Source organism: Trichosurus vulpecula, chromosome 6 (assembly GCF_011100635.1).
Source record: "Trichosurus vulpecula isolate mTriVul1 chromosome 6, mTriVul1.pri, whole genome shotgun sequence".
Classification (NCBI taxonomy): Eukaryota; Metazoa; Chordata; class Mammalia; order Diprotodontia; family Phalangeridae; genus Trichosurus; species Trichosurus vulpecula.
The window spans coordinates 42,790,841-43,254,742 of NC_050578.1; the positions used below are offsets into that span (position 1 = coordinate 42,790,841).

The 463,902-nt window shown below is 37.2% G+C and overlaps 1 protein-coding gene across 1 annotated transcript; it reads right to left on the reverse strand.

The window, feature by feature from the left end:
* Positions 1 to 1,244: 1,244 nt before the first annotated feature.
* ANK2 (ankyrin 2) lies at positions 1,245 to 298,924 on the reverse strand. Its single transcript, XM_036763028.1, has 51 exons — positions 298,790 to 298,924; positions 280,526 to 280,627; positions 224,914 to 225,012; positions 219,723 to 219,821; positions 188,954 to 189,052; positions 175,940 to 176,125; positions 175,500 to 175,523; positions 171,685 to 171,783; positions 170,328 to 170,426; positions 160,050 to 160,148; positions 152,126 to 152,323; positions 148,799 to 148,897; positions 148,248 to 148,346; positions 142,913 to 143,011; positions 140,564 to 140,761; positions 136,483 to 136,581; positions 135,689 to 135,787; positions 128,975 to 129,172; positions 121,059 to 121,157; positions 120,757 to 120,855; positions 109,295 to 109,393; positions 108,071 to 108,169; positions 97,312 to 97,384; positions 96,086 to 96,139; positions 87,230 to 87,374; positions 82,239 to 82,341; positions 79,571 to 79,674; positions 75,869 to 75,904; positions 66,169 to 66,393; positions 64,386 to 64,484; positions 63,208 to 63,362; positions 61,727 to 61,938; positions 61,114 to 61,318; positions 57,834 to 57,930; positions 56,112 to 56,340; positions 55,108 to 55,233; positions 51,025 to 51,147; positions 49,021 to 49,053; positions 46,851 to 46,872; positions 37,547 to 43,960; positions 35,775 to 35,849; positions 33,772 to 33,903; positions 32,798 to 32,944; positions 24,115 to 24,403; positions 15,963 to 16,251; positions 12,684 to 12,776; positions 12,133 to 12,216; positions 11,847 to 12,011; positions 10,383 to 10,553; positions 8,918 to 9,009; positions 1,245 to 3,554 (listed from the first exon to the last, which is right to left on the reverse strand). Exons 1-51 carry the CDS (start codon positions 298,922 to 298,924, stop codon positions 3,371 to 3,373), a joined length of 12,702 nt encoding a protein of 4,233 aa, XP_036618923.1. The 3' UTR covers positions 1,245 to 3,370.
* Positions 298,925 to 463,902: the final 164,978 nt, after the last annotated feature.

Genomic DNA, 463,902 nt, shown 5'->3' on the forward strand with positions numbered 1-463,902 from the left:
CATCTGGATCCAGTGGCCAGATATTCATCAGGACCACTGGAGGATGCAATGGGAGAACCTGGCCCTTTTAGACTAAGGCCTTTTCAGGTTCTCACTTTGAGTGAGTCCCAATTAAGATGACTCTATAGAAACTTTTGCCCACATTGTATTGATCCAAGCTCAATACAAGGCTTTTTCCATTTGCTGCTATGCAATTTGCACCTCTTTGTTCCAGAGGGACCTCATTCATCTCTGAGCTGGACTTTGTCCTACCCAAGGTTGTTTTCCCTTTTTCTTTTTCTTAATATAGCTCTTTTAAAACATGCTATTCAAAAGGGCTTCTTTCACAACAATCATTTGAAGTGAGAAAAAGGCTAAAAGCAGAGAGCTCATCAAATGACCTCTGTTGCTTAAACAATATTCATTAACATTAAGAAACCACAGGCCACCGTTCAGAAAGTGCCCACAAATAGTACAGTATATGAAACAAATGGAGAACTTATCTTATCTACAAAGCCTTTAAAAGGTCGCTACTTTGGTAGAGTGTTTAAGTCTTTGAGTCCATTTAGTTACAAAGATTCATAGCTTAGATGAGTTTGGAGGATGCCTTGGGTTCCTTGTCAAACACCTCATAAATAAACCAAGTTGCATAACTGTGGACTTTGTGGTTAAAAGTACAGAATGAATATCATCAAACCAAAAATATGAATTTGAACTAGGCCTTACGAATCCACAACTATCTCAATTACATTTTGAATATGACAACCACAAACATTTATCTGGCATCTACCATGAATGAAGCAGTGAGCTAGGTAGGTGCTTAAAGTTGGTAAAATGAGGGAACTGAACAGCCATAGCCCAGGAGAAAAAGAAAATTTCTAAACCCTGCTCTTGGGAACCAGTGCCTCCTACTCAGGTATCGAAACAAATTCCATGTTGGAGCACATTCCCATAGCAGTGAATCCAGGAAAGTTCGGAATGCTTCATCTACAATGGAAGCTGTTAAAAAATCCTTACCATTCTCTTCCTCCTCCTCCTCCTCCTCCTCATCTTCATTGCTGTGATGATCTAAGTCATAGCTGCTTTCAAAATGAAGGCTCTTCCACCTTCTCATTGACATGAGTAACAGCTGGATATTCGTAGTCTTTTAGACAATAATATGGAAAAGCAACTCTTTCCCCTAATCATTGATTGGTAGCTCTATAACAACATGCCAGTCTCCTGGAGAGGAAGGGAAGGACTAAAGAACAACCAATCACTCTTGCTACATTTAACACTTGTACATTTTATTTAATTAAATCAGCCATTGTACACATTGCAGCTATGTGTTGTTAGTGTTGTATTTTTTTTCCTTTAACTAATACATGCCCTCATAGATATATTCAATTGGTGTTATCACCATGGGAACAAGATGCTGATTCATCAACTTAAAATTCACTTTTTTTCTCACAGTATTCAAGTTCTTTGATAACACAGCAAAAAACCAAAATCAAAAAAGGTGAATAACCATTATGTTGTTACACAGACATCATCTGCACCGCAAAAAACACAACAGAAATGCTTTTCTTGAGTTCCATTAAAGGTCAACCAATGCTGTCTTTGACAAGAAGAAAGCCATGGTGTGTCTTAAATGTTCCACCCTGGACCTCTCTTATTTTGACTGCCAAAGAACACTTTATTTCCTATCTGACTGCCAAAAAGTGCTAGTACGGGAGTCTTAGGGGCTTGGCCTCTGAGCAGCCTTACCTCCCAAAAAAGATTTTTTTTTCTCTTGGCATTGTTACTTTAATGATCAAATGCCATTGTATGCAGCCTTTGTTTTTTTTTTAACTTTCAGAGCAAAGAGTGAGTCATTTTTTTCCCCACAACAGGAAAAGACCAGATAGGATTGGAAAATTTTCAGTCCCTGGAGGATTGACTCATTTTTTCCTTCATCTTTGAATATACTTTATCAAATAACTGATTCAAAATGTATATTGTTTATATGTAGATATTTGTATATATTATATATATATGTTAAAATACTACACAGCTCCAACCACTAGAAGAATAAGGTATAGGACATGGAAATTTCTCAGATTTTATATTCCCTTCTTTGAAACCAAACAAAAAGTGCAGAAATGTTCTTGTAAATCTTAGCATGTTAGCCAAAAATGTAAACAAATAAACCAAAATTACTAACCAAAATCAAACTTTCTGAATCTCATCTGCAAACAGAAAACAGTCCCAATCTGAAGTTCAAAACTGATCACTCAGTGCTAAGAGTAAAGGATGATAAGCTCTCAACATGATTACAAGAGGGTTTTTGTTTTGGGGTTGAATTTTTAAATGCCACATGCATGTATCTGGGAAGAGGCAATCCAAAAAATTAAAAACAAACAAACAAACAAACATGGTGAAAGAGTTTAACTTTATGTCTAGCGAGTAAACCTTGTTTCCCACTCAGTTATCTACAGTGCAGTGGCCAGCAGAAGGTACCACCAGTAAGACAATGTGGTTTGCTAAAGCAGTGAGAACAAAAAACGACTGTGTTATATCTATTTAATACACCCTGCCCACGAGTCCCAATTGGAAGGATCTTAAAATTCAAATGTGCCATAGGATGTAGTTTAGCTGCTAGAGAATTGATAATTTGTTTTCTTTTGTTCCTCCATTGGTTTTATCCCCCAGAATTCTTTAAGTGGCAGTTAGAGAGTCTTAAAGTGTAGCTGGGCACATCCAGCGGGCACTTTGCAGTAAGGGCTGTACTTGAAGGTGATCACCAGCTGACCCTTACAGCCCTTCATGGTGAGAGATCACTAAGCTGGAAGTCCTATGGACAAGGTAGGTTGGAAGGGCGCTTTTGCAGCAGATCTGTATTTTCAGTCGATTGTGTTAGCAATATCTTTATTAATCATTGTTCAGCAATTTCTATAAACCCTTTATTCCAGGACGATAAGTGTAGTCATGATAGACATTTTCTCTTAAAGTTTTGTAAGTTCAAGCACTTTAGCTATGTACAGTTTGTGTAGATATTCTTTTTATCAGAACATATACATGGTCACTCGAAGAGGCCTGCAGATGGCGCCGTTCGGATCAATGGATTCTCATGGAACTAGCTCGGAAGCAAAGGAACAACGGAGGTGGTGAGTTCCCAGTAGAGCACAAAGTCAACAATTTAGTGAATAAACCATCCAGAATGAAGGATACTATCTTTGGTCACAAATTGGCTTACAGTTAAAAACAAAAAGAAAGAAGAAAAAAAAAATCAAAAGCACGGTGTGTGATAAAAGTAGAAATGCCAGTGTATCCCATTAATTAGGCAATTTGTGATCACTATACCTACTGAAGAAAGTGAAAGCTGCATACTAAGTGGGTATGTAGTTTTCTTGTATAAGATGTGGGCAGCTTTTCATTTGGCCTCATGCTTCCAATCCTCCCTACAGAAATGTCTAAGAAGTTGCTGGAGGTCATGCTGGAGGTCATCTGGATTTAATGCTTCTGGGACATCCTCTAGCTGTTCCAAGTGAATGTGTTTTCCATGCTGGTCCTTTACTACAGTCCTCTTCTGTGTCCTGGCTTTATTCATTGTTGTCCTGAAGGGAAAGAGAAAGGAAGGAATTACTGCCTTTGTCTCTCCCTGTGACTCTCTTTCTCTATCTGGTCTCCGTCTCTCTCCCTCCCTCCTCTCTCTGTCTGTTTTTGTCACTCTGTCTCTGTCTCTCTCTTTGTCTGTCTCTGTGTGTTTCTGTGTGTCTCTGTGTATCTCTATTTATGTGTGTTTCCTTCTCTCTCTCTCTCTCTCTCTCTCTTTCTCTCTCTCTCTTTCTCTCTCTCTCTCTCTCTCTCTCTCTCTCTCTCTCTCTCTCTCTCTCTCTCTCTCTCTCTCTCTCTCTCTCTCATCCAAAGACAGCTAAGTTTACTGGTAACTAATGAAAACCACACTGGACTGGACTGTGAGCCACAAAACTTGAATTCTAATCAGGCTTGGCCATTAACTAGCTGTATGATTGTCAGAGTACTACTAAAATTCACAGGACCTTAGTACTCAATGAAAGAGTTGGACTAATTTCATCATTTGTAAGACGTCAGTGGTATTTTTTGAATCTTGAAAACTAAAGAATATACTCATAAGTAAATATAAAGGAGGCAGAACCCCATAAAATACTTCCTATATTTCCAATATTGTTATGTATATATGCATAAATAGATATATATAGAGAGAGAGAAAGGGAGGGAGGGAAAGAGAAAGGGGGGGCAATATGAGTTTCATCAATATTAGAATCCACACATGTCTTCTAACCTAGAAGAGGTTTTCTGAAGGGACGGAGTGATACCCCAAGGGACAAAGACTGTAAGTCTCAATTTGCTGTTGTTGATTACCCCTATATTATTAATTCATGCATATACATGCTACAGAAATGTCCACATATAAATACAAAGCTTTAAATATGGAACTTGATGTGATACACCTTTAATGAATATAAAATTACTAGTCATTATTATAGTGTTAAGTAATCATTAGAGGCAAGTAGTACAAGATGTGCTCTCCTGGCCCTGGAACATCACCTTTGGTAAGGATAGAAAAACCATGGGGCTGTAGCCCTGGTGTGGTGTAGGAGGCAATGGAGTCATGAGTTGAGTCAAAGCCGAGGAAGAACTCAAGTCTTTTAATTACTCTTGTGAACAAGGTGTAATGCTCTGTTGTTTTAAATAATACCAATGCCATCTAAATATCAGTGCCTGATAAAAACCCCATGAACCCTACCCTAGTTATGGTTCTGATTACTAAGTTTGTCTACTTTCTAAAGTCTATCAACAACCAGAAGGCATTTCTTTTGAAGTTCAAAACTGAAATTATTGGAACTTTTTGTTCATTGTTCTTAACATGTGAATAAAGCATACATTATTTATGTAATCCATTCGAATATGTAGTGGAGGGGCAGTTTACTCCAATGGAAGACACGGGAATGGAGAAAGAATAGGGTATGGACAGTGGTTGAGTTTGTGAGGAGATGAGATCAGTCTGGGCAGGAAAGTTAAGATTTTAATGATAGGATTCTATGTGGCATTCCCCAAGAATTTTTTTTTTTTTGCTGGTAACAATACTTTACAGAAGAGAAGGTCAGAGTATAGTATTGCATACTGGAATGTGTAGTAAGAGCAAAAGGAGAGAGGGGGGTCTGGATGGGCATGGCTGGATTTTTTTTTCCTTAAAAAAACAACCCACCATCAAGTTTGTCCCTAGTATAAACATAGACAGGACACCAGAGGGGTACATATATAAGGATCATCAATGAAAATCTTTGAAAATGGATAAAGCTTATTATCTAAGCTAGGAAAATCATGATTATTCACTAGATTCAGGGAATATCAGTCATCTCATTTCTGTAAATGAGCTTAGTGCTAGAGGAATCCCTCAGATAAAAAAGGGAAATTTAGTGGTCTAACAGGTGATGCAAGCTTTGGAATAATACCATCTGATTCTGGCTATGGGGAAGGAGTTGTTTTATCACAGAGAGGTTTCAGGGATTGTAATTTTGGCCATACAGTGCATGTTGTTCAGGAGTGGGGAACCTGAGGTCTTTAGGCCAAGGCCACAGGTTCCCCACCCCTGGCCTGGTTGCTCTGGTAACTAGGCCCAGGTATTAGCCTCAAATATCAAGTGAAGAGATTGGTCCTCATCAGAATAGTGAAAGCAGTTTTGACAATTAGTTAGTTGGTTGGCATCAGGTAAACTGACCAGCATAGAGAAAGGGGCTGCGGGTGGGAGAGACACTCCTACAGACCACAGCAAGAGCCAAGGAAACCATTGCAAAGACTGTGCAGGATAAAATGTAGAATGAGCCTGCCCAGGGATGGAATCTTTGGGGTAGTCAGACAATAAACCTTCCTTCTTAAGTAATGTTGCCATAGTAGAGATAAAACTAAGGAGGAGGTCTTAGAACAGAATCACAACTCTAACTCTAGTCTGGTCAACCTGCACCTTTCTCAGATTATGGACCCAAGGGTTTGGGTTAGAAGCCAACCTAGACAAGAATGAAGTGGACAAGACTTTATAAACAAGAAGCAAAAGAATGAATTCATTAAAGATGTAGAGACTAAGAAAGGCCAAGTCTAGTTCCACTTCCATTTTCATGGAAGACCAAGGTAACTTTGGAACTTTCCCTTATGGTTTTTATCTGTCTGAAGCAGGGGATCCTAATGTGAACTTGTATGAACTTGTATTTTCAAAATGTTTTGATAACTGGATTTCAATATCATTGGTTTCCTTTTTAATCTTATGTATTTTATTTTATGCATTTCAAAACTTTATTCTGAGAAGGGTCCATAAGTTTCATCAGACAGCCAAAGGAGGACATGACCAAAACAAAAAAAAATTAGTTCTGAACCTCTGGGATAGCCATATCTAAAAGTGAAAATGAGTTGCCTATCGAGGTTGTAGGTTCCCCTGGGGTGTAGTTCTTTCAGCAAAGGATGGAAGGGCCTTTCTTGGCGATTCTTTCACAGTGATTCCTGGGGAGGAACAGTCTGTGATTCTCTTGCTTGATATCCCTGCATTCTTGGACAAAGAGAACTCGACCTAAAAGGTTACAGTATCATTTAAGAAAAGGTAACAGATGAATTGGACACTTGGGTCCTTTCCTACAGGGACTTCTTGATTTTGTCTTCACTCAGAGAAACCTTCAGGGGGCGGGGGGAGCGTGGTGCTTGAGATATCCAAGAATATAGGTGAGTAAGCTTTGGGATCCCAGATTAAAAGCATGGAGGACAGTGTTGAAGATGAAGACAGTAGGACATAATTAATAAATTTAGGTCAATAATAAAATAATGTTTAAAATCACATTTTACAGAACACCAATGGGCTATGCCACATTTTATCCTGTGCAGTCTTTACAATGCTCCCCTTGACACTTGCTGAGGTCTGTGTCACTCCAGCTCCTGAAGTGTCTTTTCCTACCCACAACGCATTTCTCTTTGCTGGTCAGTTCACCTGATGCCAATCAACTAGCTAGTTTGGGGCAAGTCACTTAACCTCACTGGAGGTTTTCCCTTATCTATAAAATGAAAGGGTTTAACGAGATGATTTCTAAGGTCACTTCCAGATTAAAGATACTATGGTTCTAAGACATAGGTGAAGGGAGGGAGAGAGGGAGATTACCTAGGTTTCTCCTAAATGACCTGATGAAAGATAATTTTAAAAATTCCAGAAATCCAAATCATTTCATTGTTTTGTGGGGGAAAAATGTTAAAGAATCTATTTGAATTCGTATTATTTGAAGTTAAAATTATGTAAAACATAGTCACTGGTTCCAATCCAATGAAAATATTCAGTATGAATTCCAGTAATGCAACTACTTCATGGAATTTGTTATTTGCTCTCCTCAGGACCTAGCTGTATAGAAATAAAATCCTTGTAAAATACTGGTTACTGCTACTGCTTTTCACATTTGGCTGAAAAACAAAACCTCTCATTTCTGCCTGCAAATTTGGCACGCTTAATGGGTTTTAAATAGTTACAGAGAGCAATGGGAGTTTGAATAGTAGCTTTCAACTGAGGTCCAGGAAGTGCTTTATTAATCTCATTAATACTCACATGAAGTTCCCCAAAGCAAGGTGTAGTGATTTGTCAAAAGTTTATCAGAGAATTAGTGATTGAAACAGAAGACAGTTAAAGATTCTCAAATCACTGCTCACAGCTGTAGGTACAAGTACGGCTTTCTGATTTTATGGGTTGTTTGGGGCAATTCAATCAGCAATTTTTGTTCAGTATCTTTGAATGCAGTCAAATGTCAAAGGTGAATAAAAATCAGGCCCATGCTATTCACCACTCACACACAGAGGCATTAAAACATTATTAGTTAAAAAGAGTTATATACTTTACAAAGCTAATATTTAGGAGGACTCCCAATCAACATGATTTCTTATTGTACCAATAGGGCATTCTATATGCTATAGAAAAGAGATATGGTCCCACAAAGTTGTTTTTACCTCTCAAGTGTGACAGGTGGTTATTTTCTATTTTTTAATATTTGTTATTACTGCACACAACATTCTTTTGTGGTTTAAGCATTTATTTTGTTTTGGGGGAAATAAATAGCTCTCCTGTGCCTAGTATCTACTTTGTACATTGAGAACCTTTTTTTTGGGTTGGGGGGGAGAAACAACTTTTAGTCCCTTTTAGGGCAGACTGTAGACATGAGCTTTATTTAGGAAAATTTCTCTGGGACTCCTGGGTGTGGAAAATAGTCCAAAGATTAAGAAAAGCCCTGACATCCCTCTGAGGAGAGAGGCTGCTTCCAGGATTGAGCCTGGCTTTGGTCAGTCCAGCATATGGCCTCCTTGCTGGAAGGGGGCTCCTAAGCCACCACCTAACATGTGAATTGTGTGTGTGTGTGTGTGTGTGTGTGTGTGTGTGTGTGTGTGTAGAGATATATTGCGTGTGTATAGATCTATAGATAGATCTATATCAATATCTATCTATAAATATCTCTACACACACACCTATCTTGTTTCCCTTTGTAGAATATAAGCTCCTTGAAGGGAGGAATTATCATACTTTTACCTTTGTAGCCCCAGCTACTAGCACAGGGCATGGCATATTAACTTGCCAAAGCTTTGTGATGTAATTATAGTCGGCATTTCTTCCAGCAGCTACAATGTGAAGGGCCATCAGCAAAGTTGGGGGTCAGATGCCCTGGCCAGGTTGGGAATTCTGTCTCTAGTTATTTCTGTTGATGTGACCTTATGTGAGGCACTTTAACCTCAGAATTTCCATCTCCCCATCAGCCAAGTGGTCATTATGATAAATTACCATCTTATACTTTGCAAATGAAAGCACTATAGTGTTGTAATTTGTTATTATAACTCTCCCACCACCATGAAAATCCTTTGTCCATTGTTAGTTGGTTAATATTTCCCTATCATAGTCAAAGCATCATTCCATGCCAAACCAAACCTTTTAATAACTGATCCATCCTCTTTCATGATCTCATTTTCTACTAAACTGGGCAGGTGGACTTTTCCATGGCTACCTGTATAACTCAAAGCCTGAAGTAAAAATGCAATACAAGACAAAATCCTATTATTAAGCCACAAACTCCTAAAGGAAATTGAATGACAACTTTTTAATCCAGATTTCATGTGAACACAAATACTTGAAAGGAAAAAGAACTGGGTGGCAATAAAAACAAGTTTGGGGTTATACTGTGAAGCTACATTTTTATTAAATGGGATGTTTTCTTCTCAGCTTAAAAAAATGAGAACAGTGAATTGCAATTGCTTTGAATTAGGAGGCATAACAGGTGCGTGGAATTTGCCAATTACTCCACAATTCCCTACAAACCTTCATAAGCTACAGTACTCATGAGCAATTACATATTGGCTATCATTTCATTTCTTCCTTCAACCAACTGCCTTTCTATGATGGTGATGTAAATGAAGAATGAAATAAACCAAAAGAAAAAGAAAGACATGTAACTTGGACGATCCACACTTTGATAATCAAAAGTTTGCAAACATTCCCGAATATCAGTGACTAGTTGGCAAAAAATTTCTCCTAACCAAAGTTAAACTAAAAAATTAAATGGACAGACCATTTGTGTCCCCTTCTCTTCACACATAATCTGTTTAGTAGAGGGAGGACATACACATGTTTATTCTTCAACCAGCTTTCTTTTTGCTGGCTGAGCTACAAGTACCTACCCAACAATCATTGAAAACTTCATGGAAGAAAAGGTTAAAGAATGCTATAGCATCAATATTCCATCTGATAGCACTAAACCTAACATAAATGAAGTAAAGTTTGACCATCTGTATTTGGATATGAAGCTAAAGGAAACATTTAAATATGAAAAACCAATAAGGGTCTAGATTTTCATAAAAATTCATCTTTTGCTTGATGGAAATTCAGCAGCTAAAACTAGCATCTTTCAGATTGTCTTAAAAAATTGTTCAAGAGGTTTTATGTAGAAAATTGTTTTTGTAGGAAGTGAATTCTATTTAATTCTATTACTATGTATTAATAATATATAACCAATTATTTATTAATTATAATTTATGAACATTAGAATTTGAAGAATTTTATCTTTGCTTTTGATTTATTTATGGAATAAGTGAATTCCCAAACTACTTATTCATGGAAGCCAAAATTTGTTGAATCTTATTACTTTTGATTTAGCATAGAGTATATCCATTATTTTATTTAGCTCTTTTGTCAAATATCTAAAATGACTATGAAATTTTGACTTGCAATAATTCTCTATGAAAGTCCTTCCAATCAAAAGTACCCATTTAAAAATTACAAGTATTGGCTAAAAGGGTTGATCACATAATCCCTGAATAATATTATATTGGATGATTATCAAAGAATTACATGTACATACATAAAAAACACAGAAAAGACAGTGACAATGCTGCTATACCTCTTCAAAGTCATCTTTGGCTGATGGAAGATCAGTAGCTAAACTAGCATCCCCCAGATGTTTCTCCATCCTTTCTCCATGTACCACAGTTGTCTTAACAACTTTGCTGACCTTACGGCCTTCCACAGGCTCAGACTGAAACTGTGAAGCACTGGGCTCAGAGAAAGTTACCTAGTGAATGAGGGACAGACATGATACAATTTCAGGCCGTTAGCATACCATTAATTAATCTGCACTTAAGTCAGTCTCCTGAACAACTGGGGAAAATTCACAGGAGAATCACCAGAGCATTTCAACCCCACTCACTAGTAAACTTGAGAACAATTCAAAACAAAACTGGCTTGCAACACCCTCTCGGTGAAAATGCTTTCAGTAAAAAAATATGTGCTTATTACTCATTAGGTAGTATGTCAGAGTCAAAGAGGAGGAAGGTTACCAAAATAGGTACTTCCTTTAAGTTTCCATAAGCTGCTTGAAGGTTACTTGACCTTAATGAAGGTTGTGTTTATACAACATTAAAAACCACCAGTTATTTCAGTGAAAGAAATTGGTTGGTTTTAACTGTTTGTATGAAAGCATGAAGATAAAGCCATTTGTAGACTTGCATTTTTCAGTGCAAATCTGGTATTGTGTAAACATAATATAACATCCCCCCAAAGATATGATTATAGCTGAATTCCTATACCTGTGAGAAGTGGAGAAGGCTCATTTGCCTAAAAATAAGGGAACAGGTCACCCTAATAACTGACAAGAGGCTCTGAAAGAAGGAGGGCAAGGATATGACCAGTACCTGTGATTTCCTTTGTATAGGGAATTGCTGGGTAGGGGAATTCCCTCTGACAATAGAATTGGGCACCTTCTCTACAATTTAATGAGTAGCACTTAGATGTGCTCAGGGTTACTCAGTCAGTAGAGATGGGGCTTGAATCCAAGGTTTTAAAGCTGATTCTATCCATTATGTCACACTGAAATGTGACAATACTCAAGAAGCTTTGGAGCCTCTTGGGAATAGTTCAGAGCAGTTCTAAATACCACTTATTTACCAAAAATGGACTAGAAAAAGCAGATATGTTAATCACAAGAATCACTGACATATACGTGCATAATTTCCTTATGCTGTTTACCCAATGGACTCTGCAAATTACTGGTGATTCTCTTCCAATTATTTCTTACATTTCTGCTGCCAGGCTATGGCATGGATGGAAAATGCAAACCAAATTATCAAGGACAGACAGTGGAAAAATGAGAACAAATCTCTCCTTGTTCATTAAAGTAATACATAAAGCGACTCCTCCACAACATGAAAGATGTCATAGTGGACTGTGGTCAAAAAGATACAGGACAGACATGGACTGATGTCAATGAGTCCTCTCCCCCAAGTCCCTCCCTTCCTCTTCTGAGTTCTCTTTCTTCTTCCTCCATATACCGAGTTATCTTGGGTTGCTCGGGGTGAGGTATGCTCACCTCTGTCTGTTCGCTGTCACTCTTCAGCACCACACGTTTTATAACCTTGGAGTAACCATCCCCTTCCTCAATATTCACAGGCTCCTGTAGAGTTCCACACATAGTAACTTCTTCTTTTTCTATGCCTTCTGGGGACAGGTACCGCCTAATGACCTTTCTGGTGACCTGTAATTATCATTGCCATGTTTGCATCTCAATTTTGTCTTAAAACATTGGGGGTATGAATAGGTTTTTTAGAGGAGGAAAGGTATCGAAAGCCCAAATCGTAAGGTGAGAACAATCGTACCTTCTTCACTACAGTGTGTCCGTATTCATCAGTGTATTCTTCTTCTGTTACTGTTTCTGATGGTATGTCAGGCATATCATCACCCTGAATAGCCAAAAGAACCATGTCATACAGTGTGCATTTCTAGTAAATTACTCCCGAGTTTTAAAAAATAAAACAATTAAAAGAGTTGAGAAGCATTCCTATAGTGCAAAAACCTGTAAGTAGTTTAGTTATAATAATTTAAAAGAAAAGGAAGAGCATGCTAAAGAAAAATCTAAGTTAGAGAAAAAGAACAAAAAAAATACACAGCCCATAGGATTGGTGACTTTGATGATACCAGATCTTGCTGGTCCTCTGTTATATGACTTTAGGGAAACAGGTTAGGATTGCAGAAACCACTACATTTCTTTCCAAACAAAACTTGTTAGCGTGATGGGATCCATTTTCAAATGGTCATGCATTATTCAGGGAGCGTGCTAAACCCTCACTGCCACAGGGCCATAGGCCACTCCCAGAGGGTCACCTGGACAAAGCTGTCCTGGCTCGTGCAATAATTTCATAACTTGTACCTGAATTATCACTCGGCGACGAACAACCCTGGTGGTTACCATAGCATCCTCATCTGAGCTGACATCCAGCTCACCTAATTCCTTGTTGAGCTCCTAGTAGAAGCAGGGAAGCACGGCTTTGTTTAATATACTAAACACTATTTAACTACTGATTTCTGCTTGAGTTCACACTTGGTCTTAGAAGTGTTTATTCAGGAGTTTGATTATATCCCTTCGTTGGGAAAAGTCTGCCAAGAACCATCAAGTGATTTCTCATTGGGATATAAATGTATAAAAGAAGGTAATGGTAGCAGTGAATGTTGTTCCCAGAAAGAATGTTGGTTTTGGTTATGGTGACCGATTAATGCCATCTGGAATCAAACTGTTACTCTGAAGGTTGTTATGGCATCGTCTGTCACAATCTGGGAAGAAGAAATGACAGCTTTGCTTTTGTTTGGGGCTACTGTCTCATGTATGTAATTGGATGAAAACCTATAACCAAAATGATATAATTAACATTTGTATTGGGTCAGCTGCATGTAGGCTGAAGATTACTAATTTAATGAATTGAAATTTCTGCTATGTGTAGACTAGTACCAGAGGCAGCATGGCATAGTGGTTAGAAACTTGAGCTTCATAGTGGCATTCTTTCCAAGAGAGGCAGTGTAGGTCAATGTATGGACAACTCAAAGCTAGCATTCAAATCCAAATTTTTCAGACTTACTTTCACCGAATTCCTTCAAGTTGGTGTGCCTTTAAGAAAGTAGGTTTGCCTCTCTATTTCAATTCTTCTTTTTCTCCATTTGTAAATTAAAGATTATGCTTAATAAATGTTCAGTGAATCATATGTGTCTGCTACTGAGCCCAGGAGAATGTTTTGAAAGCTGCAGAAAAGTATGCTAGATGTGATTCTAGTGATGGAGGAACCTCCTGGTGTGCATGACATCCCAGGATCATAGATTTAGGGCAGCGATGAACACTGAAAATCATCTAGGCCAAACTGATATTTTTACAGATAAAGAAACTGAAGCCTGGAGAGTTTAAATGACTTGTCACAAAAGACACAGGTAATAAAATAGCAGAGCTGAGATTTCAACCCTGGTCCTCTGAATCTATTCTATACCATCCTTTCCAAGAATGGAAACACATTATTTCTTTTAATGGAATAAATTATTTTTTTTAAACAAAAGTAACCTTGAAATTTATAATAAATGAATATCATTCAAAACAAGATCTGAGAACCATTAATTACTAAGAAATCACATATTCAGGTTAATATGCTGGTGGAAGAGAGCATAAGCTTCAGACTCAGATGACTTGAGTCCAATTGAGTCCAAATGACTTGGCCTCTCCATCCGTATCACTATAACTTTGAACAAGCACTTAACTTTCTTCTGCTGTCCTCAGTTTCCTCATGTTAAAATGAGAGATTGGCTGCTAAGGTCTCTTCTGTCTCCAAATCTATGTTTATGTGGTTGGTGCTTCTTTGATCCTATGTCAGTTTATTTACAATGATGAGGAGAGAACAGTAAAACACCCCTCCCCCTCCCCCAGCCTCCTTGAAGCTCATTGAGGGCAGGGACTGTCATTCTCTTTTTCATTTGCATCTCTAGTGGTCAATATAGTGACTGGCAGAAATGCTTGTTGACTATTGTAGACAATAATAACTTACCTAGACCACTAAATCCCAGAACCAGATTTATTTTTGTTTTAAAGGTTCTCATTTCTTTTATCCAGCTATTTTTAAATTCCCCATTCCTTTGGCGCCCACATTTATGAATAAGGATTTCAATTTCCTAATCACTATTGGGACCTCAGAAAATGTAGCTTCTTGATTTTCTCCACTACGCTGGAGAATCGATGAGTGCTGAAAAATAACTATGCATTCTCTACATGACTCCCTTGTCTATGGGTCTACAAAGAGTGTGAGATCTCTATTTTTTTTTTCTTATGTCAGAGAGCTTCCTCCTCTTAGATAGTCCATTCTGACTTGGAGATGAAAAAGTAAGGATGGTTATTTAAAGAAAATTACCAGGGTCTATTTCTTCTAGCTACTACACTCTTATTCATGTATCTCTCTCTTTTTTCTTTTGGAGGGGGGAAGGAAGGGCAATTGGGGTTAAGTGACTTGCCCAAGGTCACACAGATAGTACGTTATCTCAAGTGTCTGAGGTCGCATTTGAACTCAGGTCCTCTTGACTCCAGGGCCAGTGCTCTACTTGGCTGCACCACCTATCTGTCCCTTATTCACGCTTCTCTTAATGGGAATCCCATGAAATAAGGAAAGTACTTTTCTTCAACCAGTTTCCAAATTAGAACATCAGAATCATGGGACTGGGATTAGAAAGGCATAGTCATGTTTTTGTAATTGAAAACATACTTCAAGTTGACGGTTGGAGACTCAAGTAGATTGTGAAATTCAAATGCTATTTATTCACTCTTGGGGGATTCAATGTGAAAGATAAATTCTATGAAGGGCTGTAGTTTTCTAAATTCAGGGTCTCGGACTCTATAAGTGAATTGAACTCCTTGGGAAGTTTTTTTTGGTAGAATTTTCCTCATGAAACTGTCCATGGAGCAGTATTTAGTGTCAAAATTAATGTATAATTGTTAGTAAAAATAATGAAGATACTTTAATTGTTAAAAATGAAGTTTATAAAATATTTTATGAAGGAGAATAAATAGTGCTCTGGTTGGCTTTCAAGACCTACTGGTCCTTATGTGAAATAATTTTTTTTCAAGATAAAAGGGACAAAATTTGGGGCATTGTCTCTCTGTGTTTAAGATCTGGAAGGGACCTTTTAGATCATCATTTTAAGTCTATACATTTTGTAGATGAATAAATTGCTGACCAGAGAGTCTTAATCCAGTTGCAGTTAGATATAATGAAGACCTCAGTCGGTCACTGAGCATTGGAGATTGTGGGTAATGGTGCAATGAGTAAATTCATAGAATTCATATCCTGATCAGTGAAGATCTTGAAGTGAAAGCCAGAAGACCACTTGTTTGGGATGTTAAAGAAAGGATGGGTTATTTCAAGTCCAATTCTATTAAATGACTGTCCTGACACTGATAGATTCTATGATTCTAAATGCATTGGTTCTAAAAATAAAAATTAAAAGTTACGAACCATTTCCCTTGTTCCTTGATTTTAATTGAGTTAGAAAATCTTTGTGACATAAAATAATGCACTCATATAATAAAAGAAACTCTCCTGCTGGAAGAAATAGATCTCTTCCATTGTATTTTTTTAGTTGATTATGGTATTTTGGATAGTAGATAAAAGAGGAATCCTGTTACCTTTTCAAAAGATTCCTCTTCAAATTTTTCAAGTTTCTGCGGTTGGTCTTCTGCTGACTCTACAATGACAAGACTACTTCTCCTTGGAGAGCTCTCTTCCTTATTTAATTGGAGCTCCTCAGGTTCTTGCACAATGGGAGATTCTCCTTGATCACCGGATGTTGGGGTCTGGAGGTAGAGCCTCTCTTCTTCGGAAGCTGCAGTAATTTCTTCAGGTGTTTTAACAAGGGAACCGGATACTTGGACCACTTTTCTTGCTTCTTCCTGTTCAGTTCCTGGAGTGGTGACACTGAAATAGAGAGAAGGAAGGTAAATGCAAGGCACGCCATTTGAAAAAAGAACAAGGCAAGTGAGGTGGCACAGTGGATAGAGTGAAGGACTTAGAGTAAGGAAAAACCTGAGCTCAAATCCATCCATAGATACTTTTTTAGCAAGTCACTTAACTGCTATTTGCCTCAGTTTCCCCATCTGTAAAATGGAAATAATAATAATAATAGTACCTACCTCACAGGGGTGTTGTGAGGGTCAAATAAGATCTATTTGCAAAGTAGATTCCTCATCTGTAAAATGAGCTGGAGAGGGAAACAGCAAACCACTCCCAAGTATAGTTGCCAAGAAAATGAATCAGGAAGAATTGGCCCCAAATGAAAATGACTAAACCACAACTAGCGTGGTTCCTGACACATAGTAAGTATTAGCAGTAGCTATTGTTTATCTTTATCATCATCATCATCATCATCATCATCATCATCCCCATTGCTCACATCCTTTCAGAGTGAGAAGAGATCTCCTGTTTTCATATTCCCAATAATTTTTTCCCTAAGAACAAAATTTTATATTATGCCATAATTTTATTGTTTTAGGAGTAACAAAGTATTGACGAAAATCTTTCTTATGTCTGCTAGCCCCCTGCATTAGTAAAGAGCATATACATTCTTTAGTATAACTTAATCTTTCCTTAATGATTCTGTCATTGTGAACATTGGTTATTACACAAGGCTATATAATACCATGATGTCTTCAGTATATACTGAGCAGTGTGTCACTATTTGCCCTTATACTGAATCGCCACATTCTATTGTGAATTTCATTGTTGGAATATCTGCTGTAAATGTGTTCATGGCCAGTTACCTCTTTTTACTGCTCTCAATCAATAAGCATCTACTAAGCCCTCACTGTATACTAGCTAAGTGCTGGAAATACAAAGACAAAACAGTTTCTGTACTCTAGGAGCTTAAATTTACTAAGAGAAGAGCAAGGTAATATGGGACAGACTATTAGGGAAGCTTCGTAAAAGCAGAGGGAGCTAAAATCGAAGGAGATTCAAATAGGGAAAAGGAAATGGCTATTCAAGGACCAGGGTGATATGAGCAAAGGCTTAGAGTTAGACATTTTTATGGCATGTCCTGAGAACGTAGGGTTGTGTTGGTTTTTAAAGAGAAGTAAGGTCATATCCCCTACTCGCCCTCTAACCTTAGCATTTATTATCTGTATTCTTAATTTTGGTGTTTTATCACATATTTCCTTGTTTTATTGCTATTCCCAACTGAATTGTAAATTCTGGGAGGACTATGGCTATGTATTATGCCTCTTTAATATTCCATTCAGCACCCAGCATAGTGCTGTACGCACAGTAGATCCTTAATCAATCCATCAATAAGCATTCCTTAGATTCCTGCTGTGTGCCAGGCACTGTGCTAGGCATTAGAGATATAAAGACAAAAAAATGAGTAGTTCTTGCCCTCCTGGAGCTTACATTCTATCGAGGGAGACAACGTTGACATATATAAGTATATATTATAAAATATATACAAAATATACACAAAAATATGCTATATTTTTATCTATAAAATATGTAAATGACAAAATATATACAAAAATGCAAGGTAATAGTGACTTGAATAAGTGAAGGCTTTATTGCCCATACTATTCCTAGTTTCTTTGGTTTTTTTTTCTTTAATGAGGCACAGACCAACACGGATACAACTTAGAAGGCATAATGATCACTTGCATGCCTGCATGGTATCCCAATATTTCTCCAGTAAGATCAATCTAAATCAGTACCCTATTAAGTTAAGGAAAGACTTGACTTTCACTTACGCATATATAGTGACTCATAATATTCTTATGGAATTAATTTAAAATGTGGGAAAATATAAAAATATAGTAAAAATGGAGTACAGAGTCAAAACTATACTCTGTCATTTCAACTGTCACATGTTACATCCCTCCAGGGAAAAAAATTGAAATTAGCTGAGTGAAAAAACAACCGCAACACTGCATGTGAAATTAGAAGACCTGGGTTTGAATGCCAGACCCACTATTAACCATAGGACCGTAGGCAAATCGCATCCTATCTCTGGGCCTGTTTTGTCATCTGTAAAATAAGGGTGTTGGATTAGATGATTTCTAAGTCTTGTTCCAATGCTGTGTCCTCTAATTCTTTGACAAGCAAGTTGATAACGGCTACAACAAGGTGACTTAGAAGGTTTAAAACAGGAACTTAGAAGGCCCAGAGTAAAAGTACCAGATATATCTATATAGTTCTATTATTATTATATTCCTTTGGACATATAATAATGCTTTATTAATCTATTAATGATTAATAGACTAATATTAATCTATTAATAGTCCATTAATAGGTTAATGTTAATAACCTATTATATTAATAGTCTATTTATTATCCACTATGCTTTCTTAATTCCCTATGATTGTTGTATCAAAAGTTCTAACACTGACACAAAGTATAGCAACTCTAGCACAATCTTTCAAGTGCTATTCAATTTCATATTATTCCTAGCTCTTTTGTTGTTGTTGTTAAGTATCCTTCCATTGATTGTCGTATCTATATATTTTAAATTTTGGCTATTTCTATTCCCATCTGTGAGTAGTTATAAAATGCTTCAGAGGGCCTGTCTTTCTTAACTTACTTTCCTTTCTTCTTTTCTTTTAAAACTGTCTTTTTTTGTTTTCTCTTTTCCTTTATCTCCAAATCCAAAACAGCATGTAGTTATAAGCACAATTCATACTGAAAAGAAAGGTCATTCCAGCATCCTCCTTATTTTTTTCTTCAGTGTTGGAGTTTCTCATAAGAATCAGCAATGAGGTACAACGACTCAGACGTACATACTGGCTATTAAAATACCTGATGGCTGACTTCAGATATGGAAGGTTACTGTTATCAATTTAGGGGAGCTCCCCGATCAACTTGATGAGTTCACAAGATAGTGAGCCTTTGTAATTTTTATTCAGCACTACTAACTAGAGCTACATTGGTTGGTTCAACGGCTTAGAGTCATCTTTTTTCTGGTCTATGAAAGGCGGTAGTGGGGTCGGTTGAAAACTTGGTCTTTTTGTCTCTTTTTTGGAGAAAGCTAGAAAGGATCACAGATATGATTGGAACTAGGTATGGGGAGCACGAGGCAAGGAGATTATGCATAGTCATGGCAGTCCCCCACATATGTTCTTAGGAATGCGAACAGAGCCTTTGGATAGAAGTACATAGATGTTACCTGGAGGCCTGAAGGAAGAATTCCTGAATCTGGGCTTCCTGGGAAAGGGAGGAGGGGTTTACTGAACATTACTGAACTCCTACAGAGTTCCAGAATCCAACTTTCTAGAAGAGAAGTGGCATGTTTTATTTTTATTCAGTATCAGGGAAGGAGATAGGGAGAAGCAAATGTGAGTCAAGCACAAGGAAAGAGAATGTCTTAGAAGTCTACAGATAACAGCCACCAGGATTTAGATTGTGTGATAAATTCAAAGATTGTAAATCTCAAATGAGGTTACTTAGTGAAGGTGGGTGAGGAAATGGAAGTGACCATAGGGAACAAGGATTATTACAATTCCCTATCATGACCAATCAGTTGGAAGATATGAAAGAGTAACCAGTATTGGAAAAAGTGGCATTGTCAGGAGAGAGTCATGTCTTAGCAAGGGCTAGAAGATGGAAAGAGTGAGGGAAGAAATTTAAGATAAAAGAAGGTTTGGTAGTGGTAGAACAGCAATTTGAGAGTGCACAGTGGATGGATTTCAATCTGCCCTGTTGTACAGGTGTTGGACAGTTGTTAAATCTGGAGTTGGATGTTGGGACAAAAGTGTTAAGGTGGATAGGCCTGGGAAGCATTAAATCTGGAAAGTACGATCCTAGAATTTGGTCTTCTGAGAGAGAAATGGGAGCTACTGGGCAGTACCATCTCTTGGACCCTGGAATTCAGCTTTCTAGAAAAAAAGACAGTTTCTGGGCATCATGGCCTCTTTCTAAGAAGAAGGATGAATATGTGGGTGCATAGGTGGAAGCAATAAAGAATGAAGCCAAACATAGAAGAGCAAAAGACTTGGACTTTGCCCTCCATGAGTTATTGGCAGCTTAGATCCAATGGTAAGGAGTTTACCTTGTTAGCTATCTGAGATTTGTCTTCATTATGGGGAGTTAGGGAGTTCAAGCCCTTAGGGTAGTTCCAATAAAGCTGTAGGCCTATATATGTCCACTGGGTGGAAGAATTTCAGTTTCAGCTGATTATTTCACTGTTACCTCAGTCTTGCAAGCCAAAACTTTAGAGTCACTTCTTTATTCTTTCCATTAGAGCTATAATTAGTAGTCCTGGCACCTGGGGCAAATCCAATTAAGAGCCAAAGAAAGGGGAGGAAAAGAGGTACCAATAGTGTAACCTGGTTATATTTATTGCAGTTGTATTGGGAGCGGGAGTGACCCATTTTCCATTAAGTCCAGTACTTAACATACATCTGTTCACCTCTGAAACCTCAATTTCTGGCAAGAAGAGGGTGGAGGGTAAGGAAGGGAAAAGTAGGCAGGGGTAGGGGGAGACTGACAGTGGCGGAAGATTGGCTTGTGTGGTATCATGTTGGTGAAAGACCAGTAGAATAACTTCAGGCTGGCGGGATTTCAATCTGTCCTGTTGTATCGATGTTAAGGAGCTTGGCAAAGCATAGCAACACCTGTACCCAAATTAATGATATTCTCCATGGGTCAACTGAAATATCAAATGTGTAAGTTTCTGGGGATCACAGCTGCTTTCACTGAAGCTATATGTATATAATATTTGTAAAATGCTTTGCAAACCTTAAAATAATAATGCTAGCTATTTTATTATATATGTTATATATTTAATAAACAATATATTTAATTAATATATCATATATTATGTATAATATATAATAATTATTATTATTGTTATATAAATTTTCCTGAAGGACATTATTGGTCCTTCCATTCATAATAGTACAATTACAAAAGGCTGTTAAAGAGCTTGGCAAACAGAAGACAGGATATTAACACTATGACCGGTTGTCACAACTGAGTCTTACTCAGGGTGGAAGACATTTGTCTTCAATTGATTAATTACATGAGGTCTACCCATGACTCCTCAATCCTAGGGCAAGAAGAAAGAGGGACACATCATGATGTGTAGCCCATAAGGAATGGAAACCTTGCCTCAATCTAGCTGAACACATATTGTAGGTCTTTGTCTTCCTGAGAGACTCTCTCTCCTTTTCTCCACCTACTGACCATTTATCTTCCTTTTAGGTCCCAACTACATTCCCATTTTTTTTATTGGAAGCCTTCCCCAGCCTCTTAATTCTAATGCCTTCCCTCTCTTATTTCCTATTTATCCTGTATACATTTGCTTTCATGTTTTTTCTTCCATTAGATTGTAAACTCCTCTTTTCCTATCTCCAGCCCTTAGAATGTTGCCTGGCACATAGGAGACACTTAATAAATATTGATTCATCTCCTGGTGACTCCCTCAGTTCTCTAGGGCTACTTTCCATCTACTCTGTACTTAACTTCTATGCACCAATGTTGTCTCTTCTGCTAGAATGTAAGGTCATTGAAGGCAGAAACTTTTTTTTCTATTTCTTTGTATCCCCAAGACAGAGGGTCTGGCATGTGATAGATGCTTAAGATATGTCTTTTGACTAAGGACTCAATTAATGCTTGCCAACGGATTGGTTGTTTGAGGAACTATTGTGTAAGATGGATCCAGACCTTAAATTAAGAAACTAAAGGCTACACCAACATGTGTTATCTTATTTCCTCTGGCAAAAAAAAATTGTTTATGACACAAACTCATGGCTCAGCTTTGGCAAGAATATAGGCAATGGAAACACTTAGAGGTTGTAGATATATGTTGGTTCAGACAGGTCTTCCTAAGTTTCTCTAAAACTAGAGACTATTTCCAATGCACTGGGAGTCTTACTATCATTCTTTTCATATTGGTTTTAAGATTTAATGTTTATTTAATACTTCTATTTCCAGTCTGGGTCCGGCAGCCACCCTTGAGGGGAGTGATCCCCAAGGAGAAAGGAGCCCCTTTTCCTTGCCACCACCCACACCAACTGCCACTGATGGGCAAGTAAGGCTGAGGGCATAGGGAATGACAGCACCCTACACTGCTCTTGTTTTCAACCACTCTGTGACCCCATTTGGGGTTTTGTTTGCAAAGATATTGGAGTAGTTTGCCATTTCCTTCTTTAGCTCATTTTAAAGATGAGGAACTGAGGCAAACAGGGGTCAAGTGATTTGCCCAGGGTCACACAGCTAGTAAGCATCTGAGGCTAGATTTGAGCTCACAAAGTTGAGTCTTCCTGACTCCAGGCCTGGTGCTTATCCACTATGCCTCCTAGCCACCCTATGACCATCATACCAGGAAACAATTCCTGTTGACAATGAGTGCAGCCCAGGGGGGCTGCAGCCATAACTACTGAAGATCCAGACAAGATATCTTTTACCACTAAAGTCCTTGTGTACTGTCAAATGGCTCATCATCAAAAATTGATAGGATTTTATCAGTGGAAATGACATAGAAAAAGATGCCTCAGCCTTCTTTCCCACCATGCCCTAAATACCATGAGAATCTTTCATCTGATTGGCAGTTAGAACCTGGGTTGTCTCCTCCAATAGAACATGAGCTCCTTGAGAGCAGAGATTGTCTTACTTATACATTTCCATCCCCCAAACTTAACATGGTGCTTTGTACATAGTCAGTGCTTGATATGTGCTTTTTCATCTATTCATTTTTAGGTTCCAGCACAACCCTCAGTCTATGTACTTTATTCTTTTTCCACAACCAGTTCACCTTTTCTGGCCATGCATGTGCTTAACAAATAACACCTTTATGGAAAAAGTCAACATGTTGTAGTTTACTATGCCCTCTTGTGCTGGCAATCAAAATGGGCTCTTAGCACTCAGTTCAACCAAGTGCCCTTGAAGAGTTTGGCCTTTGTTTCCTTGATTAGATTGGGAGTCCTTGGTGACCTCCTTGCCTCAGGGGAGGGCCTAATTTACATGGGTTTGAGTGGCATGTTTGGGACATCGGAGGCTTTTAGACCACGTGGGTTTAAGTTGTCTCTTTGTGACGATTTTAGGTCACGTGGGTGAGTCGAGTGTGTGACTCACCCTGGACCCTGAAAAAGATATAAAACCAGGGGTTGGCTTTCTCTTTTTCGGAGCTCTGACCCACAAACAGTGGTGGTGCATGTGACTCTGGGCCAGCCCTTGTTATGAGCTCCCGGGCTGAACTTAGATGCTGGTAACTATAAATTGTATATGGCCTGTCTGTCAATGTTTGTAATTTTTTGTTTGTATTTGCTCTGAAGTTCAGAGTGCTGGCTTTTCTCCCTGAACTAAGGGAGTGATATTTGTATTCTGGATTAAAATAAGATTGTTAACCCCTTAAGTTGCTTTCCTTAGTAAAGCAGATCAAAAGAACCTGGGCTTTTGCAGTGTTCTGTGAGCTGGTTGTTGTTGACTTTACATCCCCCACAGCAGCTGCTAGCCAGATTGTTGAAACACCTCTCCACCCCCTCCCCATGCATCTTTAAACTGCCCTTTGGGTTACCTACAATTTTGATTATTTAGAAGTAATAGTGCTCTAAAGTGTAGGTCTGAGCATATCACCCCCACTCAAACTCCATTGGATCCCTATGAATGTTTCTCAAGATAGCTATGTAAGGGGGCAGCTAGGTGGCACAACGGCTCAGGAGTCAGGAGGACCTGAGTTCAAATCCAGCCTCAGACATTTGCTAGCTGTGTGACCCTAGCAAGTCACTTAACCCCAATTGCCTCCAAAAAAGAGAGAGTTCTATAAGTTCATTTCTGATATTTGATAAACTGTCTTTGGACACTTACAAGTATTCCTGCTGGTGGTCAACAGAAGAATCTTCTACCAAATCTTCCAATTTCCCTGAGAACTCAACTTGCACTCGCTCTCTGTGAATTTGTTGAGTGAGCTCTTCCACTGTCAACTCTCCCTCAGTTTTAGGGATGCCGTCCTGAAAGGAAGAATAGCCAACAGAAATGTCCTCTTCAGAGACAATGGGGGGATGATCAGAAGATGGTTCGTGCTCTTTTGAAACAACTTGCTCCCCTTTCTTCTTGTGCTGTGGAGTGCACATCTCTTCCTGAAGCACCGAAAACCCTATGGATAAGAAAAAAAATTGAGTTATTGAACCAAAAGAGATGGCACTTCTACACTACATGATCAAAGTTCTCTCAAAGAGATTAAGTGATTCAATATACATAAAAATAAGCATCTGTCCATAGAACATTGTGTTGTGTGCTTGGAGACCCCAAATTTAGGTGAGATGTTTCCTGACCTCATATAACTTCTGCCAAGGGAAGAGATTCACAAATAATTAGAGTCCAAAATATATGTATGCATCAGAAAAACAGAGTGCTTTACATTTATTCACCAAATGGTATCTAAGGTCCAAGCACTGGAGAAGGTAGTTTCCCAGTTGGACTTTAAAATATGAGTAGCAATTAATTATGCATAGAGGTGTGGAAGGGACTGCAGGGCACAGGAAACTGCATGAAGGTGGGAAAGTGAGGCATGCACAGGGAATGGCAAGTGATCCAGTTTAGCTAGATCATAGAGTATATGGAGGATTGCAGTATGAGATGATAGAGATAGGCTAATACCAGGTTGTAAACAACTGCCCTCTTAATAGTAGACCAAAATGTTTAAAAGTAATGCTATGAGAAAAGTTCTCATTTATGTGTAGCTGGTATCCAGCACCATGACAATCAAGAACATCATCAAATGTGTGCTATCATGAATGACATTTGATTCTAATACATTCTGCTCATTAATGCTCTCTCAGTATGTGCTCATAGACCATAGCTGTCCACAACTTTTTTTTAAAGAGTGGAAATGCCTCTCTTGCCAAGGTTGCAAGTGCAGTGGCCACTCAAGACCCAATCCCACTATTGATAGCATGGGGGCTTTGACTTTCATAAATTCTGACCTGGCTGGTTCATCTCTCCTTTGGCAGCCTGGTCCTACCTCCCACCACCTCCACCCTGCCTCCTCATTCTCCCACCTCACTGTACAGCCTAGGGACTCATCATATTAGAACTACACTTACTGTGGACATCCTATCAGCTCTGGCCCTGTTATAGCACAGAACTCCAGAGCCAAGTAATAAACCAACCTCAGGCTCCTGGTACCAGGGACTACAAGATTACTCCTTGCTTGATCACAACTTGAAAGAAAAAAACTCTGCTCTGTCTATCTGTGTGTATTTGTGTGTGCATACACACATATATGATACATATGTATATATATATATATATAGTGTGTGTGTATACATGTGTATATGTGTATGCATGTATACGTGTGTGTGTGTATATATCTTACTGTAGTAGGCTCTAAAGTAGTGAGATCAAGGTTTTTTCAAGTCACCCCAACATCCATATTGCACTACTGTCTCTTGCTAATTATTATAAAAATGCTTGTCATTATTCACAAAGGTGATGGAATAAAGCTGTGTGGAAGCCCAACCAAGAGTCATTGGGGCCATAGGTGGAAAAGAAGCACCAACTACTCATTGGGTTTATTCATTCTCCTCATAGTTCATTACAAATTATTTTCATTTTTGAAAAACAGTACATTGTAACATCAGCAAAGAAAAATATGCTGGACAGAATTAACATAGATGGGCAGATACTAATTCTCTCAAGTAAATCAGTAGGGAGTCTTCCACCTCTTTTGACATTAAGCTTATCAGAATAAGTTATTACCTCAGTGGCTCTATGATTCATAGATCATGCCCACACCAATGTACATTATTAATCCTTCCTTGCCTTCTCATTCCATAAATCTTCTCCATATCTTTCTGTAATTTCTCCAGAGTAAGTCTTTTAAAAATATATCATGAACTTAATAAATCATCGATAAACATAAATACAAAAAAGAGGATTGTGTATGAAATCATGAATACTAGTTTTATTGGGCTTTTTAAAATATCATCATAGTTTCTCCCAGTATCTCTTCTCTTTCCTCTCCTAGAGAGGAATCCCATTAAATAAATAGTATTTTTAAGATAAAAAAAGGGGAAAAAAATCAACACAATCAAAACACTGAAAAATTCTGAAAACATGTGCAACACCTATGGACCTCCTACTTCTTTGAAAGGGTGGGAGTGTCCTCTCATCTCTTTTTCCAGTTACACTTGCTTTTATAAGTTTACAATATTCATTTTTTTGGTTGTGTGTGTGTGGAGGGATGTTCTTTTCATTTATATTATAGTCATTGGGTAGATTGTTTTCTATACTCTGCTTCATTCTGCTAAATTAGTTTGTATCTGGCTTTCCATGCTTCTCTGTATTCATCACATTCATCATTTCTTACAGCACAGAAATATTCTATAACATCCATTACATATTATGTTACATTACATTACCACAGTTTTTTAAATTATTCTCCCATAATTTGTTTAGTGATTAAGGGCATATTTGTGATTCTTCCTTTGAGGACTGTTTATTCATATCCTTTGACCACTTATCTATTGGGAAATGGCTTTTGGCCTTGAATATGTTTCTTAATTGTTTATATGTCTTAGATACCAATCTTTATCATGGAAGTGTTATACAAATTTTTTTTCCAATTTGACTACTTCCTTTCTTATCCCAGTTGCATTAATTTTGTTTATGCAGAAGCTTTTCAGTTTCCTATAACAGTTATCTATTTTTATATTTTGAAATTGTCTCTATTCCTTGTTTGGTTAAGAATTCATCTAACACTACTGTGCTATAAGAAATGATGAAGGGGATGGTTTCAGAAAAACCTAGAAAGACTTGTATAAACTGATGCAAAGTAAACAGAACCAGAGCAATTTATACAACAACAATATGGTAAAGATAAACAGCTTTGAAAGACTTAGGAACTCTATTCAACACATGATGAATTGTTATCCACCCTCAGATAGACTTAATGCTAACTGAAGACCTTCACCCCCTTTTCATTTTTCTCTACCTCCCTTTTTTCCTATTTGTTTTGCACAACCATACATATTTGTAATGTGTTTTGTTTTTTTTGCCTTCTGAATGGGAGGTTGAGGGGAGGAAGAAAGATGATTTAAAACAAAAAAAAAATAAAATTTGAATTAAAAAAAGACATATACCAATACCTGTGAGAGGCATATGCTACTAAGTATGTGGTGGGGAAGAATGTGCTAGTCTTTACTTTGTTTCGGTTCTTCACTAGACCGTGAAGAGAGCTGAAATTCCTTTATCTGCTGCACATTTTCTGTTGTGGAGAGGTTGAGTCCATGAAAATTAAAGAAAATGGCTACTCTTCCATCTTGTTTGTCACATGACCCAGAAAACATAATTTTATTTTTTAATACAGGCATACTTCAGAGATACTGCAGATTTGGTTCCAGACCACTGCAATAAAGTAAATATTGCAATAAAGCAAGTCACATGAATTTTTTGTTTTCCAGTCCATATAAAAGTTATGTTTATACTATATTGTAGTCTATTAAGTGCACATTAGTATTATGTTTAAAAAGACAATGTACATGCCTTAATTAAAAAAATACTTATTTTTTGCTAAAAAAATGCTAACCATCATCTGAGCCTCCAGCAAGTAGTAATTTTTTTGCTGGTGGAGGGTCTTGCCTACGTGTTGATGGCTGCTGATTGATCAGAGTAGTGGTTGCTGAAGGCTGGGGTGGCTGTGGCAATTTCTTAAAATAATACAAGAATGAAGTTTGCCACATCCCTTGCCTCTTCCTTTTACTTGACCATTTAAAAGGCATTGTAGGGATATTAAGTGGCCTAATTTCAATATTGTGGTGTCTCAGGGAACAGGGAGACCTGGGAAAATAGAGAAAGCTAGGAATGGCCAGTTGGTAGAGCAGTAAGAACACACAACAACATTTATCATTAAGTCAGCCATCTTATATGGGTTCAATTCATGGCACCCCAAAAAATTACAATGGTAACCTCAAACACCACTGATTACAGATCACAACAGATATAATAATGAGACAGTTTGAAATAGTGTGAGTATCAGCCAAATGTGACACAGAGACACAGTGTGAGCATACACTGTTGAGAAAATGGTACCAACAGAATTGTTCAACATAGGGTGGCCACGAACCTTCAATTTGTATAAAAAAAAAACAAGCCTCAGTCTGCAAAGCCCAATAAAGTGAAGTATAATAAAATGAGATATGCCTGTAGTACATATTAACTTTAATGATGGACCTGTTTATTTTACCTTCTGAACTTTGTGTGTATGTGTGTGTGTGTGTGTGTGTGCGCGTGCGCACACACATGCGTTGTTGTTTGTCCTTTGATTTTCAAAAGGACCATGACATGATGGAGGTGATGCCATGACATGCAAGTGAATTCCTCTGATGCCATATGAGTCCCATGACCAGATATAGATATAGATCAGGACAACCCATGATGCAGTAAGTGACCTTGGCCTTTTCAAGCTGAAATCTTTAACAGGTCTCAGTTTGACTGAGGCAATGCCCATTTAGTTATTATGGCTTAATAAGAAATGAGGTGGAGAATGGCCTCTTTACCTATTTAAAAAAAAATCCATCTGGGAGGGAAAGACCCTCAGGATTTCTGGCCAAAACAGAAACAGTTTCTATTTACATTCACTCTGAGCCAATCAGGGCCCAAACAATGACTAAGCAGGGCTTGGCCTGGGACCTATTGTTGGCCAATCGATCAGAACAAAGGTGACTTTGGGTCAAGGCTGGTCTTTAAGAAAGAAAAAAAAAATTCAGAAATAAAAATTTACTTTCCCTTTCAGCAGTGCACCTGCAGGTAAGGGTGTGATGCCCAATGTGTGTGTGGGGAGGGGGGGTGTGGAGGTGGTGGAGAGAGAAGGAAGGAAGAAGGGAGAGAGGAGCAGAGGGAGAGAGATATACCCAACTGGCCAGTTCCAGTTTGGTCCCCAGTGGAGAGCATTGTTTCTACTCACAGAGGTTGTTGTTTGCATCACCATCACCACCCACTAACTCACCCTTCCCCAGTTCCCCTTCAAATAAAAGCCTTCCCTTGTAACACTAAGCAAACAATTGACCAAATTGATTATGTCTGAAAATGTCTGTCATTCTGCACACCAATCCCCACTTCTCTGCCGACGGAGAGCTGAGAAGCAACCTTCATCATCAGTCTTCTAATGTCATGACTGGTTATTGCATCGATCAGAGTTGTCAAGTCTTTCGAAATTGTTTCAGGTAAATTGTTCTCCCTGTTCTACTCATTTCATTCTGTATGAGTTCAGACAAATCTTCCCAAATTTTCTCTGGAAAAAAAGAGAATCTTCCCCAGTGGGCTGGAAGTTTAATATTTCTTGGGTATCATCACAACACTCCAGCTGTATCATTGCTCCTCCTTATATATGATCAGTTCATCTTTTGTGGTCACACATGTCTTTTATACCAGTCTTTGTGAATGAGTCACTATAGAGCACATGTTACAGTTTACTGTGCTCCCTGTGTATCTATAAATCGCTTTCTGAGTCACCTAAAATTTTGATTCTTCAGAGGTGATAGTTTTAAATTATACATCTGAGCAGGGGATCCCCATTCAATTAACTCTAATGGCTCCCTATTATCTCCCGTATCAAATGTAAAGCTCAGTTTGACATAATAACAAATAATAAGCAGTTATGTAGTGCTTTAAGGTTTCCAAAGCACTTTACTTGTTATTTCTTTTGATCCTGACAAGACAAGCTGGTTTCTTCCTAACTTCTTAGTCTCACGCCCACCAGACTACTTATTGTTCTTTGCACCCAACAACACACCTCTTATCTCCATGCATTTGCATGGGCTGTTCCCCAAGCCTGGAATGCCCTCCTTTCTCACCTCTGCCTCTTAGTTTCCCTGGCTTCTTTTCAGACTCAAAGCCCACCTTCTGGAGGCGGCCTTGCGCAGTCCCATCAGTTCCCAGTGTGCTTCTCTACGATGTTATCTTCCATATTCTCTGTGTGTGTGTGTGTGTATATATATATATATATATATATATATATAGGCAGGGATTCATTTTATATTTTATTTTTTTGTATCCCCAGTGCTTAGAACAGTGTCTGGCACGTGTTAGTAGCTAAACAAATGCTTATTGACTGACTATCCCATGACTCATAATCATATAATATCACTGGGGAAATATTGGTGTTTAAAACTTGGGCTTTTAGTGCTGAAGAGAACTTGGCACCTTTAAAAGCACTTTCTAGTTTCCTAGGGTAATGTAGTTCATTCTCTTCCTTTTATTCCATTCTGAGTCAGCAACCTGTATATCTTCAATGTTTTTCACATATATACACACACATAGACATACACACATATGTGTATATACATACATATATATGTGTATGTTTGTAGACACACACCCACATGTACACACACTGATGGACTCTCTTGATGAATTGCCCATACAACTCTAAAATTATGATCCTTTGAACAGCGTTTTGTAATCTAGATGATATACTTTTTTTTTTTGCAGGGTAGATAATTAGACTAATGTCTTTTGATTAAGCTTATGTTGTATTGAAGTGACTTTTGTAATATTCTGAGGCTCAAGATGTTAGTCTAATGTTTATCTTTGAATAGGATTATTTAGACTTGAAACAGGTGGGTATGATGCTGGAGGATGCCCAATTTGGGTAAACATATATAGCTCCCTGTTTTATATTGTTCTTGATATCAATAGTCAACTGGAATATTGAACAGTTATTTCTGTGCTTGTATTAGCCATAGACTCCTGTATGAATTTAAGCTGCATCTGAGATACCTTGTGTAAACAGATCCTTTAAGACTGCATTTTGCCCTAACAAGCCAAATCATTTGAAATCAACAATACAATAGGATTCATAAAACTTCATAGTCAGTTGTGGGATTGTGAAAATTGTTCTGCTGCAGAAAATCATTTGTGAAATGAGTGTTAACCTCTAGCTATTGTCTCTCCCCTTGGGGAGATGAAATGTCTGCTGACTGAAGAAATTTCTGCACTTTTCTCAGAATAAGAAAATAAAACAATATTCATCATAGGATAAGTTAAAACTGCCCCAGAAAGCCTCTCTTAGGAGGATCCGAAACAAGAGATGCTCATGTTCTAATATATTACATCCCTAGCTGGATTCATTGTATACTTAGATCTAGGCATTAATTTATTATTTGCTGATGTTAGTTATAAGGGCCTATATTACTTTAGTCAAAACTTTGTCTCATAAAATAAATATTTGTGAAGTACTTTGAAAAACAAAGTGTTATAAACATGTTATTATTATGATGATCTGAAACCAGAGATGCTTGTGTTCTAATATATTACATCCCTAGCTGGATTCATTGTATACTTAGGTCTAGGTATTAATTTATTATTTGCTGATGTTAGTTATAAGGGCCTGTATTACCTTAGTCAAAACTTTGTCTCATAAAATAAATAGAGTGTTATAAACATGTTATTGTTATTATGATTGACTATGAAGCAAAAGAAGAATATTTGGAGCATTAGTTGCACTACTGTATATACTTTCATGATTATTATTATTAATTTTGTTTGTTGCTTTAATAATATCTATTAATAATACTATACATAAGTATATTTATATAACATAAAACCAATATTATATAAATATCTAATAATATTAGTGGTATTAATTGAATTTCTGTATTCTTCTAACTTCTTAAGGTTGGTGCCAAAAAAGGCAAAATTGATATGTAGAGATATAAACAGGCAGACAAGCTGCCCACGTCCTCAAAAATAGTTTGAAATTAATAAAGACTGAGTGTGGGTTGTATTATTTGCATCAATATTGAATTTAGAGTACTTGAGAATGCTTTTATTCAGTCACCTTATATCATTTAAAATGAATGGAGCATTTCCTTCTTGGCCCAAAGATAAGATGAGGTGGAAGAGGATGCAGACTGTTTTTCCCTTCCTATCCACATTGCTAAGCATTCCTTTTCTAGTAGCACAGCAGTATAATAATTATTTTTTGAAAAATTAAAGGTTCTAAGTAAGATAATATTGCTTGAAGGTAGCCATCCTGTTGTAAAATCCATCAAAACTTCAAGTAGGAGAGAGATTTACGTGAGAAAGGGTTTCAGTGTGCAGTAAATAAATTCTGGTCGAATTAAAGTTTAAGTAAAAGTGCTTTTCGTATATATGAAAGGGTGATCATGGCAAAGAAGCATTAGTCTCCCCCCTCCTCTGTGTGTGTGTGTGTATGTGTTTATGTTTGCCCCAAAGAACAGAACATGTAACAATAGGTATAAGTTCTAACATGCCAGACTTAGGTTTGATACAAGGAAAAACCTTCCTAACAATGAGAGCTCTCCACCTGTGGAATGGACTGCCTATTAAGGTAGCAGGTTTTGCCCTCACTTTAGGGCTTGGAGCCTTGGCATGTTGTAGAAGAGATTTTTCCTCAGCTATGGATTGGATTAGATGGTCCCTGTCATCCCCTTCTGAATCTGAAATTTTCTAATTTCTTGGTACTTGGGATTGAAATCTTTGATTTCAAAAAGGAAAGGGAAAAGGAAAAAAGAAGAAGAAACTTTACCTTCACTATGGTCCAGTGCAATTGTCTGCTCAATTTCTGCATAAGTACGGCTAGTCCGCTCTTGAAGAGGTTCCATGGTGCTAGTTTCCATTAGATGAACAATATCCATCCGATTGATCTTAGTTAGACACTCAGTGAGGCTTTTGTCTGTGGAATTGGAGAAAGAACATTTACTATAATTGAGCATTTGGTGGTTTAATCCTCCCTTGAATAGAGATTCTTCATTCATTGAGTACCTACTGGAGCTTTTGATATAATAGAAGAAATGAGCTTACCCTATTGAAGACCACTAGATAATAAAGGAGCAGTGCATAAAGCAGTAAGTGATAAATATAGTAGGGACACAAACTTTAGGGGAATGTAAAATGAAAGAAAGATAAATATGGAATGGAGTTAATCAAAAGAGGCTTCCAGGAAGAAGTGAGTCTCAAACTAGGTCTTTAAGGAAGTATAGGATTTTGATTATCAGAAAAAAAGGGAATTTTTAATCTGTTTTATATCATAGAAGAATCTGGGTGTTGGGATTCAACAAATTCATAATCTATTTATTGATAAATAGTTTCCTAGCTAGCTCTTTTAAAAGTAGGCGGAAAGTGACAACCAAAGAGAGTACTGGGGCAGGTAAGTGACATAGTAAGCAGAGTACTGGCTCTGGAGTCAGGATGACCTGAGTTCAAATTCAGCCTCAGACACTTGATACACTTACTAGATGTGTGACTTTGGGCAAGTCACTTAACCCCAATTGTCTTGACTTCCCTCCCAAAAAACCCGAAACAAAGAGAGTACCCTATTATACTGGAAGTACATTATATCATTCTACTTAACACCATTACTGAGAAATTCTCAGGTTCCTTCTTAATAATCTGTCATTATTATTTTCTCCAAGAATATTATATTAAAAGATCTGGGAGAAAGGTATACTAACTTGCAAATCTGACATCAGGTACTTTATTTGTGACCTCTTCACTGCTTACCTGTGGCATGTTTACCATCTCTTTCAAGCCAGTATTTCAGCAATGCATGACTCTGGTCCTGTAGGGAATTAGGGTTTTCAATTCGGATTTGGTGAATTTGTTCTTCTGTGAAATCCAGTTCTCTTGCTAATTCTAGGAAGGAGAAGACAAATTTGTCAACCTTTTTTTTCATTCTATCTATCCCAAGGTTTAAGTCACAATAAAGATTTACAATGGAGGTGATCAATTAGTCTGTAATTCTCCTCGGTCTTAATCTACTTCTATGGAGACAATTACTGTTTCATATCTGTTCATTAGCAATGACCACACTGTTTTTCTCTGGGGGTTATTTTCCTCCAAGGCTGATGCATTTCACTCAATTCACTACCAGAGAAAAGAGATCCATCATTAAGCAATTAGCCATGGCATCAGTATATGATGCAATTGTATGTATCAAGTTAAAGAAGATTTTCCTCTGTATACCTATGGTCTTATCTTGGAAAACTCATTATGAAGAAATACTGAATAGAGGTTAGATAGCCATTTTGAAGATCCTTCAATGATGCCCTTTGAGTTCAGGATTCTAGGATTTTGTAAAGAAAAATATAGGAGACTTCTGATGGCTTCAAATCCAATTATCCTCAAGGGGACTTCTGTGGGGTCTTTCTTTTACAATGCAGGCAATCCAATTAATCAATTGTATGAGCCCCTTGCTTGAGGCTCCCAATCAGTTACTTTCCGTAAGTCTAGGAAATTCCCTTTGAATGTTGTTTAAATCTGTATTCTTTAGTCCAACGTCTGCTTAGGAATACTTAGAGACAGTGTCTATATGTTTAAAGCAGTGAAAGGATCTAGTGCCATTATATTTTGTAATAACAGGTCTGAAAAATGCATTAAAGGCTTTATCCTGGAGAAGAAGAATAAGGATCAGAGTCAGAAGTGGGAAGGGATCTTAAAGGTCATCTAGTCTGACCATTAACTTTTACAGGAAACTGCTTGAAGAGATTAATCGATTGTCCAGGGTTACACAACTGGTAAGTACCTGAGGTAGGATTAAAACTCAGGTCTAGAATCCACATGTTCTACCCATTATGTTACACTAGACTTGGGAAATGTAAGATTTGATTCTGATACTAGTTGCATGATTGTGGGCTAATCATTTAATTTCTAGCCTCAGTTTTCTTATCTGTAAATTGGGAATGATAGTAATTGGAATAACTTTATTATGTAGCATTGCCATAAGAAAAGTTATTTTTGAACTTTAAATCATTTTACACATTTGAATTATTATTATTACCACTAACACACTAAAGGATACCATTTAATGTGACTCCCAGTGACAATCAAATAATTTTAAATTATACAAGTTTTTATTATACAAGTTTAAATTATACAAACTTTTTTTTAAAAAAGAGTATATTGTATCACTAAATCTTTGAATTGTTTTCAAGAGGGAAGAGTACTATTCTATGACTGTCTCAATGTAGCAGTTTATATAAATAACAAGAAGGATTGAACACATAGGCAATCCTAATTGAAATAATTACAATTAGGGTAACTTATGGCCATAGGTTATGGCTTTAACAACATGTATAACGTCATTTGATGATACCTCTTATAATCTTTGTAATTTGCCTTGCTGACTATGTTTAAAAATTAGGAACTTTTTAAAAAAAATTTTAATATTTGCCTATGCTATATATTGGCTTTCTCTACTTATACTTCCAGTGTGTGGCATGGAGCTTAGCACATAGTAGATGTTTAATAAATGTTTATTGACTAACACATCAAAAGTTTTGAGACAAAATAAGCAATTTTTCTTAAATCTTGAGTTAAACTTATCACACTTGATGAAAATTATATTTGATTGGCCTTTCTGAACCTAGTCCCCTCCTAAATGATCTGCACTTTCCAGTTCTCCTAGGGGGAAATCCCATAATCTATACTTTTTTCCCCATTGAATAATACACTTGGTATTCAAGTCATGGATTTGTCTTTGGAAAAATAGATTATTCTCATTTTACCTGTCCAACTAAAGCCAAGATGATCAGCAATATGAGCCAATCTTTCTTCAATATGCTCCTGGTCATCCTGCGGATCTGGAGAAGGTCAAAGAAAAAATAGCCACAGGTTGTTTATGATACAGTGAGAGAAAATGACAATACTGAGACATCACAAGTAAGGAAACTACTTTCCTAGTATAATGCTACAAGGTTGTTGTCATATTAAAAAATCATATTTAGTAACCTCTTGACCTGAATTTTTAGGGGGAAGAAAGACAATGTACCTAAAGGGAATCTCTAAAAACAGCTGCTTCCTTAGCTCTTTCATCCCAAGTAGACATAATGAGTTGTCTATTTTTAATAAACTATCCTTAGGTTAAATGATATTGAGGTATTACTTTTAAATGACCCGAGATCATGTTGCCCACCAAAAGGGGACCACCTTATTTTCTTCTCTAAGGTCCACAGTGGATCAACTTCAGAACAGGTTAGGAATTGGGAGAACCTAATTATGTCTTACACCAGTGATCTTGAGAATGAACTCTTATAGATCTCCCTCAAACAGTCTTGAGCTTCATTTGAAGATCAAATGAGATAATGAATTAAAAAGCTCTTTGCAAATCCTAGACAGATATGAGCTGAGATTGTTGCCATTAATGAGTCACATGCACTTGGAATATGCTAGAACCTCAATGCCATATGTGAATGAAGATGGTTGTTAGTTTGCTTTTCAAGTGTGATGCTTGTCTCCCTGAAGTACTGCAAGCTGCCACATCATTCCCACAACCTGATTATTTGCCAATTCACTGTTCCACCCACTGATGGTCAATATTTAACAGATAATAAAATCCCCTTTCAAGTACTCAATTGCTCAAACCTCCATTAGGGAGTTAAAATTGCTCTTGTGAATTTCGAATCATTTTAGGATTACTTATTCTGTTTTAGTAAATGGTCTCATGAAATTTTTGCAGTACCTAATTGTGAGAATAATCAAATTGTTGGAAGATGTATCCACTCTATCTAGATATTTTTCCCTTTCACATTTTGATTCAGTTATGATGGGTAATTCCTCCTTCTCAGTCAACTTGAGTCTTGCCAAGTTTGAGTTTTTGTCTCCTCAAAATCTGTTTTTGTATCCATCTCTGTACATTCCCATTTAACTACTACATATATGAAAAGCATGTGAGGTTTTATTTTTCTTTTACCTTTTCTGTGTTTGCTTAAAGAGTTTAGCAGTGGTAACCAACCTTTCTGTATCAAAAACAGATCCACAAGAACTGGAATTTCATGATATGTGAATTCTTCTTGAGCAAATTGCTTCCTAATAATTACAAAATTGCAGGTACAAATGATTTCAGAGTGCATAAGAGTGAGAATAAAAAATAACAAAGTACCCTTAGACTGCCAAACAAAATCAATTTGATTGTTTTTCCATCAGCAACATTGCTTAAATTTATGGCCAAAATATTACTTCAGAAAAAGCAAAACTCAAAACTTGCATGGCCTGAAGTATATAGCAGCTAGGTTAAAGGCAAACTAAACATTGCCCAGTTGATCATAAATGTGAACGTTTTCCATAAGCATTCTCATTATGCAATCTTGAGATTGTTTTTATGGACAACAAGAGTCTACAGAAAAAGCACAAAACACAAATAGCTTACACAAGCACATTAACCACCACAGAAAGCTTAAAGAAAATGAGACACAAATCACCAAAGGAAAAGCAAAAAATATATATATATATAAAATTCATGACATGCGTAGCACAGGGAATCCCAGTGGCTGGCAAATACCTTCAGCATGGTCATGGCCATTGTCATCAGGAATGCGCTCAATCAGAGTCTCAATGGACTCATCCCAAATGGGCCTGGTATCAAAGATGTCCTCTTGCACTGACTGCTCCGTCTCAACGGGTAGCACATTTTCAATTACAGAAACTTCCAGGGCACTGCTGCTTTCATCATCTGACACTAACTCTTGCTCCCTCTCTGATTGGGTAAGCCTATCTACTAACTTGGAAGCTTCATCACTAATCTCCTCAAAGAACTCTATGGAATTTCTATAAAGGTCAAAAAAGTGTTCCCTACTGTCTTTTGTGGGGCTAATAGTCCTGCAGGATGAAGAGGTGCTTCTACTTTTAACTGGCAACCTTGAGGAAAATGTCTTTGGTTGTAGAGTTCCCTCATCTGTTTCTAACTGCTGCTGGGTCTCCCCTGTACCCTCTCTGGCCTCTGATTCTACCTCAACATAACTTCTAGCTTTTACTGGATGCTTGGTCTTTGAATCCCAAGAGCTAGAATCAGATTCAGATTTACTTCGATTATCAGGTCCTTTGCTTATTGGGTCTGAGGGCTGAGGAGTCACTGCCTGCTGGTCAGATGTCTCTGTGTGTGTAAACTGTTGCTCAACTCTTTGGAAGGAAGCTTTGATGGGGATTTTAGACTTTGGTTTTGCTTCATCATTCTTACTTTCATCATTTGGGCTGAGTGGAGAATCCTCAGAATGGGAAGCCTCACATTCGACAGGTGGCAATTCTGGAGACGAAGGTGGTAGGGTCCGGACAGGAATTTTGGACTTGCTTTCATCAGAAGGCACATTCTCTGTGGCTCCAGTGGGTATTTCAATCACAGATTTCTGATCCTCAGGGGAAGAGTCTGGGGAATCATCTTCTCGCTCAGAATAGACAGACCTGGTGACAGTAGAAAAATCTAACTGAACTTCTGTAATAGGCTCAGGGGAGTCAGAGCAAGGCATCTGAGCTGTGCTGGACACAGTGGCCACATCACCAGTTTCCTGAGGGGAGAAAGTCTCAGTTTCTGTAGTGTCTGTGGAAATAACCTCTTCTGTGGTTGATTGAGAGGAAGCTGAAATTCCCACTTGAACCGGGATTCTTGATGTTTGTTCAGCTTTGATAGTTCCAGAATCTGTAGAAACTTTTTCATCTACTTTCTCACTCAAGTCTTCTGTTGGCAAATCTGTTTCTTGTGCAACTGTTTCTTCAGAATCTACTACTGATTCTGGTAATTTCTCCAACTGAGAAGGGTCCACCATTGTCATCCCTTCTTTTATGTCTTTGGACAAAGTCTCTTGGCTGGCTTGTTGCCCGATTTGGAAAAAGTGAAAACTTTCATCTGCATAGGTTCTTTTGGTCATGTCAATGGCACCACTTCTGGTCATCTCAAACAGCTTTCCTTCCTGGAAGAGAAAGGGATTTTGTTCACTTGTAGGTGTCCCCTCTTCTGTTGGTGTTCTCGCAGGTGTGGTATCAGGTGTTGTACCCTGTGACTGCCGATCTACCATCAATCCAAAAATCTTTTGTTCTTCTTCTTTCACGCGAGCCTCGAATGCTTCATCATCTTCCCGTATTTCACTCCAGGAATCAGAATCCACATCCGTTTTGGTGATGATGACTTTACTTCTCTGCTCACTGACAGATGATGAGGCAGTGTCGTCCGTTTGCAGGGAACTTTCTTGTTTTGGTTCTATTTCCATGTACTGGTCTGCAAAAAGTGACGTTTCCTTTGAAATAGATCCACTGAAGGAACTCTCCACTATTGTATTGTCTATAGAGGATTTTATGTTAATAGAATGAGCTTCGGCAGAAAGCAAGTTTCCTGTTTGTCCAGTGATTGTTTTCGTCGTACTTTCTTCACTAGAGAAAAAATATTGGGAAGGAACATTTTCATAAGGGCTTGTTATCTGTGGTGCATAAAGTTCATCAGTGTCAGCTGTATCAGTTACAGGGCCACCTGTGGATAATTTATCTGTTTCCATAGCAATGGATGGGTCTTCAGTAGGAACGTTCTTTGTAGAGCTCTCAAAACTGTGATCACTTTTTGCCATGTCTAATTCTACAGCTGAGGATGTGGCAGAGATGTCTTTATCCTGCTCCATTTCATCAGCTGTTGAGCAATGGGAAATTGAGGGCAAGAATTGAGAGCTTTCTGCACAGGGACAGTCTGCTTTGGTAGATTCAATTCTGGAAACGTCAAGATCTTGCTTTTCCCCTGCTATGTCTTTTTCCTGAGTATCTTGCTGATGTAATGATATTTTATGAGCTACTGATTTCTCTTCAAAATCATCACCAGTGGAAGTCTGGAGACCTGCATGGAAGGAAATAGCTGGTTCACTGGGACTGCTGGGTTCACATCCATTTCCAGTACAAGAATCTGCTTTGACAGTTTCTATCTCTTTGCTTGGATCAAAATGCAGATCCTCTGATTCTTCAGCAGAAATGCTGTGTCTTTCCTCAGGTGAAGGGGATTCAGAATCTTTGTCCATCGTAGGCTTTGCTGGTTCTTGCTGGGTCTCTTCCTCCATTTTGAAAGTGTATTGCTTAGAAACAATGGGCTGGAATCCTGCTTCTTCAGGGCTGGAATTAGAATCTATGTCAGATGGAAGTGGAGAGGGGGGCTGTACTCGGATGACTGGCTCTAGTAGACCTGCTTCAACACCCTTCTTAAGCTGGGTCAACTCAGGCTCACTCTCTGAAGATGAAGAAGTCTTCCTGCTTTCAGAGATCATGACAACTGGTGCGTCTCCTTCCCTTTCCTCACTTGCCATAGGCTTTTTTTCTTCTTCTGCAACTGTATTGTCACTATCTGGCTCAGAGCCTGTAGAGGAATCATCTTGCTTACATTCCTTTTTGCAGTCCCTCTTCTGCTTGGCTTCCTGTTCAAGTTCATCAAACATTTTGATCTTGGTTACCATTTTAAACATTTCCTCTTCAGGGGTGAATCTCTTCTTTTCTCCATTTTCAGAATCCTCCTCCTCTGTGCATTCAGGGATGACGGCTGGCTTAGGTGCATTAGCATCAGTTGCTTTGGGGGTGATTTCATAACTAATCTCTTCTGAGCTGGGGGTGTCAGGAGAAAGAGGACTCTTCCCAGAACTCTCCATTAAAGAGGTTTGTTCCAGGCTGTCGTCCTCAGCACTACCATCAGGGTCACGGAGAAGCCTTGAACGTACAGAAGCTAGCTCGGTGAAGACTTCGGCTTTGGTGGAGGGTGCAGGAAGTGGAACATGACCTGTGAGAATTCCCGGCTTCATCTTTGGCTCAACAGGACTGCTTTCAAGGGAATCACGGCAAGGGGATTCCTTCAAAGGACTTGGCTCCAAGGAATCAGGGGTTTTGTGGGAGGAGTTGTCTTCTAGGACTGGACTTGCTTCCAAAGAGTCTTTGTGACTGATTGCCAATGATTCATCAGCTACAGGGCTGAGGCCTTCACTATCATGGCTGGGAAGGGAAAGTTCTAGTCCTTGGGGACTTCTAACAATTCCACGGTGCTCAGATTCTGTCTCTTTATCTTTCTTTACAGAAGTGTCCGAGTCTTTATCTTTCTGTATGGAAGAGTCAGAAACCTCTGAAGCTTTTGTCTGATCTGTGTGTTCAATGGAGGTTGATTCTTTGTCCTCCTCGCCAGCTTTTGTCAGGGAGGTTGAGCTATCGAGCATCAGTTGATCTTCATTGCTAGCTTCCTTGGCAAGTTCTTCTGATGCTTCATTGGGTGGTTCTGTACTACAGCTGCTGGTGCTCATACCACCAACCTCTTGGCTCTGGCATACATCTCTAGAACATTCCTCATCAGCCTCTTTTGAAGGACACTCAGCAGTAGGCTTCAGGGTCTTGCTAACTACTTCAAGTGGCTTTTCAGAAGCATTGGTAATGTCTTTGGTTGTGATGTATTGTTTTGCTGAGTGGGTTTCAGTTGGCCCATCTACTACAGCAGTTTCCTTTGTCTCCCCAATTTGCTCATCACTTTTCTTTGGTGAGAAAGAAAGGCTTTCGGGGCTTGTCTCGGGAGTCTCCGCAAGCCCCTCATGCTTGTAGCTTTCCTCTGAGCTAACCTGAGGTGGTGTCCCTTCCATGAGGCTCCCACATGGAGAAGCAGTTACCCCTTCATGTTTAAGGCTTTCACAGCTGCCATCTAAAGCACTGCTCTGTAAAGTCAGCGCTGGCAAAAACCCATCCTTCATGTAATCAGGTGGAAAAGTGGCATTGAATGGACTTGTCAGCACTTGGTCTAAGTGGACCTGTGCCTTTTCTGTGTCTTCATATTGTCGGAACTGTTGATATCTGTCATTGTCTTCTAGCTCTTCTTTAATGACCTCAGAGAAGTCAGTTGAGGTTTTCCTGTCTGGGCTGATCTGGAGATCAAGGTCTCCCAGTTCATCAGCTCCCTTTCCCTTTGTTAAGGAACTCTCTTTTGTACTTTCTTCTTGAAGCACCGAGTGAGTGGGTCCAGTTATTTTGAGACCCAAGCCTTTCTCCTTTCCACCAACTACATCTTCTCTCTTAATTCCTCCAGAGGAAACCCGAGCTCCTCTCTTGGAATCAGAAGATACCGTTGCCTGAAATTTCTGGCCTCGTTTGATAGTCTGACTCTCTGACTTCTGAGGGCTCTCTTTCTGTGTTAGTGCCTGCCCCTTTTCTTTTTCTACCCGGGCTTTTCCTTTCTCTTGTGGTGATTTTGGTTTTGCAGATTTGTGTTCAAATAATCCAGTTTTATGTTTAGATGGGTCCTGACCTGACTGGAAGGCTTTCATCAGTTCTCGAACTGACATTGTCTCTTCGAGTCTTTCTGTTCTTGAGGAGGGTGATACAGGTGGGTGCTTCTCTGTTTTCGAGGAGGGTGATACAGGTGGGTGCTTCTCTGCTCTTGAGGAGGGTGATATGGGCAGGTGCTTCTCTGTTCTTGAGGAGGGTGATACAGGTGGGTGCTTCTCTGTTTTAGAGGAGGGTGATACAGGAGGGTGCTTCTCTGCTTTTGAGGAGGGTGATACAGGTGGGTGCTTCTCTGTTCTTGAGGAGGGTGATACAGGTGGGTACTTCTCTGTTCTTGAGGAGGGTGATACAGGTGGGTGCTTTTCCGTTTTCGAAGATGGTGAAGTGGAAGAGTGTCTTTCCGTTTTCCCAGAGGGTGATATGGGTAGGTGTTTTTCTGTTTTCCCGGTAGGTGATGCAGATGAGTGTTTCTCTGTTTTCCCAGAAGGTGATACAGGTGGCCGTCTCTCTGTTTTGCTGGATGGTGACACAGGTGGGTGTTTCTCCGTTTTCCCAGAGGATGACATAGGTGAAGGCCTTTCAGTTCTGGCTGAGGGTGATATAGGTGAATGTCTCTCTGTTTTAGCTGAACCTGAAAGGGGAGGATGTCTCTCTGTCTTACTGGAAGGTGAAGCAGGTGAATGTCTTTCTGTTTTAGCTGAGGGTGACCCAGGTACATGCGACCTGTGAATTGTCTTTTTAGGGAGCTCCTGAGCTATACCCTCTTTACCTTTCACTCTGACAGGCAGTTTGCTGCGGCCTTTCTGTTCATCTTCTACTCGTTTCTGAAGTGCCTTTACTTTGTCTTTTATTGAGCCAATAGGGGTTTCTTCTATCACTGGGGACACAGCTCTGACTGTGGGGACAGCTTCAGGTGCTAAACCTGATTCCTCATCTAATGACTCCTCTGAGCTACATTTTTTAAGGTCAGTTGTTCCTTCACTGGTTTGTAAATTTTCCTCCTTTTGCTTTTCTTTTAATTTCCTCCTCACTGGCTTCTTTATCCCCAAGGTTGGTCTGTGTGGTTCTTGTGTACTCTGTGTCTCATCTCGTCCCTCCTTTTCTGAGCTCCCGCTAGTAACAGTAGCCTCAGATTTCTTTCCTACTGAATCTTGGCCTATCTGTGGACATACTTCATGAAGAGCCTCATAGGAATTTAGATCATCAGTGAGATACTTCACTATCCCAGTTGGGTCTTTTTTAACTTCTTCTCTTTTCCCTGCTTCTAGTCTAACCTCTACACATGGAGATTCAGTGACTTCTACAGGAGCCATTCGCTTAGCCTCCTTAATTTCCTCATCACTGACAATTACCCACTCTTCTTCCACTAATTCTCTCCCTGACTGAGACTTTTGATTTAGGCGTTCTTCTCTGGTGTATGTTCCACTTCGCAAAATTTCATTTACTTTCTCTAAGTCCTCCTTAACTCTTTCAACAATTTCAAAGGGCTCGCCTGGCTCTTCATCAGCTGCCTTTACCAACTCTTTCACCTTAATAGAGCCTGTCTTATCTGAGGCATCTGTTGTCAAGATGGCGGTCATCTTAATCAAATCTTGCTTCATCTCAGAAACTTCAGAGAGCAAGTCCGGACTCGCTAGGACAGGAACTTCATTAACGAGGTGGCTTTTCACGACAGATGTTTCTGTAGATTCTGTCTCATCGTCTTTGACGTGAACAAAAAAACATCGAAAGTAAAATGGAAATCAAAAAAGATATTGGAAAATGTAATCAGGACTGAAACAACACAAAGTCTTTGGCTGCAGTGGTAGGAAGATCAACAAAATGGGCTGGGAATGGTGGATCCACAAGGCCTCGGGGTACAAGAGCAAAGCAAAGCTAACAGAAAACAAAACTGAAAAGAAAAAATGAGCAGGAAATAACTTGCTTAATTTTCTCATCGTAGCAATCCACACATACAACACCAAAGCTATAACAGACAAAATCAACAAGACGTTAAAAAAGGCCACAAATCAAAACAATGAAAAAAACACAGTGAAATTACACAGAGGTATCTCAAGATTGTTCAGATGTTACAGATCAATGTTCAAATAAAAAATAAACAAGGGGGAAAAAAAAGGTGGTGGTGGGGAAGCATTAGAATTGCCAGAAAGTTGATTTCCTCTAAGAGAAAGCCAGTGGTAGCAAACTGTCAGAATAACATTTGAAAATGTGTTTACATTTTTAAATGACCAAAATGAAGAATTCTTCTTGAGTTCTGTGTGTTTAATTCTGGTATGTGCAACATGTTAGCTATATTATGTACGTAAATCTGAGTCAGCTGCAAACCGGCATTTCATCTAAGGGAAACTCACACCTAACAATGAAACAAACAGTGTCATGTTGAGAGGCACGGGCCCTTCCTTGGAGCAACCTCCTTGTTTAGACAAATAATGAACAGATCAAAGGGAGAAAAAAGAAGAAAGGGGGGGAAAACAAGGATAATTGTGAATCAACTTATATGTGAGTTGAAAGGTAATGGATGGCAACCCCAAACTCAGAGACATTCACACTGGACACACGCACTGTTTATGTAAGCCAAGTTATTTCCATGCAAAGCAAAGATGTGGCAAAATTGCTGGGAATATAGCCTTACGTAAGAGCACTGGCAGGAGAATGGGTATAAATAAGAGAGTTGGTTAAGGAAAAAAATACTGTGGTGAAGCATGTTTATTTCCCTACAAACCAATATGCAAAATATTGGATGTAGGCAGCTTATGGCACAGACGATGTGTAGGCATACAAACCAACAATGGCAAAGACATTTTGAAAACTAGCCTCCAGTTAAAGGAGGAGTTTCCGAACGGAAGCAAATTTTATCCCGTTTAGAAATCATAAACTTGGAGCACATTTTGGTAGCTTATAACTTGAGTTTTTCAAGAATATACTTTGCTATTTTAAAAATGCATCAATCGCATGTATGAGCCCATACTCAAAACTAAAAAAATAAAAACCTTAGTGCATTAAGTCATTTAGGGAAAATTTCTTTTGTTCCAACGATAGAAGAACCCCATCCCATAAGCAATGTGAAGTCGCATGGTATAGTGAGGAGAGTGCTAAAAGTGGAGTCAGCAAATCTGAGTTGGAATTCCTTTACAGAGACTTAATATATACTTGTGGACAAATCAATTTGTTGCTCTCAGTCTGTTTCCTCATCTGGAAAATGGAAATGATAGTGGTCTCTACTTCACAGGGTTGTTAAGATCAAATGAGTTATAAAGCACTTTGGGAATCTTAAAGTGCTATATAAATGCCAGCTATCATCATCATCATCATCATCGTTCTTCTTTTAAAGAATAAATTCTCAAAAAGCAATCCTTCAAAGTCAATATGCTTCTGATAATCTACTTATTTCTGAAAGTTTGGGTAATGATGCCTTCCTCTTAAAACAAAAACAAGCACCAAACCATACAGGCTGATATGAAGTCACATGTCTTCATTAAATCCTTTAAGGAATGGATAGGGTATGCATGAAATGCAATCACATAAAAAGAACCCGAAATACTTTGGGATTTTTTTTAAATAAAATAACAATTTGGTGGTACAAAAGGTACATTTTCCTCAAAGGTACATAGTCATTTCAGGCAGCAGACTGTCAGATGGAAATTGAATTAAACAGTTTGAGAAACAAAATATTTTAAATGTTCTAAGCCTGAAGTGAGTTGTAAGGCAGCTGTCTTTTTGGAAGACTTCATAAAGAGGAGTTCTGGCATTGGGAGAAGGGTAGCATAGTGCCTGGCACATAACAAGCTCTCGATAAAGGACTGTTTATTTGGTCGATCGACAATGACAACCATCAAAGTTTCCAGTTCCAATAATCGATAATTGCACATTTCCCACTTAAAGATAAAGAAAAGTTCCCTCTAAAACAGATCTAACTAGGGAGGTTTTCACTGTTATCCAAACACATCTCTGTGCTAAAGCATCCTTTGTCATTGGTTGGCTTTGCCCAGTTGGTTTTTTAACTTGTTCATTGCTGACTTCTGCAAATGAACAAACACATTGCTCCCTCACTGTACCAGAAGTGATTTCCACATAGAGCCATAAGCTTATTAACACTTCACCACAGAAAAAGGGATTGCATAGCTTCATAAATTTTAGACAGTATCACTTTTGTACATATAGGCATCAACGCAAATAATGAATTCTACTCAGAAATTGATAGGTGGACTTAAAAAGTGATACTGTCTTTTCACCAAAAATCAAGTGTCTGACTTATAGCAATAAAAGACAAAACATAAAATGGTGGGATGGGATTCTAAACAAGCATAAGAGCATAGCAGGGTTATCAGGGATGTCAAAGGAAAAGTGAATGCTTAAATGAGGAATCATCATATTTTATTGTTAATTAGCTCACTGATTAGATATGTTTGTAATTTAACTGGAAAGCTGCATTTGTAAGTATAAATTAATGCTTAATAATGATAATATAATTATCATAATAAAGTTATTATCATTGTTAGTAATGGCAACTAGCTTGCATTTTTCTCTCATGCTTTTTTTAAAAAAATTCATAGCCAGCTTTCATACAAACTCAACTTTATTTAAAATCTTACTTTTTTCTGATGTCATATCGATCTGAAAGAAAACATACATAAATTGAAATGGTTACAAACAGTGCCTTGTTTCAAAGCCCCTGGTGTGCACAATAGCCTGTTACCCACATACTATATACTAATGAGGATCAGCATGGGTTTAAGGAACGACTACATAGCTGATTCTCACTCTCAGGGCTGATGGTCTGGGTTTGTGGACAATCTTTCTTATTCTTGCTCATCAGAGTTGAAACAATTTCTCTATATTCTGCACCAAGAGTTGAGTATTGGGAGGGTGGTGAAGCTTAAATCCTATTCAGAGCCTTTCCAAAGAAGGTAGGGCAAGGAAGGAAGCATTGGACCCAGAGAATTCCAGTTGTTAGAAGTAAATTTTATGGGGGGAAAGTTAGGGAAGAGTTCAACTTGGCACTAGAGCCTGAAGGTTAATTTGTTGAATAAAAGGTAAGGAAAAGGAAGAATGCCAAGGGTGATAATCTGTTGGGATTTTTTATCATTGTTTTGTTTTGCTTGCTGTTTTCATTACAATGAAATCAGAAAGGTCTAGGTTTTTTAATAATGTGATTTCATTTTGTTTGTTTCAGACCTATGATTTCTTTGGCATGAAGACCTCCCAGAAGAAGAAATTCTTTACTTTTGAAGGTCTGTATCTTAGTTGTTTTGTATATTGTGTGACTTGCTTGGGGTCAAGCAATCTTGAATCTGAAGTTCTTGAATCTGAAGCCAATTGCCATGCTGACTCATGATTTCCACAGACTGCCTTTAATCACTCTTGATACCTTCCCCTTTCACCCAGATGAAAGGATTTGTTAAAAACAATTCCCTATTTTTACACACCAAAATTGTCATTTGTATATTATTTTGCATCGGTTTCCAGTATTTTTTCCAATAGGAAATATGAGTGTTATTTCACAGAACGGTATACTTCCATGTCTCATAGATTTGGTTAAGGTTGAATTTCAGTGGAAACAAAGAATTCAGTTTTTTTTTATATTCAGTATATGTGATTTTATATAGCTAACAAATGCCATTTATTTAATCATCACCCTTCCTATTACATCAGTCCATTCTAAGTGGAATTCAGAGCAGGGGGGATTCGGGTTAAGTGACTTGCCCAAGGTCACACAGCTAGTAAATGTGTCAAGTGTCTGAGGTCAGATTTGAACTCAGGTCCTCCTGACTCCAGGGCAAGTGCTCTACTCACCCAGCTGCCCCTAAATGTACTTATTTTAAAAACTGAAAGAAGCTGAATTTCAAAATAAAGAACCCAATTTAGTATTTAGTTGGTATAGTTAAACATCCATCTTTCTATAACCGATGTTCTATTTTTTAAAAAACATCCTTTGAAACATCAGTAACTTAAATATCACACTTCTTGATTCCTACTAGAAACAGAATGCTAGATTAGATGGGGAAAATAATAATTAAAGGCTCTTAAGGAATTGTATGCAGAATAAGACTTTCAGTTTTGGACATGGCTAATGCAGGAATTTCTTTTGGTTGGCTCCATTTTTGTTACAAAGGTGTTTAATTACCTCTAATGCCTAAATCAGTAGTTATATATTGTACATGGCATTAATTTTGTTGGAAATCTCACCACCCTCTGAAGCTGGGCATTTTCCACATTTCATGAGCTTGTCTTAAGGGTGGGGAAGGATCAGTAGCTGAGAGTCTGAGTTCTTCTGCCTCAGCCATTCCTAAAACACATTTCTCTTTCCAAACTGGGCACCAGATGATTTTGTGGTTGGAAGTAGCAATCTTTACCTTACACCCTTCTTCCACTACAAAGGCATGATGCACTTTCGGGTCTTTTAAATTTTATATTGTTTCCTGTTCAAAAACAAGGCTGTTGAACCCCTTCTTGAAATAAAGACAAAAGATCCACAAGGAATGGACCTTTCATTGAATAATATGAAGTAGGTCACTTAAAGTGAACCCACAATTTTCAGCCTAGTTGATGGCCAGCAAAACAAATGTAAACTCCCTTAAGAAAACTATTAGAGAAAGTAAGCCTCTAAGAGAATCTTTTCAATTCAGTGTCAGAGAAACAGAAACATGCATTATACTTTTGGGCTTATCAAGAACAACTGCTTCATATGCATGCAAGGTCCCACTCGTTAGTGATTAGAACACTGAGAACAGCCATTAGCAAGTGACACAGCCCCAAAATTACCTCTTCCTCCTGTTCTTGATCTGATTCTGACTCCTTGCAGCCCCAAGATGCCATGCAAAAGGAGGAGAAAACAAAACAGCAGGAAAAGCAGAGACTATTTAGATATAAAGAAGAGGAAAATACCCTGCTGCCAAATGCTAACAGGCAGGTATTCAGAGAGCATACTTTTTACAATCAAAAGACAGGCAGAAAAATTCAAGAGGATTGACTTAAACGTTGAAATCTGTAGATTCAGGACAAAAGACCAAAATTGTAGGTAACTGCTAGGCTGACTGTAGATTTCAATGCCTGACTTATGCAAGCTGACATAATGCAGAGCACAGTAGTAATAAAAAATGATAATTATATATTGTATCATGTATACTTAGTATGGTTTTTCATTGTGATTCCATGTATAAATATTTTTGACCATGACACATTCTGCTCACTAGAGATGGATTATGAGATTATAAATATATGTTACAATGCTCTATAGGCACATGCTGAAAACAATTTAGCATAAGAACATTAGTTTTAACTTACTTCAATTAACCATTGCTACTTCAGTAAAGAAGTACATTAACAGACTGGAAAAAAATGACATTTGATAGATTTCCCATCTTGTCTAATGTACTGATTAGTAAGCAATTCCAAAGCATTAGGGTATTGGTTAGGATTACATGTCAGAGACGTCTTTTGCCAAAAAAAAAAAAAAAACAAAACAAAACATTGTACAAGCACAGTAAACTCTCTGATATTCTATATATTGGGACTCTCTACTAAATAATACAGAGTAATGATAGAAATTCATTAAGGTAATTCCAAGTCTAAAAAAGAGGGTGAATTGCCTTATGAATTATTAAAAAAAATTCATAAGGCAATTCACAAAAAAGATTAAATGATGTTTTAATGACACAAAGTATATTTTATTACATTCTAATTGTCCAAATTCATATCATCTATACATAGTGGCTATATATTAAATGTATTATTGAATTAACAAGAATACACAAGTCTCAAAGTTTGCCAGATAACAGAGCCCTGTTCTAACTCCGCACATACTCCCCCATCCTTATTTTCATACCCTCCTGTACTTCCCAGTGCTGGTGGGACTACCCTAAATATACCTTTGTGGTTAAAAGGAATCTGGTCTTAATGAGCACTGCCAATAACTATTTGAATTTAACCGAGACTGCAACTCTGAAGAATTTAAAAAGGGAGAACTTCAAAAATAGGCAGCCGTCTGAAAGATCTTGTGTCATTTGAGGAGAAACCAGAGAACCTGAGCCTCTCCCCCATATTAAAGTAGAGCTGAAAAATTCTTTTAGGTGACTAACATTATGTTATATATGCATGTGTATATACATACATATTACATACATACTCAACATTAAACATGCAATTCTTTCCATGATGAGATGAAAGTATCATGGAATTTCTCTGACTTTAAAATCTATAATATTCCTGCAAATGTTCCATTTATTTTTTTCTTTTTATTTTTTTGAGGCAATCAGGGTTAAGTGACTTGCCCAGGGTCACACAGCTAGTAAATATTTGAAGCTGAATTTGAACTGAGGTCCTCCTGACTCCAGGGCTGGTGCTCCATCCACTGTACCACCTAGATGTTCTATTTGGAAAATGGAATCTGATGATATCTTGCTGGGTCAGAGTAAATTGTTCTAGTTTCAAAATGAAGGAAACACAGTAATATAGAGAACGGCAGTTACTTTGTTATCAGTTAAAAAATGCTAAATTATTGGTACCATAATTTTTCCCCTTTTCAGCGCTCACAACAATTTTGAGAAATCGTTCCCTTTTTAATTCAGTTATTTCCTCTGGCAAAAGATCAAATAAAAGTGGCTGCTACTTTTCCCCTCTTAGGTTGAGAACTAGAAATGCTACTGGGAATTATAAATAATCAACTCTGTGTGGTCACAACTAGGTCGCCTTTGTCTTCCCCCAAAAAGTTGAAGAGAATCTAGTCCCATAGTAATTGAGTTTGTGCTGCAATATATTAGATGGTACCTTAGTATAAAGTGGCAGTGTGATATTTAAGTTGCAGATTGCTTGATGCACTAATCCTCTTGTTGATTTGGGCTCCTTCATAAAGGAAAGTCTTCCACAAGGTTCCTGAGTTGTATCCCGTACCTGAAAGAGGGAGAGCATAGAAACAGAGTTTGAAGTTTAGACCTATTTTGTTTTTATTAGAGATTATCCAAAACCATTAGGAGGGGAAAGTGTGGAATGCCAAGTTTGGTGGCAAAGAATCTTCTTTTTATGTATCTGTATACACTTGCCAAAATGCATATTATATGTATATTATATGTATTTTATATGTATATATTATATATGGGTATGTGTATATATACATGTGTGTACACACATGATGTATCATATACATTATGTATTTTATATTCTGTATATGTGTGATACATGCATGATATATTATACATACATGATATACACATGATATATATAATATACACACATGTGCAAACATATAAATACACACAGATACATCTTTACTCAGAATATCTGTATACAGCCAAGAATCAGAGCTCTATGATTTAGACACGACATGTTGTAGGTTTTGATGAAGATTTTAATTATCTGTAAGAAAGCATCTTTTAAAAGTAAATGATCTATAATGAAAGGGAGCAATTTGTACTTAAATTTACCTCACTGGAAATGACCATCTAGCTTATGGGACTGAATTGTAAAATAAGGAAAATGGTGAAGGAGAAAGACAGAAGTAAGGGGAAATGATGTTTCCTTTCTAGTCTGTGGTTTTAATATGCAATTTTTGAATCCAAAAGATTTGGAAACTTGGCTGTCTTAGCTATGCCTTGGATCAGTAAGTCAAGAAACGTTTCTTAAGCACCTTCTATGCACCAAGCCCTGTGCTAAGTGCCACCTTGGAGAGATGAGTAAAGGAAGGCTTCTGCTTTTTGTGAGATGGGGAAACTTTTGGCAATTGGTCTCAATTTTTTTCTGTGGAATATGAGGCAAGGTTCTCAGATGGGAAGGTAGAAAGAGGGTTTGGAAAGCCACTGTAAAGAGTGGGACAAATAATCGGTTAGGAAGGTGTAAAAGAATTAACCTGCATGTATGGGGGCCAAAGAAAAAGATTACGAGCCAGGTACTGAACTCACCGAGGAAGGAGAGTTTCCTGGAGGTGGGTAGACAAATATTAGCAGAGGGGTTAGGGAAGGCTTCCTGTAGAAGGTGGGATTTTAGCTGGGACTTAATGAAAGCCAGGGAAGTCAGTAGGCAGAACATTCCAGGCATGGGGAATAGCCACAGAAAATGTCTGGAGTTGAGAGATGGAGTGTCTTGTTTATGGAACAACCAGGAGGCCAGTGTCACTGGATAGAAGAGAATGTGTTGGGGAGTGAAGCATAAAAATACTGGAAAAGTAGGAGAGTGAGAGGTTATGAAGGGCTTTGAATGCCAAATAGAGCATTTTTGTATTTGAACATGGAGATGTTAGTGCACCACTGGAGTTTGAGTATCTGTGGAGACTTGAAGCAGGCGAGACCCACTAGCCCCTATTGCAGTAATCCAAGTGTGAGGTGATGAAGGCCTGCCTTAGACTGGAGGCAATGTCGAGGGAGAGAGGGAGTCATATTGGAGAGGTGTCGCAAAGGTAAAATCAGCAGGCCCTGGCAACAGTCTAGATGGAGGTGATGGTGGTGAGAAATAGTGAGGAGTTCAGCCTGAGTGACTGGGAGGATCATGGTGCACTTGAAAATAATAAAGAAGTTTGGAAAGGAGTAGGTTTTAGTGGGAAAATAATGAGTCCAGTTTAAGGTGTCTGACAGGTAGTTGAAAATGTGAAATTTGAGAATTATCACCCTAGAGATAATAATTAAATCCGTGCAGGCTGATGAGATCACCAAGTGTACCATAGAGGGAGAAGAGAAGAGGGCCCAGGACAGAACCTTGTGAGACACCTATAGTTAGAGGGTGTGATTTGGAAGAGGAATCGGCAAAGAAGACTGAGAAGGAGTGGTCTAATAGGTGGGAGGAGAATGTGGTATCCCAAAAACCTAGAGAGAAGAGAGTGTCAAAGGCTGCTGAGAGGCTGAAGTTCAAACATAAGGTACATATCCCAGGTTCTTAGCAATTTGAAAACAGACAATTGGATTTGATGACAAAGGGATCATGGGTAACTAGAGAGAAACGTTTCAGTGGGATGATAATGTTGAAAACTGGACACGTGTATGGTAGATGGCCTTTTGAAGAGTTCAGCTACAAAGGAGAGAAGTGATATAGGATGCTAGAGGAAGCAATCTGTTAAATGAGACAAGACAGAATGGAATCTCTTGAACAAGTGATGCAAGGGTTAGCCTTGGTAAGGGGTAAGGCCACTTCATCATGTGATACAGAAGAGAGAGTGCCAGAAGGCACTTGAGAGAGAGGAGAAGAGGGAGTTCAGTTCAGAGTGAAGGGTCTCAATATTTTCTATAAAATAGGAGCCAAGGTTCTCAGCTGAGAGGGTGGGGGAAGTTGTAGGAGGGATAAAGATTTGGAAGAATGGCAGATGAGTTGATAAAAGAGGCATAGCAAGATTTCCCAGCAGCAGCAGTAAGGGCCCAGTCGAAGTTGTGTAATCCAAATCTTTACTGGACCCTGTCAGAATGGTTGTGTGATTTTTCTCCACCTCTGATAAATGTGAGAGTAAATGATGAGGGGGCTGGGGATTCATGAGGACAGTGTAGAGTCAAATTGGTTTACTAAGATGTCAAGTGGGGGAAAGAGTGGATACTACTGGGGAGATGACCTAGAAGAGAATTGAGGGGTTAATGGATTGGAGGTCATGGTGTGAACAAAGAGTAACATTTTGTAAGGGAAGGGAGAAGTGACAAGCCAATGGATTATGGTCAGATCAGTAGACTTTGGAATTCCTTAATGGTACAATTGTGGGTGATGACAAGGTTAAGGGTATGGCCATCTTTGTGTGTGGTGGAGAAATAGCACATGGGAAGTGAGTAGGTTAAGAAATCTAGCACTTAGGGGGTTTGAGAAAAAGTTAATATATCAGCTGAAGTCTATTATGAGGGTGAAGTTTGGGGAGGAGAGAAAAATGATGATTCATGAACCAAACTCTATGATAAACGAAGAACCTGGGCATCTACAGACAATAGCTACTAAGATTTTGATTGGGTAGAAGACATGACTATTAGGAACCTCAAAGGAAGAAAGGTTAAGGAATGATGGAAGGAGGGAGAGAACATGGAAGTGGCAATGGGGAGCAAGGAATATTCAGACTCTTCCCACCTGTTCCAGTGTTCTGAGGAGAATGAGGAAAGGGTAGCCAGTGAGGTTGTGTTATCTGGGTAGGAGCCAGGTTTGAGTAATTGTTAGTAGAGGGAAGGAGTTAAAGAAGAAAATATTGAGGATGAAAGAAGTTTGTTGCCTATAGAACAGGCTTTTCAAAGGGCAGGGTTGTGTTTGTTTGAAACTTTGACATGAGGGTAGAAAATTAGATCTGGAAGATGATCTACAGGAGTTAAGAGTCACTGGATGTGAAAAGGTATGAGACATTCATCATTGACATTGGCACCTCTCTTCTATCCAAAAGACTGAAACTAAAAGATCTGTTCAATCATGCACGTTTTGGAAAATCAAAATCTAACAATGCTTAATTGTGAAATTTAATCACTAGGTGGCTAGGTGATACAACAGATCCCAGGCTCAGCTCTGTGAGTTCAAATGCAGCCTCAGACACCAAAGAACTGTGTGCCCTGGAGCAAACGTCTTAGCTTATTTGCCTCAGCTTCCTCAAATGAAAAATGGGCATAATAACAGCCCCTACTTCGCAGGATTATGAAGACTAAATTAGATATTTATAAGGCACATAGTAGGCACTATATGAAAGGCTTATTCACTTCCCTAATAACTCTAATTTAAAAAAAATAGAGTCCCCTTAAGTCATATCATTTTAGTTCAAAAAGCAATGGAAGTTGCCTATAAATAAATAAAAATTTGCTTAAACTTATTCTGTGACTATAGGAAAAGTGCCATAACGTGAAAATGAAGATACACCACGTCCCACTGCTGTGAACTACCTTAAGTTTACAACTACATTAGCATTTATGACATTACCTTGACAAACAGTGGAAGTCTGTTTTCTTTGAAGGCAAAAAAACTGAATATGTGATGTTGACCACTCTTTGTCAGTGGTACCAGATTCCCAAAGCAGTCCACGTAGATAGGTTTTCCTTCTAATACCTATGGGAGAATTGGAGGGAAAGAGGTGGAGAAACAACATGTTAAGATAAGTGCAATTTTATTTGGTGTAGATATAACTGGGCATTCACCGGAATTGAATGCTCCCAGAGCATGTGCACCTACCATGACTTTTAAATTGTCCATAATAATGTCAATTAGTATGATGCAAGATATCTAGTGTTACCTACCCCTTTTATGACTAGTTGGAAGTTTCAAATGATGAGAGGCATTTGAGTTCTCTGCAAATGTGCTATTCCTTGCTTTTAGATCTACTATAGAAGAATATTATAAAGATAACCAGGATTTTAAAAAGAAATGAATAAAGCTTTCTTATTAGTGCAGCTAAAATGACTAAATTGAGTTACTTCGGCAACATCAAGACTCAGATTATGCTACTAGACAGATAAGCTATAGTGCTAAACTATAGAAAAAAGGTTTATTGGTTAAAAAAATGAATACTGCATTTCTAAATTCAACATAAAGTTCTTAGCAATTTGAAAAGTTAAAAACAATAACTTAATTCTGTAGGTCATGATTCACTACTTGTCCCAATGGAGATGCCTTTAGAGGCATAATTTTGTAAAAATTTTACAAAGACAGCACTTTTCTCCATGTAGGGCCCCATGACCCCAACATCTACTAAAATCATGTTTACTTCATAAGAGTATTGACTATAAAAGCTCATCTGACTTTTGGAGCCACTGATGCCCAACAATAGATAGGCCTGTAACCATCCAAACCAGCAGATAAAGTGAACCGCAGTACTGACTGGTGAAGCTGTAGTTATTTTATGTTGTCATCTGGTCTGGAGTCATCTCTATTTTAATTCTGCTTTCAGTCTATTTAGGTGGCATAGATTTAAGGGATGCATCCAGTACCTCCACATCCCTGCTCCTGGCGACCTCTGCAAAGTTCTCCTGTTGTTCTAGAGTCTTGTCCACTTTGTCATCAGTCATGCAGAAGCATCGTAACCGTGCTTCGATGGGATCCTGTGATTTGGCAAACACTACAAATTTGGCCATATAGGGTACACAGATAATCTCTCTATACACTTGGGAAGCGAAAGTAACAGATTCCTGGATTTGTCGACAGTCTATCAACCAGAACCTAAAGAAGGAAAGAACATAAAACTAATAAGTACTTCACCCTTGGGAGGTGTGCAATAAACATTGGGTGGGGATGGATGAAATACGATCACATCGTTAAGGGAAAGCTTTTGAATATTTCAGTTGTCCTTTTGGGTGAAAGGGACTTCCTTCACAAACCATTTGAAAGCTTGTACCATTAAGAACGCTGCAAGAGTTTTAAAAAAGACCTTTGTAACCTTGACCTTTTTCTTTGGTCAGTTCTCAGAAAATGTTTTGCCTACAAAGATCAAATTTATCTTACCCCTAACACCAATCTATGGTAAATAAAAAACTGCATTTTCTCCTCCGTAACTTGTGTCTCCTCGACTCATCGATCACTATCAGGGATCAAAGAATTTTAAAGTGGTGGAAGACACTGTTGGGATTAGCTGCTATTCCCCCTTAGTTATACAGAGGAGGTAAAAGATAGTTCATTGGTGTGGGAGATACAGTGCAGGATGGCCTGAGTCCAAATCCCACCACAGATGCTTACTGGTTGTGCAACTCTAGGTCCTTCTCTGTGAAATGAGTTTACTCCCCAAGGGTATTATGAGACTCAGGTATGCAAAGTACTTTGCACCCCTGAAAAGTGCTATATAAATGTTATATGTATATATAAGGGACACATATATATATATATACAAATATATATATACACACACATACTCATACAGGTAATTAGTTGCTTTTAATGAAATATAAGTCCCTTACACTGGGCAGGCAGGTGTTACAGTAGATTTAGTGCCAGACCTAGAATCAGGAAGACTCATCTTTCTGAGTACAATCTGGCCTCAGACACTTCCTAGCTATGTGACCCTGGGCAAGTCACTTAACCCTGTTTGCCTCAGTTTCCTCATCTGTAAAAATGAGCTGGAGAAGGAAATGGCAAGCCACTCCACCACCTTTGCCAAGAAAAACCCCAAAATGGGGTCGTGAAGAATAGGATACAACTGAAATGACTGAACAGCAATAAATCATATCTCTGGACATACCCCAAAATGAGATAAGAAAGAATTGGATGCGATTCAACAACTCCCTTATACTCCTGCAGTTCCTTCTGTTGTACAAATCAACTGTTGTGTACAAGAACAATCCTTTGAAGGCCCTCCATCTTTTGTTTTAAAATTGTGAGTTATCATTCATAGGATATTCACTCACATACTTTTATTGTTTTAAGCAACGTCGGTCGTTGCGCTGACAGCAGGAAACTCACGCTTAAGACCTGTGAGCCGTTGGAAAAACCAGCTGACCGCTTCTCAAATCGTAAGGCAGAATGGGAAGCTATCCATTTTCCTTATATTGGACTCTTATGGGGCACATTTTTTATTATGTTATCAGTATTAATTCTCCTGCCAAATCTAGTTTAAGGTATTAAACTAAACCCACAGTATATAAGAAAATATCTAGCCTTTTTCTCAGAGAGAATGGAATAAAACAAAGTCAGGAGCAGGGACTTCCTGTTTATCACCATACCTGGCAGACACATTAGTCGTAAAGGAAACACATTCATTGACAAATGTGAGTGGTGTGGTCCCTGTGATATCTTCCCACTGTGCTGGAGTTGTTCCACCTGAAATAATAGCAATTGCACACACACACACACACACACACACACACACACACACAGAAAAATTAAAGATCAGGAAATGCTCCATCCACAGGACTGTAAGAGATGATCTCATGCTTGGATTCATTACCCTAACCCCCTCCCCTCACAAAAGGACAATGAAAACAAGGCAGCCCATGCTCCTTCAGTTAACAGAGGGCTGAGATAGTTACATGCCAAGGGTCATTGTGGTATCAGTTTTCTACTTAATAGTTTGGCTTAAACAATAATTGTTACCCCCTGAAAACTATATTTGAATCATGTACATTTTCTAAATTAAACAAATCCCTGGCCAACATGGAAACTATTAATTTTACATCAGCATAAATAATATATAAACATTTATAACTCTTTTCCTATTAAATAACCGGTAGCATAATTAACCTTGCTGAGCATTTTGAGTAAATATGAGAAAACTGGGAGAAGGACCTTCTTGAGCAGAAATGAAAACCAGAGTTTCCAGAATGCTGACAAGACGTCTTGCTGTGTGTATACCGTGCCAAAGCATTCTATGGTCTTCTTAATCATCAGCAAGCATTAAGTGCTTACTTACTTTGTTCTGAACACCGTGCTAAGGGGTTGAGTATACAAAGAAAGGCAAAAATATGATCCCTTACTTGAAGAAGCATGCATTCTAATGAGGGAAACATTTTAATGTGTTTATATATAAGCTGTACTCCTACATATCAAGCAGATATTTAGGAAGTACTAAAAAGGAAAGCCCTAAATAACATTACAAAAAAGATGCTTTAAAAAAACAACCAGGAATCAGACAATTAAGAATATGGAAGTCATTGCCAATTAGCAATGACTTGTTAGAAAATAATCAAAATCAGTAATAAAAATGAAAAAATGCACCAAAAGCAATTCCAACCTGACCTACTTAAATGTTCTGCTGCTGTCCCAAATCTGAAAAGGATAAAACAACAGACTCTCCTCATTTCCTAAGGAAGTATAATTGATGTAAGTCAAACATAATTTCCTTGCCAAAGCAACTCCTATTTTGAATATGAAACTATCTTAAAAAGTATATGGAGAAGGTGGTGGAGGATTATAAACAGTATTGCCTGGAAAAATATGTTTATAGAAAGTTTGGCAAGAACCTAAGTTAAGACAGAGCATCCTGAAGACATTTAATAATGAACTGGAAGGACAATAAAATAATTTTTTTCATTTGCCTTTTCTCAGTCCTCCTTCTTGACATCTCAGCAATGTACAACACCACCTCTTCCTTTTGATTACTGTCTCCTCTCTGGGTTTTCATGGCACTGCTTTCTTGTGATTCCTTTCCTATCAGACCATTCTGGTCTCCATTTTACAGGATCACCATTCATGACTTGCCTCCTGCTCATGGACATATCCTGAAGTCCTACCCTGGGCTCTCCTCTCTTTACTCTTTGTATTCTTTTGATAATCTCACCAGTTCTCATGGATGCAACTTTCATCTGTACAGAGATGACTCACAAATCTTCAGATCATACTTTAGTCTCTATCTCCAACTGCCTGACGTCTCTGTCTTGATGTCCCACAGGTACCTCAAATTCAACAAGTCTAAAATAGAATTCATTCTCTTTCCTCCCAAACATACTCCTCCTATGAAGTTCCCAATTTCTGTCAGTGGCACCTTTATTCTTCTAATCACCCAGATTTTCAATCTTGGAGTCATTCTTGACTCTTCATATCCAATCAATCTTTACAGCCAACTGCTATAGACTTGGTGATTTCACCTTCTCACCCCAGTCCCCCTCTCTCTATTCATACCACAACCACTCTAATTCACTCCCTCATCACCTCTTAACTGGACTATTACAACAGCTTCCCAAATGGTCTCCATGCCACCCTTTTCACCTGTCTCTAAACCATCCTTCACTTAACTGACAAATTAATATTCTTAAATTTCAGGTCTGATCATGTCATTTCTCTGCTCAAGAAGATTCAGTGGTTTCCCACTGCCTTTCATACAAAATACAAACTCCTCTGTTTGGCATTAGAAACTTTTCACAAGCTCTTTCCAGACAGATATACATGACTCCCTTCTATACATTCTGTGTTCTGGCCAAACTGGCCTATTTTCTGTTGCTCATACATTCCATTCCATTTCTCAGCTCTGTTCCATTATAAAAGCTGTCTATCCCCCATGCTTGAAATGGTCTTCCTCCTGACCTCTAGGTCCCTTCAAGGCCCATATTCCATCTCCTTCAAGAAATCTGTCCTGTTTACCCTAGTTGTTAATAACTCCATTGCTATATGTTTATTTTACTATAAATCTTTAATTTACTCATCTGTGTATATGTCCTATCCTCCCCAGTAGAGAGTAAGTTCTTTGAGCTTCATTCTTGTATTTCTATCTGCAGCTCCCTGGCCAATGCTTGGTACTTAGCAGTCACTGAATGTTGATTCATTGGTTGATATACACAAATATAAAAGACATAACACTTAGGCAAATTACCGTTTTCTGGCATTCCTGATTGCATATGCAAGAGGCTTATACTTAAGACAGATAAAAAGGGATAGATGGATTATAATCTGTACCACTAGATTAACTATCCCATCCATCCAGGAATGGAACCCTCAAATACCACAGAGTTATTTGCCTGATTTTTTTTCTTCCAAATGAGTTAGTGTTATATGAATACAGGCTATTTTCTTACCAAGCTGGTCTGACACTTGTCTATATCTAGATCAATATAGGGTTCACATAACAAAATTTAAAGTGAAAAGTGGAAACTGCAATCATTAATGACCTTTAACACTAAAAAAATTAATTCTGTTAAAATTATTATTCTTATAGACACATCTAAAAATGGGAAAGATTCTGAATTGGAAAGTTTGGCTTAAAAAGTTGAGCAACAGATCATTGTAATTACTTTTTTCCCTTCTAAGATATAAAAGAAAACCATCGCCAGGTGATCACTAATTAAAATTTCTTTAGTCCATGTTTCTATAGTTCTTTCATTTGGTATCTACCTGCCAGAGTTGTTGTGAGGATCAGATTTGATAATAATTATTAAGCACTTTGCATAGTGCCTGATGCATAACAGGTACTAAATATTTGTAAGCTATTATTATTTAAATAGTATAAGACAAGCTGAGTCAGCATTCTCATGCATCTAGAATAAAGTCAGTGGAGACAGCTCTATAACTCACCTGTTATGCTGCATAGTAACCTTAAAGTAGGTGTGTCACCCCCAAAACCATTCAGCATGCCGTCACTGGAGGCTTTGGGGACAGGAATTGTCATAGTGATTGGCTTGTGGAATTTTCTTCTTCGAGGTTCCAAAGTGACTATTGGGCTGAAAGTAGCTTTGTTGCCCAGGATCTTCCTAATGAGTTCACTGTGCATAGGTTGGGCCTTTCCAAAGTGGGGGAAAAACATTGAAAATAAAATTTAACATTGAATCATATTGTGTGACATGCCTCAACATGCCCCACAAAAACCCTAACCCTCCAGATCTTCCTTAATGTTAGTTTGATTGATTTCTGAAATAATACTTTTACAGAAAGGTTCATTATCCCAAATTCACATAAATACTCATATTTTCAAAGAGCTTTGTGATTAACTTTACATTATTGAGTGTACCTCAAATATCTTTGCAGATTTTATTAATGTAACCAAATTCATAAAAGAGATAGTAGAAGGTAAAATGGCCTGGTGTGCTATGGTCTATTGGGTCACGCACAGTCAGACACAACCGAATGATGGAACAACAGCAAAACTCAAATTCATCAGAATTGTTGGCATCCCAAATGCCATATGTACCTGCAAACCAACACGGATCCGCTTTGTTAGTGCTCCCTCAGGGAAGACAGCCTGCACTTGGGATACCACAGTACTGCTTAGCACCCCTCCCTCTGGTCCAATCAAATTGCTGTCCTGCTTGATACGGGACACCACTGCAAAGTACTGTGGGAAGTCTCGGGTGATGATGCGACATATCCGCTTCTTTTCCAAATCTTCTGGGCTATCGAGCACTGAGACAAGAAATGACCCATTTTTACACAGCAAGGATATCTTAGAGAAAACATTCTAATGGATTTGGGCCTGTGAGAATAATCTAAAGTAAGCAGAAGTCACAGGCAAAATGAAAATAGAAGGCGTTTTCCACCCTAGCCTAATGCGTATTTTAACTTTCTGCTTCTAACAGAATACTTTAAGGAAAGAATGATGACCTTAAAATTATGAGTGATGCCTTTAAAAAATTTCACTTTACAAATGAGGAAATCAAGGTCCTGGGAAATTATGAGTTTCCCGTGTTCACCTAGCTAGTAAGTGTCAAAGCCAGAGAATTCAAATCCCGGTCTTTCATAACTCCAAATCTAGCACTTTCCTCCCCACACTGAAGTTTTGTAGCGTATCATCAGAGCAAAGTTTGTCTTGGAGTATAAGAATCAAACTTTTTTTTAAGATGATGAAGTAGATCTGTCTAATTCATGGAAAATTGATGAGCAATGAAGAATGGCATTGATCTCCTAACAGCAAACTAAATCCGCACAATGAAACATAACATTTTTTGGAAATGACCGATGTGAGAATTTGTTTTACCTTGATTGTATGTGTGCATATCTGTCTAAACTTTTTTTTCTCCTTCTGGGCAGTGGAGGGTAGAGAAAATAAATGCTTATTATTTTTTTATAAAGAAAATTTAATTAAAAAAGAAATTAAATGAGGCCAAACTGCTTTAGGACAGCTAGGTAGTACAGTAGATAGAATGCCAGGCCTGAAGTCAGGAAGACCCAGGTTCATATCTGGCCTCAGGCATTTACTAGTTGTGTGACAACTAGGCAGATCTTATGCTTGAATGAAAAAAAATCACAGAACTACAAGAAAAAAAAGATATTAAAATGTATCACTCAAAACATGACAACAAAAAGTAACCACATACCACAAGAGTCCGAAATGGCTTGCTAAAGGTAGATATATAGAATTTAAATCATATAGAGGTACATTGTCATGTGCACAATGACATAAAAAGAAATAATATTTCAGAAGAAAGAAAGCAGGACCACTGGGTGCAGCAACAATCAAACTGAGCTAACAGGACTCAATAAAGTAAACCCTATTTATCTCAGTTTCATCATCTGTAAAATGAGCTGGGGAAGGAAATGGCAAATCACTCCAGTATCTTTGCCAAGACAACACCAAGTGTGGTCACAAAGAGTCAGACTGGAAAAAAAAAAGATTAAAAACTGCTTTTAATATTTTTATCTTTGCCTCTCTTTTAAACTCCAAGAACTCATTACCTTCATCCATGCCATTGAGGATTTCATTCAATTCATCCTCTGTGTATTCACAATAATGTTCTTTCCAGCTGTCCCCATTTTCACTTCGAAGAATCACCAGTTCCCTCTCCTTTCCTCGAAGGGCCGCGAAATGAGGGATCTCCACAATCACAGGCCTGGTACAGCAACAAAGCAAGTTCAACGTAGGTAGGAACTCCCCAGAGGCAAAGTAAGAAGTTCTATTCTGTCTGTTCCAAAGAGACCTGGAATGACTCTCCTTCTAGTGACAGACACATGGAGGACGGCTTTCAGCATGAGGAACTACCCCCGCCCTCACCCACCCTCCCAAGCCTCAGGCAGATGTTGCCTTAAGTCAAATGATGCTATACTGTGAATGTAAGTGGGCATCTTGGACCCGTCATTTGGGAAATATATGGAACATACATTTAATCAAAGAAATTCATGGGCAGTTCTGCAATTTCTACTTGTCTTGAAAACATTTGAAACGAGGTACAGGGTGGCAGACGAGAAAGGACAAATGGTAGTTTAAGAGGGAAAATGCCTGGCTTGTATGCTTCACAGGTTGATGCATTTATCTACAGATAGTATGATGTGGTGAGATTTCATTATTTATGGAGAGTCATGCATTCATGGATTGCTTGTATTTTCTCCATTCAAGGAAAAAAAATAGGCATATCTCCACAATATGAAAGTAACCAATGGGAATGATCAACTCTGCCCAATTGTGTCATATGCCTATTACCATTAACTTCCACTGGATGCACTATCCCATAGACAGTATTGGCTTTTTTTTTAAACTTTATGCTCTCTTAGCACACAAGGTTTCCTTATGGCTTCTGATTCAAATCCAGGTTGCTTTGCTACAGACTTTACGTTCAATCCAACAACATCATAAATGGCACATAGTACAACTAGGCAGATCTCATGCTTGAACGAAAAAAAAACTCACAGAACTTCAAGACAAAAAGGTATTAAAACATATCACTCAAAACACGACAACAAAAAATAACCACATACCACAAGAGTCAGAAATGGCCCGCTAAAGGTAGATATACAGAATTTAAATCATATAGAGGGACAATGTCATGGGCACAATGACATAAAGAGAAATAATATTGCAGGAGAAAGAGAAGAATGGGAAGGCCAGCAACCATCAATTTGTTTTAAGTCGCTCCTACCCAAGGAATTTGGTTCCAGGAGGCCCCAGCTGAAGGATTCGGCTGACCAAGCTTTCTCCCTCATTAAGTGGGGGAGGAGCCGTTGGCAGGTGAAGTTTACTGAGTACATCCAAAGCAGCAGTGAAAGAAAGAACATAAGTAAGCTTGATGTATTTTTTTTTCCTCCACAGAAACCAGTATCACCATCTGATCAACAGAGTGGAGTAAGTTTCACACTGCCTTTGGTTCTGCCCCCTCCACTACTCACAAGGCCTAGTGAACTGAAGCCCAGGCATACAGTGGAGGTGAAAATGTAGTGGGAAAGCATCTGTTTTGGTAGACCTGTCGCTATCCATTTTCATTGCTAGGACACTCCCCAAAAAATTTACCCCATGGGAGAAGACCAAGCTGTTAGGAATGCTATAAAAACTCTGGCTCTGTAGAGATGGTTCAGATGAGTTTTCATGGGTATTTCTTGACAGACTAAGAGATCAATATAAAAAAAATGGTGGAACCAACTGAGGGTGTGAGAGAAGAAAAGGGATTGGTGTGGAGAAAGAACAACCAAGGAATGACCCTAAGCATTAGAGAAATGTATGACTGAACCCAGAATTGGCCAGTTGTGTTTTTTTTTGTTTATTTTTAAGGGACATGGAAAATGGCTTCTGTAATTGGGAAATACAGATAAACCTATTTCCAGTTACGAAAGTTGTTTGATGCTTTGAGATCTGCACCAAATCTCAAAGCTTCAGAACTGGTTGGGTTCTCAAGCAGGATACACTGGGTGCAGCAACAATCAAGCTAAGCTAATGGGACTCAGGGTCCCTAGGCTTCCTTCCCAGTGTTTCAGGCTTTAACAGGTAATGACAGGACTTAAATACAATTGATTCGTTTCAAAACATTTTGAAACTTTTTCCTCTCCCCCGGTTTCATTCTTTTGCCAGTTTTCAGCAGTTGCTATTCATTCTTTGGCACCTTAGGATAATGCCACTTCGTATAATAGCAGCTGAACAAATAAACAAAAGATAGGAAAAGTGCTGGTTTCAGTTCAAAATTGCTAAAATGAGCATGGCAGTAGTTAGTCTTGATCTTCCAATATTCCTGTAAAGTAAGACTAAACAAACTGCCATAGTAATTCTAAGGCTCCAAGTTGCAATTTTGATTGGGGGTGAGGATATGGGGAATGGTTTGAATCACAAAGGCTCAGTTATTTGGAAATCCTAAGGAAGAGGTTCTTAACCTTTTTTGTATTATGGATCCCTTCTCAGAATAATGCCTTTAAATGCATAAAATAAAACACACAAGTTATGCCCCCACACCCATTTATTTTTTTTAATGCTCACAGACCTCAGGTTAAGAACCCTCATCCAAAGGTAATGCAATTTTGCACCTGGAAGGTCCATGTCCAGTGATTCAGGGTTACACCTAGAGCAGACTTTAACAACAATTTTGGATTTGTTCTTTTTGCATTAAACAGGTATGATTTAAATGTAAAATACTTACCACCAGCAAAAACATGAATTTCATGTTACGAATCCAGCAACAATTGTGATACTGAATCAACCCATTACAAAAATAATGAACCTTAAAATTGCCATTTAAACCAAAAGTAATAAATGATTACTTGAAATTACAAGGCATTCACAACCAAGTTAATCATTACTGGGCTACTACCTTTGTTATGGTATGCCCAATGTTTGCTTCCAAGCTGGCCCAATACCATTTTTAGTTTCATTTCTGGAATCTCAGTTATAACATGTAAGGTTTTTGATGACTGACAGAAAGATTCATTAAAAACTCTTACCCAAGGAACTGAGCACCAGAAGGTCCAACTTCAATGAGACGACTGGCTAGGCCTTCTCCTTCCACCATTGGAGGCATTGTGGCCAGTCTATGGCGTTTGACTAGTCGGCAAGTGACTCGTGTTGGTGCAGTACATTTCCGAGGTGGAATAATAATCCTGAGTCCATTATGTCTGCAGCCACGCATAGCACCACCTCGGGCATCCACCATAAAACTAACCAGGAAACTAAAAATTGAAACAGATTAGATGTATTTGCAAAATACTGGGTATATGTTTAACTCTGCTGTTTCACTATTCTTCATATACTTTATTTTTTCCAAATATCTTCCTTCCTAAATGTGAACAATAAACACCACCTGCTTCTTCCCTTAGATACATAGCAGCAAATATTTGTCTTAATGAGTAATCCTATATTGCACCAATGCCTGCGATCCTGGATGCTTTGAACTGACAAAAGGAATTATACTAATTGTGTTGACATCAAAATTTCAGCTGGGAATAAAAAATGACTACTTTAGATGAGAAGGAAGTGGAAGAGAGTAATACAAAACAACTCCAGCATATATGAGCGTATTCTCATTCTGCTGTAAATGAATAAGTCTATTGCCAATATTCCTGTCTCTTTACGTGTATATGTGGGTATATGTTTAAAGATGCCTCTTTTGAAAGACCACATTTAGATCGGATGTGAGGGTAGTCCGTTGGGGACATATGATCTATTAACGTTTAACAGGTAGTTTTTGATACAATCTGATTTTCTAAAATTAAATCATGTCCAACTCATCATCTCCTATTAATCAGAGTTTCTAGGCTCAAAACAGTGCATGCACAGCCTTCTGTAACAGCCTCAACTTTTATGAGCATTACTGATAAGTTTTCAAAATCAAGTAGAATGTCAAATTTTGAATTGACTCTATTAATCGGTTCAAATCTAAACCTGCTTCAGGTCATCGCCTTTACTCTCATATCTTTCAGAATTTACTTCCTTGATTCAAACCACTATGAGAAAAAAAAGGATAAGAGGGGAACAATTTCAAAGTTAATTCCTTCTATTACATATTTTAGGATAATTATGATATTCTTGAAATAGGGATTCAAGAAAGTTGGGGCTCATTTAGCTGTCAGTAAGGTTTTCCCATAAAGCAGACTAAGCTAAGTGGCTAATGACTGGCCGAAACAAAAGTATCCCCCTTCTTTTTGCCTTGTTAATGTTTCATGAAAAGACCTGGAGTAACAAGTTGTCACTCATGTGGGAAGGATTTAGCTTCTTTTATGAGGGGAGTTGTAGGAGGAGAGATTCACTGGTCATTACTGCAAGTAACCTTCTTCAATATCACCTTATTCCATCCTTAGTTTTTGCCTGTATCTCTCTGCCATGTGTTTCACACATTAAGGCCTCTCCTATTTGTTCAGTGATAGCACTTAAACAAGGGTCTTACATATATACATACAGGTAAAGCAGTCATCCTTTAAACAACCTGGCCTTTAAAAATAGTTTCTGATTGCATCTTTAAGAGGTTTGTTTGAAAGCAAAAATCAGAATGCAGGTGGTAGGGATATTACAGGCTCAACTAGTAGCTTAATTATGGCAGAATTGCAGCAGAATCATCACATCTAGATATATCCATGACAACACTTTAAACTGAAAGAAATGTCATAAACATAAATTATATGATATGAACACAATACATTTATGTTATCTTTCAGGGCATACCAGAAAAGAAATGTTAGCATCCAGTTCATATCCAAACACACAAACAAACCTCATTCCACATGCTGTCAAACAGAAATCCCATTGTTGGTTGCAAAATGGATGAGGAGGCACTGAGTGCCAGTCTGAAGCATATCATGCATAATGAGACCCCATGAAGAAGTGCGGCAGTCCTTCCCACACATGCAGCAGCCAGCCTACCACCTACCATTCACTCATTCATTCCCAGCCCTCTAAATTTTTAGTGTGAGGTGTAAACTGGGGAGTACAATCAATAGCTCAGTCCTGAAGGGTTGATGTTTCTTTTCCTTATCAAAAAACAATAAGAAAATGTTGGCTGCTTTTCATCTCTTACTATTATTAGCCCTTAAGCACGAGCCTTACATTAATTTTTTTGTTATTTGAATTTTAAAAAGACTCTATGATTCATAAGAATGAACAAGAATGATAAAGATTTTAACATGTGTCCAAAATTTGCCATTTCCCCCCATCTCTGGCTGTAGTATTTGTGTGGAGGTTTGTAATGAAATTAAAACCTTGCATATCCGTGATAATAAAGATTTACTAATGTTTCATCCAGTGCATCCTCCATGGCCATACAATGCTGCTCACCCTTATGTGATTGCTAAGGCTTTTTCTGTTCTCATGTTGTGGGTCTCATCATCTATTACCATTAGAGTTGCTGTTGCGATTAATCCCCTCATTTGAAATAACCGTTTCGGTGTGCTTACAAGCCTTGTTCAATATTGATGCTTTTCTGAGACAGTTGTGATCATAAGTTAATTGTATGATTTAACAGTTGTACCCTACCTAAGTGGAATGTGTTAGATGGATTATTACTCTCTTCTAAATTCTTTTGCCTTCTAGCTACTCCATGTTTTTCATTTTTAAGGCCCCCCACAAGGATACCATCATTTCTGGAGTCCTTTACTTTCCAGACAAATGAGAAACATATTGAAATAAAATACAACAATCCTGTTCTCTCTAATTGTTAAATCCAATGGCTTTTTGTCAGTCTTCATTTTTCTTGATTGTTCTGAGGCATTTATAGTTGACCACTATCTACTTCTGGCTGTCTACTCACCTACCCCCACCATCTCACATTCTATGCTTTCCTGACACTGCTTTCTCCTTATTCTCCCTCTAGTTCTCTGACTCATCTTCCTGGGTGTCCTTTACTCATTCTCCTTCCTCTAAGTGTAGATGTTCTCTAAAGCTTTGCTCTTCTATATGCTCTCCTCTTCTGCATCTGCACTATGCCTCCTGGCATTCTTATCCATCCTCATGGCTTCATTCACCATTTCTATATAGCAACTTCCAAATCTATATTGCCCATCTTAGCCTCTCACCTGAACACTAGTTTTATGCTTCCAACTGCCTTCTGAATATCTTCACATGGATGGGAGCAGGGGAGGGAATGAACTTTCATTAAGCACCTACCATGTTCCAGGCACTGTGCTAAGCTCTTCATAAATATTATCCTATTTGATCCTCATAATAATTTGGCAAGGTAGGTGCCATTATTATCTGCATTTTATAGATGAGGAAATAAGCAAACAGAGGTTAAGTGGCTTGCCCAAGATCACACAGCTCCTAAGTGTGTAAGGCTGGATTTGAACTCAGATCTTCCTGACTCCAAGCCCAGCCATTATCATACACTGTGCCTTACCAGCCAATGTCTCAAAGTTACCTCAAATCCAAAAATCCAAAGCTCAACTCATCCTGCTCATCCCTCTCAATTTCCTTATTTTTGTCCATGGTAGTATTATCTTCCCAATCCTCAAGGCTCAAAACTTTTCAGTCACCTCCTCGAAAATAGGAACTATTTCATTCTTTGTACTCATATTCCCAGCACCTTGCAAATAGCAGGTTACTGAATAAATGTTTTTGGATTGATTGACTGGGTAATCTATGTTTCTTTCCTTTCTATCACACTCTGCTTTTAACCAGCTGCTTTTACAATCCTGTCACGTCTACCTTGAGCATTACCTTTCCCATGCCATCCCTTCCCCTCCCTTTCTCCCTACTCAAACTGTCACTATCATATTAGTTAAGGCCTGCGAACCCTCCTGCCTTGTCTTCTCTAGCTTCTTTAATGATCTCCCTGTCTCTTGTCCATCTCTTCTCCAATCCAACCTTACCATAGCCACACATATAGCCCCCTCTCCCTCTTACACTTCTGTATACTTGTGGATGCTCTGCCCCACTCCTGACAAGCATGCTCTGCACATCATTGCTGTTATAATCCTCTTCCATCAAGACTCAATTCAATAGCTACTTCCTCCTTGAAACCTTCCCTGATTCAAGCGAAAATAATCTCTCCCTCCCTACATTCACTTATATCGCTTACTTTGGACTTTTTCTTTGTTCTTATCACGTTATACTGCACATATACTTGAGCATATTCTGATTTTGTTGCTGTTGCTGCTGCATCATTTTAGTCGTGTCCAATGCTTCATGACCCCATTCTAGGGTTTTCTTGGTAAGGATACTGGAGTAATTTTCCATTTCCTTCTCCAGCTCATTTTACAGATAAGGAAACTGAGGCAAACAGAATTAAATGACTTGCCCAAGGTCACCCGACTAGTAATTGTCTGAGGCCCAATTGGAACTCAGGAAGATGAGACTTCCTGATTCAGAACCCAGTGCTCCATCCATTGTGTACCTAGCTGTCCCTATAATCTGATTACCCTTACAAAATTATATAATTTCCTTTAGAATTCAGACTTCCATTTTTTTCTTTTAGCTTTGTAATATCATGTAAAGCAGTGCCTTACACACAGTAGGCATTTAACATATATTTGCTGTGGTTTATTTGGGGTAGTTTGTGGTCAGGTCTGTTGTAAAGGCTGTATATGTGTACATGTCTCTGTGTGTGTAATATATGTGTGTGTGTGTATATATAGATACACACATGCATATGTATTATATACATATACACATGTATATATAAACACAACAGAAGAGACTGTGAAGGAGAAAGGTATTTTATTTATAACAGACTATTCTTTGGTCTCTGCATAGACTTTGTCACAGACACAGAGATGACTAACTACTTCAGAGGATAGGGCTTCACTCAATAGGTTCCAAGACAGAAAACCGAGGAACAGCAAAATTCCTTCATTTCCTACTGTTCTCTTAATGTAGGATACAAGAAGACTTGGAATGAGGGAAATGAAGGGTATGACTCTTAACTTTTCCATCAAGAATGATAAAAATGGATCAAGAAGGACAAAGATCAGGAAATAAACATATATCTGCCCAAAGACTAGTGTCCTGAAGGTAGATGTAGGACAATAATTCATTATATTGTTTAGAGTCAAGGTACTTTGTTGAAAATAAAGAAATGGACAAAGATAGAAGAGCACAAAGACTTCTGGATTGGTTAGCGCAAGTGCGCTGTTACTAACAGATGATCTCGGTGTGTGCTAAAACAGAGATTACAAGGGGATGATGGGATGATCACTACACAGGAAATCAGAAGAGAAATAGATTTGTGATTGGTTTGCCTTGACCTTAGGCAAATTACTTCAGCACTCTAGGACTTGGCTTTTTTGTATATAGCAAGAGAGTGTTGGAATAGATCAATTCAAAAGTCACTTCCAGCCCTAAGTTTTTTAAGATTCTGTGAAGAAGTAGTAAACTTTCCTCTTCAGGAGGTATAGGGGAGATAGTTTATGTGCCATTGTATATCCAGAGATATGATTTGTTACTTTTCAGTCATTTCAGTCATGTCCTACTCTATGGGACCCCAGTTGGGATTTTCTTGGCAAAGGTACTGAAGTGGCTTGCCATTTCCTTCTCTGGCTCATTTTGCAGATGAGGAAACGGAGGCAAACAGGGTTCAGTGACTTGCCCAGGGTCACACAGGTAGGAAGTATCTGAGACCAGATATGAACACATGAAGGTGACTCTTCCTGACTCCAGGCCTGGCACTCTATCCACTTCCTTACCTAGCTGCCCAGGGATAGGATACTGCACTAAAATTCAAAGCACATAACCAAAATAAGAGGATAAAGAATATGGTTCAGAGAAAGGAGATAAGAAAATATCCTAAAGAGCCTAATGTATAAATGAAAGAAAAAAGTTTATCCTAGCAAGAACCCAGATTCAGGTTCTGCCTGTGATGTCTACTACCTGTGTGACTTTCAGCAAGTCACTTAACCTCAATGGGCTTCTGTTCACTCGTCTATAAAATGAAAGGTTTAGACCAGAAGAAGTTGCTTCCAGTTCTAAATCTATGATCTTAAGATCCTAAGTAGGGACTAAGGTTATTGCTGACTCTAGGTAAGAAGCTAAAGAAGAAAAATCAATATGGTGAGGGAAAAAGGAAATACAATAAGAAAAGGAACAATTTTAGAAAGCTAATTGAAGTCTGAAGGGAGAAAAAAACAATAGGAGAGAATGCTAATCTATAGATTGGAAAGGAATTTATAAATACTTTCACAAATTGTATCAATGAATACTAGAAATAAATCAGATGCTAAATGACAACAGAAATATCAAATAACTGAACTGGTTATACAGATGAATATATAAAATAGATACAGGAATTTCACATATAAAACATTTATTCAAAAGTAGAACAAGAAAAGAGTAGGTATTAAGAAATACTAAAGAAAACTGCTTATATCTGGCTGCTGATTTAAGAAGCTTGTTAAAAGTAAAGAAATGCATTTATCAGATAACATAAATATTTTAATATAGACTTTAAAGGGTTATTTAAGCTTTTTCATTGAAAAAAAGAAGAGAGGAGACTACTCAGTGCCACTACACAGATAAGCGGTACAATTAGTCAAAGAAAGTTTAGAATGAGCAAAATAACACTGTACAAAGCAACAAATGAATGACACAGGAACAAGTCTCTATCATGACATTGAAGGAAAAGGAAAGGTCTTAAAAGAATGTGAATTCTTTGGGAAGTATGTGTGTACATTGGGCAGCTAGGTGGTGCTATAGTGCACAGAGTGCCTCAGAAAGACATCCTGAATTGAAATGTGACCTCAGACACTTACTAGCTGTGTGACCCTGGGCAAGTCACTTCACCCGGTTTGCACCAGTAGTGAGGCAAAACATTTTTATCAGGTTGTTTCAGTAATCCACAAATGTATAATAGAGAACGTCAGGGTAAATCTGATTTTTGAGATACTGAAAAAAGCCACATCGTGGTCCATTTCTTATCTCATCTGGAACTCCAAATTCCACAAAGTCGTAGACTAATGAAAATATTGATAGGAATCAACAGTAAAGTTAACAGTAATAATGTAATGGACAAATCACTTATCCACTTGGGCCTTAGCTTCCTCATCTGTGAAATGGAATTAGGTTGGATGAGACCAATTCTGAGGTCCCTTCCAGCTCTGGATGTAGGAGTCTATAATTCTTGTGTTCAAATCTGTTCTCTGACACTAACCATGTAATCCTGGGCAAGTCATTCTGTCTGCCTCAGTTTCCTCAAATGTTAAAATGGGGGTAATAACAGGACCTATCTCATAGGTTTGTTATGAGGCTCTATCATGCTAATATTTATCAAGTGCTTGGCATAGTTCCTGGCACATAGTAGGTACTTAATAGATGCTTATTCCTTCTGCACAGCCTTCCCTTATGTTTGTGTTGCAAAGAGGTTAGGATTGAGGCTCATAAGTACAGGTAAAGATTTGTAGGGATATTCTGAATCTTGGTTGAGAAGTAGTGGTGGACATGTTGTGAAGATTTGGACAGGGGTGTATATATGTGTGCAGAGGGGTGTGAGTGATTTAGTGTCGGTATGTATGAATAGAACATACATACATATATGTATACATGCTTAACTTAAACAATCAAATATTACTCAAAATATTTAAGTATTGTAAGTTATATGTCTTATTTCAGTTAACGAACTAGTTCTTTACATAAAGCATTGAAATAACATTGGAGTACCATCCTAATATTAACTAAGATAACAAAGACTTTTAAATTACAAATGATTGGTGAAAAGCATATTATTCTCTGAGATGCACTGGAGGAATATTTAACGGAATCAATGGACCATGATTAATGCCAGAAACACATACATATAGGTATACACATAAATACACGTATATATGTATATATACACATTTGTGAATATATACACACATATTTATTTATAATTTTTGTTGTGTCATCATTAACACTTTCAACTAAGATGCTCTGCAGAAAGCTGTAAATGCCATGGTAGGTACTTAATAAATGTTTGTCAATTGATTAAAAATATTAAGCTACATAGCTCTGAAAGTGGATTGTACAGACAAAAATACAGCATAAAATTAGCTTAAATTTTAAACATTCGACTTACTTTCCAAATGAAATTCAGCAATCATGCAAAATACAAAATCATACTGGATTTTTTATAAATTGTGACATATTGCAAGTTATCACAATTTGAGAGAAAAATGCAAAAGCAACATAGTGTTGTTAAGCAGACCACTCGCCTAACAAGTAGATTCCATTGAGCTAAACAGGGTTACATGCTTCAGTTAATGCAGCAGGAAATAAGGAATCCAATCTTCAGAACACTACATCCATCTCCAAAAATTCTGCTAGTTTTTAGGTCTAGATACTTTTAATTCATTCAAGACCAGGGTTGGGAATGGGATTGGAGAGGCTGGGTGGGAAAAAGGATTAAGACATTCCAAGTTAGTGACTGGGTGAAAGTATAGGGGGAACATTTATCAGGTTGCTTCAGTGATCCACAAATGTACAATTAGAAACTATAGAGGTAAATCTGATTTCTAAGAAGCTAAAGGAAAAAAAAAACTATCTCTTTCCTATCTCAAAGGTCCTCTAGATTCTGTGAGTTGAGGGATTGATAAAAATAGAGTACAAGAAACAATTGAATAAAAATCCGTTCATCATCAGATTTTTAGTGAGTGTAATTTTAATTTCATTGTTGCTTGAAAAAACCCATGGGGTAGTAAAAAAAAAAAAGCATTGGTCTTGTAATCAGAAAACCTGGATTCAGTGTAAGTCCTCAAATCTCAAAGCCACTAATGGATGACCTGGGGTAAGTCACTCCACCCCTAAAAGCTTTGGTTTCTTATCTGCAAAAAAAAGTGATAATAATACTTTCACTGCCAATCTCATAGGACTGTCATGAGGAAAAAAGCTTTGTAAACCTTAACTTGCTATAGAAATAATAACAAAAGGTAGTTCTAGAGATAAATATAATATATTATGTTATTTGAAATTGGAATATTTAGATTATATTTTATTCATGTTTAGGTTATATTTTATTCATGTAGACTGATGTTACAAAAGGAATAGTATGTAAGTGAAAAAATAATTATCTATATAATTGAGGAATAATATTAATTTGACTTTTTTTGTATCTATCCCTAGTGCTTGGCACAGTACCTGGCACATAGTAAGCACTTAATAAATGCTTGTTGACTCACTTTAAAAAAAGCTCCAATTAACATGGAATAATTGTTCATTTTTATTAGAACATTAACTGAAAAGTTACTGATATAATTTTCTGAAATGGTCCAAGGATATTCATTTAAATGCATAAAACTTAGGATACACTACATTAAAGAGCATCTCTATCTTTGCTTCCACTAGACCATGGTGAAAAACTCTAGGATTGGCACAGTGCCACCTAAAATCATAGCCCTTTAAGAAGATTTGAAAGCAATTGAACCAATTTGCAGACCTTCTATAGAAACCCTGTGTTCACCTATAGAGCTCCTTCTCATGAGAGGAAACTGGCAAGTATTGCCACATGGTCTACATTATCTAAAGCACCCTCGTACCTAATTACTGATAGTACACCCACAAAAAGAAATAGCCACCCTTCCTTCTAAAATATATAAGAAGAATGATGGCTAATGGCCCTCTCTGGTGAAAAAATCTCTGTTTACCACATAGCCCCACACTAAAGCATCCTGAATAAGGTAAAGATAGGAGAAAATGATCCGAAAGGAAGAAAATGGGTGACATGTTGGAGAAGGAAATTATGCACAAGTTCACCTGCCGTTGTCACGATCAAGACATGGAGATGAGCGGCTGCAACAGAATAGATACTTTAGCACAGAGAAGGAATGGATAACATGAAATATAAAGAAAGAAATCAGAAGAGAATGCAACTAAAATATATTGTATACTGGTGCACACACCATATATATGTACTTATACATATATACATACATACATGCATATAGAGATCTAGATATAGAAAAGATAGAAACAATGGCTGAGTCTTATGAAAATATTAAAGCCCTGTGTAAATGCTGATGGGGTAGAGGAAAAATCTCATGGTGGCTACCAATTTAAAATTTTAAAATCCATTTATAAATTCATATTATACAAACCAATTAATTAAAGATTGTTTCCATTAAAGTGTTTTTACCAAATATCTTCATTATATATACACCCAATTGAAATTACTGCATTCACTAAAACTGACAAAACAATTTGGTAGAAATGGTCTCTAGAATCTGAATTTGTATTTTACAAAGGACCTCTATGCTGGCACAGACTGGCAACTCATGTGTAACTTACAGTCTTAGAGAATTGCCCGGAGCCTTGAAGGTTTTAGTGACTCATTCATAGTCAACAAACATCTAACACAAGTCAGAGGCAGGTCTGGAATCTAGGTTTTCCCAATGCCAAAGACTTGCCCTCTATCAATATGCCATGTTGCCTCTCTCTACAGTGAGAAAGGTTAAAAATGATTGTCATTCTCTAGTACCCCCTACAAAGATTTATGCATAAAATTAATGACATGTCCATAAAACATTCAATAAGTATGACCTCCCGTTTCACATTTGAGAGTCATTCATGTTATGATGTGTATATTTGTGCAAGCCTTGTTAAGGTAAAGAATGAGCCTCCCTAAAGGGTAAAGATGGTTTCTGTCCTTGAAGATATATGATAAATATAATATAAAATAGGCTAAGAATCTGGAATGACGTATAAAAATTATCATGCTATGAATGTTATTTACCTATACACTGGTATCAAGGCAATCTTTTAAATATTAGAAACCTCATGATGGTGAGGTTTCCAAAATTTGTCAACATTTTACTGGATTCAGCTGATAATATGAGATCATCAGAAGAAAATATGCTGAAAAAAACTATGAATGTTATGTTAGGAACTCCTGGCATGGAAGTTTTATCTACCAACTCAAATCAGGACCTTTTCTTTAACTTATAGTCAGAGTTTTAGGGGGATGCTGAGAGGTTAGGGGACAAAACTGATAGGTGACAAAGGTAAGTTTTGAACCTAGACTTCAGGGCCTATTTTCTATCCACTATAACACACTGCATACTAGGGAAATATCAGAATAGACCAATAATGGTGAAGGTTGCCATTTTTCATTATGTTTCATATACCTATATATGTTATACATATACATATACATGTTTCATAAACACCACATATAGAATGTGGTGTTTAACACATTTTTGCCCTTTTTTAGTGGAAAAAATAAGTAGATGTCTGAGTATTTTAAATGTAAATTTAAGAGACATTGCCAAGGAAACAAAGGTTTCCCTTAGTTCAATTCAGATGAAGGATTCAAGAACTCATAAATCCTCAAAAACATTAGGAACTTTGATTCCCTGAATGTTTCATCTATTTAAAAGAATTTAGAGCTATTCCTCATATGAGTGGTCTTTTCCTGCAGACTACACAGATTTGCCTAAGAACATTGGTCAAAGGTCCCAGGATAAAGACATGCCCCTAGATATCAGTCTAGAAAGTCCTTGATTCTCCAAAATCACTTCAATCACTGAATTCCTACTTTTAAATCCTAGTGAATAGAAATGCCCTTTAGACTCAAGTAACAGATGTATTAAGCTTTATAAAATAGAAAAGTTTGGAAAAGCTGTTTATAAATTTATGTGATGAAACAGAAAATTTGCAGCTGATTTTTGTTTTTTCAGTTGTGTCTGACCCTCCATGACCCCATTTGGGGTTTTCTTGGCAAAGATATTGGAGTGGTTTGCCATTTCCTTCTCCAACTAAATTTACAGATGAGGAAACTGAGGCAAACTTGTGACTTACCCAGGGTCACAAAACCAGTAAGTGTTTGAGGCCAGATTTGAATTCACAAATATGAATCTTCCTGACTCCGAGGCTGGCACTCTATCCACGGCACCACCTAATTGCCTCCTTTAATTGATCGACTACTACTAATTTGAAGAAAGTTCCCCCTAATTCCTTTTCTGAAGTGAAGAATCATGTTGTACAGTGGATAACAATGACTTTTTCTTTTCCCTCACACCAAATGTCATATCTCTATATTTTCTTAAATCAAACTTCACTGGAATTCACTGTCTAAACCAAAATCAACGTACACTGTGCACGTTCAGTAACAGGCAAAGCACCGGAATTAAGATTCAAGTTTTCTGGGTTCAACATCCAACTCTGCCATTAAGTATAACACAATAATAATACTGATTGTAATGGAGTAGTAATAATGAAAGTTAGCATTTATATAGTGCTTCAGGTTTGCAACACGTTTTATCAGCATTATCTCATTTTATCCTCAACAGTCAGGTGCTTTATTACACTCATCTTACAGATGAACGAATGATGGAGACAGCTTTAGGTGACTTGGTCACTCTGCTAGTAAGGGTAGGAGACTGGCTCTGAATTCAAGCTTTCCTCGCTCCAGGTCAAGTGTTTCTATCCATTGTATCACCTACTTGCTTTAAACTTTGCCCTTTTTAGTCTGTAAAATGGATAATCAAATTAGGCTGTATACCATATAATATAATAATAGTAATTAGTATAAAAATGCAATACTATATAAATTTTAGTTATTATTCATATCGCCCAAATATTTTCATTTCTAGGACTCCCAATATGCTGGTTTTTTGTTTGTTTTGTTTTTTTTTTTTTGAGAGAAGTGGAAGATTTTAGATTGAAAGGCAAGTCCAACTGGGTTGTTGAAAAGGAAGATCAAGCTAAATATTTCATAAGGAAATCATGAATTTTAGTAGCAGAATATAAAGGGCTTTTTGATGAATAAATTGAAGAGGAAACTTAAATTATGTATTTATCTATTTAATATTTGCATTCAAAGTTATCACCTACCAAACTTGGAACTAAAACCTATTAGAAAAGTGGCTTAAGGCACATTTCATTGATCCATACCCTGTATTCCAATTTTGCTCCTTAATAATCTAAAGTTCAAGTATCTTTTAATTAGGGGCTTAAATTCAATTTCCTGTCCTTTAACATGTTAATATCAGTCCCATTTCTTTGTTTATTCAGATGAAAATTAAATACAAATTAATTGATCAACAAGCATTTATTAAGCACCTACTCTGGGCTAGGCACTGTGCATTGTCCTGGGAATAAAAAAATGAAATAATCCTTATTCACAAGAAACTTATATTCCAATGGATGACATTAAATTTGTATCTCCATTTGGAAATTATTCAGTTGAATGAAAATAAATAGTTGAAGATGAACTTCACCTTATATTGTTGATCTGTCCTTTCAAAGCTTATGGATTTTGATTTTTTTGTAAATCAAATAATAGTTCAAAGACACTTAAGTAATAGGTGATCTCTTCAAGGAACTCCCTTTTAAAGGAATTCTTCTGAACAAAAGTCAACTCAACTTTAAGATTAGAAATCAGCTAAAGCCACTTGGAACTGCTGTTATTTTCACTCTCATCTTTGTTTTAGTTTGGATAGATAATACTGATTTACTCACCCAGAATGAATTGGACTGGAAGAAAGAGCCACATTATCTAAATGGTCAGTACCCCAGCTGAGACGATAGGAAGTCCTTTCTGCCTCCTTGGCCAGAGTTGATACCTAGACACAAAGAACAATATTTAATAAAAATCCATATTTTCAGTTAAAATGAATTATCTAATATGATTCTAATTAAATTAACTATACAGCTACATAAATCTAGTATTTACATAGAAATAGTGATAATTGGCTAGAATTTTTTGCAGATTGGTGATGCAATAAACAAACCAGAATGCAGGTAGAGATACTATGTTCAATTCAATGAGTATTTATTAAATGCTTACTATTAATAAAGTTCTGTGCCAGGCATTTAGGATTCATCTTTGACAATCGATACAGCCCCTGCCATATTAGAATTTATATTCAATTATTGGGTCAAAAGAAATAACAAGAGAGATGGTTTTGGAGAAACCTGGGAAGACTTATATGAACTGATGCAGAGTGAAATGAGCAGAATAAGGAAAACAATTTATGTAATAACAGTAGTGTAGAGAAAAAATTATTTTGAAAGACTTAAGAACACTGACCAATTCAATGACCAATTATAATTCTAGAGTATCAGTGGTGAATCATGCTATCTAGAACCTAATGGAGGTGATAGGCTTAAGACAGAGAATGACACATACTTTTTTGGACATGCCCAATATAGGAATTTATTTTGTTTGACTAAGCATATTTGTTACACTGGTTTCCTTAATTTTTTTTATCTGCTAGATTAGGTGGGGAAGAGAGAGAAGGTAGAGTTAGGGTCCAAACAATTTCCTTTAAGAGAACTGAAAAAAGGACAGAAGCAGTCCCAGACAAGCAGGACACCTTTGAAAGTTAGATGTTAAATTTGCTACTTACTTAAAATGAAAAACAAGTTCTTCGTAATATAGATTTGCAGTTTAATGTATGATACTCTCCTAATCTGTAAGGTATATGGGAGTAGACATTTTATTTGGTGTTTTTTAAGTTCAGAATTTAAAAAAAAAAGAAAAAAATTGACATTCTCCTGAGGAATAAGTGACATGTGTAATTTTAGCAAAGGAGAGAGACAAAGTGCTCTAGGGAAATTTGAGAACATTTAATCTGGGTAGAGCAGAGACAGCTTCAAGGATGAAGCTGAGGTCATGAGACAAGGCTGCAAAGGTAGGCTGGAATCAGCACGGGAAGCATCTTGAATGCCAAGACAAAGAATCAGTGTTTTATTTGGGAAGCAATGGAGAGTTATTAAAATTTCTGAACATAGAAGTGATTTAATCATATTTGTAAGCTACAAGTTTATCTTTCTGTGAAGGATGAGTTGAATACATAAAGAAAGGAGGCAGGAAGACCCCTTGTAGATAACCATGATAGTTCATGTTAAAGGTTATGAGGATCATTTTATAGGTGATGGAAAGGAAGGGACAGATGCAATAGATCTTAGAGAATTATATCTTTAATTATTTTTCTCCATTTCCTAGAACCATGACAAAACTATACAGGGAGAAATTTATCTCTGCAGGGTTCTACAACTAAGACCAGCCCTGTTCTTAGAATTCCAAAGTCAATGAGACCTAAACCAACTAAAACCCCATCTTTTACTGGCAGCTTTCTCCCACCCCTCTTAATTCTAATGCTTCCCTCTGCTAATTATTTCTTATTTATACTGTATACAGTTTGCTTTGTATACAAGTATTTATTTGCATTGCTGACAGCTCCACTAGACTGTAAGCTTCTTGATGGCATGGGACTGTCTTCTGCCCATTTTTGTATCCCTAGCACTTAGCACAGTGCTTGGCACTTAATAAATGTTTATTTAATTGATTGATCATAGAAGTGACCAAAAGAGATTCTCAATCTCTTGTGGTACCCCTTTTCCAGTATCTAACAGTATATATTTATGGAGACTTGCCCTAATCTAAACTGATCATTCATCATCTCCATCTGACTAGAAGATGAAGAAGTGAGGATTTTCTCTTATTACACAAAGCAACCACTGGTTCTCCATATCTTTTGTGACAATGCAATGTAATTGAATAGGGTTAAGAATGATTTTTTAGTAGGCTAACAATCAAAACTCCCTGCTCAATTGAAAAAAATCTGAAAAATGCACATTTTTATAATTTGTGTATTTTTTAGAACTAGGAAGGACTTTCATAATCATCTATTTCATTTAGCGACGTGTCAGAGTCAGTTCATACTGGCATGGGAGAGCCAACTGTTAAATTTTCAGTGTGTGCATTTTCACTTTGAAAGATAGCAAATGCTACAAATCAGGATTTGGTTTATTGTTTTGCTAATTGTGTAGGTATGAGAAAGTGATAGAGAAAATGTTAATAATGCAGATTAAACTTGTCACATATACATTCTCCAACTTGTTTATTTTACAAATGAGAAAACTAAGGCCTACAGAAATCACATGGCTTGTCCAAGGTCAGACAGTTAGCAGCAGAGTTGGGACATGAATCCATCTCTAATGATTAATCTCTGTTCAAAATTCATAGATATTGGCTTGTTGCCTTGCCAAATAAATTTCAGCTAATATATTATTTACAAAATGATTAAAACTCTTCTCCAGTACATTTCTATGAATAAATAACATGCAAACACAGAGACTTACCACTGAGCAGTGAAATAAAAGGAAAAAAAATTCCACATACCTGGTGGCTGGGGATTACAACTGTCTCATCAATCATGGCGCTATCCCTCAGGTAGGAGGCATGGCTCAGGGTGTGGGACCTGTCTGAACTGAAGGATCGAAGGCTGGTAGGTTGGCAGGCAGTCATTGCCATAAGTCAGCAGCAGTAGCAGTTTTGTAAGGATGAGGTGGTAGGCAGAGCAGGGAGAGTGAAAAAAAGCATGCTATTAGCTGACAATGCCACTTCCAGGAGGAGCATAAAAAGTGACCGTGGAAGAAAAAACCTTACAACTGTAACACTAACTTTTGTTTTTTTCAGAGAGTTGAACCAAAACATCTCTTGACTAGCTGCTATCATTCAATTGAAAAAGTAGGAGAGAATCCAAGTTAAAACTTGGTCCTCAATTAGATTCATTTTCTGCCTAGAAATATTTGAAAGCAGACACTCAGCTTCATTTACCACCCATATGAGGAACACAAAAAAATGGGAATCATTCCTCTATGGACTCCTGAAACAGGTTAGGATGTTAATCTCACTGCAATTTAGAGGGGAAAACTGTTAGGATCAAAGTAGTCATTCCTCTGGAGAAAAGGCCAAAGTGAAAGTAAAGTTTCTAACCACGTTTCATTTTCACTCATTCTGTCACTCTTCCTGAACCTACGAATGGTCTAAAGTTGGTGCTTGCTCTCCCCTGGAAGGTACACAGTGGTGAATTCTAGCCAGCTGCATGCTTCCTGCGGAAATGGAGTTTTTCTTGTGGGTTTCCAGCCATTTTAAAAGAGAAGAAAAAGCCCTGTTCTTTTTGTGTGCACTGTTTGTGTTGACCCTAATAGTGCCAGTAGCTGAAGCAATCAGAGACAAAAGAACACACGAAGCTACAACTGAGCTCAGGATCACAGACATGACATCTGCTGGCTCATACTAAAAACAGTCACACACCTATGAATATCAAGGAAGAATGGGGCTTGACTGCAGAATGGACTTTCAAGATTTGAATAATCAGTATTTTCCATTTTTAATAAGCCTCGAATTACTTATTGTGTGCATGTGGTAAGAAAAGTTGTAATTCATTCCTTCTCTAATATCGTGTGTGACCTAACACATTTTAAATAGAAGTGAAAGGAAAATCACATTTTATGCATATTCTATCAATTTAATATCAGTTAGCACAAAAACCTCAGTTTAAAGGATAAGGGGAAAGGGAATGGATTCACAATGTTTACACATCCATTTTGGGAAGATGGAGGACACGGAAGGACAGAACCTGCAATTTTATTACTGATGCAGGAAACTCTCTATGAGGAAACTCCATCTATCAGTGCAGATCAAGAACTCTTCTGTAACTTATAGTCTAAAAGCACTCTCTGGGGGCACTGCGAAATTAAGTGATTTGCCTACTGTTACCTAACCAGTATGTATCAGAGGAAGGAACTAAGGAAGGATTTGATCCTCAGCTCTTCCTGACCCTGAAGCCAGGTAGTCATATTCACTCAATTAACTTTGAACTGACTCGATTTACATTGAACGAGTGGACATTATTTCATTAGTAGCAGTGCTTGGAATTAAGTAACATTCTAAACAGCAACCTTCTTAGAAAGTATGGCATCTCACAATGAGAAAACTACATCCAAATATGTGTGCCCCCTATTTATTTGAACCTTTTTTAAAGGTTGTAACCAACATAGGGTCAATTCGCAATTAACAACATTGTTAATCGTTTAGCAATAACCAATGGTGATCTGAAAGCCTCCCTCAATATTTCTGAGCTAGGCTCTGGGCCAATCAGTAGCGACGAACTTGATTTTAAAGCTTGTTGGATCTAGAAAGTATTCTGACTTGATGGGTATATAAGAATCTTGTGCTAAGTATAAACATAAATAGATCAGGAATTGTCTGATGTTTTGTTTTGTTCTTCCTTTATTTTTGTTGTTATTTTTCAATCACTTCAGTTGTGTCCAATTTTTTTTGGCAGAGAACCAGTGGAATGGTTTGTCATTTCCTTCTCCAGCTCATTTTACAGATGAGGAAACTGAGGCATACAGGGTTAAGTGACTTGCCCAGGACCACACAGCTAATAAATATGTGAAGTCAAATTTGGACTCCTTACTCCAGGCCCGGCATTCCATCTACTGTCCCACCTAGCTGCCCTTCCTTTATTAGCATAGATAATTAATATTGATTTTGTGTGTGTCAAAAAAATGAACAATCATTCAGATTGTATGTGCTCAACTGTGAATAACAAAATATATTATTTGTGCTGCTGTTAAGATTTTAGCAACAGATAATCAAGTTAAAGCACATAAATATCATCCATTCCTGTCCTTAAAATTAAGGAGCAGTTAAAGACCCCATTCTTCATGACTAGCCTTGGTTTTCCTTAATATTTTAAACCAGAGGTGGGGAACCATTTTTTTTTCTCAAGTAGTACTGACTCATAGTAAAAAAAATAATTTAAAGCACACAGAATACATAATTTTAGGTATTTTTTTTCCTTGAGAAATATCTCAAAGCCAAACATTTAATTAAAAAATTAAGAACAGAGATCACATAATTTTTTTTCATTAATACTATTAGTATTTTTAAATGGCATTTTGTGTCATATAATAATTATAATAATAATATTTAAAGCATATTTTAATATATATATTTTCAATGTCATTTCTAGGTTAGGGATAGAGAAGGCAGGGGAAGAAGTAGGAGGAAAGGAGACATAAATAGAAAAGGGGAGAGATAAAGTGAACCATAGAGAGGACGTGGGAGGAGAAGACTGAGACAGAAGATAGAAACAAAAGTGGAAATGAAAGAAGAGGATGTTTCATGGCTAGGGAGAGCAGAGGGAGAACTATTCAGGAAGAGAAACAAAGAAAGAGGCTGAGTAGGTTTCTGAAACAACTGTTCTCGGAACATTCTCCAGTCACCAGAGATTCTGTTCTGAATAGGCTTCTGGAGGGCAGCCACAGAAAGTGAATGCCCTGAGTCCCTGGCCCAGAGGTTCCCTACTCCTGCTTTAAATATTGAGTCAGTTCACAGAGCATGCAATGTTTTACAACAATTTGCAAAGGGGTGACCACTTTCTATGCGAGTCACAATTCCTGACGTTCAGTTAATAGCCTGCTGAAAATAACGAAAACGTTTGAAACACTAAAACATCATTGGTCTTCCACGTCATACATTTCCATCTAGATTTTGGAAAGCCTTTGGCTGTATATTTGTTAAAATACTGCCTGAAACTGCCAATGAGGACTAGTAAAGAGTCCCCAGTGATTAAACAATTGAGGAATTAGGAATTAAGCATTTTCAAGATTGTTTAATTTCAACCACAAGGTGGCACTATAAGAATGAGGCTCTCAAAGGCTCTCTTAGAATTCTGCGTCTTGGGATCTTATTATATTCACGTCTTTCTAAATGATATCTTTCCTGAATTTTTAATGTTGGTTATATCAGCTTACTCTTGAATACATTTTAAAAGATCCTAATCCTTAAGACAAATCGACCATTCCAGGGTACAAGACACATCATTTGATCAGCAGGTCCACAAAGCAAATCAGCAATGGAGGAGGGTAGCATGATAGCATCCAGGAAGATAATGTTTTCATGCCATGTAATACCTACCTGGGTATGGTGCTATTGAAAGCATACCCCACCCCCAAGAAAAAAGACAAATAAAAAGGGAAAAAAGGAATGGAGGGGAGGGGAGAAATAATGAAAGAGAAAAATGATTACCTTACCTAAACACAGTGAAAGAAAGAAAAAAAAACCCATGACAATGAGACTATTCCTTTAACTCCCTCTCTGGAGTCCCTGATACATCAGCATTCTAGAAATTCCAGTGTGGGTCTGAAAAGAGGCTCTTGTTTTCTTTCTTCCTTTCCTTTATCTTATTGCTGTCTGACAGGTGTTCAATTTACACAGACACATCAAACCATTCATTCCCATTTCACAGATGGTGTCTAAATCCATTAGTCTAAATCCATTTTCACCTAAGTACTTTGAAAGGAAAAACCAACAGATTCATTCTTACAAAGAGCCCAAGGTGAAGGTGCTTCGGTTGTTGGAAGTATCATTGTTTGCTCTACAAGAACAGAAGAATCCAACCACCAACATCTGCTTGTCAGTGGATTTTAAAATCTTTTTTTTTTTTTAAAGTAAAAGGGTAGATCAGAGGTGTCAAAGTAAAAACTGGATTAACACCCAATGGTATAACCCAAACTCTATGAGTACTTAGCCATTTAGAACTGGATTCTGTTACATACTATACATAAAGGTCTTGATTAAATATGCTGAACATATGCAGGTATGTTAAAGAAGTTTTAAAAGACCTTGCCCTAAAATCTATAAACCTGAGACTAACATTAGCACTTAGCAATATTCACTGTTTTCGATTGATGATAATAGTAGATTTGCTCCATTTGATCAGTTATGAAGATAATGTTCCTACTTAATATGTCTCAAACCCTAATAAACTCCAGTTATTTCTGTTGGTATACCAAGAGATATCATTTACATACGTTTGTGTACACACACACACACACACACACACACACACACACACACACGGTGATGTAGAGATCTTTATCTATACATTCCTCCCTCTCTTTTTATATATATCTTCCCATAGGCATATAAAATCTAAGCGGTCCCAAGCGTTACCTGTTTCATGCAGAGGTTAGGCTCTTCTGGACTTAGTATTCTGGTTTCCCAACTGGAGAAAGCTACTTCCAATCACTAAATTTCCCTCTAGAATTTCTTTTTCCCCTGATGTTTCCCCTTCAGAATATAGTTAACATCAAAAAATCATGAAACTAATAAAAAGCCAAGTAAATTAAAGCTAACAAATGCCAACATGGAATAATGGCCAATGTCCCTCCAAAATCCCCCTTATTTTGCTAAGGGAAAGAGTAACAGGAACTGAGGAAAAACTTACAGGCAGCATATTAGTTGACAACCTGTGTTATCAGTTATCAAACGAGCACTTGCTTTTGGCGTTGTAAATAGGTGCTTTAGGGAAATACCTGTCCGATCGTCCTCCCTCTAAGCTGTATCTCAAGTAACTCATTCCATCAAGGAACTGGCTGCTGGGCAGAGAGTCATCACCTAGTTCTTTCAGATCTTCAGGTCTCAAGTATTCCCCGCCATCTCCTGTCATGGTATCCTCACCTTGAAACAACGAAAAAAAAACAGGACACATTAATTGTTGAATGACTAGAACAGATGATGATATGCCAGCTGAATTGAGAGTGTGAGAGTGTAAGGACATTTCTACCAATGCAACACTGCACACCAGGAAAGAAAAAAGAACACAACACACACACACACACACACACACACACACACTTAAAACTTCTCCATAGACCTGTGCCTCTCATTCTATTTCTGTTGGTGGTACCACCATTCATCCCATCTACCACTGCTGATGAGTCAGAGATTATCTTAAACTCTTTGCTCTTCCTCACTTCTCATATCCAACAGGTTGCCACACCCTGTCCATTTCCCTTCTGTATCATTTCTTACATCTGCAAAGTACATGACATTATGTCCATTTTGCAGTTGAGGAAACTGAGAAATACAGAGGTTAAGTGACTTTCTCAGGGTCACACAGCTATTAAGCATCTGAGGTCACATTGGAACTCAGGACTTGCTAACTTCAGGTCCAGCACTCCATCTAACTGCCTCCATTCAAGAATGGCAAAGTAGGTGCTCTGCTACAGGGTGATTTTTCCAGAGTTCAACAACTGGCTTCAGATTATAAATGGTTATATGGAGATTGGATAGCCTGAAGCTTTGTAGCAAACTCTTAGTAGCCAAAAGAAGTGGCCTAAGAGATCAAGCCATCAAAAGCCAAAAGAATTGAAAGGCGATCTACTAGTAATTTTCTATATCAACAACTGTAATGATTGACGAATGAAGATCACGGCATGTTTGATGGAGCTATGGTGTCTGGAATCACTTAGTCATGCTACTGTGTAGGTCATCAGCCAATTGCAGGCAGCCACAGCCTTCTCTGCTAGCAACAAAAGGGATATGAGCCTAATGACTTTAGTTGAGAATATATTTTAGGAATAATAGTTCTCCTCTAATTGGATAAAAAAAACAATATTATTTTTTTTTCTCTTTTGGGAATGGATAGGATTAGGAGGTTAGCCAAGCTGAGTGTGTGTGTGTGTGGGGGGGTGCTAACCTTTCCTAATGTTCAAAAAATTACTATTAAAATCACCTCCAAAATTAAGTCACTCCAAAAAATTCAAAACATTTTCTTTACTATTTCCTACAAAGAAATTCAGATATGAATTTGTGCCGCAGTGGCAATAAATTGATATATGTTACAGGTAGACGTCTTCTCGTCTATTTCCATCTATACGTTCCTTTCTTTTTTAAATTTCCGAGTTCCTTCAAAATGAGATTCTCTTAAAAGGCACCTTTTCTCTACTTTTGGCATTTTGCACCATCAGATTCTTTTCCCACAGTTCAGCCACAACTTGGTTTTCCAGCCACATCGCCCATGACTCCCTAGTCATTCATATACTCACTATGTTTTAGCCAAGTTAGCCAGCTCATTATTCAGGAAATGTGATCCAATTGGTGCTATTTCTCCTCTCTCCCTCTCCTCATCAGTTCTTCATGTCTCGTCCTTACGTACTCTTTAAAACCCAATTCAAATGCTACCTCCTCAATGAAACTTTCCTTATCTTTCCAGCCAGAAATACACCTTTCCTCTGAAATTTTTCTTTTTCTCATTGCATTTTGACATACCTTTTATCATAGTCATGTGTATCCATGTCTCAGCTAGAGTAATATTTCTATTCTCCCATTTCCTCACAACATCTATAATAACAATGTATGGTTATACTGTGACTTAGGATTCACAAAATGCTTTATATGCAATATGTCATTTGATCCCTACAATGTCCCTGTGAGGCATCATTACCATTTTCCAGCTGAAGAAACTGAGGCTCAGACAGGTTAAGTGTCTTGCCCATGGTCTCATAGTGAATAGCTATATAAGGTGGATTTCAAATCAAAGTGTCCTGACTGAAGTCCAGTCATTTTATGGAACTTATAGCCATTCGTAAATCTTCAACAAGGGGTCCACCTAATATGATGGGCAGTTTTCTCCAGATCCCATGACTTGGTGCCAATACTTACAAGAGTACACAGGAATTCCCTCTCACTTTGAATGATGACTCACCCATGTGGTCTATCAAATGCACCCATTCTCAATGACATCTTTTGGGCTGATTGCGGTACACTTTTGGCATGTGCAGCAGCCTATTCATCTCTCCATTGCCCTTTGGGTGACCCACATGTCTAACTCTCAGGATATTGTTTTATTTCATGATTGGACATCAAAGGAGAAAAATGATTAACACTCACCCCTTTCAACAACTGTCCTTTGGATTATTAGTAACTCAAAGGACTTTTTAAAAAAATCAAACAGCTTGTGCTATTCAAACTAATTGGTTACTTTTGTAGTGACACGTGCTAAATTTGCTTTGCCAGTCTGTCACCTGTCTGACAAGTTACAGACAATTCTAAGAGACTAATGAGCAAGCACCCATTCCTTATGTCATGCTCTTCTTTTAAGAGAATGGAATGCCAGACATCAAGGAAGGGATTCTTCAACTGTCAAATGATAAAAGACAAACAATCATCCACATCTCTGCTACTACACATCCCTTGATAAGCTTGTCATTCAAAAACTCTGCATCTTGTGGGCATAGAACTTTATTAGGCATTGGATAAAAGGAGAAACAAAGATGATATATTCCCGGTCTCCTTCAATAGCTGTAAAAGTCAGGTGAGGAAAGAAATGGATACAAAAAAAATCACATATAGCAAACTAAGAGGAGCAAGGAGAGGTGGCGGGGGGGAGAGGGAGGAGAAGGAAGAGGAGGAGGGAGAGGGAGAGGGAGAGGGAGAGAGAAAGAGAGAAAGAAAGAGAGAGAGAGAGAGAGAGAGAGAGAGAGAGAGAGAGAGAGAGAGAGAGAGAGAGAGAGAGAGAGAGAAAATGTGTATGTGTGTGTACACACACAAGTATGTACAGAGAGGCATGCCCTTGCGTGGGAGCCATATTAGAACCTCATAATTTGTGGCATAATCAGCTTTTTGAGAAAGTCATTCGTGAAAGCTATCAATTAACTAAGACTTTATGGCACTATCCTCTGACTGGATTTAGAAGTATTCTTCTCTTCAGAACTAGCAAATGTTCTTTAAATCAAACATTTGACTTCAAGATCCAATTGAATCCCAATTCACTCTACTATTTGTTGTTGAGTCATTTTCCAGCCATGTCTGACTCTTCATGACCCCTTCTGGGGCTTTCTTGGCAAAGATACTGGAATAGTTTGCCATTTCTTTCTCCAGCTCATTTTACAGGTGAGGAAACTGAGGCCAACAGGGTTAAGTGACACGTCCAGAGTTACACAGCTAATAAGTGTCTTTGGCCAGATTTGAACTCAGGAAGAGTCTTCTTGACTCCAGGCCCAGTACTCTATCCACCATACCCCCTCCCTGTCCCTTTACTTCATTTTTAGGAAACGTTAAAAATCAATTTCATTCTGACACTACTGGGAACATCTCGGAATTCCGTGCAACTGTTTGATGGGGTAGCTATCGGATTCTGAAGCTATTTCCAGTAACTTCAAAAACAAATTAAGTGAGAGAAGTATGGAAATCACTAATTCAGGACAGGATTCTAACCCCAGCTCCATCAGTGAATTAATTGTGTGACCTTGGGCAAGTCACTTAGCCTATGGACTTCATTTCTTCATCTGTAAAATGAGGAGGTAGGACTTGATGAACTTTAAGCTCCCTTCCAGCTTTAACAAATTATGGTTTTATGCGTCACTGTTACACATAATAAAACCATTACAAGCTGTTGATTTTTGGAGTCTGTTTTATAACATTTCTCAGTTCAATACAAATCCCATGTAATTTTTAAATGGGCAAGACATTTAATATTGTAAAATAGCCTTATTAAAATTAGCATTGCTATGTGAGATGGAAAGCTTGGTTTCATTCACTAAATAGCAAAGCTGTAGGAAATTATAAAAGGATCTTTAAGTGTTGGAGAGGGGTGGCAAGGGGGAGACTGGGGATTTCAGCAACTGCTAACCTCCCATTCAGATTTATACAATCACTTGCACTTTTCATGTTGAGTTCCAATCCAGCAGCTGACTAGGAACCACAAAGACCTGAACTTGTACATTGTCTCAGACGTTTCCTAGTGTGAGACCTGGACCAAGTCACTTACCCCTTCCCACCTTCAGTTTTCTGTAAAAATGTAAAATCTGTAAAATGGGGACAATAATAGAACCTACCTTGCAGGGTTTTTGTGAGAATCAAATGAAATAATATGTATATTTAACGTGTTTTTCAAACTTATAAAGTTTATAATTATTATTAACGAATATGGAATCATTGTACATTTGGCCCAACGAAGACTAATGTAGTGGGCTCCATTGTGTTTATCGAATTTATTTCAAAATTTGCACTTATTCTGTCTCTTAGCAACCTGGATTTCCAAGTATCACATTTATGTTTGCTAAGTCTACATGAGTACTTTAACCAATTCCAAGAAAGATTCCTCTTGTTTTTTTTTCTTAGTGATTTGCTACTTAAAAAATAAGAATCACAACACAGAAATGCCTTCTGAGTTTATTTTAACTAGGGATAGTATAATAAATGGAGGAAGCTAGGTGGCTCAGGACTTCAAATCTGGCCTCAGACACTCACTTTCTGTGTGACCCTAGGCAAGTCACTTAACCTCTGTTTGCCTTAATCCACTGAAGAAGGAAATGACAAAGCACTACAGCATCTTTGGCAAGAAAACCCCAGGGACATTATTGATGTGCTATGATCTACAAGGTCACGAAGAGTTGGGCATATCTGAATCACTGAACAACAAGAGGCATAATAAAAAACACTAGCCCACATGTATGGAATACTTTGGGGTTATAAAGTGCATTCATCCACTTAATTATGAGCAGAAAATTTGGTAGGTATGGGGGACGTACAAAGTTTTGATGATAGCCCTTGCCCTCATGGAGCGTACTGTCTAATCAGACACAAACGTGGAGTGATAGAGAAAAAAAGGACAAATGGTGAGAGATGATTGGACTGGAGATTATGGAAGGAAGGAGTAAAGCATGATGGGAACTTTCTGCAATAGGGCTCTAGGAGAAGCCATCACTTAAATGATTATACTGCTACCACTGTATTATTTTCATTACAAATATATTCAGATAAAAAGTATATTTTAGTATTTTATATGACTATTACCCCTATTGGACCAACATGTCAGAGCTATGACTAAACCCAGATCTCTTGATCCCCATTTGATCACTCTTTCTAAATACATCCTTCTTTTACTATGAAGAGAACAGTGGTATAAGTTATCCAAAAGAACAGATTATTGATATTTGCCTTTGGAATTCAGATAGACATATTAAATCAGAAATGGATACTTATATGTATACATACACATGCATATATGTGTATAAATTCAAATATTCATAGATTTCTAAGGCTATAAAGGACTTTCCAAAGTCAAGTCCAATCTCTTCATTTTCTAAATGAAGGAACTGAAGGTTAAGAGAAATTGATTTGTCCAGTCACACAGGTAAAAAGTGTCAGGAGCAGGATTCAAATCCAGGGCCTCGGATTCTAAATCTCCTACTTTTTTTTTTCATCCACTACCCCATGTTTCTGTCACTAGACTCTAGACCTCAAAACCTCTTTTTCGTGCCATCTGTTTAGAAGTCTTATGAAAAATATGGATGCCTTTTTCAGAATAATATTTTTAAAAGCCTAAAATAAAATACTTGGATTATAAAGGAAACCATTTATATTGAAATACAGTTATAAGAACATTTTAAGAAACAAGTTCAGAGACCCTGGGATAAAAAATCTCTTATGCTAGATCAAGCATGCTACAGATAAAGAAATCAGGACCCATTTCTAAAAGTGTTTACTACATACCATGTATGTTCCATTCAAAATACAGCTGTGCAGACTTATCTAAAATGGTTTTACATTTGGCACCCTATACCCATACATGAATTAAACTTGGGCCTCCATTTCTTCATCTAGAAAAAGGCAGGGGGTGTAATTGATAGCCTCTGAGGTCCTTTCTGGCTCCATGATACCATGATCCAATGAGCACATTGCATCACAGATAAGTATTTATTCTTCCCTTTTTCTATTTTCTTTAAAAGCAGTAAGCTGGACAAAGTTTAATTTTAAATCTAAAACTTATCATACTATACTTCCTGGCTATGTGACTGTCAGCAAGTCACTTTATTTCTCTGGGCCTAAGTTTTCTCATCAATGCCCAACTGATGGTGCTGTTGGCTTTGTTTGACATGAAGTGACATATAAAGATGAGGTACCTTTACCACACAAGGCTGCCATATCTGATTTACTATAATGTGTCACTTGTTGACATGACTAATGCAGTTTTCAAGATCCCCGAGTACACACACAGAGTTGGGGCTGATAGCAGAAGCAGGGGCTCTCACCAGTATGCTACTCATGGGTTAATCTCAGGCTTTTTTGTGCTCTTGTTCTATCTTTATATCAGGCCAGGGATGCTCCCCCTTTTCTTTCATCCCCAAGTGTTTACATTCTTTTTAAACTCACTGTTCTTGCAAACTGACTTACACATACCCCTAACTGCTCTATTGTAATTACTCTCTCAAAGATCACAAATGATGATGCTGATGAGGATAACTCCTTCAATTTCAAAAGCACTTTACAAATATTATCAAATTTGATCCTCATAACCCAATAGCTAGCGCTATTTTTCCAAATTTTACAAACTGAGACTGAGAGACATTTATTAAGTGACCACTCCAAGGTCACACAGCTGGTCAGTGTCTGAGACAGTATTTGAACTCATGTCTTCCCAACTCGAAGTTCATTACACTATCCACAATGTCACCTAGCTACTAATGGCCTCCTGATTCTCCAAATCCAAAGGCCTTTTCTTAGCCATCATCATCTACACGATGTGTAGCATCTGGCACAGCGGATGATGCCTTTCTTCTTGGAAATCTCCCCTTTATCTTTAGCGACAATGCACTCCCTCCTTATTTTTCCTGCCTCTGTGACCACTCCTATTTCTCTTCCTTTCATTTCTTCTGAAAATGAGAAAATTACTCAAAATCATTATTTAGTTTCAAGGGAAAAATCAAGCTAGTTCCAATCTTGTAAATTGTTCCTTCTATCTCGCTAGTTTTTACCCTATTTGCTAATAATAAGATATTTTTAAATTCTCTAGATATCTTAACATGTATTTTTACATCATTTTCTAAAAAAAAAGGGGAAATTTTATTAAAGTGTTTTTTCCTGGGGCGACAAATGAAGATATACCTAATTAGCTTTTAGATAACATTATTCTCATTAATTATGCTTGAAAATTGATAAATGTAGTAATAATGAAGAATGAGTTATACTTGATTAAAATATGATATACCCTTTGCTTAGCCATAAAGTTAGAACGCCTACAAAACAAGAAGGAAAAACTCAATGGACATACCTCAAATTCTGGGGGGGAGAGGATTGAAAAGCAAAAATAGGTATTCCTAGTATGTATAATTGTGAAATATTTCATATCATTATTAATTCAATGACCTTTAGTATATGATAAAGCCATAACATACAACTGTTGTGTTTAAAGCATTAGAATAAGGGAGTGAGAGAACTGTTTTAACTGGTTTTTATACTAATGATTACAATTTTCTGCATGAAAGAGTTTATTCTCAAAGTAAATCTCTTCTATATATTTGAGTTGTTTGGCAAGAACCTATTATCAATTTTTAAATTATCATCTTGAGTTTTTCCCAATAGCTCCAGGCCCATATCTGAATTACCCTCTGGACTTCTCTACTTGTTTGGTCCGGCAAGGAATTAAAAAATACATGTTAAATTTAACATCACTCCAAAAACCAGGCTTTCCCCTCTATTTTCTCTAAATGAGCTTACTATCCTCCCAGTAATCCAGCTCAAAACCTTAATGTCATCTTCGTCCCTTGCATCTCTCAGGCCCGACATTTAATCACTGACTCATAGATTCATAGCCCTGTAAAGGCCCTGGGAGGCCATTGGGTTCGATTCTCTCATTTTAGACCTGAGAAAATTGAGGCTGAGAAGAGTTAAGTGATGTGCTCAGAGTAATACATCTAATAAAGGTCAGAGGTAAGATTTAAACTCAGATCTTTTTGACTCCAAATCCAGCACTCTACCCAGTATGCCACTTAGCCTTCCAATTACTGGCCAATTCCTTTCAATTATGCCTCTCCAATATTTCTGACATATATCTCTTCCTTTTCTCTATTTTATTTTTTTGAAAATATATAAGTTATTCTGGATAGTAACATAGAGAGAAGGTGCTCACTTTCCAGCTCCTTTCTGAATATAATTAGTAAATATTTTTTGACCACCTTCCTGGTGAATGCAGGTACCTACTCAGTCCTCTTCTGGAGACAGTCTGGTTTCAGTCTCCCCAAAGAAATCACACCAACTGGAAAAGTCCCACATCATCTAATGTATCTGTATATGCTAAAATGAGAAGTCTTTTTTTTTTGGTCTCAGTGACAGGGAAACGCAACATGGAAACCCAGAGTTCTCAGGATGATTAGCCACATGAAAAAGATCAGAGTGATTGTGGCTTCCATCCTCTAAGACCAGAAATTCACACAATCAGACACACAACTTCTACAACCACATGCATTTCAGAATAAACAGATTAGTGTTAGCCACTCAGATTTAAACATTACGCAAGTTGCTTTAAGCAACAAAAAAGAAGGAAAAGAAAGGAAAAACCAAGGAAACTTCAAGAATTTCACTCCAAGAATTTCATCTAATAGTACCTGAATCACTAAGCGCTTCTCCATCAGAAAAGTGGCCGCCAGACTGTTTTAAGGCTATGTAACATACAAGTAAAAATAAAGATGGTGCCAAATGACAAAATAAAATCCTACACACCAAACTCCTTTTTATAGCTCTTTTTTCTGTTGCTGACAAATTAATAGGGATTGATTGCTAAGCAATATGTACATGGTTCTGTAACAACAAATCTTAACTGATTACTTGATGACTCAATTTCATCTGTTCTTGACTATACACAGTGTCAATAGTTTGTGGGTCCATGGGTTGGTGTTCTTGGCAAAAGCCTGATCCAATTAATACTTACTAAATGCATCCAAATAAAAAAAAATTCAAAATGGAATGTGAATTAAATATAAGGCATGTTAGTCAGCTCTCAAATTTTTATTATCCGAATGCCAGAAACCCTATATTAAGGGAAAAAAATGCTGATGTCTCTTTATAAAAGTAACAGAAAGAAGGACCCAGTGATTTCCTTTTCAGATATAACATTTCAAATCTCTATATTTTCCTTACATATACAAAGTTATGCTGTTTTAAAATTAGAGATCAACTAACCATTCCTTTATAAAAATTTCTACCTTCTTTAATTACCCCCAAATATTATTTGGTTACGATTTTCTGACAAATACTAGTAGTAATGTTTTCTCTTCCTCAAAAGGACTTGATTTTGAAATTATTCCCAACTATCATTGACTCATGATCAAGTTAAAGTTTGGACTCATGAATCAATGATTTTTATTGGACAACTGCATATTTGCCTTTTGGCCTTAAATGTATTTAAGATTATTCCTTTGATACAAATGATATCTCTTGAGTCCTAAACATTTAAGTGTACCTCAGAATATAAGCAGATTTCAAGACAAAAGACAAATCCTTATTAAGTTACTATGGTATTTTAATGTGACTTTCATTTGATCTCTATTTTTCTATTTTCCTCTGCTGTCTTGGAATTAGAAAAAATAGTAAAGACAAGTTAGGGTGAAAATTAAATGTTCAGAATGTTTTTGCTTAGAACATTTCTCTCTATGTAGTAAAAATAAACATATTTTAAAAAATAAAACCAACTTTTTCAAAAGCCAGAATGGGGTGTTAAAAGATTCTGACAATCACAATCCCTGCACCAATTATTTACCACAAAAATGTTTATTGTGTATCAATGCTATGTGAAATGAACAACATTTTAAAAGAAAGTTAATGAGATACTCACCTTCTTCATCAGAAACATCAAGGACCTCGGTCATTGTCTCAGGTACATTTAGCTTGTGTTTCTCAGTAACAGTCTGCAAAGACAGAATCATGAATACTCAACTTTTGTTTTTGTAAAGGACCTTCAAACAGACAAACATGGAGATCTATCTTCCATAGCTATGGTCCAACAACCACTGAATCATTCCATCTTTTCTCCATTTGCATTTTTAAGAATTAATTCTCTTCCATAAAATCTTTCTTGTTCAAAAAAGATCATCTCTCCTGTTCAAAAAAGATGATCTCTCCCAGTGAAACTTTATAGAGAAAGAAAGCTATCTTTCCCTGGGTTCGCATTTTTAAGAACATCCTTTAGCACAAATATTCGTAGATAGCACACAGAAATGCAACTGATGTTTTAGGACAGTTTAAAGTGAATTAGGTAATGTCTACAGAAGAGTTTTTATAGAGTTGCAAGGAACATATGGAATTTATTAAAAACTGCCAAACCCTTGGAAATAAAGGTAGGAGCAATGTGAAATCTCTAAACTAAAAAAAGATGTAGGTATTTTGGCAAAGAATATGATGCATCTTTTTGGGGATTAGGAGATCAACAGAAATGCATCAATCTTTCAAAGTGTTTCTCTTCTCTAAGGTTCTGTTATGATACTCCCTGTCCTGTTATGAATTTATGCCATGGTTCCCAAATCCCCCAACTTGAGTTCTTATATTTGGTACTTGGGTTTTTCTTAATGAATGTGTAAATAGAAAGCTTGTTTTCATGTTTTCTATTACAGTCTGTGATGAGCCAAAGTTTAATAAACCACAGCTCTTAACAACATTTTAAACACCCTTTGCAAAATGTGTATATATGAAAATACACAACTGAGGACCAATAGGGAAAATACAAGTCATAACGATGTCTATGTCACAGCTTATTTCTTATTTCTCCAATCCTCATTTCCCTTTCCTGTTCCTTGTTCTGTCCACACCACAAAATTGTCCTGGTTTTTCAAGCTATTACCATACTTAATATTCAATAATATACAGTGTGGCATACAAAAAGCAGGATTTAGAGCCAGGAAGAGATGGCCCCAACTTCCATTGCTGGCATAGAGTGAAGGGAAGGAGGGAATAAGCATTTACATTGGCACCTATTATGTGCCGTGAACTGTTCTAAGTTCTCTACAAATAGCACCTCATCTGATTCTCACAACAACATCTGGGAGGTAGGTACAATTGTGATTGCCACTTTACAGATGAGGAAACTGAAGTGACTTGACCAGGACCATACAGCATCTGAGCTCAGATTTAAATTCAGATCTTCCTGACTCCAGCCCATGTGCTCCATCCACTGTGCTACCTAGTGGCCTTTACATATACTGACTCTTTGATCATGGACAAATTTCTTAGCCAAACAGTCCTCTAAAAACTCTCTAAGACTGTAAATTTCAGAGCAAAGGCTGATCTGCATGGAGAGAAGGACTTGCTCACTGGGAGTTCCTAATATGGACAAAATCAGAGATCAGGAATTGAAATGCTTTCATGTATTCAATAGTACATAGAAATATTGACTGAAAAATCATTGGTGATGAATTCAGTCTATTTAACATCCATACAGTTGGGAACCAGAAATTAAATTAGTACTTTTCAAAATTTATTCAAATCAGAATTGAAAATGGAGACAGTAATGGCTCCTATTTGAGAAGCCTCTTAACTGGCAATTTCCGTTTCAGGACAACACAATGACTGAAGTGGCACTGGCTGGGAAAGTTTTCACAGATGTAAACAACTGTAATGCACTGAAAAAACCATACCCCAAAATGTAAAAGAGCTATTAAATGAAGCAAATTCTACATCATATTTCTGGTATAAAGAATGAAAGATGTCAGAACCAGTGGTCAATATTTCTTTGGAGGACAGATATTTTTAGACCAGAAGGCTGTGTGGGAGCATTCATGTCTTCTCAAATCCTACTTCCTCTGCTATTCCCAGAAACCACAAACCCTCCACTCTTTATGGTTGACCCTGTGGTGGGGAGGAAAGAGGTTGATAGAACACTCAAATACAGTTACCTCATTAAAAAGCTTAGTATATCTCTTTGACTTGTCACAAATGATAAACTTCTGGAAAATATTCAAAATATCTTGTGTCAAAAGAGTTATTAGACTTTTGTGCTATTATGTTTCTATTTTATCAATATTTTAAATAATTCATTGCAAAAGCAAATATAGCAGAGTCACCCTTCCTGGTAATCTGTGGAGTTCTGATAACAACAATCATGCTCTGTCCTATATATTATATATGTTTTATTTATGTACCTGTATACAAATTTTATATAACTCCTCTATTAATTTATAGATTTCTGCCCCTCTAATACCACCTCTGTGACCATGGGCCAGTCAACTTAACCTCTATGAGACTCAGGTAACTCTCTAAAGTTTATCTATTCAAATTATATATGAGTTTTGATTTAGATTAGTAGAAAGAGTTACCACACTGAATATTCATGAATCTATAATCAGACTATTATAAGCCCCTTGAGGACAAGTACCATGGCTTGTTCATCTTTGTCCATTCATGGGAAAACTTAACAATTAAGTAAAAATAGTCTAATTAATTAAATATAAGAAAATTACAAAATTAGAATTAAATTTAATATCAGAGCATACTGGCAAAATAAGTAATTATCAGAGTTCTTCACCAAGAGGCTTCAATACTTGCAAAACAAGGTGCTATGAATGCAGGTCCAGATTTTTTTCTTTTTTGGTTTTAACTGAGGAAACAAATGAAATAATCTCTTCGAAAAGCATAATTGAGAACTTGTTTTCCAGACGATTATTAATTTGAGCAAGTTTAAGCATATCTTAGAAATGAATTATCTAAATTAAATAACTCATTATTATTACTCTTATACTTATAATAAATGGATGAGTAAGGTTCTAGGCCAATTTAATGCCAAAGTATCCAAGGCACTGGGCTAGGTTCTGTAGGGGACGTGGAGATGAACAAGATGTGTTCTGGGTTATCAAGGAACTCATAGACTAGTAGGGGATTTAAATAAGACATCTGTACAAATAACTATATAGGATGTGATAATATTCATAGGTGGAAGCAATGTTCACAAAGTACATGGGAGCCCAGGATGTAGTCACTTCTTTCATTGGGGCAACCTTAGAGGTAGTAATATTTTAATGAGGCTTTGAATCATGAGTAGGATTTTGATGATGCATTAGAACCCACATTAGTCTTCTGCTAATTGCCTGCTGACCCAATTGAGAAATGCAAGACAATCCAACACACAAAGGGCTCTGAACAAAGAGCTTTCATTAGCTATCTGGTGGTTTATTGCCTTTATAGTATTCTCTAAAGGCTCAGGAGAATTAAGAATTATATTAGAAATTCAGGTTGTGAACAAATTATGACATCTTTGTTCTTTATTTTGTTATGAGATAATGGACACCACTATGGAGGGATGAGATCCTGGATTCTGGAAATATTTCCAGGGTCCAGCCAAACTCACCAAGGACAGGCTCCTACTCTTTGAGAAGCCCAAAATTAGCCAAGGGAATGTTAGATTACCTGTCCTCTTTGACACCCCTCAATCAATTATGATGGTCAAAGATCTCAAAGCACAGACCTTAAAGCAGAGGAATAGAGTATCTCTGCCTTAGATTCCTTGAGAAGGAAGAAAAAAATGACTAGCAAAGTGAGAGATGGGATGACTTCTGCATACATCTTTGCATTTTCTGTCTTCCTTCCGTGATAATTACACTGCAAACAGACCTGGAGATTGGTAGCACACTCTTTCCCTGTCACCCCATTTTTAGCCCTCTGAGGCCTCAGTCAACTATAGAGAATAAATCTTGATTGGATCCCCAAGTTTTGTGTGTGGGCTCACTTTCTTTTCTTCCCTGCTAGAATGATGATTTACCACAGGATCACTCACAGGGAGGGGCATTTGTCACCAAATGTAGTAATAAAATGAGTAGGTTACCTTGATAAGATCTTTTGGTATTGAGGAAAACTCCTAGGAATGTGAAGAAATAACCCTAATTCAGATGGAGATGCAGTGATATGGCAGAGATAACTGGGAGAGAATGTTCCAGAAACAAGGTGTACACAAAGGCAGGAGAAAGTAATACAAGATGGGAGAAGAGTGAGTAGCAGAGTTTGACTGTCGTACAGATGGCGTCAAGATGGGGAGGAGGAAGGGAAGAAGCATTTATCAAGTGCTACTATGTGTCAGGCACTACATGTGTACACTTTGCAAATATGACCTAATTGGATACTCTTGTTTGATAAGCAATTGATAAACTAATTATACTCCAATGGATTTGTGATAACAGCCCTCCTGTGATGCCAACTGTCCTCCTAAAATCTGCTGCAACTTTATTAACCTAATTTGGAAATCCTGCATATTAAACAATTAATTATTTACCTAAAACTTAGTAACTTAGAGGTGACTATACACAAAACCCAAACTCCATTTAGCTTGCTTTAAAATGCAAATATTGACATGAAGAAAATAACAAAATAATCTATTTCTCATCTGAACGCATTTTGTTCTACATATTTTTTTCAAATTTTGCTGCAATAATTAAACGAGTTAAAATGTACTACTTTTCAGTGTTTTCCTCCCCACTACAGCAGTCCATTTATCATTGCCTTTTAACATCCTTCATATTTATCATTTCTGAGGTTGCAATAATATTTCATTGGCTTTATAAAACAGTTTTTTCAAACATCCCCAAGATGGACAGCTTAGTTGCTTTGCGTATCTTGCTATTATCAATAACGCTACATAATACTAGTGTCAATAATATTATCAATAGTTCTATAAATATTTTCATACAGATAAGTTCTTTTTTCCCTTCAATAATATCCTTAAGTTATCCTTAAGTTTTAGCCCTAGGAGGGTGGGATAGCTGAAGAATATTGAGGTGGTTCTTGTAAACTGCCATATTGCCTTTTAAAAACATCTTTTACATCTTTTCAAAAGTAGTAGCTAGTGCCTGGCTGTGTGCTTCCATCGGTACAGGTACCTCCCGGATGAGGAAACACCCTCTTCCAATGTATATTTATACCTTCTTTATGACTCAAAGCCTTAGAGAGAGACCTAGAGCCAAGTAAAGTTTAATGATTTTTCCAGGGTCACACAGCTGGTAGGTATTAAATTTGGGACCTGAACATGGGTTTCCTTGGCTCCAAGGCCAGCTCCATATCCACTATTTCATTCCATTTCTCATTTCTTTTTGAAAAGCCTTAAAATTAATTTCTTTAAATAATTCCAAGTTGTCATCAATTTAGAGTGATCTATCAAAATAGTAGTCATCAGTTGGGTTTTAAAGTACACATTGAACAGCCACAGGGTCCATTGTGCTTTGTTACCATTTGCTTAAATGTTTCAACGACTTGTTTTTTCATTGGTAGATATTCCCTCTGCCCAAGTATTTATGAAACGCCTACTATATACCAGGCACTGGCTTAAGCACTGGAGATACCAAGGCAAAAGCACAGACCCTGCCCTCAAGAAGCTCACATTCTAATGGGAGAGAAGCATGAATTGCCAATTATGAAAGAAAAAAATCTTTGGTTAAAAAAAATTCACTATGCTGTGATCAATCTGTTGATAAGTCTTTCTAAACTGGGCTAAGCTGAGCCTTGAAGAATGGACATACCATCCACCACTAGGCCTGGCCTTGATGCCTCTCCTGCTTGGTAGGACCAGCATTAACTTATGCTCTACCATCATGGCCTTTGTGAACCCAGGGCTGAGACTGTATAAATTCAATAGCAAATGATCCAGTCATCCATGTACTATATAGCCCTATTAAAATGCATCATTATGGCTTAAAGTTGACCCTGTATTCTTGAGGGCTTGAAGCCCAAGCTGTGAAGGGTCCTGGAAGAACTCTGATGATGGATCATGGTAGTTCGTTGATCTGGTTGAGAAACAAGAGAGATAGCCCAGAAAAGCAGGAATAGCCAAAGGAGTGGGTGGGCATTCTTTCAACATTCTCCTATAGTCATTCATAATCAAAAGCCTTAGATTCACTTTTTTTACTCCATAATGGAATATAATTGGGAGCAATTAAGTGGCAAAGTGGATAAACTGCTGAACCTGGAGTTGGGGAGACCTGAGTTCAAATTCGGCCTCAGACATTACTAGCTCTTTGACCCGGGGCAAGTCGCTTAACTTGAATTTCCTCATCTGTAAAGTGGATATAATAATAATGACCTCACAGGGTTGTTGTGAGGACAAAGTAAGATAACTTGTGTAAAGGGCTTTGCTAACCTGAAAACACCATGTGATATCTCTTATGTATACTGCCAACACATTAACTACCTCTCTCGTACATTACTATAGCAACCTAACAGGTGAGCCACTAGGTGGCACTATGGTGCATAGAACATTGGACCTGGAGTCAGGAAAACCTGAGGTCAAATTTGTCCTCAGACATGGAGTAGCTGTGTGACGCTTGGGCAAATCACTTCACCTCTGCCTCATTTTCCTCAATTATAAAATGGAGACAATACTTATTCATAAAGAGTTGCTTTTAGAGCACTTAGAAAATTCAGTGTTTTAGTTCAAATATTTTCCTTAAAAATCTTGTTTACTAATTTGCTTGGAAAAATACTTTAAAAATAAATAATACAAAACTCCATCTTTGCCCTTGTCTGATTAATCATGAATTCTAAAACAATAGTGAAGCGATGATGCAATTTTACTATAGCATCTGTATGACCGTCATGGGCTCCAGCATCATGGTCAACATTTATAAAGTGCTTACAATGTGCCAGGCATTGTGCTAAGTGCTTTACAGTTATCATGCCTGGAGCTATCCTACCAGCCTCCCTGAAATGGGAAGAGAAGAACCTCAAGAGTTAGACTTAAACTACGAACCCTCCACCGGGGCCATGAGCCTGAACTGACTGTGGTCTTGTCCCACCGTGATTGGGAAGTGCCGAGATTAAAGGATAATTTGATTATCACTCTGCTAGAAGCATAGGTAATGACATAAATATTGTGTGTGTGTATGTATAGAGTGTAACCTGAATCACTTCTCTAAGGCAGCGAGGTAACTCAGTGGATGGAGTGCCAGACCCGAAGTAAAGAAGACCAGAGCTCAAATCTGGCTGCAGACACTTACTAGCTGTGTGACCCTGGGCAAGTTACTTAACCCTGTTTACATCAGTTTCCTCATCTGTAAAATGATCTGGATAAGGAAATGGCAAGCCACTTTATTAGTATCTTTACCAAGAAAACCCCAAATAGGGTCATGAAGTGTAAGACACTATTGAAATGACTAAATAATAACACATTCTATCTTAATTAGATTTGCGGGTGTGTGTGTGTTAACTTTCATTTGCCCCTTGGATATTCTGATGTAGAAATGATAGTGGGTGGTGCTCAATTTTTGGTTAAGATGCTTGATGATCTAAGCTAGCAAAATAAACCTGAGAAGTAGTAAGGAATACCAGAGTTATGTGGGGAATGAGGGGACCACTGGGGGTGAGGGACAGAACAAGTGTACTATTACATTAAGAGTTAATGTGGCATAATAAAGAGCTTCCCACAGAGTCAGGAGACCCAGAAAGACCTTGGGTTCAAGTCTACCTCTGACAGGCAAGTCATTTAATCTCAAAGTGCCTAGCTTAAGCTATAGATTAAAAACTGCAGAGCAGGCATCAATAAAATTGCACACAAATGCATGCGCTTACACAAGTATGTGCAAGTACACACACACACACACACACACCATTTAAAAAAAGCAACCCCAAACCCTACACTACTAAGAGGACTGCTGCTGGGGAATGTACTTTGTAAACTTGAGAGTGATAAGTTTGTATTCTCATCACTTTCAGTACAAAGTCAGTTTGACTTTAGGTAGTATACTGACAAACTCCAGCAGAATCAGTGAAAAGTAGTTAAATTTCCTCCTGAGGGGAGACAGTCATACGCAGAGAGATGAGGGGAAAGCAAAGAGATGAACCCAGTGATAGAGGGGAAGCCCATACTTCCATTCCCTGTTTCCTATCTCTTCCAGAATAAGAAAAGTCATGGGAATAAGGAAAGTTAATAATGGTGATATCCCTTCATGCCTTGCCATTCTGTTTCCAACTATAGTTTGATTAGACATTGAGAGAGGCAGAAAGGAAAAAAAAAACAAGTGTAACAGGTAGGAACAGCCCATTTTGATAAACTTGAGTACCCGGTTGTTTAATGGGGAAAAATGACTTTCAATTCAGCCCACACCTGGCTAGGTGGGCTCAGTGGATAAAGCACTGGACCTGGAGTCAGGAAGACTTGAGTTCAAATCCAATCTCAGCTACTTCTTAGCTATGTATCCCTGGGCAAATCACTTAACCTCAGTTTACCTCAGTATATTCAACTGTAGAATGGGGTAATAACAGCGCTTAACTTACAGGCTTGTGAGGATCAAATATTTGTAAAAAGTGCTTATCCTAGTTCCTAGTATATAGTAGGTGCTGTACAAATGTTTATTCCCTTTTCCACACCACCCATCATGTCCCCAACTTTCATGCAAGAAGTGATACTTCCCCAGAAGCAGAGAGAGACATGCAGGGCAGAGAAGACAAGTAAAGACTTGATTAAGAGCAGTTGTAATGTAAGTGGAACCATATTTCTCTCTGGGAGACTACAAGACAACTTGTTTAGAATGCTACTTGATACAATTTTAAGCATAGTTTCATATATTTTTTTTAAATAATATACTGCAACTGATATCTTCTTTCTAATATCTCTTGGGAGCAAGTTGTGTAAGTGATACAGTTACATGAGAGTAATGGCTTGTTTTCTCAGAAAACAAGAGGCTCACTGAAAAAGTGGTAGATATTGGACAGCTCCACCCTCTACTTCCTTCCCCGCTATGCCCCCAACTAAAAGACTCTAAACCCTCCATCTAGTGGTGACTCCCTTAACCTACACATATGTAATCTTTGCTTCCCAGTGAACTACTGTGATGTGTCTGGCTAAAGTCATTCATACATTCAAATAAATTATTTACCAACAAGTATTTACTAAATTATTACTTTGTGACAGGTAACAACATAGCAGCTAAAGATTAGCTTGTGAAATTGGAAGTCTTGTCAGTAAAGACTTTTAAAAATTTTGATGCATTATTTCTGAAATTCCAGCTAAAGTGCTGTATGTATCCAGAAATTTAGTGAAAGGATTTCCTAGGAAGAGGAAAGAATAAGTCACTGTGACTCAGTGTTATTTGACCAAGCATCTGTCATACTAGATGCAAAAATCCATTTTTCCTATTATGTTTTTTAGGCATACTATTATCTGAAAAAGAGAATTAAAACCGGACCTTTTTTAAAAGGCCATTCTTAAATAGGCAAAATTTCAGTTTTCCCCCTTTTAAAAATACTGCAGTGCATTTGCCAAAGATACTAAAGCTTCTTGTTGGGAAACAAACTGTGCTATCCTCTCCAATCTAAATTCAGCCTGTATCTTGCAGTTCATTAATAAATCATAACCCACTCTTCTTAAAATTACACGTCAACCAGTTGGATTCCATCTTCCTCAATGTATATCAACAGGGACTCCGTGTCAGGATGTAAGAGCAAAAATTCCTTTCCTTTTCCTCACATTTCTCAGAAGAACCGAGTGTTCCAAAACTCCGCATGCATCACTCCTGGCTGAGGGCATTTACTAGAAACTTGTTCGAAATTTTCTCTTAGTTTGATTTACGATTTTCCTGTCCCAGTGGGCCGTTAAATATCTTAGGGCTGTTCTAACTTTTGTAATGCATTGTTAAAAAAAAATAAATTAAACTATTATTGTTCTTAAGTTTCAAAGTTAAAAGGGGGGGGGTTAATAAACAAATGAGCTTAACAACGTTTCAACTTTTGGTCAGAAGGACCTTCTTTGGAGGACATTTTCCCTTCAGCTGTGCTACAACTGAACTATTACTTTACATACACACACACACACACACACACACACACACACACACAGTCTCATTCTCCCATGCCCTCCTTTACTCTTTCAGTCTGTCTCCAGAATGTCAACTACTCGCCCTGAATTAAATGGATTCAAATGTTAATCATTGTTCTTTGCCCAAGAGACAACAGGTTTATTCAAAATAATCAAAGAGGAAATAAATACTGAGTCCCGAGATGACTACCTTATCACCCAGTGAAATGTATGAAATTGGCTTTAAAGTTAATTTAAACTAATATAATGTTTGACAACATGAAGAGAAGGAAAGAAGATTTTGTTTTTCATGAATAGTAAAACAAACCCAATCAAATGCATATGAGCAAAGCTAGCTTTTTTTTTTTTTAAGGAAAGCCTTTCCTCTCACCTTCACGCCCCTCCCCACATTCCCCTCATCTCTTTGGCACCTGGCATAGTATACCTGCTAAGGAGCCTGCTGTGATATGGCTATGCCACTTTACCAACTGTAGGTGTCGTGCGGCAAGAGCACAAGGGAAAAAGGACCAGAGGATAAAAGGCAGAACAAGAAACTAAGTATTAAAACACACACTCACACACTCACAGTTGCAAAAGCATAGTTTTCATCACATTTGTGTGGCTAGAAATTAGTTACGAACTGTTACTATTTGTGCAGAATTTTGTTTATGCCTCAATTACTTCCACGTGGCTTCTCTAAGTGTAATTAGTAAAAAATTTACTAAAGAAAAGAAAAAGTTCAAACCCCAAAGGGTCTCAAGAATTATAAGCAAAAAAAGAAAAAAAAGTCAAACTTCCAATTCCTAGTCCCTGTGATTTGGTGTGTACTCACCGTTGTGGTGGTGGTAACCTCCTCAGTTACAACCTTCAGCGTATCGACCACAGAGATGTATCCCAGACGTTTAGCAATTGCTAGGGCAGTGTTGCCATTCTGAAGAGAAAGAGAGAAAGAGAGGGAGAAGTGAGAGGGAGGACTGTGATGTGAGCCAATGAGATCACCCGCAGCTCTGCATGAGCCAGCATTTCCATCCAAAACAAGGCACAGCTTAGGAAAATCACTGGTTTTTACCATTACATCTGAATCTGTCTTTGTAACTTCTTTAGACTATAGTCCCAGTCACCATGGGAACACAACATGCTTACATCTGCCTGCTATTTCTAATAAAAAAGTATTCTAATGCTTTAACCCTGAAGTTGTCAAGTATCTTTTACAAACAATGTGTCATGACCAAAAGAACGCCTGGTAAATTTAAGGGAGAGAAACTTAGCAAGTGGGAAGCTAACTTTTTCATTAGATATTACCACATCTGTTGTAGGTCTGATGTTGCCTCCGGGAATAGAGTAAAATCCTTAGATACAGCTGTGCAAGAGCTCGCCATGCAAATAACAAAAACGAAGAATGCAGCCTGAACCACTAGGGATTCTAGCTTAATTGCATAGGTTCATTTACATTTTAAATGGTTCCTCCAGCAATGGGACTTTGTCTTAAAATGGCAACTTTAACTGAGCGACCTTAAGCAGTTCAAGTTGTTAGACCAGAAGAGAGATGTGTTCCCACATCTGATAGCCAGCTGTAAGCAAAGCACATTCAATACGACCCAAGTGAAAGGCTCACTCTCCAGAGAGGAGATGATGGAGTCAGTCAAAACTGTTCTCCATCAGGCAAAAAAAACTCCCACTTAACTCACTAAGTATGACTTCAGTAAAGGCTTTCTTTGGCAGCTCAGCTTTGCTGGGAATTTGGTCTGCTTTATAACGATGAAGCGAAACTCAGCTATGGTATGAACCAACCCGGATGGGCTAGGGAGGATGAACAGTAGCTATGCTGAGCAGAGATGCCTAAACCTTGTGTCATGGACCCCTTTGACAGTATGCTGAAGCCTACAGACCCTCTCTCAAAAGATCTTTTTTTAATTTCATTGGAATATGAAGGAAACCATTTATATTAAAATGCAGTTATCAAACAAAACAAAACAACAAGAAACAAACAAAAACCAATTCACAGACCACAGATTCAGAATTCCTGATATCGACAAATTTTTTTTTTCCTACTTACAGCAGTAATGGCATTTGGCTTGGCCCCATGCTGGAGAAGTACATTGATGATGTGAGTGTGGCCTTGTTGGGCGGCTTGATGCAGAGGCGTGTAGCCATTCTGGTGGTCACGGTCACCAGTTTGAAGAGAAGGGACAAAAAAAAAGAGTATTAGCATTCATTTTGTACTTTGAAAAAATCTTCTTTACACTGCAACAATTAAGGATGTTTTATTTCTACTCAGCAATCCATAATTCTCAGTAGCAACAGCCCCCTCATACCGTATGGCCTAGTAAATAAAGTAGAACAGACTGTCTTATTAAAGAGTAAGATTCACAGTCTCTAAATATTTGCCCCCAATTGTCAGCAGAGAAGAGAGGGATGAGCAGAAGCTTACAAATGGCAAAGGTAAAAAGGCAGAATCTTATGTTGCTTCCTCCTTCCCTCATTCCTCTAACCCTGCCCTTTCCAAATACCCCCATTCCACTCTGGGAAAAAATAAAGGAGAGTAGAAATTGTTAGCTGAAGGCCACAGATCATCAGACATCCAGCTGCTTTCATTGCCTTTTCTAATCATTGCCGTAAGATTTATAACAAATTTTGAGTCTAGTTCCAAAGATTCATATATTCAATGCCAATGAATCTGCATCTCATCTCAAAGGCACTGGTCAAAAAAAAGCTAAGAGTATCTAGTTAAACAATAGTCATTCAAGTGGTAAGGAAATGATAGGTATTTAGTTTGGAATGGTTTTCCAAGGCAATGCTATTTGCAACATGAAGACTAAACTTTCAGGAAGATGAATGCCTGTGACTATGAGCTTCACGTGGCTCTCTTGTTAAGATTGGTATTTATGGAACGGCCTTGAAGCCAAACCAGCTTTGATCCAGCTACATAGACATTCTGGTCCTGAGGGGAAACAGTTAATTTAGAGGTCCACATGTCACTGTATGTTACACTTGATTTGAATGATATCCGAATCTTGGTGTGGTGGGTGGTTGATTCTTCAGAAAGCTTCTAAAAATTAGATGTAAGATGGTGGAAGCCAGAAGCGATAAGAGATACCCTTATAATGATTATTAGCTTTGCCCATTCTGGGCCTAAAATTCTGAGAATGAAGACTATGATAATCAGAATCCTAATCCTAGGGGCACCTAGGTGGCACAGTGAGCAGAGCACTTGCTCTGGAGTCAGGAGGACCTGAGTTCAAATCCAGCCTCAGACACTTGACACACTTACTAGCTGTGTGACCTTGGGCAAGTCACTTAATCCCAATTTCCCTGCCTTCCCCCTCCAATATATATATATATATATATATATATATATATATATATATATATATATATATATATATATATATATATATATATATACATATACATATATATGTGTATATATATATGCATATATGTATATGTATGTATATAAATTAAATTTAAAAAAGAATCCTAATCCTAACTCACACTTGGGAAAGCAATGCATTATAATGCACTGTCTCTGTAGTCAGAGACCTGAGTTCAAATCCCACCTCTGAGGCAACTCACTTAATCTCTCTGTGCCTTAGAGACCTCTCAATTGTAAAACGAGGAATCATGTGACCATAGTTACAGAATTAGAAGGGACCATTCCACTGAGTCCATCCCCGGCATTTTAGAGATGAAGACATTTCAGACCAGAGAGGTTAAACGTCTTGCCCAGAGTCACACAGCTAGTCAATTCTAAGTCATGATCTGAACTCAGGGCTTCCTTACTCTTAACTGTGGTGCTCCATTCACTGTGCCACCTGGGGAGCCTCTGAGGTTCTTTCTAGTCCTATAGCTATGATCCTATGATGCTCCTAACCCAATATATTCTGTGTCACTGTTACCTGTATCCACATCTTCTTATTCTTTCTATATACATGCAGCTAGGCGGTGCCATTGTGCACAGAGCACCAAGCCTGGAATCAGGAAGACTTGAGCTCAAATCCAGCCTCAGACACCCACTTAGCTGTATGACCTTGGGCAAGTCACTTAACCCCTGTTTGCCTCAGTTTCCTCATATGTAAAGTGGTGACAATAACAGCACCTACTGCCCAGGATTGTTGTGAAAATCAAATGAGAAAATAATTGTAAAGTGCTTAATTATTACATGTTGCATGTCTAGATAGTGAGCTGCTAATTTCTCTATTTGGCTTTAGTGCCTACCTCTCTGTGTATCCCTTTGGCATGAACTGGCACTGCGGTTAAGAGATGAGGTGCAGGCGCCAAATGACATACAGTTATCATAGGATGGGGTGTGGGGAAGGGGAGCAGGGAAGGATAACAATGTGTTATAGTGTATAATGTATGCAAGGTACCATGCTGTTACTGTATCATATGCCTACTGCTTTTCACACAGAATTGACTGGAAAATGTTTGCTGAATTGAAATGAATGTGTGCGAGTAAATACAGGTACCTTTCATAGATGTGTTTGCTTTTTATCTATATATCTCTACATAGGTATATATGCACACATATGTGCATTCCTCTACATATACATTTCTCTCATAAACATTTTTATTCCTCTACATATATATGTACTTCTACTTATATGCCCTTGTATTTTATATATATATATATGTATGTATGTATGTATGTATATATATACACACATACGTGTGTGTGTATGTATGTATACATATGTAAAATACAAGGGCATATAATATGGACTAGAACATCTCTGAAATCTCCTCAATATAATATAATATAATATAATATAATATAATATAATATAATATAATATAATATAATATAATATATAAATAAATATACATGAATATATGTTATATATCATAACATTATATATAATATAATACAACGGCATATATATATATAGCATATAAAGATTCTGGTATCTCTAAACTATATCTCTGATATCTTTAAGCTTATAAAGCTTAGGATTTTTAAGACAATCTGTATTTTACTCTTCAGGGGCACAGAGTGGGCAAGGGGAAAATAATAATTAAAAGATCAGAAGATTTAAAACTAAATGGGACCTTATAGACCATCTAGTTTAACCTCCTCATTTTACAGATGAGAAAACAGAGGCGAAGAGTCTCAGTTAAGTAACTTGCCCAAGGTCATGCAGCCGATGGGTTGGAATTGGAACCCAGATCCTTTGAGTCTAAATCTATCCATCTGTTCACTACTCCATACTGTATTTGAAAGAATCATAACAGTAGAGATAGAGGAGATTTCAGAGATGACCTAGTCCATGTTGCTTTGTGTCAAATGGTGGTTTGTGGGTGAGGTGAGAGGTAGATTAGAGGTGACAAAAAGGACCTGGTCAGACTGCTTCCTCATTATTTCACTCCGAATATGCTCATCCCCAGGAATCTCATCACCCCGGGACTGTTTCAGCCTTTCAACATTCCTCCATGCCTTCAGCTGCTTTTCCTCCCTGACTAGAAGGCTGAAGGGTAGAGCACAAAACTCTTCCCCAAGCCTCCCTTTACAGAGGGTTCATCTTAATCAATAAACATTTATTAAGCACCTACTTGGGACAGCTAGGTGGCCAAGAGAATAGAGTGCTAGACCTAGAATCAGAAAGATTCATTTTCCTGAGTTCAATTCTGGCCTCAGAAACTAATTGTGTCACTTTGGGCAAGTCTCAACCCTGATTGCCTCAAGTAATAATAACACCTACCTCCCAAGGTGGGTGGACAGCTAGGTGGCAGAGTGAATAGAGTTCCAGACCTGAAGCAGGAAGACATCTTCCTGAGTTCAAATCTGGCCTCAGACACTTACTAGCTGTGTGACCCTGGACAAATCACTCGACCCTGTTTGCCTCAGTTTCCTCAAATATAAAATGAGCTGGAGAGGGAAATGGCAAACCACCCGCGTATGTTTGCCAAGAAAACCCCCAAATGGGGTCCCAAAGAGTCAGATATGACTGAAAAACGACTGAACACAGAAGCACCTCCTTATGTTCCAGGTACTGTGCTAAACACTGGGGATGTAAGAAGAACCAAAAGTAATCCCTGCCCTCAAAAAACTTACAATCTAATAGGGAGAAAACATGTAAAGAAGTATATACAAAGCAAGCTATATGCAAGATAATTAGGAAATGATGAAAAAAAGAAAAGCACTGAAATGAAGAGGGTTTGGAGAATGTGTCCAGTAAAAGACAGGATTTTAGTTGAGACATAAAGGAAATTCTGTTTAGTTTTAACTCCAGGAACATCATGCCCCTGTGCCAGGCACCATTACTTCCTACGCCCAATGCCTTTTCAGCTTCCTTTTGTGTAATCTTTTACCCATTAGATTGTAAGCTCCTTTAAGGCAGGGATTGTCTTTCTTTTTCTTATATGTATTGCTAAGCACAGTGCCTGGCACACAGTAGGCACTTAATAAATGATGACTAACCATAGATTAGTGACAATTAATACAGTATTTTATTATCTTATAGGACAATAACTCAAGTTTGTATATTTCTTTAAGGTTTACAAAGCATTTTTCTCACAATTACCCTGGGATGTAGTGTGGGGGAAAATGATTTATTGTATTGCTCAAGATAAAATGATTATATTGTTTAAATCCAACCTTATCTGATTAAAGGTTGTCCAAACCTAGAATGTTCCTGACCCCATTCACTCTCTAGGAATACTGGAGATGGCTCTGAGGTATTTTGGGTTCTGCCGGGTCCTGGATACACTTAAAGCATTTTTGTTTGTGTTACTCACCTTCAGGACTTAAGACCTCTAGCTTGTGTTTTGGCTTCACACAGATTTTCTTGAACTTTCATAGTCATTCATAATCTCTATCTCAATTTACTTTGTTTTCAAGTTGATCTTTCAGTAACTTCACTCAACTATGTGCATGCGGTTCATGTGCGGGCACCCTTGTTGAACCCTATATAATGTAAGCCTTCCTGGGGTTTGGGAGGTGGGGAGGAGCCACACCTCTTTCTGGCTCACTCTCCTCCATTAAATGACCAGATAAATTCCTTTCTAAAACTATTTCAGATGTTGGGATTTGTTCTTGGGAACGACAGTAGGAATACAAACACAGGGTGTCCCAAAAAGCTTTAATAGCTTAAAAATTCCCAAATACTTTGGGGAATACTCTGCATAATATTACCTTAATTTTCTGAATACACATCACTTAAACCACCAGAGCCTCAGTTTCCCAGTCAGTGAAATGGGGATAATAAAACTTACACCTACTACCTCACAGAAATGTCATAAAAAACTTCCTAAACCTTAAAGTTCTCTATAAATGAAAGCTCTTTTATTATTACTTACTATTATTATTTTAAATTAAATGATTCCCCCCAAAGCAAACATAGCTTGTAAGCATCAGCACTTACAAATTCAGGACCCTTTCCATTGAACCATACTGCCTCCTCAGGTAAAGACAGAACCCCAGAATCTATCTACAAGCCATATTAGATTTAACATAGCTGATTGAATAAAATCATTATTTTTGAAAGTATTCATGATCATGTACACCTCTACATCAACATCCTATCCCAATGTAAAATGCAGTCCATCACTATGGTAGATATCTCTTTAGTCTTGACATTTCATTTGAAACAAATGGGGATCCATTCCCAAAGTCATCTAAAATTAGCATTGGAATGAGAAAGATAACATCTTTAACTGATTTTCATTTGAACAGTTCTGTGTTAATCTCCTTTTCCGGAAATGGCTGAGCAGGTTAGGAGATTTTTCAATAAACTACACTAGGACCAAAACCTGAAACTTAAGGCCCATGCATTTTTTAGATTTCAAATAAGATGATAATGCCAATAATAATGATGACCACTTACTTTTTAGTTCAGATTTTTCAAAGTGGTTCTGAAATTTCATGGAAAATTCTTCATCCGCGGAAAAGTCATTCTACTTAAGGTTTAATCATTTTAATTGTTTTTAATATTTTAAGAGTTTCAGTTTTTATTAGGTGGTAGGGGCTCCTTCAGTATGTTTGGTTCTCAGGTTTCAAAAAAAGTCTCACTATTCATTATGTAATCTCTATTGCTATGACGGCAGATTTAACCAATATTCAGTTCTATATCTCTGTCTCTGAGTTAGCTGGGTGGGAAAGAGGGAAGGGGGTTTCTAGGTGAGGTTTTTTTTCCAGTTGGCCTATAACTATAAGTTTGAATCTGGGGATATGTATATATGTGTATGTCTATATGCATGTGTATACATATATATATATGTGTATATACCATATTTCCCATGTGTAAGATGTACTCTTTTCCAAAAAATTTGGAGTCTAAAAACTGGGTGTGTCTTATGCAGTGGTTGCAGATTTTTTTACTTGCATTTCCCACTTTTTTGCGCTTGTTGTCTTTGCACTCATTGTTTCTCATTTGTTTCCAGTATATTAGGTTATGTTTTGCCACGTTCTGCCCAGAAATGGCTCAGAAAAGATTTTCATACAGTGGTGAATTCAAGTTAAAAATGATCCAGTTTGCAAAAGTGAAGGAAGATCGTGCTGCTGAATGTAAGTTTGGTCCTCCTCCAACTGAGAAAACAATCCTGGCTACGGGAAGAAGAAACCCTACTGAAAACGCCACCGCAGAAGAAGGCCATGAGAGGCAAGTCAGCAAAATGGCCTGATTTAGAGAGGGAATTGAAGATATGGATTGAAGAGCAAAGGGCAATTGGAATTCCTGTGTCTGCAAACATGGTTCAGCACGAGGCAAGAAGAATTGCTGATGAAAAAGAAGTTACTGATTTCAAAGGAGAACACAATTGGGGCTTCAGGTTCATGAAATGGAATGGACTAAGCATGCGTACACTCACCAGACTTGCCTAAAATATGCCTGAAAGCTATGAGTAGATGAATAAAACTTGAGTTCAGTAACTTTATGTAATACATTTTTTTTCAAATTTTGGGCCCCAAAATTAAGATGTGTCTTCTACATGGGGAAATGCGGTATATATATGCATAGTGTGGCCAGAGTGGCCTTTGTTTTCTTTGAGTGACTCAGTTTATCTCATTGAGCCTTGCTGGGTGCTGGGTCTGTGTGACCTCTTCCGGGGCAAGAAGCCCAGAGACCCATGCCTGTGTGCAGAGAACTTCCTATGTGATGATTCATGGGGCTGACTGAGGGGAGGTGTTGACTCCAGAGCCACGCCCTATTGGGTGTTAACCTAGGTGAACCTCCCAGGTTCCTAGGGGAAGGGGCCAACTCAAGAACCAATTGGCTCTGGTCATTCAGGTGGCACTTGATGATGTCAAAAAACTCTATAAGAGGGGAGAAGAGAGCTTGAAGATTCTCTTTCCTTTTCCGGTTGGCATGGGAGCAGTGGCAAGCGTGACTCTGGGCCAGCCCTTGCTCTCAGGCTGAGCCCAGATGTTGGTAACTATGGATTGTATTGGGTCTGTCTGTTGATATTTGTAATTTGTTTGTATTTTGTTCTGAAGTTCGGGATGCTGGTTTTTCCCCCGAACTAAATGAATATTCTGAACTTCAGGGTGCTGGTTTTTCCCCTTGAAGTAAGTGAATGAATCTATATTTGGTCTGTCTGTTGATGCTTGTAATTTGTTTGTATTTTATTCTGAAGTTCAGGGTGCTGGTTTTTTCCCCTGAACTAGATGAATGTTGCCTGTATGCTCCCCTGAACTAACTGAATGCTGGATTAAAGAAAGCTGGTCAACCCCTTCACCGTGCTTTCCTTGTTTAAGCAGATAAAAAGAACCTGTGTTTTCCCGGTGTGCCGGCAGCCCACACCCACACAGAAGCTGCTAGCTGGATTGTTAAAACACATACACATACATACACTTATATATGCATGTATATAAATGCATACAGACACATGTAAACCTGATTCTGCCTCATGCTCATTTGGTGGGATGCTGTAATTCTCTCAGTTGAGACTCTAATAAGACCAAAAAGATTTTCAAAAGTAACATCATGTCAAGAAAAAAATGCAAGAACACCCAAAACCTTAATTCCTTCTTTGGAATAACTCTAGGTACTCCGCAGAAAAGATATGCAGAAATACATCAACCCTTCAGAGAATCTGAAGAGGCTGGAATGAGTATACATGTATACATCCCTGAAGAGATATTATTCCATTTGGCACAGTAAGAATGACCCAGTTCATTTGAGAATATTAATCATGACATTAACATTTTATTTTTTTCCTTCTAATCAAATATTTATTTGAGTAGGTTAGGCTCAGGGACACAGAAGCTGTTATTTAATGTTATATTTAATCACCCCTTTCTATAACTAAGTGCATAACTAAGTGCATTTCTGAGTATTTTTTTATAAAAATAAGGTGACCTACTTTGTTCCTAAGCCTTTTAACTCAGTAGAACAAAAGTCAGATGAAGTAGTGGGCATGTTAAGAGAAGGTCCCGGGTTCCCCCAAAACACTGCTAAAGTAGCTATTGAGTGGCTTAGTCAATAAAATGAATATAATAATGGCTTATGGTGGGAACAGCTGAGAATTAGCAAAAGAACTTTCCAGTGACTTGCCCTGTAGAATTTTAAAGGAGCAACAGAGTTGGATTCTAACCAAAAGTCCATTTTCCCGTAAAAACCTTTCCAAAGAATCACATAAGAGAATCGGATATCTCTGAGTTGCTGATTATCACAATTTTGTGTTGTTTTTCTAGTGAAAAGCCATCAAGGAAAGAGAGTGTCAAAGCATTTTACAGATTAAAGACATTGTTCTTTGAATCCATAATATTCCTTACTTCAAGCTGGCCAAGTTGCTGAGCACCAATATCAATTCTATATCTGTATCTCTGAATTAGCCAGGAGGGAGAGAGAGGGGGGTTGTGTCCAGGTAATCTTTTTTTTTTGTTTTCCAGTAGGCCTGTAACTATAGGTTGGAACTTGGGCGTATGTATCTAAATGCACACACATATATGCATGTATATACATTCGTATGTATATATATTCATCTGTGTATGCATGTACAGATATATATTCATGCATATATATATATATATATATATATATATATATACACACCTTTGTCAATGTTGATAGATGTGTCTATATGTGTATGTGTTTCTGTTTCTTCTAATAGGATATGTGAAGAAACTGATTTACAAGAACTGCAGGAGTTAATTACATGCTGAATGTGGAATGCAAAAAATTTTAAGTGGATGAATTTATTTATTTGGTTTTATATAGCTGGGGTTTAAGAGTGCTCATATGGGAACTTTCACAAAATAGTATACAAATAAATATGTTTTGAGTGAAGAGCTACATAAAAGCCTCCCAATTTGTCTCCCTCCATCAAGTCTCATCACTCCAACCCATCCTCCACACTGCAGCCAAAGAAATTTTCCTGAAGTACAGATCTGAACGTTGACTCCTCTACCCAGCCATATTCAGCGCCTTCATATTACCTCTTACATGGTGGTTTTCCAGATTTTTTGTCCAGGGACCTCTTTATGCTGTTAAAAAATTATGGAGGACCCCCAAAGAGCTTTCTTTTGTATGTTGGTTATATCTGGTGATAGTTATTAAATTAGAAATTAAAATATTTTAACATTATCATGAAAATAGTCTTGTCCTAATGGATCCCCTCAAAGTATCTTGGAGATTCCCCACAGTCACTGGACCATAATTTGAGGAGTACTGCTCTATAATAAAGTAAAATCCCCTCTGTTTAGTTTTTAAAGCCTCATACAAACAGGCCTAAATCTATATTTCCAGCCTCACTGAATTTAATGCTCCTTCTTGCCCTCCAGAATCCAATCAAACCAGCCTTTTTTTCTGTTTCACACAGACAGTAATCCACCTTTCATCTCTTTGCCTTTCCACTGGCTATTCCCCGTTTCCAGAATGCTTGACACTCCCTCATGGAGTCCTCTTTCTTTAAAATGAAGCTCAGACAACATCTTCTGCATCGAGCCCTTCCTGATTCCAACTACTGGTGCCCTCCCCACCCTCCCAAACATCCTTAAACTTGGTACATATTTGTCTTTATTCCTTTTATATCTATGATATATACACACGTATAAATATATGCATATGTGTGTCTCTATGTATATATATAGAGGAGGGAAACAGAGAGAGAAAGAGGGAGAAGAAGAGAGTGAGAGAGAGGGAGAGGGAGAAAGAGAGAGAGGGAGAGGGGGGAGAGAGAGAAAGACAGAGAGAGAGGGAGAAAGAGAGATAGGGAGGGGGAGGGGAATAGGGAAAGAGAGAGGTTGTTCAGTTGTTCAGTCATGTCAGACACTTTTTGATCCATTAAGCCATAGCACACTAATATTGCCCATGGGGTTTTCTTGGCAAGGCTATTGGAGTAGTGTGCCATTTCCTTCTCCACTGGATTAAAACAAACAAAGGTTAAATGACTTGCCCAAGTCACAAAGCTAGGAAGTATCTGAGCCCAGATTTGAATTCAGATATTTCTGACACTTTATCTACTGAGCCATGTAGCTACCTCCATATGTATGCACGTGTTTACATATGTATGTATGTATACATACATACATATATACACATATATATGATATACACACATATTAATGTGTGTGCTTGGTACTTAGCAAGAGCTTAATCAATACTTGATTGACTGATCACAATATTCTTCACAGTTCTGGTCAAATTATTGAGGTGGTAATTTTTTTTTCTATTAGAGATAGCTGAATTAATATGCTTAGTTAATTGTTTTGAATAGGGCTTTTTATATGACAGTTTCAAGAAATGATTGAGGTTAAGGGGCATATCTCCTTAACATAAGGGCTACAGCCCATGTGACATAGCCCATGCAATGTTAGAGTTGTGGTTAAGCGAGCTAGGTTTGAATCTTTCCTCTTAACACTATGTGACCCTAGAAAAGACATTTTATATCCCAGGGTCCCAAGGTAACACTTTAAAATTAGAATTTGATTAAAAAAAGATGAAACATTATGACGATTAAAGCATAGGTACAAGATACATGGAGGGAAGAAAAAAAACAATGTATACTCTCTACGTCATAGGGCTCTTAGGAGGTTCACAAAAGAAAATCTATGTAAAGTGCATTGGAAACCTTAAAATACTCTATAAATGCCAGTGATTATTGTCAGCTCTGTCTTAATAGTTCAACTTTTTGCCCAGAATTAATGTATCACTGCTTCCTTGAGCATGTCTATAAGATGATTCCAAGTGTGATATGGCCCACTAAAAATGAAAAGGAAGCATGCTAGGTTTCTAGAATGCATTTTTGTAAAGGGAAAAGGGGCTTGAAGCAACACAGATTCTGCCTCAACACTCTCCCACTTGAATCTATTTCAAGTACTCTACCCCAGAGTTTAATGTTAAGTTTTATCCATTATGTATCTTCTTTAGAGCTAGGGCATCAAGGAAACTCCTAGCTAATGAAACTTATTGGAATGAAAGTAGGAACCTTGCAAATACTAATATTTAGAAACCCATGTTAGAAATGCACAGAAAAATAAAAAAAAACTATCTGGAGGTAGTAAAGAAGTAAGAGCCATATGACTGAACCATTTATCCCACTATAGTTGGGGAAAAAAAGGGACCTCTCCAAGAATTTTACCTTGGTTTTTGCATTGACATTTGCTCCTTGCTTCAGAAGAAAGTTGACCATTTTTACATTTCCATAGTGGCAGGCCACAATCAAAGGAGTATAACCAAGCTATAATCAGAAAAAAATGCAACATAAGTACTCTGGATATTTAACAAGACTTCCAATTCAAACTATTTCCAGAGCAGGAAGCAGAAATAAGAGGAAAGCTATCATCAGTTGTTTCAGGAGAACAGGTCAAGTATAAGTTTTCTTTATGTTTCCAGTCTGAAAATGGGATCCTGTAATATGTCCCATTATTATTGTTGGTTTACCTTAGTCTGAGCATCCTTGTTGGCACCATGCTTAGTAAGGATTTCGGCAACATTCACTTTATCCTCTTGAGCTGCGAGATGCAAGGATGTCAGTCCACTCTAGATAACAAAAGAAGATTAGAAATATTAAGCAAGATAGGGCATTTGGTTTCTCAAATTTAATGCCTTGGGAAATAAACCTATGAAACTGTTATAGTTATATGCTTGAGAATCTCTTAAGCAGAGAATGTCCATCAGTTGGGCAATGGCTGAACAAGTTGTGGTATATGTTTGTGATGTAATACTATCTTGCTATAAAAGATGACTAGCAGGATGCTTTCAGAAAAACCTGGGAAGATTTGCAAGAACTGATGCAGAGTGAAGTAAGCAGAACCAGGAGAACATTATACACAGTAAAAGCAATATTGTATTATGATCAACTGTGAATGATTTAGCTATTCTAAGCACTGCAATGAACCAAGAAATTCCAAAGGACTAAGGATACAAAAAGCTATCCATCTCCAGAGAAAGAATTGATGGAGTCTGAATGCAGATTAAAGCATATTTTTTTCACTTTATTGTTCTTTTTGGTCTTCATTTTCTTTTGAAACATGGCTAATATGGAAATGTCTTGCCTAATTGTAATGTACAATCTATATTAAATTGCTTGCCTTCTCTAGGAGGAGGGAGGGGAAGGAGGGAGGGAATTTGAAGATAAACATTTTTGAAAATTAATGTTAAAAATTTTGTTTACTTATAAATGAGAAAAATTATAAAATAAAATAAGAGAATCTCATAAGCAACATCCCTCCACTCTCGAGCTGAATGTCTTGATTAGCAAAAAGCAACACTTTTAACAAACATTATGCATTTTCTACATGTGCCATTTATGGTATCATTGTGAAGCTTTAAAATAGCTCTGTTAACGAAGCTATCAAACAGTTCTCATATCCCAAATCCATCTGCTTCTCACTTTATTCACCAAAATAATTAAGAAACAAAACCTGGCTTACATTTTTTGTAACTATAGGAATAATGAATAAGATAGCCATATCAACATCATCGATCAAACACAATGGCCGGAAATTAGTTCAAAACAATACGCACACATGCTATAATTGGAAGTTGTAATGGACAAGACTTTCTAAGTCAGTGACGTCAAACTCAAATAGAAATGGAAACCATTAATCTGCACAGGATTCCCATGGGCTGCATACTGATTTAATTTTAAAATATGATGTTGGGGCGGAGCCAAGATGGCGGCTGGTAAGCAGGGAATAGAGTGAGCTCCATACCGAGACCCTCCAAAAACTTATAAAAAATGGCTCTGAACCAATTCTAGAATGGCAGAACCCACAAAACAGCAGAGGGAAGCAGGGCTCCAGCCCAGGACAGCCTGGATGGTCTCTGGGTGAGGTCTATCCCACATGGAGCTGGGAGCTGGGAGCTGGGAACGGAGTGGAGCAGAGCCCAGCTTGAGCGGCGTGGAACAACCAAACTTGGAGTCGGGCGGATGGGGCCCCTAGTGCCCTGAATATGTGAGCTGCGGCAGTTACCAGACCCCCTCAACCCACAAACACCAAAGACTGAGGAGAAGGTTACTGGGAAAAGCTGAGGGAGTGCAAGGAGTTCGCGGTTCGGCTTCCAGCCCCGGGGGCAGCGGAGGTGGGGCAGCTACAGTTGTTGCTGCTTCCGGCTCCAGGCCCACCTGGTGGGAGGAATTAAGTGGCAGATCAGAGCAGGGGTGCACAGCCTGCCGAAGATCTAAGCCTAGTTCGGGTTGGGGGTTCTTGGGGAAGGAGCAGTGCTGGTGTGGCAGAGCTGGCACCTCCCCCCCAAACGTGGAACATAGACTCTGTAGTCTACAAGCAGTCATACTCCACTGGAAAACTCAAAGGTCAAGTTAGTAGGCTGGGAATATGGCCAGGCAGCGAAAACGCACTGAGATTCAGTCTCAGACTTTGCATTCTTTCTTTGCTGACAAAGAAGACCAAAACATACAGACAGAAGAAATTAATAAAGTCAAACAGCCTACAACAGAAACCTCCAAGAAAAACATGAACTGGTCCCAGGCCATGGAAGAGCTCAAAAAGGACTTGGAAAAGCAAGTTAGAGAAGTAGAGGAAAAATTGGGAAGAGAAATGAGAAGGATGCGAGAAAACCATAAAAAACCAGCCAATGACTTGCTAAAGGAGACCCAAAAAAATACTGAAAAATACACTGAAGAAAACAACACCTTAAAAAATAGACTAACTCAAATGGCAAAAGAGCTCCAAAAAGCCAATGAGGAGAAGAATGCCTTGAAAGGCAGAATCAGCCAAATGGAAAAGGAGGTCCAAAAGACCACTGAAGAAAATACTACTTTAAAAATTAGATTGGAGCAAGTGGAAGCTAGTGACTTTATGAGAAGTCAAGATATTATAAAACAGAACCAAAGGAATGAAAAAATGGAAGACAATGTGAAATATCTCCTTGGAAAAACCACTGACCTGGAAAATAGATCCAGGAGAGATAATTTAAAAATTATTGGACTACCTGAAAGCCATGATCAAAAAAAGAGCCTAGGTATCATCTTTCAAGAAATTATCAAGGAGAACTGCCCTGATATTCTAGAGCCACAAGGCAAAATAGAAATTGAAAGAATCCACCGATCGCCTCCTCAAATAGATCCCAAAAAGAAATCTCCCAGGAATATTGTCGCCAAATTCCAGAGCTCCCAGATCAAGGAGAAAATACTGCAAGCAGCCAGAAAGAAACAATTTGAGTATTGTGGAAACCCAATCAGAATAACCCAAGATCTGGCAGCCTCTACATTAAGAGATCAAAGGGCTTGGAATATGATATTCTGGAGGTCAATGGAGCTAGGGTTAAAACCTAGAATCACCTACCCAGTAAAACTGAGTATCATGCTCCAAGGCAAAATATGGATTTTCAATAAAATAGAGGACTTTCAAGCTTTCTCAGTGAAAAGACCAGAACTGAATAGAAAATTTGACTTTCAAACACAAGAATCAAGAGAAGCATGAAAAGGTAATCAAGAAAAAGAACAAGAAAAAGAAATTGCAAGGAACTTACTAAAGGTGAACTGTTTTGTTGACATTCCTACATGGAGAGATGATGAGTATGATTCATGAGACCTCAGTATTAGGGTAGCTGAAGGGAATATGCATACATATATGCTTATGTATATATACGGGTGAATGTGCATGTATGTATATATCTGTGTGTGTGTGTGTGTGTGTGTGTGTGTATATGGAGAGAGAGAGAGAGAGAGAGAGAGAGAGAGCAGACACAGGGTGAGTTGAAGATGAAGGGAAGATATCTGAAAGAAATAAAATCAAATTAAGGGATGAAAGAGGAACATACTGAGAGAGGGAGATAAGGAGAGATAGAATGGGGTGGATTATCTCGCATAAAGGAGGCAAGAGCAAGCAGTTCTGTGGGAGGAGGGGAGAGGGCGGATGAGGGGGGATGAATGAACATTGCTCTTATCAGATTTGGCCTAAGGAGGGAATACCATACATACCCAATGGGGAATCTTACCCCACAGGAAAGAAGAGGGAAGAAGATAAAAATAAATGGGGGGATGATGGAGGGGAGGGCTGATGGGGGTGGAGGTAGTCAAAAACAAACACTTTCGAAAGGAGACAGGGTCAAGGGAGAAAATTCAATAAAGGGTGATGGGTTGGGAAGGAGCAAAATATAGTTAGTCTTTCACAACATGAGGATTGTGGAAGTGTTATACATAATGATACACATGTGGCGTATGTTGAATTGCTTGACTTCTTAGGGAGGGAGGATGGGTGGGAAGGGAAGAGGGGAGAGAATTTGGAACTCAAAGTTTTAAAAACAGATGTTCAAAAACAAACAAAAATGTTTTTGCATGCAACTAGAAAATAAGATACACAGACAATGGGGTGTAGAAATTTATCTATCCCTACGAGAAAGGAAGGGAAAAGGGGATGGGAGGGGAGTGGGGTGACAGAGGGGAGTGCTGACTGGGGAACAGGGCAACCAGAATATATGCCATCTTGGAGTGGGTGGGAGGGTAGAAATGGGGAGAAAATTTGCAATTCAAACTCTTGTGAAAATCAATGCTGAAAACTAAATATGTTAAATAAATTAAAAAAATACAAAAAAATAAAATAAAAAAAAATAGGACTTTCAAATCCAAGACTCAAGAGAAACATAAAAAGGAAATTTTCGAGAAATAATAAGGGACTCAATAAGGTTAAACTATTTATTTTTCTGTGTAGGAAGTTGATACATGTATTTTCTAAGAATTTTATCGTTATTGTGGCAGTTAGAAGGATTCTACTCAGAAAAAGGATATGGGAGGAAGTTGATTATGTTGAGATGATATAAAAAAATGGATAGGTGCATTGATAACTAAGGTAGGACTTTCTTACTGTTTTAGAATGATAAATTAATTAAGTCTCTTTGATTGAATCTTACTAGGTGCTAAACCCCAGGTCCACACCCTTTTTTACTACTAGATGCAAAGCCCCAGGCCCAAACCCCTAATTACTAGGTACTAAACCTATGTGGGCATGAAGCCCTCAGGGTCCTAAGGGGAGTTGCTAAGACCAGAGCCAATAGTAGGTGCTTAAGTTCTGGTCACTGAGATGACATTTGATGACATCCAAAGACTGTATAAAAAGAGAGAACAGAGCAATTTGCTTGAGGCTCTCACTCCTGGAAGACTGTTGGCATGGCACTCTGGGCAGCCACTCTAAGAGCCTCCCAGTTGTCAACCCAGATAGTCATGGTTTCTTGGTAACTATGAATCATATTTGGTCTGTTTATAATGTACGTTTGTAATTTGTTTGTATTTTCTCTGAAGTTCAGGGTGCTGGATTTTTCCCCTGAACTTAGGTGAATGATATTTGTATGTTGGATTGAAATAAGATTGCTAACCCCTTAACATTGCTTTCCTTAGTAAAGCAGATCAAAAGAAAAAAAATATGATGTTATCTATTTTTCATTGTATTTTTATTTATTTTGTTAAATATTTCCCAATTACATTTTAATCTGGCTTGGCCTGCACCCAAGAATCTAGTACATGTTGTGGCCTAGGCAGCATATTTGACAACTATGGTCTAAGAAACAGAAGGGGTTATCTGTTTGGTGGAAGGAAGGAAACAAGCATATATTAAGTAGGCCTAGTACTCTATCCACTGTGCCAACTAGTTGCCTGAAACTACACAGATGAAATCATGGGTCCTTGAAATGATGATGATCATTGAGAAGCTAAGAAAATGACTATTTTAATAGTATTTCTGACAAGTGCCTTTGTATCCTGATCTATTTTCATAAGAGATTGTTTAACCTTTTCATCTTTGAAAATAGTACCATTCTAAGGGTGGTTCGCAATTCACTGCATCAATCGGACTTCTGTTGCTGACTTTGTCATTTTTATAAGATTTTTCTGAGAATTGATGAAAATATGAGAAAGGATCTGGGAGGCTTTAGAAGATGATTTTGTACAATACATCACCTTAGCAGTCACACAACATGGAAAAGATATGGAAATTACAGAATCATCATATTTATTTTTAGTTAATGTTTTTTAAAAATTTCACCCAGAAGAGCAAAATGAAGCCTTAAAAGATCTTCCACAAGTTGTCTTCAAAAATAAGGTAAAATAATAGAAGAATTTGAAATTTTCAATATGTAAATTCGAAAGAATTTGAAATAGGCAGCCACAGAGGAAACTTTATTTATCAGTCTTCTAATTATTATTTGATGTGAGGGATAAAATAGGGAGAAGTATGTTAACCAAAAGAATTTACATACACTTTTGTGTATGTGAGAATGCAAAGAATATCGAGTATAGAGTTCAAATGGAAGGATTCCTCTATATGGTAATTCCTTCTGATGTGCTCATTTGCAAATGACGTAGTGGTAATTGCAACAAGATTCATAATATTATAGAGCTTCTTCAATAAGAACCCCAGGTGCTATATAGAGATCAGCTTAACAGTCCTCAAAGGTAAATTCTACATATGAAGAACACCTGTTGCTCAGACAATGCCATGTAACTGAATGGTCAGTCATTCTATCAATATCTATATGCTAATGGAGAAAAATTGGGGCCCAAAATTGACATGAAGGAAGAGAGTGGACAAGATTGTATTTGGAAACTCTATAGTACTTATGATGATCCCAAGCTACTTCCTTATGCAAGTATTGACCTTTATAGTTCCAATATCCTGGTGATGGTGTATCAGTAAAACATGGGCCACCATTATCTCCCAAGCACCAAAATCATAGGAAACCCACAGGGCAATGGAGAAAACCATAGTGGGAGCGAGTAGGATGCAGTATTGTTAATTAAAGTTTGTACATAAGAAGTGGTATAAAAATATAACTTAGAATATGTAAAGTCAAGAAAAAGGTAAAGAGGGAAGAAGAAAGGAAGGATGAATTTATTAAGCACCTGCCATGTGCTAGGCACTGTGTTAGGTGCTTTACAAATATTATCTCATTTGACTTTCACAACAGACCTGGGAGGGAGGGATTATTATTATCCCCATTTTACAGTTAAGGAGATTAAGGCAGACCAGAGTGACTGTCAATTTCTTTATCTGTAGAAAGATGGCATAAGACATAGGCAGATAGGTGGCTTAGCTGATAGAATGCTAGACTTGGAGTCAGTAACACCTGAATTCAAATCCCTCCTTAGATACTTGTAAGATGTGTAAAGATAGAAAAATCACTTAACTCCTCCGAGGTTCAGTTGATTGGCTTCAGAGGTACCTAAATGCCAATCCAGTCCTAAAGTGATGATCCTGTGATTCCTTAAGATCTAACCCTATGAAACTATGAGGACTGTATAGGATGAGAAGGCAAGAATTGATGGTTTGCCTATGCCATAGAAGAAGGGCTTTCCAACTACTACCACCAAAATAATTCTTACCCAGTGGCTAGTCTGATGATGAGCCTCTCAATATTTTTCTAGGTCCACTGCTGGATCTGAACAGAATGATTTTTCAACTTGTTGAAGTGTAATATAGCTTTCCCCCTCTGGAACTGCCTCACACTTACAGTGCATATATCTCGTACTTATACAGTGGTTCGCATATTGTCATCCTCATCAGAATGTTAGCTCCTTGAGGGCAGAAGCTGTGTTTTTGCTTTTATTTGTATCCTGTGCCTGGCACAGAGTGAGCCTTGAATAGACGCTTGCTGATTGACTGACTTACTTCCACAAACCAGGTTCACCTCCATCTGTGCCTCTTGAAGTCTTCTATTAATGTACTCTAAAATTGTATGAACCATTTTGACTATTTCATGAAGTTTAAAATCATACTACTGGTGTAACATATATAAAGGAAATCAGAAATTGAACAATGTATGTGTAGATGAAAATGCATATGTACATGCATGCATATACTTTATACGTAAGTAAAACAACATATACACAATTGTATTTGTATATGTGTATATGTACATGTGTGTGCATGTGTGTACATATTATCTATTTTTATTGTTTTTGTTTGTCATTCATTCTTGGAAAGGACCATGACATCAGGAAGGTGATGCTGTGTCTTGCAAGTGAGTTGGATTTAAGTGAGGCAGGGCTGTGCAAAGTCACCAGCCTCACTTTCTCCTCCAGAGCCATCTGGGTCCAGTGGCAAGATAAAGATCAGGATAACTGGAGATGGCCCCCTATCTATTTTTAAAAAGGTAACACAGATACACATAGAGATTTACATATCTATATCAGTAAAATAGGAGACATATAAACAAACAGATGTGCATGTATCTATGCATGTCACATGCACAGAATATATAAATGCAAAGATGAATATGTATATGCGTAACATGTGTGTATATATGTAATTTATATACAGACTGTATATTACATTTACACATTTATATCTATCTTTTTACTGGCAACCTCTTTTTTTTATACAATGGCAAGAATCAATTACCTTTGTTGACATGTGGATGTTGGATCCTTTATCCAGGAGTAGGGTTACCATGTCAGTGTGGCCTTCCTGAGAGGCCAGATGAAGTGGAGTGACCCCTTGCTTTGTCACAATGTTGGTCTCTGCTCCATAGTTCAGTAATGTGGTAGCTATCTGCATCTGATTCTTCTTAGCAGCAATATGCAATGGAGTGTAGCCATTCTAGAGAGGAAAAAGCAACACATGGTTAGCCTTTCTGTAAATATGCCTAATCCGAAGTCTCTTAAGATCAAAGATCTCGATCTGGATGGGATGTCAGAAGTCTCTAGTCCAGTCCTCTCATTTTATAGATGAAGACATCGAAGCCCAGAAAGGTTACACAGCTTGTCCAATAACACACAGACGACAAATTGTAGAACATGGTTTTTAGCCTGAATCTTTTAATTCTAAATTTTTCTAACATATCACATCTTCTACATTCATAAAATTCATAGGGTAAGAGACCTAATAAATCACTAAAACCAATCAATCATTCCATGGAAGAGTTCTTTCTAAAATCTTCCTAAGAAATAACCAACCAGGCTCTGATTAACTACTTCCTATAATAGGGATATCACTACTTATTGGGAGAGCCATTTCACTTTTTGACAGTTGTCAGAAAGAGAAATTTTCTTTTTTTTTTTAGTTAAAATCTGCCTCCTCATAACTTCTACTCATTAGTATTAGCTTTTCCCTCTGCAGCAACACAAAGTCAGTTCTCTTGTCTACATCAACAGCCCTTTTAGTATTTGATCATGTATATTTTAATTTTAATTTGTTTTCCAGGAAACACCAGTTTTTCCAATGGTTCCTTTTATGACAGGCCCCTCAACATTCTGATTTCCATCCTCTTACGACATGGTGAGCAGAGCTAAACCCACTATTCTAGATTTGGTCTGATCAGTGCAAAGAACAGCAGGATTGTTATTATTTATCATCAACTATACACCATGCTTATATCAATATTGGCTCACATTTCTAGAGCACTCTACAATTATAAAATATTTTTCTCACAAAAATTCTGCCTTGGGTAGTACCAATATTATTTGCAGATGAGTAGACAGAAGTTTCAACTGGTAAAGTAACTTGTTTGAACTCAAATAATTAGTGACTATTCCTATATTAGAATCTGAAACTTCTAGGTCCTAGTTTAATGATCTTTTCACTATACCATACTTCCTCTTGTACACTCCAATTGGGACTAACAGTATATTAACTATTTTAGTACCCATATAACAATTTAGATTAAATTAAGCATGTGTTCAACTAAAACTACAAGTTTTTTTGTTGTTAAGGATACCTATATATGCACATATATACATGAATATACACATATATACGTATATGTACAAACACATATGTGTGAAATGTAATAAAAGACTATCACGTAAGTAAAAAGAATGATATAGTCAATCTATTTTTTAAAAATGATTTAGCACACTCATAAAAGGAAGTAGTGATCAATGAGTTGATGGCTTCATTTGAACTAGGCAAACTAATTTTATTTCCTTTTTTTTTTTTGAAAATTACTAGATAGATAGATTGAGGGAAGGGGTTCCATAGACAGAAACAGACAAAGATTTCAAAGGCCCAATCTCCTATAATTATGCAGCTTTTTGGTACCAACCTATGAGATTTTATCATGTGAATACATCTGACATCAGTTAGGTTAATTTAGAAGAATCATGGAGATTCAGAACTAGTTGAATGAATGGACTGAAAGAACAGTGATTCATCAGTTTCCATAGTTGCTGTGGCCCACTCTTCACTGGTGTGCTGTTTTGTTTACTGCATGAAGACATGGAGTGATTGGATCCCAAAAGAGAGTCTCTAGTGGGGTATTTCTAAGATCTGTCCTTGGTTTTCTGTTGTTTAACAAGGTCATAAATGACTTGGACAAAGCAAATATAGCTGGATTATCAAATCCATAGATGATGCAAAGCTTGGATGGATAACTAACATACTAGATGACAGAAGGAGAATATGAAAAGATCCTGATAAGCTGGTATGAAGGACTGAGTCTGATAAGGTGAAATTTAAGAGGAATAAATGTAAAGGACTTCAAAAACTCAACTATAAAAGTAAAAGTTCAGAGAGGCCTAACAAGATGAGCATTCTGGTAAATTAGCCTGAAGGTATTAATGAATTGCAATATGAAAATGAGGCAATATTGTGATAAAGAGAATCAAAAAATCTAAAGCTCCACCTTAGGCTGAATTAAGAAAGGAAGCATCTACAGAATGAGGGAAGTTCGTAATCCCACTGTATCCTGCCATTATCAAACTACCACTAGAGTGTCATATTCAATTCTGGATATACCACATTTTGGGGAGGGCACTAACTGGAGTGGGGGCAGAGAAAAAGAAACTAGTAAGGTAAAAAGACTTGAGACCTGGAGCAGCTAGGTGGTGCAGTGAGTAGAGTGCCAGCCCTGGAGTCAGGAGGACTTGAGTTCAAATCTGGCCTCAGACACTTGACACACTAGCTGTGTGACCTTGAACAAGTCACTCAACCCCAATTGCCCTGTCTTCCCCCCTCCAAAGAAAAGCCTTGAGACCCTACCATAAGAAGCTTAGTTAAAGGGAATAGTTATGTTTAACTCAAAAGAAAACTTTGGGGCATGTAATAGCTAACTTCAATTACACGAAGAGTATTTCCATACGACATTGTGACAGCCCCTCTTGAACCAGTAGGTCAGAGCAATGGTGAGCAGTTACAGTGGAGGCAAATTGTAGTTCAATATAAGGAGAAATTTTTTCCTAAAAATTAGAGCTGAAAAAATGCTGAATGGTCTAGAGCAATGATGAGTTAACCACTGATTGGGGACATTATAAAGACGGATTATTCCTAGGCAGCTAGGAAGTCTAGTGGATGGAGGGTTGCACTTGGCATGAGGCAGAGATGAGATCTAATCTTGCCTCTGACACCAACTAGCTTATGACCCTGGCCAATTCATTTAACTTCTCTCTGCCTCAGTTTCCTCATCTTTAATATAGGAACATAAGCATACCTACTTCAAACAGTTGTCGTGAGCATCAGATGAGATAATAAATATCTATAAAGCTCCTTGTGAACCTTTAAGGTGCTGTATAAGTTAGCTATTATCATCATTATTATTACTATAATATCATTGGACTGCTTCTAAGGTCCCTTCCAACTTTAAGATACTTTAAGTCTGTGAACGATATAATACAGTTATTGTCCTCAAGGGCCATCCCCTACAGGAACTAGCATGGCTGGCGTTTTTCACATAATTGGCCCTATAATAATTATTTGTTGATTTTTTAACTATTTGCCTAGTTGATAATTGAGTTTATTGCATAAAGCCCTGGCACACTGAAAAACTTCCTAAATAAAATCTGTGATCATTCACAAGATTTGGCCTATCTTTCCACATACTAAAAATTAAGACAATGAAAAATATCTATCATCCAGACTATAATATATAGTTTCAAGGTGGGTCTATTTCAAGGCTTTTCCTTGAAAGAAAACCCCATTGACATCAATATTCTTCTGTTGATGCTATATGGCCACAAATCATGGAACATCATATCTTCAAGGATTCAGAATTGTGGGGAACACACAAATCAATGGAGAGATTCATCATTGGGCATCATTGGGACATGGCACATTCCAAATGATGAATCACAAGTTAGGAAGCAGAATAAGGGAGATCATCAAAGAGAATGTGCATGGTCAGAAAAGTGGGATTGGTCATGAAGTGAAACCAAGGGATAAAAAGGACAGCTTGGCATCAGAATCTGTATTATCTGTGGAGTGGACTTTTGTGGATAATTTATAGGAGAACATAGAAGAGAACTCCAAAGGATGAGGGAAGAGTGGATGGGTTGTGATCTCTATTTCTCAATGAAACCACATATCTATTAAAACAACAGGAATGGTCAGATTGGGAAAGTAACGATTTAAAAGATCAGTTAGGCAATTATTTTTTATTAGTATAAAATGTATAATACATTCATTGATTTATTTAAAAAATTTGTTAGATATGCCACTGATGGATTAAAAATGACTAAGAAGCCCCCCGTTCCAAGGACATTAATGCCCAGGAGATACGATAAAATAATGAAATAAGGAAAAAGTATGTATATGTAACTATAATGCAAAATAGAATGTAAGTGGCTGAGTTGTTTAATGAAAAAGGTACAGACTGGGTATCAAGCTCTACACCAGGGGTAGACACACCCTTACCTTGCCAATGAGTGTGAGACCCTTTGGTTACCCTCAACCTGGTTTAGTCGTCTGCTGAAAAAGTTTACCAGGATGTGGTTGCTGTGCATGCTACAGCTTCTTGGAGCCACAGGTGAGAGTTGGGTAGAACAGGTGGACACCAAAGGTAGAAAGCATCTCTGAAAAGGGATCATCAGCCCTCATACCAGAGGTACTAGTCTTCCCTGAACACATCCTACACCCCAGTATGAGATTTAATAAGGTGGCTGAGGGTAGAGACAAATCTTGTTCACTTACAGGATGAACTAGATAGGCCTGGGTTCTCTTCCAACTATGAGATTTCTATAATTCTGGGATCTATTTTTCATCATTTATAAAATCATCAAGGAAAGGTGGTCCCTATGGTATACATTTATTTCAGAGTACATAAAAATGAAAAATAGTGACCATGGATGAAAGGCTAAAGTTTAGCTGAAGATCTCACTAGGTATGAGAAGAAAATCTAATTGACTTTTAAACATTGGTAATAGATTCTGTCATAGTTAAATCTAAATTCAAATTATTTCCTCTAGGATCAAATATAAAATGCTGTCTCTGCTTGGCATTCAAAGCTCCCCCTTAACCTATCCCCCTTCTGCCTTTCCAGTCTTCTTATACTTTATTCCCTAACATGTACTTTTCAATCCAGTGACACTGACCTTCTGGCTGTTATATGAACAACACACTCTATATCTCTCAGCTCTGGGCGTTTTCTCTGCCTGGAATGCTCTCCCTCAACTCTGCCTACTGACTTCCTCAGCTTCCTTTAAATCCCAGCTAAAATCCTCTATTTTAGAGGAGGTCTTTCCCAACCCCTCTTAATTCTAATGCCTTCTCTCTGTTATTTACTATATATAGCCTGTATATGTCTTGCCTTGTATATATATTTACATATTATCTCCCTTATTACATTCCCTTTGAGGGAAGGGACTGTCTTTTGCCCCTTTTTGTATCTCTAAGACTTAGCTTAGTGCCTGGCACATAGTAAGAACTTAATAAATGTTTATTAATTTAGTTAAAATTTGAAAGCAAAATTTTTTAAACATCAAAAGGATTTTTTGAAGAGAAACGCATCTCCAAAATAACTTATATAAGGGAAAGAGATTTCCATTTTAAAATAAAATGTTATTTTCAGGGATATATTTGGGCTTTCAACTCATTTCCTTTGTTTTGTGAAGATTCTGTCTTTTATAGTAAATGTTAGTTAATACTGTACATTATATTTTCCTTGCCGAATTCAAATGATAACATGTGAAAGTTGGAGGAAACCTTAGGGACTAGTTATTCTGATACACTGATTTTATACATGTGAAGGAAACCAAAGCTCAGAAAGATGAAGTAATACACAAGAACTGCCAAGATAAGATGATTAAATGGGGGTCTGGGGAGGAGAGGGGTATAGGAAAGGATGAATCAAGGATGTTTCCAAAGTTTCAAGAATATGTAGATGGGAGAAAAGTAGTGTCATTAGCAAAAATGGGAATATGGGGAAGAAAAGCAGCTTTTAGAGTGGAAAGCGATATATGTGTCACTGGAAATATCCTTTAGGGAGTCTGAAATATAGGTCTAGACCCTAGAAAAGAGGTGAGCCCTGGAGATACAGCATTGAAAGTCATCTGTTTAAAGGTGGTAGCTGAAGCCATAGGAGCAGATGAAATCATTAAGAGAGAGTATAGAGAGAAGATGGCTTAGATTTTAAAATAAAATCTTGGGAAAAGCCTAAATTTATCAGAACAGGTAACTTACCCTAAGCTTTTCCCTTCACTTTTAAATTTTAAAAAAATTCAATTTGTGGGGAAATCATTGTCCTAAGGCTTAACTAAATCTCTAGTTTAGTAGCTTATACCATGTATGTAGATAAAAATCTCACTCTGGTCAGGGAACTTTATTCCTCTTCAAATTCAGAAGGTATTAAATCCTTAAGATATTATCTGGGATCATGTAACCAGTAAGTAAATTTGAGGCCTTGGGTGGCTGGAGGGCAAAGGGCACCATGGTTTTATGTAAGCTTCAGTTTACTACATTTCATAAATAAGTTCTCAAATTAGGATTATGATCCCCAGTAGAATGTAAAATCCTTGAAGGAAGAGATTAATTTTTGTCTTTGCATCTTTAACTCCAAACACAGCACCCATAATCAATGATGTTAATTGAATCATTACCATTCAATTTCTTAAGTTGGGATAAGGAAAATCTTCTCTCATCAATGACAGCACTGCCTTTTTCAATATTTGCTAAATGTCTTTGGGATTTTAAACTATTAAAAGTTAAGAATATTGGGGGGGGGGCGTGGAAGAATACCTTCAAACATCCTAACTAGACCTACATAGAGTTTCATTGTATTGTATATGCTTAAAACCTCCATTCTTTCTGATCACAATTCAACCTAATGTCTCTGGACCAATTTATGTGACTTACAAAGCAGATCCACTCACAGTGTTAGGGCATGATTAGCCACAGTAGACATCTCACCTTGGCAGTGGCATGAGGAGATGCACCTTTCTCCAGTAACAGCAGCGCCACCTTCTGGTTGTCATAATGAGCAGCAACATGGAGTGGGGTGAGGCCATTCTGTAAAGGGTGTTTTTAAGTTTAAGCATTAAAAACAAATGGTTGTTAGCTGACTGAAGCTGCTGGGAGTTATTAAGAAAAATAAAATTGAAACTGATTAAATCCATGTTAATAGATTAACCAAAGGACACAGTGAACTAAAGAGAAGAACAATGAACAATTACGGAATTATTTTTGTATTAGAAACTTCATCTGAAACCAAAAATAGCTGCAATGAAGCACACTGTACCTTGCTGAGAAGCAACTAAAGAAACCAGCAGATGTTATTTTTTATTATAAACCAAAAAATAAAAATGTGAAGCTGGAACCACCAAGGTTTCTGTTACCTTGCAGCCTTGGCAAAAAAGACTTCTCCCTCCACTGTCAGCCTATCTTACAATGTTTGCTTGTTTGTTTGTTTTTAATTTTGTTTTATTTTTTAAAAAACAATTTGAAGGGTCTACAATAAAAAGTCCATAACACTGGTATGAATTGTCAAAATGAATGAACAACTGGAGACACTGCTGTATGGACAGATATTATAAATTGGCTTCTCTTTCTCAATGTGGAAAGACAGAAATGATCCTACATCGTAGCTTTTCTCTACAATTTAATCTGCTGCATGTTTGGGGTGTAAAGGACCTTTAATCACAGGATAGTCACAGGATATATAGACTTCTCATGCTTCCAACATATCCCATGCCAAACAGCTTTACCTTGCCAGCGGAATCCGGGGAAGCACGTCGTTGAAAGAGCAGTTTTGCCACATCCAGGCTTCCATATTTTGCAGCTACATGCAGTGGTGTAAATCCCTTCTGAAAATGTGAAAAAGAGTGGGGTGGAGGGTGGGGGGAGGAAATGAAATTGTTACTTCAGTGACTTCTAGACAAGTCATTTAAGAAAAATTAACCTGACCCAAATGATGAATGCAAAATATATTTAGGAAAAGACAGGTAAACATGATTTCCATTACCATTAAAGAAGGCCTAAGAACAGAACAAAAAGTTTATCATTGAACCACCAAAATAAACTTGGATTTGAAAGAAAAGTACATGTTTAGGAATAAATTTAGAAAACTAAATTTTGACTTGATGTTTGTATACTCAGACCAATATTAGTGTCAGAATTTGATATGTATTAAATGCCTACTATGTGCAAAGCATGGGCTATAAAGAAGAAGAGTATCTAGCATTTATATAGTACTTTATGATTTGCAAAGCACTTTACACATGTTATTTCATTTCTGACACTCACGACACTGAGAGGTAGTTGCTAATATTATCCCTGCTTCATAAATGCAGAAACTGAGGCTGAAAGCCTTGCCCAGAGTCGGTAGAACCTTCTTGAGAACAAATATATGAAAAAGAAAGAGAGGCCATATCTTGCCATAGCTACTAAGTACCTGAGGAGGAATTTTAACTCAAGCCTACCTACGAACGCATAATTAGTACAGATTAAATAAAACTATACTTATCTTTTTCCTGGCTCATGAATCCAAAATGAGTGTGTTCATGATTACTTATCCTCATTCCTTTTCTCTTTTATAACCACCATTTCTTTACTTTTCTCATTGGGGAGTTCTCTAAGTCAAGGTTTTATATTTTTAGTAGCAAGGACAGGAAATAGTTTAATTATTTATCATGTTGTTGATTTATATTTTCAGGGGATATGACTAGTGAAGTGGTCTGCAGAACAACATGACAAAAATATCCAGCATCAGCAACATCCCCCATCCTGACTGGCTGGTTTTCCTCTTTTCCAGAAAAGCAGGACTATATTTCCAAGCTGATTCCTTCATAAAATACATTCAACTTCTGTCAAAACGCAGGGTTAATTAAGGCCAATGTGTTGAGCATGATGATATTTTGAAAGGATTTTTAAGCCTACTTTCAACTGAATTGTAAATATCCTTCACTAAACACATGTTTATGCATACACACACACAAACACACACACACACACACACACACACACACACACCCCATATTTTAAGTTTCTAATCAATAGCCACCCACTGTAACGAGCATCATGTTGCAAGGCAGCCTAAGATAATAACTGCTTCCCACAGTCTGCAACCATCATTCTGGAGTTGCAGTGAACAAGTCTCAAGATAGTCCAGTAGCCATACCAATCAAACTACCAAAGAATTATTGTGTAGAGCTAGAAAAAATAATAACAAAATTCATCTCAAAGAAAGTTCAAGGGAATGAATGAAAAAATAAAGAAATAAAAAATAAGAAGTTGGCCTGGTAGTACTAGATTTCAAACTATATAACAAAGTGATAATCATGGAAAATTTAATACCGGCTAAGAAATAAAGTGGTAGATCAGTGGAGTAGATTAGGTAAACAATACAGAATAATGAATGACCACAGTAATCTGGTGTTTGATAAACCCAAAGATCCAAGCTTTTGGGGTAAGAGCTCACCATTTAACAAAAATTGCTGGGATAATTGGAAAAAAGGTTGACAGAAAGTAGACACAGACCAATATTTCATTCTGTATACCAAGATAAGGTCAAAATGGATAGATGATTAAGATATAAAGGGTGATATAAGTAAAGAGGAGCATGGAAAAATGATCTTTGGATGTATGAATAGGGGAAGAGTTTATGACCAAATGCGAGATAGAGAGGGTCATGGGAAGTAAAATAAATAATCTGGATTACATGAAATTCAAAAGTGTTTGCACAAACAAAACAAATGCTACCAAAATTAGAAGGAAAACAGGAAACTGAGGGGGTAAAAAATTACAGCAAATTTCTCTGATAAAAGCTTCATTCCAAAAATATGTAGGGAACTGAAACAAATTTATAAAAATAAAAGCCATTCCCCAACTGATAAATGGTCAAAGGATATGAACACGCAGTTTTCAGAAGAAGAAAGCAAAGCCATCATTAGTCACATGAAAAAAATGCTCTAAATCACTACTGATTAGAAAAATGCAAATTAAAACAACTCTGAGATACCACCTTACACCTACCAGATTGGCTAACGTAACAGAAAAGGAAAATGACAAATGCTAGAGGGGATCTGGGAAAAAGGGACACTAATACATTATTGGTAGAGTTGTGAATTAGTCCAACCATGCTGGAGAAACAATTTGGAACTATTCCCAAGGACCTATAAAACTATGTATACTTTTGACCCAGCAATACAGCAACTAGGTCTGTATCCCAAAGAGATCAGGAAAAAGGAAAAAGGACCTATTTGTACAAATTAATTAAAGAAGCTCTTTTTGTGGGGGCAAAGAATTGAAAATCGAGGAGATGCCCCTCAGTAGGGAACGAGTTGTGGTATATGATTGTGATGGAATACTATTGTGCTATAAGAAATGATAAGCAGAATGGTTTTAGAAGAACTTGGAAAAACATATATGAATTCATGCAAAGTAAAGTGAACCGAACCAGAAGACCATTGTACACAGAACAGCAATATTGTAATGAAGATAACTGAAAGACTTAGCTCCTTTGATCAAGACAATGATCTAAAAGTACTTTGCAAACCTTCAAGTGGTATACAAAAACTAGCTGTTGTTATGTTAGAATTCGAAACTTTAAAAATACACAAAGTAGCAAATTAATTGGTTTATATAATCTGAAACCACGGATTTAAGGAATTTTACTGTAGAATTTGTCATGTATTTAAAAAGCAACATCTATTGTGGAACTGTATAGGCTATCTTGACTTGAATGTTGTAAATCTCCAGATGAAGGGGGGGAAATGAGACCAAATTCCTTTCAAAGGGGGATTATAAAGAAAAGATCTGAGAAAGAATATAGAGTCAGGATGGTAAACTGCTAGATGAGACTACAATTTGTTTCACATAATGGGCTGCCGGTAAAATACAATATTTAGCATGTGATAGGGCTATATATAATATTAATAATTAATCACTAAGGCTACAATTTAGCATATTGGGAAAGGTTATACTTGAGGTACTTGGATGGGGGGAAAGGGAACACCTCTCCAATTTCACAATAGGAATTAATAGAGCACTCTGGGATTGACTTTATAAAAATGGGTCTTATTGCCAACATTATTGAAACGATGTGTAGCGTGTCTTTTGTTGCTTTGGAGCTGGGACTTCTAGTATGTACAGGACAGAATCTGAGCAATGATGACGTCCTATAGATGGGGCTCCCTTAGCACCTCTTTGTTCTTTCACAACTGAGCTGAATTCCTCATCACTCAGGATGACTTCCCAGTAATGAGGAATCTTACTGAGAGATTGTAACAATCTGTGATTTAAGGTTAGGGATACATGCACCTGGGAAATAATACTGTCATTATTTCAAGTAGAATGAAATCCAATATCTTCTCCATGGGTTCAGCAATTTTTATTGAATGTATCATTAAGCTCATCCCCAACACTAATAAGGAATTCCCATTTGCTCTTTTTCTTGACTTGGGATGAGGAGAGATTTGGCATTTGCATCTTTTTTTTTAAAGAATGAAACTAAACATGCCACTCCAAAAGGTCAGGTATGAATTTCAGACCAAGCTTATGTATGCTTTTTTGCAGCAATGAAAGGAGTCCATAACTGATTTCTCTATATTGTTGCAACTACTCTGACCACTTACCTTAATATCTTTTTAATTAAATTTTATTTCTTCAATGAATAAAAATGGATTCTCTCCCTCACACCACTCACCACCATAGAAAAGGGGAATAACCCTCTTATAACAAATATGCATAAGTCAAGGAAAACAAATTCCTTTCTTGGACATGTCCAAAACATCTATGTCTAATTCTGGACTCTGAATCCATAACCTCTCTATCAGGAGGTGTCCTTACCTTAGTAGCTAAAGAATGAGCTGCTCCTGCTTCCAGAAGTACCGATGCCACATCTACCTGGCCTTCCCTAGCTGAGATGTGCAGGGGTGTGTATCCATTTTTAGTGGCTGCATCTGGGTGAGCCATATGTTGGAGAAGCAGCTGGACTATTTCTGTCTTACCCAGGCGAGAAGCAATGTGCAAGGGAGTCTGTTCCTCCTACAACTCAAGTCAAGCAAAAAGTTAGAGCCAGAAGGACTCCCTAATGATATACTCCAACCCAATTACCCCTGGTGCAATACCCCCCTGCAATTATTATCATTATTATCATTTATACAGTATTGTAAGTTTTACAAAGCACTTTACATGTATTATCTCATTCAATCTTTATGATAACCTTTGACAGAGGTTGTAAATACCATCCCCATTTTACCTATAAAGAAGTTGTCTGAGAGAAGTTAAGTGACTTGCCCAGTCATATATCTAAGTAAGTGAGGCAGGATTTGAACTGAAGTCTTCCTGATTGCAAATCCCACACTCTTCTCACTTGTGCCACCTAGCATTTTTATAGTACTGAGTTGATGCACTGTTAACAGGCATTGTGAACAAGTACGTATTTCCACGAATTTGATCAATGTTTCTTTTCACTTCTACTTGCTTCTGATGATCAACACATTTCCCTTTTCAATCTAACTGAGGTAATAGAGGCTTCAGTATTCACCTTATTTAAACATTTTTCAACTTTAAAAATTTATTTTTAAGTTGTTTTGTTTTGATTACAGAAGAATACAGGACCAAATACCCATCCAAGGATAAAGATGAAGAGAATTAAGAAAACAAATCATATCTCCAGATATATGCAATGTTGTCAGCTTGTCAAAGATAAGAAATGTGCCCGGGTCTTGAATTGGCCACCTATTATTCTTATCGACTGTGAAAATTCTGAAGGCAGTTAATCAAAGATGATGGGGAAGGACTGGCAAGTCTTTCACTAAGAAAGTTCTATCAAGGTAGACCTGAAACTGTTTTGCCATTTATAGTCTTAGAGACTATAACTGTGTAGTTCAAAGACATTCCCACTACTATCCCACAGACCCATAAATACATGTCAGAGATGAGGCTTGGGCCAAAGACTTCTTGACCCAGAAACTGGATCTCTATGCATTTATATCATGTTGTGTTATACAGCTAATATATGACATAAATATGATATACATATAATAAATATAACATGACTAATTAATAGATATCATTTTTAAATGGAGTAGGAACAATATAAATCCCATTTCAGAAGCAAAAAAAAAAGATAAAGTTCAGGTCTTAATTTGCAAAACATTTCCTTCATGATAGCCCTTTGAGATAGGCAGTAAATACCCATTTGACAGAAAGAAAACAAAGCAAGGTTCTGACTTGTCCACACACTTAGAGCTAGTAAATGGCAGTTGGTGTAACTGAACCTAGACAGCAATCTAAAGGATTCTAGGTTTGACTGACTCAAATCTAGAGTACTATTCCCACATTCTCAGAAACAAGGGATGTGTAAATGTGTAAAACCACAACCAGTCAGAAGGACAAAATGTATTCTATAAAAAACAGGAGGTGAAGCAAGTGAGTTGGGGGGTGGGGAATGGAAAATTTGAGAGTAGTTATTTTATAAGGAACTGACTGGTAAAGTTATGGAAACTTGCTTGGCTTTGTTTGATACTGGGAGAAGCATAGATAAATATAGTTCTAGAGTTATCAATATATTGATGAAGAGCAAGTGCTGTTTTCAGTAAAAAAAAAAATCCAATGATAAAAGAGATCATAGATGCACAAATGCTTTGAAAAAATGAAATACAAAAGTCTTCTTTCTGGTCCTCATGATACTCCATCTCCCATCTTTGGACCTTTGCAAGGTCAACTCAGGTCTAGAGTGACCTCCCTCCTCACTTATGGTTGATAGAGTCCTATACTTCTTTAAAATGCAGCCCATGAATCATCTTCTCTATGTGAAGCCTTTCTCAAGCCCCTCAAGCTACCTTGTATTTAACTACTTTGTATGTGGGGATTTGGAAGGGCAGAGGGATATATAGATATATTTTTATTTATTCACTTTATGTTCACATATTTTTATATAGACTTGTTTCCCTTATTAGAACGTAAGCTCCTTGAGAGGAGGGATTATTTTCTTTTTTGTAATTGTATCCCTGGCAACAAGTATAGTAACCAGCACATAGTAGGTACTTAATGTATACTTGTGATGATTGACTGATGTAAAGGATATTATATCATGAAACTGCTGTACTGTTCTCACTGTCAGAGCAAAACACCCTTCCTTAAATGGAGAAACCTCTACAAGATGGTAGAAAAAGCAGCCTAGATACCTACCCTGGCTCTGGCATCCACAAGAGCACCATTTCTTAGAAGGCAACGGACTACTTCCACCTGCCCAGCCCGGGCTGCCATATGGAGTGCAGTCTCTCCACGCTGCCAGGAAACAAAGAGTCTTGAATCACAAATAAACCTATCCCTCTGGATGGTCATAAATAAATATGTCCATGGTACTGCAATACAGGAACATGTCAATGGGCTGGAGAAGATCTAGGTGGAAAGGCTAAAGGAATTGGGATTACTCTGGGGAAGAGAAAGGTTTGGGGTAGATTAAAAACAATTTACAAATTTATCAAATACGTTATACTCTCCTTCACCTTCTCTATGGATTGAACAAGAAAAAGCATCTAAAGCCAGTGTTTCCCAACATAATTTCAATTTATAACATATTTGTAAACTCACCTGTGCATTCAGGATCCAGGATACACAGGGCAGGGGTGATGGGGTGGTGGGACGGTTTGCCAGGAAGGCAAAGAAGCAGCGTAGTTAACTTCAAAATTCAACATAAGCACATTCTCTAGTGAGATTATCTTTGTCATAGTACCATAAAGCAGTTTCTTAACCTGGAATCCATAAACTTGTGTGTGTATTTAATATTTTGATAACAATATTTCAATTGATTTCTTCTATAATCCTATTTTATTTTGTGCATTTTAATCATGTTTTCTTTCACAGGTAGTCTCTCCTTTTGTATTTGAGAATATTTTAGGTTTGGGACAATTTATGTTGGAATGTACAGTGACTTGGATAATCTCAGGTAGTCACCCTAATATTAATGATTATGTTCACTCATACATAGTTCTTGCAGAGACTTCCTGGCTTTTGGCTTCAGGTCAGAGACTGAGAAGTTAAGCATGGATTATTAGGAGATTCATTGTGCCAAGGAGATGCCCACCAGAGATTAGATAGGCCCAGGCCATCAGAGCACACCTACAGCATTTTTGTGATGCAATGATGTGCTATGTTTGGCAAGCTGACTTAAGCTGGAGCTTGAGGGCTTAGATCTAAGAGAGAACATTAGATCTAAGGGAGAACTTACTGACAGTCATGTTTGGAGTGTTCTTTGTAAGGGATTATAATTTCTGACCATCTTTTAAAACAAGAAAGCCGTATAGTCCTGAATGAAGGCAGGAGGATGGACTAAGTGGCCTAGCAACATTTTACTTACTCTTCTGATAGAATCTTCTGATTCTTTAGTTATGCATGAAAATCATGAATAGGGAACAAATGCCGTAACAGATATACAGGTCAGAATTATTTTAAGAAATAATTCTGGTTTATCCTAAGTAGAATTAAGTACCTATCCTCAACAATCTACTTCTAAATTTAGTGGGTTGTTCAGTCATTTCTCACAAATCCTAATGAAAAACCTTGGGTTTTCTTGATGAAGAAAAAAAAGCTAAACAAATAGAAATCTTGAAGTGATTTGGGAAGATAAAATGAGAGGTCTGATATACTGATTATAGTGAACCTCTGTTGATCCCTGAGACCTAATGTTTGTTTTTTGTTCTCTAAGAGGGCCATGACATCAGGAAGGTGACGTCATGACTTGCAGGTAAAGTGGATTTAAGTGACAGAGGGCTGTGAAGAGTCACAAGCCTCACTCTCTCCTCCAGAGCCATCTGGGCCCAGTGGCAAGATATAGATCAGAACAACTGAAGATGGTCCCAAATGCAGTGGGAGACGTTGGCCAAAATTTACTCAATGAACAATTAATATTCAAATGAGAATAAACTACCTCAAATGATTTTACATACTTTATGCTAAAAGTCTATATTCTCTTGGACTCCACATCACACACTATTTGAGAAGAATAAATGATCTACTTTACCCAGAGTGCAGTCTGGAAATTGACATTGATACAAGAGACATTTTCAACTCCTGTATTTTATAACTGTTAAGTATTTCAATATTTTTCTCCCTGGAAAAAACAAGATTTCTTAGTGCCTTGATGTCATTAACCATAGGTCTCCAAATAGAAGACAGTAAGTTCTCTAATACCAGTAATTGGACAACTCAATCTTTTTTTTTATCACATCTCTTGGCTAAATGGCGTTATGGCAGTTGTATCTTACAAGATTTCCTGGTGAAAGCAGACAATAGGCTTAGACTCCAGAAGGGCCCAATTTTTTCAACAGAATAATGAATCCAAAGAAGTATGCTAGACCTACACTGAATTTCAAGTAATTCACTCTTGCTTTTACCTTATTTTCCCTCAATGTTTTCAGAAAGCTGAATTATGTATATCATGTATTTGTATATATACACATATATGTGTATATATACATATAATACAGTATAGGCTTATTATGTTTTGAGGTTTTAACTCATTTTAAGTTAGTTTAGGTTAAGTTTTAGTTTAACTAAACCGAGTTTAGTTTCTTTCTTGATGATATCTAGTCATATTTTTCTTAATTTTGCTAAATTAGCTTTGGGGTGGAAGTGTGAAGTATATTTCCAGAAAAAAATTAACTTCTCCACTCTTCTCCCTCTTTGCCATTAAAAACTTGCTTTGTTGAGAAAAGAAGAAAATAAAAATCTACCACTGCCTGCTACAGGTATCTTGGTGATTTGTTTTTTAATTCTAGTATTGTGTTTAATTGACCACTATCCATTACTGGTTGCTAAAATATCGTCATTTCTAGTTGTAGTTATAGTCTTTAAAGTATATGGATCAATAAATGAAAAAAATTACCCAGCTAAAAAAATGGAACTGTCCAGGTAAATATCATCTTGAACTTAAAAGCTCTGACAAATTTGAGTTGCTATTATAACTCACATTTAGATTTAACTTTCCCTCAAAAATGATTGGTGAGAAAATGAGTATGCTCACATTTTAAGCAAGTTCTGAGTCTAATGCCGCCCCCATCCCATCAGCCAGCTGGTGAAAGTGACCCCACTGACAGCGATGTCAAGTTACAGTATTGCCGCATCAAGTCAGAAAGCCGTCAAGCACAAGAGACCACATCGCATCCATGTAATGCAACAGTGTTTCAGGCAACAGACGAATGATCTGGGGGTGGGGGTATTTGGGGGCAGGGAGCTGACCAAGTTGGAAAAAAGCAAAGCAGGCAGGATGTATCCACACAGTTTCTGAATCAACTTCACAGGAGTTCTGGTTACATGTTAGTTGTTTTGTTTTTTTTTTTCCCAGAAGAGTTCACAAACACTCCATTCCTTAATTTCCAGGTAAGTTCCTGTCGATGCTATCATCCCTAAAGGTCCTGCCTCCTCCTAATGATAGCAAGCATTTTCATTGTGCTTTAGAATTTGCAAAGCACTTCACAGATGTTATTTCACATGTCCCTCATAACAGTCCTGTGAGGTAGGTAATACAGGTGTTTTGCCTATTTTGCAAGTGAAGAAATTTGGAGAGAGAACAATTGAACTTGAAGAACTTGCCAAAAGCAATAGATTCAGGATTTGAGCTCAGGACTTTGGTCTCCAGGGCTTTTCTTATTATATCACAACTGCTTTTTGATTGAAGGAAAAAGAAAAGGATGTTTGGGAAAGGTTGTACAGTCAGGTATCTAAAATATGGAGGGTATGTGCATGTGTGCGTGTGTGTGAGCACCTATGTGCACATACAGATCTGGGACAGGGGAAAAGAGGAAAATAAAAGGCAAAGGATGAATTCTCCTGAAATAATGAATTCCCTGAAAGAGATGATTCTCAGCCCTGGATTTATGATACATCAGAGTATTGTTAAGTATTTTAAAGCATTATCACAAAATTCCCCCAAGAAATTTATTTTAGCTTAATATGGAAAAATAAATTATATACCATATAGCACTTTTACTAGGAGGAAGGATGTATGAAATCAATGAACTAACAGTAAAGTACTATGATTTCTAAATGTCTGGAAATTAATCGATTAAGAGGAAAGTCAGGGATCTAATCTCATTTATGGTGCTGATCTTAGCTAGAATCTCAAAATAATATTTTACAGAATTCCATGTAAAATCTGTGTTGAAATCACAGACACATCATTTTGTATCATGTTTTCAACTCCCATGAAAGTTTTTACAGCACAAATGATCTAGAATTCTGCAGAAGTATAAATAAGTATGTTATAGTTTTGGTGGTATTTGTTGCATTCAAGCTTTTGGTTTCTGTTAGAAGTCGGGTTTGCAGATCCTAGTGTGAATAAAATATCGAATAAATTGAATACGTGAATAAAGTGGGAATAAAATATTTTCTGTTAAACTTGGTTTTATCAAGGGCATAAAATAATTTTACTCATATCAAAATTTAAGCACAGAAACAGTGTGCAACTACAGAAATGGTAATGTGCAAAAGACCATACACGAAAAGTGAAACTGGCCATTCTATTTCACAACCCAAAAGGAATGAGACACCAAAAAAATAGAAGCAATGGTGATAAGCTAATCTTTTAAAGAAAATTTACATTGGTAATAAAAAAATTAAAAGAGACTTTCATAGCAAATAATTGTTATTGTATGAATTTGAAATAGTAAATGCTTAAAAATTTCAGACAGCAACCTCTTTGAAGAAGGAAGTTGATTTCTCTTAGGAAGGTGTCTCAAGTTTAGCTTTAAGATTAGAGGGCATTCATTAAGTAAAGAGATTAAAAATAGTCAGGCCCTAAGGGCAAGAAAATAAGACATGAAAAGTAGGAAAGGAAAATCGGGTCAGATGTTAGGTCAATCTGGTCAGTAGAAGAAAACTGGCCTATGCAGCATTTTGTAGCAGAAAAGTCATCTGAAAACTAATACTGGTTGTGTTATACAGAAAAAGCTGATGTGAAACAACTGTCTTAGACCTTCTCTCAGTCAGATATACACAGGCCAAAAAAGGCTAAAAATGGGGAGGGGGACCAAGCAATAAAAGATAGGAAAGTTGTTCTCAATTAAAATGTCCTGGTCTTTGCCTGTCTCTAGTTTGTTATTTGACAGGCTTATAGGATTGGACCATATCATCCTGATTTTTGGACATTTGGAATTATACTATCACCATGATGCATGGTGAATCATCCTTTCAGCTTCAGGGCAGCTTAAAAATGTCTTACTTTTAATAAGGGCATTGAAGAAGATGCCTGTTTAACCCATCTGTCCCAAGAGACTCAACATTTCCTATGCCATCGCTTTCAAATTTATTTTAATTATATTCTTTTTGAGAATCTAAGAAGCTGCGTCTTGGATAAATGTCTGGAAGTCTTATTAATCAGAAGTACATGGTTGGAAGACCTCTGGGGCAGCTCAGCCCCTTGCTTTGACATGCGCGCGCGCACACACACACATAAGACCACGCACACACGCAGAACTCTCTCTCCCTTGCCCTCTGCGGTTATTCTATTCCAAGCCATACTCACAATGTTAGTGACATCTGGAGAGGCTCCATTCTGCAGCAGAAGGAGGACTATGTTCAGGTGGCCCATGAAAGCAGCCACATGTATTGGTGTGAGGCCAGACTGCGAAACAAAGCAATAGTAGTTTTACTCCTCTGCACGAGTGAGGGGCTTGGGGGCTTCTTTAGATAAAGAAAGCTGGAGTGAAAAAAAGTAGAGAAGACAGGCAAAAGGAGGAGGGGAAAGAGACAGAGGGGGATGGGGGGAAAGAATCAGAACCAAGGAGACAATGAGAGAGAGGGAGGGGGGAGGGGGGGGGGAAGGAAGCAGAGAAATGGACAGAAATGGAGATAGAGAGAGGGAAGAAGGGAAAGAAAGAGGGAGAGATGGGGGACAGAGAGGTAGAAAGTGAGAGAAACAGAGAGAGGGAGAGGTGGAAAGAAGAGATGAGAGGGAGGGATAGAGAGGGAGGGGAGGCAGAGAGGGAGAAAGAGGGGAAAGAGGAACAGGGGAGAGGAGAGGAGAGGAGAGGAGAAGAGAAAGAATGTTTCTGGACAAGCTGAAACATTTTCTACCTCTGTTATAGCCTGGATTGAAGCCCCATATTTCACCAGCAGTTCCATGACTTTGATGCGGTTTTTCTTGCACGCAATGTGCAGTGGAGTAAAACCGTTCTGTGCGAGAGACAATCAAGTTAGTTGAAAACATGCAGATACAGAATCGTCACACAACTCCATGCTGGCACATTGCAGGCAATAGTGTTACCTCATCACGGAGTATGACCAGGGCTGCTCCCACCCTTGTAGGTCAGGTCACAGGGAGGTAACAGGAGCAGTCCTGAACTCCTGTGATACTGGACTTTCCCCCCATGGATAACTGGGGAACTAGCCTGCATGCCCCAATGCTGGCATGTTTTTGAAAAGGGAAGGCTTTCTCTTTAGAGGAACAAAGAGGACAAAATTGACTCTTTTAGGTCTAAGAAGTACCCAGAAATCAAATCATGATTGGTAAAGGCGTGAAAATGTTTACTTTTCTTGCAGATGTTGTAGGAAAGAAAATATTTTTCTGGTAGAGACAAGTTCTAAAGTATCTGAATTGCTGACCTGTCTCATCCTAAAACAAGGCCTGTGGCTCTTTGCCTAATGTTTCTGTTTCCTTCATTTGTTTTCTGTTATTCCTCTGAGAGTAATAACTGAAATATAATGATTATACATCTATACCTATATTTGCATGCATTTACACATGCATGCATATGTGCATATACATTTTACAATTATACTTTTCACATAAGAATACTTTTGGAGCTGTTTATTTGGAGCCTTTATAAGATAAACTCAGGATAGCAACACCTCCAGGTGGGGATTTTGCTCCCTTAATTAACAATAAACTAAAATAAGATCTATATAATTGTTTCTATGCCCCAAATTTCATGCTGCTGCATCCAGGAATTGAGTCTGTGATGCCTATACTGCACCAGTTCTGGGACTAAGCAGTTAACTAGCTGACATTTCTCTGTATAAGGTATGACCATAAAGTAATAAAATATTTAGAAATCTCCATCACAAAGTTCTCCTTGTTATAATAAATACCTCATACATGGAAATCTAGGTCTTAGTTGAATTAACTATAGCATGTAAATGAGAAAGATTTTTTTTTAATGAGTAAACCTTAAAAAGCAAAGGCAGATATGCCTTTTAAACAGTTATTTCTATTCTGGTAGATCCGAGCATTCAGTTTTATCTATTGATGACAATTTAGTTATTTTTTCCTCCAATAAAGTTCTAATCTTGTTTCTCCTCATGGTTTGGGGTTGTAGTAGGGGGTGACTGCATGGTTTCTAAGACTATGAGAGCAGAGCACCAGCTATACCATACCCTACCAAGATGGTAAGACCTGTTGGCCTGTTTCAGAATGAGCCCACCTACGTTTGGAGGGGCACCTAACCAGGTTGGCAGCAGGGGATGGTTTTCAATAGCTCTCAGGGACTTTAGGGTTAGCCCGACATAGAGGGGGTTGCAATCTGTATTGGAGGAAGGAAAACCGTACTGACAAAAATCAGCTCTGAAGTTGCAATTAAAGAACTGAAATAGTTATTATAAGATATTTTTTGGGAAATATGCAGCAGGCTCACAGACACAGTTGGAAAACACTCCCTAAAAATAAGGATGAAATGACAGACCTTTTGAGGCACTTTCCACCTACTGAGAGCTCTTAGCAAATTCATTGATTAGGGCCAAGCTCACACTTGTACAGTTAAATTAAATTAAAACTATTTGAACCACTCTCCTTAATGTATTCTAGTCTAGCTGCAAGTCAGAAAGAGTTAATATGCTTGAAATGTACCAGTGTTTGTAATTAACACAATTTTTTTATTTTACTTCAGTTATGTAGTATGACAATTCTCACAAAAATATAAGGTCTTATTTAAGCTAATGAATGATTTATCTTTCACTATGAGATTATAAACATAATGGATTTTCTCACTGTTTTTCACTTTGCGTAGGAGATCTAACATTAACCTCCCGCCCAATATATGTGTGTGTATGAATATATGATATACATGTATACATGTATATCATATATCTATATATACACACATACATGCATAGATAGTTCACATGAATTCCCATTTCTTGATTACTGTATCTGACATACATTTGATTTATTTGCTATTAACAAAAATATTTTCCTCTTTTTTGGGTAATGATTTCATATAATGACCTCATAAAGTATCTTTGCTCCTAAAATCCAGGGCTGTCAATTCCATTGCAGGAAAATTTTACATTTTTGAATGTAAACAAGAAAATTTTAATTTTAATGGCTAGTGACCTTGATTTTGCATAGGAATGCCTACAAACTATTTGAAACTATATTAACAAGTGAAAAAGATGAATTTCCTATTAGTTTGGGAGTTAGCAAACATGAAGCATAAATGTATTAGACATATGCCAAGTCCTTTCAATGGATGTTGTTAGGCTAGCCGGTGTTCAACTATGAGTAAAGCAGGGGGACTGATTAAATGATAAGCCTTAGAAAACGTAGGAATAGTTGTGGTGGCAACTCTTCCCAGCTTTCCTTTTCAATCTGTCCATATTCCAAGAATTGGAAATAAAATAAAAATGTTTATTGAAACACTTAGAAAAGAGACATCAATTTCCCACCCCCTCTGGAATCAGAAAGAAACCTCAAAGCTGTTATTCACAGGGTTGTTTCTTGTCCTATCATATTCAAAAAATAAACTGGCCAACTAAACATGTCATGTCAATATGAACAGTAATATGTAATCCCAAAAATCTTAGTGTCATTTTAAGCTTTGACAACTTAAAGCTCTGATAGTTTAAAAACTGCTCTAAGACTTTTGGGATAGCTTGTACTGATTTTAATAAACATCTCTAGGATGGATTACCCAATGAAAATATACTTTTTTTTGAAAATGTACTTGCAACAAAGAACTGATTTCTAATTTAGAAAACACTCCCTGAATTTATCATTGTTTAACTCCTTGCTTTTCTTTTTTTAAAATAACTCTCAGGGCTTCCTATAGTCAAGTGACCTACCCTATAAGCACCTGAGAAATTGAAATAGTTTATTTTTGCCTTCTTCTAAGATTTTAATTTTCCTTTGAAGTTCCTCTTGATCTCAAGGGCTGGACATCAGCATGTTTGCAACTGATGGTCTTCAGAAATGTTTCCTTGGTGCCCTCTGAAATCTATGCTGTTTCACCATCAGAAAATAGGCAAATAGGAAAGCCTGAATGAAGCAGTAGCATGATGTATGATAGGTGGGGTAGGATTGACTTGGTCCCCAAAGCATTCCCTATTTTTGTTTGCATCATTGGTCAGTAAACACTGGCTTGATAACCCCTTTTTATGTTTGACTGAGGTGGAGTGGGCCAGGTTTACCAAGGCTCTGGCGTTAGGATTGGCTCTCTTGTCCAGAAGAAGTTTGGTCACACGATAGTGGCCACAGTGTGCAGCAACATGGAGGGCAGTCAGGTAGTCCAGGGTGACGTCATCCACTGGGGCCTTATGCTGTAGCAGGTGTTTCACACATTCAACGTGGTCCCCTTGTGCAGCCATGTGAAGTGGAGACAGTCCGTTCTATGCAACAAGATGAACAAAAAAACACCAGTAAGTCCTCATTCCATGATTTATTTTCTCTTGTTACTTTGGTTACTGGTCCAGAAATCCACAGTGCCTGAACAATTTATGCTCTCCTTCAAAATGCATGATACAACTTTTAGTGTCCTGAAAAATTTACTTTTCTAAGTATTGCTTGGGCTAAGTGTGTATGTGTGCTTGACATTGTCCAGAAAATTCTGCTATCCTAAATAAGTATTGTTCTTTACTGAAAGTCAAGGTACTTGACTCCTACTTCTGGCATTTTCACTAACTTAGGTAATACACTTTGTGTCTCCAATTCAAGCAAATATGACGGTAGATGAGACTTGGTGGATAATTTAGTCTAATCCTCGATCATCTTACAAATGTGAAAACTAAGGACCAGAGAGGTGACTTGAATGTTAGGATCACAAAGGAGCTAAGAGGCGCAGCTGAGATTTAACTCAAGGTTGTCTCATTCCAAATTCATCATTCTTGTTGCTACACCACAATGACTTGGAATTCTCTGAGTTCATGTTCTGGATGGGTTGCCATCTGCTCTGTTGAAAGCTATTTCTACACCAGAAATTCCCATGCTGATAAAATTACAGGTTCTTGTGTGTGTGTGTATGTGTGTGCACATGCACATGTGTGTGTATATACACATACATGCATGCATATAAAGTAAATTTTAGTACTTCTGTGAGTTCAATGGTAGGGTAACTTCCTTCCACTGAGGCAGATTTCAACTCCTCTATGTCTTTACAAAATAATGATGATAATAACTAGAATTTATGTTGTGCAGAGTATCTGCCAGGTACTATGCTAACTACTTTACAATTATTATCTCATTTAAGTCTCAAAACCACCCTGGAAGGTTACTGTTCCCATTTTACAGATGGAGAAACTGAAGTCCAGAGGTTAAGTGACTTGTCCAGGGTCACACAGCTAATAAGTATCTGAGGCCTCATTTGAACTAAGGTCTTCCTGACTTTAGGTCCAGTGCTCTATCCACTATGCCAGTTCATTGCCTGTAGTAAATGTGTATGTACATAAGAATGTAAGAGATCCAAGAAAATAAAAATTCATTTGACTGCATCATCCATCTACTAGAAGCCTAAGTATACTGTCCCTTTAATGATCAATGCAAATATGATCACCCAGGGTAATAACTGCTGAAGAAACTTTTAGTTTATACCCAATGTATGAGAGGATTCTTACCCTGTAATAAAACAAAACAAAACAAAACAGAAATCCTATCTGTATAAAGGGCCAGAATAGGACAGCTAGGTGGTGCAGCGGATAGAGCACTGGGCTTAGATTCAGAAAGACTCTCCTTCACAAGTTCACATCTGGCTTCACACACTAGCTGTGTCACCCTGGGCAAGTCTTAACCCTGTTTTCCTCAGTTTCCTCATCTATAAAATAATCTGAAAAAAGGAAATGGCAAACCACACCTGTATCTTTTCCAAAAATATCCTAAAAGTGGGGTCATGAAGAGTTGGACATGACTGAAAAAACTGAACGACAACAATAAGGGGCCAGCAATAGGCTACGCTATCATGAAGGTATCTACCTTCCAGAGCTCAGAAGGTAGAACAGCCAAAAGCCAATTGTCACATTGGTACATATGCCCTAGCCGCATGTGCTTCCTATACCCGAGTGCTCCTTACATACACACAACTCTCCAGGGATGCACCATGGTAACACCTTCCCTATGCATGTGACTTTTCAAGCACATTCATTAGGTGTATCCACTCTTGGCACTTGATGGTCATGTGTATTTGTAGGAGAGCATATTCTAGCTTTATGGGAAAAACCATTCTATTTCTAAAACTTATCTTAAAGGACTCTTTCACTAATTGGATTGGCTTTGAATTACTCCTGATTAATAAAAGCAACCTTATAAGGCAGCTAGGTGGCTCAGTAGACAGGGTGGTGGGCCAGGAGTCAGAAAGACCGAGTTCAAATCTGGCCTCAGATACTTACTAGCTGTGTTACTCTGGGCAAGTGACTCAACCTCTTTTTGCTTAATCCGCTGGAGAAAGAAATAGCAAACCACTCCAATATCTTTGCCAAGAAAACCTCATGGATAGTATGGTCTGTGGGGTCATGAAGAGTGCAACACGACTGAATGATTGAAAAACAAATGAAAGTAAAAACAAGAGTGGAATGATTTTGTTATGATTTTGTGGGTTTGTCTAGGGTCTCCAATTTGAATTTTTCCAACACTACAAGGATCACAGATTTTTTTCTTTTTCATAATATTATCAGATTAGATAATTTTCTTTTCTGTTTTTTCAAATTTATTTTATTTTTAACCAGGTATATGAACCTAACTCTTGCATTGTTCTTTGCTAAAGCACTGATACCTGATACATTACTGTGCACAAGGTAAGTATAATGAAAGTTGAAACCTGAAGCTTGGGACAGTGCCACCTCCACTTGGGAAGCAGAGCTCCATTTTAGCAAAGAGTTAAAAGTCAAGAAATAGGCTGCAAAATGAGCAAACAGAAAAAAAATTATGACCATAGATAGTTACTATAGTGACAAGGAAGATCAAAACATACACTTACAGAAGAAGACAACAAAGTCAAAGGTCCTACATCTAAAGCCTCAAAGAAAAATAAGAATTGGTCTCAGGCCATGGGAAAACTCAAAAAGGATTTTAAAAATCAAATAAGAGAGGTAGATTAAAAATTGGGAAGAAAAATAAAAGTGATACAGAAAATCATGAAAAATGAGTCAATAACTTGGTAAAGGAAGCACAAAAAATACTGAAGATAATAACACCTTAAAAAAACGGAATAGGTCAAATAGTAAAAGAGGCACAAAAATCCAATGAAGAGAAAAATGCCTAAAAAGTAGAATTGGCCAAATGGAAAATGATATACAAAAATTCACTGAAGAGAACTCCTTAAAAAATAGAATTTGACCAAATGAAAAGCAAGTACAAAATCTCACTGAAGAAAATAATTCCTTAAAAGTTAGAATTGGGCAAGTGGAAGCTAATGACTTTACGAGAAATCAAGAAATAATCAAACAAGATCAAAAAATGAAAAAAAAATACAAAAAAATGTGAAATATCTCATTGAAAAAACAACTGACCCACTGACCCAGAAAATAGAACCAGGAGAACTAATATAGGAATTATTGGACATCTTGAAAGACATGATCAAAAAAAGAGCCTAGATGACAATTTTCATGAAATTATCAAGGAAAACTGTCATGATATTCTATAACCAGAAGGTAAAATAAAAATTGAAAGAATCTACCACTCACCTCCTGAAAGAGATCACAAAATGAAAACACCCAGGAATATCATACCCAAATTCCACCCCTCTCAGGCAAAGGAGAAAATATCACAAGCCACCAAGAAGAAATAATTCAAATAACTTGGATCCACAGACAGGATAACACAAGATTTTGCAGCTTTTACATTAAGGGATCAGAGGGCTTATGATATGATATTCTAGAGGGCAAAAGTGCTAGGATTACAACCAAGAAGCACATAGCCAGCAAAACTGAACATTATTCTTCAGGGGGAAAAATGGACATTCAATGAAACAAAGGACTTTCAAACATTCCTGATGAAAATACCAGAGCGGAATAGAAAATCTGACTTTCAAATACAAGACACAAAAGAAACATAAAAAGGTAAACAGGAAAAAGAACTCATATGGAATTCAATAAGGTTAAACTATTTCTAATGCTGCCTGAGAAAATGATATTTATAACTTTTAAAAACTTTCTCTTTTTAGGGCAATTAGAAGGAACACACATAGAAAGCAGAGATGTGAGCTGAATGTGATGGTATGATTATCTAAAAAAAAATTAAGGGATGAGAAAGAAGAATGCACTGGAAGAACGGGAAAGGGAGAGATAGAGTGGGATAAATTATCTGACATAAAAGAAACCTGTAAAAGATTTTACAGTGGAGGGGAAAATGGAGAGAGGGCAGAGGGGAGCACATGAACTTTACTCTCATCAGAACTGGCTCAAAGAGAGAATACTATATGCACTCAGTTGGGTGTAGAAATCTACCCTACCATACAGGAAAGTAGGAGAGAAGGTGATAAGGGATAGAAGTGAGGAATGGAGCTGATAGAAAAGGCAGTTTGGGAGAGGTAAAAATAAGAAGCAATGGGGAGAGAGTAGGATAAACAGGAAGAAAATGAGATGGAGGGAAATACATAGTTGATAATCATTACTACGGAAAAAAACAGTTTTTACACTGACTTTCTTTGATAAAGACTTAATTTCTCAAATATATGAAAACTAAGTCGAATTTATAGAAATGAGCCATTCCTCCATTGATAAATGCTGAAAGATAGATATGAATAGGCAGTTTTCAGACAAAGTAATCAAAGTTATCTATAGTCATATAAAAATGCTCTAACTCAGTATTGATTAGAGAAATGTAAATTAAAACAACTCAGAGCAACTACCTCACATGTATCAGATTAGCTAAGGTGACAGAAAAGGAAAATGACAAATATTGGAGAGGATGGGGGGAAACTAAAACACTAACATACTATTGGTGAAAGTGTATACTAATTCAACCATTTTGGAGAGCACTTAGGAACTATGCCCAGAGGGCTATAAAACCATGCACATCCTTTGACCCAGCAATACCAGTACTAGGTCTGTATCCCAAAGAGATAGAAAACAAAAAGGAAAAGGACCCATATGTACAAAAAATACTTACAGCAGCTCTTTTAGTCGTGGCAAAGAATTGGAAATTGAGGGAATACCCATCAATTGGGGGATGGCAGAACAAGTTGTCGTATATGATTGTGATGGAATAATATGTGCTTTAAGAAATGATGAACAGGATGCTCTCAGAAATATCTGAACTGATGCAAAGTGAAGTGAGCAGAACGAAGAGAACATAGTACACAGTAACAGCAATACAGCATGATAATCTACAATGGATAACTTAGCTATTCTCAGGAATGCAGTGATCCAAGACAATTCTATAGGGCTTATGATGCAAGGTGATGTCCATATCCAGAGAAAGAACTGGTAGAGCCTGAATGCAGATCGGACATATATTTTCTTTATTATTCTTGGGGTTTTTTTGGTTTGTTCTTTCTTTCACAGAATGACTTACATAGAAATGTGTTTTGCACGACTACACATGTTTAACCTATGTCAAATTGCTTGCCTTCTCAATGAGAGGGGAAGGGGGGAATGGAGGGAGAGAATTTGAACTCAAAATTTGAAAAAAAAATTAAAAAGAATGTTAAAGTTGTTTTTACATGTAATTGGGAAAAATAAAATATTTAATTAAAAATTAAAACTGAATTCATTCAACATGTGCTTAAATGCATGGACTGTTTTTCTACCCCAAATGTTTCAAATTAAGTAGCCAATTAAAATATAAGAGAATCTTAAAATATATGCTTGGGTTGGCTGTTTCTTTTCCCCTCTCTTTCACTAGTAAATGCCTCAGTTAAGGCCAATTTGGAGGAAGGGAAGGGAAGGAGGAAAAAAGAATTTATATAGAGCCTACTATGTGCCAAACACTGTGGTAAGCACTTTAAAACTATCTCATTTGATCCCCACAACAACCTTGAGAGCTCATTGAAGAAACTGGGGCAAAATGAAGGTAAGTGACTTTTCCAGGGTCACACAGTGAGTATCAGAAGTCATATTTGACCTAAGATTTTCCTGTGTTCTATTCACAATTTAGCTCCCTCAGTGGTCAGTGCAGGTTCAGAAGGAAGGAGGAAACATACAAAATAGGTTTGGGCTCAGTTGTGACTATATAGAAATAGCTAGGTGGCCCAAGGGATAGAGCACTTAGATTTGACATTGAGCCGACTTACCCTAATGATTGTTTCTTGCTCTGCAAATGCTCCTAGGTTTCTATTTTTTAAATGTCAATCAGTTGAATTTGTGCCAAAAAATGTTTTTCTCAAAATGTGCAAGGAGACTGAAATTATTTTGCAAGCTAATGACATTTGAAATATCCAGCAAGCTCGGAGGTCAGACAATGAAAAGAAATGTGTATGTGCATTTGCATACATGTGCACATCTATAATTATCTATCTCTATACACACATATACATACAATTATGTATATATGTATATGCCTATGTCTAGGCTTTGTAATATAATCAAAAGTTTAAAAAAAAAGATCAACCACCAAAAATAATTCAATTTGTGGTTTTTATTAATGGAGTGAAATAGTACTCACTTGAAATATTTCTCTCCCACAGTATAACTTAGTCATGATACAGACAAAAGTCACTGTGCCACAAACATTACCCTCACTTGATACCACTTACTTCACTTACGTGACTAAACTCAGGCCAAAAGTTCATTTTAGACAGGCCACATAAAAAAGGGTCTTTTTAATCTCTTTTCTACCCAGCACTAACACAGTCTCACAGCACTATTGTGTGCAATTATCTGACTATCCAGAGGATGATGCTTTGCTATGCTGACATTAATCTATCTTTTGAGACTCATTTTGCAGGATCATCCAATCCAGAATAAAGCATGTAGGGAAGGTGAATTGCAAAAGGAAAGAAGACACGAAGCCTTGAGAAATTTTTAAGGGAAAAAAAAAGTGTCTCTGACTCACCATCAGTGACTATGTCTTCAATTGTCAGATTAAAATCTTTCCCATAAAAACCCTTAAAACCCAAGAAATCCTTAAACAAATAGTGTAGCAAGGGTCAGAGTCAGCTCTTTGATACTTACTTGCTGTTTCGAAAACAAATAAAACAAACAAGACAACGAGAGCTTATTGGTCTTTCTAAACAAAGACTGTTCCCTATGATTTTTAAGCCTTAAAAACAAACAAGACATACAAAAACAATCATGCCATAAACACAAAGTATATAACATTAAAGCTAGCTTATAATTCCTGTCAGAGAGCTGTGTAAAAGTCTTTATGGGACTTTATGACGTAGAATCATAAAGTGTTGGAATTAGAAGAGATTTTTAAAGCTATTGTTGCATTTACACAGAATATAGACAAATTGAAATTTCTATCTGAAAAAGTGAAGTTAGGAAGGAAGGAAGGGAGGGAGCGAGGGAGGGAGGAAGAAAAGAAAGAGAGAAGAAAAGGGGGAAGCAAGGAAGGAAAAAAATCAGTGGCCTAGTCCCTATCCTTATCTATAAACAGGGGCTACAGCACTGAAGCATAGAAATGTGCATGAATATAAATGCATATATTTTAAGTTTTAAAACAATAGGAAAATGTCATTTAAAAAAAAAAACTGCTGCTGGGTTTCATGGTGCATTCCTGGAACTTCTGCTGCTAGGAAGGCTGAGGCTGATTGAGTTCAGGAACTTGAGCTAAAGTAGAGCAAAAGTCAATGTGGGGTCTGCACTACTAAGTTCAGCACCAATACAATAAGCTACTGGAGTAGGGGGTTACCAGGCAGACTAAGGAGGGACTAACTAGTCCCATTTGGAAAAACAGAGCAGATTAAAGCTTCCATGATGATCAATAATATTGGGATAAGGCCTATGAGTGGCTATTATACTTCTAACTTAGGCAACATAGAGAGACCTAATCTCTAAAACAAAACACACACATACACACACTCAGATCAGAGGAAGATGAATGTCCAATAAATGGACTTAAACAAGTCATGAAACTGGTATAATGAAATGCCACAACAGTTTTTGGGATGTTGTGAATGGAAGAGATGGTCAGAAAGCAGTTTAACAACTGTCCAAGGGCTCTGTCTTCCCTGGAGACACTCACCTTGGTCCTTGCCAGCAAGGGGGCTCCTCGTTCTAAAAGAAGTTCTACCACCTGGTCATGCCCACTCCGTGCTGCACAATGAAGTGGTGTCAGCCCATCCTGAAAAGAAAATGAAAAGACAGTGTCAATGGGGCATGTTTTTTTTCCTTTTCTTTTTTTTAACCAGTTACTGAGTCAATAGATGTCTATAATTCCACCTTGCTCAATCAAGAAATCAAAACCTGTCCTTAGGGGAGATAACTTAATGGATGAAACTTGCTGACCAGTCAGCCAGTTATTTATCCTGAAAGGTCAAAAATAAAGCTGTGTGCTCTCGTGGAGGCACAGATCTTGTCTCTTCTCTCCTTCCTCTTTTTCCTCCTGTTTCTCTGCTCGCTTTGGGAATTCCCTGTCCTACTGCTTAACTCAGCAATAATCTAAGCATTCTCTGGCAAATGATCCTAGTTCTGCTTGGATCTGCAGTTGTCAGATGAAAATATGTCATAGTTATCCTGGAAGATATAGTACAAAAAATGTCTAAGAAGAGAGAAATGTGGCTGAGTGAATGGAGGCTGTGTTCAAATCAGAACACACTTAGAATTGAGCAAACTTAAAAGGCCCCTCCCTTGCTGAGACAGAAGAGACCTGAACAAAACATTAGACCCTTTCCACTAAATCTGTTGTTATGGCAGCCTTTCTCTGCTCTATTTTTGTTAATGAAAAATGCCTTGTTATATCTGCTCACACATAGAAAGACTAATCATACTCAAAAAAGTGGTTTAATAAAACAGTTACTATTCCTTGTACTTCTTCCTGGGACCTAGGGTAGTAATGAGTAAAGTAGGAAATAAAGAAGAAATGAGAAGGAATAAAATAGCAATAATAAAAGACAACAAGAAATGAATTCCATACATTAAAGTGTGAGCATTTGGGGCCTTTTTGTAAATTCCAAATACTCAACCAAGCAATCACTCACCTAGCCCTCAAATATCCAATGGGAAAATTCTTTCTTTGGAGGGAAAGCAATTTTTAAACCAAAAACGAATGAAGTTTATAGCATGATGTCATCCTTAGAGGTTTAACTATCAGAGCAGCATACAATTTAATATATTTAAATAAGGCACTTACCTGGATCTCTGAGGACAGTTTTCTCCCATCTCTTTTCCTTACCACCTTTCATGAGGTCATTGCCCCACCCAAAAATCACAAAAGGCTCCCCACTGACTACAGAATACACTCCCTTTAGACTGGCATTTAGACTCTTCTAGAACCTATCTCCAACGTACCTTTTTTCACCCTTATTTCTTGCTTCTCTGCTCCAGCCAATCTGGCCAACTCACTCCCTTCTGAATCTTTGAGCATGACTACCAATGACCGTTGTGTTCATGCAATTCAGTGGATGGAGAGACAGAAGTTAGAGATGGCTCTCATCTCTAACTCAATTCTAGCAACTCTTCAAGAGCTATCAGAAGTCTCTCTTTCTCTGGGAAATTTTCCCTAATTATATGGGGGAGTGAGCAGGTGCAAATAGATTTTGTACTGGACTGAGAGGGAGGAAACCTGAATATAAATCCTGCCTCAGACATGGTGGAACCCTGAGCAAGCCACTTAAGCTCTTCTAACCTGTTTCCTCATGTGATTCCCACAGGGTTGTTCTGAGGGTCAAAAGAGATAAGGGGGAAAGGGACCAAGCATTTAATTAGATGCCTACTATGTGATAGACACTGTGCTAAGCCCTTCACAGATCTTGTCTTACATGATAACACATGTAGAGTGCTTTGAAAAGCTTGAAGTGCTATGGAAATGTTACCTAGGCTAACTACCCATAGTTTCTATAAACTCCCAAACCAATCATTTGGCATATCCTGTTTAAATACATAAGGTGCTTTGCAAACCTTCAAGCATCATATACATGTAGCTATTATCGATAATATTATTACCCTTTTGAGCTCGTATTTCATCTCTCTCTCTCTCCCCTTCCATAGACAAACTAACAGACAAAAAAATCATCTACACTTGATCCCTCCAATTCCTCCCACTTCACACTCACTCCTCAATCCCTTGTAACTGGATCTCTCACCCCACTGCTTTCCTGAAACAGTTCTCTCCAAGGTTACAAGTAATCACTTAATTGGTAAATTCCACGACCTTTTCTCAGTCCTCATCTTTTTCTTCTTTTTTTAACCTCTCTCCAGCTTTAGACACTGATGACCACCTTTCATCCTGGATACTCTCTTTTCTTTTAGCATTTGTACTGTTGTTCTCTCCTGGATTTCCTCCTGTCTCATCTGACTATTCTTCAGTGTCCTTTGGATGCCAGTGGCTGTCCTGCAGATCTCTGTCCTGGCTCCTCTTCTATCTCTTTTATATATAATAATATTTGCTTTAGATGTTCTATGTATTTCCTAAAGTAGTAACCATTCATATTTGGTCGTTTTTTTATTTGTTGCACATTACTCATGCGACCTTAACCTGTCTGGACCTCAGTTTCTTTCTTTCTAAAATGAGAAAGCTGGACTTCAGATGCTGGAGTTCTAAATTGATGACCCTATACATCAGTCAATCAGTGTTTATTAAGTGATTATTTTGTACTGAGCCCTGGGAATACAAAAGGGCAAAAACACAATCTTCATGCTCAAGAGCTCACATTCTAATAAGAGTTAGACACACACACGAATTTTTCAAATGGTTGTTAATATTTTTCTTATCTCTTTTATACTCCAGCAAATCTTATCACACTAATAAAATTTATCCACGCATACTGAAATTTTAACACAACTCGGTTACACACACAGCTGTTGGGAATACAAAAATTTGCCACTCTCTGAGTCTTTTAATCCATTGCAGATAGCAAAATATCCCAAACCATTTTTAATTGGGGTTAAGCCATGAGCACAGTAAGAATTGACGACGACAACAGCTAGGCAGCACAGTAGATAGCGTGCTGGGTCTAGAGTCAGGAAGATCTGAGTTCAAATCCTACCCCAGATATTTACTAGCTATATGACCCTGAACAAGTCATTTAACCTGTCTGCCTCAGTTTCCTTAACTGTAAAATGGAGTAATGATAGCACCTATCTCTCAGGGTTGTTGCAAGGATTAAATGAGGTATTTGTAAAGTGCTTAACGCAGTGCCTGGCACTTAGTAGGCACTGTACAAATGCTTTTGTTGTTGTTCAGTCATTTTCTCAGTAATGTCCAACTATTTGTGACCACATTTTGGGGTTTTCTCAGCAAAGATAATGGAGTGGTTTGATATTTCCTTCTCCAGCTCATTTTACAGATGAGGAAACTGAGGCAAATAAGGTTAAGTCACTTGTCTAGGGTCACACAACTAGTAAATGTCTGAGGCCAGATTTGAACTGACAAATATGAGTTTTCCTGATTCCAAACCTGGCACTCTATTTACTGTGTCACTTAGCTGCCCTATAGAAATGTTAGCTATCATAGTTATCATTATTAAAATTATAGACTTAAAGCAAGAAGGGAACTTAGATGCCATCTCATAAAACTCCTTCAACTTACAGATAAAGAAATTAAAGTCCAAATTTAATTAGCTTTGAATTAAAGCCCTAAATGAAATATGTCCTAAATAATACAGTCAACAAGTTTAAAATCCAGTTTCTCTGACTTCAAATTCATAACTCTCTACTGCCCCATGCTGATGCCAAATACTTTTTGATGTTTATAGGAAAGAGGACTATAAGGAGATTTTCCATGGATACTTAGCAAAGTAATCTCGGTGGTAATTCAGATATAGTGTCATAAGCACTGGTTGTATGAGGGTGGTTAACAACCCCTGAAGGGCCCCCAAGACCCTTGCAGGGGGTCTTCAAGGTCAAAACTGTTTTCATAACTATACTAATTCATTTTAATTTCTAACACAATAAGATCTTGGGGGGAAGGCATTGGGGAGTCCTTCTTGATTTTTAAGAGTATAAATAGGTCCTCTCTGAGGTATAAAATATTGGGAACCACTGTCAGAGAGTTATCATTATACTCAATACTTAAAAAGGAAGGGCCATAACAGTAACATCATTTTGGAGTTCACCATGATCCCATGGCAACAATAAGAGACAATCAATTATTCGAACATTTGTTCACCGTTTACTACATACATGGCCGGCGCTCTTCCAGATACTCAGCACAAACACAAGTGAGGCAATCCTGATTTTCAAGGGGCTTATCTACCATTATGACATTTGCTTCTATCATTTAACTTGCTTGCCCTTTAAAGAAACAGGTGAAATGTGGCATCAGGTTCAAGCTGGTGCATAATGTTTCCTTTGGATCGATTCTGACTGCTTTTTAATCAAATCGCAGATCAGATTGTAGCCATAGAGGTTCTGCCGAGGTGTTTTAAAGAAAGCTATCCTTGGCTTTCCCTAGAATCCCAGGGTGTGACAGAAAATGAAAAGACAAAGGATTTGAGTAGCCCTGGACTTCTGAGCATCCTTTCCCTCTTGTGATTACCCTCCTGGACAATCTCACTGTTTATTCAGAATGGGGTCAGACCAGCCCATGACTTGCACGTCTCTGGAAGGGACAGACGACAATGATTACGGAGGCTCAAGGGATCTCCTCACCTAGTAGACATAAGACTTTCACTTTCTCACAGCCTTCATGTCTCCTTAGTTCCTCCTCTACTGACCTGTGGTAAAGCTTTCCAAGTGCATGTTGATCTGATCAGCCACACTGTACTCTGACCCCAACATAGCAATGTTATTTTCGGTCCTCTTAGAGAATGAAGGACAACAACGAACCAACCAACCAATTCCTCCTATGTTATCCTTTGTATTTCTCACCCTTCTCTCCATGACACTTTCACTCACTCTCTCCAGTAACTTATCAATATATTCTTGGAACTGTCTTATTATTCGATTCATAATTTTCCAGAGACTTGCTTCATTGGTGAAAATAACATGGTGAAGAAAAAATTAATTCCTTACTGTGATTTACTGCTATGTAGAAAGTGATGGTCTGAGATATTTTTCTGATTCCCTAATTACAATTAACTTATAGTAGCAAATCTTCATTTATGCTTTCAGATCTCTTTGGCACCTATTGCTTCCATCTTCAGACTAGTAAAGAATATGTCACAATAGCATCAATGAGGCAGATTTCTGATAAATTAAAGCAGGTCAAAAGGATTATAGTATGATCATATTTACTTATTGGTTTTATCCCCACCATCTTCTGAAAGAATTTCAGTCATTTAAAATTGAACACGACACAGAATGGCGCAGTTAAGGATTAAAAAAAGAACAAAAAAGTCTAAAGAAAGCAAAGGAAGTAGATACAGCAGGCACCTATAAGATAGGTATATTATTTCTACAAATTGGCTTGGAATTTCAATCTAAATTTTTTGTCATTTAAGCTCAAAAGAAACAGCATTGGATTATATGAAAGGGAAGAGAGGACAGAGGAGAGAGGGGAGAGGGGAAGAGGGAGAAGAGAGAGAGGAAGGAGAAAGGGAAAGGAGGGAGAAGGGAAGGAAGAGAGAGAAGGGTGAGAAGGGAGGAGAGGAGTCACAGGGCAGTTGACTGCCATGCCCTGTACAGAAAAGATAGTAGTATGCATTTGATTTCAATTCTCAGAGAGATAGTTAGAAGGAGGTCAGGTCATCCGTATGGTAGCATAGGAGGAAGATGCTTGTATAGCACATTCTGGTGGCCCTACCTAGATATGAGGAACTCTCACCAACTGAGACAGCAGGAATCTAGCAGAGGAAGACCAGCTGGAAGAGTGTTTTTTATGACAGATGCAGGAAAGACATCCCTAGCTTCTTGGGCCAGTCATGTGCTAGGAAAAGCCCCCTGACTTCAGAGGTCACATAATTTCCATTTGCTGACTAGGAAAAGCCAACCAACTGCAGAAGCAATTTGTTATTCCTTTGGAGAAGCCAAAGAGACAGGCTAGTATTGCCAACCAGGCAGAAGGCCAACTTATTTCAGAACAGGTGTAGACAGAAGGGGTACCTGCCTTCTGAGCCAGTATCTTCCTTAGAAAAGTGCTCCATTAAAAAAAAAACATTTCTGATAAAAGTACTTGCTTAAGACTTCAGAGTCCTTCACCATGCAACCATGAAGAGATAACTGTGGCATGAACAAGCCTGGTTACAATTCTAGCTGACTTTCCTGTCCATAAAAGAACTTCCAATTGACTCCTGTCGAACATTACATTTAAGAATCACATTCCAATGGACCTACCTACCATGATATGAGTTGCAAAATGTCTTTTAAAAGCTGATTGAATTGACTTGCAGGATGGGGTTATATCCTTAGCTATAAAGTATAGATAATAATACTTTGCACAATCCACTCTGCTGGATTGTTAGGACAATCAAATACAATATTGCATTTTATTTTGTAAGTTGTAAGGCACCTTACGACACTAACTCCAATTATCTGATATATATCTTGTTAGTACCTAGTTATGTGCATATTGTCTCCATTAACCTGTGAGGTCCTTGAGAGCAGGAACAATTTTTTTTTTTGTCTTTCCTTCATTTCTCCAGTGCTTAGCACAGTCCTTGACACACTGGAAGTTGGTGACTTGACTTTACCTGACATGTGAGACAGTAGCATGTGTTACTAAAAAAATCACCTAATACATTTACCAAATTGTTAAAGTACAGATTTTTAAAAGGTTGCTAGACACCACCATGTCGGAGATCTCTGAAGACAGAGGCTGCTAGAAGACAATTCAAGAAGATAGGCTTCCTGTGTTTGGTCTTTGGAGAGAGATCAGCATTTTTCAATTTGACAGTTTTTTCTTCGTTGCTTCCCTCTATCTCTAAAGAGGGACAATTATTCCTCTGAGTATATGATACACAGTTTAACTAAAATTAATATGCAGGAGATTTGGTAAAGGCACATATTGCGAGGCTAATCTTTTACTTATTTCCTTAATTGGATTTTAATTGTCTCCAAGTCTTTAAATGGCTAGTCCTCAGATACAAAAGCAATTAATTTAGTCTTGTTTTGTTTTCCTGACCCAGCATCTGATTTTGTTGAACACGGAAAAGAATTGAAAAAATGCACCTATAATTTACATAGTAATGCTAGGGGTGGGGGTAGGCTTAAAATGGACATGGTATTTTAAAGAATATTATTATCACTAAATAGCTTTTTCCTCAAGGATTCTAAGTTATTAATAAATGAAAAAACCCAATAAATTCTTGAAAAGAATTCCTAAAATAATAGTATACTAAAATACTGTTGGCTTAATTGAGGGGGAAAGAGGAAATTTTAGAGCCTCAAAGATGAAAGAATGAAAATTGCATCATTATTAATTATGACACACCTGGTAGAAAGCTCTAGACCTGGAGTCAGACATAGCTGTATGACTTTGGGTAAGTCATTTAACTTTGTCTGCCTCAGTTTCTGCAACTGTAAAATAGGGATAATAACAGCACCTACCTCTCTGGATTGTTTTGAGCTTTAAATGTAAAGGAATTGGCACAGTGCCTGTCACATAATAGGTGCTTAATAAATGATTATTTCCTTCCTTGTTAAAGTCCATACACAGAAGCACTGCTATATTACCTAAAGTCCATGGCACTATATATATATATGTATGTGTGTGTGTGTGTACATACATACATACATACATATTTGGTTTTGCAGTTAAGAAAAAAAAAGCAAAGATATTCCTTATTTTTAAAAATGAAATAAAATATTATAAAATTCATGATTTCAAGTTTTAAGCTATACTTGTCTCTTGTCTCCCCAATTTCAAAGAATGGAGAGGCAAAAGACACTTCTGCTTTTCAGTTTTAGAGGAATTTTTTGTTTGTCTGTTTGTTTTTAACTAAGAAGGGTTAGGGTAGAATACAGTTTAGGTTTTCCAAACCTTTTGTCTCATCTTATCCATTGGAGCCACAGAGGTATTTTAAACTCTCAGGGGGAGAAGGTCTCAATGCAATCCTGCATGATTATGTCTAATCCCCATGAACAGCTGCCAACAAACCTCATACTGACAATCTGATCCTCCTGGGTTGTCAATCTCTGAATGCAACTCAACCCACTTGTAATGGGGTTGCATATGTTCCTTCTTTTTGTCTTTGAGGCATCTGAGAATCTTTGGGATTATCTGCTCCAAAATTCTCCCTTCACAGATGAGGGAATGAAGGCTCACAGGTAGAGGTTAAGGAATTCACCCTAGTTCAGATAGCCAGCTAGAAACAGGACAAGTACTCAGTTTTTCCTATTCCCTGATCAGTACTCATTCTACTGAAATGGGAACAGTGACTGTACCATAGTTCCTTCTTAGAGTTTTTATATGCAAATGAATGTGAGCAAGGCAAATTATGGTACCTTAGAGATAATTGAAAACATTTATCTTCCCAAGAGTAGTAAAAAGCAATAAATGCTTTCTAATAAATGAGTACAGCAGCTAAGCACTAAGAAAAAATGTTCTGGCTTAAGATTTTTTTTTTTGCAGTTACATAGTGCTCTTATTCTGCTGTTAACATGGATTTCTGGGGGCACCTCAAAAGAAACAGAAAGGGAAGTGTGAAAAAGGAGACAGACCAGGTTAGTACTGAAGGAGGAAGTGCCAAAATGCTTCCCTTTAAATGTAAAGCACATTGTCTGAGAATACCTATGACCATAGCAAAGCTAATGCATGCAGGCAAAAGCAAAGGGAAGAAGTACTCTGCTACCAAATAAATTAGGATATGAAGATATGAGACACCACAGTAGAGCCATCAACAGACAAAGAAAAATGCTCTGTAATCTCTCCTGTTGTAAAGTGCCCGCAGCTGGTCAGGCCCAAATGCCTTTGAGAAGTGAGAACAGGAAAGCCAGCCAAAGCTTTCAGGAATATGCAGCATCAAATTCTTTTGCCCTGAGATAGAAGTAGCTATAGTAGGCTTTAATGAATCTTCCGTAAGACCTGATTTGATAGGCCCAGACAATGGTTAGCCTCATAGCATTGAAGAAGGACTCTATTTGACCATGCTTTCTTCAGAATTCATCTTGGACCTAGCTTACAGGTCCCAAGTTCCCAAAAATTCATTAAACTTTGGACAAAATTCTGTAAAGGGAACTGGAAATATCTTCTATACCATCTTCTCTGAGATTTCAAATCACATATGTCAACCTTCCCTGACAAGATAAACATAAAAGTTTTGGAGAGAGGCCAGAATTGTCCAAACCTACCCTAGAAGACTTACATTGAAAAAAATAGTTACATACTTAAAGGATAGACATTATTGAATTTTATAAAGCTATATTAAAGAAATAGAAAGCAACTTTCATTCCACATCAGCAGAAAATAGCCAAGCAAACTGAAAAGTTTTTGTAAGTACATCTGTACTTAGTGTTAACTCGTGACAAATCAGGTTTGAAAATAAATACAATTGATATATTAGCTCTCAATACTAAAATATATGAATAATTTAACACAATGAAGAAATATTCTTTGACTTCCCAGAAAACACTTTATATTTCTCAAAAAAATGATTAAAATATAAAACTGCTCAGGAAAATTGTCCAGAAATAAATATATAAAGCCACCAAACTAAATTGTTATCACAATTTAGTCGTTTCAGTCACGTTCAAATTTTCACAAATCCATTTAGGGTTTTCTTGGAAAAATACGAGAGTGGTTTGCCATTTCCTTCCCCAGTTCATTTTACAGATAAGGGAACTGAGGCAAACAGGGTTAAAGTGACTTGTCCAGGGTCACACAGCTACTGTGAGTCTGAAGCTGGATTTGAATTCAGATCCCCCTGACTCTAGGACAAGTACTCTTTTCACTGCACCATGTAGATGCTCACTAAAATAATACTACATATTAATATTGCACTGGAATATAAAAGTAATTGTATGAGCTATTGCTATTTATAATGAAAACCTAAATGAAGGATATGAGTTCTGAAGTTTAGTTTACCACACTGACCATCTGAGGGAATGATAATTCCATTTTGAGGGTCAGGAGCAGGAAAACTGATTTAAGCACAATTTAAAATGCCTATCTCTTATATGGCCATTTGGAGATCTTACAATCATAGATTTAGGGCTGCAGGGGACCTCAGATACCCTTGAGTCCAACACTCTCATTGAATAGATGAGAAAAATGAGACACACAGTAAGAGTCTAAAGCTACATTTGAACTCAGATCTTCCTGACTATAAATCCAGTACTTTATCACTGTGCCACCTAGTGGCTTTGAGCAGTACCCAAGAAAGTTCCATTTCCATGAAAAATTGCTTACACTTGAGTGCCAGGGTTTGGAGATGCCAGGACGCAAAGAAATGATCAAAGAAGGAAAGCAAAGGAACTAAACACTCACCCTGGTTTTGGCATCGATCTGACCTCCACGATCCAGTAAGAGCTTCACCATATTTGTATTTCCCCTTTTGGAAGCCACATGCAGAGGAGTGATTCCATTCTGTACCATGGAAAGAACAAGTAAGATCATGTTGGGCTTGACAAGGGCAAGAGAGTGATGGCTTTATGGGGGAGCAACCTGTGCTAAATAAAGTGTATCCTCAGGGCTACCTTGTTTTTGTTTGATTTTTAAAGAACTAAGAAGCACATGAACCACAAAGCTCCATAGTCAGTGGGTACAGGAAATGAAAAGGAACCATTGATTCACTGAATAGAAGTGAGCCAATAACATCTCATTTACCAATGAGATGGATTGGTGGAATAAACAAAGGGCATAACATGTTCATCTACAGACAAAGGGAACATTCTTGCACTATTAGAATCTGTGTGTTCAAAAATCCTAAGTGTACTCAAATTCTAGATTAGTGTTCATTTTCATTCTTATAGTATATATTTCCTTAGTGGTTCTGGGATCATAAGGCTAATTTCTTTAAATATGCACACGTATTTTAAAAATTAGTTTCCATAGAAAAATATGATCCTTTAAAGGACATTTTTTCAAAATAACTGAGTATAAAATACAATTTAATTTGAAAATAAATTCTAACTAATCTAAATTCAAAGGAGGAAAAAAATTGAGGACATGACAGGAATATCTACCAACAGCATTTTTAAATTTTGCTGGCTACCATCTATAATAACATGAAAATATTATTTCCACATTTGCCTTCCCATAAGTTTATTTGCTCATTAATTTTATCCTGAAATTGCAGTTTTGTTCAAATAGACTTTTTGTCACTGAAAAATATTCTAGATCATTAAAGCAAAAATGGAAAAAATATGTATGTGTGTACATAAAATTTACTGCCTTTGCTATATATGTATTATGTATTGATTTCAACAATACATGTGAAATTTATCCCTAGGGTTCCTTAAGATGAATTGCTTTATGTGGAAAAGGATGGAATATGCATATGTGTGTGTGTATACATATATATATATATATATATATGTATGTATACACACGTACTTATTCCATCCTTTTCCACATAATTATAGCAATTTTATATATCATCCTTTCATATCATCCTCAAATAGCATTTATTACAAGCTAATTGTGTGCATGGCCTGTCTTCCTTTGGCTGGGGTCAGTGGTGTGAATCTCTAAAGACCATATTGAATATTGAATCACTGCCTTACACATTAGCAGGAGGAAAAGAAATAATACCATTGAATATACCAGCAGTATTCTTTTTGCTTGGATTTTATTTATGTCCCCATTAGCCACTACCCAGAGAGAGAAGAATTCCAATCCATACCCTGGCTGTGAAGTCCACAGCGGCTCCTCGGTTAAGAAGAAGGGTTGCCACATTAACATTTCCATAGTGTGCAGCTATGTGCAATGGGGTAAAACCACTCTATAGAAAACAAATGGAATAGAGGTCAATAAAGGGATGCAGAATCCTAAAGAGAATACAGTGATGGAATGCAGGTAGGCTTTGATCAGAGTATCTTTTTGGTTGCAATCTACCCAATATATATAATATATTTGTGACAGCTCAAGTGAGAGAATGCATAAAGTAGTCTACTATATTACTTGACAGTCTGTAATATCCCAATAGATACTTAGTTACTTAAGAAGCCTGTTCCTTTGGAATATTATTTCTTCTTTTGGCTTTAATGATAGTAGAAGGATTTTATTTTGCACAATGATGTGATGTAAATAATGTGTGTTTTGGGGATGACCATATTTAACTAAAATACCAAAGTGAATGGAATGAGTGAAAAAATAATGAATGGAAGGAAAAGAAAACAAGCAATTTCTTCATGTGGAAACTCAATTTTTGTTTCCATTTCTGCTTGAATGGCAATTATCAACAATCTATTTGGAACAAAAAAGACATCTTGAATAGATTCTTATGAAGGAATTTCTATGATTTCTAGGAGGGAAGGATGGACATTCTGTTTTCTACTGATTTTCCATTTATTGTGGACCTATATCCCTTTCCAAGAAGAGCTCCACACTCTGTCTTTTATTAGGCTTCTACTGCATAATGCCAAACAAAGAGAAACTTCAGCCAAATGAGGTATTTAGCATCATGGTTAAATAAACAAGCAATACAAAAACTAAACAAACAAGCAATAAAAAGACTTGGTGAATCCATTTTTATTGAATTCTGCCAACCTAATTATTGGAGTGATGTAATCTTTAGAGAATTAACATTTTGAAATTAAAAGCATTGTGTACAGGATAAAAAGGGTTGGGGTGTGTGTGTGTGTGTGTGTGTGTATGTTTTGGCTATATTCAAAATATAAACCAGGCCATTTCTACATCAGGGAAAAAAATTAAACATTGCTTAATTCAAGATTACAGCAACATAATTATTTTGACTTAATTCTTTCACTTGCACTATGGAAATATTACAGACTATTTAACATAATCATGAGCCAAATTGAACTGTTCAAATGTTATTTCCTATTGTTCCATTTGTTTGAATAAAAACTTGAACATGAATAGGTAAAATATCTTGCTTAAGATTCTAAACCTCAATCAGAGTTTTTTCCTATATATATTTTCAATACATAATTTCAGTGTTCTAATTTATAGAAGATTTATTTGAATATGAATAGAGCCAGCATTGGGATTTGAAAAAGTGATTAAATAAATCAGTCTGTAACCATCCACAAAGGATATATTGGGAAATCCTTTTAAGAGTCATTCTTTTGCATCAGCAAAATCATTTGCAAGGAAATTTGGAACTTCGTAAAACCCAGAATGCATGCTAGGAACCAGTAGAGATTGGGTAAAATCACATTGAAGTGGTATCTGCAAGCTTCACAATGTCCAACATTAACTCCCCAACCTCCAAACCCCGCCCTCCACGCCCCCCCAAAATCCTTAGATCAGGCTATTTAATCTGATCAATGTTTCTGGTTTGGGAAATACCTGACAGAATTTTTTAAACTTTCATCTAGATGCTTAATGTCACTCACACATATCCAATATGTGAATTATTATTCACCTGACCTCAATTCAATATTTATTGAATACTGCTGAGTCATTTTGAAATCATCTGCAATATAATGAAATTTTCTGCTTCATTTGCAGAAACACAACACAAAACTACACATTTTAGGCATTACAGTCATCTATGAGAATGTATGACTTAGGCTCATGGAGAAAGATGGAAAATAAGCAGTTATATAGTGCCTATATGTGCCCAACATTGCATTAAGCACTTTACAAATATTATTTTTACAGAACAAGGAAACTCAAGTAGGGAAGCTATCTCCAGATATATCTGGGAAAAAGACAGAATAAACTCTTTCTTGGACCCCAGAGAGAGGGTTTTCTATTCAACTGTGTTTTTTCACAGGAATATGAATTGACATCCCCTTTCCAATCAAACAAAAGACGTGCCATCTTACTATGTTTTACTTTTTCATGGATATTTCTTACAATATATAGGAGCATGACAAATCAATGGCTACTGGTTATTGGAGTTACATTAGCCCTCAAACATTTTAAAATTTAAAGAACATAATCAATGATTATGAAGATGCCACAAATGTTCATTTTGTACCAACTTCCTGGTTTTTTCAACCTTTTAAGGCTGAAAGGTCACTGGAGAAATGTGGCTCTCTGTCCCCACATTCTCCCCATTTGGTCTAGGCTATTGGGATTCATAAGATCACAAGATTCAGATCTGAAGTGGGCATTAGAGATTATATAGTTCAGATCTTTCATTTTACAGATTAAGAAACTGAGACCCAGTGAGAGAAAGCAAGTCGACCCAGGGTCAACGGTAATAAAAAGCAGAGCTACAATTTGAAGCCAAGGCATCTGATTCCAAATAGAGTGTTTTTTTTTAATTATATTTTCACTGTCAGTGTTACACAAGCCAATCGGAAAGCTCTTTGAAAATAAAACTGATTTAATGTAAATATAATATTTTTACTAATTACTAAATGTTTAAATATTTTAAATTTCACAACTCATAGCCTAAGAAGCAAAACCTTTGAATTAGACAGAAAGGTGCACTACTCACAGAAATGTGGGTCTTCTATGCCAAAAAAAAGTTGATTAATCATTATACTTTTGTTTCCACAGTATAGATGGCAGCCAAAAAATATTTTGAACAAAATGCTTGAGTCAATGACTCTTGCGCAGACATGGCCAAATGAGCAAGGAATAAAAATCTGACCATCAGGCTTCTGAACCGATTACCCCTGCTGACTGTAAAGGGTTAGTTTCTTACAAGGAAAAATAGATTAAGTCATTAGATGTGTTTTAGGACTTGAGAATATAAAGCTGAATGATCATGATTAAGTGGAATGAATGGTCAAGTTCATTATATGCCCAAATTTACCATTGATATAGAATACAGTTTGATGAAAAGGCTGCAAAAATAGGAACAGAAAGGCATGATACAGCACCTCCCTAAGTTTTACTATGTTTAATTGCTTGCATAAAAATTATCAGTAATAATGATCAGAGGTCATATTTCTCCTCCTGTGGAAATAGGAGAGCATTAGCTGGGACATATCTTACTCGATATGTGCTCAGTGTATCTTATCTGTGATAAGAGTGTATGTGTATACATATATGTATATACATATGTGAGCAATATGAATATGTGTCTGCATATATATGTATTTATGTGTACACATGTGTACATTTAGAGTATTGTATATATGCATGTTATGTGTATATATACTGCATGTATATGTATGTATAGATCTAGATATATGTGTATATATAATATTATGTATAATCTATCTATCTCTATATCAAAATAGATAGAAATGGTATGTTTGTGTGTGTGTGTGTGTGTGTGTTTGTGTGTGCCTCAGATAAGTCATTTAACTTCTCAGTATTCTTGGCAACTCTAAGACTATGAGTTACAAAGAAGATACCAATCATCATTGGTAGTGGGAGTTTCCAGCTGAGGCTAGAGCTTTAAATTACAGATCTTTTCTTATCCCCTATCCTATTTTTTTTCATACAGAAAAGTCTAAAAACTCAGTTCCCTAATAATGGGTCTTCCAATTGTTAGTATGAATTAGTCAGCATTTACTATAAATGGACAAGAATGAAAACAATATGCATCTTTATATATTCTCAATACTGTACCTCAGTTGTCCTATTCACCATCATCTGAAGCAATGTGGTTTGGGAAAAAGAGGGAAGATGTTACACAAAGATTAAGAAGACAATCATTTTACTCATTGCAATCAGGTATATTGTTTTGGCTAGATTAAATACATGCACTGTCACTAAACACATACAATTTTATTCAATAAAGAAAAAAAAAACTAATCTTATTCCTGCTCTTTCCTACCCCTAACCAAAATAGGTAGATAGAAAAAGAGCTGAATTTTCCTGAGAAATGTCTGATGTTCAATTTTTCTACTACTTTCAAGAAAAGGCTTTTAAAAAAAATATGCTCTGATTGTTCTCTTTTCATGACAAAAAATTGATTTTCCATTATCACTGGACTCAGTAGATAAAATTTCATAAAGGATACCTGGAAACCGGAGCCTCCCTCTTTGCTAGTGTCCTGAGCTTTTTACCTTGGATTGAACATCAGCATTGTGGTCATTCTGGAGCAGGAGGGCTGCAGATTTGGTGTCATCTTTCCTAGCAGCAATATGCAGGGCAGGCAGGCGAACTTTTCCCTTGGTATCATTCTCCAGGAGGATTGCCACAGCTTGGTTGTGTCCTTGTTGTAGTGCCACAGCCAGGGGAGTGAAGCCATCCTGGAAGATGAAAAGATCAAGAGGGTGTTGCCAAACTGTGGATCCTTAGGATATAAATATCCCTGATTCCAGGGCCAAGGATTGAAACTTACTGAAACTTTGTGTAAGTGCCTAGCTCTCAGCATTCAGCAGGCACTTAATAAAAACTTATTGAACGAATGAATTATTCAAGTTCAAAACATCCCATCTAAATTTTTTCCAAACAGTGGGGGGATAAACAATGGAAACATCCAGAAATGGGAGATTGAGTATTGCACATGAGGAACAGCAAATAGGTCAACGTGACTGGACCATAGAGCTCATGGCAAGGAATAAAAAGATAAGAAGGAAGAAAGCTGTAAAGAACTCTAATTGACAAATGGAGGAGTTTATATTTGAACCCTGTTTCATGAGCAAGAAACCATGGAAACTAAGGATATTTCTGTAAAGTTTAGCCTTGTTAACAAGTAAAACTTAAAGGAAACTAAACCTGAAACATTTAAGGATATGAATAATAACTACAATCGTATATAGTATTTGACATAATTCAATTCACCAAGGTACTATGCTCGGTTTTCAGGACACAAAAGACAGATCCTTTTATACAGGTAACCAAGAAAGAATGGGCCAAGTGTGTAGGAAAGTAGATCCAGAGAAAGTACTGTTAGAAATTTTGAGGAAGACATTGCTTTCAGCTATAGGAAAACGAAGATGAGAGAAAATCCCAGGGCAGAGATGAGATCTAAGATTTGCTTCAAAAGAGAACAGAATCATCAACAGAAGGAAATGAAGAATGATATGGTGCTCAGTTCAGGGAAAACACTGCATCCTGACCTCTGCTTCTTCATGACCCTTGATTTCACAAAAAAATCAGCATCTTCCTGAAGCCCTTTTTGGGCTTTCCAGATGCCACTACCTTCCCTCTGGGATTATCTTCCATTTTCCTTGTACATATCTCACATAAATAACAGAAGAGTTTATATCCATACATATCTTACAGGGCACAATGGATAGAGCACTGGGCTTTGAATCAGCATGACTCAACTTTGTAAGTTCAAATCCAGCCTCAGACAATTACAAGCTTTATGACTCTGGGCAAGTCACTTAACCATGTTTGCCTCAGCTCCTCACGTGTACAATGAGCCGAAGAAGGCAATGAGAAACCACTCCAGTATCTCTGCCAAGAAAACCCCAAATGGGATCACAAAGTGTCAGGCATGACTGAAACAACTGGAGAACAGTAATGATGTGTGTAGTTATTTGCACCTTTTCTCCCTCAGCAGAGTATGGATTCCTTGAAAGCAAAACCTATTTTTTTTGTATTTTTGCAAAGACTTTCTTTATGTCCCCATTTCTTAACATAGCTCCCGGCCTGTATTAAATGTAAAGCACAAAGGCTTGCTGATCTTTTGACCTACTGGAAGATGGTGTGAGCAAAGCCACAAAAATATGAGAAGGTGGGAAAAGAATGACAGATAGGCAGTGGTTCAATTTAATGGTCATGTAAAATTAATGAAAGGGATTAGAAAGGGACATATCTGTAAAGATAGGTCGGAGTCAGTCTGCAAAAAGTGTTGAATGTGAGGATCAGTAGTTTATCCTTTATTTGGTAAACAATGAAGAAGCACTGGAGAATTTTAAGTAGAGAAAGTGCGTGTTCTGTTTTCTCTGACTCACTCCTATTAAACCCATTCTTTGTCTTTATTGTGATCTCTAGTCCAACTGCCCCCCCATTCTGGTCTCAATTTCCTCCCTGCCAACCCCATGGCTCACCAGTTCAACCATGTAGTCAATCAATAAGCATTTGTTTAGTGTCTAGTATGTACCAGGCAGTGTGCTAAGCACTGGAGATACTAAGAAAAAATAAGAGCCATCCCAACCCTCATGGAGCTTAAATTATAGTGGTTGATACAATACCTACAGAACTAGCTATATGAAGAGTGGATGGAAATTGAACCTGGGAAGGATGGGAACAGCAAAGGTTTCTAGCAGAAATGGGCCAACTAGGTCTACTACAAACTTATGTTATCTAATTTCACACTGATGGAATCCTATTAAAGCTCCCCAACTCCAGCCCCAATATTCTAACTTCCTTATAGGCCACAATGAACAGCAGGACCACTGCCCCTAGCTAACCACTGCCCTCACATATTTGAACAGGTGTGTTCTTGTACTCAACCACAATCACATCATCCATTTAGCCCAAGACAAGACCACAATACCTATCTATCTTGACCAGACAGGACCACAATAGCTAGCCAATTGGAGGGCAGTGTGACCAGAATGTTTAACTACTGAACTATAGAAAGGACCCCTCCCCTATTACCCAATCCCTTGATAAAACCCTCCTGCCTCTTTAATATTCATAATTTCTGTTACATAATTGCATCTTTATAAAAGTCCATCTTGCTTTCTCTGAAGTTGTTGGTTCCTCTCAGAACTTAGCCCACTTCATGAGAGGCATCAATCTCAATAAATGCCTGTACTTAGATTAGAGGTGGTCTGACTCTGAATTCTTTGAGATGGTTCCACCACAACATATCATGAAAACTGCAACAGCTTTTGGTGTCCCAGGGTGGGCAGAGACTAAACCTCAACAACACTGCTGTGTGAGAATCCTCTGAACACACAACCAAAAGCAACAATTCCAAATCTTCTGTTCCCTTCGCATGCCTCCTAAACGACCCTATTCCCTCTCCTCAGCAGATAATCATAACTCCTAGTTTCCTGAGAAAATCTACTATCTCAAGTTATATCATTTTCCATTCTTTCCTTTGCTCCAGTCTTGGATAGCCTTTATCCTTGTCAAGGTCAATACTACTGTTGCCCCTGATTTCTTCCTTTCCTGTCTCTTCCAGTTGTATGTTCCCTTAATCATACCCTCTCCTCCCATTTTCAAACACTTCTTATGGACTGGATCTTTCCCTGCTGCCTAAAATACATGTCTAGGTTTCCCAGCTCTTTTAAAAAACACTTCATTTCTTCAAAGTGTAATCCTTTTTCTCTTCTCCCTTTGACAGCAGCCAAACTCTTAGAAAACTGTCTATACTCAATGCATCTATTACCTCATCTACCATTCACATTTAACTCTTTGCAATCTGATTTCCAACTTCAATCAACTGAAATTTCTCCTTCCAAGGTTACCAAAACCTTTTTTTCCCCTCAGACATATTCTACTTGAACTCTAAAGTTTTTGATAATCAAAATCATCCCCTCCACCTCTACATTCCCCTGCCCCACCCTTTTGTATCTATGACACTGCTCCTTCTTGCTCCTCCTTTAAAATGTCTAACCACTTCCCCCCTTCTCTTTTGCTGTTCTCTTTTCCTCCTTTTTCTTTGTTTCTTTTCCTGTGTCTCCCACCTGTCAAGTGTGGCCATCCCATAAAGCCCTATCCCACATCTTTCTTTTTCTACACTTTCTCTCATGGCAATCTTATCTATTTATATGGCTTCAATGTTCATTTCTTTTCATATGACTCTCAACTACATCCTTAATATATGTCATGGACCTTAGTCCTGAATAACCAACTATATGGAGGATATCTCTACATAGATGACTCATCATCAAACTCATCATACACGAAATAAAATTCAGTAAGTTATCCCTAAGATTCATCACTCCTTCAAACTTCTCCATTTGTAGTAAAGTACCACCATCCCCCCAAACACTTAAATTCATACAATCGTAGTCATCCCTGACTCTTCCCTCTCCTCTATCTGCCATATTTAATCAATTGTTAAGTCTCATTGATTTTACCTCCACAATATCTCTCGATCTGTCCCATTCTTTCCATTTCACAACTGCTAACCTATTTAATGGTATCAGCTCTAGGGCTCTCAGCCAAACTTCCCTAATTAGCTTCCCTTACAGTATCTTCCCTCTTCCACACATAGGAAAATATTAATTTAACATCTAAGACTCGTCATTGATTCCTCCGCTCAAAAGTCTTCAAGAGTTCCCCATGACTCAGTTAAAATATGAAATCCCAAGTCTAGTATCTAAAACTCTTCACACTCTAGCTCCAGATCACATTTGTAGATTTATTTCACATCATACTCCATAATGGTTAACATGCATATAGGTTTTAAGGTGTATAAAGTACATGTATATTCTAATTCCAATCTAGCAACCCAGCGGGGGTTGTCATGATAGCTATTGTGGTCTTTATTTTACAGACAAGGAAAAATGAGCCTCACAAAGGTTAAGTGATTTCCCCATGGTTACATAGCATAGTAAGGGTCACATACTCAATGTCCTAGACAACTTGGCTTGCTGTCTCATCCCCAAACTTGCCATCTGTTTTCCTGTCTCCATCAGTTTACATAGTCTGTTCTCCTTGCTAGAAAATGTATCCTTTCATACTCCTTTTGTTATTGTTCAGTTGTGTCCAACTCTTCATGACCCCATTTAGGGTTTTCTTGCCATTTAGGGTTTTCTTGGCAAAGATACTGCCATTTCCTTCTCCAGCTCATTTTACAGATGAGGAAACTGAGGCAAACAGGATTAAATGACTTGCTTAGGGTCATTTAGCTAGTAAGTATCTGAGACAGGATTTGAACACAAGAAGAGGACTTTTCCTGACTCCAGGCCCAGCTCTCTAACCATTGTGCCACCTAGCTGCCCTTCATACTTCTGCCTCTTAGAATAATTATCTTCCTTGAATCTCTGCTGAAAGGTCTCATCCAACTTTTTCCTAGTACTTGTCTTGCAGAGTTGTTGTGAGGGATCCCACCGGATAATATTTTTTAAAGTACTTAGCACAGTGCCTGGCACATAGTATGCTGTCTAAATGTTTATTCCCCTCCCTTCTTTCTTTCTCTTTTCTAATACTGTTGGTAAAGCTGTCAGTGCTTTCTCCCTCCAATAAGTATTGTGTGTTTCCTTTACTGGGCACATGGATTAATTCAGCCCCTTGGGACGAGGGTTGTTCACTTTTTGTCTCTTTAAATTCAAAGAGTTTAAGTGGGTTTTGTTATTATTGGCTGACAAGGCTGGCTGAAAAGAGGGATAGTCCTCAATGCTAGGCAGAGGTTTCTAATCTCAGTAGCTCATGCAGGAGGAGGGCTGAATTGAAGGTACCTTTGAAGATAGCACCTCAGCTGAGAACTATCCCTGATACACAGAAGATGGCTGAAAGATCAGGGCAAAAGAAGAGCCTCAAAGAGCTAGAACCTCTCTTTTGCAAGCACTCACATAATAGTCAGAAGATGCCATACAAGGACACTTTCAAGGTCTCTCTGAAGAACTTTGGAATTATGTGACATGGGAGACACTGGCACAGGACTGCTCAGCATAGTGTTCCCACATCAGAGAAGATGCTGTGCTATATGGGCAAAGCAGAATTGAAGTTGTGCGAAAGAAATGTGAGATGTGCAAATTTAGAGAATCTACCTCAAATGTGCACAAGAACTATTTGTGCCTGACCTGGGATAGAGCATTCTGAGCTCATATTGGTATGATGGGCCAAGCATAACTTGACTCTAGCATAGTGATGTCATTTTGGTCCTCTGAGAATGGAGGACAACAACCAACCAACCAGTCAGTCAACAAGCACTTGCTAATGTACTGGGCACTATGCTAAGTTCTAAGGACAGAAAAAAAAGGAAAATACAGCCATAGCCCTGGAGGAGCTCACCAGAGACAAAAAGCAAACATCTATGTTAAATATATATATATATATATGTATGTATGTATGTATATATATATATACACACATAAAGGAAAATAGAAAATAATTAATAGGGAGAAGGCACTAGGATTAAGAAAGATTGGGAAAGGCTTCCTATAGGAGATAGGATTTCCAAAGTAAAGAGGCAGAGATAAGGAGAGAGAGCATGCCAGGGATGGGCAACAGCCAATGAAAATGCCTGGAGGAGATGGAGTGTCTCATTTGTGGAACAGTCAGGAGGCCAGTGTCACTGGAGTGTGGAGGAGTGGAGTTGTAAGGTATAGGACTGGAAAGATGTGGGGGTGAGGGGTGGGGAGGAGTATTCCCTTCCCCTGCTGGATGGGGGAATATAGGTGAAAGAGCTTGTACTGCAGACTGTCCCCCATCAGTGTTAAGTGCTCTAAAATTAGCTGGAGTTGATGACAAGTTGGGGCAGAGAACAGTTTAGAGCAGTGCCTATTGAGGAGGAAGCCAATGACATTAATACAAGACATTGATCCATAATGTCAGAAATTTGAATTGCTGTTCCAAGCATGTGGTCATACATGTTAGCTCTGTGTGTGATATGGATAGATGACCATATATTGATTCACACATAATTCCTACAATTCAACTCTTCACATTGAGCATGGATATATTCATAAGACAGTGGGCTCAAGATTTAGGGAAGGAGGGAATAGTCTATTATTACTTTATTTATTACGTTGCTTTTTGGGGGTTTTTTACAGACAAGTCCAAACTTTATTAAAACTAAATTTTAAATTTAAAGTTACTAAATAAATCACAATGAAAAAATAAAAGGGAGAATATTGCTTTTTAACTAAAATGCCTTTGTTTTTGGATGACATCTGGATGACAAGTTTAAAAAGTGAGACACATTGTACAGGGCTCCTGAGCTATGAAACCATGAAGGGGATTCTGACCCATAAAATATTTAGAACCTAAGCTAGCTAACTATGTGCCTAGAGGGAGAATGGCTTTTCTTTCTAAAGCATTAGTTGTTTGTACCCTTTTAATATTCAAATTAATATAGGCCTTCTCTCAGACAAAGGTATTAATTCTTGATCACACACACACACACACACACACACATACTTTATATAGCTCTGAGAAAGCTATATGTTTAAGACAAGCTAGCTATTTGGAGCTAAACCGAAGAGTTCTTAAGTTCTTAATATTTAGTGGCACCAACTAGAAAATTTTAAGTGAGAGAGAAAGAAGTTCCACTTTATTTTTGTATGCATTTTGCTGGCTTTCTCCCTCTATGATAAACAAAAGTCCATCTTTGCTAAGAAAAGCAGATTGATTGGCCTTGCTCTTTCTGGGGTAGTCATGGAGACAGATGAGGTAGGTAATCTTTTTGCTAAAACAAGAAAAGAATCCTTAATATTGTATTTTTCTTCAATCATTCTTCTTTTCATATTTCTATTAGCCCTCTATACTTGGAGATATCATGTCTTCTGACATCCCTTTCAACAAAGAAAAACAAAGATGTTTTGCACTCTAAGTTGCCAGAAGGTCTGCTTAGACTACAAAACTGCTCCCCATAGGCACCTGAGACTAAGGGATAGCTCCATGATGTCGCCATCATGTCTATACTTTTATCTCACATCATCTGGCTGTTTCAGGACTTTGCCATTTTTTGTGTAACTGGGCTAAGGTTTGGAATACCTTTCTTTTTTTTTAACTGACTTGCAGAATAATTAATAACCACCCAGAATTTCACAGACTCAAAAATGAGCCTTTCTGACTCCAGGCCCAGTGCTCTATTCTGTACCATTTAGCTACATTTTCCATCCCTGGGCTTTTGGATAGGCTCTCCCCCATCCCCTGGAGTACACTCTTTTCTCGCCTCCATTTTTTGAAAGAATCCCTAGCTTCCTTCAAACCTCAGTTCAAATGACACTTCTTACTGGAGACCTTTCCCAATCCCCACCCTTTTCATAATGCTTCACCCATCTCCATGGTAGTGATAGTGTCTTGGTCAAAGTAAAGGCATAAGTCCAGCAGAGGGAAGGTTCTATTTTGCAGGTCTGTTTCAAGGTCTGCTGGTTGTACATATCATCTGAACTAATTAACTAGGTAAACTAATTGAATCCATCATCAATTTTGCATTCACTAATGTGTTTTATTCCATTAAATTACCTTATAAATAAAATTGAAAGTCCTACAGTCATTGCCAACTACAGTATTGCCAGGTGATTGGCTTCTCTACTGGGAATTAAAGGAGAAACAGCTCAATGAGTAGCTGAGCTGGATAGATGAATTAAAGTTGTAGAAGCCTAGGTGGTAGATGGCTGAATATACTATCCTTCTTCCATCAAAAACAAAGGGTGGAGGGGTGGGGGTGGGAGAGGAATTCAAATCTTGGAATGGTGACAAGGAAAAAGAAATTGAATGATATTAAGTTAATCTCCATTTATTCATACTCTCTCATCAATGAAAGATCTCAAAGGATTTGTACAGTTACAAGTTTCCATTTATCACAGGCTAAGAATAAGAAAGGAGAATGTTAAAGTTAAATCATATAATATGGTCATAGAAAATGAATTCTAGCCATTCTCTCCATGAAAATCATTAATTTTTTTTAAAAAGAGGTAGTTCAGCAAGGTGCATGTGTCTTTGGACTTGGAGGAAGACCTGAGTTCAAGTACTGATTCTGAAATAGTGTGTACTGGCTGTGTGACATGGGCAAATCACTGAACTACTCAATGTCCTGCATAACTAATCATATGAGTTAAAGATGACTTGTTAATCTGCATTGGTGGAATATGCTCCAATGCTAATAGATTCACAGGTCCAGATGGGATAAAAATATATTGTAATGATGACAGTGGCTTCTATAAGGGGAACTGTTGCAATTATAAACCACAATTGCTTCTTATGTTTCGTAACCAAAGAGGATGAAAATGCCATCACTATGTTGGGATCAATGTTCAGACCAATAAGAGCACAATTAGAGCTGGAGACCAAATATCCAGCCCACCACCTGCCAGAGGGGTGTTGGATTTAAAATGCAGAATAAGACACATTTTGGGAGATGGTCAATGTGGAAATTTGTTTTGCTGGACTAGGTGTATAAGTTTATCAGGGTTTTCTTCTTCATTATTCAATGGGGGAATAGAAGGAGAGATAAATACTTGTATAAATAATAAATACATAGAGAGAGATAATAAAGAAAGAGAGAAAGATTAAAATTTTAGAGGTGCGAGTTGTTTTCTAGTTGGATATAATAGAACCATAATGTATTTATCAAAAAGACAAATTTTAGCCATCATCACACAATGGACAGGCAAAATAACAGTAGCCAAAGAGGAAAAAGTATAAATGTATAAAAGTATAAATGAAAGATTTAAATGCTGCCCCCCAAAAGAAATCATGAGAGAACATTCTAAGTAATCAGAACCATAATCATATCCTTCATTTTATCTAAAGTCATTGACACATAATTTTTGAGTACAAATCATGCAGAACTTTTAAATTGTAAACTATGCATAGAAGTTAAATAAGCCTTTCTTTGCCATTATTTCTTTTTTCAAGACCAACCATCACTCCATATTTCTGTGAAATATGCTTCATAGGTCACAATGGTCAAAAAATTAACCACCTGGGGTCAATCGGGTACTCATTAGTCTCTCTGTGCTAGCCTGATCTTTGGAGGTGGGCAATTAGCCTATCACTGGAACCAAACTATAAGCCAATTCAGCTTGGTATGACCCCTGCCAATTGAATTCAAGCTCTAAGAAGTTCCACCACACTGGAAATGCTTCAGGTAACAGACTGGATCTATTGTCTGAGGGCAGCCTAGCTAAGTACATAGAGGGTCAGAGGCAGCAGATTGACCCCAAGGGATGAATTTTTTGTCATAAAGTTTGAGAACCCAGGGTCACTGGTACACCATGATGGTGCCAGGACTTTTGTAGAGATAAATGGATACCTAGCATGTTTTTTCTAATTATCATTTTTACTAATAATATTGTAAAGTATGAAAAACTTAAATTATTGCTTGTTCATGCTCACAACCTTAAAGAGATGTTTGCTCACCAACAAAGATCTACATTATAACTTTTTTTTTTTTGCTTTTTGGCAGGGCAATTGAGGTTAAGTGACTTGCCCAAGGTCACACAGCTAGTACAAGTGTCAAGTGTCTGAGGCCGGATTTGAACTCAGGTCCTCCTGACTCCAGGGCCGGTGCTCTACTCACTGCACGACCTAGCTGCCCCATCACATTATAACTTTTTAAAGCTTATATTTGGGACCTTATAGGGAAAGGAAAAGAACAGGGGATAATGATCACATTCAATGAAGAGATCAAATTCAATGAGTCCAAAACTCTTTTCTGTGAATAAAATTTTTAAGCATAAAGCACACAAAATTCATATAGCATAAATTAAGGATAGATATCAAGTACTTAGGAGAAGGTAAGTTCCACAGTAGCTAGAGTGCCCAGTACATAGTAAGGAAGTCAACTTCCTGAGTTCAAAACCATCCTCAGACACTTACTAACTGTGTGAACCTGAGCAAGTCACTTAACCCTGTTTGCTTCAGTTTCCTTATCTGTAAAATGAGCTAGAGAAAGAAATGGCAAACCACTTCAGTATCTTTGTCAAGAAAACCCCAAATGGGATCACAAAGAGTTGGACAAGACTGAACAAAAACATCAAATATTTAAGCATTGCTTCCTCGCCGTTTCTTTCTCAAGACCCATCATGATTCTACATCTCTGTGAAACTTCCAAAATTTAAACTTTTGTTTTCAAAATTTGTAGGTTTAAAGCCATCTTGAAAAATCTTCAAAATATGACTTGTATGGAATATAAAATGGGTTCTTTGGCCATTAGTGAAACATCTTCTAATCACAGCAGCTGACCAAACTAGTAACATATTCACAATAAATGCTTTCTTCAGTTTTCCTTACAAACATATAGGGAAGAGACATGGGCATGGATTTCTACGTAGGGATTTTCAAATGATACTTAGCATTTAAGTATCTACCACCAGAAGGGGTATTTTTACAAAATACGACTACAGGATTCTCTACTTACAGCTGGAAGGTACCTCGCAGGTCATCTATTAGAAAGGTCATCATTACAAGTCAGGAAACTAAAGCCCAATAAATGACCTGCCCAGTCTGACACAGGCATTAAGCAAAAGTGCCAGGGTTCAAAATACAGTGCTAAAAGATAGATCCATCCTTGAATGCATTTGTTGGTCATGACCTACAGATCATCTAATCAACCCAGTTTTCCTAAACATAATCATAGTCTAGGAGAGGCATTTTTGAGAAAGACTGAGATAAAGCAAATTGACAGAGATACTGAATATTTATGGTTAAAGCTAAGATTCAATACCCACTAATGTGTTTCACTTGCAAACACCATATTTCTGCCATGATGCCTGGAAATCACAAAGGATTTAAAAATTTCTAAGAGTTTACAATGTAATATGACCTCCACTAATGCCTTACACTGAAGGGGTATTTTTGGAACCAGACTGTGATGCTATAGTAACCACTGAATAAAAAGATCACAGGACAGTCATGAATGTCAGCTAGCTGGACCGTACAGAAACAAGCAACAAGTCAGAGTTCCCAATCAATTTCCCGGCTGGTGTTGACTTAAGTATTGGTGTTGATAATATTTTGTCCCAATCGCAGATTCTGTGTATTAGATTAATAACATACCTAGATTTCTCTTTAGGTTACTGTTTATGATCAAATCTCAGAGAAATATCGTTCATTGAAAAAGTTTTTCTGATATGCAAAAACTTATCTGAGACTTTCTCATGCACTTATCCAAATTTTGCCCCCCAAATACGCAAATCACCATTTGGAATAAAAATATCTCTGAGAGCAAATATTTGGTTCAATTCCATAAAAATCAGGATTGCATTTATATTATAAGGATGTAAAAGTTGTACTTACTAGACAGAAAATTCAGGGGTTTTTGAAGTATTTTACTATTATAGCGGTTTCCCAAGTAAGCCAACTATATTAATCAGCTTTAGACTTGTGAGTACTCTATAATATGTTTATGTAACATCTATTTTTTGTGTCTCTCAGATTTTTTTTTACTAATACTGAAATTTTTGTGGTCAGCCTTGAGCCTTTATTGTTAGATGATGAAAAGCTGAGAAAAAATGAGAGCAAGTGAATTTTTATGACTAAAATAACATTCAATACCCCCTAATGTATTTCGTTTTTATTTACCTTCCAACTCAATAGTTTTGGTGGATTTCATCTTCTTCACAAAACCAACCAAAACACACTTACTTCCAGAGATTTTTAACTGCTGAAATTAAGTTGGCTCAAAGGAGCTCTTTAAAAGTGTATATAATGTTTATCCTTAAAAGGACTTGAGGATGGCATAGACCTTAATAACTACTAGTCCCTCTGGGAAAAACAGTAACTAGTTATTGCACCTATGGGTGTTAGATTCTACAAATGGTATATTATTGGGCTTCAAAAAATCCTTAATAGGATCCTGCAGGAAATCTCTATTCATATGTCTATTACCTTGCTGTCCCTAACAACTAAAAATTATTTAAGAGAGGAGAATCAGATGAGTTGCCCTTCTGAAAGAATTATCTCAAATCATTGTAATTAAGTCAAAATATTGATTAAAGGGGAAGAATTAATTTATTTTCATTTCATCCTTAGAAAAGTCTTAGACTGCACAAAATTAAAACGTACCAAATTGGCACTTTGTACTGTGGCTTATCCGGTGTCCAGAGCACTGGATTTAGTATCAAAGGTCACCTTTGCCAATTAATACCAATGTGACCTTAGGCAAGCCACGTATACTCCCTGAGTCTCAGCTTCTTCAACTAAAAAATGAAAGATTTGGACTAGATTGCCTAGGAGGACCCTTCCAGCTCTAAATTTATTATCCCAGCCCTCTCTCACTCAAATCAAAGTCAACTGCAAGTCATGTCATCATTTCCCTGTAAAATGAACTGAAGAAGGAAATGGCAAATCACTCCAGTATCTTTGCCAAGAAAACCCCAAATGGAGTCATGAAGAGTCAGACACGACTGAAAACAAATGAACAACAAACTATGGGGTATCCCACCTCTGTAGCTAAAAAATGTTCGTTTACCTCTTTAGCTAAAAAATGATGACTCATGAAAAGAATATGGAACAAAGACAAAGAGAAGCCCTTAGGTCTAATCATGTTTTACCTCAGTAGCAATGCTCTGATTAGCTCCATTTTCCAACAAATATTTCACTACGTCCATGTGATTCTCTTGAGCTGCCATATATAGAGGAGTGAAGCCATTCTGAGGATAAAGAATAAGACAAACAAAAAATCTAGTTATTTTTATTCATTAACAAAGATTTTAAAAATGCTTTGTATCCCAAACTAAAGAAGAGAAAATGGATATTTTATATTAATTAATTGATTTTTAGTTTTCAACAATCACTTCCGTAAGATTTTGAGTTCCAAATATTTCCCCTACCCTACCCCTCACCCCAAGACAGCAGGCAATCTGATATAGGCTGTACATATACATTCATATTAAACATATATTCACATTAGTCATGTTGTAAAGAAGAATTAGAACCAATAGGAGAACCCACAAGAAAGAAAAAACAAAGAAAGAGAGACAAAGACAGAGGCAAAGAGAGACAGAGCAAATAGTATGCTTTGATCTGTGTTCAGACTCCATAGTTCTTTTTCTGTATGTAGACAGCATTTTCCAACATGAGGCTCTTGGAGTTGTCTTAGATCCTTGCATTACTAAGAGGTAAATCTATCAAAGATAGTTATAACAGCACAATGTTGCTGTTACTGTGTACAATGTTCTCCTGGTTCTGCTCACTTCACTCAGCATCAGTTCATGTAAGTCTTTCCAGGTTTTTCTGCAGTCTGCCTGCTCATCATTTTTTATGGAACAATAGTATTTTATTACATTCATATACCACAACTTGTTGGGCCATCCCCCAATTGATGGACATCCCCTTGATTTCAATTCTTGGCCACCACAAAAAATGCTACTATGAATACTTTTGTATATGTGGGTCTTTTCCCCATTTTTACAATGTCTTTGTATTACAGACCTAGAAGTAGTATTGCTCAATCAAAGGGTATACACAGTTTTATAGTCCTTTGGGCATAGTTCCAAATTGCTCTCCAGAACAGTTATATCAGCTCACAACTACACCAACAATGCAATTCCAATTAGTGTTCCAATTTTCCACATCTTCTCCAACACTTGTCATTTTCCTGTTTTATCAATGTTAGCCAATCTGATATCTGTGATGTGGTACCTCAGTGTTGTTTTGATTTACATTTCTCTAATAAGTAGAATTTTAGAGCATTTATTCATATCACTATAGATAGCTTTAGTTTCTTCATCTGAAAACTGCCTTGAGTACAGTTTCAAACTGTTTTCTACTTATTTTTTTGGCAAAATATCACATCCTCATTCAAAAAGAGATGTCTTTATGAAAATGATTCATAGGACTCTCTGGAAATCTAATAATCCTTACAAAACAGTACTGATGACTTAAGCATAAATAATTCAGAGGCATATGGATAAAATTTCCCGTTTTATTCTCATGAGTTCACAAAATTAAGGGAAAAAGTTGGCAAGTAATGAGGGTTTTTCAGAAACTAGATGGCTGGAAAAATACCTTGAAATACTTTGTCAAAACAAAAATGTACCTAGATTCACCTACTTTCTTTACCCCAAAGTAAAGAAACATAACAGGGTTTGGAATAAAATAGAGAACTCATTCAGTTGAAGAAAAAGCAAAAGATCTGGTCGTGAGGATTACTTTTTTAAAAGGAAGAAGAGAGAAGCTAGGCATTAAAAGAGAATATAGTCCTGGAGTCAGGAACCTGCAGCCACAAGAGGCCACATGGAACCTCCAGACTATGGGTTCCCCACCCCTGGATTAGGTTGAGAGGTTTGGAGAAAAGAAGACTACTTATCTAAACCTAAGAAGTTACAAAATGGATAAAAGCAGACAGTCTAGTTAGGAGGAGAAATAGCAATAGCTAATAAGTTAGCTAGTGAGAAATATTAAAACAACAAAAAACAGCAGATTAGTTGTGTAGAAGAGCCTGGGGAGGTGGCCAGAAGGAAAGGATTAGAAAAATCCAAAAGAGGAGTAAAAAAAAGTCAGTGAGTATCGTGAAAAAAAATGCGTGGGGGTGAAAGATGAATGTTTCTTCACAAAGAAGATTGTAGTGATTCTGTAAGAGAGTATGATTTAATAGAGAAGTTAATCTGCTGCCTTATCTTCCCTCAAAGGAGTTTTATAAACAGAAAAAGAGGGAAAAATCATAGAAGTTGACTAGCTGAGAGGGAAAGAAAGTCACTGTTAGTAGGGGAGGGGAAACTAGAATCAGACTTCCCTCAGGAGCATAGGTTTAGAGCTGGAATGACTTGTAAAGAGCATCAGTTTTCAGATAAGCACGTCCCATATAGCAAGCAACAAAGCTGAGATTTATACCCAGGTGTTTTGACTCCAAAACCAGAGCTTTTTCCATTGTATCAATACTGCCTTTCTCAACAGAAGGCAGAATGTATAAAAATAGCAATAAATCACACACACACACACACACACACAAACACATGCATGAATCTCGGTTGGATATTACCATGGCTATCACTCATAAAATGAATGATATGAAGCTGGCAATACAGTTTTACTATAAATGACAAAAGAGAGGGAAGGTATCATTTATTTATTGTCATTGTTTAACCAGAGAAATGTCACCAGAGACCATAAAACATTTCTGCCTCTAGAAAGCTTGGATAGGGCATGACAGTACTTTGAAAAAAAATCATAAAATTTTATATTTTGTAGGGCAGCATCAATCTTCACACATACAACAAGGTACCAATATAGAACTATTGGGATGAGTAGTTCTATCCAGAAGTGTCTCCCAAAACACTGTTTGAGGATTTGGGGCTGTGTTTTTCCCTACTATTCTGGCCCTGGCCATATTAATTAAATATCCCCAGTGCTTTGAAATATATTGGCAAAATCCATAGCAAATTCTTAATTATTTCATGTTTCTTGTATGGGGGCAATACTAAAAGAGTATCAGTCTTTATGATTTTATAAACATTGACATTAATTTTTAGAATAATTAAAAACTACAACAATCTTATTTCTAGTTATGAAAATTATGGTCATATTTCAGAAGATTGCAACCCTGCAAGTGTTTTAACAGGGGCTAAATGATCAACTGCCAACAGCACTTGGAAGTCATAGAGGTGAATCATACATCAGGGAGGGGAGTGGGGCCATATGCCCTCCAAGGTTCTTTCCAGTCCTAGGCCTCTATGATTCTAAGCTCAGGCTAATTAAAATTATTTCCTTAAATATAGCATCAATGCACAGCTGCAGAGCATGTAAAAGGCAAAGAGTACCAATTGTAGTTACAAAAATAAAGACCATTTTATCTGTTCTGGAGGCGTAAATGGGGCAAGAGAACAAAAGATGAGATTATCTCCTTGTTTGGTAACCAAGGAGGCTTTTAATTAATGCATGCATATGCCCAAATTTCCTCAGATTAGCAGGAGATAATAAACTTCTGACCTGGGAAAGATGTTATAGATCACCTCACTATTTATAGCCTGAAGGTTCCCTCCCTTCAAGAGACAACACTTTACCTAGATAACAAGATAGAACTATAACTGCTATTGGCAGGAGTTTTTATCCAGTGGTTCATGGATACATTTCAGAATGTAAGGGTGTGGTAGCATGAACTTGAATGCATCAAAAAAAAAAAAACCTTTTATTTTCATGAACTTCTAACTTAGCATTTCCTTCAATTATTAAAAATATTATTCTAAGAAGGGGTCCATAGGCTCCACCAGATTGCCAAAAGGGTTCATGATGTCAAAAAGGTTATGACTCCTTAGCTAAATGTATTTCAAACATTCAAACCTGCTGTCAGAAACCCTCCATTTTCACTGTCCCTAACCTAATTTCTCACAGCTAGACTACTGAAGAAGACTTCTGTAAAAATCTCCTTATTACTAGTCTTTCCATGGTCTAATATATCCTCTAAACCACATCCAAATTCTTCCTAAATCACTGCCTTCAGCAACTGATTATTTTTTAGCCTATCAGACCAAATTCAAATTCTTCAGCCTGACATTCAAGGCTATACACACATGAGTCCCACCTTATCTGTGTGGTATTGTATTGTCCTCTTCTACCCTCTACTCCATTAGCCTGAGATTCTCACCGAGTCCCACCCTCATTCTGCCCACTCACTCTTACTTTCTGATTATTTGCTTCTGTTACTTGGTTATCTCATATATGTCTTGGTCACAAAGAAAAAGAAGCAAATGAATCATTTCCAAAGCCATAAATTCCAGTCCTTCTGTTTTCTTAGCACCAAGACAGCCAAGTCACTGAGAATAAAGGGCTTACTTGTCATCTTAGTTAAAACCTAAGATCTACCTGGGGAAGAAATTGTTAAAAATATGGAATTATTAATTACTGAAATATAAATTTATTGTTTGTTTTATTAAAGCATTAATATTTCATCAGAATATTATACTTTACCACCTTTCCCTTTCTTACACTGCTAATCTATATACATTGAAGAAAGTGGGATCAGTAGTATTATTTTGTTCTTTACAGAAGGCAAGGTTTACTTTACATTTTTTTCCCTTCAGACTAAATCCCTATGAGGAAACAAATAGTACGGTATTAGCCTTCTTAATCAACCCTAAGTCAAGAAATTCCTTCATTCACTGGAGGGTCCTCTGAAGCCCACTCTTTTTGATAGCTGAGTAGACAGCTGCAAAGAGCCAACGAGGCAGCCAAGAAGCATTGAGGCTCACTCTGGGCTCTGGACCTTTGCAAGTTAAATATAGACCAAAATGGAATTGTGTTAATCCTGCTCAAAACAGGGGCACTGTTTTAATTTTCAATGATTCACATCCTTTCCCACATAGGATTTTAAACAGCTTTGCTGCAGCCTACTCATTCCACTAGAACCATGGTCCCATAAAGGTTTTTTATAAAGTCGCTTAAATGGAATGCTGACATCACCATTACCAGTTCCTGTGTATCTTCACAGAAAATTCATTGCTAGTTCAATTATTAGTCTTAAGCTATTTCAATAATGCAATGAAAGCACCATGCTATTTAAAATGTTAGCATAGATATCACCTAATTAAGGCTTATGAGTTACTACAACTGTGCTCCCTCCCTGCTTTCCACAACTGGGTGGATCTACTTTAATGGAGGAAAGAATGTGTTATAATTTTGCTCTTAAAGAAGTCAGTTTGGGAACAGAGCCATTAAAGCTTACACTAAACATGGTACGGAGTTAAGAGACTGACAAAATTCTCCTGTTGCAAGTTGGCTGCTTAACACTCCATTTAGTTGATGTTTCTATTATGTATTTATGATGGAATTAAAATTGAATCATCTCTTTTTTTGAAGTGACATACATGACATTGCATATTTATGCTGTTACAAAACTAAAACTTTTTAACACTGAACCACATTCCAGCAATGGCCAGTGAATCTGACTCAATTTAACAAATATCGTTTATTTGATGTGCTATGCATTTGGGAGGATTACAAAATTTAGAGACAGTACAGATCTTACCCTCATTGGAGTAATAGGGGCTAAGACCCATGAAGACATAGATAAGCTAAATATTAATACACAATAGAGCATTGGAAAGTTGCAAAATAAAATTCTCTGTGAGATCCACAGGAGGTCATTCTCAGAAAAAGGCAATTAGAGACACAAAAATAAAGTATCGTTTGAGTATGGCCTTAAAGGGTGCCTGTTAACTCAGAAGGTGAAGAGAAAGAGAAAAAGGATATTTCAGGCACATAAAATGGTGCCAGAAAAAAACATGGAGGCAGAAAAATGGAGTTCAGTTTGGAGGACAGCTTTCCAGTTTGGAAAACATGCATAAAATGCATGGAGGGAAATAACGAGGTAAGGTTGGAAAGGAAGGGTATTGGCAGATTGGAAAAGGACCTTAAATTTTACTCGGTGTGACAAATGGGAATCAATGAAGATTCTTGAGAGAGAGCAGCGTTATGACCATATCTTTATGTGATATGACATCAAGATGTAGCAAGAAGCCACTGATGAGCTCAAGTCCTTCCTAAATTTAATATTTTGACTATCTTACGGTTTATAAATTTCATCACAATAAGAAATGAGTTACTTCCCATGATGCCAGGATGCCAACAAAAGTAAATAAATAAAAATAATGTTGCTAAGACTTTCTTCCAGGACTGGTTTATGCATCATCCTAAAATGGACCCATGGTGCAGCCTACTCCAGAGCCTCTAAGTCAACAAACCACTCTCCTTTGGATTCAAATGATTGTATTTGTTAGGATACTATATGGTGTCCTCACATCCATCACTCAATATCATCTTGAAGTACTTACTATGTGCAGAGTTCTATAACCCTGAGGCAAATTACTTAAGGTTTTCCGTTTGCTTAGTATTTGTAAAATACATACTATTGCTTTGAAGAAGGCAAGTGTGCACATTATACAAATGCTATTGTTAATATCATCAAGATTTAGAGCTGAAAATTACCTTAGAGGTTATTTAGAGCAATCTGTCATTTTACATAGAAGGGAGCTGAGGACATCTGTTGATGTGTTTCATTTGAGTTGTACTGAACTTGGCACAAGAGAGGATTATATTTGGTGGAAGGTCAAGGAGTGTATAACTCATTGGAAATGACAGTGACATATTGTGTGTGTGTGTATGTGTGCACATGGGTGCCGCAAAGGAAAGGGGAAATGGAAAGAGATCGAAGCCCAAAGTGGCTTCACTTACCCATGGTCACCCAAGTAGTGAATGGCAAAGTCAGGATTTGAATTCCATCCTTATGACTCCAAATATAAGATCCTTGATCCTTTCCATTGTACCACATTGTATAAAGTTGTAGGTGAACTGTAAATTTAGCTATCATCATCATTACCACCACCAACTTAGAACCAAATGCTTCTCCGCTGCTATTTCCTCCTATGCCTTATCTGCAGTCAAATTGAACAACATGCTATTACTACCTAACCACACCCTATAGTTTCTTACCTCTGTGCATTTGCTCTCACTGAACTCTCCATTTACAATATCCTATCTATCCAGATCCACCAAACTACTTCCTACCCATTTTTCAACTCTGCTGTTGCTTCTATGAAGGCTGCCTTGATCTCCTTAGCTAGAATTGATCTCTCCAATTTCTGACCCAACACAGCATTTCCCATTATATACCATTTAACATAGCTTTTTTCTTTTGAATGTTTATGTCCTTTTAGAATGTGAGTTCCATCTTAGCACATTACACATGTTCATGATATATTTATTGAACTGAATTCCTTAATTTCATCTGTCTATCAGTTATAATTCTTCTGTCTCTATGTTCCTTATTTGCCTTAGAGTTTGAAAGATGATTAAAGAGAGTTTGGATTGTCTCAGAGAAAAACATGCAGTCAGAATGACTGGTTTTAGCGTAAGTAATCCCTTAATCAGGGGTGGGGAACCTGTGGCATCGAGGCCACATGTGGCCTTCTAGGTCCTCAAGTGTGGCCCTTTGGCTGAATCCAAGCCTCACAGAAAAAAAATCACTTTATAAAATAAAAGTTTTATCCCCTTAACAAAATAAAATAAAAGTTGTATTAAGGGCATTTGTTCTGTGAAGTTTGGATTCAGTCAAAGGGCTGCACTTGAGGATCTAGAAGGCTACATGCGGCCTCAAAGCCGCAGGTTCCCCACCCCTGCCCTAAATCAAAGCCTCATAAACAATGAACAAGATGGCATTTCTACCTAGAAATTAACTTTCTAATTTGTTGTGATCTACTTTAAAAGATACTATTTAAGCAATTTTACAAAAGAAAACCAAGGACAATTTCTATGAGGAAAGATATAAAAGAATACAAAATTATAATAATTCTCTTTGACAGGTTATAAACAGCATTGTGAAAATCAAATTTGTTCATTTTTGATTGTCTTGGATTCTAACTCCAACATCCTCAGTTTTTCAGAGGTACATTAACAAAGCCCCCCATTCTAGAGTGACCCCTTGTTAAAGCTATCTCTGGGAGCACTCAAGTGATTTTGGAGGTGAGGTAGAAGAAACTAAAGGAGCAAACAGATTTCGTAGAATTTGGTAACACCTTTTCTTAGGATCATAGGATGAAATGACTTGAATTGAAAGGGAACTTAGAGGCCATCTAGTCCAACCTCTTATTTTATAGATGAAGAAATGAAGACCCAGAGCACTTAGGGTACATGCCCAAGGCTACACTGGTAAAAAGTGACAGAGGCAGGATTCTAATTCAGGTCCTGTGATACCTAGAACAACTCTCCATTCCCTTCAATAAAACATGATATAAAGAAGAGCAAAAAGGCTGCATACTCAAATCACTACACAGGACCTTCTTCTTGGGTTCAATGAGCCAAGAGGAAGAGAAGGAGAAAGAGGTGTTTGTTCCCTGCCCCCTCACCCTAGCCTCCAGTATTCTTGGATCCTTCATTACTAGCTGGCTAAGTGGATGATTCACATCAGGTTAGCTATCAATCACAATGCAATGTTTCATGGGTACCATAGTTGGATAGTCTGATTGGCAGTTGAGCCAGCCAGTGCCTGTTATTGGCATGCTCTAAAACCATTTCTGGGGTACCATCGGCACAAAAACTTTGCACACATTTACTGCTCCTTTTTTACTTAGAGATAATATAACCTAGAGAATATTATAAACCAATATAAGATAATATAAACTTGGAGAAAATTCTCACCTCTAAGAGTTAAACCTGCAACTTCGGACTAAGATCTTAAACTTTTGTAAGACTGATATCAAGAGAGTTGATTAAAAGTATGAGGCACTGTCTCCGGAGGAAGTTGTGATGAGACTCAGAATGTCTGGAGTTAGCTGATGTCTCTGTCTCTCTCTCTCTCTCTCTCTCTCTTTCCTTACACACACATACACACACACACACACACACACACACACACACAACGTGCATGCACATATGTCTTGTATGTACTAGAGTCTCTATTTCTTTCCTCTCTCAAAAATTAAAGCCTTAAGCCATTGTTGGTTATAGGTGGGGATAAAACATGATAGAGGACTCTAAAGAAAAAGAAAGAAAACTCAGTGAGTGGGAGTATGGCAACAGGAAGAGAAGAGGAGGATTCTGGACATCTCATTATCATCTTGAACAAGGAGTTTGCTTCCAAACATTGGAGGGCTCCAGAGACTTGCCTCCATCTAGTAGGTAATGCTAGGTGAGCAAGGGGCCATGCGGCAAGAAACAGTGGGCCAAGAGAGGCCTTGGTGGGGGCGGGGAACCTCTATCAGAGGAGTTTTCATGGTTAGGACAGTGGCTCTGGAAAATAACTTGTAAGTCTATATTTATGAGTATGTATTTTATTTTCTTCCTTGATTTAATAAAACATCCATCTGCAATACTGGAAACTGCATACATGTATGTTAAAAGCTGGTCTTGGCATATTGCAGGGGTGGGCATTTTCTCAGCTTTCCTAGTTCGGGGCTATAAGTCAAAAGAGTGAGAGAATTCACACCTTTCTCCCCAGTAACAATTTTTATTTGAGGTTTTTGATTCATGAGAGACTGATGGATAGAGCCCGGAGATAGGAAAGCCATAGTTCAAATCCATCCTCAGATACTATCCATGTGATCCTAGGTAAGTCTGTTTACCTTAGTTTCCTCAACAGTAAAATGGGGATAATTATAGCACCTACCTCATGAGATTCTTATGAGAATCAAATGTGATATTTGTAAATATTAGCACTTAGTACTGCACCTGGCATATAGTATGACATAGAAATTCTTATCCCCTTCCCCTCTGACACAAAAGTTACCCTTGAATAGTACCAATAAGTGTGTGTGTAAATGACTATACTTCGTTAGGCCTTTACTTTAGTTCTATTGCTTAATGCAAGCTTTAACATGGATTTTTACTTTCATCTTCCCTTTGCTGCCACCGGTTTTATTTGCTCCTCGAAAACATTCTTAAACCTGTTTCAATCTGTCAGTGGTAAAGGCAGCAGAGGCATTGACTAATAAATCTGTTTTTCTTTAAGGGATGCTCATCTGCTTTATTACCTGATAAGAAAATTTTAGAATATTTGTCAATATACTTTGTCAACTATAGTTCAATGAAATATAGCTCCTATTTTGTGACTGACCAAAGAACAAAGGGAAAAACTAATATTATTATTGTTAATAATAAATACTATTCAGAATAATAGAATGCTATTATATTAACAAATATTTCACTTGCTAACTCAGAACAAAAATACAAAGGTCTGTGGTACACTAGTACATGTATACATTCTTCTAGATATCCAAACACTGCATTAGAAGTATAGAATTTCAGAGCCAGAAAGACTCTCCCTGGCCATCAAATCCATCATATACCTGAGGAAAAAAAATTCCCAGTATACCACATCCCCACAAGAAGCCATTTTGCTTTTGCTTGAAGACCTCCAAAAGGCAGATCCTTCTATGGCTATTATTACATGCCATCTTTAGATAATTTTCCTAACATCAAGCTTAAATTTGCCTCTTAACTCCTAGTCTTTGCTCCTAGTTCTGCACCCTGAGGTCACACACACACACACACACACACCAGTTTCCACACAGTAAATCTCAAAATAGTAGAATTCCATTCAGGTACAGATAGGACCTGTTTTCTCCCCCCACCATTAGGCAGCCCAAGCACAGGCTTTCTGATACTAGAAGAAAGACAGATGGTGAGCTCATATAAAATAAAACAGTAGTCAACACTTAAGTATTACTCTAAGGTTTGTAAAGGACTTGATAGAGATTATATGATTTGAATTTCACAATAATTGTGTGAGGTAAGTATAATAAAGGTTTTATTTTCATTTTGCAGATGGGCAAACTGAGACTTAGATTCAATGACTATCCCACGGTTATACAGCCAATAAGTGAATCTGAACTCTGCTTTTCCTGATCCTGAGTGTCTAACCACTGGTAGACCATGGTCTACCACAGTGCTATAGATCATAGACTGGCCTATCCACTGACACTATCCACTGGTAGACCATGATGCCTCCTATAAAATCCACATACCAAACACTCCACCAACATGGGTGATGTAGCACATTGACTGGTTTCTTTCTGTAAATTCCTGAAAATTTTATGCAGGACCCTGGAGGTAGGCCAATATAGAATAATTTTCATCAAGGTATCATGTTTGACAGTCATTCTCATTTGTAAAACCTATTATGTTCTCTTTCCTATTAAGCCATAGCATTCTGATTTAAATAAATTAATCTATTTGGATATATATATATATATATATGTGTATGTATGTATGTATATCAACTGTGTTGATGTGCTTAGAAACTCTCTTACAGACTAGGTACAAATGTCACACCCACTGAAGCATCAACTGTCTTCATGATGCTTGTTTTACTCCAGAAATAACACACAGTTTGCTGTTCTCTGAGGAGCTGACATTCTATAATAAACTCCCTCATTTCCTGATGTCTTAACAATCCAATGTAGGTGGCAGCTTGGAACTCAGGGAAGCTCTAGACACTTTGTATGGATACAACATTATATGACTTAGGCTAAGCACATTCTAGCTGCATGTGTCTGGTTCCAAGGACTACAAAGTTCAATTTCAGGAAGAGATCTTTTGTCAAAGAGCTAATAGCCCCAGAGAACTAGAAAAGTGACTGTGTTCTCTCCATTTATTAATCACACAGCTCTTTTGCATCTCTAGGCTCTAGAGATAGAGGCAAGCCTACCTTAAAAGAGATCTCATTTAATGGAGTAATATTTGATACAAGGCTATTTGGTGTTATCTAAACATCAGGACAGATGCAATCTCAGGAGATATGGGTATGTGCTAGACTCCCCCATTACTAGTTTTTAAAATCAAAAGACAATTGTGATACTGCCCACTTAAACCTAAATATAATTTGAAGTGAAGTCATCACATACTGGGGAGTCATTGAAGTCATCAGTAGGATAGCTAGGTGTTACAGTGGATGGAATACCGGGGTTGGAATCAGGAGGACTCATCTTCATGAGTTCAAATCCAGCCTCCGATGCTAGTAAGCTGTGTGACCCTGGGCATGTCACTTAACCTCTTCTGCCTCAGTTTTTCATCTATAAAATGAGCTGGAGAAAGAAATGAAAAACCACTCCAATATCTTTGCTAAGAAAACCTCAAATGGGGTCACAAAGAATCAGACATGACTGAAATGACTCAACAACATCACATAATCTGTCTACACCAGCACCCTCATCTAGCTTTATTATTATCCATGATAGCCATTATTATCCATAACAACATTTTCCTGGTTTAAGTTTCCTTAAAAGGGGGGGGAAGGCTGTCCCTTCCTCCCTTTCTCCTTTTTTTGAAACCCCATCAAATCAGTCACCCAAATCCTGTTGATCCTTCACCTACAAAACGGAGCACTCTAGAGCTATACCCTCCCTAATTGCTGCAATAGATTTCTAAATTGTCTTTGGTCTCTCTCCACTTCCCCTACTATACACAGTTGCCAAATTAATCTGTCTAAATCAGTGATTCATCACTGTAAACACTGGCTCAAAAACCTACTGTGGTTCTCTACAGCCTTGCTGTTCAAATCTAAATTCTACAGTCTAATGTCCACCATCAACCAGTTTCACCCTGTCTATCTAGCTCCATCCCTTGCTATTTACTCCATTGTAGACAAGGCAGGGTCTTTACAATGCCAGGCACACAGTTTGTATTTATTTCTGCTGTTTTTTCCATCTACAGATCCTTCCACATCTCCTCTTTGAAAAATCTTTCTCCTATACTTCCATCAAGATTCTGCTTAATCACTAAGCTTTATCTGACTCCAGCACGTAACTATTGATAAATTAAATACTTCAGCGCTTTTGAAAGCTATATAACATGATAATACAAATTTGCTTATACATTGCCCTGGAATAACCTTCTATTTCATATAAAACTGTTTTGTCCCCACAATTGACCTATAAAACAATTCTAAAGTGTAGGGATTGTTTGGGGGTAGGTTGGGGATGGATACTCTTGTCCAATTTCTGGCTATTCTAATATTTAGTTCCATCTTTTTAAAAATGCTTCTAAGACATACTATAGGTCTGAAACTAAGCCACAATTATACTTAAGTTGTCTTATATAGGTCAAAGAGAAAGGCTCATGAGTGATGAAGCAGATTGGAAGGCATAAGAGATAAGAATAAACTCAACTAAAACATGAATATCTCTTTTTGATTGGTGAAGGGTATTCATGAAAGTTGTTTCCAACCTGGAGAAATTGGCCTCACAAAGAAAAAATTGCTGAGAATAAAAGAGAATGACCTAAGACATCAGAAAAAGGACTAAGAAAAAATTGTGGAAAAGTGTGTAGCTCAGGCCGGAAACAAGCTGCTGTCTCATCATGGAGCAGTTGGAGAAAACATCCTTGCTTTTGAAGGTCGACAGCCAATCTCTGAGGTTAAGCACTCTGTAGTGTTTTTTTTAGCACAAGATTAAGCCTCAAAGGAACAGAGTTATAGAGTTCAGGCTGAGCTCTGGGAGCTGGTATTAAAAAAAAATGAAGTACACATATCTTAATATTTCTCTTTAAATTCCTGTTTCATGTTTTAAAAGCATGACTTTTTACTATAGGTTGTTATTTAATTGAAACCAAAGTTCTTATTATTTAGTAAAGAATTTTAATTTTTATCAAGAATTGTGAGAGCTTGGAAAGTTGGGGTTATCCAACTTGTAAGCAAGATATAAAGAATGAAGCCATCATCTTGAATTCAGAAAAAAATGTACATCTCCTGCTTCGATTACAAGTAAGCAGTACTCTCACTCCTTGGTGCCAAGCACTAACATCAAGGGACTAGTCTTAGAAGTCACAGGATCAGATTCAGATATAAATAAATAATAGATGACGTACAAAGTAAATGTCATGGAAAACAATATCCTTGCTCATAAACATGTACTATCCATATGGAAAATATTACACTTTTGGAGGGCTCTTATAGTAGATAAGTAGATAAAAAAAAAGTCTATTTCTTCTTTTCCGAGATAAAGAGTGGTCTAATAAAAGGGCATTAGACTAGGAGGCCAGAGACCAGAGTTTTAGTTTTCTCTCTTCCACTAACTTGTTATGTAATATTGGGTAAAAAATCACTTAACCTTGCTGGGACTTAAATTCGTCATTTTCTTAAAATACAGATAATAATATTGAATGGTTCTAAGTTTCAAATGAAATAATGGTTATGAAAAACTCTTAAAGTCATATCATATAATAAAAGTAAATGCAAGTTATAAATATTATACTACGGGGGTAGGTTGTGCTGAGTTGTTCGTATTTTCTCATTTGATCTTAGGAAGATTAAGGGATATCTGACAATGGTTAAAGGTATAATCTGTAGACAGAATACAGTTTCTTTCTGTGTGGAGCAAATAGTCGTATATATATATATATATATATATATATATATATATATGTACATATTTAAATATATATATTCATACATATATATATATGTATGAAGCCTAACAATATTTTAATAGAAACATAAGGGAGTTTCTCCATAAATTGAACTTTCAACTTTGTCTTCATCAATATCACACACTTCAACCAAATAGGCCATCCCAACATTTAGAATATGGTCTTAGAATAGTTTCATGGAAAAACATTCATTAGTCAATCTTTAGGTTGATATTTTATTAAAGCAAATCTACATACAGTCTGGCTTACTCAAACTGTATTACACAAATAATATATGTTTTAAATGGCATATTATTTATTTGGCCCGAGTAGTTTTTATCCCTTAATCTCTAAGCAGAGGTTCCTTATGTTATTTTGAAACAATGCCTCTAGTTTCTAGTTTGAATAACTTTTTTCTTATGGAATCACTGTTTATATCATGAATTTCCTGACTATAAAGATGCTTTTAAAAATGCAAGCATTGCCCTTTCCCCCAAGATGGTGCTGAAGGCAAAGAAGGAAGCCGTTGTCCCCCCCCCAAGACAGAAGCCAAGTCCAAGGTCTTGAAGGCCAAGAAGGTGGTGTCCAAAGCCACAAAAAGAAGATCTGAACATCCCGCACCTTCCAGTGACCCAAGACACTAAGACTTTGAAGGGAGCCCAAATACCTTCGGAAAAGTGCCCCTTGGAGAAACAAGCTTGATCACTATCCCATCATTAAGTTCCCCTTGACCATTGTACTGTGTCTGCTATGAAGAAGACTGAGGACAACACCCTAGTCTTCATTGTGGACATCAAGGCCAACAAGCATCAGATCAAGCAGGTGGTACAGATGTATGACACTGATGCGGCCAAGGTCAACACATTGATCTGGCCTGATGGGGAGAAGAAGTCCTATGTCTGACTTGCTCCGGACTATGATGCTTTAGATGTTACCAACAAAACTGGAATCATCTAAACTGTGTCCAGCTATCCCACTCCACCTACAACAAAAAGTTTTCCAGTTAAAAAAAATGCAAGCATTCATGTTTAGGTCATTTATACAGTTTTATCAATTATAATACGTAATTGTCAGGGGGAGTAAAATAAAGTATGGATTTATTAGTAATTTTTAATTATCAGTGGATATATTGTTGATCTGTATTGTTTCCATTGCATTAAATAAATCAATGACCCTGTAGTGTTGTCAAGGGGCAGGTAGGCAGTGCAGTAGAGTGCCCAGCCTGGAATCAGGAAGACTCACCTTCCTGAATTCAAATCTAACTCAGACACTAGCTGTATGAGCTTAGGCAAGTCACTTAATCCTGTTTGCCTCAGTTTTCTCACCTATAAAATTAGCTGGAGAAGGAACTGGCAAACCACTACAGTCTCTCTGCCAAGAAAACCCTAAATGGGGTCACAGAGCCAGATATGACTGAAAAAGACCGAACAACAAAACGCAGTCAACTCTAAGAATGTCCAACAGTAGGTATGCAGAATGAATTCTCCTCTGCTTTAATTGAAGGGTAGGCAGGATGGTAAGCCCTTTCCTTAAAAACAATTCACTGGCAGCACTCGTATAAAAAAAACCCCACAGGTTTTCCTTTGACTCCATTGCCAAACATCAGTTGAAAACCTGAGTGGTAGAAAATAACCAGAGAGATTTACTTACTGCCCACTGCCTTGGATGTAGCAGAAGTTTGATAACTGCCAAGTTGCTTTGGAATAAACTGGGAGCAGCTCATTTAAATCACTATTGCAGTCATGGTTTTGAATGCTGGAAACTGTACAATATGGACTCAAAGCATATATAATTACAGAGAGAGGGGTATCATTGATGGCTTTGCGATTCATATGAACCCTCAACTACAGATTATCCCTGAATGTTCTTTCAATCAGAAAAGTGATATCATCTACTGTAGAAGACAGCTATAATAATGTTTATAATGGGATCCAGGAACCTTCTAAATAGGGGCATTTTAAAGAATTAAACATGTGCAGATGTCATTTTGCATCTTTTAAGGACTAAGAGATAGCTTCTGTTGCATAATCCACTATTGTTGAGTAGGTCACTAAGTCCCTGTGAGACTTTATGCACATGCCCACTTCCACTAAAATTTATATTCTAAGAATTAATGAGATAATGTGCATGAAATCCTCTCTGCTTTTTAGTTTGAGAGTTATAAATCAAAAGTTCTATTAAGTAATATTTTATGGGAAAGAACTTTGAAAAATGACGTGCTATGCAAATCTAAGGGGCTGGAGAGCATAGATATAAAATAAAAATGCTTAGCATTATATCTACATGGAAATTACACTCAAGATAGCTAAAACACCATATATTTATGAAATAAATTTCTCAAGCTACCTCCTTTTCTCCTCCTTACGTAATGTTTAATTATTATATTTACTTGAGATGTCCAAAGTATTTCCAAATAATTTCCTGAAAATAGGAAGAATACTAAAATATAAGTCGAGAAAAATAGAGCATGTGTGACTGGGTTCTTAAGTATAAGTAGGTTGGCTCTTAATGAGCAATATCAACACCTCCAGGATCTGCAATCTCATCAGGATTCATCAGCGCCAGCACAACTCATTCATGTCTCCTTGTCCTCTTTCTATTTTGTGTTCATATTTGTCCACAAATCCTCAAAAGTGGGTCTACCCAATGCTTTGGAGGCTTCCTCTAGATCAGGGCTGTCCAAAATATGGCCCTCGGGCACATGCAGCCTGCAGTGCAATTTTATGCAGCCTGCCTATGGGTTTTAATTTTTGCAAGTGAAAAAACAAAATAATAATTTGCGTGGAATGCATATTAGATTTTTTAATTTCATCACTAATAAATCATCTCTTTGATGTTAATTTTCTTGTGTGTTTTTAAGCAGTATTACTGATGGAACATATCACATGGATTTTCAGTTGATCTGTGGGATGTGTTCCATCTTTACGGACTAGTCAGTATGCACCTATCTTTATACTGTTGTGTTGTCACTTTGTTGTTTTGTGCTTGCTTTCGCACTTCACGCCTTCACCTGTGGAAAGCGGGGGAACGCACATCATCAATACTACAGTACTGTATTTTTCATTCTGGGTGCAGCCCTAGAACAATTCTTTTATTTTAATGTGGCCCTAAGATAACCTAAGGTTGGACAGCCCTGCTCTAGACCTTTTATTTTGTAACAACCCCTTTAACACTCTGTTGTACATTATTTTAGCCTTTCACACACTTGATGTTCCAGTTGAGCTGTTGTCCAAACTGTGCCTTCCACTACCCAACTCCATGTCTTTGCAGAAGTTGTTTCAGGCATCTGGAATGCACTCGTTCCTCACCTCTTTCTGGGATCCTTACTTTCCTTCAAGCCTCAATTCCAATGCTACCTCCTATGAAAAGCCTTTTCTGATGCCTTCCTTCTCCAACTGTTATTGCTCCCTTCCTCCTCAAATTATCAAGCATTTACTTACCTGTGTAAATGACGGATCTCTCAGTAGAATATGTTATTTGAGGTTAGAGGCTGTTTTTTTTTAATTTGTTTTTTGTCCTTCACTCTCACTTCATAACTGAGTCCTTTTCTGATGGGATCGCAGAGCTTGAAGGGACCTCAAAGAAAATCCTGTACATCCTAAAAAAGAATCCTTCCTTTTTTTAAAAAAAAACTGATTTTTCTTATTGACCTCTTTTGTTTTTACATCATATATTTCCCTTTGTATCCTTCCCAACAACTCCCAGATAGTCATTCCTTATTACAAACAATTGTAAAAAGGAAAAGAAGAGAAAAACAGCAAAAAACAATATAGAGAGAAAAAATGTGACATTATATTCTACGTTCCACACCTTGGACCCCCAATTTCAGGAAAGGAAAGGGAAGATATGGATTTATTTCCTTATATCTATTTTGGGGGGACAGATTTATTTTGTATGGCTTAGTAACTTGTTTTTTATAACTTTCATTTCTTCCTATTCACATTGTTGTAGATATTATACAAAGCGTTTTCTTGGTTCTGCTTATTTACTTTGCATCAGTTCATGAAAGTATAAGAATTCCTTCTACAGCACATCTTATAAGTGTTTATTCAGCCTTCATTTGTGATGGGAAGCCCACTACTCCTAGATGCAGCCCACCGCATTTGAGGATGCCTCTAATTGTTAGGGACTTTGTCCTTAACATCCAAACTGCATGCTTCGAAACCATTATCATTTGCCTTCTAATTTTTCTCTTTTCTAAGATTAAGCACTGAAGAAACTGGGAATCAAGATTCATATGGTGTGAGGGAATGTTTTCCCGTCTGCTCAACCTTCTGGTTTCCCTCCTCTGAATGTACCTTCTACTTGTCAATGTCCTCCTTTGATGATCTCCTTGATAATGACTTTGTGGTGCCTTATGTGCATGATGACATCATTAACACCACTTTTCATGTGTAAGTCATCATAGGTAATATGTCATAATACTTAAACCACCATGCATCTTCCTATTGCTCTTTGGGTAATCTGTCCTTTGGATGCATCTGAGATTGTGAGGTTCCATGATTTATTATACCATATAGCATCAGTGGAATAACACTGATTTTGAAATTCGGGACATTTCTAATCAATGATATCAGAAAAAAAGTACAATGTGCTGTCCCCAAAAGTCTTTGAAGTCAACCTAATTGTCAAATGTCAGTATGAAAGCAAGCTGTTTACTGATCCATTGGTTCTAGAATATTTATAGCTAGAATTTATTTATTGAATTCACATGAGTTTCCCTGCAAGGCACATTGAACAAGGATCACACATAAAATGCTAAACCATGACATTTGCCCAGTACGGTTCAAGTTTAGCTCATTTCTCTATATATTATCATCATGTCAGCTTCCCAAGCCATAAAAGATTTTCACTTGAGGAAAATATTCAGTGTGATAAAGGAATAATTACACATTAGAGGTATCATTGGATTGACAGTATACCAGAATAGTTAGATAGTAAAAGATATTTAGTAGTATTTAAAAGTGCCCAAACAGTATGTTACATAAAAACACTTTTTAAATATTTTTCTACCATGAATGCACATCATGTGAATGTTTTAAGAAGCTATTTTAAAATGACTATAACCAAGTTATGCAAAGACAATAATTTTGTTTATGACCCACTTAAAAAAAAAACAGCTATGGGATTAGAACTGTAGGCATCAATAGGAATGAGTCCTTTCTTCCCAGCTTCATCAGTAAACTCTCATAACAACATGATAGACACAACAAAATAAAGTACTTGAAATGGCTATTGAAAACCATTTTCAGCACATGGGTGCTTTTTGATACGGAAACAAGGATTACTTCTCATCCACTCACCAAATGATTTTACTCTGCTACCAGTGTAATTTAGAATCCTACTGAGCTCAGTTTTGTTTTGTTTTTAGGAGTGAGTGAGAGTGTGAGTGTGAGTGTGTGTGTGTGTGTGTGTGTGTGTGTGTGTGTGTATGCGCATGTTTTAAGTATTACCTTAACATATTCTTTACTGTTCTCTGAGAAAATGGTTGGTGGTTTATATCATTGTTATATATTTCATTTCTTTGGGGAGGGTTATAAGGAGAAGAAGTGGGAGAGAAGTATGCATCCTTAATACCTTTTATCAGGAAAAGCCTGAACTGTAAGATTTACCTCTATTCAAAATTTTATCAAAACTAAATTTTCCTAGGTGTCTATATACCTAGGAATGCTGAAAGACACACAAATACCCAAACAGTCTTTGTCCTCAAAGAGTTTACTGTTCCAATCAGAAGAGACAGACATATACATATGTATAGTTGTATACAAAATAGATAGCAAAGTAATTTAAGGGAGGGGAAAGATATTTGCATTTGAGGGACTTGAGAAAGGTTTCACGAAGATACTTGCATTTATACTGAAACTTGAAAATTGGGATTCTAAGAGACCTAGGAGGGGAGGGAATGCGTTCCAAGTAAGGTATTTGGATGCAGGTGAAATTGCATTACTCTATGATTTCTAACCAAATAATAATAGTAGCTTTATCTAGTGCTTACTCTGTGTAAGATGCTAAGTGCTTTACAAATATTATCTCATTTGATCCTCACAACAACCCTGTGAGATAAGTGTTATTGTTATCTACATTTTGCAATTGAGAAAACTGAGGCAAACAGAAGTTAAAGGATTTGCCCAAGGTCTCATAGCTAATAAGTGTCTGAGATTGGATATGAAGTCAGCTACCCTCTGTGTGGCTTGCTGCTTCATATAGCATCAATGGAATAATACTGATCTTGAAAAACTTGATTTTCTAATAAGTGATAGAATAAAAGAGGAAAAGATGGGCTATCCTCATAACCTCTGAACATGACTCAATTGTCAAATGTCATCATGAATACAAGCTGTTAATCCACCCACTAGCCCTAGAATACTTATATTTAGGATTTATTTGTGTTTACATGACTTTTTCTCGTGTGCAAAGGTACAACGATGTAACCTGTTAATGTGTCCTGTACGAAGAACAGAGGAAAAGGTTGGTTTGGCCAAACTGTAGAGCTTATGAAATATGTAACAGGCCAGAATTAGGATCCGGTTGTGAAGAGCAAAGAGAAAATACGATCCCAGAGGTTATAGGGAAGGAATGGAAAATAATGAATAAGAGAGTGCTAGGGTCCATTCTGTGCTTTAGGAAAATTACTGTAGCAGCTCTATGGAGGATGGATTGGAGAGAGGAGAGACTTAAGGGAAACCAATCAGGAAGCTACTGCAATAATCCAGATGAGAGGTGATGAGTCCCTAAAGTAGAATGGGAGCCATAAAAATCTAGAGAAGGGGAACGATGTAAGATATATTGTGGACAAAGAAATGACCAGATTTGGCAACTATCTAAATATTATCCTATGCTCACTTATACTGTTTCCCTAGTCATGAGTGTACCCTAACTTCCCACCATTCTTGGAAACTTCTTAAGGTAAGGGACTCTATCTCATGCCCTTTTTGATCCTCAATCTATATTATATTGCCTTACTCATGGTAGGTATCCAATTCATGTTTATTGATGATGAATATGAACACAAGCATATGTAATACAGGTCATAAAGGAATACGTTATTAACAAAGAATAATCAGAAGTAATGAATGGGATGCTGAGTGCAGATTCAGGAAGACCAGGTTGGGGCCCCATCTCTGATATTTACCACCTGAATGACCCTTGAAAAATCACTTAACTTCTGTTTCCCTCAGCCATTTCTTAGGACTTATTACTGAATCAGGGAAGGAGTTCCTATTCTAGAAGTTCCCCATGCTGACGAAATCACTTATTTTTCCTGTTATTGAGGGCTCCATCCTCCTTCTAGTCATGCAAGTTCACCATCTTGGAAGTTCACAATTCTTCCTTCTCCATCAGTCCATTGATCTCTTCCTCATTGTATCTCTACAACACTTTTCACATTTGACCTATTTCATCCACTCATGTAGTCACAACTGGACTCCAAACCTTTATTATTTCATGCTTGAAATCCTGAAATATCTACCTAATGTCTTTTCTCTCTCCTTTTTCCCTTTTCAATCCATCATCTACATAATTAGCCAATTAATAACCCTAAAATACAGGGCACTCCCCTACTCAAAAACTTTCAGTGGCTCTCTCTTTCCTCTAGCATATGTTTTTTTTAGTTCATTTGTTTTTTGTATCATGGATCTATTGGTCAATCTGGTAAAGCCCATGGAATCTGACTCAGAATGATGCATAAAATAAAATACATAAGACTAATAGGGAAAGAAATAATATTGAAATACAGTTATCCAAAAATATAAGGGGAAAATACAAGTTAATGGACCCCAGGTTAAGAGCCCCTACCTTGGAGAACTCCTGAGCCTGGCTTTCAGAGTTTTCTGTCATCTGGCTCCCAATTCCCTTTCCACATTAATTTCATATAATCCTCCACTATTATTTACCCTGTTTCAGCCAAACTAGCCTACTAGCTTTTTTTTAAACTCAATTCTTCTGACTCTATAACTTTGTCAAGCCTGACCCTCAACCCTAGTATTCACTCACATCTTTTCCTTCACCACTTAGGATAACTATCTGCCTTCAACATGGCTCATGTGCTGCAGGTCTTTCTGAGATCCCTGGTTGTTAGTATTCTTCCCTCCACCTTATATTGTTTAATATTGACTTAGCTCTTATTTGTATACATATTGTATCTCCCCAGTAGAACATAAGCATCTTGAGGACAGGACAGTTTCATTTTTGTTTCTGCATTTTATATACTCACATCAATTACAGAGCTAACTTGACTGTGTGTGGATTCTAAAGGTTCTGACTACAAGATGGGTTGCTTGTTGTCCTTCATACCAAAGAGGACCAAAATGACATCATAGTCAGACCAATATGATCTCAGAAAGATCTACCACAGGTCAGGTACAACTGGTCCATATGGACATTTGGAACAGAGATGGCTCTAAATTTGTTTCTTTTGAGCTAGTTCAATTATGCTTTACTCATACAGAGCAGTCCCTTCTCTGATGAGGGCATGCCATGCTGGATAGTCCTGTGCCAGTCTCTCCCATGTCTAACAATCGATATCAAAGTTCTTCGGAGAGACCTTGAGAGTGTCCTTGTATCGCTTCTTCTGACCTCCATGTGAGCACCTGCCTTGTGTGAGATCTCCATAAAATCTGACTATAAGAGAGCACATCTTAGAGTTCTATATTCACTCTAGCTCTGAAAGAATGAGATTTTAAAGGTGATTTTTCTGCTGGTTCCATGTCTATCAAAGTCTGAATTAGCTCATTGCCATTTAGTTTTTCTATGGAGATGAAGTGCATTAGCCACATGATTGTACAAAGTCACCAAGGATGTGATTGAGACCCCCAGGGAACTTACCATGTAAAGGTTTTTGAAGGCAGCTTAGGCAACAAGCTCTAGTTCATATATTATTCCATAATAAGCTTTCTATATCTTTCAATAAGTGTACTTTTACTTGAGATATTCAATGACCCCCCCCCCCCCGAGAAAACAACTTATTTTTTAAACTATAGTTTCTATGTTGATAGCAACCCTGGCTGAGAGACATTTCAGGAAATATCCACTATGAAAAGCAAATAGGTACAGCACAGAACCTGGATCTTTCAACTAGCTGAAGCCCAAGACAACAAAAACTTTGCTAAATCCCCATTGGTTGGTTTGGTGATACTGGTAGCTGTGAGGAGCTTTGCTGCTTACCATTTACTGGGCAGAGGGGCCTTTGAGGATTGTACTCACCTCCTCCAACTGCTGAGGGAAAGGAAAGTGTGATGCCATAAGGGGAAGGCAACTCCCAAATGGCACCTTGGGGGAAGACTCTTTTCCCATTTCTTAGTAAGTCTCGGTGGAGAACAATCTGCCTACAGAAAACTCCAGCCTAGGTACCACGGTATAATAACTTGCAGACTCAGCATGTTTTATTTTCAAACTGCTTGCTCATCAGTTTGGTTTTTTTATTTCATTTTCACAACAAATATGAAGAATGATGGGAAGTTGTAAAGCACCCCTCCTCCACCCCAAATGATGATCAGAGGCCTTTGAACATACATCCAGTCAAAGGGAGGAGTCAGGAATAGAGTCCTGTCTCCTGCATCTCTCAGATACAGCTTTGCTGTTTCTGGTCAATCTTTAATCGAATGGATAAGGAAGGAATTTTATATTAGCATACAGCATTACAGGACAGATCACTATACTCAGAAGTAAACCTGAGTATATTTTTCTTCAGTCTTCCAATTGAACTTTTTACTTCTCAGAGCTAGCCCACTTTTCATCTAATTCTAGTATAGAAAACTAAATTTATGGAAACATCTATGTTTTCTGAGTAAACAATGAATAATCTTAAACCACTACAAAAACGTATTGCATTAAATAAAAAAAAAATGTTAACATCCACAATGATTCCTCATTAATACTTGTAATTATTTGTAATATATTTAAAGTCTACATATTACTGAGTAATATAATTATCCTCCTTATCTTATAACTCTCTGCCTTCAGACCCAGATGGAGATTGTCCAGAACCATAGGCCCAAGTCCCCCAGGAATAATAGTATCCCCCAGGATACCAGGCTCCAGTCTGCCCCTCAAGGACAAGAAAGTAAAACTTATGAAGTCATGCCCTGGGAAATGCCTCTGCAGATCACATGATCCTGTCTTTCTCAACACTCAAAACTAGTGGAGACCCAAATATGTCTTACAATCAAAGTCTTTGGTAGGATCAGATGCTTCAATATCAGAAACATAATTAATAGAAATGACATGAAAGAAGATGCATCAGTATCTTCCTTGCTCTTGTACAGGACGACTGGGTCTCACCAAGTGATTTAAGCCAAAACCTCCTATATGCGTCATCTCCCCCTCATTAGAATTCAATCAGGGACTATCTTACTGTTCCATCTGCTTAGCATAGAGCTCTGCACATAGTAACTGCTCAATAAATGCTTCTTCATTCTTTCATTTATTCACTATTCTGAACACATCTAAGACTCACAAATAGTTCTTGAAGTCGTCTTATAAGTAACTCCTAGATTTTTCAATACTTATTTTTGTTCTCACTTTCTCTTGATGATATTTCTGTTTCATTCCTATGAGAAGGGTTCCAAAGGTATTGCTTTTCATATTCTTTTCTTCAATTTTTTTCTTTGCAAGGGTAAAGGCAAGTAAATAAGATGCTCTATTACATTTTGAACTTTTGAAATGGTATATTCTTAGATTATTTTAATTACTTTATTCCTTTCCACTTTCTTCATTCCTTTTTCCTAGTTTTTTTTTTTATTAACTATTCTTTTATAGTATCTTGGAGTGAAAGGGACCTCAGAGATCACCGAGTCCTATCCATATCTAAACCAAAGGTACCTCTGTTAGAGAGGAAGAATGATACGGTGCAGGGGTAGGGAACTTGGTGTCTTGAGGTTACACGTGGCCGTCTAGGTTCTCAAGTGCATCCCTTTGACCAAAACTTCTGCGAAGTTTGACTTCAGTCAAAGGGCTGCAATTGAGGACCTAGAGGGTCACATGCAGTCTCGAGTCCATAAGTTCCCCACCCCTAGTATGGTGGAAAAGTGCTAGATTCAGAGTCAGAGAACATGGGTTTTAATCTCACCTCTGATGATTAGTATCTCCATGACTTCATGCACATTATAACTTCTTAGGGTTTTAGTTTCTTATTCTATAAAGTGAAGGCATTTGACTAGATAACATCTATGATCTTTTGATTTCTAAAGCACCTCTGACAAGGTGTCATCCAACCTTTGCTTGAAGACCTCCTGTGAGAGGTACCCATTCTACTTCTGAATCAAAAGAAAGTTTTATTTTCTCCCCTTTTTAAACCTCTTTCCAACTTTTATCTGTTGTTCTCAGTTCTGCTTTCTTTGGACAAGTCTAAAATATCTTCCATATGATATTATACCTTCAGATACTTGAAAATAGCTATCATACTCCTCCACAAGCCTTTTCAAAACAAGTGGTTCTTGAAATTCTGAATTTTTTATCTCAAAAAGAGACTTCCTCACCGCAGCAGAAATCTCATTAGGGATATTTGTATGGGCTCAGAGATTCCCTTTAGTAATTTCCAATAACGAATTACCTCACACATGTACCTTTGCACCTTCACAATGAAGCACTTTCCATCTGACAATAAACCATTAATTAGATGGAAGGACAGATGTATTTCAGGTGTGATTTCCACTGGTTTGTCACAAACTATTTTTAATTGGGTTGTGAAGGGAACAGTTGCAAGGGAAGAGGACATGACTGAAGCCCACACAGTTGGCCAGAGTGCCAGAGTGCCAGCACAGTGAACCGCTTCCATATGGCACACCACTGGCTCTGGCAACAAAAGCTTATAAGTGAACATTCTGTCCTGTCTCAAACATGTGCAAAACTAGAACTTCGGTCAGAGATTCCAATAAAAGGCTTCTTTATTCAGATTAGTTTTGTTTTCTCCAAAAATACAATGCCAAATGTAAGCTTTCCTAAAAAACTATTTTATGGAGAACTCACACAGGGTAGGCACTCACATGGAGGTCAGAAGGAGTGATACAAGGACGCTCTCAAGGTTTCTCTTAAGAACTAACTTTGGAATTGATTATGTGAATGGGAGACACTGGCAGAGGACCCCCCATCATGGCATGCCCTCATAAGAAAAGGGGCTGTGCCCTATGAGCAAAGCAGAATTGAAGTAGCTCAAAAGAAATGTGAGATGTCCAAATTTAGAGAATCCATCCCAAATGTTCACATGGACTATTTGTGCCTGACCTGTGATGGACCATTCCAAGCTTGTAATGGTCTGATCAGCCATGGTCGAAACATAGTGATGTCATTTTGGTCCTCTTTGAGAATGAAGGGCAACAACAACAAGCAATTTTGTTTTCTCCAAAAATACATATTTGGTCCTTCTAGTGGAAAACATTGATTTCAGGAGGTAGGATTAAAGTTTTTAGTTTGTTAGTTTAGGTTCAATGTTAGAATTAAATAAGGTACTTGCAGGTTGCTCAACAGTTAATAAAAGGAAACCATATTTAGTCATAACTTGGAAGAGATATTCAACAAGAATGCTCCAGTACTTTGTTTGGGTAGGTATCTCTTTATGGAAATGTCTGGTCAGAAAGGCAGCATGTGGCAACTGGTATGATCTTGGAACAGCCTCCAAATCTGAAGGACCCTGACTTCACATGGGTGGGCCTCTTTAATGTCCTTAGGTGACTACAGAGTCACATCAAACATGTCCAAAGGCTATAGCAGTGCATCTGGGTACAGGGAGACTTAGTTCCTTAGGCTAATCAAGTCTTAGGGACAGCTTAGGAGAAAACCAGCCTAATTTCATGTTTCACAAGGATGGAAGAAATCTTGGTTGATGTTGGTTCTATCACAACCATTATGATGACTGATGGTCATGGCATTTGGAACAAAATGTAGAAAGATCAGATTCCCATGTTATTCCTTTACATGTGGCATTCACTCATTATGTGGCTTTGAGTCAATCAATAGAATTCATATTTCTATAAACCACTACCTGAAAAATTTAAATCAAAGTATCTATTCCATAGAGGTATGATTAGAATTGATATCTATAATATCGTCATATCTTTAGATGCATGATATTCTTGTAAGGCATTTACCCCTAGTAGCAATGGAATTTCAACATTAAAACTGCCAGCAGCACCATGTATGAATTAAAAATATGATAAAAGTATATGTTAATTATCCACTTAAATAAACATAGCTATGCAATTTGCTCGACTCTTTAAATAGAGAAACACAATTATAGTGTGCTTTTGTACCCGCTTCCAAAGGGGTGGTGGGTGGGGAATAGCTGACTACTACTTGTGTAGCTTTTTCTTCTGGAAATTGAAAGTATGGTGCTATATCTATTATTGGGAATAAAAGTAAATACTTGTGCTAATTGGTGATCTTGACAAATGCTTCCTGAATTCATCAAAGTAGAATACTTCTTCTAAAGGAACTCTTGGCTTAGGCAAGCCTTGTAGGAGCAAGTTCCAGTAACCGTTTAAAGAGTTTAATGTCGAAGTATTTCAATAAAGAATACATTCCAGTGCCAAGCCATTGAAAGGTATAATTCCACACACCAATTTCAGGCCTAATTCACTCAGGTTTGCAAGCTGGGCATTATTCCAGCCTCTCTCTGGATCCACATATCCAATCGGTTGCTAGATCTTGTCAATTCTAATTCTACTAACATATGTCTCCTCCTTCTCCACTGACACAGCCACTATTCTAGTTCAGGACCTCATTACCTCTCACCCAGATAATGCCTCTCTACATCAAGCTTCTTCCCACTCCACTCTGCCTTCCACACCAACCAACACAGTGATTTTCCTAAAGCATTTTGTTGTTTGTTGTTGTTGATTAGTCATTTCAGTCACGCCCAACTCTCCATCATGGCATTTGGGGTTTTCTTGGCAAAGATACTGATTTGTGCACTCCATAAATAAAAAATGTTATTAGTATCTTCACTTAACAGATTAGGAAACTGAGGCAGAGGAAAGTTAAGCATCTTGCCCAGGGTCACCATGACATGAATATCAATTCTCAATTTCAGAAATATCTGTTATAGATATTGAAAAGCATTTTTAATGTTGAATTGCCTTTTAATCTATAATGAAATTTCTGAAAGCAAATTAAAACTTCAGATTTTTATATATAGCATTTAATTGCTTAAAATATTCAAATTAACCTATGCCTAAAACAAATTATTGAATTAATCCAATTGCAAATAATTTTTCATTCTTTTTTTTCCTGTCCCCTAAAACACTAAGATTTTTTTCTAGTCACAAAGAAAAAAATGTCATCACTTTGTCTGGAACACAGAATCTGAAAGATTCTCTAATTTCAGAACCAAGATGCTATGCACTTTAAAGAATATCAAAATGTTCTTTAGAGTCAGGGCTTATGTGAATAAACTGAACAAAGTACTTATATCATGGGCATGAAAGAAATAATAGAAGATACATTTGTAACTCAATTTGGAGTCCAAATTGTAAGTAAATAAATATTATCATCAATAACAAAAACAATAATAATAGGTTATATTTATAAATTCCTCAAAGACAGGAAATGCATTCCAGCAAATGGCAAGGATGCGAGTGTGAAGATGAAGACTTTCTTTTGTTTGTTTTTTGAGGGAGGAAGGCAGGGCAATTGGGGTTAAGTGACTTGCCCAAGGTCACATAGCTAATAAGAGGGTCAAGTGTCTGAGGCTGGATTTGAACTCAGGTCCTCCTGACTCCAGGGCCGGTGCTCTACTCACTGTGCCACCTAGCTACCCCAAGGTGAAGACTTTTACCTCCATTCATATATAAACACACACTAGAGAACTGTGGAGGAAGTATATAGATTTCAGTACTGTGAATCTGAGGAAAACATTTTCACCTAAGAAAAGTAACCTTAGAACTGAAAGAAATAGAATTATTGGGTTGTTTAAATAGACACCCTCAGGCTGGCAAGAACAAGATAAACCTGATTGATTATTTCTGGAAGGAAACCTTAGAGATTCCCTTCCTGAACAGTATATTCTGATAAGATTAACGGCAGAGAAAATATTATCCCGCTGGAACAAATCTGATCTTTACCAGTTTCTGACACTCCAAGGTTAGCACATTCTCTTCCAAATCACTTGAAATCCTGTCCTTACTATCAACCTCCTAAATAGGGCAAGTGGCCAAGGGACACTTCAGCTTCACTTGATAGTCTGATCAAGCTTTGCTTTTCTTGTGTGATGTTACTCGACGACTATGTAAAACCTCTTCTATGCGTATATCACCTTCTGCGGGAGAGTCTCTGCTGTCCACCTGGCAATGTCCATCAACTAATGCTATGTAACATTTTTATCATCTAGTCTTACCTCCTGATTTACTGACCACCCAAGATGGGAAGAATTACTCCCCAAGAGAATATTAATTAAGGAATTTTCCCAACAGAATCCAACATATTTTGGACAAATCCATTTTCTGTGTGTGGGGAGGGGAGGTAAAGGGGAGAGAGACAAGAATTGGCCTGAAAGTAGCAGATATTTGAGGAAAATTACAATTCCTGTATTCCTAAGTGCCTATTTACTTCCCTTTCCACCAAAAAAAAAACTCTAAGTGCATGAAAATTTATGAAGTATTAACACAGAAAAGAAAAGCAGTTGAGCTATAGAAACAAGAGGCCAGCAGCTGCTGCCAGTAATCCTGATGAAGGCATCAGCCTCTCACACTCTAAGGTTACCTGTATCATAGAAAGGCCAGGCCTCAGGTGGCCTTCCCAAGCTGGTTATTATACTCTGGCTCTCAAGCTGGAGGGAAGGGAAAGTAAGAGAGCCAGACTAGCCCATTTTGTGACAGAACAGTGCTGAGGAATGAGATGGAGTGGGCGCCTCGCTCTACTTCTCAGCTTTTGTGTTCCCTCATGTTGTGGGTAACCCTGTTGCAGAGCAGCTGTAAGCCAGGCAAAATCTTAGAGAAGATCAAAATGCTAGGCAATGATGATTCATGTCATAAAAGCAGTGATAGCTGTGCCCAGAAAAACACCATCTGAGTCCTTCACCATTAGGGAGAGCATGCCTCTGCCAGAGGATGTAGAGCCCTTAACAGGGCCACAGGACTCAACACAAAGAGACTAATATTTGGAGAATCAGTGAACACTCTTATAGAGAAACATAGAAATGCATACATTAGTAACGCTTATTTCACACACAAAGACATTTTTGAAGTTATACCTCATGTTTAAGATCCCTATTGAGAGATCAGAAGGACACTAATAAGATTTTTATCAAGTTTGCACCAAAATCAACATTGAGAAGAGAGTTTTAGGAAAAGAAGAAATATCTTAGATACTACTAGAAAAAAGAAATAATCATTCTATGAAACAATAGAATTGACTAAAATAAGTAACTAAAGCCCTCATAGGGCACATTTTTGTCTGACTCATTATATACATTTATATGTGTATTGAAATTATATAAATGCACACCCAATCCCTTCTATGAAAAGTCATGAATATTAAAGAAGAAAACCAAGTCCATACCTGAGACTGTGCATTGATATTGGCTCCTTCCTTAACCAGAACTTTGACAACTTCGGCTTGTCCAGCCAAAGATGCAATGTGTAGAGCTGTATTTCCCTTCTGTTTGGGAGAACAAAGGAAAAATAATAAATTGATAGATAAACAACAAAAATGGAAAAAAGTTAGAGTAACCCAATATTTCCTTTGTTGTAAAAAATCTTAGCTTTTCTTCAGAACACTTATAAGTTTTCATTATAATAGGATAAAATATACTTGCTAGGTGTTTCATGTAGGCATGATCGTGCCTCCAAAATGTTACAAACTTGGACAAAGACAAGGGTGTGCTGGAGCCAGTTTAAGCAGCTGAAGCTGATTGTTAAATTTTCATTGTGAGCATCTATATCTCAGAAATCAGCAACCACTGTAAGTCCCAGATTGATTTATTTTGTCAGTTGTCTAGAAGACAGGTGAGGAATCTGTGGCCTTGAGGCTTCATGTGGCCTTCTAAATCCTTGGGTGCAGCCTTTTAATCCAAATCCAAGTTTTATGGAACAAATCCTTTTATAAGGGGATTTGTTCTGTGAAGTTTCAATTCAGTCAAAGGGCCTCACATGAGGACCTAGAGGGCCATATGTGATCTCGAGGCCATAGATTCCCCACTCCTGAGAATTTATAAAGTTTTAGTAAACAGATTAAATTTTAAAAGTATGTATGCACACGTTCCCCTCCACCATGAAGAGCTTGATCATTAAATGCATATAAGCACAGCCTTGTACTGCTTGATAAGCATTGCTCAAGGTCAGCGGGAATGCAGAAGAAGGTTCATGAAATGATTAGTGCATAAAAGACAGATTTCAATATTACATCAGTGAAACTTGAAGCTAAGTGAAAAATGATTCAAGCTGAGCAAAAGAATAGTATGGAAGCAGAGACCAGAGAAGACGTCCAGCAAATCAACTAGTTTGGCTGAGATGCCATATGTGGGTCGACTCAGCTTAGGGGTGGAAGCATCTATTCAAGGAGGAAGTTATATTCAGCAAGGAACTTTTGTGGATATCTCCTGAGACAGAAGGAGTATAACAAAATTTGCAGTCCCAGAGTTACCCTGGGCATATGGGTTTTCCCCACTCATCTGCCTCCCTTGCAGGTTTCTATAAGTGTATGCCCACTCTCTCCAAGATACAGAGTACGCTGGTGGTAGAATATAATCTACTCTTCTTGTACGGACTGTACTTCACTATATTACTCTATTTTCTTCAATTCATCAGTACTTATGGCATTACTCTTTATTTTGAATTGTTACAAAGTGTTATACTTAAGATCTAAAAGTCTAATTATTCTGAGTGGCTGGTTTTGTGTAAATAGAAGTACATCAGTAGGTACTTAAGAGCTGAAGCAGTGAATAAGGGGAGCTCATTCCCTCCCAATAGGATTACATCTAAGACTCTAAGAGATTTCAGTCGTAACCATGTGGTTGTGGTCCTTCTTGTGGAACCTAGACCTGACTGTATGAGGCTACACTGAAGTGAATGAGCTAGCCCAAAGAGTGAGTAGGTGTCCACATATTCTTCATGAGAGGTTTGAAGAACTACCATGTGTGGGTGGCCACCCCACATAGCCTGTTATGTTCACATGTTAAGGGAAGCAATATTGTATTCATTCATTTACTCAACAAGAATTTATTTAGGGCCTACTGTTCCAGGCATGGAGATACAGAGTCAATTCGATATCAAGAGTTCGATTGTATTCCTACTGACCTGAAGCAATACTCTGCCATCCTATTCTATTGGGATAAACAGGATGCATTTATAAGTAAATACACACCCAGAGTAAATGAGTAGAAGAGAGGGCACCAACAGCTCAAGGGATCAGGAAAGGCCCCTTATGGTATTTAAGCTGATCTGAGAAGGAAACCAGGGATTCTAAGAAGTGGAGATGAGAAAGGAATGAAATCCAGGAATGGAGGTGGGGTGGGGAACACCATGTACAAAGACGTGGAAAGGGGATATTGAGGAACAGAAGGCATGCCAGTTTGGCTGGATCAGAGAGTGAGTAAAGGGGAATAAATGAAGCTAGAAAGGTAGACTAGAGCCAGATCATGACTAACTTTAAATGCCAAAAAGGATCTCATATTCTATTCTATAAGCAAGAGAGAGCCACAAGAACTTCTTGGTGGAGGGGGTGACATGATCCAATCTGTGCTTTAGGCACGTCAATCTGGCAGCTTTATGGAAGATGGACTGGATAAAACTGAGACTGAATTCAGGGAAACCAAATCAGAAGCTATTGCAATTACACACGTTTAGCAGGAGACATGTAGCTAGATCTGGGAACCAACTATGTAGAGGTGATAACCAAACCTATGGAAGCTAAAGACATAACCAAGTACAGTATGAAAAGAGTGAAAGAAAGCAGAAAGAGAATGGAGCCTGGGGGCATAATTAAGAAGCAGGAAATGGATGATAGCATAGCAAACAACCCTGAGAACAGCAGCCAGATTATTAAAAGAGTAGAGAGCAATGTCACAAAAACCAGGGAGGAAAAAAGTGTCCAGGATGAGAAAATGGCCAACAGTCTCAAATCCTGCAGATGCACGAGAAACAAGGCCTACGAAATTAGAAGCAAGAGACTTGGTTTCTAGTTCTTGTTCTGATCATGAAAGAACCTCTATCGACTTCATTTCCCTCATCTCAAGAATGAAGCACTTGTACTAGGTGGCCTCTAAGCTCTAAGATTCTTTCTCAAAGGTTATCAAATATCATCACGTCCAATTCCTCACCTCCCACTCTTTGCTTAATCTCTTGTGATTAGACTTTAGAATCCACCATTCCAATAAATTCCTCTCCAAGTTCTGAGACTATCTACCCCAACTTCTAGCCACTCAGCCTGCTTTTGATGGCATGTCTCCCTTCCTAAGCATGAGTATCCATCAAGGCTCTGTCCTAAACTCTCTTCTCTACTTTCTCCACATCCTCCTTCTTAGTGATTTCATCAACACCCATTGGCTTATCATCTCTTCTGCAAATGACTCCAAAATCTACATATTAAATGCCAATTTCTTCTCTAAGCTCCACTCCCATATTACTAACTGCCTGCTAGAAATCTCTACCTGTACATCTCATAAGCATTTCAAACCTAACATGCCCAAAACCAAACTATTTTTTTTTCTTTTCTCCAAATTCAACCCTCTAAATTCCCTATTTACATCAAGGGCATCCTGATCCTTAGAGTTTCCCAGGTTCACATCATCAAAGCTGTCTTCAACTCTCTCTTTTCCCCATCAATTCCAATGTCTAATCAACTGTCAAGACTTGTCAATTATATCTCCACACCATCTCTCACCTGATTTTCTCTCCACTCACATAGTCACCACCACAGTTCAGTCTTTCAGCAATTCACTTGAATTACTATGATAGCTTCCAGATTGGTCTCCCTGTGCCTAGTATCTCCCTTCTTCAAATCATCTCCTACACAGCTGCCAAATCAATATTCCTAGTGGACAGGTTTGACCATGGTCCTCTCCCTTCAATAACCTTCAGTGACTCCCTAACATCTCCAGAATAAAATAAAAATGCTCATGTTTGGCATTCAAAATGCAAGACAATCTGTTTCTAATTTATAGCTCTACGCCTGTGGTTTTTGAAATGTGGTCAGGGGACCCTATAGCCATCCCTGAGACCAGTTCAGGGTCAAAAGAATTTTCATCATAATGTTAATTTTTTTTTAATTTTTATATAACATATATCTACACCTACATAAACAAAAGTTGTTGGGAAGGGTCTCCAATAAATTTCAAGACTAACGAAGTCTCAAAACAAAAAATTGAGAGCTATAATTCTAAACTAATTTCACATTACTTTCCCTCGTATACTCTATACTCCAGCTAAATTGGTCTACTTGCTCCCCCTCACCACCTCCACATGATATTCCCTCTCCTGCCTTCTACCTCTCAAGACAATTCTCTCACTCTCTCATCACCTTTGCCTCTTAGAATCCCTAGTTTCCTGTAAGATTCAGCTCACATTCTACTTTCTACATAAGGGTTTTCCTGATCTTGCTTGTTAGTTTTCTAACACCCAAAATTAACTAGAGTTTTTCTTTATCAATGTAAAGGTGTTTCTCCAAGCCCTCTGAGGCTCTGGTTATAGTGACAGAAGAGTCAGGGATTCAAGTAAACTGGGAGAAGAGTCAATGGGAATAGAGGGTGGAAAGGGGAACTTTCTCACATTTAGAAGAGAGAAATGAAGAGACTGAAGGTTGAGAAACTGAGTAATCCAAAACCTTAGAGCTCTTTGGTAATTAATGGGAAATAGATTTTGGAGAAAATGCCATGAGTTCTATTTTGGAAATGTTGACTTTGAGATGTTCAATAGGCAGTTGGTGAAATGGACAAGAAGAGATAGCTGGAGAAAGAGGTAAAGGCTGGATATATACATGTGGGAACCATCCCCTTAGAGATGACAATTGAGTATGAGATCACCAAGAGAAGGTACATCATTTATACTATATAAGAGTGGCTTTTTAAGCTCGCATTACATGGACGTATTTGCAAGTGTTCTGTAAACCCTAAAAGCACTCTACAAATACAGGATACTGTTATTGATTTATTGTCATGCCTTATAGTGATAGGGAGTGAATTTCACTCCCAATATCAGTCCATGTATTACAGCCTTCATTTTCATTAGAGTAGAAAACATTTTTTTTTTCTTCATGGAAATGCGAATGAATAAGAAAGTTTGGGAAAGCAAGAAGGATCTTTGGCTTCCATTAAAAATGAGTGCTCTTCATCAAAGGAAACCATGAAGCACCCTAAAAGAGGATTATGTTAATAGCTCCTGTGGATTCTGGCATCATGTCAATGTGACTCAAAGTTCAACTGTCAACCACCCCCTCCCTCCAACACATATACAACTGTGTGCACACACACACACACACACACACACACACACACACAGAATGTATTTACTTTAAAAGTAAATGTATAGATGGATGTTGCTAAATACCTTTTCTTCTACTCCATAACTGAAATGTATACAGAGGGAATTATTCAGCTTCTTTACAGTATAATGAAACAGGTTTCAGTCTCAGTATTGCACTGTTTGGATTCCAAGTGTCCCAGCAACTCAATGAACTAGCCTGCCATAAAACTTAGATTTGAGTTCTTCAGCCCCCTCCCTGAATAAAATAAATTCCGTAAGCATGAACACAATACCTTAGTGGCAGAATCTACCACTGATCCTCTTCCCAACAACTCTTGGACCAGTCCCACATGGCCTTCCTTGGCTGCCAGGTGCAAGGCATTGAGTCCATTCTGGAAAAGAAATACAACAGGAGCCAAAAGTAAGATGTCTGTCAAGACAACTTTGTGACCTAATTCAAATAGTTATGCAAACAACAACACAATAATTGCTTCCTCTTATTAATTTTTTCTATAGTTAGTCAAATTTTGACTAAAACAAACACAAAACTCAGAGTGATAGCACTGATCACTAACTAGTTCAGATAGAGAAAGATGGCAAAAAATCCAGACAGAATTAGAACTTGGTCTCATCCACACAAACCCACCCCACTATTATACTAGGTAATAATGGTTCATCGCATTTTCATTGGAAGAAAACATTTTGATGTCATTGATTATCTTGGCAAAGATAACGGAACTAAAGGCCTTGAATCCTATGGAACTCTATCTAAATAAATCTCTTTTAGCTAATGGAGATTGTCTTTTTTTTTAATAATAAGCAATTTTAAAGTCACAACTTAGTGGCAGCTCTTGTGACTAAGAAAAGCTTATAGTTACAACACTTTTGTGAAAGCTTTTCCCCAACATTTCAAGTTCGTCCCATGTTCTTTTTATTAACATTGTAACATCTGGTTCACATCTACATAAGTCTTCAACATTCAAAATGCTCACCATGACATCTGTATAAAAATATTTCATTTTAAATCCCATTGAATGTGAATACCTGAGTTTATAATACTGACATGAAGTAAAGTAAGTTCTCATTCCCTAAATAGTTCAATTAAATTTAATTTAAAAAACAAAACTATGCCAGGAGGATTGGCTAAAGGAAATTGGAATGTTTAGCTTGGAGATGAGAAGAGAAGACACAGTGAGGGCATGTTCTTTCCACTCAAGTATTTCTATGGCTGTCTGATAGAAGAGAAATTAGACTTGTTTTGCTTGGCCCCAAGATGGCCAATGGAGCAGTGGGGAGATGATGACTGGGGAAAGCCAGATTTCTGTTTGATTTAAGGAAAAAGTTGCCCCAAAGTGAAAGAGGCTGCTTTGGGAGAGAGTTCATTCCTCATCTCTGGATGTCTTAAAGTGGAAAAAATATAATAATTTAATGAAGGAAGTTGTACAGACAATTCTGGTTCCAGTATGAGTTGGACCTCTGAGATGCCTTCCAACATTGACATTGTACAATTAAATGATCACTTATTGTGTCTCTAATATACAACAAAATGCACTAGGCACCAGGGATACAAAGACAGAAAATATAGTCTCTGGCTTTGAAGAGCTTTCAGTCTAGCAAAGGAAATGAGTCATTTACATGAATATAATGTATGTGTGTGTATGTATATATATATATATATGTACATATACATATATACAGACACACACATACATAATATGATATAATATAATTAATATAACATAACAATTCATATACAATGCCAGTGAGGATATTATTAAATGCATAGGAAATAGAATGTGAGAGACTTGACCTGGGAGAGATTGTTTCTCCTGTTAGTGGAATGGGGGGATTGCAGAGGGTTTCTTGAAGGGGATGGCACTTAGTCTAGGCCTTGAAGGAAAAAGATATTTTAACTGGCAGAGACGGGAAAGGGGCTGAGTCCATTCTAGGCATGGAGGATCTAGGCATTCTAGTCATGAGAGGGAGGCCAGGTGGTGTAGCGGATAAAATGCTGGACTTGGGATCAAGAATACCTGGGTCAAAATCCCATCTCAGACACCAGCAATGGGACCTTAGGCAAATCTCTTAATCTCTCTGATTTCTCATCGGAAAAATGAGAGAGTTAGACTTGACTCCATATAAGGTCCCTCCCAGTTGTAAATTTATGATCCTATTTGCAAATAAGGAGAGATCAGGATGAGATTAGTCAATGGCAAACAAGCTAGTTTGGCCACAGCACAGATTATCTGAAGTGGAACAGCATAAAATAAGGCTGGATAGACTTAAGCCAGGCTAGAGAGGACTTTAAACATAAGCTGTCTATTTAGAAGACACTGCAGGCCTTGAATCAGTCATTTGCCTTCTCTTGGATTCAATTTCCTCATCGGTAAATAATGGGGTTCAGTTAGATGACCTCTAAGGTGCATTCCCATGTTAAGTTTATGCCACTAGGATTAATGAGGAGGCAGTGAAGGCTAGAGTATGGCAGTGATAAAATGGGACCCATATATTATGATTGTCACTCTCGGAGAGAATGGAAAAGATTAAACATGTATGGAGACCAGTAAGCTGCTATTAGACTGGTCTTGAGGAGAGGTAATGAGGGTCTGAATTAGACTATGTGCCACATGAATGGAAAGAAAGGGATGGGTACAAAAGATATTTTAGAATTCTTGCAGCGCTTCTTTTAAAAAAAATCAATAGGGAAAATGTTGATTTACTGAACTACATGCCAAATAACACTTGAGATTACTCAAAATTAATAGATATTAATGAATTACAAAAGAACTGAAGGAATGAACACATTAGTGAAATCCTACATCCATTCAAACATAAGTAATGAGTTCCTCATTAAAACTATCTTCATTTTCTTCCTGATCCAAATAAGATTTTTGTTGTTCGGTCATTTCAGTCGTGCCCAGTTCTTCATGACCTGATTTGGGATTTTCTTGGCAAAGATAGTAGAACAATTTGCCATTTCCTTTTCCAGCTCATTTTACAGATGACAAAATTGAGGCAAAGAGGGTGAAGTGACTTGCCCAGAGGCACATAGCTAGCAAGTGTCTGAGGTCAGATTTGAACTCAAAGAGTCTTTTTGACTTCAGGCCCAGCATTCTATCCACTGTGACACCTAGATGCACCCCAGATAAGATAACTGTCCCAAAATAGCTGAAGACCTTCATGTGGAGTGTGGATTTGATATGTTCTGCTTGGCCCCCAGCGGCAATAAAACCAAGGGCAATAAGTGGAAGTTGTAAGGAGGTCAATTTAAGCTTGATATCAGGAAAAACTTCCTAACAATAGCAGGAAGGTGGAATGAGCTGCCTCAAAAAGTTTTGTCTATAAGTAGAGAATAGATACAGACTGGGTAACTATTTACCAAGTTTGTACAATAGCAGGGATTCCTTTCAGATTTGGATTGGACAAGATGGCTGCTGAGGTACTTTTCAATGCTAAATTCTGTGAAGAATGGAATCATGACTATATTTATCTCCTTTGGGACAAGTATTCTTATTCCTTAACCAAATTTACTTGTGAAAGTCCTATAGGAAGTTTTGAAATGATGGAGTTAAGAAAGTCCTAGAATTGGAGTCAGGAAGACCCAAGTTCAAATCCTGCCTCATACACTTTCTAGCTGTATGAGACCCTGAGCAAATCACTTAATGGCTCTGTGCCTCAGTTTCCTCATCTGTAAAATTAAGATAACAGCACCTTCCTCATAGAGTTGCAGTGAGGATCAAATGATAAAATATTCAAAAAGCCCTTTATAAACCTTAAAAGCACCATATAAATGCCAGCTATTATTATTCCATTTGTTGTATCAATATATCTCCAATGTTCCTATTCTTTTTCAACATTCAGCATAACTAACTCAATGGTACATATAGCACCATTAGAACATTCTTGAAATTTACTTGTATCCAGTTTCTAAGGAACTGGTCAATAGCAGAAATAGAAGAATATAAGAAAACACAGTTCCTGGGTCCCACTAGCATCTTAGTTAATTAGTTGGGCTGAAGTGATTTTGCAGTAAAGGGTTTCCAAAGTAATTTCCATTCCCATTACTAGACATAGAAAAGAGTAGTACATGTACATTTCTTTAATTTATTTTTTGTTATATTTTCAAGTTCTGAACTCTCTTCCTCCCTCTCCACCCCATACTGTAGAAGGCCACCATTTGACAGAGATAGACAGACCAATTGATCAATCGATCGATAGATAGATAGATATGTAATACCAAATTTAATTTATTTGATTTTTTTGGTTACATTTTCAAGTTCTGAACTCTTTTCCTCGCTCTCCACCCCATACTGAAGAAGGCCACCATTTGACAGAGATAGATGGATAGATAGATAGATATGTAAGACCACATTACGCATACTTATATTTATCCATTCTTTCTCTGGAGGTATGGAGCATCTTCCTTCATAAATCCTTTGTAGTTGATTTGAATACTTATAATATTCCGAATAGCTTCATTGTTCACAGTTACTGCTGTTACTGCATACAGTGTTCACTTGATTCTGCTCATCTCACTCTTCATTATTTCATGCAAGTCTTTCCACGTTTTTCTAAAGTCAATCTGCTCATCATTTGTTAAAGCACAGTAGTATTCCATCACAACCATATACCTATTACATGTAATTTCATTTTTTTTAGGGCATTCTAACTGTTTAGTCTCAAGTGTCTTTCAGAAGAAAATGTGATTATTTTAAGTAATGGTAATAAGTTTCACACATTTTCATTTCTGGTTTACATTTTCTCTCTTTTTCCAAGTTTGTTAATAAGAAGAAATTTTTCATTCTGTACTAGAAAGGAGAATGAGTTCTTTTAGCAAGTAGCTTTCTTTGTTAGTTATAATCAGTATTTGAAGTCATAGGTATTAGAACTTATTAAGGCTTCCTAACAAACTAAAGTCCTGCATTTAACATTTTAAAATTTCTACATAATTCCTTGACCTCATTACATCTTCCACTGCTCCTTCATAGACTATCTCTGCCTATCCCTTCCTCTCCCTTCCCCACCCTAGGGTTCTCACTTCCCTATTACTTATTTAACCTACTTTACAGGGCTTGTAAGAATAAATTTAATTCATACACTCTAATATCTTTGGGGATAAGCACCATTGAAATCCAGCTCTTACACCATAAAATCCTGAAATAAAGGACTTCATTATACCACAGATCCATTAATATCACCTGTCAGATCATGTCCTTTGTGAATACAATGATATAGAATGTGGCTCTCACAAAAGAACAAAATGTCAAGTGGGTGGGATCTTTTTCCAGACCAATTTAAATATTAAAACAGAGTTTAATGTTATGTATGGGGCTCCTTCATGTAATAATGTCTTTTCCCCCCTACTGCTAGCTGGTAAAAAATGAAGAATTATTCTGCACCATGTGACAGAGGAAACTAGGCTAGTATAAGAATGAGAGAAAAAAGAGAAAAAGCATGTAAAATTAGGGGGAAAATACAATAGGGGAGGAGAGCAGGAAGGAAAGAAAGCGGGATAGAGAAAGGAAAAAAATAAAGAAAGTCAGATGGAAAAGGAATAGAGTAAGAAAAGGAATCCTGTTATGGGAGAGTGATGATGAGTTGGGATATGCTTTCATGATGTTTTATTCATCTACCATACTTGGCTACTCACTGTCCACACACCTCATCACATTCTCACTATGGTTGCTCCCATGGCTTTTACCGGCCAAATGCTCACCCAAGATACTACTCTGGAGTTCATTACTGCCACTAATAAGGTGGCGAATGCTAGCCTCCTGCTGCAGAGTACTATACTCCCTGGCAACCAATCGGTCTAGGATATAATGAAATTATAACTATAACTAAGCAAGGTTCTGGCAGTGGTTTATGTTCCTTATAGTCACAGAAAGAATGTTTTCATTAAAGCTGCATTCTGAAGATTACCTCATGATGGAGGAATCTCAGATACCTCTTGTCAATTAGTCACCAATGACACAATGTAGAGTTAAAAGCTTACTGCAATGGAAAGTTTTCATTATTTACAAAGAGAATGGGTTCCTCTTTCAGAAAAGCCATTATACTTGGAGAACATTTTTCTTTTTTTTTTTAATTTAATTTATTTAATATATTTAGTTTTCAGCATTGATTTTCACAAGAGTTTGAATTACAAATTTTCTCCCCATTTCTACCCTCCCCCCCACTCCAAGATGGCGTATATTCTGGTTGCCCTGTTCCCCAGTCAGCGCTCCCCTCTGTCACCCCACTCCCCTCCCATCCCCTTTTCCCTTCCTCTTTTGTAAGGCAAGATAAATTTCTACGCCCCATTGCCTGTGTATCTTATTTTCTAGTTGCATGCAAAAACTTTTTTTTTTGTTTTTGAACATCTGTTTTTAAAACTTTGAGTTCCAAATTCTCTTCCCTCTTCCCTTCCTAAGAAATCAAGCAATTCAACATAGGCCACATGCGTATCATTATATATAACCCTTCCACAATACTCATGTTGTGAAAGACTAACTATATTTTGCTCCTTCCTAACCTATCCCCCTTTATTCAATTTTCTCCCTTGACCCCGTCCCTTTTTGAAAGTGTTTGTTTTTGATTACCTCCTCCCCCGTCTGCCCTCCCTTCTATTATCCCCCCTTTTTTATCTTCTTCCTCCTTCTTTCCTGTGGGGTAAGATACCCAATTGAGTGTGTGTGGTATTCCCTCCTCAGGTCAAATCTGATGAGAGCAAGATTCACTCATTCCCCCTCACCTGCCTTCTCTTCTCTTCCTACAGAACTGCTTTTTCTTGCCACTTTTATGCAAGATAATTTACCCCATTCTATCTCTCCCTTTCTCCCTCTCTCAATATATTCCTCTCTCACCCCTTAATTTGATTTTATTTCTTTTAGATATCATACCTTCATCTTCAACTCACCCTGTGCCCTCTCTCTCTCTCTCCCTCTCTCCCCATATATATATACACACATACACATACATATACATATATATACACATACACATACATATATGTATATATACATATACATATATATGTACATATATACATATACATATATATACATATACATACATATACATACATATATATATATATATATATATTCTCTTCAGCTACCCTAATACTGAGGTCTCATGAATCAAACACATCATCTTTCCAGGTATAAATGTAAACAAAATAGTTCAATTTTACTAAGTCCCTTGCGATTTCTTTTTCTTGTTCTTTTTCTTGATTACCTTTTCATGCTTCTCTTGATTCTTGTGTTTGAAAGTCAGATTTTCTATTCAGCTCTGGTCTTTTCACTGAGAAAGCTTGAAAGTCCTCTATTTTATTGAAAATCCATATTTTGCCTTGGAGCATGATACTCAGTTTTGCTGGGTAGGTGATTTTTAGTTTTCATCCTAGCTCCATTGACCTCCGGAATATCATATTCCAAGCCCTTCGATCTCTTAATGTAGAAGCTGCTAGATCTTGGATTATTCCGATTATGTTTCCACAATACTCAAATTGTTTCTTTCTGGCTGCTTGCAGTATTTTCTCCTTGATCTGGGAGCTCTGGAATTTGGCGACAATCTTCCTAGGAGATTTCTTTTCGGGATCTATTTGAGGAGGCGATCGGTGGATTCTTTCAATTTCTATTTTGCCCTGTGGCTCAAGAATATCAGGGCAGTTTTCCTTGATAATTTCTTGAAAGATGATATCTAGGCTCTTTTTTTGATCATGGCTTTCAGGTAGTCCAATAATTTTTAAGTTATCTCTCCTGGATCTATTTTCCAGGTCAGTGGTTTTTCCAATGAGATATTTCACATTGTCTTCCAGTTTTTCATTCTTTTGGTTCTGTTTTATAATATCTTGATTTCTCATAAAGTCACTAGCTTCCACTTGCTCCAATCTAATTTTTAAAGTAGTATTTTCTTCAGTGGTCTTTTGAACCTCCTTTTCCATTTGGCTAATTTTGCCTTTCAAGGCATTCTTCTCCTCATTGGCTTTTTGGAACTCTTTTGCCGTTTGAGTTAGTATATTTTTTAAGGTGCGGTTTTCTTCAGTATATTTTTCAGTATTTTTTGGGTCTCCTTTAGTTAGTCATTGACTTGTTTTTCATGGTTTTCTTGCATCCTTCTTATTTCTCTTCCCAATTTTTCCTCTAGTTCTCTAACTTGCTTTTCCAAATCCTTTTTGAGCTCTTCCATGGCCTGAGACCAGTTCATGTTTTTCTTGGAGGCTTTTGTTGTAGGCTCTTTGACTTTGTTGACTTTTTCTGGCTGTATGTTTCGGTCTTTTTTGTCACCAAAGAAAGATTCCAAAGTCTGAGACTGAATCTGGGTGCATTTTTGCTGCCTGACCATGTTCCCAGCCAACTTACTTGACCCTTGAGTTTTTCATCAGGTATGACTGCTTGTAGCGTAAAGAGTACTATGTTACAAGCTTGGGGGGATGCGCTGTTGATTTCAGAGCTCTTATAGCCAGCTCTGCTGCACCAGCACTCCTCCTTCCCCAAGAACCCCCAACCTGGACTGGACTTAGATCTTCAGCAGGCTCTGCACTCCTGCTCTGATCCGCCACTTAATTCCTCCCACCAGGTGGGCCTGGGGCTGAAAGCAACTGCAGCTGTAGTTCTGTAGCTGCCCCATCTCTGCTGCCCCCGGGGCGGCGGCTGAACCTCAAACTCTATCACCTTGTCCCCAGCAGCTTTTCCCACTAACCTCTGTTGTCTTTGGTGTTTGTGGGTTGAGAAGTCTGGTAACTGCTGCAGCTCACTGATTCAGGGTGCTAGAGCCCACTCCGCCCGGCTCCTGGTCTGGTTGGTCGGTGAGGCCCACGCTGGGCTCTGCTCTGCTCCTAGCTCCGTGTGGGATAGACCTTACCCAGAGACTATCCAAGCTGTCCTGGGCTAGAGCCCTACTTCCCTCCACTATTTTGTGGGTTCTGCAGTTCTTCTCTGTTGTCTTTGGTGTTTGTGGGTTGAGAAGTCTGGCAACGGTCACAGCTCACTGATTCAGGGCTCTAGGGACCGCTCCACCCAGCTCCTGGTCTGGTTGGTCCGCACGGCCCACGCTGGGCTCTGCTCCACTCCCAGCTCCGTGAGGGATAGACCTCACCTAGCAACCATCTAGGATGTCCTGTGCTGGGGCCCTGCTTCCCTCTGCTATTTTGTGGGTTCTGCAGTTCTAGAATTGGTTCAGAGCCATTTTTTACAGGTTTTTGGAAGGACTTGGCAGGGAGTTCATGCTAGTCCCTGCTTTCCAGCCGCCATCTTGGCTTCACCGGAGAACATTTTTCTATAGTTAAGCCACTTCTTGAGGCTGTGTATATCCATGAGTGATGCTCCACAGAGAAAGTCTATAAAACAGAATCTCTATTTCAAAGGGAGGGGAAGACAGATGATCTATGCAAGTCAAAGCCACAATAGCCCTCACGATAGAGAATTGAGCTTGTTTTCACATTCTACCTATTATTATAAATCATACTACAGAATTACATGAAGTTTGCTCTTTTTCTTCTAAGCAAAATTTTGTCCAGAGTCTGAGTTTTGAGTATAACAATATTTGAAATAACAATATTAATAATGTAAGTGACACTCTTGTTAGGATCCAACAAAATGTGGCAAAACCCCTAGAGCAGTGACCCACAAGAACCCAGGGTGGCCCACAGAATTATTTTTTTTTAAATTTATTTAACATATTTAGTTTTCAGCATTGATTTTCACAAGAGTTTGAATTACAAATTTTCTCCCCATTTCTACCCTCCCCCCCACTCCAAGATGGCGTATATTCTGGTTGCCCTGTTCCCCAGTCAGTGCTCCCCTCTGTCTCCCCACTCCCCTCCCATCCCCTTTTCCCTTCCTTTCTTGTAGGGCAAGATAAATTTCTACTCCCCATTGCCGGTGTATCTTATTTTCTAGTTGCATGCAAAAACATTTTTGTTTGTTTTTGAACATCTGTTTTTAAAACTTTGAGTTCCAAATTCTCTCCCCTCTTCCCTTCCCACCCACCCTCCCTAAGAAGTCAAGCAATTCAACATAGGCCACATGTGTATCATTATGTATAACCCTTCCACAATACTCATGTTGTGAAAGACTAACTATATTTTGTCCCTTCCCAACCCATCCCCCTTTTTTGAATTTTCTCCCTTGACCCTGACGCCTTTCGAAAGTGTTTGTTTTTGATTACTTCCACCCCCAGCCCTCCCCTCCATCATCCCCCCCATTTTTTTTATCTTCTTCCCTCTTCTTTCCTGTGGGGTAAGATTCCCAATTGGGTATGTATGGTATTCCCTCCTTAGGCCAAATCTGATGAAAGCAATGTTCACTCATTCCCCCCTCATCCGCCCTCTCCCCTTCTCCCACAGAACTGCTTCCTCTTGCCACCTTTATGGGAGATAATACATTCCATTCTAAATCTCCTTATCTCCCTCTCTCAGTATGTTCCTCTCTTATCCCTTAATTTGATTTTATTTCTTTTAGATATCTTCCCTTCATCTTCAACTCACCCTGTGTCCGCTCTCTCCCTCCCTCCCTCTCTCTCTCTCTCTCTCTCTAAATATATATATATATATATATGTGTGTGTGTATATATATATATACACACACACACACATAGATATATACATACATACACATTCACCCATATATATACGTAAACATATATGTATGCATATTCCCTTCAGCTACCCTAATACTGAGGTCTCATGAATCATACACATCATCTTTCCATGTAGGAATGTCAACAAAACAGTTCACCTTTACTAAGTTCCTTGCAATTTCTTTTTCTTGTTCTTTTTCTTGATTACCTTTTCATGCTTCTCTTGATTCTTGTGTTTGAAAGTCAAATTTTCTATTCAGTTCTGGTCTTTTCACTGAGAAAGCTTGAAAGTCCTCTATTTTATTGAAAATCCATATTTTGCCTTGGAGCATGATACTCAGTTTTGCTGGGTAGGTGATTCTAGGTTTTAATCCTAGCTCCATTGACCTCCAGAATATTGTATTCCAAGCCCTTCGATCTCTTAATGTAGAGGCTGCCAGATCTTTGGTTATTCTGATTGGGTTTCCACAATACTCAAATTGTTTCTTTCTGGCTGCTTGCAGTATTTTCTCCTTGACCTGGGAGCTCTGGAATTTGGCAACAATATTCCTGGGAGATTTCTTTATGGGATCTATTTGAGGAAGCGATCGGTGGATTCTTTCAATTTCTATTTTGCCCTGTGGCTCTAGAATATCAGGGCAGTTCTCCTTGATAATTTCTTGAAAGATGATATATAGGCTGTTTTTTTGATCATGGCTTTCAGGTAGTCCAATAATTTTTAAATTATCTCTCCTGGATCTATTTTCCAGGTCAGTGGTTTTTCCAATGAGATATTTCGCATTGTCTTCCATTTTTTCATTCCTTTGGTTCTGTTTTATAATATCTTGACTTCTCATAAAGTCACTAGCTTCCACTTGCTCCAATCTAATTTTTAAAGTAGTATTTTCTTCAGTGGTCTTTTGGACCTCCTTTTCCATTTGGCTAATTCTGCCTTTCAAGGCATTCTTCTCCTCATTGGCTTTTTGGAGCTCTTTTGCCATTTGAGTTAGTCTGTTTTTTAAGGTGTTGTTTTCTTCAGTGTATTTTTTGGTATTTTTTTGGGTCTCCTTTAGCAAGTCATTGACTTGTTTTTCATGGTTTTCTCGCATCCTTCTCATTTCTCTTCCCAGTTTTTCCTCTACTTCTCTAACTTGCTTTTCCAAATCCTTTTTGAGTTCTTCCATGGCCTGGGACCTGTTCATGTTTTTCTTGGAGGCTTTTGGTGTAGGCTCTTGCACTTTATTGACTTCTTTAGGCTGTATGTTTTGGTCTTCTTTGTCAGCAAAGAAAGAATGCAAAGTCTGAGACTGAATCTGGGTGCATTTTCGCTGCCTGGCCATATTCCCAGCCAACTAACTTGACCTTTGAGGTTTTCAGTGGGGTATGACTGCTTGTAGACTAGAGAGTTCTATGTTCCACGTTTGGGGGGGAGGTGCCAGCTCTGCCACACCAGCACTCCTCCTTCCCTAAGAACCCCCAACCCGAACTGGGCTTAGATCTTCAGCAGGCTGTGCACTCCTGCTCTGATCCGCTACTTAATTCCTCCCACCAGGTGGGTCTGGAGCTGGAAGTAACAACAGCCATAGCTGCCCCACCTCCGCTGCCCCCAGGGCTGGAAGCCGAACCGTGAACTCCTTCTACTCCAGCAGCTTTTCCCACTAACCTTCTCCGCAGTCTTTGGTGTTTGTGGGTTGAGAGGTCTGGTAACTGCCTCAGCTCACTGATTCAGGGCGCTAGGGCATGCTCTGCCCGGTTGCTGGTCTTGTTGGTCCACGCCGCTCAGGCTGGGCTCTGCTCCACTCCGTTCCCAGTTCCCAGCTCCCAGCTCCCAGCTCCGTGTGGGATAGACCTCACCCAGAGACCATCCAGGCTGTCCTGGGCTGGAGCCCTGCTTCCCTCTGCTGTTTTGTGGGTTCTGCAGTTCTAGAATTGGTTCAGAGCCATTTTTTATACGTTTTTGGAGGGACTCGGTATGGAGCTCACACTAGTCCCTGCTTACCAGCCTCCCCACAGAATTATTTTAAGGAGTATGTGACATCATGTTTTCCAACTCTTTGTCATTTCATGACATGGCTAATAAGCAAACCTACCTTTTATGCACTAAATAAATGCCACCTGCATATACACATTATTCCTCAAATATCTGTAGCTGCTATTAAGATTAATTAAATATAAGATCATTTGAAATATTATTGAATCCATAGTAGCTTTTTGATAGGTTTTTTTTTAGTCAAGAGATGATAATACTACAATTGCTATCATGTGAGGGTCTTTCATTTTTTTTTATCTGAAAATTACATTCTCATATTCAAAAAGATTGAGAGTTATTAAGAAGCATAAGACTCTCTCATTTTGACTTGGTGAAGATTAGTGTCTTAAAATCTCTGTCCAAATTGTCATTCATTCTGCTACCTTTCTCTGACTTGCGTTTCTGGTCACTTCAGGGCATAAAAAGTACGATCAATGTGGGATCTGAATATACCAGTTTTGACTCTGCAGATATCCAAAGATTACAGTCAGCTGACCAGATGTGTCTCCGTTTTGAGAATAGAGAAGCAATGTCTGCCCAAGCTAAGTGTTCCTATATCATTGTTGAATTTACTTTCTATGTTAGAATGAAGTAAATTTCCTTTTGTCAAGTGTCCAATGACCTACGAATGTCTTTTTATACTCCCAGTGTTGAACCTGAGCTAAAAGGGTGTCAGCCTGAGTCAGTCAGGATATTCCCCCAAACATTAATTGACCAAAGACAAGCTCCCAAAGTCTCATAGGTAATTTAGGACAGGTTTAATCTTTTTTCTTTTGATGTTTAACAAAAATACAAACAACCTCAATCTTGCATCAAAAATTTTCTAGAATGATAGAATGGTCATTCTGGAAGATACCTTAGCTCAAGGGTGGGGAACCTGAGGCCTCAAGGCCACATGTGGCCCTCTAGGCTCTCAAGTGTGGCCCAACTGAAACCAAACTTCACAGAACAATTCTTTTATTAAGGAGATTTGTCAAAGAGCCACACTTGAGGGCCTAGAGGGCCACATGTGGCCTCAAAGCTGCAGGTTCCCAACCCTTGCCTTAGATCATCTAGTCTTCCCTTAATAATTCAGGAAATTGAGGCCCACGAGAATCGGAATAACTTATCCAAAGTCATACAAGGTGCTGAAACTCAAAGCCAGGCCTCTAAACTCTTTTTTACCATCCTGGACACTTCCTATCTATTAAAGGCAGCTCCAATACCAGCACTCCCTTAATTCTGATTTGATATTGGGATGACATCATTCAAAGCCATTGAACAGTTAACAAAAAAGGGGTTTACATTTAGTAAGTATATGCAACAAAGATACATTGACTCAGCTTCTCTGGACACAACCATTCTCATCTCCATATGGAAATGCATCTGGTGAAGGACATGGTGACTCAGGTCTTTGGGAGTCCACTAAATCCAAGAGGCTAAAACACCTTGTGACTGTGACTTTTTTATGCCTTTAGTTGATCAGGAAGCTTTGTAATGGAAGTGGGGTTGGGGGAGGGGGAAGAGAGACAATCAGGTCCTGAGGAAAGCTTTGTCTCTTTTTAGAGAAAACTAATCCCAAAAGATTTGAATAGAGAAGTGTCCTGGGTCTTCCCATGTCATCAGTTGGGGGAGGAGGGTGGGGGGGAGGAAAAGGGTAAAAAGCTGTGTCAGGAAAAATATAAGTCTTATCCCACCATCAAAATTTGCTGATATTACTGTTGGTTTTGAATCTTTTAATGATTCATCTAGGAATAAGTGATGTTCATTTATGAACAGAGGCAGTTTTCTTTAAATGTATATTCATTTTTTTAACCATTAACTCCTGCCACCAATGGCCTATAATGTATTTATATAGTCCATCAATACTGAATTATATCAGAGGCATGCTGTCTACCATGACCATGAGTCCAAGAAGCCAAATCATGAACCATGACAAGCTCTCTAAATATCATCCATAACACAAATTAAAGAACAAGCCTCACATGTGCAGTGAAGCAAATGCTGGTGAGTCATGCATTGATTGGCTTAGTTATATCCACACATTGATAACAATTTCCATGAATAACATCATCCTGGAAAATGAAAAAATATTTCTCTTTAATGAACTGGATTTTATATGCACTAAGCGGGAACTAGGGGTCAAAGTGAAGGGATCTTCTTTAGAGAAGGCTTGTCATTAACCTTTTGGTAAAATAAAGACTACTTTTATTTTTTTAAAAAAATAGTGGTCATCTCCTAAGTTATAAATTGTTCAAATTAGAATGTGGAGTGCTTACCCTGTGCCAAACCCTGTGCTAAGAGCTAGAGACTAAATAGAAAGGACATGCCCTCAAGGAGCTTACACTCAAATTTGGGGACACAACCCATGGTGAGAACATTGGTGGTCTAGAAGGTGCAGAGACAGTGCAAATAATATGGCCCAGTGGTACCTAAGAGTGCAGCATCAGGACCAACTGTAATGATCTTGTGAATGTGGACAGAGAGGACAGCTAGACCTTGATTTGACTGGCTGCAGTCTGTTTCTGTCCTCTGGCCTCAGGGGAAAAGAACGTGCTCCAAAAGATGTAGGTTAGATGCCTTTTTCCATCCTGTTAGTGTCTCTAAAGCTATTTTCATAACCCGAAACAAACTAATGTCATGGTGATAAACAGATCTCTCTATCCTAAAGGGCTGCCCTCTGAAGAAGGTCAATGGTCCACAAAACAAGTCTTTGGAATTTAGTAAAAGCTAAAATTTCTCACACAACAGAACAATAAGCCAACCCTCAAGGGCACAGAAGAACAGCCAGGATACTGTGGGGGAGGAGAAGTATATCTAGAATAAGTCATAGAATAACTCTGTCTTCATATAAATCTAAAAATTAAAATCCATGGGCTACAATCTATATAATTTTTTGCCACTAACCAATCCTTCCCCATCAGTTCTAACCATAAACAGTGAAGCAAGAAAGGCCCTCCATGCAATATCTCAATAATTTTAATTTTAGAAAATCATCAAGTGATCCTGAATAATTCCTTAAGTATTCCTAGAGGGAAGTAAACAGTAGAGGATGTTTACCTATTACAGGAATCTCTTTTACCCTGATTGGACACTAAAATAAACATGAATAAGTATATCCAACTTTAATGAAGGTAGGGTTTTAAAAGGATTCTTCCATGGTACTAGGTTCATTCCCCTCAGGAATGGCAAATCAAAATTTAGTTTGCCAACCAAGACCTAACTCAAACTCCAAAGCTGTTTAAGAACAAGCTGCCAAATACGTCAACTATCACAAGCTTTCATGACAGAGTTCCTCAAAGCACCTGAAAGCCCGTCCTTTATTCTTTTACACACCTAAAGACAAATTAAATGGGGCTATCATGAGTAGGCTTGCAACATTTCGAAAATTAGTGGCCAAAATACAGAATATAGGTCAGCACCAATTCCCACAAAGCAGAAGCCCATTTAATGATCTTGTCTTTACTATTAGAATGTGAACTCTTTTTAGAGCAGGGACTGTCTCCAATATTCTATCCTTAGCTTCTAATTTAGTGCATTGTAGACAGTAACACATTTTTTACTAATTTATTCAGACATTCAGTCAAATTCTTCCTTAAATATATAATCCAACTGGTAATTGTCTCATCTGGGGAATTGAACCCAACAATACTCTGTCCTACCATGTAATTTTCTTCCACATTTCCTCTCAGATGATCCCCATTCTCAATTTCTAGTCAAGGTACAGCAAAAGTAAGAATCATCCTCTGCAACTGCATAAATTACTTAATCCTGTGCCTCCTGAAAAGGACTGATCTAAGCTCAATGATCTGAGGCCATCAAATATGGTGCAACCCCTTCTATTTAAAGATGAGGACTCTGAAGTTCAGGTAGGGAGAGTAAGTGATTTGCCAAAGGTCACACAAGTAGTAATTATCAAAGGTAATATCTGAACCCAGGTCCTTTAATTCTAGAGCCTAGTGCCCTTTACATTTTCCCATACCACCTCCTACTAGGAAGCTAACAAATCTATATACTATGAGACCCTGAATTTGTACTGAGCTAGGCCCATCTAAGCTGAGTTATATTTAAGAATTTGGTCAAACCCTTTGATCCAACAATATCACTACTACATTTGTACCCCAAAGGGATCAAAAAAGGGAGAAAGAACCTACTGGAACAAAAATATTTATAGCAGCTTGTCTGTGGTGGCTAAGAATTGGAAATTGAGGGTGTGCCCATCATTTGGGGAATGGATGAACACTGTGTAAGATTGTAATGAATATTGTGCTATAAGAAATGATGAGGAGAATGATTTCAGAAAAACCTAGAAAGGCTTACATGAACTGAACAGAGTGAAGTGAACAGAACCAAGAGAACACGGTACACGGTTAGCAGTAATATTGTATGATGAACAACTGTGAATGGCTTAGCTGTTCTCAGCAATCCCAAAGCACTCATGATGAAAAGTGCTATCTACCTCCAGAGAAAAAACTGATGACTCTGAATGCATACTATGTTTCTCTTTTTTTTAATTCAAGTTTTCTTCCAAATAATGACTAATATGGAAATATGTTTTACATGATTACGTATGTATAACCTATATCAGATTGCTTGCCATCTAAGAGAGGGGGGAGAAAAGAGAGAGAGGTATGGAATTTGGAAGTCAAAACCTAAAAAAGAACACAAATATGAAAATTTGTTTTTACATGTAATTGGGGGAAAATAAAGTATTATTTTAAAAAGAATTTTGTCAGTATGGAATTATGTTTTCTTAAATCCTCAAAGTTAAACAATAAAAATATTGATTTTCCCTAAGACTGAAGGTCTTTGTTTGTTTTGAAATGTTTCATGACAACTACAAATCCTATCCTGGAATGTGAAAAAAACAGAGAAGCAAATATAAACATTTTGACCTTCTTACCTTCCTGCCTGGCTTGTAATATCATCTGTTTACAAGAGGTCTGGTTTTTACAAAATAAATCCCTCAAATCCAAGGTATGAGGACTTTCATCTCATCCAATTGGTTGGCAAAGTAATTTTGGTGGAAACAAAAATGATCCAGGCAATCCAATTTCAAGTAGCATCAATGTGAACCTCAGAATCACGTATTGGATAGACTGATAGCCCTGAATCTTGATCCAGACTCCTTAACTTTGTTAGTTTGTTTGAACATTCCTATTTCCTCTACCAAGCAATGTACTTGATTTTCATATTGCATGCTCTGAGATATCTAAGAACCAACCTGATAACTTTCTGAACTCTGCATTTTCTATTAAGCATCAGCTGACATCATAATCATAGAAAACCAAGTTTGTGAGAGTTTTGCCAGCACTTCCAAATTGGCAAAATTACTTCCCTCTGGGATGTTTCTTTAGGGGTAGCCCTCTGAATGAAAGAGAACCAATCTGATCAAATTCATTTACCATCACAATCTAATAATGTTGGATAGTAGTTCTTGGAATAGCCACAGGAGAACATCTCTCACCATAGAATCAAGGTTATAGATGATTTTATAACCTGTTCTTCCTTGCTTTGTGAGATTCTAGACAAAGTGAAAATTACCATTCCCGCCTTAAATTTATTCTAACAAGCAATAGAGAGGATTACACAAAATAATATAGGCAATTCTAATTACATACATCTTTTTTGCACATACAAATCTAATGTAGTTAAAAATAGAAGACAAATAAGGAGGGAAAATTGCAATAAGTTTCTCTGGTAAAGATCTCATATCTAAGATATATAAGGAACTGATAAAAATTTCTGAAACTAAGAGTCATTCTCTAGTGGATATGTGGTATATGTATATGAACATGCAGTTTCCAAAGGAAAAAGTAGAAGGAATCAATAACCATATAAAAAATGCTCCAAATGAGTAACACTAAGAGAAGTGGAGATTAAAGCAACTGAGATTTGTATCTCACACACACAACACTTGCAAAGAATACAAAAGAGGAACATGATAAATTTTGGAAGGTTTCAAGAAGACGGTTGATAAATATTGAAGGGCCTACTATGTACTAGGCACTATGCTAAGTGTGGGGGATACTAGTGTACTGTTGGTGAAGCTGTGAATTGGTCCAGCCATTATGGAAAGCAATTTAGAACGAGGCCCCCGAGGTAACTAAAGTGGGCATACCAGTGACTTAGCTATACCACTACAAGGACCCATGGAATTGTCTTAGGGAAATTCTGAAGATCACCTGACAAGATAAGGTACTCACAAAATAAGGTTTTTTTTCTCAAGCTAAACTGACAAACATTAAAACTCTACTGTAGAGAGCACAACTCCAATGGATTGGACATGTTTTCTGAATGCCAAACATACCTTTGCCTAAAAGACTGTTTTACAGAGAACTCATACAAGGCAAGTTCCTGAATGGTGGTCAGAAGAAGTGATACAAGAATACTTTCGAGGTCTCTCTGAAGAACTTTGGAATTGATTGTGTGACATGGGAGATGCTAGCAAAGAAGCACTCAACTTGGAGTGCCCGAGTCAAAGAAGGTGTTGTCCTCTATAAGCAAAGCAGAATTGAAATAGTTCAAAAGAATGGCAAGATGAGCAAAACTTAGAAAATGTGCCCCAAATGTTCACATGCATGATTTGTGCCCCATCTGTGGTAGAGCATTCTGAGCTTGTATTGGTCTGATCAGCCACAGACACATCGTATCATGACTCCAATATAGTGAGGTCATTTTGGTTCTCTTCCAGAACAAAGGACAACAGCCAACCAGCTACTACTAGGTCTAGATCCTAAACAAGATCAAAGGAAATAGAAAATTATTTCTGATAGCCTTTTTTGTAGTGGCCACAAATGTGAAATTAATTCTTTTAGGGAATGGCTAAACAAATTATGGTACATGGATGCAATAGAGTGTTATTGTACCTAAAGAAGTGACCAAAGGATCACTTTCAAAAGGAAACTGCAAAAGACCTCTAGGAATGATGCAGAGAGAGGTGAGCAGAATTAGGAGAGCCATTTATACAGACAAAAACATTGTAGAGAAAAAAATAACTCACAGAATTTGGAACTTTTATCAGTACAATGCTAAACCTTCAGCCCAAAAGAATGAAAAGGAAATACCCCATTCACTTCCCACCAGAGAAGTGATGAACCTGAAGTGCAGAGAGAAACATGCATTTTCAGGCATGATCAAAGAGAGGATTTCTTTTGCTGGACTGTGCATGCTTACAATGAAGTTTGTTTTGGTTAGCTTTTTTGTTCAGGAAGTAGGGTTGGGGAGAGGGAGCAGGAGGAAGAGTTATAAATGTATACAAAGCATAAATAAAATTTTTAAAAATAAATTTTTGAAACATATTCTGACCTTCAGTATCACCTTTTGTATTCCCCTGAGTGACTATTAGAACAGTGAAATCAGGGGAATGAAAAAGCTGATATAGTGAAAAAGATTTCTTCAATTTCATGATTGATAATGTGAGACAGAATGCATTTACAGCATTGAGCTCACTATGTCATCTTGTGGGAGATATTTATTCTCAAACCACATATCAACAGAGAGAGTATAGGACTTTTTGGGACCTGGAAAATCTACAAAGAGCCAACATAGCTTTTGGTTAGGCGAAGACTACCAGAAACACTACACTACCACCCACCACCAAAACAAGCAAAGAAACTTGTCAGAGTTATGGAGACTACATCTGAAATGGTGTTCAGTTTAAACCATTTTATTAAACTCAATATTTTCAAAGAGATGAAGCATAGTGTATAGAAACTGGTCCTGGGAAGACCTGGGTTCAAATCTAACTTCAGAAATTTACAGATTATATGTCATGCAGCAAGTCATTGAACCTCTTAATGTTATTAGACAACTCTCTTAGATATTAACTATAATCATAATTATATCTACTTGGCCATACTGCCTCTAAACTTTTTGAAACGATATAAAATTTGTAGATGGAAATTTTTACTTTGAGTGATCTATTCAATCCTGAAATGAAAGCTTTTTCCTAATATTGTAAATTCTCTTTCACAGATGTTGAGACTGGTGTAAATTTGAAGAACGTAACCAAATTTATCAAAATAGTTAATTTGAAAGTTTTTACAGTTACATAGTAAATCTGTGTTTCTCTCCAGATATGCATGAGTATATAGCTGTAGTAAGGGATAATTTCATTTTGGCAAAGAGTGGTGTTTTAATAGTGGCAAAATCAGAACACATTCGGAAAGTTAGGAATCATATCACGTTTCAAACTGTGTAAGGGAGTGAGTGACTACATGTTCACACTTTCAGCTTGCAGGAGAGAAAAAAAATTGTCATTAAATTCTTTCAGAAGAAAAAGTGAGAAATGAAATGAATAATTTTACCTTTAAATTTGGAATTCACTGGATCTCAGAACTTACAAATGAAGGAATTGATCCAGAGGCTTATAAGGGTTCAGCTGATTCATCTTTCTCCACTTATCCAGCTTATGACGACTTCCAATATCCAAATTAATTGTGGTAAAGGACAATATGAATTTGGTAAATTTGTGCATTAACACATAAATATGTTAGTGTGATGAAATTCCATTTATACAGGCTACCTAGAGGTACATTAAGGAATTGGGAGGAATAGTAGTTATTGTTTAGTCATTTCAGTCATGTCTGACTCTTTGTGACCCCATTTGGGGTTTTCTTGGCAAAAATACTGGAGTGGTTTGCCATTTCCTTCTCTAGCTCATTTTACAGATGAGAAAACTGAGGCAAATAGGGTTAAGTGACTTGCTCAGTGTCACACAGCAAGTGCCTGAGGCCAAATTTGAACTCAGGAAGGAAGATGAATCTTCCTGACTCCAGGCACAGAACTCTACCTAACTGCCCCTTATGGTGAGTTACAGGCCACCAATAAGTTGGAGCTTTTATGGTAAGCTAGTAAATTTGGGTTTCTCATCAAATATACGGAAGTCTGCTATTTAAATGTATGTGTCACTGTAGTAAGGTCTAATTTCATTTTGGCAAAGTGTGGTGTTTTAGCCATCTGGGGCAGGTGAAGCAATACTAGATAGAACCTGTTTTCTGCCTAGAAATAAGACCCAATTCATGAGGTTATATCATAGAAAATAAGGAAATGGGATGACCTCTTCTGGACTGTGCCAAATAACTACTTCTACTGTCCCCAAGAAGGATATTAACTCTTAGTGTTCACAGAAAGAAACTTCTGATATGAAAGAAAAAAAAAGACAATGGAAATATATAAAGAACCCACTAACCAACTTAGATTTCCAAAAGATAAAGGGTAACATAAGGTATGTAGGGAAAAGAGAGTAGCATAATGAGAGCAGTGTCCTGAATAATACCTAAGCTCAGAATAAGGTAAGGCTGGGAAGGAAAACTAAAGATAACAAGAAGGTGGGTGTTTTGTTTTTGATCCTTGTTTATAGCAGGGGTTACTATATTGAGAGGAAAAGGAAGATCAAAGAAGGGACAGTACCACTGCTCTGGGCGGATAGGAGAGATTATAGACAACAGAGAGAACCGGATTCCTCTTCCAGTTTTTGCTTTTAAAAAAAAACAGCTAAATTGCTTTATTTTGATTATTTTGTTTTACTGCTCCCCAAACAAAGATAACTAGAAATGAGCAATGCCCCTAGGTCACTTTTCAATTGATCTGAATTTCAGAATTTGCCTACTTGCATATAGACCCAAGCAAGGGTCTCAGGACAGCCCATTTAAGACAAAGAAGATAAAGGGAAAAATACATTCTTTTAGTATAAAATTCTTAAAACAATATTTGGTAAAATGCAAAACTGAATTAACCTTCAAATGTACATTGAATAGTACATATATAACTGCAAATGACTGATAACTAACCCTCTCACTGGTGAAAGGAATTTTTGGTGGCGAGGAGTCAAGACAATTATTAATAAGGTCAAGAGAAGTGGAAGTTGCTGAAATGTACATTCTTCCTAGCAGGCTCAAAAACTTCAAGATTTTATTCTCAAGATCAAAACAGACAACATTTCAGATGCTCAATTCTTAACAAGCTTTCTAGTATGCATCAAACGTTTGATGGCTCACATATTGATATTTGCTAACTAAAGAAAGGAAGAACAAAAGACTTGTCATAATTAGCCTGTATCCTATTTAGTGCTATTCATATCTTTTCTTGATAATGCTAAGGGATCATTGCTGCTTTTTCTAGATACTCACAAATGATCCTTTTAACAACATATCCTAGATAAGGGGTTCTTGACTTGGATGGGGAAAAAGTACATTTTTTTTTACTAATCTTTGATTTCTTTTATAATATTATATATTTTATTTTATACATTTAGAAATATTATTAAGAGAAGGGGTTCATAGATTTCACCAGATGGCCAGAGAAGTTCATAATGCCAAAAAGAACTACTATTCAAGAATATTGGCAGGAATTATAGTCAAGTGCCTGACCAATATTTTGTGGTCACTTTCTTCCCTTTCCTGAAAATCTTTCAGTATCTCTTTGGTTCTTTGTGACCTTTCAAAGATTAATAAAAGTGGTTCAAAAGTCACATGTAGTTTGGCTGAAACAGGTAATGAGCTCTTTAAGAACAGATGGATCCTGTCTTTATCTTGGGCTTCATCTCCCTATCTGTCATTTTTTTGGTGCTGCCCTTTCCAATCCAGACAGCCTTCTCCTTGGCAATGAAAACAAAAAACAGATTAAGAATTGTATAGTTCTGCCTTTTCTTACATATCCACCATCACTGTCCCATCCATTCTGAGGAAGGATTCCACCCCTGATTTAATACTCTTTTTCCCTAGTATAACTTTTTTTTAAAAAAAAAAAGCCCTTCATATTACTTTTAGTTTTTCCTCATCATTTCTATCTTATCCTGAGCTTTTAGCATTTTGTGCTATTCTAAATGCATAATACTACCTATTAGTACCTAATATTATCTATTAGTGCTATCTTAAAAGACAATGCCATGTTTTTGCATTCATTCTCTACTACCTGCCCCAGCTTCCATCTTTATGCATGTCTTTAAAATCTGCATAGGTCCCTGAGTCCCATTAGTGACTTAGACACCACCCCTTTTTCCTCCTCATTAAAATCTTAACCCCTGCCTCATGCAAATTAGCCTAATTATTCTTTCAAAGATATTGAAACTATTCTTGATAAATGACTGGCTCAGAGTACTAAGGATTCCAGCTGTTGACAACACTTCTATCACTCACATAAGCTCCAGGCAGGCTCTGATATTTGGCTGGTGAACTGAGATGGGAAACTATTTAGGGGGATGTACTCAGCTGAATCATCTCAGGTTATCTTCACTGACTAACCTTGTTGAATATCCTTCTCCTTCTATGGATAAGTCTATCTTTTAACAGCTAAATGGCCTACTATCTTACAACCTGGGAGGACTTGGGGAAGTCATTTAATTTCTTGGGGCCTCAGTTTACTCACTTGAGTAAAGATTAGACATGAGGAACTCTATGAACCCTTTTGACTCTAAATCTATGAGTCTCTGAAGTCAACATACTTTTATTGAGAGACCAAAAAAATATTCATTAGCTGGAAATCATCAGGAAAGCAATTCATTTCTTCTTTCTCAGACCCTTAATAGATAATTTTACATTGTTTCACATCAAATTTCCTTCCTTTTTACTGAGTTCCTTGTAACTCTGAGTTTGAAAGTTAAAATTCTGGCTTTTCCTTCCTCTCTCAGCCGCATCCAAAATCTGGTACCTAATAACCACTACCCTTAATCATATCTACATAGAGACAAGATCAGGAAAATCTATTTTGTGAGGAGAAGGCAGATTTTAATGTACACATTAATAGACTGCTGGCTGGGCCCCTATACACTCTTCTCAAAATTCCGAAATACGGGGTGTCCCTGAAGTCTGGACACAGGCAAAAATGCATATTTTCAGGGAATAAAATGAATGAAATGTTCAACAACATTTTATTTAATTGGAATATTAACAAATAACATCTTCAATATGATTTCCATCATTTGTGATGCAAAGGTCGATGTGCTTTGCAAGATTCACGTGAACTTGATTCAATAACTCCACGTTGCCGTCGATTTTAGCACATTCGCTTTTTATGCATTCAATCAAGTGTGTTGCATCTGTGATTTTCATTGAGTACACCTTCTCCTTTAGCATACTCCAGAAAAAGAAGTCAAGGGGACTGTTAATATTCAAAATATTTCAAAGTGTGCATTTTGCCTGTGTGTCCAGACTTTAGGGACACCCTGTATAGGATGTACATGAGGTCCCTCTCTTTGAAAAGATCTGTCAGTAAGCAGTATAGCCTCCATGTCTCTAGTTGCTTTAGGGGTTTTTTAAATGCCTCTTTAACCCTTCCTTTGTAGGGTTAGCTAGTAAAGCTAACTTTATTATTATTAATAATAGATAATTATTTGACCTGATAGCCCAACAGGTATTGGTGATGCAAAATAAAAGCAACATTGGTAATAAGCATTTTTGTAATTCCATAATAATAATTCCACATATGGAATAGGATAGGAGATTGTTCAAGAGAAAAAGTAAATGTGTAATCTATATTTATCTGGCCCTTCTTTAATTAACATGTTAGGAAAGAGGACTGTCTACATCCATATATAGTCTCTGCTGGTTCTGGGTCCATTTTTCATCATATATGACCAAAGTTGGGTGGAATACTCATTGAGGATAATGTTGCTTCCCTCCAAAGGGTGAAAATGTTCCAGATAAATATTTTCATGCTGATGGACTGGGATCTTCCTAACTATTCTGTATCACCTCTTTTCTTTTTTGTTCCTGAAAGTATATATTTCATTATGATGTTAATCAACATTAACAAATATAAATATTGTTCTCCTTCTCCATCTTTGTCTGTGTCTGTCTTTCTGTGTCTCTCTCCATACATACATACATACACACACACACACACACACACACACACGCATATTATACACAAAAAAGAAAAAAGGGGCTTATATATGCAACTGATAGGTGGATGTCTATATGTAACATAAAACATATGTTATATAGACTTTTTTAAAAGTATAGATTAAATTCAATATAGTAGTACTAACATAGCCCTACTTTTCTGCATTCCCCTTCTGAAGGACCTTTTGTTCTTTATTGTGTATTATGAAATGTTTCATTGGCATTTCTTTCTTCTTTCTTTTTTTTATAATCCCTATCATGAGTCCTTACACCCAATAAACAATAAACAATACCTTCTCCCTTGTAACCAAATAAGTAGAGTCAAAACTAATTCACACATTGGTTGTGTGTGAGAGTGTTTCTCATTCCACATCAAGATTTCATTCCCTCTCTGCCAATATCATCAGTCTTTTGGAGTCAAGACCAATTTACATTGATCATAGTTCTTGTGTCTTTCAAAGTACCAGATCTTTTTCAGTGTTTATCTGGAGGTTGTGGGATGAATCTCAACTTGTCTCCCTCAAAAAAACAAGTTTTCTTCCCCCCTCTTAGCCTGAGAACAGCTGTGGGACAGAGTACAAGGCCAATTCCTGAACTAGACAGTGGGTGATCTTGCCACCTAAAGGGAAAAGCCACATGAAACGTCACTCATGCCAATACTAGCATATCTGAAGCTGGGAGGCAGTGTTTTGGAGAAAGGGGATTTGCAGGTGTCTGTGGGGTGATGCACCAAGTTCCTTGGGCTTTATGAACAGGCTGTCGCTGTCCTGCAGCCTAACAATCTCTACCTAGATCTCACTGAGAAAGGGCAAAACCTCTGGCAAGTGAATATACATCTGCCTCTGTGATCAATTACTAAAAACTGTAACATTTCCAGAGGGTTCCAGAGCCAAGGATTTAAGGAAGAGTGAAAGCTTTACTCTGCATCTATCTTCATTGGCTCTCAGGGCCTTTACCTTCTCTTCTACAAGGGAGAGCAGACAGCACTTTAAGTAAGAAAAACGTTCCTACACTGTCACAGAAAGACAAACACTGACTGTTCAATAAAGACTAAGGATCAGAGACTAAACTTGGGGTACAACTAGAGTATGTGATCACACAGGATCAATCAAGGAGTATGTTGTCCTCTACCTGCCTCAGTTTCTTCAACTGTAAAGTGGGGATAATAATAACATCTACCTCCCAGGATTCTTGTGAAGATCAAATGAGAAAACATTAGTAATGTGCTTCACAAATTTTGAAGTTCTATAAAAATTCCAGTTATTTATTGTAATGATTAGAATGGGGAGACATGACTTAGATAGTAATCCACGCTTAATGTGATAAAGATGGTGATAAAGGGAGTCAAGAGACAGAAATGGATGTAGAAGAGCTCTTGAAGGCAGAATTATTATGACAACTGACGAGTAATGAAGAGAAAAGAGATCAAAGATGATTCCTTTGTTTCAAACCTTGGAATAAGTGACATCACTTACCTAGCCAGATAGACAAATTTAGATGCTCACAACTTTACACAGACTAAGATTCTGATGGACTTCAGATGTGCTACCTTGCTTGGTTGATACAGAAATGGAATGATTCTTCTTTGTTTTTATGTTCCTTTTGCACAAGAATTCAGAGGGGATGCCATTTCAGTAGTATTAATGAGCAATCTTAAGTGGAAATTTTTGTTATGGAGAAGGTAAATTTTATTACCATAGACCTATCTGATACTTGAAGCAAAATATCAGATAATTTAGGAAAGCTAGGTGGTGCAATGGATGGGGTGCAGGGCATGGAATCAGGAAGACATATCTTCCTGAGTTCAAATCTGACCTCAGACAGTGGGCAAGTTTAGGCTTGGCACTCTATTGATTTGTACCACCTAGCTATCTCTAGGAGATAACTAGTCAGAAAGATCCAAGACCCAAGTTCAGACACCTACCAGCTGTGTGATCCTGGGCAAGCCACTTAACTCTGTTTGCCTCAGTTTCCTCACCTGTAAAATGAGCTGGAGAAGGAAATGGCAAACCAGTATCTTTGTCAAGAAAAGCCCAAATGGGTCATGAAGAGTCAGAAATGACTCAACAGCAACCTGACAAGTTTCACCTAGCAAACTTTTATAGATTTTTGCCTGAAGGCTGAGTTAAGTAAAAAAACCAAATTGTTCAATTTGGGATTCATCATTTTTATTATCATAGAAAAGTTGGGAAATATAGAGAGATTTATTATAAAATCTACAGGTCTAGGGAAATTAATTTTAAAGATATTTTGAAATAAAGTAGGACAAATTTGTTTAAATTACCTCATAACTACATGACATGGGATTATATAATTGCCTTGATTTCTAGAGGACTAAAAGGCTCTAGACGGCAAAAGGGATTCATAAAGTTTTTATGTGGTATCATTAACATATAACTTTTAAATGTTTCAGGAAAAATGAGTACTAGGAATCAGCTTCCAAAAAGGGAAAATATTGAAGTCCACCATCTTTTTTACCAAGCAACTTTTTACCAACTTCCCATGTTATAAGATCTGGATGCATTTACAAGTATGTTTGTGTGCATGTATGTATGTATTTACACAGATATGAACTTGTGGGTTTTCCCTTTGGGTGTCATGTGTACGTATGTGTGTATGTGTCTGTGTACATGCATATGCATATATGCATGTGTATGTAAGTGCACGTATACATGTGTATATAGGTATCTATATATACAAACATAAAAGTATTTATAAAACACGTATGTGCCATGAATGAGCAGGTAGATGATGCAAGAAATAGAACTCTAGGCTTAGATCCAAGAAAATTTGAGTTCAAATCTGGCCTCCGACACTTTTTAACTAGGTAAATCACTTAGCCCTATTTGCCTCAGTTTCCTCAACAGTAAAAGGAGATGTAGAAGGAAATGGCAAACCACTCTAGTATCTCTGCCAAGAAAACCCTAAATGGGGTCACAAAGAGTTGGATATGACGAACTACTAAATTAACGTGCCAGACACTGTGCTGAGTGCTTAAAATACAAATACAGAAACAATTCTCCCTCAAGGGGAACTTATTTTCTAATGGTAGGGGCTGGCATAAGAAGTACATGTAATATATACATAGAATATATATAAAATTAATAAATACAATTAAATGCTAAGCAGTGAAATACAAGGTAATTTAGGAGGGAGAGCAGTAGTAGTCAGAGGTATTAAGAAAGCTTTCATACAGAAGATGGTGCTTAAGGTATGTCTTAAATGGAGAGGCATTTTATGAAAAGGTAAGCAGGGAGTCCATTCCTTATACACACATATGCATGTATGTGTGCATATGTGTCTGTGTGTGTGTATATATATATGTATATATATATATATACATGTATGTATACAAACACATATAAGCTTTATATCTCTTCTCCTGACAAGATCTGAGATAGTTCACAGGATAAAACAGGCAACTAAAAATAAATCAAAAATTAATTACAGGGAACAGTAAAAAAAAAAAGATGCTACTCTAAAGATCTTCCTAACTCTGCCCCCAAAACCCTTAAGTCCATATAGCTGAGACCACTTAACTCTAACCAACAGGCTAATCCCCATTCTAGGATCTAAGACACTCCAAAAATTCACTGGATACAAAATCCAAGAAAGGAGTCAGTAATAAACACCATGGCCTCAGTAATCTATGTTCAAATTCAAAAAGTATGGATAACAAGCAAGAACTAAAGATAAGAATGTAATGAGGCAATTTTACCCTCATAAACATCACCAACTTGGTGGGATGACACTCTTGACAAGATTATGTCTCTGGAATGGGATAACTTCATTTAAAATAAACAGCATAGTGTTTTGTGTATGCGGGGTGGAGGGGGGTAAACTGAATAAAAATTAAAAAAAAAGAAATTGACCATAAAAATCTACTATGGTAGCAGGGAAGACCAAGACATAGATGTAGATGACAACATTAAAATTGCTATAAGCAAAGTCTCAAAGAAAAATGCCAATTGGACCCTAAACCCAAAAAGAATTCCTGTCAGAGTTAAAGAAAGAAATAAGAGTGGTAGAGGAAGAACTGGGGAAAGAAATGAAAGTGACGCAAGAAAAATATGGAGAGAACTAACAGCTTGGTAAAAAAAAAGGCACAAAAAAATACTGAAGAAAATTATACTTTAAAAAGCAGAATTGGCCTAATGATAAAAGAGCCATAAAAATTCACTGAAGAAAAACAAAACTCCTTTTAAAGCAGGATAAGCCAAATAGAAAAGGTGATACAAAAAAATTGCTGAAGAAAATAACTTTAAAAAAACCAGAATAGGCCAAACAGAAAAGGAGATATAAGCATTCATTGAAGAAAAGAATTCTTTAAAAAGCAGAATTGGCCAAACGAGATAAAAGCTTACATTGTGACAAATACTGTGCTAGAGATGCATTTTTTAAATGAGAAAAATCTCTGCTCTCAAAGAATTCATACTCTAGTTGGAAGAAACATTGTTTATGAGAGTTCAGCAGTAGGTAAAATGTGAAGGGTCAGAAATTGTAAGATTCAGTAGTAGAACAGATGGCAAGGATCTGGGATCCTTAGGTTATTAAGAAGGCACATCCACATGACTAAATTCAGAAACCAGAGCAGGGAAACATGGTAGAAAACATTTGGATAAAGGTCAAGGGAGGGAGAAACAGAAGAGATATTGTCATCAGAAAATACTGCAGAGCACCTGAATGGGGGAAAAGAAAGGTCACAGATGAGGAGATTGGGAGAAAGATCACAAGCACAAACATATGACAGAGTGATGATAGATAACCAATTACTAAGACTCTTATAGAAGCTCTCTCTGGCAAAAACAAAGCAGTGAATAAGGAAACATAGCACTGGATCTGGATCTAAGGGATCCCTAAGATTTAAATCACTTCTTTAATACTTAATAGTTGGGTGACAGTGGGCAACTCTCAACCTCCCTGATCCATTTCCTCATCAGAAAAAAGAGAAATAATAGTAGTTGTGAGGGTCAAATGAGATGACATATGTGAAATATTTTGAAAACCTTAAAAAGCTATACAAATGTCATTACTAGCATGGTCATATAGCTAGGTAATGGATCATTTGAGGATGTAGCTGAAGGAAAAGGAATGTGTAACAAGAATTAGAGAAGACAGAGGGGACTGATCTTCAGACATCTGGGAGAAGGATCAGATTTGTTCTGCCAGGCCCCACATGGCAGAACTGGGCACAGCGGGTAAGAAGTTGCAGAGAGATAGCTTTTAGCCTATGTAGAAAAGGGTGAAATCAGCTGCCACAAGGGATATAAGCAGAAGTTGAAGGATAGCTTTTGAGGGATATATGATAAAGGAGACTCTATCCAGGTGACCTCCAAGGTACCTTGTAACATATGTGTTTTTATCCGTTGACATCAAGGATCCTTCTAAGGAGAACTGAAAAGTATTTACCACTAGAGGAAAAGACTATTTCAAATCACTAATAAGAGAAATACAAATCAAAACAGCTCTGAAGTGCTATTTCATATGTAGCAAATTGGCAAAGATGACACAGGGAATAGTCAAATATTGGAGAGTCTGTAATACACTTTGATGGAGCTATAAATTGGTCCAACCATTTTGGAAAGTGACTTAAAATTAAGCTAAGAAAGTGATTAATCATCCATACCATAAATTCCAAAGAAGGCAATGATAAAAGAAAAATCCTATATGTACCAAAATATGTAAAGTAGCACTTTTGGAGCAACCAATAATTAGAAAGAAATAAACAACAACAACAAAGATGCCTGTTCATCAGGAAATGGCCAAACAAAATATAAATATAATGGAAAATAATTGAAGAGAAAAAAACACCAAATATAGAGAATACAGAGCGACATGGGAAGATTTAAAGGTGCTGATGCAAAGTGAAGTAAGCAAAACCAGGAAAAGAACATGCTCGATGTCTACAGTAATAGAAAAGGAAATAACAGCAACAACAAAAATTGAAAATGTATACTATGAAATTGTAATAACTAAGCTCGGACTCAGAAAAAATAAAATAACATGAAAGAGGTAGGGACTATGAATGAGCATGGAGCATTGAATATAATAACTGGACTTAGTTGATGCATTGGTTCATATTACTGAACTGTCCCCCCCACCCCTTTTTATCTTTGATAAGTGATGGGAGAGGTAGGAAAGAAATATTGGGAAACAACAGTGATGCAGAAACTAATGAGGAAACTGAGGTTCACTGACATTAAAGGCCTTGCCCATGATCACACTCCTAGTAAATGTCTGAAGCAGGTTTTAAACTCAGATCTGCATGATGCTAAGAGAAGCAGTCTATCCACCCAGCCACTGATCTGCCCAAAGATTTTGGTCTTCTGTTCCCTCTTGCGTATATAATCTCCCTGCCTTTGGTGTAAACAAGGTTGAATAAAACATGCTTTTCAGACCTGAAAGCAAGAGGCTTTCAGACCAGCTCTTCAGGAAGGGCTACATTTTTAACATTCAGAGATGGGTGATGTATTGCTAATCACATCAGTTCTCAGGGTTGCTATTCTTTCCACTAAGTATTCTTGCTGGTAGAATACAGTCCTTAAGTTTGAATGTTTCTTTGTTTCATCTATAAATAGGAGTAATCAAATCCATTAACATTTTGATGACTAGGAATCTCTGTTCTTTATTACAAAAGTTAAGAAACCTAGGAATTAATAGTGAATGAGAATTCCTAGAATAATTTTCTCCAAATAACATTCATTGAGTCCTTAAATCTCCCATCAATGATTTTGATGAAAGACTCTATTCTTTCTCTGGCTTTGTTCTTCTTTCTCTTTCCTCCTAGTACATTTATTGTGAAGCTGATTTAAAACAATGATAGTGGTAATGGTAAGAGGAAGTGACCTTAGAGTGCCATAAAACCATCCTTGTTGAGGTTGCTATTTATTCAACAAGTATTTGTTAAATCCCTACTATGTGCTCCTGTGACTCCATGACTGATTATTTTTCTACTGTATTTTTCTATTGCAGGAGGAAAATGGTAATAAATCACTCAGCTGAGATAGCAACTTGGATTGGGACTCAAGTCTCCAGAGAGGGTGCCAGATTCTGAGCAAGAGTGGTAGATGAAGTAAAAAATTCATCTAAAGAACATTCATCCATTATATCTAGGTGTCTTCAGGGAAACAACAAGGACAAAGGAGAAGTCATACAAAGAATCTTCCAAGGCCCATGAGTCAGTGAAGTCTCTAGAAGAGGGAAAGAAGTGATTACCAAGTCAAGGTTGAAGGCCTAAAGCCAAACAAGAAACATTTTAGAGGCCAGATAGGGAAAAGCCCTATCCAGGGAACTGGGGAAAAGGACAAGATATCCATGGTGCATAGCCAGTGGAGCTCACAGATCCTAAATTCAGGGAATAACTCATTTGGAAAGCATTTAGTGGGATGGTGTGACACAAATCTGGGGCTCCTATACTTAGAGCTAAATTAGATAGGAAGCAAATTCTAGAGGGTTAAAGCAAGAGGCTTTGACAAACTGAAAAACAACAACAGAGCCAGAACTGCCACAAGTTGTGTGACCCTGAGCAAGTCACTTAACCTTGTTTGCCTCAATTTCCTCATCTGTAAAGTTAATTGGAGAAGGAATAGCAAGCCACTCCAGTATTTTTGCAAGAAACCCCAATAGGGCCATAAAGAGTTGGACATTATTGAAATAATTGAACAATAAAAGAAACTTAGGGCATGATTTTTACAGCTAATCCCAATAGGATTGGGTCAGTTAAATGAAAAAAAAATGACATGGAATAAAGGAAAACTTAAAAAAAACATCTCTAAATGCACGTTAAAAAAAATACACTCTTGATCCCACTCTATCCCATCTTTGCCAGTAGGTGGCACCCTCTATCATCCCCATTTCTCTGACTAATTCTCCAATCTCTTCCAGTTTACTGACTACTTTTCTGCTGCCTATAAACATCCTCATATCACCAACAGGCTTAAATGACCCTCACTGATCCTTTCATCCCCAGTAGTAGCACGTAGTAGGAACTTAATAAATGCTTATTGAATAAGCAGCAACCTTCTCTCAGTCCCCAGCAATGATAGGTTCGTGGTTCTATAAAGTCTGACATGCTCCAGTTTCCCTTTATTCTTACTATGCAATATCATTGTTTCATTTATTATTTATCCTATATCTCTTCTCCCCTTTGTGGTTTAATTCCTTGAGAAAGTCATCTACAGTCAGCATCTCTGTGTTTTCCTCCTCTCACTAGATTCTAAACCCTTCAGTCTCATCAGTCCACTGAAACTGTCTTCCCCAAAGTCAACCAACGATGACTGAATCATCAAATCTAATGGGCTTCTCTTCATCCTGCTTGATTTACCTGCAATATTTGACACTGCTGATCACTCTCTATAGGTTTCCATGACACTGTCTTCTCCTGCTTCTTTGCGTATATTTGTTTTCATGTTGCCCTCCACCATCAGACCATAAGCTCTTTGAGGGTAGGGACTGCCTCTTTTTGCATCTCCAGCACTTAGCACAGTGCTTGGCACATAGCAGATGTTTAATAAATGTTTATTGGATTGAATTGATTGACTAAAATAGAGATAGCAATTCCCAAATGTAAGCATGGGTAGAGACAGCATTAACCTACCAGAAGTCATTATTTTAAAATGATTTGGCATGACATCATCTCAATCAATCAAAAAGTCTATCCTGAGCATCTAACATTTACAGTGGTTTCTGTCTTAATCCTTCTCAATCTCCTTTGCTGAATTTTTACCTAGATCACATTCACTAAATGTGGGTGTCAACCAAGGTCCTCCTCTTCCCCCTCTATATTATCTTGTTTGATAATCTCATTAGTTTCCAAGGGTTCAATTACCATCTCTATGAAGATGATTCTTAGACCTATATATCCAGGCAGAAATTCCCTTCTGACTCCTACTTTCACATCACCAACTGCCTCTTGGATATCTCAATGTCCACTGATATCTAAAATTCAACATGTCAAAATCAGGATTCATTTTCTCCTGACACTCCCCTGAAATGCCTCTCTTTTAAACTTTCTCATAGCTGTCATGGGCACTCAAGTCATCCCAGCCTGCAAGCTCAGTACCATCCTCAATTCCTCACTTGCTCTTGTGGTACATATCCAAACAGTGGCAAAGTCTTGCCATTTCTACCTTCTCAACATCTCTCACCAAAGCCTGCTCGTTGGTCTCTTGCCTCAATCCTCTTCCCTCTGCGTTCCATCTTCCATTCAACTGTCAAAATTATTTGCCTAAAGCATAGGTCTGACTATGTGACCAGACCTCCCCATTTAATCTCTTCTTGACTCCAAGGTCAGCCCTTTCTCCATTATAATCACATCATGCTATAATATGAACATGAAATACAAAAAATATTGATTTTAACACTTATGAATTCACTAAGCTTATGTCAAAATACAGAATCCCTTATAATGATGTTACCATTATCTATTTCCCACATAGTCCATGCTTAGGTTCTGGTACATAGTAGGCACTTAATAAATACTTATTGATTCCTCTTTCTTCTACATATAGCTTGTTTGTATATATTTGTTTGTGTGATGTCTCCACAATTAGATACTGAGCTCTATGAGGCTAGGAACTGACTTTTACCTCTTTTTGTATCTTATCACTTAGCATAGTGCCTGGAACTTAGTAGGTGCTTAATAAAAGTTTACTGATTGATTGGCAGGTTCATTGCACTTGCCATGAATGAGACACTCCATCTCTTGACTCTGCCCATTCTCTCTGGTTGTTCCCTATGCCTAAAATGCTCTCTCTCCTCTCTCCTAATACTGATGTCCCTGGCTTCTTTAAGTCTCATTTAAAAATCCCACCTCCTAGAGGAATCCTTCCCCAATTCCTCTTAATCTCAGTGCTTTCCCTCTGTTAGTTATTTCCTATTGTTTACATGCCCCCCCCCAAAAAAAACCATTAAACTGTAAGCTCCTGGAGGGTAGGGACTGCTTCTTTTTGCATCCACAGCACTTAATACAGTGCCTTTCACATAGAAGGTACTTAACAAGTGTTTACTGAATCAAACTGATTGAGTAAAAATAGAGACAACAATTTCCAAATGCAAGCATGAGTAGAGACAGCATTAACCTACCAGAAATCATTATGTTAAAATGATTTTGCATGAAGTCGTTTCAACCAATCAAAAAAGTATTTCCTGAGCACCTGCTGTGTCTAACCATAAAAATATTTTTTGTTAGATTTAGCTGTGCCTATCCAATGCAAAGAATTGCTTTGGTTGTGAAATTTTGGACCACTCTTTGTTATAATATTATTTCAGGGATAATAGTAAATGAAAGATAGTTGATTTAAAAAAAAATCTTCACTCTACTTTGAACATCTGTATATAGCTTAGAAAATCTAGGCCATCTTATTCCTTAGCTTTGCTATCATGTTATGATGTACTTCTTTTGCTTACAGTGGACAATGAGTTTTATCTTTTTTTTAATCCAAGAGCCAAGCATCATGCTCTTAATAAGTGTTAGTTACTAAATGAATGAATGTAATTATTTTTTAACATCTGTTCTCACGATCATGCTATGAGATAGGTTTTCATTTCCAACATCCCCCACCTTACTGAAAGCAATATGATAAGTTAATGATGAAATCAAAATCATTGATTTTTTAAAAACTGAGCTGGTTTTCACATTTCGGACATTTCAAATAAACTGTAGATATCCCTCTTTTGTTATACATGTAATGTGAGATCCTCAAGAAATCTGGACGTATGTTCAATGAATATGCTTCTCAGTATCATTTTAATCAGCAAACATTTCTTGACCAATAAAAAGCCATTTATTGAGTGCATATTATATTCTGGGCATAGCCTTAGGTCATGTGTGAGATACAGAAATAGAAGAAGGTCCCAATTTTAACACAAAGTTCACATAGTAGTTAAAGGATTAAAACATGCAGGACATAATTAGGGAATAATTAAGGCTTGAAATATGGGTGAGGATTTTCATTTCCATTCCTCTGAGGGGGAAATCCTGATTTGCATACCATTTGAATAAATACTAATAAACTTCAGGCAACCCTTGGTTTAAATATTGTTTCTGCCATGGTTCCTGATGCTTTTTGTTCCATGAACCTCTTTCAACAACAACAAAAATGTGTTATGATCACCCCAAGGTAAATTAATATACTACTCATAATATATTTTTAGACTTACTCATTAAATGTCTACAATAACTACAATGATGACTTTTTGCCCACTAAATGTTTCAAATCATTGAAGAAATCTATGATGCTTCAAACATACACATGCTTGTTGCCACAGAGGAAAATATGTATTTGTAACATAATTGGATAATTATTTACTGTTTAATAGTCTATTAAAGTATTTTTAGCACAAATTCTTTGTAGCAAGGAATCAAGAAATTAAGTGGAACTATTGGTCTATAGAATTCAAGTAAGATTACTTTAAACAATTCTTTTCATTTTGATACTTTGGTAGATCCAAGATATGACTGCAATTCTCACTTTCTGTGCCTTCTCATTCTGAGCAAGTTTGTCCATACTTTTTCCTAAATGATTTTTTGGGGATCTAACCACTCTACTGGAGGACTTCCCCTTCCACTTTAGTAGTTCAGTCATATCAATTTAACATTATTTTCTCAAGCTCCTTGAGGGTAGGGACTGTCTTTGCTTCTTTTTGTATCCCCAGTGCTTAGACAGTTCATGGCACATAGTAGGTACTTAATACATACTTATTATCACACAAATTTATCTAATTATCAATGGAATTAATAATTAATAATTTACCTTACTTATACTAAACCAATATTTAAGACAAAAGATTTGAAATGGAATTTCTAAGTATTAGGGGTAAAAATGAAAGGAATGGCTAGAGAATCAATAAAATATATTTTGTAAGGATCAGGTAAACTCTAAAAATAGCACAAGAGAATTTTTAAAGTATGTGAAGATATCACAGCAATACAACTATGGTTAGCTTCTTGATGTGGGCTCAAAACTCTGCCTTACAACCTCTAAGTACTGTCTCAGCTACTGCATGGAGATTTTTACTGGGTACATGTGCAACTCAAGGGAACATCTTCTGAGAAAGACACCCAGGCAACCAGATTCCCTAGAGCTGTATTTCTCTGGCCTCATGTGATGATCACTTGGCCTTCTCATTCTTCCTTCCCTTCAACAGTCAAACTGGCAATAGAAGGGCCAATTTAAGAAAACCAGTCCAAAAGCCTTGGCAGGCTCTGTTTTAATAAGATAGAAAGAGGAAGACTCAGAAACAGAGAGAGAGACTGTGTCTTTTTCATACTTATTGGCAACTGCTGCTTTTCTGTCCCATAGAGTAATTGTCCTATCGTAAAATTCTTTGTAAGGTAAGATCTTCATCTCTTATGAGAGGCCTTTCTTTTACTAGTAGGTAGTTCTAGCTTCAGTGGACAACACTCTAAAATTCAGACTATTTGGTGGAAGAATTATGTGGAGGGGTAGAGGAATGCAATAAGAAATTGTTTCCTGAAATTGAGGTTGTAAAGTAACTTCAATGTAAGTTTGAAGTTTTCAATGTTAACTTTACTGTTCTATTTGAGACATAGGGGAACAATCCTTTTCTCTCACACTACACAGGGAATTCCACTTATATCAGTAGAAAGCCACATACCAAACTCTCAAACTTTGGGTTACTTGCGAGACAATCTCAAGATTGAGAGAGTCAAGGAAGTTTTCCTTTCATTGCTAAAGGGATAGACCCTGTACTCATGCTACCCAGGAACTCCTTTTGTCTCCACAGAAGAAATATAGAAGTTAATGGTATGCTTCTGCTCCTGCTTCTTCAGGACTAGGTCCAGGTACTCTCAACACCCCACCCATCTTGGTTACTACCATTTCTTGAAAACTCGGCCAAGTGATTTTTCTCATCATATAACAGAGTATATGGCTCTAAAGTATCTTGACACATAAAGCATCCATTAACCTCAGTCCAATCTTAGTTCTGCTGAAAATCAAAAAGGCAAAAAAGCCAAAAGGATCTTTAATGGGTAGTCATGCTCCCCTTCAATATACTAGCGCAAAAGGGTGGAACCTCCTACGAGAATACTTTCCATAATGTTGGTTTCAGTGAATTCACTGATGAGGCTTCACCAGCTTATGAAACCATCATCAAGGAGATGAGAATGGGCATGTCCATCCTCTACAGGGTGTCCCTAAAGTGTAGACACATAGGCAAAAAAGCATATTTTGAAATATTTGGAATATTAACAGATCTTAGCCCCCTTGACTTCTTCTTCTGGGGTATGCTAAAGGAGAAAACATACTCAATGAAAGTCACAGATGCAACACACTTGAGTGAATGCATAAAGAGTGAATGTGCTAAAATCAATGGCAATGTGGAGTTATTGAATCGAGTTCATGTGAATCATAAAGCACATCAACCTTTGTGCCACAAATGATGGAAATCACATTGATGATGTTATTTGATTTTTTTTTTAATTTTCTTTTTGTTTTTTTTTGGCAGGGCAATTGGGATTAAGTGACTGGCCCAAGGTCACACAGCTAGTACATGTGTCAAGTGTCTGAGGTTGCATTTGAACTCAGGTCCTCCTGACTCCAGGGCCGGTGCTCTACTCACTGTGCCACCTAGCTGCCCCTGAAGATGTTATTTGTTAATATTCCAATTAAATAAAATGTTGTTGAAAATTTCGTTCATTTCATTTCTTGAAAATATGCATTTTGGCCTATGCGTCCAGACTTTAGGAACACCCTGTAGAAAGGAAGATACAACCAAAGTCTCTCATCCATGTAAACTTATTAAGTAATCAAGAACTCCTTTGACCAATCCCACCTCATTAATGTTTGTAGTTAGAAGTTAAAATGGACAGCTATTGGGGTCTAGCAATGCAACAGAATCTAGCAAATTAATTTAAGTTCTGGAATATAAGAAAGTATCAATTCAGTCCAAGATAAACCAAGTCCTATTACAAATAGTTCTGATAGGTCTGAAATAGCATAATCCAAAAGTTGGTTTTGGCTGAGAATATTACTAAGGTATGTATTGTATGTGAACCAATTAGACCTATATTTAATGAATAATTTACTGACTGAATGCTTTAAATCTTTAAATATTGTAAGGCTAAATTGAAAAAGTTGGTTTGAAATGGGAATAAAAGAATAAAATTGGTTAAGCAATTAGAAACCCAAAAGAGGAAATCAGCAGATATTTTTAGCAAATGCAGCAAAATAATATGGAGCTTTATTTTTGTTCACTTCCATTAAAAAACCATTAATTAAGTACCTACTATGTTCCAGACATTGTGTTATGTGCAGGGGATACAAATAAGAAAAAGGCAATTCCTGTCCTTAAAAAGCTTGTAATCTAATAGGAGAAGACAACACATAAAAGGAAACTATAAGTGCGGAGGGGGAAGACTGGGGGTTTCTTGTTCCACTGAGTTGAAACCAAACAGACCTATAGATGGAAAGGTCATCATCTTTTATGATCCTTTGAAATATAGCCAATAAAATAGTGTTGTGTAAATCAGAGACAAGATGGGTTATTTTTACAAATAAACATGCCTGAAGTTTTATGAGTTTCCTTGAAGAAAAAATAGAAAAATGTAGTTATTTTCTCTTGAAGAGTAGATTTGAGGAAATACATAGCTGAATCAAAAGGAAAAAAGGGAACATTCGAGGTACATGCTGCACTTTCCACCTGCCAAAGAATTCATTCTCATCTGATCAAACCATCACTTCTGTCATTGCTCTTTTACCCTTGAAAAAATATTCCCAGAAGACTGAAAGGCATGGGAAAATCAGTTTTAAAATACATCTCAGCAATTACATATGGGTACACTGCTTACTTTTGTTCATTCGTTGCAACTATATGTTAGATTTTCTCATTTTTAAAGCCTATAAAGTAAGGTTAGAAAAATAAGTTAGCTTACCAAAATTTTAAATGTTGAACAGCTTTTTAAAAAGCCAAAGAGATAATGCTTAAATATTTTAAATGATTTAGTACATGCAATATACATTGTGAGGGATGCAGTTAAATTTTTATTGAAATATTTATTTGTCTTTGATACCCTTTGATGGAAAGATCCCAATTCTGTGTAAATACCTTAAGGTAGTCAAAGATAGAAAGAAATGTCCCATTTGTACCAAGATATCGAGAGTATAACTTTTTATGATAGCAAAGAATTAGAAACAAAGTCAATGTTCATTCATTAGGGAATAACTAACATGATGTAATGGAATATTACTTTACCATAAAAAGGAATATGAGGAATTCTGAGAAGCATGGAAAGACATACACAAACTGATTCAAAATGCAGTAAGGAGAACTAGAAAATACAGACACACACATTGAAGAGGGAAGGCTGATATTTGAAAATCAAGGTGATTTAAAAACTAAAGATATTAATAAAATAAAATTTTAAATTATTTATAAATAGTGTGATTTAACACCAGGCTTGATACATGGCTATTTTTCCATATTTTTCTTCTTGATCAGCAGCCTAGAACAGAAGCAATTAAATACATATAATGTGTCATTCATTGAGCTCTATGTTGACCATGGTATTGAACATTTTATGGAAAAAAAAATCATCGAATTTTAAGCCTAGAAGAAGCTTTAAGGGTCAATCTATTTCATTGCTCATTTTACAGACAAGGAAACAATCTCATGTAAGGGAAGTGACATAGCTAAGGTCAAAGAAAGCCAGCGGCAAAGCTAACACTGGATTCCAGATCTTCTAGCTCAGTGAATCTTTCCACAACAGCACAGTCTCTCAGGCACAACTCGTTAAGCCATGCAGACAATGCCCTCAATCATCAAAGCGTCAAAGCCCACCCACAGCAAGGTCCTCTCTGTTTTACCACCAGGGAAGACACAGGCAGTTCTAGCACAAGAAAACCCTTGGTTGTGTTTCATTTACTTGGATTCTTCAAGGAATATGTGGAGTGTTTGGGCCATTCCTTTCTCTATTGGGAAAGTGACAGCCTTAGGACCCCCATCAGAGGGAGAGTCCTGCATTGTAGTCATTGCAAAGGGTCAAGGGAAGAAACTAATCCTGAGGTCCATTTCAGACGGGCAAAAGCCTGATTGAGTCTCTAAATCTGCTCTGCTACATAGTTCCATCTGGGACATCAGGATGTGCCCTAGTCTCTCCAGCCTTCTGCTTCCCCAAAGCCTCTTCCAAATGAACCAAAAGCAAATCCCCGAACTTCTGATGCCCCAGCTTGGCTCTGAGCTGCTCTCAACTCTCTTTACCTGTTGCTACAGTTGACTGCTTGCTTACTAAAAATACACCCTGTAATAGGCAGTAAGAGCATTATCTGGTTGTAATGATTGGTGGAAAGAACAAAAGATATCTCTGCCGGGCACAATTCAACCTATTTGACAAAATAACTGGCTAATCTCCAAAACTTTCTAGATTTAATTAAATAGATTGCCCAAGGGAGAGTCATAGAGGAGAATATTTTTATTAATATACTATTCTCTCCTATTTGGGACCATCCTCCCCATTCCAAAAAGAGAGGCTACCTTTAAAATATTTATGTCAAAAACCTCTTAATATTGTTGCAATTTGTTTAAATAACTAATCATAGGGGCACCTGAGTGGCATAGTGAATAGAGCACCGGCCCTGGAGTCTAGAGGACCTGAGTTCAAATCTGGCCTCAGACACTTGACACACTTACTAGCTGTGTGACCTTGGGCAACTCACTTAACCCCAATTGCCCTACCTCCCCCCCTCCATAAAAAAAAACAAAAACAAAAACAAGAAAAACCCAAACAAAAAAAAACAATAAATAATCATAACAACAGCTAAAATTTATATAGGGCATACTATGTGCTAAGTGCTTTGGTGACACAGAGGATAGAGTGCCAGGCCTAGAGTCAAGAAGACTCATCTTTTGTCCTTGTCCCACATACTTAGTATAAATTCCCTCTTCACCTCCACCTCTCGGAATCTCTGCATACCTTCAAGACTCAGGTTAAGCTCCAAATGACATGAAACTTTCCCTTAGTCCCCACCCCAATCCCTGGCTAATTATAATAACAACTAGTACTTATATCATCCTGGGAAGCTTGCGAAATACTTTACAAATATTGTATTGTGACATTAGCGGTAATAACTAATGCACTCCCAAGGCACTAACCATTTTTTGTGTTTGTTTAAAGCAAAGAGTGCATAAATAGCTTTACTATTATTTATTAAATGCCCCTATTATCACAAAAGAGTTTTTCAATGAGCAGAGAAAAAAACTTCAGGATGAACTACTGTAATAGCAATTTTCTGGCAAGTTAAACTATAAAGAAAAAGGAAGATGATCATCTTCTTGCATTTAAAAGTAATCAAATTATGGTTCATTCTTAAAAGAAAGGGCCTTCTTAAATAAGATGCAATAAAACACAGTGGATAGAAAGCTGGCTTCAAAACCATAAAGATATTGGTTCAAATCTTGCCTCTGGCTATCTGAGTATGTCACTTAACCTTTCGTTGCTGCTTATGGCCAACGTTGTCAAACTCAAATACAAACAAATCCCAGCCCAGGCATATTGATTTAGAAAACCACAAACTGACATTATCTATGCTGTGTTGCATTTTTATTTTGTTTAACATTTACCACTTATATTTTAATATGGGTTCTGTAGGACCAGTTTAATATCTCTGCTCTCGGTAACACTATAAGATTAGAAGACGAAGAGAAGGGGACGGCCTGTACTGCTAGAAGGAATTTCCTCATTTGGGAGCTCCCTATACCAGCACAATCACAAATCCATCCCTGTTCCTGTCCCTATCTTAAAGGAGGCTTTGTGGCCGGAAGTTGGTAGCCTACCACTTTAGATTCAATTGTTAATTCATTTGATGATGCCCATTTTGTATGATGGTTATCAAATACTAGTTAGCTTTCATTAGTGCTTACACTAAATCTGTTTGATGTCTCTGTCACCCTGTGACAATATTAGTATTAGCCAGATGCTAATTAACTCAGGGCACCTGAATGTCATTTAGTGCTAAAATGGGTCAACATCAGAAAGGAGCATGGAAATGTGTTCTTAAAACTCTGTAGCAAAGCACAGACTAAAACTTGGCTAGTAAAGTTAGCTTGTATGGAGATTCTGCTACATCTCGTTCCTTTTTAATAAGATAGGTCCCTGAGGGAGGCTTGCTGGAAAGAACACCTTCTCTATCATGGGGGCAGGTGGTAGCTGCCAAGGGTAATTTGAATATTCTCCTCCACTTGCTTCAGAGAGTTTTTTTAGTACCCCAGAGAAGTAATTAAGGAGAACCTGGAGTGCCTTGTCAAGTCCTACATGAGTACACTATGCTCCCTTGGGTGGAGGACACCTCTCCCAAGTAACTGAGACACAAAGAACACTCAATGTGTCTTAACCTGAAATTACTGATTGGGATTCTCTTGAAAATGGTAAATGGTGGAGTTCTATTCCTTGGATGAGCTTTGGTGGGGTCAGAGGTCAGCAGGATGAGTTGCAAAGGAGTCCCAAGAGAGCAGGACCATGGTTTATTCCTGAATAGCTAGAGCTATTAGAAAAGTAGAGTCAAGCTCAATGGGGAGGGAAATGGATTATAAAAATTATTGTGATAAAGACAAAAAATCAGTAATTGTTTTAAAATAAAAAGAGTGGATAGTGTTAGATGATCTCTATGTTCTTATAAATGAGGCCTTTATTTATAAAATTCTATGATTCTGAGATTCTGATACAGGAAAGTAATTTATCCTTCAGAACTCTGATCAGCTGCTGCTCAATATACAAGCTCTTATATCCCAAAGCTTTAATTTCTCCTTGGCTCACTTCATTTTTCCACCACATAAAGAAGTATATGAGTTAAGAAGTTCCTCTTTGTAATGAGCAGGAAATAGTCTGTTATGAAGCATTACTTCTTGTATCTGGCATTAAGCTTGGGCAGAGTGTCACTACTTATAAAAAAAATCTCAAGGTACAATCAGTATTTGAGTTTTCATGTTAAATATAAATAAATACAAGTTAGAACAAACAAGTAGTGACAAGATGGCCCTTTTAAAAACATTTACTCTGTTCATTAAGAATGAAAGAGGAAACTCTCTTGGCAAGCATCTCCTCTGGAGAACTCTCAAGAAAAAAAAATTGACTAATACTTGTATTTTTAACTTATCTTCCAACTACAATATAATGTTGCTAAGCATCACTATAGTATTTTTTTTCTTTTCAGCACTGATATAAACTAAAGGTCTAAACAACAGAAATTCAAAGTGATATGACCAAGAACCCAAAGTTAGTAATATGCAAAATCAGAACATAATTATAGCTTGCAATTATATAGTCCCTTAAGGTTTGCAAAGTTATTTACAAATATTATCTCATTTTATCCCCACAACAACCCTGGCAAATAGGTGTTATTATTATCCCCAATTTACAGATAAGGAAATTGAGGCATGCAGAGTTTAAGTGACTTATTCAGAGTTACACCACTAACAAGTGTCTGGGGTTGGACTTGAACTCTGATTTTTCTGACTCGAGGTCAAGCAATCTTATCAACTGTGCTAGCTGCTTTCAACAGTAATATTAACATAGAATAATATTTTTTACTTATATTAAATCCACTTTCTGCCCCCAGTTTCAGGAAATAATTCTTGTGCTACCTAGCTCATTTCTTGATATCTGGTCCATTTTCTCAACAACAAATTTCCCTATTTTGTTTTTATCTGAATGAGCAGACAGTTGGATCACCACCCCAAACTCAATCCTAGATGCAGTTGTTCCCATAAGAGCTATAAATACAGAAGATGTCTGATAATGTTACATCCACTTGTAGTGTTCTATGCTAAAGATATTTTATTCTCTGTGTCATTTTCAATGATTCTATTACCAAAATAAACTCCATAAATTTGATTCATCAACAAAACTCTATAAGAGTTACCTTGAAATGCCATCTTTCCACATTGATATATGAACATATTAGTACATTTTTATCAAATCAAAGAAGGGAAGAAATTCATATGAAACATTGTTTTTTCGTTACCTTGTATGTGACACTGAAAACAGAAAAATAACGAATGTGATTTGTGTGTGTTTGTGTACATATGTATGTAAATGGTTTACTCAGTGCTTCCCACACAACATTTCATACAACAACCCAGCAATGTCCATATCACCCCCATTTCATATATGGAGAAACAGGTTTAGAGGAGTTATGTGACTTTCCAAAGGTTAAACAATTAGTAAGGACCAGACAAGGGATTTGAACTTAAGTCTTCCCTCATTTCTATGATCTTTCCACTAATCTTTTAACACATGAAGATGCTGTTGAGTGTGCATTCTCTCATGAAAGGCCACATGCCAAGTGAACATGCCTCCTGAGAAATAAATTCCAGAAGAAGAAAAAAAAGCTAGCAGAATACAGTAGTTTCCTGGGCAGTTACTTATGTAACTGACAAACTTGCCAAGACAGCTACCTCATTTGTAAAACAAAGCTAGTGAGATTTTTCTCATATATCAGAAAATCATCCCTGAGACTTATGGTCTCAAACAGAATGGTCTGTCAAATGTTCATTTCTTAGGAGAGGAAGGGTTTTTTTTTAACTGTTTTGTGTAACTGTTTTTCTGGCAGCCTGGTAAAACCTATGGATCCCTTCTCAAAATGTTTTAAATGTATGAAATAAAAAGAAAACAAAATGATATTGAAATATAGTTACCAAGATATTTAAAAAACAAAGTTTTCAGACCTCAGGCTGAGAATACCTCTCATGTGTTGGGGAATGGCTAAGAAAACTGTGGTACCTGAATTATTGCATTATTATTGCTCCATAAGAAATGGCAAACATAGAAGCTTGGAAAGATTTACATTCAGAGTACAGTAAGAAAAGCCTAGAAGCCAATATATGCAATGGCTACAACAACAGAAATGGAAAGAACACCCATAAAATAATCAAAGGGAAATGCTGCAAAATTACAAAGAATAAGCACGGCTCCAAAGAAGACATACGAGAAGATGCCTCTGCTCCACTCGTTTGCAGAGATGAGACGTCCACAAGTGTGAAACATTACATATGTTTTCAGACTTTTTATGAATCCATTGGTTTTTATGGGATTTTCCATCTCTTTCCGTATTTTCCTTTTTCTTCTAAAAAAATATTTATTATAGGAATGGCTCTCTCTCAGAGAGGGAGGGGCACTAGGAGAAATTATGATGATATAAAAAAAAGACATATCATTAAAATTTCCTTTTTTAAAACAGAATCCTTGTCATAGAGAGAAGCCATACTTATTGGCCACATTAACTGAAGAAAAATAGACTGACGTATAGGTGCATATTTGTGTTTAAGGAAGACCCTTAATTGAGAAGCCGAAAATTAAGATCAAGAAGAAGGGGAAAAAAAAGACTACCATAGCCCATAACATTGGGGTGCTATAGCTATCAATTTTTTTCACTTTTGAAGTGGCCTTGAGGCACTTCAGAGCATGCCCTTTTGGGGAAGGGGCATGCAACATGGAGAATCAGAGTATTTCAGGTTCATCTGATAGACAAGTCTTATACCCTGTCTGTCTCTGTAGAGAAACAGAGGTTCTCCTTGATCTGAAGCCAGCATAGTGTAAGTAGAATATTTCCCACTAAGGAACTATCATTTTTCCAAGATGTTCTCTCAACTGAATATCTTTAGTTGCGAGTCCCTCTTGTGTCTCTGTTAATGCCTTAGCCCTGCCTTTTCTGCTGAAGAGGGCAAGAGGCCTATGTGTTTTTCCATGCGTTATATGGTGACGTTTTGAAAGATCCTCCCTGGAGAATGTTTCGTAAGCACTACCTTAATCCAAATTCACTATGATGGAGAAGAGCATGCTCCCTTGTGTGGAGGTTGGGGAGAAGGGAAAGAAATTAAGAGGAAATAGATAACCAAATTTCTAATTTTGCACCTGCAACCAACACATTTGTTGCAAAATATTATAAAAAAGAACAAAAATCAAGGCAAAGGTGATAAATATTGCAACATTTTGAATACTACTAATCTTTTGTTTAATATATAGTGTAGTTGAAAAATTATAATGCCAGGACTTGTTAAAGGCATTATGGGGGTATAAATGATCTTCTCTTGCAATAAAACTTCCCAAACCTCCTGGGCATTTCATTTGCTTAATACTGGCCATAAACGCTTACAAAAAGGTTATATAATACTTTGCCTACCTATTACAACTTTGATAGTCTAAGCTTGTCCCTTTTATTCTTCTATCAAGCAATGTTTTTTTGTTTGTTTGTTTGGATTTTTTGTTTTGTTTTGGAAGGATGGGGAGCCCAGACCTGTGATTTTATCAGTGTAAGGAACTCCGGTATGAAACTCCATCCAATAGTGCAGAGATACAGCACAACTGTAACTTTGCCTTGGAGAGGTGACAGGGTCATGGAAACATTAAGTGACTCACCTAAGATCATATAGCCTTGGAATCCTTCCTTGAAGGGAGGATTTGAGCCCAGGTCATTCTAACTCCAAAGGCAGTTTTCTGTTCATTATTCCAAGCTACCTCTTACTATGAGAGATAAAGGAAGGGGAACAACTAATTACCAAGCCACATCCAAAACTTAATAAATGACACAAGACATGGTGTAATGGATCCACGCACAAATTCAGTCCTTTGATCCGCTGGAAATGATAAGCATTAAATAGTTGAACCAATACCTATTTTTTAAAAAGGACTAATATCATTAAGGACCAAAAGGATCTTGTTTTTAAGAGTTCTGTCACATGATCAATTAATGAAATCTCATACCTCTTTTAATCCTAAAGTTATCTTGGGTTGGTTTTAAAAATACTTAGAAGCATGGTTATATAACCATTTTTCTTACAATGAGAAATCATTTCATCCAAATCTCATTTTCAGAATTCATGGATTAACTACACCTACGATATTTCTAGAAAGATACAGCTTACTTTCTTTTCTTTCTTTCTCTCTCTCCCACTTTTGCTTTTGAATGGGATGGATAATTGTGAAGACTTCACAGGGTATGTCTAATGGAATAGGAGAGGTTTTGGGATCTGACTTTGTGATTTTGGAAGGTCAGGGCCTGGAACTGTGGGCATGCCCTTCCCCCTCTCTCTCAGATGTTAGAAGATAATGAACTTCCTGTGAGCTATTTGTTCTCTGCTCCAGGAAGGTCTCTCCTCCCCACCCCACCCCCATTTCTTCTCCTAGACTTTCAGATGCCACCCTGGCAGTTGAGTTCTGATAGGGAAAAACCTGAATGGACCGAATCAACCTTGGTCCTCTGTGTAGTTTTCGCGCCTAGACCATAAGCCCACCTCCCAGCCAATGGTGAAAAGGGATAGAGGTGGGTGGGAATCTTTTCATTAAAGAGTATAAATTAAGGCAGGTTCCCTTTTACCTCACCTCCTCCATTATGGAGGTGTGCCCAAATCTTGCAAGGTTTGTAAAATAAATTTACTTCGTTTCTCCTAAGGATGTCTCTCCTATTATTTAAAAATCCTGTCTCAAACACTTTCATTCAGAAATAAAGCGAGGCACATAAGGTCCAGATTTCCTTATTATAATACCATAATCCCAGAACTAAAAGGGAAAACTATCAAGAGTGCCTTGTTTGTTTTATTCTTTCATGTTTCACATCAGATTTGAGCAACCATTATTCAGAGGTACTATTATTTCAGTGGAGCAGTTGAGCCTTGACTACAATGGTTTTATATAATATTTATCACTGTCATTCATTTCATGTGATTTCTGTAGTGACACTGTTAGGACTGCTTAAATTAATGGCATGCCAGTCTTTTCATTATAACTTAATATTTCTATTCATAAGTATTTTTAATGCTAACAGGTTTAGAGAAAAACTAGGCTGGAATTTGAAGAGATAGAAATATCATATTCTGCCTACCAGGAATAGACTTTGGTGGCCTATCAGCCCTCACATCTTGTCAAACCCCAGTCATGGATTACTCCCACCATTCTCCTCTTTCTCCATTCTTAATTATGCATGAGCTGCTGCAAGTAGCTCCAGGAAGTCATTCAATTCTATTAATTGGGTCAACTCCAATTACATAGGATCTAATCTCAACTGGGCCCCTCCATACAATGAGACAGTCCTTTTGCTCCTCCTAATTGAATCTAGAAAGTAGCTAGCTGGTACAGTGGATAGAGCACTGGGACTGGAGTCAGGAAAACCCAAGTTCAAATCTGGACACAGATATTTGCTAGCAAGTCACTTAATATCTGACTGCCTCAGTTTCCTTGTCTTGTAAAATGGGAGTAGCAATAGTTCCTACCTCTCAAAGTTGTTGTGAGGACAAATGAAATACTTGTAAAGTACTCTGCAACCCTTAAAATGCAATAGCAATATTGATTATCATCAATCTTGTCTCCAGAAGCAGCACCCTTCCACCACCCTCTAAGCAGAACATCTTAATTTCATCCTTTACTGAAAAACATCAAAGTTGTAAGTTCCCTCCTGTCCTATTCTATTAATTTCCCATTCTCTTGACATTACTCCAGGTTTGCTATCCTTTAATGAAATATCCTTCTCCTTGCCCAAGGCCAGATAGTGGGAACTATCTCCAGTAGAATTGCCCCCACTATCATCCCCCTCCATCTAATCTTAAATCTCTCCCTATCTACTGGCTCCTTCCCAGCTGCTAGGAAGTCTTCCCGCCCAAGACTTTTAAGTTCTCAAAAAACCCTCAAGAGATCCTACCATCCCCCTTTAGCTTTCATCCTATATTTTTCCTCCCCTTCTTAGCTAAATACTCTGACAAAGTCCTCTTTACTCAGGGCTCTCCTAAGTCCTCTGTGATCTAGTTTCTTACCTCTGACCTCATCACTTAAGAATGAAAGCACTCTCTCCTAAGATCTCATAATTGCTAAAACTAAGGGCCTTTTTTCACAGACATCCTCCTTCTTGATCTTTCAGCAGTTTTTGTTATTGTTGGCTACTTTGTCTTTGGGGCTACTCTCTCCTTTCTGGTTCTCCATAATTTTGCTTTCCTCCCACCTGTCTGGCCACTCCTTCTCATTCTTTTTTGCTGAATCATCAATAGCTTGCTCCCTTACTGTGATTGTACTCCAAAAATCTGTCGTGGCCAATCTTCTCTCTACACATGCTCTCTTGGTAGCCTCTTCGGCTCACATAGCTTTAATTAATTCTTTCTTGAGCTCTAGTCCTATATAACCAAGTAGCTATTAGACTTGGATATATTGAGTAAGAATCTCAATCTTAATATGCCCAAAACTAAACTAACTATCATCGACCTCAAACTCACTCCTCCTCCAAACTTCCCTGTCAAGGCCAAAACCATGCTTCCAATAATGCCAGCTCCCAAATTTAGTGCCATATTAATCTCATCACTCTTACCCCACATATCTAATCAATTACTAAACCTTGCCATTTCTATCTCTACAACACTTCTCACTCATGGATATCCCTTTCTCTCCAATCACATGACTACCACCCTAATTGAGGTCCTCATCACCTCACCCCTACACAAATTCAATAGACTCCTAATCGGTCGCCCTGCCTCTAGCCTCTCCACACTCTAATCTATCCTCTGCGCAGCAGCCAAAAGAATTTTCCTAAAGTAAGCATCTGACCATGTTATGCCTCCTCCATGTTAAAACTCTATTGGCTATCCATGATCTATCTAAAGATCAGATGGAAACTCCTCTCTTTGAGATTTAATACTATTTACAATGCGGCTTTCTCCAATCTTTCTAGCACTCTTATGCATTATTCCCCTCAATGTATCTCCTGTCCAGCCATACTGTTGTTCTTGCTGTTCCTCACCTATGATATTTCATAGCCCTTCTCCACTCTTTTGCTCTAGATGTGCCCTCTGCATGAAATGCCTCTCTCCTCACCTATGCCTCTTGGGATCCTAGTTTTCTCCAAGACTCAGCTCAAGCTCCATTTGCATGCAGGCTTTCCTGGTACACCCAGCTTCTAATGCCTTCCTCCTTAAAGTTACCTTGTATGTGTTTTGTGTGTACCTAGATGTGCACATACTGTATCCCTTCCTCATTAGAATATAAGTTTCATGAAGACAAAGAGGTTGTTACCTTTCATCTTTATATCCTTAGCATCTCCAAGGCTGACACATAGTGAGAGCTTAATAAATGCTTACTGACTGATTTAATTAATTGTACAACCAAAATTGAATGAACCCAAGTTGAATGATTACCTAATGGCTGGGAGCTGGGATTGAAATCCGGGTCTTCTGAATTCAAGGCACAGTGGTTTTTCCCCTGTGCCACAATAGTTCTGATAGTAGATATTTTGTGCAGAGATATATTTTTCTGCCCTTTGATTATTGCTAAGTTTTAAAGTAGATTTACAAAGTTCAATTATTTATGCACAAATAGAGTAAGACATTTATTCTATTAGGGAAAAAAGTGTGATATGATCTATGTTTTAATTATGAAATATTTTATTTTTCAACTTCACAATCAGTCAATAAGCATTTAATAAGCACTTACTATGTGCCAGGTACTGTGCTAAACAGTGGACATACAAGAAAGGCAAAGCCAGTACTGTACCTTCCCCCAAGGAGCTCACACTCTATAGAGGAGAGAATATAAAAAAAAGAAAAAAAACAAGCTACATGCAAGATAAATATCAAGTAGATAGAGGCTAATCTCCATTTGAGCATATTTTTTTAACTTTCAGACTTTAATTTGGGGAGAAGTTTAGATATCGATAAGTTTAATTATTTAATCTAGTTATGTAGATTAAATTTACACTATTGACTTGTCCAAAGGAAAAAAGTAGGTTATACCCATACATACTCAAAACATAAGGGGAAAATTTTTTTCAGATTTCCTAATAGTGAATGATAAGCTCTGATACTGTTTACAGATTGCATGTTATTAAATTGTCCTCTGGGTTTGGTTTTTGTCCTACATCAATTAAGTCCAAAGTTTAAAAACAGCAAGAAGTGTGATAGGTACAGTTTAGATACAGTTACATAGTGAGTTAATTGCATTACTTGACAGCTTGATTCTTCATGCTTCCATTGACACAGCCTTAAAAAGCATCAGCATTTCAGAAATTCAAAGAATCTGAGAGCCGGCTAGAATCCTAGGGAAATGGGAGAATACTTCTGCATTTGTCTAGTCTAAACCAGTATTATTCAGATGCCATGGGTGTTTTTTGGTAAGGTAGAGTATAAGAAAGGGCACAAAAAACAAGGCTACTATCATGGAAGATCAGGGGAATACCACAGACTTAATATACCTTGATTTCAGGAGAAGTTTGTATTTCAAAAAATCTCTTAAAATATCCTCATGGCCGAGATGAAGAGACATAAACTGGTTCACAGAACAGTTAGATGGATTCAAGAGTGACCAGATCATGACTTGTTGGTCAGGTGGCAAGAATGGTGGACCATAGACTGATAAGCTGTGTCATAGTGCCAGCATATTATGTTAAAGAACCTAGAAGCAAGACCCTAGCATCGAAGGAACCACCTATGGAAGTCTTAAGAGATGACAGACAATAATTGCAAGAGAATGAAAAATTATGAATGGGCTGCAAATCTGTAGCACTGGAGGAAAAAAAAACCACATCCAGAAGCTAACAAATCTACTGTGAGAGATCAGTGAAAAATAAGTTTCCACAGAATAGTTAATGAAGTGTCAGCTTGAACAAAGAAGGGAATAAAAATTAACTAAGGCAGGTGGGCCCAGCCAATCAGAGAATAGCCAGTGGTTTTGTGGAAACCACAAACCTAGGATATTGGGAAAACTGGCCTAAACCAGCCAGATAACAGCCAGGGTTGAAGGGAAAACTGGGTCGAATTGCTATTGTGCATGCTTAATTGGCTAATTGTATATTACCTTACACACCCATAGGGAGGAGTTTTGAACATGGGACATGTGTTGTGGGGGGAGGAGCACATCAAGGAGCAGCATGTAAGGTGAGTGTAAGGAAGATTGTAACCAGGAAGGGGAATGGACAAATCATTTCTCTCAAAGGAGGTACAGTGCTGATGCTGTGTAGAATAAACACTATAAAGCTGATCTAGCTTTGTATGCAGCACTCCCTCTTCCTAAAGAAGAGTGGAGTCTGCTCCTGGCCAGGAACATTTTCCAATTCCTTTGGATTCCTCAGTAATAAATTATCCTTGATACTTAAATCTTTGTGTCAAGTGTATTTCTGACATCTGCCAATGTATTGAACAATTTAATCTGGAGAGAAAGAGTTCTAGCAGACTGTTTCAGAGAGCTGACTTCAGGCATCTCTTCTACTGATCATGGAGTTAGAATAAAGCATAGAGAGCTTGACTGCAAAATTTGTAAATGACCTAAAGTTTCAAAGGACAGTCAACACACTGGATGACAAAAATCAGAATCAAAGATATCTGGACAGGTCAGAAAAAACAGACTTGAGTTTTGCTTAAATTCAGTTGTGATAAATTAAAATTCTACATTTAGGTTCAGAAAGTTATCTTTATAAGTACAAGAGACGTGGCTAGGAATAAGTTTATACGAAAAAGAACTGGGACTCTCTATGAAATATAAGTGCAAAGCATTCAGCTAAGAAAGCAAATGTGATCTTAGGTTGACTCCTTAGAATCATAGTACCCACAATGAAGATGGACAACATGACTTCATTTTGTCCTCTTCCTTAGCAGATTACAGCTAGAGTTTTGTATTTATTTCTGAGCCCCACCTTTTTATTTTTTTTTTATTTTTATTTTTTTTGCAGGGGGAAAGGCAGGGCAATTGGGGTTAAGTGACTTGCCCAAGGTCACACAGCTAGTATGTCAAGTCTCTGAGGTTGGATTTGAACTCAGGTCCTCCTGACTCCAGGGCCAGTGCTCTACTCACTGCATCACCTAGTTGCCCCCAAAGCCCCGCATTTTTAAAAGGAAACTGACAAACTAATTGTCATTGCTGTTGTTCAGTTGTTTAAGTCATACTGACTCTGCATCATTTGGGGTTTTCTTGGCAATGATATTAGAGTGGTTTCCTATTTCCTTCTCTATCTCATTTTGTAGATGAGGAAACTGAAGTAAACAGGGTTAAGTATTCTTCAGTGTAATTACTAGAGAGTATCCATAGAGGTGTTACTATAATAGTGAGGAGACTCAAAACCATGCCATATAATAATCACTTAAAACAACCGGGGATGTTTAGCCTGAAGAACTCAAGACTTAGTGGCGGGTTGCTATACTGTCACACGGATGAGTGATTGGGTTCCTTCTACTTTGCACCAGGACACAGAAATAGAAGGGATGGGTGGAAATTTCAGAGTGTAAGGGGAAACTTTCTAGCAATTGGGATTGTTCAAAAGCAGAATGGACTACTTTGACAAATAATGGAGTGCCCCCCGCTGAACGTCTTCAAGTAGGATTTGGTTGACAATCTGTTATAAAGGGTATTCCTGTTTAGATACAAGTTGAACTAAATGATCTTGGGGGTCCTTTCCTACTCTGAGATTCTGTGATTGGGTTATCCTAAGGAGAGGCCAATTTATGTTTTTCCACCATTTACTTTCATTAATTTTGAAAGACTGCAAAAGTTCAAACGGCCCAAAGCCAGAAATACGATTATACAACTGAGTTCAAGATGTGCTCAGAGATAGAATAAGTGAAACTACAGATGGAGTTGAATCCACAAGTGAAAACCTCCTGTGAGCTTAAAATTAGCCGGGATTATTCATTTCTCCAGCCAACTATCTGTTCACAAAAATAGAGATTTAGCTTACTATAGTGAAAGCTGGGATCCAATGTGTTTTTTTTTTTCTTTATGCCAGTAAAATGTTGGTCTGAAACAGTATAAAGCCAAAATCTTTGAGGCTTTACACTTGATTCAAAGGCTATAATCTCATTTATAAGGAAATGGTAGATAAGGAAAGTAATAAGTGAAATGTTTAAGTTCCTTTAAATGCTAAACGTCTGATTCCCCAAGTTTAGGCTCTTCAACTAGGCCCTTCAGGCAAAGTTACTAACAAAGGGAGAAATGGGTGAGAAGTGATTTGAATTTCATTTTCTTTTATTCCCTAAATCCATATTCTAATAACCATCACAAGAGTAAAAGGCAATCCATAGCCCTGGGAATGAGAAGACAAGGTTTTGGACCAGGAGTCAAAAATAAACAAAAACAAACAAACAAAAAAAAAAACCAAACAAGGGTTGACTCACTGGTATAATTTTCTGCCAACATTTCTGATAAGCAAGAACCAAACCATCTTGCAAGCATTCTTGCTACTTAGGTTTTAAGATACTGGCTTATTGTTGACCTGTTGGCCATGGCCAGCAATACGAACTCTAGATATAAATTTTCTCCCTGTTAGGGTTAATGGATTCTCTATACTTGAAGGTTCTGTGAAGGGAAAGACTAGGTTTCCTTACTTCTTAAGCTCTTAGTCACTGTGTTAGTAATAAATAACATTGATAACCACGAAAAAGACCTCAGGGCTCTAAGTCGGTCTGAACCAGTGAGTATTATTTCATTTTAGGACATGCAGGGTTTTTTACTTTTTTTTTTCTTTACACCATTAAAACCTTGGTTAAAAAAATTGTATAGAACTAAAAATCTTGAAAGGTGCCACAATCTCTTACCTGATTGCATGTATTGATGTCTATCCCTCCTTTCAAGTACTCCACCACTTTATCAAGATTGCCAGCTCTGGCCGCTCTGAGAAAGCTGGCATTGCTGTCAGACTGTAGAGAGAAAGAAGCAAAGCCCTCTGGTGAGTTACCGTTAACAGAAAATCAGAATCCGATAAAGTCACACAAGTTTACATTTCAAATCAAAGCAACTTAGGTTGCAAAGACTTCTTAATGTAAGGTTTAACCTTGAATTATTATGGGTAATAAAAGGTGGCAATAAAAAAAATCGCAATTTTTCCTGAGAGTAGCTAAGGTTTGCTTAAGTTAATGACAAATGTGCTCTACCATGTCAAAGAAAACACAAACCCAAAGTTACTACTTGAAAATAATTAGTACCAATTTATTCCCAATCGTCAGCACATGCCGCAATTTGAAAGTGAATTTTTATAACCCTAAAACCCAGGCTATGCATTTGCGTCCCAAGCCTAAAAAAAAAAATTACAGCTCTAGCAAGAATCAGGCAGTGAAAAGAAAATTAATTCTTTTTTTTTTTAAACTCCTTTGCTGTTTGCTTTTCCTATTTATCTCTGGGAGAACTCTAAGTAGCAAAGGTTTAATCCTCTCTTGTGAGAGAACCACAGAAGTTGATGAGGTGATCTATTCAGGTGAAGCCAAAGCAAATACTGAGAGCCAGCCAAATTATATTGGGGATGGGGGTGGGAGAGCTGAATTTAAATCAGCTGGGATAAGCACCAATCTAAAGTCAAGAGAAAAAAAAGATGATTAAAAGTGTAACTATACTTATTCCATATTCTTTTCTGACTTGTCTGAAGTCTTAATTGTTGGTGTATTTGCTGATGGGTTTCCTATAAAAATACGTTGAGGACATTTTCCAAGCAAGACTTTTACAGTCTGCATACTTAGCACAGTGCCTGGAACATAGTGAGCACTTAATACTAAATGCTTATTGACTAACTGACTGGTAATAATAAAACAATATGTTTCTTAAGGCTGGAAAAGATCTCAGAGATGAAAGAAAGTTCTATTTTCAGATGTGAAAATTGAGACCCAGGAAAGTTAAATGGCTTCTCCAGAGCTACAAAACCTCTCATATTATTATTTCAATATATTTTCAAAATAAATATTATAAGATTTTCCTGCAATTATAATTTCTGAACAAAAATTGAAGTAATGAGGAGATCATCACACAAGAAGGAGAAACAATTTACCCACTGTCTAAGGGTAAAATCCAAATTTGCCAACTTCCAAACAAGTATACACCCATTACATTGCATTATTTTATCTTAGAATGCCATTGACAGACAGTCCAGGACCGCTAGGGTTTCTAAGACAGCATAGCCCATAAGTACATATGCTATAGATTTTGAAAATCTTATATACTGTTTAGTACCACATACAACTATGTTCAACCCTTAAAATGTCTGGCCCTGTTTTTTAAGCAATGCAACGTAGAGGCGATCCCACACTGTCTCCTCTAAAGATGATACTGTACTCTCCATCCTGCCTTTAAGTGGTACACATAGCAACCCACACAAAATGTATCTGCACTGCTGCAGTGACTGCGAAATGTGACCTGCCTATTCTGTGACATTTGGGAGCTTATCTCAGCTAATTCTAAATGTCCAACAAAGATTCTGCTCATTCAGGATCCTTGCCACACCACTTTAAAATGAAATTTGAATCTACTCATGTGTCTTCCTCGACAACCAAAACAATACTCAAGTACAGTTCAATCAAGCCACAAAGAAAACACCATGTCTCTCCTCTGCAGGCTGTGCACGCACGCGCGCGCGCACACACACACACACACACACAGATGGCATAGAACATTTTGTTCAAGGATGAATAAAGGACAACATTTAGGGGGAAGGTGAGCCAAGAACATTAGATGTTACTTCTGTTCCCTATTTACATAAGGCATAGAAGTTTGGAGGATGGAGTAAAAGCAGGGACTTGCTTGAGCTGTCCTCCAAACATCTGTAAAAAATGACTCTAAACAAATTCTAGAGGAGCAGAACCCACAAAATGACAGAGTTCAACAAATTCCCAGCACAAGACAACCTGGAAGGTCCACAGGAAAGGTCTATTGCACCAGTCTGACAGAAGAGCACAGTCCAACATGCACAGTCAGGGCCAGAGCAGGCCTCAGGGATTGAATCACTGGCCACTGTGGCAGTTTCCAGACTTCTCAACCCACAAATGCCAAAGACAACTTAGATGGTCAATAGGAAAGGTCTGTCAGACCTGGGGGAGAGAGGAGCATGGTCCAAGCCCCAGCCTCAGGGTGGTGGGCAGCAGCAGTGGCAGTGGCTGCTTCCAGAGCACTTGGCCCAGAAACCACGAGCGGTTCAAGAGGCTGATCAAAGGGCAATTGCAGGGATCTCTTTGCTGGCACTGAGGCAAAATTCTCTTGTTTTGCCCTTGCTTGGGTCTGGATTGCAATCCTGGGTGGCAGTCCTGGGGCAAGGAGGAGCACTAACATGGCAGAAGAGAGGGAATCCTCTTCTCAGTTCCAAGGCAGAAAAGGGTGTTTGTAGTCACTCACAGATCAGAAGAGGAGTAAATAAATACTGCTGCTTTGATCATACAACCATGGGAGAATTGAAAATTTACAGGTCCCTAGAAATACCTTTGAAAACAGCTGCACAAAACCCCTGAAACTGGGGGCAATACACCCTCCACACTGGAAGCAGAGACCTACCTTAACAAAGAGCTAAAAAAAAGTCAATTGGCTGAGAAAATGAGCAAATAATGGGGAAAAAATCAGATGATAAAATCTTACTTTGGTGACAAGGAAGATCAAAACATACAACCAGAAGAAGACAACAGAGTCAAAACTTCTACATCCAAAGCCTCCAAGAAAAATATGACATTAGGACAACACTATTCACTAAAGAATAGTAATCACACATAACTGTGAATGGAATTCTGAACCTGATGGTTCTTGTGGGCACCTAGACATGGGAGAATGGAGGGCAGGGCCCTAGGTCATACATACTTGGGAATCTGCTTTGAATGATTCTTTATCTGAGTGGAGAGTGAAAGTGGTGGGAGATATGTGGCCTTTCAGAGTAATTTGACTGTGCCAACCCAATGCCTAATGCGAGAAATCTGGGGGGCAAGTCAGGGTACCCTTCCTGTCCCTGGAGTATTAAGGTTTGGGGGGGAAAGAAGCTCCTACTTTTCCACATCAATACAACAAAAATCCCATGGCCAGAATAAGAACTTATCCTTATGGTCTTAAGAACTTATGGTCCAGAATTCATGGCACTGACTCTCAACAGCCTACATTAGGAGAAAAATAAAGAGAAAATGACAATCATTTTATAATCACTGATATTCATATTGTGCTTGAAGATTTACAAAGCACTTTATAGATAGTATCTCATTTGAGTTTCACATTAACCTTGTGGGGAAGGTATGAAAAATATTATTAGCTTCATTTTATAGATGAGGAAATGAGGCTTAGAGGTTCATAGATTTTTCCATGGTTACGCAGCTATTGAGTTCTGGAGATAAGGTCTGAACCTGGATCTTCATAATTCAAAATCCAGCTTTCAATCCTCCATGCAATACTGTTGATACATAGTTTTACAGCAGAATTGTGGATAAAATTGCTCTTAAAACTCTCTCTTAATGGAGTTTGGTTGCAGATATACTTCATCATAAGGGGGTCTACCTAGAAAATCCTCCTATGACACGGACCCCCAAGATATTTATGATGGCTTACTGCAGATCTCATTGTGTGTTGGTATGTGCACGTGTATGAATGAGTATGCTCATATGCATGTATTAATTAACTTCAAGTCAAGAAGGGTTTATTTATTGTTATAAATTACATACTGTGCCAGACTCTGTCTTATAAAGACAAAAATTAAATTGTCCCTGCTCTGAAGGAGCTTATATTTTATTGAGAAGGAATGTGCACCAACAAAATTTGAAGGAAAATATATAGAGAAAATAATTTCCAGGGAGAAAGAAAACAGGTAGTGGTAGCTAGGAAAGGGATTTCTGGTCTAGGCAGCCCATAGTTCAGAATCACAAGGATTCTTAGTAGGGTAATAGATGGATAAACCCTTCATTGTAGCAATGGTAATGTTGATTTGCTTATCAAGTCTTTGAGTGAGAGATGGAAAGTGAAAGGTAGAGGGTATGTATGGGTCAGCTGACAAGTCTCTGGTCAAAGCAGGGGATAATGGAGACCTGGAGCCTAGTGAGTTATAGAGGGTTGAGGAAAGTTTTAAGTTCTCACGCTCCAGTCTTCAACAAGGTCAACTCTACCTGCAAAACTCATTCAGATGTAGAGTATATTTATCTCTGGAGCAGGGAAGGAAGAGAGCAAAGCTGAAGTAGATGCAGAAGTGTGGCAAATCCAACTTTAATAGGCTGGGGAGTTGATTGTTTAATTTTCAGCATGAAAATTTACACTCAGAAATCAGCAAAACATACAACACATGTCTTGATTTATTGTTTTGTTGATTGTCTAGCCTTAAAAAAGAGAGAAAATGTTAATAATATAAATTAAACTTCAAGGTGTATTGTATGTGCATCCCTCCATGCTCTCTACCTTGTTAAATATTTACTAAGCACACCACTGGGAGGTTGTATATAAAATCAAAACTCTTTTACACACATACACACAAACACCCACACCCTGACCTACAATGAGGCCAATCTATAATTAAGACTGCTTCAGAAGGGACTAGGGGAAGCAATAGGTAGTCTGATTGCCTTCCATCAAAACAGAGATGAAAGAGACTCAAGGCCTCATGGAGAGAGAAGTATTAAACTATTCCACTATGCTTGCCTCTGATGAAGACACAAAGCGAGAAGGTTTTTCAAGGGGAAAGGGTATAAGTAACCTTTCATAATAAGTGACAGCTTTCCTCAAAAAAAGATTTAATGGAAAGAAGTGCCCTGTTGAGGAAATGAGTCAGTAGCATCTGTTAATATTTCTTGTGTGACAAATCTTGGATTAATGCAAAATCAATCTCTGTTTTAAACAGATTCTAATGGCTTCCCATGCCACTCCTTTATCCAGACTCCACTAAACCTAAAATCTGCTTTGACCATGCTTGTTAAAGGGCCCTGAATTGATTCAATTATTTCAATCTTCAGTTTTCTGTCTGACTCCAGACAAGAAATTCAATGGCTGGTTCCAACCTATTTTAATCTGTAACAGATGGATATCATTAAAATTGTCCCTTTTACAACCCTTGGCACTGTACCTCAAGCCAAGAAAGAAAGATTTCTTCCTAAATTCCTTTCGACAAAGTCCTGTACATTTTTCAGTCTCTGAGTGTTAGAAAAACAGAATATCTTTCTTAGCACACAGCAGGGTAAAGAATAAAGGCAACAGAGGAATTTACATTGACAGAGGCATGTTATAGCCTAAGGATGGAATCCAATTTGACAGTCTCTAGTGCACGTGAGAAAATGAAAGAGTTATGTCTTCCCTCACCTAAGGAAAGCACAAGATAAGCTTTATAGAACAGTAGGGAAGTCTCATGCCTTCCCTAGGTTCAGTTACTTATTTGTAAAATGGGAAGTTGGTATGAGCTAACCTACCCCTTCAAATTCTGTAGTAATGCAATAGGGAGAAAGGAAGTCAGTTATTTGAAAGAAATACAATATAAAGTCCAGGAAGGAAGGAAAATACAATATAAAGCCCAGAGCAGCAGAAATGGTTTCTACAGTTCTATATATTTCTTTGTGGGACAACTGGATCCTTTTTTCCTTTTAAGAAATGAGCAGCATGGCAATAACAAATATACATATTAATACCCACTTATTCCTTGAGTATTAGTGATTCTCCACCCTTGAAGGTCATTAGCAATAGCTCTTATATAGCCATTACGTGTTGATTTGAACCATATCTTAAGGGTGTCCTGCATGGTTCTGGATCACTGGGACAACTGTTAAAAATACAGCATAGTCTGAAGCTGATGAAAGAAATTCTCCTAGTTATTTACAACAACAGATATACCCAGACTTCTGTATTGGAATTTTCTTTGCAAAGATACTGAAATGGGTTGCTATTTCCTTCTCCAGCTCATTTTACAGATGAAGAAACTGAGGTAAACAAGGTCAAGTGGCTTGCCCAGGGTCACACAGCTAGTAGGTGTCTGAGGCTGGATTTGAACTTAGGTCTTCCTGACTAGCTATCTCCTAGGGGCAGCTTGGGGAAGTCGATAAACTTCCAGGCTTAGAGTTGGGAAGACTCCTCTTCCTGAGTTCAAATCTGGCCTCAGACACTTACTAGCTGTGTGACCTTGGGCAAGAAACTTAACTCTGTTTGCCCCAGTTTCCTCAACTGGGAAATGGGTCTGATAATAGTACCTACCTCTCAGGGTTGTTGTGAGGTTAAAATGATATATTTATAAAAGCACTTGACACAGTACCTAGCACACAGCTGATGCTTAATAAATTCTTATTTCCTTTCTTCCATATCTCCGCCATTTTATACTTTGATGCTGAGTTTTTGGACCAGATTAAGACTTTATATTTATCTCTATTAAATTTCATCTTTTTAGATCTGGCCTAATGTTCTAGTATGTTCAAAGATTTTTGAATTCTGACTCTTTCATCAAGTACATCAACTGATCCTCTAAGTCCTGTTTCATCTAAAAATGTGATAAGGCATATCATCTCTGTCTTTATTCAAGTCACTGATAAAAAATATTACAGTACAGAAATAAGCACAGATCCCTGAGACATCAAACTTGAGACCTCTTTCTAAGTTGACAAGTTGGTAATGAATTCTCTGAGGTGAGCCAATCAATCAGCTTCAAATTATCTAGCCAATTTTGAACCATCATTTCCCCAAGAAGAACACGGCAGACTCTCAGATGAACTGCTGAAATCTAGGTAAATGATATCTGCCTCACTCCCCTATTAGTTTAGGAACCCTGACAAGAAAGAGATAAGATTTACTTTTAACCCTACTTATTCTCAGTGAACCCACACTGGCTATCTGTGATCACCTCTTCCTTTTCTAGATGTTCATTAGCCATCCCTTTACAACATGTTTGAGAAATTTCCCAGGAATCAAAGTCAGATTCACTAGTCTATAACTTGAAGAATCCATTCTCTTCCATTTTAAAAAATCTTGGTGTGTTCCCTTCTCAAATCCTGCAGTACCTCGCCTGTTCTCCATGATCTTTCAAAATTTTACTATTTCTCAACATCAGGTCAAGGAGTACTTTCAGCTGTCAAATATGTAGTTTATCTAAACCATGTTATTTAGACTTATCAAAAACAGCAAGTTCCCTCCTAATCTACCCCTACTTAGTTTGGTTCCATCTATTATTATTAAAATTAAAAAATAATAATATATTAGTAACTAATAATTAATGAAATATTTAAAATTATAAATTAACTGGATTAAGGCTTTAAGTTAAGTGCTCCACAGTCCTTACAAAGACACACTGAAAGACGGCTTAAAAATATCCTTTATGTGCTATCATATAGCTGGTAGGTATTTCCATACAAGACACTAAAAATATTCAAAATTTCAGAACCAAATCACTTTTTAATAATCAAAGTAAGATTATAGACTACATCAGAGGCTGCTAGGTTAAGCAATGGATAGACCACTGGGCCTGAAGTCAGACCTCAAATGGGGTCAGGAAGAATCAGACACAACTGAAAATTGCTGAACAACAAGACTACATTTGTCATACAGCTGAAGTATTATAAAAGTTAAGAATATGGATAATAAAACACATGCCATTTTATTCCCTAATACAAAGATGTACTAACAGTGCATCTCAATAAGAATTCTTTTTCTGGACATTATTACAATATTCATAGATAACACAAAGCATATGTTCGAATTTCACTATTAATTGATCATATAATTAATTTGACATGAAAGAAATTGTTTTTAAACTCCTGCACACATTCACAATAAACATGTGCTTATTGGGTTTGGGAAAAACTAATCATATCCAAAAATTATGTGGCAATTATGGCCAATAAAATATAATTTTGCTCATAAGATCAAAAAGAAGCTAAATCAAAAGATAAATATAGAGAAAGAGAAGGTGGTATTTTTGAAAAAGAGAAACTGGTATTTCATAGGTGTTTATGAATTTGGAATAAGGATAACTAGATTAATAATGCTTTAACATATGGGTCATTTCCCAAAGGCTCATTAGATACTCAATGAAAAGGTTTAGCATTTTATTTGGTGGCAGAAATGTGAGTTGATGATTTAAATTTGCTTCACTGTTCTTTTATAATGTCTCCTCATGATTTTTCTCCGATTATACTCTGCTGCTGCTGCTACTACACATGGGATCTTCAAACTATGGAAGAATCTTCCATAGTCCCATAATTATCTATTCACTCTTATTTGAGCATTTTTGGCATATGTAAAATTTTAGCATATCGTCTTAAGAAAGCCTTTTTCAAGACTTCAACCCAAAGGGAACACATATATTTGACCAAACAATTATTTTAAAAATTAATATTTCCCATTACTAATGAAATACCTAGTTTCTTTCAGATGCTTTTTTGCCCGTAAGATCTCAACAGGAAAGACAGAAAACATGAAAGGGGTCAACATTGTTTCTGCAATGTACTTGAAATCAGTCATCAGAGCAGTGTTTTTATGCTTGTAAGAGAGCACAATGTAAGTGCACTGTCTATTTGGAAAGCTCAACTACACTTTTGTGTTGTTCAGTTTTTTCAATTATGTCTCACTCTCCATGACCCCATTTTGGGTTTTTGTGGCAAAGATACTGGAGTGGTTTGCCATTTCCTTCTCCAGCTTATTTGACAGATGAGGAAACTGAGGCAAACAGGGTTAAGTCATTTGCCCAGGGTCACACAGCTTGTCTGAGGCCAGATTTCGAACTTAGGAAGATGAGTCTTCCTGATTTCAGTCCCAGCTCTTCATCCACTGAGCCACCTAGCTGCCCAACACTTATATTTCATTTTTTTAAATAATCATCTTTCAAGAAATAAGGATAATAATGTGGTTTTTTTGCTATAATATCAGACTCTACTAAATCCTACATTGATGTTTCCCTATGGCATAGAAATGAAGCTTAATGTTCCAGGTAGAATCCAAGTTCTGAAAAAGGCTTATCTTGGCGCAAGTTAGGAATTTTAGAATCATCAATGATTTTTTTAAAACACTGGGATAGCATTTAACAAATTACCATTTCATTCCGAGAGTTTGACAGCATAGACCTGGCCAACTTTAAGTGACTATGGGATTAAAAATCATTATTGCTGCTTCAAAAACTAAATGCAACTCTAGAAAGCAGTTTAAATACTAGGAGGTTTAGGCTATCTGATAACCTAAGAGAGGATGCTTATTTGTTGCTTGATATATCCAGTTATCTTTCTGGCTTGTGGACACAAAGTAATGATTTCTTAAAAGGATTTATTACTTTTCTTTCATTCATCCATATGAACTTGTACATCATTTAATTCACATCACAACTATGCATCTATTTCATATGCTATTTTGTATCAATAGCTATAAATATACATACATTATATATACATATATATAACATATATATACATATATGTGTGTGTCTATATTTATATTATCTCCCTACAAGACTAAAAGCTCTTTAGGGGCAGAGATTGTGATTTATTATTTGGTCCACATACCTTATAGAGTACCTTATACATGGTAGATATTCAGAATGAAAGAATGAAGGAATGACTTTGTAAAAGCAAACAAAATATTTAACCAGTTCTGGGCTGGTGTTACTGTGACTTTGCCATATATCATTTCATAATTTTAGCAATTATTTCACACTGACATTTAACACATTATCAATTGTGAAAAATCAAAGGTAACTCAGAAATACAATTTAAAGAGAAACACTTTGAAATGTTTTTCATACAAATTTTAATTTTCAATTATGTTCACATGTTAATGTTTCAAGTAAAAATGAAATTCATTTAATAAAAAACACTAAGAATTATATTTTCTTAGTATTTGTAACGTTACAAATAATCCGGAAAAATAAATGAATGACAAGGAAAAACATGGAAGATGAAAATGATCCTATAGATTTGCTTGGTACATGATGTACCAGAGATTTATAATCAATTGCCACCAGAGAATTTCTAAATATATATTTTTTATTTTTAATAAAAATATTATTCCTGATCATGAAGATGGACAATAACTTTTAAAAAATTGCTGATTTTGTAAAACTAACTGAAACAACTGGAATGGAGACAAAGAAGGAAGTACCTGAACATCTTCTACTTTCATTATAACACTAGAAAGCAGGAAGGGTTTATTAATTTTTCTTTAAAAAAATTTTCTACTAACAAAGTTATTTTAACTCTCTGACTTGTATCCATGTTAAAATATTCTGCTAAAACTAGAACATTTGGGCACAAAACTGCGTTGAAATACATATCATGGTAAGAATACAGGACCATGGTAAATGGAGCTAAATTAGTTTTTAATACCTCTTACAGAACTGTTAAAATGTGCTTTCTTTTTGAAGTGAGAGTATCTTTCATTAACTTTTTCTTATGCAAGATATCCTGCAGGGTTAATTTACCATTACTCCCTTGAGGTAACTGCAACAATTTTTGTCCATGGTGGTTTGAAAATTCTTAGTTTCAGAGACCATCTGCTCCAAAGAAGACATCACTTAATAGTGTATACCTTTAAGAAACAATGCGGATGAGGTGTTGCCCTCACCCTAAAGATTTCCTATGCAAATTGTAATAGAGAGGTGGGAGGAGGGAAGGATAGTCCCAAAAAGAGTAACTTGTTTGTTGAGGTTTGTCTTTCCAAGATATAAACCATCATTTCAGAATACTGTGTGTATCTTATATCTATATATTTTAAGGTAGTATGACTCTCAAAACTATGTGTTTATGTAACTACTATACTCAGACTACTAAAGTGAACTGATTTTGCAGGGGATTATTCAATTATACCTTAAAATTCCATGAACTATCATGATCAATTATCTGTCAAATAAACATAATTTGGTGCATTTCCAACTTGTAGAAAATGAGACAAATTTAGAGTGTACAGAGAAAATCATGATTTTAAGTTGAGAAAAATCCAAAAATTCTGATTCTCAATTGGGAATATGCAGTGAGATTTCCCCAATGTAAAGTCATGGTTTTCATTCTTCTGTGGTAATAAATACATTTCAGTGAAGCAATCATTTCATTTCTTCCACAAGGGTAGATTCAAACACATGCATGCCTTCTTATCAGGTGTGTTTTCTTTATATTCTTCCACAATTCCTCCCTGGAAGATTCAGTAACACTGTTAAGGTCTTCCTATGGGTCTTTTACTATTTTATGGATTAATTACTCAATCAACAAGGATTTCTTAAGCATCTACTATGTGCCAGGACCTATGCTCTTACAAAAACACAGAAAGAAATAATCCCCACTGACAGGAAGCTTATATTTTAATAGGAGGACAACAAGGACATATACAATTATATACAGAATAAGAATAAAGAGAATAAATACAGATCAATACAAAGTAATAAAATAAAAAGTAATTGTAGATGGAGGACACTAGTAGTTTGGGAGATCAGGAAAGTCTTTACATAGGAGGTACTTGATCTCAGTCTAGAAGAAGCATAGGGTTCCACGAGGTGGAGGGGAAGAGGGAATACATTCCAGGCCCATGCAAAAGTATGGAAGTGGGAGATAGAGTATGAGGAATAAAGAGAAAGCCCAATTTGGCTAGATGACAGTATGTGAGAGGAGGAATAATGCTCAATGAGGCTCGAAAGATAGGCTGGTGACCAGAGGGTGGAAAGTTTTAAAGAACTAAACAGAGGAGTTTTTATTTTATCCTACAGGTATAGGGGAGTAATATGGTGAGATCTATAGTTAAGGAAAATAACTTTGGCAGCAGCATGGAAAGTGGTTTAGAGTGAGGAGAAATTTGGGGTTGAGAAACCAATTAAGATGCAGTATAAAACAAGCAAGTAGGGACGAAGGTCTGAAGTAAGGTGGCAGCTTTATGAGCAAAGAATGCAAGTGAGATGGCAAGATTTGGTTACTAATTAAATATGTAAGGTGAGGGACAGTGAAGAGTCAAGCATATGAGAAGGTTACAAGCCTGGGAGACTAAATGACTTCAACAGAAACAGGGAAATTTGACATGATGAGATATCTCCAGGATATCAAATTTGAAATGTCTGATAAGCAACTGGTAATGTGGGAGAGAGATAGACTAGGGTTGATTATTTCTGTTTAGTCATTAGTATAAAGATGACAATTAATTCCAAGGAAGCCTATGAGGTCATTGAGAGAAGGGCATCCAAAGTCAGAGGGAGAGACTCATCTTGAGAAAGGAAGAGAGACTGAGACAGAGGAGTCAGATATGTTGGAGAACCGGGGTGGGGGGTAGTGTCACACAAAGTCAGAGGTGACAGGAAACCAGAAAAAGAAAGTTTCATTAGTGGTAAATGTAACATAGAGGTCAAGTAGGATGAGGACTGAGAAAAGACCATCAATTTGGCAATTTAGAGGTCATTGGTAACTTTGGAAAGAGTAGTTTCGGTTGAGTGAAAAGTTTGTAAATCATAGTGCCAAAGGTACAGGAATGAGTGAAAGGAGTGGAAGCAATGAATAGAGACTCTTTTTCTAAGAAGTTTGGCTAAGAAAGGAAGGATATATACATGAATGAGTGAAAATGCAAGTATTATATGCAGGCCACTCTGCTAGGTGCTAGAGATACAGAGAGAAAGTAAGACTGCCCCTCAAGGGGCGTATTCCAAAAGAGGAGACAACACACACATGTGATATAGGTTAATAACTGTATAAAGAGGGATACTGATATTCCAAACTACCCTTAGGCTGTCTGGTATTTTTTGTTCTATAACAATTACTACCTTCCTCCCTTTTCTGGTCATAAATATTCTTTTTGGGGGGGGGGCAGGGAAATTGGAGTTAAGTGACTTGCCCAAGGTCACATAGCTAGAAAGTGTGTCAAGTGCCTGAGGCTGGATTTGAACTCAGGTCCTCCTGACTCTAGGGCTGGTGCTCTACTCAATGTGCCACCTAGCTGCCCCCAGTCATAAATATTCTTGCTGACGTTTTCATACCATTTTTCCACACAAGTCCAGAACTCACTACAATATATATAGATCTAGCATTTATCTTCCTATTGCTCTTTGAGTCATCTGAAACTCCACTTCTGAGTTTCTGAGATGTTGTGATTTGCAACCATATAGCACCATGAAGAGAATACCATGTGGTATTTATGTAAGCATAGCAAGGGGACTGCCACGAAGGTGGCTGTGACTTAAGAATCAACATCTCTCCCACAAGATACAGTAAAACTAGGCTCCTAATTTTGTTTTGGGTCATAGACCCTTTTGGCAGCTTGGTGTCTGTGGACCCTTTTCAGTATGATGGTTTTCAATGCAAAACATAAAATATGTAGGACTGCAAACAATTATACCAAAATAAAGCTATTAAAATATCTTTTAAAAAGATAAGCTCCTGGATCCCAGGTTAAGAACCTCTAACCTAAGCCAAGACAACACAAATTTTACTGGTTTAACCAAAGGCCACTTAGCAAGAAAAGGGAAATAATTGTGGTGGGCATCTCAGTCTCCAGCATTTCTTTACCCTCTCCCCAAATAGAAACAAAAGGAGCTGGGTTGGTTTCAAGCACTGATCACATAGTGGATGAGTGGAAATGATGTATTTAGGTGAAGAAGACATTCAAACTTCAGTAAACCAAAGAATTCATGATTTCAAATACCCTGAAAATAAGCACATCACCTTGCACCCAGAGAGTGTTTTAATAAATTTTGAACAAAATAACAATTGATTTTGTCACATAAGCTCCCTGAAAGCAGGAACTAATTCATTTTTATCTTTGTAGCCTCAGTGCATAATGGCTAGCAGGGCATAATGGATAAAGAGCTGGCTGGCCTTGAAGCCCAGAAGCCCTAGAATTGAATCCTTCCTCTAACATATATTGGCTATGAGATCCCAGGCAAGGTGCTTACTTAACTTTTCAGTGCCCTCGGAAACTTTCTTCTAAGACATAAGGCTGCAGAGAAGATGCTGACCTACATTGTTAGAGCCAGCTTCCTCACCAGAGATTGCCTTATACCAATGAAATCTCAGATCTAGTCTCTATCAGTGCCTAGAATATTGTAACTTTTAATAAATGTTTCCTCACTGAGTGCTTAAATATATAACAAAAAGTGAAAACTTTCATAGGGCCATAGGTCCAGAGCTGAATGATGATTTTAGTATGAAACTGAATAAAGAATAAATGAATGGACCAATTGAGGAAAACATTTCTCATCCGCACCACTGATGCATCAAATTCTTCTGATTAAACTCTTTAATGTCTATATAAATAACAGGAGAAAAATGATTTCAAACTATGTGCACATGTATGTAGAAATCTCTGGTAGGAAGTAAAATAAATTTTATCCACAGTAAAGATGAATCAGACCAAATGTGATTTTGAAAAGATGTAGTTGTATTCATTCAACTAAACTCATTTCTTTTTCAAATCGCTTTATATGTTTAGACACAACAAATATCTCACTATTAGTGTCTGTGGAATGAGGGTAGTAGCACAAGCTTTCTCATTATGCCTTGGAGATCGGTGAGGATTGAAGAAATGTTTCTAAAAATATTTTAATGCTTTGGAAGGTGAGTACTATTTCAAATAGATCATTGTCATCCCAAAGCCTTACTCAATACCAATGGTCCAGGGAGACTCTGCAATAATCATCACTATCATCACTATATCATCCATTTTATATGAAACTGAGTTAATCTGAGCATCAGCACTTTATCAATGTGTGCAAAAAGAGATACAATTAACAAGAGACATGTTCCTAAACTTCTTTTAAAGTTACTTTTTCTAAACTCCACTACACATTTCCAGATCATAATTTCATAGTTCCAAGTAATGACATCTAAAGATTTAGAGCTGAAAGGACCTTATACATCATTTAGGAACAACTCTTTTATTTCACCCAGTGCCTAATATACAATGAGTCCTAATCTTGTGAATGGATTGATTTTAGAGATGGGGAAACTGAGGCCCAGAGAAGCTAATTAACTTAGAACCTGCTTATAACAGCAGAGAAGATTCATACTTTAAGTTCTTACTATTTCTCATGAACCCTCATTCTTTGACTACCCTAAGCAGTATCAGAAAAGCACAGGTTCAGAGCTGGAAGGGAGCTCAGATGCCTCATTTTAGACTTGAAAAAACCAAGATTCAAGGAGATTATTTGATTTGCCCATGTTCCTCCATGTGAAAAGCATCAAAGATGGTATTTGAGTTCAGGTCTTCTGACTCTAGAGCCAATGCTTTACACACCACATCACATTGAGAAAATTGTTTGCTGCAGCTCATATATTTACTTTAGGACAGAGCAAAACAGGATTGGTGCTATCCAAACCCTGTATAAGACCTCAAACACAAAGCTTGACTAAGAAATAAATGCATGTTCTACGTTCATGGACCCTGCTAGGTATGATACATTCCCTGCCATCTTGGAGTGAATTTACAGAATTTGGGGTCCTGCATGACTTCAGTCTGGTCCCTAAAGGCTTGACCAGAACATATCTACTGACCTACAGTGTGAACTCCTACCCAGGTCTCTGGCATCTGAGGAGAGAATATGTTATAGATTCCAAGACTGCTGACCCATATCATCATCACAGAACCCTGGAGAGATCCAAATCAATGGCTAGCAAAATCCTACTTCTTGCCCTTCCCCCTTAATTCCTATGATTCTGAGAAAACCCTCTTCACACTTCTTTCACCATTCAGTTCAATACCACTATCACCTTCTATATAGTAGATTACCTTTTGGACAAACTCCACAGCCTATTATCTAGGGTTCTTAAAATATGGCCCAAATCAACCTTTCCATAATTCTTTCAAATTACTCCCTTCTATATGCCCCCTTTATATTCCAGATTAATTAGAATACTAGCTGTATTCCAAACTCCCATCTCTCATTTCAATGCATTTGTTCCAATCACCCACTATATCCTTTCTCCTCTCTGCATTCTCAGAACTCTTATTTTCCTTCAAAGCTCAGCTTAAGTACCACTTACTGATCCCAGACTGGGTAGTATTGCTCTCTGTTTCCCAAGAATATTTTGTTTTCGTGTATCTGTATAAATATTATATCCCCTGGTGTGCTTCTTGAGGTCATGGATTGTTTGCTTTTGTATCCCCCAACATATAACGCAATGTATTTCACACAGTAGGCGTCTAATACATGTCTGTTGAATTGAATTAAATTGGTTTTGAAGTAAAAAAGAAGCTCAGATACAATATAAACAGTAATAGCTTTTTTTAAAAAAAGAATTCTTCAATATTCTCTAGGAATTCCGAGTCAATATTTCACATGAAATAATTTAATGCAATTAGGAATACTGATACTGTTGAATGCTTCTATTGAAAGTTTTCCATTACCATTCATGAATTCTTGAAATGTATTCATAAAGGTACTTTGAATGAATTCACCATTCATTTCATCACCAATATTTCCTCCCAACATCAAAATCATGCAAGCATTTACTACGTGCAAATACCAAATAAAACAAGCATATAAAAAACTTTAAAGAAGTAATCATTTCAGAAAATAAAAACCCATCCTTAAAATAATCAAAACCATAATTAAGTAACATTTTAAAGCATGCTATAAATGAATGAATGAGCATCCATTTGACTAGAAATTACCTTTAACCAAGTAAACATTTCCCCAAAATGCTTAAAGAGAAGACTGCAGAATTAAGGAATCATGGCCATAATTACAAATCTCTGTTGTTTTCTCCCCTTCTCAGTGCAGAATTAGTTAAATTACAAATGAAGTTTTGAGCATGAGGGAGCTAATTCTTCTGATCCAGGGTATGGACATAAGACAGCCACTCTCTAAAGAAAAATAAGGCATTGCTCCTGGTTGAAACCTTTGTTTACTTTCTAGTAGGACAAGTGGGCTTCCTTCCAACTTTGTGCTGCTTGCCTAAGGACTTTTCTGGGGCTTGATTTTGTTTTGCATTTTTCCCCGTGGTATGTATTCCTGAAGCACTATCCTTCTCCCCCCACATAAAGGACAGGCTTTTCTTTCTTTTCTGCTAACTATAAACGTCTTATGCATGTATGTATGTATGTAGGTAGGTATCTATCTATCTTTAAACTCAAAAAGCAAGATGCCATTTTGTGTTCTAGCTTCATTTAGAATTCTGATTTTAAGAAATTTTAGAAAATCAGATAGTTTCAAATGAGAGGAAAACAATGTATTCTTTATATTCCTTGCATTTTCTCTCCTGAAGAAAGCACAGGTGTTCACTTCTACTGTACTATAAATCTCTCTGTAAAATAATCATTTTATCTCATGCTTCTTTGTTCCTCAAACAGAAAGTATTCATTAATCTCACATTTTCATACTGAACAAAACAGCTTGCAGTAGGTCAAGTTCTTGGATCTAAGAGATCAAAGATAAAGCTTATTCTCCAATGGATACTAAAATGAAAATATTTCAGAAACACAATCTTGGATTGAACTACTGGGGGAAGAAATCACACAATGACCTTGTGTCAAATTGATAAATATAAGGAATACTAAGATTTTATATTAAGCTTATGCATCACTCGACCTCAATTGTACCTCTCATCAAATTTGGGAGTTTGTGACAAAATAATTGCCAAGATTAGTAGCTGAGAAGGCCAGGGACCTGTAGGCCTTTTTAACTGAAGTCAGTGAGTCAAATTACCAAAATAAAACTCTTTTCTAAGTCTAATTTTGTGGCACCATGATAGTATCTGCAATAAAAGCAATAAAACTTTCTGTAATATGTCAAGATAGATCTTCTATACATTGTTATGTATATAATGGACCTGACCAGAGGTATAACTGAATCGGTGGAATTCAAAACACTTTATGATGAGGTTCTGCTATAATAAGTATCTCCAGGGTATGGGGCACTATGCATTTTTATTGCAGAAGACATGTTCCTTGTCCCTTCTGCTTTTATAGCGTAAAATTAAAGAAAGCACAGATGAAGTAAATGTGAGGCAAGATTTGACTACACGATGGTAAAGTTACGACTAGAGGAAACAATTAAAATTGACAGTAACAGTAAAACAATTGGTAAAAATCACATCAGTTTTACATCATAGACTCCCTTTCTGGAACCGAAAATGTTTAACCAATGAGGTTTACTGATGATTACTAACATGCTCAAGACATCACCATCTGCTCTTTGTCCTGGTTCATGGTTTCACACTTACCAGAGCCTCAGACTCTCTGACATCCTCACAGTTGTAGCCATAGTAATCTGGGGTTTTATCCAACTCTTGCATGTTTCCTTGTGCTCTTACGCTCTTCTCTGTATGACAAGACTGGCAGAGAGCTGCATTACCCATATCAGTTTTATTATTCCCTGTTGTCAGTGGGTCTGTCCTCAAACTATGGGCTACGTCCAAGGTTCCCAGGGAGAAGTTAACATTGGCAATCCAAAAGGATGATCCCTGGTTGCTTTGCTCTGCTCCCCTACATGCCCCACACCAGTTCTCCCCATCTGCTAGCTGGCCAGTGTCAGAGAGAGCTCAAAACCCCAGCAACCGCAGGCAACATTCAGTGACCACTTCCAATTCAGGCTCTGTCTGTCTATTTTTACACCTACCAGGCCAGCTATGCATGTCAATGGAGTGAGGGGAGGGGGGAGTAAGGCAGAGAATGAGGGGGGAGGAAGGGGAGGAGTCATTCTGTTTTTCAGCATGCTACCAGCTTGCCTAACACATAGGCTTAAAGTCCTACTGTGTAAAATGCCTCTACATGGAAGTTATTGAATATCCTTGTGAATACCCTGGAATGTTTTTATTTATTGGTTTATGTAACACATGACAAATCAAACTGTATAATCAGTTAATAGAAGAATACATTTGTAGAAAATAGTTAATCATCCTTTCGACATTTAATATTCACTGTAAAATTAATCAAAATAGGTTCATTTGGGAATAATATGGATGTTTTATATTTCATAAAAATACAGTGGCAATTATTCACTGTTAGTCCCCTTTGTTAGCATAAGCTTTTGTCTCGGTTATGTTCATTGAATTGTTACAGTCAGAAAAAAAAATGTTTCTCTTCAACTTTGTGTAAAAGCCAACCTAAGGCAAGACATACTTTCCGGACCATGTGCCTTACCAACTCTAAGTTTTCGTGACAAGACCATCTTCCACTGAGATAAACACAGCTAATAAAAAATGATTTATGAGACAGCATATGGTAAAGTCATGGCATACATTACAGAACATAATGGATTTAACATGATTTCAGGCCTAGCTGAAGTCCTATCCCTACCATCGAGCATTCCCCAACTATTCTATTCTTGAACAATCTCTTTGCTCCATACCTACAGTACATCATCTGTACCTGTCTTTGAACACTACACTTGCCTAATTTGCTTCAATTGTATGAAAGATTATAACTTATCAAAGGCAGGGACTACATCTTATACTTTTTGCTTGGCAAACAATAAGTGCTCAATACATGAGTTTTCCTCCATCCATCCATCCATCAATCCATCCATCCATCCACATTCCAAGGGCTCTAATAGGAGCTCAATAAATATCTGTTCAATTGAGAAGGGGGGAAATCTTTATTAGAGAGCTTTATTGAGAAACTCTACCATTTTTTCTTTTTTTAAATCATACTACAAAAACTTGAAACTTTGCCTAGCAATGCCAAAATGCTCTTATCATTCAGATAAACAATTGTTCTTTAAAGCTGATTATGGCAACTTTCATGAAATTCCCTTTCTTGTTATTTATACTACCTCATTTACTCTTGGATTAATAATTCTGGAAATATGTTACAATCTTAATTCTATGGTTAAATATTAATTATTTCTATGGTACTATGAACATTCAGGAAAAAAGGAGAAAGTCATATATTTCCATCCATGTTCTTCACAAAGTTACAACAAAAACCCAATTCTTCCACAAAAGTTGAAGATTATCAAGTTTTTTTTCCAAGACTCTGTAGGTCCCAATATTTCATGTTAAAGACTTTTCTGAAAATATTTAACCATTTCATCAATCCCTCACTTTGTTTTCTTGGTATATTTTTGAGAATTTAGATCACATTTTGAAGATCATATATATACGTGTGTGTATGTATGTCATAAATACTGTGGTTTATGAATTCCTATATGCTTACTTGTATACAAGTATTTTAATACAAGTATTTTAAATGTGTATGTATATACATACATACATGCATGTAGGTGTTACATTATCCTATAACTGGATCACAGTTTCTATTTAGCTTTCCTCAGTGTCATGGTATAGGGCTATATACATAATTGTTATTTTAAAAATATCAAATGAATGATAAACAACATTAGGGACAGTCACATAATGAACATTATGAATGAATCAAAGAAGAGACATTTATTAAGTGCTCACTGTCTGCTAAGTGCTAGGGATATAAATTTAAAGAATGATGGTTAAAATTATCATGAAATATAAACACCTCAGTTTCCCATGATTAAGTCTTCACTGTGACAATATTTCTCATTTTGAATTTCCTTGGACAGAACAAGTGTGAGGCAGTAATCAAGGTTACAGAATACAAATCAAGACTTTTGAGTTTTTGCCACATATCTGGCAAAAGACCATTCTATGGCCTTCAGGAAAAAAAGATGTGTATCTTTGAAATTCAGCTTTCATAGACAATGGTTTGTTGTGCTTGCCTCAAGTCAGCCTCACATGAACATTTAGGAAATAAAATTTTGCAAAGCACATTGACATCACTGATAAATAAAAGATCTCTTGGTAAATCACCATGGTAATTAACTACTATTTTCAAAAAAAAAATTAGTGTCTTGCCACTGAACCTTCTTCTGTCCCTACCACCCCAGAGAAATCACTTTTTTTTTTCATTTTTACAACCTAAATGCTGGTTATACTCTTAGAACAATTCTCTTTTCCCTTAACATTAGCAGTGACATATTTTCCTTTTTTCACTAAAATGCCCTTAAAAGCCATAAAAGAGCAATTCTCTTAGGAACCTTTCTCTTCTTCAGAGAGAAAAACTGTCACAGGTACATTAAAGATGACTACCCTCCTTGTGAGTTAGAAAATTAAAATGATCGGAAACCTTCAGTGAACATGCAAATTGCTTTATTTTTAACTTTTTTATTTGGTAAGCGGGACTTGGCAATCTAACTGTAAGGAAAAATCAGGAGTTAGGGTCCTTATTATTTCTTTGATTTAGGGAGGAACTCATGTCTGTAAATAAAGCACTCCCCAGAGGACAGTCATGTCAAGAACTGATGCTAAAAGCCTACTTCCACTGAGCTGCAACTCAGTGAAGACCCAAGGAAGAAGAAAATGAGAGGCAAACCATTTAAATCCTGAGTGTCCCTGTGGCTGCTGGTGGTTTCTATTTTCTACCTGAATGGATTTGAATAATGAACCTGGAAAATTTCACAGCTGTGAAAACAGAAATTTCCAGTGAGTAACTCCATATCAATGATTTCACCAGGCCCTAAAAACCAGGCAATTCTTTTTTCCCCTATGAAATTTTCCTGTCCTCTTGATTCTTAATGAAAATCACAGGAAGAAAAAAAAAGTAATATTTGAATGTCCAGCATTTGCCTTGTGCTGCCTATTAGTGAGTGCTTAAATGTAGTCCTTAGGTCCAACAATTTAATCTTTTCATTAATATTCTGGTTCAGATAATAGATAGGAACAGGAACTAGGCTTACGATTTCATGGATATAGGGAACTCCCAGATGAGAAAACTACCTCCACCAATGCATGCTAGCACATCCTCTGCAACTTAAAGTCTTAGAGAATTGCTTAGAGTGTTGAGAGATTGACTTCACATATGGTCAGTATGTGTCAGAGGCATAACTAGAATCCAGATCTTCCTGGCTTTAAGGCCAGCTCTGAAGTTAGTTCACCATGCTGCCTCTCAGGTTAGATAATATTTATAAATGAAAATACATATGAATGAAATGAAAATATAAATGAAATGTCATTGACCTGAAATGGAGGTTAGCAAAAACCATGAAGCGGTCGGTCAGTCAGTCAATAAACATTTATTAAGCACCTAGTAGGTGCCAAACCCTGTGCTACCTGTAGTAGCATATAATGTATCATATTTTGATACCTTAGCAAATCCATTATCTTATTTGTTACATTCTTGACATCACATTCTAGTCAACGCTTTCCTATATTCTTTCATATAAGTCCCACAGAAGTTAGATGTGATTCAACAGAATAAAGGGTATTCCTCTCAGTGTTTTAATATTTCATGGATGGCAATCTAATACTTGAGCCACTGATTAACTAGCCTTTCATTTTCACTGCATGACTCATCCACCAACTTTTCTGGCCATCCATGTCCTTGGCAGCATGTTTCAAAACCCACAATTCGTGCTGTCAATCACTTACCATCCAACATATATGTATTTCCACTCTCCATAATCTGGAGAATATACATTTCTCACTCACTTGATTTTGCCTGTAGGGATCGACAGACTAGGCTCATGTTGAGTGACTGCATCTCAATGAAGATTGTCCCGAAGTTTTCTAAGAATCAATATAACCAACGGGTCATCTGAAGAAACTCACCAACTATAAAGACTTCCTCTACCATTTGGACTTTGCACAAAATAATTTCAATGGCACTGGCAAACATCTTTGGCAAATAGCTGCCTCTCTGTTTTAAGCATCACTCAGTGACAATTGGCATCATAAAGCAAAGTTATTACTGTTGTTTCTATCGATGAATCTTAAATAATCGTAACTTTTTTGGGGGGTGCTATTGGAGAAGGATCTTTAAGGCTTGGCTTTAGTCTTTCAAATCAAATACTGTTTTTAATTCACAAACAAACAAAAAACCCAGAGGAATATTATGTTCACTATACCTCTTGGTATGTTGCATGACTGTGAAAATGTAGTCTGCTATTGAAAATCATCTAGCAAAGCCTGAACGTTCTTTTCTTATATCATTATCAAAGATACCTTTAATGTGTGCATATTCCTGTGTTATGAAAATGTTATAGAAATACTGTTTCATATCACATCTATTTGTTGTATTCCTTTGAATTTTATCTATTAAAGTTCTCACAATAATCTAGCTTTGCTGCCTGACATGGTTTCTGGACTCTTTGGGCCTCACTGTGACAATTATTTGACATTAATTATACTTCTCTAAGAAATGGCAGTAATCAGAATTAATGTATTTTCTTTTATCTGAGTCCTATTTTTCAGAGTCAATAGTTTTCTTTAAAAGATAAGGTTATTAACTGCTGAAATTACACATCATGTATACTCATCCTTATTCTTTCTTCTAATCTGGCATTCATTTTTGACCTGTGCTCTAACCAGTCAGTAATCTGAATGCATAAATACACATACACATTGATTTTGAAAATGACTTTTGCCAATGGTCAGGCATTTCTTGTCTGCTGGTTTCATTTTTTTCTGTGTTGCTGTTTGGTGCTTTTCATATTCACACATTTTGATTCTCTTCTTGTAGTATTCATTGTCTATAGTCTGAAGCTTCTGAATAATGCATAAGCTTTTGGCCTCTTTTGTTTCTGATTTTCAAACACCTTCTGTAACAGATGCTGGCCCTTGCAGCAACCTTCATGGTGGTCCCCCTTGCCTTTGCTCACATAAACACCACACAGTGTGATGACCAAGTATGTCCTATGATATGATACTGCTTGTATTTCTTGCTTATGTTGACTACAGGATGAAATAATGTTCCACAGTTAAGTCTTTGTTTCATTTCTATGAGAAGAATCTATGAAGTATCCATCTATTTGGCTGCAACTTCTTCTGGTTATATTTATAAGGAGTATTTAAATTTTGTTACAGTTCATTGGTACCCAAAGTAAGCCTCCCATTGTAGATACCTACAGTTAAATTAAATGTTTGTGGATAATCAAAGAGCTGTGATTTTAGCACCATCACACTCTTCCCCAAACCTTTCTCAGTCACTATGGAAGCAGGAGTCCACACAAGGTTAAGGACCATTTTGCATGTGTATCTGTTCCATGGTTCAGTATAGCCCAAAGGCCAACAGTCTAATTACTGATATTACTTTCTGGGGGCAGCTAAATGGTGCAGTGAGTATAGTACAGGCCCTGGAGTCAGGAAGACCTGAATTCAAATCTGGCCTCAGACACTTGATACACTTTCTAGCTGTGTGACCTTGGGCAAGTCACTTAACCCCAATTGCCTTGCTTTCCCCCTCAAAAAACAAAAAAGAAACAAACAACAAAAGATATTACTTTCCACACTTAGCTACACAGCATCCATGCCTTGAAATATTCTAGCAAAGAGCTGGTATCTATGTAGATGTTGGACAAGGGGCATGTTTTCTACTAGAGCAGAACAATGTTACTGCTGTTTCTCTGAAATATTTCAAAGGCATTAGGGCAAATTACTCAGAAAGCAAATATTTTCATGTTTAGCCAAACTTAGTTAGAATATATACTCGAAATAAGAACACATGTTGGTAAGTAAAATTCAAAGTCCCCATGATATGATATATTTGCAATATCTTGAGTTCTGATGTTCTTTTATCATTATCATTTTTATTTTGTCTATACTGCTGTACTTCAAATCTATCAAAACATTAAAGGGATGAAGGACTGAGAACAAAGGCCTGTTTCTTGGTTATAATGTTATGAAAGTGGCTATTGAAGTCCTCGTACCAGTAGCTATGAATAACAGTTACTGCACAGCTTTCAGCTTTAAAACAAGAACTGAGAATCACAACAGACTTTACACCAACTGCCTAGAGAAGAAGTTACCCTTTTGTTGGTCTTTGGTTTTATACCGAAACACCAACACTTGCTCATTAATATCTTGGTTGGTTATCAACGGTATAAAACAAATTTTATCATTAAAGATTATTCCCCAAAAGTTAAAGAACATTCTAAGCAGAATTACAACATAGGCAAATGTAGTATTTATGTTTTCACTAGTACTATTACTGTAAAGAACGAGTGATTGTGTTGTAAAATTGCAGCAACAATATATATCCTATTTGGTTCTGATGGGAAATTAAAGGATTTATACTGTTAAGGTGATAACACTGTAATATTTTTATTGAAAAGGGACAGCTAGGTGGAGACAGCGCTGGGCCTGAAGTCAGGAAGATTCAAGTTCATGAATTCAGATCTACCCTCAGATGCTTACTAGCTGCATGACCCCGGGCAAGTCACTTGACTCTGTTTGCCTCAGTTCCTCATCTGTAAAATGAGCTAGAGAAGGAAATGGCAAACCACTCCAGTATCTCTCCCAAGAAAACCCCAAATAGGTCCATGGAGGGTTAGACATGACTAAAAAATGAATTAACAACAATCATGGCAAAAGTACATTAAGAGCGGGGCAGCTAGGTGGTACAGTGGATAGAGTACCGGCCCTGGAGTCAGGAGGCCCTGAGTTCAAATCTGACCTCAGACTCTTGACACTTACTAGCTGTGTGACTCTGGGAAAGTCACTTAAACCCAGTTGCCTCAGGGAAAAAAAAGTACATTAAAAGGTCAAACTTGTTCTGCCACTAAGTAGCTGTGATATTTAAGCAAATCATTTAATAGCTACAGATGTTTCCTCTAGTTATTGGATTAATCTCTCAGATCTCTTCTAGCTTCTAAATTCTGTGACTATGAAAAAAAATCATCAGTACTAAATACTGGAACTCATTTTCCTGAATCTTTTCTGCTTTTAAAAGCTCATCACCAATTTCTTTTATTCTCAAAGAAATAAAAGAAAAGAGCTCACCACTCCTTACTGATTATAAAATACTTGAAGACTTTTAATAAGCTGTCATTATGCCTTCACTTCTCCCAGTTGAAATAGACCTGATTGTACATTTATTTACTTTATATTACCTGAACACCTAGCCAATGCATCTGAACTCACAGTATCTTCATCAGTAGTAGCGCTGGGCTGTCTAGTCACCTTATTTTCAACCTATTTTGTAAACCAAATGAATCTAAGTATTAAAATTTTACTTTAAGATGACCAAAAGTAGAAACTGAATGAATGCCCTGGTCTAACTATGATTTGACAAAAATGAAGTATAGGGTGACTTTGGGAAACAGTGACACCTATGGACAGCAGGTTCAAAGAAGCAGATAAGTTAGATCAAAAGTTAGGGAACCAAGGAATGTTAGAGAGTAGTCTGGGAAGGTAAATGCTGTTCTCTGTAAATTATCTTTCTGGATTTACATGTAGGTCTTCTTGATTCTAAGTTCCACTCTCTCAGTACGCGAACACTGCCTCCCCAGATTTTCCATCTGTCATTTCAAACACGTTTTTCTTTCAACAAGACTTAGATGATACTTTTTGGGAGGGGCAAAGGGACACAAGGGAATAAGCATTTATATAGTGTCATTGTGCCAGGCACTGTGTTAAATAAATATCTCATTTGATCCTTATCTCACATGACCCTTAGCGTGCAAGAAATTCTCTCCTCCTATTTGAATGGATGTATAGTGTGGAATGGGAGTGTCATTCACAACCACATATACAGGCATGGCTGAAGTACCATACTTCATATGTGCTTTCCTCCAACCCATAAAAAACCTGTACAACATACCCAGAAAGACCCCTCTGCTTAGGGACTTTATACACTGTGGACAGTCTTTGGGAAATGGGAACACCTATGGTCAGCAAGTTACGTGTTTACTTTTTAGAGAGTAGGTAGATCTGCACCTGTGATTTCACTGGCACAGGGAACACTGAGACAGATGAGCAATTCACCTGTTTCATTTCATTCATCCATTTATTCATTCATTTATTGTTTTAGAAAGTAGCCTGGAAGAATGGAAGATTAAGCGACTTGTCCAGGGTCATGCATGCTCCTTCAAGAAGCAACTGATGCTAAACACCAGTCTGAGGTTTTTAAAGCATTTTAAAGAAATGTCTAGATCTTTTATAGCCAGTACATATCAACAATTTAGTATTGTTTTACTACTTATCCCCTAAACTTTTGGAGAACAATGCCAAATTCACATTCAGGTTACTATATGATGACCTAATAATATACTATATTGTATACTTAATATACTATGTAATGACTTAATGATATTTTGTATCACATTTAAAGGGTACAATTCTGCAAAGTTACCAGTTCCTATATCCTATTTCCTATATACCAATTGGTCTCCAACATTATTTTTATTATTGTTAAATTCTCAATTTTCTCAGTGCTCCTATTGAAGAGAGTTATACAAACCATTATGTCAAGAACAGTAATTTTTGTAAAGGATACTAGTTAACTATGGGCTTTGTCTTCTCCCACAGCACCTAATACAGGCGTTTTTGCATAGTATATGTTATATGAGTGTGCTTGAATAAACATGTGGTTAGTTTTTATCTAAAGACAATAAGAAACTCATTTAACTTGTTCCACAAATGTCTTTCTAATATGAAAAAAATACCCATTTTAAGAAGTCAAGTTGTTTGTGTTCGATAATAAGAAAACTGGGTAGATTTTCAACTACTCTATCACCATAGAGAAATACTATAATTGTTTATTGTAGTTATTTTAGTATTGAAGGTAATAATAGTAGCTCAGATATCTGTAGGGCTTTACGTACTCTATATAAGCTAGTCTGAGTCTCATGATAACTCTTCAAAGTAGGTAAAGTATTATTATCCCCATTTTACAGATCAAGAAACTGAGGCTCAGAAAGCCTGTGACTTGCCTCTGGCCATATAGCTAGCATCAGAAGCTGGAACTGAAGCCAAGTTCTCTGACTCCAAATCTGAGGCTTTTTCATCATGCTGCTTTTCTGTCATGATTTTTGGTTCAAATGTGTTGATTTTAGTCAAAGGACATTATGAAGATTTATAATTGCTTCTACTTTGATTCATTCTATGTTCCCATCCTTAGAATAATTTTTCTTTTTTTTTAAAAAAAAAGTTACTATTTAGTTTAACAAGAACAGTAAAGGATGTCAGGATTTGGCAGGCTGCTTTGAATCACATGCAAGACCCTGGGCCTCAGTTTCCTCAACCATAAAATGTTGGCATTAAACCACATGATCTCTGACATCCCTTCAGGCTCTAGATCTATGATTCCCTGCTGCTTATGTCAATTTCAGCAATTTCTATATGTTTGTTTAAATCTAATTTATCTGATTAAAGCAAAATTCGATTGTTTATAATATATGTGGAACTCTTTGTGCCCATGTAGCTAAACTAGAATTTTCTGGCAGAGCCAATATGATGTAGAAATTGTGGAAGTCACTATGTAATGACTTACCAAACTTGTAGCTTTTTTGCCATCAATGGTACATCTAATATTAGGAGAACTGAAAAGCATTTCATGATTTTCAGCAATCAGGGCTGTTACATAATCAGAGCACTATTACATAATTGATAGATGAGGGCTGGAATGCCGATGCTTATGCAGAATTGTTCTAGTTGAGGTCAGTACTAATGAGTTTTTCCTTATATGCTTTTAAACAAGTTAATCAAAATGACTGTTGCCGAGCTATTCATGTGCTCACAAACATCAATTAGCCAGTTCATTTTTACACTCCTTCCAGCTACAATTTTCATTCCAGACTGCTGTCTCTTCTAAATCCTGGCATATGAAAAATGACATTTCTTTAAAAAGAGCACTAGTAGCTACTCAAAGCTACCCCTACACAATGCCCAGGACAATGTGGACACTCAAGAAAGAACGTTGGCAGATATTAAAGGGATTATGGGACAGAAAACTGTGGGGTGCCCATGGTAGGCCAAAAAGTCTTATGACTAACTCAACATTCCACCATATAGAAATAGACAGGGAGACAGAAGCCAGAGGAGTGGAAACAATTCAGCTCTTGTATATCCCTATTAGGCAGTTATGTTTTCTAAAGTCAATCATGACTTATAAGCTATCATTTTGCTTGGGTAATTGTTATGGGATATCCATTTTTTTAAAGAGTCAGTTTGGAAAATAGAAGCCTCCCTAGGCATAATTCAGAAATGGATGATCAGATAGCATTAAAATTGAGATAGGAACCAGGAAGCATTTACTTCTCATCAGTCTTTATAATCTGGAGTGTTTGTTAAATTCAAAGCCAACATCTCAGCTTAGAAGTATAAGCATTTTTTCAGGTCTCTGGCTGTAAAGTGAAAAAGCAGGCAGAAGAGATCTATGAAAATGGTATAGTGAAGGTGCTTTTAAAACAAATGGTGCAGGGCAGTTAGGTGGTGCAGTGAATAGAGCACCGGCCCTGGAGTCAGGAGGACCTGAATTCAAATTCAGCCTCAGACACTTGACACACTTACTAGCTGTGTGACCCTGGGCAAGTCACTTAACCCCAATTGTCCTGCCTTCCCCCTTCAAAAAAAATGAATGGTGCACAACCACAATTCCAGAGGACTCCCAATTAAACATCCTACTCACCCCCTCACAGAGAAGTGATAGATCCAGACTACATGAGCCCAGGCATCTTGGGGTACATGACCAACACGGGCATTTGTTTTGCTTGACTGTGCATGTTTCTAATAAGAATTTTGCTTTTCTTGCTTTCTCAATGGTGGGAAAGGGAGAAGGAGAGAATGAGGATTCAAAATTTAAATAAAATTTAATTTTAAAAATAAAATAAAATGAATGGTGCATTGTGTATATTCTTCGACCCAATTATACCACTACTAGACACATCCTTCAAAGAGACCAAAGATAAAGAAGACTCATATTACAAATATAAACACAATTATGTGTACACACACACATATATGAGATACATTGTGTTGTTGTTCAGTTGTTTCAGTTATGTCTAACTCTTTGTGACCCCATTTGGGGTTTTCTTCACAGAGATACTAGAGTGGTTTACCATTTCCTTCTCCAGCTCATTCTACAGATGAGGAAACTGAAGCAAACAGGGTTAAGTGACTTGCCCAAGATCACACAGCTAGTAAGTATGTGAAGTCAGATTTGAACTTAGGTCTTTCTGAATCCAGATCTGGTGCTATTACCACCTAGCCACTATATATAATATATAATACACATACAGATACATACATACAAGCATACATACACATACTATAATCAATTTTGTTTAGAGAAAAGAACTAGAAACAAATGGAGTACCCATTAACTGAGGAATAACTGAATAAACTATGATATATAGATGTAATGCAATATATTGTTGCTCTATAAGAAATTACAAAAGGGAAAATTTCAGCAAAACCTAGGAAGACTTGCACAAATTGATATAGACTTAAGTAAGCGGAACCAGGAGCACAATTTATGTAGTAATAACATTATAAAAATGAATTGCAATTGTTCATCTGTTGATCAACTAATAAGAACATTGGGGCCCAAATCCTTTATTTGACTGGCTTCGTGCCACTGGAGGGAGCATGAAACCATTTCCCTCCCCTCCCCTCTGCCCAAAGCTAATTCCTTTAAGATTAACATTTCTCTAGATATATCTTTGGACTTTCAATTAAATGGAATCACACACCACGATATGTAATGCAAAGCACTTTGATTTCTCATCTCTGGAAACAAATCTTTGCAAACCAATGGACAGATAAACTCCGTGCTATGGTCAAGGTTCCCTTAAGATACACATGCTTCTTTCTGACCAACATAAGCTCCTTAGGGAAACAATCTGGGCCATTTGCTATCTAGGCTACTTCATAAATGTGTTTCCCTGGAGGAAAAGCTAAAGTAGTAATTTAGAAACACAGTGAAAGTAAATTTCTGGTCCATGGGATTTCAACAGAGGGGAAATGGTGGGCTATGAGGTGGTGCTTACAAAAACGTCATTGATCCTGCTCCAGTGTTAAATGATCAGGAGAGTGCTTTGTTTTTTGTTTTTTTTTTATAAAAAGCATTTTTATTGAGTACCTTCTCGTTGCATACCATAAATAACTCTACATATTTTTTAAAGAACAGTTTACATATCTCAACAGTAATATGAATAGATGTTTCTGTATTTTGATAAACAGTATTTTCCAAAAGTTTTCCAAATGTAGCTTTCAAATTGAAACAATGGAAAACCACTGTTGTTTTTTTTTTTGTTTGTCTTTAATTGCCACAGTATCACTGTGGCATCATTGTATCTGTATCCACTTTACTCCAAAGAGCAAAGGACTTTCCCCTAATACTTCTCAGTCAGAGCTAGCTAATGTCTACCACATTTATTTTCTACATTTTACACGTCTCTTCGGGTTTAATCAAAATTCTCCTTTTATGTGGAGTCATTATACAAAGCGCATTTTGTGTATTCATCTCTAATGCTTTTGCAAAATAACTTTCTTGCATGTCCTGGAATTAGATGATGGCTTGTTATTAATATTTCAATAATATTAATAGTATAGTTACATAGAGTAAGAAATATAATAATTTGTCACTATCAGAAGCATGTCTTCAACTATTCCATTAAAGCAGAATATAACCCAGTCTCTTATAGTTAGATACTCAAATATTGTTTTCTACTTCCTGAAAATGGAAAAAATAACATTGGAACTATATGGCTCACAGGGTTATTATAGGACATCAATTGGTGTTTTTTGTTTTAGTGTTTTAATATTTTATTTTTCGACCAAAGACTGGAAAACTGCTAATTCATCTACTCTGAATTTGTCTTCTCTTTTAAATTTAGGAGTGACTTATTGATTGACCGTTTCACTTTAAATAACTCCTTTCCTCTTTTATATGTCTACCATCTCCTCATAAGTTATTTTAGGTAGCAAACTGCCCAATATTCTTTATCCAGGAAGGCCCTGGACATTTTAGGACACAATTTCACTTTCGACCCTATATCACTACTGATTCTGTCTATGCTAAAACTGGGTCTTATTCTTGTGCTTTCCATGAAAGATGATTTATTAGTTATTGTAAAAGATTTCCTCTTACCTTGCTCAAATGTTGAGTCAAGTAATTTTACCCATCTGTGTTCTATTTTCTTTGGAGAATAACTGTGAAATATATCATTAAGTGGCATGTGGGTATGACCAAGAAGAGTTGTAGTGCTAATATAAATTGTAAAATAGACCAAATTTGATTGATTTTTATAAAGGGAATACATTGTCTTGGGGCACATAAATCAGTTTCCTTCTAGTCCTAATAATTTTCTGTGAATTTTATTAATAAAAGGCACCATGTATCATCAAATAGATTTCCTCCTAACACAAAAGTACCTTGATTTCATCTAATTTACACAAATAGCATTATGTTTAGAAGACACTTTTAATTGCCATTGGAATAATCCTTTAGGAAATTAAATAATATTTTAGTAAGTAGTAAAACCTTAACAAAATCAACATATTTCATAAATTGTCTGAGAGAGGGGTTCGTGTGGAAAGGGTAGTATGATGGCTTCTATGTTAAGATACTAGGGTCACAAGCGCATCAAGGCTAAAATCCCTCTGTGACCTTTGCAGACCAGTTTTGTGCTTCTGATTCTTCAATGTCCTCTCAGTATCCCCCTACACATATTTATACCTTACTTTGAGACTAAATCCAATAAATGTAAATATTATTTTTAACAGAAGGTACCTTAATGGCTAGAATTCACTTTACAAATATATTCAAAATATAATGCACAGAATTTTAAAACTGGAAGGGACCTCGATGGCCACCAAGTCCAACACATAGCCATCTCCACCACAACATGCCCAACATGTAGTGATTCCAGCCTCTTCTTGAAGATCCTCCTTGAAGGTTCCACACCACCCTGACAGCCCATTCTACTCCTTTACAACTCCCATCCTTTACACATGACAGTCTTTCAAGTAAGTACTTAATAACAGCTACCATGTCCTCCCTGTGCCTTCTCTTCTCACAGCTAACCATCTTCATTTCCTTGAACCCAATCTCATATGGCATGACTCTAGGCACTTCACACTCTCTTCCTAAAATATGGTACTCAGAACTGAAAATAATATTCTAGATGTGGTCTGGCTAGGATGGAGCATTGGTGGAAATATTTTACCTTCTTCATCCCAAAAGATATGCTTCTTTTAAGGCAACCAAAGATTACATGAGCTCTTTTTGATTGCCACAACACTCTGCTAACTCATACTGAAAGTGTAATTCTCTAAAATCTCCAGATATTTTTCATTCATTTTTGGGGGGATGGGGGGAGGCAGGGCAATTTGGGGTTAAGTGACTTGCCCAAGGTCACACAGCTAGTAAGCGTGTCAAGTGTCTGAGGCTGAATTTGAATTCAGGTCCTCCTGACTCCAGGGCTGGTGCTCTACTCACTGCACCACCTAGCTGCCAGCAGATCTTTTTCAAACTTCTGTCTAGACATGCTTCCCACCAATGTCTTCTACCTATTCCTTACCCCTCCAATCCTGTCTTATTTAAATAGATTGCCTTTGAAAAAAAAAAAGGTCCCAAAGAGTCATAAAAATATAACCCTGATATAAAAGTACTTTAATTGCCAACAACTTTTCAGGGATACCACTATTACATAAAACAAAGTCCATTTGAGAAATCTTCACCTACACCACAAGGAAGACATGATGAATAATTTAAAAGAGCAATTTGTACCTCTCTGAATAATCAGTGCTCAATTTTCCTAGTGTTTATTTTTAAGGTTTAAATATCTGGTCACACTTGTAGCATCTCAATGAAATCCTGTATACCTTCTTCTACTGATTCCTGACTCAGTAAAGACATACTAATTAATAAGTAGCCTTACTACACCCAAGATAATTTTATCGTATGTGTCATAATAAAGTGCTCTTCATTGTGAACCATTATCTTTGCTTAAAAAGGAGCCAAAAATCACAAACTAAGAGTTTAGTCAAGGTGAGTGAGATTATAGATTCCAGGTTGGGAGAGGCAGACATAGTGGAATGGTGGATAAAGTGTGAAATGTGTAGCTACAATGAACTACTGGATTCAGATGCTATTTCAGACCTGTCTGTGATGCAGACACTTTCTTCTCCAAGGACTATGTCTATGCCAGTTATTCTTATACATTGGTACTTTAACTGAAATGAAATTTCCTTTAACCCACTATAAATAATAACCATTTTAATGCAAATATATGCATTCTTTACAAGTAAACTAACTGCATTGAATAAGGAATTAATCAATTTTCCACATAGTTCTCTTTTCCAAAGGTTAATCATGCTTGTTATATTTTCCAAGTAAAGATTGTTTCATTTATTATATTTGTGAGCCTACTACCAAATGCAATGCCTGGTTCATAGTTAGTGTTTAATAAATGCATGCTGATAAATTGACTTTTGCTTTACAAAATTTGTTGTTTCTACATGTAAAATGTTATCTAGACTTGACAGTTGGTGTATAAAAACACACTTGAGGAATGCAAACATACTTATGAAATGTACACAGTCTCATTAGGATGTTCTCCAACTATCTATAATCAAAAAAATCTTGAGTAAATAAATAATTATCTTGTTTGTTTGAAATGTAGCCTTGAGATAATTGATGAATTTCCTTACTGTTACTCTTTGCTGCAGCTCTTAGCTTCTGATGATAAACATACATGTACATATGTCTCCAGAAGCAAATATATCAGTGGACATTTAATTCTCACAATCAGGTCATAGTAAAACTTCGGCTATCATGTACCCCCAGGAAATAAGCTATCATGAAAGCTGTTTTTTTCCAGAAATCTGTGTTAACATTCCAAGTCCAAAAATACGATTTACTTTTAACAAGTTTCTCCATGGAAACCTTTCTTAAAAGTGTTACACAGTTCCCTGCCTCCTTAAACAGAGTATACTAAGTGCAATTTAACCTTTTCTTAATGTCACAGGATCATCACTATTATCATATATTTACATAATGTTGTCCTACTGTCTCTTTGAGAGAAGGAATACAAGTATAATTAATGGAAGTATAATTAATTGAATTTTATCAATGAGAAAATTGATGTTTCTAGTTGCCCATGGTCACACAGCTACTAAAGGCAAGAACCGGGAACCAATCTTAAATGCCAAGCACAAGGTTCTTTTTATGCCACTGCAAATGCCTCTAGTTGTGACGAGCTATAGAAATAAACAGTTAGAGATCCAGATACAATATACATGGGATTCAGGGTTGAATGCTTCAGCAGTGGTCCTAGATAAAGCTTAAGCTGTCAAATGGTTTTTGTTCATCTGTCCCGTATTCCTAAAAATGAGATTAAAGCACCTGCAGTTGCTCAATCTCAAGGACCATGTGACTTGGTTGCCTTTTTAAAAAAAATTAATTAGCTATTTTCTCACTGCAGAGATTGCTTCTCTTCTCTGTTGTTTTCAGTGTCAATGACTTGTTAGCAAGATTGAAGACACTTGTGATTTCTAACAATATAAACAAAAGGTACCACTTTTTCAGCTTGTATACACACCCTTTAAGGCCATTTGTACTGTTTGCTTGTAAAGTGTGAAAGAGTGCTCCCCCAGCACCTCAAGATTTTGGCCTACTTGGCTATTTGATGAAGTCTACAAACTCCTTCTCAGAATAATATTTTTAAATACATAAAATAAAATACATAGGATTACGAAGAAAATCAATTATACGGAAATACAATTATCAAAATATTGTTATGAAAAGTTCACAGCTACCAAGTTAAGATCCCCTTTGCCAGAGGATTCATTCCAAAGTCTAAGAATTTTTATCATCATTAAAAAATGACACTTCTCATGTCCGCAGCATAGCTCCTGGCACATAATGATCACTCAAATGCTTGTTGCCTAATTGTACAATGAGGTCACAAATGTATCCAAAGTGTTCATAATACTCAGCTGAAAGAAATTCTAGATTAGGAGAACATGAAAAATTACATCTTCATGATTTTATTCACTATTCATTCCTATAATCTTCTAGACCAAAATACATCTCTGGGGACACCACTCCCCTATGTCTATTTGTTTCCCCATTAGAATATAGCTCCTTGAGGCAAAACATTGTTTTTGGTTTTGTAATTGTTTTTGGTTTTGTATTTCTATTCCAAGCCCTTAGCATATAGTAAGGGCTTCATAAATGCTTTTTAATTCATTCATTCATTAGCTTGAAAGTCCTATATAGTCCCCAGTGGTGGTAAAATCTCTTAGGGAATCTCTTCAGTAAAAACACTGAGGTTTTGATCAATAATTTGATCCATGGTTTCAGTCAGTAAGTATAAGTTAAGTCTGGAGGTCCAGAAAGAGGGTTGAAGTGATCCTTAACATAAACTCTTTCTCCTTAGGGTGAGTCGTACAATCACCTGCCACACTGACTGGTTTGAAATGAACTTTCCCACTGGGTACAAAAATATGATAGAACCAGTCTAGGAGAAAAGATGTCTAACAATGACATAGCTAATGCTCTTAAAACAAAATATAAATATATGCCATGTTTGATAATTCCAAGACAATGACATTTTCCAATTACCAGAGATTTTCATTTCTCAATGCAAGAAGAGTCATCCTGCATTTATTCTATTCTCTCCCATTAGAATGTAAGCACGTTGAGAGCAAGGGTTGTCTCTACTTTTCTGTCTATATCCACAGTGCTTTGTGCATAATAAATTTCTTATTCACTCATTCTATTCAAACTTCATTTGTCAGGGTAAAAGTTAGTAGGCATCACAAAAACAGACTGGGCCTGACAATATCACAATTTATTCAGGGAGTAAAGGGTACTTCAAGGTGAATTCTCTGAAAAAGCAATACAGAACCTACTAGCACTCTGTTTTTCATTGGCTATAGCTAGCCTCCTGATATCATGTCCCAGTTTGAAATGCCAAATATACCCTCTTCAAATTCTACAAGCCTATGATTTGGTCATAATATTTTATCTTTTAAATCAACAATGGGAGAAAGACAGAAACATGCTCAGAGCTTTTCATTAAGAATATGGTCTACATAGAGGGTGCACTACATATAGTACTGGTCCACACATTAGATGATAGAATTTGCCAAGAATTTTACAGCTGCCCTTTAATATAAGGGATAATATTCAGGATAATATCATACAAGCTAAATTAAGCAATATTATAACAACCTACCAAAGATGAGAGGCAACATAATATAATTGATAAAGAATTGGCCTGAATGCCAGGCAAACCCAGGTTCCAATTCTGGCTCTGATACAAGTCACCTAGCCTCTCTGACTTCTAGACAAATCATTAATGCTGTTGGTTTCAGAGAAGGTACTGACCCTACATAGGTAAAGGGAATTTCTTCATCCAGGAGTTCTCTATATCAATAAAATCACAGATCCAGTTCCTACCCCATCAATATAGCCATGAGCTCATCCTTCTCAAGTCTAGGATACATGTCTCTTATAAATTCAAATGCATAGCAAGATTTCTTATCATGCCTGGGTCTTCCACCTTTCACTAGAAGGTCGGAATCCTAACCTTCAGATAGCTTTTGTTCTATTGCTCATATATAAACTAGATTACAAATTAGTATACTCTAATTGGTTCAGCTTGTCATTGGAGAAGTGTCCTAAACTTTCAAGATTTATAGTACTGAAATGCAAATGAATTTGGCCTCTTCTTCTGCCTCCCCTCCTTTTCCCCAAGAATAAAGATGTCTTCCACCAAGGGCTACATCAGGGAGGTAAAGTTTTGCTCCCTTTCAAATACACTCATTCGACATTTACTGAGCACTTTCCATGCAAAGTAAATAAGACCAAAGACAAAGGCCCTTCCCTCAAGAAGCTTTAACCTAGTAGAGGGGTATAAGAGAAGCATGCAAATAACTCTAATGGAAGGCTGCCTTACAGTTAGTGCCACACACAAGTTTAGAAAGTAGCCATGCATTATAGTGGAGAGAGTACTATATTTAGGGTAAAAAAGCTTTTAATTTAAATTCCAACTCAATCTTCCTAGCTATGTAACCCTGGGAAAGTCACTGGCCCTCCTTCGGTTTCTTTATTTAAAAGACGAGGGGGGTTGGCCTTGATAACCTCCAAAGACCCTTCTAGCTCTTAAATCTATGATTCTCGATCTACTTTTACAATTCCAAGACCCTCTGATTTCCTCTGTCACCCAGAGTCACACTACTGAGGTACAAGTGGCTTTTTTCCCACATGGAGAATGAAGATGTCCTGTGTTTACACTTGTGCCAAACATGTAGATGCCCATCTGCCTCCTGAGCCCGCAAAGATGTTCAATCTTTTCGATTCATGTTGTCACAATCATGCTACTACTTTTTATCTCTTCCCTCATTGGTTATGTGACACTTCTGCTCTTTCAGAGGAGAAATTTTAGCATCTCTACAGCTCCAACCATGTGTAACACTTTGTCCTTCTCATGTATTTAGCACCGTATTACAATTATCTATATATTTATTGTATCCCCTTACTGCACCAGAAACGCCAAGAAGGCAGAGACCCATGCCTCATTTACTATTTGAACCTACCCCTACCAGATCAGCCCTTGTTAAATGTTTGTTACACTGAACACATGACAGGCAGCATGGCATGGTGGATAGAACTCTCCTTGGAGCCAAGAAGACCTGGGTTTAAGTCTGTACTAACACTTTACCTGCCTGATTCAAAGGCAAGACTCATTAAAGGCACTAGATTGCCTTAGCATTCCAAAAGAGAAAACAGTAAAAAAAAGTCCCACCCTGCTTGGCATTGCAAAGTTCTGCATTCTAACAGGGTCTTGTGACCCTGGACAGGTCATTTAACCTCTCAGTGCTCAAAGCAACTCTCTAAGACTCCAAATTTAGGAAAGACCTTGGATTAAAAAGGCCAAGGTCTCCCACTGCATACAGGGCCATCTCCAGTTGTCTTGATTGCCATGGACCCAGATGACTCTGGAGGAGAAAGTGAGGCTGGTGACTTTGCACAGCCCTCCCTCACTTAAATCCAATTCATTTGCAAGTTGTGATATCATCTACCAGAAGTAATGGTCCTCTTCCATGAGGAAGAACAAACAGTAAGACTCCGAATTGCAGAGAAAGTGTTGTGGGTGTTTCTTCACCAGGGAGAATTCTCTTGACCAATGAAATCCTAAGCACAGTCCCTCTCCTCATCTCTCTCCAAACTGAATACCTATAGCTGTCATTTCATAATTTCATTTAGAGCTGAAAATTACCGAAATATATGGAAAACAAGAAGTGTCTCACAGTGAATTTCACTATACAAATATGACTTAATCCATGGTCAAAATTTTTGAACTCTCCTCAGACCAGCTCCTTTATTAAACAAGAATTATTATTAAAATTGAATGCGAATAACTACAAAATATTTAAATGCCTAACCTGTTCCTATAGTTTGTCAGTTTTCTTTTATTTTTTTTAGCTGAAATAGAATGCAAACCTGAAAAGCCATTTATATTTCTAATAATATTTATTTTTTTTCTTTCTTTCTTGGGCAATTAATGACTAAAACTTCAACTATCAAGGGAACAGGGATTGACACGGCAGTACAATTTAGCTTAATCACAGAACAAGATAGGGGAGAATTCCTTTCTATGATGTGAAAGTGAAGTACACATTCTTGGCCTCAATGTTCATCAGAGCAGAAATATAGTTTAAAGTAATTTCACAGAGTAAGCATCAACACAGCAGCCTCACCCTCTTTTCTTGATGTTTTCTATATCCATCTCTACCTTGCTGGCTGTTATTTTATGCATTAGGATGATCTGATCTTTTCATTCATAGCCACCAATGATTTATAAGCAGAAGCCTTGTACTTCTGTTTGGAAAATTCTATAATACATAGGTTTTGATAAATCTAGCCTCTAGACAACAAGAATTTTACCTTTTCCTTTTTTTCCTCCCTCATTTCAATTCTCCTTTCTTTATTTTTCCTAAAATTACTCCTGAAAAACTTGAGTTTGAAATCTGAAAAACTCATTAAACTAACTAAAAAACCCTCCTACATCAACAATGATTTTCCTCAACATTGAGCAAAATGGCTCTCTGTAAATGTGTAGTACTCAAAATGTGTTTTTTTTCAAAAATCCATAAAATTTAAGTATTATTAATAAGCTCAAATAAGTACTTTGAAAGGCTCCTGGGATGTGAATTTCAAGATGGTAATTCAGCTTTGAGAAGCTGTGTTCAAATTCCTGGGGTAGTATTGTACAAAATAATTCTGGGAAATAAATATATCATCATACAATTTATTGAACTAAAACATGTTAGAAAACTTGATCAATAGAAATATGTGCTTTTTTAATTATTAGAAAAACTAATCAGAGAGCACTGCATTCAAAATATGCTTCTTGTAATAGATTAATAAGACACCTCCATATCTTTAGGTACAGAATCTGAGGCAAGTTCTCTAAGCAAGAAAGGGGAACCAAAAGTAACCCTCAATTGCATGTTTTTTAATCCATCTAGCTTTGCTACTTAGAAGAGTAGTTTCATTAGGGTTTTGTTTTTGTTCAGGGGTTTTGGTTTTGGGAGACCATTACTGGCCCGGGGGAGGTCATACTCTTGACCTATCCATCAACCACATGGCTTGAGATGAGAATTATTCTCAGCGAGAAGTACAACATGAAAATAAAAGAAAGTGAAGGGAAGGGAAAGCAAGGGAATTCAAGGCAAGGGGGAAGGCAAGGGAAGAGAAAGCAAGGGAAATGAAAGAGTAAAAGTCCTTTGAACTCCTAAGGCTTTTGTCTTCATGTTTCCCTCTAACTTCTTTACTGGATATGCTCCCCCTTCCCCAATCTTCCATGAAAATACATGTGCTGCCATGCAATGAAAAACTGCTTCTTTGAAGGCTTTAGCATCACAAAGGTTCCATTTAAATCTGCCTCTGTGTGTGTGTTTTATCATGCAAGATTATAGCCTGTTTTAAAGTTCATTTACAATATACTATTTGTTTCAATAGAAGTGTGAGGCCAGTATTCTATTCCAAGGGTTTATTTCTACTCAGGGGTCCATAAAACACTCTGACATACCAAGACTAATCTTTTAAGTTTAAATAAGTCTCAACCATTTACCTCTACATAGTTCTCTTATAAGCACAATGCCTTCTTCAAAATGGACTTTTTGGTAATGAAAGTTTTCTTTTTTTTTTAGTTCTGTATTAAGATAAATGCCCAAGCTGTTCTGGAGGTATCCAAATGAAAGCAACTGACTGATATTAGAAATTTTGGAGAAAAAACCCCAAATCATTAAGAAATTAAAATAGATAGATAACTAAAAGAATATTACTTATAATACTTGCAGTTCATTATGATCTACTCAAAGGTAAATTGAGAGGGCATGGAGGTAACTACAAGCAGAGTTCACCTCATTATCTAATTTAACACTGTTCAAGGCAGGGCAGAGCCAGAAATTTTCCAAGCTTCAAAAGTGCTGGAACACATCATATCATGATCCTTCCACCACTTGAAATGCAAGTAAAGACGTTGAGAAGGGATATTATTGGTTTTGGAGGTTGAGGAGTGGTGAATATAGAGCCATGGAGATACTCCTAAATACTCAAATATGGATAAGTAGTGTGAATCACAAGTTCTAGGCTGTGGTAAAGGCTTAATTAGTGAAAAATTTTATGAATATGAAAGACTAGCTTTTATGGCTTTGAAAATAACTCCTTAAACTTTAATTACAAAAGGGAATCTATCTTTAACTATCATTGGCAATACCTCCTACAAACTGAAAAGAAATGGTTTACAACCTTATTATTTCTTGCTTCCAAGACACTATTCCATCTACCTGGCCATCTTGAATTTTCTTGTGAATATGTCAACATGCCAGCGGCTTTTCCATAAGCTTTACTTTTGATTGATACAGAAAATGACTCTTGGATCTGTACAACTTTTTTGAAGGCTGACAAAATTACTTCTCTGATCAAAGGCTCATAGGATTTTGACATGGAGAAGATTTTATTAGTCTAAATCTAGTGTGAGTCAATATCTAATTAAGACCAAGTTCAGGTTGAAGACAGTAAAATCTAAAAATCTAGGACATAGTATTTTGTTAGGACTGTTATACTTATTTTCAAGGGCACAGAGCTCTAGTGACTAATGGTCATTCTATATAAGATCAGACTACCTCAGAAAAGCAAGCTGGGCAAACATAGAAGAAGATGTCAAGACAGTAGGCTAACTTTCCAGGCAAACTACTGGCGCTTCCTCCTCCCCACTCATTGAAAGTACAAAGAGTGCAGACTTCTTCAAAGACCACCCTGAAACTACCCACATGCCCAAGGTATGGCCACTGCTCTATGACAAAGAAAGTCTGTAATGCAGATGTTATCTTCATCTTCCTACAATTAAAACCCTGTCCTGCTGTAAATAATTTGAAAATCCATTTGAGATTCTGTAATCACTTTAGGTATTTCACCAGAATATAGAACTAGATTCAAAAGTATGTAATCATCATGTAAGATAATATTTCTATGAGCTGAAATTAAGATAGAAAACAAATTATTACAAGCAAGGAAACCAATAACATTAATTTTCTGAAAAAAAATATTGCATCAAGGGTGCTTAACTTTTTGCAAAGGGCTGATTCATTAGCTGTGAGGTTGTGAGCTATATCTGGAAAGCAGTTGCTGCTCTCTTGTATATCATTAGATACTCAAATATGCTACATAGAATAGACAATTGTCATCTGAAAAGATCCAAGCTCGAAAGAGACAGCTCAGTCACGTACCAAAACCACTGGAGGTACTAAGGGAAAAACAAAATCAGCATCAGCATTTTATAGCTTCCTACAGAATTGCATGCTGTCTTCATCCAAAATGAAATAGAGTTTTAAAGCAGTTATCTAGATAATTTCAATCAAATGAATAGGTTTGGTTTGAAGACTTCAGGCAAAAATGCAGAGATTTTTCTAAATTTTCTGCAGAGATTTTTTTTCTGAATTCTCTAGATTTGCATATGTAAATGCCACTTCTAACATATGGTATAAAATAATGCAGATTTTTTTAAGCTGCTGTTGTTATTGTTCTGATTATGAGATCCCTTTCTCTTCCTAATAATTTTGAAAAGTTATTAAGATATATTCTGTTTTCCTCACAAATTGTCTCCAAAAGCATTTTTCTTTTATGAGAGAATGAAGACTATCTTCTCCCATATTAAGTAGCACAAGTCATTTACATGAGCAGTGAGCATGACAAACACTGACATTTCTGCTTTTCTTTGATGAGAAATTTTAAAGATATGTATGTTTTCTCTGGGTCTTCATTTGAAGGCAGAATCTTTTTTTAAGCCAATCATAATAGCTTGTAGAAAATTCAAAGAAAAATCATTTCATTATCACTTAAGATCACACAAAATTTCCAATATAATCATTTGCTCTCATCATAGTTGTGCATATATATATGCATATGTGTGTATAATATGTATACATATATGTATATATAATTTACCTTGTCAAAAATCTATTTCCCCTTTCTCTAGATAAGTCACAATATTAAGAATGAAATAAATTTGATACAATCCCCACAACATGCCAAAAAACAATCAATGCAACTTCTTTAATAAATCTTTTAAAATATTTTATATTATTTATTTTATCTGGCATTCTATCCACTAACAATTTCTTTTATGTGCCCATGCAGTACTAAGTGATACTTATAATGATAACTTTGAGCCCTTAAAAAGGATATTGTGTTTAATATAGTGTTTACATTATGTCTTTAATCACATTCTAATTGTTTTATTTTTTTTAACACTTCGGCAATTCCCTCATTTCTAGGACAAAATTCCAACTCCCTTGTTCAGCATTCTAAGCCTTTGACAATGATGTCAAACATTCCATTTCCTATTCCTTTACTTTCCCAAAGCCTGTCTGCCATACTTGTGATGAACCCTCTCCTGACCTTCACATCTTAGAATCCCTAACTTCCTTCTGCATTCAGGTCAAGTGCCCTGTCTTACATTTCCTGAGGTTCCCTCAATTACTACTATCAAAATTTCATTTTGATAGGTAGATAGAAAGAGAGATACGTATGTATATATACATATATGATATGTATATATTTAGAATACATAATATTCTTAAATATGAAAGAGAGAAAAAGAGCATTTGAAAGAGAAGAGAGAGAGAAGGAGAGAAAGAATGAGGGAGAGAGAGAGAGAGACAGAGAGACACACACAGAGAGAGAGGAGGAGAGAGAGAGGGAGGCAGGAAGGGAGAGAGAGAGAAAAAGAAAGAGGGAGGGAAAGTGGGGTAGATTTTAAGAACATAAGAACAAAAGTTAAGGCAGAAAGGAACCTTTGAGGGCACAGATTTCACTCTCCCTTAGTCTAAAGATGAGGAAATTGAGGTCCAAAGGTGTGAAGTGATTTGCCTATGACCACATAAGTATAGTAAGTGGCTATACCAGGATGTGAAGATAAGTTTTCAAACTCTAAATCCAGTGTTCTTTAATTATATCTTACTGAATAGGGACTGCTCCTGAACATCACCATCTTCATCAGGACCATCACATAAAATATCTAGTGCTTTACATGTATTATCTCACTTGGTAATCTCAGCAACTCTGTCAAGTAAGGAGTAATGGTATCATATTCATTTTACAGATGAGAAATATGAGAACCAGAGAGGTTAAATGATTTGCCCATGAACACACAGCTAGGATGTTTCAGAGGCAAGATTCAAAGTCATGTCTTCCTGACTTTGACTCCAGTATTCAGTGCATTCTACCACCCTGCCTGTCCATTATAGGATGCATCCATTGGGATTCATGTTGTTTCTCTTCAGTAGAATAGCAGTGCCTCAAGGCAGGCACAGTTTTACCTTTGTCTTTATCTCCTCATCACTGTACATAGCATATATTTATTAAATGCTAGTTAAATAAATGGTCATCCTTTTGCATATTATATAGAATGTCTGTTGAACCAAAGCACCTTATTCACTGGTCACACCTGGCAAGAATTTATATACATGAAATTACTGCATTTAGATAAGAAGTGTTAGAATACTGTTATGAGAACCTGTGAAAGACAAAATCCATTTATTCCTGACAGCAGAGATTATGGTGTTTGAGCATTTGCCACATCCTTCTAATTTGGAAAGCAAGTAGAAACCTACTAAATGGGGAAAAATGAAAGGTCACCTTCACTTAAAGTAAAATGGCTAAGTTACTCAAGACATTTTCCATGGAACTACAGAAATTTCATCCGAGCCTTCCAAGACCAAAATTTTCTCTCGTAAAAAATAAAAAATGGATGATTTTTTTTAAATCAACAAGAAAGGACTCATTAAAATAATTAAAACTTTAGAAAGAACAATCTTTGTTCCACTCAATTCAAGTTAATAATATTTTAATATACAGAAAGGATAAACAAGGATTTACAATAAATTTGTAAAAATTACCTTGGTTAAAAACCAAAAACTATGGTAGCGCAGGCCTGTGAACCCAGCTAGCAAGAAGACTGAGCCTGGTGGATCTCCTAAGCTCTGAAGCACTGAGCTGCAATGTGTTAGGGCAATAACCAAATAATTATTCTGTACTGATTTCAGTGTTAATATGGTAATCAGCTCCCAAAAGGCAGGTTACCTAAGGAGTGGCAAAATGGCCCAGGTCTAAAACAGATTAGGGCAAAGGTCCTATGGTCCTATGCTTATTAGTAGTGGGTTCAGCGTATAAGTAGCTCCTGCACTTCCCACCTGGGCAAAATGGAGAGGAAGAGAGGGAGGAAAGAAGGAAAGAAGGAAGGAAGGAAGGAAGGAAGGAAGGAAGGAAGGAAGGAAGGAAGGAAGGAAGGAAGGAAGGAAGGAAGGAAGGAAGGAAGGAAGGAAGGAAGGAAGGAAAGAAGGGAAGGCAGGGAAATAAGGAGGGAAGGAGAGAAGGAAAGCTGGCTGTTCATTCAGTCAGTCTATGACATTGGTCCAAAGAATAGAAATGGACTGATCTCGTTCCTCTAGTAAAAAAAAAACCCAAACCGAAAAACCATAACGATTATCTGGGGCATGGCAGTCCTGAAGCCATGGTCACCAGAGGTATCAAACCAAACATATGGCCTAGAGGCAGTAAAGGGTAAAGGGGAAGTGGTAACAAGATTAAAATGTAATTTGAAAAATTCAACAGAATAAATAAAAATACAATAAAACAGATGCATTTTAAAACTAAATCAACATGCAGTCACATGGATACTTATATACGGTTTAGTGGCCCCAATTTCTATTTGAGTTTGAGATGACTAATGTTCACCCTATCCTATTTATTTTATAGAAATCTTTTCAACGACCATGTGTTGAAACCAAAAGTAGTTTCTAATTACTCCACAGTTACCTAAAAATAAATTAACAAGAAAACTCCATTTCCTAAGAATTTGCATTAATCTAGGTTTTACTATATTTCGAAGACCTTGAAAAAGGATTAAAGTGATTTGAGCTATAATTTGCCACCTATAATTTGCTACTTTGTTACCTTTTTCTCTTTTTTCAGATTCTAGAGTTTTTTTGCTTCTTTTTTTTTTGAGTAACACTCAGCAGGTCTCCTAATCTCACCCAGGCTGGAGATATAACAGTCACCCATGGGCCAGAGCCCAATTTTGAGACACAGGAACTTTCATTTGCTCTGTTCCCATCCTTTGTGAACCTGCCCCTCTTCAGATGGCCTGTTGGTCTCCCACTCCAGGTGGCTCATGATATTAGTGCCAGACTTCGTACAGACACCCTGTAGTTATTAGCCTAACACAATTCAGACTACTTAGCTCAAGAGGCTCCCTCGCTTCAGCTTTCATGGTAGTAGGTATCACAGGCATGAAGCATTACAGAATATTACCTATTTTTTTCTGCTCAATATCTAGCCCAGCAGAAGGTACAGGAGAAAACCAAATGAACACTTTCTGGAAGCTAAATATATTTTAAAGCAGAAAAAAACTCATTTATTCTGTTTCTTTCTTATGACAGCTGACCACATTTTACATTAGCTAATTATAAACTCCCCTTTCATCTTCCCACCCTCCTCAGTCAAGTTTCAGACAATGGTATCAGAGCAGAGACATTCTCAAATAGTCCATCGTTTAAAGGGCAATCTGACTTGGTTACTTCAGACTCATAGACTTGACTTTACTGGGTATTGACATGTGTTCCTTGGTCATTCATAGTTGCCCCTGACACTACAGAGAAGAATGGCATCAGTCCATCATCATTGCCCAGATGCTGTCCTGACCCTTCCACCTACACCCATTTATTCTCTCAGCTTTCTCAGAACCCAGACCAAAACCCCATGTTTCAGAGGTGACTGGAGTGAAAAAAAAGGCTCTTCATTCCCTAACTGAACCCTTTTCTGAAAGGAGCAGTGTTGCCAAGGCTTTCATCCAACCATACCCGCTTTATTGGCTTCAGTGAATACAGGCCATGACAGAGCTTAATTAGACATCCGAGTATAGCTTGAGGCAATGGTAACGGTGACACCTTACATCTGTGTACTCCCACACTACCCTTTCTAAGGCATTTTTCTATTTCTTTTTAGGGCCAGCCCTATGATTTCATCTGAGTAAGGTTCTTCCAGTCAGAAGTTCCCTTTGCTAATGCATATTGGCACCTGCTTTGCCATTTATAGTGTAAGCAAGTTGCCTGGGGCACTAAGAGGTTATATGACTAGCCCCAGCATCACTCAGCCAAGCATGTACGAGAGACCAGGCTCAAAACCCAGATCTTCTGGCTGCCAACACTAGCTCCCTATCCTCTCTATAAGCTGCCTCCTATGTTCTCTCAATTCTCATAATACCACTTAGGCAGGCTATATAGGTATTATTGCTCACAATTTATAAATAAGAAAACTGAGATACAGAGCAATGAATTGCACAACTTGCCCAAGTGGAAGAAACAGGATCAAACCTGAGAATCTTCCTACTCTTAAATTTGTGTTCTTTCCATCATTAATCACCAGTAGCATGAAAAGTTTCCTTATTTTTGCCTATTTGCATAGCTCAAGAGTTTGTGAATATGTTTGCTGCTGGCTCAGAACAGCACATAGCAATGCAAAGGAAATTCTGCAATCTTCCCTCTAAAATATCATCAGGAATGCTCTAAGTACACGGTTATTAATCTTAAATGGCAAATCAAAGAGAATGCAAAATGCAGAGGAAGCAAAAGGGACCAACTTCTCAGGGTAGAACTTCAAAATTGGATTTGAAAACCAACAACAACAGAAAAGATAATTTAATTAGTTTGCTTTCTATGTACTATAACTGAATGTCCGGCTTAAACACAATCTAAAGGAACTAATAATTGTTAGCAACTAGTTCTAGTTACTATAATTTCCATTGATGAAGAAAAAACCTGGGACTTACAAACTCTGAATCTGAGTTTAGAGATTCATTCAGACCATGTTGGGGCTTAAGAGGTGTTCATTAGTTTGGAGATGTACTAAAACTACAGTTTGTAGCTATTCAGCTCTTAACTCAAAACAAGAAACTACAGCCAATTCTCAATTAATTTGCACTAATGGAGGAAAGCAAAGACATAAGTAATACCAAATAGCAGAAAATCATAGCAATTTAGAGGTAGAAGGGACCTTATAAATAATCTGGCTCAACAGTTCTCAAATTCTGCTCTGCAGACTCGGGGTTTGGAGGTCTGCGAGGTCAAAACTATTTACACAAATTGTCTGATCTGTGTGAGGCCGGATTTTCTTCTTATACTTCACCCAAAACAACATATCTCAACAGACTGAATGCAGAAACAGATGTGAGAATCCATCTGTCCTCCATTAAGTCAAACATTGAAGAGATTTGCAAAAATTTGTAAAACTATGTGATTCTTCTCACTAAATTGTATTTGGGAAATATAGTTATTTTTCATAAGAATGTTATTTGTGTTAGCATGTAATGGTTTTTATTTTAAATGAAGTAATAAATATTTTATAATTTTAACAGCTTTTTTTCTAATATAGTAAATATTAATAGATACAGCCCACATAAACAAAAATTTTTTGGAGTCCTCAATAATGTTTAAGTGTATAAATGAGTGGTGAGGGCAAAACATTTGAGAAGTACTGATCTAGCCCACTACCCAACAGGGAAGAAATTGACATTGAGAAACATTAAATTTCTTGGCCAGTGCCACCCATTTAGTAAAGGTCTCTGGATTCCCAGTGTAGCACCCTTTTATATTTTATTTGGAATGTGAATTTTTGCTTCAATGAGAATATACGTATAGTCAAGGCTTTAGAAAGATATTATAGTTAAATCCTGGCCCCAAACAGACTGATCTCCAAGAAACCACGAGTTAGTTCACTGATGTGAGCCCTCTACTGATGCAAAGTGCATTTCCTCTGTAAACTGAGTATGCTATGGCTGAAAAATTCACCACCCTCTGGGAAACTTGGTAATGAGTCCTTCTAAATTTAGCTAGGCTAGTTCTCAGACCACAAGCACATACAACCGTAGATAGGACTATTTTCAGAGTCTTTCCAGTTTGACAGGCATATCATTAATGGAGGTCATTTTCACTATGAGCTAGATGCAAGAGAATGGAAGCTTAATGAGGGCAGAGCTCTTATCCTATCCAATCTTCCTATCCTCCCCAAGAGACACTGATTTACTTCCACTAAGCAGAGAATCTATTACAAATTGACCAACAGGGCAACCTTAAACACACCATCCACTTAAATATCTATTAGATTGAATTGATTTCTAAGTTCTTTGAAACGCAGGAGCTAACTCGGTGGCATTGTGCCCTCTCCCTCTTTCATACATAAATATACATATAAATGTTAAGTGTGTATATGTACGTATGTATGTGTGTATAGCCTTAATGAAGTCTTCTCTGATTACCCTAATTGTTAATGTTCTTTGTCTCTTCAAATTACCTTGTATCTACTTAAGTATTCAGTATACTAATACTTAAGTATTTAGTGTACAACAGTGGTGTCTAATTCAAAAAGAAATAGGGGCCAGTAATCCCTACAAATGAGGGGGAGCTAGATGGCGCACTGAATAGAGCACCAGGCCTGGGGTCAAGAAGGCTCATCTTCCTGAGTTCAAATCCACCCTCAAACACTTACTAGCTATGTGATCCTGGGCAAGTCACTCAACCCTGTTTGCCTTAATTTACTCATCTGTAAAATGAGCTGGAGAAGGAAATGACAAACCACTTCAGAATCTTTGCCAAGAAAACCCCAAAATGGGTCATAAAGCATCAGACACGACTCTACAAGAAGAACAAAATCCCTACAAAAGGATCCCTGCAAGCCTCATATTGACTCAGTTTTAAAATATATGTTTTATATGTTTTGTTGTATTTTTATTTGGTTAAGTATTTCCCAATTACATTTTAATATGGTTTGGACCACACTCAGTGTGGGAGGCTCATGTCCCCTAATCACCTATTTGACATCTCTGGCACATATGACCAATAAAATGTACTTGAGATGAGGAATTGTCTCATTTTTGTATTTACATCTCAAGAATTTACAACAGTATCTCACAGCTAGTAAGTGTTTATTAAATGTTTGTGTAACTGAATTAAAATAGAGAATTTAGAAGGCTTCAGGGCAGCTAGGTAGCACAGTGGATAGAGTACCAGCCCCGGAATCAGGAGTACCTAAGTTCAAATTTGGCCTCAGTCACTTACTAGCTGTGTGACCCTGAGCAAGTCATTCAACCCTAATTGCCTCAACAACAACAACAAAAAGGCTTAACTAAAATTGAGTTTAGTATGGGAGGAGGGGAGGATTTAGAAGTCTCCGATAAACTGATGTGAATACGCATTGTTAAACAAATAGACATCTCTGCGGCTGATTTCCTGTCCTACTTATTCTATAACCCTATAAGCCTCAGGTTAGTGAAGGTAATTTAGTGTTTGTTTCTTTGATTTAAATCAAGGATTTCCTTTTGTGTACCAGGTTTGTGGAGAAAAATTTTTTTAAATAACTGTAGCTACTTGTGCCAGCAAAGAGAATAGTCTATAGGACTTGAAAATAAGATTTTTTGTGAATAAAGTAATTCCCAACCAGAAAAATTGTGAATTAGCTTTACCTGTTTTCTTATTATTAGATATTCTTTATAAGCTTTTAGACCAATAGTGTCAAAAAGTCAAGTATTCAGTTATGACTGGTACATTCATGAATACAGTAACTCTGTTGTTTTCAGTCATGTCCAACTCTTCATGACCCCATTTGGGGTTTTCTTGGCAAAGATACTGAAGCGATTTTTCATTTCCTTCTCCGGCTCATTTTACAGATGAGGAAACTGAGGCAAACAGGGTCAAATGACTTACCTAGGGTCACATAGCTAGTAAGTGGCCTCCTGACTCCAGGCTCAGTGCTCTATACATTGTAGCACCTAAATGTCCAAATACAGTAACTAAAAATTGATCAGCATGTTAAGTGTAACAACGTTCCTCTAAAAAGGTGATGAGCTTTCAAATAACACAGAGATTCCAATTTCGACAGAAGCTGTCCCTACCTGCCATCTACTCACAGAATACAGGATGGAGCCCTAGAGAGCCAAGAGGTTAGAGTGCCAAGAGCCTCTATTTGACATCAAAGGATCTGGACTCCAATCTGCCTCTGCTATTTGATAGTGTGACTTTAGGCCAATCACTTCTGTTTGCTGGGCCATATTTTCCTCCTCCCTAAAATTAGGGGGTTTTGCTAGGTGATTTCTAGTGTTCCTTCTAGTTCTAAATCTATACTAGAATATCATATATGTTGTCACTTGAGTGTACAGTGACAAATTTACAGGAATGATGAACAGCAGCAAAATAATAAATATTCCAAATATAATGCCAAAATTATGGGTCTATCTAATAATATTTATGTCTCCATTAAATAATGATTTTCAGATCTATTTATATAGCCCTAACCTCTCTCCTGAGAACCCTAGTCTCTTTGACCAACTATTTATTCACCTTCTCAAACTAGATGTGCTATAGATATCTCCAACTCAACTTGTATGAAACAGATCTCATTATCTTCTCTCAAAAACCCTCCCCCTCTTTTTAACTTCCCTATTACTGTAGAAGCCACAACCATTGTCCCAGTAGGACAAGCTCCCGATCTAAGCTCCTCACTCCCACTCACCCTACATAACCAAACTATTGCCAAGTCTTGTCATCTCCACCATCGCAACATCTCTTGTATGCGTTGCCTTCTCTCCATTTATATAGCCAGAACTCTGGCACACCACCTCATTCCTGGACCAAAAGAAACTGTCAGCTGATTGATGCCTAATCTCTCCCTACCTCCAAACCATCCTCTACTCAGCTGTCAAAGTGATCTTCCTAAAGCATACGTCTAACAAAGTCACCCTCTTACTCAATAAACACAAGTGGCTCCCTATCTCCAAAATCAAATATAAACATTGTCTGGATTTTAAAGTCCTTCTTAACTTTCTCCCTCCTAACCTTTCTAGTATTCTTACACCCTATTCCCCTCTACTTCCTAGCCTTCTTCCTTGCCCTTCACAAGACACCATATCCTGACTTTGCATCTTTTCACCAGAAATCCCTCATGCCTGGTAAGGTTCTGCCTAAATTCTGCCTCCTGGCTCCCCTGGCTTCCTTTAAGATTCAGCTCAAATCCCACCTTCAGCAAGAGGCTTTTCCTGATCTCCTATCTGCCAAACATACACCTTTGTCTTTCCTCTTATATTACCTTCCATTTATACTGGTTAGATCTTGTATATATATAGCTGTTAGCATGTTTCCCCCTTGTTAGAACGCGAGCTCCTTCAATGCAAGGGCAATGACTTTTTTTCATTTCTTTTTATCCCCAGCTTTTAGTAGGGCCTGGCACACATTAGGTGCTTAATAAATACTTATTGACCACCCGACAAGTAAAGACAGTGAAGGGCAATGAAGAAACCATAATAAATAAAATTTTAGGTTTTAAGAAGGGAAACTAAAGTAACACAGAAAAGCAATATAGGGACAATGAACATAGAAACATTTTACATGGTGGTCAAGAAGGGACAGGTTGTTTTAAGCAGTGATAAAGATAAAGAAAAGCCTGAGAACAGCAGAAGAAGGAATTCAAGATGAATTGTAACTTTATCACATGGTGATCCAATCAACACTGGCAGGCTCTGTTGATCCGTACGAAGGATGGTAAATGGCCTATCATGAGGCCAGGGAACATCAAGAGATGTGTAAATAACAAGCAGCATATGAATATAGTATTAACAACCCAATCTAATGTAATACATATCACCTTGGGGACAGTGCTGAGTTTTCCCTTTGTTGTAAATAAAAACCTCCTACAATCAGAAATGTTTAAAAGTAAAAGTGGCTGCTTTTGGAGGTAGTGGGTTCCCCTTCATTAGAGGATGCAAAGCAAAAATCAGATGACCATTGTCTAGGAATTTTGCCAAGGGGATTCTCAGGCTTCTATGGGTTCAACTAGATGAATCTAGCTCCCAATTCTATTTAACCTCTCCCAGTCTCATTTTTCTTATCTGTAAAATAGCAGCTCTATTATCTTTTGTTTGAATAATAAGTATAAAAATGCTTTGTAAAGTGAAAAAGCATTCTACAAATATGAGATTTTGTTTTAAATTACACTATACAAACCTTACTCTGGAGTCCTTTCCCAATCTTCAGAATATTTCAGTTCTAACTACTTAGGGTCACCTTGTATTCTTCCACCTGGAGACTGTAGATCAAATACTCTGAGCTCTCCTGATATGGACCCACAACTTCAGAGTTGGCTTTCAAAGTAGAGTGCAGGCCAAAAAAAAGTGTTTACCTTGCTAAATTCTATTCCATGTCAGTTTATAAGGCCTGGGCTGGGGCCGGCTTGAAGATGGAAGTCAAGCCAAGGATGGGAGCAAGGCCAAGGAAAAAAAGTACAATTACATCATTGCAGCAAACGGAAGATGCACACTAATGGAAAATAAATTCCCCATGCCATTCTATTCCTCCCAGTACTTAGAACCTCTGGTATACACTGGTAACCTAAGCATAGATATGAAATCTTCCACTTATCTACTCAAGAATCCCAGATTTGACTAGTAATGATAAACAAAATTCCATCAAAACTTAATGATTTATATCCCCAGTTTAGACTGTAAACTTATGTTACTAAAAATTATTTTGTATTTTAAGTCAATTTTATAGAATCACATAATTTAGTAGAATCATTAGCATTAGAAGGAAATTTTAAGACCAGCAAGTTCAACCTCCTTTGTTTTATAGAGGGAAAAAACTAAAAACAAAACAAAATAAAAACAAAATATGAGGTTAAATAATCTACCCACAGACACACAGCTAAGCTAGTGAGTGGCATATATGTCTGACTCTCACTTTGGGTCTCTCCATTTTGCCCTAAAGCAAATGAGCTCTGTAATATTATTACTACAGACTAGGTTGAGCAACTTGGCCTCTGGTTCCATATAAATTAGTTGTGTGACCTTGGACAATCACATGATCTCTCTGAGCTTCAGTTCTTTCACCTGTAAAATAAGCCAGATTGGTTCTTTTGGCCCATTTCAGTTCTCAATGTGATTGTTGACACCAGCAATGTCACACTGTAGAGAGGTGAACAAATGGGCCTTGCACGTTTGGGAATTAGAAAAGAAGAATAGAGTTATACGTCATTCTGTTATAATGACTACTGTTGACATGTGACATTTTTATGTTAATCATTAACATAGGAAGTTTGATACGCATCATATATTCCTTAAAGTTACAAAACCACTTTTAGTGTAATACTTTTAAAAGCTACCTAGAAATGTTCATTAATCTTGATAAGATAGTAATGAGATGGCAAGAGAGGAATAATGATTTGACCAGATTATAGATATGGAGAAAAAATACTTGATAAAGCTAGTTGTCAAGTGAGAGTCAATGGAAATATTGAGATTAGGGCTTTGGTTTTTATGGAACCAGAGCAAAGTTAGTTCATCAGTTAGCACAGTGACTGCCCACTGTGTGAAGAAATGGAGAAAAAAGAGAGACATATGTTGGCTTTGAATTTCTTGCCTCAAATATCCCAATGTGATTGGAAAAAAAATATTTTTTTTCTCTTTTTAACTAAAATTGCAATTAGCGTAGAGAGCAGAGAACCTCAAAAGTGGAAGGGACCTCAGAGCCCCTTCAGTAGTATTAATAATAATGCCGATATTTACATAGTACTTTAAATTTCACAAAAAGCTTTATGGACATTGTCTCATTTGATCCTCACAACAACCCCGTGAAGTAGTTGCTATTACTATCTCTTTTTAAAAATGAGTTAAGTGAGTCTAGGAGAGATTATGTGACTCACTCAGGGCCACACAGCTAGTCTTGGACAGGATTTGAATTCAGATTTTCTTGACCCCAAGTTCAATGCTCTAGTCACTATGCTACCAAAGACTCCCCATCTAACCTGAGCAAGAATCTGTTTCACAAGTTTCCTAACAAGTAACCAGTCCTCCAGCCTTTGCTTGAAGGCTTCTAATGAAGGGGAACCTCCTGAGATAGCGCTTTCCATTTTTTATATATTTCCAAAAGTTTAGAGAGCTTACCTGTCCAATTTCTCATGGCTAGTAAGTAGTAGAACTGAGACTAAAACCCAACTCTTATGATTTGTGCTTTCCATTTTTTATATATTTCCAAAAGTTTAGACAGCTTACCTGTCCAAGTTCTCATGGCTAGTAAGTGGTAGAACTGAGACTAAAACCCAACTCTTATGATTTGTGCTTTCCATTTTTTATATATTTCCAAAAGTTTAGAGAGCTTACCTGTCCAAGTTCTCATGGCTAGTAAGTAGTAGAACTGAGACTAAAACCCAACTCTTATGATTTTAAGGATAGTACCTTTCCTCTGTGAATTTATTATTCTAGAATAATGCCTTATGTTTGTAGAGCAGTCACTTTTGAACAAAATGCATACAGTATTTCAGCTGGTCCTCAGAACAGTCCCTGAAGGGGACCAGAGGAGTACCATTATGCCCACTTCTTTTTTCAGATACACAGCTTGAGTATGTATTCTGAAAACACATCATTACATACACATAGGCAATTCCCAGCCTTATTTATAATCTTGTTTTCTTTATACAGTATAAACTCAAAACAAGGTAATTAAATTTTGAGACTGAATGGAAACACATTTTGGAAATTAAATAATAAAGCCAGGGCAGATCATTAACATTGACATCCTGAATTCATACCACTGCAATTAACCAAGTAGTTTAAAGCTAAATTAACAATATTTATGATAACTTTCTCATTATTCATTGCTACTTCTTATACTCTTGAGGTCATAACTACTGCATTGTTACTCATGAAGATATTTCCTGAAATAAAAGATATTAATATAAGGGTGTATATCACATTAGTAAACATTTACTAATGTTTACTTAATTATGGATAGAGTATTAGGCTAAGTGCTAGGAAGATGCAAATTTTAGGCATAATCTAGACCCTAACTTGATGGCCTTTAACTCTATTAAGGGGCTATGGCATCTATAAAAGTAACTATATTACAAAATTATACTTGAAAAGTACAGAAAAGAGGTAACAACCAACTACTAGGCGAGGTCTCTGAGAAAATTACAAATTGGGGGAACTCCCCCTTGCGCTTGTTGCTGACCTGCAGGCCATGTGTTTGACCCCTCTGCTTTAAGGGATGAATAGACATTCACCAGGCGAAGAGGGGATAGTTGGTCTTTCCAAGAACAAGGAACAGGATGAGCAAAAGCATGAAACTGGGGGAGGACAAGACATTCAGGGAACAGCAAGTAGTCTAATTTGACTGGAACATAGATTTTGAGATAAGGTTGGAAAGATTAAATGGCACTAAACTGTGAAAGTACTAAAATGCCAAGCAAAGAAATCTGTATTTTACTCTATAGGCAGTAGGGAAACACTAATGATTTTTGAGCAGAATATCATGACTAAATATATGTACAGCCAACAATCTTTTTAAATGATCACACCATTCATATTTATGCTGCACATTTCTACTGGGCTGAAACCAATGACCATATTTAATGTAATTATAGTTTCGAATAATACAAATTCAGCCATTATGCAGGATGCATTATTTGCAGAACCTGGCTACATAAAATTAATCAGTCAATAGTGGCTAGGATGAATTGGAGACAGCATAGAAGAGGGAATTCAATTCAGTATTTTTTTAAGCACAAGCAATCTCAATCATTAAAGGAAGCACTCACACTGATGAAATCACAGATGCAATTGAGTATTTCAGTGTATGCAAGCAACCATGTAAAAACCTGAGAGTAAAAAGAAAGGAGCTTACAATCCAATGGGAGGAAAGACACATACTCAAATGACCGTGAACCAAGAGAGGGTGAGATAAGTGCTGAGGAGAAATCTAGAAAAAGTGATGAGAAATTTTAGAAGAATGAGATTGGGGGGGGGCGGGTTTCTAGGAAAGTTTTCTTGAAGAACAGAGCATCAACATTGATCTTTGAAGAAGGGGATTTCAAAAGATGGAGAAGCCATTCTGAGCCTAGGAGATGGTATAAGTTATGGCACAGAAACACAAAGGGACAAGAAGAGAACAGGGCAGGGGTGGTGGCAGAGAGTTTGCCTAGAAGATTTGGAAAGAAGTGTATATGTATTCTCTCATTTAACCCCCCCCCCCCACACACACACATAGCAACCCTGAGAGGTGGGTGCTACAGATATCATGATTGAAATTTATATGAAGACACTGGCACCCAGAGAAGCTGTTAGTTTTACACAGTTACACAACTAGTAGTTGACTTGAACCCACATCTTTCCTTATTCAAATGATCCATGCCCAATGATCTATTATATGCCATGCTGACTTTGCCTCACTAAAATAGAATGAGTTAAAGCTAAAGCCATATTGTTACGGCCCCTGAATACCAGGACAAGGAATTTATCATTTATTCATTAAGCAATAGTGAGCTTCTGAAGGTTTAGAGGAGAAGAGTAACATTATCAAAATAGTACATTGGGAAGATTACCTAGGTCAAAGTGTGAAAGAGAGATTGAAGAGGGGATGAAAATGGAAGTAAGAAAACCAATTAGGAGGCTAATAGGATGATTCAGGGGAGAAGCACCAGGAGTTTGAACTAGGGAGACTTCAGCAAGGGGTGAAAAGTCAGAGATTAATAAAAGAAAAGTCAGGGATGAATGCAAAAGATTTTATGGAAGCAGAATTAACAAGGACAGTCAACTACTTAGCTAGGTAGGGTAAAAGAGAGTAAAGAAAGTAACTGCAATCATGTGGAAATAGGATTAATGAGGGCCTTTACTAGGGTGGTGGCTATAAGAATAAAGAAGAAGAAATAAGATGTAGATATTTGCAGAACAGGCATGATCTAAAATTAAATAACTATAAAAAGGAGGAGAGGGTCTAAAATTACAGACAGATCAAGAAGGATGAGGACACCAGCTACTACCTGAGCTCATGTCTTCATCACCTCTAAATGTGGCCTATTGCTATAACTTCTAATTGGTCCCCTGGCCTCCAGTCTCCCTCCGGACCAATCCATGCTCCATGTAGCTGCCAAAGTGATTTTCTGTGAGCATCGATTAGACCATATCATGCCCCTGCTAGGTAAATGGCTCCCTATTATTTAAAGGATCAATTATAAACTCCTCTTTTTGACTTTTAAATCCTTTAACAACCTGGCTTTGACCTCCCTATATATGGCTTCCTATACATGACTCCATGGTCAAGCCAAATTGCCTTCTTTCTGATCCTCACAAATTGTTCATTTCCCATCTCAATTCCTTGATATTAGTGGTGTTCCCTGGGCCTGATATGTACTCCTTCCTCAATAAGGTCATGTTGAATCCCTTACTTTAGTCAAGATACAGCTCAGTCTCCTCTTACATGAGCCTTTCCTGATCCTTCATCTTTTAGTGCTCTCATTTCCTAACTACTCGGTATATATTCACTATGTATTTCACATATATTTATCATGTCTCCTCAGATAGATTGTAAGAGAATAGAAATTGTTTTTTTTTTCACCTTGTATCTCTAGTACGTGGTACTGTGCATGGTCCACAGTATGCTTAATAATTGCCTATAGATTGACTGGTTGGTTTTTCAAGATCATTAGATTTGGCAAGTCAGGAGTCATTAATGACCTCTGGGAAAATACTTTCACTGGAGCAGTGGGAGTGGAAGCCAGATTGCAAGGGATTGTAGAGAGAGTGGGTGGCAAGGAAATAGGAGCATCTGGTGTAGGAAACTTTTTTCTCGAAGTTTGGCAAAGAAGGAGAGGAAAGAGGGAAAGAGAAGGGATGAGAGCTGGAGTGAGTAGAAATGTCAAGAGAGAGCTTTTTTTAAAAAAAAAGTATGAATGAGGGAGACCTAAGCATGTTTACAAGTAAATGGGCAGGAGCCAATGAACAGGGAGAGACCAATTATGTGTAAGGGGGCAGAGACCTCAACTGGACTGTAGTACTGGAGGACCCAAGAGGAATGAGATAAGGACTCAGATACAACAATAACTTGGCAAGAAATAGAGATGGCTCTTCCTCTGACACAGCGGAAGTGGGAAAGAGAAGGTGATAATGCTGAGAAATAGTTTTAAAAGTTAACTGGGAAAAATTCTACACATTTCTCCCCCAGAATAGGAAAAAATAGCATTTCCTTCAGCACTGTTGCTAATGAGTAATTCAAAGCATGAATGCTGAACTGTCTATGCCAAAATGCTGCAGAGTCATGAACAAATGTGGGGGTGGAGAGGGGAGGATGAAGGAATCCTCTTGCCTAACACTGGCCCCTTCTGGATCCTACACAAGCTTTCTTAACTTGGGATCCATTGGATTAGTGTGTCTGTGAACTTAGTTGGGAAAAAATAAATATACGTATACACATCTTTAATCTCATAATCCTTTAGTTTCCCTGATAATCCTCTAATTTTATGCATTTAAAAATGTTATTCTGAGGTGTCCATGGGTTTCAAAGGGGTCCTTGAGATAAACTATGCTCCAGGGGTCCTGTCCCATTACCTTTTCTTCCAACAATGACCACTAGCCAAAGAGAGAAAATGTACATGCTTCAGTGCTACAACTAGGACTGCAGAAGTGCAGGAAGCGAAATACATCACATAGATGGCCTGAAAGTGAATATTTTGGTAGGTATCAGAGCTGTGCCTCCTAAGAGGCATCTTTGTGCTTCCAGAGTTTGAAATTCCTTCCAGTTTCTCAAGGAGATGGGGAAATACTCTAAAGGCTAAATATGAAACAAAAAGTGATACTGGGGAATCCTGTTCTATCCACAAAAGCCCTAAAATCTCAAGAGATTTGAGTCCACAGAGATACCAAAGAACTCTTGCATCTCATGAACATTTCAGGTAGCTCAAAACAAGGCAAACTTCTTATGGCAAGATGTTTATCTCAATCTATTGGCTTCTTTCAAAACCTTAATCCAAATAGCTCTTCAGTTCTAATTCTAGTAATTATATAAAAAGAACTCATATTACTCTTAATACGAAATGCACCTATTAACTATGAAAAATTACAAGTGTAACCTCACTTAACACATCTCATCTGCAAGACTAATTGGCTATTACTTTAGCCAATTAGTCTTATTAACCTTTCAAAAGAGATACCAACTCTTATTCTATTTACACATGGAAAAATACTTCTCAATGTCAGTTCAGGGTCAGGCTATTTCTTGGAGGCAAGCCAGGAAGCGTTCAAAATTCCAGAGAAGGGGCAAGTTATCAAAGGAAAGAGAAATGACTTATTCCACCAAATGCATTAAAAATGATCTTTGCAACAAAATGATCACCATTAGTGGAACAAAATGGCCTAGCTCACAACTGGATCCCACAACTTGGAGCCAACCTTCTTTATGTTATTCTATAGTCCAGGAGAACTCACATAAACTGCTTTACGATTTGTAATCCATGAGAACAAAACCAAGCATTTGTTGGGGAAAAGAATTCTGAGGAATAAGATGAAATCTGTATATCTAGTGAGAAGCATAGCAGAGGGTAACAGAACTTTAATGAAGTACATGACCCAGTGCTTGAGCAAAATTCTGGCTCAGGAAATTGTGTTTGCCCAAAATGACAAAATTGCATTTTCAACTGGTTTCCATATCCTTCAAAATCATGAAAGCAACCTGTATAGCTCTATGGTATGCTGCAAGCAGCTAGATTTGTTTCTCAGAAGGTAAGACATGTGACTAAGAGGGTCAGGCTATTTCATTACTGAATTTCTATTACCAAGGCCTCAGTGCCTGAAACGCAATAATTTAATAAGTGTTTATAGAATTAATTGAATTTATGTATTGATGTATACACATATGTGTGTATGTGCTTTCATGTGTACAAATTAAAATGTGGGTCACTTGTGAAATATCCCTGGCTTCTTAAGAGATAGTTCTCCATCTCATTATCTGATATATTAGGAGGAAAGACTACATGACTATCATAGTTTTTAAATCTATAGAAATAAAGCCAACTTTTTTAAGTTTTGGGTTTCCAAATATATTCCAGTTCACACAAAAATAACAATTTTAAAAATAAGTATCCCCCCCTTAACGGTCTTCTCTAGGAGTGATCTGGAATCAGATTTTCCATAATACTAAGCCTATTTTTGCCACAGGCAAACAAATCTGACAGCTGTAACATTAAGCTGGTATTTAGTCACCCACTCAATGGATGCAAAGGGGTTCTTTATAATTAAATACCATGGAAGAGCTCAGATTTACAGTACTGTCTGAAAAGAGTGCCATTAATGGTGTAAATCATTTGTACCCAAGGTCATTATTATAGGAAAAAATTGTTTGTCAACTGAGCTAAGCATTAAGGGGTATATCTGAACAAAGAAAAAAAAATCAAGGCCCTGAAAGCTTCTCAAGTGAATAAATATGTCTTAACAATTGCAATTCGAAGTCAAATGGACTAGTAAATCAATAGACTGTTTTAATTTCCACTTGTAAGTGGGCATTAGGATACATAAAGGGCATCCTTCCAGATGAAACCAAATAGCTTATTACTCCATCCTTACTTTATTATGGTTTTGTGGAAAAATTGATGTAAAGGTAAAAATGATGTAAAGGTAAAAACTACAGGAAACCCTGAGAAATTTTGTACATCCAGAAGTTGTTGATTGGAATTTTCCATGATTAGACAGTTTTAGGAATTTACTACATCACAAATCTCCTTTCTGTTGGCCACTGTATTTTTAGTTACAATGGTATCTGGTTTGGTGCCCAGAAACCTTTAAGCATATATTACTATTTTTTTTCTTGATAATTTCGTGCCACTCCCAGTTAGCTTCTTATGTACAAAACAGCTCACTGCTAGGTTGTGGGCAGAGTTTTCAAGGGCAGCCAGTAACTCTTACTTTCTCCTCTGCCACAATTGCAAAAGCATATAAAATTAAATAATTCAGGTTTCTCTTCAGGCTACTAGATTATTGATACTTTGCTACTACTAATATTAATAATATGTAATTAAGCATTAATTAAAATTGTATTAGCATGTTGATCTCCCTTAAAATAAACACATTTCCATTTTAAGGTAATAAACTAAAGTTAAGAGGATAGCAATAATAACAATAGTAATAAATCCCTCCTACCTCATATGTACATATATGAGCATGTGAGATCCCGACATGCATATATGTGTGTGTATGAGGTAGACTGTGAAAACACCATTGAAACGACTGTGACAAATTAAATTCCTTTTTAGAATTATAATTATTTTATACTACTCCATTATATTATTCCAATATAAAGATATTATTAATAGTGAAATGACACAAAGATGCTATGTGTGTATAGGGTGAGATTGGAAAGCAAAAAAAGGAAAGTAATTCACCCAAAGCTGTGACAGAATTTTGAGCCTACAATCATTTTATTCCAATCGGTTAACTAAGTTAACTATTAGGTCAGAGGTTTTCTCATGAAAAAGTTACAAGAGTGATTCCTTCATACTCCATCAATACCAACCATATTGAAACTAAGCATATTTTGTAATTCCTATACTAGGAGATCAAAGAGCTAAGGGACATTCCATTCACTGTTTAGAGCAACTGTAATATTAAATGAGGAAATAGATGTTTCTAACAGCAAATACAATAAGAGATTAAGATTACCATTTTAAATTTATCTGGCACTTCTCACATACAGCATTTCATTTAGTCTCACAATGTCTGCTGTCATTGTTCTGTCATTCAGCTTTATCTGACTCTTTCTGACCCCATGGACTATCTTGTTCATGGAGTTCTCTTGGCAACGATATTGGAGTGCTTTGCCATTTCTTTCTCCAGTGGTTTAAAGCAAATGAAAGTTAAGTGACTTGCCCAAGGTCACAAAGCTGGTAAGTGTCTGAATCTCAGACAAAGTTAAAGCTAAAATAGATTTAATCAAAAGAGAAAAATAGGGGAACTACACTATATGTCTGCAATATTATTCAATATTGTTTTAGACCATTTAAAAGAACTAGACAGTATAAAGTATTGGAGAGCATACCTGCCAAAACAGACACAGGAATTATATGGACATAAGCATAGAACACTTTTTATACAAATAAAGTCAGATCTAAACAACTGAAGTAATACTTATTGTTCATGGGTAGGTAAAGCCAATAGAATTTTAAAATGACATTTTTACCTAACTAATCTATGTAATGCTATCGCAATTAACTTACTAAAAAAACCTTACTTAGAAAAAATAACAAAAGCATTCATTTGGAATAGAAGGTCAGTAACTTCAAAGAAATCAGGGGAAAAAGATATAAATATGTGTTTGAATGTACACGTGTATGTATGTGCATGTTTATAGATATCTACGTATATGCATATATGCATATATGTATGTGTATTATATATACACAATATGCAGATAGATAGATAAATAGATAGATAGATTTCCATGTTTATTGTTGCCTTCTTTGGGAGGGGGTGAGAGGGGAAAAATAAAGTAAAAAGTGCACAGCAGAGGACAAAAAGAAGACCTACAAGAAAACAAAGACAAAATGAATAGCTTTGAGAATGATGTGGAGTACTTATTATACAGGTTTTCTTGAAATGGAAATTTATTGTTTTATATTGAATTCTCTCTTACATTCTACTATGTATGTTCTGCTATGGCAATGTTTTTTTTTTCTTATTTTATATTTCAGTTTAAAATAAACTTAAAAACTAAAAAAAAAAGTCTGAGGCCAGATTTGAACTCAGGTCTGACTACAGGCCCATTGCTCTATATACTTAGCCACTTAGCTGCTTACCTATAGGCTTATCAGTATAATGCAGATGGGAAAGCTAAGCCCTGATATGCCCATACAGTTAGTGGTAAACAAGACCAAGAAACAATGTTTCCCATTTATTCTTCTATCTACGGGAATATCCAGAATTACATTTTGAGCCTTTCCTTTTTTTTGCATGATAAAATTTCCAATATAAAAACAATGCTGAGGTATCATTCATAATGACAATAAAAAGTAGGCATATATCTTCTCCTTCATTCCTTTTTAGGCTTCCATCTTTACTCTCCGGACTCCTTTCTCTACCATTACCCAGAAGCCTTCACACCCTTGAAGAACACTCCACCCCTGCAGCCTCTTCCTCTAATTGATTAGTTCCTTCAGGAATCACTATTTTAAACACAGTGCCTCATCTGCCAAGGTTCACTTCTTTATTCCACTCTGATCCTAATTTTATCGACTCCTTTCTCCAACATGACCCTAACAAGGGGAATTTCCCTCTCACCACCTAATCCCTGCTTCTCAGCTTCCTCCAGTATGTTGTCTTCCTGCCATTAGAATTTAAGCACCAGGAAGGCAAGGACTGTCTCTTTTTTGCTTGTATTTGTATTTCCTAAACTTAGCACAGTGTCTAGCATATAGTAAGCACTTAATAAATGCTTGCTGAAAGGTGTGATAGGAATGTAATGGAATGCTGTTGCTCCATAAGAAATGATGAGCAGGCAGATTTCAGAAAAACCTGGAAAGACTTATACGAACTGATGCTGAATGAAATGAGCAGAACCAGGAGAACATTATACACAATAACAACAACACTGTTCAAAGACTAGCTTTGATAGACTTAGCTGCTCTCAGCAATGATCTAAGATGATACCAAAAGACTCAGGAAGGAAGGAAGGGAGGAAGGAAGAAGGGAGGGAAGGAAGGAAGGAAGAAAGGGAGGGAGAGAGAGAATACAGATATCTTGGATAGATAGTACTAAAAATGGATTGAGCTCAGTGTTAAACAAGAGGAAGTAAACAGGCTGGACTGCCTCCAGGAAATACAAAATTCTTTTAATGACCTCAAAAGTGTTCCCAAAACAAAGTCTCATCTTTTTTTTTCAATAATACTATTCTACCAGTGTTGTAGAGTGGCTATGAGTCACTATGGTTTGTCAGTAATTAAAAGGCAATGTCACACAGAGGGCAATGGAAAGGCATATGGTGATCAGGAGCAGGCTGCAAAAGATAACGAATAAACTGAGAAGAATTCCTGGAGTATAAGTAAAAAAAAAAGCAGCTAAGTGATGTAGTGCATGGAGTGCTAAACCTGGAGTCAAGAAAACTCATCTTCCTGAGTTCAAATCTGTCCTCAGACACTTACTGTGTGACCCTGGGCAAGTCACTTAACCCTGTTTGCCTCAATTTCCTCATTGTTAAATGAGCTGAAGAAAGAAGTGGCAAAACACTCCAACATCTTTGCCAAATGGGGTCATGAAGAGTCAGGCATGACTGAAACAACTGAACAACAACAAAAAGTTTTTTAAAAAAAGATGATAAATAAGTCACATGGCAAAAACAATGGATGACAGGTGATAGACTAGATACTACATGGATATCATTGCAATATCAGGAAAAGGTAAATAAGGCTACTAACAGATTGAATTTGCCTCTTGTGGCAAATTTATGGGAAGAGTAGATAGGCGAGTATGGATGGACAGACAAGAATGGGTTGTAATCTACATCCCTGGAGGGTACAACTAAAGCCATGAGACCACAGATTCATTTGAGTATATCTACTTTAAAATAAAAGCACAGTTGAATTAAAGGGTACTAGAAGTCTAAGCATTTATGTAAGGCAGCAAATTTAAATTATAGAAATGAATCTAATATAAAGCTAAACCTGGATATTCTGCCTTTCCCCTCTCCATCCCCTCCAAACCCTACCATCATCAATAAACCTAAGCCTAAGGAAAATTTAAAAACAAACAAAAAATAAAATAATTGACTATTTGTAGAAAAAAGAAGTGAATTTGTCATTTTACTTTATGAATTTCTTAACATTTGTTCACTTGCCCAATCATGTTGATTCTTAGTCTACTAGAACATGGTTAAAATTTTTAGGCTGTATACTCCCTATCTTGATTATCTCCCTCAGTACTTAGCACAATCAGCTAATCAACAGACACTTATTAAGTACCTACTATGTGTCAGGCACTGGGTGAGATACTAGAGATACAGGCCAAAGATAAAATGGTGGCTACTCTCAAGAAGTTTATAATCTGTCTCAGGAAACAACATATTCATATATGAATATATAGAGGAAAAACGTTATATGTGTGTATGTATGTATATATATATATACATATATATATATATATGCATGTACACATACTTACTGAACAATACAAATATAAGTAGTTAGGGAAGAAAGGCACTGGAAATTGGGGGTATCAGGAAAGATTTTTCCACTAGAAGTAATGCCTCCTCTACATCTAAAAAAGAAGCGAGTGATGCAATGAGGAACAGATGAAGAGAGAGTATATTCCAGGAGTGTGTAGGATGGGAGGGAGTATAAGACAGGTCCCATGCAGAAGGACCAGAGACAAGGCCGATTTCTCTGCATAGTAGAATTCTGGAAAGGGAGTGATTTATCATGACACTAAAAAGATAAACTGGGGTTAGGCTGTAAAGGGCTTAAAAAACTAAGCAGAAAAGTTTCTATTTTATCCTAGAAATAGGGGGGAGCCTTTGGAGTCCACTGATGAGAGGAATGATATGATCTGATCTACATCTATGGGAAATCACTTGGGCAGTAGCTATGTGAAAGATGAATTGGAGTGGGGAGAGACCTGAAACAGGGAGACCAATTAGGGGCCCCTAACAATAGGCTCCCCAGACAAGAGGTGATGAGAATCTGAACTTAATGTGGTTGGGGGAGGGAGAGGGACAGGGAGAGAGAGAGACAGATGGGGGCTGATCTGAGAGACTTTATGGAGGCAGAAACAGCAAGAGTGGCAAGATGTAGCAACTGATTGGATATGGAGGACAAGAGACAGTAAGGATTTGAGAATACTTGTGAGGTTACAAATCTGGGGAACTGGGAGGAGGGTCGTACCCTTGACAGAAACAGACAAGTTTGGTTAAGGCATGGGTTTGGAGGGAAAAGATGAGTTCTGTTTCAGACAGCTTGCATTTGAGATGTCCTCAGGACATTCAGTTTTAACTGTCTAACCAGTTGGTGATGAAGAACCTCAGGAGAAAGACTGGATAGGCTGCATTTTGCATTGCATATAATATTTGCTTAATAATAATGGTTCTTGAATGAAAGAATAGATGGCAACACATGCACAAAACGTACTTCACAGAGAGACCCCAACCTAGCTTTCTTTCTTCATCATATATCACTCACCTCTCTGAACACCATGGTCTGTCCAGACTGGCCTCTTTGTTCTTTATACATCTCCCCACTCTGTGCCTTTGCACTGGCTCTCCCCCCATGTCCAGTGCACCCCCTCTGACTCGTAAAATCACTTTGGTCCTTCAGGACATAATTTAAGCACCACCTTTACCATGAGGCCTTTCCAGATCCCTCAAGCTGCTAGAGCCCTCTCTCTAACAACCTTAAAATTGTTATTTCTATTTATTTTGCATATACATATGTATACACACACACATATACACACACACACACACACACACACACATATTTCTCCATTAGAATTTAAGCTTCTTGGAAATAGCAATTGTTCCATTCTCGTGTTTGTATCTCTAGTACATAGAAGCTTCTGGAACACTGTAGGCCAATGTCTATTGGCTGACGATTGATAGGCTGCTGCAGAGAAACCTAAATCTCATAATTCTGATTAGAAATTGGGAGGACAAGACCAGATAGAACCTGCCATCCACCCACACCCTCACTTCCCAATAGGAAATAAAGCTATTGGTCAATCAACAGAGATGACATGTCTAACTACATAGGAAGGTCTGACTCTGAGATGAAATAGAGTAATTTTTTGAAAACAGAAATACTTTTATAGGATATGAAAATAATTAATATAAAATTATTGAGATAACAGTGGGCATAAAACCTAAATGGCAAAACTCCACTGACTTCAATTGGTTTTGAACTCATTTTAATCTCACAATGATCACTTTGTTTTTAAATTTGTTTTATCACAGGCCAATCGAACTTTTCTCTGCACTTTGGCAAGTCCCATCTGAAATTTTCGAATAGGCTAGCCTATTTGCAAGTGGCTCATTTTTTTTGTACCAGAGGGCACACGTATATCCTCCATTTTATATCATTGAAACCACTAAGATATATAACATTATTGTCATTTTAAAAGTTCACCAATAAGTAGAACAGAGTGATTCCTAATTATTGTCAGGAAACTTCCTACTTTCTTATAACAGGAAGTGGATCGGATGAGAGACTGGGCTTGTGATTTCATTGGTCTAGGGAATAGCCAGTTGAGGAAACCCTCTTTCAATGCAAGTCAGCATCTTTTCTTCAATTGAGAGTCTGAGAGGATGTCCATGGGTGGGGAACCTGGGGCCTAGAGGCCATATGCAGCCTTCTAGGTCCTCAAGTGCAAAGTTTGGGTTCAGTCAAAGGCCACACTTGAGGACCTAGAGGGTCACATATGGCCTCCAGGCTGCAGGTTCCCCACTTCTGGCCCAGACATAGAGCACAGAGTGGTTAAATAACCAACTCAGGGTCACACAGTTGTTCCTGGTTTCAAAGCCACCTCTCTATCCACTGTACAATGCTACCACTCTAAATGCTGTATTGGAATGCCACTAATCCTATATTTTATTTAAAATTTCAACACTATACACAACCTATTATGTATGTGTAAGGCATTATGATATAGAATATGCTGTGATACAGCAATTTCTGATCTAGAAGAAGGAGGCAAGGAAAATATGCAAATACTTAATGAACAAGTCAGAATGTTGTAAACGTGCCATAAGAGAAGTAAAAGTGTTATGGGGGTTCAGAGGAATGAGACAGTATGTTCTAGTTGCATGAATCAGGGGGATCTTCATGGAGCCAGGGTCAGGTGTAATTTTATCTGGCTGTTGGAAGATGGGTAGAATACCAGCAGGTGGGATTGCTGAAGAAGGTATCCCAAGCAAAGCAGAAGGGAGGCAAGAAAATATTTGACATGTTCGCAGAACAGCCTAGTCCGGGTAATGAGTAGCCCACATGTGGAGAAAAGTCTAGGTTAGGGCCATGTCATGTAAGGCCCTGAATACCAGGTGGAGGGGCTTGTGTTATAATCTGGAAATCACAGGTAGCCATTAAAGGTTTTTTTGAGCTGGTAGATTAATGTAAACATAGCTGTACTTTAGAAAGATTACTATGACAGCAGGGTGCATGATGAACCAGAGGAGGGAAAGACTGGAGGTAGAAAGCTATTGCAGTAGTCTGGGATAACACGCATTCATATCTTTAGAATCTATCATTTTTGCAATCATTTGCAAATAGTAATATATTTAAAATCTCTTGACTTGAAGCAAATTGCAGAAAGAATTCGGGTGAATGTCTATTTACAGAGAGTAAAGCTCAGAAATCTGGAAACCACACCCATTCAATTTGCAAGCAATGTTTTTGTGCAGTCTAAGTATCTCCGTAACTCTACGTGCAGCTGCAGTAAAAGAGGGGGTGGGGGAAACAGATGGCTTTCTACCAAGAAGAGAACCAGTACAGTAGTAGCTAGTGCATTTTTCCCTAAAGATTTTTAATAGAGGACTGATATTTCCTAGATACGAAAATCTGATGACACTACCATATGTCCATATTATTAACTTGTGACCACACCTGGGCTTAGCAAATTCCAGTGGAAGAAATGGAGTAGACAAGTCACTGAGAATTATAAAGACTATTTTATACATTTGGGATTTTTGTTATTGGTAGCACCCAGATTTGTGGAATAAGAGGGAAAAGGGGGAAAAAAATTCAAAATATAGAGCAGAACAAACTGCTACCCTCCTTATGTCTGTGTGTAAGTGTGTGTGTGAAGAGGAGGGAGAAAGAGATGGGGAAGAGAGACACAGAATGAGAGAGAAAGAGAATGAGAGAGAATGAGAGAGAGAGAGAGAGAGAGAGAGAGAGAGGATGCTCTTCAACGTACAAGTACGCTACCTAAACAAAGTTGCTAGGTCACAACTGGCTGCTGAATAAGCAACAATGGCAAAAACTCATATATTATATTTTCAAGGGAAAAAAGGGGTTGAAAGGATATAATCCCAGATAACTCCTTTATGCTGCAGTGTCCCATTTAGAGGATTAAGAGTAGAATCACAGCAGCTGTGATATAGGGAGCTAACTCCTGCCAAAATGACCAATGGCACTGCTGATCTGATTTTTTTTAAAAAAAGATAATTCGAGTACAATTCAATGTGCTATTGAAATACGGCCTTTAAAAGGTCATAAATAGGGTATCAAATCTTCCCCCAGAAGAAAAACTCTAATATATTTCTCCTTTTATCTATGTTAATGTAATATGAACCAATTATACTAGTAGAAAGTAGCGAGACTGAAATAAGATGAAGCCCTGTGTTTTCCAGTATTGCACAGAGACACAGAAACTTTGCTAAGGACTAGAAATAAAAATGTTCAAGCAATAGGTATAGTATCTGAATCCTTTGGACTGAGAACCCCAATTTGAAAAGTCAATATAATGGACCCCAATTTTAAAAATTTAAATCATGCACTTTGAAGGAAATATCTTCAGTCATGGGTCTGTACACACACAAAAATGGCCAAACCCTAAAAATCTCAGAGTAAAATGTTACTGTTGGGGTAATAAAGAAAGGTCCATCAATTACTAAGAACACATGTGTCCCCAGTACAACCCTAATCCCAAAGCTATGCCTAACAACAGCTCGTCTGCAAATCATGATTTTCACTATTTTTCTACTCTGTGAACGTAACATGCTGTTGATCATCTTCTGAAGATATAGAATGACCTACTTTGGCAATTGCAGCATTCACAAGTAATTTTCTCCCTTGCTTTAGCAGAACAAGAAGACCAGGTGAAATGACTACTTCATTTCCAGTATGGCGTGGGAATTTTGCTGTTCTGATGATAAGAGGTGAAATTTTCTAGCTGATTGCAAAACAAATCCACATCGTCTCACACAGTATACCACAGTATGCCACAACTGGTCTTCATTATTTTGCTCCCCACCATCAAAAAATGAAAGGGCAATATTCATTTTAGAAACGATCCACAAATAATTTCTCAATCTACCCAATCAATACTCAGTCACATAATGCGAAAGCACTGAAGCACACTTTCAAACAGAATAATGGCAGAATAATTCATTTAGGGGAAGAAATGAAAGCAAACCTATAGTTCAGCCTCAAACTAGAAGCTTATACAGAGCATGTGGTATTTAGGGAGAAGGCTCACTTTAATGCCAACGACTGTAGCCCAGACTCTACACAGCAAAAAGAAAATACCTTAACACTGCAGCCATAAATCAGTTCCTTTCCTTACCATTTGACAAGTGGCTAAAGACAGTTAGAGGCTGAAATTTTTGAGGGGAAAATGCAGTGATTATTTTTGCTGGCTAAAAGGAATGGAGAGGTATGCTGCCTAGGCTACCCACATTCTTCCTGATGCAGGAATTCCAGATCTGAGCCACAGCCGTATTGTGGTGATTTAGATACGGGGCAAAGGTGACTGAATGGTTGGTAGAGTGCATGGCAAAGTTGCTAGTATCATGGCAAGAGACTTCCCAGGTACAGTTAGCTTTATGGAGCCAAAGATGGGGAAAGATAGAAAGATAGCTCTCCATACCTTGCGTTTCCTCTCTATTCGTTCCCTAGGGATTTTCCGTTGTTTTTTTCTTTCCCTCTCAAGGTTTTTCTCCTTTTCATCGAGCTCGGCCTCCCGAACTTTTTTAATGGAAGCAGCAGCATGAGCCATTTTGCAGAAGCAGGCGGCAGCAGCAGTTCCTGAGAATCAATTCCTACTACACAGCAATCCAGGTGATGTTGCATATAAATAGAGATTTTCCCCCCCAACAGGGCAACGGCTGGGAGCCAGAACCACTCACAAAATCATCCACTTCTCCGCCTCTGTGATAGGTCACACTCTTGCTTTAGCCTCTGCACCACCCATAATTCACTGCAGCATACCAAAACACTCCCACAAACACACACCTGCACACAAATGCTCACACAGAACTGGATGCCCGGTGGGGGGAAAAGAAAAGCAAAACACCCAAAACTGAGTGCTAGACTGGAACCTCTTCTTCAGTCCTCCGATCACAACTGCAAATAAGCGTCTGACCAGATGAATTAGCCATTCTTTAGGTTCGCATCCCCAACTGGAAGAGTGTCTTGCAACTCCTCCAGACAATCCGTGCCCTCTGACTGGGGCCCGGAAGAAGCCACCTCCGTGGTGCCAAGAGGGGGTGGGCAGTTGACTGCAGCTCCCAGGAGCACCTCTATGCAGGGTGAGAAGAAAATGGTGCAGTCTGACTTAATGACTCTCTGCTGCTGGGCTGCCGTTGCTGCTGCTACCGCGGTTGCTCCTGCTGCCTCTGCTAAAGCACACGACATGGATTTCTTCCCTTCTCTCTTTTTAAAAATCTCTCTTACATTTCCTTATTCTAAGCTTACTAAAAAGGCAGGAAGACGGGGAAAAATAAACAAACAAAGCTGCTGCATTCAGAGACGAAGACCAGGGATGTTGAGTTCACCTGCAAGAAACCACGACTGTACCGATCTAAGGATGTACAAGCTTCAGAGGGCTGGGAATAGCCTAGTCCTCATTGTGTCATTTACAGACCCACGTGAGCCTGCATTAGGGATCTGCATTAAGCAAGGGAACCAAATGGGGCTGTCAGTGGGAAAACACAGCATAATCTGGGCTCTGCTTGGCTTTGCCAGCTGAGAGAGGAAGGAGGAGAGAAGAGAGGAAAGAATCGTAACCACAAAAGGCATGGCATCCACACATCTTAGAAGAGTGGCACGTGGGTAACGATCATGAAAGGCTAAGGCTCTTTTTTCCAGTAATTACTGAGCAGAGTTGTGAAGCAGTGATGAGGATGAGCCAGGATTAATGTTTCAGTGCATACACACACACACACACAAATACAAACACACACACACACACACACACACACACACATGGACGACACAAAGAAAAAAAGAGACAAGAAGAGACACGTCATCTTAATTAATGAAGGAAAAACATGCTTATCTCTGACTAGACCAAAAGAAAGCAACTTTCCAGAATCTACAGCAACTTGGTTAAGAAGTTATTAAACAACTTTGCTATTCACCTGAGGGCACGGGGACATTAGTCACATTGGGTTCTGTTGATTTTATGCAAATAGCTCATTAGAGATAACACATAACTATCCAATTTGAAGGAATACATTTGATTATTGGGGGAAAATAATATAATATAAATTTATCACGTAATTAAAACAAGCGGTATATCAATTTTGCTAATTTGTGTCCCAGGAAAGACTTGCTGTCCAAGTAAGACCTTGGACCATATACCTCCGCATGTTAGAAAATCCACTAAGTGAAATACATAGACTGATAGACCATTTTCTGTTGTTGTCAGTCCTTTCAGTCATGTCCGACTCTTTGACCCCACTTGGGGTTTTCTGGGCAAAGATACTAGAGTGGTTTGTCATTTCCTTGTCCAGCTCATTTTACAGATGGGGAACCAAGGCAAAGAGGGGTAAGTGACTTGCCTAAGGTCATTCAGTTAGTATCTGAGGCCAGATTTGAACCCATAAAGATGTCTTCCTGACTCCAAGTCCAGTACTTTATCAACTGTGCCACCTAGATGCCCCCAAGATCTTCTCGACCTTTCTAATGTAACTCCTTTTCTAGCTTCCCCACATGAAATGAACAGCTGTTTATTCTGTTAGAGAAGACACTGTTGCTCCACTCTTAAGCAGTATCCATATACTGCTCAAGTATATCAGAATTTGTAAATATCATGCTCACATCCCTTAAGTTGTCCTAAGCAAATGAAAACAGTCATAGATATTAGAGGGGGCAGAGGAAAAGAGAAAAGAAATGCCCAAAACAGAGAAAGCCAACGAACCAACTCAAAAGCAAAAAAAAATCACTCCTAAGCAAGTAATTTAGATGTGGTATACATTGGCATAAGCATTAATCAGCCCCAGTTCAGCTTTATCGGTCTTTTGAGCATCAGAAACTTACATCTCTGGCTTTTCTAATCTTGGATCTGGGCAGCTCAAGATTCATTTTCATATTCAGAATTAATCAGATACATCATCGTTTCACCCTTCCAATGCCTCTCTCATATGGTATTTACTACAGTGTAGAAGATGAATTTCAGAAAAGATCCAATGTCTCCTTACCTAAATGAGTCGCTCATGGCCTGCATACGTAACTACAATTCAAATGTGTTCTTTGCTATCGAGATATAGGACACTTCTGGAAGAACATCCAATGGACTATTAATCACAATAAGAATCATCTTGTTAAACATGTTGGGACATGAAGGTCCTGAAGAAAGTAGCAAAGGTACCAGATGGGATGTTCCGCATATACCTTCTTTTTTAAAAAAAAAAATCTTAATTTTTTATTTTTTCACATTTATTTTTATTTTTGGAGGGGAGAAGGCAGGGCAATAAGTGACTTGCCCACGGTCACACAGCTGGTAAGTGTGTCAAATGTCTAAGGCCGGATTTGAACTCAGGTCCTCCTGACTCCAGGGCTGGTGCTCTACTCACTGCGCCACCTAGCTGCCCCTCCACAATACCTTCTAATGTACTCTTCATATGATCACCGTTCCTCTGGAGTAATTTTTAAAAAATACTTTTCAACAGGGAAGGGCTCCCCTGATCAGTGAATATCATTTTGTCAGAACACCATATATGGTTTAAAAATGTGGCTCTGTTGTCCATGTCATCCTACAGTTAAAATGATGCCTATGGAATGTTTCCTCAGAGAAGAGTAGCTTATGGAACCAATTTCTACTAAATCAGATATCTCCTTCCCCTTTCTGAGGATGTCAGCTGGGGATCTGAAGTATAACAAGAGCAGCCAATATCCCAAAGACTACGTAAGCATGATAGAGAGAAACCATGCAGGGTGTGGGTGGGGGTGGAGGTGGGGATTGCTAAGCAAGTTTTTCCTGAGAGCTTCATATAAACTAAGGAGATAAATCTACTTGTAAAGTTTAAAAGTCTCAAGTCAATTCCCTAGCTTTAAGATGTTTAGAGACTGCAAATTTCTTTGGATTTCTATTATAGTTATTTTTTTATTTAGACTTGGGACTTAGGATCTTAGATCTCCAAAGTACTTAAACCAACTGTTATAAGTGCCAGTGTAAGCCATTTATTCCCTATTTCCTCATATGTGAGAAGAGAACAGATTCTAGCATACCTCACCATATATCAAGATGAAAGATTTCATCTGACACAGACTCCGAAAATGCTAACAATCATCATACCTTCTACATTCAAGGACCCCAATATCTTTCATGTACCTAAAATCTTACAATATCTTTGAATGAAACAGGAGAAGTAATGTCATTCTACAGATCAGGAAATAAGATGAAAGATAACTGACCTGCTACGTGTAGAACATGGTGGCAGAAATTCCCATAGAGCCATGATTCCTGGTTCCTAGCCCTATAATCTACTCATTAAAACAGGGATTCTTAAGCTGGAGCTATGAACTTGTGTTTTCTTGTTGTTTTTAGCATTTTGGTAACTATTTCAGTACAGATAGGTTCCTTCATGATCCTCTGTATTTTGTCTGATGCAATTAAATACATTGTTTTCAAGAGTCCATGAGTGTAACCAAATTGACAAATGGGTTCATGACACAGAAAGACCCCCTGCATTTGAATGTGCTGCCTTATGAAAAAATTATGCGCAACACACACACACACACACACACACACACACACCCCTTTATCACAGGCCTTGTTAGACTCACCACAGAGCAGAAGAATATAAGAAACTAGAGTGAATTTTTAAAAAGGAAACCTAAAAGCTATTCAACACATGCCACCTTTTTAGCAAACTGTTTTTCATTGATTCTTTCCCCCAACAGAACATATTGTCCCCATGTGAGGGAAACAGAATGACTTAATCTTTTCATAATTAGAATGCCAGAAAGGTTTGACATAGTCTTAGCCTCGAAAAATGTTCTTTCTTAATCTAATTTGCTCAATAATAGCCTATTAATCTCCCCTTCTTCCATATCTGTTGCTCAGAGTTCCTTTTATCTTATCTTTGCATGGAAAAACCCATATTTTGAGTCTCTACATGCAAAGCGAGAGAGCAGTGCACACTCACCAGTTGACCTCTGCACAGACAGGGCACCCTCCTCCAGTCCCAGGAGCTCATAGCCATTTAAATGATTCATGGACCACATCAAAGGGGTCTTCCTTCAGGCCACCAGCAGAGGCAATATAGTTTGAATTTTAAACTAGGACAAAAGATATTTCCTTCAACGAAACATCTTCATCCCCACCCGTGGAAAGATTGCGTCTGCCTTTTAAGGTAAGAACGCAGTGTAGTTCACATTTAAACTTGATAGCCAGCAGAGATTGCCCTTCAGAGAGGACACATTTAATTTTACAGACCAGGAGAGAAAGTGGACATTTGCTGCCTTCAGTGTCCAGTACCTCATTGATCAGAATTTAAAGAAAACCATTTGCAAACATCAGTCAGGGAACACGATATTCAAGGCATCAGTCAATAAAATCTGAGTTAGCCATATGCAATGTGATTTTCCCTCAGCCCCATCCCCACCCAGGAGAAATTGCTCTGTAATTAAAGACCATATACTGTAACACTAACACAAATTGAATACAGGTGGGAAGAGGTAGAAGAAGCTGATATACTAGAAAGAAAAACAAAAGTATCACCAAATCTGGGTTGGGACATGAGTAGATTCTATTTTGTTGTGAGGTAAGCCAGGAGTCCTATGAAACTTAAATAGAAATACATATATAAGGATCACTTTGGGCTGTATGTTTACTTAGAAAATCATGTATTAACATTATCTATGTCCTACTGTATTTTTATTTCTTTTGTTAAATATTTCTCAATTAGACAGTGGCACAGGAAGTATTTTTGACACCTCTGGTCTATACTACTCAAGTTTAGAAATGAGTCCAGTGAGTCCACATTTCCTAGACTTTATCACTTGAAGACAAAAAACTTAGCTTAACATGAGAGACCTGTGTAATGCTGAGCAGGGTGGAACTTTTTTGCTGTTTTTTGTTTGAGTGCTTCTCAAGACTAAGGCTATTGAATGCCTTTGCTTGAGTCCTGCCTTTGTTTCAATCAAGAGTCTTTGATTGAATCCGAGGTCTTTGATGACCTGCTTAAGTCACAAGAAAGCCTAAGTCACATGAGTTTGAGTCACATGGTAGTGATGCCCTCTGACTGTGAAGAAGTGTATATATACTCTGAGGTCAGCATTTTGCTTGGGGCTCTCACTCACTGAAAGATTGTCCTGTGATTTGGCCAGATGAAACTCTGGGTAACTGTTGTAAAGGAGCCCCCGGCTTTGAAAAACCCAGATGTTGTTGCTTCTCTCTCTGGTAACTATGTATGTATTGCTATGGATAGAATGGTGTGTGTTTTTTGCTCTGTTCATATAATTTCTGCTTGTAATTTCTGTTTCCATTCTCTCTGAAGTTCAGGGTGCTGGCTTTTCCCCCTGAACTAAGTGAATGATATATATATATGGTTAAAGTAAGATTGTTAACTCCTTAAAGTTGCTTCCCTTAGAAAAGCAGATCAAAGAACCTGTGCTAGCAGCCCTCCTGTGTGCTGGTGTTATTGGCCTTACACAGCCACAGTAGCAGCACATAGCATTGTCATTACAACCTATAAACATGGCAGAAAGTGCACTGGAAACCTTGGCTCAAATTCCAGTTCTAACACTAGCTATGTGACTATGACCAAATCTCTAGAAGCCTCAGTGCCCTCATTTGCATATTGTGGCTTCGAATGAGATGGCACATTTCTCTTTACTGAAGCTTGGGCTGAATCTCTTAGCACTTTGATTTTCATAAAACAAAAGGAATTGCTAGATTATAAATCCTATGAGATTCCTCTCAACCTGATGACCCTGGAAATTCATTTGTATTTATTTATGTAGTAACGTCTCCATGAGGGCACATAGAAGGTATTTTTAATTGAATTTATAAATAGTTTTAAGAGGAAACTTTTTAAAAAATTCTTCTTGCAATAATCAATGTTACTCAAATTATATCTGTCAATAAATGAAAAAAAGGTACATTTTAATGTGTTGAATTGATAGGAATATATGGATTGGCAATTAAATGAGAACATATGTTTTAGAATTATTTCTCCAAATTGAAAGATAATTGTACATCTGATGCATATGTTCTATGTAGCATGGATTATGAGAACATTTCTCATAAATCCATTTTTTACTGCATTGTATAAAAATCATTAAAATAGAACAAAACTAGATGTTTCTTAAATTGGACGAAATCACACATTTTGTTCTTCATGTGGAATCAGTTTTAAAATGAAGCCATTTGTATTTTCTTTAAAACATTATTTTTACTTTTTTCTAAATATGGGAAGAATTAGCCAATGTAAAATAATCATAATTTTTAAATCAAGCCAGGTTCATCAAGGTTTAAATCAAGTTCAGTTTCCATTTATGGGATATTACCATTAACATGCCTTTTTTTGGAGGACCTTAAAATTACAATTTTGGATCCTTAATATTCCTTCAAAATAAATGAAAAGCAAATGTACTTTAAAAAAAATTTTACAGATGAGAAAAATGCTTACAAGTCTAATTAAATGATACATAGGAAATTTGCTGAAGGTTACACATAAAATCTGTGGCAGATAATTTAAATCTTTACCTTCCTAGTAGATTACAGTTTCCATCAAAGAAAACATTGGACCAAAGTCCAACTGTTTGCTCAGTACATTCCCTTGGTAATTTCAATAAATAATAAATAAATAAAATCCACATTGCTTCAATAAAATAGTCTTGCCCACCCCATACCCACACATAGCAAAGTACAGAATCTTTTTAATGAAATTGAGCTCAGTGATCATCTAATCAAACCCACACCGAGAAAGGAATTACTACTAAAGCATACCCAACAAATTGTCATTCAACCTTTGCTTGAAGAACTCCAATGAGGTGAAACTCACTACTTCCTTAGGCAGACCACTCCCCCATTGGCTAGCTTTACATAATAGGGGTTCTTCCAGGTGTAAAGCCTTTATGGGCCTCTTTGCTTCCACCCATATTGCTCTTGACTCTACTCTCTGAGCCAAATAGAATAATTCTGATTCCTCTTCCACAAGATAATGCTTCATACACCTGAAGAAAGAATCAGGTCCCCCTGAATCTGCTTTTCTTCAGGCTAACCAACCCTAGCTTTTTCTTCCTTCTTTCCTTCCTTCCTTGGCAATCAGGGTTAGGTGACTTGCCCAGAGTCACACAGAGTTAATGTGTCAAGTGTCTAAGGTGGGATTTGAACTCAGGTCCTCCTGACTCCAGGGCCCAGTGCTCTATCCACTGTACCACCTAGCTGCCCCACCCCCATCACTGCCCAAGATTTTTCAATCAATCCTTATACGGTAAGAACGCAAGTCCTTTCACCATCCTGGTCCATTACCTTCTCTAGATGTTCTTTTTTAAACTGTGGCACCCAGAACTAAGCCCAACACTCCAGAAGTCATCAAAGCAGGGCAGCAAATAGCAGGACTATTACCCTCCTTATTCTGAGCAGTGACACCTCTCTTAATGCAGTCCAAGATTACATTAACCTTTTGGGTTGATACACGCCATTGTTGATTCATACTGAACATATAGTTCACTAACACCCCCAAATCTTTCTCAGACAACTTTCTAACCATCCCTCCCAACTATAATGCCTTTAGGAAGCCATTCTTTAAAGCCTCAAGTGTAAAACTTCATGTCTTCTCAATTAAAATTCATCGTATTTAGTTAAGCCCAGCCTTCTAAGTTGTCATGATCTTTTGAGATCCTGACACCATCATCGAGCGTGTTAGGAAGCCTTTCCAGCTTTGTGTCATCTGGAAATCTCATGAGTATACCATCTGTGCCTTTATTCAAGTCATTGATAAAAATGTTAGGCGCAAGCAGAAAATACACCCCAAACCCTTGTGGCTATATTGCCAATTCAGGAGCAGTTGGTGTGTTACCATCTGGTCATTTCACCCATTGAAAATGACCGTTTGTATTTATGAGTTGCCAGATATTCCTACAAAGGTTCAGACATCTGGATTGTTACTGCTTCTGGATGGATGCTTCTGCATTTCAATGTTTTGTTTTCATTTTGTTTTGTTTTGTTGGAGGAGAAACAGCATATTGGATCCAGCCCACAAAGTTACTCAGTAAAGGTGATATGATAATGTAATATCTTGCTTTTTAGTCCTTTGATTAGCCAGACTACATTACACTGTCAGTTATCAGGAATCTAGAATCCCTTATCATTTTATCATGGGGCCAGATCTTTCCATTTTATACCCATTCATACAAAGCATAATTAAACAGGCCTACTTTTAAAAGTCACTATTAAAGATAACAGATTTGCCAAATCTCTTTAATGTGCCAAGCCTGGAGGCAAAAGAAGACTCATCTGCCTGAGTTCAAATCTTGACATTTACTAGCTGTGTGACCTTGGGCAGGTCATTAACCCTGTTTGTGTCAATTTCCTCACCTATAAAATGATTTAGATAAGGAAACATCAAACCACTCCAGTATCTTTGCAAAGAAAACTCGAAATGGGGTCATGAAGAGTCAGATACAATGGAAAAAAACCTGAAATATGTATGTTTATGTATATATATATGTATATATATTTACATACACATATATATTTACATATATACAAACATACATCATAAGTAAGGTTATAAAGGGCTTTAAAGGCAAAGGAATTTGGCCCAAGAGGCAATAAAATTACCCCAATACAGGAGTGATGTGGACAGTTGTTGCTGAGTTATCTTAATTGTTTCTGACTCTTTGCAACCCCCATTTGGGGTTTTCTTTGCAAAGATAATGGAGTGGTTGACTTGAGCTTAAGGGCAGTCAGTTTGGCAGCAGTGTAGATGAGGGATTGGAGGGGGAGGGACAAACTTTTAGTTATGTATAACAAAATGATAAAATCATAGATCTAGCATTGGAGGGACCTCAGAGGTCATTTCTTCCAAGCTCCTCATCTAACAGGTGAGGAAACCAAGGCCCAGAGAGAGTAAGTGATGTCCATGTACACACAGGTAGTTTTTGTCAGAGCTGGAATTGGACCAGGTCTTACAACTCAAGATGTTATAATGGTATCACACTGCTTACTTGTTATGTTACTTAGGCATTATGGCATATCTGAAAGAGTACTGGACTCAGGAGAGTGTTAGATTGAACTATTCTCTCTGAAGCTAGGTGCACAAGCCTGGGCAAATTACTTTGTCTTTCTAAGGATCAGTTTCTTTATCTATAAAATGGGGATAAGAATATTTTCCATAATTATCTCAGAATGGTGCTATGAGATAAGTGCTTTACAATCTTAAAATATATATATATATATACAGGTTTTCATTATATTATATTTAATAATATACAGGAGATTTTTTAAGTTTCAACAAATTCTGATAAAATACATGATCTGGATATTAAATAAATGAAGTGGAATAGTTTTCTCCAAGTTAAATGATGGAAAAATGAGAGAAAGATGACGATGACGATGATGATGATGATTGTGGTAGTGATGATGATGGTAGTGGTGGTGATGATGATGGTGATGGTGATGAACACGATGAAGAAAATTATAATTATGATGATGGGGAGAAGCTCCTTATAAAATTTTCAGCACAACTAAAAAGCAACTAACAAAGAAACTATGAACTTTATCATCACTGCTTTAAGTCTTCTGATCCCTGATTTTCTGGCAGAATCAAAAATTAATTCACTGGCAAGAGACTGGAGATCTCTCAACTGCAACCTTGCATAAAATTCATTTTCTGAGCATAGAATGAAGTCTGAGAGAATGCATTTGGAGGTATGTGTTTATAGAACAAGTTTTGGCAGGGGTGGGGGGGAAGTGTGGAGGTAGGTTGGAGAAGACAGAACAATTCAGTTAGAAGATGGATGTAATACAGGGTTTTCTGGATTGATGTGAATCAAAGTGAAATAAATTCCTAAGAACCTGCACATGCTACATGCAAGAAGGTCTAGTGTGGTAATGACAGTGTCAAATGCAAAACTGCACAACTGCTTAAAAGAGTCCCAAATAAGCCTGTGTGCAGAATAGAAATAAGAATTTTAGGCCTCAAGATGTACTCTCTCCCTGCAGATAAAGCCCTGCATGGTGTCCTTCCAAGAGAAAAGGTCTCTACACACTTGCATCACTTTTTGCTTCAATGCCAAAGTTTTAAATCAGCTTCCCAAGTCAAAAGAAGCCTTTTATCAAAACGAAGAGAAACTCCTGGCTGCTTTGTTTTTGTTACCAGAATTGTAAGGAAAGCAAAGGGCAGCAGTAACAACAATTTGGCTGCAAAAGAAGCATATTTACAAGATGAAGTGGCTGTAATTGGTTCCTTTTCAGACAGTCTCAGTACTGTGGCCAAGTTACAACTAGGCAGGAGACTGAACTCCCAGAACTGACCTCTCAAGGTCAGATTTGAGTAAGGGGAGGAAACTGGCCCAGAGCCTTTGTTATTATGTGGGTAAATAGAGGACTTCACAGTATACCAGGCTGTCAATTTGGCAGCCATTGAGAATATCATGGGGAAAACCAAGATGAAAAGTCTCCTTTCACTTACAAAATCTGAAATAGTGTTTTGTTTTTGCCTTTGTATCTGACAAATGTGCACACTTGTAGGCGTTTAATAAATGTTTGTTGGATTGAATTAACCATGTCATCTATTCTCAGAAAAAAAGGAAGTTTACCTTCTCTACCCTCCCCTCAAAAACGGAAAGTAAACAGCAAATGACAATCTGCCAGGTGCTTCCCTTCCCTTGAATTTGATCTGCATATCTCCCACTGAACTGTAATTACATCTGAGAATGAAAGTCCAGTCAGCAGAATTCCACTAAGACAGGCGTGACACTCCTTACATATTCTACCTACAGAGAGAAATCATGGAGTAATGGACAATAGACAGCTGGAGACCTATACCTCTGATACTTCCTGGCTGTGTGACATTAGACAAGTCATTTAGCCCCTTGGTGCCCAGGGAGCATTCTACTACCTATATCTGTAGCAGCAGAGAGGGTTAATTATGGTGAGTTCCCTATATCTAGAAATCACAAGTCTTGATCTTTCCCAAAAAAGAAAGCTCTACCTACCTAAAGTGTCAGAAATATGATTATTTTAAGGGAGAAATCTTTTCAATCATAGCAAAGAAAAATTGACTTTAAAAGTACATCCTTGTGTAAAACCAGATGACCTGGGTTAAAAGTTTGTCTCTGTCACTATCTGTGTAATCTTGGGCAAAAACCACTCAACCAGAGTTGGAGCTATTTCCTCAACTACAAAATGAGATATTTGTACTGAATGGTCTTTAAGGTCCTGTCCACATCTAAATCTGTGAACCCACAGTCCTCTGACTACTAAATTTGTTTTCCTCTTCAATGTTCATGGAAATGAATGGAGGTTGGCAGCCCTCTGCTGGAGAAGAAACGAGATGTCTAATTGCTTTATAGATAAATATTTTGGATGCTATGGGGAGCTAATTGTTTTCATGGGAATTAGAAATAACTTCTTTGCTTCAGTACAGCTCTTTTTCATTTTTACAAAGTATCATGCTAAAAATTCTCCCTGCCAGGGAAAGAGTAGAAGAAAGGGGAAAGACAGGGAAGGGGGAAGGAGAAGGGAGAAAATGAGATTTGAGACTTAAAGTAGGACATTTGCAGCTTTCCACATGTCTGGTTACTATGATTTCTCTCTAAGGATAATTTAGTCTAGTCACAGACTAACAAAATACCACTTGATGTATCCTCAAGTGATTGAATACCATTCACCAAGTCAGCTGTACTCATATATTACACCCGAGGGCTCAGACAACTACTTGAATTTACCTAATAAATGATTTCAGAAAATTTGTCTTAGAATTTAAATTCTTTTAATATGATAGCATCATTACTCTAGAATGATCGACTGCTATTTGGGTGAGTGAAAGCAATTCCTGAAATATTTTAGACACTCAAATACTTTTCTATTTAAAGGAAATATGCCATCAAACTCTGTATCATATACCAAATCCCATTATTAAACAATCCATATGTGGTTTTTCAAGTCTCTTTATAAAGATTTAGCTTGAATTGTTACATTTAAATAATATATTGTGATCTTGAGTTCATTTTCTACTTACCACACTGGTAATGACTCCATATAGTCAATCTATAGTGGGTCCTGCTCTATCTACCATATACAGTATCTTGTAAATTGGTCCTTTCCTTTCTTTTCCTGTCCATAGTCTTATTCCTAGACCCTGGTTGTTTCCCATGTGCTTCTCTCCATGCTGCTAATCTCCAGAATCATTTCAATAGTATTGACTCCCATGCTGTTGCAAATTTTGTTTTCTTCACTCATACTATGCTTTTAAAAGTCTTCCATTGTGACATCAAATCACATGACAAATTCAGAGCAGTACCCTCACTTCTTTATCCTTCTTATAATTATGTTCTGCTCAATTTTTCCTGGGCAAAGTTTCTTTTTCTATTGACCTTAGTCTTCAAAACTTTTTTCCAGTCTGTTCTCCAAATCTATGTCATCCTTAAAAACCAGCTACCCTGTTTCCCTCTGTCTCTCTGTGTCTGTCTATGTCTCTGCCTGTGTCTCTCTGTGTCTGTCTCTATTTCTCTGTCTGCCTCTCTCCCTCCCTCCCTCGCTGTCTCCCTCCTTCCCTCCTGTGTGTGTGTCTGTTTCTTTGTCTCTCTCTACTTTTCTGTCTCTCTCTCTTTTCTCTCCCCTCAAACATGGTCCTCAAAATTCTGAGTGAAGTTTACATTGCTTATGTGTACATGTATATGTATATATATATGGAGAAAGAAAACGAGAGAGACATAAACATATATAAAAAGTAGAACTGTTTCAAAAAAGAAGAATTAACATCTTAATTTAGAAGGCAAGTAAGGGCCATCTTAGTAACTGTTTTTGGCTGATTACTAAAGGGAAGTACAATTAAGAAAGTGAAAACATAGAGAAAGTAAAATCTAGCTATTCAAACCCTCTCTGTACTATCAATCTATGACTTGAAGATCCAGTTTCAGGTTCTTAGTCCTTCCCCTCAAACCCCACTTTGAGAAACCATGTCTTCTGGGCATGCCAACATTTAAGATGAGGTAGAGGGGGAGTGAGTTAAGCACAAAGATAATTTTTGTTGCAATTTTATAGATATTCTCTTTCCTAATTTGAGGAAAAACTAAAATATCAAAAAGCATAACTCAACACAAATCGAAATATTATCTACTCATTTTATTTGGCCATTAGAATGAATATGCATATTCCCAAAATATTATTAATCTGTGTGCCAAACATTTATATAAGCACCAACTTTTTATAGCTGACTTGTAAATCACTAGCAATAAGAGCTTATACTACAAAAAAGCTGATTGGCCATTAAATGCTCAAGTAAACACCAAGTAATGCATTTCTATGGTTCCTATCTCTTTCAGAAGCATGCATATTATTTTAAAACTGAATCCTGCTTAATGCTAAGCAAAAATCATAATGACTAGTGATTCTGAAAATAGCAACAAAGTCTGATAATGCATACAAAGGAAATAAGACTTTTTTTACACTATACACATGAACAGAGCTGCTAACCCACTGGCATGATGAAAGAACTCTCAGGGGTGTTCCAGATCCAGCTTCTACCAACTGTTGAGAGCCAATCATTAAATTTTCAGGGCAAGGATTTATACCTCAAAAATGAGCAAATGCTACAAATCAGGGACTGATTTATTCTGTTGATTGTCTAGACTTAAGAAAGTAATACAGAAAATGTTAACAATGCAAATTAAACTTAAAAGCATGTCCTGCATTTTATTAAATGTCTACTATGTGCCTAAGTATAACTCCCCTGGAGGATAAAACACACTAAAAAGAAGGAGCCCATCTGGTTGATCACACAACTAATGATGCTTTTGTAAGCCATATTCTTTCCTTTTTGTTACTCTAGATCGGGGCAGCCTGAATCTCCTGATAGGAATTACTTAAAAATAACAGGTCTATGTGACCTTAAGACAGACATGGTAGCATTAAAACTACATTAGCACAATATCCTCATCTGTGACATAAAAAAGATATTCCTTCCCAGAGCAAAGTTTTGAAGGTTAGCGAGCAGTCTAATGTTTGTGACCTAAACACAAAGTCTGATGCAATGCAGCACACCCAAAGAATGTTGGGAAGCAACTGGGGAATGAGAATGATGCTAACATGTGGCAGGGAGAGAGGAGGGGATCCCCAAGCACCTAGTGAGGTAAAGGGGGCAAGGTACAGTGCAAAGCATCTTAGACTGTAAGCTTCTTGATGGTGGGGACTATCCTGCAGTATGCAGTATGCATTTAAAAGATGTTTGCTGGTTGATTGATAGAGAACAGCCACACACACTACCCAGATATTCCTATTTTGGTGCTGAAACCATTGTGTTCCCCACTTGGCCTTGACAATCATGGTAGATTACTGACAACAGTGGCTTCAGTTTCAAAAATGAATCCAATTCAACTCAGTTATTACATACTGGATAGTCAAAAGGTACATGGTATTGTGCATGTAGGGAATGTCTTATTTTAAATTTTTATCCCCAGTTCTTAGCACATTGCTTGGCACATAGAAAGTGCTTCATTCATTCATTCATTCATTCATGCATTCCCTGTAAGAGGAAAAAATACAAATAGCATTGTGTGAGTACTGCATGTTCCCTTATATTTCATATCTGCTATGCCAGATGAGGTGGAAATACGATAAAGAGAATATGATATTTGGGGGGAACAATAAACACACATGATGAGAGATGGATAATGGAGATTCCTTTGTCTCCTAGTGTTATCATAATTAAAAAAACCACCATTAATATTGGTACTAAATGATGACTAAAGAATGCCAGTCCTCAAGGAGTTTATTATCTATAGAAAATATGTGCTGGAAATAGAGCTGAGAATAAGACCATTAAATATAAATAAAGAATAAATAAAAACAATATTTTGGCAACAAGGCATTTATTTAATTAACCTATTGGCCAAAGGCAGTTTTGTCCATATTAGTGATTGGAGGTAAGGTAAACATTTACAAATGTAGGAAATCCTCTTACTACTCACATGGCTTTATCCAGGCATTCTTAACCCTGAGGTCTATGAATTTGTTTTTAAAAGATTCTTTTTGATAACTGCATTTCAGTGTACTTGGTTTCCTATGAATTTTATTTTATGTATTTAAAGGGGTCCATAGGTTTCTGCCATATGCCAATAGGATCTGGGACACCAAAAAAGGTTAAGAACTCCTGCCCTAGGGCCTTTGGGCTCAGATCAGAAACAGAAGTGAGATACTGAAACACAGGCCTAGTGTAAGACCGAGGTAGGAACTAAGGATCAAAAACAAATCATTATCGAGGTAAGAAGTGGGGCAGGGAAGAGGGGGACTAGATGATCCAGATCTTTACAATGAGCAATCCAGCTAGGAAAGCTTTTCATGCTAATTGGTTTCACACACAATTAATGTTCACAGAAATTACCATCAATCCCAGAGAGCCTGGTTCTCATTCCCCAAGGAGGATGGGGGGAGGGGAGTGTGGAGAAAGCAGGCCCTAGCATGGGGCTACATATTAATGGGATGGGGAAAGTGGGCAGTGTTCACTACTGCCCCTGGTGTCAACACCCTGGACACAGCCGCATTTGAGGAGATACACATATTAAAGAAAGGGAAAGCCAGCAAAAGAGGATAAGAAGGTTACAAGCGCAGGTGTGTGAAGTCATAGACTATTTCATTTATTTTTGGTCTACTCTGAAATTATTTTCTATTCTGCCATCATCCCTTTGCTTCAAGGCATAAGCCAGGCTGTGGCTGATTTAATGATGATTAAGTAGCTTATAAATCTACTTTTTTCTCTATGCCAAAGCCTTAATAATTCAAAAAGTCCTATTTTTATATTTGTGCTGCTATTAGCATCAATGGACAATCATGTATTAATCATCTACTATGTGTCCGATACTATACAAGATACTGAGGATACAAAGAAAAATTAAGCTGTCCCTTCGCTTAAGAAATACATGTTCATAAAAACATGTATACAGAATAAATACATTTGAGAGAGAGAAGCACTAGCAGCTGGGTGGGTCAAGAAGGGCCTAATGTAGGAAGAAGGTGGCCATGGAGTTAACCTTTGAAGTAAATTAGGTATTCTAAGTCAGGGCTAAGGAGCTGGTGCACTCCAACTGTGAGGAACAGTCTGGATGAGACGAGGGAGCTGGGAACTGGAATTTATGCTGGAGGCCCAATAAGGCCGGTTTGCCTGGACCAGAGTATCTGGATGGGAATGAAGTGTAGAAAGACAGGTCAGAACCAGATTCAGAAGGCTATAAATGCCAAACAGAGTTCATATTTAATCATATACAGTGTTTATTAAGTATGGAAGACGTAGTGATGGCTACCATTAGACACAAATGGGGAGGGAAGATAAAAGGGGAAAAAAGAAATCTAGATGACAGTTTCATTATATATTTAAAAGGAATAGCAAGTTGTATACAATAGATTTGCAGTTTCATGTGTAATCATGTTTTTTATTATACTATGTTATGGAAACCCTTGTTTTATTCCACATGTTAAAAATAAAATATTTTTTAAAGTACGGAAGACCTATGTTTTACAAATACCACTTTGGCAGCTGTGTGAAAGATAGAATGAAGAAGAGAGAGACTTGAGGCAAGGAAACAAGGAGTTTATTCTTCATAAATTCTACTGTTCATCAACAGTATTTCCTTAACTAAGGCTATTAATCTGTATTAGGTTATATCATCACCTAAATGCTAAAAATTACTGTAATAAGAATAGTATGCTATTTTCTTTATAAAATTGAAAATCTGTGTTCTTGGGAAATTATTTTGAATGAAAACCTCTATTCCAGGGTGCTTTTCAACTTGATTTAAAAAAATGTTTCAGGTTTACTTTTCTCCTTTCCTCTATAATATAAAACAGAAAAAAAATTCAAATTTCATATATGATGTTCCTGAAACTTCAAAAGTCTAGAAGTTAAACTCATGGCTATGACTTTGCCCTTGATACCACATGCTTCAAATCCCCAAGGAAATTGTTTTGGGCTTAATTTTTCCTACTGAGATAATAAAGTGGGTTATTCACATCAATAGGACAGTTTATTAGAGGCCCTTAACATTATCATATCCCATTACCATAATCCAAAACATTTTAATCCTTTCTTTTTTAATGTATTAGGTGCCAAACAAAACTAATTAGACAGGCGCAGTCCTGCCAAGGCTGGCCCTATGCCTGGGTAGGCTTGATGTGATTTCAAATGCACCAAAACCCACTACACACACACACACACACACACACACACACAACACTTTCCCCCTACCAATCTGCCATAGAGCCTGGAATTCCCACATTAATCACTGCTTTGGGTTAAGTAAGCCATCAGAGGTCCCTTATAGCAAATATATTTTTATGGGAGTAATAACACATTTAACTGGAGTGAAAGCCAGTCTTAGAGTCAAAAAGATCCAGGTTCACCTCCTGCCTCTAGCATTTATTAGCTGTGTGACCCTGGGTAAATCATCAACTTTATGCCACACATGTGTACAATGGGGATAACAACAGCATGTACTTCACTGGACTGTTTGGAGGAGCAAATGAGCTAAAGTATTGAAAGCCCTCTATGTGCTGTATGAATACACTAGTATGAATCAGCCTAATAATATATCGTCGTTATCATCGCTGCTGCTGCTGCTGCTACTACTAATACCAACCATTAATACTTCACATTAACTCCAGCAGTCTAACAAGGCTCTGAGGAAATGGAAGCCGGACAAACCAACTCGTTTTCATGGTTTTTTAAAGGTTTGTTTTTATTGTTTTTTGTTTTGTTGGGTTTTTTAAGGTTTGTTTGCATGGATTTTTGTTTTGTGTTTTTTGGTTTGTTGTATGATTTATTTTGGGTGAGACAGAGAAAGGTGAAGGAACTAAACACCATATGTGGGGTGTTGCTGAGAAGGGACAACTCATCTAAGGATGCAGTAGTGGAAGGCCCTCTAAGGCCAGATTGTAGCAAAGACAATGGAGATGCAAGGGGTACCAGCTTTGCTCCCTCCCCATAGAAGTGTACAACTTAATCCCAACTTGTTGCAGATTTTAGAAATATGTATTTAATTAATTGGCTAATTAAGCACAAGCTACTTTGTAAGATGTATTATTTTCTTTCCTTGAATGGAGACACGTATATTTTCCACCCTCCTCTGCTTCCCAAACAATCACCTCTTTTGTTTCGGTACTCCTACTTCTTTTCTCTAGAACAAAACCTCCCAGCCAAGCTTCCATGATTTTCCATTCATATTGATCATAGAAAGAGCCTGCTACAAAGCCAAGTGGCCCAAATGACTCAGTGGAAGATCATGAAAGATCTTATTATTCTATAAGACTCATGAGCTTTCTTCCCTCTCTAAAGATTCATCTGCTTGCTCTTAGCTTTATCAGTAATCATTCCACATTAATTTTTTTTTTAATCCTCTCATTCCCTCTGCAGAGATAAATAGTATAAAACATGGAGCTTATTGTTGTTTTGTCATTTCAGTCATGTCTCAGTGGTTTGCCACTTCCTTCTCTAGATCATTTTACAGATGAGGAAACTGAGGCAAACAGGATCAAGTGACTTGCCCAGGGTCACACAACTAGCTAGCATCCGAGGCTGGATTTGGATGGAGGTCTTCCTGACTCCAGACTCAGCACTCTATCCACTGGGCCACCTACCTGCCCCAAACATGGAGCTGTAGTTTGTATATTACAAATTCTGTCTCTCTGCTTTATAGGAAAGAATTTGTAAGTAGAAGGACAATTATATACCTTTGAAATAAATTCATACCAGCAGTATTATAATACCAAAATCTTCAGTGCCTTTTGGTTATTTAGATAACTTAATATTAGAGATTTGGACGGAATCTGTGGTTTCACCTACATAAATATTTCCAGGAGAGGAAACTCCAATGCCAATTTATACCTTTTCTGCAACTTAAAGTCTCAGAGAGTTACCTAGAGCATTGAGAGATTAAGTAACTTGTCCAGGGCTAACACAGCCAGTATGAGTCAGATGTGGGACTTGAATTCAGGCCTTCCTGTTTTGGAGGTCAGGTCTCCATACCACATTGCTCTTTATATTAATATATACCGAACTGCTTCGATCTGAATATGCTGACAAGAACACAATACAATGCAGGAACTGAATGCCCAAAAAGAAAGGAAAAAGATTAAAAGTGCCTGATGGTTAATCACACATTTAATTATGCAAACGAAGTTAAAAGCTAATAAATAGTGGCATGATGTGCTTAGCACAGTGACTGGCAGAGATTAAATACTTAGTAAACATGTGTTGCCAAATTACAGGGGAGTCATAGGATCATAGGCTTAGAACTGGAAGGGATGTTAGAGATGACCTAGTCTAGGACTGGGGAGCCTGTGGCCTTGAAGCCACATGTGGTCCTCTAGGAGCTCAAGTGCAGCCCTTTGACTGAATCTGCTTAGTACAGAATATGGAACAAATCCGCATAATAAAAGGATTTCTTCCATAAATCTCGGACTCAGTCAAAAGATCACACCTGAGGACTTACAAGGCCACATGTGACCTCAAAGCCACAGATTCCCTACCCCTGATCTAGTCCCATCCCTGAATTTTACAGAAGAGGAAGTCGAGGGAGGTCTAGAACTGTTATGAGATTTGTCCAAAGTTGTATTAGTGGCAGAGCTGAAATGTGAACCCAGGACTTCTGACTTCTGACCCAGCTATTTTTTCCATGGAGTCTTCTTTTGATGAAATATGTTTATAATAATTGGAGTATTCTGTAGTCTTCAACCCTCTTTTCTGATTAAAGGTGTTTTTTTTTTCCCTGAATTAAGATAAAAGAGTAACCTATAATCAAAATATATGAGTCAAGCATCTGCAATCACTAAGAAAGGCTGCCTATTCGAATGAGATAATATTTGTAAAGTGCTTAGCACAGTACCCGGCATATTGTTTCAGTTATTTCAGTCATGCCCAACTCTTCATCACCCCATTTTGGGGTATTCTTGGCAAACATACTGGAGTGGTTTGCAATTTCCTTCTCTAGCTCATTTTACAGATGAGGAAACTGAGTCAAACAGGGTTATGTGACTTATAGGGTCTCATAGCTAGTAAGTGTCTGAGGCCAGATTTGAACTCATGAAGATGAGTCTTCCTAACTTCAGGTCCAGCACTCTATCCACTGCACCACCCAGCTGCCCTGACCTGGCACACAGTAGGTGCTAAATAAATACTTGTTTCCTTCCTCCTTCCTTCCTGCTTCTTTCCTTCCTTCCCTTCTTCCTTGTTCTCAAGTTCCTTCTTTCCTTCCCTTCCCTCATTCCTTCTTCTCTCTCATTTCTTCTTTCTTTCTTTCCCTCTCTTCCCATCTCCCTCCCTTTGCCTCCCTCTACCTTCCTTCCCTCCCCCTCCCTTTTTTTCCATTCCCTTTACTTTCTTCCCTCCTTTCTTCCCTCCTATTCTTCCTTCTTCCTTTACCATTCTGGTCCTTACAGGACATTGAAGTATTAGAGATTAAGAGTTATTAACATTTGTCTTGTCATGCCATTGTCCATTGTATTAGGTCTCTATTGGATGATAAATGGCCTGACAGGGATCCTGTATCATTTGTCTATACTCACCTCCACTTTCTCACTTCCTACTAACTTCACAACCACTTGTAATCTGGTTTCTGTCAATACTACTCAAATGAAATTCCTCCCTCCAATGTTATCAATTATCTCTTTATTGTTAAATTTGATGACCTCTCAGTCTTCATTCTTCTTGACGTTTCTGCAGCATTTGACACTATTGATCACTCCCTCCTCCTAAACACTCTCCCTTGGTACCACAGCTTTGTCATTTTTCTCTTTCTACATGTCTGATCTCTGCTTCTCACTCTCCTTTGCTGAACCATCAATCAGTGTCCCACTCCCTTATGTGTGGAGCTGCCTCAGGTTTCTGTCTAGGACCCTTTCCTCTTCTTCCTCTACACAATTTCTCTAAGTGATCTTATCAGTTTCCATAGATTGATGCTCATATCTACATATCTAGCCTGGCATCTCTAGCTGCTTGCTGGACATCTTTATCTGAGGCATCTCAAATTCAAATGTCTAAAACAAGACACATTTTTTTCCTACTAAACCAATCCCTTCTCCAAGTTTTCCATTTCCATTGAGAACATCACCATTCATCCGGTTATTCATGCTCACAACCTAAGAGTAATTTTCAGTTCTTCACTCTTGCTCATTCCCATGTCCAACCAATTGTCAGTTCAGCCTCCACAATTCTCTCATCCCTTCTCTCCATTCACACCACAACCACCCCAATTGAAGTTATCTACCTTCACATGGACTGTTGTGTAACCAACTAATTGGTCTCCCTGGCTACAGATTCTCTTCTCAAATCTATCCTCTACACAAATCTCTCAAATCAGTATTCATAAAGTGAGGTCTAACCAGGTCATTCCCCTACTAAAAGAGTTGCCTCCTAAGACAAAGACAGATTTCCTTGCTTAGCATTTACTGGCTCCAATATATCTTTCCAGGTTTATTAAACATTACTACTCCAGGTTTATTAAACATTCATAACTCTTCAGTACAACAAAATTGGTTCTCCTCCTACCTATCTGACCACTCCTTCTCTGACTCCTTTGTCATATCCTCTCTCAGAGTTCTGTCCTCGGTGTTCTTCTCTTCTCCCTGTATAGTATAGTATAGAGTCTATACTATTTGACTTGATAATCACATCAGCTGCCGTGAATTTAATTACCATCTCTATACTGATGATTCTCAAATCTACTTCTCCTGTCCCAAACTTCAAACCTTGTATCTTGAACTGCCTTTTGGACATCTTAAACTGAATGCCTGGTAGACATCTTAAACTCAATATATCCAAAATGGAACTCATTATCTTACCCATTAAAACCTCCACCCCTCCTACCTTCCCTACTGTAGAGGGCACCAACATCCTTCCAGTCCCTCAGACTTAGAACTTAGAAGTCATCCTAGACTCCTCACTGTCTCTACCCCCACCCCATAACCAATCTGTTGCCAAGATCTGTTGAGTTCATCTTTGCAATATCTCCCTAATTAACCCCTTCTCTCCTCTGACACTGCCACCATTCTGGTGCCTGCAGGTGGGTCTGCCTACCTCAATTCTCTCTCCACTCCAATTAATCTTCCATTCAGCTACTAAAGTGATTTTCCTAAAGCACAGGTCTAATCATGGCATGCACACACACACACACACACACACACACACACTCACTCACTCACTCACTCACCAAACTCCAGGGGCTGGAGGATCGCCTCAGGACCAAATACAAAATCCTGTTTCTCATTCAAAGTCCTTTACAACCTAGCCCTCTCCTACTTTTCCAGGCTTCTTACACCTTACTCTTCTATGGGTGCTCTTCAATCCAGTGACTGGCCTCCTGGCTGTTCCACAAATAAAACACTCCATTTCCCCCACACAAGGAATGCTTTCTTTCCTTTGCTCCACCTACTGACCTCCCTGGCTTCCTTCAAGTCCCAACTAAAATGCCATTGTTTGTTAGAAGGCTTACCTAACTCGTCTTTCTGCTGTTAATTATTTCTCATTTTTCCTGTATACAGCTTGCTTTGTATATGTTTGTGTGTTTTCTCCCCCACTATAAGCTGTAGGAGCTACCTTTTGCCTTTGTTTGTATCTTCAGTGCTTAGCGCAGCACCTGGCACACAGTAGGTATTTTGTAAATGTTTACTGATCGATTGACATTTATTTCAATCTTTAATATACTTTATATACATTGCCTCATCTTGATCCTCACAACCATCCATGTGAGGCTGGTATTAATAATACTCCTACTTGTAGATAAAGAAACCAAATTAAGACAGTTGAACTGATTTGCCCAGTATCCCACCAGTTAATAATGTGAGATTTGACCCTGATTTCTCTCATTCCAAGTCCACCACTCTATACACTGTGCCATAATACCTCCTTGAGTTTAACAGGCAGATATTTCAAAAAGACATCTTTGGTAAAGACTTGAATTTGCTTTCTAAAAAATTTACTGATTCTCTAAGTCTTTGTTTAATTTGTTTCCACTTTGAAATGCAATGACTTTTCAAAATAATAAAGCAGGCAACTCAATCAGAATCAAAGAGCCTTATTGGGCTTCATGAACCTGAAGTATCTTATGTTCCACTGTTTGGTTACATTTTAACTTATATTGATAATTTTAAATTGCATATATTCTTTTTAAAAACATGTCCCTAATATTGTATTCAATATACTTATGGAAACTTTCTAAGACTTAATTAGTAGATTTTAAGTCCAATTATTACATAGAATTCTTGGGTAGGTTTGTTTCCCTCAGACCTAAAACTTACTGCAGAAATGTTATTCCTCAATGGTGCCACTAGAGGCCAGTAATGCTACGGGAATGAGTCTCCACTAGGCCTTACTCAAATCCTCTCCAAACTACAAATGAAAAATTATTATCTTCTCATGATTAAGTAAGAAAATACGAACTTCATGATATCATCAGTGCTGGTACTCTCTCCACTGGTGCAGAATGTTACCAAACCTTATTATCCAAGGACAATTCTAGTTTAGTACAGAGAGACATTGTCAGGAGGTTGTCCACTATAGGATGAATTCCACAATTATGCATGAAACAGATAAAAATGCAAAACGGGCCACACCCCATTCAACTTGGTCACCAGTGAGAGTAACCAAGTGAATGAATATTTGAATGAAAACCGTTTTATAAAGTATTTACAACCAGGAACTATACTAAGTGCTGAGGACACAGATACAAAAGTCTCTGGTCTGAAAAAGCCTACATTCTAATAGTGGAGTCAACTGGCTTAAGGGAATGGTGGCCAGGGAAAGGAGTTTTGGTCTGTGAAGTCACAGGGATGGTAAGTTGATCCATAAGAGAGACAACTGATACATCTTTTCCAAAAGCAATGGTACTGTTGATTTGATTGTTATGCCAAGGACAAGAAGGAGGTAGAATAGAAAAATAAAATAATGTTTTTTTTAAAGAGAGAGGGAGTCAGCGAGTCCTAAAAATTATATTTTTAGACAACCATAAACATCATTTTACATGCTGGCATTATAACTGAAAATGGTACTATAATTCAAGGAGCTAGGTGGCACAGTACAGTGGGCCTGGAATCAGATAGGCTCACTTTCCTGAGTTAAAATCTGGCTCAGATATTTACTAGCTGTGTGACCCCTAGACAAGTCACTTAATACTGTTAGCCTTTGTTTCCTCATCTTTAAAATGATCTGGAGAAGAAAATGGCAAACCATTCTATTATCTTTGCCAAGAAAACCCCAAATAGGGTGATGAAGAGTCAGGCATGACTGAAATGACTGAACAAAAACAACACTATAATTGAACTTGAAGATTGTACATAAAACAAAATCTAATAATAGAAGTTCAGGGGCCTTGCAAACTATATTAGTTTTTTCTGCAGCTGCTGGTGGGCATGTGGATAAGTTGATGTTTGGAATAAAGCTGGATAGGCAACTATCTTGCCAAATCCAGATTGTTAGATCTTTTCCAGTTCAGACCCAATGACTTCATTCCATTCTTAAGCAATCTTTAGCAGAAAGGTCACACAGATACAGAATCTGCATTTTTGGTGCTTGATATACTGTGGGAGAAGGTGAACCACATCCATACGACATTCTGGTAACAAGTTCAATAAGAATGTACAGAGAAGTTGCAAACTGGAAGGATGGCTCATAGGCTGTACTCCAGAAGGCAAAAGAATGGGAAGAGTTTGTTTCATTGCAATGTAATTTCCTGAAATGCCAGGCCATCTTGACTTATACTGCTTATAATAAGCCACAGGATCATTCCATTTTATACATTAAAATCTGTTTCAAGGAATAAAGAGAGAAATTTAATGAAAAGCTTGACAATATCCTGCAAACCAAGTCAACAGGTACCTTGATACTCAATGATGAAAACTGATGATGAGCAAAAGGGAAAATATAATTTGTAATGGGGAAAGGAAAGAAGCCAAAGGCTTATGGATTACCTAGAAGCCTCAGCCCTATATACAGGAAACAAAAGGATATGTCCTATAAAAAGTTTTTAAAGAATAATGAAAATCATCTCATCAGGGAAGAAAAAGAATCTATTGTCACAATAGCCTTAAATTAATGTATAAGCCTCATACTAAATGCATTCAGGTCTTCTTATCAGTTGGATCAACTATTATTAATCCATAGCCAGAGGCATTCCTTAGGATTTCTGAAGGCAATGAATTTATGAATTTCAAAATCACAGTGGACTAAGCATGATCCCAAAGAGCTGTCCTTTCAAATGCCTCTTAGCTTTAGTATCAAAGATATGCTGATGTCTTTGAAGGAAAAGTGCTGTCTTATGACAGAAAGTAATACTTAGGCATATATTTGGCACTGTGCTTACCAAATTTTAAAGAAATCTCCCTTTTATCACCTTGTCAACCTTGCAGGCAATGCTGTGGGATTGGATTTTTTTAATAGATGGCAATGAACAGAAAAAAAAAAGAACCAATATGCATTCACTTTAACACTCATGAAAAGCCTTTGGCTGTCACTATGAACAACAGATCCACCTCTTCTCAGTGTTTCAAAGGAAAAGGGAATACAAAAGGCTGCAGGAGACTTTGTTTATTTAAGAAGGTTTCAGCATTAGCTTTGGCTCAGCACAAATACTGCCTGGGCGAGAATTATGAATGTGGACTGATTAGTTCTCAAATTTAATTGATAAAATACCTGAAATTGTCTGGCACTGTATAGCTTATGTGTAGGAAAAGCAGCAAATTTTCGTGAGTAGGCAGGAGCTATTTTAGAGCTCAAATCATATCAAATAATGCCACAATAAAATGAAAGTTTTATTATACAAAAGCAAATAGAGAAATGTTGACTAAAGAGCATGATAGAAGATTTTGCTTTTAAGCCTCAACACTTTTTCTAGTACTATGGCGTAACTGCCAGATTTTTTCCAGTGAAAATTAAATTATTTCATGGGAATAATATTGGAATTTAGGTAATTTTAATGAACCAGGATAATAGTTATTGGTTGAAACTATAATTTGGGGGTCAAAACTAAACATATTTTCCAATAACATTCGAATGTATGGCAATGAGGAAATAATAATAATAAAGCAGTTTACCTCAAATTAAATGAGGTAACTTTCAAATGTAAATAAACATTTATATATTGGTATATAAGAATATAACATGTATAGTGCTTTACATTTGATCCGCATAACAATGCTATAAGACAAATGCTACTGGTATTACTTAGCCCCGCTTTATAGATAAGTGACTGTGGTTCAGAGAGGTTTAGCAATTTGACTATATCTGCATGACGAGTCAATCTCAAGAGGCAGAATTTGAACCCTGGTCTTCCTGACTTCCAATTCTACCATTCTAGCCACTATACCAAGTTACCTCTTTCATCATGCTAACTTATTTCCAAGGACTAGTCCATAGATCTCAAGAATATAGCTCCAAGTATATGTTAGTCAAGGGTACCAATGCCAACTTTCTAAAATATGATAACATTCTGAAATTTTATTTCATTTTTTTTCATTTTGGTGAGTATTAAAATATGTCTGTATAACAAGTTGGGTGTGGCTTGGGGAAAATATTCTTACAACATCATATTAACAGGGTAATTATATCACATATCATATTATATATCCTGGACATATTGAAAAAATTCCTACAGAAAGTTTAACACTGGAGAGACCCTAGGTTTCTTAAAAGTTATTTAAGGATCATGAAAAATATCTTGGAAAACATGGTTTAAAATAAGAACCTAGGGAGGTTAAACTATTGTAGACCAGAGATGTCAAACATGCAGTCAACTGGCTCCATGTGGCCCACAACACTCTTGACCATAGTCCAAACTAGATTAGATGTAACTGGGAAATATTTAACAAAATAAATAAAATGCAGCAAAATATAGATAAAGCAAATATGTGGCAACTTCAGGGATTTTTATGTATAGTTTAGTGCCCCCTCACTCCAGTTTGAATTTGACATACTATTATGGACTATCAAGAAGCCTCACATCCATATAGCATGAATAATTTCTTAGAGGAAAAAAAATGATATGTGATGCTAAACATAGCAACTTAAGTACCATCGCACACACACACACACACACACACACACACACACATGAAATTGATGAAAGTAAACTTCACTAAGAAGTTTGGGACACCATGCATGTATATGTGTGTATCTCTCATGTATGTATGTTTGTGTGTGTGTGTATGAGAGAGAGAGAGAGAGAGAGAGAGAGAGAGAGAGAGAGAGAGAAGCAGAGACAGAGAGACAAGAGACAGACAAAAGAGGAAGGAAGGAAGGAAGGGAGGAAGGGAGGGAAGAAGGGAGGGAGGAAGGGAGGGAGGAAGGGAAGGAAGGAGGGAGGGAGGGAGTGATACAATGATTATAACTGGAAACAGCTAGATACACTGCAGTGGTGTCAAACTTAAATAGAAAAAATCCCTGATGCTGCATATTGACTTAGAAAACAATAAATTACAAGTATATGTGTTGTATTGTATTTCCATTTATTTTGTTGCAAGTTTATATCTTAATCTAGTTTGGCTACTTCAGAATTTGGGAATGATAAGTATGACGCCACCAATGGAGTGTCTGCTTTATTTCATTTCTCCCTGGCATTAGAGTACCTGCTTCTCAGGTGCCCATCGATCTTTCAGTTCCACAAATGCTACCAACTTAACAAAGAATGACAAGATAAAATACCTCCACTCTGCCTCCTTCAAATCTTTGTGGCATATCAAAAATCAAATTCAGATATTTATTTTTGTTGTTTATTCAGATGTTAACTCATTTGTATCTCTCCAGCCAAGAAAATCAAAGAACAGTCATTTTTGGCAATACATTTCCATTTAATTAATCTCAGAAACTGCTACTTCCTACAAAAGTTCACCCCTGTGCCTTGGAAAATACTTGATAACTGCTGGATCTGCAAGACTTGCCTGCCACATAGTGGAGGAAGGAAGATAAAATGTAGCAGGAGACTGGCCAGTTTACAAAATGTTTTAGGCTTTCCGGATATTTACAACCCCAGGAGGTAGAGATAGAGGAGTGATTATTACAGACGAAGAAATGGACCTTAAGGAGTTAAATGGCTAGCTTCCAGTCACCAAGCTAGCTGATGTGAAGCAGCATCAGGCTTTTTAACTACATTATCTGGCTTCAGCCATAGTGCTCTTTTCACTATCAGCTTCTTCCTTAGCATGTAATAGAAATGGTGCCACTGGTGAGCCTAGGTTAGAGGCTTTGATACGTTTGCTCAGTAGATCTTCATTCTTTGGCTCAGAATTCAGAAAGGGCTTGGGACTATACTTCCAATTCTCCCTTCTTCTAACATTGTTGGGTTTTTGAGGGAATTTAAGAGTCATGCCATTCTATGTTGGCCCAAAGAGTAAAGAATGAGGGTGATTGATGAGCAATATTCCAAAAGCATCTGGTCCGAGCTGTGCTGATACATTAGTGCCAAATTCAAGCAAGCATGGGGACACATTTCAACAAAGTATCAGGGAACATGTTATGATGTAGCCAACTATGAGTTATTTCTTAAGTATTTACTATGTGCCGGGCATCATGCTAGGTGCTGCAGGCCACAAAGGCAAAAATAAAAACAGCCTCTGTCTTCATGGAGATTACATTCCATCAGAGGAGATGACTTGTCCATTTATAAATATATACAATAATATACCCAAGGTAATTTGGGGGACAGAGGAGACCACTAGCAGCCAGTAAGTCAGGAAAGACCTCATGTAGGAACTAAATTTTTAAGGAAATTAGGGGTTCTAAGATGTGGAAGTGAGAGAGTACACTCCCAGCTGGAGGGACGGCTTATTCAGAGGCAAAGAGTCAGAAGAGGGAATGTCTTGTGTGAAGAACATACACAACATCCCATAGAACAATATGTTATACAGAACATATGAGAATTTCTTTTTACATACCAATCTAACAATTTCTAAGCATTATTAGTTTAATTAAATTTAACAAACATATATTAATCACCTACAATATGTAAGACCCCCATGATGGGGCCTGAAGAAATAAAGGCAAAAATTAAAGTTACCACCCTAAAAAAGCTTGTGTTCTTTTGAGAGAATAAAACATAAACACAAATAAGTATCATAAAGGGGAAATTACAGAATATTAACCTTTGATGGAAACAAAGAAGGCTTCTTGGAGGAGGTGGCATTTGAGGTGCCATGAGGGAAGACAAGGATAAAAAGAGAGAAAGATAAGGAGACAGGGCTTTGCAGACATGTTGCATACTGCAGGTAAATGAAGGCAGGAGATGCAGTATCTAGTTGGTGGAATGGCTGGCAATTGACTTTGGCTGGAATGTAGAACTTATGAAGGGACAAGAAAGGACAGGTGCCAACTAGCTTGTGGAGAACCCAAATGCCAAGTTATTTGTTATCTCCTCTGCAGTGGGGAGCAAAAGAAATGCCTTGGCCCTGGTCAGAACACACGTGGGTACTGAATGGCATCACACTTAGGAAGGACATTGATTATCTTGAGATTGTCCCAAGGAGGGCAATTACGCCATTGTTGTTGCGGTAGGTCCTTTGTTTTTGAATGGGCCAATAACATGATAGAATGATTTCTTGACTTGTGTGTGAATTGGATTTAAATGAGTCAGGTTGTTGTTGTATTTGTCCTTCATTTTTCAAAGAGGACCATGACATCAGGGAAATGATGACATGACTTGCAGTTCACTTTGATCTGAGTGATGGAGGTCTGTGCAAGGTCACCAGCCTCACTTTCTCCTCCAGAGCCATCTGGGTCCAGTGACCAGATATTCATCAGGACAACTGGAGATGGCCCAGGATGCAATGGGAGGCCCTGGCCCTTTTAGGCTAAGGTTTTTTCAGGTATTTACTTAGGGTGAGGTAGCACCCATTCAGTGAATAGACCTCTTTAAGAAGTGAATCAGGGGCAGCCAGGTGGTGCAGTGAGTAGAGCACTGCCCTGGAGTCAGGATGACCTGAGTTCAAATATGTCCTCAGACACTTGACACATTTACTAGCTGTGTGACCTTGGGCAAGTCACATAACCCCAATTGTTTTCCCTTCTCCCCTCCACAAAAAAGAAGTGAATCAAGGGATGGCCCCTTTGATTAGATTAAAAACAATCAAGCTGGGAGGGGAAGAATTGCTGTTCCAAAGAGAAACAGCTACCCTTGACATTCACTCTAAAGCAGGAGGGCCCAAAATATAGGCATTAAGTGGAACAAAGTTGTGCAAAGAAAGTCCTCAAGATTATGAGGCATGAGAATCACTTAAAGGAACAGGAAATAGCTAGAAAAGGGAAGACTTGGGCAGGAGAATAAGGGAGGTGGAAATTGTCTCCAAATATTTAAAGACTGCCATGTGAAAGGAGTTAGATTTGGGCTGCTTGGCCTGAGAGAGGAGAACTAGGAACAATGGGTGACAGTTACAGATTGACAGATTTAGGTTCAATGTTGGGGGGAGGGAACCTCCCTTCCTAACAATCAGGGCTCTTCAAAGCAGAAGAAATCGATTTGTGAAGTAATGAGTTTAGTTCTCTCTGGAACCTTCAACCAACCATTCACTGAGAATATCACAGAGAAAATGCTTATTCATCTACGGGCTACACTAGACAGCCGTAGAAGTCCCCTCACACTCAGGGATCATTTGATTCTAAATCATGTGATTCTAAACTATGATCACCAGATAATGCTTTTAACTAAGTACTGTCAAATGGTGATGATGGTATGTTTTGAAAATATACTACTTTATGTGGTCTCACATGTCCAATTTGGAGGATTAGGTTTGAAAATTACAGATAATGTTTAGCTCACTCGTTTATATGTATTCAGAAGTAGTCCTACCTGACTGGCTTCTCTAGTTTTGCTGATCTATATCTAGCCACTGGACCCAGTTGGTTTTGGAGGAGAAAGTGAGGCTGGTGACTTTGCACAGCCCTCCCTCACTCAAATCAGTCAACTGCAAGTCATGGCATCATCTCCCCGATGCCATGGTCCTCTTCAAGAGTGAAGGACAAGCAACAATACTACCTGACTGGCTTACCCTCTTGAATTCTATGTGCTTCATGAAGCTCTCTCTACTGCTTGATCAGCCACAATCAGATTGGCATTTCTGGAGAAATCTCAGTGACAACTACTCCTTTCTCCCAAGAGAAAGCAAGCAAACTAGAAGGAATGCAGTCTCCTCAGGAGGAGTACAGAGAAGCTAAGTTCATGTTTTATACCTACACTGACTACCCACTTGAGAGGTTCCCATGGCAGTAATTCTCCAAAGTGTTTCTGCTTCTAAGAAAAGGCATCAGGGAATCAGCACACTGCCCGGCACAGAAATCATCAGCTCAGGATGAAAACCATGGGGAGCAATTCCTTAAAGATGACACCGACTCAAAAATATTCAAAATCATAATTAATCTAACTTTTTAAAGGATACATTATACTTTTTCTTTTAAAACTTTCATATATCATCTAATTTTATTCTAATGCTGTTATATCCTTCTAGCATAGATAGGTAATAGAAGTTGATAAAGCTTAAATGACTTGCCGGGATAACTTGGTGAAAGAAGAAAAGAGCCCCTAGGCTTAGTACTCTTCCCTCTTGGCCACCCTGCCTCCTCAAGAGGTAAGATGCTTGAACTCAGTTTTGTTGCTGCTAAGACACGTAATCTAGGAAAATGTAAGCCAAAACAACAACAACCTAGAAAAAGGAGTCCAAAGAAAACTTGCTAAATGTGTCCATAATGGCAGTGATAGGCTGCATCCAATTGAGTGCAAGTTGGGCTAAAGGCAACTATGATTTCCAGGTAGCTTTTAATATAAGCAACTAGACGTAACTGGAAGTAGCAGGGCCATTACTCAGGCATATGCTATAAAACAGAGATATAGCTTGACATAATGGTACACAATGTGACCTAGCTGTGTTTCCTTGGACAAGTCATTTAACACTTTATAGCTTCTGCTTCTTCATCTGTAAAACTGGGATACCCATAATGCCCACTTTACAGGGTTGCTGAGAGGATCCAATAAAATAATGTTTGCACAGTGCCATGTAAACCTTTCGGTGCTGTGTCAGCTTTTATGATTGTTACAATATATGAACCACAAAATGTGGAAAACAAGTCTCTGAAGAAACAGAAATTCATATCAAGCTGAAGGCAGCAATGAAGAGAAAAGCAGTGGGCATGAGCAGATTTCAACATATAACCAAAGGGGATCTCCAAAGAAGAACAGGAGTAAAGGATGTCTTCATAGAAGCATATATTAGGCTTTACTTGACTTCACATGTATAATTGATATCCTATTGCTTGCTTTCTCAATGAGTGGAAGAGGGGCTAGAGAAAGAGACTCTGAAACACAAACTTTTTTAAAAAATGAATAAATAAATAAAGCATATTTTTTTAAAAAAAGGAATTGTATATTAGGAAGAGAAGATGGGCTGGTCATGTGGCAAAAATGAAGCATGACAAATAGACAGCCTCAGTCAGTGCCCACACAACATCAGGAGAAAGTGAGGAAGGCCCCCAGGGTGTTAGATGGACCCTTTGTGGTGAATGTTGAGGAAGATATGGATGTGAATCATACAGGATGGATTTCAATCTGCATCATTGGAGGAAAATTATTTATGATATCAGAGATATATTTGAGGATAATTTATCAAAACAAAAATATCCCAAAATATAAATCACATAAATCAACACTTCCAGTTCCTTCCAGGGAACAATTTTTTTTTTAATGACAATGCCTGATAAGGCATCCTAAAGGCAGTTTTCCCAGGGTTTGATTGATGGTATTTGCTTTCCAACTACAGTGGGGTAACCTTAGCAAGGTGAGCAGAGGAAACTATCATAGGATCAAAATATCTAGAGCTGAGTGGGTTCTCAGAAGCCATCAAGTTCAACTCCATAATTTTACAGATAAGGAAAATAGGGCTGAAAGAGATTAAGCAACTTGCTCAGGGTCCCACAACTAGTAAGTATCTGGACTAGGATTTGAAGCCAGATCTTTCTAACTCCGACAAAGCAAGGCAAATGATGGCAATGAGGCATAGCTGTGTAATTCAGAAAAACCACAGGGACATGAAGAAACTAATTTTTTTTAGCAGAGTAGAAAATAAAGAAGTAGATTAGCAAATAGCTATTCAATTGGCCAATCAACAAGAATTTAAGTATCTCAGTGCTAGGCACTCTAGTAAGCAGAGATATATAGATTAAAAATGAAAAAGTCCATGATCACATGTAGCTTATATTTTATTGGGGAAACATATGCATATCTAAGTAGATAATATATAAAGACATATAGTACCTACTTATCGTTTGTGTATATACATATATATGTCTCATATAGTATATATAGGTATAATATACATCTACTGTATATAGTAGATACTATAGCTACAACATAGTAGAGTGCCACATAGTATCTGTAGTATCCAGGGCCATCCTGATCTATATCTTGCCACTAGACCCAGATGGCTCTGGAGAAGAAAGTGAGGCTGGTGACTTTGCACAGCCCTCCCTCACTTAAATCTAATTCACTTGCATGTCATGGTCCTCTTCAAGAACGAAGGACACACAACAACAACCACACACACACAAATGTAAATGCAGGTAATTTGGAGGGAGAAGCACTAACAACTGGGAGAGGGTGAGATAAGAAAATGTCTTCATGAGGAGGTGGGGTATGGCTGTGTAATGGCACTCGTGGGCAACAGGATGTCATGTATGAAGACACAAGTAGAAAAGCTTGGCTCTATCACAGAGTAGATGAAAGACAAAGGTAAGCTGGAGATATGCTGTGAAAGGTACTAACTATAAAAGTGAGTTAGATTTTTTTTTATCCTAGTAGCATTAGGGAGCAACGAGGACTTCTTTAGTAGGAAAATAACATAGACTTTGTTCATGAGATTAAAATATACAACCATGAAGGACGTGGAGAAGTTGACTGTAGGCTTGGTCACTAAATATCAGACAAATAGGCACCACCCTGGGGGCTTGAATGAAATAATTTTAGCACAAGTTAAAGATTGTGCTATTTTATACAATGGATGATAAATTTGTGATATTCCTTCATCCATCCATCCATCCATCCATACTCCACCCATCATTCAGAATGATAAATTTGTGATATCCAATCAGAGATTGAATCGGTTAGAAATGTAAATGAAGGACAAAATGAATTAGATAAATAGAGTAACAGATTATGGAACTACAATGGTTTTGGAATAATTAATAATATAGGTCCATCACAATGTCAAAGGTTCTCTTTAAATGTCAGTACTTAAAGACTCACAAAGCACTTTCCTGACAACACTCTTGTGAGATAGTATAAACATTATTATACACATGTAACAAATGAGGAAACTGAATACGGGAAAGATAAAATCATATTCAAGTCACACAGATAGTCTAGTGCTAATGGTCTCTTCTGATTCTGATTCCAGTATTCCTCTCTCTTCCACAGTACCTTCAGGACATATCTTTTGAGTTTGATGCCATATATCTTACACAGAGTAACTGTGATCACCCACAAAAGATCCCTAAACGCTACTATCAGCCCATTCAAGATGGAAAAATACCATTGGTCCCCCTAAACAGGGACATTTTATCTGTTCATGGTAGGGGGAAAAACCTATTGCCTATATAGTCATCATTTCAGAAATCAGTCCCCACTGCTAGGGGAAACAGCTGATAGACATTGGTTATTAAACAGTGAAGAAAATCACTGGAGCAGTACGTAGAGGCAACCATTTATTTCTCCTCATGGGCCAGCTCTGCCTACTTCTTTCTTCAAAAAATATCTATAACCATACAAAAGTTAGGAATCCAAATGAACCTAGCATGTGTTAATTTTCCCTCAAAAATTTTTTTCATTACACAGTCTTAGGTTCTGTTTAATCATATACAAGGAAGATTAAACAGATTTTGTCTTCTCCTGTCTTTATAGACTTGTTTTGTCATTTTTCAGTAGTGTCTCACTCTTCATGACCCCTCTTGGGATTTTCTTGATGAAGATACTAAAGTGGTTTTTCATTTCCTTCTCCAGCTCATTTTACAGATAAGGAAACTGAGGTAAAGAGGATTAAGTGACTTGCCCAGGGTCACACAACTAGTAAGTGTCTGAGGCTGGATTTGAACTAGGGAAGAGGAGTCTTCCTGACTCCAGGTCTGGCAAAATGCCATCTAGCTGCCTTCCTTTACACACTTATCTCACATAATTACCTCCACACACTCTTATGTTCCAGACTGCCCTATTTGCTGCTCCCTGTATAGATCATGCCATCTCCTGTCTCCTGATCTTTGAACAGGCCTGACCCCTTGCCTTTGAATGTTCTCTCTCTTCAACTCTGCCTCATGGAATCCCTAACTTTATTCAAAATCAGTCTTTTGGACATCTTTCCTGATCTCCTTTTGTTTGTAACCACCTCCCTACCCCCACCAATTGAAAGAATTTTGTATTTACCTTGTATACATGGAGCATCACAAAAGTCTTAGCGCAGTTTTAAGCTTCATTAGTTTTAATAGTCATAAACTGCACTAAGACTTTGGGGACACGATGAATTTTGTAATGACCTATGTGTGTCCATGTTGTTTCCCTCCTTCCATTAGAATATAAGCTTTCGGTTTTATTTTTGTCTTTGTATCACAGTGTCTAGCGTTTAGCCCAATAAATGTTTTAATTGAATTGCCTCTAAGATAGGACCAAAGGCATTCTGTTTTATATGCCAAGCATATAATATGAGAACACAGATCAGGGGTTAGTGATGATTTAAATCCTTTCCAGGTCCTGTCTGTCTTCCTTCCACTTAAATGTCCAATCTGACGTCAATATCATGTTTAAATAAATAAATTGGTTCATTCCTACAGTACCATAAATCTGAAAACATGAGTCTAAACTGAGGACAATCTGAAGGGCATTAATTTTCTTCATCACTTGAAGAGGGATGAATCCAGGAACTAAATCAAAACCTCTCAAGGGCAATGATGTAATCTACCCCAAATGGTTAATTTAAGAGTGATGACTGTTAGAAGCAGTTAGAATCAAAACTTCACCCTCAAGGTGCATGCATACCTTTCTTCTTCTATAAAATTGACAATGCAATCTAGTCCTTAAGCTTTGCATTAAATAATATTCCTTATTTGATCAATTAACTTGTTGATCTCTTATATGTGAATGTAATTAGCAACAATGGCTGTCATAGGATATACAAAAGAACTCAACTTTTTTTGATTACAATGACTTTTAAAACATTTATTATTTTTATATATATATATATATATATATATACATGTATCATGTGGGGTTAATGTGCATACACTTGTACATGTATATAATACACATACATAAATATGGTGTGTGTGTATAAGTTCCTCAGGCAACTCTAAAACTATATAATTTTGCAAAGAAGGTGATGATTTGAATTGATAGAGGGAGCTTCCTTACAGGCACTTCCATATACCAATAATATGAGAGAGAGAGAGAGAGAGAGAGAGAGAGAGAGAGAGAGAGAGAGAGAGAGAGAGAGAGAGAAACAATCCAAATAAAAGGGAGAAAACAAGCATTTATTAAGTATCAAGTATATACCAGATGCTGGAATAAGTGTATTTCAAATATCATCTCATTCGACCCCCATACCAACCCAGGGAAGTAGGTTCTATTACATATTGTATATGGCTTTAATTTTACACATTAATTCATCTTGAATTTGTTCCTTTGGGAAAAGATCTTTTCAAAAGATTTTAATGCATTCATATATTTTATCAATTATGAAATTAAAGTATACTATTGAAATTAATCTTGAAATTGCTGCAAAAATAAAGAATCCATAACAGATAAGACTGGATTAGGAGATAAGAAATCTAGAATCAAAGAGAATCGTATTTTGCCATGGTATTTATACACAGTAATATTTATATGTCTGTTCAATGTTGGTTTCAGATACATTTTAACATAGTAAATTAATGGCTCATTATTCTGTAGTCAGGCTTCTGGCAACCTCAACTGGTATAGTGGCATCAGACAACTAAGGACCAAAGACAAAAATCTTGATTTTTGTCACTACTTGTATTACTTTGGGCACATCATTTCAATCTCTCTGAGGTTCTGTTTCCTTTTCTATAAAATGAAAGCTTTATACTGAATGATCGCTACAATCCCTTCTAGTTGTAAACCCTATAAATAATACAGTCACACAACTAGAAATTTGAAAATAGGCTTCTGAGCATAAAAGCAAAATAACTGTCACATATTCCACACATTTTATTCCACAGTACAGTCTTGGAGTCAGCCTCAGGCTTTAAACTTTCTACTGTGCACAAAACGACCAACAATAATTTTGGCTCTCAAACTTACTTGTGAAACCTTCACTTCTGTCCAGGAAGGAAGGAAGGAAAGAAGGAAGAAGCTCTAGTTATATGACAGCTTAAACCTACTTAGTCCTCACATGTACAGCCTTATACACCTCACCCATCCCTGGGAACATCAATGTATTACAGCACAGTACAAAAATTGGTATTCATCATGGTGACCTTGAGATATCCAAAAACTTAAATGTTTTAAGTGTCTTCTGCTTAATGAAGCAGAGGAAAAATGTAGTTAATTCACTTTAGAAGTATTTCTAATAAATTATTAAAATAAATGATTTGTATATTTATAGGAGGCAAATCAGTTGTCTAGAAAAAAGCAATCATATAGATCACCTCACTTCCCATCATTACCATATAAAAGAGATGTTGCTGTATTCAAATAATAGTCAAATATCCTATCTATATATAACTGTTCCATCCTGTTATACAGTAAATACCACTCTTGATAATGAAAGAAGATATTAATTCAGTTTGCTGATATCAAAAATGCTCTTTAAATGCCAAATTCAACAAACATTTACTAAGAGCCTAATATTTATAAGATGCTGAGGTCAGCACTGAGGACTCAAGATTGAAGGTGACTGCTCTCAAGGAATTTATAATCAAATGGGTAAGGAGGGTTGGGAGGGTAAGGGAGAGCAAGGCAGGAGGAATAAGTAATGTGATATGAAGGGGAGTGAGCTAAGTGGAACATATCAGTTCAGAAAAAGTCCTATGAGAAATGCAAAGAGAGAGAGATGACAGTTTCATCTGAGGCAACCGAGGAAGGCTTCCTGAGGAAAGTGGTGTATGAGTTAGGCCTGAAAGAAAGGGGAGATTTCAATAAATTAAGAAATGGAGAACAAGCATAGAGCATTGTTACGAGCTTCTGAAGCCTCGTAACTACGCTCGGGGTTCCCCCCAAGCCTCAGGCCTCTGCCTAAGCAAAGGACCTGATCTCCTGGACAATGTACGGGGCAGAAGCCGAAAAGATGGTGAATGACTCCGTTTATTATTTCAGCAAGCAGCACATTTATACCGTTAGTGACGTAGGTACATTCTTTGGTTACGTGGGTGAAGGACAGGTGAATACTCAATACACCTGGGTCCTAGGACCGCCCTGACTCCGCCTACTCTCCTCCCCCTCTCCTCCCGCACTACCCAAAGCTCCCTGCGGGCAGGCAGTCCAGGCAAAGACTGGAAACTCCACGTGGTCAGGCAGCTGGAAGTTCCACGTGGTCAGGCAGGTCCGACATGGAATCGCTAGGGAGGCAACAAAGGCGAGACCCCTCCTCCTGGCTCCACCCACATCCCAAAGCCCTAAGTTTATCTCAGCAGGCTCCTGGGCCTGGAGGTCCGAGGAGGACAGGGCTCAGCTCTAACGAGGCCCGTAACAGAGCATGATACGAATAAAGGTGTACAGATAGTGGAAGGGAAGGTGGCTATAGGAGAGAGAAATTAGTTCACTTTGACTGGACCACTGACTAGGTGAAAGAGGATAGGACATGATGTTATTGGAAAAGAAGACTGAAGCTAATTTGTGAAGAGTCTTGAATGCCAGAATCAATACTAAATACCTCTTTCAATAGGTAATGGAATGGAGTGATGCAATTAGAATAGAACCTTAAGAAGATTACTTGAGCAGTGATATAAAAGATGGATCAGAGAGAAGATAAACTAGAATCAGGAGGACTAGTTAGGAGGCTGATATCTATAGAAGAAAAAATAGCTTAAATCAAGGTGTTATAATGGGAGTAGAAAGAAGGGACTGAATGAAAGGAATTTCAGAGATGGACCAGCTAGGACTTGATAACTCTTTTAAAATGGAAAGTGAGGGAAAAGAAAGAGGTAAAAATGACTATTAAGTTCAGGAGTTCAGTGGCTAGCACAGTGGTGTCATCAACAGAAATAGAGATTTTGGGTAGAGAGGGATTTTGAAGGGAATAAGATGAGGTATTTGGAGTACATTGAGCTCCAGATGCCAGCAGGCTGTCCCAAGTATAGATAAGGGAAGAGCCTGGGGATGGATATAACTTTAGGAGAAAAAGTATAATAACAGTAGAAAGCTCACTGGATTCAGAAAATACCCTTAGCTCAAATCCCAATTTTGCCATTTACTGCCTACATGACCTAGGACAAGTCATTTAACCAATCTGGGCCTCATTTTCTTTACTATAAAATGAAGCAATTGGACTAGATTACCGGAAGGTCCCTTCTGGATCTAAATCTGTGATACTCAGAATCAGCTGTACCAAAGTAATAAGTGAAATCCATAGGATTGCATGCAACCACTGAGACTAAGACTGCAGGGAGAGAACAGGGCCTAGGACAGCATGCTGAGAGATATCCATATTTAAGGGGTAGAAGGAGGATGAAAAGAAAGTAAACTTTTTAGAGCTATAGTTTTTAGATTGCATTGCAATGACTCACACTTCTTGGCTTTTCAGTTTCAAATCAAACCGGATGCATATTGTTGAGCCAAGAAATTGATCAAAATCTGTTTCATGAGTTGGATTACTCTGCATGTGCTGGAAGGCAAAGTTGCTCTAGATTTCTTCTGGGTCTAGACCAAGACAACAGAAATGTGTGATATGGTAAAAAGTAACAATCACTCCCATGACCCAGTACCAAAAATATTTCATCTGGCTGTATTATGCTACTTATTTTAAGAATTAGAGCAGCCAATTAGTTGAAGTGAGAGCTGATATTAAGTGTTCACAGAGTGTGGCAAATAGCAGGGAATTTTACTATTTACCACCACTTAACTTATACAAATCAGAAGAATTGGTTGTTTCTCTGGGATAAAGAGAGTATATATGGTAAGGCAGCTTTTTTTAAAAACTATTTTTGAAGAGTTGTGATTCAATAAACAATAAAAGATTATTAGATTGAGAAAGCCATAGTATAGTGGATAAAGTAGATACAAACCAGGAAGACCTGGGCTCAAGCTGTACTTCTGACATATACTGGCTGTGTGACACTGGACAAGTCATTTGACCTACCAGTGTCCTAGGAAGCTCCTTAAGCTTATAAGCCGCAGAGAAGATGTTACCATGCAGTGGTAGAGAAATTTTCCTTATCTGAGAGTTTCCAATACCAATGAAACTAAAGTTTCCATTTGTAGCCATATTCCTATGAATAAATAAATAGGCAAGAAGTGGAAAAGGATTTTAACCTGACCAATCTTCATGGTTATCAGCAACGATGCTAGAAATCACTATAGCAGGAAATTATAGGGAATCTGTTTAAAAGCAGTTTTCCTCAGATAAGAAATATCACCTAAAAACCCATTAATGTCAAATATGTAAAACCTATAGAAGAGACCACAGTTTTGAAGACAGTAGTACAGACATAATTATAGCTAAGTCCCCATAAGTGCAAATAATGAACTACCTGAAATAGTCTCATTATTTGAATTCAGACTCATTTCCATTGGGCTGGAACCAATTACCATATTTTACATAATTATAATTTTGAATAGTACTAATTTGAATACATTCAACCACATCAGGGGATTCATTATTCACACTAATTGGGATCTAGCAGTAAAAAGAGTAAATTATTTAGAATGAGTACCATAGGTGCTGTTTAATGTCTTTAAAGATTATCCATCAAAAAAAAAAGCAACTTTGAATTTCCCCCAGGTTAAACTGTAATATAATAAATGACACTCCACCTCCCCAAATACCATAGGAACTGGAGTTGTAAATGTAATTAGAGATGTAATTGCTAGTATAAGAGTCCTGTGTTATCCAACTCACACTCAAGAGGCTATGTTTGTGTGACAGGTAGATGCTTGTCGTAGCCCTGCTAATCAAGAATTTTGAAGACCCAGAATAGTGAAATCTTCTATGGGGATACAAAATACTCTTACTCTAACAACTAAAGTTATTTAAAAACTATCAGCACTAAAAGAAACTGAGGCTACTTATTAAATCAAGTGCCTCATAAAAATGCATTGCGAAGTTAGGGTTTAAATTTTTATAAACCACTAAAAACCATATTTCCATGTGTGTGAAATATTGATATATTGATATATTGAAAATGTATTAATGATGTTCACAAGCTACTTCAAATGACTCTTTGATACCAGAAGTCTCAGACCCAAAAATGAACATCACACCAGTTAATTTGATTGACTTTTTTCCTACAATCTTTTGAAATTCAATTCTATTTCATTTTCAGTTCTAAATTCTCTCCTTCACCTCTCCCCCTTCCTCACCTGAAGTGAAGGCAAGAAAAACAAAAACCATGACAAATATGTATAAGCAAAACAAATTTCCACGTAGCCATATTTCAAGAAATCAGAGAATCAAGAGAAAGAAAGAAGAATATATGCTATGTTCTGGATCCATCAGTACTCTTTTGGGGTGTGGATAGAATGTTTAATCATGAGATGAGTCCTTTCAAAATGTGGTTAGTCATTGTGTTGATCAGAGTTTCTAAGTCATTCAGTAGCAATATGTAGCCGTGAGAAGTGGACCAGAAGGAAAGCTCAGTGCTGCAGAATGGATGCTTTGGGATTGTAGTGCTGGAGAAGACTTTGAAGAGTCCCTTGTACAAGCAAGGATGTCAAATCAGTCAATACTTAAAGAAATTAATGCAGAAAGTCAAATACTGAAGCAGAAGCTTAAATGCTTTGGTCACATAATGAGAAGATGGGACTCATTGGGAAAGACCCTAATATTGGGAAAGATTGAAGGCAAAAGGCAAAGGGGGCAGCAGAGGATGAGATGATAAATAGCATCATGGAAACAATAAACATGAACTTGGACAGACTTCAAGAGATAGTGCAGGATAGAAGAGCTTGGCATATATGGTCCATGGAGTCATGAAGAATTGGACACAAATGAATGAATGAACACCACCACCACCACTAAGTCTGTCAGAGTTAATTAGCTTAACAATATTGCTGTTATCGTATAGATTGTTCTCTTGGCTCTGCTCATTTGACTTTGTTCATACAAGTGTTCCCCTATTTTTCTGAAACCATGTCCTTCATCATTTCTTACTTTATAGTATTCCCTCAGATTTATATACTATAATTTGTTCAGCCATTGACCAAATGACGTGTATCCCCTAAGTTTTTCATTGATACCACAAAAAGAGCTGTGATAAATATTTTTTTCATATACAGGTCCTTTTCCTCTTAGTTTGATCTCTTTGGGATACTGGTACTGGTATTGCTGAGTGAAAAGTATGCATTGCTTAAACCCTTTTGTTTGTAGTTTCAAATTGTACTCCAAAATGATTGGACTAGTTCATAATTCCACCATAAAGGTACCTATTTTTCCAGATACCCTGAAGTATTTGTAATTTTCCTTTTCTGTCATTTTAGCCAATCTGATATCTGTGAAGGTGGTACCTCAGAGCTGCTTTAATTCACATTTCTCTATTTATTAGTGATACAGAGCATTTTTTTCATATAGCTATTGATAGTTTTGATTTCCTCTGAAAATTGCCTTTTCATATACTTCAACCATTTGTCATTTGGGGAATTGTTATTCTTGAAAAGTTGAATTGGTTCCTTATAAATTTTAGAAAGGGGATCTTAATCAGAGAAAATACAAAGATGTGCCCACCACCACCATTTTCTTACTTTTCTTCTAGTTTTAGCTTCATTAGTATTGTTTGTGTGAAAACTTTTTAATTTTATGTAATTAAAACTCTATTTTGCTTCCTGTGAATCTCTCTGTTTCTTGTTTGGTCAATTCTTCTCTTCTCCACAGATATGACAAGTAATTTCTTTCACGATCCACTAATTTGCTTATGAGAACACTGTTTATGTCTAAATCATATACCCATTTTGGACTTATCTTGAACAGTGGAAAAGTACAAAGTCAAATACAAAACCACCTCCTTATTCATCCAAAAATATTCAACTATTAAGAAAAAATCTGGTCTTAATTTTTAGGAAAGTAGATTATCTTCCACTGTCAGCATAATTTTCTATCTGCCCATATTGCCTGTGGGAACTATTGTCAGACTCCTGTATTGCCTGTAAACAGTAGTCAGCACATTTTAAAAGGCAGGTATGTTCTACAGGGATAATCTCAAGAATACCCTGAATCAATTCACTCAAAAAAATCATTTATGTTAAGCGAAGAATTTTTACCTGCTTACTATTGATTCTTTTTTGTAAATGTTTGTTTTGATGGAAGTTTTAAACTCCTCAGAGAATAAGCAATACTCTCTACATAAATCAATACATCTATTTCTATGGCACTGTATTTCAATAAACCTGACTCTGGTTGGCTCATGGATTCTTGTCAATTTTAAGAATGGGACAAATAAGAAAAGTCATTTTGACTTCTATCAATGGCCAACTTGACTTGTCTGCCTAGTGGGATGCCAATCCAGAAGCCATGGTCAAGACTTAAAATGAGATACAAGTATCGTTATCTCATTTTATAGATGAAGACACTGAGGCTTAGAAGCAGGAAGTCATTCCTAACAAATGTCACAGATAGAATTTGAACCCATATCTTCAAACTATAGTAAATGTTTTGTGAATAGAGAGAAGGTGACAGATGTGAGAGATAATACGGAGAAACAACCAACAAGACTTGGAAATGGCATGGTACATGTCAGAGGCAGCATATGAATTCAGGTCTTTACTCCCTTCTAAGTCCAACACTATTTCCACTGTACCACAGTGTCTCAAGTTCTATCCAGAAAGGGATTTTCCCAAAAGTTATTGAAAATAGTGGGAGGCATAATTGGTGTTTGGCTTTAGACAAATTACTTATCCGCCCTGGGGGAACTTACATATAAAAAGTAAAATAAAGAAATTCTCAAAGCAATATGTGGCTAGAAAAGTATGTGAGATGGTCATGTATAGACAAAGAGTTAAGCCATATAGACAACTTGATTATTATACAAAAAAAAGGTCCCACAGATTAGGTAGATGCTCTATGGAGAATTTGTAGCATATTATCAAAAGATATGAACAGGTTGCACTATATATTTGTGGAAGGAGTACCCAAGCCAATTAAATTATAGACCTGTCAAAGAACTTGCAATATAGTACTACTAATACTCCAGACCCAAAGCACAAAAAGCAATGTTTCTATTAGAAAGCAGAAGTGCAAACTCAGTTACAGAATCTCAGATGTGGCCACCTGCTGGTTTGTTTTGCATATGAATTACAAGAGGGTGCTTCTTCGGCAGAAGACTGGTGTTTGGGGGCAGGGTGATAATTTAGTAAGTAGTGGTAGACACACATACGAAAAAGAATATCCACGAAACTATTTTAATGAACAGAATAAAACAAGAAAGTGCAAAAGGGACACAAAAGAGCAATTTTGCTAATATACTTCTTTATAAAACAATGGAATAGAAGTTCACAATTCCTTATACACTCATTTCATGTTCTAAGTTAAAATGTTTGTTGGGGACTGTTATGTTTACAATAAAAAAAAGAAATTTTAAGGAAAAAAATTAATTCTCAGTTTCAATTCAAGATGTCAAGTATATATCACCCCCACGTACCACAATAGGTTCAGGAACTACCTATCCCCTCACACATAGACACACACATACACACAACATGCACATAACACACATTCTCCTTTTCTTCTACCTGCTAGGCAATGGAGGTTGGGATTCCTCTAAATCCAAGCCCTTACTGTAGGTTCTTCATGTTTTGAGACATGGTTTCCTGCAAGATTGGGACTGAAGCAAAATGAGAAATTGAGTTTTGGACATGTTCAGTTTGAGGTGCCACTGGAATAGAACATCCATGAAGAGATTTTTTAACTGGAGTTCAAGGGAGAGACTAAAGCTGAATATATAGATTTGAGAGTAATCTGAACAATGGTTTTAATTGAACTCATGGGGCCAGAAGAGATCACCAAGGGAGAAAATGTGCTGAGAGAAAAAAAAGAGCTGAGGACAGAGCCTTGGAGAATACCCAGTTTGAGGTTAGAGAAGGATGATGCTTTACTAAAGAATATCATTAAAGAAATGAAGTTTTCATGTTCTCAGTTCTATAGAGAAACACAGTTGGGAAGTTTTACATGGTAGAAGTATTACTTGGATGATTAGAATTCTTTTTAATCCACTAATAAGCACCAGCTCTTTTAAGTGCTACTTTTGGTGTAGCGACTAGAGCAAGGCAATAAGTCAGTCAACAAGCATTTTATTAACCACTTATCAAGTGCCAAGTACTATACAAATCACTGGCGATAGAAGGAATGACAAACAAATGGATATATAGATAAACCAACAAACTAGTCCCTGAACTCAAGGAGTTCACATACAAGAGACAACATGCAAACAACTATGTATGAACAAGATACACACACACACACACACACACACACGACAAATTAGAACACTAGATTTAGAGTTAATGGGACCCAAGTTTGACTCAGTTCTTCTGCTACTATATTGTGACCTTGACCAACTCTAAATTTCTTCATCTCTGAAACAAGGTGGTTGGACAAGATATTTCTACGTTCCCTTCTACTTTAAAAAAAATCATTGTATTTTTAATTTATGGAGTAAAACAAGCTTTTCTGTAACATGGTATAATTTAAAAGATGATTGCCTTTCTGCTTATAAATCCTTTGAGCCCTATGTTCTACTAATGTCATATTTCTATCATTTCTATGGTTGCTTCTCAAGTTTTTATAAGCTGGCTTGCACCAGTACCGTTTATTTATTCCAGAGAGGGTTGCTTCATAGATCACACAGAAATAACCAGTTAATCTTTGTTTTAATTCTCATAAATCCAGGTCCACATGGTTAATGGAAGACCAGAGACTAGAATTCAGTTCTCTTTATTATCAGCCTAGCAATCCCTCCTCTCCACTAGACAAAGATAGGTATGAATAATAGAGGGAATACAACTTTTGATAAGTTTCTTGTTATAAAATACACACTACTGGATCCTTTACTAAATTAATTAAATGTATCTTGTCGTCTGATCCTTTTTGCTTATATAAGGTCGTTCTAACCTCTTGCTGACAAAGTTTTTGTATCAAGAAGAATCATTTCCAAAGTAACCATTCATTACATCAGTTTATCTCTTGTATCACTGCTTCCCAATCACAGTTCTAAGAAAGGAAAACACATGAGCTGTCAGAAAAAGGGGAAAAAAATGTAACAGGGTAATCTTCTCAGAAGTGTCAACTGGTGTGCTGTTGTTTAAATTTTCAATTTCAGTTTATAGAGCTGACACAGAAAGGTTTGGCAAGTTTCTAGGGTTTGTTTTAATGGTAACAAAAGATCATTTTCCATGAGAGCAGTGTCCATGAGCTATTTTACACACTTCAAAAAATTGGAATCACTATACTCTGAGGCCTTGAAATCACACTTGACTCAGGGCATTTGTGTGCCTCAAGCTGTTTGAAAATTGTGCCTCCTGTGTGTTACTCTCCACCATAGGCATTAAGCCCTCTTTTATACATACACAACTTAACTTAGTCCAACCTAAATACCTCTGTGTCATGGAGAGTAAAATTTTCTGGGATGGAACTATGTGCATTTACCAAAAAAAAAATATTTTTCAACTTCTCTCCCTTGAATAACTTATAATAACTTATAACAAGGTGGGACTCACCCACTCTTGCCCTTTCCTGGTTTTAGCTCCACATAAAATTTTTCCAGTATTAATTTATCTAATTAAAGCAAAACACTATTGAGTTACTGGGCTTATAGAGCCTAGAAGAACTAATTTCACTCAGCACCTCTCAGAGACAACAGATCTAGTGACAGAAAATGCTCCGTCCAGAAATATAAATTCTAAAGAAATTCAGGTAGAACATTCCACAAGTCCTAACATATTAGCATGTGTTTATATTGAGAACATAATCTATGTTTTGCCACTTTCATGTCTACTAATGATTTCTCAATCTAGAAGAATCTAAAGATGGAGAAAGAATCCATTATTTCTTTCTAAAAAAACATTAACTCCTTCCATTCAGATACTACTTTCTGTATGTAAAATAACAACTATAATTCTTTGCTGAAAGACATTTTAAACACATCACAAAATGTCAAAATGGCACAAAAATGGTTTGTAACTTTTAATATCATGAGATAAAACAGGTTTCCACTTAAGGAAAAAATGAATTTTCTAAAAATACATAGGACATTTGGCTTTATTCAGTAGCATTTGTCCACTGGATAAAATGTGCAAATCTTTGAAGTCAACATTAGAGATCTGAAATCCCAGATTCAAACACTATTCCTGACCTTGTGAAAGTTCTTTGACCTAATACCTCAGTTTTCCCTAATTTTACATGAGATTATTTGAGTGATGATAATTCATTTTCTAAAAATTCTACAATAAAACCTATCAATTCTACAACAAAAATAGGAGTGATTTTCAAACATCTAATAATGTTATAAATATTGGTTCTACCTCTGCACTTTTTCTATTCCTACCTGTTATTCGAAATTCTTTGAGAGATAAGAATATAGCACCATTCTTGATCCCTGGATTGAATATCAGAAGACCTAGGTTCTAGTAACCCTTCCAATAATTAACTGTGAGATGTTCTATAAGTTGCAAGTGCTCTAAGCTTTAGCTTCCTGATCTGCTAAATGAGATGCTTCAACAATTTTATCTCTATGCTTTTTTTTCTAGTTTTGAATTTCTATGATTTAATCTAACAAGTATTTAGTGAGCACCTATTATGTGTCTAACATTATCTACTATAGAGCACACAATGAGAAGTGTTGATTTGGTGTCAAGGTAAAGGAAAATGAGCTATCAAAAAGTAAATTGGCCTACAAGGAAAATGGTTGTATCCCTTTCATTAGGGGCATTCAAGAAGAGGCTAGATGACCACTGGTTGGGGGGCAGTGGTATTGTAAGGGAGATTCCTCTTCAAGTGCAGGTTGAATTAGATGACCTTTGAAATCACTTCCAACTTTAATAAGTTTCTGTGATTGTTTACAATCTATGAAATTCTGCATGGTACCTTCTACATAGAATCATATAGCGATTCTATATAGGGATGTGGTAAAATACAAGTGGTGGCTCAGGGAGATTATGGTAAGGACAATCAGTAAGTGAAAGAACTTTTCCCACATTGAATAGGCCTCATGTGGGACCAACAAAGGGAGGCCTGATTAGAGGCAGGCCCACAACCTTTCACTAACTAGATGTGAGGCCCCAGGCCCATACCCTTTTGCTAGTTAAGGTGTGGGTGTGAAGCCCTCAGGGCCCTAAGGGGAGTTGCTAAGATCAGAGGCAAATGGAATGTGCACTAAGTTCTGGCCAATCAGATGCCAGCTAGGACTGTATAAAAAGAGGGCTCCGAACTGAGAGCAGCAGAACTGAGAGTAGCAGAATTCAGGAGCAGACATCAAAAAGAAATTGAGGCAGCAGACATTGAGGGAGAGCCGGGGTTGGGAGAGACTGCAGAGCAGAGAATGCAGAGCAAGAGCATTGCGGAGATCAAAGAGCAGAATCTGCAGAGAGCTACAGGAATTGGAATTCAGCCCAAGGAGAAGGAGCAGGAACTTAGAGTCTACAGAGCTGCAGAAGAGAGTGCTGTGTGGAAAGTTATGATTTGTGAGTGATCTTTTACAGGAAAGCCCTAGTAGGGGGGAAGGTTACAGAATGACATGGCTTCTTCCTATAATATTGTGTTACAATTTCCTTGCTGTTACATTGAAGTAGGCTTACTAGCTTTGGAATATTATTGCTACTATATGGAATTAGAATTACTGGTCCTGGGATTGGATTCTCTCATGTCTAAATAAATGTTATACTTCCTCTGCCTTCTACCCAGAGAATTTCTTGTACATGGCAATTCCAGACCATTCCGGCATGTTCACGGTCATCCTCGAGGTCATAAATCTTGCCTTACTGATATATTATTATGCAGGCTTTGATGTATGGAATGACTTGAAGGGAGAGAGACCAAGGACAGGGGGACCAGTTGAGGGCTAATTTGAATCAGGGGAGGAAGAGAAGAGACCCTACTCTAAGGTAGTAGAAATAGGAATGAAAAAGAAAATAAGATGCAACAGATTTTGCTGGAAGAATCAATAGAATTTTGTAACAGATTTGATACTGTTGCGAGGCAGTATCAAGTAATGCCTAAAGAGTTGACTTTGAAGACTGGAAGACCTAGGTTCAAGTTCCACCTCTAATATATTTTGGTTGTGTGACCCTGGGCACTTGTTCAGGCCCTCTTTAAAACACTTCACAGTGTTCTAGGCATTTCTCACAGACTAAGTTGCAGAAAAGGTAAAGGGGAGCTCCTAAAACAATGAAAGAACTCCAAGTTTTCTAACCAGAAATATTAAAACTCAAGTTGCTTGGGAAGGAGGATAATTAGGTGGGTTTGGGTCATATAGAGTTTGAGGTGATAACAGGACATCCAGGAAGAAGCATCCTAGAAGCAATTAAAAATAAAGGAGAGGAGCAAAGTTATAAGACCGGGATACCTGGTGAACATGTGGTAGTAAATATATACAAGGGAAAGGACAAAAGACCAAAGACAAACCTTACAGACTATTCAAATTTAAGAACTTGGAGGCAAAAAATATACCAAGAGTATAGTAAGAAAGTTCAGATGAAAAGCATGACTGTATCATTAGTATCACTAGTATCTCCTTGTAAAATACCTTCAGTTAGATGGATTCTCTCATCCATTTCCATTCTGATCAGTCCTCGGAATTGTTAACCATGGTGCCTATCTTTGTCTCAGAAGAGTGGAGATGCCATGTTATAAAATTAATTACTCTTGATTATACTGGAAAGACAGCACCAAGATAGGAATACTGGTTCATCCATGCATGCCTTCTTCTAAGAAAAAAAAGTTGTAAAATATTTGCAAGCAAAAAATTAAATTCAGTTAAAAGGTTTGTTAGATTTAAATTCTACCAATTTCTTACTTGTGGCTTAAAACCTGCACTCCACCATTGGACCTTACTCAGTGAGACTCTTATCGTCTCAAAGCAGTATTTCTGCTAACAACCTCCAGAACAAAAATTTATGACAGGCTAATACTTTCACCATCCTCAGGAGTACTGCCTTCGGGGAGTACTGCTCCTACCAATGACATCACAGTTGGTCCACTCAACATGTCTGACAGTCTACAGATAAATGGTAAATAAGAAAGAACACTGGGCATTTCAGTGATACTCCATTTTGAGACCACTGTACTTCACGTTGCACACTGGGACATCATCCTGCAAGGGGTTGGAGTCTTTATGACTGTCTCCATTGGAAGGATCTGACAGTTGTTATCAGTAGCACTAAGCAGCTTTGTATCTGATCTAAAACCAAAGCACCATAAAAGATGTGGTTGGTATAGCTTTTATTATACATAAATATATTATATTATATTATGTTATGTTATGTTATGCTATGTTATGTTATATCACATTACATTACATTACATTACATCGTGTCACATTATATTATATTATATTTTATTGTATTGCACAGTATCATATTGTATTATATTATTATATGAAAAGAAATAGCTAAAATTTATATAGAGATTAAAGATTTGTATATCATTTTGCATATGTTACCTCTCCTAATCTGCAAAACAATCCGGTGAGGTAGGAGCTGTTCTCATTTTACATACAAGGAAACTAAGGCAGAGAGAGGCTAAGTAACCAGAAAAGATTTAAATTCAGATCTTCATGACTTTAAGTCCAGCACTTTATTCACTATGCCACCTAGTTAACTATGGTGAGTGTGATCAATGCCCTTAGAGATTGCAGACCTTTGAATATCGCCAGAAGCAAGTTGTTGCTGTTTGTCCTTCATTCTCAAAGAGGACCATTCACATCAGGAAGATGGTGCCATGACTTGCAAGTGAATTAGATTTAAGTGAGGGAGGGCTGTGCAAAATCACTAGCCTCGCTTTCTCCTCTGGAGCCATATGGGTCCAGTGGCGAGATATAGATCAGGACAGCAGGAGATGGCCCTGAATGCAAATGGGAGGCCTTGTTCATTTTAAGCTAAGATCTTTCTGACTTCTCATTTTGACTGAGGCAACACCCATTCAGTGATTAAGGCTATGTAAGAAATGAGCCAATGAATGGTCCTTTTCACCTAATTTAAAAAAATCAATCTGGGAAAAGACCCTCAGGGTTTCTGGCCAAAACAGAAAAAATGACTATTTACATCCAGAAGCAAGTATTATGGTCCTCAGTGATGTCTGTTCCAAATTAAAGTCCATATGGCATATATTTTGAAATTGAGAAAAAGAGTTGGTTCACCCCTGAAAAGTCTACTGACCAAGGAGGTTTAACAATTACTGATTTTTATTCCAGATCTGGTCATAAAAAAGGACTAACGGCAATAGAGAGGGAAAATGGAAAGCAAGTGCCCTTAGAGACACCCTGAGCTAAATAAGCAAACCCACTAGTTTAAGGTAGTAAATATTCACCCAGGGATGGATGCATGCATGCACACACACACGCACACACACACACACACACACACACACACACACACACACACTCCTTCTTCCCTGATAGTCAATTGCTACTAATTTATTAATATTTAATAAATAATAGGCATAGTTGATTGGGATAAATGAGACATTGAGGAATCCTCTTGCCCAGCCACCTATCTTCAACAAAGACAATATTTAATCCATTGCAGACAAATTCAAATACTGTTTAAAACTTCTAAAGAAAGGTTCTTAAACTTCCCTTGGTAACCCAGCCCAAGACTGAGTGGAAGCTGATTATCTTGGTGCATCACCAAAACCATAAAATACGGCCATAAAAAACACTAAGTACTTTTCATTGTGATTGCTATGTTTGCAACCAAGAGAACAAAGGCAGAGGTAAGAGGAAAGAAATGGGGATTAATCATCTACTAGAAATATAAGCTATCCCCAAACTGAATATTTCACAGTCTGCTTTGTTCAGATCTATGGAACCAAGTGTGTTTTCCACCTCTCACTTGCCACGAACATATTTCAGCCTTATTAACCTAACACATTTAGACTATTTATAGCCAATTTTCCTAGCACCAGCTCAGAGTAGTTACTTAGTGGGAATGGAACAAAGGTACTGACTGAAATGCAAGAGTCAATGTCTTATGGAACATGAAAAATAATACAGCTTTGGGCTATTAATTGATCCAACTCTTCTGAAAAATAACTTTGAATTATACTAGAAAAGTTAATAATCTGCAACACCACCACTGGGCATATATACCAAGAAGGTCAAAGACAGAAGAAAATTACATACATACAAAGATATTTATAGCAGAATGTTTGTAGTAGCAAAGAACTTGAAGGAAAGGAAGAGGTCATGAAGCAATGTGTAATAGAAGTCAGGTAGTTGACACAGTGGATCGAGTGCTGGGCCTGGAGTTAGGAAGACTCATCTTCCTGAGTTCAAGTATGGCCTCAGAAACTTACTAATCTGACCTTGGACAAGTCACTTAACACTATTTGCCTCAGTTTCCTCATCTGTAAAATAAGCTGGAGAATTAAATGGCAAACCACTCCAGTATCCTTGCCAAGAAAACCCCAAATGGGGTCATGAACAGTGACAGAAGGCTGGAATGATTGAACGACTGCAAAAAGATGTAGTAGAGAGCTGGACTTGGGGCCAGGAAGACCTCCATTGAAATCCTACTTCAGTCTGTTACAAGATGTGTAACTCTGGGAAAATCCCTTAACCTCTCCAAGCTTCATATTCTCCACCTATAAAATAAGGTGATTTGGAGTCAGTGGACTCTTAAGTCCCTTCCAACTATTAATTTATGATCCTGTGAATGGATAAACAGAATATTATTGTGCCATAAGAAACAATGAATATGAAGAATTTGTAGAAATTTGAGGAGCCTTGTATGAAGAGATATGAAGGAAATTAAGCAGAGCCATAATAATAATCTATACAATGACCAGAAGAATATGAAGGAAAACAACACTGAAAAAAATCAGAATACTGATCAAAATAGCACCCGTCATGGTACTATGCCAAAATAGAAAATAATCTTTCTTATAGGTGCCTTGAGATATATAAACAGATCTTTTGGCTTAAGGTAGCAAATATTCACTCAGGGATAGACAAACACATACACACACACATATACACACACAATCCTGCCTTGGTAGCCAATTGCTAAAAATTTACTAGTATCTAATAATAAATAGGCATGGGTCAATGAGATAAATGAAATATTTTAAAGGACATTGTCCAGCCACCTATCTCACCAACCTAAAGGACTGAAGGCAACATACTTCCCTCAGCAGAGAAATGGTGACTACAGGTGTGGCATGAGGCATACATGTTCAGGTACAGTCAATGCCTTGATTTCTCTTTTGCTGTACTTTGTTACAAGGAAGGGTTCTGTGTGGTAGGAGGAAGGGAGGAGAAGTCATTGGGAAATGATAGAGACGTAAAAAAGCAAAATATTGTTGAAATAAATGTGAAGGGGTAGAAGAGATGGGAAGAAATAAGATTACTTCTCCTTTCTAAGGTGAAAAACAGCTAACACTGACCTAGCTAGCAACATTCCTGCAAATCAACTTCTTTCTAACATCCCAAATCAAGGGACTTAGGAATTGCACCAATTTCTGGGAATGCCAACTTTCCTATGAACTGAAGGAGCTCTATACAAAGAGCTTCTAAACCTAGGTTATCGGAGATGAGACAAATCCTAACAATGCCTATACTGCAAACTACAGAAGACCCTGAACAAGTACACTTAGGAATACAAACAAAAATGGGTTGTCTGCAAGGAGCAACTTTGAAAGATCTTGTCCTTGACAAATGACCTCTGATGTCATCTCTTCTAGAAAACCAGACTGAGTGTGTGAAAAGGAAGGATTTAACATTTTAATTTCAACACTTTCGGCTCTTCAGTCTGGTCAAGGACAACGACTGAAAAGTCTCACCTGCTTTGTGGCTTCAGCAAGGCTACTTATCAATATTGTCCATTCCAACAAAAGAATGCAGGAGTGCCTGGGCTAAATAAACACTATCTATCTGCTTCAACAGCACTCCAACCTCTATGAAAGATTCTCCCAGCCCTGAGTCTTCCTTTCCCATCTGCCAAACACCACAGACCCCAGAATATGTGTATGGTGTGATGACAGGTGCATGGCATATGGGATCTTTATGCATTTGTAAAGGTAATTTTGAGTGTAGTTTTGCAAAGAGCAGAATCATGTCTTGAGACTATAGGACTAAAGCTGAAAGGAAATGGCAACACAAGAGGGATGAATTTTATTGGATTATATAGGGACCAACAACAAATAACATATGTGAGTGGGCTTTATGATAAAAAGAAGAAAAAAATATAATGTATTTATCTGGCAAAAAAAGTATTTCTCTCCCATAGTCAATATTAAACAGAGATGGAATAATTAACATCTGTATGTCCATTTTCCTACGATTATGGTATTTTTACCATTGGAATGACGAAGAGCAAGAAACAGTGTATTAAGTTTAGATATGTATAAATATTATACTTTTGGACAGAAAATATGTATAAATATTCGCCAGTTGGCCAATATGATTTTATAGCTAAATATCATTGCATGTATGTCAATAAAATAACACACATGATTACATGTGATACATGTAATAACTGAAAACTGCTTTACAAACATTAAGGCTTTTGTGTCCCCCATGGCACACAAATGTTACTATTATTATTATTTTGTATCTGTTTTACTATATCCAAATCCTGCACTAATACTTTGAATTTGTAGTTTGGTATATGCAAACACTACTGAAGGATTCCACAACCTCAGGAAATACAAAAATTACTGTCCTAGAATAGGAGTTTTTAAATATTTTTATGTTATAGACCCCTTTGGTAGTCAGATGAAGCCTATGGACTCCTTCTCAGGATAAAGTTTCTAAATCCACAAAATAAAATGTTAGATTACAAAGGAAATCAATTATATTGAAATACACATGAAAATATTTAAAAATCAAGTTCATGGACCCCAGATTAATAAATTTTATGCTAGAGGTAAGATATGGGGAATTACCTAAAGCCAGATAAAATTATAAACCCATGGTAAGATTTTAAAGAATATTATGTGTGTGTGTGTATATATATATATATATAGAATCAATAGAGAATATTTAGCAGGTGAGGGAAAAAGACTTAAATTGGATACCTTTATTCTTCAATTTTATATTCTCAAATGTCACAAAAAGTCTCCTTTTTTTCATTTTGTATAAAATTCTGAAATTGGTTACATTTTCCCCAGGGTCTCTTCCATCAAAAGAATGGTCAATTGCCTGGGACAATCCTAATGATCCCAATTTACTTTGCTTTTCACACACAAAAAACATTTTCACCCTTGTTCACCCTGAATAAATATTACAAGTCATTAATAGAAAATTCTGTAGCAAACATACTGGAAATAATCTGCTGGCATTCAAAAGAGTACACTCTTTTTGCTTCTGTCACATGAAATTAGTCACAAGCTCACGGCATGCTGAGTGTACACTGAATTTGGGTAACATTGAATAGAGTGTCTCTGAGATATGGCACCCAGCAATGGACAGCAAGATGTCCAACTTGTTTTCAGAAGCCATAGCTATGGTGGGTGTGTGCCCACCTCATCTCTATTCCCCTCTTCTTTTCTTCCTTCCTATCAAAGTCTGAGGGAGGGCTTTTGGCACTGTATTGAGAAGATGCTCCTGCCAGAGAAATAGGAGTGTAGGCTGTATCAAAAGATCCTTCAAGGAATGAATCACATCCGTATATGCTTTGTTCAGTAACCTGACATGTTGTGACTGGGTCTCTATTAGCAAAGCAAAGTCAAGAAATGAGGGAATAATCTAGGCAATTCAGGAGTGATATCCATTTTCACCTAAATTACATGGATAATTTATTTCCTTTCTTAGATACTTTAGATGAAGTTGGTTCTCTTGCCTGAATGAATTGAAGAGAGTTGTTTCAATACTCTCCAGTGCTAATGTGGATGTGAATTTGAGCAACTATATCGTCCTTGTGGATATTCACTCCAAGGATGACTTTCTTTGTATCCCCGGCACTTAGTACAATACTTGGCACAGAGTAAACACTTGATAAGTGCCTGCTGACTTCCCTTGTTGATATTCACTGACTTTTAACCAAAGGTAGGCAGGTTGGAAAATGGTGTGTGTGTGTGTGTGTGTGTGTGTGTGTGTGTGTGTGTGTGTATTGTTTGGATGTATGTGCAGGTTGTGTGGACATATGTATTATACAGACATATGTATGTATTTCTATGTCTACATACATATGCATATGTGTGTGTGTGTGTCACCAAATCAGGTTTTGGACTAGGAAACAAAAGAGGCAAAAGGCTAGTAGACCACTCATAAGCCTCATACCTGTATATCATGAATACTCTCTTCAAGAAGAACTGATCTCTGAAAACTAATTCAGGAAATGTTTGCCAGCCTTTCCTTTCCTTCCCACCCCAAAAGGTACTTACTATACCATAAGCTTCTGTGAACTTCAGCCTGAATTAAAGCTTCACTTCAGTTTAAATATAAAGCAATTGGTAAAGTATGTATTCTATCTCTCTGTTTTCTAAGGCAATACCACAAATTATTTTAGGGATATGAGAAGAATGCCCTGCCAGGCAATGATGAATGCGATCTTGCTTTTGAGCTTTAGTCATTTTTCTCACTTCTTTGCCTCTCTAAAAATAAATCTGGTGATATGTTCTGTGTTCCTGACTTCTCTGTGCTGTGATTGCCTTTGCCACTATCATCATCATCATCATCATCCTCCTCCTCCTCATCATAATCTTTGTCATCAAAAAACAAACATGTATTTAGTACCTCCTTGGAACTGGTGTTGTTCAAGGTACCGCAAAACAAGTGAAACACAGAGAACCCAGCCACACCAGAGCTTTTAGTCTCAAACACATACTAAAGCAGACCAAGACATTAATGCTAGACATTAAAGACATCCACAGTCACAAATTCATTAAACACATTCTTCAGAGGGGAGGGGAAGGGAGGGAATAAACATTTATAAAACATCTACTACATGCCAAGCATTATACCATTTGATGCTCACATCAACCCTGTGTGGTAGGTGCTATTATTATCCTCATTTCAAAATTGAGGAAACTGAGGCTTGCACAGGATCACAATCTAATAAGTGTCTGAGGTTGGATTTGAACTCAGATCTTCCTGACTCCAGTCCAAACAGTCTATGCACTGTGCCATCTAGCTACCTCTATCAAATACAAAAGGTCAGTGTGTTAATGGAATGGGCAGTGAAATCCAAGTCTCTACTGAGGTATAGTAGTCAGATATCAATTTGAAGAATATGGGATGTTCTATGCCTGAGTATATAAAGATTTGCTAATAGGACAAGGCACCAGAAGATGGTACACTCTGGTATACACAGAATGTCTGCTACCCCTCTGCTATGGAGAAGCACCACCACTCTGCCAGTCAGGTGGAGAAAGCTTCTTAAGGAGATGGCAGCTCCCAGATTTGTGAGGCCATCCTGGCTATAGGGGTAAGGTAAAGAAAAGGGGGTTAGGGGCAGCTAGGTGGTGCGTTGAGTAGAGCATCAGCCCTGGAGTCAGGAGGACCTGAGTTCAAACCTGACCTCAGACACTTGACACACTTACTAGCTACGCGACCTTGGACAAGTCACAATTGCAATTGCACTGTCCTTCCCCCCACAAAAAGGGGGGGTTAGATGCAGCTTGTTTTTTGAAAATAAAATCCTCATGTTTGGTCTAGATCCCAGATATAAATAACAAATATGAACATGGGGCCAAAATGCCAAAAAAAATTTAAAAAGCTAGCAATGCCCCTGTAATGGCTAATTTTCTCTCTGCTACTTATGGTAGAGATTTAAGTATAGAACGTATATGCGCTTGCATGTGTATGCGTATATGTAGCAAGCATAAGCCAAAATGAGAGGACTGGACTTGGATGACCTGTGTGGGAGCCCTTCCATTTTTAAATCTATGATTCTATGACCACAGGGAATAAATAGTGTTAAGAAGATGAAGAACTCTGGTTTTTTGGCATATTTCAAATAGTGAAGAGGTTTTTATTAATTGTTCCCTTTCTCAATCCTTAGTATTCTAGAGAGGACTAGAAAGGTCTACAAAGGACCTCGGGGACTAATCATGTCCAATGCCCTCAGTTTACATATAAGCATAAATACATTTTTTTAACTTCTGAAAGATTTACTAGCAATTGGTGAATTTTCATGAAAGTGTTGAACTTAATTCAATCTTGCATAAAATATTCCACCACAAAAACCTCTACTTTATTCTCTGTAAGTGTTCATGAAATGTGTTGATTTTCATCCATTGTCCATGATGGCATGTAGTAGTGACCTGCAGAAACCATTCTGGTTCTAATTTGGCTGATTGTTATGGCAAATGAGTAACTTTTTCCTTTTCAGTTCTGCTCTCTAGGTTGCAAGGTTGTTTAAAAGAATTGCTGAGACACTAATTAGGGCATAAAGTGTGATTTTCTTTATTTCTTCCTGTCCCTGCTCTTTTTCTAGTTTTCACTGATAATATCCCCATGGAATCTTTCACTCTTCTCTTCTTAAGCTCTGTCCCCTATGTGACCTATTTTCATCAGATCTTATTTGTAGGGCATTGATTTCCAAGTCTACATCTCTGTCTTTCTTCACCTGTCTGGTCTGGAATGGCTTGTCTGCTTTGCTAATATTCATTGAATGTTTTTCAACAATCTAAAGCAGGGCCTAATTGCTTTACCATCTCAATATTCACCTTAGAAATGCCAAAACTTTTCTTGGTCAAACAAATAGAAAGTCATGAGTCATGTGAAATCTCCTCTTTATCCCCAAACATCTAAAACTATTTTTTAACTTTGGAAAATGACTGTTTAAGTGTGCTCCAAGAGATGTCCTTAGAGGCCTCTTAGCTTCATCAAGACTATTAAAATATCAATGTAATATATGCTTTATTTAGTATGTATCATATTTTTTTGCATGATCTGTGATTTCATTGGTGTAAGGAGCTGCCTCAGTGGAAGTCCTTCTATTGAGGCAGATTCTCTGCAATTTAAAGTCTTTAGAGAATGGTCTAGGACACTGTGAGATTAATTAATTTGCCCAAGGTCACACAACCAATTTGTGTCTAACTCAGGTCTTCCTGACTCCAAGGCAGATTCTCTAGCCATTATGAACACCGACTCTCACGTATAGTATATTTCATTGTACTGTGTATGTGTGTATATAAATATATGCATAGATTTATATATAACAGGTGAACTCCAGGCAAGAATAATGAAAAAGGTGAAAATATGGACAATATAAGAAAAAACAAAGGTAAACATGAAAAAAGATCGGAGGAACAATAATCTGCTAAGAAAATCTCTACATTCTTCCTATTGAGTGACTGTCACAGGACTGAGAGAACCAATACGTTTGTAGCCTCATGGAGAAAATCCTCTCCCCATACAAGTGCTGGTACAGAAGGAGCAGAGATGTACCTAAATGAATATACCTGAAAAGATTCAGTTAGTGATTTTTGAGGGGAACGTGCCAGCTACTAAATAAGTCTTCAGTGTAGGATACAGTCTGACTATGGAACTCTTATTGCCTCAAGATAGACCAGCAGAAGGGCTCGAAATATCTACACCACCCCCAACACACTGGATACTGAACCACTGGGAGATTTTGAAATGAGCCAAAAACCCAAGAGTGAATGTACTGCCAGCTCCCCATGAGAGCTGCTGGGAGGGGAGATGAGCTTGGGGGTTTGACCTGACTTCTAAAGAAGATGTACGTCAAGGGTTCTTAACTAATTTTTTGGATTAGGGACCCCTTTGGCAATCTTGTAAAACCTATGGACACCTTCTCAGTTTTAAGCGGTTGGAGGAAATACTAAACTTAGAGGTTAATGAAAATAAGGATGGATTTTTTCCCCATCCAAGTTCATCAACCTGAACTGAAATATATCCATGGGCCCCTTTTGGATACATAGACCCTGGCTTAAGAATCTCTGATCTATGGGCTATAAGATGATGCCTATGCTGGGTACATGAATGTCATTTACTTTATTCATTTTTAATATTATGATCAAAGTTTTGTACTATTTATTTCATCAGTGACCTTTCACAGATATGCTATAGGGATGTAAAAGATTCCCCAGTCTTTTTATGGGGTCTGTGAGTCTGAGTGGGTAATAATTTGACTGCATAATCCTCACCAAACTTAAAATATGCAGAAGAATCTAGGCTATCACTTCCAAAGGAGGCAGATGAAGCATCTGCCATGGAGCCAAAGGAACTGTGGTTGATACCCTAGAGATCCTCTGGTAGAGGGATGGTGTATATCACACATGGGTATCACATGATTAACAGCACTCATTCCCTGCTCTCTTACTATCAAAAAGTATCAGACAATGTACATGGGTGCTCTTGGCACCATACACATTACTCCCTTATAGAAGTTGACTATTTTCAAAATGTTTTGAAGTAATTGTTTGTAAGTCATTCATAAGATATTCCTTTATAGAAAGGTAAAAGAAAATGAAGGAGATGTAAAATCCTAGGTGCTTTAAAGACATCCTATATACAGATCATTTCAAATATGTTGAGGATAAAACAATATAGGAATGCCTAGAATAATTTTCATCACTACCTATATGCTCCCCAAACATCTCATAATTAATTTGCCTTTAATTTGTTTTTCCTCATTTGATGTTTGTAGTGAAACTATTTGTAACAAAACACTTGGAAATAGCTGGAGTGAAACCTCACATTGCTCGCTATTACAAATATGATATTCTCACTGTAAGCCAACCTTGAACCTCCTTCAACATGGTCTGTAAAGTGACATTTGTTATTCTGTAATTGTGTACTCTACAATCAACAGTGAGTGCCTCAAATACATTCAATCTTCATTAGGTTATGATTACTTTAATTTAAAAAGCAAAAAAAGCTGATTGTCTCTCAAAGACAACTAGCCTGAACTACCCTTTAAAATCATTAGCTCATCGACATGAGAAACATTTATGTTTTATATGATCTTCATAAGCAGTGATCTTTGCAATACTCTTTTGAGTTGGGGGGGGAGGCAAAGAATTTATCACCTGCATTAGTCAGAAAGAAAAGCTGATATGTAAAAGGGAGCAAAATTTAACAATTGGTATTTGCATTATCATTTTCTTTTACTTTGCTTTTTTTTAAATCACTGGAACATTAGCTGTATAATTTTTTACTATAGCTGAGATTTCAGATAAAAGCTGAAGCGAAACTTCAAGGTAAGCCAAAATAATAGAAAAATTCCACAACACTTTTGTAGATACAGAAACAAGCAAAGTACATCACTACAAATGGGGTGGCGAAGAAACTGTGGCTACAATGGAGGATTGGGTCACAGGAGAAACAAAAGGTAAGAATAATACCATTTGTAGGATGGTTGAGTCACTGCTCATTAATCTTAAAAATGCTGCTTGAGGCCTCTCTGCCACCACCTGCTGTTTTGGGTATGCCCACAGAACCACCAGCATCTGCCCATGTGAAACATGATTAATGAGACTTGTAAACCCATAATAATAATTATGTCTACACAATATCCTTGTAGTAGTCTAGTTGGGGTAGAAAGAGATATAGACAGGTGAAAAGGATATCCTCCTTAGTTTTCCACAACCCAAAACTAGATACATAAAACCAGGTACTTAGTGCTTGATGCCACATTGCTTCACATTCCTGACTCCAAGAATAAAGACAATTTCCCCAATTTCTATCAAATGAAACTAGTTCTTCATCTGCTATGTGAAACAATTTAAAAGTGAGTATATATCACTAAACATTTTAGAGAATGACTTTGAAGGCAAATACAGTCATTTAGAGTAAATAGGATTGTTCACGCTGTTCAAAATAAATGGATATTTCAAATGGATATTTCAGGTAAACAAGAATAGAAAGCTTAGTTGCTTCAAAACCAGCTGAGTATTATATGTTCTGCAGGAATGGTACTTAGAGAAAGAAGGAAATATCTTCCTTGAATTTCCAATTTTCATATGAATTACAGCTCAATCTTACTGAACTGAAAAACACCAAAAATAATAATATTCTCACCAGATCTACTTCTAAAATTTCTTTAGCTTCAGGTACATAGTTCAATAACATTACCAGCACAAATTCATGAGTATGGAAATAGAATGCCTTTTTATAATGAGGTAAAACTTCAATCTATTTCTCATACAGTTGCAAATGGATTGGAAAAGTTACAACATGCCACATACATACCTTTGTTATCTACAGTTGACATCATGGTTTTTTTTAAAAAAATCCAGTAAACTAACCCATAAAACTTTCACATAAATGTCCAATATCATCCACCAATTTTTCTCATCTTCTTCATTAGACAGTAAACCACAGAGGTGGAGGAACGATGTTTCCCCAAATCTACTTATCCAGCCCTAATCTTCGTTCTGAACTCCTGCCTCAGATGGCTAACTGATGTTAGACATCTCCAATCAGATGTCTCATCTCAAAAATCAATATGTCTAATTCAGAACTAACTCCTGCTCTTTCCCTAAATGCTAATAGTTATCTAGTTAAAGTTTACAAAGCATTTTATAAACATTATCTCACTTCATACTCAAAATAACCCTGGGAGGTAGGTGCTATTATTATCTTGATCTTATAGATGAAGAAACTGAGGCAGACAGAGGTAGAATGATTTACCCAGGGTCACACAACTAATAAGTATCTGAGGCTGGAACTGAACTCTGGTCTTCCTGACTACAGGTCCAGAACTCTATCCACTGTGTCACATAGCTGCCTATAGCTAGCACTTTATAATCCCAGAGTTATCAATGACTAAATCGTGTCATTAGGATTACACAGTCAGTATTTTTCAGAGGTGAAATCAGAGCCTCAATTCCAAAGCTGGTCTTCTATCTAACCACTACATCAATGATCTCCAAAGTTGTAGAGGGTATGCCAAAGGGTGTACAAGACAATCTAATGGGGTAAAGGAGGAAAATATTAAACCTGTTTCTATTTATTTACATCTTTTAAAAATAAAAATTAGGCTTCATTTACACAGATTGTTTATATGTGCTATACAGAAAGGAAAAGAAAGAAAAAGTAAAAGAAAATAAATTCAATTATAGACATGATAGCTACTTCCTAAGAAGTTAATATTGAAAATCCACTTTCACAATAAATACTCAATTTAATAGTTACCATTATTAAATATAAACAAACCTGTTATCTTGGTTACTCTTATAAATTTAACCTGTAAGGATCTCCAGGACTATAAAGCTACATTTTGTTTTTCATTTGTTTTAGTCATATCTGACTCTTTGTGATCCCATTTGGAGTTTTGTTGGCCAAAATACTAGAGTGGTTTGCCATTTTCTTCTCCAGCTCATTTTACAGATGAAGAAACTGAGGCAAACAGAAGTATGTGACTTGCCCAAGGTCACACAGCTATATTTACTAGGATACAAAACACTAGTGACATTTAGAAAACACTGTTAATTTTGTAAAATATGTAATTATGCCCTTTTAAAGGATAATGTGATAATTATTTATCTGCTTCAAATACATTTATAGAAATTGAAATTTCTATTGAAATCTCCTCTGAACCTTGTACATAACATGTATACTGCTGTGCTGAATCTGGCTTTTCTTCCCAGCCATGCCCTAGACACCTACTTCCTTGTGAACTAAATTGGCATCACCAGCTCATTTCCTAAAGGTCACTTCAGGACCAGTGGGCAATAATTACTTTCCACTATTGCTAGCCTGATCCAAAATCAAATTAATAATCTAGGGATGAAAGGCTCTGAGTCCCATTATTAAATACTTAAGCCATCTAAACCTTTCATTTGTTGGACAAATAGTAAAAGCATTAGTGTTAAAATCTGAAAATGCTTTCTGATAATTATATATAATAAGGTAGTATGATAGAAGCCATTTTTTTACCAAGATTTCCATTATTCACCCAGTGGCCTAGAGGATTTAGCTAGTCATATCTTCCTCAAGTCCACTCCTTCCTGGAGAGGAAATTATGTCAATATAAAAAGGGTTTCACTTACACAGGTAAACTTCCCTAGCAGGCTTATGTTGTATGATGCAATCTAGCTTTTACTGAATTAGTCACAACTTTTTATCTATATAATGTCAACATAAATGAAAATTGGACTTTGAAAGCTGCGTGTATCAGAATTTTCACAATCATGTGGTATTTGAGCAAATATATAGGTATAAGGCAAATGCCAAACAAATATGTAAATCAAATTTTGTCTCATCTCTATCTTACATGAGCTTACTATTTAAATGAATAACATAAATTCTAACTTGTAGAAACATTCAAAGAACTCTTTAAAAAGATACTGAACAGATATAATCCAGTGTTATGGATAAATAATGCCCTTACTGATTTGAAATAAAAGAATGTGAAGATGCTCATTCCAATTAGTGAGAATTCAAAAGCACAGAAAAACAGAACCATTTCAAAGTCATGAAGATAACTCATACATGCATTTAAATTGTGAATTAAAAGATGTACAGTTACAGAATTTCACACAATGAAACATAAGCCCATTCTGACTCTGAGGATGAATGCCACACCATCATTATCCCCACCTAAGAAAGTACAGAAGCAAATGAAGGTCATTTGAAATTTCATAAATTCCAAATGCGTGGTGTCTAAATTCATGTGTTATTAATTTTAAAAAGCACCTAAAATCTACACAGGGATTGGCATTGGGTTTTCCATGGCTGCTCATTATATAGTAGTAACTTGTTACAAAAGCAATATTAAAAATCAGAACTGACTTTCTAAGTCAATATCACAGTTCCCAAGGATTTACTGAAAAGATGTGGCTATGCATATTCCTTACAAATAAAAAAAATAACATAAATATCACCAGAGTTCTGAAGCACAGACTTACCCGGGTTTAGTACTTACTTTTGCCAAAACTATTGACATTCTTACAAGTAGACTATGGAGAAGCATCTACTCATTCCCCCTGGTAAGATGGGACAATTTGCTGTGCAAAAGAAAAATGCACCATCCAACTAACTGTCTTCATACGTGGGGAGGTTATAGTCTAACGACCTTTTTACAAAAAATGCATTTAAAATCATTACTGGAAAGGACCATTAAGGAAAAAAAGAGTTCATTTTTCCTTTGGACAGATGCCAATGATTCAGAAAATTCAACAGTGGTTCTTTATTTGATCAAGTACATTATGTGAATGTATGGTTAAGTTCCCATACCATAACCTGTTGCTAATGCTTAGGGATTACCTCCACAAAGAAGACTGGGAAAATTCTTCTGATGTCAGGACATGAGGAATAGTTTCCAGGGATGACCATCCATGCTGTTCTTACCCTTATGCCCTCAAAAAATGCAAGAAATGCAGGCCATCACACAGGCATTAGGCAAATGCCTGATAGGCTTCTAAAACTGTTCAGTGCTGCTAACCCATTAACTGCAGAGAGGGTCTGTCTCTGTAATTAGATTATGGAGCATTTGATAGATCAGTGACCTTTAGAATCAGGACAAAGAAATGTGAACCCAGTAACAAATTCTCCTTTTTCTCATATATTGGAAAGGCTGTTCTAAGAAGGTTATCATTTTGACTAAAAAATTTGAATTGGAGATAGAAAGATGCACTCATAAGAGCTTCTGTCTTTCATGTTTTAATGCTGAGGATTATGAATTGTAATCAGTTTCTATATATTCCCTAAATACTGAAGATTTCTATGTACATGCATAAATGATTTTTAATACTTTGACAATCCAGTCTCCTGAAAAGTCGATCAAACTAGTTAAGTTTTATAATTTATTTTGAAACTCAAATAAACTAAATTAACCAATCAATTCAGGCATGATAGGCAAATTGGCTAAGTGTGTAGAGGAAATGTCTCTTTGTCATTGTTTTCATGAAACTTTAGTCTTTTACAAAAGATCAATCTTATATGAACTATTTTTTCTCATTGAAGAATTTCACTCTAAGTGAATATATTTAGCTCTACTGATAGAATGGATTTCTGAATACTTCACCATAAATATCTATCTACCCCCCCCTTTAAAAGGATGATGGTGGTAATAATGAAGCTGTTTGCGAAGAACCAGAGGTCCCTTTTCACATTGAGTAGGTATATACATATACATACATACATATATACATATATATGTATACACACACATACACATATATATATATACACATACATACATGCATACATATGCCTTTATGATAAATAATGATCTGGCCTTTTCAAGAAAATATAAGAACATGCTTTTTAATTGGTTTTCTAGTAAAAGGGCTAGATTGACAGTGATCTATCCATACTGTCTCATCAAGACACCTTTATGATCAACTGTATTATCAATTAGAGATACAGTCCGTAGTTATCAGAGAGTCAAACTGGTCCATATGGAGATCAAGCCTATGACTCATAATTGAAACCAGTGGTCTCCAAAACTGGGGGGCCTTGGCCTTTTGCAAGACTATGGCATGACCCCAAGTGACCCCAATCAGAGGGTGGGAAGATGAACAGCATCCCCAGGCAATTATGGGATCTGTCTCCAACACAACCACTCCTATTCTTATCTTTCAACACTATCCTACATCACCTCTTCCTTCTCCTGTGCAAGATGTAAACCCTCCCTACCCCAATCCCATCTGAGTCTGGCGTTGTCTCCTCAAGGAAGTTATATCAGAACTGAAACATGGATACAAACACTACATACAATCAAAGTTATGAGTGACATTGGAAAACTTACACACATATCCATCACTGGTGAATAAAAGTCTTGCCATCCAAACCTCCATTTAAGAAGGACATCCAGGTCAGCAATGTCTTTGTTCCTCTCCAGGCTTCACTCCACACTTTCTCTTTATACCCCTTCCTTTAGCTTTCATTAAAATGTAAGCTTCTTGAGGGCAAGGGCTGTCTTTCTCCTTATATTTGTGCTTAGCACAGTGTCTGGCACATAGTAAAAGCTTGATAAATGCTTGTTGACCAACTGTCTTTTGTTTTGGATGTGACAGAGTGGGTATTATAGGATACTTAGTCATGAGTGAATTGTGATCATCCCTGAAGATCTTATTACATCATCTATCCCAAGTCCTTTCCTCCTTTCATTCTTTCCTATTACTGTCAACAGTATCAACATCCTTTAGTTGAACAAAGTTCACAACTTCAGTATCATTGCTTCACTCTCTCTCACCCCACATATGTGGTCAGTTATCAAATCTTGTCTTTCTCCCTCTTCAGTTATCGAATCTGTCCCCTTCTTTCTACTTATACAGGTATCACTCTAGTTCAGTCCCTCAACATCTCTTGCCTGGACTATTAAAATAGCCTCCTTGCTGGTGCATCTACCTCAAGACTCCCCTGGCCAATCCATCCTCCACACAGCTGCTGAAATGAATTTTCCTGAAGTGCAGCTCTAATAACATTATTCCCCTAATTAATAAATTCCAAGAGCCATTACTGACTCTAGAATTAATTATCATTTCATTTTTTCTCAATTTTTTAGTTTTTATTTTTCTGTGAACTTTGTGATATACCTAATTAGTACAGTAGACATTTATATAATTTATAAATAGATAAACATATACAATTAGGGATTATTCAGATTTTTTTTCTTTACTAATAGGGGTCAAGAGCAAAAGGGTTTAGAGAGCAAACAACAAAGTAACCTAGTCACGGGCCATGTAAGGCCTCCAAACCAAGTCAGGAATGACTGAAGGCAGTTTAGGCTGTTTTCCTCTGGGGGATGTGAGGGCAAGAACATGTAGCAGAAAAAGAATTACTGATAAATTGCAAAAAGGAAATATTTTGACAAGGCATATAGGGCATAATTCTTTACTTAGTGGAAACAAAGGATAAGACATAAAGAACATTTTACTTCTTATTGCAGTTGTTCAATTTGGTTCTTGCTATGTTATTTACAGTACATTTCAGTAATACTGTTCACACATATTTTGCAATATAGTATAGTATAAAATGCTTGGGTGGTTCAACAGTTGAGTTCTTGGATCACCACAACAAACTGGCCCAAATTTTAAAATTTCCATATATATATACATATATTTATTGTTTCTTGAACAACAAATTTCACATCTTCATTTTTTCCTTATTTGTTTATAGAAGAAATTATTAAGAACATTTTAGTAAAAATATAAAGAAAATTGTACAATATAGGTGTTAACATATAATTCAATCCATCTGTTCATAATTGGGAAGCATATGTGCTCATTTTATGCACAACATTAAATCAATAAGCATCTAAGTGCCGAGCACTGAACTATGGGCTTGGGATACAAAGCCAAAACACACATGGATATTCACATATATGCATGTGTGTGTGTGTATGTATACACATACATATATATTCTGACTTCAAGGAATTTACATGATATCACTATGGAAATATATGTACAAAAAGTTAAACACAAATATCTACAACTATACATATATATACATATATAGTATATGTAGGCATTTGGGCAGAAAAAATACATACATGTACACATATGGACATATACATATCCACAACATATATAAATATGTATGTATATGTGTATGTATGTGTGTGTGTTTTCTCCCAATGGATTCATAAGTTATTACATGTGTGTGCTCCTGGGAATTGTGAAGAGAAAAGTCATGTTAGGATACTCTACACATCTGCTTCCCTTAATATTCTCCTTTCTATTAAGTTTGTTGATCAGTCATTTTAGTCATGTCCTACTCTTCATGAGCCCATTTGGGGTTTTCTTGGTAAAGATACTGCAATGGTTTGCCATTTCCTTTTCCAGCTCATTTTACAGATGAGGAAACTGAGGGAAACAGGTTAAGGGAATTGCCCAGGGTAACACAGCTTATAAGTGTCTGAGGCCAGATTTGAACTCAGGAAGATGAGTCTTCCTGATTCCAAGCCCAGTGCTCTATTCACTGTGCCACCTAGCTACCCTGTATCTATTAAGTTATTGTTACATTATACTATTATTATACTATTATACTGTTGCTAATATATCTTCACATATTACACTTATTTAATTTAATGTTATTCAGTATTAAACTATGTCTAACATACCTTCACATATTAGACATGGTTTAACACCATTGGATGTGGAATTAAGAGACACTCATAGGTTTTATGATCCTTAGTAAAGCAATTAACCTCATGCCTCAGTTTCTTCATACTTCATTAAGAAGCAGCATGGTATAATTGAAAAAATATTGTAAAACTACTTTAGTCATTTTTCTCATCTGTAAAATAAGGAGGTTAGACTCAATAAATTCTAAATCCTTTCCAGCTCTAAATTTATGGGTTTTTTTTTAAATTGTAAATAAGCACTTAGTCCTTCATTACTTACCTCATAGAGGTATTATAAGGAAGGTGCTTTGCAAACCTTAAAAAGTTGGGAACTATTATTCTTGAATAATGTACTTGTCTTGTCCTTAAAATTTCCACAATCATGGTATTTTGCATTCAGTTCTACAGTCATATTGTTTCTTTATTTTTAATACCCCATATTCCTTTACAATTAGTTTTTCTGAATATTTTCTTACAGAACACAGAATTTTATTAATGGAAGAAAAAGAACAACAGGAATAATAATGGCTGGACAAGTGTCAAGTCCATCAGGTAGTTAGTGTTAATTAAGTGCCCTCTCTATGTAGAAAACTAGAGTCACTTTGGAGAGTCACAAAGGAAATGGAAGCTGTGGCTCCTTTAAGTCAAGAAGCAAATAATCTAGTAAGAGATATAAAAACATGAAGAAAATTAGATGAAAAACATGCTAATTTTATCCCTCAAAAATATTACCTGAGTATTACAAAGTTGTTGGAATAATCAAAATGATTGTCATAGTGAGGCATCATGAATTTGGTTAAAAAAAAAAGCTTCATGCATGAAATGAACTTTTAAAATATATGTGGTACAGGAGATATATAAGGGAACTCCAGGATCTAGGACAAAAGATAATTGAGTCAGATTTCTGGAAGAAAACACTTGGCAAAACAAACAGAGAAAAACATCATCCTTGAGCATGACAAACAAGAATTCACATGTCATATGATTATCTGTCTATAGGAAACCTTCCAAGAATTGACCCAACATGAGAAATATTACTGATGTTGTGCCCATAAGGAAGACTCTTCTTTCAGCCTATTGAAATCCTACAAATATTTCAGAATCAATTCCAGTCCCACCTCCTCAAGCAGCTTTTCTCTCCTATTCCAATCCACAACGAATTCTCCCTTCTCTGAAGTCCTTTAACATTTTACTATCTATTCTAGTTGTTCTATCTTGTTGAAAAGTCATTTGTTCCTGAAACATTTCTCCTGTGTTTATTTCCCCAAAAAGATTATAAATTCCTTGAAGAAAGAATCATTAAAATGATTTAGAACTAAAAGGAACTTTAAAGGTCGTCTGCTCAAACCTCCTCATTTTTTAGATGAGGAGACAGAAGTCCTGAGACATCAAGTGATTTGTCCATGGTCACACAGGTAGTAAATGGCAGGTCATATCTTTAAATTCTTTTAATAACTGGAAGTACCTAGATCCATGATAAACATATAGTGATTACATATGTGTTTAATATATATTATATGTGTGTATGTATATACACATATATACATATATATTTAACTGAAAGACCATCCCTTGATATTATCATAAAATATATAACCTAAAATTTGTGTAAAATAAATGAATTTGGGATAATTCAAACAAGATCCTAAAACATTCAAATTAATTATGGTGTACTGACAGGTGCCAGCAGAAAGGTGATGACCATCTTGGAGGATGTAAAGGAAGAATAGAGAATATCAGGAAATGTTTTCCAGGACTGCAGAGTGGTCTACATGAATATCCAATTGTTCTGGTGTATCTTTCTTTCACGGTAAATTAATAAACTGATGTTTAGGTGAAAATCAATCTTAAATGAATTTGAACAGTGCAGGCCAGCATACCCAGTCCTGATGACACCTAAATAAAATGGCCACTGTCCCAGGACCACAGAGATAAAAGACAAGGTTCTATTCAATGACTCAGTCAAAGTGCTTAAGATTCTAGGATTTTCACTAGACAGGCGTACCAATTAACTTGACTACATGCCCAGAGAGGAGGAAAAAAAAGGAGATGCCATTATAGGCCAAATAAAGGCAAACTTAGCTCAAAACCTAGAGAAAGTGAGGTCTTTGAGAGAAGTAGGATGATGTTTGTGATGTATAGTGAGAGAATGTGTATTGAGAGAAATGGGATGATGTTTGTGATGTATAGTGAAAAGCAGAAGTAAGAGAGATGAGGTCAGTTAGTAGGAAAACCATGAATAGTGTCGTGATTTTCAATGAGAATTTCTCTCAATGGTGAAATGTTCACTTAAGGCAGAACTCTTTGCTTCCTTCTAAAGATAAGCCAAAAAAGAACAGTGTAGTAGATTTGTGTTGTTGTTGAGTTGTTTCGTTCTTGTCCAACTCTGTGCGGCACCATTTGGGGTTTTTTTTTGGCAAAGATACTAGAGTGGTTTGCCATTCCTTCTCCAGCCCATTTTACAGATGATGAACTGAGGTAAATTTACCTAGGGTCACACAGCTAGTAAGTGCCTAAGGCCAGATTTGAACTCAGAAAGATGAGTCTTCCTGCCTCCAGGCCCAGCACTCTATCCACTGCACCATTTAGCTGCCCCAGTGTTGTAGAAGGGTGGGAAATTTTTAAAGGAAAAGGAAAGAAATACTTTAAATAAAAAGAAACATCTCTTCAGCCATACTAGATTTGCTATCTTAAACCCCAGAGTTAAAATATCATCATTATCATACAGATTATAATTTCTATCACATATGATGTTCATATCTGTTTTGCTTCTTCTCCTTATAAAAGGCATACAGTATATTGTCCCACTACTATATTAGTCCCACTGTGCTAACTATCACTTAATGGGAGACCATGATAGTGGTGACATTCATCTGTGGCTACACTTGCAGCAACAGATTCTGCCAATACCCACTGAGATAAAAACAGGCAACCCCTTTTGCTTTCTGTTTCTGTCACAATCAAAAAATAGAATACAAAACAAGGAAGAAATTAAACTGTCAACATGAGGATTTCATGCTGAGTAACTAAAGGAGCAAAAAGATGATTTCATGAAATGAAGGGTCAATATTTCAACCACATTTTTATTAGCCCAAAATCCAGAAGAAAAATGTGATTAATATTTATTTTTAATGAAATTTCAGAAACAAATGCCTACATTCAAGAAATAAATCTTATATAATTATTAAGAATATCAGACTAACAAAAGGTCTAATTAAGAAATAGAGTTGAAATTATGAACTAAAGCTCAACTTTTTGTGCCGTTTTGAAAATTTAGCCCAAGCTACAAAAAAGAGACCAACTGATTTATTTTGCCACCCCAATTACGTCTACACATTTTCAGAGTTCAGCGCAACATCATTTCTAGTGCCACTGTTAGAAATGCTGGTTTTGTTCAATCATTTTTCAGTCCTGTCTGACTCTTCATGACCCCATTTAGGGTTTTCTTGGCAAAGATACTAGAGTGGTTTGCCATTTCCTTCTCCAGTTCATTTTACAGATGAGAAGCTGAGGTACACAGCTAGATGTGAACTCAGGAAGATGAGCCTTCCTGGCTCCAGACCCAGCACTCTATCCACTGCACCACCTAACTGCCCTATTGATAGAAATACCTACGGAGGAATATCGCTAGAGGAAATGAGAGCAACAGTTGAGTGGGGGATTATGAATGGCAACCCCCTTGCCAGCCAAACAAGAAAATAATAGTGATATCTGCTCATAGACTCCTGAAAGATGCAATTGTTAGAGCACAAGGAAAAACTGGAATAAAATTTAGGAGAAATCAAACAGATGTCCCAAGTTGTCACAGAAGTTGATTTAAGCACATGAAAACATAATGATAATAGCAGCAGACATTAAAATCACATAGGAACAGGATGAGGAGCTTATCATCTCCATTATCTTCTCTGATTCTGGAGTTATGCTGAGAGTATTTTCAGGGACCCCAGAGAAGATCAGAGTGGACTTAGAAATGGACTTGGAGTCAGAAAGACTTGAGTTCAAATCCTGCCTCAGACACTTATTAACTATGTGATCCTGGGCAAGTCACAACTTCTGCCAGAGCCTCAGTTTCCTCATCTTTTAAAGTGAAGCTAATGATAACATTTACCTGCCAGAATCATTGTGAGAATCAGATGAGACAACACATATAAAGTACTTTGTAAACCTTAAAGTACTATGTTGTTGTATTTGTCTTTCATTCTCGAAGAGGACCATGACATCAGGGAAATGATGACAAGACTTGCACTTGACTTTGATTTGAGTGAGGGAGGGAAAGTACTATGTAAATATTAGCTATTATAACACACAAGTGCTAGCTTTTTAATTAGCTCCAAAAGGCAATTATCCAACCCTCTCATTTTATAAATAAGGAGAAGGAAACCCAGAGAAGTTAAATGACTTGTTCAGAGTCACACAAGTAGTAGTAGGAGATGAGATTCAAACTCAGGTCCTCGAGGCAGCATTACACAGTGGAAGGAGCACTGACTTTGGGGTCAGGGGACCTAAGTTCAAATTCTGCTTCTGTGTAAACTTACATAAGTCACTTAATTTTTCTTTGCCTTAGTTTCCTTGATTTTAAATGAGGTGATGGAACTAGATGGCTTAGGTACCTTCCAGCTCTAGATCATTGACATCTATGTTCTATCCAGTCCCCTTTCCACCATACAACACTATCTCATAGGGAATTGGAAGCTTTTATCCAGAAAATTTTCCTCAGAAGACTGTATCTTTACTGTTATATAATCGATTTAGAGGGAAAAGATGCTACCAAATGCAGAGCATCTACTGTTCGTTGATTAGTTTTTAAAAAGTACTTGAGCAAATTGCAGCCTCAATGGCTCTTCTCTAACAAAGTTTCCTAAGCATATGTTAAGACAATAAAAGATCCACCAACAGACTGAACAAGAAAGCTAATTTTTAACAATCTTTTAATTATCAGTTATCAAATAAGGCACGAAATAGAAAGATATAAGCTCACCAAAGATGCTTTCCAGTGTGATGGAAGATGGCTAATACAAAGTCCCAATGGAGGAGGAATTACTCTAACTAAAGTCCATAAGGTACTCCTATTTAGGAATGAAAGTGTGCTGAAGAACCAAGATGTGTTTACATCAAGCCCAGAAATATCACAGGGTCTCCTCCATGAGATCAGTTGCCAAAGACTGGCGCAGCAATCCACAGAGGAAAAGCTAAGTGGATGAAGAATATTAGTGTAGTGCAGAAGAAAGAGTGCTGGATATGGAGTCAGAGAACTTGGGTTTGGATTCCAGCTCTGCCACCATATAAGCTAAGGTAAATTCATCTTTTTAGGCCTCAGTTTCCTCAACTGTAAAATGTGGCAGTTAAACTTGTTATTCAATTGTTCAGTTATGTCCACCTCTTCCCAAACCTGTGAACTGTACTGTCCATGGGGTTTTCTTGGCAAAGATAGTGGAGTGGTTTGTCATTTCCTTCTCTAGTGGATTAATGCAAATAGAGGCTAAGAAACTTGCCCATGGTCACACAGCTAGTAAAAGTCTGAGGCAGGATTTGAACTCAGGTCTTCCTGCCTCCAGACACAGGGTTAAACTAGAAGACCTCAAAGATCTCCTCCAGTTCTAAACTGTAGAAGATTAAGATTGCATATCAGCCAGATTATGATATATAGTTGGATAGACAGCTCCATGGAGCTAGTCTTTCCATTTGTAATATATTAAATTAATGCAGCTTATCAAAATTAGAGATACATCTTTCTATAAGACAATGCAACACTATCTACAGATCACCTACAGGATGCTTTAAGGACAAGTCTGCTACCAATTGCAAAGAGCACTGGAGAGCAAATCCAAACTCTAGAACATAAATGAGCAGCACAGAGAGAAATGAGACAACTCAAATACAGGAAGACTAGAGTTCTAGCACCAAAAAAAAGTAAGAGATAGTCTTGTAGATAAAAAGGGAACCTGGTTCAAAATGAATTATATATGAGTCAGTAGTTAATTAAAATAGACATGGAATCAATTTTCAATCTAATATTGATTAGATTATAATATTACTCCACTATCAAAACTTTGGAATTTCTACAAAATACCATAATCTTAACTTCCAAGTATTTTGTGATTACTAAAAAATTGAACCTTTAGCCTGTCATGAACATTCCAATGGTACAATATATAAATTCACAATATTAATGCTTTAATTTTTACGTTGAAACCACTGAGCAGGTACCCAGCCCATCAAGTTTACATAGCAATAATAAGAATAACAATAATAACCTACTGATGATATTTACATAGTACTTGTAGGTTTGCAAAGCATTTTAAAGATATTATCTCTGTTATTATCCTATATTTTAAACAAGGAAAATTAAGCTCTGAGAGATTAAGTGATTTGCCTATCATCACAAAGTCTGAGGCAGGATTTGAGCTCAGTCCTTCTTGAAGCCAAATCCATACTTAAAAATTTTGTGCATTGTTAGAGTAGTGTGTAGACATAAAAGCCATTCTGCAAACCAATTTTATAGTGCTACTTCATCTAGGACTTGGAAATCAGCACAAAAAAAGAAAGAAAATTTAATTTCAACCTACTCATTTTAAGATATTCCTGTTGAATTTAGAGTCAGGTTATTAGACTCATTTCTTTAGACAAAATGATATAACCTGGGTGATTGTGTTTACAATTAGGTCTATTATCAAGGATTCACAAGTCTTCTTTTAACACCCTGTCATCAAATGTAACTTTGCTATCACTGAGAGCATATGTGTGGGAAGCATTTCCAAAAGATTAACATTTAAGCATAATATGGATGAAGTAATAAATTACATTTTTAATCTGATCTACTAGGCTGATCTATTGAATATTAAATTCCTACAGAGTTCCCCAGGGCTGGGAGTATATCAAAAATTCTCCAAAATTCCTTCTATACTTCACAGAGACTACATCTCAACCCAGATTTTTTATTTTGAAGCTAAAACAGTACAGGTTTCTGTTCAACTGAAACTGCTGAGACACCAGACACAAAATCACAGGTTGGATTGGAACCCATTGCAGGTTTTTTATTGAAACAACTGTGGTCTAAGGAAACTGTTGAGTGAAATGGCAAATAGAAAGTTTTCTATGCATACTATCAAAATACTACTCCCTCTGACTTCCTTTTCTTGAGTCTTCAAGTATTGAATTAACATGAATCTTTCTCAGAAACTGTCTTTGCTACTGAGTTCAATCTAAAAGAAATAGGAGATTCTTCACTTTAAGGAAACTAGAAGACTGTACCAAGTTGAATTGCTTGTAAGCTATGTCAAATTCACACCAAAAATGTAAGGTCTTGTGAGGTCTTCAGATTTCCTTTCACAAGACCCTCACAAAGAGCTTAAGAACATTGGATATAGACTTGGATCTAGGAGGAACTTTAGAGGTCATCTAAGTCAACCAATGCTATTTTACAAATGAAGAAACTGAGTTTCAGCAATGTGAAGCAACTTGGTTAATATCACAGAGGCAGTAAGTGGCAGAGCTGGAACTCAGACTCAGGTCTTGTGACTCCAAATTGAGTTTTCAGCATCTAGAGAGACTCTGTTGTAGAAGATCTGGATGTGAGTCCTTGCTTGACCACTAGTGACCTTAAATGAGTAACCTTACCTTTCTAAAACTCAGTGACTTTGTCTATTAAAAGGAATGATGAATGACTGAACATTTATTTAGTTCCTTATTGAAACAACTGTGGTCTAAGAAAACTGTTGAGTGAAGTAGAAAATGAGAATTTTTCCTATGCATACTGTAGAAATGCTACTCCCTCTGACTTCTTTTCCTTGAGCCTCCAAGGAGTATTAAATTAACATGAATCCTGCCAACTACTGTGTCAACTGATAACTGTGCCAGGTAGTGGGGACACAAACACAAAATTGGGATAGTCTCAAGGAGATTAAGTTCTAATAGAAGAAGACAACACAGAGAGAAGTGATGGCCAGATGTGGAAGTTTTAGTCTACTTACAGACTATTCTATTGCTGTTATTGAGTCATTTCAGTTATGTCTGACTCTTTGTGACCCCATTTGGTGTTTTCTTTGCAAAGGTATGAGAGCGGTTTGCCATTTCTTTCTCCAACACTTCTTTCTCCTCCACATGAGGAAACTGAAGCAAACGTTTGCCCACGATTATAAAGCTAGGAAGTCTCATACTCAGGAAGATGAGTCTTCCTAACTCCAGGCTCAGTACTCCATCTACTATGCCACCTACCTGCCCAGATAGACTATTACTTCTAATAATAGACTAATACTAATACTTCTAATAATAGACTATTAATATAACCCACTAAAACCATCAAGTTTTCCCAACTCTTCTAAAGAATTGAAGAGACATTATCTCCTGATAGTGAACTCCTCAAGATGTTTCTGTCTATGTACAATTTTGTAATTACTACTTCAAAATCCAGGTTTCAGAGCCTCCCGAATGAGATCCATAACTGCTTAAAAGACTTCTGCCTAACCATCCACAGAGGAAAAAAAAAATAAAAGTAGGTGAAGAATGTCCATTGTCCGGCTAATGACATGCAATTAGCCAGACAACAGACAGAGCTCATCTATCAGTATATGTATCTTGGTGAGGCACTGTAAAGAGACAATGAATTGGACCCAGAATTAAATGGGAATAGAAGAGTGGGATAGATTGCCCTTAGGAGAATGCAAAATTCCTTTAATGATCCCAAATTTCCCCTTGAAACAAAGGCTTACATTTCAGTCCTGATATTTTACCCATGCTATACGACCATAAGTCACAGAACACTAAGGTTCCTTAAGAATTACAAATACTTATTACTCAAAGAGCAATGGAGTGGCATATGGTCAGTGGGAACAGGTTGCAACACATAATAAAGAACTACAAAAAATAACCACAATAAAGGATGTAATAAAGGAAATGTATGATTGAAATAAGAAGATAGGCTAGTTATATTGTGAAAGCAATGGATAAATGATTGGAGATCTATGTATTTCACTGGTATCTTCACAATGTCAAGAGAAATCAAGAAAGACTTCCAGCAGCTTGGGTGGCAAACTTGGGCAAAGGTACAGAGGATGGGCAAGTTATGATCTCCTACATTATCAGGCACACATACACATTAATGAGATCCCAAATCTATTGGATAACTGAGTCTTTTAAAGAATTTAGCCTAATAATTTGTTTTTAAATTCAGTAAAATAACCAGTCAAAATAAAAACAAAAGTTGAAAAATTTGCTTTTATTTTTGCTAGTTGCAAATGCCTTCTCTTATTTTTTTCACCTTTTGAGTTTTAGGATAAAGGACTCAAATTCTGACCCACATATCACACAGATAACAAACATTTTACAACAATGATGTTGAGTTATGGCCTAACCATGAAAACACAAAGGCCCTGCTCTCTCCCCAAATTCAAGTGACAATGAGCTATTTGATAATAATGTTTTAATCTACTAAAAGTTTACTTAAAACTCTAGGAGTCCATGCTAAATCTACAATAGACAAACAACTTAAGACAAGTGGTTGTTCTTCTACTCAGATCCTAATTTTCTCAAATGTAAATATTTGTTAGGGACTTCAGTTTCATTGCCTTATGGGGAACTGGGGGGAGAAGACCCTCTTCATCAAATAAACAGCTCTTTGTTATCATTTTCCATTGGAGACCATTTAATATGATTTCTAAGAGAAACAAAAATCTAAGCTGCATGCTATCCAAGGTAAGAATATGTTTTAAGGACTTAGGCTACACTTACAGAAAAGCCAACAATTTTTTTTGAGTTAAAGTTTTCAATAATAGTAAGACATTTATGTAGACCTTTAAAATTTGTACAGTGATTTATATTATCTCGTTTGATTCTTATAACTACCTTGTAAAGCATTTACAGATATTATCTCCATTGTATAGGTCATGAGCGAGATTAAATAACTTGCCCCTAAGTCATACAAGCAATAAGTATGTGAGATAGAATTTGAACCCAAGTCTTCGTGACTTTGAGTCCAATCAATTTTTAAAAAAAAATAACTAGTAGAACTTAGCAAGCCACAAATAAACCTTCTTGTTTGGTCTTTCTCAAACATATAGACAAAGAAGAGAATTTGTTACACAGGTAATAAAAACTTAAAGTTTTTTTTTTAATTTTTAAACAAAGGAATTTCAAGCTAAGAAAACACTGTAAACTATACTTTCCTAAGCACTTGAAATTATTTTAGGAAACTTAATTGTAACAGCTCAAAAATGGATCTGATTACAAGTATACATACAAGCAATTTATATAGATAGTTTGGCCTATATGATGCTCCTAAAAAATGTATAAAAAATGAGCCTCTTTCAAAGCATTGTGCTCATTGAATAGTTATTTCTTTTTCTCTGTCCCTTATACTTCTTCAGTATAACTTTTGGTCATGATCATGTAATATAAAACAAATTCTTCTTGAGAAACCTTTATAATAGTGCACATGCTCAAACACACACACACACACACACACACACACACACAAACATACGCACACACAAATACAAACAGTGTATTATGGTTATGAAATCCAAAGTACTTCTGACAGAAATGGAAACTATTTTTGAATGATCAGTTGAGTTGAAGCAAAAAATTCCATCTAATTTTTCCTGTTCTGCGGTATTAGCTAATAGCTAACATTTTTCTTTTTTAAAAATGCCTTTGTGGGTTAGGAGAATCACAAGAACCTGAGTCCAGTAAGATAAGGTAAGGATTCTTCTTGCATCTCTGAATTACCTTTTGGTTTTGATTTTAGTTTTTGTTCAACTGCAACTGTTTCAGTGTTAATATCAAGTTATTTCTATATGCAGTGTATGGCTAATTCTAAACACATGGAAATGTGCAAACCCACACTACAGCCTTGTTCCAGTGGTGCAATGCTCTTTTAAATAACCTGGGTGTGTAGTATTCTTTTCAGACTCTGTGATAGATAGGTAGCAAATCAGTGGTTTATAATGTTGGAAAACAATATAGCTTCACTGTGGTTGAAATGAAAAATATTTATCTAATCAGAGTCGTAGGCTTGAAATTTTCTAAGTTACATAATCCCTTTACTTTCTAAGAATTGGATTTTAAAATATTAGAACTATACCATGTATCTGACTCATAGTATATCTCCAGTAAATAGATGAATGTAATAACCTTTATCATGAAGCATCTACTTCATAGGTGGGCTTTGCTAAAAATCTGTGATGCTGCAACACTTTACCAGAAGGAGTCAGGCCATAAAGAAAGAAGTGCTGAAATTGGGTGGGGCTGAATAGTTTGCATTTTTTCCCCTATTTATCACTTACATGGAAATCTAAGATGTGGGAATCTATACTGGGGAGGGAAATTCTATAAGTTTTGTTTGTCCCTCGAATGACATCCCCCACAATATATCTAAATCACTAAAAGATTGGTCACACCAGCATCTGCCAAGATCATCATTGAAATAACTACAATAAATGGAGAGCAATGATGGAAAGGCACCATATCACATCAGCATCTGATAAAATTATAGAAGAGTACAGGGCAAAGAGCATGCTGCGGGATCATATTTCTCCTGTCACTATAGCCTTTGCTCCTTAAAGAACTCAGAGGCATTTGCTATCTAGTCATTTCAAGACCATTACAAAACAGAGGCATCTGGCCAAAAAAAAAAATCCTCTCTTGCTTCACTGTCCATCTTGCTTAGCCCATTTCCTTGCAACCCCCATTCTAAAAATAAAACAATTTTCTTTCCCATCGGGTTAGTACCAATGCGATGTAACAGTGACAACACCCCTTGATAGTTCCACATGCTGAATACACCCTATCTGTGAGGCTTCATGCTTTAGACCATGCATCCATTGTAAGTCCTTGTTTCTTAAATGTTCTCACTGAACAGCAGTTTCCACTGTCTTTTTTTAAAAGCATCAAATAGAAAGGTTCTGAGCTCCTTATACTTATTAATACAGTTCTACAATTGTAAATATTCTGCTATTTCACACACACACACACACACACACACACACACACCAATAAAATACCTTTTTGGGTCTTCTCCTCCTCTGACTACAACCATTGAATTTCTCCCCACTGTCGCTCTTCTGACCTGCTTCTTCGTTCATCATATTGAACAGTTTTGAGAGAAAAGAGCGCTGCCATTAAAACCTCCCGACTGTACAGACCACTAGCGAGTGTGTCACTTAACTGGAGGGAAGGAGGAGGAAAAGGAGGAGGGGTGGGGAAGGGGCACGCACTGGGAGGGTAAGTACGATGACGTTGCCATGACAGCAGCTGCCACAACTGTTTATCTGACTGCATTGTTAAATCTGATTCAACCAATTACCATCAGAGGCTGGTTACAATGAAGAAAGCCTTGAGCAAAGAATGCTGGATTCCGGATTAGGATGGTTGGTATTTGACACTCCCCATATTTTGATGAACTATAGAATGACAAACATAACCAAGATATGATTTTATTCTTGCAGGTACCTTAACAAGGACCAAATTCCAGGAATAGTAGAAAATAACAATTGTGAATGTTTTTCTTTTTCTAAAGCTTCCTAGGCACATTTTTTTTCTTGAAGGAGAGGGGATCACCACTAACTTAGTAAAATTAATATAATTAAGTTAAATTCATAACTTTTTAAGGGTTGCATTCTTCTAAATTCTCAATTACCTACTTTTCTTTCTATGAAAACCAGGAGCAAGTATAAGAAAAAGCTCCACTGTTGAAATATTAAGTTAGGAAAGTGTACATATCAGTATCTGCAAAATTAAAATCATAATATTCCATAATAATTTTGAATACAGATACAGATCCATAAAAGGATAGTGTGTTTATGTATACTCCTCACACACTTTCATCCCTTCATCAAGGGAAAAAAATTTGCCTTGATGTAAAAGCATGGTATAGACAGTACTCAGCTCCCAAAAGTCAGTCTGAGAAGCATCCATTAAATACAAACAGCCACTTCAGATCTGGACTAATCCCATCTCAGGTGAGTGCTCTACGGGAATGGGGACACCCTGCTGCCAGAATTGTTTCTGTCCTGCTGTCGTTAAGGCTGCTCCCATCCCACCCCCCACCACATCCTACTTGAACTGCCCTCCATTCTTTTCCTCCTCCTCCCAGCACATACAATCCTGTCCTGCCACATAATTTAACCTACCCTACTGAGGATGGGTTTTTGTGTGGGTTAACATACTTCTACTGAGTTCAAATTCTGTCTCACACATTTACAAGTTGTATGGCCCTGGACAAATGACTTAACCTCTCCCTGTCTCAGTTTACTCATCTGTAAAATGGAGATCACAACCGCACCTACCTTGTAGGGTTGTTGTGAGGATAAAATGAGGTAACATGCAAAAACACTTTACAAACCATAGTGATATTCAGGGCAGGGTGTCCCTAAAGTCTGGACACATGGAAAAATTGACGGCAATGTGGAGTTATTGCATCGAGTTCATGTGAATCTTGCAAAGGACATCAACCTTTGAGTCACAAATGATGGAGGTCGTATTGAAGATGTTATTTGTTAATATTCCAATTAAATAAAATGTTGTTGAAAATTTCATTCATTTCATTTCTTGAAAATATGCATGTTTGCCTATATGTCCAGACTTTAGGAACAGCCTGTATAAATGCTATTAAAATCATCATTACTTCCCCAAATTTTACCACCTCCTTATTGCACAGGACCCCATCTCCCTTCTCTGTCTACCTTCAACCTTTTGCTCGCATGGCCAATCTCGTCCTACCCCCCCTAAATTCTATCTCCCCTCTATGATCCTCAAACTTAATGGATGTCCCTCAATATGAACTTATTAACATCAGAGTCAATGTGCCATTATCAGCTACTCCATAGGAAGAGCTGGCGAACTTCCCTGTCCCTTCCCCACCTTATACATCCTTACAGGCACTACCACAATGTCTTTATTCCCAAGTCACAAGAGTTCCCAAGCTTTCCCCACTAGAGACCATGCAGTGGCCACCATCAGAGCCAAACCCTCCTTAATTGCCTCTGTATCAAGGGAATCCCCTTGTGTTGCTGCTACCATAGGAAAAGAAAAGGAGGAGGATGAAACGCCTCTGCCTAAAGGGGTACTGGAAGAGGGTTAGAGCAGAGGAAAGGGGATTCATGTCTAGAGACTGGGACCAAGGAGACCCAGTTAATACTCAGAATCTATTTTCCCATAGAAACAATAGAAAACTATAGTACAATTAGTGCTATGGTTTGAGCTGCATTATGGATTAAATAAACTTTTGTGGACCAGCTGGGGATTTAACCTTCATTTGAAACAATGTTTCTGTGGGGAAATATATTCCATTCTTTTTTTGGAACCTAGCCTATTTTTAAGCTGAAGACTGCCTTCATGAAAATGGCTAGTGTAGTTAGCTCCAGCCTGGGTCACAGCCACACGAAAGCTTGGAGGATTATCTAGTTGAGTGATTCTCAGACCCAAGTCCAAGGTGCCCCTTGCCAGTTACTTGTAAGGCAAAAGGCAAAATTTTCATTGTTACTCTGGCATTACCAGATCAACAGCAGATCCTTTCCACTTTCATAATTCTACTTGAGACATTCTTCTTGTATTAAATTAGAAAGAAGTCACAATCTAGCCTCAGACACTTGACACACTTAATAGCTGTGTGACCTTGGGCAAGTCACTAAACCCCAATTGCCTTGCCTTCCCCCCTCCAAAAAAAAAAGAAGTTACAAAAGGTTTTACATATGTTATCTCATTTGATAATCACAATAACACTCTGGTGTAAGTGCCATTATGATCCCCATTTTACAATGAGGAAACGAAGGCTGAGAAAGGTAAGTGACTTGCCCAGGGTCACACAGCTGGCAAGTGTCTGAGGCAGAATTTTAACTAAGGTCTTCCTGACTCTGAGTCTGGCCCTCTATGCTCTATACTCCTTGGCCATGACTGATGCTGATCCTGAAGTTCACTGAGAGCCTCCTTCTAGTCCCCACCATGGAGGAAGGTAGAGAATGGTATCCCTTCTGCAAACATATACTATCTCATGAAAATTTACACCCAAAGTAGAAAATAAAAACTTACAAAGTAAACAACAATTTAGAAACTTTAAACATTACTATACCTAATATAATGCCAGAAGGTAGATCTATATTCAGGGAATTCTTAATAAGCATTTTCATCATTTACCATAAATTTGCACCTACAGTATAAACTTCCCAAGAGTGAATTGCTCATCCTTTGGAGTTCCTTTAAAATCTCCCAGTGATCTCATACACCTCTAAGAGCTCCAACAATTATGCAGTATATGGGGATATTTGTGTTTTAAAGGATTTTAGGACATCCAGGAATTGTAAGAATCTAGGATTAGAGGGTAACCATTTCCTTAAATAGAGTCAGTTATGGTAATATTGAGATAAGATGGAAGAAACAGAGTTAAGTTACAAAGAGATGCATCCCTACCGAATCTCCTGTTTTAGAATAATGGAAGAGATATATGCATGGATGCCTCATTTGACAAATGTAAAATGAACTTCATGGGCACAGAATTTGAATTTTAATATTTTAATATTAAATTTTAATTTTAATATCTTCATTCTATCTTATTAAACCTTTAATCAGAAACAACACAGTATTACAAAATCTGGCACATCCTGCCTAACTGACTAAAAGTTTTTTGAAATGTATGATTCACCACACTATTACAAAGGATTTTAAGAGGATGTAATTGAGAAGTAATTGTAAAAGGTCTGGTACCAGTAACCGTGCTGAATAGCTGCAATGCAATATAAGGGTCCAAAAAAGGAAGCAGGACATCATCTTGTCGAATGCCTTCTTTTACAAACTAGGAAACAGAAGGGCAGAAGTGACTTGACTGAGGTTACACAGCTAGTTAGTAGCCGAGTAGCAACTACAACCAGTCTCCTAAAGAGGAATCTAGTGTTTTTATAATATCTCTATTAAAAAAAAACTCTTTAAGACAATCTCAATTTGCTTGAATTCCTATAGAATTTTTATCCAATATGATTTGAAATTAAGAAGCCATTAGCAGTGGCCCTATCTTATCCTCTTCATTCTGTACCAGATTTATGGAAGGAAAAGTAATTAATTTGTGAAGTTTTGTCAGTTTCAGCTTACCTAAGGGCAATTGATCAGGGGATATAGTACCAATGGCCCACGGCCTCACCCTAGGCCCACACTTGGCAAAAAGGTGAGTACTATAGTCTCAAGCCCTCAACTTGTGTAAATATCAATAAACAATAATGGGAAATGAATGTGAAACTTAATATAATCATAAGGTAAATATCTTTTTGGGTGTGTGCCAACCCACACCTAAGCTATTACTGACTGAGTCAAGTTTTTAGGGCATATTGTCATCTGCTTAGCTGTAAGCTTTTTCTACTCAGCCTCTTGTGGAGTTAGCTCTAGAAAATCACTGTTATAATTGGGTTTCCCTGTGGAAATAAGTGGTACATTGGGGCAGGCCATGTCCTTGACAGATTTTTTTCCCCAATCAGAGATAGCTTTACTGCTGTAAGTATCATTCAATTGTACAATTCTTTAAATGGGTTACATTAAACAGCTACCATTTTCCCTTAACCATAAAGATTATGTTTATTGATAAACAGGCCACAGAAATGACAAATGCTCATTTGTTTAATCGCATGCAAATCCAGATCTTCATTACAATGTGCATGTAAAAAACAGTGTGATAAATGAATGTAATAGAATATTTCTTATCATGCTATAAGAAATTACATAAATGAAGTATTCAGAAAAGCATGGGGACATAACATACATGACTACAATAATAAACATAAGTCTGCAAGACAACACAAATCAGACTAAGTGTGAACACAAATCTTGGTTCCAGAAGACCTATGATAAATATATCTTACTCCTCTTGGTAGAGAGATGGTATACTATAGGAGTACAATATTTGCATATGTTGTCAGACACAATCACCATGAGGTGGACAAGATGTACTTCAAGAAGTTTATAGTACCATTGGGGAAACAAGACATACACATATGAAACAATTATATAACAACATATGATTAAATGCAAAAGTGAGTGGTATAGAGAGTAACACCAGATAACATTTTTAATATAGATTTTAAGGTTTTCAAAGAGCTTCACTGTCTACAGTGAACACCCTCAACAAAATTACTATCCACTCTAACTAAACTTTTTTTTAAAGTATTTTAAGGTTTTAAAAGCACTTTTCACACATTGTATCATTCTATCATTTGCATATTTTATTTCACAGCCACTCAGTTAAGATAGATCTGGAAAAGCTGAGGACCCTGGCTTCTGGAGAGCTTGTGACTTGCCCAAGGCCACATGGTTAGTAAGTGGAAAGATCCTACATTCCTATAAGAGAAGACATTTCTCTAGGTTGATACTTCCAGCTCTTCTGAACAAGAAACAAAGTGGGGTAAGGCTGTTTACTCATACTCTGCTTCCCATTCACAAAATGAAGACTCCAAATTGAAGGGCTGCTAGTACATGGAAGTGACAATACTATATTTCTGGGGCTTAACTTTAATCCCAAATGGTTAAAGCTACCACAATAGAGTCCCTCAGTTAAATCCATTATTTTGTTCAGTCAAATCCTAGAGTATGGAAGTTTATCCCCCCCACCATACTCCATCAGCACTTCTTTTTCCTTAAGTTCTCAGCTTATGCTCAGAACTTAATAAGTTCTTTATAATTAGGTTTTAGAAGTCTTATGTGATCAATTGATTTGAGTGAGTGATAATGAGTTAATATTGCCACTCATCAATGAATATATCAGCATTTTCACAGAGCCCTAAAGTATAACAACTAAAGGTGGGGATTTTAGGTACTATGAGAAACCAATTGGAACAAGGAGAATCATCACATTTCATAGGCACCCAGTACTCCAACTATATCTAAATCTGTCCATACTGGTCCTTTTGTGTTTTCTTCAGAAATATACCCAGAGGGTTAGAATAAGGTCATTTCTAAGATCTCCTCCAGCTCTAAAGACTAATGATTAAGGTATAGTGATTGAAAAAACCCTTCATGCATTGGCCAGAATCCAGACTGTAAAGAGCATACATAGGAAACAAATACCCAAGGTGAGGTACAAAGGAGATTTTGTATTCATAGTATATCCCTTGCTGACAATATTAGCCTTACTTTGACATTTGGGCTACTTAACTATCGATTCTAGAATGTGAGAGAAATAGGGAATTAGGAATACATTTTTCCATAGTAACAATTCATATAAAATGTGCAGTGTGGCACAATAGAGAGAGGGTCAGGCTTCAGGTTCCTCCTTTAAGCTGCATGACTCCTAAACAAGTCACTTCCCATCTCAGCATTCTAGGTAATTCTCTAAAAACAGAAGTGGCAGAGTAGGTATCCACATGTATAAAGGAGAGGAGGGGAAGAGAGAGCTATGGTTTTCTCATCTGGAAACTACACCCTCTGCCAATAAAATCATTACTCCAGTTGTTGGCTCTATTCCTGTAATATTAATCAACACATCCCACTTTATTATCTACATCTAAGGGAGAAAAAGTGAATAGTCTCCTTCTGCCCCCCTGATTATTGCTTTAGATCATTCACTTATGGAGGGAAAGGGACATATTTATTTAATTTTCTATGCCAAGTGTTAATAGGACAACAATCCCACTGCTCCCATTTGGAGATGTTGAGGTCCCAAATGGAAACTTAACTCTTCCTCTGTACAATTTTCTTACATATTTATATGTCTAATAACTGTTTCTGGTCCCCATTAGTACAAGATTCCTGCACCTAGCCCTGGTGCTAAGTCACATCTAGGGGGACAACAAATGCATTCTTCATGTTAATAACAGTGAAATGACATGTATTCTAGTCATCTAAATAAATGGTGTCAAACAAATAGAAGTGGATCTCTGAAGCTACATATTGACTCAGAAAAAACAAAAAAAATTAATATTATCTATGTTTTATTGTGTTTTAATTTATTTGGTTAAATATTTCCCAATTATATTTTAATCTGGTTGTTCCTATGCACTCAAGAATGTTATAGGTTGCGTGTTTGACATCTTTGCTCTAATCTTTTTCTTAATGTGTCCATAGCCATAAAAGAAACAGTAAGGCGCTATAGAAAAAACTTCACATTCATAAATCACTTTCAAATGCCCAGTTTTCCTCACAATAATCTGGAGTTGGTAAGGCAAGTATTGTTATGTGTATTTTTACAAATAAAGAAACTGAAATTCCAAGAAGTTAAGAGATCTGCTAAAGGTCGCATAGCTGTTAAATGGTGGAGCCAATATTCAAACTGAAGTCTCCTGACTCCAGAATTAAGGTATTCTTAACACTGTATCTGCTCCCAGGTTGAGGCTTTTGTAGTCATTTGGGTTAACATATTTTTCAAGTATTTTCCACATGTATTACAATCTTCATTACATAGTTTAACACATTCTTATTTCTATGTTGTTTTTGGCAATCTAGATCCATTTTAACAATTTGCTAAAGGGGCAAAATGATATAGCAAAAATCTTGAATGGGAGTCAAAAGACCCCTCTTAGCTCTGGTTTGTGTGACACTGGGCAAGTCACTTAACCTTGTATGCTTCAGTTTTCTCAGTGAAATGATCTGGAAAAGGAAAAGGAAATGGCAAACCACACAGGATCTTTGCAAAAATAAACAAACAAAAACCCAAACAGGGTCATGAAGAGTCAAACATGACTGAAAACGACTGAACAACAAAGGTAAAGAAATATCAAACCTAAATTTATTTAGGGCACTAGTTTACCATATTTTCCAAGAGTCTCCTTCAGCTGAAGATATTTTAAATACAAATAGGTAGGGAGCAGCTAGGTGGTGCAGTGAGTAGAGCACCAGCCCTGGTGTCAGGAGGACCTGAGCTCAAATCCAGCCTCAGACACTTAACACACTTATTAGCTGTGTGACCTTGAGCAAGTCACTTAACCCCAATTGCCCTGCCTTCCCCCCTGCAAAAAAAATACAAATAGGTAGATAACATTTTTCAAGATAGGATAAGAGTGGATGCTTTCCTGGTATTATATGACTTAACTCAGTTTTGAGAATTTTTTTCCCCATGGTAACAGCACGCCATAAGACTGCAGAGTTAGCAGAGACCTCAGAGGCCATCTTTTCCAGAGATGTCAAATGCATGTAGGTTTCAGTGCCAAACTAGACTAAAATACAGTTGGGAAATATTTAGCAAAATAAATAAAAATATAATAAAACATAGACCATGTTAATTTATGTTTTTCTATGTCAACATGCAGCCCACAGGGACCCTTATGTACACCTTAGTGGGCCCCCATTTCTATTTAATTTTGATACCACTGATCTAGCCCAACTCAAACCAGAAAAAATCTATACCACTTACTCTTTACAAAAAAAAAAATAAAATGAGTGACAGCTACCCTAATTTGGTGTAAAACCCTCCTTGCAAACTGAATTTCAAGGGCTTTCCTAATATTATCAAAAGTAAAAAATAAATTTGTGGGATTTTTGCTTTTTTTGGAGGGGGGAAGGCAATTGGGGTTAAGTTACTTGCCCAAGGTCACACAGCTAGTAAATGTTTCAAGTGTCTGAGGCTAGATTTGAACTCAGGTCCTCCTGACTCCAGAGCCAGTGCTCTACTCACTGCCCCACCTAGCTACCCCCAAAATTTGTATTCTTTAGCTACAGCTAAGCCATGTTAATTGTTAAGAGCTAGAAGAGTGTCATTTAGTACAAAGAGTAGTTACCAAGTTGGTGGCTGGCAGAAGAAAAAGATTAATATTTCCACCTTTGAAAAGGAAAAGTCTCTACGCAAACCCTATTTAGGGGAAATAGGATAGTGAGAGAAACCCTGTTCTTTCCTATTTCTGGGGACTCAGAGTATGCTGGTAGATCTAGCTCCAATATCAATCTAGAAAATCCAGGTCCTAAAACCATAGCACAGATTCCCTATCGGATAAATGAAAATATGAGAGTGATATTGGGAATTTGCGCTCCTTTGAGGAAGTTTTTGAGATTTACTTGACATCCTCAAAGAAATGAGGTTAGTAAAATATATCTCTTTATCCCTCTTCCCCAAACACCCTGAGGATATATAATAGGCCTCTAATGTTTTAAGGTAGATGAGAAGTGCTTTTTGTTTTCCTTTGACTCTATGATATACCAAGAATAGCAGGCAAACCTCATCCCTGAAATCAGAATTCACAGCCTTTGGTGACTTCAGAACCACTAAGTATTATGCATGCTCTGGGTTACTAGACAACTCCTAAATCCTCAGGGCTATCCTTAAATCCCTGAGAGGACCTATTAGCCACACTCTAGAGACCAGATTCATCTGAGTGAGTGGGAATTAGAATAAAGGACTCAGCGCTATGTTTCATTGCAAAATCTCAACACTGAAATGGAAAAAAAAACTTTTAGTGTTTCTCCTGCCTTGGACGTTCAATATACATGCTTTACTTCTAAAGAAAATCAGCACCCACAGGAGGGGATTATATGTACCTACACACATCCATCAAGAGAAAACATGAAGCCAGATTCAAACAATCTTCTTGGATTTTTTGCCGCCCAAAAATAAGTAGTAGTTCAATAGTCTATGTTGTTTCAAATGTGTTCATGTAGCCAAAGTTTAGTACAGTTTATAGTATTAAGGAGTCCAAACAAGGATTTGATGGTTGCCTTGTTTGCATCCCCAGTGTTTAGCAAAGTGCCCGCCACACAGAGTAGGATCTTAACGAATGTTTATTGATTTATTGATTGATGGCATTCCTGTCATAGCTCACTTGGCTTTTAGGGATTCATAGTTTGCTCCCTTGCACATTCTTTGGGTGGTTTGGGAAGACCTTTGTTTATGAATGAATTTATGAATGAAGCACCCTCACTCCTTCCTAAATAAATTTATTTCAATTAAAACCAATGGTACAAAGAGAGAAAGACAAGTAGGGCAAAGGAGAGCTGGGACAGACCTACAAAGTGGTTTTGATTCAAGTTAATAATAAGCTGATATTTAATAAATGCAGAAACTCAGACATCCTTTTGGATTGAGAGAGGATCAATGTAATATGACCACATTGTAACTATATTTAACAGGAACTACTTCCTATCACACTGTTAGTTTTATTCAAACAAATATATTTTTGCCCTCTCAGCAAAAAAAAAAATAATTTTAAGGGGGCAAATGTAGTTATGCTGGGGGGTTTTAAACATGCCCTTGCATTTAATATTGAAAAGAGGCTTTAATTGTTGCATTCATTAAGCACTCTATGCTTCCTGAACAATCTGACAAGGAACATCAGCTGGGATTTCCCCCACTCTCCTTTAATGAGAGGTTTCTATTGGTTACCTTGTGCTGAACCCTGCAGTTACATCTGTCCTACCCTGATAACAAAGGAACAATAGAAGAAACCACTGGGCAAAGCCAGGGTTTCATCATTGATAACACTAAGTCATCAAATCAAACCAGAGTAAAAAAGAGAAAAAAAGAACCGCGGAAAATATCTTTATTTTTAATTCTAGCTCCAAGACTGAGTAAGTCACATTTAAAATGGCTTCTGTCCCAAAGGAGAAAGCTTGAAGTTAAACCATACTAGGTTACTAATAAGCAAGAAATCAGCCCATCTGCACATTATTCTGGAAGAATCCCCAGAGGCATCCTCGCTCCTTCCTAAATAAATATATTCCAAGTACATCCAATGGTACAAAGAGAGAAAGACAAGTAGGACAAAGAAGAGCTAGGACAGACCTACAAAGTGGTTTTGATTCAAGTTAATAACAAGCTGATATGTAATAAATGCAGAAACTCAGACATCCTTACATGATTCCTAAAAATCATGGTTTTATGATTTGTATTGTGTGTACAGCAGAATTCCATTTTTAACTTACAGTTTTGATTCCTATGCTTAAAATACATCACTCTTTTCTGTAAATTCAACATTCTGGCAAGCAATTCAAATAATTACATAATCTAGACCTTTAAAAAACTGAACATCTAAACTGTCTAAGAGAAAAAAAGGTGACTATTTGTTCTACTTCCCTTGGCAGCTAATTTCAGGATTGTCTCATCCTAATGTTACACCAAAAACCTCCTCTTGCTTTAAGCCTATCTCCTAATTTCAATATGAACAGTTGATAATATCATAAAAAACCTTTATATACTTGAAGTGGTAACTATAACTTGCACAGAATAGGCATTAATAAATTGTGTTGAATTAAATTGAATTGTCCTCCTATAGATGCCTCTTTTCTAAGTTAAATAATCACAAATCCTTTAACCTTTCTTCAAATTTGACCCAAGTCCCATTTCTTTAGTCATTTTGGTTGTTCTCAGAACCTTCTTGTTTCTCCACATAATTTTCAGTGTTGTGACTAAACGGGACCATGATACTGTAATAAGGGCCTTACTGATACAAACTATAAGCAGCATTGTGTGCACTGCTATTTTTCCCTCATAAAAAGGCATTGTATATTGCTAACACATATTCAGCTTGGGTCAACTAACCCCTGGTATTTCCTTCTATATTTGTGCCTAATTCAGTCCCATACACATAAAATATTGTTTGCCATCTTATTCTCTTCAATTTAATCCAGTTTTTAGGAGGATATTTTTCCTCCAATTTGTTAAGGTCATTTTGAAGTTTTGTTTTCATCTTTCAGAGTCCTGATTAATTTAGCACTATCTTCAAGTCCAATAAAGATATTTTAGGTTATTTTGACCCTGACACCATTAAAGATAGGACTCAAGATTAATCTTGATGTGTTATCACGTGAAATTTCCCACCAACTTGACAATGATTTGTCAAGAGTTATGTTTTGGGGTTAGTCTTCAATACAGTTGCTTATCCACTTCACAGTAGCCTACTCAACGGCATGTTGTATTAGCATATATGGAAAAATTTCAGGAAAGATTAAAATAAAAACAGTGAAAGCTAGATCTATTAAATCTAATCCTTCCCTCTGATTTTTATTCTATGTCACTGTACCAGAGAAGATATAAAAAAATTACCCCTCTCTGATCTTAGCTTACCCCTGAACTACGCTACTATTCAATTAAATTATTCATAATTCACAAAATGCATTTAATATTATTTTCTATATGTATTTCACAAGAGAAATCAGCTTAATTTTTTCAAGGCCAAACATGATGATGTAATTTGTATTTACTTTACATGTAAAAGATTTACTTCAGAAGTCTATGCATTCCAACTGAAAAACATGGAATCATAAATAAAACAGAAAGAAGTTGTTTTGGTGACAGCAAATGGGAAATATGGACATGCATTTTGAAATATTCTATTGTTTACCATATGGGAAAAACTTAAACCCCTCATAGTCTATCCAGGCAGGTTAAGAACCATCATTACCATAACTAACATTTCTATCATGGTGATTTAAGATCTGAATGCAAAAATAAGGCCTTTATTAAGCCCTTACTATGTGCAGAGCACTGTGTTATGCACTGGGGATATAAATAGTGCTCTCAAGGGAGCGGCTCACATTGTAATGAGGAAGAAAACACATGGAAGTTTTCTTCTGCAAATAAGATGAAAAAGTTCCATTGCCCTTAGGGTGCAAGGGCAAAGTAGATGGCAATGGCTCTTTTTTAATGTAATTTCCACTGATAAAATGAGGCCAATTACTGATGTTGAACCATTTGACTTTGGATGGCTAAGAGGAATCATACCCTACTTTTCCTCCACCCCAGAATTTTTGTCTCCACACAAAAAAATCAGAATGTAAAATCACACCATAGAATTGTTTTACTCATTAGAAAGCACCAGTGGTTGGGACTTTGGTGGCCAGAACTTTCTGTTCTGAGTCCTCAATAGGTGTTGCTGTAGCACCAGCAGGAGCAGCTGTTGAGCTGTATCCCTACAAGGGTTGCATGCCAGGATGATGGCCAAAATGTTATTCCCAAGGCTCTCGGATTCAGGGTTCTGGGCTCTCTCCATCAGGGAGATGGTGGTCAAGGTGAGGGTGATTGTATGACTTGCCTGACTCCTATCTCTCCCTCAGGATGCCTTGGTGGATTCAGGTCAGCCACCTCAACTGTGCCATGGAGCAGTTGGTTTACAAATGTTTCAGAAGCATCCAGTGAAAAAGGTGATTCAAGTATTATTATCCCTATTTTAAGGATATGAAGGTTGAGGCTCAGATGGGTTAAACAATTTCTTCCTAGTCACACAGCTGAAAAGTACGAGGCAGGCTGGAAACCAGGTCACCTGCCTCCAAAGCCAGTTGCTTTCCATTCACCATGTTTCCTTTCCTAAGGAAAGACAATGCCTTAAACACACTTTCCCCTGATGCACAATCAATATTTTGGTTATTAAAATAGCTTTAAGCTATTTTAAAGCAATTGGCCTAGTGGAAAATGGAATTGGGTGTAAGAAAACATGGTTTTAGTTTCCAGCTGCTTTTGTGTGACCTTGGGCAAGTCACTTAACCTCCATAAAAAAAGCCAACTCTCATAAAATATTTACACTGTCCAAGATGAGAGATTTACCCAAGGATCCCTCCACATCCCCTACCTTCCAGCTCCTGATATTAATTTCTATTTTTTTCTACCCGTTCTTTCTTTCCTGCCTTTATTTTTAACTTAACCCTGCCTATCTGTACTTTCTGCCCTGTATCCTCCCCGCATCTTCATTTCTAGAATTAAAATAAATCACTTACATTTGAAAGACAATTCTCCTTTAAATTTGCTTGATTTACCTTCTGTCTAGTTCTACTGTTTTGCCTCTCAATATCTTCCCAAATGTCACTCTAGAACTTGAGACATTCTCTACTTTTGCTTATCAGATTAACAATTGTCCCAACCACTGGCGTTTTCCAATGGGTAAAACAATTCTATGGTATGATTTTATGTACTGAATTTTTTGTGTGGGGACAAAAAATTCTAGTGGAGAAGAAATAGTAGGATATGATTCCTTTTTTGCCAAAGCTGGTAAATTTTGCATGTAAAGAATTCTGAAAATAAAGGAGAAGAAAAATATTTCACCCAACTATCATTAATCTTTGCAAATATTTGATTTTATTTGCAATGGTCTTTTATTAAAAAGTTATAACATTGTCTTGGGGAGGAGGAGGGAAGGGATGGAGGAAAAAAATTGTAACTCAAAAATTTACAAAAATAAATATTGAAAACTACCTTTACATGTAATTGGAAAAAATACTACTAAGGAAAAAATTGTAGCATATTACCTAAGGCACCTATTTGGAGAATACTCAATTTTCAAATAATACAGGCTCCACAGAAAAGAGGATTTATTATTGTACAACCACATTGATATACATATATACATATATTCACCAGACCTGTGATTTCATTGGTAATAAGTAATAGCTAATATTTGTAGTTACTGTTGTTCAATCATTTCAGTTGTGTCCAATTGTTTGTCACTCCACTTGGGTTTTTCTTGGCAGAGATGGTGGAGTGGTTTGTCATTCCCTTCTCCAGCTCATATCACAGATGAGGAAACTGAAGCAAGTGTTAAAAAACTTGCCCAGGGTCACACATCTAGTAAGTGTCTGAGGCCAGATTTGAACTCAGGTCTTCCTAATGCCAGGCCCAGCTATCTACTCACTGCACCACCTACTTACCTAACTAGAGTTAAATTCCTTCTCCCAATTCCTGTAGGCATCTACTCTGCAATTCTTAGTCTTACAGAATCATCTGAGACAATGAAATATTAAGTGATGTGACAAAGATCACATAGGAAAAACGTCAGAGGCAGGATGAGATTTAATTCAGGTCTTCTCAATTCCAAGGCCAGCTATCTACTACATACATTAAAATTATTGAGCAATTGTTATGACCTTAAGAGTTTGTAATAATAACTTTTCTAAGTAAACTGAAGAAAAGTAGGCTTGAAGACTACCTGCTTAGCATGGTGAGTGGCACAGAGTAGGTGCTTCAATAAATGCTCATTGACTAACTGACTTATGGATATTGTTGAAGGCATTGCATTTCTAGATTGAGGAAGGGGGGGATGGATTACAGACACTAAGATCTCATCACATCCTAAGATTCTATGACAACACGAGAATATATTTGACTTTTAATTCTAATTCTTGAAGCAAAGCTAAGTTATTTATTTGTTTGGCCATCCATCCATACAGTAACAGCTCCATCATAAAATACGAATATTTGCCAGATAACATATTTTATGATCTTTACCTCTTTCCCAAAGAAAAAATTAAAAATAAGATCTGCAACAATATTATGCAACATGTGACAATGTATTAGAAATGAAAAATAAAGCTTTTCCTCTATAAGCTAGCAAAGTCAGTGTAATCAAACAGCGAGTCATTTGGTTATTCTCACCACAGACATTTGTTGTTGGTGTTCAGTTATTTTTCAGTCATGTCCAACTCTTTGTGAGCCCATTTAGCATTTTCTTGGCAAACAGACTACAGTGGTTTCCCATTTCCTTCTCCAGTTCATTTTACAGATGAGGAAACTGAGACAAAGAGGGTTAAGTGACTTGCCCAGGGTCACACAGCTAGGTCTGAGGCTGGAATTGAACTCAGGTCCTCCTGATTTCATGGCTAGCACTCTATTCACTGCACCGCTTAGCTGCCCCCATCCCTGATGTGCCTAACAATTATTTTCAGAGAAGATTGACAAAATAGAGACAGTCTTCTGTTTGTTTAGTCCAATACCTTGTGTACAGAGAATTTCTGATTTGCCTGTTTTGCATCATACAATGTTGTTTAACATATCAGTGTAGGAATTGGGAGAAATTGGAGATTTGCCAGGACAATCATTCCACATAAAAAGAAACATACTAACTTTAAGCATGAAGTCAAGTTCACTATGGAGCAGCTTTTAGGAAGAGCCATCACCGGTAGAAACATTACACACCAACGGATAAAGATCAAGTCCTGCACAATCAGACACAGAGTATTCTTGGTGTAGCACAGACTGTCCCCAATATTATCTGCATTATAACCCATCCATTCTGAGGTTCCTTACATTATAATGACACTTTCCTGAGGGTCCCTTCATGTACATTTGTGGGTGTAATCTTTGCTTAACTACTGGATACACTTAAGTCATGGTCACTGGCCCAAACAAGAGTGCACATGATTCAGTATCTACTAATCATAATAGCATATGTATAGTATATGTATGTAAACACACACATATATGTACATGTGACAAAAGACAAAAATGTGTCTTATGAATTACTGATTTCAATGAAGAATCCCAGAATTTTATATTTGGAAGGAACGTTAGTAGTCATCATTATGTTAGAAAAGAGGTGTTCCCTACAAGACTTTGGAGAAGTGATGTTCCATCCTTTCCCTGATAACCTCCAGTGAGTGGGAACCTACATCCTTCTTTAGGATAGCTGTAATTACAAGCACTTTTTCCCTGCATTAAACCTAAATTTCCCTCTTGGCAGCTTCCATCCACCGCTCCTAGCTCCACCTTCTAGGATCAAAGAGAAGTCTAATGGTCCTTCCACCCAACAGCCTGACTTAGAGCCATGCATTGTGTTTCCTGTCCTGTAACTTTTTCATCTCAAGGCTGTTAAAGGATCATAGATCTATAGCTGGAAGGAACTATAAAGGTCATCTAGTCCAGCAATGTCATTTTACAGTTGAGGAAATGATGCCCAGAGAATAACCTCTGTGTGGCTTGTCTTCATGGCTTCTCTGTAATTATACTAATGATCTTTCCTCATGCCCATCTTGCATATTTCAATATTTCCAATTCTTTCAGTCAATACTCATATAGCATTGACTTGATCAACGTTCTTCATCATCAAAATTACCTTTCTCTGAATGTTCTCAAATTTATCAATGTTTCCTGAAAGAGTTCCTCCAGAATTGAGCACAACACTCCCTATATGATTCTGAGCAGGGCATACAAACCACATTACATCCCAAAATACAGAACTGAAAAAGTCATATTAAAATAAGCCTTCCTTTGAATGTATCATAACCATAAAGGGACTATATTTCCCTCAAATGTGTAGCATACACACATTCTCTCCATTTCCAAAAAAACCTTCTCTTTATTCAATAGCCTCCTTCAGTTTCCATTTGGATGTCCAAGCTCATGGAATACATGGTGTTTTTTTTAGATTTTCCAACTTGTCCCCTCTTATTCCTTCTCCCTTCTCCCAACCAAGCTACTGAATTATTCTTCTGAAGTTTTCCAATAATCTCCTTTAAGCCAAATCTGATGGACTCTGCTCTGTGTTCATTTTTCTTACCCCACCCTTCATTAGCAAATCTCAATATTGCCAAGAACCCCTTTTAAATTATCTTCATCTCCTTTCTCTATATCTTACATATATCCCTCATTAGACTGTGAATTCTTCCAATGCAGGGAATGGTGTTTTTGTGTTTGTTTGCTTTTACCTTTCTTTGTATCCTCAGTGCTTAGCACAAAATACATGCTTAACAAATGCTTTGTATGGACATATCTGATCTTTATTTTCAAAGCATTCTCCTCTGTAGATTTCCCCTTCATTTATTTAATCAGTTTTTTGTTGCTTTTTTGTATCCTCTTTCACTTGCTAAATACTGGATGTCATTCAGCCCTTAGTACTAGGGACTTTTTTTTTATATTTCTCCATTAGTTACTTCATCTTCTCTCATTGGCTTCCATTACCATCTGTTCATGGAAAATAAGTCAAATTTCTCTACAACATACACAATTACAATGAAAGACTCACTAAAAGAAAAAATATATGCCAAGAGCCAGTTGGTGGTCTATTGGAAGAGTGACATTTTTTATTTCATCAGACTAAATAATCCATGTCAATTAATATTATTTTGTTGCTTTGGCAGGCTCTTTAATAGAAGACTCTAACCCTTAGATACATGCTCTTTGCAGAATACTTCTTATGTCCACTTTCCAAAAGTAGCAATTGGCTGGTTTCTAAACCTACTTTGTACCAGATCTCAGGACACAATAGGAACAGAATGCTTGTTTTACCGGCCAATTTAGTAAAATCTTCACCTGACTCAGATGTTTTGCTTAAGAACAAGAAGAAAGTGGTTTAATGTGAAGGTTTATGTAGAATCTATATCAGACTACATGTTGTTTTGGGGGAGGGGGAAGGGAAGGGAAGGAAAGAAAATTTGAAACTCAAGAACATGTAGAACTAGGTGTTGTAAACTAAAAATAAAAAATCTAATAAAAAAAGAAAGGAACAGAGAGATGACCTTGGAGCCAGAGGACCTGAGTTCAAGTCCTGTCTCTTACCTATATTAGCTATGTGACCCTGGTCAATTCCTCTAACCACTCTGTACTATAGACAATTCTTTAAGACTGTAAGCTACAGAGGAATTGCTAAACTGCATTAATAGAGGGAATTTCCTCATTAGGGGGTACTCTATGCCAATGAAATCACTGATCTAGTCCTTATTCACATCCCTAGCCATGTGTCAAAATTAAAGAGCAAGCAGAGAAAGGCAAAGAATGCAGCTGAGAAACTCATGGATCTCTTGATAGGAGAGTCCTTTGGATGAGGAGGAGTATATTACTGAGCAAGAGGAAAAAGATAATCCCAGATAATTAATATTACCCTTAAATTTTCCTACATGGTTTCTGACACTAGGAAAGAGTTAAGTTAAATATGAGAGGACAGGAGGCAATAACATTTATAAAGCACCTACTATGGGCAGTTACGTGGTACAGTGGATAGAGCAGTGGGCCTAGAATCAGGAAGACTCATTTTTGTGGTTCAAATCTGGCCTCAGACACTTACTAGTTATGTGAACCTGGGTAAGTCACTTATCCCTGTTTGCCTCAGTTTCCCCATCTGTAAAATGAGTTGGAGAAGGAAATGGCAAACCACTCTAGTATCTTTGCCAGGAAAGCCCCAAATGGTATCACAAAGATTTGAAATGACTGAACAAGAAGTGCCTACTATGCGCCAGGTACTGTTCTAAGCACTTTTTACAAATATTATCTCATTTGATATTGGGAAATGGATAAAAACAGAAATACTGACTCTGGTCATTCTTAGAAAAGTTTATCTTGTACAAAACAGTTTCCATAAGGGGGATATTTCTTTATCACCAGACCCAGGTTCTCCTTGTCAAATGCAGACATGGCAATCAAAGGCAACACTGAGTACAAATCACTTTGCAAAACATCATAAAAGAGGATGACTGATGATTGTGAGCAATTTGTTGTTCAGTTATTTTTCAGTCATGTCCAACTCTTCATGTCCCCATTTGGGGTTTTCTTGTCAAAGATACTGGAGTGGTTTGCCACTTCCTTCTCTAGCTCCTTTTACTGATGAGGAAACTGAGACAAACAGGGTTAAGTGACTTGCCCAGGGTCACACAGCTAGTAAGTGTCTGAGGCCATATTTGAACTCAGGAAGATGAGTCTTCCTGACTCCAGGCCCAGCGTTCTATCCACTGCACCATCTAATGCCTTTACGAGCAATAGCACATCACAAAAAATAGGGGAAAATGGCTGAAGAAAAAAGTTTGCTTGCATAGAAAATGGAGATCCAGCTAAGCCATTTCATCTCAAAGATATTGGTAAATGAAGTCAAAAAGGGACAACAAACAAACGTAAAATGGAAGAGAGCCTCTGGTGTTCCTATGGTAAACTAGTTTCATTGGTAACTGTAATAAAATTATTAAGCACCTATTAAGTTTCCTCCCTCTGCCAGGTACTATACTAGGGATGGGGATACAAACTAAAGATAAAAAGTCTCTGCCCTCAAGGAGCTAATATTCCATCAGAATCCAATAGCTCTACATATGAAACTAGTTAGAGACATACAGCAATAGAAGCATTTAAATGACAGCATGAGTGCAGTGAATGGATCTAAGTTGGTTAGTCCAGAAAAACAAACAGAAGAAAATTTAGGATAAAGGGAATTCACCATATGACAAAAAGAAAATTAAAAGTTGTGCAAAAACTCAAAAGATAGAAAATAAAACTTGGATTTGTTTGGACCAAGCAATTGAAGCAAATCAAAGATCCTATTAGGAAATAAGGTCATAGAGAGGAGTAGGAAGTTCATGATTAAGGGTTTATACAAGGAGCTTTATTCAAATAGCAATGAGGAGAAAGTACAGCCATCTAAGCATGGCAGTGTGATTGAGATGGCATTTCAATGACTATTCAAGCCTCTGTGCTTAGGGCTTGGTGGAGAGAGATCAAAAAATCAGAAGTGGTGAAAGAGAAGAGAGTGACCATTTATATAGTATCTACCATATACCAAGAACCATGTTAAGACCTTTACAAATATTACCTCACACAATTCTCATAGCAATTATTTTCCCCATTTCATAGTTTAACAAACTGAGGCAAAAAGGTCTTAAATGACTTGCCCAGGGTCACAAAGTTGGTAATAAAGTCAGAATATTTTTGTAAGGTATACTTGTTTCGTGGTGTGGGAGCCAGAATAATAGCAATTGAGACCAAAAAAAGGAGTTTTGTTATTCAGAATGACTGAGGAAGTTAATATACTCGGCTCTGTTTTTGAAGTCATTGAGTTCTAAAGGCAAAAAGTTCACATTTACTACTACAGAAAACATGCCTGGACCAGTTGAACTGTAATTTTCAGGAACTCACACGGAAGGATGATTTAGAAATGGGCTTTCATTATGCTTATCTCAAAAAAAATGGATAAATATTTAGTTGATCCTCCTCTCCCCAAATAATGCCACAAAGTCCCATTTAGTGCACGTACAGTGGTCATATTACTGGAATTCATACTGCATGTTTCCATTGGATTAAAACCAATTACCATATCTTAAATAATTATATCTAATAGGACAAATTTAAATATATCTCACCACTTCATGAGATTCATTATTTGCACTAATTCAGACCTTTCTGTGCTAACGAAATAGCACTTGCATTTCAATAAATGGCAAATATTTATCTATGAGATTAAAAAGAAACCATATTTTCATCAGTCTCCTATACTTCTATCAGAATTCATCTTTCTCCCCTTCAGAGTGGCTGGGAGTGAAGGTGTTTTTTTTTTTAATTTGCATAATCTCTCTCAAAACCTCTGCAGTTTGAGCCATGTAATCTTTCCAGAGACACAAGAAAATGGCCTTTCTCAAGTGTCTTAAAATTATCATGTTGGCCACATACCATGTGACTATTGCTATAGTAACCAAACTTGTGGCATGGACAGTTTCGTTACTAGGAGTATTCCCTTGGGTGTCTCAGATTCTTTTTTTTCCTTTTGGCATGTGTTTTTTCCTGGATATCAAGGAGACTTTTTGTGTCCTATTCGAGGTTTTACTACTGAGGCCAAATAACAAGCTAAAAATCTGGGAATAGGGAAGGAAGGAATGCAGAAGGGAGAAAACTAGTATCCTACCCACCAATTTGTATAAATCTGACAGATCAAATATACTGGCAATTTTTCAGGTAAGCCACAATTGGTTTCTTAAGTATTAAGCATCAAATAAATATTTTCTTAGGGCAGCAGGGTGGCTCAGCGAATCGAGTGCTGAGTCAGGAGTTAGGAAATCCTGAGTTCAAATCTGACTTCAGATACTTCCTAATTGTGTTACCCTGGGCAAGTCACTTAATCCTTCAATTTTACTTCAGTTTCCTCATCTGTAAAATGAGCTGGAGAAGGAATGGCAAACTGTTCCAGTATCTCTGTCAAGAAAACCCAAAATGGGGTCACAAAGAGTCATACACAACAGAACCACCCAACATTTTCTTGGGCTGAATATATGTTCATATATTTACATATCAATGAAGATCCGCATTTGTTCCCTCTTTTAAGGTCCCTAGTTCTAACAGGAGATTAAGGTTTTCCTACCATTTCAATGATTTCTGAACATTACTGATAACAATCACCATCATCATCAAAACTGATTACCTGTATAGTACTATGGCAGTAAATGCTGCATATTAATACAAGTCATTGCAAATGATGGTCTATGTTAAAGTCTACACTGCATTCCAAAACTTTTTTAAATTAGTTATTATATTTCTTATGTAATAAATACCAAAAAGATAGTGATATGGTCTCATCATCTCTCAGAATTTTTATCTGATCATGTCATGCTTATGCTCAAGAAGCTTCAATGGCTCCCTAGTACTTTTAGGATAAAATATAAACTCTGGTTTCAAAGTCCTTCACTCTCTGGCTTCAGCCTATCTTTGCCCAGCCTATCTATACCCTGAATCATGCATTCTACATGCCAGCACAACTGGACTATGGACATTCTCTGTATATGATATTCTACCTCCCCCCATATCTGTGCTTTTGCAAAGAGTGTCTTTCATGGCTGGAATGCTCTCCCCCCTTCCCTGTGCCTCTTAAAATCTCTATGTTCAGTCCCATTTCAGGTGTTATTCAATCTAAGTCACCTTTCCTGATTCTGTCTGCTATCATTGCTGTCCTCACTCACAAAAGAGAAGTTGTACTTTGTATTCATTTAGATCCATATACATATATGTTGGTTTTCTCCCCACTAGAAAATAAATTCCTTGAGGTAAGGACCTGCTTCATTTTTGCCTTTGGGTCTCCATTACTTTGCACATAGCAGATGCTTAATAAAGGTTTATTAAATTGAATTGGATTACTGTCATGTAGAAGAAATATTATATTTGTTTTATTTGACCCAAGAGAGAAGGAAGAAAAGCCTTGGATCAAGATATAAAGTGTCAGATTTTCAGCTAAATATGAGAAATTTCAGATAAATTAAAGTTCTCTAAAAGGGCAACAGGTGGCCTTGGAAAGAGAAGGCTTAATTTTTTTTAATTGAACTAACTCCTGTAGGATTTCATGCTTCAGGTGATGGTTAAAATAGGTGACCTCGTAGTTTGATTTATTTTGTTGCTCATTTGAGAGTTTACCTTATGTACGATATTTCGGGTAATGTTGTATTATTCAAATTTAAGAGGAGAATAAAAAGATATTGGGGCTCACTCCTTGATGCAGAGTCCACTCCTGCTTACAGGAAATGAAGGGGGTGAGAGCCAGTGAATATGCTACACTCTGTGTGTTACACACATTAGGAGACCGATGTATGGCGCTGACCATCCACAGCTGCTCTGGGGAACGAGTCCTAGAGGAGAGAATAATCACAGCTCTTACCTCAAGGTGATCTGGAGTAAACCATGATGCTTCCTAGGGAGTGATCTCTCCTAGGATCCAGGCAATTGCTGTTAACTGATAACAGCAAGGATGTTACTGACTAAAAGGGTTATTACTCCTTGAGAGAATCATGTACCTATTAATAGGCAAAAGTATCCTAAGGATATTTTTTCTCATTAGAGAAAGTGATAGTGGCTTCCACTCATGACTTTGCCTGGAAGAAAGGCTATTATTATGAACAGGGGCAGTGAGGTGGAACAGTGGAGTCAGGAAGACTCATCTTGAGTACCAATCTGAACTCAGATACTTACTAGCTGTGTGGCCCTGTGCAAGTCACTAAACCTTGTTTGCCTTAGTTTCCTCATCTGTAAAATGAGCTGAAGAAGGAAATGGCAAACCACTCCAGTATCTTTGCCAAGAAAACCCCAAATGGGGTCATGAAAAGTTGAACACAACTGAACAACAAAGGTTTTCCTATTCAAATACCAGCCATGTTTATTTACTCAGGAAGTAGACAATAATGTATCTTGGGATAGGGGTGTAGTGGGGAAAAAAAATCAAATTTGGAGTCAAAGGACTGAGGTTGGAATACCAGCTCTGCCACTTCCTCGTGTGACCCTGGGAAAATCATTCAACCTCTTCATACCTAAGCTTCCTCATTTGAAAAATGAAGGGGCTGACCTAGTTTCTCCCATCCTATAAGTTCTTTCAACTCTAGATCCTATGATCCTATCACATTACAATGTCATGAAGAAGAAAGAGCAAAGACTGAAGTCAGAGGACTTGGGTTCAGATTCTGCCTCTAATGCTTACTACTTGTGTGACTTTAACCTCTCTGGACTTCGATTTCCTCATCTATAAAACAAGGATGTTGGACAATAAGCCCCTTCTAGTGGTACCTTACAGCTCTAAATCTCTGATCCAGCGAACTATGATCATCTTGTGAATCATACCAGCCTGTGGAAACCCACTCTCTGCAGGAATACCCAGATTAGGTATCTCAAGCATCAAATAGTCCCATCCCCATGATACTATATGGCACCTAGAAGTACAAAATTGCCACTCTTCCCCTCCAAAAAAGGAAGGAAAAGTCAGAGATCACATGGCAAAAATGGAGGGATAAGGACAGCTGAAGAGTAGCCCAGAGCCAAATAGGAGATCCATGTCATATCATTTCAATTTGGGTTATTTTTGCTGTTAATATTCTTAAAACATTATTTCTTAGTAATGGCTCATTTTATCTCTGTTTGCCTTCTCGCTTTAGAGCATGAGCTCCTCAGAATATAGATTTCACAGTGTACCTAATTCCATTCTAGCAAATGAAACACATCTGAAGGTCTAGAGAAGGCTTCCCTTAATGAATTTTAACATATCCCTTTCAAAGAATTACAAAGACTAAGAAATATTTCATCTCCTTCCAGGATAACATTCCCTAATACCATGAAATAATTTTTTTTTATTTTTTGTGGGTTTGTGTGATAATATTTTAATTCATTTATTACATTTATTATAATTAATTTAATATAATTCGATATTTTATATAACAAAATATTTAAGATTTTGTGCAATAAAAGTTTCGTGTAATAGCTAGCACTTTGAGTGTGCTATAAGGTTTGCAAAGCAATTTACAAATATGTTTAATTTTCTTCTCACAACAACCCTAGGAGGTAGATGTTATCATCTCCATTTTAGAGATGAGAAAACTGAGACAGATTCAATGACTGTCCTAGGGTCACACATCTAGATAGAATCAAAGCATTACAAAGACTAATAAATAATTCACAGTTATCTCTTTCCAGGATATCATTCCCCAATGCCATGAAATAAAAACACAAAATATATTTTAAAAATATAATACAATCTTATGGAATTGTAATGGCAAGCAGGGTGGGACTTTTTGCTGGTTTTTTGGAGTGCTTCTGAGCACAAAGGCAATCAAGCGCCTTTGAGTCTTGCCTTTGTTTCAATCAAGAGTCTTTGATGACCTGCTTAAGTCACAAGAAAACCTAAGTCATGTGAGTTTGAGTCACATGGTTATGACACCCTCTGGCCCTGAAGAAGTATATATATACTCTCAGGTTAGCATTTTGCTTTGGAGGCTCACTCATTAGAAGAGTGTTTGTATGATTTGGCCAGATCAGACTCTGGGTAGCCACTAAGGAGCCCCCCAGCTTTGAAAGCCCAGCTGTTGGTGCTTGTCTCTCTGGTAATTATTGCTATGTATTTCTATGGACAGACAGAAGCCCTATCTGCTGATTTGTGTTATTACTCTGTTTATATAATTTCCACTTGTATTTTCTGTTTGTGTTTACTCTGAGGTTCAGGGTGCTGACTTTTCCCCCTGAACTAAGTGAATGATATATGTATGTTTAATTAAAGTGAGATTGTAAACCTCTTTAAGTTGCTTTCCTTAGAAAAGCAGATCAAAGAACCAGTGCTAGCAGCCCTCCTATGTGCTGATGTTATTGGCCTTACACCTCCACAGGAGCTGCAAGCAGCACTGTTTTTACAGGAATAAAGTCCAGAAATAAAAAAAAAACAACAACAATGGTTATTGATCAAATTATGTTAATTATTTCAAGAGTCTACTTTTCTATCAGATGTATTTCTGTAATTTTCCTTCAGGCATTTATCAAGCTGGTGTGCCCAGTGGAGAACGAGGTATTGTGAAAAATTGTTTTTAAAAAATCAAAAATAATACCTGGTCAAGAGATTCAAGTGACTTACAATTTTGCTTGCTAACTTTGCTTTTACTGCCAGAAATATAACCACATGCAGACTTTTGCAGTGTGGGTCCTATTTGATATTTTTATTGATTATTCTGACAGACATGTTTATCATATTTGTAGAAAAAAACTACATAACTGATATACTGGGTGACAAAATTCCCTTTAGAACTCATAAAATTATTTTGAAACTTTCTAATCCTATCATGTAAGATATTATTTATTATCATTATTAACATTTATGTATTATCCCTTCTGTTAGCTATAAACTATATGCGACTGGGACTCTAAATTTTTCTAAAATTTATTTTCTAAATCTGGGTCTATATTTTTTTTCTCTTTCTCATTGCCTATAACAGTCCTCTGCACACAATAGACACTTTATAAATGCTTATTGGATGAATAAATGAATCCTGGCAAGAATAATGGAGTGATTTGAATAAATATTAATTTGAAAATTAATAGAGACAAAAATTGATTTATCATAATTAATAAATAGCACTTATTAAATGCCTACTATGTATGAGACACTGGGTTAAGCACTGAGGATCAAAGAAAGGACGGAAAGAGTCCTTACCCTCAAGATGCCTACATTTTAATGAAGAATATGTGATGTATGTACAATATAAATGAGAAGTAACTCCAGATGGAAGGCATTAGCATTGAAGGGAGACTAGAAAAGACTTCTTGTTTTATAGAAGACAGAATTAGGACTGTGTCTTGAAGAAAACTGGGGAAGTCAGAAAGTAGATGTGAGAAGGAAGGGCATCATATACAAAGAACAGTAAGGCCAGTGTTAACGGATCACACAGTACCCAGAGCAAAATAAGGTAGGAAAAAGATAGATACATAGACAGACAAATAAATGAATAAGTAAATGGAAAAATAAATGAATAGATAACTAGATAAATACATGAATGGATAGACAGAAAGATGATAGATAGATAGATAGAAAGATAGACAGATAGATGAAAATAAGTGGACCATACAAGTACAGGAAGGAAGAACCTTAGCTTGGGGTTTTAGTAAATGTCTAGCTCACTCTAAGTTCACAAGACTGCTGGATCATACATTTAAAGCTGAAAGAGATTTTAATCAAGTCCAACACCCTCACCTTTTAGATGATAAAACTGAAGTGAGTAATTTGCCTAAGGTCACATATGTAATAAGCAGGAAGATACTGAACTACACAGTCTCTAAGGCCCCTTCCAACTCTTGATGCTTGAATTATTATCCTAAGTAGCAGGTCCTCTGACTAAATATAGCACTCTTTCTACTGTAATTCCTCTCCTCTATATCTCAGAGTACTAAGAGCAAATATTATGATATGACTCTTAAAAAAAGGAACCTAAGACAATTTTGGTCTCCCTTAGTAACAATAGCCTCCAAGAGGGGCAATGGTCCCACTTCATCCTACACTAGTCAGAGTACTTAAGTATTATGATAAATTCTGGGAACCCAGCGATGTCACCCATACAGATGCTGGTAGAGTATGACCAGGGAAGACAACCAAAATAATTAAGGGGCTCAAAATTTGCTCCTATAAGAAACAATTGAATCTGTTTATCCTGGTGTTAGCCTGAAGAAGAAAAGACCTAGAGATTTATGGGATATCTGTCTTCAAATACTTTGACTCTATCCCGAAGTAGTAAGCTCCCTAGCACTATAATGATTAAAGGCTTTAAATCTTTCCAATGAACAATGGGTCATACTTTATGGGGAGGTTATAAAGGATATTCTTGCTTGGAGTAAATTAACTAGATGATCTCTAAAATTCTTTCCCATTTGAAGGAATTATGATTTTATAAGTACTGAAAATCACTTGGAATTCTTAGGATTAACTTCTGGAAGAACACAAATTATTGCTCAGGTAAAATAAAAAAAACAAAGCAAAATAAAAAGAGATAGGCAACTTGCAACTTTCCCCAACCATATAATGTGGGAACTTAGGACTTATAAAAGAAAAGTTTCTACTGAGTTTCACATTATTTATTTCTTTTCTTTTATTAGGCTTTAATCTTTATTTAAATCCTTAAAAGAAAGCCTAAACCTCCCTAAAAGAAAGACAAATGCCAAAGAAAAGTGAAAGAATAGACTGGATTCATTTCTTGGAATTAATTTTCAAAAGCCATTTGGGAATAACCCCATCTCAGCTGGGTCATTAAAGAACCACCAAGCTATTAAACACAATTAGCTAATGCTGTCAGGTGTTTGTCTTAAAATGAGAAGGACTGAACCAGATGGGACACCAAATGATTGATGGATTCTGAAAAATTTCTGACTTGTAAAGAGATAGATCATCTGGAACTCATATAAAAGATGAGTGGAGGATGGCTGAAATCACAGTGGGTATGACTATGGAAATTAAGAATAGATTAATGGAATATGTTGGTCTTCAGTTATAGGCGAATGAATGTCAGTGACTTCCAAGTTACTCTAAGGAAGTGCTTGATTGTAAAGATAATTTCTCATCAAGAATTCAGAGAGATTCCTCTTTTTACCCAGATTTGTCTTAGAAACTGAATTCATACTTTCCTCTTTAAAAAATCATTATTGAAAAATGAGTCTATGCAACAATAAAACCAGAAAACAAGAAAGAACATCCAATGGCTCTCTATTTATTCTGTCATATTACTTGCCTCACTTAGCTCTTTGAAAGCTCGATAGGCATGAATAATATTATGAGCTGCTTTACCACATTATTTCACACGTAGTATGTAAGAATAAAAACATCTAATTTCCAAACTTACCCATATTTCCTTCATTCTTCTTCCCACACTGTCTCCTTCCTGACTTGCTTTATAGGGCTAGTTCTACTTAATATGATCGTTTAGCATGTATATACCTTTAGTTTTGAATATATATTGTGGCAAAGAAGAACTGCTTTACCCTGAAATGAACTATGAGAAAAATCAGACTGATGTTCTAGTCTATGGAAGAGGATGGTAATAAGGACCAGACTTTGTGGCTTCATTGGTGGAAGGAACTCCTAGGTGAGCACAGTCCCTCTACAAATACAGGTTGGCACCTTTTCTCAAAGTTTTGTTTTAAACAGTTACCCAGAGCTTTGAGACATTAAGTGACTTGCTCAGGGGTCCCAAAGTCAGTATGAGTCAGAAGCTAAACTTGAACCCAGGTCTTTCAGGCTTCAAGGCTAGCTTTCTATTCACTGCCTCTCTAATGAAGAGGAATACAAAGAAGGAAGTTACTTTGAGACTGTAAGACATTCTTCTGAATTCTCTTGGTTTAAAAGTTTCTCTTTGATCAATCAACAAACATTATTAAACTCCTATTATATGCCAGCACTGTGCTAAGAACTTGGGAAGACTTGTATGAACAGATGAAGATAAAAATAAGCAGAACCAGGAGAATACTTTCTATCATAAAAATATTGTAAAGACAAACAATTCTGAAAAACTTAAGAACCCTGACTAATACAATGACCAATCATGACTCCAAAGGACCAGCGATGAAGCATGCTACTCTTTCACCAATAAAGAGGTGACAGACTCTAGATCTGCAATGAGACACTTTTTGGACATAGTCAAGGTGAGAATTTGTTTTGCTTGACCATACTTACTTGTTACAATGATTTTTTTCTCTTTTTTTTTCTTTTTCAACTAAAATGGATTTTTGTTCTTTAAAAATTAAAATAAAATAAAAAGCTTCTCTTTAGTGGGATCTAAAGGGATTCCCTTTCTTCTCTATGCTTTGAAATGTTTACATTATTGCTACTCACACGCCAAATATTCAAGCAAGCAGCTGCTATATCCTGGGCAAAAATCCATGAATTGCATTCTCAGAAACAATTACTATACATTTCTTTTTTAATTAATACTATAGCTAATATCTTAAAATAAATGTTTATTTGCCCAAAGGAAAAAGATAGAAAAACATTTTAAAATTAATCTGACCTAAAGCAATATGCCAACTGTGCATTCTATTTACAATTGAGATACTACATTCTTTTTTCCATTTTGAAGTCCATTAAAAAGTCACCATTAATAAAACTGCATCCTAAGCAAAGGTGTAAGAAGAATTCTCCTTTACTCAGTAATAATAATAATAATAATATGCTTCTATACCACTTTAAATGTT

What these genes read in the sequence shown, in the direction of transcription:
- ANK2 (XM_036763028.1), bottom strand. Translation starts at nt 298,924, where the DNA reads ATGGGTAATGCAGCTCTCTGCCAGTCTTGTCATACAGAGAAGAGCGTA. An exon ending in ATCCTAACGCCAGAGCCTTG is followed by an intron (nt 148,898 to 152,125) that starts GTAAACCTGGCC and finishes TCTCTCGCACAG; the next exon opens with AACGGTTTTACTCCACTGCA. An exon ending in GAGGGAGGACGATCGGACAG is followed by an intron (nt 82,342 to 87,229) that starts GTATTTCCCTAA and finishes CCAACCTACCAG; the next exon opens with CCTTCGATCCTTCAGTTCAG.